We start from the raw sequence: 576716 nt of genomic DNA on the forward strand, positions 1-576716 counted from the left end.
GACTGCACCAATGCCTCTGCAAAATCTCCCATGTAATAACGGAACAAAACCAATTTAAGGTGTTGACTCTTCGGTTCAGTAGAACAAAATCTGAGAGGAAGGAAATTCCCTCAAATGTCAAATACAAAACTTGGCTGATTCCCACGCATGCCAGGTTAATTCTCCGCCTTTTGCATGAAACCCTTGTTTGTTTTGGCAATGAGTGTGCTGCACGCTCCAGACACATCTCTCAATGACATAAGCCTCATTAAAATGATTTGCTCAAGCTCTGTTATTAATCAAGCCACGCAAAACGACAAGTGGAAAATAAATTTACGGACGAAATCTCAAAATTCAAGTCCTGCTGAGGGCACAACCTTTCCCAAAATCTAATTTGGTGAGGTATGCTGGTTTTCATCAACACAGCTCAATCTGAAAACAAAAACTTCGTCATTTAGTTAGTTGAAGACAGAGACAAAAGTAACTGTGGCTGCCTGGCAGTAGGCAGGTGAGCCATACAGATACACAGCAGTACATTCTTAAGCAGGCCACAGAAGTGGTGTTATATATTCAATTCACACAATGATGATTCCCAGGTTTTCAAGGACAGATTTCCACAGTGCACTTGAAAATAAAGGCACGCATTCAGAGGTGGAGGTACTCATTTGACCACCACAAACAAAATACCAGTTTAGTAAATATTTGTGATAATTTCCATCCTTAATTCTGTAAGCATAAAAAAATTCAGCAAAACTGATCATTGATCCAAACTGGGGTATTTTTGCAATTTGATGAGTTGTGTTTTTAAATATATGTAAAAGGTATCACGGCAGAATGAGTAATCCGATTGCTCTTTTCTCCATTTTATAAGTATCTCTATAAAATGATAAGTATCTGGGGGTTTCGAAGGAAATTCCTTTATATTCAGCTATGTTATTACTCTTTATTCTAAAAACTCCAAAGCCATGCTGTTTGTTACCTCTGCTAACCAGAGAAATATCATATACAACCACATGATGGCAGTACTGCTCTGAAATATGACAAACCCCAACAATGCTTTTGCTTTTCAAAGAATGATTTATGGACATAAAGGTGTGTATAGTAATGTGAACTTAGGTACCAAATTTGCTGTCACTGCCTGTCATGCTTCACTAAAACATCAATGAAGGCTTTTGCAAGGCTTCTAATTAGGTTATATGCTGAAACTGATATAAATTATGCAGCAGCTTTAATGAATTTGAATCAATAAACATAGGTTCCATAATGAAGTCACGCAAGCTGCTAAAGGCTAAGTGCTTCTTTACCTTGGGGCTACGTCTCTACCAAACTGACACAACTGCCACGAATGGCTAAAACATTTGCATTGATAAAATGCATTTTCACACTGCCTTTGTGTGTTTATATCATAGCACTGCTCTCTAAAACATGGCAACGTTTCGTGTATGTATATTTATTTAAAAACACATTGAGGGTTGAAGCAAACATCTGGGTGGTGATGATGATGGACAGGAGATGAGGAAGAACACTGAGAGTTAAAAGCAAATAATGAAATAAAGACATAAACCAGACACAAAATTGATTAATATCAGTATAAGTATAAAATTCTTAAAAAAACACGGAGCTGAAACACCTCAAACCCTCCAACCAGAACAATGTGTCTGTAAGTCTGTAATGGCAGATTTTCACAGTAGAGAAAAGTAATATGTGATATACACAGTTAACTGAAAAATACTATTGGAGAGGTGGGCAAATATTTAAAAAAGGAACACTAACACTAATAAAGAGTTGGGGGTTTTTTGTTGTTGGGTTTTTTTGGCATGACAATAATGCAGGCAAGCTTTTGCAGTTGATTTGTGTTGCAGTGTTACTCACTTGTTCCTAACAATGCCTTAATACACTGAGCACAGCTTTCCAGTAGCACTGCCAACTCTCTTGGCTGTGCAAAAAAGTCAGATAACATCACACACATGTAATTCAGCATTCAGTTAACAATCAAGTGCAAGAGTGCAACAGATCTAACAATGTCTTCAAAATAAAATCAACAGTTTCTGACATTTATGCTCCTTTCCTTATGTCAAAAATTGTCAAAACACACAAAAGTATAGTGGACTTTTCCAACTAGCAAGCTTAGAGACTGAGGAATTAATCCAACATGGAAGCACCATGGCCACCTGCATAAATCCCCATAGACTTCCATATAACTGCCTGGTTTTACACCAAAAAGAGACGTGTTTTCAGGCTGGTACAAAACCCAGCTTTGGTGTCTATCTTGAGTAAACGTTTTGTTTTGACTCATTTTTTAGCATGGCCCGTTTGACTAGCAGGTGTTTTCTACTGATCCATCGGCTGTGTGCTAGCCTTGGCCACAGCTAATTTAAGCCACTGAAGTGGACAGTTTGTGGCAACACCTTTGGAAGAATTTCTAATGTTGTCTGTCAAATATCACAGATTTCTGTGAACATAACTGTGCTGACAGCCTGTCTAAAATGCCTGTGCTGCAGTTTTAGTGGGTGGAGTTACTTTGTACTAATTAGGTGGGTACCTGCATGTCTGTGAATCACACATGCCATCTCTGAACGTACTTTGATAACCAAGCTTGTTGGCATTTGCTGATAAGCGCATTTCCCTCTCTTGTCCAGAAATGCTCAGATGTTTCTTAAAAAAAGGAAATTATAGAGAAGATCAATATCCTTCAGAAGAATTTACAAACCAGTGGGTGATATGATGGAGATTATAGCAACACCTCTAAGGATTTTTCACTCAAATAATCTAGATTAATTGCCATGGAGCAAAATGGAAAAATGTCTTACATATTTTGTTCTTATAAGCAAAAGCACAACTTCAAAACCTTTTTTTCTAAAGCTGGTGGAACCTAACCATCAGTTTTTCTGACACAAATAAAGCTGTGCAGCTTCAGTTTCCTTCGCCTATTCGAAAAAATAAAGCACTTCTTCTCAAACAGAAACAACAAATATGTAGGAGGAACACACTTCATTCTCTCCATAAACAAGTTGAGATCCCCTGCCAGTTTAAAGCTGTTTGGTTTTCTTTATCTATTAAGGTGTATCACGCATCACAGTCAACCTTTGATTTTTAGAAGCAGCCTTATTCACTTTGGAGTCACCCTCAGAGTTTCAACAGCACTGAAAGCTTTCTCACCTTCTTTTATTTTCCCGTGGCAGGCAGCTCTCACAAACTCCCCACCCTCCCAAAAAGATGCAGCCACTGCTTTTCTCTTCTCCTCCCTTTCAAGGAGAGAGGCAAGCTTTCAATGAATCACCCTCTGCTCACGCCATGTTCTGAACTGTGTCTTCCCTTCGTCAAACAGCGTGAGTGATGGAAGTGACAGAGAAGACACCTGCCCTGAACCACCACTGATAGAGAGGGAGAGAAACAAGGAGGGAAGAGGAGGGAGGGAAACGCATTGCCTGATGGGAGAAACACACAACGAGGCAACAAACTTGCAGAGACTATCACTTATAGTGACAGGCCAGGAGGTGCCGTGCTATTAGCAGGCCGTAGGGTAGGCCCAGAGCGCAGCCCGTCCTACATAGGATGGATGGGCCTCTCTCTCGGGACTAAATTAATACTGGGAGTCTAGTGAATTGCTTTTGGAACAATGTCCTCCTAAGGAGCTAATCAGACAGGAGTTATCTAGAAGTGCCTGTAGGCTGGCTGGCGTGGTTGCAGCGCTGTGGCTGCCTGGCAGAAGGCAGGTGCACCACACCGATTCACAGCAGTTCATTCCTGAGCAGGCCACAGCAGTGGCATTATATATTAGACTCTGGGGATGATGAATCTCAAGTTTTCAAAGAGAGAGAGATTTCTATGTACTGAAAGTGAAGGCACATGTTACAAGAGGAGGAAGTTCTTGTATGAGCATTACAAACAAAATATCAGTTCAGTAAATTTGGGGGATTCTTTAAAAACTAGTTTTTGTTTTTGCAACAAAGGAGAAGCAACTTCGCACTTGTGAATATCAAATAATTCCCCCATTAAATATGATATTAATGACTTTTATACCCAACTAGGGGGCAAGGCTACAGTGAACAACACAGACATGTTTTCACTTAATTGCAAACTAATAACTTTTTCCAGCATCCAACAGAGCAGATTTAGCATTCGTTTGAAATCAGCGGCTCCTTTTCTGTCCATTAACTCCAATGCAAAGTGAACAAGCAGTTTATTAGTAACTCCGTAAGCCAAAAAAACGGAGGCTGTGGCCTTAAAACCCAGAGATACAGAGATATGGAGCATGGTTCTGCTGGTCATTGGTGACCTTATTCATCTTCTGCATTGTATAGTTTGGTAATATAAAATATTAATACATGCTCCAACTACTAAATAATTTAGAAAAAGAAAAACAAAGTAGCAAGTTGCAAAGTTTCGATATGCGATGAAAGAACATTTTAGATACAATTCAGAGATTTAATCTGACAAAAAGAAAAAAAAAACCAAACACAACAAGGAAGCAATGAGTCAAAGCCAAGAGGGTTTTGCTAAAGCATGGTACTCATCTACAGCGAGATATAACTAGGAGCAGGTTCAGCTGTATGTATAAAAAAAAGAGAAATGACAGGTTAATATTAATGGAATGGATTGACATTTATATAGTGCTTTCAACTACAAGCCACAGTTTACCATATACAAACACAGGGTTTTATTCTATGTATTTTTAGTACTCTATGTAGCTCACAGCCAATTTAGGATGACTAGTTAATCTTACATTAACGTGTATGTTGTTTGGCTATACTGTACTGTGGTCATTACTCAAAAAAGTAATGTATCACACTTACTTTTTACTTTTTAAAAAGTAATGCATTATATCATTTAATTACTCCCCAGAGAAAGTATTTTTTAATTGCATTACTTTTAAATTATTCTGTAAAATGTTCTGAAATGCACTGTCACATAATTACAGTTAACATCATAAATCTTAGGCTGTGGACTCTCACGCCAACGCAAATTCTTATCCTATGCACACAAGCTGAAATCAGCTGACTGAAGCTCGAGAAAAAGGCATGTTTGATGATTTTTTTTACCGCTGTGCAGACAACTGAAGAACCTTTGTAACACAGGCACATAATTGTAACTGTAATGTGATTACTGTGATTTAGGATATGTACATTATTGTATTACCATAATGTGATTATAGTAGGTTTTGATCACTGGCCAGGGCTTTTCTCCATGCAGAAAAACCCTTGCCAGGGTTCAAACCAGTTACCTTCCTCCTATGAAGCTACCAGGCTAACGACTGCATGACCATGCAGTGAGCTTAAACAGTGGAGCCAGTGGTATACGCTGAAGAAAGACAAGCAGAGACCATGATTAAAAAACACTTTTCATGCTCCACTTCTTTTATTCTTTTGTATATTCTGCACTCTGCGTGGACATCTACAGCTGCTATACTCCTTCCTGGTTGAAGAATTGTAAAAATTATTATTTCTAAAGTTATCATCACATTTTTACAATTAGCTGACAATGACAAGTGCTGGAGGAAATTTTACAGAGCCATTTATACAGTAAAACCAATAAAACACTATGAAAACACATCCCGACACATAAACTGTGTATTACTAGCATAATGTATCGGAAGAAACAGTAATTATTCTGCAGAAAAATTTTCCTTGTCGGTGTATTAAGGATTAATATTACTGCTGCTGATATGTACGGTTGAGCTCATTTTAAATATACAGTAATATATCAAAATCATGTTTGTAGTGCCGCTGTCCTGCGAGGACCGCATATCTGGGGGGGACAGTTTTTACTGCACTTACAAACAAAAGCTTTCAGTTTGATTTTAAAGAAGTATATTAAAATACATGAACAACGAAACATCAGCTATATTATAAGACTTGAGCACTGTATGACATGGTTAACTACCAATTTCTACAAGGGAATTAAAAATATTAATGAAAAATTAAGATGAGGTACAGGTGAAATAGCTCATTAAACTTGGTAGATTTAAAGTAATCTGAAAATGTGGGTGGAGCCTTCACCTGTTCAGGTCACCTATTAAACCGGACATGGCAGGGCCTGGCGCCTCCTGTCGAGCTTCAAGGCTTTTCTCACTAACGTGCTAAAGTAATTATTAAGTTTCTTGCGTGTTGGGCAAGGTAAGACTAAACTTATCTGTTAAGAGGTTGGATCACAAAAACACTGTTTACTCTGTACCTCTGTTTCCATACCAGTCGCAAATGATAGTGAGAGCAGTGAAAGCAGAGCCAGCAGTAGCTTGTCTTGTACAAAGATCTTCCATCACTTTTCTGTCAGAGGAAGGTTTATCCGGGATGCGCATGCGCAAACAACCACAAAAGCCTACTGGATTCTCAGCATGCACAAGCTTTTGTTAACAGACAGTATAATGTTAACGGGACATGGAAAGATAGCTGAAATCGAGAAATGTTACAAATTTTAGTAGAACTGTAGGCGAGCAGAGTTTAACCACCTTCCAGAGACACATTCCAACAGCCACAAGAGGGCAGTAGACTAATTTAAAGGATGAAAAGCTCAATGACTATCACTTACGTTTTAATTGAGTCCTAGTTTTATATTTCACTGTGCCTTCCTTGCGTGGCCTGATAGCCAGGGGGAAAAAAGACATATTAAATTCAAGGCCAAAATAGGGGTGGGGGGTGGCAGTTAAAATTATGTATGATAAGCATTTAACAGTTTTTATTTTGTTAAAAACAGTAGGTGTTAAATGGAATAGTAGGAGTTATGAATACATATTTTAAATATTTTTGCCATAATTGATGAATGCTTTGGTGAATGTTATTCACGTTCACCTAAGCAGCAGGTGATAACCTGAACATAGTCCAGAAAGAAATAGAATTAGCTCATGCTTAAAAGTCACAAAAATCTGAAAGTAATGTATATATGTCAAGGTATGTCAATAATATTAGTGAATTAATGGGTCAGATAAAGCCAAATATTGACCGTGTGACTAGATGAGCCCTTTTACTATTTCATTAACTCTAAACACCACTAAGATTCACTTTATAATGAAAAGTAAGTTGATGCTGATGAAGGGACTGGTCTTCACTGCACTGCACCACTGGTTACAATCATTTATCAGGGGCATAAAGTGACTCGATGAGGTCTGAGCTGAAACAGATGAGAAAGCACTGAGACCACACACATGGCTGAACAGTAATTATGTGTAAGAGAATAAACTCTGCTTTCAGCACATAATACACACCCAGTATTACTTATGGCCACTTAACACAAAGTGTTGGTGAAAGAAAGCAATGTCTATGGGGCGCTGGCTTCTTAGCCTGCACCAGCCCAGGCTGAGAGAGAGCAGTGCCTCTGGCAAGCCCCAGCCTTAGCACTGCTTCACCTTCTGGAGGACAGCTAACACATTCAGACTGTAATTCACTTCACAAAACAGATATATCATGGGTTAACTGGCTCGTAACACCCTATTCAGCAAAACCCAGATGTTGCGTCTTTTTACCTTGTGTAAATTTTACTGCATTATGCTGCTTAGAGGAACTCCGGTGATGAAGGAAAAAATTAATAACCCGACATTGTCAAAGCACTTTAAAAGTCATGCATAGGTTTCTAGTGCTGTAGCATAAGCAGAACTTTACTGTTGTAGCTTGGCGATAGTAAGTTAGTCTAAACAAGACGAGGTCATTAAAAGAAAAGAAAAAAAAGTCAGGTTTATTTTTTATTTTCTATTAACTATTTCATTACTGTATATCTTTTTTTTATAACATAATTGATGACACTTTTTTATCCATCTTAAAATAACAAAAGAATGCCTCAACAATCCACTTAAGTACAGAAATTAAATAAAAGTACCTGAGTTACCTTCATTCACTCCACTTAACCATTTTCCTTAGGCACAATATGCCTAATTTATCAACAGTAACTCTGAATTACAGAATTAAATGCACATTTACTCGTGTGTCATGTTTTCATAGTCCTGTTTTGTAAAGTGTAAGCTACAAAAATACTTTTAATAGTGTGTTGTGCTTCCATATGTTATGACTTAAGAAGTTTTTTTTTTACCAACAACTGCTGTGTTTACTGTAAAAGAACTAAAACTCAAAGGACATGATGACATGCAAAACTGCGTCATTCTTTGTGTGGCTGTAACAAAAAAAACTCAAACAAAAAACCCACCACCATTGAGTATATGAAAACTGGATTTTCACCAACTAAAGTTGGTTGGATTGCATGTTGTGACCATAAAATGTCATCAGCCAGCAGCCTCAGTCCCTATCAGGCAGTCTGCTGCACAGAGCACTCTCCTCTAGCCTTGGGTGCTGGCCGCACTAGCATGCACCCTTCCCCCATTGCCTCTCTTCTCTCTCCTCTGTCTGTCTCTCTTTTACCAGGCTGCAGTGACCCACCCTTCCCTTCCACCCCAACCCCACCACTCCCCTCCCTGTCACCCTGCGGCGCTTAGCTTCCATAGTGTCAGTGCACAGGCCTCAGTGTTGACAAAGCAGCAGGCCTTCAGAAGACACATCAAACCCTGTCCCTCCTCTGTGCTGTTAGGGAGCTCAGCGCACAACAAAAGGACAGGGACTCAAGCTTCAGTCTCAGGCCATTACTAGTCTCAACAACATAGCTACAGACAGAAAAAGGCCCTCGAGGATAATGTACGTACCAAGACTTACAAACATGAGCTGGATCAGCTCAAACCATTCAAGACTCAATCCATGTTTTCTGACTGTTGTGATGACAGTGCTGTGATGGATGATTGTAAATATAAAACATAAGTCAAGGCTGTGGGTTGATGCCATCATGACACATGCACTCTAATGAGGACTGTGGGTGCTCTGCAATGCCAGGGACTTCCCCCAAGGCACATTGAGCGGGGGGAATGCTATGTGATGCATACCAGATGTGATTGGAGACATCACACTGTTCACGTTGTTACTGCTAACCAAATAGTAGCAGCAACAAAAGCAAAAGATCATTTTTCCTCTGTTTACACATTCAAGGCATGAGGCTGGATGCTTGTAAGACTGGTTTGAGCCAGAAGCAGAATAACACATTTCAGAGGATTTAGTTTTTTCCCCAAAGAACTTCAGAGAGGACTGCACATAGAAATGAAAATTTGGTGACGGATACAAGAGATGACATAAAACAAAGTTACATTGTCACTTCTTCTCCTCTGACAAAACAGAGAAAATGTCTAATTTCTTGGCATTTTGGCAAAGTTTCATAAACATTCTCATGTTCTAATTTCATCCTGTACTCACGAATGCCTCTATTACCTGATGACCTCCTTCACAGGTACTTTTTCATCAGTTTGTAAATATTTAGAGCCTTAGACCACATGATGGCAGCAGATTTTGAGATTTTAGACAATTCTTAAAATGTGGAAAATACATTTTCCGCTTTATTAAAATGTCAGATTTCTTTTTTTAATTTATCTGATCTATAACATCCCAGAATGAGAGGAGGATATTTTCTTTGCACAAAGAAGAAAAACTAAAAATACAGGTAATATAATATATAAAATTATCACAATACTGTATTTTTATAATTGATTTATTGGTCTATATGGAAAATTGCCTTTTTTCTGAAATATGTTTATTTTAAAAGTATCCAGTCAATAAAGATGTCAAAAAAGGGGGTAGAATATGTAAGATTTTCCGTTTTTTAGCGAAGTCATATTAAGTACCATGATGGCATCAAAGTACACTGCCTTTTTCAAGGTTCAGAGTCTAGCATGTTTGGGGTACTCTGCAGGCTTCCAGTTGGCTAATATTTAGTAAATGTCTCAACCAATCACATTAAGATTCTGAATAAACAAAGACTGAACTTGACAACATCAGAGTCATTGCAGTTTTACCTGTAAAAGTGGAACTGTCTCATAACAGCAACTCTCAGAAGTACACAGAGTGTACACACTCTCCTTGTGCTCAGCTTTTTCTGAAACTTAATTGCTGGCATTAAGCACTTGAGGGAATTCTGAGCTGTGCTTGTTAGGTGTTTGTGAGCAACACAACTCCATACGTTCTATTAATAAACTGACACCCTTTTACCTTCTCTCTCTCTCTCTCTCTCTCTCTCTCTCTCTCTCTCTCTCTCTCTCTCTCTCTCTCTGAACAATAAGTGTCGCTGCTGCACCTCAGACACACACCAACATCAAGCAGAATGTCAAATGGCTGTAAGAACGGAACGATTGACAGCAACCGGGCTCCACAAGGCATGCAGATTACTAAAAGCAAGTTCTGAGCGTTCTTTTCAAACTTTCTCCACATGCCAGAGGGGCAAGTAGAAGTGGAATGCTTGAAAGAGATTCTTGCAAATGCTCACATTTAGAAGGGCGGATGTGACTGTATTGTGCCTACTGTTTTCACCTTTGTGCACATGTAGTACAGTTGTGTGGGTGACCTGGGTTATGTGGATCAAAAAAAGGACATGTTGGCCAAATGCCCTAAAGGCTTTAATTGAAAGTAAGAATAAAAAAAGAGACAATAAATATTTTATCATTTTAATGCAGGAGAAAACACTACCCATTACCCTTGTACATTAATAACAACTTTACTGATGAATTATTATTGATGATTACTGACTATCAGATTCCACCATATATAGAAACAATATTACACCTGGTACCAAAATTATAATGTACATTTTTATGCAGACGGCACTGTTTTATGCCACTGGCTCTTCCCTTGAAGTACATGCGATCATCTAAATGTATCAGTGAGCAGTTCATTAGCCCTTTTGGAAACACCAATCAAGAAAATGATATTCATATTTCTTATGGTGATATTGTTTATAGTCGTGTTTCTTCATCCACCTTGAAGCCTCTTGATTCTTGCATCACAGTACATTGTACTTTACCAATGATAAATTGGTGTAGGTCTTTTCTTACTCACTCTTCTATGAAGAAGTAGGATGGTCAACCTTAGGAAACAGAAAAAAGTGGCAGTGTGTGGTGTTTATTTACAAGGCTCTTCTGCAGAAATTGCTTGGTTAGCTCTAAACGCACTGCATGCAATTTCAGGTCACAGAATGTGCTAACATTACCTGTTATTCACAGTGAACCTGGAAAAACAATTTTTCATTACGTCTGTGATGGTTCTCAGTCATCCAGGTCAACATAGTCTAAGGAGCTTGGAAAGAAAAGCATCTGGACTTCTTTAAGTTTCCTTGCAGATGTTTCACCTCTCATCCGAGGAGCTTCTGAAGAAACTTCTTGGATGAGAGGCGAAACGTCTTCAAGGAATTTTTCATTACTTTGCTGCCTACAAATGGACTGAGCTACAGAAGACTATGAAGCTTCATTCTATGGCTTTATATGAACGTTTTTAAAAGGTGACATTTAGGTTTATCCAAAAGCTAGAGGTGGCTGGATAGACCCAGATATTGAAAGTATTAATACCAATACTGGCATTGGTATTGAATTGATTCTGTCAAGATAGGATAGATACTTTATTTGTTTAATTTGCGTTTAATTTTTTTAACTTCAAACATGCACTATAAAAAATGTCTGAACCTTAAATCAAAGTTATGTCAAATAGAAGCTATAAATCAAATAGGTGTGTTCCAGTTCACATCTGTTTGAGTTGTAGCTTATAGCACATTTGAACAACAGAAGATGATCCAAAGTGATTTAGTGACGGGCACATTTACATTCCAGGTATCCAAAAACCCCAGCTTTAAAATGCATAAAAGGTGAAAGTTGTGTTCTGTGTTAAATAAGTATTGGGGAAAGTAAAAAAATCAATTTGAATTAGTGGTCATTCAAGCGTGCTCTGAATTTGCAAATTGATGATTCATCTTATGAATCATGACACGTGGCTCTCCCCTTGATAAGCTGCCTTTATAGCTTAAAAGTATCAGTATCGGCAGTACTGACCCTGTATTTGCTTGATTTTAGATCAATACCAAAATTTGCAATATCCCACACTAAGATCCCTTGTACATGCTTTTTTTAATCCTCTGAGATACTCTGACCCCAATGCTAGTATCAAATCCAACCCTATGTTTTTTTTGGGGGGGGAGGCTGGATTTAAAAAAAAAAGTTGATGTCATAATTGAATATGTTTTTCATACACAGGTTTCTGTTGAAAACGATATCTTGATCTCAATGAGACAACATGTTTAAATAAAGGATTTAATAATAATTAAACTCATCAATATGCATTTTTTTGTTCACAGTGTTACACCTAGCCAGCAGATGGTGCCATGTTCCATCTTTCATTTGAGTAATAAGTATATCCTCCAGATTAAAAAATAAATACCAGCATGCACTCATTCATTGGTGTCAGATATCTGACCTGCTTACAGCAAAAAAAAAACAAAAAAAAAAGGTAAGCATGTGTCTGTACCACAAAAAAGAAGGTGGAATAAATTGTTTTTAATAAAAAAATATAGTACAATTTATCCCTCAGAGGCATAAAGCATGCAATACACCGTTGATGCTGTGATTAATATATAGTAGAAATATATATTCTCCAGCTTTATCCTCTTGTGATAAAGCTGGAGAAAGGCACAGCATTGTCCTCTGTGCCACTTTAGGCAACATAAGTAATAGCACCTTGCATTTGAACCTAGAGGCAAAGTTATTCTTCTCGGGGTCATGCATTAATTCATATACTACATTAACATATGTCTGAAGGAGACTTTGAAATTTTGACTGATGTATGCAGTTTGAATGCTTCACGTTGCAACATAAACATCTTGACTCAGATTTGAGCAAAAATCTATGTTCATTTTGTAGTTTTACATAAGTAAACATTTAAAATAATGAAGAAATTATGTGGAATAATCCTTTAAAGAAAACTAGATCAGAGCTGTTATCTCGCTCTGTGCCTGCATCAGGGAGACCAAACATCTATAATCTCATTACCTGGGTCAAATAGTACAATCAGATCTACATTTTTTAACTCTTAACTAAGAAAAAACACTAATCGTAGGGACAGTTTTTTGGACGGTTAAGAACATGGAAATGGAAACCTGTCTGTCTTCTCACTTGCTGATGTGCTGGTCAGGAGGACAGATGTTTAGATTTGGGAAATCTCAAAGCTGCATGCAAATCCTCAAGATGACCTACTTCTTCCCTTCCACATAGACACCGATAAAATCCATAAATTAAGGAAATTAACTGATGGGGCCCGGGGCCACTTTGTAAGCTATTTAAATCTTTAAATTTACAACATCCCTGCATACTTCATGTAATTGAACTAACTCCGGGCTTGTTTCCTTTAATGAGAAAAAAAATCCCTCTTTCCCTCCAGTCTGTACCTCTGGAAGCAACAAATCTGTGCCAGAGGGGAAGAAGGGAGCGCTTGAGGCACGCTGAGGTCTCTCTAATTATAAAGACTTCACTTGCTTCAAGGAGAGGCGCATTCTCACACATCCATCAGCTTGCTGTCAAATATCACCAGCACTTTTTAATTTTATATTTAAATATCTGTTATTTTATGCCGATTTTCTATAAATCTGTCTCTCTCTCTCTCTCTCTCGCTTTGTTACACACACACACACACACACACACACACACACACACACACACACACACACACACATATATATATATATATATATATATATATATATATATATATATATATATATATATATATATATATATATATATATATATATATGATAAGAAAATGTTAGAAGAGTATCATAGTGATATTGCTTTGGAAATCTATGTGCTTAAAAAGAATGTTAATACTATTCGGGATAAACGAGGCTCCAAAATACTGAGTGAATTGATGTATTTCCTATGGACCAATAATAAGTTCCTACACTGGTTGGCGCCAAATATCAAGAAACGAATATTACACCCCTCTCACGATTCTGGTACGGAGTAATTACTGGGCTCGATGTTGCATCAATTATTCACAGTTATTTACCCGCAAATAAACAAACATGCAAATAAATAAATAATCGTCTCCTTGGCGTGAGCACCTGCTTGACTCCTTCTTCCCCCTTTTACTTTGTGCTGAAGTGGCGCAACACTTTAGCGCTTCATCACTTGCATTGTGTCTTTCTCTGTTGAAAAATAACAATAATCAGGCACAATCTTATTTTCCAAAAGTCTGGAGGCTGCCTCCTTTCATTGTAGAGTAGAGAGGGGGGTGTTCTGGGCAGATATCTCCATCTAAGCCCTGCGCTATAATTGAAATGGCGCATTTGGCTGCAGGCAGGTTGTGAGGGCGCTTTCTGCAGCAGCATGCATGCATGTCCATAGACGTCATTTGATTTTAATGGCCTGCAGGAAATTTGGCGTTACAATTCCAGACATTAAGGCAAGAGAGAGAGGGAGAGGAATAGAGAGCGGGAACACGGGGGGAAAATCACAGCATGAAAGATATTGGTTCAAGGATATCGCTTCATTTTCAACATATTTTTTCCTGCTGAGACTTTATCAACAAGTTATTGCGTCTTTATTATATGTTGCCTGAGTAAAGGACTATGGCAGCCCGCCCGCTTTAAACTTTAAATTTAGCTTGGAGATGGAGATGGAAATGTAATCCTACTAGCTGGACAGCCTGGGGAACTATTACATCAGACGAAATGACAATGATTAAAATCTGCTTTTTACTGCTCTAAATCTATTGAGCGACAGACAGTTGCCTGTTAGGTTTCCTACCCCCTCGAAATCACAACTACTTTTTGCCGGAAAAAATAAGATAAGTTATTATATCTATGTAGTCATAATTTCGGGAATAGAGGGTATCACGTTTTCTTCCTTGAGAAAATTGCCTGGGTGAGAGAGTGTAGTTGAGCTAATTGTAGCCTAATCCCTGGCCCAGAGGCGCTTGGGCAGCCCGGAGCAAGATTTTTCTTTTTTAGCTCCGCTCTGTTATTTAGAGAAGGATTATTGGCTTTCTTCTTCTCATAACAAACCACAGGGGCAGTTTCATTTAGGCAAAAAGGCAGACAAGAAGCCGAAATACGAAGCAGGATTCCAATAAGAGCGCACATTTTACGCGTATCCAAATAAGAGCAGAGAAGGGGAAGGAGATCATCTCATCTATGTTCAAGGTAAGGACGCTTCCTGTGCGCTTTGGTACAAAGAAGCTTGGTGAGGACAGGTCGAGCCAGCCTTGCAATTGAGCCTTTAAAGCCACAGAGACTCTTTGCAGTCGATCCCGGCCACAACCTAGCGTCTTTTAAAAGCAGTTTTGTGTCGGATACAGAAAAAATACTTGGCTTTTCCGTGCGGCAGTATAGGTACTGGAACTGGACGGCGGTGTAGTTCGGTGACAAACTCGGGGGCATTTTGAGAAAATATTTGAAAATTTTGGGGGGTTACGCGGACAGCAGCTGGGACTGACCGCCGGCACGGATTTCCTCCGGACTCCCTACAATGTTTGAAACGGTAGGGTGACAATTTAATATTACAGAATCCAATGTTTTTTACGCACAGTGTAGGCTTAGGAGGTACAGTTTTCGTGAAGGACAGTTGAACTGTGCTGGAGAGTCCTGCATAGGGCTACTGCTCAACCAAAGTGTATTTTCTGTCTTTTCTGCCAGACTGTACCCTATAGTTAACACGTGTGTGTTTTATCAATCGGGTAGTGAATTACACGTGTCGGGATTATGCTTTTAATTGTACAGCAGCAATAAGACGCCATGTTGAGCATTTGGTAGATTAAAGGCAGAGCAGGGGCTTGTGGTGTTCCTGCGGAGGGAGTGTTGTATCGCACCGTTTCTTTTTCAGAGATTTCTGTGTCCGTGGTTCGTGGTTGTTTTAAAGATCGGTCGTCAGGGTTTATGTTGCTGTCATTAAGTGTGAGCTCGACAGCAGTATGTCTGAGCAGGGGTCAGCGAAGGGAACCAGCAAGAAAGCAATTCAAAGAAGGAAAGTTGAGTCTCTGTAGCTGCTGTGATTTTTGTGAAGGAATTTATGTGTTGTGTGTCTACGTGTGTCACTCACTGTTTGTGTGTATGTGATAGGGAACAAGAGAGTTGGGAACAAGCGAAATCAATGAGAATGTGATCGGGATAGTAAGAAGATTTCTATATTTATTTTCCACATTTGTTCTTCATTGTATGTCAGTGTAGGGAATTCATTGTTTAATTGGTGGATAAGTAGGAAAGAGGAAAATACCCGCGATGGGACAGACCGATGGGTGTTCGTGTGTGTTTTTGTGTATGTGCCCTAAACTTCTTAAGTCTCTCCAAGTTTTTTCTCTGTTCCTGGGTTTTGAAATGTAATCCCGTCTTCTTGTAATCGCATTAAACGAACACGATACTGCTGTGAGGAGGTCTATATAAAAAAAGTCTCCTGTCTCATAGTGTGCCCACTGGCATTTCTCTTAGAGCCGCGGGGATGATCTGGACTTTGGCAAAAGGTCTCCCGTCTATCAGTAATGACAGTGCAACAGCCCATATGTGCAACAGAAAACTGATCAGTTCACATAATTTAGTGAAAGCTGGGATTTTATTATATCAGTCTGTTTAAACACACACACGTGTACTATGAAGCTCCTATTATTATTTTAGGTTTCCTCGAATGGAAGGTCTGTATTTCAACCAGAGCCTGTAGGCACGGACTAGTGGTGATAAAGTGGAGAAACGGTGACCTTTATTCTGTGATTATTAAAGAAAATTGACTAAGATCAGTATATCTTTGTTTACTTTTCCTTTAAAAAAATAAACTCAGCCTCTGTGATGTACAATATGCTTCGTAACAGATAATAGTAACACTGAAATGTGGCCACACTGATGTTTTGTGGTTCACCTGCCGCTGTTGGCAAACAAATTACGCACCAGTAGGTTGGATATAAACGCCTCCTCCGCTCCTCCTGAAGCAGTGCGGAATCAAATGACGGCGCATCGAATTGAAAATATTTTGTCAATCATTTCATCAGGTAATCTAATTCAGCTCTGCACTGACCTCGGAGTGCTCCGGCGTGCTCCCAGTAAGCCCCAGTCCCAAATATATGCACCCACAGTCTGTATACAGTAGGCTCTAGTGCCATGTACTTTACTTTATTTTAGTGGTTAATCAACGACACTGAGCTACAGCAAGTAGATACACAATAGTTTGGCCTGCAAGTAACATGATACTTCTCCTGCTTTCGACTGAAATCGGATGCGTTTTTGTGCAATACACGAGGCCCGTGTGCCTCAAACTATCTGCGGACACATGACAATCTTAATCTTTTTGTGTACTGAATGGATGCGTGTGCGTGTCAGAAGAAAAGTTGAAAGCTCCCTCCCCGTCGAGCTTTCCTTACTCTTAGATTGGTGGTTGGTGTGTCTGGGCGCATCACGTCTAACACATAAGGCGACCTTTAATTAGAATATTGCAGCAGCAGTTTATTTTATTCCCCTGGAGGCTGACACCTAGCATTCCTCTCTCTCCCCCCTCACCCTGTCTCCGTCTCCCCCTCTCTTTTTCTATCTGTCTATCTCCTTCTGTCTCTCTCTCTCTTTCTCTCTCTCTCTCACCCCGATTCTAATAAGCATCCTCCTATCCTCGCCTGCGGTGCTGCATGAAAAGATGCAAACATACTTAATTAGAGCGGTGGCAATAATTTCCAGGCTAAATATGCGACCAGACAGACATGGAAGTGATCTGATACCATTCAGAAAGGATACTATCTACTTCCCTGTTTAGGAGCACTCTGCTGATTTTTTTTATTTCTTCTTTACCTTTATTCCCATGGCTTTTCTCTATACTTGCTTTCAGGAGGGAAGAAGCATGTCAAGGCTGTCTCTGACCCGGTCCCCGGTCTCTCCTCTGGCCGCTCAGGGGATCCCTCTGCCGGCTCAGCTGACCAAGGCGAACGCCCCGGTGCACATCGATGTCGGGGGACACATGTACACTAGCAGCCTGGCAACCCTCACCAAGTACCCAGATTCAAGGTAAGATCAGTCCCTGCCTCTAGCATCGCTGCTGATCTTAATGTATTAATTCATAGCTTATCTATTTTTTATTTATTTTTTAAAATCAACTTTAAGAAATATGAGCAAACTAAAGAGTAGTTTATTCTGTCTCTTGCTGCTTTTGTTTAAAATGTGACACGGTTATGCATTTATTCCAGTTTAACTAAATAATTGAAAATGTTTCCTAAATAAATATTCAGTTAGATTTCAGTCACTTTTTATCTTAGTAGCTTTATGTTGCATTTTTCACAGTGAATCGTTAAAAAAATAGATTTGACTGGCGGTTTTGTTAATGAAGTCTAACAGAATCTGAGATGTTAGCAAGTCATTTAGCTGACTGGCATTGGGACGTCACCAGTGAAACTTTGGGGACAATTTCCCCACATATCTTTTCAAATCATGTGGGGGCATTTCTCTTCTCTTCATTCTTTCAACTTTGTACCTTAAAAATGATACATGTGATTGCTTTTTTGTTTGTTTGTTTTAAAGGTGATTATTCCAATCTTCCAATAAATACCTCCAGGGCTTTTATTTTTTATCTCCTTTCACATGGTAGCTGCTATTGAAAATTCAGCTGCTGTGCAGAACCTTACACATGTTTTACTGCTGATGTGAGTAGTAGTGTTTGTGTGAATTCACATTTTCACACTACGCCCCCTTTTCACAGTCCTTATTTATTTATTTTATTCTATTTTTCCCACAGATCAGGGTGCTGTTAGGAATACTGGAAAAAAATTAATGACGTAAACGTCCAGAACCCCCTTAATCAAAGTTGATGTAAAACAGCTTCAAATGTGATTAAAATCATGGCATGTTCCAAGTTGTAGGGTTTTTTTTGCAACCGCCATTTATCATGTGTTGCAACATGACCTTATCAAAACATTTTAATAAAAAGTTGCATGACTTATCCTTTTATTTTGTGAGCTATTGTTTTCATTATCTGATTGCTATAGTCACACATGAAGCATTTCCACTTCTAAGAAAAAAAGCATGATGATTCAGGCTGTGTAAGAGCTGATGGTAATCCACCATCCCACACTTTTATACACATTTTTAGCTCCATCCACAAACAAGGTGCCACTACTAAAGGAAGAAAATTCAAATAATGATAAAACGACTCCGTTTTATGCTGATTTGAATGACCCCTCCCATATTTTCCTCTAATGCAGTTTGTCATTTATTGCATTATGCTCCCTGCATTTCGGCATCAGCTGAATCCCATGTGGGCCAAGGTAAACATACACCAGGTTGTTAGAAAACCTGCCAAATTGGCTACAGGAAATAATCCACATAATCCCCTGGTAATAAAGTCTTGATATTCATAGAGTCTGCTGACAGGAAATCCCTGACAACTCTCTTTCTATTCCAGTGCAACATGTCATGAGAAAGATAAAGCTTAAACCAGAAAAGGGTTTATCGTTGTTTGTGTTATTAAGACAATTTTTTTTGTCCACTATTTCAGTGTCATAGTCAGTTTATCCAGTGGACAGATGGTTTTTACATTTCTGTGTCATTTGTATTCGCAATTGTGCATTGCTATTGTGTTCCTGTATTTATTATGCTCTGATGCAGCTTTACGCTTTACAAAGAAGTTATTCACTCTGAGAAGCACAGGGTCTTTACTCCAAATGCAGCACAGAGTCATGTCAGAGCATCCAAGCAGTGTTTTTACAGTAAAGACCGGATATCAGTGTGAGTGTTGATTTGGTTTAAGTGCTCTTTCCTCTTTCTTTCTCCTTCTCTTTTCACACATGCTCCTTTGCTCCTTCTCTCTCTCCCTCCCTCTGTCTTGTGCTGTTTCTTTCTCACTCTGGATCACACACAAACACGCGTGCACACACGCACATATTCACATGCATACACTCACTGTTTCTCTCTTTCTCCCAGCCTCCTCAGCGTACAGTTGGCCTCAGGGCTCCACTTTCCACTGGAGCCAGTGGAAGGAGGGGCCCTTTTGTGTGAATTAGTATAATGGCTGACAGCAGAAAGCAAAACAATTACACTGGCATAACCGCATATGCTGTGTTCAGCTACATCCGGTCAAGAAAAGGCGCACGGGCAAAACTGAAAACGTGACGACTGAAAGAGCAGGGCTAAAGAGTTTGAAGTTGCTGATTACTTTTAATAGATTGGGTTCTAAATAATGCAGGGTGCCAAGAGAAAGTTAGTCTAGTAACTAATGTGTGGATATTCATCTTCTTCTGTGTGGGCCATATTAAGGGACAAGGGTCATGAAACATTGATGTGCACTCTGTGTAGCTCTCAAAGAGGACAGTCTCAGCAGTCACTTGAACAGAAGCTGAGGAAATTAGGGGAAATGTTCCACAGACAAGGAAACTATTTTGAAAGGACCACTGGACATTTTTCTCTATGAAGACGAGACTTCTATGTCCAGAGATGATAGATCTGTACTGGCTTTATGCTTTTTAAGTGGTCCTCTGTTTCTGGAAATGTACTTTTCTATAAGCTGAGCTCAAAATATGTAACAGAATTTTGGAGTTGTGTTATTTTATTGCTATTTTGTTTCATTATCACAAGCTTCTTTTTTAGTACCAACACCACACCATGAGATAAAGCTGAAGCTTTCAAATAAATCTTTTACTCTGTTCACTTAATGTTAAATATTAACAGGAAGTAATTGTTGCTCCGGAGTAGAAATAGCCGTATTATACAACCATAAAGTAACAGATAAGAAAACAGAGCTGCAGGCAAATATTGGCAGTACCAAAGTGGAGATGTTTGCATTAATACATTCATGTTTATAGTATTTCTTATTTTTTTAAAATCACATAATCTTGCAATTAACCCCAATTTGGACAGATACTGAGCAACTGAGATATACACAGTGAAAGTTATTACCAGAGAACCAGCGAATTCTGTTGCTGCTGATTGCATTAACACGTCAAGATTTTCAAAGGCATTATAGTTAGGCTGGAACTTGAGTTAAATGTTCTCATTTATTTTCCATAAGTCACGATCTTCGGAAAAAGCGAAAGTGTGTTTCCTTATTTTGAAACCTGTATCACCCTTCCTTTGGGTTAGCTTGTTTGGAGAACCATGAGTTTATCTAGTATTTCACAGTTGCTTCAAGCATGACTTTGCGAATCAGAGCCAGGGACTGTAGCGATTTGGTTTTGAACTTTCTTATTTGACTTTCCCTACTCGGAAGCCATTGTGGGCAGCCTTTGATGTCAGGTTGGACAGCCTCACCGAGATCCCTGGGTGTGTTTGTTTCACTTTCCAAGAAGCACTGGGTGCTTTGTCTTCGTTAGGGGTCCACAAGTGATACAGTTTCCACACATTGTCTGTTCAAGCAGAATCAGTGTTACCTGGGTCCTATTCCCAACCTCGCGAGGATGCGTCTTTGGCAGCTCTCAGCCTCTGGCTGGCTTTAACTGGTGAAGCAAACATCCTGCCAGATATTGCCCACCTACTGCCCCACTGCCTGCCCTCGCTTGGCACCACAAGGGTAGGAGATCTGAGCCATCCGTGATAACCTCCAACACCCACCACCTCCCTCGTTCTCAGTGACTAGCACGCATTATCCAAGTTTTTTAGTTCCGTCAAACCTTTTTCTCTCCCACTTTATCTCTCTGCATTTCTCCTGCATTCTGTTTGTTTCTTTCTGTGCTTCTTTTTCTTTTCTCTGTACTTCTGTTTTTTTTTGTACTTTCGCCTATCGTTGCCTGTCTCTTTGTTTTTTGGCCCTTCTGTTTGTGTATCTTGTCTCTTAATTTCTCTATACAACCCCCACTCCCTATGGACACACCCTTTTCTCTCTACCTACCTGTTAAAAACAGCCCACTCTCCAATTCAGAGATTTAACAGAAAAGGGAAAAATGAGGAGACCAACAGAGAAGACAGCGAGACAGAGAGAGAGAGAAAGAGAGAGCGAGAGAGAAGGGAGTTGGAGAGAGGGAAAGAAAAAGAAAAACAGGCAGCATTTTAATTGCTTTTTAAAAAAGTGGAGATGAAAAACAGAGTTAGCCTGAAGGGGTATGGTGAAATTCTAGCTGGAAGAATTGCAAGACCATATGAGAAAGGAACACCTCGGGCAAAACAGGGAGATGAGTATTGGTTTTTTATAAAGCATTTTGCATCGATTTCCAGAGAGAAAGCAAGTAAGGGAGAAGGATAGATACAGAGAGAGAGAGACAGAAAGAAGGAAAGTCGGAGAGAGTGAAAAAGAGAAAGGATGGCAGGAGGGGAGAGAGGGGGGAGAACCATCTTTGCTTTCCTTCTTCACACAGTCAAGTCAAAGAAAAGAGACAGAGCAAATTTAATTTGATAGCTTCTGTGTGTTGAGCCAACACATCAGGGTCAGAAGATACCTGATGCAGCCAATAACTACAAGCTCATACACTTTTACAAAGCAGCCGATTGTAATTGTAAATTCAAGCGAAATGAGTCTGTGAGTAAAGCCTTGGTGTTTGTTCATTGACATTCCCACTACAGCTCCCTTCCTCTGTCATGTAATAGAGTTTGACAATGCCAGTGTTCAGGCAGTGCTTTGTGTGTGTGTGTGTGTGTGTGTGTGTGTGTGTGTGTGTGTGTGTGTGTGTGTGTGTGTGCGTGCGTGCGTGCGTGCGTGCGTGCGTGTGCGTGCGTGTGCTGGTCGGCATATTTGCAAATAGGTTTTATGATTTTCTTTTGTCGCACAACTTTGTCAGCCAACCTAGAAGCTGTTGTTGTGATTAAAGTGCTGATTACTTCAAAATGATGATAATAACAGCAACATAGCTCCGTGCCAAGAGCTGTTTCTCTGCAAGACGATGTACTGTAAATGTGCACGGAAAACGTTAAGAAGGTTACGTGCAACAGATTTCTCGTGTAAATCAGCGGTACAGCTTATTTACACTGCGTAGGCATTCCAGGTTTCTCTGCTGAGGGTGAGTTTTGTTTAAAAATGAGTCACCAAATTAAATTATTGCACTTCAGACTTCGGAAACTTTAGCGAAATGGGACACTTGCACATTCTCAATATTAGAGAGATGCTAAAAAACTGTTTTTTAATTATTAAAAAGGGGATATTTAGTACTTGGAAATGAACAAACAGATAAAGTGAAGGTGCCTGGATGAGATCATTAGACCAGCGAGAGAGGAACCTGCAGGTAAGCGGCAGGAAAAGCACACAAATATTAGGGGAAATGAATATCTGTCCAAGGGTATCTCGAGGCGCGGCACCAGCATGGTGTGATGAAAGTTTAAAGATAACAGCAATTTCCACTCTTTGCTTTGATGAGCCCCTGTAGCTGGCTTCAGCCCAGCCCTTCATCTTGCAGTAAACTGAAAGGGTTAAACATGGGATACTAGGAGGCAACAAGTGTTTTATTATTATAGCAAAGTCTTGTCAATACTTAGTGAAAGCTTAAAAGTATATATGTATTTACTGTCTTTAGTTTATCATTATTCACATCATTTGGGCACTGATATTTACATTATCTTAGAAGTTATTGTGTCCTTGCTTCAACATGTGAAAGAGATACCTCTGTTGACTAATATAGTTATTTTAATTCATTTTAACCCATTTAATAGAGGGAGAAAATGAAAACTCAGCACACTTTGTTGGGTTCTGGTCATGTTTCTCATCTTAAAATGGATTTCTGAAAACAAATTCAAATATTTAATAGTCAATATGTTGAGTTCATTCTCAGTGGGGTGGTTCATATTCACAAATATAAGTGTATGTTTTAGATCAGAATTATCAGCTGGTGCTTTGTCTTTTTATTCTTCTACAAGAAAAACTTGCACAGATTGCAAAGGAAGAAACACTAATATCCTATGATTCCAGCTGCAAGACAATAATCTTCTCGCCATTAAAGCGAACTGCAATTACATACATTAAGAAAATTACGTTCTGCAATTTTCCCTCATACTAAGACAATACAGCACAAGAAGAGTGTTATTACAAGCTGTAACACTGTATTAAATTAAAGCAGTATGGCCTACAGTAGGATTGAGTCTGTCCGAATTCCCCTTGAATTAATAACGAAATCAAACTGTAAAAGTAAAATATCTTTTTCCACATATTCTCACATTAATATGTGGCCCGTCACCATTTCCTACCTCTGTTTCATTTCCAGCCTTCTGACAGATGGAATAATAGAGCTGTAATGCTACATTCATGCCATTAATTTCTGTAAGTACAAGCAGCAAGCGTGTGTGTTGTTGTAATCTCTCTACAGAAGGGACACTTCAAACAAGTCTGGAATGGAGGAACGGTGCCTTAAGCCCCTTGTTTCAACCTGGGATGCTAATACATTTCAAGCTTAGTGCTAATAAAATTGAAAAATAAATGGAGGGTAATTGTTTCATGCATTTGAAGGGAACTGGCTCATTCCATTATGTGGTTGTGTTTGTGTGTGCGGCTGTCTGCGTGCGTGTGTTTGTGTGTGTCTTTCAATTTCCAGAATCAGTCGTCTGTTCAATGGCACCGAGCCCATCGTGTTGGACAGCTTGAAGCAGCACTACTTCATAGATCGGGATGGCGAGATATTCCGCTACATTCTCAGTTTCCTCAGGACCAGCAAATTGCTCCTTCCAGATGACTTCAAGGTATGTGTCTGCACCACAGTATACTGTATTGTGTGTACCTGTCTGCACCATCAACTCACTGTTTGAACAACATAACATAAAAGGCATTTGCCCAGACATCAGCTCACACTCTGTGTGCTTCTTTATTTTTCGAAAGATTGCACGTTTAAGTGTGAATACTTCTGTTTCTCTGTTCTCTGATTGATAGCATGTTTTCAAAATAAACCTGATACCACAACAGTGCAACTAGTTGTGCTTGATACGCACAGCCTTACCCCCCTTAAGTGTATCATATGAATTATGTGTAGTAGAAACATAAACAGTAGTTAAGAAACTTTGAAGAGGAAAAAATGGATGCAGCCTGATTATTAAATGGTGGAAAGGTAAACTGCTAACTGGTTAACTGGAGCATGGTCTGGTGGTGTGCATGCCAAAGCCTTGAGCTGTTGTTTTTCACCCAGTGTAATTTCTATAGAAGTGATCCCAGGTGAAATAACCCCTTATGAACTTCCACTCAGCTCCATGCAGACAGTAACTCTCATCCAGAGTCTAGAATTGGAAGGGAAAGGTCCAGTTTAATACCTGGTGCCCCATATATGCGTACTTCTTTGCACTTGCTCTTTGCTCTTTGTGAGACAATGAACCTGCATGCATGTGTGTCCTGTTTTAGTGGCATGTCAGTATCTATTGCAGACAATGTAGGTGCTTTGTCATATTCCTGTATTAAACAATTTAAAGCACATGTTCGGGGCACAAAAGCAAATTGTGAAAAGTTTTACATTTAAATGTATTATCTGTACGAGCTTTTTTGCATTCGCTGTATTTTTGTGTTGTGAAGGTTTCAGTTTGACAGAGTAAACTGTGTGTGTGTGTGTTAGCTGTAAAAGTTGTGTAAGAAGCTGATGTGATAGAGTGTTAGCAAACTTTAAACATTAGCATTTCACTGAAGTTGTGTTTCTGGACACCTGCCAATGTAAGTCCAATAAATCCAAAATATCTGTGTCTTTAGTTGTTAAATTCTTGCCTATGTTCATTAGTTGACTTTGTCTACATGCTATTTGCTTCTGGCCAGGTAACATTTAGTTGGTGTAACAGAGCTTTTTTTTTGCCTCCTGCTGCTTGAAATGAGGGTGATGAGAGTGAGGGATGAGAGTAAACCAAAATAGTAAAGCTACAGGCTGTGAAAACAAAACGATGATCTAAAAGATGCTAAAATGTTTAGCTGACCCTAAAAAAGCCTGAAGCGTTAGAGGGATGATCACTACCTATGACCCCGCTCACATTGCACGCATGCCATTTAATCTACTGTAATATAAAAGATAACGATTAAATTTATTTTTGGCACTAGTACAGATTTAGTCTCACCTAACAAGTATTCATACAATCATATGCGACGTTGTCAGAATGATTATCTTCCTACAGCTTCTTCCTTCTCGAGGTTTTCATTCCATGATACAGTTTCCTAGGTGTATTCTACACTTCGCTTCACGTCAACCCCACCTTAGTTTTCATGACCTTTTCACTGCACTGGCACTTGTTCATCATTCTGTATGAGGTAACAAGGCAAAGCCAAGCCACTGAGAGCCAGGGGCAAACTCTTTGGGCCCCACGGATAGTCTGAACAAGAGCCAAACCACAGACAACAAAACATGACATGAAAGCCCTGCATATTTTGGCAAATGACGGCCTGACTCAGTACCGATTAGATTTTCCCTTCTTATTCATACACCCCTCCTCCCCTCTGTTAAATCTTGACAGTCCAATCAGGCACCACAGTGGAAGAGAATGCATTGGACTTCATTGTTTCAACTCATTACGATCCCCTCGCATAAGCCTGTGTTGATCTGCATACCTTTCAATTTGCGTGAAGCCGGGGAAAAAAAATGCAAATAGTGCGAGGCGGAATTGAGCATGTCCTTATCTGAACACAATCAGGCTTGCCGTCGCCCCAGGGCTGGGTCTGTTCTGCTGCTGGCAGCCACGGCGCTGTGTGTTTTGCTAAATCAATGTGAAAGTCTGAGCAGAATAGGAAAAGAAATTTTTCAGCCTGCATCACTGGAACAAAATATTCACTATTAATATCCTCCCTCATCACATTATTCAAACTACAATTAATCACGAGAGAGTAAGCAATGCTCAGTCATATTGAGGGCATGGTTATAAACCGGTAAGAGTTACTGTTTTCTGTTATTATTCAGATTTTGCATTACTCCTTAAATTGATTTTTTTTTTCATCTCAGATGCTGGAAATGACAGAAAGTCGCTTTTATTGTGATTTTATTTTATTTTTGAGTGACATTGTTATTCAACAACCTTGAACTTCTGCTTTTTTGGGGGGTCATTTTTGACCAAAACCTACATTACGTCTTCACTAGTCCTCTAAACTCCCTTATAGTGACATTTTCCATCATTTTCTTCTTCTCTTTCTCTGTCTCTCCCTCCCTCCCTCTGTCCTTCCCTGAAATGTTGCCTTGCCAGTGGGCGATCAGGTCGGATCATTATTTTGAAGCTCAAACGGGCTGTCTGGACACAGGATTGGGGGATGAATTGTCTCGTAGAGCTGGCAGCAGTAGCAGCAGCTTCAGCAGCCAGGACGGAGCTGTTGGCCCTGTCTCCCTCTCATCCTCACCTCAGCGCTTAGGATTACTCTGTTGTTTTCTGCTCTACTCAGGATGACTAAAGTGCCTCGCAGACAGACCCCTGTTAAAAACATATCCATCCATGGCTTCAGACCTGTGAAGGATGAGGAGTAGCACTTTGATACAGAGAGCTGCCTGAAGGGGAGCGTCTCAGTATGAGTTTTGTCAGCTGCAGCAAGAAGGCCAGGAGAAAAAAGACAGGGAGTAAGGGAGAGAAAAAGGGAAAAAAGGACCTCCACCCCCTCTTTTCGCATTCTGAAATCTTAAACATTAGACCGTCAGCTTAAGATGTGTTGCGTCAACGCCGTGTCCAGATGGAGTTGTATTTGGGTGTCGTTCACATGCCTCGGATGAAGGCACAGTTTAGATGAAGGGGTAAAACAGTGAGGGAGGCTTTTCAAGGCTAAAGAGTCTGACAGAAGCAGCAGGGTTAATGAATATGCTGTTTGCTGCCATGCTCTGTTTCTGTGCCCAGCAGTGGTCTTGAGAAGGAAAAGGGGAAAAACTCTTTCTAGATCAGGGCTCGCTGCCAGCGCCGACACCCAGACACCCAGACACCCAGAGCCACCAATGATGCAGACTATATGAAACATATGTTGTTTTTGCAGCACAAACACACATTGTCTCACTTGGGTGTTTGGACTTTGTTCTACGAAAAAACCCAGCAACCTCTTTCTCGAAAAACGTCACCAAATGGACAATCACTTCTTTGCTTCAGTTTACTATGTCCATTCATTGAATTAAGCTGTCATTGTTTGCCACTGTGAAACATTAATCAGAACACAGATTTATTAATTACTAATTATTTAGCAAAAAGGTTTTGCAGCATTTAGGTGTAACCTAATTAAATCTTGTTCTAATAGGAGCTTAACATCGGGCCACAAGCCTTATTAACATAAAACTCCCTCCATGTGAGGAATACATTAAAAACCTCCTTGGCTGATGATTGTCCTCATGTTCACTTGCACATATCTTTTCCTCACCTCCCGTCTGCCTCCAATAGCGAACCTCCGCCTTCCCGTATTTTCTGTGGTAGTGGTGAATGATGGTGCCATCTGGTCTTGTGGGAAATTAGAGGCAAGAGCGCAGGGGCAAATGGCCCCCAGCAAACCCTGCCCAGGAGGGAGAGGCAGGCAATCTGCTGCAGACTGTCTGTGCACAGGAATGCACCATCCCACTTCACCAGAGCCCAACTGACGGCCTTTCTGGAGTCAGCTCACTAAAACATGCTAAAGGCTAACACCACTCTGCCAAGAGCTACTGTGGAGGAGAGCTGCAGCATGGCTATCCTTTGTTTATTGAGAGTGTTGTCCTGCTGGTCCGAGTCCATCACTGATCTTGGTTTATTGTTCTTCAATCTGGTCGACGTATTACATGAAACCAAATGCATTTAAAAAAAATTTTAGCTTCATGGGGACAAACAAAGGTCACATTTTTGTATTATATTAAGATTAATTTGTCATTCGTGCAAGTTTATAAATTTAAAATCCTACACTGTTATTTTGCCATTTGTAAAAAAAATAATAATAATTTATCTATCTGTCAATGTGCAATTAGTTATTAGATCTTCTGTGAGTTACCTTTGCTACACAGGTAACACACACTTCACTACAGTGGAAGAGTCAGAGTTCATATATAGCAAGAACCCACTCTTGGAGTAATTAGAGGTTAAGTGTCTTGGTCAAGGACATCATTAGCTGCTGTGAGGAAGCCATAAGGAGTCCCGCAGATATACTTTTCTCTGTCATATTAATGTTGCACAATACTGTATATGTGTAGGGTTTCTCTGTGACCTTGGTGATGAGTTGCAATCCAGAGAAAGTCATAGTGTGTTAGTCACACATATTGCCAAGAGGAGTATAATACACATGCAAAGTCACTGCTCTCATCTGTACGTTTGTCTGCCTGTACAGGACTTCCACCTGCTGTACGAAGAGGCGCGTTATTACCAGCTGACACCCATGATCAAGGAGCTCGAGCGCTGGAAGCAGGAGCGCGAGCAACGACGGATGGCACAGCCCTGTGACTGCCTTGTGGTTCGTGTCACACCTGACCTGGGCGAGAGGATCGCCCTGAGCGGAGAGAAGGTCCTCATTGAGGAGATCTTTCCTGAGACTGGAGACGTTATGTGTAACTCGGTCAATGCTGGCTGGAACCAGGACCCAACACACGTCATCCGCTTTCCCCTCAATGGCTACTGCAGGCTCAACTCCGTCCAGGTAAGACGCTGAAATGCCTGTCCTTTGTTCATCTCCTTCTCTGCCCATGATTTATTTATCACATTCTAGACTTGTGTGTAAAACACATTACAGTGTTTACAGTTTTACTTGAGTTAGATTGTCCTGTGTGTACACCTCTGAGTGTAGTGCCAATATAACAAATATGTGCTGATATCTAACAATGACTTTCATGCGTAGTTATTTTTTCTGTTACATTTATTCACTAATAAGCGTGATATCATGGTACTTGCAGAGAATCAAGAGCAAAATGGCTTTGTGTAACAGAAAGTTTTGATGTGTGTCTAATATGTGACTGCAGCATAGTCACAGTCTTTCTAAAACTGGAGGCGGCATCATGATCAAGGCTGCATTCTGTAGCTACCAAATCAGCTAAGTTAGGTAACTGACAGCTGTCGTCAGCTGTGAGGAATTTGCTTGCTCATATAGAGCTGATTCAGCTCTTCCAACACCTCCTCACCTCAGCTGAAAAGGAATAAACTGTAATCTTATAGATGCAACCTTTAAAACTTTCATTTTTAACGTGAATATGCAAAGATCCAACTTACTGGCTCGCTGCTAACAACAAAACTTACAACGTGATCATGAAACTAACAGTGGTAGTTAATATGAACATTGTGCAACATGGGGGGGGAAAGCCACAAAGTAACTTTAGTGGCGCACTTGCAGAAGAGTCGGAAAGTGTCAAAATGCCTATGTGCATTATGTTTCATTATCTTTACCCAAACAGCTTAGTTTAGCTTACTTTCAACATGAAGATAAAATATTGAATATTTGTTTTATTTCTAACTGTCGCATAGTGAAACTGTACACAATGTTTTATGATACTGTGCTTGTATACCCCTCCATTCTCTTTTCTTACCAATTCTTTATTTAATGTTAGCCACAGGATGCAGACTCCAAAGAGGAACTTATGTATTTATCTACTCATTTATCCAGCAAAGTATTCTGCTTGGCAAGCAAACCATTTTTCACACCAACTTTCAACATTTTCATAAACATTTGAACACCTGGCTGGGATTTGCTCAACCTGCTGAGGGAGAGGTGGCTTTCTGTTGGTCACCTTCTGTGTGAGTCCTGTGCCAGTCTGCAGAGTTTATTTTCAGGTTGCTTTCCCAGATAAATGCTGTTATATACACTGATTTTCTTCAGTAACAGTAAGCTGGAATTACACCTCAAAACTTTGCTGTAAGGCACTTAGCATGATTTGTGGCCCACTATATTGCATTTTGCCACAGTAGAGATAATAGCTTGTTGTCAATAACTGGCATAATAGCCACTCTGGAGCAACAGCTGGAGTGTGCAGGTGTACAAAAACCTTTGGAGTTTTTCATTTTGTCAAACGATGGTCTTCAGTTGGCTGTTGGGGATGAGAATGATGCAAAACCTCAGCACGGTATTACCATAAAGCAATTTACCGCCAATATCATATCAAATACATTTGCTTTATGATCTGTTTTTGAATAAGTTTGGCACCGGTTTGAAAAATGGTGTGAGATGAACATCCGTTTTTGGTCAAGCAGAGTTGACCATGTTGTGGAGTCAAGTAGTAAGAGATTAAAAGCAACTTCAGAAAAAAATAGTTTTACAGTAGTGTTACCCTGTGAGAGAAAGAGAGGACGGGGGGAAACATAACAGTCTCACACCACAGGCTCGATATAACACACTTGAGTGCCCACAGCCATGAACAAACCTACACATAGAGGAGCCTTCACCCCTTCAGCACCCAGAGAGAGCCTCTCCCAGGCAGGCTAGTGCACTCTGACACCTCCACCTCCTTCCTGCCAGCGTGAGAGACCACCTCCAGGGAGGAGAGCAGAGCGAGTGGGACAAAGCACGTGTGGACTGCGGCCATGTTTTCCTGCGAAAAAATGAAGAAGAGAAATGGAAAGGGGGGAAAATGATATGCATAATTTACGCTTTACTCCTTTTTAAGACACAGCTCCTTTTTTAAAAAGACTCCAATATAACACCGCTCAAGGCAATTGAAATACACGTATTGCATTTTTTAATACCATACTTACAATTTCTCAAACAGCCTAAACCGGTTTATACTTCTTTTATAGATTTTTAAATGACTTACAATATAATTAATTGGCCGCATCAACTAACACAACATTTTCCCACTCTGTTTACCAGTGAGACTGGTTATGGGATGTGAGCACATCTGACTAACACAATCTGAACGGCATCTTTATTGTTTAGGCTTTTATTAGGCTGTTCTTCTGAAGGCGAGGTGAGCCGAAACCCTTTTCTCATACAAACTCGTACAAGGCGGATCTGCGAGATTTATAGGCAGCGACCCCTTCTTGTCTCATATTCTGGCCTCTCCTTGGTGTCTCCTCGTGAGCCCTCTAAGATACAGCTCTACAGCATTCGTTAAAAAAAATAATGAAAAGCACAAACACACACACACGTACATATGCACACACAGTGAAGGGGCCCGGCTCATTGAGTCGATGTAGATGAGGACACAAGGAGCAGATGGAGGTGTTTTTTTGTTGTAAGGGGAGATTTTTCCAAACAACTTACTCATTCTGTTCTCTTTCATTGTTGCGTGAAGGAATGAAAAGGTTAGGAAAATAATCCTTGTCTTACCTGCCAGACAATGAGCCTCTGATCTGATTTCAAGCCTGGACCCTAACCCAGGGGAACACACACACAACCACACCCTGCCCACAGAGGAAGTTCAGGGAGAGCATGGGGAGGCTGCGGCAGCACCGTCTGAAACTTATTTACTGTGTGATTGGATCAGTTTCAGAAGAGGTCTTGACAGGAAAGAGATGGATATATGATGACATTTAAATGTGTGCTGTTTTCACTTTATTATGTCAGAGGTGTAGAGATTTTATTGCAGCTGAGGTACTGTTGCTTTCGTCCTCCAGGCTGGACACTGCTAGACCTTGTTATAGTTGGTCACAAAATGATAACACACATTTCTCCATACCTTACTGTACACTAAGTATATCGACCTGTTTTCTAAACATTTAATATTCCATTTTAATAAGATAAAACATGAGGATAATTCATGAACATTGAAAAGATTTCCATGACTCGGTTTTCATGCTTTTAAAATTGGTGATATATCATTATACTGTATCATCTATTTATAGTTTGAAATGTGGCAGCAGTAATTCTTTGCATGTTGAGATATATATGTATTCTGTTGCCTTGCAAATTTAGCCACTTCTTTAATCTGTTGTCTTGTGTATTTAAATGCGAGAGAGGGAGAATAAACAAATCCACCTTGGCAAGTAACTCTCCATGAAGTCATGAATGGAATTTCGGGAGTAATGCAAACCACCTGCGCTGTGATGTAGATCCAGCGGGGGGAAACAAAAAGCAGCAAAGGCACTGAATGCAGGGAAAACATTTAGCCAAAGAGCCACAGAGGTGTACACACACGCGTCCCAGCGCTAGAGCTGGGCCTGCTGTTCCATACATCACCATGATGAAGCACTCAGATCAGACCAGAACCAATCCGTCCTACATCAATGTGACAGCGGAGGCAGTCGTAGAGAAGGGTCCCCTGTCCCCCTGCTGCCCAGGCGGAGAACGCAACACGTCGCAACACTCTCTTACATGTCACGCTGCCACTCCATCAATCCAGCGCTGGGTGAAAAGAGAAAGCACAGCTCATCAGAGCAGACACGGCCACACAAACACCTCCGCTGCGCTCCTCAGTGGCCCGAGTGGCAGAGTAAGACATTAACACTACTATGGCTTTGGGTCCCTTAGCTTTCTGTGTGGCTCTGTGGGTAAAGCACAATGTCAAGATTAACAGTAAGCAAGCCAGTGTGTAGAGAGGATTAAAGCTGGGAAATTCTGGCTGCTGACAGCTTCAGCAGTTGATGCCAGAAAAATCTTTAAAAAATTGTTCTAATTCGTTTGTTGGACACGGGCTGATTAGGTAGTGGAACGTAAATCAGAATAATGACAGAGAAGGACAATTCAACTGAAGACAATTAGGTAATTAACAAGTCGTAGTTTAATCAAAAGAAATGAATCAAATATATGGCACTTTTTTTCTGTGTTACATTTTATTGATCAAGTGTCACAAAATCTTTATCTCTGTAGAAATGGCTCATACAATAAGTGTACTGTAAATGTGAACATCAGTGATGGAAATTTTACGAAGTCAAATGCTCCAATGAGAATATGTTTCACTACAAATGAAACTTATTTATTCCAAGTCTAATTTTAAGGAAAAGATGTATTAACAACAAAATGAGCTTATAAAATATAAAAAAAAGAGATTTATAGAATATTACACTATTGCTTATGGGCTAAGCAATAATTTAATAGTTATTATTAATAGCTGATCAAGATAATTGTAACAGTTATATCCACTCCAGGATTGTTTTAATCTAGATTGGATGATGGTTTGCATTTTCTGTAAGTGGTGCGGGAGTGTAAAGTGGTATAAAATGTAAAGAGTTTTAAAGATTGTGCTTTTAGGACATGAGTAAATTCGCAAAGTTTTCTTTGATGATGGCTCTTGGTGTCTTAAATACAAGAACAAGTAACTAAAATTGAAATAGAAAAGGTCAGCGGATGAGTCAGGTGGAGCCCTTGTGTATTTAAGTCTCCTCAGTTTAGTAGTTGAACTACTTGCAGTCCCTTTGAGGACGGACCTAACCCAAAACACCTCTGTGCTCAGTATGTATTTACTGTGCCAGGGTTAAGTGTTGCATTCCCACAAGGGTCACCTGAGCTAAAAATCCTCGGTGAATCATGATGCTTAAAGACACTTTAGAGTGCCTATTTGTAATGGAGCTCAGTCAGCTGCAAGTAGACTGTTCTGTCAACGTGTTTTTGCTGTCTGTGACTCTTTAAAAAGCTGGCAGATGGCTTAGAGAATTAGAAAGAGTTGGAGCTTCACGGATGTTTTATGCCAGATGCTTGTGATAAGCAGAGGATACGACGCAGAGACTGCAGTTAGTGCTCCTTGTCACATATTGAAGACTGCATAGTTAAACAAAAGCAACCCCCTGAGTGTGGCGCCCACCTCATGCTACAGTGTGTGTGTGTCATAATGTGTCAATCATCTCTGTGTCTTGCGCCATGAGGAGCAAGTGTCTTACAACTCCTCCTGAGAAGTCTTGCAAGTGTGTCTGTGCACTCTGGTGGCCATCAATATTGTATTGTGCTCCGGTTTCCAGGCCTGAGACTCATCCACTTTGATACATGCCTCGCCATCTTGGCTAAGATGCTGGGAGGTTAGAGGAGTGAGGCTGATGTATACCCTACTGATCCCCGTGGTGACTCCAGGTTGAGTGGCAGCTCAGATGGATGGTTAAATGCTGAATGGTGTGCGTGTGTTTGAGGGGAGATCCCTGTGCGGCCAAGTCGACCGTGCAACCGCGAGACTGACTTCAAATGCAGGATCACTGGGGATGAAGAGGCTGAAGAGACACTTGTATTCAGCTTCAATCACAAAGACAGGAGAAGACAAAAGGAAGTGCTTGATTTCATAGAACAACTAGCAAAGTTTGGTGCTGCAATATCCTCTTCACTGTTATTTTGATTTCCTGCTTTGATTATTGTGGTGTCGTGCTGAAAAGAAGCCTGTCTTTAGGTTGAAAGTGGTGGACATGAAAAACGGAAAAAACAAAAAAACAAAACAAAGACTGCTAATTAGCTGTAATCCAATTTCGTGGAAATCACCGTGTTAGAGATGAGGCATCGACCAATGAGGGTGCCCACATGCAACTCGCCGTTAGAATATTTTGTTATGGTTTCGCTCAAGTGAGGCAGTAAAGGAAGCAAAGAAATCTGCATAAGTACAACATAAGCTGGGATCTGAAAGCCTGCGGTCAGAAGTATGTTCTGCAGAACTGAGAAACCAGACATGTTTTAGCTTTTTAAGAGGGTGCATTACTTTTCCTTGTCAACGGGGACTGATTTCGGGACATTGTCCTGTGGACATTAAAACCTTTTGCTTGGATACGTCTTAATTATTCACTATATTGTTTATTCCCCCATGGCACTAACTCACTGTGTCAAACTGAATGCGAAGGTTTTTTTTTTTATGGCATCTTATAGTCATTACAGTATCCTTGAGTCAGTTACAACTATCTATAATAATATCCTTAAGTCTTTTGTGTTGCCATGCATTAATGATAAAAGTGTTTTCAGACTATCTTTATTGATCAGGCCATTCTCCTCTGTGACCAAATTCATTGCTGAACATGATGGAGTCCCACATGCGTTAAGAGATGATGGGGAAAAATGCAATGTGATGCAATGATCAAAGAAGGCTATGTAATATCATTTCCATAATCGTTAGGCTCCTCCGTCGTCTGTCATGGATTTGGGAGTGTTTGATGCTTGGGCAGGTCTCTTAATTAGCCGTCCTCACCATCAGCTGTCTGCTGCCCCTTCTGTCTCACAAATTACATAGTTTGTTGTTGTCATTTTGCTAGAGGACAAAAAGGGGGAGGGGGTTAACTTTTGCAAGTGGTCCTTTCTGCTTACAAGTAGCATGTCGGTGCACATTTAAGTTTTAATTTGAAAGCAGATGGGTGCTGGGGTTTTTCAGGTCTGTTCAACAAGTTTGTATGCATTTGTTATATTTTGGATTTGTACATTTTAATTCTTGCACGTTGTGTGAGTTTATCTGCTCTTCTTCACTGTATCCCCAACTGAGGAGGCTGCGGCCCTTTGACTTGCAGGCCTAAACATTCAACCGTAGCACGCCAATGGGGCCTAAGCTGTAATTAGAGAGGTCATCCTTCGCCACGAGTGCACGTGTCAATGTGTGTCTGTGCGCGTGTGTGTGTGTGTGTGTGTGTGTATGAGCATCTGAAGAAATCATTCTGTTTTTCGTGAACTTCTCTGGCTCTCTATCTGGCAGAAAGAGTTAGCCCTTGGCGAGACCTTTCATTTCCATGCGCTGCACACTTCTTTAAAAGGAAGGGGGGATAAGTAAATACACGGCACTCCTCTCACTGGGATTTAGATCTATACCCCCTCCAAAAAAACAACATCCCACATGGATTACCCCAGATGAGTGATGCTGAAGTTCACGCGTTTGAGTCTGAGCGCATCTCTTGTTTGGACTACTGTGTGTATCACTGTCCAGACTAGAGGGGTAACATGAACCCCATCTCCTCTTCTCTCCCTGCAGCTCCAACACGTTGTCCACACTCAGATGACCCATAACTCCTCATCGTCATTCCCCACACGTCGCTCTCTCTTTCGCTCACGGACCTCACTTCTCCTCTCACCCAAGCCTCATTACTCAAATTAGGAGCTCCAGTAATCACCACGCTGAGCTACACTCAGCCTCTTAACACACCTCACTCACTCTCAGCTCTCCTCATCCCTTTGAGCTCATGCCCTCAGTTCGGTAGCCAATCTAGCACAAGCAGCATGAATATTGCAGAGATGGTGTGATGTCGGAGTGCCCTCTGGATTTATCTCATCACTGTGTGCGATTGGAGGTGGGGGAGGGTTAATGACACATGGTGCACGTTGTGACTGATGAACATCGGAGGTTGATGTCCGTTGACTGGATGTGTAGATATCAAAAACTTCATTAGTAAAAATGCTCATTCATTAGTAAAAAATGGATAGCAAACTTTATTTTTACAGTAGAAAGACTTGGCCGTGGCCAGACTCTGGAACAACAAAATTTTTACGCAAAAACAAACAAAAAAAGATTTATCACACAAAAAGTTAAAGTTAAAACAATGAAAAAGTCCAATTCTTGGGAAAATACACAAAGTTGTTTAACTGTTGAGGATGATGTTATACGTCTTATATATAAATACTAAACTATAATCAGCACAAAGACTAAAAACAAGGTTAGCCAAGGAAATTAACCTACCAGCACCTCTAAAGATGCTGTAATCTGTTACTCTGCACTAAAACTGAAGTATAAACGCAACAAATTTTTCTGATTGGTTACAGGCCAAAGCAGTTATGAGATCATTAACTTTCTAGTGTGTCTGGTGGTGGCTTTGGCAACTGTTCCTCACCAAGACATAAAGCAGAGCACAGTAAAACAGGGAATTGTTTTGTTTTTACTCTTTGGATTTTGTGCAGATTAAACAAACAAAATCGAAAGTGTTAGTGAGCTTTTGATGTGACAGGAGGACAAACTTGTTATTGGACAGAGCTGCACTATTAATCTTCCCATCTTGGCAAGAATAAGCATATTTCACAAAACGTCAAACTATTCCTTAGAGCTGTATAAAACCTGAAACCTGCATCCTATCTGCAAACTGTTTCATTTAGACTTGTCCTTACTGACATGGTACCTTTGTTGTAAATGCCTTCTTCTCTGTCCTCTCTGCAGGTTCTGGAGCGTCTTTTCCAGAAAGGTTTCAGCGTGGCAGCATCATGCGGAGGCGGCGTGGACTCGTCCCAGTTTAGCGAGTATGTGTTGTGTCGTGAGGACCGGCGAAGTCTCTCCATTAACACACCCATCAGGATAAAACAAGAACCCCTGGACTAGAGCGTTCTGGGCGAGGGACTGCCAACACCCCCACCTCCCCCTAATACTTCTTCCATCTTCTCACACCACCCCACCCCTGCCTACTCCAACTCCCTTCCTGCCCTAATAGGACCACAACCACCCCCAACATACCTAAGTATTAGCAGAGGCTTGTTAACCTCACCAGTTCTCTGCAAAAACTCTAAGGGGAATGTAGTACCAAACAAAGGAAAAAAAAAAGCATCAGCAACAAAAGTTTTTAATTATGTTAAACAACGCCCAAAGAATCTGGGACTGTGATGAAAACAACAATGACGAACGGACACCACAGCAGCTGACAGCTCAACATTTTAGCACAGTGACTGGTTGTTTTTTTTCCCTTACCTTGTCATAAAAAGGTGTCCCGAGACTCTTGGAGGGACACAGTTTTCCCCCCTCCCATGCCTTGAACTCCAATCCACTTCATCATCAGCATACCACATACACCCCAACCCTCTATCTTTTGTTTCGTCCGTGTCTGTGTGTGAGGCCTCAGTCTTCTCTGACTGGTGACAAGTCTGGTCTATTGTGGGACAAGGAAGATTTGGCAGACAGGATGTTTTTAAGGATGACAACAAGAGGACATGATTTAATGTTGTGAACTCCCACCCCCTCTCCCACAACCCCCAAGATCCCATGACCCTCACCCTACAGGCCTGGCTTCGACTGTCAGGACCTTGCCAAACACGACATCGTTTGCCAACTGATTGTTTATTACAATTTTTCATTGTTGTTTCTAAAGTATGTTCTTCTTGCTCCTTTTGCTGTTCTTATCATGACATAGTGTAAACAATTATTATTAATAGGATTATTTTTAATGTCTCTTTTTTTCTTTCTCCAATATGAAGGATGTATGAAAATTGTATTCATTAGGCTCTGAGAGCTTGTGAGGGAGCTTTTCTTGGCAGTAGCTGCAGAAACTCAGATGTCTGCAGGCTATGTGGCTAAAGCAATCTGACTGGCAATGCATTCAGAGCCAGAAAAAGTCCCATTGTTCGAACCAGAATGGAAGAAAACCTGGATGTTTTGACATTGTTTTTAGTCAAATGTGTAGCGCACATGAAAAAAAAAAGAAGTGCTCCAGAATTTCTGCTTATTAGCTCTAAAACATATCTCGGGTCTCTGATTGGATTCTCTCACACGAGCACAAAGGATTTGTTCACACTTAGTTAAAGAACATTTGTAAATTTGAAATTCAGGTCAAATTTGCACACGCTCCAAGTGTATTGCAGTTTTGTTGAGTTAGAATGTTAAAGACTTGAGGACCAACGGAGAAAGCTGACGTTTACCAGTATATCTCATAATCAGCACGAGATGTACTTTAAATGCTAAATGTTTCTTTGCACTTCAACATTTCCAACAGAGCTGCTCTGACCTGCTCCCTCAACACACTTGCTGGAGTCCAGTGAACGGCACCAAGTCAAGCTGATTCTCTTCTCGTGTTTTAGGAGACTGTGACATTAAAATATTTAAAAAGAGAAAGAAAAAAAACTCCAACTGAACAAACACTCTGGTACCAAAGTAGACGAGGTGCCTGTTTTGTTGATTGTACAAATATAAAGATGTTCTTTGTTGCAGTTTATAGCGAAATAAGACTAAATGCATTATTCAGAGCTGTATGAAGGGTACCAATATTTGATCCTCCAGGTTGCCAGTCTTGACAGTTTTCTTGAGAGTAGCTCACAGAACCTCCAGAGCAAGTTTGAAAGACAAGGTCTCTGTTTCAGGATTGTCACTTCTAAGTGAAGATTATTTCATTGGTTCTTCACATGTATGTATGGCAGAACCCAAACTGAACTATACTCACAGCATCAGCATATTATTCACAAAGAGGCATGTGGGCGGCATTTACTCTCTCCTGCTCTCGTTCTTTTGGTCTTATTCTCAACATTTCTGGATCAAAGACAGAAACAAGAAAGGCCAAGTTTTCATGCTTTATATTTGTGTGTAACTTACAGATGCTGTTTCTTCCATTCCAAAAGACTGAGGAGAAAAAAGAAGCCCATTCTGATCTTTGTGGGTGCTGGCAGTTTTTTGAGTTAAACTGGGGTTGTTTTTAGCAGTCCATTAAAAATGGGCGGTGGTTGTTCAGACTATGTTGTTTGTAATAGAATATTTAGTTTTTCTGGATGCTGCTGATTAAAAGAGGCCAATTAGTGGGTGAAGATGGACTGAGTTTAAGTGTTGCTTCAAGTCAAATGCAGTCCTCCCTGCGGGTCTTTTTAAAAAAAATATACAATCAAGTCCTTTGTTCTGACCTGCCAGTGGCCTGCGCCTTTGTATCTAGTCGCCTCAAAGGGAATGGTCAACCAGCCCTTTCATGTGCCAAGGCATGTTGGGCGCTTCACAGTCATCTTCACCCCCCTCTGCTTCCCTGAAGGCTCCAAGCTCAGTGGTGCCAGTAGAAACACGGGTTGTACCCCCTGCTGCTGTGTCATCCCTCATGCCCCATTTTCAAAATGCCCTCCTACGCCATAGCTCGTTGGACCACACCACAGCAAACCAAACAAACTGATGAGTCAAATACGAACATACTCCGAGCAGACTGTACTGTGCAGCCAGTCCACTTTACTGTGGTGTAGATGCGAAGATCTTTGATTCATGTGATATGAGGTGTGGAACTCCATCTGGGTAGTTTCTTGAGGAAGAGTGGTAAAAATCAGTGATCAGTGTTCTAAAACTACACGTACAAGAACAACTTTTGGAGGAAAAGAAAGCAGTTTTAGTTTGCCTCCCTGAAGTGGCACGGTGAATTATACAATGGACTTTAAACAACTTCCGAGAGCTAAGGGGTTACGCATTTGAAATAAAAAATTAATAAAGATTTGTATTTGTGAGAAAAAAAGAGTAGATATGGGTTTCTGCAATAAAACCTCAGTATAGAAATAGCAGGTTATCTACAGAGACAGGAACGTGTAATTGGACTGGAAAGTTCATAGACATGTTCACATGCCACCCATTAAGTAAAAATACTGGTCAGTGTTCAGCCTGTCCACACGACATTTGCTCCACTTCTGAGGCGGGTCAGTTGTACAGTTATTGTAAATTGAATTATCAGGACGCTGGGTTTTATGGGAGCCTCGTGTTTTTAAGAGACATCTCAGTCCTCTTCAGAAAAGAATGAAAAGAATTCAAAGCGTAACATTGTGTAAATATGGATTAAAACATTTCAAAGGGTATAATAAGGTGCAAATGTATATTATTTAAAGTGTTTAAAAACCATTAGACTGTGGTATTAAAGGGCATGTGTTCATTTACAGTGTCTCCATTTGACTTTTCTTGCATATTTGCGATAATAAAAGGATGTACTGTATATCTGACATGTGTCACATTGCTCTCATGTTTTTGAACAACCCCCATAGGATGAGAAATTTCAACTGTCTGTCCTCTCTCACTGAACTGATGCAATCTCACCAGCCTTTCTCTACCCAGGCATGTGTGTGCTCCCCGTTCATCATTTTTGCAAAGGGGGAAGGTCGTCTTCAGGGCTGAATGGGCCGAGATCCTGAAAAAACCAATATGCTCCTAAACCCCAATATTTTGCACTGAGTTAAATGGTTTGGTCTTTTCGAAAATGCTTCTGCTTAATTAGCAGCAGAAACCTAGAGGGACTTTTCATAGTTGAGCAGCAGCGCTTGACTCAGTTTGTACTTAGCATGTGCAATGTTAGAAATGGAAATGAAGCAGGCTGAATTAGTAGTAGACTTTGGTAAAAAAAAACCAAAAAAAAACAGCATAGCTCATTCTCCCTTGAAAATCTAAGAGGTGAACACATTGCTTAGTTGTTTTATTATTTGCATTTAGAGACATTTTAGAGTAAAAAACTCCTACCTACAAAATATGTTTATGCATACGCTGCTAGAATGATACAAAGATGAAACTGGAAAAAGTCGTCTTTTCAGTTTAGTAAACAGCTTATTTATTCCTTTACAAAATAGGTACAAATACATAAGTATTGTTTTTCACACAAACAGGAAATTTTCAAGATATATACAAGAGTTTACCAAAAATAACGTGGTTCTAATAAACACATAGTTTTGTAAACAATATTTACAAATCATCCTTACACTGAAATGTATTTCCTCCATCTGTTTACACAGGAATATTGTCCTAATATTTTGGCTAAAAAGCTGTAGTAGTAGTTGTTGTTGTTCTAGGAGTAGTAGTAGCAGTAGCAGTAGAAATGCCCTCCTGTGAAACGACCGGAAACCATAGAAATAATTCATAAAATCATCTGAAATCACTACAATAAGTACTGTTGTGCTTGTTTTTAAAACATGGTATTTTAGAGATAAAGTTTATGAAAATGTCTTGAGCATAAAAGCCAATCTAAAAAAAAAGCAGAACAGATCAAATATATTAATTGTTAAAAAATAAGTGTCTTTTGACAGAAAGTGGCAAATACTGTTTCTTTGCTATAATACAATGACAGCTTTCAGTTGTCAGGTAAAATAGATATCAAAAAAGTGCCGTCAAAATTTACAATGCACGACTTTTGCAAATGTCATCCATATTTAAATAAATTTCAAAATGACAAGAAAAGCTGCATAGAGGCCAAAATGTTTAGTTAAATAGCGAAAACAAACAACAACAAAAACCCATAATGAATGCCATTACATAACACATTAAGGAATGGGGGGATGAAAGTAATTATGACGAAAATGCAAGACATGTAAAAAGGACTTTCTGGTCAAATAGTGTTCGTCAGTCAGTGATATTGCAGAAAAGACAACAACAGAAACAAATCAGAGCCGCTTGCTTCAGTTTACCATTAGTTTGTTGCTGTGACATTATATTTTGGATCAAATGTCACACAAATATAAATGTTGTGCACTAAAACATCTCATGGATTAATTTGGCCATTCAATTAATTAAGTGAGGGTGTGGGTTGCTTTGAAATAGTTAAAAAGTGTTTTTGCCAAACATCAGTAATGTACAGAAAGAACTATGAACGTGGATGATAGAGGAATGTCTGTTTTCATTCTCCCATGCCACTGATGCACTCAGAATAACAGCAAAATTGACCTTCATAAACCATTACTGTGGGCATGATACCATAAGACAAATTACAAACAGCTAGTCATAAAACAATGTTCACATTATGTGTTTAAAAAATACTGACTCACTCAACAAGGGAAACCAGTCTGAAACTGGAGTCACATAGTGCCGTATGTGTTTTTTTGTTAAATGACCTTTCAAGAAGGCTCAAGAGGCGTCTCCTTTGTAACAACACTCTACAGAATATACCATCTAAATTTGACTCTTTCAAAGCACATGGTTGTACAAAACATCAGGTTTCATAATATTGACACATGGATTATTCCTTTTCTTACAAAGCTTACATGTGATAAAAATATACATGCTGTAAAATAATTCAAAAAGAACTATTTACACATATAGTAAGGAAATTGAATTTACTGCTGTTATTTGGAATCTGGATGTTTCAGAATCATGAGTTGGTCTAGAAATCTGTAAAGTCCCACTTATTAGGTTCAGCTAGACTACATTCATTGAACTGTGTTCAACAAATAACTCATGGATAATATTGTAGGCTGTATCAATATGCTATTATATTTTCTTAGCCAAGGAAATTTCTACTTTAAGGTGGTTCACTGAAGCTTCTGCCAAGAATGTCAAACAAACATGGAAGAAGGTCTTGGTCAAGTCCTATGACGTAAACACATCATTCCTCTGGCAAATCCAACTTCAGCAATAGGAAATGATGGGGCCCTTAAACTGAATGATCTAACTACACACTGTGAAGCTAAAGGAGAAGACACGGAACACCAGTTTTATTTTTATTTTTTTTTCTGTCTATATCTCTCTCACTTTCTTTCTTGTTATTAAAAGCTACATCAAACATCACACTACAATACATATGGAGACACAGAGCTGAAACATTAGACCTGATCTGAAGGCACGTGGCTGGGAAGGAGGAGGAGGTGGTTGAGGTGGGCGCTGAGTGGAGCAGAGGCTACTTGAGCAGGGCACGGTAAAGGAGGAGCGAGTGGGCGGTCTCTCTCTCCTGCTCCATGTAGAAAATTAAGTCCCTGAGGTTGACACGAGTGATGCGCTGCCGTGTATACTGGCGTGATGAGGTGGATGGGGCGGATGAGCTGGCTGGGGAGCCTGCCGTACTGCCGGAAACCTGGAGACAATGCAGAGGTCGAAAGGTGAAATGAAATAACTCATACGATATGTCGATGCTTTTCATCAAGTGCTATATTATCCATGTAAAAGCCAGGTTCTGCAGTTCTGCAGCAGTAAAACAGTAAAACCCTCATCCAATTTAAGTAAAAGCGCTTCAAGGTCATCTCCTTGTGCAGCCATACACTGTTCCCAGCACTCCTACTACATTTGGATTGCTGTCCTTTTGAACCCTTTTACTTTTGCATTTCAAACATGTATCGAGAGCTAACATCAACTTTTATACCATAATGGTTCAGCTTTCATATTGAGGTTGAGAGCTACATCTCGACAAGGCAAACTTGCTAGATTTTGTTTCTTGTCTCAAGAGGGCACGCAGCATCCTACGGGACTGCACACACCCAGGACACCGGGTGTTTAAGCTGCTGCCGTCTGGCAGGAGGTTCAGGCTGCTGAGGTCCCGAACAAATAGACTCAAGGACAGCTTTTACAACAGGGCAATAGCCCTGATCAATGTAAATAGCTGACCTGACTGGATACCTCCCTGGACTTTTTAGGGGGAGGTAACAATGTTTAAAACGATAACAATAATATTTATATTTATAACAAGGTGCAATAATAATTAATGTGCAATAATAACAGTGTGCAATACACATACACTTATTCTTCTTTTTTATACTAAGTTAATATACTGTGTTGTGTTGTTTGTTACGTTGTGATGTGTCATATCGTGTCGTGTTGTGTTATATGTAGTGCCGACGTAGGACAGTTTTTCCAATTTCATTGTACTACTGTACTATGTATGACTGTGCAATGACAATAAAGAGTTATCTTATCTTATCTTATCTTGTGACTTCTTCCCCTAAAATAAAACTCAAATTGAAAGGTCTCTTTTATGACACAGTGGATCCATGCTTTCTAAACAAATGCAACGTGCATCTTAGAATGTGAGCATTGTAGCAGGCTGACATTATGGCTTAGTCACACTACAGTAAAAACATAACGGTCCCCTTGTAACTAAGAAAAGTTGGTGGTCAATATTGATTTTTTTTTTGTGTGCATTTCATCACCAAAGAGTTTGGATGATCAACTGATTGCCCAGACATTACACATGCAAAACCTTCAAGCTCTGGGCAGCCACTTTGAATTGTGAGGCGACTGCATGGGTCGCCTGGGGGTAGGCAGCCTGTCTCTGAATTATTACAGTCCGACTCAGTCAGACTGCAATTACTTTCAGACAGATTGACAAAGATTTGCAAATAACTGACGTTTAATTTATAAATGCAAACAGATTGCAAATATTTTGCAGTAAATCTGGTTCCATCTGCACTGATAAGCACATCTCATCTGCAATGTGTCTCTTTGCAAAAAAGGGGACTCAACTCAACTGGTTGCCAGCTGGCTGTATTTTTGTTATATTTCTATATAACAAGAAGCTTGCCATGTGCCTATGCCATTCAGCAGATAAAGAGGTTTGCAATTTTGCATTAATTTATCACAGTTAATTGCCATATGGCCACACAGAGACCACGCAATTGCCCACTTGACCCCATTTAATCGCAAACTGATAGGTTGACGACAGATTTACTCAATCGTATTTTACTTTCTGGCAACTCATTTGTGACTTTGTAGGAATCATGCAGCTAAAAAGAGAAGAGAATACTTTTGTTTTTGAATGGCAAATTGTGATAAGTTAAATTGTGGTGTGTAATGATTGATTTTTGATCCCACATTGGTGTCTGTTTGTGTACTTTGGCTATGCAAAGAGAGGGATTGTGGGAATTCAACTAATGCGGCAGCTACATTGCATGTAATGTAGCTGTTGCCATTGGATGGTTGTTTTTTTTTTTTTTCATTTAAAAGGTCAAAAGCATAACAGATGGCCAACTGGTTGAAAGGTTGGCTTGAACAGAATGGGACAGACAGTAAAGTCCACCACAAAGAAGACAAATTGCAAAAAAGACATCAAAGATAGCATATAGCTCAAATATAGACAGTTTTCATTATTTTTGGTTTCACCTCACTGCAAACAAGCTTTTTGTATGGCTTTTTTTTTTTTTTTACAGCTAAGCTAAACTCCCAACTTAACCTAGAGTAGCCCAGTTTACTGGTTGTTCTACGTATTTTTGACACTGTCCCTTGGTGACAGTGCAGCTACAGTTACAACATGTACATATGGGTCTGCAAAGCCCTGTATACCACCTCCTATCAGTGCACCACCATGCTGTGACCTCAACACAAACCCCAAACTCAGTATGACTTTTTTTATTGTTCCTTTTACTAAGAGTTTTTCCCTCACTTTCTTTTCTGTAAGTCTTTGGAACAGTTTCTATAGTAAAACACAAAACTGTTTAGAGTCAAGCAATATGTGGTTTCCATTCAGAAAATAAAGTAATCTTTGTTCAATGGCAAACACATTGACAGTATCAATAGTAAGGAATGTGGCCTCTAAGCAAGTATACACCTCCAATAAAGAAAAATAATCTGTCTCGAAGAGCTGGATGAGATCAAAAGACACACTAATAATGTCCAGATCTTCAGGTGCAGGCAAATGTTCAAAAAAAAATTCTTTAAACTTACAAAACAAAACATTGGCAACATGCACCAAAGGCCACATTTTTGCTCATGTATGTTTTATGGCTCTTTACATTGCCTGGACTATGAACAGATTTTTCCTCTAAATAAACAACTCTGCTGACATAGATCTTAGCTGACGTTCCAGTCTGAAATGGAGACCTTGTTGTTTGTATTTGATCCAGGAAAAAGGAGAACGATAAAAAAACAGGGAGTATATACAGAGGCTGATACAAATCAAGAGATGCATTTACATTTGGAAATGAGAAACACTGGGAAACAAATCCAGCGAGTGCCCACTTTTCACCCAGGCACAGAGAAATAAGACAGACATTTCAGTCAGGAACACCCTCTCATAATTACATTGATTGCACCACTCTGTAAACACAGAGTACAGACAGGCCTTAACTGCAAACATATGATGGGTATGAATTTACAAGAACAAAACCAAAGTCCCTCCAGTACCCACCCCCTCATATGCTTGTGTTTGTGTACAATGTATGATGATGCCTTGTCTCAAATTACCCTTAGAACACATTTTGTCCCTTTTTGGAAGCTGTATGATGATTGAGGCTAGCCAGGCCACTTCTCCTGCCAACTTACCTCAACCACATCTAGGGGCAAGTGGGTACAGCATGCTCCTCAGCACCCTGGGGCACACCAGACCCTCACTTTGGGGAGCAACCCCACTTTAATCAGGTCAATCATAGCTGACCACACGTGAAAGATGGGCCTGCCTACTGCCATGCCAATTACTGCCACTCACAAGTAAGGTTGATGACAGGGCCACAGATTTTACCAATCAAAGCCATCCATCCACCTAGATGGATGGGCAGCACTGGCCACAGGCAGGCAGTCAGTGCTGGGGTGGTGCAGTGGCTAAAGTGGGTGATGGTGGGGTGGAGGGAGGCAGAAAGCACAGACAGATCATGGTCAACAGGTAGTGCACTGCAGATCCCAGAATGCCTTATTCCCTTTGGGGACAAGGGCAGTCGTAAGTGATTGAAATAATACAGGCAGAAAGTCCAGCGCTTATAGAGGAATTCACTCAAAACAGCCTCTCCTCTCCCCTCTGTCTTTATATGCTGTCGTCATAAGGAATGCCAACAACCCAAACAGTGGTATGTTGTTGTCAGTATCTATGGAGACCAATGCCTCTCACCAGTACACACAGGAAATAATGTTGCAGAGGAGGGAGGAGAGGGATGGGCATGGTAAACACCACCGCTAAACAAAGCAGATGGTGGAGTGTCAGTTAGAAAGGGAAGTGAGACATCAATGACTATTCGCTCCTTGTCTAGCAATTACACTGTAATTGTGTTTGAAATTCAATAAAAAAAACAAAATGGTAGACTTTTGTAAGGTCATGGTGGATAAAAAGAAAACGTGAGCAGAGGAAAGAGTACGAGAGCAGAGTCACAAAGACAGACAGAGGAGTACAGCAAAAAGGAAAATCTCAAAATCAGCTTGGCCAAGAAAGATCCATGAGGCAAAAAACAGCATCTGTCATTTTATCTGTGATGGGCACTCGGAGGCATTATGTCATATGACATATCCATCGTACAGAATGCGCAGGGATACTTCGATACATCTCTTCAGACATTTGACTTGTTTGGAGCGGGGGACAGACAGAAAAAACACAGAGAGTGCGGTGGATAGAACCTGAGGAGGGGAGAGCAGAGGCTTTAAAGCTCGTCTGTAATAAGGCCTCTTTTGCTGGCTCTGGTCTTCAGCGACAGTGTGTTGACATACATGACAACGCGCCAATGGTCCAGACACATTATGTTACACTATTTAATTCCCTGTGGTTTCCAGCACATATGCGAATGCACGAAAAAGCAGAAAAAGCAAGTCTAAATGTGCTTTATCTATCTTGCAATTAGCATAACACACTAAGTGGAAAATAATGAGAGAGGCACTGAAGCACAGGACAAGTCCTGCACATTCTTGGGTTGTGACCCTATAATAAGGCAAAAAATTGTTTCAGCAATTTCTTGTGAAGCTAAACTTCAGATTAGATTTATAAATAGAACATGAATGCATACTTTAAATGACTGAAGTAAGATTTACAGAAGTTATTCACAATAAATATGGCCTGATACCAGACAGAATTTTCAACTTGTTACACTCCATTTCCTTCGTAAGTTTGACAGTTCATCCCCTCTAACGGATTTATATGGGAGAGGAGATTTGATTTTCCCTAAACAATGACTAGAGACCACCTGAATCTAACATCGTTTTAAACCAAGAATGGTGCATAGCCACGTCAACACGCTGGTATCACTGTGATTTTAAGAGTGAACTGGAACATATTAAAACTGTTCCACATGTTCCTTCATTTATCTTTTATTTGTTTGTTTAGTAGAGAAACCCACTGTTTCATCTGAGCAGACAGTTTGGCAGAACACACAGATTTCAAGATAATGACAAAGGTAACAACAAATACAAGGCTTGTATTATTTAGTGTTATTATCTTCTTAAGTCCCAATGCAATTATAAAATTATGAGTGAGGACAGATTTCATGAAAATGACAAAGCTGGTGTGTTTGGACATTAATTTTTTTTCTACTTTTATATGTTAATCAGAGATTCGTGGAAAAAAAGAATATTTTACCAGAAAGGACAAAGTCAGCAAATCACAATTTCAGATTATCAGATCATATATGGACTGCAAAACTCACTTTAACTTTGACAGAACTAAAATGAATTCATATTTTGCTAAACTTACTTTCAATTCATATTTCTATTTACACTCTCTGTCTTTCTTAATCTTGCCCTTATTTTTGACTTATTATCTCCAGTTGAACAGTAACAGTAGTGGTGCTTGTATGTGTATGCAATTTACATTCAGTCCTTTACTGTTTAAGGGAAAGGGGGTAGGGTAGCGGTGGTGGTGGGTTTCTTGCTGATCTGTGTCTTTGAACCCTGAGTGGCACCTGTGCCTTGATGCCGAAGCCAATATTGGATTTGGCCCAGGTCACACCTTAGGGCGGTGGGTTAATGGCCCACTTTGCCAGGCACGCAGAGCTGCTCGGCCCTGCACAGTCCAACCTGCTGTCTCAGCACTCCACTCCTCACGGCAGAAGTTGCAGACAGAGGCTGGGTGGTGAGAGAGGGTGTACTGTATGTACCAGTGTGCGACAACACACTAACAATCACGCTGTATTAACTAAAACTGCAACATGGGGAGAAAACACCGCTTAGCTGTCATGCTAAAAGACAAATACTAGACTCTTGGTTAAGAAAAATAGAAGCTGTTCATAATACAACATTTATCTTTTACTTTGGTGGTGAGATAGCTCTTATGTCTAAGCCTCAGGCAATGAGGACATATATAGAACAACAATGATAGACTGCTGATAACATAGACAAATAAGCGAAGCAAAAGCTAAACCAAGTAGTGTTTTAAAGCTAAAAACTGGGCGGAAGTTAACGATAGCTGCTATTTAGTTATGAAAATTTTCTCTTTCATATTTCGGTCACTCTTAAGAGCACAAAGTCATGATTTAGTGCTCCAATTATATTTGCATTAGGTGTTTAGATCCTTTAAATTGGCTTGCAGGTCCTACTCCTGTTGGGCTTCCTCACATGATGAGTACCTGATGTGCTGACAAACTATCATGCATGCTGGTTGACTGAAGGCCTCGCAGATTTGCTGATTGACAAACTGAAGACCTGACTGTTGGGCTGACTGGCTCAGAGCTTGACTGACTCACTGACCGACCGACTCATTTACTGACTGAAGGGCTGACTAACTGACTGCCTGGTTGACTGACTATGTGCCAGGATGCAAAGCTTTCCCACATGTTTTCCTCCATGCTGCATTTCAGTTGGGGAACGCTGCCTCGTCCCTTCAGTGTTTACAGTGTGTAGCCCAGCCGTGGGAGTGCAGCCCCGCTTCATCTCCACACTCGGCCTGAAACGCCTCTTCTCCGGGCGCCATTAATCAGCAACAGAGACTTTCTCTCTCGCCTCTCCCTTTTCTCGCTCTTCTACGCCCACAGACATGCTGGATGAGGCCATTTTGAAAGAGTTAACAGATGTCGGCTGATTTGCCCCAGGCTTTCTGACATTGCCCGAGTGATGTATTTGATGTGGAGTTTATTCAGCTCTAATAAACGTATAAAGAATTAGAATAATAATTCACAGATGTACATACCCAGATTATATGCCGGAGCTCCCCTTTGAAGCAGACAAGGCAGCCAAGATTAACAGAACCAGGGGAAAGGATGAAAAGGGTTTTGGTTCAGTCCACCAATAATCACAGAGGTCAGAATGGACTAATACCACAGCTTTATGTTCATGCACTGACGCAGATGGCCTTTGTTCCTATCAGAGGTTTCTAAATAAGAGGCAGCCAGTGTCGCCATGCTTTCAAAAATGGAGGCGAGTGAAGCCCATTTGCTATATATTTCTTTTCTTGTCACAAACATGTTATTTTTAATTTGTCATTTTGTGAACAGTAAAAAGAAAAACTAAAAGAATAAAGGGTAAAACACAATGGGACAGGAGTGAGGTCTAGCATTCTGATCATGGCAAAAAGGATGAGGGAATTACTTTCAAAACAAACAACTTCCATTTGCTTCACAACTAAACAACAACAAATCTCAAAAATGGCCAGTTGCAGAGCATCTTAATACCCACATAAACCATAAAAACAGCTACACAGCTCCATGGCAATGCATAGCAACCGTGCAGAATTTCAGTCAAGGAGAAAGAAGGCAAAAAAACACCTTATTACTTCTAACTCCTGCAAGCCATTTTGGTCTCCAAAGGTTTTAGAGCGCCGCAGGCCATGTGTCTGCAGTGTTTCGGGAAATGACTTGCCTTCGCACGAACACTGCTATGTTCTGCAGCACTGCTGCCCCCAGCATCCCCGCTCAATTTCTGTTTAACCCTTTCCTGCCTTCCCTCACACTGACTCACTGCAACAGAGAGCTCACACCCAGCACAATACTGTCACATTGTTCAGCCTCCCACAACCAAAGCGAATCAGACCAGCTTTTTCACGAGCTAACACATTAACTCCACGTCTAATTTGGCTACTTAAGCATGTGATGGCTCTTGAATAACACGGTGCAGGAAAGGCATAAGGTTACACGAGGAAGAGAAAGACGAAGTAGAAAAAAAAGTGCTCCATTCCACTTGATCTACTACAATGTGCGACACAGTTTGCACACTTGAGTGTGTATCAACGGTGGATTAAATCTGCAAACTCGTTGACACAACACATAATTAAAACATCTTGCTCGAGGTCAGGAATTTTCTAATTAGTAGTGTACTGACAAAGCTGCAATTCCATCGCCCTGAGTCCACAGGTTACTGCTAAGATGAAAGCCGACCCCGGAGCACTATTCTGCAGGGCTGCTCATACAATTCCTCAGAAGACAGTCACAGGGTCACCAAGCTAAACAGTCTGCTGCACCCGGAACCTTACTTCCAAACAAAGAACTTCAAACTTTCCTGCCTGGAAACACAATCTTGCTTTTGTTTCCCCTCTCTCTTTCTTTTCAACCTGAGAGAAACAAAAGATTTTGTGAAGGCAACTAGAGGAAGAAACCATAACACCGTTTTTAATCTTTTTAATTAAAATGCTCTAAGCCTGGCTAGCTGAACAACTTGTTAAATAGTACAAAGGCTTTATTAGGTGGGGCTTTGTAGCTTAAGTTGGCAACCCCGCTTAGGATTTGGGGGTAATAACATTTGTTCACATATTGCCAATTATTATCTGCTAAATGACAGGAAAGCCATATTGTCCACAACCAGAGTAGTACACCAGCAGAACAGCTAACATAACAAGGATCCAGATGGTGCGTTTGTTGCTGTTGTGATTAATAAATCAGTTTTATTTGTCTGAAGATCATAATCCAACCAATAACCCACCAAGCAATGTGTTCAATGTCTTGCTTCTCTGGCACTTTCTATAGTGAGGCACAAGTGGCTACGAAACTGCTAACAGCCTCCCTGATAACCTGGACAATTAACACAGGCCAAGTATCTTTGGCTACATAAAGTATCAGAAGTAGAACTTTTTCAGCATTAAATATTCAAGGCGTTTCATATATAAAATGAACCCAATTAGAGTTAAAATAGGAGAAGTGTAATGAGTCTCTAGTCAGAATGCTTGTCTTCAGAACTACTCGCTAATGAGCCCTTGTTGGTTTTACACACTTTACTTTCAATGGTGTGGCACTGTCATTTCTGCTGGTTTTTAATTTTTAATTCAAGTTGAATGAGAGGGTGGTGACTGAGTTAATAATCAAGGCACCGGGGTGTTTTGCAGCCGATGGATAGCTGGGAGAAGTTGCCAAATGAGGCTTGTGGTCCACCCTTTGATGTCTTTGCGAAACGTTCCAAATAGGAATAACCAGTTAACAAAAGCCTATCGGTTCAGAATGGTATCAAACATAAATGACCATACTAAGAAGAACGCATCCTGCAAATGGCCTAATTAGGGAAAATGGTACACTAGCAAAATAGCATGGCACTGAATAACACAGAACCCATGCGCAATAACAGACACTGACTCAAGCACAGGATGAGACACGAAAAGCAGCACAACAGTTCCCGCTGCTCGGCAGACATGTGCTGTATCCTGAGCTGTCAGTCTTCACATAAATCCTCATATGAGCAGTGACACATTTCACTTACAAGAAAAGGAACACACCAAGGAGCCACAGTAGAGATGTAGGGTTTTAGAGAGCACATCTATGGCAAAGGTTCGCGCTATGAATCGGCCCTTGATCTTAAATTGACATTAATGGGGCCATTTTTGACATCACTTAGCCATCACAGGCTCGTTCCCGTGCTGCTGACACTGGTCCCCGTGCACCTGATGCAGCGCCTGCTAAGATGAGCAGCAGGAAAATGGCTGTCTGAAGAGCAGGTCTGATTAAAATCCACGCTCTTCAGGGGAAAGAGTGGAGTTTCATGTTTTATATAGATGGCCCAGAAAGATGAACCAAAACTTAAATAGAGTGTCTCTGTGAACATTCGTGACCCCCAGTGTCACTGTTTTTTATCCAAAAAGCTGAAGGGGAGAAGCTGCCAAAGTTTTCTAAGCTATTCTGAAACAAATCTCTTTACCAGTCTGGGGATTTATGGTGTTAAATCAACTTACAGTAAAGTTACAGTAAAATGCCCGACTTATATTGTACTTCTACTAGTTTTTTTGTTAAGCAAAAAAGTCTTTTGACTAACAATATGGTATGTGACACTTGTCGAAATTCAAATCGTATAGAGTAATATGCAATTAATTTAAAAAATCCAGATGTGTGGGAGGCAAACGGGGTAAAAATGGTTGGCAGCTTTGCAAAATTTCAACGCAGTTAAGGAGCTCCTCATTATGGTTCTGTTGGCACTTTTCTGGAGGCCTCATTCCTCCCATCAGATTGCTCTTCCACAGGCCCAGAAGGCTTACTTCCTACCTGCACAGCATTTTGGCAACCTGCTTTATTATACCACATACAACAGCATCCTTTCCCAAGCAGCTGTGTGTATATATGTGTGTATAGTGCTTATCTACATATTGACTTGGTATAAATCCACACTCTTGTCTGCCATAATAATTACACATCTTGTAAAAGAAAGTACTCAATTCTTCCTGCACCTGAGGCGGGCAGCTGCAGGAGCTACCCTTCGGCGCCCAGCAAACACACCTCCGGCGCTGCCTGGTATCCAAACAGCTTCAGCGTGCACCCAAAGCCATTGCCTTCCATGGTGTAATGGCGCCTTTCTATTAGATTCCAAGTGAAGAGAAAATGCCAACGCAAGCACTGGTAAATGTGTTTCTATGTACTGCAGGAACAAAGCAGTTAGGACCGGCTGAACAGGTAATAAAGACAGCAGGGGCCTGTTTTATAGTTGTCAATGAGTCAAGACCACACACGCATAACTGCACATACCTCGATACAAATGTATACGCAAACACACAACAAAGTCATCATGTGTAGTGACAGAGGTCAGCCCAGGAGGTATGTTTGCATTCTGTGGCTCTCTGGACCTTGGTATGTGTATATAAAAAATTTTTCCAAAGGCCAGACAAGCCTTTTAAAGCCAAACCACATCTCATTGCTCAGAAATGCCGTGACATGTAATCAAAATGCTGATGCGGACGATAGGGACCATAGCCAGCTATTCACAACTCCCCCAAAGTTCTATCAGTGGAGGCCGTTCATTAGTCCAACAAATACATAATTTATGCAATCTAAAATATACATGTGATCATGAATCAAAATGGGAATGAGAGGCACAGAAACACTGAAGCTTTCTGATGATGCCAATTCCTTTTTTTTGGAAAAACGAGAAGTGGTCAAATGTTGCCAAACATGCCCAACCATCTTTGTTCTTCTTAGAGGCTAAACCAAAGCCAGCCCTGGCAATATTAAAAGTAGCAGCAATCTATGGTCATTACAACTCTTTTCTTATTCAGACAAGATTGTATTGTATTTGTCTATCGTCTGTGTCGTAGTCAAGTACATTATTAAACTCAGAATAGCCATTGAGCAGCAAATGTGGAATTTACAAGACGTGCATGTAAAACATATTAAGCCAACCTGGGAGACAGTAGGTTAGAGTGAATGACACTTGACACAAAAAAGAAAATGCAAAATCAACAGGAGCAACATATGCCGACATCAAAAACAGTGAAAGAGCCATAAGCCTTTATCCTTTCTTCATTCAGGGCTCATAACATCTATGTGCATGGTGATGTCTGAACTCTGCTGAGATTATTTGTCAAAAATGCCTGAATTTCACAGTTAATTGGCCTCCCTAATTAGCACAGGATGTCTAATTCCCATTGCAGTCAGTGTGCTAAATGGTAAAGCTTTAGCAAGCGGATGCCATTCCTTTTCATTTGAGCAGAGAGACTCCCTGTGCAAACCGAGCTACACTGTACATTACACACTCAATGATCGATTCTAAATCTTAATTAGGGAAACGACAAACAAGCAATGGGACTTAATGAACTGTGTACCTTGTCAAACAGCTGGCTGATTATATTTATTGAGATATATGTTAAATTTAATGATTTGGGCAATTAACTGTTAGACCCCCTCTGTAATCTCTGAGGGACATAAAGAGGCCAGGGAGTTGAGCACAAGGGCCAGAGACCTAATGGAAAGCAGCTGACAAATATTTGTCGTCCCCAGAGCGCTGAAATAGGCATCGGCGACTCAGAAGACCTTGTGCTTCAAAATGAAGATGTCATATACAGGGAGTCAACTCCCTTGTCTGCTTCAATCACTAGTGCTCCTGGTTAACACAGCTCTGATGGTGTAATAAGACATGTTTCAGACACTCCTAGCTTTGCTGGGACCTCAATTCATTTAATGATGTGAGATGTTCTGCACAAACAATACAGAAACATAACAAAAGACATCTGAAAGTGTGCACAGCCTTTATTATCAGTGTCGTTTTTTTCACGGCCATCCATTTCTAACTTTTTTTTCTAAATTGGTCAAATGGAAAGCAGTGAAAAGCGAGGAAAAAAAAATTCAGCTGAGCCGAAAAGTGCGACTTGGATTTAATATTTTATAATTGCCAAGGGACATTCTAAGATCAATGAATTTTTGCCCGGGACACACATCAGAAAGAGATGTACTTCAGTCTTTTTAGGGAACATTGGTCTATTTAATTCCAGTGTCTGATGCATGTGAAATATGCCTTCCATGGCCTCCTTCTTCTTCCCCAGGCACTGCTGCAGGCAGACATTACCACTTTTAATGGGCCGCCATGAGAAGAGGCAAGTCAGCCAATAACCCATCCTCACTAATGGATCGCCTTGTTTGTTCTCTTTTACCATTTTCAGAAGCTAATTTTAGATGTTCTGTTTTCCTGTTAAAATACAAAATAAAGGACACTGTATCACAACAACATTTTAACAAAAACAATGAAACAGATGAAGAACAGCAAGGGAGCTGTAACAGATATGATATTTATGCATGGACATTCTCTGCATGTAAATCATGTGGTTGTTCATCCAGATTATGAAGGGTAGGTATTGTGTAACTGAAAGCCATAACAGGGCCTGTCTCAGAGAGGGGGGTTACAGAAAAAGGTTTCAATGGGTTGCAGTAACAAAGTCAGACTTGACTTATGGTGGGTAGAAAACGGCAGTAGCTTTTAGGAGTGGTAATGATCAGCTGTTTGATCGGTTTAAGCCTGGGACTAAAATATCTGCTTGTCTGGATTTCAATTTTGCCTCAACCTTTAACTTTTTAAATATATCTGAAGCTTCAGTTTTAGTTACAGATGTACACATTTTTTGTAGACCAAGCGTGAATAATATGAATTTACACCTGCTGATACTGATTACTGATATACATAGTGATATACATACTATTATTAGTATGTATATCACTAAGTTAGTAGTTAGGGAATATAATTAACATCAATCCACCTCACAGTTAAGCTGATAAAAGGCACTGAGTCGACATGGCTGGTTAAAATATGCATCAAATATCTATGGTAAAGCTGACGCCCAAGATGTGTTAGGACATGTTTTTGGTTTTGTTTTCAAAATTAGGACAAGTTCAGTTCTGCCTACCTGCTCAACCATTGTGATGTTAATATAATACTGACAATAACCATGATAGGTGAAAATTAAAGACACTGACATTGGCATCATGTTAATAATAGAAAGTAGATAAAATCACATAAATTATAATTTAATTGTTCTTTCTATACTGCTTTCTACAGAAACGTATAAATCCCCGAATAGCATTTTAAGTGTAAAACACACAATAAGGTTGAAAGAAATGGAAGGAGTTCTGTTTAACTCCCTCATGAAGGTTTGTACAATGAAACTTGTTATGTTCATGTTATAAGAATAAAGGCATTTTAAATTATATTTTTAGAAATAGTGACTTGGAGTTCTTAAATATTACCTCGATTAAGAGCAATATATTTTTAATTTTTCTAAAAACATTAGAATAATGTGATATTTGTAGTAAAAATAACATCTATCATGATAGATTATACTAAGCTTAACAATTTCTACCTTTTTAAGCAGTTTATACTATTATTTAAATTTCAAGGGTTCGTTTCCACATACATTCCCACATATATTATTAAATATACAAACAACTGTAAATGTATGTCTGTAGGTTACACAGAAACTATTTCTGGCAGAAAAATAGGAAAGTGCAAACTAGTATAGTTCAACTATTACACAGTGAAGATTGTTCTAAATTATTTAGCACCGACCTATGAGTGGAGAGGAATTGCTTACAGGATGCATGATGTGCACATCCATAAAGTCGTTGTTCTATGCTCTGATCAGGCATTTCTAGCATCCAATTGTAGTTTGCCATCTCCATACATACAGCTACTCTTCCTCCCGTCTTGGCATTCTTCTGCCCTCCTACCAGCATCTTTACTATATTTTTCTTCTTTTTTCCACGGGATCAAACCTAAACCTAGACCGCTGACAATGGAGTGCACATAAAATAACAGTGAATGACAACAAACCTAAATACATAGCAACATTAAAATGCACTCCTCCTTTGTAATGCTAGTGCTGTGCTGCAAAAGGCAATCAGGGTTAAATCTAACAGCATCGCAGGAGGTCCTATAAATAACGACAGTAAGTCACACAAAGGCACAGGAGTTTCTTAAGTGAGCCATAACAAAAAGAACTCTCTATGTATGTCTCTCCAGGGCTCCACCATGTAAGTTTCAGAGGCTCTATGTTGACAACTTTATTAGCAGCTCTTGCGTTCTCGAGTCATTCCATGCCATTCTCACATGTTAAGAATAAGAAACTTGAGGCTCGGAGTTTCCATCTCCTCCAGGATGGAGGAAATATAAGCAGCACAGAATGGCAAAGAGTGATTGAGGCATTTTCACTGCCTATCCCTATGAGTGGTGAAAGCGTAGGATGAGGAGTGTGGGTTTGCACAGTGCGGTATAGCACAGCATGGGGCCCACGATGTTAGGCTGTCCCCACGTCCCTGGCCAGCAGGCTAGCTAGAGAGCCAGCCATTACTGGTCCGCCTCCATAGCAGCGAGGCGGAGGGGGAAAAAAATGCAGCAAATTTCATTCTTCAGAAATTTAATTATATCAAGATTAACAAGGGAGGTAATTAATTTCTTTAAGATGGGTATCTTTTAAGTGCCTGGGGCTCAACTTTGTTGTCAAAACTGTATATTTAACCATTATTTCAGGGCAAAGTTTTAAAGGCAGAAATGAGGGGGATATCTACTTTGGCATGAATATGAATATATAGAAGCTTCTTATCTAAATAAGGAGACTACTGTGTTAAAACTACCATGTACATGTATAGATGTATGCTCTATTTAGGAATCACTAACAAAAAGACATTGGAACTTTATAATTATATTTTCAATGTAAAGTATATTGAGCTAAACCTTTTATTTTTTTAATCAACTGGTTGTAGTTGTAGGGAAAAGAAAAGAAGGTGATACACCCATATGAGTAAGATCTTATATGCCCCCTAAATACGTTCAATATGTTTAAATATGTAGAGGTGTAGAAACAAACAGGAAACAGGCTATTGAGAAATAAAAGTACACTAAAGTTTATTTTAATCCTGCCATCATGTTAAAACAGGATAAGCAACTGCACAAATATTCATAACTATTATCCTAAAGCAAGAGGCCATAAAGAAGATAACAATTTTTGAAGTTTATCAAAATCTTTATTAGAAATTTGTGCTTATTTATCATCTTAGCAGCACTGGTTTCATGTAAGGCAATGATGGTTGGGTAGTCATTTTGCTATTCCGACCCTTTAGTGCTGACTGAGATGTCTCAAAAACTGTTGGTCTGCCATTAAATGCTGGACATGCATATAAAATGCCCAGAGGATTAATCCTAAGACTTTGATGATCTTGACTTTTCTTGAATTTCTAGTTAAACATTTTCATATATAACCATGGTGGGAAAAAGTAGGAACCCGAATTACAACTTTGTGATCCTGTGACCTTTCCTGCAGCACCTCCAGCAGTAAAAGGTTTTACAAAATTTCTCAGTATCTCAATATCTGCTGGATATATACATGTACAAAACTGAGTACAAACATTAGTGGCCCCCAAAGAAGCAGTCCAGAGACTTGGTAACAACAATTTTCATGTGGTGTATATTAAACACGCATGGAAGGTGTATCAAAAAAAAAAAAAATCATCCAATGTCAGAGTTTTTTGAATTCTACAGTTGTTCACCGGTAATGACTGAAACATGTACTATTAAAAGATGGGATTCGTGACTTTCAGGTGTTGCCGGTAGGTTGCATAACAACAGCAGTGCCTGAAGTGACTCCAGACATGCTCGCAAACGTATGTGACAAGTGTGACTATTGTATGGAGGTATGCCATCCCTTGCAAATCGGTCTATTGTTACCTAGAACTAAAATGCTGGACCTCTGACTATGATTTTAAGCATTTCAGGTCAACTGCGTATCTATTGATTACATGAATTTCATGTTTTAATGTTTCACGTTAGCTCACAATGGAACTGAATGGGAGTGGAAAGAAAAGTATTTGATATAATTAAAGCAAAAACCAACAGTTTTGTCTTTCCATGATATAGCTGTATTTTAAATGCTTTAACCCACAGAACATAATGTTAAAATCCTAGTGGATACAACTGTGCTCCGCATTGTGTAGGGGAAAAGAAAGTTGGCTAAGTTCACCGTGTTAAAGCTCTCAAAACGGATGGCATCTGGCCAAAAAACCCCTGTAACCATTTGGAAGACTCAACTCTGTCTCCTTTGTGTCCTCACTAGTAGAAATACTGAATTGCCTTGAGACGTAAAGTCAAACTAACATTAAAATCTTCTTGACATTATGAAACCAATAGCAGCCTCTCCGTGCCCTCTTTAATCATATTTATGTAGTATGTAGAGAAGGGGAGCTCACACAGGAATCCTTATGCTTCACTGCATCCTCACAGAAGTCATGCTAAAGTCGTTGCATTCGTCTCAGATCCCACCCTTACTTGCATTAGAGGTGAAAAAAAAATCTTAGAAATGCAAGAGCTAATCAGGGGTTAATGTCAAGGCTCCCAGTGGATTTAACAACAGGCTCTGTTTGGTTAAGGGCAAAAACAGAGCTCCACAAGAAGGTTAAGTTAGCTGTCTTTTCCATTAAAACCGTCCACTTGGTGTATGACTCGGAGAGGAGCAAAAGGAAGGTACAAAACAGGAGGCAGCTGCTGTGACTACATTATATTTGCTCATTACTGCCCCTGCTCCTTCAACATTAGCAAGTAGCCACGACTTTCCAACCATATACTAACCCCAACAGATTCTGGACAGAGAAGGGAAAAAGATGGAAAGGAAAAAGCGATGAGGAGGAGGAGCAAGTGTTTTCCTTTATGCTGTGCCTTCTACAATCATTCGGTTGGCCTGTCTCCTTCTTAACCAAACAGCCTGGTTGGTCGTAGTCCTCTGAGTCCTTACACACCCCCTCCAGCTCCGGAAGCCTTGTACTCTCAGAGTTTCCTGTTTGTCTGGTTGAAGACCTGGACATTTTACTCCCAGGCGGCACATTGGGAGGGACATTGGAGGAGGAGGAGTAAGCAAAGGAGAAAAGCACAAGAGAGAAGGACAGAGGGGAGGTTGGCGGGCGAAGGCAAAGGGAGAGACACTGAACACTCCCGAGTTGGGATTGATTTACTTCATTAACCGAGATTACAAGTTTAACTTACAAACCAGAGGTCAAAATTTCTCATTAACAAGGGGACCGTGGAGAACCTCGGGGCTTGGAGACCACTCTTATTACTGACTACACATTTCAATCTGTCTTTGATGTTCCATGTCTGCCTTTCAACCCCCTCTTTCCCCCTCCTATTTTTTGGCAGCGAGGTTGATTTTAATTGTAGCTATAGAACAGAGCATAGTTTGCCTGTAAGCCAGCCTCCACATCTGTAGTGAGTGCAGCTTTAGTGATATTGGGTGCAGTCCATAGCTTGGGGCTAATTTTAATGGTCCCCCCCCTCCCTCCTTCATTGGAGACTCAGATTGTTTTCCACGTGATTCCTGTTAATTTAGCTGGAGGAAAGGGCATCAGTTTTCCTTGTGCTTTTCCCCCTCTCTCCCCATGCCTCTCACTCTATTGCCTCACTCCTTCTTTCTGATCTACAGCCTCAAAGAAAGAAGGTGAAATGAATTCAAATGGAAAAATAGACTGTGCTCACTATTAAATCGCTCGCCTACCTTTGTCCCTCGCATTGCGCCTGGTTGAGACAGATAGGAGAAAGCCAGTGTGGCTGTACAAACTGGGGCAATTTAGCTGCTATTGTCGCTTTTACGTCAACAAACAAAGCTCTTCCTTTGATGTGATAAATGGCCTAAGTGCCTGGATGATAACTCAGAGCTCATAAATGTGTCAAGGATGTTTCAAAGCTCTGAGCATGTTTAACACTGCAGGACATTGTGCACTGAGGCACAGTTTACATCGCAGAACCTTTAATGCTAACCTTAGATGTACAGAGGAGCCTCTGCCTCTCATAAGCTAGCAAAACTGCAGCAACTCAGTTCAGACAGGATTCACCATATGAGATGAGAGGAGATCACAACATACAAAAATCAATGGGTGGAAATGAAACAGTAAAGTGTTCAAATCGTATTAAATGTGTTAAAGGACAGAGTACAGAGGGTGTCATGGAATAATCATTATAAACAGAGCTATTTTTGGCTTGTCTGTCTCTCATCCTTTATTCACTGAACTCAAGTCTGTAAAGGATGAGAGACAGACAAGCCAAAAATAGCTCTGTAAAAGCTGTAATATATCTATACCATCTTACCAGCTTTTACATACAATATACAAATGTTGGTGGCTGGAGAAAAGAATTGAATATGGAATAGAGTTGACTTTTGTGTAGGATGCAGTAGTAATGTGTAGAAGTAATGATCCTAAAAGTTAATTCCCTTTCATTCTATACTTGTTAAAGCATTCATGAGGCCAAAGGTCATTTCTCCATACAACTTCAAACACCCTTTGCTAGCACACGTCATCACAAACTCCTAAAACTGGTAGCTCACCCTTGACTTTTGTGTTGAACCTGTGTGTGCAGATAGCTGGGTAAGGGTTGTAGGATCGGAACAATTAAGCTGGAGGCAGAGTTGGAGTATGTGCGCCTGAGCACCCTCTGCCTGTGTGCTGACCCACCACTGGGGCCACAGCAGGCCCTCTTCCAGCAAGCCAGCCAGCAGCTACAGCCATTGGTTCCTTGGAACTAATCCACCCCGAGGAGCCCTGTAAGACCCCCTTTGTTCCCTCCTGCAGACTAGATCAAGCTGGAGACAGACACTCCAGTCTTGACTGGCTATCAATTTCACAGCTTCTAGCGATCTACATCCAGGCACAGGCCCAACTGCGGCCAAGCCGCCATCACATTAAAGGTGATTGAAAGGGGGGATCGGGCTGCGGGGAAAGAAGCAAAATTGTGTCACGTGAATTCCGTCACAGTCCAAACAAGGTGGAAAGGTGGTCTGTTTAGTGAAAAAATAAGCAGGAGTAAAGGAATATAAAAAAAGCGGATTTCAGCAGGAGTTCTGCCTCTCAGTGAACAGAACAGGATCTCAACAAGGCCATTATCTGGCTCCTAATTTGAGCTCTGGCACAGCACTGAAGGGCTGCCTTTGTCTAGGATTAATGCGGAAAGCTCAGGATGCGATGTCAGAGGGAAATAATCAGCGTGGGCCCTTCATAACGTTGGCTGCTTGTGCTCCTGGCCAGGGCCCCCGGCTCATTTTTGTGGAGATGAAATCTATGACAAGCCCCTCAGTGAAGCTAAGAGCAGGCAACAGTCCAGTAACACCCACAGGCCTCCAGGCATCCTGTGACCCCCTTAGAAAAGTCACATTCACTTTGCTCTGGAGAAGGGAAAGAGAACGCCGCAGGCGATTCCAGCCCATGTGAAATGAAGAAATGTGAGGAGGTGAAAACGAAGTGAAAATAAGTTAAGATTCCTCCTCCGCCCCCTCTGCAATCACTCCAGAGGAGGGGCACACTGTGGCTTCACTTTATTATGCCGTATAATTAAACATATACAGGACATTAAAAAAGGGAGAAAAACATAAAAAAGCCAACAACTCTGCCATAATGTATATTCATGTTTATGTTGTGTAACTGCATTTAGGGAAACAGTTTGAAAATTCAGGGTTGGGTTTTTTTTTTTCTAATGCAGCATGAGGTCGGGGGCTAATACCCATCAGGGTAAAACATTCTGAAAGAGGTTGGCACTGTACTCAAGGACCAGAAATAATGCTTTTATTTTGTTATTTATGCTTTTTTACCGTTTGCATTACCATGCTCCTCTGCAGCATATTGCTGCTAAGCGAAGGATGTGAAGATGCAACTCGATAAGCAGGTTATTAAAATGACCAATTGACATTCAAAATTCAGGCTTATTTTAGATTCATCATATTTACAGATGAATATGTGGAATTTAAATATTTCCCAGCTGCGTAAAGGAAAAATATGATTTGGTACAGCAACTAGGCATGACTTCATGTATAACCCTGTGCTACAGAAATGTGACACTAAGGTTGTTGCTTTTGGAACCTGTAACGGAAGAGTTTTCTTTGTAATACCAGAGTTCAGGTTAATTAAAACCATAACAGGCAAGTCACATAGAAGTGTGTCGCTGTGCTGTCTGTACAGTGCAGATATTTCCTTACATCCATCATTTCATCCTTCCTAACTTTGAGTGAAACAGGTTGAGTCTTCAGATGTATCTCTAAACTTAAATCATTCTTACCAGTAGAAGAACACAACTGAGCTCAAAGATAAAGACAGGCATAAATAAGACCAACAAAACTAGTCTGCAAGACAAACCTGCTTCCTGGTATTTCAAGAAAAGTACTGACTCATCACTCTAAAGATTAAGATTTTATCCTCTTTATTTACTCACTCCTTGGACATTTCTTTGTAGGCAATCATCGCTGATCATTTGATGCACGCCACAGGCCCGACTGTTTTTGAAACGCTCCGTTTCATTCATCTGGTAATGAAAATTTGGCCCTCTGCTAAACTGTTCCTCTGCTAAAAAAATGAACTACCTGGCTCAAAATGTTCATAATATGTATTAATTAATTTAAATATGAAATAAAATGAATAACTTTAGTGCAAAATGACAAATAACCCTTTTGGCACCCATATAAACCTCATGTGAATGTCGCACGGTCAATGTGGCTTGTCATTGCTACTCTCGACGCCTGTTGTGTCAGTAGTTCTAAAACCATGCCTGCTTCCAGTGTTGGGAAGGTTACTTTTAAAATGTATTCCACTACAGATTACAGAATACATGCCCCAAAATGTATTTTGTAACGCACTCTGTTACGTTACTCAATGAGACTAACGTATTCTGAATATTTTGGATTACGTAATATTTTATCATGCTTTTACAACTACATGAATGTACTATTGCTGTGTTCTTTTACTATTACAGAAGGCTACTCACCATACCAAAACCAACTAGATTTTTAAATCTTAATATAAATGAGTAACAGTAGGATGGACATTAGGTAAAGCTGCACTTTTTGCAGCGATCTCGTACAGAAAACTATTCCGCGTGTATATAAAATATGTCCGCGTCTCCGAACTGTAGTAAAGGGACCTCTGGCTAATATGTCGGGTTCGTGTTGGGCTCGTAGCCGAAAACTAGCTTTACTTTGTTGTCTGGGTCAACTTTGCTAGCGAGAGACAGAGAGAGGCATTGAAAGGCTGCTCCAACGGAACTTATTGTTTAGGAGAAAAACACGAACACAGTGTACAGTTGAGTCTTAACAGCTTACTTACAGCTGGGCTACGCTGCCCATGAGGCTACATTCTTTAGGGCTATGCCTGTAACACTCTGCCTATTGCCTTCATATTAAAGAATTTTTGAACAATAATTTTAAAAAATATTTTCATTATGCGGGCCGCAAGTAGAGGTGACATAGGCCGCGAGATTGAGACACGGGCATTAGAGCCTCTTAATGTGTGTTTTGTTTGGCTTTCCAGTAGGGCTGCACGATTAATCGTTAGAAAATCGCGATCTCGATTCATACTTATGTGCGATCTCATTTCCAAATGACAACGATTTAAAAAAAAAAAAAAAAAAAAAAAGACGACGACAACGACGATTATACCGCATTTTGATCAGGGACGTACTCTGCATGAAAACAAGTGCTCACTCTTCCTGCTCAACAAATGACAAGGGCGGAGCCTTATACCACGTGATACAGAAGCTGTGCTGTGTGATGCTAAAATCAGCAGGGAAAAAACAACGGAGAGCACGTTGTAGAGCATTTTGCTCTACAAGGGCCTGATATCCACTTATGAGGACATTATACTGCTACTGTTCTATCAACATTTTAAACAAATATCTTCATGTGGCTCTTATTTTTCTTAAAAACAAAAATAAGGTAAAAAAAAAAAAAAATCTTTGTAATTCTTTGTTTTTATATTCATTGGGCCCCAATATGACCAAATATGAAAGAGAAATTAAAAATGCATGCCGTGGAAGAGTTCGGGTCTTATGAGGTTAATGAGAGAAAATAAAACAACTGAATTTTTAAAAATGCTCTTTGTGCTTATAACATATTAAAATTATAAAAACGATAATAAAAGTCTAAAAACAACTGACCAAGAATAGTCACAGGTATCACAGCTGGTTTATTTAACGTTTCCTTTGGTGTGTGAGGAGACGTTGACATGCAGAGTTTAAAACAGTCCTCATTTTGCAGTGGATGACTTTTCAGCTGGAGGAATAAATTCGTGGTACTGCTAACTTTTGCGGCAATCGTTTTACGGGATGTTTTGCAAGTTACCGCATCTTGTTCAACACCCTCCATGTGAAATCCAAATTCCCTCGCTTGTTTGAAACTTCCGCTGTCGCCATATTTTCCCTATCTGGTAGTATATAAAACGCATGCTCAGTGTAGTCTGCCAGGTAGACAATTTTCTGGTTGGATTAATGATGCATTTGAAGTGTGTGGGAGAAAAAAGAACTCACAGTAAATTACATGCAGACAGCTTAATATTGCCATGGCTATTTATACTGGATGGTTACAATAAAGCTATTTTAACAAGCATACATTGAAAAACTCGCAATACATCGAGTATATTCAATGCATCGTCCACCCCTAAACAGAAGGTTGGAAAAACATTGCTTTGATGAATCTTGGTTTTTGCTGTTACATTTGGATGACATGATCAAAATTTGGCTTAACTAAGATGAAAGCATGGATCCATCCTGTCTTGTATCAACAGTTCAGTTTGGTGGTACAATGATGTTGTGGATATTTTCAATGAACACAACTGGGCCCCTTACCACCAACGGAACAACAGTTAAATGCCTGCCTGAATAATCACCACAGTATACCCACCTTTGATGGCTGCTTCCAGCAGGATAACGCATCAAAATTTAGATCATGTCAAACTTTTTTCAGCACAACTGTAGGGTCATAATTTGTATTAGCAGATATGACCATCGCAATGACCGCAAGCTCATTGCACTCAAATGGTCTTCACTGTAGCCAAATTTATTCCAAGAAAGCACTTAGTGGTAAAGTTGAACAAGAGAATTGAGAGTCACATCATAATCTGTTTTTTTCTGGTTATTTTTTTGTTTCTTTCATAACCTGGCCTCATGTCTTGCATAACGTTGAGCAGAGGCTTAAAATTTGCAATAATAAATTTTTTTTTCCATTACCAAGTGCCAAGTTTATGACTACCAAAAAAAAAAAAACTTGACCATTCTCTGAAATGTGAAAAGTATGATTTAACAACAAGATGGTAATTAGATTCAGGAGAATAGACGGCATTAAAAACTGAACACCTAAGATGTGTTCCAGCAATCTGACCAGCAGCCAGTATCAGAAACCACAACATTACCTGCAGTTATCCATTGTTATTCTTATTCACTGTATTGCAGATAAGATATTCAGTGACTCATTTTTACTATCGAGTACTTACCGCAGTTGGGGATGACACGACTATGTAAAATTACCACTGAATACTGCCTACACAAGAAATTTAAACAAAGAAGCAATATTTTGAGGGGAAAACAATGTCTTTGGGTAAAACTCTAATATGTTGAAATGTTTATTGTTATTCAATTCAATTCAATCTTTATTGGCAGACTTCATGTCCATAAAAACAAGACAAGACACAAGAAACACACACACAACTCCACCCCCCCCCCTCCACCCCCCAACACAAGGTATAAACCATTAAATATATATATGTATATAAATAAGTATATAAAGCATTTGTAAAAATATAAAACCATAATATACATAAAACACAATTACTTAAAATAAATCAATAAATACACAAACACTTTAACCAGTGCTTTCTGAGACTGGATGAGTAACGGGAACCACTCACTGTCGGATCTGTAAGTGCTACAATTATACTGTTACTCAAACCATCCAGTCGTTCTCTAAAATTGAACATTAACTTTCTTAAAAGTGCTTTAAAAGTCCAGACACCCACAGCTACAAACATCTGGCTGGCACTACCACTTCTAGGTATCCTGCAAAGGATTCTCATCGCATCATTATATGCAACATGCAGCTTCTGCATGCTACATTGCTTGTAGGATGACCACAAGGGGGCAGTATATAGCGGTGTGCAATACGCTTTAAACAAAGCCACTTTAACTGGAAGTGAACAAAAGCTGAATTTGCGTGCAATAGTATTTGCCTGCACATAGAGCTTACATCGTTGTCTGTATATGTCATCATCATCATTCATTTGCTCAGTAATAAAGTGACCGAGGTATTTCACCTTTTTATGAACTTCAAGAGTTTTTTGTGCCAGTTTAAACAAAGGGAAATTTAGCTGTTTATCCTGCTTGGTTCTACATATCAAAACAGCACTTTTAGCAGCATTGTACTCAATGTCATATTGCACACCATATTCAGTACAGACATTAAGAAGATCCTGTAACCCAGCACTGCTTGGACTAAAAACAACCAGGTCATCTGCATACATAAGATGATTTATCAGTGCTTTACCTAATATACACCCAGTGTTACAGGCTCTCAGCTGTATGGACAAATCATCAACATATAAATTAAATAAAATTGGAGACAAATGGTAAATGGCCTGCATTTGTATAGCGCTTTTCTAGTCCATAGGACCCCAAAGCGCTTTACACTACATTCAGTCATTCACCCATTCACACACACATTCACACACTGGCGATGGCAAGCTACGTTGTAGCCACAGCTGCCCTGGGGCGCACTGACAGAGGCGAGGCTGCCGGACACAGGCGCCACCGGGCCCTCTGACCACCACCAGTAGGCAAACATGGGGTTAGTATCTTGCCCAAGGATATTTGACATGCAGCCCGTAGGCAGCCTGGGATCGAACCACCGACCTTCTGATTAGTGGCTGACCTGCTCTGCCACCTGAGCTACAGACAAAATCCCACCCTGTGTAACACCACTGCTGACACCAAAGGGGGCAGAAATACTGCTTCCCCATTTAACCTGCATGTTCTGATGAGCGTACCAGTAAGAGAGAATCCTCACGATGTATTGAGGAACTCCCCGTCTCTTCAGTTTATCAAAAAGTTTTCTGTGGTTCACTCGATCAAAAGCCTGTTGAAATCACCCAATTCTTTGAATCTTTGGGCTGAAGGAAGGACAATACTCGGTGTATATATGCTCAATCAACAATCATTTATTTCCATACAATTCAACAGTCAGAGCATTACAACGTCCGGACGGGAGAGATGCTACCAGAGGGTCAGGCACATGTCTCAAAATGGTGACGGGTTGCTCAGCTTTTTATAGTCTCTAGTGGCCCCCATCTAGTCGTAAAAGCCAAAACATCACATTCTTTCTCTGTTACAGCGCCTAAGTTATGACCTCGGCAGTTGTTTCTCTGCTTTCTGTAAGGTGGGGGTGTGGAATGTGGTCTATCTATCTCCCCTGTCTTTAGACACAGAGTCTCCTGCTTACAACCTTCTCTTCATGATTCAACAATTAAGCATGTCAAGAAAACAGTGTAACACATTCCCAGCAGATCAAGGATACAGAGTGATGCACATTTATCTAATGAACTAATATGTGAATATGTTCTGTTAACTCAAAAGTATAATGAGAACTAAACTACATACAGCTCACACACTCTATGTTAAAGGGTATAACATGATCTACAGCAGTTAACATAATTCAACTATTTTGATTACATATATAAGGTAACATATAATAACAGAATAATCTAACAAGCCTTAAAGGCATCAATGAAACACATGAGGACAGATGAATTTTTAGCCCTATACAAACTGACTATTTCCTTGAGTGCATATATGCACATGTCAGTGCCATGCTTTGGTTTGAAGCCAAACTGATTATCCAGAGAAGAGATGAACACACTCACTCTGTCAAACAAGATTCTTTCTAACACCTTAGATAAAATACTGGCTAGTGCAATTGGCCTGTAATTATCCAAACAGCTCACTTTTGCAGCTTTGTCTTTCATAACTGGTACCAGTAAAATACACAGCATTGAGTCTGGTAATATGCCATGAATCATAAACCCAGTGAAACAGAGTGCTAAAAGAGGAGCTAGCCTTAAACTAGCATGTTTTAAATGTTCTGCAGTGATGTGATCCAAACCAGAGGATTTATTATCAGACAACCTATGAATGGCTTCATATACTTCATGTGTCCTTACACTTATTGTGTCATTACTCATGTCAAGATTGTCCTCATATGGATCACTTTTTATGCAGTTAAACAACGCACTGTAATGCTGTCTCCATAATGCTGCAATGTTATCTGCCCCAGAAACACCTTCAACAGTTGATGGTAGAGATGGTTTACAGTTATTAAGAGCTTTCACCTCTTTCCAAAAATCTGCCATATTATTACACAACATTTTCCTGGCCAAAGAATCTGCTCTCAGCATTTGCTCATTTTTAGTTATAAAGCGAACAGCGTACTTATATCTGGCATTCGCACATTTTTTCTGTTCAAATTCTGGGCCTTGTTTAGGTCTTCCAGCCATGGCCCAACATTTATAAGCTATGCGAGCTTCATCGTGGTACATGGATACTAGGGCTGCCACAAACGATTATTTTGATAGTCGACTAGTCACCGATTATTTTTGCAATTAGTCGACTAATCAGATCATCATCCATTGGACATAAAACGTTCAGCTTATTGCACCAGCAGCATCTGCTCATATATAACTATCATTAGCTTACAGCTTTAAGTGTTTAAGGTATGTGCTAACTAAAAATAAAGACAAGATGATAGTTTATTAAATTTTAATGAAATTTGCAGATTGTTTCGGTGAAGTTTAATAAACTCCTTGCTATCTAAAATACAGTGGGGCAAAAAAGTATTTAGTCAGCCACCGATTGTGCAAGTTCCCCCACCTAAAATGATGACAGAGGTCAGTAATTTGCACCAGAGGTACACTTCAACTGTGAGAGACAGAATGTGAAAAAAAAATCCATGAATCCACATGGTAGGATTTGTAAAGAATTTATTCGTAAATCAGGGTGGAAAATAAGTATTTGGTCAATAACAAAAATACAACTCAATACTTTGTAACATAACCTTTGTTGGCAATAACAGAGGTCAAACGTTTACTATAGGTCTTTACCAGGTTTGCACACACAGTAGCTGGTATTTTGGCCCATTCCTCCATGCAGATCTTCTCGAGAGCAGTGATGTTTTGGGGCTGTCGCCGAGCAACACGGACTTTCAACTCCCGCCACAGATTTTCTATGGGGTTGAGGTCTGGAGACTGGCTAGGCCACTCCAGGACTTTCAAATGCTTCTTACGGAGCCACTCCTTTGTTGCCCGGGCCGTGTGTTTTGGATCATTGTCATGTTGGGAGACTCAGCCTCGTTTCATCTTCAAAGTTCTCACTGATGGAAGGAGGTTTTGGCTCAAAATCCCACGATACATGGCCCCATTCATTCTGTCCTTAACACGGATCAGTCGTCCTGTCCCCTTGGCAGAAAAACAGCCCCATAGCATGATGTTTCCACCCCCATGCTTCACAGTAGGTATGGTGTTCTTGGGATGCAACTCAGTATTCTTCTTCCTCCAAACACGACGAGTTGAGTTTATACCAAAAAGTTCTACTTTGGTTTCATCTGACCACATGACATTCTCCCAATCCTCTGCTGTATCATCCATGTGCTCTCTGGCAAACTTCAGACGGGCCTGGACATGCACTGGCTTCAGCAGCGGAACACGTCTGGCACTGCGGGATTTGATTCCCTGCCGTTGTAGTGTGTTACTGATGGTGACCTTTGTTACTTTGGTCCCAGCTCTCTGCAGGTCATTCACCAGATCCCCCCGTGTGGTTCTGGGATCTTTGCTCACCGTTCTCATGATCATTTTGACCCCACGGGATGAGATCTTGCGTGGAGCCCCAGATCGAGGGAGATTATCAGTGGTCTTGTATGTCTTCCATTTTCTGATGATTGCTCCCACAGTTGATTTTTTCACACCAAGCTGCTTGCCTATTGTAGATTCACTCTTCCCAGTCTGGTGCAGGTCTACAATACTTTTCCTGGTGTCCTTCGAAAGCTCTTTGGTCTTGGCCATGGCGGAGTTTGGATTACTGACCTCTGTCATCATTTTAAGTGGGGGAACTTGCACAATCGGTGGCTGACTAAATACTTTTTTGCCCCACTGTATAACAAGACACCGGAGAATATTCTCGAGCATCTCACACTTCTGATGATCAGCTGTCAGCTTGACGTTTATTCAGCCATGTAAAAACTATAACTTTAATCTCAGCCAAACCGATTTACGCAGGAACAAATAAAATACTAAAATAAGCCAAACAATAACATTTTTAAGTTATCTAAGTGACTTATATATCATGTTTAACCTGAGCATCGAAAGACAGCGGTGTGTTTGAAAAGATCTGTCGGGAGTCCGGTGTTCTCACGGCTCTAGTGAGCCTAGCCCCCGGCTCGCTATCGAGCTAGTGGGTAACAGATGTCTCCGAAAACATCGGAGCGCTTTTGAAAATATGTGGTGTCTTGATAAACTGAGCAGATATTTGAGGTTTACACAGCTACATTCTCGCCTGAAAATATGATAAACGTTTATTTTGTGACTCAGAAAGAATAATAAGAGTAATATTAAAACTAACTAGCTACCGCCATTGTTGGAAACTGAGCTGGGCCGCGCTATGAATTCTGGGACACCGCTTCTTCTTCTTCGGGGTTTAACGGCAGCTGGCATCCTTGTATATGCAGTGCTGCCATCTTCTGTTTCAGTCCGTTATTACACTCTTAAATCCTACTACTTATTCCTGCGTCTTTTGTGATCCTACAAAGCTTCAAACGACACCTCGACTATTAAATTAGTCGTCGACGATTTTGATAGTCGACGTAATCGTGACTAGTCGACTAATTGTGGCAGCCCTAATGGATACATGTTCTTTCCAACCAGGTCTGATGTTAGGTTTCTTATGCTTATATTGTTTATCAAGCAGTGTACCACTTTCATGCAAAGCAGTCACTATATCATCATACATGGAGCAGAGTAAATGTTTATGCACAGCATTCTTACAGTTGACATCCTTGCACAAAATAGCTTCTTTGGGCAAAGAAGCTATTTTATCATAAGGAGGAAAAAATGAATTTGAATTCAAACTTATATCATGTAATAATTTAGTTATTTAAAATTTCATAGTTAAAAAAATATTTTTATCATAATGAATTGTGCTGTTTGTTTTATTTTTAGCTTATCAGTTCCTCATAAATAACAAGAAAGTGCACAGATTTCTGTCAAATAAGATAACAATGTCATTGCCTAGGCATGTCCACTAACTAGAAATAGTAGAACATGATTGATTAAATTAGATTAAATCCAAAATTCTCGACTGTTAATTTCCCAAAGATCGATAGCAAGTCAGCATTACAAACTGGTGATGATAAAAAAAACATTGACAATATAGTTCTCACCTCTGTCCCTGATGGCGTGGCCCCCGGTGAATCCACTTTACGTTTTTTTCGGGGTCCAATGGCGGCTAGTGCTGTAAGGTTGGCATCCCGCTGCCTCATCTGGGCCAGTTCCTGTTGTTGCATCTAGTGAAAACATAAGAAACAATCAGACCTTACTATGAACATAAGATTCACATCTAGTATTTCCACATTTTCACATGTTGTTCAGTTCTTCTAAGTCTTATGCACATAATAAATTTGCATCATGGCAGTGCATCCAGACACATTAGCTTAATGCTCCTCCCAAATGTACTTACTGTTGTTGTACTTGTTGTTCTTTCATAATGCTGAGAGATCGTTTTTTTATACTTCTTATGATATTCAAGATTCCTTTTCTTGAATATCATAAGAAGTATAAAATAACAGATCTCTCATCAATATCACTGTATTGTTTTAAATGTCACTCTCAATGTTGACATATTCCTAATTTAACTGGGCTTCTTCATTGACAATAAATGTTGAACTCGATCTCGAACTCTGAAATTAAACTTTTTACTTGTGCATACTGATGGAGCAAAACTTCAAAATATCACCATCTCCCTGTGATGAACCCAAAACCAAATAAAGGGGCACCATAGCAGTTACATATAGCCAGCCAGTAATACTAACCCCCAAACTGCAATTTGCAATCAGAGGCTCAAAAAAACAACAACAACTGTCAGGCATATAAGATTAAGATCAAATGTAAGAATAAGAATTAAAGGAGACTGCAAAAAAAAAAAAAAAAAACAAGATTTCTTGAACTGTATAAGTAGAATTTCCTGAGCAAAACAAAATGGTAGACTGTTCTCAGCCATTAACCGAGCTCCTCTCAAAGACTATGTGTGTGTAGTCACATGGTTCTGAGGATGTGTGGGGGTTGCGGGGAGGCACTGCCCAAGGTAATGTCATGCCTACCCTCAGGGTTGAGGGGGAATCCAGCATTGCTGGGAGCTGCCCTTTATATTGGGTGGAGGTGTGAGGGCCTGGGGCCACGGTACAGAGGGTGTCAGCACTCCCTTCAACATTCAAACAAAGTATACAGACACACAACACACACACACACACATGCCTATCAATCTTGGCCACAGCACAGGGAATGCCTACCCACCAGCTTGCCTGCGTGTCTGCCCGCTGGGGGAGTGAGGCCTGGGTTGAAGCGTACAGGGACAATCAATGTGCGCCTTGATGTCTTTCATGTTCTTTTATGTTATCTCTCAGCATGTGTTCGCTGGGCACTGGTGTTTGCGTGAGGCATGTATGTTGTCTGATCAGGGGAAAATTTCATGTTACTTTCAGATGGCGCTCTGTAAAAGGTTGCTTTGGTGTACAAAGTCTGATCTTAAATGTGCATGCAGTTGCTTCTGATTTTTTCCTAAAATCCCGCTGGCAAGGCATGCCCTTTAGGGTGTTGCCACTTCACATTTAGCACGGCGGAATGTTGAAAGATTCAAACACGCTGACAACACAAAGTAGGGGGAATAATAGCAGCAGTACCAACCAGCTCAATGAATAAACTACATTTATTTATTCCTTTTACATTGGATAGTGGTCAAAATAAAGATTTTGACTAATAGTAACAATTTGGACAAATGTTGAGTCAGGCTCTTAAAGTCATGCAAATGTATACAGGCATTAGAATAGAGTCACACACTAGGGATTGTGGCTGGATATGGCAAACAGAGTGGATATGATTTTTGCCCCTGTCTACATGGAAAAGGCTGCATTAATATTATCACTGTTATCCTTATTAGGCTTTGCCACAAACAACAGACAAACCTCTTCAGGCCTGACCTTAAAGAATCCCACTGAAAAGTGAGCCGTGACAGAGCATAGAGAGTGAGAGAGCGAGAGACAGAAAGAGAGTGAGTGAGGTCCGCTATCTCACTGATGGCACCAGGATGCCGGCAACTCTGGCTGGCAGTTGGCACCAGGCATGGGCTCCCAGCGCCCACAGCAACTGCCTGCATTTTCAGATTTATGACTGTATGATGAATGTAGACTTCATTTTACCATCTGCAACCCTCCAGTCTGCGTTTCCCGTCAGTAAAGTGGCCGCCGTGACAGTGGGAGACTTATTTCTGATTTCAATCTGGTGCCATTATGCAGAGTCTACCTTCCTTTGTTGACTGCCAGTGGATACAAGCCAGAGTTGAGTAGGGCTGGGGCAGACTTGCTTTGCCTTACAACTTTCTCTGGCTACCCTTAAATGTTTACATATGTATGCTCATATGGTCACACAGAGGTGTACAAATGCTATGAACTCCCCTTTTGTAAACCTTTCTTGATTGTCTGTTGTATGTTATATGTAGCACCATGGCCTGCAAGGAACATTGTCCTGTTTCACTGTGTACTGTACCACTGCACGTTTGGAATGACAGTAAAACCGCTTGACTTAAAATGGTAGCAGCAAAAATATTTACCTTTTCCAAGATCCAGTAATAAGGTTCTGACACCATACTGTTAAATACACCGTCAGTCTCTTCTAGTATGTTTTTACAAACAGAGCTATTCATCTTTCCTAATGATGTTCCTGAAAAAGATTTTACAGACTGACAATGCTGATGATTTATTTTTTATTTTTTTGCAGGAGGACATCTTTTCACATTCTTTAATCTTGTAGAAATACAAAAAAAGCAGAACCGTGACTTCTAAGTGCAATAATCGCTCTGAACCTTCTGGAGTACGCTGTCAGCACTGTTAAGCGATAGGTACAATCATTGCCAAAAACTGCAAAGGTCACCATTGGAATTCTTCCCGGACTGGGAAAATAACCAGCTGACAAGATGCATACATTTGCCAAGTCCGATCAATGGTACCACATAAATATCTGCTGTTCTGAAGTCACTTAAATACCAGTGCTTCCAGTCTGCCGGTATGCCCTTTGTAGGCAAGGAAATGGGACTTGTAAAGTCAAATTATTAGCAAAGGTCAGGAGATGTAGAACATTTCTGAGATAACCCAGAAAATCAATCTACAGCTTTGCTATGAGATTTAAGTTTATATACGCGCAGGTGGCAATTATAAAGTAAGGTAAAACAGTTAATGAGAATATTACAATTGTTCTAATTAAACTGTTCCTTTGCTTTTGTAAATGTAAATTATGACTACTGGATTTAAATAGCTTTTTAAAATGATTTATTATAACATTGTACTGCAGATTAAGTTCCCAGGATAAGAAGAAACCTGTTGTATAAGCATGTTTAAAATTTATGAAGTTCACGTATTTTATTACTCATATTTTTAATAGCAAAAAATAGGAAAATCCTCTTGATTTGATCTGTGATCAACTGTACTGTTTTTTGTTCTTTTCAGTCACCTGCTTCCCAACATCATGAATTATTTACAAGTTAACTCGAGCTCTGCGCCCTTAATAGATTCGTTAAAGTATCTGTCAAGACGTAAGTAAGAAATAACATGGGTTTTTCTTATCACAGAAGAAAGAGCAGTATGCCCCCTTATGATGCAAAAATGTCTAAAATACAGAAAGAACCTTAGAGCGGTCTGACACGCTTGGAGTGAAGAGGAGGATAAGCTGTAGGAGCCATGATGGCCAACCTGCCGTTTTCCATCTCTGCTGTTTTTAACAAAGTCTTTTCTCTCCTCTCCCCCTGCTCCTGGCCTGGGGGACTGCTTGCGGCCCTCCAGACGCTTACAGACAGATGTCCTTGCTAGAGCAGAACATGCTCTGCTTGACGTCACAAGCAGCTACAGGGCTATGAAGGAAGCTAAAGGGCTGTTCGCCCTGCAAAGCCCACAATATAGTGTATAAGGAAGATCATGGGTTTTTGGGTTTTCAGTTAGTGTCTGTCCTAACACCCCCTCCAAACACCCCTCAAAAGCTTTGATCCAATACAACAAAGCAGGCAGCTTTTTACTATATAGACAAAGCATATGTTGTATTTGGTGAATGTCTTTCTTGGACCCAAGGCCCCTGGTGCAAACATTTTTTAAACAGTGATGGGTACAAACTTCGCTGTTTTGCAGTTTCTACATTCATTCTTTATCTTCTAATAGTGTAGCAGGGGCGGAGCCAGACATTTGAAACACCCGGGGCTTAGCCCAAAAGGGTCATATGCATGTGGGATTTTTTTTTTCCCTGTGGGGCGGGTAGAAATGACTGAAAGATTAATTGGCTCTGTTTTGAGTTTTGTTCAAAAAAGAATGACTTCATATAGGGAAAAATATATATCACATGTGCAGGACACCTTAAACTAGTTTTTTAATTAAGCAGCAAGGCAGAACAAAATCAGGGCTGTATCAAGAGATACATGAGGACCTATGATACGGTGATACTTTTGGCAAACGACCATTTGACTAACATGTGTGTCTCACCTGCTCTTGTTCATCTCTGTTCTGTCCTCATTCTCCTCTCTCTCCCTCTCTGTTCCTCTCTCTCTCTCTTTGTGCTGACAATCATCAAATATACAGATATTTACAAACTCTTCAGATAAAAACACAAACACTTTTTTAATTGTAACATCAAATCAGACTAAATGTTTATTTTTTTTTAGATTGATAAATATAAAAAACATATTTGTTAACTTTAAGAGTAAATAGAGAAACTATCTGTATTTCTTAATTGCAAATGGCACCAAATTGTATTCATAATTGAGCCACACTTATGGAGCTCCACAGTTCTGTTTCTGGTGTTTGGTTGACATCTCTTGATGTTCCCATGTCACAGAAACAGGCTCTGTGTTTTGCCTTATATGCATCCACAGCTGTGCCACTAATTTACTGACATGGACTCTACTAACCTATCAGAAGCTTCTTCAGCTCAGAATGGAATCGTCTGGAGTTTCTTATTAATTAACAATAAACTTAGTGTATATGTACTCCTAAATTTGATGAAAGTGATAAAAAACAGAAAGCTCTGTCTCTTTATTCTGACATTTAACTAATTCAAAAGATATTTCAATATTTATCTAAAACAAAAGTTTACTCTAAATTGATGTTGTACAGTAAATTTTTTTATGTTTTATCTCTAAAGTGTATGTAAATATCTGGTTACAGATGTGAATATCCTGCTGTGTAGCCTACTGAAATATATAAAATAACATTTACCTGAGTTTTTTCTTTGAAAGAACCCTCTAATGTCCATTCTTATATTTCAGTACATAACTGAAACCGAATTAGTCGGGGAGGGTAAGAACTGAAAATATGAAATAAACACACGTAAGCTAAGACTCTCTAAAAAAAATAGCATTTGTTCGGCTTTTCATTTCGCCATTTGTTGATTCACTTGAAGAGCAAGTAACGTAATATTGGTCAAGTGATCATTTTGATATCAATCTTTCGTGATGCACCGTCATATTTACATTATTTGTACGGTACGAATGATTTGCTTTGGTACCTGGTCAAACTTAAGCTCTCCTTAGTATGGCTGGCGGTCCGTCTGTCCAACAGCGCACTCACGGGCAGCAGCTGCCCCGCCCCCTCGCTCAGTCGCTTAGTGCCTGAGCTCGGATCATACCAATATCAGGGGGGATTCACGCACAGTCGTAAATTCCCACAGTGTGCACTATGTGCTTCGAATATTGTGTGTACTTTTTGTTTTATACAGTTGTCAGCCAGGCATCTAACTATGAAAAAATTACACTCCAAAATACCCCGGGCTTCTGACAAAACAACCCGGGCTTAAGCCCAGTAAGCCACCCCCACGCTCCGCCCCTGTAGTGTAGAAAAGTTTGAGAGACAAAAATGTACCAAAATACTACAACCACAGCATATTGTCTTTTGCTCTTTTAAACTACCCAGTCTCAATAAATTTAAAGTGTATCACTTTTTTCTTAAAATACAGCCAAATTGCCAGCATTAAAAATAAGTCATCTGATGCTGACTACATAAAAAGTGTTAAATTAATGATAACAGTAGTCAATGCCAGCAGTTTAAGAGAAAGGCAGGAAGGCTTTAACTGGCAGTGTGTCAACTCACTAATTGTAAAAAGATAAAAAGTCTGCGCACGGATTTACAGAAACAGTCTATGGTCTGCCTCTAATACACTTGTGGATATATTATACAGCTTCAAGTACATTACGTCCAGAGGACCAGGATATAATCAAATGCATGCAAAATGTAGTTATAAAAAACTATATTTATTCTTTTTTAATGGAACCATAAGTAAACACAATAAGGTTTTAGTTTTTAGCTTCACTGGCAGTGTGGTTCCAGGGATTGCAGTGTCAGTCTTACACGACAATGTTAGATGAATTTCTAGAATTTGTAACATTCTGTTAGACTGTTATGTGACCTTGTGTAGATGACACTATTTTGTATTATTTATTAATGAAGTAATAATAAAATTAATATAAGGTTTAAAAAAAGTAATAACTTTTGATTGTTCATAAGAATGGTTTGGTATTTTGTAATATTTGCATGAAAGAAAAAAATCTCTGCTAAATCAATGCAGACATTATCACTGGGAAACTATTGCATGTCTATATGTAACTGTGCATAGCAGTGTAGGTCTGACAGACTGATGTTTATTTAGTATTTAATTATTAATAATTAATACAAAACAGAAAAAAGGATATGTGCACATTAAATATTTTTGATTATATTATATTCATTTCATATGAATGAATTAATCTGATGCAAAGGCAATGTCTTTTCTTTAGCATGAATTCGAATAATAGATTTTTTGTTTGTTTGGTTTCTTAATAAAGACTGCTTTTGAAATTCAGGTATTTGTAACATTGCGTGTTCATTTGTCTAAGTTTCCCACTAACATAAGAGTGTGTGTGTGTGTTGACATTTTATGTATGTTTTTTATGTATGTCTGTAATCCATGCAACTCATTCACCTGACACCCACATGGCCGACATTACGTGAACATCTGTGAGCCGCATCTTGAGGCCTTTCTTCATGTGAAGTGCCTGGCAGTTAGTTTGCTGCAGGCAGAGGGGCCATTTGCAGTAACCAATCAGGTTTCCCTTCTCCATCTGCACTCATACACTACAGAGAGACGAGTTGAGCCACGACCTGCTAATGTAGGCAAGTGTGGATAGAGACATGTTTGGCTTCATTAGACAAACTGAACTGCAAATAGGAGAACACCGCAAAATATTTTGTATTATTATTATAGTGAATTTATATTTAAAGATTTATAATATTTATAACGCTTAAAGTTAAACTATGCGATATTCAGTGTGCATTACTAATATGTTCTGACACATTATATACGGCACTTAAAACTTTGGATTTGCAAAGATACTAGTCTTTCTGAATAGATAGGCAATAGATAATTTAGACAGATATAATAGATAATAAATCACCCAAAGTTAAAAATGTAATAACAAAGCGACATAAACTGTTTTGAAATTCAGTTTCATCATAAATTCTTTGCACATAAATTGTGATTGTGGTATTTTACCTATGGAGCAAAATGTGCAAGATCTAATAGTCTTAGCGCAGTGTGTTCCTTTTCCTCTGAAGTTGAGTATGTCTGAAGTCCTTCCAGGGCGAAGGACCAATTATTTAGAGCCCTCAGTTGTCCCTGGAGCTAAGGTCATTATGTGAGTGTCACTATCACAGCCCTGTGGTTCTTCTTCATATGCAACTTATTTGCAGGAATTAAAATGTATAAAGGGACACTGCATGAAATACATGAATAAATTGAATATGTCTTACAGACTTCGTGCCTTTACTTTGGAGTAAGTAATGCTTCTATAAATAATAACATTTGCACGACACATTTTGCCAAGGAACGGTGTTTAATGAAGGAGCCAGAAATCAGTGTTAAGCAGATTCTGACAGTGTTACACCGGAGCGACAGGGAAAGAGGAGTGATCATTAAAAATACTGCTTATCTAAGGGAAAATTTCCTACTTTAAATGTTCTCTCGCTTTGTCTCGTTCTATGCTGCTGTGCTTCGTCTAGCAATCTTCTCTCTCCCTGTCTTGCTCTCTTTTTTTAACATTTAGATTTGCCGCTCGTCACCTTCTATTGATCACGCCTCATTTGCATCCAGGAAAAGATGAGAACTCAGATATTCACACTCTGAGAGAGGACGATCTCAATGATTTATTCATTTCCAAATCAAAAAAAGGAGTGAAAGGAAGGTAGATGAGAAGGGGAATCTTCATAGGCAGCAGGCGACTAGGAGGCTCTGAGGCTGGGCTCTTCTTCCCCACACCGCCCCTAGGCACATGGTGTGCAAGTCCTCCTAATTAACAAGGTGAATCATGCTGCCGCTCTCTAATTAGCCAACATGACAATCTAATGGAAACATGCAGGCCGAGCTGGCACACTTAGCATCACCTCTCAAAGACCCCCGCTACTGTCCTTCCCATAAGATTTCCACAAAAATGACTCTTTAGATTTTAAATGAGAAAAAAGAGAAAGGTGGGGCACAGCAGTTCAGGGAAGTGTATTTTTGGGAAAGGTCAGGAGGGAGAAGGTAGTTGATGTGGGCAAGCTATTTTTTCCCCTCTCCTATCCTCTGTGTGCGGTGTTTGTTGCCTAATTGAAACATGTCCTGCCTCCTGCTTCCCTCTCACTTATATCCCAGGCAAAGGAGGCTGGCACCTCGCCACCAGCATAGCTCAGCATAGCTCAGCATGCCCAATTCCCTTGTCGCTTGAGTCCCAAGGAGTGCTCCGGCGCACAAAGAGAAAAGTGAACCTACAGGCTTGTACAGCAACTAGACGAGTCGCTATCTCCCTCTGAGGCAAAAAAAAATCTCCTTTTTTTGTTGTTTTCCTTCTCATTACAGCACTTTGTAATATTCGAAAACACACAGGAACACCAAAGGTACTTTTAAAGCCTGTTTCTATTTTTTTTTTTTTTTTCATGTAATATGTCTTGAGGTGAAGAAAAAAAACTGAAGTTGGAACTACAGACAACAAAGCAACAAATAAAAAATAAGGTTACAGTGTACTATTAAGTAGCCTGCATATCTGGAGGACCTACAAAACAGACCTTTCTTATGTGATAAATAAATTATCCATCTTAACCTGTTTCGTGATCTTTCAGAAAAATAATTGAAATCAAGTTGAAAACATATTAGATTAAAAGCACTCTTGTTAAATTTTTTTTTTTTTTAGAAAAATGATTTTTTTTAAAGAACCTAATATATAAAATATACTCAAGAAGCACACATGCATGTTCCTGTAACCATGATTGTGCAAGTTGACCACGATGGCTGCTGCTCAAGTGAAATGAATGTATTGTGTATCTGTAAGGCTAGAAGACAAGAATATAATAACTATGAATTGGGACACACATAACAGCAGGAATTCTCTTTGAAAGTCAGCATGGAGAGGGAGCAAATGTGGAGGAGGGTAGCAGGCTTTTGCCCTGGGGCCTACCTAATGGGGGACAGCGCTCCTTTGAGCAGAGCAGTTTGAGGAGGGCCAGAGGATGAGAGCCTATGAACTCGGAGATATAACTGGCCTAATAAAAAGCAAGGGGCTGTTACATCGTCTTCTGACAAAGTGTGAGGCTGCAGCTGATGGGGCTCATAGTGTGGGTGGATTCCAGTTTCGCCACGACCTGGTCACTTGTGGCGAAGGCAAGGCCAGTCAAACACATGTATATGTGTATTAAGGACTGGCTGAACAAACGGGTACGATCTAAATAACACAAAACATTAATGCAAACAGTTCTTGAGAATATAGGCAATATATGGGTAAAGTATATTCCTTTGAAAAAGGCTCTGCATATCTCACGTGAATAGTGGTCTAAGTGAATTCAGACTCTAACATATATGTTTGCACCTCAGGAAGGATATATACCTGCAGGCTTTTAATTGGAGCCATGCAAGGTTCAAAGTTGAGCAAGAGCAGAATTAATTTGGTAGAGGTTCAAGACATTTCAAGCAATGCTGCTGCGTCAAATGGGCAAAAAAAAAATCTCTCAATGCCTGAAGAAGAAAAAATATTTGAGGAAAATTATTCTAACAAAAACCTTTGAGATTCCCATTGGAGAGCTCTCGGTTTCACACAAGTCTTCTGGAATCACTCTAAGCTAGAAGTGGAGTGTTGCTGCAAGGGCATGGTAATGTGGAAGAATGGAAAAAGAATGAGAGGAGAGAAGAGGAGAGTAGAAGACCATGTACTCCCTTACGCTCCCTCCCACATCATCTAAAGGTCTGCCAGTGATTGGGCTGGCAGTGGGAGACAGACTGTGTTAACCATTTTTTAACCTTTATTTATCCAGGGAAGCTTGACTAAGCCCCCCGCTGCTTCTAAGAAACACCCTGTTACTAAATCTCACCACAGAGTTCTGCTGTGGAAACTAAAAGAATTTGAATCAAGTGCTGAAAATGTGCTGAATGTTCACTTTTAGTAGTTTCTTCTGTAGTTTTAGTGCTTTCTGCGGTGTTAATTTCCCTTTGTGCGTCTCTCGTCCTGCCTTGTATTTGCTTAAAACAGCAAGGATGATCATCTCACAAGGATCTCAATCCTCCTGCGCTTTTCGTTTTTTCCAACAGCACACAAGCTTCACGTCTGCAGTTGTCCAAGCATCTTAGCAAAAACACCTAAAATTAAGACCTCAGTGGCTTAAGTGTTAAACCATGAGCTCCCTCAACCTCCCAGCCAAACAGCTTTGACTAATGCCCCACTTATTTGTTTTTGTATTATTAACAACATCAACTGTCTAATAAAGGCATAAAATGCTGGGAAATCATTTTTAAGATGTATGTAGATCTCTTTTCAATTTAGAGAAGAATATAAGTCAATATCTAAGTCTTTTGTTTGTTTTTTTCTTTTTAGGAATTTTGAAACACTTGTTCGACTAAGGGTAAATCCAGATTCACTCTCTATGGGATATCACAGAACCTTGACACCTGTCTGAAAACATCCTCTATTCAGACCCTAAAGGACATGACTTGTGATGACAAATGTGAAGCACTTCCTGGAAAACATAGTTAAATTTGTTTTTATGCTATTCTATTATTCCTCCACAGGGTTGGACTTGCAAGCTACAAGTAGTGAGCCTGGCTGCCCTCAGAGCACAATTTTTTATTTCGTTTTTTTTTTTAAGTTCGCCATCATCATGTTTGAATAAGATCACAAAGCGGAAGCCGGAGAAGTCTTCCAATGCTGCTTATCTTTGCACACCAAGATTCAGGACAAGGTATGTCCAGTCTGGGGATAATGCACAATAGGAGAGCCAGCTGAGCATCAGACTGGTCCTCAGCTTCAGTATTTAATCCTGGAAAATGCATGTCATATTTCTCAAGATGTTGAGAAAAGTCTGAGTCCAACACTGAGGAGCTTTGGGATGAAGTCCTTGCTGGTAAGTGGGCTGACCACATGGAGTATATTGAGGGGTTATTTGACCCGGAGCCCTTTGAGAGTGCTAACCAGCCACAGTAGGAGATAGCCAGTTTATCAGAGGATGAAACCTGGTAGCAAAGCCCTGGCTCTCATCTCTTACTCTATATTGGGGAATGTGGATGACTTCGCGCTTACAGGAAGGGAGCCTCTTTAATAGCTTTCAAGTGTGTTGTGAACAATCAACTACTTGCTCCTTATGTAGCCATAATTCTTCTTTCTAAATAACATTTATTTTATAAAAGGCACTCATTGAAGCAGTGGTGTAAATGACAGAATTTTTCAGACTTTTTTCATTGCTTTTTGAAGACATTCTGTCAATTAAGTCTATTTCGCAAGTGGGTATTTCTGCCTATCATGTTGGGTCTGAAAGAATAAGGCTAGGTGGTTCTGCTCTTCTTAAATGGGTGTGCTGGCTGGTTAAATTGGAAATAAAGCTTTTTTAAGCTTTTTTTAAAGCTCATTTTAAAAACAGAAACATCGGTTTTGTGTTTTGCACACAAACTCGTCATTACAAACATATGTTTTTAACTCTCTATAATTGTTTTTGTTCAAGATAAGATTTTTATGGATATTTTTTGATATAAAACTCCACTGCTTCTCACTTCCACAAAGGTGGTGGGCAACCTCCATATTTTATTCTTGGATTGCCAAGATTACGTTATTTGCTGTTGGAGATTGTGGATTTTTATCCCCAGAAGTAAATCTCTATCTAAACAGCACTTTGGTGATGTGTTGTTTGAATTCTTGATTGTCAACATTTATTTCTTCATATTATAACTTCTTTTTTCTTTATTTATTTAAAAAATGTTAATAATGACTTGAATAAATATCAATTAACAAAAACTTAAGCATTCATAAATATAATAGCATAGTAAAGACTTTCTCAAAAGCTTACAGTCACAAAGGTCTTCCTTTACCTCACTCTCAGATAGCGCAATTTCGATCAAGGCTAATGCAGCGTCATAGATTCTGTTGAAAGGGATATAAACTTGCATCTTGCTGCAGTCTGTTGGTTATCATTGCAAACCTTATCTTTGGTTCCACCATGAGTATGTGACAGCTCACTAGGCGATATATCCTAACTGCACTACTGTCCTTGTAGCTCAGGTGAAGCACGAGGCTTCTCTGTGAGTCTTGAATCCATATCCAATATGTATTGTACTAGATTAACTAACTTAAAGAGAGGCACAAGGTACAGCAAATAATGGACCTGCTGTGGAACTGGGCTTGGTGAAGACAAACAACTGCAATGAACCCTTAGAAGTGATGTACATATGTACAGGTGTGGCCTCACATACAGATGGCACAGGTCATCTGACTTGATGCATGCTGTATCCCATAAAATATGTGCCTACACTGTTCTCTGCTTCAAGGAAAACAAGTTGCAAACAACATTTTTTAACAACATGTACTAGAACACATGTGGATCTGTCCATTTAAAACAAAACAAAACAAAACAAAAAACCTTTGTGACTCTATTAGAAACCTATGTAGGACATACACTAAAGAGTCACACTACACACCATTACAAGCCTACTTATGAAGCAATTGCCAAGTATGATCAGGTGGCACTTGAGTTATTAAATTTCTCCCCAATGCACCAGTTCAGGTAAAAATTACCTGTAGCTGCACAGCTGTAAAATCAATTTCATCCCAAGTCAGCTGGTATTATTATGATTATCATTTGTCCAATTTGAATCGTAGTGGAAGCTGAGTAGGTACTGCATAATGCTTTAGTGACAGTTTTTAATCAACTTATATGAACTGTGCCATATAGTGGAAATATTACTGTTCGTGGCTTTATTTGCTTTCGGGGTCGAACAAACTCAAACAGGAGCTTTTGGCCAGATTTTGGCCAGCTGTAGTAGCCAATTTGTCTTTTTTCTCTTCCCTCGTCTCTCTTGTCCTGTCCTCTCTCCACACCTCTTCTCCACTTCACTCGTTTCCTGCATCCACTTGTGCCTGCAGACGCGGTTGTGATGATGAATCTGTGGCTGCAGTGTGTCTGTGTTTCTGACATTGTGATGTATCTCCACTGGCCTTAACTCCCTCTCTATCTCGCCACTGCCCCCACCCTCAGTATTCTTTTCTCTCCATCTCTTTGTCTCTGTCTCTCTGTCTCCTCCTTTCTCTCTCTCTTCTCTCTCGCTTATTCTCTCACTTTCAATGATCAGGCATTGCTTGGCCCCCTGCCTCAGTGATGGAACAGACAGAACACACAGACCCACCAACAACAAAAACAAACAGGAACTGAGCTCCACGATTTGCCGATTGATTTTTACTGGGGGCATTTCTGAAATAGCCCATCTGACCTTTCGGCCAAATGGTAGTGAATAGAGGAAACAGAAGTGCTAAGCCTATCGCACACAAAACCTCTGCCAACAACTATCTGACCAGACTACACTGCTGGTGACAAGGTTGAGCTTCAGGTTGCTGGTTTATATACATAAGCACAATCACAGGATTAGCTACATCAATATACAAAACTAAAATCCTGCAGCTCAGCTGGAAACACCTAGAGCATAAGATGTTCATTACAACCCATACTGAATAGAACACTGTATTTCTTTTGTATTCTGGCATTCTTTTCTTTTCTTTTTTTTTTAGTGAAGCTAAGTCTGTCCTAAGGTTAGGGCTAGAGGTACAGATTGTTGCATAATTAAAAAGAGAAGGTTTTATCCCCTTAGAAACACAGGTCTAGTCTCTGTAAACTTAAGAACAAAGTGCCTAAATTATGAGGCAGTCTGAACAAAGTTAGTGTTCTGGCCAGCAGAAAGCTCGTGGACTGTTCAAAACAGAAATGGTTCATCAATTAGAGAGCATTTAATAAATGTCCCAGAAATCTGCTTATTAATTTCTAACATTTCTTTGCTACAAGTGAAAACTCTGGTCTAATCATGGCACTAATCAGGGTGTGATGCCCACTCGTCGGGTTGAAGGTAAGTGGGGTCCTCAGGCAAAGATACTATGTGGGGCAAAAAAAGACAGGTGCATGCTGGGAAGCTAAATATGGACAATCGGCAGAGACAATGCTGTGTAGTTAAAAACAATTAATTTCTTTGGCTTCAACAGGAGTCAAAAATGTTATCTCTGCTTTTTGTAAAACTTGGTCATAACACTGATAATGAATACATATTAAATATACATCCATCTATTTTCTTCTGCTTAACCAACCTATTAGCTGGGTGGGACACAAGGAGAACATGCAAAATCCAGAAAGGCCCCAAGTGGGCCACAACACCAGTGTCCCACCTATTACAATTCTTTAACACTTAAACTCCCAGAGAGCAGTTTAAATGAGGGTAAGATGACGCAGTTGTTTTATATATGTAACAAACTCTATAAGGTAAATGTGTGATTTTAAAAATGACTTAACTAGACATTCAGCCTGAGCATTTCAATTCATACAATTTATTTGCGAGTCATGGTTAACACCTGGCTGTCAGGCTCCAGCACTGATTCAGGTCTGCAAAAGTAGTTTCACAGCACAATGTACCTGCCTTTTTAAAAACAAATCATGCGCCAGCTCAATTTACATGCCAACACTTGGTTCGAGTATATAACACTCTGTAATTCCATCTCCCCAAAATGATGACTGTTTGGTGGTAGTGGTTGTGTGTGCGCGTGTGCATATGTGTTAGACTGTGTGTGTGTGTGTGTGTGTGTGTGTGTGTGTGTGTGTGTGTGTGTGTGTGTGTGTGTGTGTGTGTGTGTGATCAGGGAGAAGGGCTTAAAGAGAGTCGGCTCCTCTGCCCGTCGCCTGGAAGAGTAGCTCGGGCTCATTATCCTGATGAAATTTGCGCAGATGTGTGAGCTGCCGACAGACTCTGCAGTGACACAAACAGCCAGCTCTGTCCCCTTGAGCCAGTCAGGTGATGAAAACTGGAGAGGCACGGGGGCTGAGAAACGACGGCCATTAAGCAAAAAAGAAAGAGGTGAGGGAGGGTGGAAAAGGGGAGCTGAATGTGTGTGTATGTGTGTGTATGTGGGGGTGGGGGCAGTTGGAGGGGTTGGTGAGTTTTCCTCGTCTCTATCTAGCGGGAGAAAGCATTACATAAAGTAACAATTTCCAAACCACCTTCTTAAAATTCCAGATGAAAATGAAAATGTGCATACATGCACGCGGCATCTCCTCACGAGGCACTAATCTGGCCGTATCCAGATGACGAGCGGACTGCCACTTAACAGGGAGGAGATCCACTTTGATCACATGGCCCCTGGGGCAAACCTATCGCGCTGCCTATTACGCTGCTTCATTTGCATATGTGGGGCTTATGGGAAGGCTGAGATCTAGTGTGAATGTTCTAAACTGCAGCAGGGCTCACTGTTGCTAGAAAGAAATGTCCGGAAGAGAAGAAGACAAACGATCGAGTGCCGCAAGTAGCCTGAGGTAAGTGCACTTGTCACTTTAAGGTCACAAGTTCAATATCACACTCTGGCTAAGTGCATCTTAAAATTAAATATTCTGGCCAAACAACAATACAAGAGTTTCCATTGAACGAGATAGATGCAATTAATCCTTAATATAAGTGGCCAAAAGTGTAGAACTGTGTGAGTATAAATGATGGTGTAAGTCAAAAAAGTGCATGCATGCTCAGTAAACTTTACTTAAATAAACAAAAGGCTTGCTTTAAAAGAGTAAGCAAGTTAGACAAAACCCCGTGTGCTCCTTACATTCTACATCAACAACAACAACAGGTGAATGCTGCTCGTTTTATCCTCCTGCCTACTCAGACTTTTCAATGGAAGCTCCACGCAGGCCTCTTGATCTTTGTTAGCAAGCCAAGGACTGAAAGCACCCAGTGAAGTTATTCGGGTGTAAACAAAAAAACAAGACAAAACAAAAAAACAAAAAATTAAAAAGGCAAACTTCCACTGTGAAAGTGCTATTTCCTTTTCCTTTGCGTAAACAACATTAACCATCCACTAAAACACGGTGTGGTCTACTTTCTGAGCTCCACTGGGAATTCATTTTATACAAGACCTGCACTTGAGATGAAGCGCCCCCGTTGTACAGAAAAGAAATGCACTATACCAGTTTAAACACTTCCCAGTTTGCAGAGCTAAGTGTTATGCCTCTGCCTGTTGGAAAAGGAAATAACTCTTTTTACTACTTTTTACTAGGAAAAGTTATTGCAGACCATGAACTGGTACATCTTAAAACCTCATTCATCATATACTTTTATGCTTTTGCTGAACTATGCATCACTGCAACTGGACTAATTTACAAACAGATATAAAAAGTTAATCCATTTTGCTCTCTCACTATAAATTCTGTTGCACTGTGTAGGCTAAGATAATCGCACTTTTATGTGGCAACAACATTTACATAAAATTAATACAAATGTACTTTTAAGACGAGATACAGATGTGCCAAAAGTGAGTTGAGAAATTAACAGTAAATAAAGGACACCATCTACGGAAAGACACCGGGCCCAATGAAAAGCAATTAGTCAAAATTTACACTGCTGTGAGACGACACAGATGAGGAAAAGAAAAAAGAAGTGGAGTGGAAGAAGTGGAGGGTGTCTTGGGTGCGCAGAAAATCATTTTCCACACTTGGGCTTCAATCTGCGCGAATAATTCTTCAAACTTTTTTAAGTCGGACTTTAAATGGCATTACATATGTAGTGAGGCATGAAAAATTAATACGTTGGAGTCGGGGAAATGTCAAGGGTAATGATCTCCGCTGCAGCTTACCTCCTTAGCTTTCTGTTTCAGTCGAGCTTGCTCTGGGTCTTCTTGCCTGGAGCGACTCTGTGGAGCAAAGGAGGGGGGGGGGGGGGACACAGGTTAACAGCTGGTTTAAGGAGCCCACAACCTCTCCGCTACTCATCTGTTGCTGCGGCAGCAAAAATAGTGCAAAATGGGAACAGGATACAGAGGTGTCAAGGACATCGTATCTGAATTCAGAGAACAGCAATGGAGCGCCCCCCGGGGGGCAGTGGCCTTTAAACCCGCTCCAAATCCAGCCCTAAATAAGCCGCTGGAGGGGGATTCTAATCAAAAGAGGTTATTAAAAATTCTGCTCGAGCCAGGACGCACACACGTGCACACACACAAGGGGGAAAGGATGTTGGTGACTATCAGTGGCAGTAGCTGTCTATGTGTCACTGAGAGCCAGTGTGGCTATCCGTTGCTTTGTGTTTGTGTGAGTGTGTGTGTCCCTGGCATAACAACACAGCACTTCTATTTTAATCAGCTGCTAAGATCTGGGTGAATGTATTTGTCCCTGGGAATCCTTCACCACGCAGCCAAATGTACATGTACAGCTGACCACTGCAGGCAACAGAGGCAGATTATGGCACTACACAGTAATTGCGTGTTGTTTGTTAATCTGGAAATAATCTATCCATTTGATTTTTTTCCCTATTAAGATGAGCATAAGTTGATCGACCCTAACGTTTTTGTGCAAACAAAGCTCTCAGTTACTGTCTAACCTGATTTTGGTAGCTCTATAATGTCTTCATTTTATTCCCTGAAACATTGCAAAAGGTTAATCGTGTAGTTCTACATATGTAGAGAACCTGTCATATTTTATTTTTACAATACAGCCTCCATCTCAGTGAAGTGAAAAGCTATCTTACTTTCATCTAATTTCTTCAAACAACAAATCAGTGAGAACATACGCCAGGCCATCCCTATTCCCTCCTTAACATTACCTCCCTTCCTCTCCTTATGTACTCTCTCTGATGGACGGAGACCTGCTCTTCATAGCCTTACTGCTAATTGGCTTTAAATATATCAGGCAGTTCACGTAGTGGTCGGTATCTCAACTAAGACTAATGTGTTTGCCCTCCAGTCGGCCAGAGCATCCCTCAAGACTTGAGTCATATTGTAAATGGCTGGCATAGCAGAGGGTAAAGCTTGTTGTGAAGGAAGGAGGAGGGGGTGGAAAGGATTATTTCAGTGCGTTTCTTATTCAAGAGGTCAAATTAGCGGGCGCTCGAGCAGCAAAGAGGCAGGCAGGGAGGTGGGTGGAGGATAGGAGGGGTAGGTACAGATGGACTGTTTACAAAGGGCAGTGGTGCCACTGGCATGCTTTACATCTCCTCTGTCAGCTGCCCTGGTTTCCCCACTTACAGGAGTGAACAGAGTCGAGAAGGGAAAAGAGGACTGCGTACTAAATGCTGACAAGCTTTGTTGGTTTTGTGTAATTGAGTGTACTGTGCTTAAAAAATGCAGTGTAGTATAGTATACAAACAGTCTGGGAATGTATTCTGGAGCTGTTTTGCAATGTTGAAATTTCATTTTGTTGCCAAAAATGAATTATGAGGACAATCAGAGGGTTATTTTTCTTTGATTAAGCTCTGGGTTCTATGTGGAAACAGCAAAGTTAACATATTCTCCCAAATATTTAGAGTGAAACTTGTCATACTTCTTTAAGTTACCGCTGATAGTATTTATAAATCTGATCAATCTTATTTCCTTTACAAATTACAGGCAAAAAATAATAATATCCACCAACAAACCGCCGGCATCAAGCTTCACCGTAAATCTTTCTTTTTATGAAACTTTAAGTCAATAAATGGCTCACTTATGCAATATAAGAACATAACATTATGAATTATTGAGAGTTTTAACATATTCAGCGATCTATATCTCTCAAATGAAGGATGAACATGAAATACTATGTATAAAGAAGCTCCTTTTTAGTTTAGTGAACTGAGCCAAAAACATAACATTTAAAGTGAAACAGTTATTAGAGGAAGTCAGAAAAATCGAACCAAAAATTCAAGTTAAATCATCAGCCACTCCCTAACAGTATGTAAGTGTTTTAGGATGGATTTTTCCTGCTTTCCCTTAAATCAGTCTGTTATATTGGCTGCAGAATATCAAAGCAAGTGTACCATAAAACAGATGTGATACCTATAAAGCTGTAAAGGGAAAAAAAGCAGGAAAAGTAAAACGAATACATGATTAAATAATAGAGAAAGTACTACAATATTATCAAGCACTGTTTGTGTAGTATATCGTTCAATTTTCTTTCCAAACTTCTCCTTGAACTGAAACGCCATGGCAACAAGAGCCAAAAAGCCACAGACGTGGCTCTGAGGTGAAGTCAGACTTTCCTCAACGAAGCTCAGGCAATCCAAACAGCCCCGAGGTAAGCCCTTCTAACAGAACTTGGCTACATTTGCAAAAGTTCTTCAGTAATCCTGTTAATAAAGAGAGCTTTCCAAAGAAAAAAAAATGATTACAGTGCTCAACCATGTAGAACTGTGACATGACAAAGAGGATCCTAAAGCTGCACTTTTTCTTTTTTAAACAACCAACTTTACAGTTTAGTTTCCTGCTGAGGCAATGTCTTTTTTTTCCATCTTAAAAAAACAGAAAACAAAAAAAAAAAAACAGATAGGTCATGGGGTTTGGTGGCCCTGTTCATCAACTAGAGGATTTTCTAATATCCTGCATGGCAGGACTAGAGCGTAATAATGCAATTAAGACAGTGAGGTGTGCTGCAATGAGAATCTTTACTGTGGGACATTGGCTCCATTCAAAATTAATTAAATTAACCTAGCTTCTGCTAATGTTACACTGCAGGGCATTTTCATTTGCAAAAGATTCTCTTTCTTTTTCTGGTCAGTGGTGATCTTCTTTTACTGAGAGACAAATGTCTTTACATGCACAAAGCTGAGATCAGAATACTGGCCATGTGTCAGTGCTACTAGCACCCCATTAGTTTTGATCATTTTTTTAAGGCTAGGGCAAGTAGTCCTGTTCTAAATGTCCTGTGCTACAATGTTTAACTGGACGAAAGTAACCTTCAATCTGGAACAATTTTAAAGAACAGAGAATTAGGTGTCTAACTATTGTCCAGTTTCACATTTCACCACCTTTTAGGCTTATGCATAATTTTTGTTTGCTTGTTTATAAAGGAGATCATAATCAAAATAAAACTCCGTTATTGTATTTCCACCTTTACCTCAAGGATCTTTAATTATTACGGCTTTAAAAGGGAAGGCAAGCTTTAAAAAGGGAGTAACCGCTCCAGATGACTAACTAGCATAAGCAGGATAAGCACATGGCTAATTGTCATATCATTACATAACGCACAGTAACAAGCGAATTCGCAAACTGCAGTTTATAAAATGCCGTCTTAACTAAAAAAGAAAATTTATAAACCAGCACGTATTTATTAGGTGTACTTTATCACAAAGATTGGCTAACATACCAGTTAGTTCCTTGGTACCAGCTGAGCATCATTTAAATGGGACAGCCTACCTGAGTATTGCTGACCATTGCTGAGATAAGATAATGTGCTATGTCACAGAGACAAAAAGGTTAAGTTCACTGTACTCAAATGGCTTCTACAATCACCAGATGCACCAATCCAACAGAGCCCCTTTGGGATATAGTAGAACAGGACATTCGCATCATATTCAATGACAAATCAACTGTGTAGTGCTGTCACGTCAATACGGACAAAATCTGAGCAATGTTTACAGCACCTTGGTGAATCTTCACCACAGAGAATTAAGGTGGTTCTGAATGCAAAAAAGGATCCAACCCTGTCCTAGCAAAGTGTACCTCATCTGTCATCTGATGAAAAAACGTTTTGTTTTGTTTTTTCAATTGACTACACATGGAGCAAAATGTTTTTGCTATTACACACTGAAAGTAAATCATTATTTTTAAGGTTTGTAGGTTAATATTAAATATGGATCACGCTTCGTTTTAGATGTTTGTGTAATAGCTAAGATAAAGTGTACTCTACTTGCAAAACCCAACAAACCTATCAGCTAATTCTTTGATGATCTCCACCAATATATTATAGCTGCTATTGTTTTGTGAGTCTGTCCATGTGTGTGCATAATCAAGGTAAAGGCCTGGAAAAAATACTGCAGCGGGAAGTAGCTCAAAGGCAGTTCTGAGTTTTTTTGGCAGATGTTTATGGAGACGGGCGACAAATTAAGGGAAAAAAACAAAACAACAATAACACTGAGTCTTAGAAAGCTTTTGGGAGAAGTGCTGCCAGAACAGCTTTAACTCACCTTGGCAATGATTGCACAAATCTCCTGAACTTCTACAAAAGGGATGGAACATCACTACTCAAACGGTTATTTAAGTTTTGATGATGGTGCTGATATTGTTCCAGAATCTCCTACAGGTATTCAGTCGGGTTACGCTGTGCTGACTGTTACAACCATACTATGTTATTCCCATTATTTTCACACTCAAGCCTTTAAGTAACTCCTTGAAAAGTATAGATAGGTTAGGTTTTTGCTCTTACTATGAACCATGTAAAGTTTGCTGCAATAGGTGTAAGGCTGCTGGGGGATTCCCATGATGCATTGAGTATTTCTTCTTCAGTTACTTTTCTCACTCACTATCTGTTAATAGACCTCTCTGCATTGAATCATATTTGTTATTAATCTCTGACTCTCTTCCACAGGATGTCTTTTATCCTGTCTTCCTCCTCTCACCCCAACTGGTCGTGGCAGATGGCCCCGCCCCTCACTGAGCCTGGTTCTGCCGGAGGCTTCTTCCTGTTAAAAGCGAATTTTTCTTTCCCACTGTCGCCAAAGCGGTTGCTCATAGGGGGTCATATGATTGTTGGGGTTTCTCTGTATTATTGCAGGGTCTACCTGACAATATACAGCACCTTGAGGCGACTGTTGTTGTGATTTGGCGCTGTATAAATAAAACTGAATTGAATTGAATTAAGACCACTCCCTGGATTAACAGAGCACTATCCACCCTTCCTAACATACACTGTGTAGTAAGATTGGAACAGCTGTATAGGTGCTTCTGGCTTCAGATACATTGTAGCTGCTGCAAGGAAACGGCGAGAGAAAGCGATGTGTGATCCAGCCTATTGTAAATAGGACAGTTGATGTATAGCTTAAGGTAAACTGAGGTAATTTTGCCTCGTTCAATTTTCTCTTCTTCCATTTTTTATAAATCTTTCAGGCTATTTTTTATATTTCAATTTCATTTTATTTAGTTGTCTCAAGGCGCTTCCTATAAAAAGGTAAATAAAAAATGTTACATTATCGTTAGGGCAAAATGTGCCCACTATATTACAGTCCCTGAACCCTGAACCCCTCACTGTAGGGGTCAAATGTTCAGGTTTTCCCTTAATTTGTCACTTACTTGTCTACAAACAGAATTTCTCAAAATCTTATATTATTTTTTACATGAGATCAAAATGAATTAAGTTTGAAGATATTTGAGGTCTGACCCATGACTACTGAGCACCAGTGGGTAAGACTAGATATTACTAAAGAACAGTCTTTAATTTCTAATGCTATCTTATTCCAAACAAACCCCAAAATGATTAACTTCTTGCACATCATTAGAAAAACATTTGGATGATCTGATCTGACTTGCTGTTTATTTTTTGAAAACAGCTCAGGTGATACAGATTGCACCTGAGCTGTCAGGACTTGTGATAGAAGGATGTTTTACAGGTAATACATGCTGCGGATAAGTGTGTTTGTTAGCTTCATAGTGCATGCGGGTTGTGTAAGGTTTTTCCCCTCCTTGCTGTGTCCGGGGAGGAAGAGCCAGGACAGAGGAGCCCTTAGGCCAGGAGCCTGGGAGGACAAAGGGAGGTCACTTCATCCACTGGTGTCACACTCTAATTCATCTGTCAGGGCCTGCACACGAGCAACATGCTCACACATGCACACAACGGTACACAAGTTCACACTGTTGCACAGGGACATAACTTTCACACACAAACACACACACACACAACAGGATGATAAGGCGACAGTAACTTACTTTAGCGGCTTTCAAAAGGATCTCTCTCTCCTGCTCATCCTTCCGCTGCTTCTCGATTCTCTCCAGCTGCTCAAAGAAGCGAAGCTGAGAGCGAACGTCTGCAGACTGCTCGTAGCACTCATCGTCCTGACAAGCAGATAGAGATAATTACTGTTTCAATGGTAATAGTTGAACAAGTCCCACTCAGCAGCTACTTCTAAGGCTTTAGCCACGTACTTCAAAACTCTGGGTTGCCTTCAGTTCAGATATTTCAAACTGAAAATAAGGTCAAGATGGTTGTGATATTAATAAGAAAACAGAATATTTCAAATGTAAGACACTTAGAAGACTCTTCCTCGCTGTTAATGATTTGTTTACTTCATGATTTACATTTGAGGTTAGTCTTCTCACGTGTCTGCTAGTGTACATCTATATTCCCTGGGCAGCACATTTAATACTACACAGTTAGGTATGTAGGTATTTGGACAGTTACACAGTTTTCCAGTTTTCTACCACCTCAGTGTATTTTAAATCAATCAATATGTGATTGAATTACAGACCATCATCTTTAATTGGAGGGGTTTAACAAAACTATCACATTAACCATTTAGGACTTAAAGCATTTTTAAGCACTCAAAAGTAACTGGACATGGTAACATAATTTTAAATATATGAACTGTTTTCAATACTTGGATGAAAATCCTCTGCAGTCACTGACTGCCTGCAGGCTAGAACTCATGGACATCACCAAATGCTGGGTCTCTTCCCTTGGCATGCTCTCCTTGGCCTTTCCTGTAACCACCTTCAGTTGCTGTTTGCTTGTTTCTCTCTCGGCATACAATTTTGCCTTCAGAAAATGAATTTCAACTCTCAATTGGGTTGAGATGAGGTAACTGAGTTGGCCATCGAAGAATATCCCATCTGCTTTTGCAGTATACTTTGGGCTATTATTCATTCGTATTGTAAAGAGCTGCCCGATCAGTTTTGCAGCATTTTGTAGAATCTCAGCAGACTAAAGCCTTGTGCACTTGAATCCTAATAGTAGCCATACATGCCCAAGCCATAACACTGACTCCACCCTTTTTGATAGAGAATATGGTATGCTTGGGATAATGCTTCTCCATACTTTTCTCTTCCCATCATTCTGGTACAAGTTAGTCTAGGTTTCATCTGGTTTCGACTTGGTTAGATGATTTGAAGTTACTGAGCTGGCCAGTACATTCACGTTTTCTGAGAAAGTACCAGGTTGTTTATTTGGTCACTCCTAAGGTTTTTGACATCTCTCTTCACTTACGCTGATATCTATCTGGACCTCATATTAAGAGTTCCAGTGAAAATATACCTTCTGCAAGTTCAACACTTGGAATCAACTGCAGATGTTTTATCTGCTTAAGCTGTCATGCAATAATGAGGGAACAGTCCTCAACAGGCTGTGGACTGTTGTTATGCAGTGTCACGCCTTTTTCAATATGTCATATCATTACTAATTACCTTAAAAACACTGATTTTGATTTAATGGTGTAAAAAAATCCACCTAATTTTCTAATCCTTTTCCCCTAAACAGATAGGATATTTATCCAGCGCAGTGACTAACTGTAGTTCCAGATTAACTAAATCTTCTTAAACTATTGTATTAAAAAATTACAGTAGATTGCTATGACCATACAAATCTATATTTAAAATCAATTATTTGTTGAGAAGCAACCATAATTCCTTCAGCATTTTTTGGTTAAACAATGAAAAGAAACTTTAAAACACAAGTCAACTGGAACACCACCAGTCTGAACACATCAACAAACTTTTTCTATTTACAGACATTGCTTCTCTTTACCAATGTCACATCACTTCCCACTTGGGAGATAGAAAGGCAAGAGTAAAAACAACTTTTTTAGGCCATCAAAAGTTAATAGGATAATTGCTTATTTCTCATGTTTCTGTGTGACTGCATGTGTCTCATGCATCTCTGTTCTTGCTTGCACTTGATTTCTATATCACTCTCTTCTGTGTATTTCCATGAGTGGATGAGAGACGCCGAGCGGCACAGAGCACAAAGACACATCAGAGGAGACTCATCACCAGCCCCCTTCCACTCTCCCGCCCCCCTTTTCCTTCTCTCTCTCTCATCCAGCTTCCCTCCTCTTTGTTGCAGCGCTGAGCCTGCACTCTTGCCGTACCTCCCGCCGCCGCTCCTGCCGAAGCCCGGCTGCACTTTAAGGCCGCTTTGTCTTTCGGTCTTTTCTCTCTCTCTCTCTTTTTTTCGCTGATGTCAACAGAGCTGGGCTCACAGTGCTTCATGCCTCCTTCACACACACCTCATTTACAAAACCACAAAAAAGGCAAAGAACGAATGGAAAGAAGAATCACAAAACAAGACGGGGACAGCAGTAGCAATGCTCTTCCTCGCTCCTCCTCATCCTCCCGTCTTGGCATCAAGAAAAACACATTTTCAAAAGTTTCTCCCCCCCGACACACCCCCATTTCTCATAACGATGCAAAGATATAGCCTTCCAGCAGAGATGAATTTGTGCTTTAATGTTTACCAATTAAATGTGGTTATATAGTTATATTTAAGGGCTACAAGAAGTAAAGTCACCAATAATAACAAAAGTATGCAGCTGTAGGTAGACGGGCACTTACAAGTTCTTTTATAAGTTTTGACTGGCTGAAAACTCTGAGCTCTGGCGCTTTGTATCAACTTAAAGGTAAATAAGAGTTCTGACATTAACTTTTACGTGTTTATAGTTCCATTTTTGTCTGTGAGTTAACAAGTAAACGGGAAAAAATGCATATGTGCATATGCCAGTGTGTATTTACATGACTGTTGAAGCATACAAATGCCTTCATATCCATGGCAGTTTAGTTTTGCATGTTTGCTACAATATCCCCATGGATTTTATTCCCTATCTTGAGTGTTTTGTGTATTTCTAAGTACGGTGACAGTCTAGCTAGGATTCATTTAGTACCATTGGTGGCCCTTTGTAACACTGTATGCAGCCCCTGAACAGAAGAAGGAAAAAATTGTTGACTGAACCTTTCATTCATCAACAGTTTATGTCATATCATGATAAAGTGGTGCCAAAAAAAACTACAGCAGCATTTCTCTTTAATTTCAGCTCTTGTGTTCTGCCCATAAAAGCAGCTTACGATGTATAAACAACGCAGGTTCAAGAAACCTGTCTGTCCTCTCAGTGATGGCTGAAAAGACTATAAACCAGAACAAACATGACAATTACCTTATACACTCAACAAAAATATAAACGCAACACCTTTGTTACTGCTCCCATTCCCCATGGGATGGACGTAGAGACCTAAAATTCATTCCAGATACACAATATAACCATCCCTCCCAAACAGTGGTCACAAATCAGTCCAAATGTGTGGTAGTGGGCACATCTGCTATATTGAGATAATCCATCCCACCTCACAGGTGTGCCACATCAGGATGCTGATCTGACATCATGAGTAGTGCACAGGTGTACCTCAGACTGCCCACAACAAAAGGCCACCCTGGAATGTGCAGTTTTGTCTCACAGCAAAATGCCACAGATGCCACAAGCAATGAGGGAGCGTGCAATTGGCATGCTGACAGCAGGAATGTCAACCAGATCTGTCGCCCGTGCATTGAATGTTCATTTCTCAACCATAAGCCGTCTCCACAGGCGTTTCAGAGAATATGGCAGCACATCCAACCGGCCTCACAACCGCAGACCTCGTGTAACCACACCAGCCCAGGACCTCCACATCCAGCAGGTTCACCTCCAAGATCGTCTGAGACCAGCCACCCAGACAGCTGCTGGAACAATTGGTTTGCACAACCAAACAATTTCTGCACAAACTGTCAGAAACCGTCTCAGGGACGCTCAACTGCATGCCCGTCGTCCTCATCGGGGTCTTGACCTGACTCCAGCTCGTCGCCGTAACAGACTTGTGTGGGAAAATGCTCACATTCGATGGCGTCTGGCACGTTGGAGAGGTGTGCGCTTCACAGATGAATCATGGTTCACATTGTTCAGGGCAGATGGCAGCTGGGAATGTCCCAGTTCTTGCATGGCCAGCATACTCACCGGACATGTCACCCATTGAGCATGTTCGGGATGTGCTTGACCGGCGTATACGACAGCGTGTACCAGTTCCCACGAATATCCAACAACCTCGCACAGCCATTGAAGTGGAGTGGACCAACATTCCACAGGCCACAATTGACAATCTGATAGACTCCATGCGACGATGTGTTGCACTGCATGAGGCAAATGGTGGTCACACCAGATACTGACCGGTTCTGGGTCCCCAGACCCCCAATAGCGCAAAAAACTGCACATTCCAGGGTGGCCTTTTGTTGTGGGCAGTCTGAGGTACACCTGTGCACTACTCATGATGTCAGATCAGCATCCTGATGTGGCACACCTGTGAGGTGGGATGGATTATCTCAATATAGCAGATGTGCCCACTACCACACATTTGGACTGATTTGTGACCACTGTTTGGGAGGGATGGTTATATTGTGTATCTGGAATGAATTTTAGGTCTCTACATCCATCCCATGGGGAATGGGAGCAGTAACAAAAGTGTTGCGTTTATATTTTTGTTGAGTGTATAAACCACCATACTCTGATTACACATTACAATCTCAAACTATACGTTTGATGTGTTTTTTTTCTCTGCTGCCCTTAATCATATGGTAGCTACCTAATAGGGGTGCAACGATACACAAAATTCACGGTTCGGTTCGATACTTTGGTGTCACAGTTCAATATTTTTTCAATACAAAACAAATGTTCATGCCTTTTTAATTTGTCATTTATTAAAATTATAAATACCGTATTTTCACGACCATAAGGCGCACTTAAAAGTCTTAGATTTTCTTCAAAAAGTGCGGCGCGCCCTATAGCGCGGTGCGCCCTATGTGTTTAACCATGAGAACGTTAAAGGGTGAAGTGTGGGCGTTGATCGTATATACCGGGACAATCGCACATACCTGTATAAAAGAACAGGTATGTGCATTATGCAGGACATCGTTGTTTTAACAACCCTGAAAATGGCAAAGAGACACGCTTACGAAGCACAGTTTAAACTGAAGGCCATCAGCTACGCGGAGGAACATGGAAATCGAGCAGCGGCGAGAGAATTTAAGATTAACGAATCGATGGTTCGCAAATGGAGGAAGCTGGAAAACAAGCTCCGGCAGGTCAAGAAAACGCAGCTGAGTTTCCGCGGACATAAGGCGAGGTGGCCCGAGTTGGAGGAAAGACTCGAGCGGTGGATCATCGAGCAAAGAGCGAGCGGGAGAAGCGTTTCGACGGTCACCATTCGGCTAAAAGCAGTTTCACTAGCTGAAGAGATGAACATTGAACATTTCCAAGGAGGTCCGTCTTGGTGCTTTCGTTTTATGAAACGGTGCCATTTTTCCATCCGGACCAGGACTACGGTAGTGCAGCAACTTCCAGCGGATTACGGTATAAGGAAAAGCTGGCCATCTTCCGCTCCTACTGCAGCAAACACATCGGCGACAAAAACATCCAGCCCAGCCACATCACAAACATGGACGAGGTCCCGCTCACTTTTGACATCCCGGTGAGTCACACTGTGGAGAAGAAGGGGACCAGCACGGTAGCGATACGCACAACGGGGTATGAAAAGTCTTCTTTTACTGTTGTGCTTGGCTGCCATGCTAATGGACAGAAACTGCCGCCTATGGTGATTTTTAAGCGAAAGACTTTGCCTAAAGAGAAGTTTCCAGCAGAAATCATCATTAAGGCAAATGAAAAGGGCTGGATGGATGAGGAAATGATGAAAGAGTGGCTGAGGGAGGTGTATGTAAGGAGACCAGGTGGTTTTTTCCACGCATCACCATCGCTGTTGATCTGTGACTCTATGCGTGCCCATCTCACAGCCGATGTGAAAAAACTTGTGAAGCAAATGAACTGTGAGCTTGCTGTCATTCCGGGAGGAGGCCTGACAAAGGAACTCCAACCGCTGGACATCGGTGTGAACCGCCCGTTCAAAGTAAGGCTGCGAGCGGCCTGGGAGCGATGGATGACCGGTGGAGACCACAGTTTCACTAAGAGTGGAAGGCAGCGCCGGGCGAGTTACGCCACAATTTGCCAATGGATTGTAGATGCTTGGGCTAACATGTCTGCTGGCACTGTTGTTCGAGCTTTCGCAAAAGCCGGCATCGTTTCCGAGGAGCCGCACGGCACGGAAAGTGACTCTGACGGTGAAGACAGTGAACCTGGCATGTTTGATGGAGATTTAGCGCAGCTGTTCAATTCAGACACAGAGGATGAGGACTTCGATGGGTTTGATTGATGATAAAAATGTGAGTACCAAACTCAGTTTTGCTCCTGCTTTATTTTTAAATATGCACACTTGTATGCTTGTGTGTTGTTGATGATGACGATTACCGGCAATAGAAATGTGAGTAAGGTACCGAATTCAGGTTTGCTCCCGCTTTATTTTTAAATACGCATACGGTACTTGTATGCGCCCTATGATCCAGTGCGCCTTATGTGTGTGTTAAATACAGTAAGGGCACACATAACTGAGACTGCGCCTTTTAGCACAGTGCGCCTTATGGTCGTGAAAATACGGTATATATTTTAACTCAAAAGTACAGTTTTTAAATTTAATGTTGCTGAAACAAAAGTAATTAAAAAAATAAATATATCTGATTGAGGAATCACTCATCTTTGGAAAAGAGAATTTATTACAGAGAAATGACTCTTTCCAAAATAAAAGCTATACTATACGCTTCTTCTGGGCTATATTCTCAGCAGCATATTGTAGCGGGTCAGTGCTGTTCGGGGTTCTGTTTGTACAGTTATGTTTTGTTTATGTTGCCATAGTGACGGGTGACGCCCTCTCGCTGCGACAGTGTGTCCTTCCGGGGTCAGAGGGCGCCCTGTGTGTTGTTGTTGTTGCTGTGCGGTTGCCGCACTGAGCAGTTAGCTAGCGGCAGTGTTCTTCTGCAGATGTCAATAAACGGCTGTGCTCCCTGGCTAGCTCACGGGAAGCAAGACCAAACGACACCTCCGTCTCCACCTTGTCTGAGCTCGCCACAATATTAAACATATCAGGTCCCCATAAGGAGAATCATGTGCTAACGGCTGTCTAAATGACTCGGGTAAAGTTTGTAGCATGCATGCTTGTTGTTTTTGTCTGCTTCCACTTGTCTTTGCACTAGGATGATGTCGGCGTAAACGTGCAGTCATATTCGTTGTGTTCCCACTAGTGCTGTCAGCGTTAATCTCATTAAAATGACGTTAACGCCACAACATGGCAAATATCCGTTAACGAGCTACCCCTGATCACCCCGTGTGTGGGGCTAGACGGCCAACACATTAACGAGCTAACTGCGCTAACACACTAGTTCCCACCCATGTAATTGAGCATTGCGTGGCACATCCAACATACTGTTTTACTTTAGTCCATAACGCGCTTACCTTCAGGGTCATACGTCACATGAAAACCAAAATAATTCCAAACGCCAGATCTGAATGAGGGTGGGGGAGGTTCAATTTGCCATGTTGCAAGGTGAGCTTAACTTCTGTCTCGCTAGCTTGCCCTGCGCTCTTCCTTCTGATGATGCTGTCTGTGTTGAGCGCTCAGTGGATCTGCGCTCGACTGTACTGTCGAGCGCAGATCCACTGAGCGCTCAACACAGACAGCATCGATACGAGTATCGTTGCACCCCTACTACCTAAACAGGCACTTAGTCAGATTGTCTTATAATAAACCGGATAGTACTCGCTGCATGCTGGGGCATGTGTGGTAAGGGTGTGAGACACACAGTCACTCATTATTCAGTATTATCACAATATCGCTATAAAAAGGTCTATAAATACTGTAATTCTACGACACATAGCAGTACATTGGTATATTCATATGACAGGAAATAATTCCCATAAAAAGGAGAAAGCCCCCCCCAAATAATCAATTTTTCATTGTCAGTGTAAATCATTATTATTCAAATGTAATCAATCCCATGTACTCATTTATTGTTCTGTTCACTCTACCCTCCTTCACTGGATAACGGCCACCACAAAAAAACTCATACTTGTTATAAAGTATGAGGCTCATAAAATTAAATCTTGGCAGGTGGCTGATCTGATCATAGTTGTCTTTTATTGTGTTTTGCTGTGTTTCAGTTCGTGGTGCTTCATTTGCCTCACTCAAGTGACATGCAACAGTAAGACTACGGTTTCAGAAATGCAGCTGCATGATTATTACATTTTTTTTCATGCTGAAACTGTACTGAGCTCAAAGTGACAGCCCTTGTCAAGCCCCTCAACATATCTTTTTTGAGTGTGTGTGTGTGTGTGTAGGGGGCAGAACATATTTATTTGCAAACGTCCTACCTTACAGGAGTCCAGTCGGTGCTGTGCGATAGTAGAAACCTTTTCTACTACCGTCCGAAGCCGTGACTGCGTGGCGTGTGAGATGAATGTCACTGTCTCCATGGGGACTTCCGTAATTCCAAACTTTTTAGCTGCGAAAGATATATTAACACACACATTTAGGACAAGATGACATTTCTATGATCAGATAGGGTTTTGCAAATATTTCTTACTTTGCCCAGGTTTATCAACAACTGCTCAAATACATATGGAGACTATTTTAGGATTTTTATTTAGATATTTTTAATTTGTCTGAGAGAATAAGTCCTTTTTTGCATTTGTTCATTTTTTTTGTCACTAGTAAGTTAATGAAGCACATTTCCGGTGTGGTGTTCTTTCAGTTTTCAACATTCCTTTCTCGAGTAGGGTCCCCCTCTACAGTTTGAGAAACTCTAACTCCACTATCTTGCTCTGCAATTGGCACCAAAAGCCCTTCTTCTTTGGAGACCTACTTTGAGGTGAAGGGCCACTTCAACCAGCACCTGCTGCAGCACTGAAGAACTGGTTCATGTGCCTTTACACAAAGAGAACAAGGACAATCACTGCCAGCTGCAGGCCAAGAAGGTGAAGTTGGAGTTCATCTGAAGGATGAGAGACTCATTTGAGAGGCCACTGATTGCAAACATAAATGGCGAAGACTCGTGTACATGTGCTCACATATATGTCCTAAAAACAGAACCTAAAACTCTGGGGAATCACTGGATTAGTACATCATTAGTGTCAAACAGATGCATTCTTTGGACACACCAGTACATAGTACTTTTGCTTCTTATAATTTCATCTATTTCATTAAATCCTAAAATATTGATCCTCCACTTTACCAACAAGGAGTTTTCTAATGTAACATCTGTTCCACATTTAATTTACTTAATGTTATAAAACAGGTCATAAGTCACTGTTATATCGTCACTTAAATTGCTGCTAAGACTTAAGAAAAGCAGCAGATAAGCAGGTAGAATTAAAACACATACAGTGCATCTGTAAAATATTCACAATGCTTCACTTATTCTACAGTTTGTCATATTACAGCCTTATTCTGAAATGGAATAATTAACTTTTCACCTCAAAATTATAAATACAATATCCCATAATGAGAAAGGGAAAAAAAGTTTGTTTGATGTACAGATTTATTAAAAATAAAAAACAAATATATAACATATACATACAGGTCCATCCTGTTTCCACTGATATTTTATCAGATGTTTCTAAAACTTGATTGAAGTTCACCTGAGATAAAATCAGTTGTCTGGAAATGATTTGGAAAGACACACATGCCTATATAAGGTCATATAGCTCACAGTGCATGTCAAAGCACAAAAGAGCATGAAGTCCAAGGAAATGTCTGTAGACCTCGGACACAGCATTATATCCAGGCAAAGATCTCAGAAAGGGTACAGAAAAACTTCTCCAGCATTTAAGGTCACAATGAGCGCAATGGCCTCAGTCATGAATAAATGGAAGAAGTTTGAAATGACCGGCTGGCCAATCTGAGCAATGGTGGTAGAAGGGCCTTAAAAGAGAGAGGGAGGTGACCTAGAATCCAATGGTCACTCTAACAGAGCTCCAGCATTGTTCTGTGGAGAGTGGAGAACAGTTCAAAAGGACAATAATTTCTGCAGCCCTCCACCAATCAGGTCTGTACGGTAGAGTGGCCAGATGGAAGCCATTCCTCAGCAAAAGCCCAATGACAATCCGCTTGGAGTTTGCCAAAAGCTACCTGAAGGACTCTCAGACCACGAGAAACTCTTTGGACTGAATGCTAAGTGTCATGTCTAGTGGAATCCAGGTATCACTCATCACCCGGCCAACACCATCCCTACACAAAATAACCTGCTCCAGAGCCCTCTGGACCTCAGAGGTTCACCTTTTAACAGTTACCCTAAGCACACAGCCAAAAACAAAAGGGGGCTTTGGCACCAGCCTGTAAATGTCCTTGAGTGGGCTAGCCAGAGCCCTTGACTTGAACACGATTGAACATCTCTGCAGAGATCTGAAACTGGCTTTGCACCAACACTCCCCATCCAACCTGCCTGAGCTTGCGAGATCCTGCAAAGGCGAATGGGAGAAGCTGCTTAAAAACAGGTTTGCTAAGCTTGTAGCGCCAAGCTTAAAACACTTGAAACTGTATTAGCTGCCGATAGTGCTTCAACAAAGTATTGTGCAAAGGATGTAAATATGTACGTACATGTTATATTTATGTTTAGTATTTTTAATAAATTTGCAAGAATTTCAAACCTCACTTTTTACTTGGTCATTATGGGATATTTGGTGAAAAGTGATTATAATCTATTTTGGATTAAGGCTGTAACATGACAACATTTGGAACAAATGAAATGCTGTGAATACTTTTCAGATCCAGTGCACAAGCTCACACACCCCTCCCAAAGAAGTCAAGAAGTAAAAGCACATCAACAGATGACCACAAACTCCATTGAGTACCTTCACTTATGCACACATATACACCCACTGTACTTACACATTCATACAGAAAAACTGTCTGGATTAGTATGTGCAATTAACTCCCAGAAAGAAGACTCATTGCACAGAACAGTTAATTTGTTTCACAGTCTTAGTGCAAATTCTCAAGTGGCTTTACCAGCTAAGCTCCTTCAAGTGTGTAAACGACATTGACCATCTCTTTTCATAGAAGGATAATTTAGTTTCCTTGGAGCAAAACTCATCTGAAGTCATAACAAAAGAGAGGAGGACAGACTTTGGTAGGGTTACTATCTGTTTCCAACTTCCTTTTAAATTATTCCATTAACATAATTTTCTCTCTGGCACCCTTTTAAGTAAACCACACCAATTATTTAAATCAGCTGAACAATACATACACTTCTCAGCAGCTAAAGCTTTGAAACGGATGGAAGGAGCCCTGTTAGCCTTATAATTACAGTGGCAATACATGTGGCAAAGTCACAAGGTCAAAGAAAAACGCTAATAGGCTCCTGCTCCCTAAAAAATGCAATCTATCAGGGACATTAATATTTCAGACAAAGTTTAAGAGACTTAGCCGCAGAGAGAGAACAAAAACATATTCTTCAACTTGATACAGATCATTATTCTTCACCTAGAAAAAGCATGTAAAACAGCGAGAAAACGACTAATGATCTGCTATAACATTTCGTTTAATTCTGACTAAAATAGCATTAAGAATAAAAAGACAAGCACCAAAGACTGTAACACTTCCAGTTGCGTGGTTAATTCAACTCATTTAAGCTACCTTGTGTATGATTTTTTTTGCCAAACTACTGACACTAATGATGGCAGTGTTGTTCAGTGAAATAAAGAACTAAACATTTATATTGAAAACTGATATATAGATTCTACAAGGTGACATTACCTCTGACATTACCTCCAATGCCTCTATCTGGAGAAAATTAAATTTATAAACAGATATTGTCAAAATAGAAGCTGTCTGTGAAACAGGATGTTTTAAAAACTCAAAACTCAAGTATATCCAAGATTGTGTAATTGCCTAACTTAGCATAAATGCAGCCGGTTTCTCGGAGTGCTGTGGTTTTTAAGACCTTAGAAATTCTTCTTCAAAACTTTCTCTGAATTCACAATGTGTTCCACCAAAAATTTGTTTAAGAAAAGACATAAAACTGATTTTTTAATATTTATTTATTAAATTTGTTTTAACCACCAACCATGTTTCCTTGCAAGCAGTCTTTTTCTTTCTTGTCTGCATTGACACATTGCTAAAATTCCTATGTGTGCATATGAGTAACATATTAGTATACACAAGATAAGCAAAAAGGTAAACCACACATAAAAAAATAACAGGTCTACAATTCTGCTAAAAGTTTAAAAACCATCACAAGATGATGACACATCAATATTGTGTTCAAAACTTATGAGTTCCCTGAGTGGCTCCGTAACAAAAGTCCAGATGGCAAGAAATCTAACTGCAAACAAATGGTATACACCTAAACTCCCTGTTGGAGCTGGTTTAATTGAAAGAATATTTGTTTAAAAAAATAAATAAAATAACATGCTACACTGACTTCAGACCCCACCAGGTGACCAACTGTCCTTGGCTTTTCCCCCCCACTTTTATTTATATGACACAGTAAAAGTCAGTTTTTAGAGTTTACTAGTCAGTAAACCAAAGTTAATCCTACAGGCTACCATTTACATATTTGTGTTCTTCATCGCTAAATCTGCATGTATTACATGTCAACTCTGATAAATAAAAAACTGATAAATAAAAAAACCCAAATAATTTGGCTAATTGAAAGTTGTTTATTCAGCTGCCAAATACTTTTTAAAACAACAGACATAGTGAAATCTCATGATGAGACTCAATCTGCAATGATACTTGGATTTTTTAGTTCCTGTGAAACTTGCTGGTATTGATTGGAAAAAGAGTCTCCCTGAAAAGTACCTGGCAGTGAAAATGGACAAGTCCCATCTGTTGTAGTTTATATCTAAAATAATTGCAACTATGTCATTCCTTCTCAAAATACACAACAAGTTTCCATAACTGGTTTTGATATTTATTTCAGCATCCATTGACCATAACTGACCACTACAAAGTCAGAAAAAAACTTCTCTACTGCACGTCATGAGTCAGTATTTAAGTAAGACCACAACAAGGACCACTCGATTTTCAAATGACAGAGATGCCATCATGCAGAGTCACTTTCCTGTTACAGGCACACCCATTCTACATATGCTTGATGTTATGCCAAGAAAAGACCAAAGCAAATTCTTACAGCAAACGAGAAACAATTACTCACAAAAGCAAAGTCTGAACACTGTACTACAAAAGCCAAGGAGTTTAAGATAGTCTTCTCTCCTCCTCTTATGAAGCAGGTGCAGAGCCGAAAAAACAAATGGGACAAAGAATCGTTAATTCTTTTCAGCAAAGTATTTCACTAACTAGTAAGAAAATTACAGAGAAACCCTGTTATACTGGACAAGTTGGACAGTATTAGCATGTAGTATCCATCCAATAACACTGGTCAACCAATATCTTAGTTCAGCTCAACTATACACTGATATAAAAGATGGATGTAGCTACATCACCAGTCAAGGGCAGTGCTCAATGTCAAAACAAAGGACACGGCACCTTCATTTGGCTAACAACATAAGAAATAGATGATACAGCATGCTTTGTTTTATTGCAATTATTGAGGTCTATCATTTACAAAGCTAACTTCATGTTATATTTAATAACACATAATTGCATTTTGGCACTCAGAAATCAGAAAAGTTCAGCGAAAGAGAGCAGATGGCTGTTTGCCAATAGGCTTCTATAGAGCTGGTAATCTTTCTACGACCACAGGAGTTGTAGCAGTAGGGCTGTTCGATATAAGATGATGACATAAAAACATCTATCGCTATTGTTTGTTTCGTGGTGTAGCAAAATAAACTGTTTACAGTAATATTTTTTCATCGTTTTCATGGTCACTGTAGTGGCTATATTAATTTCTTAAAGTTCTCTCTTTCTCTTATATTTAATATAACCACACTACAGACACAAGCGCCTGTTTTTATGCGTTGTGGTAAAAACATCGCGTGTCCGCTTGTTTATTTTCCACATAAACCTTTCACAATAAAGCTCAAGATCCTGTTGAGACTTTTCAAAATAAACTGAATCACGTGAAAGAGTATGCAGAGTATTTACGGATGAGAAGCAAAAAAGAGCCGTCAGGTGCTAAAAAAATAAACCTTAGACTCAAACGTTAGAACAGGCTTTTCCCCGCAGCACACTGTGTAATAAATGCTTACAAAGAAAACAGCGGCCGTTAAAACTTATGTCTAAAAATTTATAGTTTCATACATCGTTAAAACACTCGACTCCAGGTACACGATGCCAAGCTGGAAACACTTCACGCAAGTCGAGCTGCCCGAGATTCACAGAATTTACAGAAAATGTTACATTTTTGTGATTTATATCGTCATTGGACGATAGATGTCTTATATCGGGGATATGAGATTTTGGTCATATCGCACAGCCCTATGTAGCAATAGTGATAATTCTTTCTCAGAGATCACAAACAAATACTATTAGTGCTAAAAAGCTTAGCGGATTGGCATAAGTACCTCATTCCTGTTATATTCTGTATAATAAATCAAACTAAAAAAAAGAGAGATTTGGTAATGTTGCTTAAGAAGGTTTTTGTATTATTAGTAAAATGTACTATTTTGTACAAATTTGAAACGAATTTAAGCAGGGATATGTTCAATGGTTAAATATACTCTAATGCCAACCATGTCTGTGTTAGCCACTTCAGGGTATGCAAGTTTCTTGATAAAAAGAAAAGAAATTAAAATGGGTTTGCAGCATTAGAGATCATTAGCAGCTAGCAGGAAATACTACTTATAGATATTCCAAATACAAATAAAAGGCAATAAGCCAGCAAAACATTATTTGTATTTCATCTTAAGATTTAGCTTTTTAAAAAAATGAAAAAACAAAAAACATTTTCAATAAATGTGGGCTCCCTGTGTGTGTGTGTGTGTGTGTGTGTGTGTGTGTGTGTGTGTGTGTGTGTGTGTGTGTGTGTGTGTGTGTACCTTTAAGGTACCAGTGGACTATCATTACTTTGAGGAGCTTTCCTAGAGAACTCCAGCTGTGCCTGTGTTCTGGTTCCTGAGATGGGGGTGGAGTGCTGCTTTTTAGCTTTGCAGCCCCCACCACCACCACCACCACCACAAGCTCAAGGACAAGCCTGGAGAGTTATGAGAGAAGGGAGACAGGTTTGGGAGGCGAGGGCAGCCCAAGTGTTTGTTTGCAGGGGATAAATGAGAGAGGAGAGGAAGCAAGACACGGAGAGACATGAAGATGAAAATAAAGAAGGGGATAGAAAGAGCCAGTCCCCTCTTGAATTCACAATTCAGAAAATACATCAAAAGGGGGTTAGAAAGGGGAAATTAAGACATCTAAGAAAAGAAAAGAAAAGAAAAGAAAGAAAGCTACTACAACCAGTGTTTCCATGGGGGCAACCAGGGCAGGAAAGGTCACAATTAAGTTTTTTGCAGGATGCTAAATGTTAAATCGGAACAAAGTTGGTGCTTTTGCAGGAAGAAGAGCAGCCGAGCCTTTCTGATTGAGTGGAGCTGGCATGCTCGGGGAGCCTCCCTCGGACTGCTGTCAGCTGGGAGTGTGGAGGGGCCAATCACTGACACAACAAAGCTGCATAAGTGCCACTTCCCCAGCAGGGGGTGCCCTAGCCTCCTGCCCCGTATCATGCTGTGTGCCCCCCCGAGGAAAGATTTATATTTTTAAACAACTCTTCTACCCCAAGGTGACGGGATAACAACCATGCCAAGGGTCCACGTAATGAAACATGACCCGCAGGCCTCCATGCTACACTAAAGATACTTTAATTGAGATAAAAACAAGATGAGGGTGCTAGACTCCCCGTCACGTGGAATTATACTGTGTGTTTTTTGATCTGATGCACAGGAGCAAGATGCCGGGCACAGTTATTTTGAGCAATAATGCTCATTACACGTTTTCACAGGTTTTACCGTGCAGCTACAGCCTTAGGTATATATCAAGCAATGAAATGGATTGCCGCTAGCAAAAAGAGGTAATGAAGACACCATCACTCGTATGTGATACTGCATACAAGCAAGACTTCTCCGCCTATATTGATTAGCTCAGGCAATATTGTGCGCTTTTAGTGGATCTTGACACTCTGATAAGCCGAGAAAGATTCAAAATTTCACTGGCAAGTTACATCCCTCTAAACTCTGTTCCTTTAGTCCAGAGGACAATCTGACAGCCAGCCTTCAAAAGACAAACCCATAAAGTATTTATGCATGTGCCTGGGGTCCAGTGAGTTCAGACAGCCACTGAAGAATTCATTAAAGGAGGTGAAAGAATTTTTAAGTGTATCAAATTTAAACCAAGACCAAACAAGAAATGCTCAGTCTGAACCACAGAAGGAGAAAAAAATCAAAACTGTCTGTAGTGATGACACAATAAATACAAAAACAACATGGTCCTTACACAAAAGGCAACAGAGAATCTTTTTATCATGACATGACATGAGGAATTTTCCTACTGCATCAGTAACTATTTTTATCTGCCATTAAGAACACCTAAAAGCTCCAGTTCTGTGAAACAGTATTTGCCCCCTTCCTGATTTCTTATTTATTTTCCCCCATTTTTGTCACACTTACGTGTTTCAGATCATCAAGCAAATTTTAATGTCAGACAAAGATAACTCGACCAAATAGGAAATAAGGTTTTTAAATGATGAGATTCATTTATTAAGGAAAAAAGGTTCATCAAACTTACCTGGCTGTATTGGATAAAAGTAATTGCCCCCTAAGCCTAATAACTAGTTGTGCCATCCTTGGCAGCAAGAACTGAAATGAAGTAATAACTGGCACTGAGTCTTTGACATCATTGTGGAGGAATTCTGGCCCACTTGTCTTTGCAGAGTTGTCTTAAATCAGCCACAATGGAGGGTTTTTGAGCATGAGCAACCTGTTTTAAGCTCATGCCAACCATTGCAATTGCACTAAAGTCCAGGCATTGTCCAGGCTCCTGGCAGTAATCGGGCCTAAGTGTAAATAATGAAATTGTACTCAACTTTCCAGAAAGCATGGTTAATTACAGTTAATTTATGACATAGCTTCCCCCCTCCCAACAAATGAAATCATTATTTAAAAACTGCATTTTGTATTTACTCAGATTAACTTTGTCTAATATTTAAATTTGTTTGAAATAGTCAGGTGTGTGAAATATGCAAAAACAAGAAACCAGGAAGGGGGCAAATACATTTGGCACGTCTTTATATGTCACTTCTGCAATGAGTGGTCAGGATTCACCTGTTTCTTGAATTCGTCGGTGTAGCAGCCCCGGATGAAGAAAGGCCTCGTCTTTACATGAGCGGATCTGCGTTCCCACGAGGTCAGAGTTGGTGGCGAGTATTCTGGCACTTTCCTCATTCAGGTTCACCCCAGCCATAGAAGCCACATCATTGATATCATCATCGTCCCTGAAGGACGAGATGGTAGATGGTAAAAAAAATACGAAAATACAAAAAAAATACGGAAACACGCATTTTATTGTGGTACATTTTTACAACACATTTTTGTCGTGCAACAAGACGAATATGCATCTGTCCAAGTTTTACTTTAGGTAAAGCCTGTGAAATTTCTACAGCTCTCCAAGGGTCTCTCAGAAAACTTGAGAGGCCCTTGTCACAGTTCTACTGACTCCTACTGGAAGCTGTGTTCAAAATATTTTCTCTTCTTTTTAGCCCCAAAATCACCAGGAAAATTCATTTTGCACTATCCTTAATTGTGTATTCACGCCCTAACATTACATTGTCAACTAGGAGATTTTTCACAGGGATATTTGCCTGGACAAAATTATGCATTAGTTTTGTTACAAGGGGCTATACGTTGCTCATAATGGCACAGAAGTCCCATTCCAGGGTCTATTTGCGTCAACACTTTGAGAGTCAGGGAGATGAAGAGCGTTTGGAAGCTGTGTTTTGCTCGGTAAGGATGCTCCTGAGAATTGGCAAAGAGCTGCAATGAATCTGGCTATAGACTAATGTCAACAAACTCTATTTACACAATCATGTGCAACACACAGTGATGTATTTTCTCAGAGCACTGGTCATTTCTCATGGTCATAATGCAGACTTCACTATGTTTACACAGTATTACAGTTTAGCAAAGACAAAGGAGTATAAACATGCAGAATGTGTGCTATGGTCACTGTGTTTCTTTCTCAAAGAGGTTTACATATTCTGTAAAAGGCTGCAAGTTTCTTTGTGAGTTGTCACTGGGAAAAATTCCTTTACAATTATTATACTTGGCAAGTAATGATTATGATCCTGGCCTGAATTAGCAGAGCAGTGACATGTTGTGCTTACAGGACTGGCCTAGAGCGAGGAGCGGATTTTCTGAGTGGCTTTGACGGAGAGAACAAAGAACCACAGAACACACACAGAGTGGCCTCTTGCCACTCACTGGCTAACCTCCGTAGTCATTTACGTTCATGCCACTGTTGTGGTTTGCGACAGAGTTTACATGTGTGTTGCTGTGCTTTTGCGTACACATGTGTGCAGCACGGGGCACCGAGTTCTTTCAGGCGTCTCGGGGTGTGGGCACACACCGTCAGCCAAGTCCACCCCACCGAGGCCCTCCTGCTCCTTACTGCGGCCGCGGAGAGCCGATATGAAACTTGACACCACGGCAGGAGGTTGACAAAGACGATTAGAGTAGCTCCCTGAACTCTACACACCTCAACCTTCTCTCGTCTTTTCCTCCTCTCCTCCAGCTCTCTAATTAAGCCTTCACAGAGAAAATCTACACACCAACGCAAGCGTGGATGCATAGGATTATGATCTGTGTTGCACCTCAGGCTGTGCACCTTTCTTTATCACGTCCTTATGGATAACTTGACCTGGCTTAAAATCACACACACACCTTAGGCCATACTCAACCAGCTAAGTAAAGAAAAACTAAAAACTACACATCAGGCCAATGTCCATGATGGAAAAGTGACTACACAAGATCACTCAAAGCCAAAGCAAAATCTCAACCTGATGACAATAATGTGATGATAATATGATAATGACAATAATCATAAGTCTTTTCTGTAAACTGAACGTCAGGACATAAAATTATAGGTTTTGCTTTATATAGCCATGTATCCATTGTCTCCTGCTTGTCTAATTAAGGGTCACAAGGGGGCTGGTGCCTGTGCCAGCTGCCCCAGCTGGAGTGAGAGGCAGGGTATACCCTGAACAGGTCACTAGTCTGTTGGGAAGCTAAAATGAGACAGACAGCTATTCACACCTAGAACTGCCAGTTAACCAAATATGCATGTCTTTGGACTGTGAGAAGAAGCTAGAGTACCCAGGGAGAACCCACAAAGCCACAGGGAAAAACACACAAACTCCACACAGAAAGGCCCCAGATGACCTGTGGATTCAAACCCAAGAAACTCTTGGTGTGAGGCAGTAGTAGTGCTAACTACCCACCACCATGCCAAATTTCATTACAGTCGTGTAGTGCACTGAACTCGTGGTTCCAAAAATATTTTACTCATTTTTTTTAATCTGGCTTCTTTTAGGTGAACTAAAAACATTGTGGGAAAAGGTTCAGGTTATGAAAAGCTTTTCTTCTCAGGGTTGAGAATAGATGAATATATTTCTTGCATATGACAAAGATAGAAAGACAGAGAGAGAGACCGAAATCTCATGTTGGCAGAACACATCACATAGTCTTAGACTAGAAAATCTCTGCAAAACTGGCTAGGCTACTTTTACATGAACCGTTATATTACAGCAAACTGTGGGGTGGGCACTGAGCCACTCCAGGTGGGGCATGGAGCACTGGGGGAAAATATCGAATGAAACTAAGCTGAGTTAATGTGATTTACAAAGGGAACGACAGCATTCTAACCTGTATTCACTGAAGGTCAACTTGGATCCATTTTTATTGTTAATGATTGATTACAAATTAGAAGTGTAGGGTGTTGTTTTGGCTTCTGAAGTTGTGCATGTGAGATAAAGTTTGAGAACCACTGAATTAAATCAAGTACATACAATTTCAGTACATAAAAAGGTTTTCAGTGATTCTTTTGGTCAATATTACATGGATTAACAGTTGAGCATTTTATTATTAGTAGTATTATTTCAAATAATTTGACTAAAAATGACAAAGAAAGTTAACTTATTTGGAATAAAAGAAGAATAAAGGAAAAAGATGTATTCACTGTACTAATGGAGTCTCATTATCTGAGTAATAAAAAATAAAATAATACCATAGGGTCAAGATCTCCAATTTATACTGCAGGAAAAAAGTGCTATTTTTAAATCAAGATGGTACAGCTATAGCTGCACTATAGCCCAAGGATTTCTTTACAGGAAATGTATGTGTAGTTTGAATAATTATTTACAATGGATCTGCAGAGTTAACATTTTGTGTATCGGCACACAAAATATCAACCAGTATCCAAAAATTCTGGTAATCCCTTTTTCTTTGATGATCTGTTTTCAGGGCCATTTGAGATCACCAAGGCTGAAATCAAACGAGAATGCTAAAGACAGGTCTGACATTAAAAGGAGAGAGTGAGATATGAAATGCAAAATATTCCCGACTATATCTCTGCACTAATAAAGCAGATGTGCAATTAGCTTCCACGGAAGCTAAAGAGCAGGCTCTCAGTTATTGGTTTGGGTTGGCTCAGGGACTCGGAGCCAGAGGCCACATAAATACATATGCATGTCGTTTCCACATCAAGCTTGTGTTTCAGCGAGGGCATGCCATAGGAGGTTGGAGAATTGCACTTGCTGTTTAGAGGTTGTGTAGGTGTGGGGTGCATTCAGATCTCCTCCGCCCCCCTCCCCCTTCTCCAAGACTACCACACTGATCCACCCCCTTTATCCCTGTGGATAAAGGTCTCTGTGCCCAGGCAGGGGGCCCTGATTGATCCCTGTGACTAACACCCAGGCCATGCATGTTGTTGTGCCCACACTGAGAGACATGCGCCACTGGAGAAGTATTCTCCATAAAACAGCCTTAAGTTCAATGGGCAGCTGACAGGACATGTGTTAATGACCAAAATGAATGATAGCATAGGCTTAAGAGCCTTCCAAAGACCAACAACAGGTCAAGTATTGTTTCATGTTTAATGGGTAAGTGTTATTAATTCATTACAACACTCAGGCTGTTAATATTCCCAAGCACTTAAAATACCTGGCAAGGAAATGGTGTGATGTAGGTGACGATCTGATCAATGCTAAGAGTCATAAGTATATTTTGTAGCATTTTAAACGTTCCTGTATCTATGTGGAGTGCTGCCACTTTCTTTGGAGTTTTTGAACATCTTTGTCACCAGCTGGCCAGAGGTGCTAGCTACCTCTGCTCATTCTTCGTCAATTTTTCCCCCAAATCTCAACATAATCGAATCTTGTGGTTGCCGTGCTTACAAGTAGCAACATCAACATTTTTCAGAGATCACTTTTAAGTTCTAATTTACTTTTAAAGTTCTTCTTAGCAAAACGGGCACATCACATAGCAATTTATACAGCAACAAAGGATATAACCGCAAAGCATAATGAAGTCAGTTTGCTGGTACATGATGGAAAAGAGCTGGTGGACTTTTGCGTCCACTGGATCTGAACGAAAACTTTTGATCCTAATTTTGCATGTGTATCTGTGTGTCTTTTCCTATGCAACCATGCCAGTATTCGTTAATGCGCAGGGATGTGTGTCCACCATGAAGCACAGGGTTGGATTTGAGGGGCTGAGGCTGAGCTCGGAGGTTGGCAGAGGGCTGAGGGCCTCGGCTGGCTCGCCAGTGATTACAGCGGATGTCGAGTGTTTACAGAGAGATGAGGAGGGGTAGAGGGGGGGACGCAGAGACAGCTGCTTTCACTCTGTACTGTAAACTACACACACATGCGCACACACTGACACAAGCACTTACACAGAAGGCTGTAGCTACATTGGAAACCCCACAAGCCCTGCAGTGTGTATGTGTGTGTTTGTGCTACAGCTGGCCTGCTGGGACCAGCGGTTCAGAGTGACAGCCATACACACATCAGTCCCAGACTGCAGCTGAACATGGTGCAGGCTGGGTGGGGGAGAGCACGGAGATGCTGACTGACCATTGTTTGTTTTTTTGTTTCTTTATTACAGTCAACAGATACCTTCTACACCCCTCTAATTCTGCTAAGGAAGCAGTTAAGTCAAAATGGCTTTATGTCCAAATTCCCCCTGACTTTAGTTCACTTAGACTTTTTTGTGTGCTGGCCACTTGTCTTAATCCTTTTTTGATTTCTAAGTAATTACTGAAATTATGTCAGTGGCACACATTTTTTAATTAAATCTGATCTACTTGACTATTTTATGCAAATGACCTGCTGTTGGTGTTTAAATATTAGCGTCTTTAAAAGGCTGTAGGAACTCAAAATTAACTTTTTTTTTAACAACTTGTCTGCATTTTTCAGCATGGTAAACATGAAAAACAGCGACTGTTCACAGACACAAGTCATCGCGTCTGACTGGACGTGGTGTGAAGACAGTGTGGCGTCAGATGGATCACCTTGTAACAATGAGCTCTGTTCCAGCATGTTTATATCCTCAGGTACGAAACGTAACAGCATAAAAAAAGCAACCAACCGAGGTCCAGCCGAAACATTAACAAGTTAAGAATTTAACGCACAGGCATTTTTCAGTAAAGTGGAAAATTAGGAGCGACAGTGAGAAATGAAGATAATTCGACAATACGGAGGTCAACTCATCAAACAGTTAAATCTATATCGGAGTCAGAAAAGTCATATGTGACTTCAAGTAACAGTGTGATGGTGAGAAAGGTCAGCGTGTATGCGTCGTTGGAAGAAAACGAAAGAGACAAATAAAGGGATGAAAACAATGATGGTTGACTGCACAATATAGACAATAAAGTGTCTAACGCATAAAATGAAGAGCAGGCAAAATGTCACCTGACCCGGATAAAGAGAAAATAAACTACAAAATATCATTGACATGATTCTTCCGTGACAGTGGTACTGTGTGTTATTGGACTTGTGTTGAAACCAGTGCATTTGTGTGTAGTAGGCCCCTGTGATCACCGCAGGGGGGAAAAAGGTCGCCAGTAACAAGCGAGCCTGACAGCTTAATTACCAACGCAGCTAAAGATTTATTGGTTTATCAATCAGAGCCCAGGGCGCTGCCTTTCCCCTCAGGAGATGGGAGCCATTACCATGAACCCGTTGGCCCATGTGACCCAGACTCTTCTTGCCCTGTCCCAGTCACACAGGGGCAATCCTAAACCTCCGGCACCTGTCAATACATGTGTACAAGCACGCTGGATATGCACACACACATACACACACAAATTCTTAGATTTCTGGAATATACACATATGTTCATGTGCACCCAAGCAGAGACACAAACAAACACAGACAAATAGAGGAATGTATGCAAACATAAAACACATAAAGACTCACACAAAACATGGACCGCAAAGGCCAGCATGTGGGCGATGAACCTTTTATGTTTCGAGACAAAGGCACAGCTGAAGCAGAGACAAGACCAGAGAGAGAGAGAGAGAGAGGAAAGCTGCAGGCTAAATACTGTATGTTTGACTTAACCAAAAGGTATTTTCAGAACCGCATCCAGAAATTCCAACCATATGGGCACAATTATCTTATTTCTAAATTAAGCGGTAGCTCATTTGGAATCCTGTCGATGAGTTGTGACAGTGACACGAGGAAGGCGAACGTGAGGGTGATCTGTTAACTGACAGTGTGCTGCTATGTGGTGGGCATGGGAAGAAAGGACCACCGATCAACCAGTCGGGCAGGCAGGCAGCCAGGTGGCCAGGCAGGCGACTCAGATAAACACTCACAGCCTTAGCTGAGAGTGTAGCCTGTAGTCATGCAGAAGCTTTTTAGTGAAATGCTGCCCCCATGTGTTGGCAGCCACAAATAACATGCTCCACAGTCACTCTCCTGGCGAGAGGAGTTGTACCTGAATGTGCCTCCTCCGGGGTCATTGAGCTTGTTTTTCTGATTCCCGGTGATCTGAACAGGCAGGCCCATGGGACTTTTGCCTGCTTGGATTATGGCTCCCTTTCCCATTGTGCCTGTTAAAGAAAGGGGGGGGAACAAAGAAGAAAACACTAAACAAAAAGGAAAGGTTTAATGTTATCATTGAAGTGTCCCCTTCTATCTGCATCAAATATTTATTCTGTCTAACGACTACCTTCAGCTGTCTCTGTCATCCTCACAGGGGTGAGGGTGAGGGGCTGTCGCTCTCCCCAGGTTGGTGCGGAGAGCGTCGCTCTGTCAATATCACTGCACTTCACCGCCTTTCCTTACACTCCTAAACCGCATCCTGCTCCGAGACACGTTTTCCAGAGAGGCACAAGGACTGCCAGAGTGAATTTAAACTTGATTTTAACAGGCATGTTCCTAGCCAAGAGGCACAGGAAAGTATTTTTAGAACTATCCCCGCATTCCAATTTATGGGCATAAAACAACCTACAGATCTTTCACTGCAGGCAATCTTGGGGAAGGGGGCAGATCAAATTTGTATGCACCTCCGATTGTACACACACGCACGCACACACACACTAACACAAACGCACAAGCACAAACAGGTACAAACACATACACTCATTTCACACACCACTTGAGAGCACAGAGCTCTCTTAGGGGAGCGTTACACCCGGTTGGTGTTGGGGCGATATTTGTGGGCTTCTGTGGGAAGAGTGTTTGTGAATCAGTGTGAGTAAGCAGTAGCGCAAATGTTTGAGAAGGCTTTATAACCAGACAGGAAAAAAAAAAAACACAAAAAAAAACACCTGTTCTCTCTATGGTTCCTGCCTGTTTACACATCCTTCAGCCTACCGAGAGAACATTTACGGTTTCACTAATGGCCATCTTAGGCTATATAACCTGTTTTATTGGTTCATCATTTAAACTAAGGCTGAACGTCTTTGAATATTTTTCCTGCAATGGTGTCTTAATCGAAGGATGTAAATATTGCATAACAGAATCAGAGGAAAACCGTGAGTCAAAGTTTCCAAAAATATAAAGAAATGTTTGTTCAATCTTTCATCTTTCTATACTTTAGTCCTCCAAATGCCTGGTATAAGAATGGGGATTGTACATGTAATTGAATTCAATCAAATGTGTCTGTAATAGGCCTGCAGATGTCTTACCTTGCGCTCTGATGGACTGCGTAATCACCACAGGCATCCGGACCTGGCCACCAACAGTGCCTCCTGTCTTGACACCCTGAGGAAGCAAAACTTTATTGTAGCATTTCTCAGAAGGAAACAATTGGAGAGAAGGAAGAGATAAAGAATGGAAATTAAAAAGGATGAAACTGAACACCTACTAAAGCATTGCTCAATTTTTGTGTGATCCCCAAAACCGAAAGTGAAAAATCAAACTTTTTGTCATAGTTGGATAGGAAAAAAACATAATCTGTAGACCTAGACCCACTTGAGTTTTGTATATTGATTTCTTTTCAATTGTAACACAGTGAAAATACCAGCAGTATATACAGAATAAATGCATAATACATACAAGAGTGGTGAATTCTACAGTGGCTATCTCCACACAGTACAGAGAAACTAGAGATCAAATTAAATGCACAAGAAGGATGGATTTCTCCCACTGTATATGACCTACATTTTCTTGCATTTGCAGATAAGACAAAGGCAATAAAAAGTCAAGGCCACGGTGAAAAAGTAGTTGAGAAGAAGAAAAAGTAGTAGAAGAAGAAGGTGCGGGGGGTGGGAGAGTATGCTGGGCTATTAGAGTCACTTCCTTCCTTGGTAGCAGCTACGGGCCGAGCCTCAGGCTCAGCCATCCATTCCTACCAGTTTGCTTCTTGCTGCATATTTTTTAGCCTTGTTTTCCATTCCCTGACACATGCTATATTACTGTTCAAGCTACTGAAAAAAGACAGAGGCCATTTTCCCCAGAGATCCACTGCAGGGGTCTGCGAGTAAGGGGGGGAACGGGAGAAAAATACATTCAGAATGAGCAAAGATAGCTAGCACCTCTGGCCAGCTGGCGACACAGTTAAGAGAGAGGGGAAACCCTCAGGTAAGAAGTTTTAGAATCAGGGGCAGAAGGAATAACACTAAACCTAAACTGCTCATCTTTCATATGATTCATATTTCCTACATTTAACATCTAGAGCGATCTTAAATGTTAGATGTTTTTTAGATTAAAGAATAACATGTTAGTTTTATGTAAAGAGAGAAACAGATTTCAAACAATAATACAGAAAAAATACTATTTATGTCTATTTATTATTCATTAATTATTCATTTTCCTTGCTGTTGATGCCCAATAACTTGACCAGCAAAGTTAGAATATATTATTTCAACCTCTTAGTTCAAACATCCATAGAACATCACATGTACTGACGCTGCACACTGTTGCAATGAAGAATGAGCTGTTATGGTATGTGGTGGTGCGGCCTACTTACACCTCTCGAGTTTTCATCAAGGCCATTCACCTCATATAAAATTTGCCCCAAGGAAGTTTATGGTCTAGTTCCCATATAGCTTTTGGCACAATACAAAAAAAAAATATAAAAATATAAAAATATAAAAAAAAAATATATATATATATATAAAATTAAAAATATCTAATTTTGATTTTCTAAATAATGTCTTTATTAAGTGGTCTATCCTCCATGTGTTTAGAAACATAGAATACTTCTTTTTTTATCTAATTAAACCCCTGACATTTGAAACACAGCATTGTTTCAAATGTTGTGGGTTCAAAACCAAAAATGATTGTGGCTTATTGGATATCCTGGAGCATTAATTGTAATTAAATAAGAAACCTTAAATAACGTAAGCCCACATCTATATACTCTACTTTACTACAACAAGAAATCTTTCCCATAACACTGTAGTATGAACAGATTTTTTTTAGGCTAATTCAACTAGCGTTCTGGTTTCAGACTGTTGACGTGCCAGCGGCGATCATTTACTAATGTTTTGTGTGATAGCTTATGTTGCGGTTGTGTGTGTGTGTGTGTGTGTGTGTGTGTGTGTGGAGGGAGGGAGAGAGAGAGAGAGAGAGAGAAAGAGAGAGAGAGAGAGAGAAGGGGAGAGCGAGAGACCAGAGGCATGTTCTGGACATAGACTGCGGCCGCCACATTGCTTTAAAATTGACCTGGGGCTGACCTAGTTACCTCGCTTCACCCTTCAACGGTTAACGGGTAGAGGGAGGGAAAGAGGGAGAGAAATGAGAGGGTGATGCGGGGGCAGATACAGTGAAAGGCATGGAGAGAAAGTGTGTGTATGCAAGTGACAGCCCAAGTAAACCAGGAAGGAGTGAGCGAAGAAAAAGGGAGGGAGAAGGAAAGAGAAACAGAGAGAGAGAAATACAAAAGAGACACCCCTCTAGCTTGCCCACTACTCTGCCTGGACCAGACCAATCTGAGTCTGACCTCACTTGACCCATCTGTAGACATCTGGGCTCTGTGGGGTTGCATGATTCTCAATGTACAAGCACATCTGCACACACAGACACAAACACACGTTCAGTATCCACAACGCGGTTATTATAGTTAACTAAAACTATACCACGATCTGAAACTGGGGATAGAAAACTAACAGAAAATAACTAACAAAAATACCAAACCAATTAGAAATATAGAGGAAAGGTCCATGTTATTAGTCTTTGCTAATATTGTCATATTATTCAATACATTAAGTAAAAGAAGGCATTGACTCTGAGCCAGGTTTTTGTTCTGCAATACCTTGTCTGAACTTATTAAATCTGCTCCTGGCACTACCGACTACAGTATTATGATTATAAAGGCTAATATTAATTAAAAAAATTTAAACATTTCAAATATAACTGAAACAATCAAATCAAATCTGGAAACTAAATCAGACAAACGGTAAAAAAAACCAAAGAAAAAGTAAGGCTGTTGCTTCTTGGTACAGTCCCCCTCTGTCATGGTACTGCGTCTTTGACCCTGAAATATGAATTTTGTTGGGACTTTGAATTCTTTTCTACCTTTAGGTGCAAAGCTCGGCCTCTTTTTGTGACACTGACAAACAGACAGGAGGCCAAGCAGGAGGTGGCAGAGTAGAGGATGTTAAGATTTTCAGTAGGAGTCACCAGAACGGACAAGATTAGAAATGAGTATATCAGAGGGACAGCACAGGTTGAGCGTTTGGAGACAAAGTTAGAGGGGCAAGGTTGAGATGGTCTCAACCTTTTCTATAATCTCTTGTGTTTCTCCGAGCCTTCCCCCTTGTCTCCCCTGTGTCAAGTTCAAGTGTGTTAGAGTCTTGTCTCTTTGTCAGTCAGTGACTTCCAGGTTTATTTGTCTTCTTGGTCTTGTTCCTAACTGTCTTAATTGTCTTCAGCTGTTCCTCGTTCCCCACCTGTTCCCTATTCCCCTGATTAGCTCTTAGAGCGTGTCAGTTTGTATAAATAGGCAACAATTTCACATTGCCCTTTTGTTGTAGTGTCTGTGTTTCCTCAGTGTGTGCGCTCAGCCCAGGTTTCGTGGCGTTTCGATGTTTTTGTAGGTTTACTTCCTGTCGTTTTTTGAATCTCCTGCTTCTTTGACTCCTGTACACAAATAATCATGACACTTTTATAATCTGCAACATATGGGTGTGACTAACCATCACAGAGACTGTACTGCATACCAAGAATCATATCACAGATTTGTAGGACAGATGGTGGTGTTAAACTGTTTCCATTAAACTGGGGGAAGGATCTTTAAATAGTCCTTCAGAAAGCTCACAAAGACATATAATACAGTCCTCTGTGTTAGGCATATGTATTCCTAGCTTAATGTAATGCCTCCAAATGACTTCTTTGTGGAATAACTGAACCTTCATGTTTAAAACTACTTTAGTCTGACAACAAAATCCTCCAAATTCACTGACAAATTTTTCAAAATCCTACAAATAAAGAGACAAACCTTATGTCATAGCTTTAAAAGACCTACTATGTGGTGTTGTGTGGGTGTATTGTGCTGCTTTCAGGTGAATTCAGGTGTCACAGCTGACTTCACTCAGCATTCAGCATTCACGTATAAAAAGCCAGTGAGAGCAGCTGGTCAGCCTGGTGATCGAGCTTCATAAGTGTTGGGAGTTGATATCATGCTTGTGAAGAAGTGTGGTATCAATGAATAATCTGTTGTTGCCTTATTATTTTTTATTTTATTCTTAGACATAGCTTAGCTTTCCCATCTTTTAAAATTAAACCTTTCTGTTAAAAAGTTGTTTTATTTCTCCATATGCTTTCTCTGGCTCTTTCTCCAACCCAGACATTGTTATTAGTACTTCTTCTCACCTCCCATTTTGAGCAACTTAACAGTGTAACAGCAAAGTTTGTAAATTGAGTACCTCTAATTGGATACTTGTGCTTTGCCATCTGCTATGGTCAGTGGAGCCACTTGCACATTACGCAAACAACCTATAAGACAAAATAAATATTTTCTAAAGACAGAAAATGGGTAGGCCTGGGTCACCCTTTCCCTTTTTTTTTTTTTTTAAATATATGAGTCCTCAGTGAATCTGTGAGTTGGGTGTCACACTGTGACTTGCTCCAAAATAACAAAACCCATCATCAACAAGCACACTACCCCCAGCAGGTTGGATTCATTGCATTTTACCATTTTTTAAATGCATGGTGGGCTGTTGTGGGAAAATGCGTCACATTTACTGTACAACTTCTGCTCTATCAGACACCTTACATACATACATACATACATACATACACATTTCCTGGACATGGCTAAAAAAACAAAAAACAAATGAAACACATATGAACATTTACACATTTTAGGATCGATCTTTATATTTGCTATATTTTACTTCAAAGATCACATGTAGTTTCATTTGGACTGTGATGTTGGGGAACAAACTCTTGTGTTTGGACAAAAAAGTTTTAAAAAGCAACTCCCAATTTAAACATTGTGATGACTGTGTCTGCACTGGATACTCTTCCAACTGGGCCACGTTATACATACCATTGCGGCTGCATGTCCGAGCGTCCCAGCGGGCAATGCACTGGCACCCGTAGTGGTGCTGACACTATTAGGGTGGCGTATACGGACAGCTGGCCCAGCGACGATGGCAGGAGGGGTGCCACAGGGTGCTGGTTTTAGTCCCTGCTGCGGGGGCTGGATCAGAGACTGCTGACTATTCAGCAAAGACAGCCTCAGGGCTGGGAGGCTCTTCTGTTGATGGATAGAGGGCAGCCAGAGTTTACAGTCATATAGAGAAATAGACATGCATTACAAAGCACCATACACAGCTGCAACAACTACCGCTGTGGTCACTGGCTAATTTAGCATAATGCTATCAAAAAAATATGGCTATAGACAGCTAAAAAATATCTGCAGATGCATGTGACCACATGTTTGTAGAATGTTTGCACAATGATTCATGTGACTTTTATTTGTTATTTAAAAAATGCTTATTTGTGTGCTGAAATTGTTTAATTTGCATTCAGGATAATAAACCTACAGTATGCTTAAAACTGTATACAGTGTTACCATAACTATTAGCATGATAACTCACTGTCAGTTGACCTAAGGAGCTGATGTCGTTCGCTAGAGAATATTTTAGGGCAGATTTTTGACGTAAATGACCTAACATTGCCTGACACCATGTGTTTGTGGCCCTGTTGGGCGGGTGAGTGCCTTGATGTGATGCTCATCATGGCTGGCTGAAAAAAACCTGCTGGCTACTGGAATGGCTGCAGGGGCCACCGTCACCGCAGTCAGAAGTCAGGCCAGAGGGAGGGTGTGTGTGTGTGTGTGTCTCATTCAACTGTCAGACCAGGCTAACATTGACTGTGGTCCCATGCAAAGAACTACTTTAGGGGGATCATTTCAGAAAAATCTATGAGGGGCAGCTTAAGGAGCCAAGTTAGGGAATAAGTAGAGGTGAAAGATAAGGGGCAGTTCAGAAAACAATTTTAGGGGTCAATTTCAAGTAGACCCCAGGACCCAGAATTGGTTAAGCACAAGAAAATGGATGGATGGATGGATGGATGGATGGATGAGAATTTCAAGTATCTACAGGTGCTATAAACTGAATAAACAGGCCCAAGGTTAAGAAGACTACTTGATGACAGAGGTGTAGGGTTCAATGTTAGATAGGCACTTTCAGAGACTTATAAAGAAGATGAGCTCAATGAGCCATTGCATTAGTCAGTGTAGGAATCAGTTTTATGGATGATATAGCTTAGGAAGAAGGTTAAAAAAAAGAAGTTAACTAGCAAGAACCTCACCTTGAGAAAGGGTACCAGGTAAGGCTGCGGAGATGACTTGAGCTCTGTCTGTAGTCGGCTGGTGAACTCTTCCGGTTCGATTTTGGCATCCTGTCAGGTTAAGAGTAAAGAATATATTAAATTTCAAAAGAGAAGCCATGCAGTACACCAGAGGGTATAAGCACAGTTAGATGAAAGCCCATCACCAGAAGGAATCATCAACCATTCCATCCTGAAACTTCAGGGTACAACTTAAGGTGCACATTTTGTATGAGATGAAAATTCATGACACAAAAAAGAGACTTTCGGAAAGAGTTTCATGCTGCCATCTACAGGTAGGAAATATTTAATACAACGACACAGAAAAGTGTCAATTTTAATGTAAAATTTAAAATATGTTACACCGCAAAACAAAAAGGGAAAAAAAACCCCAAAACAATGGACTCACACTTACCATGTTATGATTTCATTAAATTAGTTAGATACATGAGAAACATGGTGTTAAAATTATTTGCCTACAAAAAAAAAGAGGTATACGGCAGGTCCCTAGCAGTTTTTGTAAATCTAATACTTGCCCCAAAATTGTCCCATCTAAACAAGTGATATTATTTAGTTTTTCCTATATGATATGAACAGCGTTTTGTGAAGCTCACCAGAAGGTCCTGAACAAGAGCCTTGACGTTCTTAGACGTCTCGGGGGACGGAGAATTGTGAGATGCCAGCTTGATAAGTGTGGCCAGGAAATTCTTACACTTCTTAACATTCTCTTGCATTTCCTGTTGAAGACAACAAAATAATTCATTTTCTATAAAAACACACACACACACACACACACACACACACACACACACACACACACACACACACAAACAAAAAAAAAACCCCAGTGACACCACTACCAAATCCCAACCTCAAAGTCGCTGTGTAAAACAATGGATCAGAACATAAGCAGAGAGGAAGTGGCCCTATAACTGCGGTGCATGTCCTTAAATATTAACTTAAAGAGTGGAATTAACTTGGCTGATAAAAGAGGCTGAAAAGTATCTGTCACAACTCAGTGAATAGTCTACATTCAGGACATTAAAATGTAGCACCTGGGTTGACAGATGTGTGTGTGTGTGTGTGTGTGTGTGTGTGTGTGTGTGTGTGTGTGTGTGTGTGTGAGAGAATATGCATACATGTGACTTCGTGGTAAATCTGTGCTTCTATGTCTTTCTATGTCCTTGGGTCAGTACGCAATAGTGTGAATGTATGAGCGCAAGCATGTGCAAGACTCTTTGTCCATGGCCAGCTGTGTGACGTGGTGTAGCTGTAGGTCCGGGTCTGAGCTTGTGACACAGCCAGCCTCCTGGCAGCTGTGACAGTGCCCTCACCCTTTAGGGTGGCGTGTGGGCGGTAGTGGAGGAGGATGAGAGGAGGGCAGTGTGGCAAAGGAAACAGACCTGGGATGCGACAGAAGCTCCAGAGGCCGTGGCAATTCCCGGCTGTGCAGGCTGCACTGGCTGGGAGGCAGGCTGGGCCGGGGCCTGGGGAGGCAAAACCACGGGGGTCTGCTGCGGAGCCGTCACAGCCACGACCGGTGCCACAGGGCCCTTCTGGAAGAGCAAGGAAGAGACAGAGAGATAAACAGGACGTGACGCCTCGCTCCCAGCAAGGCCACAGAGAACAGGAGGCAGGCGCCACAGCGCTCCTGTCACATCTGGTGTCCTTACTTTGGTGGACATCTCTTAACAGACAAGGAGGAAGAAGGGGAGGAGGTGACAAGCTAGAGGCAGGGAAGCACAGGAGCACATCAAAGCTTTTCTAAATCGTCACCCACCTGACTTGGAAGATCTGTAACAAATGTTGGCTACCCATAATGATGTGTGCGCAGTTGAATAAAATTCATATACACAATTTTGCTCATGAGGTGCCAACAGCAGTCTCTCACTCTAAGGCCCTCATCACCTCTTTTAAATCTCTCAGGGCCTGTTCACACTTGGCAATAAAATACATCTTATGTGACGTGGTCATAAGTGGACAGCTCTAAATACAGGTGTGAATACAGCCAGATGAAGGGGACACATTAAGGTCCTATCATTTGAGTGACATATACTGTAGACGGTAACAAGGCTACGTGTACAGTTATATTTGTGATGTGACTATGTAGTGTAGTTTTGGTTAAATCAAAACAATCCGAATTTGATCTGGATCAGAGGATACTGTGTTCTAGTTCCTTGCCAATAAGTGCCAGTATTTAGTACAGGTTATGCATTATGTGTAGCTAGGGCATCAATGCAGGGGACTCATACTTTCCTTTTTTTGTCTGCACACTTTGAAAATAAATGGTTTGACCTTCTAAGACCCTTTTTGTTTTGGAATCACTTTTAAATTCTTCTAGGTATTTGCAATTAACTGGACCTGACATCCATATAATCTAAGGATCCTCTTTCCTGTAACAACAGGAAGTTGTTACTTCGTTACATAATTGATATATACTTAAAAAAATGTCCCCATGATTTTTTTGCTGTTACTAAATAAATTTTAATTATAGTAGTGAGTATTAGTGCTTACATCAGGTATAATATATACAGAAAAGGGTTTTACTAAAATTTCCTCCGAAATACTAGAAGTCAATTATCAGCTTGTACACAACCTTCAAGTAAACTTTAGACTCAGTCAGCACTATTTCTAGGCAGTTATCTGGTATAGCAAAGGAAAAAAATGCCAGGCAGAGGACTGAATAACATGTCAGGAGGAGTTGTCTCACTGGGCGGAGTGCAGGGCAGGAGGAGGAAGAAGAAGAAGAAGAGGAAGAAGAAGTCTGTAGGGCAGGGCTGGAAGGAGTAGGAGAAGGAGACGGTGCCATCTTGGCTGGGGTCAAAGGACATTGCCTGCTGGCCTGAGAGGTCACAGGAGATTGCTGGAAAAAGGAGAACAGAAGAAAAAGGAAGAGGAAAAAGAGACAGAACTCAGAATAAATATATCAGAGGAAGTAGGTGACGAAAGAGAAACAGGAGAGATAACTGAATACAAGCCACCTTAAAAGATACAAAGGAAGAAACACAGCGACAGTGATGCTGTGCCAGTTTCAGCTGTGAAAGAAAAGAGTGAGGAGGAAGGATGGCAGCCAGAGAAAAGACGGGGGAAAGTGTGAGAGAGGGAGAGAGAGACAGGGCAACAGAATAAGAAAAGAGCAGTATCGTGCCTTGCAGACAGATGAGAAAAGGTCATGACAGCAGGAAAGAAGAAGGAAGGTGGCAGTATGTTGTCGACATGAAGATTTAACTCAAGAAAGCACTTTGGTCAGGTGGCGCTGGCTCACAGTGACGTACTACTGGGGTCTGATTCCAGAGGAGACCTACATCAATCAGCGACGACACTGAAACTACTGACAGGTAAAGGGAATAACACTGATGATTTCATTACAGTGAAATGCTTTGCTGGGAAACCTTGAGTTATCCATTGACTAAATAAATGTGTCCTTTTACAGGAGAAATATTCAAACTTTGAATATAATAAAAAAATAAAAATAATTTTAAAAAGCAAATACATGTGAAAAATAGGTGGATGTGGTAGAGGCAAACAAGGTCATGCAGTAAGGAGGCTGTTTCGTAAGGACAACCATCACTTGCTGTCAGCTAACAGGTGCAACATGAGGCTCAGGGGACCTGCACGGACCTGTGGAGAGTAACTGAACAACCAACAGACAGGTAACTATTAATGATCCTTCAACAGGTTCACTTACAGAAGACCTTAAAAAGTTACTTTTTGTACAAAAAGATTTATGTAATCATCTTAGCTCAAGAACTAAATTTGGAGTGAGTCTGAGATTTTAAGGAGGACTGAAAATGCCCTGCTACTGAAAACAAAAGAAACCCTGGAGGTGCTCTTGATCTGTAATACAACAAATAACACAAACCAAAAGCAAAATCGTATATGAAATTAAAATATAGATCATCACCTAGCCCTAAGCTGAGTCCAGAGACTCATGGTGACAGAGAGGTTATAAAAACCCAAATATTGGTGCACACCCAATTATTGCAAAGGCACTCCCCAACAGCAGTGGCCTCCCAGGAAGAATAACGCCACACTACAAAAACTGCTCAGGATTCGAACATGGCAAAGAGAACCAAGGGGGTGATGTGGCCTTGAATCACAAAACAGGGCTGATGATGAGACCCCAGTATAGCACGTAAAGTTCATGCATTTATTACTTCAAGCATGGACTACTGTAATTCGTTATTATCAGGATGTCCTAAAAACTCCCCGAAAAGCCTTCAGTTAATCCAAAATTCTGCAGCAAGAGTACTGACTCTTGCTGCAGAATGTATGTTGCTGGAGGATTCCCATGATGCATTGAGTATTTCTTCAGTCACCTTTCTCACTCACTATGTGTTGACAAACCTCCCTGCACTGAATCACACTTGTTAATCTCTGGCTCTCTTCTACAGCATGTCTTTTATCCTGTCTTCCTTCTCTCACCCCAACCGGTCGCGGCAGTTTGCTGCCCCTCCCTGAGTCTGGTTCTGCCGGAGGTTTCTTCCTGTTAACAGGGAGTTTTTCCTTCCCACCGTCGCCAAAGTGCTTGCTCATAGGGGGTCATATGATTGTTGGGTTTTTCTCTGTATGTATTATTGTATGGTCTACCTTAAAACATAAAGTGACTTGAGGTGATTGTTCTTGTGATTTGGTGCTGTATAAATAACACTAAATTGAATTAAATTGAAATATATATTGCCAAATTTCTTCTGCGAGGTGACAATTTTGGCTGAATGATGACCAACATTGCCACAATGCATGGTTTAAAAAAAAAGAGAAATCCTTTCTTCCTTCACTTCAAGCCTTCAAGCTTGGGTCCTCTATCTGTTTAACCAATACAGATATTAGCATCTAAATACTCACCTAACCTTGATGTTGGCACCAAGGAAGGAAAATATGTAAAAACAAAGTGCATCAAGTACAGTATATTAACAGTATCAGATTTAAAGTTTGAACCTGCCTACATTTAAAAGACCACAGATATTTGTGTACAACACACCTGACCATCGCATTTTAATGTTTTATTAAACTTGATATGCACTACGAGTGAGTTAATGAGCAAATTAATGGATGAATAGAAGACCTAACAAACACACAAATGGGTTAGTCAACAAATAATTAAACAGAAAAATGAATATGACTTTTCTGAAACTCACCTTTCACTATTAAGTGTCAATGACAGTATAAAACATTCCTCTTATTATTATGCTTTTATACAGTCTAGAATTTCCACTGTAAGTTGTTGCAGAAAAGTAAGGCAATACTGCAAGCAATTTATTAAGGCACACTTTACTATTACAGAGACAAAACCAATGAGTGCAAAAGGATCACACAGAATACACAAGTAGGAATTAATCACTCAACTCATACAGATAAATTATGTTTAGGGATATTTCAGCAGATTTAGTACCGTATTACTCTAGCTCATTAGATTTCAAATGACACATTAACTGGGAGCTTAAATTGCTGACTCCGAGTTGCAATTTGAGGATGTTTACATGCATACTGTTTGTACTATAAACAAAAATTTTCATCACATATTTACGCAGGGCCAAAAGCACTCAGACAACTCAAATATTTCTTAGGTATGTTAGCTTGTTTTGTTGTTAACCCAGGCATAAAAATGCAAACTACGGGCACACAGATTATTAAAAGGCTGAAAAACCTGAATAAATCAGATGCACAGTAGCATGAACATACTACATACTAGCATGAAGTATAAATTCAGGTTAGGCTGCAAAATCTGTGGAATAGGTTCAAAGCACAGTGACATATCGAAATACGGTATGCGCATTGCGCAATTGAATGAAGACTGGAAGAATGAATGGAACTTGACAAATGCAGCATTTATAAAAGGATTCATGCTAGTGCTGAAATGTGTCGTAACCTAAGATTGTTTGCTAACATATGAAAAGCAGAAGAACGAATGAGGAGGACAGTGCCAAGTGCCACAAAGCCAAAGAGGTTCATCTCTTACTCACACACACCACACAGACAAACGTTCATAAACACTTCCTGGCTGCTTCCCTGCTACCCTGTCTATTAGTCAAAACAACCCAGGAGGGCCTCAACCCTGACCTCTGGCACTCAGCCTTCCATTCACAGACAGACCAAAGCACGCTAACAGACACAAATTCGTGCACACGATTAACTGCACTTGTCACAGACAGAAGAAAAGAAACAAAGACTACAGTGCAGAGGAGAAGAAGTGGGATAAGAAAGAAGGAGGAGGGGGTTTGCCTCCACTAAAAGTTTAGTAGGATCCAAATGAATGTTACACTGAAGAGTTGGAGGAAGTGAGTGTATGAGAGATGAGGCGATGGGGGTAAGGAGGGTGATGCTAAGAGCCACAGGGTGCATCCCACCGCTAGCTATGCCACTTTCTCGCTCACTCTCTCTCCCTCAGACAGACACACGCACACAAACGCACTTGAGAACCAAAGCCTTGTTAGCTTTTTAAAATAATCAGGCAGTTGGATGATGAATGATTTAACAGGTATGGAAGGAAGGAAGCTCAGGATGCCTTCCGTTTCTCCCCTTAGGGTCATGGGAAGAGTGACAGGCCGACAGAGGGGTTGAGCTCTGGGAATAAACACCATTCCCTTTCATTTCCCTGCTACTGCTTTTCCTGTCGAGATGGCAACGCCGCAGCCCACTAATTTGTCATCAACTGTGAGAGGCGATGACAATCTGCGACTTTCTTTTGAAAAGGGTTCGTATCAGGGTGGATATAGGTTGGCTGACTATGAGCAGAGAGGATTGTTGTGCAGCTAATGCAGAATTCTGTTCATGACGTTTAAGGAGATGAATGTCTGACCATGCTCTGTGTGACACTGACTCTGATTCACAGTTTACAGTTTTTTACACTATGAAAGTAACAGAGCACCTGAGGTTAGACTTAGGTTTGAAATATATCACATTATGTCTCTCAGTTCAGTCCTACCTGAAAATGTAATACTACCCACTATAGAGCACAATAACACTAAACACCTGAACACTAAAGTTTACAACGATACTTTGCATTATATGTATATAACATTATAGGCTTAAATTCAACATCAGTTCTTCTTGCACCTTATGTAAGAGCAGTGAAACTCTCTTCAGTCTCTATTTTAATTTCATATAAAGTTGTAAAACTGAGAGAAATCATATAAGGTAGCATGAATGGATATCTTACCATAGCCCAACGTGATCAGCAAACACTACAAACAGTCATCAAAATTCAGAGTAAAAGACACGTCAAGTTAAAATAGGCAATGAAATGCTGCCCTCTAGTGCTAATCTTTTGTCTTTGCAGTTAGGGTTATAATGAAAAGTGCAACCTTGAAAGCCTGGGGGGGGGAAGACAACAACTAGCTATATTAGATTTAAACCTTTGAGATTTAGCAAATTAACAGATATGAACCAATCATAACCAGCCAATCACATGGCAATAAACATTTAGGCATGCATAGAAAATATTCTCCTCAAGTTCAAACCGAGCATCAGAATGAGGATGAAAGGTGATTTAAGTGACTTTGAACGTGGCATGGTTGTTGGTGCCAGACAGGTTGGTCTGAATATTTGAGAAACTGCTGATCCTCTGGGAATTTCCCGCACTAACCATCTCTAGAGTATACACCGAATGGTGTGAAAAAGAAAATATTCAGAGAGGCAGTTCTCTTGGTGAAAATGCCCAGAGATCAGATGGGAATGGCCAAAATATTTTGAGTTATCACTTAACAGGCATAAATTTCAGATAATTAAGATGAAAAATATTCATTTAACTATATGTAAACCAGTGTAGTTATCGCTTAAAGTTATGTTTTAACCAGGAAAAAAAACTGATATACACTTAACAGCACAAATTCCAAGTACGGGGCTCAACACCCTTCTGCCTTCAGGATTTCTTTCAGCACACGTTGAGCTCCATAGCCTACCTGAGTATTGCTGCTCACAGGTCCATCCCTTTATGAATACAGCGCACCCTTCTTCTGAAAGTTGCTTCTAGCAAGATTATGTCAAGCTGGTTCCTTGAAGATGACAATGAGTTCACTGTATTCAATCACAATCACAGTCACTAGATCTCAATGCAGTACTGCTCCTTTGGGATGTAGTAGCACTGGAGATTCCAATCATGGATGTGCAGCTGACAAATGACCAAATGGACCAAACTCTCTAAAAAGCCCAGTACTAGCAATTTGTAAGTAGCACTGAGTGTGTACCAGGATTTTTTTCCTGGTTAAAAACAGGTCTCGAGGGAATAACTATGCAGGTAAGCATGACTAGTCTACATATAGTTAGAGTTATAAGCTGGTTTCACCCTACATAACTGGTCTATGCATATTCCTATTATTTGAAAAAAAAAGATGAAGAGTGTATTTCCTTCTTAAAAAACTGGTAAAAATATCCCAGTCATGCTGACTTTTCTTTAGAGTAAGGCCAAATCCTCTGTGGTGTGCCAACATTTTTGTTTTGTTTTTTACACGCAGACAAAACCTGTGTATTTAAACCAATACAAGTGCTGAAGCAACTACTAATTTAACCAGTTAGACAACTGATTGCAGGTTTTTCATAATAATCGAGATTTTACTGGTTCCAGCTCCGCATATCTGAATATTAACAGATTTGGGGTGTAGTTTGGGAATGGGAATAATAGTTATTAGTAATAATAGTAATAATAGTTTGGGAACAATATTCACCCAAAATGGCCTACGATAAAACACACCATCTCACATTGCAGAGGTAGTGTTTTGCATTCTGAGATCAATAACAGAAAAACTAGCCCAGAGACATTAACACGCTCAAATATTAAGCTGTGCACACATTTCAGCTCTATTAGTGCTCTGCTGTCACCAGCCCATTTCAGCTGTCCCACTTGATTTAAAGAGAACTGTGGGGGACCAACTATCAAGTAACCTCATTATTAAAAGCAATTAAGCTCCAAAGGTGTACAGCCACCAGCACAAGCTCAAGTTATCAAATGAATGATGGATCCACAGGTGATAATAAGCAAATTCCAATTAATGATTCAGGAGCTCGTTAAATTTTGATGAGAGGACCCCATGGAGTCATTAAAAAGCCTTGAGACATTAATTCACCTATTAATCTCAGTTTAATCTATAGATTAAAAAAATCAAGGATATTCTTTTGTTATAATTACACAGTTTAACGCATTAATCACACCCTAATTAGGGTCTACAACTAATAAAGTGTTCATTTAATGAGGAGGTGCCCACCCAACATCGACTGTGTGAACACACGTATAATTAGATCACAGTTTTTCAAATCTCATCAGTCAGATTATTCTTTTACAAAGGTCACCACCTGTGGCATTAACATTGACGGAAATTATGCAGAGCTGGAGAGAAAGAAACCTGAAATGTGCCCATGAGGATTGGAGTTCGATGTTTTTGTAATCTTAGTAAATCATATGCATGGCACTGGTGTAAGCTGAGTTTGCACAGAGTGGAATATCAGCAGGTTTTAGAGGTACAGTAAAGATACACATCTGTTGAATTCTATTATTATGGCATTTTAAATATGCTTTAAAGTGAAACATCTCCTTTTCTTTCTATACGCTGCTAAAAAAAAATTATACAAACTCTCTATCACTCTTACCATCAGGCCTTTCTGTTTCATCTGATATTCATTTAGAGGTTTTTTTTAATTCTACTATATGTCTGCAATCAATTTGTTTTTCTGTTTGTCTCACTGAAAACATACGATTCCATTTCAATCATTTATCTGACATTCATTGATAGATGAACAACATCTGGACACCTTTTACTACGCAGGTTATTTACTTGTTTATTAAAAAAAATAAATCCCATCTAACTTTTTCTGAAGGTTGCAGAATTATTTACCCAAAAGCAAAATGCACATCTGCATTCAGATGCTTTCGCTGCTTTATGTGATGTGATATATCGCTGAGCTCCATCCTAACGTTTCAGGAGCAGCGAGCAGTCACAGCACAGTAGCTAGGAGTCGGCTGTTTTCGGGTCTTTTTTTTAAGATTATTAAGAGTCGTAACTCATACATTCATGTCTTGTTCGCTCAGCTGGCGAGGAAGCTACGAGTGACCCTGAACAACAAAATAGCATTTGCAGCAAATACTGCAATAAAAGATGGCCATCTTGCATTCTATCCTCAACAGTGAGGCTTCTGAGGTATCTCCTCTTTTCACGCAGGGACTGAACTCTTCTAGGAAGAGTAGGCAACCGAGTTCCACGCGAGTAGGCAGGTATCAAATGTAGTCTTAAACCTGTCAGTTCCGAAATTAAATGGCCTGTATTTGTATAGCACTTTACTAGCTCCTAAGGACCCCAAAGCGCTTTACACATTCAGTCATCCACCCATATCCACACACTAGTGATGGCAAGCTACATTGTAGCCACAGCTGCCCTGGGGCGCACTGACAGAGGCGAGGCTGCCGGACACTGGCGCCACCGGGCCCTCTGACCACCACCAGTAGGCAACGGATGAAGAGTCTTGCCCAAGGACACAACGACCGAGACTGTCCGAGCCGGGGCTCGAACCGGCAACCTTCTGATTACAAGACGAACGGCCAACTCTTGAGCCACGATCGCCCTTAAATTAAACAAACAAACAAACAAAAAGAAAACAATTACCTAATAGACCTATCAAGTGGACACTATATGTGCTGCCTCCTGTGCACTCCATCCAGATAGTTCCTACACCTAAACCACAGAGTATTTCAAGCAGTGCATGTGAAATGGACATCAAGACAAAATAACTGATGAAAACACCCGGACACTTTCTAAATTGTCCAAAATTCTTATGCGAAAATTACCCCAGACTAGTAAAAATGCTGGAGACAACATTTGTGCCATAAGGCCACTACCATTAGTCCAAGTAGCTGATGTCTGCCTAGTACTTGTATTCCTGCACAGTTCTCCTTCCATGTACACCTGTCTGGCTTCCAGTCATTCAAAATTCTCCTGCTTATCTACATGCCAAGAACAGGGCAGCTCCTTCCTACCTCCAAGTCACGGTCAAATATCCCTTGGGTCATCCCATCACTCAAGAAAACCACAGGGTCATTTACGACTCTTCTCTGTTCTGGCTCCACAGAGATGAATGAGCTCCCACTGAAGTCGGGATAGTAAAAGTGATTCCCCAAGGCTAAAACCTCACCTTTTCATTTTATCAGTGTGAGAGTGCAAATGTCTAGACATGTCAGATCAGACATTAAATGGACTTTAACCTGCCAGCTTCCTAGTAGAAAGTCAGAGTAATATCAGAATGAGCCCTTGTGTAACTAACACGCGTAGTTTTCTACAGGTTCCTACCTCCTGCGTGCTCTACCCATAATGTGTGTCAGCAAGTTTAGATTTCACCACTTGTGTAGGTTTCTGAATAAGAATGACTCTAAACTGAGTGCTGCTAGCTGCAAGCCAAAAAGTGGATGAAGTTCAACAAATGGATACCAAAAAAGAAGAAACAGAGAAGTGTTTCCTTATGAGTGACAATGGAAATAAATAAATAAATACATACATACATACATTATAAAGTCTCTGCACTATGGCTCAGGTAAAAAAAACAAAAACAAACAACAACCTGATGAGAAGAATCCTGATTAGAAATCGTCTGAAGAACACTCAATTGCTAAAGTTGGTGGCTGGTCCACCTCTGTCCTCCTTACCCAAGAGGACAGCTGTTCCACACACTGTAAGTGATTTATGGTGACTTAGTGACCAGAGACAAAGAAACTGAATAACATTTACGACTTCAGACTACAGAGAAAATAACTACAATTGCAAGTGCGAAGTGGGTGGACGCGCAATAAACTTTGATGCAAGGAACTGAAGAGATTACTAATGAGAGTGAAAAACACAGTTGATTAACATGTGACCTACTAGTAACTCATCTCGAACGGTGGACTCATCTTGGACAGGGATGAGTCTGCCTACAGGAGGGAGGTTGAACGTTTGGTGTCCTGGTGCAGCCACAACAACCTGGTGCTGAATGCCCAGAAGACAGTGGAGATTATTGTGGACTTCAGGAAGCACACAGCTCCACTCCCCCCCATCATCCTGACTGACACCCTCATCACCACTGTGGACTCATTCCGCTTCCTGGGTACCACCATCACCCAGGACCTGAAGTGGGAGCCCACCATCACCTCCGTCATAAAGAAAGCCCAGCAGGCTGACTCGGAACGCTGGGACATTGGTGTTAGGGATACACTTGTGCAGCTGTTGGAAAATCAACGGGCGCTTCAGGAAAAGGTGTCCGATATGGAGGGCCGCGCTAGACGCAAGAACATCCGGATCTACGGCGTACCGGAAAACTCGGAGGGCTCGTCGGTGACTACCTTTGTTGAAAATCTGATCAAAGAACACCTAGGCGAAGATTTCGGCCCGGACCGTGCTCTCGGCATTGAGCGCGCACACCGCGCGTTGGGACCGAAACCACCCCCGAACGCCCCACCACGCTCAATAATAGTGCGCTTCCTCCGGTTCTCTGTTAAAGAAGAGATTCTCCGCACGGTGTGGAACAAAGGGGTACATATCCAAAACAAACGGGTGTATTTCGATCATGACTACTCTCTGGAAGTGCAGAAAAGGAGACGGGAATATATCCCAGTTAAGAAGGCTTTGAAGGACAACGGGATCCGTTTCCAGACACCACTAAGTAAGATGCGAGTGTTTTATGCGTCAGGCAATGTCCTATATAATACCGCGAGCCAAGCTGCCGAGGATTTAAGAAAGCGGGGAATAGCCGTGGGTAAGATCACCTTGGGGAACCAAACCAACAGGATGACAGAGGACACGATAAAGCAGCTACTTCCTTGGGAAACGCAGACAGCACACTGCGGGGGCGGCTTCCAGCAGCACGTGCGGGAAAAACTCCAAGCATTCCGGAGGGAGCAAGCAAAAGTGTCAGCAGACGAGTGAACAGCTGATGGCGGGACAACGGTGAGATAGCTGGCGGTAGAGTTTTGATAATCTAACCGCAGGAACACTGACTTTTGTATCCTTCAGAATTCATATTTCTTTAGGTTGGTGCCTACGGACATGGTTAGAGAACCACCACGTTATGTCTAGTAGCAATAAGAGACTGTTTCGTTTATTTTTTGCCCTTTTTTGGCTTTTTTGTCGGTCACTCCCCTCTTGTCGGATGAGGGGCCCCACCCTGTGGCCAGTCCCCTCAATGTCAAAGGATACTGTTATATCCTTTGTATTGGAAGCTCCTGTTAATGTTTTGTGTGTTTGCTGTTCAGTGAGTTCTGGTTGTGATGTTCTGAGGTCTGGGTTGATTATGTTGTATTCCACATATCCACTTGATGGCTTATAATTTCTATAAAATGCTGTCACTAAATGTAAATGGCCTGAATAGCCCTATTAAAAGAAGCAAATTAATTGCCAAATTGAAAAAGGAGACAGTAGACTTGGCATATTGGCAAGAAACTCATCTAGATAATGCAGAACATGAGAAATTAAAAAAGATGGGTTTCAGACATACATTTTATTCATCGTATAGGGCCGGGAAAAAACGAGGAGTAGCTATCCTTATCTCAAATAAAATAAAATTTGAACATATATCTACTATAAGTGATAAGGAAGGTCGGTTTGTTTTAGTAAAAGGTAGAATAGAGAATAAGACGGTCACACTATTAAATGTCTATGCACCCCCAGGAAGCAACGCAAGCTTCTTTAAGAAGATATTTGATTTGATCTCTAAGGAAACGGTGGGAACTCTTATTTGTGCAGGAGATTTTAATTTACTGTTAAATCCCAGATTAGACTCAAATAATAGGGACAGGAAAAGCACGTCTGGAGGGAAACGGGTTAAAGGAATGTTAACGGAATTAGGGCTTATTGACGTGTGGCGATCTATCCATGGGTCAGCGTCAGGATTCACTTTTTACTCTGCTCGACACTCAGTGTATTCGAGGATAGATTACTGTTTTATGTTTAATAGGGATTTACACAGGATAAAAGATTGCAGAATAGGTCCAAGAGATGTCTCTGACCACAGTGGACTTTATATAACGTTACATTTGGACGGGACACGGAAGACAACTTTGTGGAGACTAAATACCGGTATATTAAATGACCCCGCTTTTGTGAAACAAATGACAGCCGATCTTAACTTGTACCTGCAGGACAATGATAATGGAGAGACAAATCACAGTATTGTATGGGATGCAGCCAAAGCTGTCCTCAGAGGTAAAATAATTGCGTGGTCGACCATGATTAAAAAGAAAAAGTCACAAGAATTGTTACAACTGCAGAATAGATTAATGGCCTTGGAACAGTCAGGTCTAAAGGATAAAAATACTACAGTAACCCACCAGATCAGACAGATTAAGCAGGAGATAGATAAGATATTGAGCGAAGAAGTAGAGAAAAACATAAGGTTCATGAAACAGAGGTATTATGAGGCGGGGCCTAAGGCGGCGAAGCAGTTGGCGTGGCGGATTAGAAAACAGCAAGCTGAAAATAATATTTATAAGATTAGAGACCCGGTTGGTAACAATGTTGTAACTGACCTGGATAAAATTCAAAAAGCGTTTGAAAAGTATTACAAATCCTTATATAGTCAATCTACTCAGGGTGATGTAAATAAGATGACTGACTTTTTGAATTCCTTAGACCTGCCTACGATTGGTCGAGAAGCAAATAGTAAGTTAACGTCCTTAATATCTCGGGAAGAAATAATTAAAGCTATCTCCAGCCTTAAATCCAATAAATCACCAGGTACCGACGGGCTCCCTGCCGAATGGTACAAAACCATGAGGGAAAGCCTTCTTCCCCTGTTGGAAACTAGTTTTAACTACATTTTGAAAGGAGGTCTGGTACCTCCCTCTTGGAAGGAGGCCTTCATATCGGTTTTGCCAAAGGGGGGACAGGATAGACTAAACTGCAAATCTTATAGGCCTATAAGTGTCCTGAACTTAGACTATAAACTATACACAACTATTTTGGTGCGAAGAATGGATGCTGTAATGCCTTCTTTGATTGATGAAGACCAAACGGGTTTCTTGAAAAATAGACAAACCCACGATAATATTAGACGAGCTTTACACATCATCGAACACATTAATAATAAGAAAAAAAGCTCAATTATTCTTAGCTTAGATGCTGAAAAAGCATATGATTCAGTGAATTGGGACTTCCTCTTCCTAGTGATGAAAAGATTTGGTTTCTGTAGCGAGTTTATAAGATGTTTCCAAGCTCTTTATTCTCTCCCTACTGCCAGAATAAAAATTAACGGTAGCCTCTCCGATACTATTTTTTTAGAACGAGGATGTAGACAGGGGTGTCCAGCAAGCCCCTACCTCTTCAACTTGTTTATCGAACCTCTAGCCCAGGCTATATGTCAGGAAACATCGTTGAAAGGGATTGTAATAGGAGGGGACGAGTACAAGGTGTGTTTATATGCAGATGATGTCTTGGTGACAATCATGGATCCCAGCTCAGGTATACCAGTATTAATGGGGATGTTGGAAACATATGGCCTGTATTCAGGGTATGTCCTTAATGTCAAAAAAACTCAAGTTCTGTCATTTAATTTTTCCCCGGACCAGGCACTACTGGCAAAATTCAAGTTTAATTGGGAGGCAACTGCTATCAAATATTTGGGAGTGTTTCTGCCTAGAGATCTGACACAACTGTACGATATTAATTACAGTCATATTAATAGAGAAATATATAGCGATCTCAACATTTGGGCCTTGCTCCCTCTCGACCTTGGCAACAGGATACAGATAATTAAAATGAATATTCTCCCCAAACTACTCTATCTTTTTCTTGCTTTACCTATTCAAATTCCAGAGAAGCAATTCAGGGAATGGAATAAGCAGATTTCGAGATTCATTTGGCTTAACAAAAGACCACGGGTGAAGTTCTCTACTTTGCAGTTGCCGAAAGACAAAGGGGGCTTGGCTCTACCTTCATTAAGGAATTACTACTTATCTGCTCAGCTGAGGTCCTTGGTGTGTTGGTGTAATCCATCTTTTTGTGCGAGGTGGAAGACTATTGAGATGTCTCTCTCAGACACGCCAATCCAGTCTAGACTTGGTCACGCGGCTTCTGATTTGGACGATACCTTGACGCCCAGCCACTGGGTCACTTTTACATTAAAAATATGGAGGGGAGTGGTCAAGCAGGCGCAACTCCAGGAAGAGATAAAACTTCTGAGGTGGCCAGCGTATGACCCTGATTTTCTACCTGCTTCCCACGATAGTAGATTTAAACAATGGGTGTGGCATGGAATCACTGCTGGGTGTTTGGTTATTGTAAAATCTAAAATTATGGCTTTTGATACCCTATGCAAGACTTACGATCTCGGGAAACAAGACTTTTTTCGATACTTGCAACTCCGTGACTATATTGGCAAAAGACTGAAGAGCTGTGTCCGTGGAGACTTCTCGATTGTTAATATTTTCATTGATGCTTATGACTCTGGGAGTAACAGAGCCTTGATAAGTAAACTGTATAAATGTCTGATTAAGCTCAAAGGGCACTCAACGATTTACATAAAGCAGAAATGGGAAAAAGAAATGGACATTGTGATTACAGAAGATGGGTGGGCACGGATCTGGGAGACACAGTTTACCACGACTAACTCCAACATGTGGCGGGACTTCTGCTGGAAGAACATTATACGCTATTTCATAACGCCTAAACAGAAGTCTAAATTCAGTGCTACACCTGCGTTTTGCTGGAGGAATTGTGGGGAAGTCATGGCTGATTACGGTCATATATTCTGGTCCTGCCCACTCATACGACCCTTCTGGACGGAAGTTATAAAGATAATTACAGAGGTGTTGGGATTCCACGTGTCTTGTACATTTACCTCATTGTATCTGGGATATTTTACAGACGATTTAGTTGCAGATGATGTTTACCTTCTGAAAGTTCTCTTGGCTTCTGCGAAGAAGGCCATAACAAAACGCTGGCTCTGTAGAGATCCTCCCACTGTAACACTTTTTACCTCTATAGTGGAAGACGTCAAATTGATGGAATGTATGACTTTCACTCTGCGACTGCAGGGAGATTTGGGAAGGAGACGGTGGAGAAAATGGCTGGACTTTACAGCTTGTGGCAGCACCCTTTGATGCATAGAATTAGCAATGCAGACTTGTTGACGTATGTATGTGTGGATGTGCAGATGTATGTACAGGTGTATGTTATCTTCCCATGACCTCATACTGTTTCTGTTTTTTCTTTTTTCTTTTATCTTGTTGCATAAAAATGTTCCTAAACAAATAAAAAGTGTCAAAAAAAATAAAGAAAGCCCAGCAGAGGATGTACTTCCTGAGGCAGCTGAAGAAATTCAACCTGCCAACACGGACGATGACGCAATTCTACACTGCAATCATCGAGTCCATCCGCACCTCCTCCATCACCGTGTGGTACGCTGGAGCCACTATCAGGGACAAACAGAGACTGCAGCGTGTTGTGCGCTCTGCTGAGAAAGTGATTGGCTGCAGACTCCCATCTCTGCAGGACCTGTACACCTCCAGGACACTGGGGCGTGCAGCTCGGATCACAGCTGACCCTTCTCACCCTGGACACAGTCTGTTTGACCTGCTCCCCTCAGGCAGGAGGCTCCGGTCCATTCGCACCAGAACCTCTCGCCATAAGAACAGTTTCTTCCCCTCTGCTGTTGGACACATGAACAATAACCGTATGACTGTTCCCACCACTTACACATGACCCTACGCTGTGTTCACTGCATCATTCCATGTTTGGCACTGATCACCACCTGCACTCATGTATATATCTATCTACTTAGCACTTTTAATTTTTATTTTTATGTTTATTTAAGCGTTGTCTGACAGTATGTTTTGCACTAAGTACCCCAGCAATTTCCTAATGTTGTAAACCTGCTCAACATTTGGCAATAAAACCCTTTCTGATTCTGATTCTGATTCTAAATACATTAGAGGATCCACACTACAGCCTGGAATATCTGCGAATGACCAGCAGGCAGTTTTAAAGCGATGCTTGACAAGCAACTCATTTCCAGTGCATACACAACTTAAGAGCAGATCAGCACCCAGAAAAGGAAACTTTAACTAGTTGTTTTTGAACTTATCCATGTAAATGGTAGGCAGTCACAGCAGGTGTGCTGTGGCAAATGTTATCATAGGAAAAATGTAGGTGCATGTATGTTTTACTTTCTCTTGGCTTACTATATCCTTCACATTGATAGGCATGCCATTTGTTCAGTGCTCTGGTGGGATACGTAGAGATGCTTTTTTCACATCAGCTCTCTGGACTGAGCCAGTAATGAAGCTGTAATGTTGAGTACTAGGAATACAATCTGACAGGAAAACTTAATTCTTAACCTTATTTTGGAGAAGATTTACTAAACTTTCGAAGAGCTTTGTATTGGATTTAATTAGTGCATGCATTTTTAATGTCCCACTAACTAGTGAATTTAAAGTTATGGGTGTCTGCTCATTCAAGATTCAAGATAGCTGCCAAATTCCCAGAATCACAAATTGCATCAAATGGGAAGTTGGCCCCACCTATTCGCAGTTCAAACCAAACCATCTGTTTGCAAGAGGCAGCCAATCAGAAGGTTGGCTTGAAGAAGCAAAACTAATGGCTTGTTTCAAACAACTGAACAAGGGCCAGCGTAAAGGTCTAGTTTAACAACATGGATAATTTTAAACTGTTAAACCAATGCAACGCTACACTAGTAGAGTTGCAAATGAGTATAATAATCTTTCTGATTTTTCTGTCTTTCTCCTTCCTTTTGTCTCATTTGAACAGCAACACTGTGTGCCGTTGGTTGCAGCAGTGAGAGTCTACAGCTGCCAGCTATCATGTGGGTTCTGTGGTCTCACCTGTGGAGAGGTTACTCTGAAGGATGTCCCTGTGGTGGGGGTAGCAGGTCGTGGAGAAATGTTGTTCTGGGCCTGGGCTTGGGCTTGAGCTTGTGCTTGTGCTTGAGCTTGAGCCAAAGCCTGCTGGGGAACCATCACCAGCTGTCCTAACTCTGTGCGTACCAACACCATACCTAAGGAAGAGCAGGAAACATAAATTAGAGAACACCACAACATAAATACCGCAGAAGAACAGCTAAAGCAGCCACTAAAAAAAATACTGTATATTTCACATGTTATACTGCAGGTATATCACTGCACTACAACCTTATAAAACACTGCAATTTTACAAAAGTAATATTTCATGACAGGATCTAGACTTTGTAAGATGTTACAGTAGTGCACATATTATAATCAAAGACTGAAGTATTTGCTTCAGGCTCTGATCATGAGCGAATTACACAAACTCTCCCTTCGTTTTAAAGGACCAGGACTGCAGTTATTATAACCCCACACCTGGCCGTGATAAAATATTTTATTACACATTTGTTTATCTTTGCAGAATTTCCATAAAGAGAAAAGGACATGAGGTCAATAGTAAGGTTAACAGCATGTTCTGATCATGCTCTTGAAAATGTAACTGAGCTATTATTTCTGAGGTCAGATGACTCATTCAAGCAGTGCAGCACAAAAACCATTATGACCACTTTCCTCTGTTATTACCTGCCCCTTTACAAGTACAGAATATGAGCTTCTATTGAATTTACACTGTTTAAAATATAACAGCTAAATTAGGGATATAAATATGGCTCATCTATTGGGTAAGCTATAATTTGAACTACTGGAATCCTGGACTACTGAATTGTTGTTGTAATAACAAAAGTTAGCTACATAAAAAAAACAATATCTACTCAAATATTTTTTGACAACATATTGCAGTCTCAAAGCATCAGTGGCCACTGTCTGCACACTAGAGCTGCCCAAAGCATTTCTCTGTGCCTCTCAAAGTTTCCTTAGAGGTCTTTTGTGATTCTACTCATCTTCAGTGTACTATTATTATCCTGCATAAATAAACATTTAAATTGATGTTTTTTGCTCTAGGTTTACCACACACACACACAAGGTGTTTGTGCTTATTGCATCTATCTGTATAAATACTTTGATTTCTGTCTTTTTCACCCCGGTTTTATCTTTTTTCCAATTACAAACAAACAAACCAAACAAGAAAATCAGGGTTTTTCCTGTTTCCAAAAATTTTTGACTTTGACCTTTGTGTAAATGAAAATCACCAGGACTGTAATGAAAATATTTTACTTAAACATTTAGTCAAACATAAAACACAGATTTATTTAGCAAATGATCAGAAATAACATGGAAATCCACAAACTTCTGTTATGTAAGGTACAACACTCCTTGCCATACATATATGTAGATTATTCATGCCCAAAGGCCTATTTTGAGCCAGGGAAAATCCGGAGGATGTCACACACAATCTTCTATTATGGGAGAGTCCAACACACACCGAGCCCTTTTAACAACCACAACCAGGATTCTCTGGCTTGGTTGTTAGCCCTCCTGCTAACCTTACCTTGTGGGATGGTAAACCCAGGGGGCAGCTGAATGGTGGTCTGCTGCTGAGGCGGTCTGACAATCAGTTGGGGGGTTACAATCCTTTGTGGGGCTGTAAGTCCAGGACGGGGTTGTGACTGTGCAGATGTGGCCACAGCAGGTGTTGGGGAGGGAGCTGTTGGCCTAACCATAGTAATAGTGGTGGTCACCGATGTGGTCTGACCAGCTCCACATACTGAACTAGTTGCCATCCCTGTAACACACGCAGCAGGTGTGATGGAGTTCAGAGGCTGAGTTATTGTTATTGTTGTTGTTGCTGCAGCTGTAGTAGTTGTTGGTGTGACAATAGATGAAGAAGTAGAAGGAGGAGGAGGAGGAGGAGGAAGAGGAGGAGAGGAAGTGGAAACAGTATTTACTACAGAGTTGACAACGCTAGACTGGGTTAACATTACAATTTTGGACTGACAATCGTCTGTTTTGGAAGCCCCAGTGTCTGTGACCATTTTGGTTTGGTTCCCCGGGGAAGCTAAAGAGGTAACGGGTCCTATACGAGCACCCTGCTGGACCAAGGCCGAAACACTGGTCCCGTTGCCGTTCTGGGCTATACTGGCAACAATATGACTCGGGAGTCTATGCAAAGCAATAGTAGGAGTCCCCCTGTCGAGAGCAATAGCCGACTGACCCACAGGCAGGCTCGCGTTGGATAAGGTGAACGTCGAAGTGTTAATAGAGGTTGTGACGGGTCGTCCAGAGTTTGGTGTACTTGCACTCGTATCCACTTGGCTAACGCTGTCGACCACCGCTGTGTTGCTGTTCCTCCGCGTTGTTACAGCTGCGCCGTTCAAACTCTTTATCCGCGCCGAAGCGCTCCTCCGCGGCGTCGTTATGCGTTTTCTCGGCGGGGTTGCTCCCGTCGACGTCTCACCTGTGCCCACGGTAACCTTAGAGCCCTGGCTGGATGTGGTGGTGCTGATGCTGGCTGGCGGCAGAGATGCCAAAGTTGACACACCAGATGCAGTCAGTGTTGTGATGGATGCTCCATGTGATTGCGAGCCGCTGCTAGTGGCGCTCACACAGTCACCCGAAGTGGTGGAAGGCTCGCCAAAAGAAGGGCTGCAGCCCGGTGAAGGAGATGTGACAGTCTTATCTGGGCTAACGTCTTTAGAGTTGATCTCCTGGCGCATCTCAGTTTTATTACGGCGTCCTTGTTGTTGTTGTTGTTCTAGTGTTGTGGTGCTCACTGGAGCTGGTAGCGTTTTTCCTAAGTGATGGTTAGCGGGGGCCACAGAGCCAGCGCCTCCGTTTTCGTCTGCTTTACCAGCCGGGTTGCTTTGTCCAGCAAGCTGTGACTCCAATGAGCCCACTAGGTCGCTCACAGCTTTTTCATCCACCTCCGAAAAGAGCATATCTTCCAGGGGGTCGGAGGCGCCCGCCATCTCTGATCACAGATAGCCGTCTTCTATTTTTTTTACAATGCGCCTGCGTGTTACTAGGCATTGTGGGAATGGAGCTGACGTCATCAAATAAGGGGGGTATAAATGGAGGAAGGGGCGTCCTAGTCTGTGGTTATTGTATCCTATTTATTATGTGTTACCTTCACGGAGTATTAATTAGTAATCATACTAAGTACCGTGCAGTTACACCGCCATCCCAAAGTAGAATATGAGGAGCTTTGACCATATTTAATGAAAATGATATATAAATAAGAAAAAGGTTCAGGAAGAAAGCAAAGATTATTTTAAAACGATATAAGACAGTTATAATGTACATAAAGCTACTAAGTTAATGAATAAATAAAACAGATCTGAAACAAAGCAGTTACACAGAAGTTATATAATTATTAGGTCTGATTTTGGTATTGTTTTTCCCTTTTCTGTGCATCTTTTCTTTTACCTTTGCAAAAGGTAAGATGGGAAATATATCATTTATTATCCAAACAGTTAGTAAATTACTTTTTTACAGCCGTTAAAAATGAAGTTAACACAATCTGTAAAATAATAGCCTAAATCATTAGGATTGTATCTTAGATCAAATAAAAAGAAATTTGGCAATAACTAATATGAAATAAAAAATAAATACAATTGGGTAAAATATGACTAAATAAAAATATGAAGTATTAAATTAAATTAAAATGTCTTTAATCCAACATACAATAATAAGATTAGAATTTCTTAAAATATGATAATAAATATTAATAATAAATATGATAATAAATAAATTATTAAATTATTCTTTAAAGTGGCTCAACATAGCAAGGCAGTGCAGGGTTGAAATGAAATGACATTATGAGAAAAGAAGCAGGAATAATTGGGAATATTTTTGTTATAGTAGTTAAAATAACAACAATGACCATAAAAATTTAAAAATATATATATATATGGTAGCTGTATTTGATTGTTGTAGATTGAAAGATTGTAATAAGTTGTATATTATATTAAGTACAGTACAGTAATTTTAGTAAAAAGTACAGTAATATTTAAAGTTAAATACTAAAATAATAATATTATAAGCAATAATTATGGAGTTTTTTTTCTTATAATTTTTTGAAATGTTTGTACATTTTGTACAGTTATAGCTACAGTTTATGTTCTGCCAAAACAAGACAAAACACCCAATAAGTAACGTTAAATAACTTCAATTTAACTGAAAGCATTATTTTTTAATATAAATCACAACACTGCAACATTACATCACCACGACATTACTATGAATTTGTTTGGCCAGGGAATAACTAGTTTCAGTTTTATTGGCATAATATCAAACGCTAAAGCTAAAGACATTTCCTTTTTTTGGGGGGGGTTTACTTTATTTTTGTTTTTTGTTTTTTATTTATTCTGATTATTTTAAGAAATCTAGATTTTTGTTTATTTGTTTATTTGTGGTTAAGTAAAAATGTTTTCACAATTAGTATTTAGTTTGAGTTAGCCTAACTATAACTGCTCAGAAGCCTCTGCCTAAAGACATTGACGTTAAAATAAAAATAACCGTTGTTATTATTTTTCATTTAAAATGAACTGCCTTGCAGGGACAGCGTCATCACAGCTGTGGGAGACACGTAAAAAATGTAGACTGTTTAATGGCTGCGAAATTTTCTGCTCTAAACCTCCGGATGTAATCTCGTGTAATATCGTGAGATTATTGTGTGGTTAAATTTCAAACCTGTATTAAGTATCCTTATTTAGTGACTTATTTAATCCCTTTGAGGAAATGTTATTATAATAATTACAAAATAAAAGCCAAAACTGTATCGAAAATGTTAGTACCGCTAAAAATATATTTGTCACATCATTCGTTTCTATTTGTAAGCAAAGGAAACAGTGGAAGGGATGGAAGAGGAAAAGGAGGCGACTTTAGTTGACTAGGCCTCTACCTATCTCCCAAAATCCTTTGCGGCAGGGGAAGGAAAATGAAAACGGCCATGTCGTGGTAGAGATCAGTTGCGAGCGGGATTCATAGTGTCGTTTGACGATATATGTTATGTAGTCTGAGAATTGCAGGTCTGAAAAGAACGCATCCGACGCTTCGTGTGACACAAAACGTTTTCTTCGGAAGTACGCGTGTAAATAAAGTTAAAGGACGAAGATGAGCGGAGGAGGGACACCGTACCTCGGCAGCAAAATTAGCCTCATCTCCAAGGCCGAGATCCGCTATGAAGGAATTTTGTACACGATTGACACAGAAAACTCGACTGTAGCTCTCGCTAAAGGTAAGTTAAGGCACACAGAGAGGGAATACAAGACTCAAAGAGCGTAAAAGTGTTAAGCGAAGGAGAACAGCATTTTTTAGGGTATTTGGCTTTGTTGGTTAGCTTTTTAGTTAGCCAACAGAGCTAACTGGCGCTATAGTTAAGCGCTGTAGTCCTTTGTTTACGTTGTAATTGTGGTAAAGTCAAATGATGTGCACCAAGTGACACATAATTACCACCAGATATACCTTGTTAAAGCATTAATTGCGGCTTATTGGCTCTTTTTAGTGTTTATTTTTTAACATGCGTTTTAGAAACTCTGATTATAATACTCTTGTCTGACAGTATCGCTAAGACCTGGTAGACTGTGCGTATGGGAAGAGTACTAACTTTATCTCGAGCTCATATTATGTGGAATTTATTTTGAACAATGTGGTTAACAAAAATTGATATAACTTGAGGCGTCTGTTTTCTTTAGTCTTTATTTCAACGCTAATTCATAATATTCAGTTCTAACATTGAAAGTTAATGTGAAGTCAACAGTGTTTGTTCTTAACGCAAGGAAATTCTCCTCCTTAATTAATAAAAGTAAAGTCGTGTAAGTTAACCTGTGAGTTTTCCCTACAGTTCGCTCCTTTGGCACTGAGGATCGGCCCACTGACAGGCCTATTCCTCCTCGGGATGAGGTCTTTGAGTACATCATCTTCCGAGGAAGTGATATTAAAGACCTAACAGTTTGTGAGCCACCAAAAGCCACCAGTGCCCTGCCGCAGGACCCTGCCATAGTCCAAGTAAGTCAATTGGTGCGTTCCATTACTATAAAACAGCTGTATAAAGGCTTTTCTTTAAGGCTTCTTGTATGCTAGCTCATGGTGGCACAGGCATGGCTTTATTGAGACATAAGGGAGAGACACTCACTAATTATTCTGTATGTAGAGTTTTTGTGTGTGTGATTTTATAATTAAATAATAGCAATTGAGGTAATCATTCAAAATAATTACTGAAATAATTGCCTAGTGGCATTTTGAGTTGCAAAGCTTGCTTTAAAGGAACTTTGCTGTAGGGCCATCGTTAACATTATTTCAAACACCTGTGTATTACAAGGATCAACTATAAAGAAATTCAGGTAGAAAGTGACAACTATTGTTTTACTGCTTTTTCTTTCTTTGTTACAGAAAATAAGTGATTATCAATGTTTTTAATTATTGCACATTTTAAGAAAATAAAGAAACCAATTAGAAAATACAATAAGCAACAAAAAAATAAAGTGACCACTTGTTGTAGAAGCCCTGAAAACCAGATTCACAAACAAAGGAGTCTGTTAAAATAAAGTGTATTCAAAGTAGAGTCAGGCCTTTTTCCTTCTAGATATGGTATCTTATCTATCTTCTAGATAACACTTTCTAAGATGTACATAGGTTTATTAACAGCTTTGTGTCCAACCAACAGTTGCCCATTCATTTTGTGTTATTTGTTGTTTTGAAATGTAGGCATCAGACATTTATAATCGTATCATAGTATTTTCAGTCATGGTCAACAGCTATGTTTAAAAGTCTTGTAATGTTTTTAACTGGATGTATATTTGTTTGTCTAGTCATCAATTGGATCCTCAAGTGCTGCAGCACCTCCATCATTCCAGGCTCCTGGGTCCTATGCACCTTTCAGCAGGGCTCCTGCCCCATCATACAGCCAGTTTGGTGTTGCACCCATTGGTTCTCAACAGTTTGGATCTACTGGAGCAGTTGGTAAGGAGCTGTGTGAAATAAGCAAGTCAACCACATTAGGGCTGCTCAATTAATCGAATTTTAATCACGATTACGATCTGGGCTTTCAACGATCATTAAAAATGACTGAGCCGATTATTAGCCCCTCCCTCATTTATCCGCGACACCTTAAAGGCCGGTCCGTGAAAATATTGTCGGGCATAAACCGGTCCGTGGCGCAAAAAAGGTTGGAGACCGCTGATTAAGAGGACCCGAGGGAAGCTCGGAAAGCTAAGCACAAGTTATTTGGAGAGGAGAGTGACTGCTGTTGGTTGAAAAGAGAGGTAAAAAAAAAAAACTTCAGTGGTGTTGCACACTATTTTATATTATTTTTTAAAGTCATTGTTAACCCTTTAAATCCGGTCAGAGCAGCATGCTCCGCTTTGTGTAACTATTTTTAAATCCCTGTAGAACCTGAACCACGTAAGCTAGCGCAATAATTTGTTTTGCATATGAAACCGGAGGAGTTGTACTTACATCTTATGCCATCAGCTTGTCCTCGGTCACGGTTTCCTTCCACATAAAGCTTTGCAAAAATTGCATAAAAAGCGCTTGCAGGAACAAAAACATAATATTCCAGAAACACGCTTTGCCGATCCGATCAGCTGTTCGTAACACTTCCCACAGTGAAACAGACGTCAGCGCGAACTGTCGCATGTCCGCCATTTCCTGGCCGAAACCGGAAGTGACGTCATTTTCGCGGAAATGTAGTTTTTTACTTGTAGGCCTTAAAAACCTCTACTGGTCATGTTTGACTTTTCTGAATAGTTTCTGGGATGCTTGCACTGCTGGAAATAGTTTGTTTTGATGCACATGCTGTTTTCTTTGCAAATTTGCATCATAGGATTGTTTTTTTTGTTTTTCCTGCAGTATATAAAAATTGATGTATCTCCAAGATAAAACTATGAAGACACTCAAAATAAATTTCCTGTTGTTGTAAACTATTTTTTGCAACTTTTTTGTATTTAAAGTTTTGAGGGATAAACCTCTTAAATTTCTCCAAGTAGAAATATATGTAACAAAACAAAAACAATATAAATTTTTTTGTAGTTTATTGCACTTTTTTGCAATTAATGTAGTTACTATGGACTTAATGCATACATATTATTAAAATATGGGCTATAACAGTTATTTAGCAACTTGAAATGCTCCCACAAATGGCACTACAACATGTAAAAAAATAATATAAGCTCTGGTGGACTTGGTTCTATAGTAGGTCTTAAAGGGTTAAATAAATATCGTCAAATAATCGCGATCTCAATTTCAGTGAAAATAATCGTGATTATCATTTTTGCCATAATCGAGCAGCCCTAAACCACATTAAAAAGCATTAGGTTTTTCAAGTTCAAACCTGTCCAAACACTCTCTTGGATGGAAATGTAGCAGATGCAGTTAAATCTTTCATTGCTGATATCTGTCTAAATGCTACGTAGTGACCTCAGACAAGCTAAACATCTGTTTCTCAAGCAAATTTGGAGCAACACCTGATTCCTGCTCATTTGAATAGAGCACAGCTGCATGCTGCTTTGAGTTTCCTGCTACACACCTGATCCCTATTGTGTTTTGAACTGGAAACAGCAAAGACAGTTATGCATCATACTTCTAATAAACTGGTGAAGATTTTTTCTCTAAATGTACAGATTGGATTTTTACCTTTTTGTCAGTGAACATCTGTGTCATCCACTGCCAGTAAAATGGAAGTGTGTGAGTAGCTGAAGCTTATCATTCAGCTCTGACAGAATCATCTTCACTACTACCGTGTATTATATATTTTAAGTAGACTGGGGTGAAGGTTACTTTTACTCACAAATACTCCAAAAATGTTTTACACTGCACACAAATCTATTACAAATACAAGGGAAATGCTTACACTGTGGAGTCCTTCACAAGCAGGACTTTAATGGACAGTATGTTTTTCACTTAACACTTTTAATGTGAATTTTTTTTTTTTTCCCCCTCCATAACAGCAGCTACTTTGGAACAGCTTCTAATTGCCGTTTGTTTGTTTGCAGGACGCACTAGTCCCCAGCTGGATTCTATAAGAAAGAGTCCCACCCTGGAACAGTCAGTGAAGGCCCCACCATCATCCGCCCCAGCTCCACCTGCAGGACAGCGGAGTCAGACAGGGGCAGCAGCTTCCAGAACCACCACCACTGGCATCCAGAAGCCTCCAGACCTCCTGGAGCAGAGAAAAGGTAAAAGTGTAGGTTGTGGCTGGTTTAAAAAGTTATTTGTAGTAAGTTCATAACAGAGCAAAAGAGACATTAATCAGTAATGTTGATTCATTTTATTTATTTATTTTAAGAATGCAAAGCCACAGGATGTAAAGAATACAAATTGTCTGGTGTCTTTAATTATCAGCTTGTTAGTGTGGAAAGAACTAAAATTTAGCACTGGCTATCAAATACTGCTGTTAATAGAGAATCAGCCTAATCAGGCAAGTCATAAACAAGGTGTAAGGCTTGTTTGATGACAAAAGTGATTAAAGTTTGAATTGGATCTTATGTTTGGTAATGGCTACTCTACAGAACCAAAAACTAGAGTTTAACTTCTGAATTTATTCTTTTTAACAAATACAAATAAACCTGAACCCATGCTGCAGTTGAAGCTCATATTATTGTCTTCCTCAGTGCCAAGCCCTGCCAAGTTAAATTGATGACTATTTTCTTTTCCTGTTCAGCTCCTGAGGTTCCGAAGGTAGCGCAGCCAGATAATGAGCAGGGTGCAGTTGAAAACCGGGATCCCAACAAGCGCCAAGGTGGTGAGTAATTTGCACCTTCAGTCAGTAATGTCCACAACACTTACTGCTGTTTACTGATGTGTTCATCTTTTTTATTTTGTAGCTACTCAGCTTTGAAAATTTAAATATATAATGAAAAGCTTTATTGGATTCATGTTGGGATGGCAGTGCCTTTCCTGAAATGCTTTGGGCTAATTTCACGTCAGCCAATTCTCAAAAGTTCCCTCAGAATGTACTTTTGTAATTTATCAAGTGGGAAGCACTATTTTTCTTTTTTAAAGTTTAATACTTAAGTTTGTTTCTGTTGTTTCTCAGCTGGTGTTCAGTCTTCTAACCGCCGTGGCCGTGGAAGAGGAAACCGCAGCAGAGGCAAAGTAAATGTGCGCAGGGATGGCACAGTGAAGTTTGACGAAGACTTTGACTTTGAGACTGCCAACGCCCAGTTTCACAAAGACGAGATTGACAAAGAGCTCCAGAACAAGCTCAAACTCAAAGGTACCACTTAAACAAGTTCTAAACTGCAGCAACTAAAATTGGAGGTTAAATATACCATGATACATATGTGAACATTTCTGCCATTTTAAGTTGTTTGATTTTACAACATTTCTTCCTACAGATGACAAAACTGAAAAGGCACTCAATGGAGAGGAATCAGAGCATCCAGCCAATGAAGGTGCTGCTGAGGAAGAGGAGGCTGTGATAAATACCTGCTACTATGACAAGTCAAAGTCCTTCTTTGATAACCTGTCCTGTGATGATACCAGGTACCTCAATACATCCATTTATTTATTTTTAATCTATTCTGTGGTGGATTAGTTACACAAGGGCATGTTAAGATTTGAGTGACTTAAGTTTTGTCACCGCATCTGTAGAATTTATTTTCAGCGAATATAAGGGAAACCAAATTTTAAATATTCTGCAATGAAAAATTTCCCAGACCTGTAAACAGGGCATCTAAAACCACTTTTGATAAGAGTGAACCTGCTGCAGTCTTCTAAACAACTGGTGTTGCAACTCTGACTGGTACATGAATAATAGAAACTAGGGCTGCTCGATTATGGCAAAAATGATAATCACGATTATTTTCACTGAAATTGAGATCTCGATTATTTGACGATATTTATTTAACAATAACAATGTATTGAGTAATGACTTTAAAGACTGTCATAAAATAGTGTGCAAATACTGATAACAGTGCAAATGTTTGCAATATGAAAAATGTAAACATCTATGTTTAGTGAACTTTGCAGTGTTGCTCTGTGGTGCAGCTACGGCACTGTAGCAAAGTTTACACACTATGTCTACTTAAGTCACGTCTGACTCCGCGAACCCATAATGTTTCCACACCACTAAAGGTTTTTGTTTTTTGTTTTTTTACCTCTCTTTTCAATCAACGGCAGTCACTCTCCTCTCCAAATAACTTGTGCTTAGCTTTCCGAGCTTCTCTCGGGTCCTCTTAATCAGAGGTCCCCAACCCCGGGCCTCGGACCGGTACCGGTCCGTGAGTCGTTTGGTACCGGGTTGCGAGAGTTGAGGCTCAGGTGTGAAATGTATAGTTTTCAGGGCTTTTATCGGTTTTCGGCGTTATTTTGTTATAGTTTTTATCGTTTACTCGGTTTTCCTTGGTCTTTTCACATGTGTTATGAATAAATTTTCTTTTTTTCGGTACCGGTACTAGTTTTATTTTGTATTTATCCGCGACACCTTAAAGGCCGGTCCATGAAAATATTGTCGGGCATAAACCGGTCTGTGGCGCAAAAAAGGTTGGGGACCGCTGCTCTTAATTGTTGTGACACGTGTTCGAAATGCAGAGAGGTGCGCTCGATTTGCCACACGGAGCAGCGCGAGAGTAAAGCATGAGGGAGGGGCTAATAATCGGCTCAGTTATTTTTAATGATCGTTGAAAGCCCAGATCGTAATCGAGATTAAAATTCGATTAATTGAGCAGCCCTAATAGAAACTGAAAAAAGAAAGTCACAGAGCACTTCATTTTATCTGAGAGTTGCACCGTCTATATCTCTCATGTGAAGTCTCACATGTAGTCATAATAGATTTAAAAAGATACACTTGTGTTTTCAGCCCGGCCAGATTATATATTAAAAAAATAAATAAAATAAAAAATCGAGATTTACACAACAAGCAGATTTGGCATGTGAACTGTCAGCAAGGTTCTTCAAAGATGTGTAGAGCTGCACTTAAGAAAAAAAAAAAAGGTCAGAATCTGTGTTTTTTGTGCCCCTCTGGAGATTCTGCAGTCTGCCTCTGCATAAACTATGCTTTGTATTTAATCAATACGCTGAAAGACTTTTGTTTCTATCTCTTTCAATAAAACAAGTGAAAGAGGTTTTTCCAAAGGGAGAATTTTTCTATGTTAGTCGAGGCTTCGCATGTGAATGGGACACCGAATTGCTACTAGTCCATCCATTGCCGCCCACTGAAGCACTAAAGATGTTTGGGTTTTTCGTGTGTGCAGGAAAATCCAAAAAAAAAAAACAACTTTTTAATGTTCTGTCATCTGCTCAAAGTTGGAACTTCACTAATGTACAGCCGCTTTTTTTTTTTTTTTTAGTTCTTAATGCTTGGTTTGTTCACTCTCTAATGAATTTTTGATTAAAAAAAATTTCATGTTAGCCTGTGATGCCTCGCTTTATGTCGTGTAAATTTATTTTCATGTGACTTTAAAAAAAAAAAAAAAAATCTGTATCCTTATTGATGTCTGTGTCTCAGGGATCGTAGGCCAACCTGGGCTGAAGAGAGACGAATGAACGCTGAGACATTCGGCATCCCTCTGAGGCACAACCGAGGAAGAGGTGGTTTCCGCGGTCGAGGCTTCATGGGGCCTCGTGGAGGCAGAGGGCGACCGGTAAGCAGAGGCTCCTTCGGACCACCCCGAGGTGCTCCACCTGGATTCAGAGGCGGATTCAGAGGTGGCAGAGGAGGCCGGGATTTCTCTGATTTCGAATACAGGGTAAATCCTTTATGAACTCATTATAGACGGTATAAGATGGACTTAGCTTCCAGATGTGAAAAGTAAATTGCAATTTACTAGTGCATTGTGTTCTGTTCAGTGGCCACCCTTGTGGTCTTGTAGGGGTCAGTGAGCAACAAAGACTCAGTATATCAGTAGGCACCTTCCCAATGAGCTTTAGAACTCACTAGTTTAAGGACATTGTCTGAAACATTAAGTTCATTATGTAAAATATGGCCATTCTAAGAGTGAAAGTCCAGTTTCATTTGACTTCGCTCTTCAGTTATCATGACAGCAAAAATGTTCATCTTAAGGCATCGTACCAGGATTTTTGCTCAACAGTGAGGTGTCATCGAGGCTGTGTCCATCACTTATGCTCTCTGAAGATCTCACATGTATTTTTTTTCCTAGCAAATAAAGCAGATTGGAAGAAATGATTAACTTTTGTTTTGCATTTTTGCAGAAGGAGAACAAGGTGGCTGCGTAGTACTGCAGTGATGGATCCACGATGAATGGTAGCCAGTCATCATGAAATTATATTCATCCTACAAATTTTCTCAGCATTCAACAGACAAAAAATGAAGACATCTTGTTGGTCACCAGCACCACGGTGGACTGTTCAGGCAGTGAGAGTGCCGCTCCCTCTCTCAGCTTCACAATGAGGCTTTTTGTTTTTTGTTTAGTTTTTTTGCCCCAGAAATATTAGTTTGATAAGCAGTCACCGGATGGACAGGAACACGTGTAAATATACCATGTTTTGGAGTTTGTTCTCTTAATTTACAGTATTGTTTGATATTGAATGCTGTATCCAGAGTGCCCTCTGATACTGTGAGCGGATCACAGTCGGTGTGATCGATAGCTTTATTTTATCTTTTTTCAGTTCCCCTCGACTCCGTTTGATATATTTCTTTGACACCAATATTCAATTCATCACCTGTTGCACTTTTTTTTTTTTTTTCCTCTCAGACGCATGTGTTCAGTATCCTTTCTCGACTTTAAGCATTTTATTTTTCATTAATTCATTCTCAAATGTAGTGAGATCAAAGCCAGCTGAAAAAGCAAAAATCTGAACTTTACTGAATGTATTCTGATCTCATTTTATTCTTCCTGCTCCACAGCAAATTTATTGCCCACCAAAAAAACCCCAGTCCCTCCTAGTTTTTAAGACGTATGTATTCAGTAAGTAGATCAGTCAGTCCTCATAAATCAGATGAATTCTTTCAGCTTTAGGTTGGCAGCCTAGTGCAGCCATTCATTTGATATATGCAGTTTACAGCATATTAGGTATAGATGTATATGTTGACTGCCGTATTTCTTTTTTTAAATTTTTTTTTTTTTTAACAGTTTCCTGTTATTTGTACCTTTTTTGAGGAAATATTCATTATTAGTAAAATCTGTAGAAGGTGTTTTGTTTTTCCTGTAGGGAAGGACACCTAAACAGGTTAAAACTGACAAAAAACCCAAAACAATGACGTGTTTGAGCTAAACTGATTGTCTGCCAGAAGTATGTGTTATCATTTAAGTACCTGTTAAATGTCCCAAACATGTGGAGTCCTCTGTTAATTTCAGCTTACTTTTGAATTGTCTTACAGTGTTGTCCTCTGAATTGTCGTCTCCCCCACCCTCCCTACTGTTACTACACTCAGCTGTGTCAGATTATTTACTGAAAATGGGAAATATTGTGGATTAAATGATGTCTCAAAGCATATGTTCAAACAAATGACAGCGATGCTGATAGGTGTCAGCCTTCCAGCTTGTTTGTAGCGCTCTTGTTGCATTGTGGTCAGTGTGATTGTTCTCTGAAGTGAATTTATTTTTATTGACTTTGAACAAAGGGACAAGAACTGGATGTGGTGGGATGCCTCTTTTTCTTTTTGGCTCTGATTTAGTGCTTTAGGGAGTGCCTTCAGAGTGGTGGGTTTTTGTACAGCTCTCCCTTTAACGAAAAGGTTACCTTTTCAGACAAGTATCAAAAGCACTACAAGGTGAAATAGATCCTTTCCCGTAGCTTTGGTTGTTTAGAACAGAACAGTTCAGGTGAAAGTGGGCCGTTTAACCGGATTAATCACAGACAGCCGATCACTGCATGGTAGTCGTAAAAAGCATCATTCTATAGGGGCTTTCTCAATAACCAGCAGGATTAAATTTGAGACAAAATATTACTGAACGATTCACAACTGACATGTTTTCATATGTTTGCTACTGCTTCCAGTCACTGGAATTGTAAAACAGGAATAGTTTTCTTGAGAAGCAAAATGGAGTTTTTACATAAAATAAAGAGTTGTACGATTTACGTCTTGGTTTTTTGTTTTCCACGTGACCCTACATTTTTCCCACAAATCCTGCAGTGAGTTGCATCTAGGTCATCCTTTGTTGCAGAAGTTCCTGTACACACTCACGGGCGCAGTCTGTAAGGTTGTATTTTTAAAGAACTTGCCTATTAGAACATTAAAAAAAAAAAGGCCTTAACACGGTTTCTCATATTTGATACATGTTTGGAGTCTTTACATTATTATTGCACAGCAATTGGCATTATTAAGCAATAAATAGCAAAAATGGTTGACATAGCAAATACACACAACTCACATGCAGATTTGCTTTTCTTTGATACGATGGTCAATAAAAGATCAAATTTTTAAAAAAAAAAATTCATGATAAAAGAATATTCACCCACTGCTCACCTGATTAGGTAGATATCAAATATATAGATCCTCTGGGCTGTTTCAGAAACCGCTGATCTAAAGTCAGATTCTGTCAGCTTGATAGGTTTGAGACATGACTTTCTTTGGTAATTAGGACATTTCAGTTAATCTTGCAATTAAAATTACTACTACAGCAGCATAAAGAATAAAACAAAGGATGATCTACAATTTAAACATTATTCCTGGGAAATCGAATGAGAGATGAAACATCTTTGCAAATTTACACAAGTCCAGTTTCCTTCTTTTTCAAGCTCTTGGGTCCAAAACAGCCTGAGACATCACACTTCCGCCTCCATGTTTGATAGTTGATGCCACACACAGTGGAACCATCCTTTCACCTACCCGACAGCGTACAAAGATCCTGAGTGATGAACTGAAGATTTCAAATTTTGATTCATTAGTCCCTAATACCTTCTTCCAGTCTTCAGTAGTCCGATGGTGGTGTTTCATGGCCCAGGCAAGCCTCTCTGCCTTATTCTGACCTCTTAGCAATGGCTCTCTTACTCCAACTCTTCCTGTCAAACCTGCAGCCTGCACAGTAGTTCTTGAGGACTGGAGTTTGAGACCCCTGTCCTACAATATTGGCCACTCCAACAATCAGAGGATTCCCTATGAGCAAGCATTAAGTTACAGTGGGGAGAAAAAACTCCCTTGTAATAGGAAGAAATGTCCAGCAGAACCAGGCTCAGGAAGGGACAGCCATCTGCCGTGACTGGTTGGGGTGGAGGGAGTGAAAATTAAAAAAAAAAAAAAAGCCAAGGTGATAAATATTGGAGCAAGTTGATTATTTTTTTGTTAAAATATTAAGCTGTTGTTATCAGGTTTAAAGGAGTATTGGATTTGCATTGTTTGCACTGTATTTCTGCTGTTGATTACCTTTTCCAACCCCTACTTGTGGTTTTGTCACTTTTGTCTGGGGTCAAAGAAGCAATGCTGGAGACTTGTGTCCCCCTCTGCTCCTCATTTTAATGCAGGGGGAACTCTCAGGCCAGGGTCAAAAAAGGGATGCTTGAGAACCTCCAAGGGTTTGATGCGCTGGTTTGCAAGCAAGGCCAACATCTGTTTAATCAGGCTGACCAATAAATCTGTGCCACTTTCAGGTCCTGTTCTAACTGTGATTACTCGTTTGAGGTCATCAAGATGCTGCAGTGTTATATGTCGAGTGTCCTTGGATTGGTATCCTGTCTCATACTGAAATTGCTCTTCTGTCTTAAATGTCCAGTGCTGTTCGCTGTGGTCGTTTTTTCTGAAATAATATTCTGTGGCCATGCTACAGTCTAGAATATAGTCTGGTGGCTGGCCCTGAGTGTCTGTGATGGATTTTAAAACATCATAATCCATTTTCCCAGGGTAGAGTGGCAACCCTGTAGCAAGCTCCACAGCTAGCCGGCTCAGAGGCCACATGTCAATTGCTTCATTATATGGAATATGAAGCATAACTTCGGGTGCTCTATACCAAATCGTCTGCACAATGGTACCAGGAATCGCTGCACACAGAGGACATACCTGCCACCTTGCCTGTTGCAAAATTTCAGGTTTGCTCTTGTTGATTTTAATAGCCACTGCTTGCTTGGTTTTTGTATTTTGACATTTGGTTACGAGACCAAAGGTGCCTTCTCCAAGAAAAGCTTCTACCTTGTAGTGGTTTCCCAAAATGCTCCCTTCAAATATTTCACATGACATGGTGAAATGTGTTTTTTTGCTCTTAAATTGGTGAGAAACGTTTGAAAATGGTTTTGGTTGTTGTTGTAAAACTCTATCAAAACTTTTCCAATGTTTTCTTGGTTGCTGTCAGTTCAAGGTCCTTTTAAGCACTATAATATATCACATGTAGGTCCTATCAAGGAGCGTTCAAGCATTCTAAAGTGTGTCTTTGTTTTGTGTGTGTGTGTGTGTGTGTGTGTGTGTGTGTGTGTGTGTGTGTGTGTGTGTGTGTGTTAGTTACATATTTGGTAAACAAACAGTGGATCAGGCATACCTAATAGTGATGTGTCGGTCGCGAACGAAACGGCTCTTAGAGCCGATTCTTTGAAGTGAACGACTCGAGCCGGCTCCTTATTGGGAATCTTGGTTTTTTTCCTTCTGTCTCTCACCCTCTCTCTTGCACTTTTTTCCGCTTCACTCTGCACGCCAGCCTTGTGCTTTGCGCTGGGAAGAGGGGGGGAGGGGCGGTAGTTACACTCTCAGTAGCACAGGAACAGAGCTGGAGGGAGAGAGAAAGAAAGAGAGCCAGGGACAACAACGTCACATTAGAAAGGTATACTAATCATCCACAACTATTTTCAGTTGCAGATGATAAAGGATTCAAAAAGTTTATTCATGCAGGCCCATATGAGAGAGAATATGCATCTTCTTTTTGTTTTCATAATTTAATTTATATTTAACTGTGTTGTGGTTTGCAGTGTTTTGTGTTGTTTCACTTAAAATTTGTTTAAAAGGAAAAAGCTGAAAATTTAAATAGTTAAAAATTGAAATGTGAATAGTTGTTTTTTGTATTATATGATTTATTTATTATATTTTATGTGGAGTGAATAAATAAAAGTATATTTATGGTGGCCCCCTAGAGACAAAGCACATACAAACTCCAAAACACGTAAAAACTCCAAAACACTTAAAAACTCCATAGCACGTACAAACTCCGAAGCACGTACACACTCTAAAACACTTAAAAACTCAGGTACAAACTCCAAGACATTTACAAAAGACAACAGAAGTGCTCCAGAAAGCTAGGCGCAGTGTTGAGCTTTTGTTACCTAGTGGCTACACAAGCCAGGAAGTACCAACGAACGGATTTGGTGTGTGGTAGTAACAGGTAAATGAACATTTTTTTTAAATTATTTGAATATATATGAATGCTTGTGTATAAATACACAAACAATACACATATGCTTTCAATTGTGCAATTTAAGTGATCTAGGTAGCTCTGTTTTGGAAGGTCAGTTAACGCTAGAAATGTGTTTTGGAATTTGTACATGCTTTTTGGAGTTTTTACGTGTATGTGCTTTGTCTCTAGGGGCCACCGCATATATTTATATATAAATATATATAAATAAAACCACTTTTTTTTACATTAGTAATTCCTTTTGTGCATAATTTTATATTATTGTTAATAATAAATTAATTAAAGCAACAAAACAACCTGAAGAGCCAGTTGGGAGCCGAAAAATCCGACTCTTTTTAGTGAGCCAAGCCGAAAGAGCCGGAAATCCCATCACTAGTACCTAATCAAATGAGTGTATATGCAAATACACATACATGCACGTGAAAGACATCTTTATCAAGCTGAACACCTGACAGTTCCTCCCCAGTTTATTGTTAATCTATCAAAACCTGCAACAAACTTGGAGATTCCTAAGTCAAAATTTCAATTAATTTATTTAAAGTTCGACTTAAAAACTACAATTTTTAGGTTATCTAATTTTTTTTTAAACAATGCGATAGTACGTCTTTTCAGTGGCGGAAACGAGCTTCTTTAATCTAGCGTTCAGCCTTCGATGCAATGGAGTGCTCCATCTTTCTGCACATATCATCTTTGGTCGGCTCCCGCCACTGACGTTTCCCTCGGCCGCTGGGCTGTGCCTGCCTCCCCGTGTGTGAGTCGAACATAATACGTCCCACGAAGAAGAAGCTCTCCGGTCAGCTGGCGTCGTAAAAGCGAAATCGTTGTAGTAGGATTAAATTAAACATGTCGATTGTGTTTGTACCAAAGAAACTCAGAGGAAAAGCTACAGTCAACCAAGAGACGATACAGAGGGTAAGACACCAAGAACGTATATTTTAGAAGCTTTTACGTTGTTTTTATGACTCGATCGTTCTTGGATTAGCAATTAGCTTGCTAACAGGTTTATACGTTCACCCTTATTTGGGGGGGAAATTGGTAACCTTTTCGCATTTGGCTGTTGACTTTTTACACGGACTTGTCCCGGTGACGGGTTTAGAAAAAATGTTAAAAGTGGTTGTGGTAGGGCCTTATCTAATTAACATGGTTCAATACTCCGTGAAAACCTTTGTCATTTTTTGCTGTAAGTGGCTTTACGCTCTCTAAATTTCTCTCTGGTCCTGCCGGATTCTCTGCTTTGTTCCAGTTACTGGATGAAAACGATCAACTGATCAGATGCATTACAGAGTACATGCAGAAAGGACGCGCGGTCGAGTGTGTGCAGTAAGTTACACAAACCTCTCCTCCACTAATGCTGTTGATTGACTTCATAGTGTTGTTATTTATTTTTTTCCATTTTCCAACAGATACCAACAGATTCTGCATCGCAACATTGTCTACCTGGCAACCATAGCTGATGCAAGTCCCGACAGTGCAGCTTCCACATCAAATGTAAACACAGCCCAGACACAGAAGCAGCAGTAATAATGAGGATGGAGGTGGCTTGTTTCTAATGCTCTATTATTGTCTTCGTTTCTAGTGCACATCTAATGACACATCAGCTTCAGCAGCAGCTGTGAATGGGCACACAGAGGGCAGCTGATTGCAGTTTCTGTGACAGCTGCATTCTTCCTCAGAAGCATGTGATTGTGGTCATTTGACAGCATAATTGCACAGAAACTGCCAAGGTGGAGTTCACAAAACTTGGAGATATGGACAATGAAAGCAAAGGATCCACCTCCTGTTATTTGTCAGGAAAAAGGTCTCTAGCCTTGGCAGAAAATGCCCTCTCAAAGCACCCTGCCAGTCGAGAATGATCTCACAACAAAAAAACTGTTTTCAGTATGAACCATTTTCAGTGACGTAAACCATTTCAGGGTCGAGCTGGATATCTGCGGACAAAATTGGAAACAAAATAAAATTTTATTTGCACTAGTCATGAGTGCTTTTTGTCTCTTCAGATTTTATATTGTATTGATGCACACTATTCCCCTGTTACGCCTGAATTATTCTGCAGAATCTGTACAACCTATAGTCAACCCAACACCTTCCTCAGCATTCATATCTGTGAAAGGTGTGTTAACAGCACTAGGTACTTAAATTTATAAGGAAGGGGCACATCAGGTGTAGGGTTTCACAAGGGCTTGCAGTTATAGTAAACCTGAGGTGTAGAGTTCACATCCACTTAAATGCTTTCAGCAGGAGCATCTTTTATCACTCTGGTTTAGAACACCCCAGCTGTTTTTCTTTCCTCTCTGAGGCCTTGAGCTACAACTTGAAAGCTACCACACCTACATATATCCAAGTTACATTATACAGAAACTAACAACACAGGCTACAGTATTCCCCCACAAAGTTGCAGTTTTGTTTCAAAGGATATCTTTGTTTGAGATGGTGAGATACCATTCAGAGGCAGAAAGTAGCCAATCCGAGAGCGTAATTCAGCTCTCCTTAATGCATCTCTGCGTGTAGCTATCTGCATGTTGTTCGTTTTGTTCTAAAAGCCATAAGATGCCACACAAAAGCATATTTAGGGTTTAAACTAACCTTAAATTTAAAAAAAAAGAAAAAAAAAAGGCTTTTTTTGAACCACATCCAGAATTTGCAGTTTTTTAAAGGAATGTAACCCCCGTAAATTTTGAGGGTCAACTGTATCTCGATTAAGAAAGCTTCCTTGTCTTGTTTTGTGTCTTGGACATGCTGGAGAGATATCTTTTGCCTGGCTTAGGAATGGCTGTGTGTTTTCTCCATTTGGCGCTGGAGCACACAGCTGTGAAGGAGGAGGTCTGTTTAGACTGCAGTCCCTGTAATCCAGGCCCAGATAAAAAGCAGACGATAGGTGAAGTAAGCGGGAGGAAAAAAATGAAAACCAGCAAGAGACTTATGTTTAAAAAAAAAAAAAAAAATTTAAAAAAACAACAGCATTTTGAATTGCTAGTTATTTTTATTTATTTTTTGCATTGCTGGTACACTTGGAAAGATTCAGTTGCCAGCTCAAGAGAACAATAAGCAACATAAGCCAAGCAGCCCCCCTTCATATCTTCTATCAGGGCAACATGTTTTTATTATTATTTTTCTCTTTTTTTGTGTTTTTTTTAGAAGCCACTAGTAAACCATTTGACACAGCTGAGAAGCTAACAGTTACAGTCCAAGGTCTGTACTGATGTCTTAAAAAAGGCTGCAACAGTTAGGGAGATAACACAGACAAAAAGCAACAAACCCTATATCTTGATTGTGCAAAGCACATTAACTATAAAAAGATATATATTTATATGTATATACAGCAAACAATTCTCTGTAAACATGTTAAGTATGTTAGTTTTCTGAAAACATGGTGTCATTTCATAAATACAGGCAACATTGGCATCCGCAAACATCACAAAAAGATAACATTCTGGGCTTTTAAATACAGCCCACTGCCATAGGAACGGAGGAAACAAGGGCTTGAAAAAACAAAACAACAACAACAAAAAACCCACCCTCGTTACACAATGTTTTAGTGTTTAGCATGGCGTATTTGGTAACCTTTATAGATCGATGCTGTAGTTAAACTCTGTAGGAAAAACATGTGCTTTTTTCACATATTGGGAGGTGGAAAATAATGTTTTATGTAATATGTCTGCAGGAATACTAACATACAGTATGGTATAACATGTAAGAAAATACAAAAATAAGATTAATACTGTCAATAATTGTACACAAAAAATATTGTGTTATTAAACAAAGAAGAAACGTTAGGTTTATGGGAGTTAGTGTCAATCTGGAGCCAACAACTGCCAATTAGAGAAGAGGAAATGAAGATGTTCCCTAATGCTCACATCTAGTAGGGTGTTTAACTTCATGTTGATCAATAATCTCAGACTGCCTCTCATCTCTTCAGCACCATTCGTCTTCCGAACAACGCTTTGGTTGGAAATAATATTCTGCAAGTGCTATCGATACCAACATGGCACATAGTTACTGCTATAACTCTTAACTCTGGTCAGTTGTTGAAAAAGTAGTGTATTTCTCTCAAATTACACCTCTGCAGTGACTTACTATATTTATGCTGAGCCTGCTCAAAGCCTCTTAATAAAAAGTACTAAATATTTATATTTCAACTTCACTATTTTACAAGCTATGAAACAGTAGATGGTAGCTGTATTCTGGGTCATCTTGCATGAGATTTGGCAGTTACAGCTATGTAGACACAGTATATTTATTACGGGCAAAATGAGAGCATTTTAAGCCCCTGCCCCCTTGTAATCCCCTCCACACACACACACACACACACACACACACACACACACACACACACACACACACACACACACACACACTTACACTTTTAGCTGCAGAAGCAAGTGGGTGACGGCTTTGCACGTCTCCAGCTCTTGTCTGAGGAAATTTCTGCTCGACAGACAGAGAAACGACCACCTGACTAACTGCTGCCAGCACGACATGCGCACCTTTCATGGTTAAAACATGGCAGTTTGAAAAACTTCAAAATACATCTTTTTCTGATGGGGATGTTTGACATGGAAAAATATAGATACAAAAAAATGTCGAGCCAGTGTGTATACTTTACGTTGCCTGTGAGGCTTTTGAAATTTTCCAATTCGCTGGGTGTGGAGTTTAATGGCTGTAGCTCGGCCCACTCAGTGGCTCATGTAACAGAGCTACGGGTCCTCTGTGGCACTTCACCGTGGACTCGTTAGACATTAGATCGGGATCAGTACTGGTGAAGGTAGGAGGGTCTGTGCTCATGCTTGACGGGGAAGGATTTAAAGCCCTTGGTCATCGGTTTATGTTGCTGCTGTTGCTGCTGCTGCTGCTGCTGGGTGAACGGAAAACCAGAGGAGATGCCGGTGGAGGGGGAGCAGTCGCTGGCAGTAGACCACACGGGAGACTGGAGCATTGGCATGGAGTCGCCCCACTGGGAAGAAGGAGGGATGTTCATCTGGTACAAGGAAGAACTGGGATTGGGCATGGTGTTGGTGTGGGTGGAGTGTTGCCACGGTGCTTTGGGAGGCCAAGTTTTAGTTTTGCTGTCCTGTGGAGGAGGCCGGAACATGACGAGTCAACATGCAATCAAAAATAGTAGAAATGGTTAAAGGCGTTTTTGTAATCATCTTCTGCTAACTGTTTCTAAACCTTCCCCACCAGGGGGCAGCATTTCACCAGTGCTCCTGCTCTTTTAATTTACAGCCCTACCCCAATCTCCTCAAGAGGTTTTGGCTTTTCCTAGACTGTAATTTTTCTCTCAACAGCCATCTTTTAATGTATGTGTGTAAAACACGGATGTAGCTTCTGGGTTTGAGAATGAAGAGGAAGTGAACGTGACTTAATCTGACATTTGTGACTTCAGTATTTTCCTGGTGACTTTATAATCTCAATCACTACTTTCAGATCATATTAAACAGAATATTAGGCTCATTTTGTAAATCCAGGTAATTCCAAGAGTCAGAAAGGAGGATTTCATGGGAATGTTCACAGCAGTCTATTATGCACTTCTGGAGCCAATTCCTACCCTTGCTTGAAAACGCTTCATAACGGGACTTCCCTAACCAATCCATGATGTCACGGTGGCTACATCCACTGTGTGCTACCATTAATGACCTGCCTGGTTATACGGATGTTACACAGACTCATTGCAGAATCCTGTGGTACAAACAGGTATTGCATAAAAGTATGATCTGGGTGTAGTTCAGCTGATACCTAGACATTTAGGACTCATAGCAGCTGTTTGTTCACATTCGTTTGACACATTTATTATTTTGGGGGAGTTCCTGAACCATTCTTAAACACAGGAATCTATAATTAGTCCAGCGTAAAATAAAATGAAGTGTGACATTTCACTGGCACAGAGGGGTTCAAACTTTACCTGGCTATCGTCGCCGATGTGATGGAGAGGTGGTGAAGGCAGAGTGCACACCTCAGGCTCACCACAACTGTGTTTCCTGAGGACAGAGAAATCTACACTGAACATACTCACAAAGAGTATCTGATGAATGTTAAACTGCAGCAGATATTTTTACTGAGATAAACACGATGACCTACGGAGCCACGAAAGACACATGGGAGAAAAACAAATTACGATGAGCCTTTGCAAACAAAAGTCTTGCGAGATCTCGCAAAATAGACTGCATACTTTGCAGGTCACATTTGAAGGCCGAGTCAGTGTATCCTTCGTAACCCAACCTATCCCAGAATTCATAGCGCGGCCCAGCCAATTCGTTTCCAACAATGGCGGCAGCTACTTAGTTTTAATATTACGCTTTGTGGGTCACAAAATAAACTTTTAAGATATTTTGAGGCGTGAATGTAGCTGTGTAAACGTCAAATATCTGCTCGGTTTATCATGACATCACATATTTGCAAAAGTGCTCCGACATTTTAGGAGACGTCTGTTACCCACCATCTCGAAGCTAACGGGAGGTCGAGGCTCACTACAGTCGGGGGGAACACCACACTCCCGGCACATCGTGCCTTGACCTCCCGGTCAGCTTCAAGCTGGCGGCCTCTGAAGAATGCGGCCAAAACTTTTGCAAGATCTTGCAAAACTTCAGCTTTATTTTTTCTTCTCCCATGTCCCTTGCGGGGCTCCATAAGGACCAAACCAGGAAGACAGAACAAGATAAACACCACAAGTGGATGACTTTCAGACTTACCGCCTTTGTTTAACTGCAGCTACCAGGTCTGGCCCAGAAAACATGGAGAACAGACTGTCACCATTGGCTGAAGATGTCTCGTCACTAGAGCTGGCCGAGTCCCCCTGATTGGCTGACCAACCACTGTTTACAGCATCACTGTGGGCACAACCAGAGAAGGTGTTAGCAATTTCTCTATTAGTTACTAAAAACTGTGTATAACAAAACCAACAAAATTAGACAACTTAAACATATGAATTTAAAGCCCAGTATCTCTCGGCCTTTATTCAAAGCAAAAGCTGCATAAAAGTGATACATTTTTGCATAGGGTTTAAAAGTGAGATCGCATAACTGCAATGATGGCTTGTTTACTTCTATCTGCTTGCATCTGTGAGCAGGATGGTGTGTCACATGTGGGTGGAATTAAACAAGAGCACCCAGGATAAACATGCTAAATGCCTCACTTATTGCTAATGTTGGATAAATTAAAAACATAATCAAAACATCACATGACACAGTTTGACAGTTTAAAACTATGCCAGTGCCCACGACGATGAAAGCTTTCACATTTCAAAACAAATGTACCATATGTGAAACCCATCAGTATGCTGGTTCTCAAACTACCAAAAGTCAGACATCCCTGCATTGCAAACATATAAACAGGAAAGCACTGATCTGTACTTGTCACATTTGAGAATCAGCACGATGCTGCATACTGCTGTCATTTACAGCTTTTGGCTTTAAAATGTGAAGTTGCTGATACATGCATGCTTTGCAATGGCCACAAGGGGGTGACCTTTGTTGGTTGCAAAAAGACTTCCAGTCTCAAAAATCTATGGGGCAGCCCCCTGCCCTGACCTCTGTACACACTTTACTGTTGACTTCATAGGCTCTTGGCTCTGGAAGCATTTATTTATCTGTGGTTAAGAGTATATGATTTTGTCAAAGCTACATCAACAGAAGATAGAACAATATTGTACTGCATTTTACTTTATTTTGTATAGTGTATTTCTCTTTTTTCCTAAATGACTTTCTGGATGCTGTTTACATGATTTAAATTAATTGGACAAAACAAACACTTTTAAAAGTCCTCAAAAACACCTTTGTGCTAGTTGCCTCACAGGAGCACTGCCATAATGACACACACACACACACACACACACAGAGACAGACTCTCAAAGTGAAAACAATGTCAGGAATGCAACCATGGCTGGCCAATCAAAGGAATGATATCAGCAGAAACAAATGTTTGAGCTAAAAGATGATAACAGCTCCTCAGGCAGATTTATCCAGAGCTTAGGTGTTCCAACAGCAGAACCATGATCTGCTCATCTTAAATTCAGAGACATCAACAGCAAGAAGGTTCTTATCTGCCTCAGGCTGTGCACACAGTGGCAGGGGAGAGCAGCTCTGAGATGCTATCTGAAACCTGGTCACAACAAACCTTAAAGCCAATCACTAAAATCTTATAAATCAACCCCTGTAAGTGCAGTGCTGCTAAAAGACTCCTCCTAAAAACAACTCACTACCAGTTTGTCTTATTAGAAAAATACTTTTTTTAATTGAATGTTTGATGTTAAGATCTTTACCTACAATAGACCGAGTGTAACTGAATTTTAAGACCAAAACTGACATTTGTTGATTGACTGATTTTCTTTTGCTTTCTGACATACAAAAAATAAAGAAATGATCTTAACATTTGCCGCGGTTCTTATTACTGGTTTACATGCATGAATGACCTTAACTATGACAAACTAAGTAAATATTCATAACATGGTTTCTTTTCTTTAATTTTTCATTTATCAGCTTATGAATGCTGACAGAGATAGATTGGCAAACAGCTAATACTGACATATAATACTGATTGGTCAGATCCCAATAATAAACAAATGACCTTTCTACAAAGGTTTGTTTAGGTTCAGTTTTAAATAGAAGCATGGAAGGAAAAGGATGAAAAACATGATGACTTTATTACAATTTGTTTATTGATATTTTTTGAGTTAAACTGATAACAGAATACTGTAGAATTTACTTAGACATACCCAAAGTTTTGGGTTTTAGTACTGTTGAACCAAAGACCAGCTGTTTTTGAAATAGTAATAGACACATATTATAAAATGTAATTTATTTGTAGAATTGGTGTTTTTTAACCAATAACATAAGAGCATTTTTAGAATCTCTGTCACATATAAATGAAACAGCATAGGTTGAATAACTAAAACCATGCATAATAAAAAGGCCCTTACTCTGATTCTAGTTGAAATAGCTTGGTTGATTGAGGGTCATTATATATTCTTAAACATCCCTATGTGGGACACGTGCTAAAATGTCAACTTGTCTGGCAATGAATGAGTGGTAAAAGCAGATGTATGGGTACCAACCCCTCGCTGAAGTATTCTGGGTGGGACCAGGTCCTGTGCTGCTCATCAGGCATTGGCCAGTTGCTGCGCGTGTTGCTGGGGCGGCGAATGTGCTGTACCTGCCGTTTCTGCTGCATGGCCTGACTGACGCCGGCGACGTAACGTGCAAACTCCGGGTCCGAGCCAACTGCGCGTGGAAAGGGAGGATAAACACAACTATGAGTTTCTGACACCCTCAGCTTTTCTCTTTCGCTCCCTGGAGCTCAATCTATTCAGCCAGACTGTCTACCACAGCAGAAAAATCACAATAGCCTTAAGTCAACTCTGCACAATGGGCCTCGACGCAATCAAAAGAGTGTGCTGCACTGTAAGAAATATAACTGACACAAGCTAAATTCAGCGCACATCACCAACTTACAGTTTTAGCCACAACTTCTCATCGTACCTGACCAATATTTATATCAGGTGTCTTATGTCACCCTTCAGGTTTTAAGAAAAATCTGCTCAATTTAGTCAAATTACAGTGTCTTTTATGCACTGTAGTAATATTTGTCTGGTAGTCGCATCTTTATTTTTGATATCAGCTGATGTTTGAAAGCTAATTTTCTTTTATGACACGATTAAGATTTGAATTTAAATTAAAAACTTTTTACAGTCAGCTTGATACCCACTACCATCTTCTTAATGGTTTCATCTTGATTGTACTGTAGGGAGACTCAGGCCACCCACACCCCTTTCCTGAACATTTGTCTCCAGCTATACCTTTCAAAGTGTTAGAGACACTACTAAGCTTCTCTGAGGTTTTAAAATAATGAAAGTCAGTGCCATCAATGCTGCAGGATTAGCTGAAACTTAACCTAACCCAGTGAAAGAAAACTAAATAAAAGGCTCTTTGGTTTGTTCCCTCATCTCATCACAATCAACATTATTTGTTTATTTAATAAGAACATAATATGTTAATGGATATCACTACCAAAATGCATAATGCAAGTAACAAAAATGGTGAATTTAGTCATGCTGATTTTTGTGCTCTCAACTTCTTCATATTCTGGATGTGAGTGTCTGCCTTCTTTTTAACTTAAAGAGTTGAGCTGTTCTTATATAAATAAATGTTCACTCTGTTTCATATGGATGTAAACTCAAACATGAAACTGTAAGGTAAACATCACCTGCTGGGTCGAAGGGCAATGTGTCCCCCAGGACTCCAAACACTCCCTCACTCTGGTCCCGGTTGGGCCATGTATTGTTACGAGGTCCTTGGGGTTTCTGACCCAGCATCTCTGACATGACACTGTCCATGTAGGTGCTGACCAAGCCCAGACTGTACAGGTCTGAGCTCAAGTCTGGCAGTCCAGATGATGCCCACTGCCCAATGGGACCTAGGGGTGATAGCCCTGCTGGGGGTCCTTGCGGCGGAGGCTGTTGTCCAGAAGTGCCCAGCCACTTGCTTGCCACTCTTTGTTGTGGTAAGACCTGGGGTGGGGTTTGCTGGGGAGGAAGCTGCGGGGGAGGCGCTTGTTGAGTGATGGGCTGCAGGAGGTGCTGGTAGTAGAGGTGCTGGGCCTGTGGGGAGGGCTGCTGAGGTGGTGGAGGAGGGGGTTGCTGCTGGGGCTGTTGTTGCTGTTGGGGAGGCGGCTGTGGATTAGACTGAGGCTGTTGTTTCTGTACTGGCTGTGAAGGTTGAGGCTGAGGCTGGGGCTGAGGCAGGGTCTGAGCTGGAGGCTGCAGGGCACTGTGAGAGATTGATGAGGTGGCTTGTGAAGGACCACTTGGGGGCTTCAGCTCAGCAGGATTAGCAGAAGCCACAGAGTTCCTCCTCTTGACCAGGGGTGAGGCTTGCTGGGATTTGCCCATGTTGAATCCTGAGAGAAAGTCAATGACATCCTGCATCTCTTGGTCTGTGGGCAGGTTCATCCCCTGGTCTTCAGAAACTGAACCGTTGGCCAGCTGGTTTTGTTGAGTGGAGTCAGAGGTACAAGGCAGGCTGCCCATCTGCAGGATGCTCTGTAGCCTCCCATCACTGTGGCCCATGCCTTTTGCCTTGTCCTCAGAGTTACTGGTTGTTAGCATGCTGCGAGATGGAGTACTAGGGATGGAAAAACTGCCTCCGCTATTTGAGCTGGATGAGACTTTCTTTGTGAACTTGGAAGTGAGCTTTGATATAGTTTTGGGCAGTCCACTAGAGGTCTTGGAGCTGGTACCTGGAGGCAAGTCTGTGGGGATGCCATAGTCTGGGCTCTCTCTCTGTAGCTGTATCTGAATAGTGGGCAAGGCTTGCTCTCTTTTGTGGACAGGAGAAAAGAAATGTGTGTTAGCTAGTCAAAACATGGAATGAAATCGTTAATCATTACTAACATCTACTCACTTTCTCTCCTTCCACCTGTTGATGTCAAACACCGCTGTGTAAAGCACGTCTACAAGACCAAGTGTCTTCTCTGGGTCCAAGCTTCGCTGGAGTAAGGACATAGTAGCTGGGTCCTCCTTCAAACACCTGAACCCAAAGACACAAACATTCACAACAGGACAGGACATGATCTGTGAGTCCAACAGTATGTCTTACACATAAAGGCTCAGGTGAGATGAATATCTGGCATGTGATATTTATAAACAAGAAAAGATCCCACACTTCCTTTTATTAAAATAAAAAACTCAAACTCATCACAAAACTATGTACTGTGACACGACACAGAGGTTTTAAGAAGAAATACTTCCCCTATTCCCTAAAATAATACTTGCTTTGACTAGTTTGACTTGATTTACAACACACATAATATCAGCACTGCATTAGAGTACATAACTTTAAAAAAAAAAAAAAAGTCAGTTAAATAAAAGCCTCTGAGAAACACCTTCTTCCAGGACCATTATAAAAGTGCTCTGAATCAAAAACCAGTTTGACTTTTCTAACACCACAAATACCAATGATATGGCTTAGTTTTAAAGTACACATCATTTACACAAAAATCTCTTATATACTACCTAAGTATGAAGGCACTAACCAGCATTTCACTGTTTATTAAATATTTTATATCAAACACATTCTCAATCCCTCTTGAGCCTTAAGCTTTAAAGTCTGTATAAAACCGTCCAAATCAACAGCATGTGTTGATTTGTTACATAAAACTTCAATTTACTTGCCTTCAATTTTCAACTGTCTCCAACAGTCTAGATTTGTATGTTACTTATCTGTTTACTAAGGGACTGTAAATTCTGCTGTCTGCTCACAAACCCACAATGAAAAGGTTCAGATACTAATGCATTGATTTATTACCCAAAGCTCAGTCAGCACATGTGTAGGTGTGCTTGAAAATTTACAGCTGATGCTATAAATGAGTAAAGTTGAAGTTCTGCAGTGTAAGAGCAGTTTTTCTTTGTTTGTTTTTTTTGTCATCTATTTAAACATCAGCATTGGCCACAGAATTTGTAAAGGATGAATAAAGCTTCTGGCTCTGAAAAGTGAAGCCAACACATTAATACTTTAAACCTGTATTCTTGTTAATGGCCAGCAGGGGGCAACTCTTCTGGCTGCAAAAAGACTTCCTGTTGTAAAGAAGTTTATAAAAAAACAAATAAAAAACAAAAAACAAACTTTCAGCTCTCTTGGTCTGTGATCTCAGTAAACACTTTTCTGATGACTGCAGACTATGCTCATGTCTGTCCCCTGTTTCACAATAAGATCCAGCCCGTCTTTCATCCTGTCTGGTTCCAGCCATCATAACTTGTCTTCAAAAACTAGTGGTTGGCCTCATCAATCTTATTTTATTTATTTAAAAAATAAATAAATAAATAAAAATCAGTCTACGGCGGATATTTGCCATCATAAAACCAACTGCCAAATAAGACAGCACTGGGATGCAGCTTTTTAAGGTTGACTAAATTTACACTTATTAAAAGCCAGTGTGACGAAGAACTGATAGAGTCCCAATCAAAAGTTTAAGACCACTTAAAAAATGGGGGGGAAAAAAAATCATTTTCCATGGTTGGATCTTAACAAGGTTCCAAGTAAAGCTTCAACGACAAGAAGAAAGGGGAGTCAGACAAAACATTTTTTGAGCATGCAATTTATTGAAAACAATGCTCCACCATTGATCACTTCAAAAATTTGTTGCAGCATGCTTGATGCAAGCGTTTCCATGAGGTGCCTGGGAACATTTCTCCAAGTGTTGAAGATGGCTGCACGAAGGGCATCTACTTCCCTTGCCATCCATCCCCAAAGGTTCTCAATTGGATTTAGATTAGGGGAACATGCAGGATGACCCCCTGTTATTCTCCTGGAAGAAGTTCGTTGTCCTGCGCGCATTGTGTACTGTAGCATCGTCCTGTTGAAAAACCCAGTCATTACCACAGAGATGAGGGCCCTCAGTCATGAAGGATGCTCTCTGCAACATGGGGACATAGCCAGCGGCCATTTGACACCCCTGCACCTCCTGAAGCTCCATTGTTCCATTAAAGGAAAACACCCCAGACCGTTATGGCGCTCCCCCCACTGTGGCGCATAGAAAACATCTGCTGGGATCTGCTTGTCATGCCAGCAACGTTGCATCAAGGTGAAATTTTTTCTCATCAAAAAATAAAACTTTCTTCCACTTTTCAATGTCCCATGTTTGGTGCTCTCTTGCAAAGTCCAAACGGTCAGGTCTGTGGCGCTCAAGGAGACGAGGCCTTTGAAGACGTTTTTTGTTTTTCAACCCCTTCAGCCTCAGATGCAGTCTGATGTTATGGGGCTGCAGTTGGCACCACTAACCGCCTTAATTTGGGTCGAGGATCGTCCAGTGTCTTCACAGACAGCCAATTGGATCCTCTGCCTCATTGCTGGTGAAATTTCTTTGGGTCTTCACTTGACTTTTTTGCTCCATAACCCTCAAGTTCATTTAAGAAATTCCACATGACTTGTCTTACTGCGCCCCACCTCAGCAGCGATGGTACACTGCGAGAGACCTTACTTATGCAGTTCAACAACCCGACCACGTTCATAAAGGGAAAGGTTTTTCGCCTTTACCATCAGAACGTCATGACAGTGTGACTACCTGACAGAAAATGACAATGAATCCACATTTTTGCACAGATTTCACCTTTTAAAGGCATGTGGTCTGAAACTTTTGATCAGCTGTAAAACATTAACTATTTAAACTGTTTCAGTTTAAGTGTTGTCTTCAATAAAATGCATGCTCAAAAATTGTTTTGTCTCACTCCTGTTTCTTCTTGTTGTTGTTGACGCTCTACTTGGAAGCTTGTTAAGATCCAACAATGCAAAATATAATAAAATATAAATATAATTTTCTGCCATTTTTCAAGTGATCTTAAACTTTTGATTGCGACTGTAGTAAACAGCCCAGGTACCTGTTTTAATTATGATTTCCTGGCAAAAAGGCTGAATAACATGTATACAAACAAAAACAATTAAAGAATGTATACATATTACCTATATGCCACGTTAAAAAAAAAAAAAACTCATAAAAACAACTTGTGTGTTGCATTTCTCACGTTGTACTCACCATGTAGAAGGAACCTGGACCACCACCTTGGATCCCTCCAGAGTGATCTGGGGAGCATAGGCCTCCTTGTTCTCAATCTGCGCAGTATCGACAACCACCTGACAGGACACAGAAATACCCTTCTGTTAGCCATCTTAACCTTTCCTGCCATTTCTTTCCATTATTGTGATTTATCTTCTGAAAAAAAAAAAAAAGGTTGTGCTGGATTGCTGCTAAGTTTTTTTGCCATTTTTTATTTTATTTTCCACGAAGTTTTTTCTTTTCAAACTGTTGCACCATTTCCCTCTGTATATCTGTAGCTCTCTTAACTTCAGTACAGGACTATCATTAAAATCGCGGTAAAAACTGACCCAACGTACACTCGCATCTTCCACCCATCTGCAGTGCAGTGGTCCAGTGCACTAGGTTACAAAAACTGAAATGCAAGACCGTCCAAAGTGCTACAAATATGTGACGTCAAACTTGGCGAGTATAAAGACACCAACTCTACAAAACCCTACAGAATACGGACAGATACAATTACAATTTTACCCAGCTGATTAAAACCCTCCTTTACCACCATCTAACGATATCAGAAATTTTCATTCACAGTTTGTCCCCCCGGAAATATCAGTTCAGACCAATTCTCAGCAAATATTATCTTTGTGCTCATATATTCATATCTGCATTTATAATGGCTTCTAAATTAAATTTAAGGTTAAAATGAAGTTAAAGTAAAGAAGATCTGGGAGAAACACCCTTCAGTCAGTATCAGTGTTGCATATTTTGTCCACCAGAGGTCACTGCATAACTTCCCTGTTGGCACCATTTGAAAAACCAGGATCAACTTCTTCAAGCGTGCAAATAACTTCATAAGCACTTCCCTATTAGTGCCATGTTTGGAACGCCACGAACACAACAATCAGCTGATCTGGGCAGAATTGGAAGGAAAAAAGTAATCCGCAAGTTCCTGTGACAAGATTGTTTTTGGCGTAAAAACATTTCTCAAGTGCACCGTCATATCATCTTAGCAAGGACTCAGAAATAACTACACATGACAAATGTTTAGTAAATCTATGTATAGTTCAAATGTCTGAGAAAAATAAATATAGTGGCTGATATATTGGAATATAGAACTTTTAAAATCCTGTACTGGTCAGGGTCTACATGTCACCAGCTGCTAGCATCTCCTCCTTTCATGCTCGACCCTTAACTGGTGAAACAAGTTTGCCGTTTCCTCCTTTAGTGAGAACAGTTTTATTGCCTATTTTGCACTTCTTGCATATTCTTGCTTTTTATTGTGCTTATTTGGAGGTTTGAAGTATTTGAAGTAGCTCCCTTTTTACCAAACCATCCTTGGAGGCTTGCATAGAGATTTTGGGGACACGTGACCGCTTACGACGTGACATTAACTTGTTGGCCATTTCTGTACGTGCAAGTGAAAAACCTACTAAACATTATGTAGAGGAGACAAACTCTGGCAACTATGAGTAAACAAACAAGTGTATATACTCTGTCAGATGAAGTAAAACACTTTCATGACAACCCAAAAAGTTGATTCTGTTCATCTGGATGTAGCATTTTTAGTGGGAGAAATGTTTCATCACACATCCAAGTGACGTCTTCAGCCTCAGCTGAATGCAGGTTTCCTTAACCTTAAACATTTGCATAATGACTGAAACTAGCACCACTGACGAACAAATGGGCTGCGAGGTCATTTTCTTGATCATTAATATGCATTTGTCATGACCATTGTCAAAACCCTTAGTTATCCCTTATGTGTCAAGATTATCGGACAGCTGGGATGCATTTTCTCCAAACACCGCATCTCTGTGGGTTTCAAACCCTAAAAAGGCCCAACTTGAGGTACTTGGGCAAGATAAACTCAAATTGTATTCTTGTATCTTTGCGAGACCCTGGTTTCTCTACGATGCATTCATCAGCGTGTGAATATTAGATAGAAAGCACTTAAGCACAGAAAACAAGCACTTGGGTGAATGAGCTATAAAGTACACCGAGTGCTCAGGTAGAGTAGAAAGCGTTATATAAGAACCAGTCGATTCACCATTTACATGTGGCACTTGCTGTCAGACATGCCTGGGCTTGTCGTGTTCTGCCCACTCAGGAAATAAACACATAATGCTGCTACATGACACTTTTATATCAAGTAAAAATGTATACCTGTTCTGTCAGAGATAATATAAATGTGTCACAGTTTAGAAATCAAAAAAGTTACTCTATATTTTAAGTTTTCTTGCTTCACATATACAGCAACACACACTGACACAGTCTTAAAAAGCAACCGGACATGACTTATGCTCAAAGAAAATGTCAGTCTAATTTAAGACTTTTTTCCAGGCATGGTATGTTGTGGAAAAATAGTTAGAAGTCAAATGCTAGTTACTGGTACCTCTCATTAATTTCCTACTTAGCAGCGAGAGTTCAAGGTGAGAAAGGTGAATGACTTTAATCAGCAAGTCACAACACACAGGTAAGCCTTCCTGTCTGCTGGGAGTCAAATATATTTGCAAGTTCTTTGAAAGTGGCCTTGGCTCCTTGAGACCTGAGTAGCTGGGTCATAAAGAGGGAGTGAAGGTGGGAGGAGTCCATTTCCTGTATTGCAGGAAATTACCCTATTGTTATTGAAAAGGCAGGTGCATCCTTTAAAAAAAAAAAAAAAAAAAAAAAAGGGGGGGGGGGGGCAAACTATGTGAGAACCACACACAGATGCAGTCAGTTGGTCAGATATGTTGAAACAGACACACACAGAGAAGTAATGCAGCAGAACAGACAAGGTCGTGTTGTTTTAGTGCACTCTGGCAGCCATAAAAAAAGTGAGCAACATTGCCAGGAACACAACAGAAACGGTGCTTCTCACTGTAACTGTCACATGAGCGTAAAGAAAACAGGGAGGAGAAACATTTCTGTGGGAGTCATATTTGGTGCATTGCATGACAATGAGCATGTGAGTAAATGTGTGGAGAAGATACAACGTGTGCGAGGGTGGGTGTCCATGCTTACTTGCTGCAAGATCTATTTTGGGTTTGGTGGTAATAGGCTCAGATAAGGAGCTAATGCAAAGCGCTCATTCATCATATAGGGATTGTTTTACAGTTAGCATGGGGCTGGACGGGAACAAGCTCTCCGTTTTGACACACAAAGCAGGGCAGACCACACAGAGGAAATAAACAGTGAAGCATAAACACACTGGTGTTACTCTGAGGAAAGACTTGCTGATGGCTCTGCCCACGACTCTCCTTTTCAACAGAAGGGTGGGGGAGTTTTGTTTGAATTTCGTCAGACCCGTCCAGACGAGCCTATCCTTCACCCAGATGCTGAAGGAATGCTTCTTCCCTTTTGTCTGTCACTGGTGTTCGTTTACACCTCCTGGCTGCCTCAAAGCAAGCAGACAGATCTGCTCATCTTCAGTACAAGTCGGACAAACAATGGGATGTAAGTAGCCAAACCACCAGATACTCAGATGGAGGATTCAGTGGCAGTGAAGAAGCCTGTTCACACAGGTATTCCACCTACTATCCACTGTTCTGAGGTACCAACTACACAGTGGATGTTAACAAGACCAGTCATCATTTGGCATAGACACATAAAATAACTTAAATAAATTACATTTCTGGTGACTTTCTTAAGCATTTAGAAAAACTGAGAAAAATCTAGAGGAATATTTATAATAATAAAAGTCACTTTATTTTTTTTTTCCATTGATTTTGAAATTCTTACAAACACTACTGAATGGTGCTCTGACCTAACATCTATACTCACCAGACCAGCCTGGGCAAACAGTAGCTGGACAGCTGTCTTGCAAGCTCCTCTCCAACTGGATGGGCAGACCTGGTTTAGGACCTCAGTGACAGGAGAGTCATCTCTGGGTGTCACTCCGTTCTGCCCAAGGGCCTCCTTAATGAGCTGCAGCATCGTGTGCTAAAGAAACAAAACATGGCGGTCCATTACCAAAGCAGCCTATCACAAATATTTGCTGATGTTACAATATAGACACCTGTATTAACCCCCCCCCCCCAACAACAACAACTTGAGACTTCAGGAGCCTACATATCTGCTAAGGTTATCACTCAAAACACTGAAAAATGTTTTGATGATGAAACAAAAAAAACAACAGAATGTAGACGAGATGAGGATCATACCGTTTTCAATTTGAGGTTTTCAGCTGCTGACTCATTGAAGGACACTCCTTTGAGAAAATGTGAGCCAATTTGCACGGGGATGGTGGGCAGCTCGCACTGAATGGGCTGCGAGGTGGTCTGCATCCTGCCCGCCTGCTGAGCCTCAGCCTCACTGCAACAACCCTATACGACACACGCATGGATATAAACACACAACAGCCAAAACACTCATTACAGCAAAAAACATGAGATATGTTCGTAATATTCTTTAATCAACTCCTGTGTCAACACTAAAATGATACAAGTACCATAAAAACAAACTTTATGCTACTGGGAAATTAACAGGCATTAAATCATTGCAAGTATAAGGAACAGTGGACAGCCACCAACTCCAGTCCACAGTGACGGGAGAATTAAGCGAACACGCTACAATAGCAGAAGGGAAGGGAACGAACACACACACACGGGGGGGGGGGGGGGGGGGGGGGGGGGGGGGGAGCATGCCACCTTGACATGGAAAGGTTACAATTTGTGATAGTGAACACACCTGTAAGGCTGCCTCCACAGCTTTGGGGTTGAGATGAAAGCCTGCCTTCAGAGCATACTCACTATGACCGAGGCTCTCTAATGCTGCTTTATAAGCCTGGACAGGGAAGAAGAAAATGATCAGTTACTTTAATATGTTACAGTTTTTATTTCTCCTCTCTGCGGTTTTTTAAAGTAATTATATTATAGTTTTATAATATAAGACTTCATCTAGTTCCATTGTATTATTCCATTAAAATGAAAAGAAAACCTCAAAGACCAAAGTCCATTTGATTCTTAAAACATACCTCAGTATATGTCTAACTCTGGAATAACAGCAACTCATTTCCTAGCCTGATCTATACACTCATACTGCACCTGTAAAGCACTGTCAATCTTCATGTTGAGCTCCTTCAGCTGGTGCTCAGGGATGGTTGTGTTGTTGGAGCAAAAGAGTTGCTGAACCTGGATGCCTGCCAGGCAGCCGTCCCGGCCCCTCTCTCTCAGCCTCGCCGTGGCCTGAGGGTACAGCAGCATACAAAAGAGCTCTGGGTCAATTTACAGCAGGAACATCAATGAAATGTTGCACTGCAACAAAATCTCACCACAAGCAAGAAGTACTTGAGAATAAATGTATAATGCTAATATAATACTGATAGTTTTCTTTCAATGCTGCAAAAACCCTATCTTGTGTAGCTTCTGAAATATGAGCCCTCTGGTGTCTCCCTCTATCCAGGCTGATTCCCTGCAGGGCTAACACTCTGCATGCCCGAGTTTAACAAATCAATCAACCCACTATTCTCCTCTCTGCTTCACTGTATACAACAAATCTTGAAAGGGTCCTTGGAGACTGATAAGCCAGGAGATCAGTTGGGTCCTCTTACAAAACAGCTTCTCCTACATAGAGATAGGCTTTAAAGAACATAGCAATGCAAGTTTACAGACAGGCTACAGCCTAGAAAAGAGGAAATAGGAAATTTGGACTGGAAATCATAAATTGTTGGCATTTTTCAGGAATGTGTAGCAAGCTGTTTTTTTTCACCTCACACAGACAAACCACACATTTCCAAAGCTTAGATCTGGAAAAGTCCTGGGGCTGTGGCTGCATACCTCAGCTGCACCTTTCCATGAGCGGGAAGCTTCTTCCAGCTCTGTAAGGGGCCCAAGGTCAGAGCTTTGGGAGCGGGCATTGGCACAGCGCTCTTGGGCCTGGGCAAGAGCCTCGGCCAGGCAAGACTGAGCCACGGGCTGGACTTTCTGAAGAGCCTGTGATAGAAACTGGAAATGGACCTGCATCACCGTGAGGAAGCACCGACCTAGTACCTGGGAAAAAGAACACAGAGATTACAGTTACAACATACCTTAAGTCTAAGAGCACTCATTATTTGAATGTGGCTCAGTCAAGATGTTTGAGAAACCAAACAATATGGATGCCCTCAGCATAGAGGTGGAATCCTGTATGTCCACATGCCTCTGGGCTTCGTTATTGTTGATTAAAACAAAACTGCTTGCTGCTTTGTTTGCGCCTATCTAATGAAGCATTCGTCAAGTAATGACTGGTTGCTTTACCAACAAGTTATTTCTCCATCGAATATTTTTTTTTTGCATTTGCCTGCCTGTTCAACCATAAAGTTCCAGGAATTAAGAAGTGTGTCAACTATTTTCTATACACAAAACATCATCATGCTTGACAGGTAAACCTCAAAAGCTGTGATATATGCTTGTTTCGGTAAATTTGGTGCAGGATGTTGCGCAGGCATGATGTGTTTTGGCTCGAGTTGCAGCATATTAAGATAAATGCTTTGAAAAACATGCTAGCGACAACCATTAAACTGTTTATACACACATACAGCAAATGAATACCAGGCAGATTAAAGTCTGGCTACTGCTTTCAACGATTGTATGCCCTATTAATCTCAAACTTATCCAACAAATAAACTTAAGTTCTCTTTCAGAAACACTTTGCTACCTTATTTCCTATTTGTTTTTTTACACAAACTTAAGAATCGTAATGTGAAAGATGGCAAGACCAAATCTCTATAACCAATACATCAACTTCCAAAATACAACATTTTACCAGATTTTAGCAAACCTAAACTTTACGATAAAGTAAACTTTAGTGATAGATAAATAGATAATTATATAAGAACATTATAGCAAGGAGAGAAAAATCCACTATTCCACACATGTGGGAAAAGCATGTGCAAAGTTGACAATAATAACTGACATCATTCCACTACAAAGTGTGTCCAAGCAAGTGCTTGCTGAGTTCAGACAAGCTGTTTGTTGTTCAGTTTGCAAAATAAGAGAAATAGGACACCGTGGGTTCGCTACGGTCACAGGGTTTTCTTTTTCAGATACCTGCTGAAAATATCTCAAGGGATAGGGCTGAGTTCTGAAGTAAGAAATATGCAGTTGCTTTATGATGGCAGACAGGAACAACAACAACGAAGCCATCTTCATTCTTTAACACAATTCACGGACACCAAAACTAAGATGCACAAATGACTGGAGGCATAAAACCGCCATGACTTTGGAGTTTCATTGGTTTTGTAACAACTACAAAATAGGACACGTTGCCAAATAAATTATCATATTTGACATGCTCATGACTTTGGAATTTACTGCCTCATTCAGATTCCATTTAAATATCAAATGACTCAAGAGTGAAACTTTAGAGTAACTAAATATAAAATTCAAATGAAATTGATTTTGTTTAAGTTTACGATAATTACAGCGGGAACTCAAATGTAGTTCTCGCTGTTATGTGTGGGTACACATTTCATTGACAAGCTTCTAGTCTATTTTTCCATTTTTTCATATGAAGTCTTTTTGAAGGCACACTCAATCCTCCATACGAAAGCAGTGCTGGAAAAATTCAAAGACCATGCACTGTGGTATTCCAAGCAGGGCTCATGTTTAACATGCTGGACCTCACAGAAACTGAACAAATTTATATGAGCTCTTCTGACCAGAAATATCCTCTGAATATTCAGGCTTCTTTTCATGTTCTTTTGCAAAGTTTAATTGTGGTTTGTGCAAAAGAGAAAACCTACGAAGAGGCTGTTAAGCAGCATCTTTTGCAGAGTCTGAGCTGGCACAAACTCTGATTTCCACCGATGAACTGTTTGCTGAGGCGAAAACACACTGAAACATGTGCTTTTATATTTAGACTGAAGAATCATCACACCTTACACCATGAGGCTCTGATTAGTACCAGTTTGAATCTTTCTATACCTCCCAATTACTGATGCAACTCAGTTTCAACTTATTTTAATTGGTCTGTATCTTCCTGGCTCATTTTCTATATTAAAAATAAAAAATAAAAATCTGATTGCAAGACTTCAGTTCTTCGGGCACTGACTGGATTCTGGGAATCTCATTTAAAATTATAGATGTCAACATGTTTTCTGAGTCAGTGTGCGCATTGGATAAATAAAGTTCTACCACAGCAAGCCTGAGGTAGAACTATAAAATGAGTTTTCTTATAACAAGCATAACAAGTTAGAGAACCTACCTTTCCCGACAATTTTTTAACTACATTTTTTTTAATTACAGTTCAGAGAAAGTAATGCAACTCACTGAACATTCTGAGCCAGGAAAACCCCTGTAAGTATGAAAGAAACGTTTTTTATATAGTGTGCAACAAGCAATATGAAAGCTCACCAAAAGAAAAAGAAAAGAAAACTACCAAACAAGAAGTTTCTCTGTGACTCAGAGTCAGTATCCTGTCTGAAAGTTGAAAATGTCAGTATATCATGTGGTTTGTTTAATCTGTTCCTCATAATGCAACTAAAATAACAACAAGCTGGTCCTGGACTGAAAAGAAACAAGACAAGTTCAGAGGAAAACTTGTGGCTCTGAGATATTATATGGCACAGCTCTGCTCTAGACTAAAAAACTAATGTCAGTATGCTAAGATGCTTATATCTACAATGACAATGCATCATCACAGTCTTTGCTTAGTTCTAAATGCTGCCACACTAAAGTAAGTTCTCAATTTTGCAAATACACATTTACATATATACGTTCTGAACAACTCATCACAAAGATACATCAATGTGGACCATGAATATCAGGGAGATGGTGTTGTTATATAAATCAGTTGTGATATTTCAATCTGCTGATGGTGCAAAGTGAGAAGTCAGAGGAAAAAATAGAATGAGTTAAATTCGATTAAATTAGAATGTCTGGGGGACTTAAATATTTATAGAAAATTCCAAAGCAATCTACTGACAATCTGTTGGATATTTAACTGAAAAACCTTTATGGTAGTACTGGGAAAATCATTACTGGATCACTGAAATGAGCAACATTTATCCTTTGAGGCCAATAAAAAAAAAAAAAACTGTACAAAAGTCGACAGTGAACTCCAACTTACCAGCAAAAGGTGGAGAAGCCAACACTTCCGTCGCTACAGTCCTCAAAATGAAATCCATAACTGCAAGTTCATGCCAAAACTCTTAGATTCACTAAACTATGTAGGATAATATGATGCCTATCCCCCTGCCACCTTCAGTTGGAGATCTGATAAATACGGGCTCATTTCCAGGGTACACTACATGAGAAACACCTGTTGTTGCTGTTAAAGCAACTAATCAGAGGTCAATTATTCAATGGAGATATAGTATGTTTGCCAAACAGAAAAATAACATAACAAACACTGATAATGAGGGCCGAGGTAGATATCACCAGCATATCTTAATGAAGATAACAAAATGAGCACATGCTGACAAAAAAATCAAAAACTACTCTGCTACAAAGGCTGCTATAATCAAGCAAAGAAAGAAAAAAAAATGAGGACATGGCTAAAGCATAAGATAATGGATAACACATGTGATTGGCTGTGCAGTATCCCACACAGTCATGGAAAATATGAGAAATAGTGAGTGCAGCAGAGCCAAGCTCATGCTGGCCTCCCTCAGAACCAAACAAGGCGAATCATGAATCAATCATCAACATTTATACTTCTATTTTCTGAGAACACCTGCACAATCACCACACCAGATCTGGGAGAGTAGAGTTCCTGAAGTCCAGACCTTTTCTGGGTAAAAGGAGAGTGAAGCTATTACAACAACCAGATGCTTACATAGTGGGGTTGCATTGCTGTCTGATCTACAAAAGAAAACAAGCAGCCTACCTCTGTTCATCTTCCCCCTTACACAATCATTTCTAAGAAACAGGAAGGTCACAATTATCCTGACCCCTACATTTCTCAGAAGTGGCCTATTAGATATTCTAGTCTTCAAAAACGTAAAACAGCTGTTCTGCGGGACTCTAAAGTCATGTGGATGGAACTTCATCAGCCAAATAAGCAGAACAAAAAAATCCAATATAATCTCATAGTTTGGTTAAAATGGGGTTCATCTTTAAATGGCACAACAATCAGGCTAAGAGAGATATATAAAGTATCGTGCCGAGCACATTTTTTCTTGAGGTCTAATGCTGGGTTCAAAGTAAATATTAGCAGATCTGATGCAATCAGGATGATGTCAGCTGTGAAAATTTTAAAAATGGCCATTATGATCTGACAGAAAAAAATACTTCATTTCCAATGCTTTCTCTTAGATTGTCAGATTTGAGCAGAGCGGTCTCCGTTGTGTAAAACGAAAAGGATATTGCAGATTAAGCTTGGTCTAACTGTTACATGGAGCGCCAGCCTCTATCATACACACTTCTTTGGTTGTTATTGTTTGTTTACACTCTTTATAAATTACTATCGCGCATTTTCTGAAGAAACACGCATGTTGTCAAAAACCGCAAGTATAATTGAATAAAACATGAACGTTGCCATTTCTCTCAGTTGTGAAAAAGCCAAGATTTAATAACTTCATTAATTGCCCAATCTCACATACTGACCGTAATAACAATGGATTTTAACTTGGATGGACTGCCCAAGAATATTTGATAAACATTCAGAAATGTTAAACTGACTCATCTTTTAAATTCATCTGAGAAAGACATCACCCACAACTGATGCCACTTTTATTTTGAAAAGTTTGAAGTGCTACCAAGCTGGCCATCTTGGTGTTGTCTTAAACTGCAGGTAGTGACAGTGGACCTTGCTCTGCTTTGGAGACCTGCTATGACCTAGAGGCCACTCTAACCAGAGCCTATTTTATTATTTATTACAATCTAATATTTGTAGAGACCTTATAAATCATATAGTTTGCTTTTTTTTTTTTTAAGTTAGCTCTTTGATGTTTTAAATCCTGTATTGTTTACATCTGTGTATGCCAGCTTATACTTTTCGTCACACCTTATCGGGGACATCAGATTGTCAGTCTGCTTGCTCTCATACAAACAGATAGAGGACCCACCCTTGGTCAAAAACTCCATGGGGTTATTTTAAACCTTTAATCTGTTTTGGTTTGAACTGGAAACAGAAGGACGCCCAGAAATGTTGTTACACCAACATGTGAGCAGCAGGATATGCCATATTTCATTACAAACTAACTGTTGTGCATCTGTTTAGGCTGACTGTAGACTTTTTTTTTTTTTAAATTAAAATCTCGCTCATGAAAGACTGTATGGTGCATGTTGTCCACGTCCCTAGTTTTAACCGTGTTGAAAGGTTTATCCTCAGCGTGTTTTTAACAGTTGAAGACCAAGGTGGTGTTTTTCCAGTGTTTCCATTGTGCACCAAGTTGAGAGTGCTTATTCAGTCGTCTGACTTAAACAGCCATGAAGGTCTTTCTGATTGCGAGGACTTCACCATCTGCCTCTGGTCTTTGCTCTGCGGTTTAAACTTACAAGCTCAGCAAACAGCCTCCAAACAAACCGTGACAATTTCATGCATATTTGGCAGTAGACTCACTTTGACTGCTCAGAAAGCTCTGCTGTGGTTTGGAAAAAGAAGGTTTGTTTTGTAGACCAGGTCTACAAAACAAACCAGGGGGTGAAAAAAGGCCTGGGGGCAAAAAAAAGAAAGAAATAGGAGAAGAAGATGTGAGCAAGGGAAAGAAGGGGGGGGGCTTCACATACCACAACTCTCCAAAACCAGAAATGCATTTGGTTCTTTTTGAAGACCTCATAATAAATCGAACTGCCAAAAAGCATTCCTCGAGTCATGCAGACAAAGGAAAATCCCCTCAACAGTCACAAACACAACACATTGTACGAGACAGACTGAATTAGCTGCAATTATCATGAGCTGGGTCTAAACAAGTCTAATCTGAGTATAGCGAATTCTTTTCTACCAAAGCACACCATGGCCGATAGTAGTAGAGATATTTTGTTAAAAACAATGCAAAACCGAAACACAAACATGAGCCGCAGATGACTCATCACAAACCCGTGCACGTATGCTGTACACTTCAATCTGATAACTCTGCACTTTTCTAAACACTGTCCTAAAATTAAAAAATATTTACTAAAAAATATACTGGAGTCTTATTGGATTACTTACCTCAAATATTTTTGTTCACATGGGACATTATCCTTCATTTTACAACCATAACATTATTGTGGAGAGTGTTTTCTCTGAGATCAATGTATTTGACACACTGGAAAAAAGGCCATTGTAAAGTAAAATATTAGTACGTTTCTCTCAATATTTTAACAAATGTACCTTTTATGCCTGAGGCTAGACAGCACATGTGAGTGCCAAGCTGTGCGGTCTAAACTTTCACAGACTTGGGCTTCCTCTAATATTCATCTGTGCATATCCAAGACCACAGAGAGTCAGATTTACCGACTGTGGTGCAAAAGTGTTTCCTGTTTTGGGCTCAGCCACATCCACTGAGGTTCTGCAGGCCCTCCAGTGTCTTGGCCGCTGCAATGTAGCAGCTCTCCTACTACATGATAAAGTATTATCATGTAGCATAGATTGAGTAATATCCCCATAATTTTTGCTTTATAGTGTTGTATTTAACTATACAAAGTCATTTGTGGCACACTGCAATGGTATGGAAATTTGACTAGTCTTGGTCTAAGTTCTGCCAATATTTGTGTGTAGTCTATAAAAATATCTTTACACAAACTACAAAAACCCAGACTAGATGTTTAAACACTGCTACTCTTGCTATTCAGCAATAGAAATACTGATTGCTGAGTTACATTAATCATTGATATTTAATTAATACACAACACCTAAGATGCTAAAATGTTACACAGCCACCATCAGGAAGCAGTTCCCCTCATTGTGTTACGGGAAGTTGTAAAAAAATAAAATAAAGTAAGATGAATGACAGCCCCAGGAGCTGGTGCAAATCTGCAGTACTCTGATCTAGAAAATGAACAGTTGGATAAGGTGTGTCGAAACAAGCTGGTGAATAAGCATTGGCGCAATGTGTAACCACATTCTGAATGGGTAGGTGGATGTTAAGCTGCAAATAAAGAAGGCTGTTGGTGTTACCACTGCTAACATTATACACATACTGCAAATTAATCGGACAGTATGTGTGCGCAATGTTACGAATGATGCATGTAACAGAAATGGCACAAATTTCAGTTACATGCATTCAAACTACAATGTTACTGACGAATGTGATCAGCTGTTTCAAATGGCTCTCGTACAGATCCAACATTTTTATGGGAAATCTTAAATTTATCCATTCAACTTTTTGCTTTCTCTAACTTTTAGTCTACTACCAAGTATAAGTGTTTTCTCCCATGAAACAATTTTGTGTGTACTTGGGTCTGAATGTCCTTGCCACAATGATTTTTTACAGGTTGTTCCACGGGCTCACAAATGTGCATTCAATGCAGGTTAAAAGAAGCAGGCATAGTAAACATTAGGAAATATGGGCTTTTTTCTGCTTGGGTGTGGTGCAGAGATTAAGATTCAGTTACTCGATGCTCACAGCACCCTTGAAGACACTATTATGACAACACAATTACAGCAAAATTGAAAACTGGAATTGCGACGATAAATACCTTATTTTCCATAATCAACCGATGATTATTATCCATTACAAACACAAGTACCTGTTTAGTCTTGCCATTTTCTTTTTTATCATTGTGTCCTGAAAGGTGTAATGCAAGTTATTTAACCTGTGTGCAAGAACCTGGCTTGAGTTGAGAGTTTGTCAAACAGAGCCTAGATTTCATACAAAAAGTTGAACAGGTTTTTATAAGAACTATAGGATTTGTATGCTGTTATTTTTTGGATTGACAGTTTAATTAGTCTCCAATAGACTCCATGTATTTCCTCTTTTGTAGAGTCCTCAACTCTCTTGAGCAGAAACACAGTTTTTATTCAAAATATGACAGATGCAGATCAGGATGCCGTTTGATGAATCTTGCTATGACAAATCTGTCACACCACTGTGTGTATACATAGCACCGGACTGTTACAGCAAAAAAATAAAAGACAATGTGGGAGACATACAAAAAGAAGACAGCAAGATAATAATGACATTAGCAGTGAGCCTCTGGATAACAGTCTACAGACCCTTTACTAAACTTACATAAGGAACACCTCTGCTGCAGCCTGCATTAACCATTGTGCACTTCAACAAATTTAGTACTGGTGAAAGATGTCGTGGTGACAAAAACTGTTTTTCTTCTCACATCCGCAGTGTTTTTCACACCTCACCCTCAGATCTTGACACCAGCTTAACATTGGGAATTAGAATGTTATTTGAGCCCGGAAACTCTGATTCATGAAGCCAGCATTCTAACAGAGACCAGCTAAGCATCTTAGCCCCCTCTCCAGAGTGCATGAATATGATAAAGTATGTCATGGCTAACTTTAGTACCCCAGCTTGTGAGCTTAGTTAACAAAATTTAGACATTGATGTTAAAATTTCTTTGTAGCAGTTTTTTACTGAAGTCAAAACAATCTGACGTTGTCTTTGTGAACCATGTGGACTTTAAAAGTTCACATAGAAAGACTGCGTGTGATTTGGAGACTTACCTCAACATCCTGCAGGCTGAAGTCATTCTGGTCTTTAAAGTTGGCGGCTCCAGCGCTCAGCTCCATCAGCATCTTGGCGATCTCAGGCTTTATTGCTGCTGTCAGTCTGCTGGCGGCCTCCATGACGTGTTCCTGCACGTCCTTCAGTTGCATAGCTGCTTTGGAATAGTGAGAGTTCCTGAACACACTGCTGAACAGGTCTGTTAGGAAGGCGCTGGCCCGGCAGAACACGTTGAGAGCATCCAAATATTTTGAGATGCCTTGCTGGATATCGGCAACAGCGGTAGAGGTGCCAGAAGGAGGTGGGTGGCAGCTGCCAGACATGCCTACCCCAGTGCCCATGGGTGAAGAGGCAGAGCAAGAGGAGGCCAGAGAGGCGCTCAGGGTCCGGCTTAGCTCAGGCATCTGGTACTGCTGGTGCTGTTGCACTTTCTGCTTGGACCCGCCGAGCAAAAAGCGACGCTTGTAGTCCATTTTACTTTCCTGCGCACTACAACAATACATAGGTGGTGCAACAGCACCGGAAGCTCCTGTTTGTAGTTTCTTTTTCCTCACAAAGTGTTCTTGTCCTTTTTAGAAAAAAAAAAACAAAACGCCAAATTCAACGGCCCTGAAACTGTTCAAGTTAGGTATAAAGACAGCTCAAGGATTCTACCTCACAGAGGTTCATCTCAGTATGCCTTGTAGAGAGGCAACTTAGAAGTGGGTGAGGCTGAAGGGTGATCAAAAACCGACAAGCTGAGTAAAATACTCACATGCAGCCCTGCTGCAAAATCATCATGCTAGCTTAAAAAACAGCAAAGACACAGCTCCAGATACTCTGTTTTCAGCTTCAAACAAAACGATCATAATAGAGGAGGAAAGTATTACAGCCGAGTTTTAAAGTGCATTAACTTTCCTTCAGAATGGGGGGGGGGGAATCCTTCATACAGTATGCAGAGTATATACACTTATGTATTTACATATATAAACCTATACCAGCTTCAGCCAGTAAAAGTAGAAAATTATTTTAAAAGCTGAAAGCAAAAATGAATCCGAGGAAAATGACACACTGGTCAACAGCACGGAAGGAAAATGGCAATTTAAAAAGGAAAACAACACACAAGCAAGTAAATGCTGGAATCAGAGGATGTGGCTTCGTCTTTTCTTTTGCAGTGGCTGGCAGAGGAGCAGTGGGAGGCGAAGGGCAGACAGATCCAGTCCGTCTCAAATCCTCTTCACAAAGCAGGACACGGCAGGCAGTGAGCAAGCGGCCAGCTGATAGCTCTGTCTGCCTGTCAGAAGTCTCCAGCAGCTTCCCGGTTTCTCCACGTCTGCTGGCTGAGGTAGATATTACTCACCGCGGAAACAAGTGTGCTTCCAGATCTCGCTGTTCTCTGCAGATGCAGATTAGAGCGACAAAAGCACAAATGTATCTGTAAGGCCTCTAGGTCATTTCCTAAGGGAGGAAAGGGCAGAGACACAGAAGAGTGTTAACATCATGTCAAAGAGGAAGGATGAGCTTAATTTCAACTGCTTTACTGTGACAACCTAAAATAAACTGGCTGCTCTACAAAAATCAAAACATGGCTAATTTCAGCTGACTTCTAAAGTTTTAGGATTAGTACATAGAATGGCGCAGGTATAAACTGTCAAGTAATGTGCCTTCAAACAACAACTAATATTCTAGTATGAAACCTTTACTGGATGGTGACAAGGAAAACAATAAGAGAAAGCATGTATACTTTACAATACAATAGGCAAGCCACAAAATATCAACTTGCTTTAGTTTTGTTCAGTTGCTGTGACATCCAATCAGTGATATCAAACCACAACCATAAAGTTGTACTACCCATTATGTGTTGTAAACCAGAAGTGACACTCAAAGGCTTTTATTTTAGAAAACTGATTGGGAAGGATGCGATCAGCCACAATTCCCTGAAATTGCTGCTAATATTGTATTACAGTTTGGTAAAGAGCTGTGCTTTAGTTGTACATTTCTAGACGATTACTAATACCATACCTCACTGAGCGTCTGTGCAAAGAATCTCTGGCAGTGTCTGGTTTAGCAGTACACAGCTGCAGACAGAAATTCCTGCATGAAGCCATTGTTGGAAGACACTGCGGGGTCTGTTGAACTACACGTAGTAGGAGTCACAATACTCTCATTCTGTGTGACTTTTCCATCTCCCTTTGGCCTTTTCACTGAATTAGGAATATAATATTTTATATTGTTAACATTAAAGTGGATTTGGCCTCACTTCTCTTCTAGCTTGTGACTGTCAGAAGATTTGCAATTTAGAAGGTCTCAAGACAAACCACAGTTAATAAGATTCCTGACAATAAAACAATACTAAACATAATCTGGAATCATATAAGTTAAATAAATAAACATTTCATGTAAACTGATCCAAAAGAAACATGCCTTAAATCCGCAGGTGTAAAATAACCTTTTTCTCATCTTAGGTCGCAGTGTTTTAGGAAGGAACAAAGAATACATTCCCATTAAACCAGTTCCTTAGCTATGCACTTGCAGAGAGCTTCGTGGCACTAAAGACTAAAACAGACACTCTTTATGACAATAAAGTCAATAGGACACTGAACATGATCCTGACCGACCATTTTCTTCATGAAACGGCTTTCCATATACCAGGCAGAAATCTGACTGTTATCTTGTAACATCACACTGAAAACAATTATGTTTTGGAATGAAACAGGAACGGCAGATAAAAAAAAATATATATTATTCCCAGCTAGGTAACACATCCAGGATGCTGTCACTGTAGGTTTAGCAGCTGTGTGGTAGTCCCACATACAGGGTAGCTTCCATTACGCATCTCCGCCAACATTCGCCTGACCTTCAAAACCTCACTTCCTTTCACAAACAGAGGGGACGCCCAGCAAAAATCAGCCCACCCTTATCTGTCCTGGGCCACTGAGTTGAGAGACAGAGCCAAGGGAAACTACTGACCTCCTCTTGAAGGGACAAGGGAAATGTGCTTTCAATTTTTTTTAACCCTTACATTACAGTAGTTAGTCTTTCAGTTATTATTTTGAAAATTTGCTACAAGGACACCTTACTTAAAAACAACCACACAAATGTACATCGTAGTCAGGAGGTTTCATCTCCAACACTTGTTCAGCAAGTATTGCATGTTTACAATTGACGAAGATTCAGTGAAATATGTTAACGCCAACCTTTTCCTAAACAAAACTGGGTGATTACTACAAGACAAACCCTGCAGGGATAACTAGGATGACCAGTCTGGAGCTTGGCTGTACATTTAAATTAGTCAGTGCTTATTCAAAGATCTAATACCCCACATCTGTATCAAGAATGTAATGCAATTAACTTTATTATACTATATATTCAATTAACCAATTATTTGTTCAAGCTCTAAAACAGACCAGAAAATATTTGGGTTGCAGGGTTATATAACAAAGAAAAGCAGGAAATCCTTTCATTTTAGAGGCCTGAATTAATGATTATTTGTCATTACTTTATAATTTCTTTCCAAATTTTCAGATCTAGTTGTGGTACAAAAATATCAATTATACTACCACCTACCAAGTTATGCAGAGAAATTCTAGGCATTGTAGATACGCTCTCTTTCAGGAAAACAAACAAACAAAACTTTTCTCTAGGAAGTATTTGATGAAGGAATAGCAAATTTTAATTTTATATGATTGTCTATAATGGTTAAGAGCAGCTAACTAGGGCAACAGTGCAGCAGGCCTCTAAATCCCAGGGATTACTGGCACAGTGAGAACCTGCCAGGTGCCCACAATGCCTGCTAGTTGACATAAGTAATAGGATATAAGCTTCTACAAAGTAAATGTGAAACCTAAGCTCGGCTAGCCCAGAGCTGGCTACTTTTGTTCTCACACATTCACACTATTTTTGGCTAAATGATGGGTGGAAGATTAGTCTTCTTTCAAAACAACTTGATGAATATACTAAACAGGTCAGTGAGGAAACCACATCGAACAAAACTAGCTTGCTAGTCATACAGCATGACGTAAAGGACCAGGACACAGCTGGAAACAATTAAAACTAATTGTGGACAGCAGTTAGACAGCTTTAGGAACGTGGTTTGGAAAAACAAAGGTTGGATATATTTAATCTTCATGAAATTATTCTTTTTTTTTCCCTCTTTAGATTTGCTGCCTCAAATAGAGGAAGTCAAGTATCTCAGGGTTCTTGTTTACAAATAGCAGAGAAGTAAAGTAAGAGGTTAACACGTGGATTGGTCTAGCATTTACAGTGCTATAGATGCACCAGTTTGCTTTATTGAAGGCCAATCTGAATGCAAAGCTATTCACTGACTTGTCAATCTGCATTACTTCCCTCACAAACTGTGGGTTATGACTAAAAGAATGAGACTGCAGATTCAAACAGCAGAAATAAATTGTGTCTGTTCCCGCCTCCTGAATCTCCTTAGTGATAGGATGAGGACCTCAGTCATTCGGGAGGGCCTCCTGGAGGCCTCTGAGGTGAGGCATTGCAAACATGTCCAACCCAGGTCAAAATAAAGAAACAGTCTCTTGGCTAGCTTGAGAATGTCTCAGTTATCAACCAGAAAAGTTGGACGCCAAGGCTGAGAGAAGTCTGGACATCGTTTCTTAAGCAGTGATTATACCCTGTTGTGGATACGGACCCAGGTAGCTGGAGACAACATGGATGTATTTAAATGAATTAATTTCAGTTGCAGTTCTTTGAAATCCACCTGAAGGGAACACAAGCTGCCAGTGCATTACAACAAAGACATGGATGTAACGTTTTTATTAACAGTGGTAATTAAAAACAAATCTGTCAAACATTCAGAGCAGTACTGTTGGCAATGTTGCCTCACAATAATATTATTTTAGTATAAAGATTGACAGCTATTGTGATGTGACAAGTGAGTCCACATTCTGAAGTCTCCACGCTTCTTGTGGCTGCAGCGATGCTAGGTTGTTGTTTTTTTTAGCTGTAATTTCCTTTATTTGGACAAGCACATGGAGTGGTTATTCATCAGCCAACACTACTTGGCTTGATTAGCTATCTAGTAATTGGTGAGCTAAGTACAAGACACCTATTGGTTTCATCTCCCTGTGTTAAGACACATGCCAATCAAAGCAACTGTTAAGTCAATAATCCAGGTGGAGTTGGATGAGTTTTAAAAAAAAAATTAATAAGATAATAAGAAAAATCACCCTCATCTAAGTAGTTAAAAATTGGGAAACTATACACCAATAGTAAAAGAATTCTTTGACTTTGATTTTTAATGCTGAGTCTATAGCCCCTTTTCCATTCGCCCCTACTCAGATCGTCTGGTTTTCAATTACAATCGAATACCACCTAATGTGTGTGGTCGTCATTATAGCAATACACCTGAGTGTTCCGTGACATAATTAGCTACAACAAAGGTCGACGTCAAGGTGATGATAAACCTGCTACTGTGGCTTTTCGTCAGACTTATTTTCGTGAAAGAGATGCTCTCATGATTCATCTAGTGACACCACTAACCAGCCAATCAGTCCCACGGAGTCTGCCGTCACATTTCAGTACCTGCTCAGATCACTTTGGAATCATGGCCAAGCAGGTACTATTTTTGTACTATGTACCAGGTACAATAAAGTAATTGAAAACCCTGATAAATATGGCGAACTGCGGCAAGTCGATCCATGTTGGCACTAATGGAAAAGGGGGCTTATGTTGACTGACCCCCTTTTGGAGTCAGCCTAAAGTCTATATGCCACTTCGCACTTCAGCTCTAGATGTTGCCCAGGACAGTGTCATAAGATATGCTTAAAGGAAGTGAAACTCTTAAGATTAACAAAAAAGCAGTGATAGTGGGGAAAAAATGAAGAAACAAAATGCTGATTCAAATAAAAAAAATTTGTCAATTAACTTCATACTATCGAGATTACCCTACCATCACAATGGTATTAATCTGAGCCTAGTATAAGGAATGTGGTTCTATTATCTTTCACTTTAAAAAAAAAAAAAAAAAGTGAATAGCTTCGTCACACAATCTAGCACAGTTAAAATCATTTAGCCAGCTTAAAATTGGTGACACACTACATTTTTCAGCCAATGTCAGTAAATGCCATCTTATTTGGCAGGCCCATCATTCTATACCAGTGTTCAGTAGTTGTGTTTTTGTTATGTTTTTTTCTTGTTTTTTTTTTTTTTAGGGCTGTGAACAACAAAAGTAACAACACATTAAATGAGTGCTGTAAGTCAGACTCAATTCAACCCAAACAACAAAGTGACATTATTAGAGAGTGTTCATGGTCTACATTTCCTTCCTGGCAACAAAACTCTGCAGGCAGAGGATATCCCAAGAGAAGCAGACACGGCATCAATATTAATGAGGCCTATTGGCTTCTTAGGGTAGCTCTGTTGGCTGACAGCCTCCTGTTGCAGGGCACAGTGTGTTAGAGATTGCACCCAAACAAACACGTGTGATAAGAGCGTCCCTCCGGATGCACTGGAGTTCTGCCAGCCCACTTTAGTGTCCTTCCTCCAGCAGGAGCCGCTTAGGGCTAATGTTAGCCCTACTTCCCCACTCGCCGTACATGTCAGCTGCTCAACTTCAACAGGAAGGGGGTTTAGGTTTCCTGGAGCAAGCTCCTTGTCGCCAGTAACAAAAACTTCAAGCCAAGTATGCCACTGGGCATGTAGTAAAGTCATGGTACCTGTCTTTACAACCTGCTGGCCAAACAACTGCTTACAAAGGACTACCTTAAAAATGAGGTAGTATAATAGCAACAAATCCTTGAAATACTGATAATAATTCAGAAATGCCACAACTACTTAAATAATACTGTCTGGGCTACACTTGTATTGTAACAGATATTCATACTGATCAGCTCTACTTGACTATTGGCAGGGGTCTGCATTTTATTTTATTCAAATTTCTCTATAGGTTTTACAACATTAAAACACCCTTGTGTTAATTAATGCAACCTTCAGAGTTCATAACAGCAGTTACTTTTGGATACTCTGCCATATTTGTGTCACTGTTACTTCAAAGCTAGGTGGCTTAATAGCTGTAGATGGGGCAGCTGTTACCCATGTTGACAGCTCCTTATCCATCTGCCACTGGGAGGCAAACACAAGCCCTCTGATGCTCTAGCCACAGGCCCGACATTAGCTCTCTCATGAAGTCTATTTCGGCCTTCATGGGCAAAACAGCTGCCCTGAAAGTCCACACTGCCCCGTTTTTAGACACTCCAAAAGGTTCAGCGCAAAGTAAAAAAATGTCCTCCTCTACATCTGTTGCCAATGAAGCAAAGGAATGCATTTCCCCAAGAACACTCTTAATGTGGGTTCATACGAGTATAGAAAAATGGGCCAGAAAAACTGATATGCTGCAAAACATCTCCACAAAATGTAATGTAAACATGAAAAGTGCATGTTTAAAAAATGATGCACTAATTGAAATGGAAGGCAAAGTTTACACTGTGTGTTTTACTGAAGACATTCCAAAGAGCAGATAAGTCACAGTGAAGTCTGAGAATCGGCAGACAGGTCGAGGAGGTCAGTCCGAATGACAGGACAAGTGCCGTGAGCAACTGTGTGATAGGAGCTGAGCCAGGCTCCTCTTGCCCACAGAGCACAAGGAGAGTATTGTGGCAGCCCTGGTGTCCTCATACCAGCACACAGAAAAAACACACACATGCACACTTGCACATGCAGCTGCATGACTTTGTAAGAGGAAGAGAAAAATAAAGGTCTTGGCTACAATTTAATATTAATATTAATAACAACTTTTTCCCCCCATCAATATAGTCTGTTTCTTCTTCGTCTTCTTCTTTCTTTTTAATCCTGGCCCTGTTTTTTTAGGCATTGCGGGTTTTGATTGTTGTGGTTTTGTTCCCATAACTAATTCTGTTTTGGTCCCGTTTTTGGCTTGAAACTAAAAATAAATTTGATTTTATAATCAGGTATTACAAAAGACTGTTTCTAAACACTTTTCCAGTTCTGCTAAATTGTATTTTTTGGCAGAATTTGCACTTTATAAAGCAGTAGTGAAACCTTTCCTACTGCTTAAGTACCACTGTTATGAGTTTGCTCAGACATATCAGTCAAGAGGCTGATACAGCTGGCTGGATAATATTAGACTAACCTGTAGTGTCCTAACACACACACTGTAAGTAGCTTATGGCTCCAATAAAAATAGTGAACAGGCCGCACTCACAAAGGACACACTCACAGGCCTCATACGTCTGTGTTGCACAGACTTCAACATGTGCTTTTGACTTATATTAATACATTCCATCACCCTAAGAACAAACAAAAAGCATATGTCCCAAATTTATTAAAGTCTAACGGGGAATCAAGATGTCAGCTGACATGCATGCATGAATCTCATTTGATTAAATAAAAGTCCCATCTCATCTGATCTAATCTAAGCTTTTGCACAAAGCCTAAATACCTTTCAACAGTCAACATTAAGCAATCGGAATAAGCTCAAATACCCTCTTCAAATAACTCTGTACAATAGACCATGTTTACTGTGCCTAACCAGTGGGTTTCAATAAGTGAGAGCTGTGATGAAAGGCTCTGACGTCAGTTCCATTCATAAAAGGTTGGTGGCAACCTGTGGGGATGAAAATGCTTTCCTCAGCCTAAACTGAGCAGACTGTATACTGAGATTGCAGGTTGTGTTACATGCCAAGCATGAGAGTTGTATTTATAGCCAAAAAGAAAGATAGAATTTACCTTTCCCGTTTAGCCACAATGACAAAATATATAGAGGTGTCACAGAAGCCGTAAATCTAAATAGGGTAGTAAAAGAAAATCAAGCCAAGTATAGCACTATGCATGTTATCATTAATATAGCTGCACCAATCTAGCTTTTACCACTTCTTATTCGATCCCGAGACCATGGCTTAAGGCATCTTCTTATACCAAGTACTGATCTGACCCCACTGTTAAATAAATAAGCTATATAAATTTATTAAACTGGTATGCATCCCTTTTGTCAACAGCTAATTAGAGCTGGGCGATATGAGATTTTTTCATATCACGATATGTTTTTTTCATTTCAGGCGATAACGATATATATCACGATATAAGCCAAATAACTATATTTGTAAGATTTAAATGTGCCGTTGCTCACAAGTAAAATGTGAAATAATCAGCAGCTTGTTTTTATTTAAATATTTATTTCCCATAATAAGTTCAACAGGGTAGATGTACTTAAGGAACATGAGACTTTTTCAGATAAATAAAGGCAAATATTGCAAACTACACAAAAGGCAGCCGCTAAAGCGTTTAAGTTTCAAAACAGAACAAACGAAACAGACTACTAAATTGTCAATTCCACTTACAAAATATTAATTCTAAAAATAAATCTTAGTTTGTTTTACAGAAGAACAGACAAAACTGACTAACTTTTGTCAATATCAAATAAACTGAGAACTAAAAGGAAATTCTCAATCTCTCCTTGTTGTATAGCTGAGCTTTTCAAACAGTTTTAACAGTTACTTTAGTCTGACAAAAGCCGAATGACGAATTAGCGCTTCCAGTCAGAGAATGAGGCTACGTCCACGCGTACACGGGTATTTTTGAAAACGGAGATTTTCCGTTTCCGTTTTAAAAAAATAATCCTGTCCACACATAAAGGCAGAAATGAAGGAAAACGCTGCTATGAACATGCCAAAGCAGCAGATGGCGCTAGATTCCTAACCGTGCAGAAATGTTGGCCAATCAGAAGTCTAGAAGCCTCGGTGGGAAAAAGTAAACAAAGCTGCGGCATAGAAGCAGAACCGAGTCGTATGTGTGGACGGACAGTAACTGTGTATATGTAAGCATTTAAACACTGCAGAGAGTAGAATTAACAGTAACAGTATTGTAGAAATTCATTTCACCGAAACAATAACGTGGCGCACAGTGTGACGCATGCACCAGTTTATTGTATTTCCAGACTTGCTTTCGGCACAATTTACAGTGCACGCTACTCTATTTTTGTCAGACTTGAAATAGCCGAAATACCTTCACACTACGGAACTTCTATGGCTCTTCCGTTCGACAATCTCTCCGGCATTGGAACCATCATCTGTTTTCTCTTCGGTCACGCTCGGTTGATTTTTCTAGTCGGCACACTCATTTCCTCCATTACCCGCTGGCTGCTTCCCAAACAAACACACGTGCGGCTTGGCACTTGTGCTGTACGTAACAAGTCACGCGACGTGACGCTGCGGCTGTGATTGGTTCGGCTCTGCGCTACTTAGTTTGGATTGGCTGACCTTTTTTTTTTTAAGAGGACAAGAGCGGCGAGGTCTATCGCGATAGCTTAATTTCTCTATCGAGTAAAAGTTATATCGCGATACATATCGTTATCGTTCTATCGCCCAGCTCTACAGCTAATTAATTATCTTGAGTTGATTCAACTGCTATTAGCTTAAAGGTGGGATACAGACTGACAAACAATCATTCACAAACACAGTCAACTTTGAATCGCTAATTAAGCTAACCCATGCATTTCTTTGGACAGTGGGAGGAAGTGACTGAGTCAGCTGCTTTCACAGCTGTTTGCATTGTAATATCTGTTCTGAACTTAAAGTTTTTAGCTAAAAAAATACCATTGACATTATAATAAATTAAAAAAATTAAACTAATGAAAACTAAAGTAAACAAAACAACAAATTAAATTTAAATTAACAAAAATCTGAAAACTATTTAAAACAAAAGTGAATTTAAAAAGCCAAAATGAAATGGGAATAAAAACTCATTTTAAAGCTCAAAATTATAAAATATGCATGTTGATCGCAATTTGCATTTAAGTTACAGACTTTTGAAGACATTCAAAGACAAGATCTTGGCATCAAGGATGTGAAAAACAACCAAAATGCTGACGCTTTGCTGTCAGCAGCCGGTTCACTGTTCCTGAAGCGTTGCGTAGCAAATACAAAACAAAGATTTGAAGTGAGCAAAGCAACCCCATAAATCACTACAGATTTTATCATTCCTAATTCTCACACAGTTACAAAACTCAGTAAATGACAATCCTTTGCACAGAGGATAAAGAAAGGCTGTTTACTGACTGAGTGCTTCAAAACAATACAATACATTGGCAGGTATGGCACAGGGTGCAGACTATGAAACATTTAAACACTGGACAAATGTTTGATTCACTACTGAAATACCTTACAACAATCTATAAAATCTTTGCCATCTCCACTGCTTGATTTTTAGTAACTGATCCCAACGTCTAAGCTGCATATTTTCTGCAGGGATTAATAAAGAGAAGTTTCTCTATAGAGTTTCATGGTAGTCTTGTTTCATTTGATCATCTCTGGTGCATGAACAGTCATGCTTCTCACTGGGAACATTTGACTGAGGGGCAAATAGCTGACCACAAACTAAGGCTAAACTGGTTTCCCAGGAGACAAGGGTGAGATTTCAAGGAAGAAGCCCCCTCCCTCCCTCAATCCTTTGATTTTCTGAAAAATCGACAGTGCCCCTTATAATCTGGTGCACCTTATGTATGAATTCTGGTTGTGCTTACTTAGCTCAAACCAATTTTATGTGGTACATGGCGCTCAAAAATTTGTCAAAAAATGTTTTAGTAAGACTTTCGTAAGCTACGAAGGATGGACCGCTTGATGGACTGTCAGAGCATTACGGCTACTGTAGTCAGGAGCCTTGCAGAGTAATACGCACTGTATGCTTGTTAGCTGCTTGTTTAATTGAAAATACATTGATGGGGTTTTTTTTTGCACTAATAAAGTTGTGGAGTTGTAAAGTATTTTGTCTTGCATCAATTATATCATCAGTTATATTGTTATCCCAAATTTTCAAATATATATCATGATAAATATTTATGACCATATTGTCCTGCCCTACATGACACACTAGCAGACAGAGTTGAAACAGCCCATGTAAGAGAAAGAGGTAGACCCAAGCCCTCTGACACACATAAATACTGTTAGTTTTATTCATCCAAAGGAAAATACAAACACAAACCACACAAAGGAAAAAGATTAACAGAATAAAATGGGTTGCAGCTGAAAATTATTTAATATGATCAGAGACATGTGAAATGTAAATTGTCCAGTCTGTCCCAAATTTCACATGTTTGATTAAAGTCAAAGTCTAGAGACATCTATATGTCAAAATCATGTCACACTCACAGCATCAGCTAATGGCAACAGGGAATCAATTAGCACCTACCAAGGAACTTTTTACATGTATTAAACAAAAATTACCAGAAAAAAAGTAACCTTTAATTTATAGTTAATTTACTCAAGCTTAATTACATTTGTTTCAAATGCAGCCAAAAATAACAACAAAATACAAACATTTACATTAAAAAAGGCTCTTTACTTGAGATGATTCTTTGCCTTAGCTATATGTGAGCCAGATGTGGTCCCATGAGTAATCGCCATTAAAAGCTTGTTTTTGAGCTTAGAAAAGCCATTTTTCAGTAAGCAATAACTTTTCCCAGTTCCAGTATTTGAACTATCCAACTGAATGCAAGATTTAAATCCTACATACAAAACGCAAACTCTAAACAGTGCAAATCATTGCAATGTATTTACATTTAACACAGACTCCCAACTTTCTGGAAGTTGTAGTTACTGGCTACATAACATCTTGCAAATCTTTCTGGTCTAAATGAAAATTTTTAAGTAAAACTAAATACACAAAATGAAGGAATTCCTGTTTATCACCTACTTCCCCCTCAGTGGAAATGTCTCTGTAAGACTCACCTACATAAATTTGACGTGGAACAATAATGACTATAAAACTCCTTTGTTTAAGGAAATATCATTCAGGCCCATGAAGTGCCTGCACTCCACCCGATGCAAGTGCAAACAGTAATCTTGTGACTGCTGACTTCCTCATACATGTATCCGGATTTAAAGTTAGACTGAGGAAAATGGCACTCCAGGTCATATATATCACATGTTGACAAATACTGGCAACAAATAATAGTATGAAAACAACTGGAGCCTCAGTGCTAGTCCACCAGCTACGGTGCCCATTCAGGCACAAAGGCTATCCAAAGGAATTGAGTTTAAAACAGACAGGAATTTTGCAGTGCAAAGCATGTATTTCCACAGAGACACAGCTGTGGCAGATGTCAACACAAAGGTTCAGGGTTGTTTTAATGACAGTTGTACATGCATGCAAAACTCCACAAAAGGAACGTACTGGCTTTACCATACATCTTCACTTTAACAAAAAATAAAAAACAACAACAACAAAAAACATTGAACACCAGTGACAAACACAGTCATCTGAGTGAAAACAACTTTCAATAAAAGTTTAAAAGATCACAGCCTTTTACAGGCATTTCTCAATGATAACATCTTTACTTTGGAAGGCAGCAAACCTAAACCACCTATTGGACAATATTAGATGAAATTGTGTGTTAGGGTCAACAAAGCCACTGAAAAACAGTGGTTTTATTAAACTTCAAGAAAATACGTTAATGAAGTTGATCTTCATGAATATTAATTATAATTCAACTGACATGAGCTGAACTAAACCAAACAGAGCTTAACAGGGAATCAACTGAGGCTCCTCAAAGGTGAAAGAAGAGCCTTAAAGTGGATTTTATACCAATTATCTTAATTTAAAAGCCCTTGGAAGGCAAAAATTGTAATTGAAATCAAATTAACTGCACACCCCTATTACCTAACAAGCAAGAAAATATGAATCATGCAATGACAACAATTTTATCAGTCTTCATCAGAGTGGCTGCTCATGGCAAACCTTGCACGTATGAATAGCCAATCAGCGCACAGACATCTCAAATCATAGGTGATATCCTATGCCAAGACACGATCAGACAGTAGGACAGCTTCTACTTTCACCACAAGCACATCCACACGATCTCAAACGACAGACATCTGGCTAGACTGTAGATGGCTACACCCCTCCAAAGAAGTGGGGCAACGTTATTTATTAATACAACTCCACTCATCTTCTCTGTACTGTAGAGACTATATAAAAACATCGACATCAATGTAGTTGTGCAAGTTTCTACTTTACTTATAGTACGATTATTTAAGGTCAATATATCGAAATTAATGTAAACCAAGAGGCGAGTATTAAAAGACCATAATAGCATGTCTGAGGATACGATATCAAGACCTCTACAGCATTACTGCTGCTCTGCTCTGTACGTGTTATTAAACACAGCAAGGCTACTCTAGGGCTATTATTACAACAGCTTGTTACTTAATCCTGAAACCCCAGCGGGGAAGAAAACCAACTAGCTAGCTAGTTTTGTAAGGGGGTTATTGTCAAACACGATCACTATTTAGCAGGAAGGTGTAACAGAATCCCCGCAAGCGCAGTTAGCCGGTTTCATCGAAACTCTGCGATGACATGGCCCAAGTCATGGGAACACTATGTCGCAGCTATTAATACGGCCTTTTAACGCCCTAAACGCGGTGTCGCCGGAAAGCCTTTCGCGGCATCAACACGCCAAACGCTGGATAAGCGAATGACGGGGAAATGCCACCCCCGGTGGGTACCCAGCACACTAGGTCCCTTGCTTTCCCCGGTCTTTGACACTCAGCCGCCTGCCACTTAGAACCAGACGCTCGCTTTCGTGTTAGCTAGCAAGCCGGAGCACAGAAAGGCACAGAAACAAGTATGTAGCCAGAGGAACCGTAAATAACGTCCGTGTCGCCAGCTTGTCTCTAACGTTAGCCTGCATTCCATCTTTGTGCGGCGGATGATCACCGACTGCAGCGCGTAACTTCAAACCGAGAACGCCCAGGTCCGTTATCGGACACGCAGTCAATCCAGGTTATTACAAAAGCTTAAGGCTTGTTACATCAATCTCGCACGTAAGAGTGTCAAGACGATGATCAAATCTGAAGCATCGTGCACAGATATAAACAAGGGGCAGTGTTAACAGAAACAAACGACAGCGTCAACCCACCTCTCCTCCTTCGCTAGCCGAGGCGGATGCGCTTTATCAGCACACATGAAATTGGGCTTGTGTACATACGAGCGTTCAGTTGCACAAATATGTCAAGTCCTTCTGGAGCCTTCACTGAAAACACTTGTCTTAGCGATTATGGGGTTGCATTATTTTGCTTAACACGACTTAGAAAAATAAGCACGTCAAATAAAGGTGCGTCCGATAATGGACACATCAGTACTAATCAAGCTAGCTACACAGCTAAGCGAGCTAGCGTTAGCAAACCAGCTAGCTCTCTGCGACACGACTGTAAGCGCTGCTAGAAAGCACCAGCTAACGTAAGCGGCCCGGTGCTGCTCCACCACAGACTCAAAACAGCCGGGACTACCGCGGCCAAGACAAAACAAGCTCCCGTGAAACACAAGAAAATTATTACAGTACGCGTTCAGTTAATCAAAGCATCGCTTACCAGCTCTAGGCATCCACCCTCTTGACAGCGAATTCCCTGTCTGTGTGACCACTATCAAAACCAAGTCAATAAACTCACACTTCCGCTGAGACTTTCACAATAAAACCGTCAATCAGCAATATTTTATCAGATACCGGTTGTTCAGTGATGACGCGATGACTCCTACTTCCGGGTCTAAAGTAGTCTGCGTTTAATATGGCTTTTGTGTTGTTAACATGTTTAATGTTATGTATTTTCTTCTGTTTGATCTCAAAAAGCTCCTAAAACAGTCAGTGATCACTGACCTCCCTCGGCTTTTATTACCGCTAATCATTTATTTAAGCTCAGTTTTTAAAACCTTAGGATGTAACTACAGCCCAGCCCATGCAGCAGTATATGAATGACTAACCTCATATTGTGGATGGATTATCTCAGTTGTTCTCCTGGCTGAAGTTTGGTCCTTTTACAGCATCCTGCCATGCGATTACATTTGTTTCTGACCACTGAGAACACTCACGTTAACTTTTATCTAGTGGAAAAAAAGTTAGCTTGTTTATATTATGCTAACACAGCTGTGTCGCTAGCGGTCATGTAGCACATCATTATATACCAGCTAGCCCAACTTCAGTAACCCTACAAACGTCACTGCTGTTTAGTTTTCTGTCTTCATTTATGCTGGAAGTGATAACAGAGATGTACGTTTTAATTTGTTTTCAAAACCCTGCAGTCAGGACATGCTATATTGTATTTAGATAGAAGCTAGCGAGCTAACTCCCTGCTAACTTCTAACTCCGTTAAATGTCATAAATTCCGTTTTCATGGATGCCTGGATGTTAAACTCAATTGTTACACCTGGTAGAGCAGAACGCTGATCATTTTATTAAAGATGAAAGACTTTAGACAGTTTTTCAACTCTCAATAATGCCATAGTGATCGTTTGATATATGGACCTGCAGCGGAGTTTAGACCCAGACACGGCTAGTGACGTCAGACTGAACAACCGGATATTTTGTCTTCCTACAACACCGCCTTAAATACCATTTAAAAATAATATAAGATTGCGTTACCATATTGTTTAATTTAGTTTCTAAACCTTATACTTCAATTTTGATTCTTGTAATATAACTCTAACTAATATAAATAATAACGATAACTATAAATAACATAAATATAACCAATATAGTCAAAGGCACGAAGTAAGAATAAACATGGAAAGCATCAAACATCATGATTGAAAAAGTAGGGAAACCTAGTTATTCAAATGAAAGGGAACCCAAATAGTGAGCTGAGAAAAAATCGCATTATATCTTTTGCTTGAAGTGTAGAACGGGTTTGTGACTACATGGAATGAAGATTAAGACGAAATAAAATCCAGCACAATTTAATGCTGCTTCTGGATAAGGTTTTCTCGCCCCCTAATGTTTGTTAGAGAATGTTACATCTTGTACTTCATGCTTAAATAAGAACACTTGGGGGCGCTAAGGTCTCAAACTTGTCTTTAACAATGCAACCTCTCCAGGTAGCAGACACCTGCACAGCTTTAAAGGATACCGCCTGCACTTGATCTGGATCTGCAGTGTCTCAACAAGGGTTACAACTTTCAGATTTAGATAATTAAAGAGGAGCCACAATTTGCACTGTTAGGTCAACTGATTTAATCGCTATGTGTTACATAAAATATGCACGTACTGAAATCAAGCATATTAAAACACATTATGTTACACACATTTACCAAGAACTAGCTGAGCATAAATGGTCGCTTGTCTTTTTTTACTAGCTGTAGAACAGTAATGCTAAATAAGGCATAACTAGTAACAAGCCAATATGCTTGTTTTTGGACTTCAGTGCAGCGTACTACAATGCAGGTTTGGATGAGAAACCTGCGAGAAAAGCTTAGTCTATAGTTTGGATGTTTCCTTTTTCCCCACATATAGTTGGAGAAGAATATTACTAAATGTAAATTAGTAGTTCATTACAAAATGAAAAGTTGTTGCGTTCATATAATTCTTCTTTGCCTTGGGCATAAATGCAACCCTTATACTCAGTTTTAAATGAGTATGAACTGAGTTTTAACTTAACTGAGTCTTAACATTTATGGCCACCTTCCATTTTTTGTGACTGGCTTCCCCTCACAAACAGAAGTTGGAAGGGGCTGCTGTGCTCACTGCTGTGCTCTTTGTCTCTGAGATGGGCATATTAGAGATGTCCACTCTCACTGAAATTTCACAGATACAGAACAAGTGAAAAGAAATTGGAGACTTACAGTGATTATGTCATCCACTGATCTTATTTTAAACTGTGGCCATTTTTGACTATTTGACTACTGTATAACCATTTAAGAGAAAAATAAGAAAAGGTACAACACATTGTCTGACCTGTGTGATGATCCGTGTGGCACAGTGAACTACATGCACTCAAACCCTGCAAGACAGTGGGCAAGTGTGACACGCTCAGGTCATGGATATTATATGTCTCTTGTAGGAGGGGCAAGTTTAGATCTAGACTGTGCCCTTCAAAAAGCTCTCTCTCTGACCTGCTCAGTCGCACTCAGCCAAGATAGTTGAGCACAGTGGAGCACAGCAAGCCCCCCTCTCTGGACAGCATGGGACTTACTCAGGACCCCAACTTTCAAAAGTTGCAGGAGTGGTACACAGCCCACGCCCTGGGCCTCAACATGAGGCACATGTTTGAGGCTGACAAGGAGAGATTCAACAAGCTCAGGTATAAAACAAGAACAGAATACATTTAGATATGTTTGATGTATTTGGTAAGTTAATGTTAATTCTGTTTTATCATCTGTTGACATGTTCACATAACAGACCTCTGTGTGGCTTCATTACACACATGTCAAACCTCAACACAACGACAAAATGATAGTTTTTGTCTGGATACTGATACTCAGAAAATATCCTCATCTTGTCTCCGATAGCCTCACACTGAAAACTGAGGATGGAGACATTCTTCTGGATTACTCCAAGAACCTCATCACAGAGGACGTTATGAAAATGTTGGTTGACCTGGTAATTCAATTTACATTTAAATGATCTGTGGCCTTTAAACTGTTTATATTAATTACAGAATCATTAGCCAATCAATCCTTTCATCAAGCAGAAAGTGGGGGTCAGTTCATCAGATACAAGTTTCATCTTCACTTAAGTTGTGTTTCTTTGAAGGACTGCTCATAAGTTTAAAACTTCCCAAATTGTTACTGACATAGCATTCATATTTATTGTTTCATTAGGCCAAGTCAAGAGGCATTGAGGCTGCCAGAGAGAAGATGTTTACTGGAGAGAAGATAAACTTCACTGAGGTGCTCGTTGTTAAACAGTCATAACTTCGCTTAACACTCTTTCTTTTATTTCTCTTAAAAATGAACACTAAGTACAGTAAATGCAAGCTGAAAAACCCATTCACTTCTCATTCACGAGCAGTGTAAGCAGCCAGCAGAAAAATACCCAGTGCTTCAGTGCTGATAGTAAGAGTCTGTGTATATTAACATTTATCTCCTGGTGCTGTGGAAATGAAGGGCCGTGCTGTGCTCCATGTGGCTCTGAGGAACCGTTCCAACACTCCCATCATGGTGGATGGGAAGGATGTAATGCCAGACGTTAATAAGGTTCTGGAGAAAATGAAGGGTTTCTGTCATGTGAGTGAACCCAAAAATAAAGGCACAAAATCACAACAAAAGCTCTTCCACAGAACTGTTTAAACAATTCACTATGTCAGTTTTGTAGCCCTGCTCATGAATTTTTTGATGCAGCTATCAGCAGTTTATAGACCCACAAAAATAATGTTTGCGATTTATGTGTTGCAGAAAGTTCGCAGTGGCGAGTGGAAGGGCTACACAGGGAAGGCCATCACTGATGTTGTTAATGTTGGAATTGGAGGATCTGATCTTGTGAGTGGATTAGCTTGAAAGATCTGTTAATCTTACATATATTAATAATAACACAAATAGGCCTGACTTTTTTTTTCCCTTACCATGACCTGTAGGGCCCCCTGATGGTAACTGAGGCCCTGAAGCCGTACTCAAAAGATGGACCTCGTGTGTGGTTTGTGTCCAATATTGATGGCACCCACATCGCCAAAACCCTGGCACAGCTCAACCCTGAGACAACCCTCTTCATCATTGCATCCAAGGTAGCATGTTCATGAAGAAATGAGGAATATTTATTTATTTATTGCTAAATCTTCAAGCACAGACAGAAAGTTCCTTATAAATTGCTGCATGAATATATGTGTATTCCTATATATACAGACATTCACCACACAAGAGACAATTACAAATGCTGAGTCGGCCAAAGCTTGGTTCCTCGAACATGCCAAAGATGTGAGTTTGCAGCAATCCTGCACAGCACAGTTTCATTACTACACTAAAAGGATGTCTTTCTTAATTATAAATTTGATATGTTTCAACAGAAAGCTGCTGTCGCCAAACACTTTGTGGCTCTTTCCACCAATGGTGTAAGTTGTACCAAATTTTTTTCAGGGTTAATAAGCCTCTCGCTGCATCTACACATTCTAATACTAACTTTTCTGTTTTTCTCTGTCTCCCCTTCAGCCCAAAGTGAAAGACTTTGGCATCGACACAGAGAACATGTTCGAGTTCTGGGACGTGAGTGCCCTTTGAGCTTTAAAACACACACACTGTATGCAGGTTTTTCACGTCCACACGGTGCCATGGAGCGAGAGTAGAAGCTATAAATAAAGCAGACTTTTGACCTGTGAAGTAGGTGAGACAGACTCTCTGAACAGCAGCTGCCGGGTAATCAGAAGCTCTTCAGTCTCAGTTATTATTGGTAGTGACCTTCTCTCTTGCAGAGGTTACTGTAAAGGCTGAGTTGCATCAAAGGTCAGAGAGTTGCATTTAGTTACATTGTTGGTATTTTAAAGGTAACAGCTATAATGTGGCCTTTATGTCAGGAGAAAATGGCTGCATGCACAAAATCTACAGCAAAGGTGGGCAATCAATTTTCCCAAAGGGGCACATGGGAGACTGGGACTGTTATAGAGGGCTGCCACAATAAGCTTATAAAGAGCTAAAATTAAAATCAAATGAAACTGAGTTAAGCTTATTGATGTGGCCCTCGACATCAGTCCCAGTTTCTCATGTGGCCCCTTGGAAAAATGTATTGTCCGCCTCTAGTCTACAGTATTTTCAGTCCAAAAGAGAGAAGAAGGGAGAAAAAATGCCTAAAAGAACTTTTGGAAAAGATTTAAGACTGAAGCAATCAATCAATCAATCAATCAATCTTTATTTATAAAGCACTTTTCATACAAAAAAAAAATGTAGCACAAAGTGCTTTACATGGTTAAAAGCAGCCCACCCCACCCCACCCTCCAACTCACTCCCCACACTCTCATTAACATAAACAATGTGAATACACACATATCCCCCCCCCCCCTCCACACACACACACACGCACACGCACACATGCACACTTAAAGAGTAAAATTGGGCTGGGTACACATGTGCCAAGTGAGGAAACACTATAACAGGGAGCCGTCTGCACCGGGAGCCGGTCACAGACCGTAGCCTCCAGGCTGGGCACACAGCAGGAGGGAGGCAAAGAAGCCCCCCAGCCAGGCTGAGAGGCAAATCATACATTTCTTGCTACTATTTAACAAAGCTATAAAGATCAAGTGTGGTGTTTATTTTAATTGCATATGTGCATAACCTTGGCTTCCTTTTATTAAAATGGGACAAAACATTGTATAATTTTTGTGTGTTTTCTTGTAGTGGGTTGGTGGTCGTTTCTCCCTGTGGTCTGCAATTGGAATGGCTATTGCCCTGCACATTGGTATGTACAGTAAACACACCCACACATTTCAGGGAGCTCGCTGGGGCTTAAACTACAGGAATACCAAGGTTACTTGGGTCCATCCTGAGGAGAAATATTTGCATTTTTATGTCAGTATCTAAAATCATTGCTAAAACATATATGAAAACTTATATGTGTGGACCAGCAATCATATTCATCCCAAGTACAGTGCTAAAAGTCTACACAATCACTTAACTTTTCTTGTGCATCTGATCTCCAGGCTTTGACAACTTTGAGAAGCTTCTGTCAGGAGCACACTGGATGGTGGGTACACCATAATGAGATGTTCAAAGTGTCACTTCTTCACCTGCCTGATATTGAAAATTATTGTTATGATTTTTTCCCTAAAGAATGATACAGAAAACAAAGGTAAATTAGGTTTACCCTTTCATATATAGGACAAGCACTTCCGTACTGCTCCCCTGGATAAGAACGCTCCCATCCTGTTGGCTCTGTTGGGCATTTGGTACATCAACTTTTTCCACGCTGAGACCCAGGCTATGCTGCCCTATGACCAGTATATGCACCGTTTCACTGCCTACTTCCAACAGGTCTGTCCCCACAATGCAGAAGTGATCCAAAACATTATTTTAAATCAACTTATAGAGTTGATAGATTATTTTAATAATATAAGTGAGTCATTGTATATTGAGAGTGTTTGTTGTCTAGGGTGACATGGAGTCAAATGGAAAGTGCATTACTAATCATGGGACACGTGTGAACTACCACACTGGGCCAATAGTCTGGGGAGAGCCTGGAACAAATGGACAGCATGCCTTCTACCAGCTCATCCACCAAGGTAACTCCACCTGGGAGCAGCAACAGACATTTGATTCAGCTGGTCTTTTTCTGGTCCTGGGTTGTCAAATATGTAGACTGTGTACAAAAACCAGCACATTAAAGTATTTCTGGAGGTTGGTGAGTTGTTGAATCATAAAAACAGTATATACTATTGTAGTTTAGTTACATGTAATTAACAGACTCAGTGAATGTGGAAATCTGAGCCATATCACTGAAATTGCTGTCAGTTGTCTTAAGACACCTCAGGCTGGTGATTATTTCTGTTTGTATCACTCAGCATATAAGAAAAAAATAATAATTTACCAAGAAATATACATTTCTATTGTCTAGCAAAATTTGTGAGGGAAAGTGATAAGGTGTGTTTTCATTTAAAAATATTATGGTTTCAGTGCAGGTGAAACTCTTCAGAGTAAACTTATATACAGTTAAAGAACTGGAATTATCTTAATGGTCCAGGATCAAATTGAGCTGCATGTAGCCCACAGACTAAAGGACTTTAATCCAGTTTGCTACCTGGTTAAGTTTGTCACTAATGCGACTCAACATGTTCATTTCAGGAACTCGAATGGTGCCTTGTGACTTCCTGATTCCAGCTCAATCACAGCATCCAATCAGAGACAACCTGCACCACAAGGTATCACTGATGTTAGAGAGGTATCTGTCTAAAGCAGCATTTATGCAGATATTGCGAAGTCTGTCTCTTGTTTAGGATATTAAATGAGTTTGACCACATCCTAGACTACTCTACTAGACTGTATAGACAAAAGTATTCAGCCATACCGCTTAATCTTAAAATTACAGTGCTTTTAGTTTCCCTGTAAGCACCTAGCCATGCAGTCTACTTATATAAATATTTGTGAAAGAATTCACTGACTTGAAATGTGGTACTATAATAGGATTCCACTGTTGCTACAGGATAGTTTGTGGAATTTCTTTCCTCCTAGATATTTCACAGTCAACCGTAAGCACTACTTTTCTGAAAAAATCTCAAGCATTCCAATACACCACCTTTTCAGCAACACATACAAGCTAATAGGATGCATAATGTTAGTAGATTTAATAAAGCTAGATAAAGAGACCAATATTAGAGCTGTTTTTAATTGTTTTAAACGGTGGTTGGCGGAGGCTGCTTGTTGGATTTGTGAGATGAAAGTCCAAAGCATAAACTTCAAATGATGGTTTTATGATAAGGTTTGTCCGAGAGGTAGAGCTTGGGGTGGAATTAGAAATTATTAAAATCAGTGTAACAAATAGCTACGAAAAGTCACAATAAACTATTCCCAAGAGAGCTGCATGTTCTGATATAACTTTTGTGGGCATTTTCTCAAAGCTCCAAGACAAGTTATTTGGCAACATATATGATATTGCACTGGCACCTTGAGGTGATTGTCAGACCTCCGACATTAGCATCAGAACAAGAGCTGCGCACTGGAGCTGAGGTGCAAGCCACTGACCTTCAATTTATTTTCTGCTTCCTTCTAATTTGTCATAGTGGTCAAACCAGTTTATGCCAACATCTATTTAAAGACGCAGCAACAAATTGAACTTTTGATCTTTGCGGTGGATTTGTTGGTTCTTTTATGCTGTGCATTTTTGTAAAATGGTTTGATTCCACTCATGTCCTTAGAAAAAAGGGTCAGCGCAAATCAATGAAAAGTTGCTCTGAGTGATTACCTTTATTCTAAAGAATATTTATGGGAGAAATCAGTTTCAGGATCACTATGCCCCAATTCGAAGGGCACGAGGGCCAGCTAAACAAGTACAGGAGATTTTGGACTGATGTGTCCCAGAAATGAGGGAGTATCTTTTAGAAGAATGGTGCTGAATTCTTTCAGTTCCAGATACTGAGACATTTTAAATATATTATTTTAATTTGTTACTTATCTGTTTGTTAATCATGTAGGAAATACACTATCTAAAACTGCCTGTTTCATTTGACTGTAGATCCTGTTGGCCAACTTCCTGGCTCAGACAGAGGCTCTGATGAAAGGTAAGACTACCGAAGAGGCCAAGAGGGAGCTGGAGGCAAGCGGCCTGAGTGGGGAGGCTCTGGAGAAAATCCTACCACACAAAGTACGTAGAATAAAGAGAAACTACCTTATCAAAGATAATGAACCTGCTGCGCTGCTGATAGCATGTAACAGCAACAAACTAAAACCTAAACTTAAGAGGAGAGCTCCCTGTCATGTTGCTTTTACAAACCCGATTGCAAATTGTTTTTGACAGCAGGTTAGAGAGACTCACCCAGTAAAAACTCTGTAAACAGATGTTGAAGACAACTGTGTCACTTTGAAAAGTGAAAAGACATCTAAAAAAAACAAAAAAAACCCACATCTCTCTTTATGTCTAACGTTGGCTGAAAAATGAAAATACACCTTTTCTTCTCGCTACATTTGCAAACTCTAAAACATCAAAGAAGTTCAAAGCACTCTCTTTTTCAAATAACCCTGGAGGCTTACTGAAGGCTTTTTTGCTGAAATGCACTGGAGTTTGTTTTTTTTAAAGGTTAAATATGACCATGGTCTGACAATGGAGGCATTTATTGATTTTATTTGAAGAATAAATTGCCTTTGACTTCTTTGATGATTTAGCTTATATGTATCTCATCCAAAGAGGACCGCAAACAAACACAGTCTGAATCAAGGATGCAGACTTTTTCAGAAACCATTTAAGTGCATCTTCAAACTCCTCAGACAACCAGGAGAATCAAACTCTGAACCTTCTTGCTATAATGTACTAGCAACACCCTAGCTTGTGAAAAAAAACTCAGTTTTGACTGTCCACAAGCCAGTAAGCTTATTTTGCAACAGAAAACCAGAGTTAACTGCATTAAAAACAGAATTTCATTCATGTTTTAATATTTGTTTTTTTTTTAATGTCATCCTCTATCATCTGCCTGTCCAATCACACTGGTTTCAAATTAAATTTCGATCCAGCTTTGTACTAAAACCCCAAAGACATATGTATTTGCAATTTAAAAAATGAGGGGATTGTCACAGATTATTAGGCAGAGGACTCAATCACAGGACTTTGAAGTTTTAGAGAGAAGGTGAGGGTTTATTTACAATGTGGCACCAAGTGAGGATATATACATATATACAGTGAGACAGATAACACGGGGCTCCAGGGAGTAGAGGGGGGTCTGAAGGGGAGGGAAGGTCCAAGGCAGGTGCACGCACCCTCCTCTTCAACTCAATCCACAACTCACTCAGATAGTCCACTCCAAAATGCTCATGCTCACTCACACACATCCACAGGAATCCAGCCGGCAGGGAATCTAGAAAGCCTGTACACAGAGGAAAACAACATTAGGAGGGAGCTCTAGGACAGCACAAGGAATACTCAAAAGGCTAGGCTACACTGATGCTAGGTAGTGTGACAATCCAGCAAGGAAGCAGTCTCTCTTGCCATCTTAAGTAGTCTGCCAGCATCAGTGTAAATGAGCCACAGGTGTGTGTTCAGGGCGGGTTCAGAGGCGAGGAATCAAGATCCAGTTCCGCCTTGGAAAGGCGAAGACAATAAAACAAACACCACGACCTCTCCAGATCTTGAGAGATATTCACTTGTGTCATTTCAGTTCAGTTCACCAAAATAAAGAAAATAAATAAATAAAAGCTTCCAGTAACGAGATATGTTTCAAATAGGAATAGGAATTGCCTATTAGAAATAAGCAAATCTGAGATGGTGACATGGTGGGTGGACATTTAAACTTGAAACTTAAACTGAAATGACAATGACCCACTTTTGAACCCATCTTAAACATTTAATTTTAGCCCTGACAGCTAAGTACCATGTTTACATCTGTGTCTAAACTAGACTTCTGATTTTTGTTCAAATTAAAGTCAAGTCATTGTAACAGCTAAAAAAGTTAACCCCCCCCAAAAACTTTCCATGAATATCTTGTGTTAGGGGGACAGTGCCCTCCAGTGACATGTATGGACATGGCAATGTATACTTTGTTAAAAAAAACATTTTTGCAAAATAGTGAATTGTATTCTAAAATGTTTCTATTTGATCGCCGCAGGTATTCCAGGGAAACAGACCAACCAACTCAATCATCTTCAAGAAACTGACTCCATATACACTTGGAGTACTTATAGGTAAACCACTTTTGTCACTGTACTGGTTTTATCATTGGTAACATTACCAATAACAATTTCTTTTGAAGCTTTAATGTCCTTTTAAACATCGTTTTAATCAATTTAATTCTACATATACCATTATCTAATTTAACCCGGTTAGTTTTATCTGAAAATGAGACATTACGAAATAATTTCCACTGTTTTTAAATGCGCTGGACTGCACAATAATAAATGATATCTGAGACAGTGGTGGTAATGATCACACAGTGGGAATTTCCTGAAACAGCCAAAGAGCGGCAATTTCCAGCTGAGCTTCAGTCAGGACGTTGCACACTGTTGCATAGTAACAGTCAGTGTGTTTGCACCTATGATGGGAAACTAACTGAGCAGGTTTTATTCTGAACAGCTCTATTGTGCTGCTTCAGAAATTCAATCTTTGTTTTCATTTCATTTGTTGAATTTGTGATTATTCTTCCCATTTTTGCAGCAATGTATGATCACAAGATCTTTGTCCAGGGATTAATGTGGGAGATCAACAGCTTTGACCAGTGGGGGTGAGTCTGTTTCTTTCAGCATACACAACAAGTTTCCTAATAAAAGTCTCTCTTTTGTGCTAATTCGCAGCTCCACATGTTTATTCCTGGACTCTGCTGAAATTTTGCATGATTCACAGTCAGAATTAACCTTATTTAACATTTACTATGCCTTGGTGTAGGCCCCTCCGTTCATCCCCTTTCCGAAACAAGCCTCTCCCCCACTTTAGGCCAACTTTCTTCTCATTGTCTGACCCAAAGGTTTGAACACCAGGGGCTGCTGTGCTCAAATAAGCAAGCTTTAAGAGAAGTCTGACGCCTAATGTTATACTGTGCAGCTTTCAGATTGAGGCACTGTGGATACATTTTTGCAGATTTTCCAAAATGTATTAACACATGACTGAACCCATCATATCTCTTGTATTTATGTCTTCTCCCCTCACATACGCATTATTAGAGTGGAACTGGGCAAACAGCTCGCCAAGAAGATTGAGCCTGAGCTCAAGGACACTGCTGAGATTCACTCCCACGACTCCTCCACCAACGGACTAATCAACTTCCTCAAGAAGAATTTTGCCTGAGCTGAGTGACCTCAATAACTTCCCCTTGACTCCACAGTATTATCTATCTTATCAGCTCAGGAGCTGCGTGGACAGGAGTCCCGCAGTGGCAGCTGGTCACTCCCACACAGTTGAGCTGAAGCACTCTGTATGTTTGTTCTCGCATTATGAATATCGTGACTGTCTAGTATGCTGTCGTTTCCACGTTTGTTCGTTTACCACTGTGAGAGGAAAAGCTTTTTGTATTAGACTGTCGTGACAGGCAGAGCGAAGCATGCCCCCACTCTGTCTCTACTGTTACACGAAATTTTGTTCCTGAAATAAAAATCTTCACACAGAATATGTAGATATGTTCGGTTTTCTCATACATATGTACATGTATGTAATGATGATGTGAGCGTGCGACTAACAAAAAGCAGTACACCACTAGATGGCATCAGAGTGCCAGATTTATTTGCTGGGAGCAAATGAGCCACCCAGTAATCAACTAGTTATTCAGTGGAACAAAGGGTCAAAAGTCAGTCCATCTGTACTGTTCCTCCCCACAAATCCCCAGACTCCACAGCATCCATTTAGCTTAGAGAGAAAAACAAACAACTGGACTAAACAGCATCTGGACTGCAAGTCAGTCAGCACTATGTTTAACTAGAATTTAATTTTATGATCGTTTTGGACACATGTAACAAAATCTCCTTGTATTCTCCTGATAAACAGAAGGATCACATATAATACTTGTATGAGAGGCAGCTTGCTTCTGAATAAATCATGATTGTGTTAAGTACTGTTTGATGCACAAAACAGCCTGAGCCTTAAATATATTTCACGGTGTTTCCTTCACTTTAAACCCACTGCCGGGTACAATTACAGAGTGTGTGTAAGGACAAACAGAAAGTTAAAAAAGAAACCGAGACCCCCAGACACTGCTGGGTTTTCAGTCCTGTTGCCAGGCAACAATACAGTACTTCAAATCTAACTTGTGCTTTTTATCTCTAGCTCTGAAACAAGATACAGAAGAAAGTGAGTTTGTCTGAGGAGAACATTCTGCCTTATTGTGAATTATCAGTGAAATCAGTCCAAAAAGAACACATTTTCGACTCATAGCTAGAAAAAAAGAAGAAGATAATTTTGGAGTATTCTTTGTAAATGGTGTTACCTTTCTCACTGAAACTCATCCCTCGATGACTCTCAGCTGAGTCCTAGATGAAGGGGCAAAGCCCTGGCTACATCATGGTGGTGAGGCTGAGCAAACCTGCAACTCTGCTTACTGAAACAAGAAAGTCCAGTGAACTAATAAAATACAAAAAGCAAACAGTAAAAATCTCCAAAATAGACGAAAACGTTATAGCACCTGAACAGGAGTGAAAATATTTCATCCCTCTTACTTACCTCGCAGTGACAGTGCGAGTTTCATTTCAAATCTTGGGGAAAATACCACTTCTTGCCTTTACGCTCTCTAAGTTGTCATTTTTAACTGAGGTTAGTAAGTGGTTTAAATTAAAAGCAATGTTTCCGTAAACAACTGCTGCTGAACCTGGTTGTAACAGGAGAAACTGGACACGATTTAAAGAATAGACACAGACTAACCTGAAAGCGAGTGTACATTTAACCAAAAACAGTAACACAGTGGGAGCTATCTTCAAAAAATATAACAGACCGGGAAAAAACAAAGGAACTCCTGACAAAAAAAGACAGAGTTTTTGATGAACCATTTTTGCTTTTGACAGCACAACCAGTTTATGGGCCTAATCAACAAATCAATCAATCAATCAAAGCAAAACAAAAATGCATCAACTGAGACTTACATAATGGAATTTATCATACATATGACTCTATCTGTTTTACTTGAGAATAGCAGCCCGTATCAGCAACTAATAAGTGAACAATTCACCAGAAAAATCTGCTATTTGGCCAAAAGCAAGGCTGAAATATTCATCCTTGTGACATCTAAACAGTTGAACATGGCCACACCTATAAAGACTTCTTCTTCCTATGTGCACCTGCATCCACAAATAGCGAAAGCCTCTAGTACTTCTGCGTTACTCTGCGCACTATTATTCAAAACAGGTTAATTTTTGAGGCAGGAATAAACAAACTGTAACAAATCAACATGAAGAAGTAACAGGGCCGACTCGGTTCAGCGGAGAGTGGAATCAAATTGCAGCGGGAAAGCATTAAACAGGATCTGTGTGCGTTCCTGAGATTTTTGTTGAACAATGCCGCTGCACACCCTCACATTCCACTTCATACTCTATTGGTTTGGCCACTTGGTTATTTTTCTTTCCTCCTGGAGTGTTTAAGAGTTGCCCCCCTTCAACATTGCTTGCCATAATGTTACTGACAATGTCAGGTGTAGCTTTGGAGCACAAAACTGGAATTCTTCCAGATGGCATGAAGTGCTTGTTGTTGTATGGAAAGATCCTCTGAGATGCATGTTTTCTTCATCAGCATGTTCTCAACACATTTGTATTCATCGTGCGCCACAGTGGAAGCAGTTTGACGGTCAGCATCCGTGCATGTAAAAAAGCTCGGAAATTCAGGCCTCAGAGGAGGAGAGTGCCTGCAGGTCTTCAGCCAGCTGCCATTCTCACTTGAACTTCACTGGCATGCTTCACTGGTAAAACTCTGGAGGATATAAAAAAAAAAGAAAAGAAAAAAAAAAGCCATCGTGTCAAGCCCAGCTTCATTTTTCCCATGACTACAGGAGTTATATAAAGATTAACTTAAGTACGTGGGCAGAGCTTGTCATATTGCAGCAAAGGAAGCCTGCTGGAGTCGCACGAGGCCTCAGAGTGCTTCAGCTAACCACTGCTCAGACTCCATGTTTCTCCTCAACTTTCTACAGCTCCCCATTTTGAGGACCACATCGAAAAAAACTGCTCTCTGCATTCTCACCATCACCGCAACAAGAACAAAATCCTGAGGACTATTACAGCTACATGCCAGTGCACATTGTGTGATTTTGTTCAGGTATTAAAGCAGAACGCTAAACATTGGTTGCCAACATTAGTACACAGATAGTGTACAGGCAGTTCTGGCATAAAGCATCACATGCAAACATATGCATCCTTCATAGCAGAATTACTTCTTTGAGATGCCCTTGACCTCACAGGTCAATCAGAGGCTGCTTTTTAGTGGTTTCTCCCTGCCAAGCTACCAGACAGCTGGGCTGGTTTTTCCCTCTGGGAAGGCCCAAAGTCAGTTATCTGGTTTTCTGTGTGGGTTTTTGCATACTAAGCACCCATTGTAAGAATCATATTTTTTGTTGCCTCTGCAGATAAACTGACCAACATCTGGCTCTAAGTCAGCATCACAAAGTGAGAGATACATAATACTCCCACGCTGATATCAACCTCTGTTAGTCTGCAGGAGACATAATATCACAGCGACAAACACAAGGATTGTGTTGAATGTTGATTTATTTTAAAAGATTTGTACATCAAAGCTTTTATTTCTGATTGTGGTGACATATTTCAAACCAAGCTGACATGACTGTGTAGCTTCAAGCTAGAGCAGTGTAGATACGATTATTTATTTTAACCTTCAAAATTTAATAGTTCAGCATAAGAGATTTTTTTCAGTAAGTCTTGTAAATGAGTGAATTGGTCACCTTTGTGCTCTTTCTTATTTATTTACTGGTTTCTGGTTAACAATTTAGTGTTAGTTTGCTAGCTAAACCTCAAAAAAGCAATTACTCATGTAATGTAAATTGAAGTAGTGTAGTAATTAACTACAACCACACATCAAACTCGTCTAAAGGCCCCATATGCTTGTTTGTTTCCATTCCTTCCCTCTTTGTCTGTTTGCCATCTTCTCTCAGAGGCATCACGCGGCTCTACTAGGTCGAGAAGATAAGGCCTTCCCTAAACTGCAGCATTTGGCCCGTTCATTAATCTTTCACTATTCCCATCTTCATCAGTAAACATGTGGAGTACATTTGGGGTTGTAGTTTTTGCTTGTGAATCTCTAACATGACAGAAATCTGGCTCTTTTCCCACTCAGTGTCAAAATAAACAAGACACTAAATTACTGGTAATTGTCTGTCAGACTTCCTGTTTAAAGTAGGTTTCAAGCCCTGCCCAGCATAATGATGATGACATCGTGAGGGGTTATTTTCTCAAATCCCTTTAGAGCCACAAAAGACGCTACACAGAGGAGGGTGACTAGCAGATGTCGAAAAAACTGATCTTTGGAGTGAACGATTAGGAGGTTGACCGTTTATAGTTAACATCTTTATCTTTAAAGAATCATTAAAAAATAATAAACAAGCAAAAAGAAATCAAGCAATAAAAATAGGAAACAGACAAAAATCGGTTCCTGTTGTTCAAGGATGTCAAAATCATTTTACATCGCTAAATATGGCCGTCTTAGATCCATGTCTTTAACATTGTTAGGAAAAGATTACCGATTTCCGGAGAGGGTTTGTTTTTTGTTGTTGTTATTTTGTTATTCTGTCTAGTTTGGCTTAATTGTCTTATTTATTCCACAAAACGTAATCTCTGAGGGGATGTGTTTCCTAAAATTAACACTATCAGCTTTTTTATTTAAAAATACTTTAAATAAAATACTTAAAAAACGAACATTAATCAAACTAACATATTACTGATGTTTATTAATTTATAGTCTTATTATGTTTCTTCTGGATACAACCCCGGTGAAAAGAGATTTGAGTCTAGTGAAATTTCTTTAGAAATAAAATAATAACTATTATTTTTATAGCAATTTTCAAAATCCAAACTTCACAGGAGCAACAAAATAAATTGACATTAAAAAAAATGTGTGAAGACGTTGCAAAAATAACAGAAATTGTTAGGTCTGTTCAATGGAAATTCAAACTCTTGTAAAATCGGGAAAGTGTGTTTTAAGTATTTAAAATAACTGACTCAGCCAATTTCTTCAGGGAGACCCTTCCAATGCGCCTGGATAAAAGTCCGCTTCCCAAGGATCCCAAAGTGTACACTGGTTCATATGGTACTAAGAAGTCAGAGATATAGCTAGGAGCAAGGTAGTGAGGCCAATTAAAAGTTATCAATAAAATCTTCAAAGATATTTAAAACATACTGGAAGTGATTGTAAAAAGGATAAATAGGAATTATACAGTGATTAAAGTCTGATCTTCTCAGATTATTCTGACCTCTTCCTAAAATGTCTTTCTGCACCCTCAAACACAGTAAGACAGATAGATAGATAGACTATCTATCTATCTATCTATCTATCTATATAGATATATAGATATATAGATATTAGGGGTGCAACGATACTCGTATAGATATTGAACCGTTCGATACAGTGCTTTCGGTTCGGTAAGCATATGTATCGAACAATACAAAATTTGTAATTTATTTTATCAACTTTCCTTCTGACGATGCTGTCTGTGTTGAGCGCTCAGTAAATCTGCGTTCGACTACTCAGCCTAGGCTGCACTGTCAAGCGCAGATCCAGTGAGCGCTCAACACAGACAGCATCATCAGAAGGACAAGCGCAGGGCAAGCTAGCGAGACAGAAGTTAAGCTCTCCTTGCAACATGGCAAATTGAACCTTCCCCACCCTCATTCAGATGTGGCGTTTGGAATTATTTTGGTTTTCATGTGACATATGACCCTGAAGGTAAGCGCGTCATGGACTAAAGTAAAACAGTATGTTGGCTGTGCCACGCAATGCTCAATTACATGGGTGGGAACTAGTGTGTTAGCGAGCAGTTAGCTCGTTAACGTGTTAGCCGTCTAGCCCCACGCAGGGGTAGCTCGATAACGGAGCACTAGTGGGAACACAACGAATATGACTGCACATTTACGCCGACATCATCCTAGTGCAAAGACAAGTGGATGCAGACAAAAACAACAAGCATGCATGTTACAAACTTTACCCGAGTCATTTAGACAGCCGTTAGCACATGATTCTCCTTATGGGGACCTGATATGTTTAATATTGTGGCGAGCTCAGACAAGGAGGAGAGGGAGGTGTCGTTTGGTCTTACTTACCGTGAGCTAGCCAGGGAGCACAGCCGTTTATTGACATCTGCAGAAGAACACTGCCGCTAGCTAACTCCTCAGCGTGGCAACCGCACAGCAACAACAACACACAAAGCGCCCTCTGACCCCGGAAGGACACACCGTCGCAGCGAGAAGGCGTCACCCGTCACTATGGCAACATAAACAAAACATAACTGTACAAACAGAACCCCGAACAGCCCTGACCCGCTACATAGCCCCCGCCTAAGGGGTCAGTCGTCCCCGACGACCCCATTGCCCCACACAAAGTCCTGCAAATGTCCAGGTGCCTTCTTTTGGCGCACCACCGGTCACGACAGGCGGGGGAAAAGTCACTCGGGTCAGAACATGGGGTGCCACCATCATCCCACTTCTGACACCAATGTGGCGAGCTCAGACAACGAGGAGACGGAGGTGTTGTTTGGTCTTGCTTCCCGTGAGCTAGCCAGGGAGCACAGCCGTTTATTGACATCTGCAGAAGAACACTGCCGCTAGCTAACTGCTCAGCGCGGCAACCGCACAGCCACAACAACAACACACAGGGCGCCCTCTGACCCCGGAAGGACACACCGTCGCAGCGAGAGGGCGTCACCCGTCACTATGGCAACATAAACAAAACATAACTGTACAAACAGAACCCCGAACAGCCCTGACCCGCTACAATATGCTGCTGAGAATATAGCCCAGAAGAAGCGTATAGTATAGCTTTTATTTTGGAAAGAGCCATTTCTCTGTAATAAACTCTCTTTTCCAAAGATGAGTGACTCCTCAATCAGATACAGGTGTTACCGCGCCAGATCCGCGGCCCCGAACCGTAGTAAGGAAACCTCTGGCAGTTACTTGAAGGTTCCGTAACTGACTCGTAGCCGGCAACAGCTTACTATACAGGTCAACTCCGCTAGCAAAAAGATCGAAGGAGGCGTAGGAAACTGCTTCACCGAACTTTATTTCTTCTCTAAGGCACGAACACAGCGTACAGTGGGCTGAAACAGTTTACTCACAGCGAGCATCGCCGACACAACTCTGGCTGTCGAGGGAGTTATTATATTCCTTTTATTTATTTTCTTTCTGTCTCTTCTGTAGCTAACCGTTACTTTTCCCCCTTCTCCGCTCTCTCTCTTCACACACACACACAACAGGCAGTCCCGCTACACACATCCCGAATACATTTCCCATCAGGCTTCATCCTTAAAGGGCCATGCCTGTAACACAGGGCTTGCAAAATCGGGCTAGCGATTTTTCCAGTCGGGCTACCAAAATCTATCTCTGCCCTGCCCGTCGGGCTATTGTAGGAAGGAAAAATATATGTCAATGCTTTTGCATTCTTTCGGAAATGTAGCTGGGTAATTATGTCATTGGCATCGGTGAGCCACTGTCAATATGTGACATATTGAAATCGCGTTTGAATTTGCGCTTGTTTTTTGCTTTCACTTTGCAAATGTCCAGGTGCCTTCTTTTGGCGCACCGCAGGTCACGACAGGCGGGGGAAAAGTCACTCGGGTCAGAACATGGGGTGCCACCATCATCCCACTTCTGACACCAATGTGGCGAGCTCAGACAACGAGGAGACGGAGGTGTTGTTTGGTCTTGCTTCCCGTGAGCTAGCCAGGGAGCACAGCCGTTTATTGACATCTGCAGAAGAACACTGCCGCTAGCTAACTGCTCAGGCGGCAACCGCACAGCCACAACAACAACACACAGGGCGCCCTCTGACCCCGGAAGGACACACCGTCGCAGCGAGAGGGCGTCACCCGTCACTATGGCAACATAAACAAAACATAACTGTACAAACAGAACCCCGAACAGCCCTGACCCGCTACAATATGCTGCTGAGAATATAGCCCAGAAGAAGCGTATAGTATAGCTTTTATTTTGGAAAGAGCCATTTCTCTGTAATAAACTCTCTTTTCCAAAGATGAGTGACTCCTCAATCAGATACAGGTGTTACCGCGCCAGATCCGCGGCCCCGAACCGTAGTAAGGAAACCTCTGGCAGTTACTTGAAGGTTCCGTAACTGACTCGTAGCCGGCAACAGCTTACTATACAGGTCAACTCCGCTAGCAAAAAGATCGAAGGAGGCGTAGGAAACTGCTTCACCGAACTTTATTTCTTCTCTAAGGCACGAACACAGCGTACAGTGGGCTGAAACAGTTTACTCACAGCGAGCATCGCCGACACAACTCTGGCTGTCGAGGGAGTTATTATATTCCTTTTATTTATTTTCTTTCCGTCTCTTCTGTAGCTAACCGTTACTTTTTCCCCTTCTCCGCTCTCTCTCTTCACACACACACACACACACACACACACACCAGGCAGTCCCGCTACACACATCCCGAATACATTTCCCATCAGGCTTCATCCTTAAAGGGCCATGCCTGTAACACAGGGCTTGCAAAATCGGGCTAGCGATTTTTCCAGTCGGGCTACCAAAATCTATCTCTGCCCTGCCCGTCAGGCTATTGTAGGAAGAAAAATATATGTCAATGCTTTTGCATTCTTTCGGAAATGTAGCTGGGTAATTATGTCATTGGCATCGGTGAGCCACTGTCAATATGTGACATATTGAAATCGCGTTTGAATTTGCGCTTGTTTTTTGCTTTCACTTTGCAAATATCCAGGTGCCTTCTTTTGGCGCACCGCCGGTCACGACAGGCGGGGGAAAAGTCACTGGGTCAGAACATGGGGTGCCACCATCATCCCACTTCTGACACCAATGTGGCGAGCTCAGCGCGGCAACCGCACAGCAACAACAACAACAACACACAGGGCGCCCTCTGACCCCGGAAGGACACACCGTCGCAGCAAGAGGGCGTCACCCGTCACTATGGCAACATAAACAAAACATAACTGTACAAACAGAACCCCGAACAGCCCTGACCCACTACAATATGCTGCTGAGAATATAGCCCAGAAGAAGCGTATAGTATAGCTTTTATTTTGGAAAGAGCCATTTCTCTGTAATAAACTCTCTTTTCCAAAGATGAGTGATTCCTCAATCAGATATATTTATTTTTTTAATTATTTTTGTTTCAGCAACATTAAATTTAAAAACTGTACTTTTGAGTTAAAATATATATTTATAATTTTAATAAATGACAAATTAAAAAGGCATGAACATTTTTTTTGTATCGAAAAAATATCGAACCGTGACACCAAAGTATCGAACCGAACCGAACCGAACCGTGAATTTTGTGTATCGTTGCACCCCTAATAGATATATATATATATATATTTATAACAATCTAACTTCAACTAGCAGTTCCAATATGTTGGCTTTAACCGGCTATAGTGTTATATTCTGAACTCTTTAATGGGCAGAATGAAAACATTATAATCTGAAGAAGCTACAAAAAATATAGTCCAAATAGTCCTGATTTTTTTTGTTGTTGTTTTGGGAGGGGGGGGGGGGGGATTAAATAATATTCACATATTTTTGAACTCTGATTTTGGTCAAAGATCTTCATTCAAATTACTTTATTTAAATTAATAAATTACTGGCATACTCTGGCACTTGGATTTTAATTATTTGCCTGCCAAATAAATTACACCTGCACTGAATGTGAATTCTGTGTAAAAATTTGTGTCACCTTTAATCAAACAGTTTGTCAGTATTATCTGTGTACAGAAAAAACAGCGTAGTTTCTGAAAAGTCGCACTGCTGCGGACTTCTTCAAGTGTATTATTTTATATGGCTGTTGTACTGAGTATGCACTTTAAAAAATTAACACATCGTTGTTTTGGCAGAGAAAAACAAAACTTTCCTTTTAGTGCTTACACTCAATAACTGAAATGATTTATGAAGTGACTCATAACCAGTGTAGCTCCTGCCAGTTTAATGTCTTTTCTCTTTAATTTTCAGTGCATGAAATTTGATTTTCTTCAGGTTCACAGTAGAAATAATTTCATTTCCCTACAGGTACGCGCTATATGACTGCACTACACACAGCTAATGATTGCACTTCGAGGAAACTCAGTGTACCTTTTCGAGGGTCAAAATATATGTTTTTTGCAGATTAAAATATGAAGAAACACATTCTATGTTTGGCTGAAATCAAATAGGAAATAGGTAAAAAAAAATTTTTTTAATTTAGTCTTAGATTTTTAACAGTTTCTTTCCTCAAGGTTCTGCATTGGAATCTTAAAAGTTTTTGTTCCCATATGCCTGGTGATTTCTCTCTGGAGGCTCTGGTTTCCTTCCAGAGTTCAAATGCATGCATGCTTGCATGTTAACAGAAGGTGCAGATGTGAGATAAACAAAGCTCTGAGTGTTCAGAAAGACTAGGAGGGCATTATGAACCAATTTTGTACTTTTTAGTCTGTTTATATGTATTCATATGTATGGTTACATTAAGGGGAAAAATTGTCAGCACATGTTCAAGACTGGGCTCCTTTAAGCTACAAACAATGACTGTTTTTTACAGTTACTGACTACAAACCACAATGGTACCCTCTGTTGAGGGTACAATGGTGGTATCTTTGGCCCCAAGTTACAACAAAAATAAAATCAGTGCAGAGTGCCAGTAACTCAAGTTCCTAGAATTTGCTCCAACTGCTCAGCTATATGAAATCTACAGTATATAAAATCTAAGATGGCAGGAGGGGGATGTTGTTCTTGTACCTTTATAGATACAATAATACATTTTATTTTGTAGGAGTGAGGGGATGTACGGAATATTATCTGCTACTGATGCAGAAACTTAAATAAATTATATTGATGAGAAGATGATGAAGACTCACTATTTTGTGTGTTTTACATCTACAGAGGAGAACAGGAACACAGAATTTAATACAGTTGTGGTGAATCATCTCAAACTTGCCCCTGACTTTGTGTCCAAACCACTCAGCCTGAGCTGTCCCTCTGATGTACTTATTTCTCATCTTGTCAGTTCTAGTCCCTTATAATAAAAATCTTAACATCTGCAGGGCAGCATCCTGTCTTTTCATCAGTGCTACCATTTCCCAGCCACACATCATAGCAGGTCATATTCTATAAATCTTCCCTTTCACTCTTGCTGCTATCCTTCTATCACAAATCACCCCTGACATCGTCTCCACCCACTCCACCTTGCCTGTACTCGCTTCTTCATCACTCTTGTGCTCTTTCCATTGCTTTGGATAGTTAACGTCAGGTATTTAAACTCATCCATCTTTACTACGTCTACTCCTTGCTTGTTCACCTTTCCACCTGTCTCTCTCTCATCCACACACTCATTCTGTCTTTTCTTGTACTGACTTTCATTCTTCTTCTCTCCACTGCATACCTCCACCTCTCCAGGTTCTCTTCTCTTCTCTCTTCTCTCTACTTTCACTGCTAATATTAGTATTGTTTGCAAACATCATAGTTTATCCTAGCTGACTTCATCTGTCATTCTGTCCATCACCGTCACAAACAAGAAGGGGCTCAGAGCTGATACCTGATATAATCTGACTCCCACCTTGAACCCATCCATCACTTCATCCAGACATTTTACCACTGTCTTGCTGTCCTCACACATATCTTCCACCAGCCTTTTCTGTCACTCTCGACTTCCTCTTGAAGTTCCTTTCTTGGCACTGTATAATATGATTTCTCTAGAGTCACAAAGACACAGTGCAACTCTGTTGCATCTTCTCGGTACTTCTCCATCAACACTCTCAAAGCAAACATTGCATCTGCAGTGGTCATTCTCAGCAGTGAAGACACAACTTTGCTCACTTATCATCACCACTGTGCTTAACCTATCTTCACTGTCTCTTTCCCAAATATTCATGGTAATACTCTTTAACATCATTCCTCTGTAGTACAGCTCTGCACATCACCTTTTTTCTTGAGGCTGGAATTTTTGGTAGCAGGAAGGAGACAATGCATCAGTAACAAAGGATTCAGCATGTGTGAGGTAATCTTGTGGCAAGAATTTTTTCACTCATTTCCTGGCAGTGGAGGGAGCCGTGTGCTCCAGAGGAAAGGTGTTCTTCTGTGCGGTGTAACAGAGCTCACCTCATAGCCGATCCCCTGGGGCTCGGCTACCTCTGCAAGCTTACACACACACAACCGCACACACACTCAGGGTGGAACCCTCACACACATAAAGGGCGCTTTGTGCCCTGACTCATGGAGCTGTCAACCAACACCAGAGAGCTCCTCACAGTGAACACCACTGTTCAGCACACCGGAGAGCTCAGTCAGTGGGCAGCTGCACTTTCATGTACACCCACACAAACTTTATCTACATCTCAAACAGACTGTGTATCACAGACTCATAAATACAGCTGCCCCTACTGTAATTACATTTTCAGACAAGTGGTTTGAAAGCCACAAAGAACGAGCAAGTTTTTTATTTTCTTTCAACTTCTGTTCAGGTGAAGTCTCCTTCCTTCATTTTCATTTTATATTAAAGTTATTCAGTCTTTTATAACTGGATTTTTTTAGCCTTGCTCTCCAACAAGTATTTCCTGAAAATGAAAAAAGAGAATAATTTGATATTTTGTCCTCTTGGGGGAAGGAGCCAGACAGCAGTAATTTAGCCAGTGAGTAGTAAAAAAAAAAAAAGGGACTTCTGCATCTAATAAATCCCATCAACTCACCTGCAGGATCTTCAGAGAAATGACAGTACTGCTACTTGTGGCATGCTCCTTTACTTTTGCACAACCACTACACAGTGAGGCGTGACTTTTTATGTCAGTATTGTGGTATCGCAAGAAATTAGTTGGTTATATAAATATATGAGTATGCATAATAGTTATTATTCATAGATACCTACATCCTAAATTCCTGTTATTCATCTGAAAGAAACAGAATGAGTGTGTCGTTACAATGGTAACGCAAGGAGAGGCAGTATTGGTTCTGTGTTACATTTATGTTGTAAGAAAGTGGAAGAAGAGAGTGTCCTGTAGGAGGCAGTAAAAATGGACACTGATGTTCTGTACATGTACTGAAAAGAAGGTTCAGTAAACAAGTCGCAACATACTCCATTGTAAGTCTCAGTTATTTTATTTTTGTTTTTGAAGATGCAACAAGTATAAGATGACACTTATACTGATGAACACACAGAGGGTTATGGCCTAAAACTGCAGTTTCCTTTCAGTTCCAAAGAATTTTTTAGTGCATTGTTGGTTCATTGTTATGGTTTTTGTTCACTTGCTTTGCTGTCATTAGCACCGTTTCAAGCCTCAGAAGGCAGGTGCTTACAGCAAAAACATCTGTTAAATCTCTACCTGCCTAAAACCTAAAGCTAAAGCCTTGCATGCTTTTTTTTAAAGGAAAAGTTCAATGAAATAATGCAAAACTAAAGAACTAAAGTGAAAACAGAGCTAGCTGAGAAAATGCATAGAAACATCAACATATATCTTGAATTTAAAATAATTTCATACTTTTATAAGGTAATACCTTAGTGCCAAAAATATGGTTGCTCAGCTCCTGATCATATAGGAAGAATTTCTCCATAAACTTCATTGTAGTCACATTACATTTCCTCTTCTTTTTGTGCAGTTAAATATTAATTCTTCAATTGTTATTGTTTCACTTCTTGTTTTGCTTTGTTTCCTTTTTCATGTACCCCCTGTGTTCCCCTCTGGCTCTGTCAGTGTCATCCCAGTCCCACTTTCAGTTTACTTCCTGTTTTATGTTGAAGGTAAGATCCTTGTGAGGTTTTCCGTGTTTTCAGCTCCTTCCTTTGTTCTTTTCCAACCCTTGTTATTTTCTAATTAAGGTCAGCCTTAACTGCTTGCTTATTTAGTCTGTGGCTATGTCCTCAGATTTTGTCAAGTATGATTTATCCTGTTTAAAGGTTTTTTCCCCTACCATCGTCTGCAGTGCCACCTGATTTTCTGTCTGTGTTTGGGTTTCTTTCTGTCTGAAATCAGATCTTTCTAGAAAATGTTCAATCCTATCATCCAAGGATCTGAATTTGGTAAAGGAGAACATTTTACCTTGAGAAAAGATGCACTTGGTGTTCTTCAGTGGAGAATATTTTTAAGGAATATTTGATAAAAGCCAATGATAAGCCATTATTTGTGTAAAAGTATGTTCTTGGAAATGTTGGCAGAAATTTAAAAGAAGAAGCTTTTATTCAGTGCTCACTTCCCCTCGTTGTTATGCAGTTTGTCATCGTGACCCAGTGTACTGAGAAAAAACCTTCCTGACCTGCATTTATAAACTAGCCACTTTTACTCATACTTCCTGTGTTAGTTTCCTTGCTGTGGTTTTTTTAGAACCCCAAAAGCTTTGTGACACATTCCTCATTTACCCATTTTTTATTTCATGTCTCCAAAGCAACAATAAAAGTAAATACAATCAGATTCAGCTGAAAGCGTCTAAGGTGTTTTTTTCTGTCTCTTAGAATAGAATAGAATAGAATTCAACTTTATTGTCATTGCACATGTCACAGGTACAAGGCAACGAAATGAAGTTTGCATCCATCCAGAAGTGCTTTAGCCATGATATAGATATATTACAAATATATATTAGCAATAATATAGATATGTGAGTATATTACAGAAATGGGTCTATTATGGTATGTTATAATGTACACGGTATGAAGTATCTTATGAATATGCTATAACTATAAGTATGTACAGGCTATGAACAGGATATAAATATGAATAACATATGAATAAAATGAATGAATAAAATAAAAAAAACTATACAGAAATATGAGATACACAGCTATACAGAAATGTGAACTATGCAGTTGTAGATTTAAAAGTTATCGTATTGTACAGAATGATTATTTACACAGTCCTCTTGTTCAGCCACTGCCCCATGCTCCTGCACTTCTATAACATTTTGCAGTCATTTTGATGATCTATTCCTCCTTCAGATGCCCACAAACATTCCTACCTGCGGCATCACACCGTAACCTGATCATCCCCACCCACTCTTACCCCCTGCTCCCACATCTTCTTTGTCAGATTTTCCACTTTGCTCAAGCCACTCTCCCTTTCAACTGCTCTGTTCAAGCATCTTTTTCTGACCCGCTGCTTGTCTTTAATCTCTGCACCTGCTTTAATTTAATTGACTTGTTTGCATGTAAAAACTGTATTACCTTCCCTTCCAATTAAAGACCATCTTACCAAATCTGCCCGTGTCTGCACTTTTATAAGTTTATTTATAGAAGCATTAAAGTCAGTGATTCAGTCACAGAGGTCATAATTATTTATAGTATGGCTGTTAAAATGTTAAATCTGAAACAAAGTTAAAGGGAAATTATAATTCTCATTTTCAGCGTCTATATTTTCATCATTGGACGCACCTAGCTTTGCATGATTCATCTTCATACTTTATCATCAATTCATCTTCTACCTCAGACAAGCTGTTTTACTTCCTCTCCAGATGTCCTCAGATTTCCTTCCATTCATAAACAGAGGGTTCAGACAGCAGGAGGCTAGGTTTTCTGCAATCAAAGCTAGTATTGTGTACCTGAAATCACAATATTAGGGACATCCATTCTATTCGGCATCATACAGAGCCAAGGGTGAAAAAAAGTGAGCATCTCAAACTCTCTGAAACTCTCAATCTTATTTGAAGTGAGCATTCAGAGGAAATAAGAAAAACACAACAGACCTCTCTTGAAGAACATCTAATGGAGACTCTCTATCACCCGTTAGTAACTGATAATATTTTAACTGCTCTTGTACCGGATGGGTTTTATGTATTTAGCCTAAGGGTCCGGAGAATATTCAGAATTTAATATCTGACATTAGGCAGAGATAATGAACCTACTTTATGCTCCAATTAGCCCAAATGTTGTATAATGCTGCACCACAGGGGTGCAGTCTCTTCATTCATCCCAACAACCCAGCAGTTGCATGACAGTTGTAAGATCTAAAGGGAAGCACCACTGAGGGACAACTTTAACTCTATAACTTAGCTGCACAAATCGAAAAATAATCTTTACTGCTTTGTTTCATGCCCAGAGGTTTTGTCAGCATATAACCAATTTGTTCCAGTATGTAAAATATTTGTGCTTCTAAATGCATTAAATATTTTATGCTTGACTTCAGGCTGTTTTCATGTCTGTAATTAAAAAGCTTTGGAAATTCCACGTTTGTCCCTGCAGTATGGGTTTATCTTGCCAATGTGATGTTTACAGGAACGTTTGTGCACTAGATCAGTTTTCTGAAAGTGTCAGTACCAAGGGATCAGCCTCATCAGTGGATTTCAGCCAGCAGACATAGTTTATGCTTATCTCTATCATTTTATGCCATCGTGTTTAAATTTGTGTTTGTTAGTTGTTTCTAGTTTGTCTTTTCCTTTTTTAGTTTTTAGATAAATGGTTTCTGATGGTCTTTTTTTTTTCAGACTTTTGACCGTAAGAGATCTCAGCTGTATCCCAGGAGGGAGAGTCCATGGCATGCTACAGGGTTGCGTGCAAGGACGTGATTATATCACAGTATTTTACTAACTGCGGGCAAAACTGCCCACTTGCACATATTTAATGCAACTAATGATGTTGTGTGGGACTTTCTGTTGTTCCCACTTGAGCGGGGGCGGGAAGGTGGTTGGGGGGGGGGGGGGGGGGGGTAAGGTTGTAATTAAAGTTTTTAATTAAAGGATTTATTTATTATTTCATAATGTCAGTCTTATTTTTGGCTGTATCAGCACACTAGAATTTGTAAAACACTGACATTAAGAGCCGGTAAATCCTGCAGGGTCATATCAGGAACACAGAAGAAAAAAAGGAGATTTCATGTAAAATCTAACTGAAAAAGTTCCCATCTGACCACATTCATATTAACTGATCTTTTTATGTACAATAATGTTTGTATATCTAACAATAATACTATGAAAACTGTCAGAGTTACAGGTCTTTGAGGTAAATATAGGGTGGGTCCAATTTTCACCTGTCAAAGGAGATACACATGAACTGTATTGCGATTTATCACAGTTTCAATAGAAAAAAATACAAATTATTTGTCTATAATGTTAACTGATCCGAGCATTGGTCGCCTGGATATTATATCGGTTTTCTTCAAGATGTGTGACTAGGTGGCTTTTTATAACAAGTCATAGCATCTGAAAGGTCTCTTTTTTATTTTTACCTATGTTTTGATACCAGAGTCATCTTCCAGCCAAGATTCCTTCTGTCCCAAAACAATTTCCCAGCGTTTTCATGTTTAAACACTTGCAAACATAGCTTGTGGCTTTGAAATAGAGAAATATTTCTGATGTTCATGTTCTGCATGATAGCTGGGAGATTGATCAAACAACTTTCAGTCCATTCTCAGGATCGATGGATTCACTCCCCAAAAGTTGATTATGTTCATCTGGACGTAACGTTTTTAGTGGGAGAAACGTTTCGTCACTCATCCAAGTGACTTCTTCGGTCTCAGCTGCATTTGCATAATGACTGAAACTAGCACCACTGAAGGAACAATAGGCTGGGAGGTCAGTTCCTTCATCATAATTATGCAAATTCTCATGACCATTGATCAACAACCACTGATCAAAGACCACAGATCAATGGCCATGAGTACCATTCACAGAGAGTTGGGGAATGGCTGCAATCACAGCATAGTAATATGGTGAAAGATGTACCCTTAGGCCTCCTTTCCCTTTTCACGTAAATGGCTTCAAACCAGCGTCATATGATATGACCAGTTCCTTCAGTGGTGCTAATTTCAGTCATTATGCAAATGTACTGTTTATAAGATTGGGGAAACCTGCAGTCAGCTGAGACTGAAGAAGTCACTTGGATGAGTGATGTAGCGTTTCTCCTGCTGAAAATGCTACGTCCAAATGAACAGAATCAACGTTTGGGGATATAGCTACCTGGATGATTGAGCATGCATCAAGAAGATGGATAAACTCCTTTTTTCAGCCTGTGAAGACTTTCTTTTGGAAGAAGTTTGCATCTCCGTTTTATTGTCCAACTGTGGTGAAACAGCTTGTAGTCAACTCCAAACAATTTTTCACTTAACAACATGCTGGTCCACCAAATTTTTTTACGTTCGCTTCTGTGTACAAAACCATCATATATCTGTATTTTCACACATTTTATTACTTTTAACTACAATTCCTCCCTCTTTGTCGATATTGAAGGAGAGATCTGAGACTACAGAGTATCTAGGTGAACATAAAGAAAACAAACAAACAAAAAAAAACTAATCAAGAATAACAGAAATCATAATAGTGGTTATCAGCTTTAGTCAGGCCTTCTGCTTCAGGTCCTGTTCTCATTTGACACTTCTTTCTTTCACAGTGTAGCCTATGTGATAAGAGGGCAGTCCATACAACATGTTCACTTAAATGAAGATGAATTAATAAAACAGAAATACCAATGAGGCTTGATGAGATATGGATAGAAGCATCAGTTGGTGGGCAGTAAACTGCCATAAAATGGATCCAAAAATTGCCAATTAGGAGGACGAGGTCATCGAGAGATATGAATGACACAAAAGCAAAACACAATGCATGCGGCAAGTCAGGAAAGTATAAAATACCGCAGTTTTTTAATTTTATTTTGTTCAAATAGTGGCAAGTCATTGTTTCAGTAATTACTTGGCTCATAGTGAATGTTACAGAAAATAAATAGTGTCAGTGTGGGACTCAGTGAAGCTGATTTTAAACTGATTTTAACCACACCCTTGTTCCTTTAACGTGGTAAAAAGAGAACCATCCAAAACTGAGGATACAATTCGGAAAGACTCATCAAAATCAGATAATTGAATGTTGGAAAAATTCTGCCTGGTCTTAATTTGGATAGTACAAATCTAACCTTTGTATAGTAGAGACAGAGTTTGACACACACTGGGCGCTGCACTACCAGCTGACCACAGTCAACCGGAGTATTGTTGCTGAGCCTGTCCACAACTTTATGACTACAGTATACCCATCTTCTCATACTCCCACCAGAATATGGTGCTGTCTCACAAAGCTCAAATCATGTCCTTTGAGCACCTTTGGAGCTTGGTGGAACGGGAGATTTGAATCCTGGATGTGCAGCCAACAATTCTGCAGGAACTGTGTGATGCTATCGTGTCGTTATGGAGCAAAATCTCTGAGGAATGCTTCCAGCACCTTGCTTAATCTGAATCATTAAGAAGTAATTATGTCCCCCTCCAGGGGCAAGGGTACCTAGACCCGGTTTGTAGAGTACGCTTGGGGAGTGTGATCGTGTGTACAGTGTCTCTTTATGTCTGTCTCCACGTTGGTTGAGTGTGGAGTAAGTGCATATGAGAGCATGAGGGTGGGAATGGATGTTTGTATCTGTGTGTGCCTGTATTTCTGTGTCTATATGTCAGGTTGGGTGTCAGGCGTCACCTCTCTGGGGACATCTCAGGCCCTCCAAGGTTTGGAGGCCTATCTCCCCCTACCACCACTTCCCCTGCCAGTGGCGGACTCCCTCAGACATCGGTGCGTTGGTGGTTCTTTGTGTCCGGGGGTGGGCGTCCAGGTACACACCGGCTCACTCCTTGGCGGCCGCTTATCGGGGCCTGGAGCCTGGGGCTCGCTCGGGCCACTTCGGAGGTGGGGTGCCCCCGGTCTCTCGGCCTGGGGCTCGGTCACTCAGGCACGGCTGGCTGCCGGCGGAGCTCACGGGCGCGTCACTGCAACTCCCCCTGGCTTCTGCTCCGCGGCTGCTGAGTGAGCCCTCATCTGGGACTCTCCTCAGCTCTTTCTGGGACAGTGGCGCGGCTGCCCCTCTGTTGGTCTTCCTTGGTCTCTTGTGTTCTGGGGGCCTCTGGATGTCTGGAGTTTTGATCTCCTCCATACCTGCTTCATGCCCTGGAGGACGGGGCTGTGGCCCCCCACACCCTCTAGCAGATCATTACATGAAGGAACCTTTTAAAAAAACAAGCGCGTCCATGCTCACAGGTGTACACACGGGTGATCACACCCACAAACTACACCCTTTTTGGCTCCTACCTCAAAGCACACTGTGTTCTGTTGATCTTATGTGCTGCACAATAATGTTTAATATTTAGTATTTACTGTCATATTCCCATATATCATTGTGATACTGTTTATTCTATTACTCTTGTTCTCTTCTGCTTGTTTTCTTTTTTCTTTCTCAGCAGGTGATCCAGGTGATTGATATATGCATTTATTTCTTTTCTTTTTTTTTTTTTCTGCTCATTCTGTTGGTTTTTGTTTTTTGCCCTTCTCCCCCGTCCCTCTTCTCAGCTGTTTCTCTTTCCCTCTTTCTTTCCCCCAGTCAAGTCTGTCCCGTATTCAGTAAGTGAAAATAAAATAAACAATAAAAGGTGAATCAAATGGACCATTACGGCAAGGCTGGGATGGTCCATTTGGTAAAGTAAATCCGTTGGGCATCTTTCTTTGCCTTTAGACAACAATTCTGATGGCAAAAGAGCCAAACGGGACAGGCAAAAAAAAAAAAAAAAAGAAGTAATTATGTCAAAATCCAGCCACCCTGGTACTGTCAAGGTGTAACTAACATATCGAGTTAGAGATGCTGAGTGTACATAATTCTTGAATTATGATTAAAATAACATTCAGAGAATAAAACAAAACGAACATCAGAAATCGTTTGCAGTTAGCTACAAAACCACTTTATTGAAAAAGCAGATTATGTCATCTACAGTTAAATGATACGTCCCGATTTTAATACATTAAATAACTTTAGACTTTTTCATGTTTAGATAAATAGATCTAGTTTCCTTTTTTAAAATGAACCATCTAGGTAATCAAAACACTTAGCGATATAAAAGATGTGTGACAGGTATCCAGATGTGCTTATTGGAACTACGAGTAGGAGAAGATATCTTTTCTTTCCAAGTGATTTTTGACAGAATTATAAAATAAAATAAACTAGCCTTTTTATGTACAGGGTAACTACCTGTGTGCTATGCAGCAGAAACTGAAGTAGTACTTTTAAACAAGCGAATTAAGACATCTTTGAAGGGGATAAACTGGGCTTGTTAAGTCGTTGATAAAACACAAAAGTTCAGAAAATGCCTCATTCTTCAAGTATAGCACACATGAATTAACCCTTGTACAAAGTTGAGGTTAAACACATCAAATACGGGGGGAATGAATCACGTACAGTATGCAGTCCTTTTGTTCTTTTACACGTACTAGTCATGATTACATTCAAACGAATCTCATTACATCAGGTTACATTAAAAAGCCCTTTCGGCCTGTGGTGACCCCTGCCTTCAGTCTATGCTTCAGTCTCTGTTTTGGACACATTCAGTAGTATTTAATCAGACCTGCATGTATTACAGTATGAATAAAAGCACGGCCAGTGTTTGCAAGTAACAATTGGTGATTGTTTTACTCAAGTTTGCATACTTGACGGGTGGAGTTTAAGTGCTACGGTCAAAGTTTGACGTATGAGCTACTGGAGCATTAGCTGTGTGTCTCAAACATGTGTAAACTTCACATGTTTGAGATCCAGTATGGTACAAGAGAGAAGTTCAAACAAACACCAACAATTAGAGACAAACATCCGGAATATGGTAAGCAATGAACAGACAGCATCATCACAATCATTACCAGGTTTGAGAGCGCAAGGATCAGTGTGCTGGATGCTGCTGAGCCCTGCAAACACAGTGAGGTGCATGTGCCATGGCCCTGCCACTAATACACACACACACACACACACACACACACACACACACACACACACACACACACACACACACACACACACACACACACACACACACACACACACAATATTAGACATTATGACAAGTTGCTCTTATTTCAAATAAGCTCATATTGTTGGGGTTCATCTGCAGAAGTGCAGGATTTCTTTCAGAATTAAGAGCTTTCCTCACAAAAACAATGCTTTAAATATAATCAGGGAATGATCAACAGACTGCCAGTTCAATAAACACACTGATAACAGTCCAATGAAGAAGGTTGGGAATTTTTCCACGCTACCACAGCTTGAAGTTTAAAATATTTAAGTCTCGTGTTGGTCTTCCTTTGCATATATGTATAGATATATATGCACATCACTCACTAAAAGACATACATATAAGTGCCTGCCAATGCACACACACACACACAAACACACACACACACAATCAAAGAAGGGGGTGTGGGTGGAACTCCCTAAAGAACACAGGTGGGACCAGCAGCTCCGTGTTCTCAGGTACATCCTCCCGAAACACAACAGCAGGCTTCATGGCAGACCAGAGAAAGACACACAAACAAACCTGTTCTGTCTTAAGGCATGTGGACAAGTGGAGATTCCTCATAGTAATGCACGATGTGCTGATGTGATTTAAAAAAAAAAAAAAAGTCTGCAAAAACATCAGGAAACAGCGCCCTGAACAGATCTGGAGCAAAAGGTATTTGTAGATAAGCGTTCAGTCTGTTTTAACCCGCTTGGTTTACCCATGGTAGCAGAGAGAGTGTGGCCTTTTATGTCTCTCTTTTAAGGAAATTCAGCTACTTCCTGGTTGAAACAAATGATCATATATGCTTACCTGCATGACAATCACCAGCCTATCAAAACGACACTGTCCCAGTCTTGTAGCTTTAAAAACTGTTTGAATAAACTGTCTTTAGCCAAGAATATACCCTATATAGTTTAAAACAAGGAGTTCTCACACTTTTTTACTGGGGGAATTTTTTTTCCACAACCACTATATTATAAACCCTAAACAGATTAATTGTGTTTAGTGTCACCAGATGCTGTGGGCTGATATTTCTCCATGCGCGCCAGCAACCCAGCGGTCTAATACACCGAGCTAAATAGTAACAGGAACATTATAATGCACCCTGAGAGAAGTAAGAGCTGGTGACAGACTGATATGATGTTTCCCAACCTAATGTGGGAGGGAAATAATGGATCCAATATGCTGCTTTTACTGGCGCAAATAGTTCCAGTCTATATCTGTGAATTTAAACAATGAAGTTCAGTTTTCTAACTTACAGGAATTTATTCTGAGGACCACTTAGCAATAGGTTGCGGACCCCTGGGGATCCTCAGACCCCACTTTGAGAACTGTAGATAAAAAAGAGCTAATGAATGCTTTATTTTTGGAAATTTCTCCAACAGTGAGTCACAGCTGGAATTTTTCCTGTGAGCTGTGGACATCTGCCTTGTGCGACTGCTGAGTGTCCTTTAGTGTTGCACCAAAAGCCCTAATCCTCTGTATTTAAAGACTTATCTCCGGCTAATCTCTTAAGACGTTAGGATTAAGCTAAGTCTTAATCTTAATGATATAACTTTGATGACTTGTGGTGTGATGACAGAAGGCATGAAGATAAATTTAAAAGGGTCTGAAATAAAGATTAATATTTGTTTTACATTTTGTAGGATTTAACTACAACGTATAGCTGCCTCTATACAATCTGTGCGATGGGACTGCTCATCTGTTGTCTGTTAAAGACAGAGAATGATAACATTGGTTCAGTCAGGGAGCACATGACCAAAAGAAGTATTTTCTATTTGGCCTGGTCTGGGACTCCCTTGTCCTTAGAGCACCAGCGTGAAACTCCATCTCCTGTGATGGAGATGGGTTGCAATGTGACTTGCAGGTGTGTAGTACCTGTATGCAGGCTAAAGCTTATTAAATAGTGCACCCTGTATGTGATTTGCTAATTGGATCTGTAGAAGGCGGTGAGCTGAGAAGAAGAAGAAGAAGAGTGCACCCAAGCCTAGTTTCAAGGCCTGCCTGAACTAATGCGATGCTTGATTTGTAAGCTTTCTATGGTGAGTAAGGGCTAAAAGAAACTCATTTCACTGGGTGTACAAAGTGGGACAAAACAACTGAAGGCAAATACTATTTGATCCTGGTCTGCTCCTACAAAGCCTGTGAATCTCTGACAGGCATGAAGAGGCTCTGTGTCCTGGAGGAGAAATGATACAACAGACCAAAAGCTTCCGAGGCTTTAGACTGATTCTACCATGAGCGCAGCAACATTAAAAAGAAAACAACAAAACAAGAATCTACATCTAAGATCTGATGTGGAAAATGTCTGCAAAATATATATCCATATATAAAAGACAATCTATGTGCATCTAAAATTTTCTGTCATCATATAATCATTAATTAAGACACTGCTTGTGACTTCTAAGTGGAATGTCAGTCCGTCCTCTGGGCTTGTGGTGCTACTCTGCATCGGTGATGTCGAGGTGGTGCAAGGGTGACAGTTTTTCATCACAGCCCTGTGTCATGAATGCTGGGTGTCCATTGCATAGCCTTTAGCAGGACTCCATTTCAGTGTTAGAAGCTACACGGGGAGAGCCCACTCTGAAGGCACGGCATGCCCACCGTTGGGCCTGTCCGGCCCAGCCAGCACTGGAATGCAGTGGCTCGTTCCCCGGCCTTCCTGACGCTAACATCAGCAGCGTTCTCAGATGTGACAGCACTGGTGAATTCACGTGGTAAATTGCTTCAGTCAAAGCATAAGAGTGAAAGATACAGAAAGGATGAGAGAGAAAGCAAGGAGAGAGTTGAATTTGCGCTTTCTCCTCCAATCCAGAAACCCTCTTTCTGATGAATGTGCTGGGGTCAGGAGGTGTGACGTCATCAGGGGCCTCTGGGTGAGCTGGCGTGTTGACTTTCAGGGTTAGGCGCCCAAGGGGGAGGGGGATGGAAAGGACCACAAATGGAGGGTAAGGGAGGGACCCTTTTCCCCAACCCTAGCATGTAATAGCAGGGCTTGTGGTGGGAGCTGCACTGTGTGTGTTAGTCCACGGACTGGCTGTCCAGCTGAGGACGGGGGCAGTAACTCAGATGGCCACAGAGAGGCTTCTCTGGAACTGCTGAAGAGGGTGCAGGCCTTTTTTTGCCCACTGCTGGTGTCCCAGATCACCTGGGATGTGGAGCTTAGTTCTCCCAATCACAGTTCAGTGACATGGAGAGGGTAGCTGGGGGGCGCATGGGCAGGAACCTGCGACTGGAGCCGAAGGATGTGGCAGTCGTGGCAGAGCAGGTGGCCTTCCAGTGGATAACAGCGGTGCCTTTCCTCATCATTTAACTGGAGACCGCAGTCCTGAAATAAATATAATTACATATATTTAATAATCACGCTCACACATATTAATAAAAATCCATTTAGACACTATAAAACATGTATTTTACATGCACTGGTAAATTTTGAGGTTTTATGCTATTTTGCTTCCAAAATGTCTCAGACTGGTGGAACAATCATACAGTCAGGCATTTACCTTTTGCTAATTTGAGATTTTACACATGAACTTCAGACATTTTCAGCAGAATTGTGTTGGGATGATTTCAAAAGGAGGAAACAGCAGGAAAGAGTGTACTTCAAAGACCGAAGCTGGCAATGTGGTTTGGATGAGAGAGCTGCCTGGGCAGAGCACGCCGGAGGCAGCACACATGGTGCTACTTTGACTACTCGCTGTACATTTTGCAGATCAGAACAAAAACCCCAAATTACCCATCGACCTTTTCAGAAGTGAGCTTGCAGCTTAAAGACTGTCTAATTTCATCTGACGTTTCCACTGTCACATGGATCTCTTGGGTGCATGCACTACTTGGCACGAGTAAGCAAACACCTTTTGTCTTTTTAAGTAAAATAGTAGATGTTTATGATCCACAACCTTCTCTGTGATCTTCCTATTTTCCACTTGCCTGATAACTTCATCTTCAATCCTTTGTCCGATATATCAACCATCCCTTCTCTGCACATGTCCAAACCATCTCGACCTGAGCTGTTCCTCTGATATACTCATTTCTAAGCTTGTCTGTTCCAGTGATTCACAACAAATATCCAGGTTTCTGCTGTGCATATTTAAATAGTGAACTGTAGACCTGCGATGCAAAGTAACTGGAGAGGTTTTAAAGTAATAATTATAAGCTTTCAATATTTAACCAGTAAATATTGAATTTCAAACATATATCTTTAAAATCAGATTTCTTTCTTATATTTTAAGCCCAAAATCTCCACCTATAGCTACCAAACTTTCAATTTTTGGAGCAGTCTATATCCTGAAGGTTTTAATAGCATTCAGAGTCACATTTATGGAAGATTTTACTCTTAAAAACTTGGGGGGGAAAGTATTTTTTTCCTGTTGATAACAGCAAAAACAGATTTCAACAAATTAAGCCACCTGCAATATAAAAGTACTTTGCTCAGTGTAAAGTTATTAGTTAGTTTTTAATTATTTTTACTGTCTTTACCTGTAGTTTCTTTCCTTAAAGAAATAATTTGAGATTTTGGGAAACAGGCTTGTTTGCAGAAAATGAACAGATGAGAAAACTAATTAGTGACACCAAGTTGTGCCAGTGACTTCAGTGTGGGCGTCTTTCTGGACCCTCGTTGTAAACAGGGTGCTGACTCTGAGACAAATCATAGACAGTGAGTGGGTTTATCCTTGAAGAGTTCAGATGTCCAGAGGGAACTGTGGGTTTGAGAAAAGCTGCCTCCAAAGACGGGGATAGAGGCTGTTCAAATTGTATGCTTTGATGAATGAGCACACTGATCTCTGAGCCTGCAGAGGAATTCTGCGCATGGCTGACACAACGAGACCCCGATGTGGACCCTGACCATGTTGGAGGGATTACATAAACTGACTGCTAACCACTCGGGTGATTTAAAACCGGATAAACAGCTTAAAAATGTACATATTATAAATGAATTTTCACTGTGCATCAATGTGATTCTCGCTGTATTTTCAAAAATCCAACTGTCGTGTTACAGCATTACAGAAAAAACATGTTTTTTTCCCCTCAATATGTAATTATTTACCATCTTCAGAATGATTCAACTGCAGACTTTACCCTTCCTGTCCATAAGCCTCCCTCTCACCCCCCATTCAGAGCTCCACTGAATGATTACCCGCTGCTTATATAACGATCTGATGCATTTCTATGAAGCGGAACCTCAGCCATTCAGACATATGCAAGTTGTATCCTGCTCAGGGGATAGTAAAAATGATCTCACGATTTAGAAAAAAAACCCTGCTCAATCGCTGCAGGGAGGCGTGAAATGTTTATTTGTTTCACTAAACATTCATGGCACACTTGAACTAAAAAAAAATCTAGCAGCCAAGTTGAGCGACAGGATGACTGAGATGTCAGAAGCTGGGTTTAAGCAGCAAGCCCCCAGCCGAGCTGCAATGCGCTTTGTCAATGAGTCACATATTGAGCTGTAACCTTTGGTTGATATCCATCAGTATGTTTTTTTTCCCCTGTCTGTGTCTCATTCATTCCACAAGAGCAGTGATTCACACTCGTTGGTAGAAAACAGTGAGTCTATTCTTATCCCACGATTTGGAGATCTTACCACAGTTCACTGTGTTTACGGGACTAAGCAGATGTGCACGTGTGTTAGTGTGTGTGTGTGTGTGTGTGTGCTAAAGTAGTGTGCAAATATGTCCTTGTGTGTGTTTTTATAATTTCAACCGCCTCAAAAGTTGAATCACGCACAGTGATGCTTAATTCACTCTAATCAAATCCCAGGCATGGCAGATCACTCTTACTCATACCTTGTGAAGTGTGTGTGAGAAAGAGAGACTACAGTCAGTGTACGCAGTCGAAGTGACTCACCTCACAATGGTAGCACTCCACGTGGTAGTCCTTGTCCATAGAAACAACGCGAATAGTTTCCTCAGAGCCCTGTGGAGACAAACACACAGAAAGTGATGAGTTTGATGTTTGAGCCCTGCAGCTTTTATTATTAATTTTTGATTCATTCATTCTACTTTTATCTAAAACATATTGGCTTTTATTTTCACCTTCAAAGCAAAAGCTTTTGTTTGCTTTGGTTTTTGTACATTTTTTCTGTAAGCATCTCCCTGTTGGTGATTGTGTGCTAGTAAGAGATCATTAAAAAGAAAATCCATGAAAAATTCAATGAAAAAGAAAATCGGACGATTCTTCCCTCACAGGGCGCCGCTATGTGGAGCTGTTATTTTTCGATTGCTTTGTGAAGTTATATTCTGACTTTGTGCTCGTTTGAATCTGCAGTGGGTGTAGTGGATCTCCTTGAGTGTGTCAGAAGGGCGACTCTTCAAGTTGAATTTTTGAGAATGCAGATGTAAATGAAGACAGTCAAATCTGGTGAGAAAGTGAGTGATGAGTGAGAATTAGGTTGTTCTATGTGAAGGTGCAGTTTGGGTCAGTTGTGGTGAATGTTCTCCCTCAGACACGTTGGGATGTTACAGAAAACCTCAACACTCTGACAAAGATCCCAGGGGGGAAAAATCACGCTGTAAATGTTTGTGAATCTGAGCTTGGACACCTGCTCCCGGTTGGTATCTGAGTTGTAGCAGCATCTCTTATTGCCGTTCTTGATCCCAGATTAGATTTTGCCACCTCTTTTACATAGATTCGGAAAAAATTAGTTACATGAATGAGCCTTTTTGCAAATACACCCGACGTTCACATGATTAATGTCAAATTCTGGTCTCTGAGTCCAACCAAAGTCATCAGTAACACTCAAAAACGGCAAGATGTAATATTGTTTTGCTCGTTACCTGGGCTGGAAGGATGGGCTGGTTACATGAGGCACACTTGGGGGCAAAAACCCTGTAATGGAAAAAAAATCATCAACCTTGTGTTTAACTCAACTAAATCTAAAAGTTGTTTTTAGACATATAATACACATTCATACCCAATTTTTGGATGCTGTTTAAAATGTAAACAAAAACAGAATGCAATACAAATCTCACAAACCTATATTTTACTCACAATAGAACAGAAAACATATCAATGGCTCAAGCTGAGAAAATCTACCACTTTAAGGGAAAAAAATTGGCTCATTTTTCATTTGCTGGCAGCAACACATCTCAAAAAACTTAGGACGAGGCCATGTTTATCACTGTGTACCAACAACAGATGGGATGGGCGCAACAAATGATTGCTCTTGCCATTAAATTCAAATTGATGTAATATTTATCACGAAATAATTAAATATTTCAATTTAAACATGTGACATGATAATTAAATATGAGTTTATGAGAATTGCAAATCGTGGCTTTCTGTTTTCATCCCAACTCTTTTGGAATTGTGGTTGTAAATACCAGGACAATAATTAAACAAACAGGAGGGTGTGGCGTACCCCCGTGACACCTGGCAGACTGAGACAGACTGCTTCTTTGTGCCAAACATTACTTTTACGTGCTGAGCTGTTTGTTTACAAAACGATCGTCTTCTTACGTGTGGTAGTCTTTGACACAGTAGATGTTGTTCTCAACGTCCACAGTGAAAGGCACTCCATCTAGACCCTCCTTACACACAACACAGCGGAAACAGCCGGGATGGTAGGACTTGCCTAGTGCCTGGAGGATCTAAACTCCCACACAGAAAAAAATAGAGAAGAAAATAGAAGATAATAATAATTCTTATATAGGACTTAAATAACAGGTATGGACATGCAGTAGGACATAATAGGCAGAGAAAGGGTTACACTCTCTAAAGGGCTGTCCAATTTTTTATTGGAATAGCGTTATTCAGACAGTATGTGAGATTGCTGGAGTGAAGGTCTCAAATATAATTGACTTTGGACTCCTGCAGGACAAAAAGATGATAACTTTATCTTGGAGAAAAATTGATGTAGCTATAGATATATGTATGAGTGAAGGAAATTATATCTTGGAAAAATACTGGATTATACAACACTACATCTTTTTTATCTGTATCTTCTTTAAAATTCTTTGTTAAATATGTAAAGTAAAAATTCTCTGTTCTCCTCTAACGGTTGTGAAAACACAGCAGCATGCTTAATTGCTGAATCAGATTAATGATTTTTATTAAAAACGTGGTTGATAAGGAAAAAAAGGTCTTCGTTGCTCAAGGCTCTTACCATCTCCATGATGAGGTGACCACACACAAAGCACTTCTCAGCCGTCTGCTGGAAACCAGAGTACTGTGGGTGAAACCAGACACGCAGATTATCATGCTGAGTATTGCTTTTTTGGATACTGTTGCACTGACTGACCTTGCAATCTAAAGCAATGCTTCACACTTTCTGCATGAAAACATGTTTCAATCTTGTATTTATCTACAGAGGGAATTGCTTGTTAAATGAGATCAGTTATGCCCTTTTCACCTCTATATCTTTATTTTTGAACTCTGCGTGAATTACAATTAAAAACAATTCTTATTTGTCTCATACTGAATGTAAATGTAGCCTCAAAAAAGCTGTTACAGTTTCGCTCACTTTCGCTCACTTTGGCTGGCTGCATCTTCTAATGGTTCACTTACACCAGAGCAAAAATAGGATGTCAACCACCTAGCAACTAAGCAGAATTGTTTGTTTCCCAGTGACTGTATTATTATTATTTTTTTGTTTTGTTTTGCTTTGAGCGTGTGGCACATTCAATTTCTGTGGGACCTCTGTGCTCTCAGTCAGAGCTGTGCGTGTCAAATGACCATATAAGGATATCATCTCTCTGACATTGTACAGAACCAAGAGCTGAAAAAACTGCCAGTGTTCAGTGTTTTGAAGCGTGAGCTGTTGAGCTATTCAACCTTAATGTGTTGACCTCATTATTTGTAACTTTGACCATGTTAAATGTAACAGTTTAATTATGAAAGGAAATAAATAAAAGCATAATAGATACACTTTATAATGAGATGACCAGGCTTTATTTAGAATCATCTCATCATTCTCTTAGCCTCCATTACTTTTTTTTACAGCTATAACTAATTCGTCAAAGATTCCTTCATGTTGAGGGAGTTTAGTGCCCTCTGTCTTCTACAGGAAATAAAACACTCGCCAACACATCAGTAGCTCCTTCCCTTCAAACCTGAAGCCCAGGCGAATAATTAAAGCGACCATCTGCAGCACACAACCCCCTCTGGGTCATGACCTGATTGATACAGAGGGGCCTGCTAATGGAGACACTGCTACCAGGTGGAGGTGGTAGGTCATGATGGGCAGGCTGCCCCCTGCCCTGACATCTCTGCTCTGAATCTACCATCTGCCAGCACCTCCCCCCACCTATGAAGCACCCCCAGGGTGACAGCCCAGACTAGCCGTGCATCAGCCGTAGGAGGGAGGCGGAAGGAGATTAGTCTCATCCCGACATCTCAAAGGTGTTGATTGTAAATTGCAAAACAGGAATCTGAGTGTTTCCTAACAGGCCAGCAGGTTACAGGAAAGCTGCCTATAAACAGGAAGTACTGTCAGCACATGAGGCTAACAGTTATGGTGTAATCTGGACAACAAAACCAATTTCAACATCTGCGTTAGAGGAAGTGTTTGCAGCCACCTTCCTTGTTTGAAATCAGTTACATTTTATTCAAATCACATACAGCTAGAGTAAACAAAATATGATGGTCACGATTCTCAGTGTTCAGTGGAGCATGAGATCAGGTCCAGTGTCTGGCCTGTTAACCTGCAGCAGATGGACCAGGAGTCTGAGAGCTGCAGCTGTCCAACCCTCCTCCTCCTTCTCCACCTCCTAATTGTAAGTGCCGGGGAGCAGCTCGCAGTGTAATTGAGCTCCTTGGGGAAATTATTAGTGTGAATTGAAGGGGTGGTGCTAAAGCCCTAATTGTAGCTGTTCAGTGTTTTTCCTCCAGAGGGTTCAAGAATGTAGCCTGAGGTCCTAATTCTTCGCTCTTTCTGCTCCACCTGCATCCCCGTCTGACTCCAGCATGAGGCAAACACACAGTGATGCACTCATCACAGAACAAAATCAATAACCATGAGAGCACTTACCAGAAAGTCCTCCTCACAGTAGACCTTTCCATTGACGTTGTAGAACGCTTTCCCTCGTAGCCTCCTCCCTGAAAAGATGAACGGCAAATTAAAAATGCAACATGCAAAGATGTATATAGACTATATAGTCAAAAGTATGTGGATGCTCATAGTTTTGTACTTTGGATCTAGAAATCTTAAGGCACAGACCCTTACAGTAAACAAGAGAACCGCTTATATACAGTGGGAATATTATTTCTCATCTCCTTGCATTCATTTGCTATTTTGTTGTCTACCAACAACCAAACAGTGTGACGAGGGATTTTCTGACAACCAAACATTATTATAGCACACTGTACTTTACAGTATACCACAAGTGGACATCAAGGTATGAATTATTTTTTTTGTAACGGTACATTTTAAGCAGTTCTTTCCTTTAACAACAAAAACAACAACTAAAAAAAGTTGACGTGAGCCCCAGACTTTATGTGTAGTTGTTACATTTTGGGAATTACGAATAAGTGATACAGCAAAGGTCTTGGTTAACCTACTGAAAGAAGAAGAAGAAAGACAACTATCACAAAAGCCATGTGTCTTTTGACTTCAGCTGGACTGAATGATCATCATCACTGTCATCTGTCAGTACAGTTTGGGTAATAATAAAAAAGCACTTTGCAAATGAAACATCTGAGAGAAATAGGCCAACATCAAAATAGTGGTAGACCGTTCAAAAGTGTCTGATTTAAAAGTGTCTTTTCCAGTGAAGGCAAGGTATCTGCCAGTGGACTGATGACATCCAGATGTTACAAACTGAATCAAAAGGAGAACTAATGATATGTCAGAGGACACAAAGGCTATTTTCTGAACATATAAATATAGTCATCCCTTTAAATTCTGGCTTACACAAAAATTGTGAAAACCATTGCACTGAACATTGTTGCACACCAACCTTAGCCCCCCCCCAAACATCAACATGTTACCTCAGCAGAACAATGCTAACTGCTACACACCATGAAACCCACAAAGTTTTAGGAAGTAAAAAGAAGAAACCATCACAAACACAAAATAAGTCCAACACACAAACACTCAAATGACCCAAAGGCTTGACTGCCAATGTGCCATGACATTCTCAAAGGTGCCATATTCTTGCTTTGAAGGGTCAGAGATGGCATGAGGAGGATTTACACGATATTAGGCAGCTGGTTTGAATGCTGTGACTCATCAGTTTAAGTAATTGCAACTTTGTGGCAACAGTTTCCACTTTGCTTGCAAACTGACTTTCTTTTTGCATAAATTCCAAAACTTTTTAAGAGGACCTGCAGATTTTTTCTGTGTAAAATTTTTTTTGGTGCAACCACACTTTAAAATCTTAGCTGAGTGGGAAAGGATTTGACAAAGTTTAGTGTAAAACCGTAAAAACCATCCCAGAATACTAGAGAAAGCAAAGAGATGAGCTTATCCAATTTTCCACTTTTTAAAATCTGATGATAAAATAGTCGATTTTCTTTATTGCTGGTTTGCAGATTTCTGTCACAGCTGCACCATCCACCCACTGTTTAAACCTACTGTTTGTAAAGGACATGAAAAGGAAGCTGAATTCGGAATAGAAGAAAGATAGCTTAAATGAAAGAATGTCGGCCTTCTAGTGAAGAGCAGTTAAAATTGCATGTCGCAGGTAGAGAATGAACTGAGTAGCTGCACCGAGGTCCAGTATTAGAAAAATAAATTGTATCTTGAAATACGAATCCTCCCGCAGACATCAATAATAAAAATATGGAAGAGAAAATGTGCACTTTTAGACTGTATTTGTTAGGTTATCACTTCTTTGCCCCCCAAAAACTAAAAAAACTAAAAAATAAACAATGAACCAATTATTTCAGACAGAACATGCGATATAACACTTCTGTTAACTTTTACATGCAAAAACACATCCTACTGTATCCTTTTCTTTTATCTGCCACGGCCACAGCACACAGAGTGCGGAGCAGATGGTTCGCTAAAAAAAGGCAACTTTCTGCCTCCGTTTAATTACCTCAACCATTGATCCCGACAAGAATCCATTCACAACCCATACACAATCAATACAGCAGGCTGCTTGCCAAACCTCCCCCAAAAATCTCCACTCTTCCCTGCTATTGTGCACTGCTCACAGACAGACCAACAATAGCAGACTGGAGGGAGGATGTCCCTTATTCTGACACATACAGAAAACGACAACCAGCTTTTCAACACCGCTTCATTATTCTAAATAACTTTAAAACCCTAAAAAAGTCACAGGCCCACAACACATAAACATGTCCACACTGTGAGCCCGGGTTCAGGACACCGAGCTTCTAGCGCAGAGTGAGAACACTGAATTCCTCTGGGTTAGACTTCATTCATCAGAATCCAAGTTTGAATCCAAACTGAAAAGGAAATTCTGCTGCGGGCTGGCTTCTACAGCCCCCTGCCATGCATCTCACACTGCTCGCCCATTCAAATTCATTTAACAGCAGCGGTGTCTCTGTGGCAGCACGATGACTTCACCCAAGCCTGGCAGACGAAACCCATGGATCTCATAAATCTGCAGGATTAGTCAGATTTAATTGTCGTCCTGAGCCACCACTGATTTTATGGGTGTCCCAGCATGAAAAAGATGCTGCTTTTTTTTTTTAAACTTAAATTTATGCAGTCGCTATATTTCATACACATGCACTCACATGCACTCACACACACACACACTGTCACAATGCTGGGAGATGGCAATACATTAACATCCACATAAATGGCTGGAGCAGCAGAGGAATGTTGTCCACACAATAGGTGAGACTTTTAAGACTTTGAGACTGAGGAGCAATTAGCATTTTGGTAGCGAGGAGCAAAAAAGAAAAGGAGGATTGAAGAAGAGCTCTTCATAGATGAGACTTTGAAGGGGCTAAACTGGCAGGAGCAGTGAGATTATAGTGAACAGTGCAGCAGCAGGGGCTGCGAGGTGTTGCTGTGTGCTGGTCTGTGGCCTCTGCTCTGGAGTTTGGGGTCTGGAAGGTGAATACAAAGGCCCCAGTGCTGATGACTGTGTGGAGCGCTGCTAGGGGAGCAGGCCGACTGAGCAAACGGGGACATTCTTTCTGCCTGAGGTCACTAGCTGGTCCCATTCATCCCCCCCGCACCTCTCCAGCACCCGCTCTCTGCCCACTTCCATCACCAAGAAAAAGAGGGGGAGGGCTCCATGCCTCCCTCTCGCTCCTTTGGCCTTTTGTGACCAGACATTGCTGCAGAGGGGCCGAATGTCCTCACAGTCCTGCAAGGCATTGAATCAGTAGCTCTATTTATATTTTGCAATCTACCTGCAGGTTTTACAGAGCCTGATCCATGATTATAGCTCAGTCAAATTGCTCCCATTAGGCCCCTGACTGCATGTAAACTTGAGCATATTTTACCCATCCTGGCATCATAGACTAGCTAGATGTGCAGTTTGGGATTTACTTTAAAACCCTTTTCTCATTTTCATGTCTCACTCTGCTTGCTTGTCTTAGTTATTACTTTTAGAAGTTCCAACCAGAGGTTGTGTTAGACTTTGTCATCGCCTTTCATTTTGATGGACAGGGTTGTGAAGTTTCCTAACTTATTTTCTCATTACCTACCTACAAATAAAAAGAGTATCTATTGATGGGGACATCAATGCATAAGGGACAAATAATGGTACATCACAAAAAAGAATAGAAATGTAAAAAATCTGCTGTAAGGTCACTCCACATGTCAGCAGCAAAAGAAACAGATTCGACAGTTCAAGCGGAGGCACTAAAACAACCTTGTGTCTAAACTAGCAAATATAAGGTGACTTGAGCTGGGTGCTTGATTGAGTGTATTCAAATGCATCAAAGAGGGCTGCTGCAGAGGCGAAAGCTTTTTGTGTCCGATTTTATTTTATTCTGAAGGGCAAACTCTGTCCAACCTCGCTCTGCTGCTACACCCAAAACTGAAATAACCAGCATCATGTTTCCAGCAGGAAAGTGATTGTAATTTAACAAAAGTTTTTTATGATTAAACTTTCCAATGCTGCAAGCGCTTACTTCCCCATGAGGTTCATTTTGCCTGCCTAATCTGCTCCTTCTGCATGAGGAACCAGCTGCACCCATGACTCAGTCGTAATCACGCTCCGACACCTCACTGGAGGATTCAACCGTGTATGTTTAATTTTAGGTTGTATATATAGAAGACAGCAACTGGTGTGTTTATTTAATATTTTGATGAATCCACCATCTAATCCATCAAAAAGACTGACAGACTTCAGATTTTTCCATCACTTTTTAAAAAAAAGAAAAACATTTAGTTAACTGGAGTCAATTTTCAATTGATTCAATTTTAAGTCAAAAGTTGACACAGGGCACTTTAATTTCAAACCATACTCGCATTATTTTGACATCACAGCATTTGAAACTAGAGGTTTACAACTGATTTTGTTAGGTTATTTACACAGTCATAGTATTTACTTAATTTCATAGTTTATATTTTATAAGGACAGGTATGCAACATGCCTAACAGCACAGAGCTAATTTTCAATAGCATTTAAAATCCATGAACGTCAGCACACCACATGCATATGAGTTTGGTATGGTTTATAATGACACATAATGATGAGTGATTTTCTCCTCTCCCTCTTTCTGCTCCTGACCTCTGCACGTATGACGGCCGCGTGCAATTTTTGGTCATTTACAAATCTCAGCTCATCTGTTAGTGCATGCATTTTGAATGCTGGTGTTGCCATGGAAATAAAGACTGATGTGTCACCATGGCGAAGGTATCATTCGGCTAAATTTTCCTCTGGTATGGCAGTTTCGGTTAAGCCTATTCAGTCAAAAAAGAAAGAAAAAACCCAGCAGGAGTCACTCGTCTTCACTGAAAGGATAGAAATCATTTCATTGGGCATCCAGGTTGTTTAGACGCTTTCACCTAAAATGAGAGCTGTGTATTTTTTCTACACAATGTTAGTGTGTCTGAGATTCATCCTTGGATCATGTGGGAGATGTGGCCTTTTCTATGACTACCAAAATGAGAATGTAGGAATCTTATTTTTGCATAATACAAAAAGAAGATTTAACACGTTGCAGTGACTTTGTTAAGTTGCATGCTGTTTCTGGTCTGAATAATTTTTTCCTACCGATAAGATACAGATGTAATTGTGATCTTTTGTACATTTTGGATGCAGGACATGTGTCGACTATTCTCTGCAACTCTAGAAAACTGACAAAAAATCCAACCCTTAAGGTTAAGTTCATGGCTGGAGTTCAAATAGAAGTGAAGATGACAGGATTTCTTTCAGTGTAACCTGAGCTCATGGTATGCACATGAAGCTCGACCCAAGACTTCCAAAGCCACAGAGAGTCCCCCCTTTGGATAGTACTTTATGAACATTGAGGAATTATTATGATATGTTTACTTTGAAAATCTTTGTGTTATCTCTTTTGATTTTTTTAAGGACAGGCATTTATTAAACAGAGTGAAAAAGTGTTACTTCTCTAGTCATGGTATATGTCTAGCACACACACACACACACACACACACACACACACACACACACACACACACACACACACACACACGCACGCACAAACATTAATTTTCTGTTGCAGCAATGGTAAGTTACTGACTTTTTCAACTGTTGGGCTTGATAGCTTTACCTGGATTAGTGCACTGAATATGAAGCTGAAGATTTAAAGGAAGGAAATAATAAAGTTTTCATAAATATGATGAATTAAACTATGGGTAGAGAAATGAAGCATGCTTTACGTTTCTTTAGTTTGACTGACATTTTCCAGTCCAGTCCATTAACAATGGAAGTCTGAATTAAGACCTCAATAGCAGACTTTTTAACTGCAGCCTAAAAGGTGTTGCTCTCTTTGCAGCAGCTCAGTTGCATCAGCTGAGCTTATAGCAGCCACATGCTGCGAAGAGAAAGGGGAACATTTCAGAGTTTGACACAAAATAATTTCTTTAGTAGAAAAAAATGAAAACCAAGCCTCTATTTTTTTTAATGGTTCATAGTAGGGCTTTCCAGCTTTGGCAGAAATCATGAATCATGACTACTGAGGTTACAAACACTTATAATCACAAACTTTAAGCAAAGAAAGAAGAAGAAAAAAACAGTGTGTCCTTTTAATTTGTCCATTTGAGTGTCCATAATTTTTAAATGACGAAATACATATGAACTAAAATGAACTTCAAAACTTTGCAGCGAGTGAACATGAATTCATAACGCTTTTTGGACTGTCAGTTGAAACTGATCCATTGATTTTGCAGCCTTACACTCTAAAAACTGATGAAATATTATTAAAACATTTTCCATGACGATCTCCCCAGACTTGATTGCTGGCCCTGTCTCTTTCTATCTAAAGATCTTTAGATATAAACCAATTGCAAAACGATATGAAGAAGACAATCGTGTTCCTTAATGATCTGTCACATATCATATCACATAGAATCCCGTTTCCCATCATACACTTAGGTTTTGTACCTGGTGGAGTAACAGTGGCACCTGCATTCTCAAGCCGCTGCTGCCTTGAACTTGTGAAACTGTTGTTATCTGCGTTTGCATTGACGTCAGAAGTCAAACATAAGCCAGTAAGAGCAATTAAGCAGATGTCAATCAGCTTAAACCCTTTACATTCTTGGTGATTGGGTCTAATACGGTAAAATAAATTGTCAGCATAAAACAGACAACGCACAATATAATCTTTTACCATTAACCTTTGAATTGCTGATCTACTGAGCTGACCTTTTGACCAGATAGAAAAGCTGAAACATCTACATCCCTAAAGCAAATGCTGACACAGAAGTGGATCATATCAGGTCACATTCCAACAAGAAGTATTTGTCAACTTCCTACTGGTGACACGCCTGCTGGTGTGTTTCAACACGAGATAACTGTTCCCCTCTGAGAGGAAGTTTATCCCGTGGCAAAACGTGCTTACTAAAAGTGCACTTAGAAAATTCGCTCTTACACTGCTCTTGCTAGCAGTTAATCAAATATAAATAGCATCTGAAAACCAATGACTTCCCAAGGTTAATAGTTGTATTATTACTTCCTCTAAGATTTTATGAGTTAGTCAAATTTTATCAGTGGCCAAACAAATTTGAGCTTTACAAAAAAGGGTAAAGTGAACCCGTCACACATCCTCAGGTTGGACATTTTTGGTGGTACTGATGAGCATCTGAAAACCAATCACACCGCCGAGTTTGGCTCCTTAATCAGGTCAATTAGCCAGAATAAACAGTTCACATGACAGCACGGACCTGCCTGCAGTTACAAGGAGAGAGCTTCAGTACATACAGAAGCTTATTGTTTTACATTCACATCAAAAGACAACAGAAAATTTTGTTAGCTGTATTTTAATTTAATTCCGCGCTTTGTCACTGACAATAAACCAGCCTAACAGAGAGGAATGTGCTGGCAGAAGGCGTCACTCTGTTCTCTCTCTGGCAGAGAAACCACGAGAGCGTTTGCCTGGCTGCAGGAACAGATAAATATGGTGATTGGCTCACAAAGGAACTTCAAACTGATTTTTTCATACAATGCAATCACAAGCCTCTGCAGACCTTCATGTTTTTGGTATTCTGAGAGAAACCCCAGTCACGGAGGCTACAGCAAAGTCTGCTGTAAGCATATTATCCACCTCTGAACAGTGGAGATTAACATCATATAGACTGTGGATAAAAATGGACTCAAACTTTAGTGTTTTGCTCTGTTATGTATTTTCTGAAGCAAAGCTTATCAATAAAGGGGAGTAACGTTGGTCACTGCATTCCTTAACTACATCATAGGCACAGATACTTGCTAAACTTAGTGCTGAATAACAGATTAATTAAATATTAGGATTTAATTTACAAAAACAAAACATGTAACAAAAAAATATGGTTGCATCACATTGTTTTGACCAATTGCCACCACACCCTTTGAGCCACACAATACTAAAACCAGGACAGACACATGCACTGTCTTGATGTTATGCTCTGATTACTGTTCTCACAGATTTACTCCCAGTTTTGAGTCATCCAGAAGTCAGAAATGATGCAAGCTCCGACTTCTAGGGTATGCGCAAAAGTTCAGGGCAAAACATCTGGCAAAGAGACAGGTTTCACCTCCAAAAAGAGGAACATTGCAATAGTGTCAGATCTTTGCAAGACATTTCATTGCTTTCTGTGTGGACAAAACGAGAGATAAAGATCTTCAAATTGCTGGTCTACCCTTTGAGTTGTAATGTATAACTGCAGACGAAAGGCAACAGAACTGCAGGATAACAGCTAAGGATTGCATGTCTTCAGCTGTGCAGAAAAAGATGATGTGTGGATGGGAGAGATATGAGTATGTGCAAAAAAAAAAGAAGCTTTTTTTTGTAAAAAGAAACTCCTAATAATATCCTCCAGTTTAAAGCAAGAATGAATGAGATACAGCAAGCGAAGGCCACACAATGATAAACCAAATGTTGTTCGTTGTGTCTATAAAATAAGTTTGAGTCCTTGTTCCAAAAGCAAATGAGTTTCCATTGAAAAATGTTGACTTTTCCATGTCTCTGGCCTACAATCAATCTGAATGTTGCACATTCACTGGCCACTTAGTCAGGTATTTAACTGCTTCTTAATGCGCCTATCTCAGCAGCTAATCACGTGGCAGCAAGTCAGCATCTTTAGGTATGTAGATAAGGTCAAGGCAAGACTGCTGAAGTTCAAATGAGTTCTGAGCATCAGAATAGAAAAGGAAGATGATTTCAATGATTTTCAACTATTATTCAAAATCTATTTCACTATTTCAGAGAGTGCTGGTCTAAATGTTGATGTCAGGGGTCACAGAAGAATGGCTAGACTGCTTTTAGCTGATAGGAAGGTAGCAGTATTCAAATACCAAAGTATGCAGAAGAGCTTTGGTTGGTAGAGTCAGATAATATTTGTCCTTTTCGTTAGTACGATTGTGTCAAAGAATGAGCACATTTTTAGCCTCCAGCAAGCGGACAACTGAGTCTGTCCACAAAATAAGACAGTTGACGCAGACAAGAGAAATCTGTTCTGTTTACTGTCAAAAATAATAAGCTGTGTGATTTTGTTTTTAATGGCACCTATTTTCATTTGAGGTGGTGGAGGGTGGGGTGCTCTAGTCTGTGATGTATCATTATTTTTCATTTAGCATTTTCTGTGCTTTCATAACGTAAAAGCAGACAAAGTAATATGTATATCTTTATTTGATATATCTTAAAAAGAGATCCATACATATATTTTATTTGCTGTGTTAAGGTATAATACAGCAAATAAAATATAAAAAATACAGCACGGGTCTACTGTGAGCAACAGGTGACATCTGCTGTGCAACAAAATGTTTATAACGCTGTGTAAATGAAAACAATATTGAGGAAAAAAAATCTAAAAATAAATAGTTACATTTTTCATGCATGACTGGCAATGAACAGATCACCTGTCTGAAGTATTTAAATAGAATTTTCCACATTTTTCTGAATCAACCTCTAACTTGCCTAGAATAGAAATAACATCAAAGTGGCAGCTGCAGCCCAAATTGAGGGCAAAGTTATGATACACATCCTTGTTCCAACATGTCTCACAGCATCCAGCCTTCCTGTTATTCATTATAATAAAAGAAGGATCTTAAATGCAAGCCCAAACAAAGCAGAAAGGGTTCCACCGAGGGTGTCACAAACACAATACTGCTGCTACAGGCTCGTTAGCTGCCGGCTCGCTGACCACCTGCTAATGAGAACAGTTGTCTCCTGCTTGCATCTATGAAGAAATATTTACCCAGCATGATTACTAATGAATGAAGTTGCCTTATCCTCATTATCCATCCATCCAGTTTCTTCTAATAACACTACAAGTTTGCATATATATGACATGTACGACCTCAGGAGTAAAACAAAAAAGAAAATTGAATGATTTCCAGTGCCTTGCAGGTGCAACTTGTGGCGGTAAACGATTAAAGAAATTCAAGCCCCTGAGTTGCTGCCTTTTGGTTCAGTGTAGCACACAAATGAGTCATCGGGCGTTTTGCGGTTGACAGTCTGCTCATCCAGTCTGAAGTGCAGTGTTTACTTCTTTTCTTTTCATCGACACCCTGTCTCGCGCCCATCCTGAAATTTTACATTCAGCCCGATTAACCTGTGTTTACGTTGAGAAATATGTCCATTAGGGATGTTTTGACACCTGTTTTCCATGCCAAATATAAATGGGAAAATAAATATCGTAAACTAAAATTAGAAAGAAAAATAAAGCTCTCAAAAAACAGAGTTTACTGTATAATAATTAGATTTGCATTTAGCAGTCATTAGAAACAAATCTTTCAATAAAATTTGAATTTTAAATGTTTGTGCCATTTTGCAAGGACACAATGTGACTTTTTTTTTTCCTGCAAACTGTGGCTAAGGTTAGCATTGCTAGGTCCAACAGCATAACAATTACTCATCCAGTCAGTTCAGGGTAATGTTTAATGCTCTGACCAACAATTAAAGCTGCAGATATGAATAAATTCACTGCTCAGTGGCACTATTTATAACCATAGATACCTCGGCAGATGCTTATTATTGCTAAAATAACACTTGTTAATGCCTTTTTATATACAACTGGTAGCTAATAATATATAAAAATAGCAAGAGCAATGATAATACAAAAGATTACAGGTTTTTCTGTTTTGCATTTTCTAATTTTAAATATTAGACTCAGTAAGTAAGAAATAGAATAAGACCTCATGTTTAAAGTTTACTTAAAGACAATGGTTAAACGCTTTTGTCAGTTTTACTGTGCTGATATTATGTAGACCATAACCTTAGGTTTTACAATTTTTCTGATTTTACTTGAGTTGATTTGACTTACAGACCAAGTGTGATAACATTATATGTGTGTTATATTTTAGCCATCAGAAACTTGTGGCATAGACTGACTGACTTTACTACTTAGCATGATGGACACTAGAGGAAGAAAAATAAGATATTTCATATTAAAAAGTCAAAGTTCAAACTGATTAGACCCAAGATGTCCTCCTGTGGACATGTATTTGCATCCACTTTGGCGTACGTGTGCCAATGCCAGGCCTGCCCCCTCTGATAAGCAGGTCTGGTACACTTTGTGACTGTCTGACTGAGGTCCTCCAGGGAAGGTTGGCTGAAGTGGTGGTGGCGGCGGTGGGGTTTGCATTCTTGGCCATTTCATGAAAAAAGGGTGCAACCATGGGAGTAAGCCAAGAGGAGGGCTCAATTATGCATGGTTAAACAAAGCCCAAGGCTACCAGTGAGCAATGTCTCAGCAAACTCAACCTCACTCTGGAGCTTCAGAGTCCAGAAAGAAGAAAAAGAACCCGAAAAACAAACAGGGGACATAAGCACGAAATTCCCGATAAATCACTGGATTGTGTTATGACAAGACCAGGCACTTTGAAACTAAACTTCTCAGAGGTCTTCAAAACACTGCTTAAAAGAAAACATTCCCATTCACATGAGGTCAAATGAAACATCAGAGTTTATGTTACCAATAAACCATCTTTAGAGGAGAGATGGTCCATGAAGCACAAAAGACAACTTGTTAACTAATCGTGGACATGATTTCTCCAATAAACGCAACAATAATTCTCCAGGGAGCTGTTTTTTGTCTAAAAGCAATTACGCTCCACATAACTGCTTTATTATGTAGCTACCCTGCTCCCCACAAGTACTCCAGGCATGTTTTCAGGGTATTTTTAGCCCTCAGAGGAAATTATCTGGTTGTCTTACAAATAAGTCTGTTTGAAAGACCAAATGTCGAGAACAACCAGTGTCTTCCTTTGTTTTGGCAATGAACACTGACTCCTAAATGAACCCACAAAAAAAGTTATCAAGGCTGTTAAAACAGCTCTTAACCAAGCCAGAAGCCACTTTTCCACATTAAACACCCAAACTTCTGCAACTGGACACTCAGCTTCTGGCCCCTCTTTCTTCCAGCACACAATAAATAGGAAAGTATGTGGCTTTGGTTACATCTAAATTGTAGGAAGCTCTTCCAGAGCCGGAGGGGGCGAGGTGGAGGATCGGTATCCATGTATAGTTACACATATGAATGGAACCTGCCTAAAAAGCTTTCTCCCAAGATCTTCCTCTTGTTTCCCCAGGAAACGGGAGAAGAGGGCTGGAGTCGAGTGTCAGGGGCGTCCAGAAGACACACACACACACACACACGCACACACAATCTATACTGTCCTTGGAGCTCGAGAACAGATTTAATTACAGCCTTACAAACTAAATAATGTCAGCATTTTATTTCTTTGTTTCATTATTAGCCTGTTCCCGCTGCAGAGAGCTGCTGCCCTTTTATTCTACAGAGCGGACACCAGCCTAGGGGATTATTTTAAGAAGCAGATGTTTTGATCCAGACTGTAACACCAGATCTAACAGCAAGCTGGTGATACTAATGATGATTTTTTTAGGCAGAGACAGCAGCGGCAGAAGCTTACAGCACGGCTGGTGCTGCCTGTAAGAATTAGCACATTTGAGACATCACACTCCTGAAATGATCAGTTCTCCAGGGAGCACAAAAGCTGGGCAAACCAAAATACAAACACAGACCCAGGTGTCTCAAGTAATTAATATAACACAGTGCTCAATGGCCCTTTATAGATACAATGTTTTTGCCACTTTTATGTTAATGTTTTTACCTGATTTTTGCTCAGCTTTTCAATCTTTACTCACTCTAAATGACCGTGTTTATGTTGGGGAGAGTGGGTGGGTGAGAGCTGTGAACCAATTTGAATTCTTAAATTATATATATGTCTCAAAATGAGCAAGGATGCGCTTATTTTAAAAGATATTTTTGTAATGTATTTCTGCGGGGGTAAAAATAATTATGAATCGACATTTACAATACCGAATATCATGTACCTTCTGCCCTTTTTGCAACAATTTCGGGAGGAGGGGAGTTGCTTCTTCTAATAGAAAAAAACATGCTTATGGTTTTGGACAGATTCTGTATGAAATAAGTTATGCAATTAATGTTTTTTCCATTGCTTCATGCAGTTTACTCTTTAGAGCTAGTATGCACATAAATGACTGTGTCATCTGCATACATTTGGACACTGAGTTCAGTACAGATGGATTTCAGGTAGTGTAAAATTAAATAGAAAGGCGTGCATTAAAAGGGGTTAATGACAGCTATTTACCTCAACTGGAAAAACAACGCATGCATTATAGATTTGTGAGACTAAGTAATAGGTCACCATTTTCCTAAGCAGAAAGGAAAAAAATCACTCTGCTATCAGGTTAATGCAGAATCGCTTTGTGATTCACTTCTCATAATATCATCATCCACGCAGACCAAATACTTTAAAACTGTCTCCACTGAAGGCTGTGGGCAAGTTTACACGAGCTGATTTAGGGAGTTAAAACAGTGTGCGATATGAGACTGACAGCTGCATCCAGCTGCATCTGAAAGCAACAAGCTATTTGTTGTAACTCAGTCTGCATGGCTAATTAGCATAGTGTAAAATTACAGAAATAAATGAATTACTTTGGTGAGGAATGAATGGCCATGGGGGGAGATTTTTATGTCAGGAAAAACTGTAAAACATGAAAGTACAGTTAAAAGTCCAAAATTTCTGTTCTTCTTCACATTTTCCAAATCCATCCTGCGGGCCAGATTTGAGTCAGTTGGGCCCAATTCTGGCCCCAGGGCCTTATGTTTGACAGCCCTATTCTAGAAACAGCCTCACAGTCTTCATATTTAGAGTAGAGACACATCAAACTAACATACAGGCACATCAGACTAGCTACTTTTATTGTTTTCTTGATTAGCAATAAGACAGACAAAATTAATATTAACCTTTTTCATCTTGCTACAATATTTGCAGATGCTCAGAGTGACCAATAAAACTTGGAGATTGTTTTTTATTTAGGAGAAATTTTAACAGAGATATTTATGCATATAAATTCTTTGGAATCAAAGTCAAATATTAGCATTACCAGGATGTAACCATGACTTATGACTCTTTCACCTAGATCAGCGGTCCCCAACCCCCGAGTCGTTTGGTACTGGGCCCCGAGAGTTGAGGCTCAGGTGTGAAATGTATGGTTTTCAGGGTTTTTATTGGTTTTCAGCGTTATTTTGTTATCGTTTTGATCGTTAACTCGGTTTTCCTGGGTTTTTTCACGTGTGTTATGAATAAATCTTCTTTTTTTCAGCACCGTTACTAGTTTTTTTTGTTGTATTTATCCGCGACACATTAAAGGCCGGTCCGTGAAAATATTGTCGGGCATAAACCGGACCGTGGCGCAAAAAAGGTTGGAGACCGCTGACCTAGATAACAGGATAAAAGGTAAGAAAACAGGTAGCATTCTACATATTTAGGTGAAGATGCTGATTAGATTTACTCACTGAATTTGACCTTTTACACTAGTTTTATAGTGTCTAGGGACGGGAAATCCAACGTATAGCTCACGAAACATCTATAAATCTACGTTGCTGATCTGGAAATGGTTTTTTTCCACATATGTGTTACATAAACCATGAGTGTAACATTTTTTCACACATACCCCGCATATCAAGACTTTGTAGAAAAATGCTTCAGACAGAAGCCCTAGTGCATGACTGAAATTCAACAAGCTGAAATAAGATGTCTTGGGTGTCACCTCTGCAGAGAATTCTCATGAAGATGGCAACATGTTTTTGACACTGACACATAATACGGATATTTCTAGGACTTTTTTTTAGGAAAGGTCATGTAAAATATCACCATCTGCTCTTTAGAGTTTTTCACATTTCTCTAGGTGCCTCAATAACCACATTCACACTGCAAAAAGTAGCGCTATCTGAAACAGAGTGCTTATACCCAGCACTTTTGGCTTCTAGGGGCTTCTAGGGTAATAAACTCATTATTTGAAACTGTTGCTATGTTGAATATGAGCATCCACCATTGTAACAGTTTATGTATGACAGAAAATAAGTAAAAAGCATAATAGACACCCATAAAATAACTGCCTTACTTACCACAAGAGCAGCAGGTGAAGCAGTTTGTGTGATAGAGGTTCCCCATGGCCTGGCACGCTTGGCTGGCTCCATACACACCCTTCCCACATTTGACACAAATACCTGTTAGAGACAGTGAGTCAATTACATGATGATGAGGACAACAGTTTAATGGAAAAGTAGAACAAATCTGCGATTCTGTGAGGACAGAGACTGCACTGATGCTGAAAAGGTCTGTATGGTCCAGTGAAGACACAGTCTGTGTTGTTCTGTGTGTGACTCTGACATAAGGAACAATTACTGGACTTGATCCTGTCACATTTCTTGTTACACAGCAGGAAACCTGTCAATGTGTTTGCACATTTATTTAATTATGCAAATGAATAACACTGCAAAATTATAAATCTGCTAAGAATATCACACAGTTCCCTCGGCAGCTTTTGATCGCCTTTGAAGACCAATATCACAATGAAATTCGGAGCATTAAAACATTAAAGAGATTATTACAGATGTTCAGGTTTTAGAGACAGAGAGCAAATTTTAGTGTTTGAATATTAATTCTAAAGTCATATTTCATGAAGCGATTTCTACTTTAGTTGTGCACATTTGACTCCTGTCATTTCCATGCATTACATCATACTGTTTGAAGCCGACTAGATCAGGAAAGCTGATGATTACATTAAAATGCACTGACAGGAAATGCAGTAAAAGTGAGGGGATTGTTAGAAAGGACAGGGCGGAGAGAAAAATCCTCTTCTACTGTCCTGCTGTGAAAAGCTGTATTCAAACGGGCCAATGTTGTTTTTACTTAATTGGTTATCATAAATATTTTGTAACCAAACTGACACATGCAAAGACTTTACAACTCATAGTGGTGCTGTTTCCTCCTTCATTATAGTATATTAGTTATTACCATAACCAGCATTTTATTACTGCTCGGATCATGAAGCCAAACTCGCAGTGGTCACCTATAAAGTTTAACCCAGTAAACGAAGATGACATGATAAGCAGCTATAAACCTACATTCATGCACATGGATATTAAATAATTCAAAGAATGGTAAAATATACTCAAAATTAAAAGACATTTTTGACTACTTTAATGTTATTGACATTACTTGCGTGAATATATCCGCTGGAGTGGAGTCCTTGTTATAGTAACATTTGATGTTCTATGATTTTACTAATTTTTTATGAGCAGCTCCCATCTTTTCCTTTCTACATACACTTCCTGCCCACTTTATTAGGTACGCATTGCTAGTACCGGGCTGGACTCCTTTTTACTTAAAAAAGTGCCTGAATTTTGCATGGGATAGTGGAGGCCAGGTGAGTACAGTGAACTCACTATCATGTGCAAAGAAACATGTCAGTTTGAGCTTTGTGACAGGGCACGTTATCCTGCTGTATGCAATCATCACAAGACTGGTACATTGTGGTCAGAGAGAGATGGACATGGTCAGCTTCAATACTCAGGTAAGCTGTGGTATTTAAATGATGTTTGGTTGACATTAAGTGTGGCAACAAAATATTGCAGACACCATTACACCACCACATGAGACCATGGACCCATCATGATATAAGGCAGGATGGATCCATACTTTCATGTTATTTCATACCATCTGAATGTTGCAGCAGAAACTGAGGCTCATCAGACCAGGCAACAACTTTTCCAGTAGTCTAATGTCTAATTTTGGTAAGCCAGTGTAAATTGTGAGTAGCATCTGATGTGGTCCTATGCTGCTGTCTTCCACATGCTTCAAAGGTAACAAGTGGTTATTTGAGTTATTGTTAACCTTCCTATCAGCTCAGAGCAGTGGGGCAATAAGCTTCAGATCCCTATCATCACAAGGCATTTCTCACTCAGAGAACAATCGCTTACTGGATATTTTCTCTTTTTCAGATCTGTAAACCCTAGAGATGGTTATATTAAAAAATCCCAGTAAGACCACCAGTTTTTGAACCACTCGCACCAACAACCATCCCATGTTCAAAGCCGCTTAAATCACCTTTTTTCTGATGCTTGGTTTGAACTTCAGCAGGTCATCTTGACCATGCCTAAATGCATCAAATTCTTACCATGTGATCAGATATTTGCATCAACAAGCAATTCAACAGTTATACTAACAGAGAGGTCAGTGAGTGTAAAAGCACAGTTGAATCCTGCAATAACCATGTGACGGTTTGTGGAAATAACTCATTTCGATCCGTCCCTAAAGTCCAAGAACAATCCGTCAGATTACAATGCTGCTTTTGCCCTTGAGGGGAAGTGATGGACTCAAATGCCACTTCACTTAAGCCTGAACTAACCATCAACACAAAGTGCTGTGACCTTTAGCGAAGAAACACAATTGGAGGGGGAAAAAAAACAGTGGCTTAAAATTATTAGTAGACATCAGCAGCAGACTAACAACCTCCAAACTCTCACACAGGACAACCTCCACTTAGGCCACATTCCTGAGCGAGTGCAGGGTCAAAGTCTGGGTGAGGTGAGTCCAGGGTCACTGTGGCTAGAGGACACAATCTCTCAAGAGATCCCAACAGGGGAGCTGCACCACAACAACACCCCTAATTTAATTTGGTTCATTATCTCTGAAATCAGACCATGTATACACTTTCAGTGATGCACTTGTGGAATTTCCTGGCTTTCTGAGAGGGTTATTTCACTTTCATAACAGCTCTGGAGGACTCGGTGACACTGAAAACTGGTAAAGGATGAGCACAAAGAACAAAAACACCCACAGCTTAAATGTCTTTACTTGTTATCTGAGGTGTTTCTGCATATTAATTATTTGGAATCAAAAGCTGATGTAACCTGGACTGACTGCACTCGTTGCTAAGAAAACAGGAAGAATAGCGGGATAAGAATGAATGAGTGAACTTTAAAATATCCAAGCTGATCAGACAATTTTGCCAATGCGAAAGTCTGTAATGTAATTGCTTTGCTGCTTTCTACCTGTTAGAATCTAAAATCGTCCCTCTTATATTCACATACTGCATTAAATCCTACACTTCTACACAACTCTTTGTGGAGTTAACTGAGTCAGTTATGCCAGGTTCTGACTTGATTATACTATTTCTTTGGTAACAAACCGATGATTAAAAAAAGATCCTGTCATGACTTGAACAGGCCACACGTCAGACGTTCCTCAAGCAATTACAGCTGGGAATAAATAGTTGTTAGGGAAACTAAACTCTCAGGGACAGAGAAGAAGTACATTTTTGTCCCTGCGGGTTCATTCTATACTAATGTACCTCCAATGGTTAATTACAGGGTCCTCAAATTAACTTTGTACTTTAAAGATTTAAAGGTGTAACATTAAGAGGCAGTGTGTGTTTGCTCAGGTACAAACATAAATCAGGTTTTGGTGATATTAAGTGGTCTTTATCGCTGAAAAAGCCGATACAAATGACAGTCCATATCCAGGCATATATAATGAATTTAGTGTCCAAGTTTGAACCTTTTTTTAAAAGTTAATTTTTGTATGATTACATCCATGTACAAACCTGTCACAAGAGACAAGCGTACAAATAAATTCGCCCTTCTCAAGGGTTAAGGGCAGTACGTTAAATGGTGACACACACAAGCCAACAGATACAATAAGGCATTTTTCTTTGAGTGTACCAGAACAAGAATGTGAACAGGCAGTGACGTCTGAAACTGTGTATGTGATATTAGCGGTTTTGTGTTCAGTAAAGGCTAAAAAACAAAGAAAGAAAAATAAGATTGACATGATTCATTGGTTGCACAAAAACTGGGTATGTGACGTTATGGTCTGTCAATCCTATAGTGTGTATCTGACCCTTGTGCAAAAAAAAGAAAGAACTCCATGCTTCTGTTGCTCAACACCATTTACCCAATCTATGTTGTAACATGAGAGAGAAGGTAAAAAAAATATACTGTATGTATAACATGCTCCGCTTTTCAGGTGTTATAAAGGACCCGTGAAGCTGTGTTTGACTCCAGTGATTGGAGTCCGTATTACGCTGTCTGAGCCCACATTAGCCTTAGCAATCCTCCTACTTCGATAAATATCCCCAGTTCATTCAGTAACTGCTCCACATCAAGGCTCTAAAATCAAGAAACACTTCTTGGAAAAAATCTCACTTACAACCATCACCAGGCCAGAGTGAGATCTGAAAACTCCAGTAAAGTTTTACATCCATCGAATGAAAACTGTAATTACAAGAGGAAGCCTTTAACCAATGAGTCAGTAACTACTGCCGTTACTAAAAAAATCTCACCTACATCTCCAACAACTGTGATTCAAAAGAAATGAAGCATAGTAATGCTGCATTGTTTTAATTCGACCTGCTAAAAAGGCACCAGGTCACTGTTTAATAACTGATAAGGTCTGGGTGGGTCCAGGGTGCTTAAAAGAGATAAACCACAGTCTGTTAGCATCATACTCCAATGTTCATACCAAGTTCTGTTTCCTTTCTGCTCTGCATCAGAGCAGCGAACTTCCTTTTCCAATTATTTGGAATGACAACTATGAATAACTTGGACAAGCGTCTTTTGATGCAGTAATACTTCACAGATAGGAATGTTACTGTATGAGTGAAGCCAACTTCCTGTTATACTAAGACTATATGCATCAGCATGAAATGTGTAGGTGAGTGTAAGAAAGTCTCAACATTCTCCTTTCTACTGACTTTTTTGTGACTCAGCTCATATTACAGCGTGATGTACATGGTGCCTGTGCATTGATTTCTGCACTGCGTGACTTACTGTGAATCTGCCTGAACATCGATAACCCAAATCGCTGCTTCTCTGCATTGTACTCCTCAAAATGTGGTGGTGGTTGTGTGTAAGTTTAGTGAAACAACACAATTTTTTGACGGATTAAAAGACTCGTGTATACCCTCCACTTCCAATTCTCACATCACCACGTGTGCCTATTTTTACACACATTATCCAGCTTCTTGATAACAAGAAAATGTGATTCATAAGTGGTTTTAGGCTGTTTGTTTGTTTTTTAAATAACCCTCCGGCTCCTTCCTTCGTTGTTATTTTTATTGGTTTCCCACAGAAGTGATCTATAGCTGAGAAATTACTAACATGACTTTTTGGCTTCAACTCTCTACCCAACGGCTAAACTGAAAACCTATGATTTATTCATGCAGCTACGTTGATTTACCTCTATTGCTTTAATCCCGCTAGCTGCAACTATACTGCAGTTACTGTGTGTGAGTAGCACTGTCAAGATTTCATACACTGACATGTAAATGTCAACCATAAATGTGTTTTGGTGAACACACGCGAAAAATGCGAAAGGGTCTCATGAGTGAGGATGTGGTTATTCCTTTACAGAGCAGCTGGGAAAATCTCTGAAGTGCTCTTTATTAGTCATTTAAAACAGGGAGCTGAACATCTCATGTGCCCATTTCACAACATATCCATTTGGCACTCGCAGGATGCAGTAAAACTAAGCAGTAATGTTTGATTTTAGAATAAGCTGTAAATAAAGATGGCCGTAGATACCATTATGTCACCCACTGGTTCATGAAGGTCGAATGTGAAGCCTCAAACTGAACATTTGTCATCACCATCTTGATGTTTTGAAACCAGGCGTGATAAGTAAGGGGCAGGGGACACATAGGCCCATATCTCATCAGCTAGTGATTTGTCAAAAATAGTGTAAACTATGCTATGTTTCATCATCCTTTTTGCCTATAAAAAAGACCACATTTTGCAAAATGAATATGTTTTGTATCCAATAAGAAGTGAAACTACAAACTGAGGCCATAAACTAGTGAGGAAGTAAGCGAAAGAGCAATTTTCATAAAGACTTCCCATAGATCACAGGAGTCGCCCCCTGCTGGTCGATTTAAGGCGCTTCTGTGCTGGCTTCAATTTCAGCTACATCCATCTTTTATATACACTACAAGAACTGTGGATGGCAGTGGTGTAGTAAGCACACAGTGCAATGATTAGACTGACAGTGAAATAAGTGAGTGCATTTGAATTACAACTTATTCTGAAAAAGAAAAAACACTAAACTCTAGTGTGGAAGATCACATAGAAGAAAATCTCTCCAACCATTCTGATCTAATATAATTAAAAGACATTAAAATGGTAAATTAGAGAGTATTTTATAAACACTCTGGTCCTTCACCTCTCTACCATCACTAAAGACAACAGCGGACGTGCTGTGAGTTGTAAGAAGGCCTGCACAGCCTGATTCATGAAACTTTAACCACTGCTCAGTGTGAAGTCAGTTGGACTTCTTAAGGCACAATATCAAACCAATCTCTGTAGATATGAGTCGGTTACATGAAGATTTTCAGTCAAACAAATGGAGGCTCAAACCTGTAGCACAAGCAGAGGGATTTTTTAGTTTGTGTCGCCCGTTGCATCACTTCCGATGCTTTAAAATCTCTGCACGTCTGCAATGGAGAGATTCCATTACTGCACATAGAGTAGGTTTACAGTCCTGGGCATTATAGCAAATCCTGATTTACACCTACTCTAAAAAAAAAAGACAATATAACAAAAGACAGATGCAGGAGAGGGGATGAAGAGAAAGCTGTGATTCACAGCACTGTAAACAAGCACATGTAGTCTGGTGCACACTGGGAATGAATAACACAGTTAACTTCCCACCATGTGTGGAGGGGGACATGTTAAACTCCTCAAGAGCGACTGCCCTGGTGAACTGTGAATGCTCCTGTAGCTTTTCACACTTCAGCGGACAATCTAGGCTTAAAACTTAAAGTGAGACTTTTAAAAAAATCTATACCTCTAATCTCGTCAGCTGCAGTGTGCATTCCCAGTACAGGCGTAGGGTCCAGTACAGCATACACACAGTGTGCTGTTGTCCACAAGTCAGCATGTGTGTGTCAGGCATGGGCATGACTACTGCCATTATAATTCTAGGCAGGTGATCAGACTTGACCCCCACCAACTATGTCTGGCCCGCCAGCCAAGATCGTGTGCCAAGTGTCTGGTGTTGCCCAACTCCCCACTGGCTGGTTAATGAAGGGCTTCGCGGGGGAGGCAGGGTGGGGAGGCAGTGGTTTAAGGTGGTGGTGGTAGAGAGGGAGGGACAGCAAAGCAAAAGGGTGGGGTGGGCCTCACTCACTTTGCTGCTTCAATTGCAAGCTTGTATCGGGCCAGCTGTTGATTCACAGCTCCTCTGCCACTATAACAAACAGAGGCCACACAAGAGCCAGCCGGCAGTGCAAAGTGGGCAGAGTGGGACACTGGCAAGCAGTGCTGGGCCCCCCGAAAAGAAGGCCCAGCGATCAATTTCTCCACTGTCGCTACGGAAACAGAGCTGTCTCTATTGGACCCGATGTGAGGAGCGTCTGACTGCATTCTTCTCTCTCCCTCCCTTTCCTTTCTTTCCCCATCTCTATCTATTTCCACCCTCTTGTTTCTTTATCTCTCTTGCTCCCCTCACTGCTGTCTTCCTCGTTTCACCCTCCTGTCTTCCATCCTCCTTCTTTAACCTGTTTCTCTGGAACAAATCAACAGCTGTCTCAGACTCACTCTGAGCAAGTGCACCAGCTATAAAACAAACTACTGCTCTTCGTCTGCAGCCATTTGTCTGGCTATTAATTCAAAAGGTAGACAGAAACTTCCTCAGCTGGCTTTCTGTGGCTGTGTTGCTGCTGGTCAACCAAACTGTTTTAGTGTCAAGATTTTGCAGCATAAAGTAACCACCACGTGTTCAATTTTCAACATAGGGCATCTTAAGGAGTCTAAACGGCAAGGGGAGGGCCTTTCTTTAAATCGCAACGCTCACAGTGACCGCAATCTCTAACAAACTCGGACCACACTGCTCTGAATGACCTGGCAGAACAGAAGGTTCCATTCAGCAACGTGCCGCGCTCTGCAAATGTTAGCTCTGCCAAGACAGAAATTAGTATTGCCCTGCAAAACCCACTCTTATCTGCCAGAGAGGGAGCTGTTAGTGGTGATATAGCTTTAGCAGGTTGCAAACAGACCTTGAAGAGATGGCAAACCTATAAATAAACCTGCCCGCACAGAAAAATACTCTTTTAATAGTTGCCTTGAATTGTAGATTCAGTGGGCAGATGTCTGCCCTTTGGCATTGTTATCATGCCTTGCCCTTGGTCAAAATTGGGCTGTTTGTATGAGCTGCTGTGACCACATTTTACAACCATTAGACAGGAAAAGTTCATGAAACAAGGCAGAATCTCAATCAAATGTTAAATGAAAAAATTATCTTGATTGCCTATAAGTTAATGCAAGACCTTTATTGCTTAATATGTGCAAAAAACTAGAAAAGGGTTTTGTGAAAGCCACAGAGTCAAACCCTTATGCCCATTCACCACCAAAATATAATAGTGATACAGGAAGGATTGCAAACTGGGAAAACATATAGTATTAGGTCACATTGTAGTTATGCTATGCCATGCAAGTTTAGTGCCTTGGTGTTCAGTGCCTTATAAGATTAATACTCTATATTTAAGAGTAAGTGAAATATTTAAATGGCATTAATTTTGCAATCATAAAATGTTTTAGGAAATATCATTGCAAACCTATGTGCAGGCATCATCACTGTGCCCTTAACAAGCACAAATTTTTAGTGCAACTTGCAACAAATCCCAGCTGTGGAGACACTGACACGGGTGTTTTATGCAGGAAAATGATGTATAGTCTGTGTTTCGTATTTGTTTAAAATTTGTACTTCTGTGTGTAATAAACAATGGCAATAAACTGATTCTGCAACACAGACTTATGTTCCCAGTGATTTTGTGTTTGCGGCCATCGCTAATAGTATTTTTGTGTGTTTCAAAAACAAACCTACCAAAGTATTCCTTTTTCATGTGCATCTCTAACTCCTTCTCCAGCTCCAAGGTGAGCGCCTCCAGCCTTTTCTCCGCCTGGCTTGGTCCACTCTCTCGACTGGGGGTCACCTGGTAAGGTAGTTTAAACCTCTGGCCCGAGGAAGCCGTTTTTGAAGGCATCACATAACTATAAGAGGAAGGCGACCCTGAGGGTATATCCGCGGTCCCTCCCGTCTGCCCCGACTGCTGCTGGGGTTCAGGCACTGCCGAAAGCCCCTGGAGATGGATGCGATTCTGAACTCCGTTGGAGTCTCCAAACTCCTGCAGCAGCGTATCTTCGTGTAAACTGGTTCCCAGCATGGATGACCTAGGGGAAGGAAGCTGCAGATCCGGATAGGTGCTCATAGACCCCCTGGAGCTGCGGGAACTTCTGGAGCTGTGACTGGAGATGCTCGACCGGGGGCTGACCACGCAGTTTGCGCTTGTCCCCGGTCTTGCGCTCCCGTCCTGGCTGCAGATGCTGGAGCGAGGACTCGCCAGCGGCGCTGAGTGCAAGACTCCCTCCAGATCTTGGTTGACCACGGGCCCGTACCGAGAGTCAGAGTAACTGGATCTCGGGCTGGTAGTGAAGGAATATTGGCTCGCAGTGCTCGACCTGGGGCTGGTGTGCCTCTGGTCGTAGCCCATGCTGATGCCGCTGGTGCGGTTGCTGTTGGGCTTGCTGCAGCAGTCACAGCTGTTGAGGCTGGCCCGGGGACTTGAGTGTTTACTCGTGTCGCTGGCGGTGCTTGCATAGCTGGATCGGGGACTGAGGACACTGTTTCCTTCGCAGTGAACCAAACTAGATCTAGGGCTCGTGTACCTCTCCTGACCCGGTACCACCAGACTGGTACGCGGGCTGCTGATGCTCGACCTCGGGCTGGCATGCTTGCTTTGCTCTTGAGAAGACAGAGAAGATGCCAGGCTGGAGCGAGGACTGGTGGCGTTATATCTCCCGTCGTGGCTGCTGGCGATGCAGACACTGTTGCACCTGTTGCCGGGCACAGCCACCGGTTTATTGAGCGGCACGCCGTCAAAGGTGGAGCCGGTGCTGTACCTGTGGCCCTGCACCTCCAGAGAGTACCTCCTGTGTCTCTCGGAAGTGCCTGTATAACAAGGCAAAGCTACTTCGGATTTGGTGCAACAACCATCCTCGTTATAAACCGCGTCCCTCTGAGGGGCGCAAAAATCCACAGGAACCGTCCGGTTGCAATTCACCGGGCGCACTGGAGCCGCGTTGTACACTTTATTCCCGGACGAGAAATTCTCCACTGTGTGATGCTGCTGGTGAAGCACAGAGGTCCCATTCATCGGCTTGGCTTTATGCTCAACCAGTGCCGGAGCCGAAAAGTCTAAATCGGGGTTAATCACCAAGTCTCTCCTCGCATCGTACATCCCGTCCTGGTACGCATCATACAAAGAAAGGTCCTCCATCAGTTTGGTGGCCCGGAGTCCCAAATCTTCCTGGTAATGCTCCATGTTGTGCTTCCGAGGAGAGAAACAAGTTCAGAGTGCGCTCCGCTGCGCGAGCCAAACTATAGAGCACCGCGGAGCACTAATTGCGTTTCACATGGAAATCAAAACAAAACGCCGCCGTACAGCCGTCCCTCACTCACAGAAAACCACTTACATGCCCGCAAACCCCGCCGAGAGCCGCATCGTCTTCTTCTGCTTCCCCCGCTTCGCCGAAAACACAAACTCTTTCTCACAGTTTCAGCCGACAGCGATACGTTTGTCAACTTCAGTTTTTGTTAAGTTGAAAGGTCTTTACAGTCAACGGCGCGCTGCGCGGAGGAATTTCCCCTTGTTGGTTTTTCCTCTAGATTTCCTTTACGGCCACTGTGCAAGAAATCAAAGTAGGTCGGATAATCGTATATGCTGCAAACACCATTTGTGTGCAAGCCTGAGCGCACAAAGAGCGCAAAAATCTCAACAAAACGCTGTTTAATGCAGGGGACTCGTTCGCGTGAAAGGAATGCGGGGAAGGAGACGGGATGCGCTGCGCCTCTCTGGAATGTGGTTAATGCTGCAGAGAAACAATGATTGCGACCAACTCAGCAAGGGGCTGCCGGCTCTGAAGAGAATAGTTTAAGAGAGAAGGGGACGTCTGCATTCATCCCGGGCAGACTAAAATACCACACAAAGCACGCCTCACCTGGTCCGACTCCTTTTACACCAGGAATGAGCTGCAGTGATTCAGTATTAATGGAGGGCAGATGCGTTTAAAACTCAATTTTCAAAGATGTAAAGATGTTCTCAGATATCGTTTTCTACATATAAATAAAGGGTAGGCCTAGATCATGCTTTTAATGATTTATTTTACAATAAGCTGCATAAAAACACGATATGAGGATTTCAACTATAGCAAAACAGTTTAAGAATTACGAAAATATGCAATCTCGATTAACCTTGGAAAAAACATGTTATTACTCTCTGCAATAGAAAATAGTCGCTAAGATCTTTAACATTTCTTTAAATATACAGATATATTTTCTAAATGCACCAATTAAAACATGTCTTCCTGGTGATAAAGGGAGGAGTTTAAAAATCAAAACCCACAATTCAAATTTCACAGGTCAGGTTTTATTAATTTTTGCACAAAAATATATTTAAAAATGTATTTCTCCAGTAATCATAGATGTTTGCCCTTACAAGTTAAAAAAGAGGTAGCATGTAAAAATTAAACTAACTTATGTTACTGCTTTAAACTGCTCTCATAGACTTGGTCCTTAGATGGCTGGACTTGTTTTAATGACTTTAAAAGGAAAGGTGCACATGGATGATAACATATTAAAATATGCAAACTGTCTTTTGATGAATCAGTCTTCACACAGTATGGATGATGTTTTGGGCAAAGTCAAAAGGCAAGACTACTTTACATTAACTGCCGACGACTGGCAGAAAAGACAGAGACACAGCCACCAAGGCAGAAACAAACAGGACGTTGAGCAGCAGTCGACTGAGGAAGGAGCGGTGACATTTCTTCCCGTGGCCTCTGCTTCTGAACCACTGCACGACCTCATCCAGGTTGTACTCCCTGGGCTCGTAACCGAGCTCCGCCTTTGCCTTTGCCATGCTGAAGTAATGCGTCACGCCAGTTTTATACACCTCTGTACGTGTCAGCAGCGGCTGGAAGTTATAGAAGGGGCCGATGAGGCAGTGAATCATTTCTGTGAGGAAGGCAAAAAAGTAAATGAAAGAGATAGGAAGGCGCAGTGTTGGGAAACGATAGCCTAGGCCTTCTACGAGAGGTCTGAAGAATTCAAAATTGTTGACAGGCCTTCCATCTGAGATGAAGTAGGCCTGGCCAGCGGCGCGGTGCTGCTTCTCTGGGGTCAGAGCCTCAGCAGCTAGCACATGTGCTGACACCAGGTTGTCAACATGGACAAACTCCACCAGGCTGCTGGGTTTACCGTAAACAAACCTGAAGATCCCCTTCTCTATATAGTCAACTATCCTGGGCAGATGCCTCTGCTCTCCTGGCCCATAGATACCTGCCGGACGCAGTGCGCAGGTGCTCAGCAGGCCCGAGCGGCCCTTCAGCACTGTGCCATTAGCTTTCAGAACTGCCATGTCAGCCAGGGACTTGGTTCTGGAGTAGTGGTCCGGGTGAAGATGGAGAGGTAGATAAGGCAGGCTTTCATCTCCGTTCTCTATTACCTGACCCCCGAACACCACATTGAAGGTGCTGGTGTAAATCAGCCTGGACACTCCGTGTTCTACACAGGCCTTCAAGATGTTCTGTGTGCCTTGTACGTTCACTGCCTCAATCAGCTGGCGATTTAGCTGCTCCCTGCCAGACATGCCATAGGAGGCAATGTGGAATACACAATCCACCCCTGTGACAGCCTTCTCCACGTCTGGATATTCACGTATATCACCCTGCACAAACACAACATCCTCTGGCAGTTCTTGACTTGGGGGGATGATGTCAAACAGGATGACTTTGGCTCCTTTTTTATGCAGAGACAGAGCGAGCCTTCAGGGGGGAAAAAGCAGTCCTCCATTTTAACAAAATAACAGGCACAGTAAACCAAGGACAAAAGTACAATAGATGCACATATTTCTACCTTCAATCCTACCACAGTTCATGTCAAGAAAGTTTATCTTAATAAGATAACTGGTGTGATAACGCCACCTTGTGGTGCTTACCCCATGCTGCAGCGTTTGCCTGCATTTAAATATTTTATAATGTGTAGTAATAACACAAAAAAGGCAAAATTGTTCTTACCGATTACCGAAGTAGCCAGATCCACCAGTTATTAAAAACGTCTCTTTGCTAGCATTTCCCATTCCAAGTGGATGAATCTGTGAGGAAAATTAAGAAAACAATATTATTAATGTTTGTTTTTTTAAATACACATAAATCAGCCTGATGCATTTAAAGAATAAAAGTATTAATAACTAAAATAAAATCGTAATTAAACAGCTTCCGGTTACCTAAAGTCAATCACAGCTTGCAGATTCAATGACGCGTTCCACCTGAGCTATTAAATCTTTCATGCTGCTACGTCAGTGTATATTTTTGTTTCCCGAGGTGACTGCAAGTTTAATTCAGTGAATAAAATCTAACTAATCCATACTTGTAGTTGCTTGCATGAGTAGAGTAAAGGTATGTGCGAGGCATGCTTGAAACTATGCACATGCCCTGTGCGCCAAACTGTTAAAAGCTCACATATTCAACGGACATACCAACCTGAGCACGAGGCAGACAAAAACGAGACAAATAAGTGTCCAATATGACTCATTCAAAACTCCACTGTAATCCTGGAAACCTCCAAAACAGCGACAGATAGCACCACCAGTGTACCTCCTCACCAGTGACGCTGATTCGTTAAGCACGGGGACACAGGAAATCCGGCGAAATTATCTTCATGTAGCAAAGCATTGACAAATTGTAAAATAGTTTTAATGGTAGCTAAACGCAAAATTATACAACAGATCCGTAGATATTGTCGAATTTCATGGTTTAGATTTACAGACTGTCATAGCACTCACTTTAATCTGGACTAACGATACACGTCTCATGCTTTTGTTTTGAAAGCTGTATTTTAGACTACGAAGACTTCCGATTTTGACTTTTTTTCACCGATTTTAACCAGAATATTTTTATTAACACGATATAAATTTTGCTGTGTGTATAAGCTGTGTCAATGGTGTCTGAAGGTGGCTATGGCTGCTTTCAGGATGTTGCTGTTAGAAACTTTCCGCTGTGGCTCCTGGCTTCATGCCTGAAATCAAAATGATAGTTGCCGTAAAGTGACTCATACTGCTGTGAGGGCCCTAATATTTACAGGAAGGCTTCACAGCAGTCAAATCCCTTAAAAACATAAAAAATATTTTCTCTGAGCCACAATTAAAAACAATATAATCATTTCAAGAATAAAAAAGTTTAACCCACCAATTTACAGAGAGTGGAGTTTTCAGTGAGAACTAATAAAGGAGTGAAATATTGCTCTATATACACTGTACAGACTTTCCCCCCTCGGATTAGTAGAATTTTAATTTAATCTGTAGTTGTGTGAGGGGAAAACGTGAATAATCCTTTTAAAAGGTAAAATAAAAAGAGGATTTACGTAAGTCTTTGATTAGTAGTCCCTCTAGCGGTGATACAAACTGAAAATTGACGACGACGTCATATTTTCCTCTCAGTTGCCACCCAGAACAACAACGCAGAGCTGCAGGTTACTTCAAAGTCCAAAGGTAAGCGGCTGTGTTATGTAAGAGAGATCAGTGAAGTAAAGAGTGCACTAAACTCTTAAAGGAAACAGTCCGGTGGGAGGCACGGCCAACGGGCTTTATGTTTCCTAAAGTATGCGTATTTGTCGATCTGATCGTGATGACAAAAAAGTAGGGTATACTTTTACAGGCACACGGATGAACGTTTGTCGAAATTGCCTTTCTCGTTTTACATAATTTACTCACTTGAAAAACTTGCCCAAAGTTAAGCAGGCCTGCACGTTCCGTATCTGTACAAAACGCACCACCCAAAATGTGCAAAATGTGATAAAACAGGAAGATACGCGTCATGAGCATGTTTAGGTTGAGTTACACCGAATTGTTGAAAACAAACAAAAACAAGTCCGTGATAAACTACTTTACAACATGTTTAGGAGTCGACTTTGCATATATAAGTGCAACTTTTAACTTGATATGACTGATCACTAAATTCAGTATAATATGATCCGGTGTAAAGTATCCTGTGTCTTATCTGAGGAATATTACAAAAGGTGTCATAACCTGCATTTTACAAACAGGATGGATTTGCGTGAGTACTTCAAAAGAATTGGTTTCCATGTCTCCTGTGATAAACTGGATCTTGCAACACTGAACCTGATCCACAGAAAGCACGTTATGTCCATCCCATTTGAGAACCTAAGCATCCACTGTGGCGAGAGGATCACCATGGACCTTGAGGTCATCTTCAATAAGGTTGTGAGGAGCAGCCGCGGAGGCTGGTGCCTTGAGAACAACTCCCTGTTTGGCTGGGTGTTGAGACAAATGGGTTTCAACACGACAACACTAAGTTCCAGAGTTTTCAATAGTTTCCTCAATGACTTTGGCCCGCTTGATTCTCATCTCATTAACAAGGTCATCATTGATGGGAAGGCTTATATAACAGATGTAAGCTTTGGGGTGTCATCACAAGTGCGAGAGCCTCTGGAGCTTATTTCTGGAAAGGAGCAGCCCCAGGCAGCAGGTGTTTTTCGCCTCATAGACAAAGGGGACATGTGGGTGCTGGAGAAGACTGGCAGAAAACCAAAGGTTCCTAATCCAGAATTTGCTACATCAAGTCTGGTGAGCAGGAAGCAAACAAAGCAGATCTACTGCTTCACCTTGGAGCCTCGCGGGGTAGATCATTTTGTAGATAAATGTCACAGGCTGCAGACCGACCCCGCCTCACTGTTCACCAATAAGTCCATCTGCTCTTTGCAGACTCCCACGGGATTCAGAGCCCTGATTGGAAAGACCTACAGTGAGGTCACCTTCAAACCAGAGGAAGGTGTTGATGTCTTAGACATGAGGGACATATCAGATGATGAGATAGACGAAATTCTGATGGAAAAGTTCAACATAAAGCTGCAGAACAAACTAAAGCTCATGAGCAACAAATCCTGGTACACACTTTGAAAACAATCCTGACATAGCAACATTTTATGTTGAAGCTCGTCAGCAAAATAAAATATTTGACAACTCCATGAATTAAATTATTTAGATCTTCAGAATTGTAGTTGCATAAAAACAGAAATAAATAAGCTCTAAATAATGTGCACTGAATGATGGAACGATAAAAAAACAACTCTATTTGAATTCCAATTATTCAATTTGATTAACACTAAACAGGAAAATATAAATAGATGCAGCATACCTAACAACAGTAAAGCTATGCAAGTATATATGCAAGTATAAATATTTTAATTTCTAGTGTTATTAAAGTGTAGTAGTTTACACATTTGCTTTTCCCTTTGGGTTTCCACCAGGAATGACAAATCGAAGGTAGAGCCACCTGCTGTGGCAGCTCCTTGTAAATAAGGGAGCAGCTGAAAGTAGCTTTATTTGGAATTGTATTATAGTGGGAAGTGAGAAGAAGGGAGTAGAGGAGAAATGCTCAGTGCATTATGGGAAGTCTGTCAGAATATGTAAATTAGGTTTAAAACGTATCTGAGTTTTATCCCTAATTTTAAAAGTACATAGGGTATCTGTGCATTAAATAAAATGATTTACAGTATGAGGGAAAACATACCATGTTTGTATTTTTCTGGATATAATAGTGAGTGTAGTGATCTTAATATTTATAGCTACCTTGAATGTTTTTGTGTCACTTTTTTTTTGTTTTATGTTTGTATATTTATTAATCCCATATATCATAATGCTTAAACTAAGATAACTTATTTCATAGTATTTATCCTCAACCTTGTAAAACAGCAAAAGGTGAAAACTGAGCAAATCTGAAGACATCCTGACAAAAAAAATCATATATTGCTAGAAAGAGTAAGAAAATATGCACACTGCTTCTCTCCAGTTTAATAAATTCAATCTTAAAACATTCTTGCAAAGGCAACATTTTGATCTTGAAATGAAGAAAGAAGATTCCATGAATATTTCTATTTTTCAAACTATATTACCTGTTTATCTGTTCACCATTGTAAAATGATCATAATGCTTATATATGGTAACTGAGTAATTCACAGTATTAAAATGTCCTGTTTTGTGAAGTTGTTATAGTGTCATAGGTTTATACAAGGACGTTTGTATATCAAATGATTTGTCCTCAACGCCTCTACCTCTACACGACTGAGACTCAGATCCTCATCTTGGCCATCCACAGGCAGTTCTTAGATCAACGTGTGTTAGATAGAATAACCTAAATTGTATTTTAACAGACTTGAATGGACAGTGGCTCTTTGTGTGTCATGACATTAAACATACTTTGCTGTTTTATTCTATGTTCTGTGTCAAGGTTTCTTGCTTTTACAAAAATGATGTTGTCATTACCGATTATTCTCTCAAAAGGGAGCAGGGATCATAACACATTATGATCCCTGCAGTGGGTGGGTCCTTTGACAGACAATACATAAATAAATCATCCTCTTTTAACAACAGAAAATATGCTTTTGACAGTCTTCCTCTCAGTAAGAACTTTTGTTTTTCTTTAAACTTACCAGTTATCCTGCCACAGTTTGCTGGTTTTAGTAGTGTACAATGAAACTGACCATGTTCTTTAATAGACAATTATGCTTCTAATATTACAGTTTAAGTGAGTTCTAATCAGGCTGTACTGCTCGTACACATCCAGTTGTTAGATAAAATCAACCTCACATTTCACCCATTTCAAACTTTCTGCATGAATGGTCTGTCCACCAAGCTCCTGTTAATAACAAACCTTTTGTAAAACCAACAACAGGACTTACTGTAAAAGAACCAGAGTATATATTCTTTCATATGATCACATTCAAGAGAAACTATTTTGTTTTGTAATATCATAGAAATTGCCATGATATGAATAATATCGGTCATTATCTGCAAAATCATTGACATTATTGTATTAATGTGGGTGTGTTTTATTGCCTGTGTACTGGACTTTTCTCTTTTGAGGCGAGGGATGCGTTATTTCTTCTTTCCAAATGTGTATATATTATAATTTAAATGTGCTGCTGAAAGAACTTTAATAACTGCATGGATAAAATTCTATAAATACTTATTTCCATGTATGCATTGACTTCTCACTATTTCTCTCAGTGAAGCAGCTGAGTTGCACCAACTCTATCACTGATTAACTTATGATCAAGTAAATCAGTAATATACTGTCAGGTTCTTTTGGCTGTTTAAGCTCACCCACTTTATTGCATGAAGTTCACCAGGTAGAAGAGATCAGTTACTGCCCTCTTTTTTTGCCTTCACAGATATATTACTCAGAAAATAACTTTGATCACACTATCAAACAAAGTAAGGTTAAACATTTTTGCTCTGCATTTCTTGTTGCAGGTTATTTTCTGTTACCTTAAAGAAAGGAAAAGTGTTAAATATACTGATTTGCAATGACTGCAAGTGACATCTTTATCAGACTTGATTCAAAGAAGCTGCAGGATTTGCTTTTGAAGCTTTAAGGGAAATGAAATGGATTTGCAGCATAGTAAGAAAAACCATAAGTAGCTCACTTACCTTTTTCTGTTTTTGCTTCCAGACCCTCAAAACACATCCTCGATCAAACACCAATTACATAAGGTAAGGATAAAAAATTTCAGATTAATTTAGTTGTATTCAACATTTGTCATTAGAATGATATTTATAGTATTAACCAAAAGAAAGGTGTTAAAATGTATTAATTTGTGCAGTAAATGCCAAGTTAAAGTCAACAATTGCTGTACCCATAAAAACCACATTATTTCATGAAAAAATAAGAATTTATTTTTATCATTTACTACCATTTACAACTTAAAGAATTGTATTGGTAAGCAGCTGAAACAATGAAGCTAGGATCACTTGGTTAAAACACTAATGCTTCCACCATCTTGCATTTCCATTGTCTTTATGTGAACAGAAAACAGGAATTAAATGTAATTGTTATAAATTTCATGAGATATTCTTACATCCATCCATTTTTTTCCATTCGCTTCCGCTTATCCTTTTCAGGGTCACGGGGGTGCTGGCGCCTATCCCAGCTGTCATAGGGTGAGAGGCAGGGTACACCCTGGACAGGTCGCCAGTCTGTCACAGGGCTAACACACAGGGACAGACAACCATTCACACTCACACCTATGGGCAATTTAGATTTTTCAATTAACCTATCCCCACAAAGTACATGTCTTTGGACTGTGGGAGGAAGCCGGAGTACCTGGGGAGAACCCACGCAAACACGGGGAGAACATGCAAACTCCACACAGAAAGGCCGTGGCCTGATGGTGGAATTGAACTCAGGACCTTCTTGCTGTGAGGATACAGTGCTAATCACCGTGCCACCAAGATACTCTTACATGAAATGTTAATTAAGATTAGGTGTCTTGAATTGAATGATTGATCTAAGATTGTAAGGAAGCGAAGAGCATACCAGGCTAGACCTAGAGTTGGACATCTGGCTGCATCCTGTAGATTGACAGGATGTAGCACAAAATGAAAGGTGTTGGGGTTTTTTAATGTATTTTTTTTTTTAAAGCGTTGTCAATGAGATGGCTGCAGAACTGAAATGATTATCAATGTGTTGTCCTGCATTTTACAGGCAAGATGAATTTGGATGAGTACTTCAAAAGAATTGGTTTCCATGGCTCCTATGATAAACTGGATCTTGCAACACTGAAGCTGATCCACAGGCAGCATGTTATGTCCATTCCATTTGAGAACCTCAGCATCCACTGTGGAGAGAAGATTACCATGGACCTTGAGGTCATCTTTAACAAGATGGTGAGGAGCAGCCGTGGAGGTTGGTGCCTTGAGAACAACTCCCTGTTTGGCTGGGTACTGAGACAAATGGGCTATGACACTACAACCTTGGGCTCCAGAGTTTTTAGCCCTACTGGTGGTGAATATCACTCTGAGGAAACACACCTCATTAACAAGGTCATCATTGATGGGAAGGCTTATATAGCAGATGTAAGTTTTGGGGTGTCACTCCAACTCTGGGAGCCTCTGGAGCTCATCTCTGGAAAGGAGCAGTCTCAGGCGGCGGGTGTCTTTCGCCTCATAGACAAGGGGGACATGTGGATGCTGGAGAAAACTGGCAGGAAACCAGAGGTTCCTAATCCAGAATTTGCTAAATCAAGTCTGTTAGACAAGAAGCAAACACAGGTGATTTACTCCTTCACCTTGGAGCCTCGTGAGCCATATCATTTCTCTCAGGTAAACCATGACCTCCAGTCAGACCCCACCTCACTGTTCATCAATAAGTCCATCTGCTCTTTGCAGACACCCACAGGATTCAGAGCACTGGTTGGCTGGACCTACAGTGAGGTCACCTTCAAACCAGAGGAAGGTGTTGATGTGTATGACATGAGAAATGTAACAGATGATGCGCTAGAAGAAATTCTGAGGGAAAAGTTCAATGTGAAGCTGCAGAACAAACTGAAGGCTGTAAACAAAAAAGCATGCTACACACTTTAGAGAATTAACCAGCAGATGTCCTGCTTTGAAAAAGCTTTAAAACAGTAATCAGAATTAAAATCAGAATACTTTATTAATCCCTAAGGAAAATTCTGCAAATCAAGCTTTGCAAAATTTCTGTTTTTGAAAAGTTATAAGTCACATTGAATGTCACGTTTCATATGATGCATTTCTATGACTGAAAGAAGTAAGGTCACTTTTTCAATGTGTTGTTTCATTTTATTCACACACACTTTTGCAGGTCCAGAGTTGTAAATATTTTAGTGACCACATAAGGAGATCAGTACCAAAATTAACTTTTTCTTTGCATTTCTCAAATACAACTATGAAATTGTATATATTTAATTAAACAAATACAACAAATCATGTTCTGTCACTTGAAAGAAACATTTCTACCTCAGTTGTTCGACTTGGAAAGAGGTAAGTGGTACGATAACGACACCTTGTGGTATAATAGACATGGTGCAGTGTTTAACTGCGTGAAAATTTGTCTAATAACACTAATTTATTCATATCAGTGACCAAAACCGCAAGTCTCGTCCGTGGATAAGCAGATGCAGCTCTAATTACCTCTGCTTGTCGACACACAAACCTATATTTTATTTTGTTTTCATAAATGTGGTCGAATTGAATCTCACGTGTTTATAAGAAGTAGCTGGTTGTGGTACTTAAACGTGAATGAAGTTAGGAGACTCATGGCTTCATGCCTGAAATAACTATTAAATATGCCAAAGTGACGTCATTATTTTGCGACAATAAATGACCTGTCAGAGACCCGAAAACAGAACAACGTAACAAGTTGAAATTAAAACGTTGAAATTACAAATTTTAATTCCCAACTCTTACACTTTAAAATCGAGACCTTTAGTGGAGCCTGGGAGAAAACAGCTGTTCATACCAGTTACATGATCTCAAAAGGATTCACACACTCCAAACCAGGATAAGCCAATAACACTGCACACAGTGAAATCATTCATAAAACCCACACATAGAGGTGTTTGCTTTTACGATTAAGATTCTCCCAACGAGACCCACCTAATTTCTCTCCAGCCCCCAAATAATAAAATTCAAAATACTACAAACCATATTATGATGATTAATTATCATAAAAGCCTATGTATCCTTGTATTTTCTCTGTCTCCCCTGCCTGGCGCGTGGTTTGGCTTGTACAATTAAAAGGCTTAAACCACGAAACCTTCAGCTCATTCTCATACACAGAATAAATCAATAACAGCACCTAATATCAATTAATGTTGAGTCAATGATAATGAGTTCCCAATCATTTTATAGTATTTACAAAAATATGTTACTGCAGTCAAAACCAATTAAAAAAAATAAAATAAATCTATATGCAAAGAAACGAAAGTTTAGATTTGAAATACAAATTTGAATAACATGTCGAATTTTGCCATAACCAATAATGCATGAGGTGGATTGTAGTGTTGCAGTCTTTGCACCTGATTTGGTACAACTCTTATTTAATCTGGAGCCGTGTGAGAGGAAAAGTGTTTATATAAATATAATTGAATTTCGTAAAGAGTTGGTTAGTAGCGCCTCTAGTGGTGATACCTGGGGTTTTATAAGTGCAGCTGAGCGTTGACAGTCACGCACCGTTTGACCATTAGCTACCGACAGCACGCAGCTGCAGGGCACAACCCAGCCCACAGGTAAGTTGGACTAATTAAAGCAGTTACACAACACATGAAGCTATTGTGCTTAAAATAAAAACTAATAGTGACCACTGATAATACATTTTCCACACTGTTTCTGTACTTTGGCAATAGATGTAAATGGTCAAGCTAGGAGATAATTTTTCAGATTGTTCTTGAGCAAAAACTTTACCGTGAACAAGACTTTTTGCTCCTTTTAGTCAGGGGCCAGCGCCATTTTGACGGCGGGAAACACAAGGCCAAGTAATTACTCCTGATGGTCTTACCTTGAAACGGAGTTATTGCAAGTAACCTTCCCTCCAAATACTCCTGCGCAAAATGTCACAGCTAAGGTTTAGGATTTGCGCTAATGTGACTGCATTTATGAAAGAGACCTGGGTTTCCAACACACTAGTGTTGGCCGTGTTCTACCGGAGGTCCACCACACAGCCAAGTGTTCAAATTCACCTGCCATCAAAAAAAGAAAACTGTCATCCCTGTGTCAAACTCGGAGACATGGCGCCATGATGCTGTCTGCAGTTACTCAAAAGACTTGACAGAAACTAAGAGGATGGCTTTCAGGGTCCTTTTATTTTATCTTTATTTATTTATTTTTTCCACCAAAGACAAAACAGTGTAGGAGAACCTACAGACCCGTTAAGGACTTTTATGTCTTATAGGAAGCTTTTACCAGTTGTCCTCTTATTTATTCAAACAGGTATTTGCTGGGAGTGTTATCTTCGTTTTAGCTTATAGGTGCTGTGTGTGTTTAAAAAGAAAAAAGCTTTAAATATGTTGAAAGCCAACATTTGACGTGGACCCCCTTCATTCTTTAACACAGCTTGAACTCTTAGGCAAGCTTTCTTATAATTGAGCCTTCAGGAATAGTTTTCCCAGGCTCCAATCCATGACTGGTGGTGCCCAATTGTGAAGTGGTGTGTGGTTTTTTTTTTGTTTTGTTTTATTTTGTCCCCCCTCTCTCTATCCAGGTATGCCTTGACTACAATGCTAGGGTGTTTGGGATCATTATCATGCTGAAAAAAAGGAAACATTTGCCAATCAGGCTTCCAGATGATATTGTGTTGTGGATCAAACTCTGATGGTACCAGTTTTGGCAAGGTCCCCAACACTGATTTAAATGCAGCCCAAAATCATGTGTGTCCACTGGGTTTTACAGATGGCTGCAGATGCTCACTATACCTCTCCCTTGAGCTGGATAAGCCTAGCTCATTAGAAGGAATAAAGAGGATATGGTTTGTTTTGTGGGAAAAGGCTTTCATCACTCATTGGAGCAGAAACTCTGAGCCACATTCATGAACACATTCATTATTTGTTTTGTGTATTGCTTCTGTCAGCTAAGCAATTGGGATGCGCCACCCCTATCACCATCATGATCGATGCATATTATTGAATGAGACTGGCTATATACATTCCTTTTGTAGTATAAAGTAGCTCACTTACCTTTATCCTGTTTTTGCTTCCAGACTCATCAAAACACATCCTTGATCAAACACCAATCAAATAAGGTAAGGATAAAAAATTTCAGATTAATTTAGTTATAGTCAACATTTGTCATTAGAATGATATTTAATGATATTTAAACATGTTTGCGCAAAATGTTCAGATCATTTTAATTGTATTCAACATTTCTGGGGGAGCACAGCCCAAAGACTAGTATTGGTAAGCAGCTGTTGAAAGGGTTAAATGAGGGGTAGGATAACCTGCCCTATTAAAACACTAATGCTTCCACCATCTTGCATTTCCATTGTCTTTACATGAACAGAAAACTGGAATGAAATTTAATTGTTATAAATTTAATGAGATAATCTTACATGAAATGTTAATTAAGATTAGGCATGGATGTGACACAAAATGAAAGGTGTAGGGGTTTTCTTTTTTCTTTTTTAAAAAGCTTTGTAAGTGACATGCTGCAGACCTAAAATGATTATCAATGTGTTGTCCTGCATTTTACAGGCAAGATGAATTTGGAAGAGTACTTCAAAAGAATTGGTTTCCATGGCTCCTATGATAAACTGGACCTTGCAACACTGAAGCTGATCCACAGGCAGCACATTATGTCCATTCCATTTGAGAACCTCAGCATCCACTGTGGAGAGAAAATAATCATGGACCTTGAGGTTATCTTCAATAAGGTTGTGAGGGGTACCCGTGGAGGTTGGTGCTTTGAGAACAACTACCTGTTTAGCTGGGTGCTGAGACAAATGGGCTATGACACTACAACCTTGGGCTCCAGAGTTTTCGACACGAGCATTAATGACTTTGAATCCCAGGAAGTACATCTCATTAACAAGGTCATCATTGAGGGGAAGGCTTATATAGCAGATGTAAGTTTTGGATTATCTGGCCAAATACGGGAGCCCCTCGAGCTCATCTCTGGAAAGGAACAGCCTCAGGATGGAGGCGTCTTTCGCTTCATATGCAAGGACAATTTGTGGATGCTGGAGAAGACTGGCAGAAGAACGGAGGTTCCTAACCCAGAATTTGCTAAATCAAGTCTGGTCAACCGGAAGGAGACGCGACTGATCCACTGCTTCAGCTTGGAGCCTCGTGAGCCAGATCATTTCTTTCAAGTGAACAATGACCTCCAGACAGACCCCACCTCACTGTTCACCAACAAGTCCATCTGCTCTTTGCAGACGCCCACAGGATTCACAGCGCTGGTTGGCTTGATCTACAGTGAGGTCATATTTAAGCCAGATGAAGGTGTTGATCTCTATAACATGAAAAACATAACAGAAGATGAATTAGAGGCTGTGCTGATGGAGAAGTTCAAAGTGAAGCTGCAGAACAAAATGCAGGCTGTAAACAGAAGAGTAGTCCTTGAATTTTAGAAAATTACTCCTCATACATCCTGCTTGGGAACACTGGCATGAATGAAGCTCCCTGGCTTTCTGTTTATTTGAAAGATTATCAGTGGTGTTGAATGTGTTTTGTATGACTATAAATGATACACTTGCATGGAAATAAAAAAATAAAAAAATAAAAAATAAAGTCAAGGCATCATTTCAGTCTGGTTTTGTTTTTTGTTTTTTTCCTTCTATCTTCCCCTCCATACAGTTCTGCAAGTTCAGAGATGGAAAAAAACATATCAGTGAATTGTCTAGTATTTGATTATTATTATTTTATTTTTGTTTTTAAGGCTTTTAGAACGGTAAAACGTATAAACAGATCAAGGTCAAGATGAACATATTTTCATTTTCCAAATATCACTCAATTGATTTCTAGTCTTAACTAAATAAAATCAATTGAAGTCTGCATTGTCCCTCTGACAGAAAGGTGACCAGTCCAAGGTGTACCCCTGCTTCTCCCATTGTGATGGCTAGAATAGGATTCCAGAACAATGCCATCTCTGTGATCCTGAACTATGTGCGGGTGGATGGATTCAAACAATCATTGGACTATCTCAAATCTGTCTGCTCAAAGATTTCAAACTATTAGATGCTTGCATTTTCTCCCATGTAGTTTTTATGTAATCATATCAAACTACTTTCCATTCGTAAGAGCGCTTTCTAGAACATAGAAACCAGGTTTTCTTGACTGTTACATAAGCGAAACCTGCCGTCCATGCAGTTTGCCTGCAGCAGGCGGGACTTCAACGTTGGCACCGCCCCTTATTTGGGTCACACCCAATCATATTAGCTGCGCACACACTCGATCAGGATTGGTCAGCAGGCCTGTCCTACAGCTGAGGGGAAGGGTGTTGTAGCTGCTTCTCAGACCATAGACAGTGGTTCAGACATGAACTCCTTGGAACAGGCCGAAGGTAATCAACAGTAAAAGCGACTCAAATTAATCAAATGTAAAGTTTCAGCGGGTATAGTCGTTGCAGCCAAAGCCACGGAATGTTTACTGAGCAAACGTCTTAAGATGGGTTGTGAAATTTTGGCGTAATAATGCGTTAGCCGGCTAGTTTTCTTAGCATGCTCGTTAGCCTAACTGACAAAACATTCAGCCACTGATACCCTTCATTATTTACACGCAAACACATGTTTAATTGTTAAATCCCCCCGCTTTTGTAACTGGGATCGTAGAGTCATAGCCAGCAACTTTTTTTTAATTTTTACATATGTAGGGAATATGATCAGCTTGGAAGTGAAAGTGTAGCAAACCTGCAGGGCATTTAAGAGCTTCATTTTAAGTAATGGTGGATTTCTGTCTTCAGTTTACAACTTTGAGTGATGACACCAACTGAGCTATAGGGCTAAGGCTGGCTTTATTTTAAGATTGAATTTCATGACATTCTTTTGGGGAAGAGACTAAAAAAAGCTTTTCTGGGGATACCTGCGTAATCCTTGGTCCAAACACAGCGTCTGCTCATGGTCCTGTTGTTTTGTTGCAGACCTGAAGGCCTTTGAGAGAAGACTGACAGAGTATGTCTCCTGTTTGCAACCTGCCACAGGCAGGTGGAGAAGTAAGTGACAACAGCAGAGAAGTTACAATGGTTGACATCTTTTTGATATTGCAATTAACCTGAAAGAAGTTCATGTTGATCTCAAACTGCAACTATTAGATAAAGCTCTACGGTGAGTTGATTTAAATATCTTGTTCTTATGTTTTCTTTCAGTGATACTGATAGTGGTGTCTGTCTGTACAGCTACTGGAGCTTGGAACTGGTTAATAGACCCAGACACACAGAAAGTAAGTATTTGTCGAGAAAGTCTGACTCGAAGAGAAATCAGAGGTATATATATATCCCTTGTATTGAACAGTATGGCCAACAGGGATAAGTGGTATCATTAGGTAACTTTTGATCCAATAAAAGCAGCCTCATGCATTAATAGATAATTGTTCATGTATTAGTACAGTTTAGGTGAGTTCTAATCAAGGTATAGTGTCTGCACATGCGTTTTAACTATAACTGACCACATTGTCAAATTTTAGGCTAGTCTTATAAGAAGTTTTTCTGTCCCTTAAGCCTCTTTTCTATCTCTGCCTGTCTGAATATCTCCATCAGCTGTAGCATATCTCGAACGTTTAGCTTGTCTCCCTGGATGTGTTCATGGTTTGAGGTCTCCATCTTTCTGAAAAATTTTCATTCCTCATTCTATAGAAGACCAGCCAAATTTGAAGATGGTTTCCAGATTTTTGTATTTATTTATATCTTACAGTGTCTTTGACAGGATTAATGAAGTCATTCAAAATTTTACCTTCATTCTTTTCTAAATCTCCAAGTTAAAGGTCCTTGAAGTGCATATGGGCGTGCTGAAATCTTGTCTTTCTTCATTTGTCTTTCATGCATTTCTGAGCCTCCATAACTTCATAAGTAAAGCCAGTGGCAACATAAAAATTTCAAAATTGAAAGTTACATTTAAAAAGAAATACATTTTTCATCCACCCAGAAGTGTCACTTTTAATTAATAATAATTTGGTATTAATTAATTAATTAATTTCTATGTCATAAAATAGCAGACACAAGCACTGGTGCTAGATGTTGCCATCACATCCTAAAAAAATCATCTGTAAAAGTAAATATTTTCTCACCCAGATTGATGTTGCTTTGTTTCCTTTTGTCATGCAGGTATCTTTCTTTTCATCCCTATGGAATCATCCCTTCTTCACCATCAGCTGCATCACTCTAATAGCTCTCTTCTTCGCTGGAATACACAAACGAGTTGTGGCGCCATCAATGTATCCTTGTTTTTTTCTACTTCAGTAAACACAAATTAGCGACTCATGTACTTGGATCAGGTATCTGTGACAGTTTCCCATCAATTTAATTCAGTTAAGTTCCTATGTTTACTGTACCACACACATCTGCAGTAGTGTACTGGTGGCTACTGTGGAGAAAATTAAACTGACTTCTTACAGTTTACATCTAGCCTGATGTTGCCTTGCAGATAAAATAATTCCCAGGCTGTGGTTTTTCCTAATCTCTTCATCTTGACCTTTGTGATAAGATCATGGGTCCTCAGACAATCTGATTATACTCATATCAGACAGCTGAACAGTGTCATGGTGGATGCTGTCGACATGGGTCTGCCATGGTGAAACTAAGATGGACAACAGAAGCTTGTCTTAGATACTTTTGTATCTTATGTTTTGTGCAGGACATATAAAAAAAGAACGTCTGGAGGGAAAAATCTTACTTTTAGTTTTAAATAAGTATCTTATTAAATGAAATAACTTGAAATGTTTGCCACATTGGCCATCCTGTCAACTCCTATTTTCTCTTCACACTGGAGAGATGATTCAGTCTAGTTCCTGCCTTAGTTCTGCCCATAGTCTATATTTATAAAGCTTTCTTTCCTACTATAAGTAAACAGGCCTCAAACAAGACAACAGCTTGATAAGAAGCAGTGTAGTGGTCAGAGTCCACATGTGGGTTTAACAGCCTGTTGTTGAAGGCTCAAAACCATATCAGGAGATTATGTCATGGAATAGAAAATGCACTGTTAATCAGGATTTGCACTGCACTTGTCAGCTATGTTAATTACTTTATTTGATGTGAATGGACTTTGGTTTCATAAAGGGTGGTTTGGTGTACATTTTGTTGTAGGAGGTTATTAAAGCACTGAAGCGTCTTTCTTTAGTATTTAGAGAATTTGACCAGCTCTTTTGGGTTCCATGCAGATACCTCTAGGTCACTTCATTCACCTTCCTAAACAGCCTGTTTGACTGGAATCCCATCGTCTTTGTCTCAGTAAAGAATTTAGTTTATTGATTTCTCAATAGTTTCCGTTTTTGTACATGGTATCAGCAGATGTCCAAAGCTGATTTTTGTCAGGTTGAGGAACATCACATAGTGGATTTATTCCTATTTCCATTCCTGGTTATTGTCTTTAACCGTTACCCCTGCAGTATTGCTGCTCGCTGCCGCACAGTTTTAGCAGAATACAACATGTCCTGTGATGATGTGAGTCAACATGGTGATTTTTATTTTTTTACCATTTTACTAAAATTTAAGGTTTTATTTTATTTTTAATTTTTTCTTGTCTTTTCGCAGACGGGGAAACTTATTCTGAAACCACGACCAAACATCCAGTGACCACACGCTCCTGGGTTCTGTCAGGTCTCATCTTTGTTGATTGCCTTCTTGTCTTTAATTCCTTTGGATGCTCTTAGATGAAGTATGATGGGAAATGCATTTTCAGCAAAGAAACGAACTGAGAGGCCCTTCTTTTTTTTCTTTTTTTTTTTTAAACAGTGTTGCTGTGTCGTCATCATTGAAGCTGCTGATTTACTCATGTATAACCTTTGACATATTTTACACATTCAGAGTGAGGGTATATTTCTGTTTCTGTTCAGCATGTATTTTATCTAAAATGTTTCTATTTTAAAGGTTATTTGCCTAATAAATAAATTCATAAGACGTGGGAATATCAGGGCTGTCTCTTTATTTCTTGTTGCCTTCTATTCTTCCTATGGAGCTTGTCACATGCGTAGCTTGTGCGCTTTTGCGACAGCGTCGTGCTTTCTCTTAGCAACCAACACTTTACGGCAGGGAACAGTCTTCCACATGGCCTCCAACAAGGCAGAAGCCGGACCGTGTGTTTGATCCGCAACAAACTCAGTGTCAGAGAAAAGAAGAGGGGAGTAAACGCCGCGTTATACGCGCAACTCGCACTTTAATAATCACGTGAAATGGGTAAAAGTAAAACCACTAAGTTTAAACGTCCGCAGTTCAACTCGGTCGGGCTGCCGGTGACTGTGGTGAAGGAAGGAGACGGTGAGGAGGAAGAGCATGGTGATGATAGCTGTCCAGCTGCGGAGTTGCTTGAGAAAGTAGGAATATACACTGCTTCTTCTTACACGAATGTCTCTAACTTTGAGTTTAAGAGCTCCTATTTTTGCAGTTTCTAACATTTTGAATAGCTGGTGTCACGTGCTTTTAAACACGTTTCCTATAGTTGCAGAGTCCCAGCGCTGATGTGCGAGAGTTTGCATGTGCCAGTATTTCTCGGGTGGTGCAGCAGAGTCAGACCATTCCGGGTTTCCTCCAGAGGGATGCTGTTAGGCGCCTGGGTCCCATGTTGCTGGACCGGAGCCTGGCTGTCAGAGAGACTGCCACTGGAGCTCTCAGGTGAGTCTGGGTGTAACAAATAATCTGGGTTCCTGTCACTTGACGAAGACCTGGATCACTGGGGTCATCTAACAAGTAATCAACACGTGTGACCTATTTTTTTTTTTTGCTAGAATAGGCCATTTTAGTGCTGGGGTCATCATAAAACATATTTGAACTTTTCTGTGTTGTCAGTTTGCAGTGATTTGTATGAGCAAGGGCACAAGAGAAGTGGCAGTCTCTGGTGGAGGTATAAGGATAGGGATGGTCGACCAAAACAGAACATCATTGGCGTAGTTAAAGTAGGAGGTGATGAGGCATGAGTGAGGGTGCCAGCTGCAGAGTTTGAGAATAAAGGTTTTAGTATGGACATGTGTTCTTGAAGTGCTGGAAGGCAGACTTAGAGGCAGATTTGATGTTGTTGACCTCCAGAGACCTCCCTCTTCTCGAGCTTTGAATTGGGAACCACAACCAAGAGATCATTTTTATTGTTGTTCAATTTGAAAAAGTTTGCCGACATTCCAATTCTGATGTCTTTTAGGCAGTTTACAAGGCACAGAGGAGGGAAGTGACTGTTATCCTGATGATAACTGTGTATCATCAGCATAGCAGTGGAAGCTCAGCCCATGGTTATGGATGATGTGACAAATTAAAGGGCCCACAACTGGCAAACAGATGATGAGTTGTGGGTGCCCAAGGCTCCATGGGCAGCAAATTGTTGCTAACAGAAGAGCTAATGAAACTTGCTGAAAACCTCAAAGAGCCAGTTCCTGGCATGGGTTGTTGCCAGAGTTGTTTCAGTGGCAGGTGTGAGACCCTCACATTATCATTCTGGCTGTTTAAACCTCCTTTGGTTAACAGTGTAGTTGTATGTAGATACTTTGCGATGGAGTGAGAATCATCAAGAAGAGGCTGTTTATGCTAGCAAGACAATGCTTTTAATATTTTCTTCTCTCGATTACAGCAAGTGAGGACGTTTATTGCTTGACCACATGCCTTAATTTCTCTCCCATTTGTGTGCCCCAGATTACTACTTGACATTAGTAATGTTAGTGCTTTTCCTGCTGTGAAGAAAGTCAGGTGCAGGTAGAGGGAAGTCAGTTGTCAGTCACATGCTTCTGCAGTTTTTAAAAGTGTGTTATTGGATAATAAATAAATAAATAAAATGAGTCACATTGTGCCGTTTCATTTGGCTCCCTTATATATATTTTAGTTACACATACAGCTACACATGCTTTTTGCTTATATGCATAATACATGTATTGTGTGCTAGTTTTTAGTGAGCACTGTTGATACTGCAACAGAAAATGCAGAAAGCTAAGAAATGTGTCTACAAAAGCCCTGGAAAACATTAGAAAATGTAATCGTGGCTCTTTTCTTCCAATCACTTCAGTCAGTGTGGTGTTACAGAACTGAACTTTTCTCGGGCTTCACAGAGAGAGGTGCATATAAGAATACAAATAGCACAGCTCATAGTCCAGTGCGTTTACCTCTGAGTGGGTGGCATTTGTTGACTTCTACACACTATCCAGGGAGCTGCTTTGCCTAAACCCATCTACGCATCCCTTTTCTTAACTGCTTATCCACCTCAGAGTCATGAGTGGACTGGAGCCTATCCCAGGTGTTATGGGGTGAAAGCTGAGATGTAGCCTGAACATGTCAGCAGTCTAATAGGGCTAACACAGACAGACAGACAACCAGTTTAGAAATCACAAGTTAACCTACTGTGGATGTCTTTGGACTGTGGAAAGAAACTGGATTATCCAGAGAGAAGCCACACAGACACAAGGAGAACATCCAAACTTCACACAGAAATCTTCACAGTTGGGCAGAAGAACCAAGGACCTTTCTGCTGTGAGACGACTGCATTAAACCTCACAGAATGTTTCTAGTACTTATCCAGTGCAAAAGTCTTGAGCCACCCCTTATTTCTTTAAATTTTTCTTACAAGGTGACAGCCTTGCTTGCCATTTTGTTTAAAGTGGGCTTGATCAATAGTTTTCCAGGCTTTTTTTAAAATAGTGTTTTTGCACCAACAAGTTCATTCCCAAATAGCTATTTAAAAAGAAGTGTGAGGATGACAGAAGAAGTGTAAGGCTTACAGCAAATGAAACGGTATCAGAAAGTGATGTCCTTAAGAAATAAAACAAATCCAGTACAGATGTGAGAAGTACATCTGGCCTTTTAGTTAATCAATTTCCTGTTCACTAAGGTCTCATAAGAAATGGTCTCAGTTTAGGTTTGGCTGGCAAGAAGACATTCTTAAGGGAGAAAAGGCTAAGACATGCCAAATCACACAAGAACTGGAATGAAAATAAGTGGCAACAGGTCTAATAGATATAGATGGATATATAAATTTGAATGTTTTTGTTTCAAATTGTCAATATGTACAGGGAGGGAGGTACAGCAGTGAGTGTCTACAGCCATCTGTAAAATATGGTCCTGGCTGTGAAATTACAAATGCAGAAAAGTATTGTATCCCTTTGCAACACCATCTGATAAGGCACTGATTGGCAAAAAAAGAAAAGACTTTTGCACAGTATTGTACATTGTGCGTAATACCATGCTGTGCATGATGAGTACAGTACTGTGTGTCATATTGATATTAACCTCTAGTCTGATTTGAGGCCTTTCAGTAAACCCTAAATAGCATTTTGTCTCCTCGAAATCAAAACAAAACCATTGCTCACAGTGGATCTCCCGGCTCCCCCCCACCCCTCTGCTTTCCTCTCCCACACACACACACAATTACAAACAGCATCTCTGACCGCGAGTCTCCTCTGAGTGACTGATGACTGTGCGTCTGTGTGTGTCTTCCCTTGACAGGAATCTGAGTGCATGTGGAGGTCAGGAGGTGTGTGAGGACATGGTGAAGCACGACATCATGACTCCTTTGACAGCACTGCTTAGAGAGGTGAGACTCCATCGCTGCTTTTCGCTCACCGCATCACTTCAGTTGCTCCCCATCAGCAGCTGTTACAGCAACATCAAGCTATAATATCCTCAGCAATTAGTTTGTATCTCAGAGCAAATATAGTTGTGGTTATATATAAGTGGACACTGAATCAAATGGCATCAAATCCAAGCTCAGTGTTGGCCTTTGTGTAACTTAAATTAGCCATAAAAAGTTTCTCAAATTTTTGAGGGTCAGAAATGATCTAAATATGTTCAGATGAATGATTGGAAAATTGAGACCTGTTTTACTTGTTCTGTTCACATTTGCAACACATTTGCTTTCCAGTGCTGTGCTGGCTTTGAAAGTGCCATTGTGTCGATGAAAGACCAAAGTAATGCAGTGGAGGATGTAGCCAATGAAGCTGTACACTTGCTGTGGAATCTGTGGTAAGTTGACCTTATTTGTTTTCATAGAAGGCTTTTTAAAAAATTATTATTGGCTCAGAAAGGTCAGTTTGGCCACATACATAATCAGCCAGGTCTTGCTATGGGTCTGACTGTAAAATCTTTGGGGACATGCCAAAACATCATCCATTCACCTGTCCTTTGCTGTTGGTTAATGATCAGCTCATGAGGGTATTCTATGTCTAGTAACTACATAAAAGTAAAAGAAATCCAGAAAACCCCATATATTTGTGAGTTTATTCCTTGAATTTAGTTTTCTGACATCGTCTCTGATAAATCACTCTTATTGACCTAGGCATGCTTTGTATTATTTGTTTGTCTTTCAGTGAAAGCAGCAGCCAGGCGTTGTCTGTGTTTAACAAATCCGGTCTCTTGGATGTGGTTGTTCAGTGCCTGGAGAAACACCCACACAACCTGGAACTAGCCATATCTGCTGGTATGTCTAAAGCATTTATTCTTATTTGCTATTTAACATTGAGATTTTATTAAATAAAGGTGTACATTTTGTAGGTGTTCTCTAACCATCTTCATTTATTAGGCGACACACCTCTAACAAGTACTGACAGGATGCTTAACACATCTGTGCTATTAATATGGTTCTAACCAGAGGTGTGGACTCGAGTCACATGACTTGGACTCGAGTCAGACTCGAGTCATTAATTTTATGACTTTAGACTTGACTTGAAAAAATGTTCTAAGACTTGTGACTTGACTTGGACTTTTACACCAATGACTTGGGACTTGAATTGGACTTGAACCGGTTTACTTGAAAAGACTTGATATTTTACCCCAAATATAAAATTTAACATGCATATTATATAGAGATTGAAAATGTGACGTCATTCACGGGTAGAACCGCAAAGGATTCTGGGAACTCGTGGCAAGCGGTACTAGCGCACGCAGGCTTTCAATTAAAATCAGTTATACAGCGATAAAAAGAAACACAAAAATGTCAAGAAGCCGTTGTATAATTAACTGCAATAGCCGGTCGCATGACAGCCACGGGAAGCCGACGGGTAAAGAGATCGGTTGTTATCGGATTACGTCATTGAGGAGAAATTGTTCGAGCCATGTTTCCGAAGTAACAAAGACGCGACGGATGGCCTGGATTGCAGCCATTCAAAGATCAAATATAACGTCCCAGAACACTCCAGCTCACAGGTTAGTCTGCTCCAAGCATTTACACGAAGGTCAGTGTTTTTTAGTAGTTAATACGTCATTTTTCTTAACATAATTGGTGATATAGGTTACAAGCAAGTCTGGCGCTGAACAGAAATTGTCGCGCTATGCTCCTTTGTTTATTGTGCATAAATAGTGAATTGTCCTGACACAATATTGCGTTTCGCTTCTGTTATTATGGTACACTGACAAAAACATATACTTTTATTCACAGGATAAAACAGGTTTTTTGTATCACTAATTGCCCAGTACGATTACAGCATACTGTATTATTGTCACTGCTACATTTCTGTGACGCTACCAGAAATTATTTCCACTACTAATTAATTACCGTTGAGCTCAAAGGTCCTATTAATAAACGGTTAAGGAATGTGTATTTATGACGACAATTTGTGAGACTGGTAAACTTATGATACGTACGATGGTCTTTCGTTCTACACGGTGCAGTTCAAGGTCCTGCACCCATCCGTCAGTAAACTGTACCTGGGCTTGTTGCAGTGACCTGAAGTTACTAAACTTCATGAGTGTATGCACTCACTCCAAGAACCGTATGATTATAAATATGCATATAAATATGCTACGATGAGATAGCTGACTTCATCTAACTAGCAAATGTTTTCCAGGCTACGTTGGTGATGCAGTTTTTTTTTTAAATGATATATTTTTTTAAAATATCATTTATTTATGTATGATATTTTTGTCATGCGATTTTAAAGCCGGTCCTACAACCGCATCCAAGAATAACATGCAGCTTATCTCAGAACTGCCGGTGAAAATTATTCTTGGAGCTAGGTTTAATTGAGCTGCATTTTAAAGAGGTGCAATTTCACAATTTGTGTATATTTTCTAAGTTCACTATTTTGTCATGTGTTGAGAAAAACAGATTTTAAAATTACATGGTCTAATATTTACATTTAGCATATAACTGCAGCATGCTTTTTTTCGTTTTTTTTTAACGACTCGAAAGGACTTGAAATTCAAAGTTTCAGACTTGTGACTTGACTCGGACTTTTACACCAGTGACTTGAGACTCGACTCTGACTTGCCTGACATTACTTGAGACTTGACTTGAGACTTGAGGATAAAAACTTGAGACTTACTTGAGACTTGCAAAACAATGACTTGGTCCCACCTCTGGTTCTAACACCAGCAAGGAACTCCAAGAACAAAGCTAGCTTGTAGCTTTTGTGCCCAGTTTCAGCTTTTAAACACACTCTCCTCTGTGTGTTCCCCAGCTCACTGTTTGCACACTGTGACTGAGGATAACCCAGAGCTGCTTTGTAGCATGAACACTGCTGTGCTCGGAGCCCTGGAGAATGTGCTGCTGTCATCTCAACCAGGCGTGACACAAACTCTCCTCAGGACACTGGCTGCAGGTACAATTTGTCCCTTTTCATGTCTTTTTTTGTTGTTGTTCTAAACTTAACCACAATTAGACAAATTGACCAGCACAGGAGTCTGTAAATTGTAATGTGTCATACCCCTTCCTGAGCCTGAACTCTGTCTGATGTGTTGCTCAGGTACGCTGTGGAACATGAAGAGTAGTCTGCCTGCTGCTCGTCAGGCCGAGACCGTCAACGCTGTGGTAGCTACCTTATCACAATGCCTGGATTTGGATGCAGGTATGCTAATACCTGAACTTAGACAAGCAGAGGAGCTTCGCCACAGAAACGCCCCAGCTGTGTCAGACATAGAGGGCCAAGCTCCAGAAGAGCTCGCTGAGGAGGAGATGATTGAAGAGGAGGAAGCACCTAAACAGAAGAGGAATGGAAAAGCTGCAAAAGTTGATAATGACTTCTCTGACCTCTTGCCTGTACGTATTAACTCTTGCAATCTCTTAGGCCCATTTAGAGTTAAGAAAACCAAAGCAAGGACAGTTACAGTTGAGGAATTGGCTGTTTCATACCTCTAAACTGTCTGATCCGTTATATATGCATTGAATTAATTATGCTCTGCTTAGTATTAAAATTCTGTACTTTCAGCCTGTGGGCCTCTGGGCATAGAGGTTGAAATCAGTAAACCCTTATGTATTGCCATTTGCATTCTTCCACTCGTATGTAAAATAGTCTGAGATATTGACCAGTATTATTTTATTATATGCACATTGTCTTCTAATTTATTCATCAGCACAGAGCATACGCTCTGTTTTGCACGAGAGCGTGGACAAGTGTTTTCAACTGTAAAAATGCAAATGTTTGCAATTATGCTGAACAAAAAGTATATTCTACCTGAAGCAAAGCTTTTTAAAACTCAAAATTCCAATGTAAGCATCCACTGCAAAAATAAAGTATCATTTTGATTAAGGTTTAATTATAACATGGTGTACATTATGCTGTAATGATCCCTTAAAGTAAAACCATTGGTGGCTGCCTATTGGCTCATTCAGTACTTGACAGAGGGCATTTGGGGTAGAAGAGTTTATGGCTCTTATTATGCATTTTTCACTGGAAGAAAACTGACTTACTTTCATTTGGCTTTTTTTAGACCAATTTTAAGTGATTAGGGTTGGGGTTCTAATGACTCATAAGTCAAAGTTTAGGGCCATTTCTCAGGTGTTTTAAAGGGTTAATCTCAATTTGGTTTCAAGTTTTTTGTTGTTAGGGTTTCTTTGTTTTGTTTTTGAGGTGCACATTAATGCCTGGTGAAAAGGTGGTGTGTGAGTCACGCTGAAATGTGAGCCAGAGCGACAGGGCAGACAAACTGTCGGGTTTAGGGGGGAGCAGATTAGGGACACCCAACAAGGTTCAGCTGAGGACCAACTTGTGGCTTCCACCAAGTTGACAGTCCCCAGACCTGACTCCGGCGAGACAGAGCTGTCCCTCTAAGCTCAGTCAGAGCCGAGGCCCTAGGATTGTGGGTGACATTCATGGTGACGTACCAGAATACCCTCTAATATTGCGGGTTGTTTGGGTTGTTCTAGTGTACTAGTATAAAGATTCATCTGGGGTAAACCATTTATTTATCATGCAAACACAGTTTTACACTTATTCCTTCAGGAGCAACACCCTTGAACTGGGTTTTAATGCTCACTGCACCGCAAGAAGGACATAGTGGAATGCATCTGTAGAATTATTTTTCTTTGTGGCAGTCAGCTGAACCCAGACTGGGTGATAAGAGTGCTAAAAGGCATTGTTTTAGTAGAATGTTGACTCACATGGCTGATTGTTTTTGTCCAGAGGGGGAAGGAGGAGCTGAGGGAGGCAACGGCCTTGCTGACAGCCCAGCAAACGTCCTTGGAGATCATCGTCAACATGTGCTGCTCTGACGGTGAGTGGTGTGGCCACGGACAGCCATGCTGACCCCAGGCACTTTTCATCAAATAGATTTCCTATGACACAGTCACCAACTATGTGTTTGTCTATCGGAGAAACTGTTATAGCAAGAAATGCACACAAAGGTCTCATTTGAGAACATTAAAAAAAAAAAAATCTTCATTGTTAATTTCTCTAATTAACTCTCTGTGTGTGCACATGTTCAGACCCTTCTGATGACGAGTGGGAGGAGGAATCAAGCAGTGATGAAAGTGACATGGGTCCCGATGGTCTTTGTGATGGAGTGTCCAATCTGATGTCTCCATTGTGCTTGTCAGCTGAAGTTCATGGGGCTTTGATCAACCACAGCATACCACAAAAGGCAAATGACAGTCTGATTCTTCAGTCACATCTCAGCCAGTTCATCATCAAAGCTTTGACGCGCTTGTGAATGTTGTTAAGCTGTCATTTTAGCTTGCATTGCTGTAAATACAAATTTCAGATTAGATGGATTATGTGGTGAACCTCACCCATCTTCTCCCCCAGGCTGAATGGATTGCGTTGTTTGTGCAGTTTCATAGAGAACTCACTTTCACATACAGTTTATATGCACCTACGCAGCCACTCCCAAATGTAAAAGGGCTGCCATAATATTCCATATTTTCCTGTTTTTAAGGTTCTGAAGAAAACAGAGTTCCCTAAAAAGGAAACTGTGAATTTGTGCCATCAAAATCCCTCCTGGAGAGGCCTGATAAAAAAGTAATCCTCCTCTCTTCTTCCATTGAACTTCACTGTCTGAGTTTAACTATCTTTATTCTTTCTCATTTATAAATAATTTTTTTTTTTTTAAAGTCTCTAAATTTTTAAATAAAAAGTCTCACCTTCTTTTTAGGATGGAGCGCGTTCAATCCCGGGCACTGACTTGCCTCCACAGTATCCTCTCCACCATGGATGCAGAGTCTTTGGGTGGTGCAACAGCCCTGCAGGAAGCAGCACAGCATCTCTCCTCTATGGTCTTTGGTGCTCCAGGTCTCACATTAATAAAACTTCTTCTGCAGTATTATAGTACCATTTGTTATTTTTCTATTTAAAGAAGGCAAAAAAGTGAGTATGCATTTGTGAGAAAGGAAACTACAAATCGAAACTATGTTTCTTTCAGAGATTCCCAAAGACGAGGAGTTTCTAGAGGCTGTCATCAGCGCCATGCGATCTCTTTTACAGATGATTGCCTCCAAAAATATCCCACAGGTAGATAAGACGCCACTATTTAAATAAACAGCTAAATCAGTTTTGGTGATTACAAAAAGAGGTCAAAGTCTGTGCAGCCGAGGTCGAGGTATCCCGACTTTTAGCTGCTAGCTGAGGGTAAATGATAAAAATGCTTGATTCTACATTTCCCTGTGCCTAATTATATAGTCTTTGTTATCATGGCTGCAGAACACATGACAGGAGTGTACAGGTTGAATAATACTCCATATGTTAGTTCCGTCTTTGGTAACTGCATAAAAACAGACCTGAATGTAAAATTTCCGCCTTGAACTGAACTTTAAAATCCACTGCCACTTCACACTTGCTTCTGTTGACAGTTTTTGTTCCTGACAGCTCAGTATCTATGTGTTTGGCTTTTGTTTTTGCTAGTGTATGACCCCCCAGCAGCTGATGAGCTTGAGCGAAACGGCCACCCGCTGTGATGTTGTCAGCGTGAGGGTCAACGCCGTCGCCATTCTTGGCATCACTGGCAGCACATTAGCCAAAGAGAAGGGCACTGCAGAAACCCTGCAGGTATCTCTTTCTCTCATTTATTCTTTTGGAAAAGTTGTTCTTCCTCTAAGAACCTCTTCTTCCACAGATGATCGGAAATGCGTTGCTTCAAGTTGCCACAAAGGATCCTGAACTCGTTGTAAATGGAGAAGCCCTTGATGCTTTGTTTGATGTGTTTGCGGATGGAGAGGAGGCAGAGACAGCTGCAAAAAACATCAGTCTGCTGCCTGCACTGAAGGCACTACAGCCTGTCTTCAAGACCAAGGTACCAAAGATAAATTCATCTTTACTGATCTGTGTGCTTGATAATTTCTCAATATTTTTTCAGCTATGCTTTTTTTTTTCTCCCCTGGAAATATACGAAGCACCTTTTTTTTTTCTTATCTCGCCACTGCATTGTGTGAATTCTCCTTTGAATAACAATTCTTTTTTTTTTCCACTACCAGATTCGTAAAGAAGGAAAAGGCAAATACAGCCCTCAGCAGCTGTGTGTGCTGGATAACATCAGAGTGAACCTGAGAAGATTTATTGGTTATCTGGAGAAGGTGTTGAAAAAATGAGGACTATAAAAGCCTGTTTGATTTGGACAAATATGCTAGCAGGAGCATAGAACGAGACAGAATATGGTTGTGAAACCAACAAGTATTTATGTTTATATTCTTTAAATGATGGTTTACTGTTTGTTGTGCAGAGCGAAGGGAATGTAATAACCGTTATTGTATGCTGGAGTTGGCAGGTTTTTTCCCCACCTAAATTAAACTTTAAACAATTTTGAGACTGTGTTTGTATTTTCATGTCTGATTGAAACATTTTTGAAAGATCAGGTGTGGGATCTGACACCAACTTTTCTTATGGGCATCCTTCTTTGAATCCAGCGGGCTTGACGTTGGTGTTTGCAGTACTTCCACAAGAATGCTGATCTATTCAAAGTATCTGTATAATTATGAGGGGGATTATATTGATGGCATTTATTGTACTTTGCATTGTACTTTGGAATTCTTAGTTGTTGTTTTTTCCAATGAAGACACTGGTCTGCATACACATTTTTTCAGTAATTGAAGGAGATTGATGGTAAATTTTGTAGATTTTGTTTAATCTGTCAGTAAAATTATACATAGATCTGAACTGTCTAAATCCCAGAATTCCCTGTTTTGGTCATAATTTGGATATCATCATACGTGACTGACAAAAATTCACGTAAAGCTTGTTAGCTATTCTTGCAGTGGTTTCTTAGACTTTTTCAACAAAATATCCATAAACTTGCTTATTTCAGTAAAAATGAAATTAATGTGTGAATATGTCATCAGGCTGTGAAGGAATACCGGTACCCTTTTTGAAATAAACCCTGATTTTTTTTTTTTTTTTCTTCAATGTTCTTCTTTTGCATTATGTGAACCATTTCAGGAATCTTTCCATGACTTTCCAAATACAAACTGGTAGAAACACTGAGATAATATATCTCAATCTCAATTAATTTGTCTTCATAAGGTGTTGGACTGCTTCAATATATACTGGCATGCTGCCTGCAAATCTCTGGAAATCTACTGAAGGGACTAAACGTGCCTCCAAAATATTTTCCCTCATGTTGTGTTTTGATGATGGTGGTTGAGAGCATAGCCTTGTTGGTCCTAAATCACTCATAGGTGATTTAGGACAAGTCACAGAGGATTTGAAATCTAATGACTACAAAACCCCCACAGCATGTGACTCGCATCATTTTCCTACTCATCAAACCATTCAGCTACCCCCATGTTCCACATGGAGCGTACGTGGGTTCGAGGTATGGTGGATGCTGACTGAGCAATTTACTGACCTTAAATAATATTCATAGTATGTTGCAACAGCTACCTTGACTCCCTCCATAACAAATATTCAAAGACCAGCATATATATTTTTAAGTATTGGAATTGATCAATAAAATGCTGAAAAAGTGTGTTGCTTTTGGGAATTTGAAAACTGAGTATGGGAACTTTTTATAAGATTTGAGATTTTGTAGAATCATTTATTAGATTAGCTGAAAAAGACATTAATAGTGACCCCTTTTTTTTTTTAAATTGCCTGGTTAGAAGTTTATATTGCATCTTCATCTGTAAGCTGTTAAATCATGGTTTGCATTGTTGTGAACTATATTTACTCTGCATGAGTACTTAAACACACTGGGTGATTATTGCTGCCCTGCATCAAAATATAAAATATTTGCTGATTTCCAGAAAAAACATTATTACCTTGTTCAATTCAGTTAAAAATGCCTATAAAAATATTCAGTCTCATAGTTTTGTCACAAAAAAGCAAATCAATTTTTCTTCGCTTATGACCTGTTTGCGCTCATTGTATTTCAGCTTCTCCAACACAATTTGTATATTTGCATAGCCTTCTTTTAATTGCACAGAACGACCAATTGACCATAATGGCTATTATACAGTAGGATACACTTTAAGATGGCTTTTGACCTCTCAGTTGATGCTAGACCAACGTAACGCAGCTGCTTCCTTCAGCAGATTAAAATCTTGTACATGTATGTACAAAATGACCAGGCAACAAATAAGCTACTAGAATCTTCAAAATCATTAGAATGTTGTGGCTCTGGAGAAAAGAAAAACCCCATCAGACTCTTCCCTCTCATTACCTGAGCCAGTAAAAATGTGAGGTGGTATTTAATCTGGAGGATGTACAGGTCTCATTACTGATGCCTGGTTAAGGTAAACAATAAATTATTTTGTTTTGGAACTGTATCTAGAAATATATTGATTAAACTGAAGTGGCAGTTGTCAAAGTGTTTTTGTGGCTCCCTTGATTAGACTGGAATACCAAAACACAAGTCTTTTCTCTTTCCCTTAATCCATGCTCTTGACACACACCCTGCAAACTGAATGAGATGCCTATGGCTTGTCTTGATCACCCACTGTCATCCAAAACATGAACAAAGTATGCCCTTTTCATTAAATCGTTGATGTTTCGTCAATGTTTGGATGTAGTGGAGCATATAAATAGAAAAAAACCCATCTTTTCATATCGTATTTACAATTGCCACTTGTGAAATAACATGACTGTAGAGCAAATTGAGTATGAATTTTGACATCAGCAACCCCAAATTAGTAAAGTGTTTGATTTCATACAGCAAGTGGGATGCTAGACAGTGTATTGGTATGAGTACAAGTCTACTTTGCTCAAAGTGTCTGTTTTTACTACAGAATGGATGAATGAATTAGAAGGTATTTTCTTTAGCATTATTTTAAAAAGGTGCAATTAATGGTAAGAAAAGGCAATATCAAAGAAAATCCAGGGTGTCTGTAACATTCAGCATAATTTTATTTTTTAAAAAGCAAGGCTCTCAATAAGGTTTTGTTTCGTATGTATGCTAAGATGTAAGTTAATAATAAGGAGTAGGAAGGCTGTTTTTTTCTTGAAAATTTTCCCCCTGTCAATTTAACATTTTATAAGATAAATAATTCTATATTAAACATTCGTTTTTTTTTCAATTTTTTTTCAAATATGTCCCGAGTTTCTGTTCTCAAAGTTGGTTTAATTATTAGTTTTATCTTTAAATTAACTAAATTGAGTTGTGTTATTTATGCACTATATGTCACGCGTTTCCCACGTTTTCTCCCATTATAATAATCAAATAAGGAGAATCAGACGCTATTATGTAACAAAAAAAATAGTCGTCCGTTGCGTAACAACACTGCCCGCCCCCTTTTCACTCGCTCCGCGCATGCGAAGTACAGATATACACGCCGCCATTGAGGGACCCACGATCTGGAGGAAAGGGTCAGAGAGGTACTTCTACCAGCGGTGCCTGCACGTTTTTCCAGTCTTCTGCTACAACTTTGGCTTGAGCTACCGTTTTTAATACTTGACTCAGGCTCTTGACTTATTTGCTGTGGATGTTTTTGGGTCGAAAACTGTCTTCATCGTTACTACAAGGGAGCCTGTTGTTTTTCTTTTTTTTTCTTTTAAAAAAAAAGTAGATTCTAGAAGTAACGGGCAGCAGCTATAACGAGGCTACAGCAGGCTAGCTAACGTTAGCCAGCGACCTGGCTAGCTGCACACGAGCTGAGCATTGCTCGGTGGTGGCGGGGGGGCGGTTTGCCTACAGTGTCATTTGATGGATCCGAGGATCGCCTGGTTCCAACCAGAACAACGTGGACCCGCTAACAACCTGTGGATGCAGATTTGGGAGATGACACAGAGAATTGGCTACTTGTACGTGAATAACAGCTACACTACTGTATCGAGCCCAAAAGCTAACGTTAACGGGGTGTCGGGAGCCGTCGTCGCAGAAGGAAACGAGGCACCCGATACAAAAAGCAGCGGCATCGGAGAAGCCAAGACTCAGGGGATGTCGGCCCCGATGGGGGATGGAGAATTGACAGTACAGGGGGACTTCATACCACTCGAAACTAACAGCAACCACAACAGCCGAGTCGTTGGTACGGGCGGTGTCGGTGGAGGAGGGCAGCAACAGCACGGCAGCGGGGTCGCTGTTAGCAGAGTCACGGACGGACAGCCCCCCAAAAGAAAAAGGGACAACAAAGCTAGCACTTTCGGATTCAGTGTCATCTTAAACGGTGACAACAAAGAATATGTTGGTTACACGGGCACGCCATGGAAAGAAAGGAACTACTCGGAGGGAATTATAGGGTAAGAAAGAGTTTAACGAAGTTGGAAAAGAGAGAACCTTTATAAATTATTTTACTGTATTGGACCCCTTAATGAGGGTGTGAATGTGTAAGCCAACCCCAAGTAGGTGTTCACCTGCAGTGTTTTATTTATTTGTTTATTTAAAGCCTAACTTGAACACCTGCATGCTGAGATAATTGAGGCTGTCAGATCCCATCCCCACCCACTTTGTCAGCTCCACCTATCGTGTTGGGCAACCATGTGCAATGTTTTCTAATTGCATTAAGGCTCATTTGAGCATAAAATTTAATACTTTTGGTTGAAAGGCACCTTATTTAAGACTATTATATAAGGTTATGAAAAGGTGCTGTGGTGGGAGTGGCGTGAGTTCACATGGCTCCTTGGCCAAAATCATATGGTATCTCCTTTGCAGTCCAGAGTTAAAAGAAAAAAAGTTTGATAGTGCTCTCTGCCACTATCATGAAACACCAAAATAAGGAAGTATATTGTGGAAGAATGGCTTTTTATCCCTCCAAAGTTGCAGAGACTTAGAGTCGGTGTTAAGCTCTATGGTTTGCATATCGATGACCAGCTCCTTGTTACAGTCTAATTATTATTTCGATTCTACGTGGTTCTGGATAAATATTCAACACCATATGAGTCTCTGTAGTATTTAGAACATTATAGTGATCATTTAGGTTAAGTGATAAGTGTACCCAGTCTTGTTCTTATACGTACTCATTACTGTTGCTGGGTAAAGTTCATGTTTGCGTTCACCAACAACTTTAGGCGAAAGTGGGGAGGCGAAAACTCCTTTAATAGAAACGAACCTTTGGAAGAAACAGACCACTTCAACTGGTTATGAGAGGGAAGCAAAGAGAAGGAAAATGGAGAAATGACAAACAGTACAATAAAAAGTCAGTAAGTTGGTGGGGGTCAGTAACTGCAGATCAAAAGCCTTCTGCTCTTGAGCCAAACACACCTGCAGTACAAGGAGAAAGAGAGGACAAACAGTTAATGGCATTCAATGCTGGTGTACTCAGAATGCTCAGAGGGTGAAAGATATGACAGAGGACAAATTGCAAAGGTAAAGAATAACATCATGACACTGACAAATACAAGGTGAAGGAATGCAAATCAACTCGAAACAGGTTGGCTAACCTGGGCTGATGGTAGATCAAATCTGCTGTATGGATGCTATACTACGATTGTGGTTGTGAAGTGGCCTTTTAGTTAGTGTCGCTGTGGATTTCTATTAGCCTGCGGAGTGTGATCATAAGTGCTGTTAGTCTGTGGACAGCTAAGGAGTGTTTGTAGCCCCTTTTAAGGAATTAAATTATTTTCCTGTTATTTCTAGCCACTAACAACGGTGTATTTTAACACAGAGTGCACTGTGAAAGCAAAAGAAAATGCAAGTTAAAAGAATTTTTGGCATTGGTGGTGATTTTTGACCAGCACTCATGGATAGTCAACATGGTTATAGCATTGTTATGGCAATCAGTCTGTTTCCCTGCTTACAAACAAACCCTGCTTAAAATCTGGTTGTCTTTGAAATATTTATTATGGTCCTAATGCTTTTCCTTTGGAGAGGGGTCAAAGACTCTTTGGGTACCAACATTATTCATATGCAAGGGAAAAAATACTGGAGTTTAATGCTAACTTCAGCAGTTATTTGATTCATAATTTCCACAAAGCAGATTCTGGCAGCTACTAAACTATACTATCACTTCATTTGAGAGACACTCACTTCATTTACTGAGAATGAGATTTGATTCCGTAGAGAGCATGCATGTTTAAATTGCCGGGCTTATATTGTTGTTCCTACCTACTACATTTAGTCTTCTAGCATTAGTCTACAGTATTGAACTACATGACTCAATGAGAGAAGACTGCCTATATTAACTTTTTGCCTTTTTCTTTTCATTCTTGTCATTTGTTTCTTTTAGATGTGATCACTGTGGGGAAATATTTTGGTGGGTGGGGCTCTTGTTTTAATTTTCTTTTTCTTAAAGAGCAGAAGTTTGTCTCTTTTCCCACCCCTTCCTGTTAGGCAAGTGCAGACAAGCAGAACACCCTAGTGTGGAGTTTAGTCTTTGGCTGATTCTCATTTATAGTAATATTGTAGCTCTGTGTTTGCTTAAGGACATTCCTTAGTGATTAGCTGGGCTAATACTAAAACCTGAACCTCAGAGTCAGAATCGGACTTCAACCACCACGGAAGGCTTTCTGTTTAACCATACTGTAGTAAATCACAGGGCCAATGTGATGTATGGCAGTACAGTAAATGTATTTTGAAAATGAACATGTGCAGAGCTACTGTATATGTGAATGGTTCACTGTAAAATATCCCTTGTTATACATGTTTTGTTGCTAGGGAGTTGTAGCCTGGGAGCACACTAATGCAACACCTTGAGTCAGACAGATGGAATATACTTTTAAATCAGTGGCTTTAAAAAGCACTGCTGTCATGGGTGCTAGCATTAATGGTCATGTTGTTCATGAGAAGAGTATCTTGTGGCTGATTGGTTCTTGCTTAAAAAGACTATACTTTTCTACTGTTTTTGACTGTGAGATGTAGTTACCTGGGATTTCAAAGACCGCTTGTCCTATTTTATTTATGTCATGTGCACATTTCTTGATTTGGCCGGCATATTGGATGTGATACAACCACTGGTTGGTAGGGGGAAAAATGTTCCAACTGGTTGGCAAGTTCCTGTGTGTCGCTAGGTGAAATTGGTTTCACCAATTTCTTCCTTTTTTTTTTTTTTTTTTGCCTGGAGATTGGCACACTTGCCTATAGAGTTTCATGTTTATCTTAGCGTACTAACTAACTCTAAGCCCAGAAGTAGTAAAACTTGAGAGGGTACGATGGTAAACTGGAAAAGGAGAATGCTTGCCTTTAGGGCTGAACGATTATGGAAAATAATCTAATTGCGATTTTTTTTGCCCCAATATTGCGATTGCGATGCGATATGCGATTATTTTTTTAAGGTCTTTGTCTTCTGTATTATTAAACAAAGACAAGCAATACATCATATAGTATGGCCAATACTATATTACATTAATTTTAAACTGTTCTTTCCTGGAAGACAGACCTCTGTTATGATGACATGAGGTGATGCATGAATTGATGACTGACATTTTTATTTAACTTCTTCAATCACAACAGTATATTTGAACATACACAATAGTTTATTTTTAGCTTACAAACATCTGAGCATAAAGTGCTGACAAGGAACCCTGGTGTAAACATTAAAATGAAAGTCAGTGCAATGTGCAGATTGCAGAAATATACATAAACAAAATCAGTGGCTTTACCACACTCAGTTTTTCGACATCTGTGAACTACTAGACAGTCATTCAATTAAAAAATAATATTAAATAAATAAAACTAATAAATAAAAAATACACACATCTTACTGATCTCTGCAGTCAGTAACATTACACATAAAGTGCAAACATAATAGCAATTGTATAAACACACACACAAACACGCCTTTAAAATTTAAAGGCGTGAAATTGGACGGTCTAGTTCTGATTAGCGTCACCGCTGTCTCGGTGGAGTTTAATAAACTCGGCCGTCTGCTTCTTGCTATCTAAAATATAACCAGACACTGGTGTAAATTCTCGACTGTCTCATACTTCTGTTTAATAAGTTTTCTGTTTGACGTTTAGTCAGCTGTGTGAAAACCAAGGAGGAACCCACCCGGGGGATTAATAAAGTTTTATTTTATCTAATCTAATAACTTTAATCTCAGCCAAACCGATTTACTCACGAACAAACAAAACACTGAAAAAAGCCCAACAATAACATTTTTAGGTTGTCTAAGTGACTTATATATTACGTTTAACCCGAGCAGCGAAACTCCGCGGTGATCTGAAAATGATGTGCCGGGAGTTGTGCCGTTCTCGGCCGCATCAGTAACCCTCGAGCTCCCGGCTAGCTGTCGAGCTGGTGGGTAGCAGACGCCTCTGAAAACGTCGAAGCACTTTTGCAAATATGGGATATCTTGATAAACCGAGCAGATATTTGATGTTTACACAACTACTTTCTCGCCTGAAAATATGTTAAAAGTTTATTTTGTGACCCAGAAAGATTAGTATGAGTAATTTTAAAACTTAGTAGCGGCCGCCATTGCTGGAAACTGGAGTTTGGCTGGGCCGCGCTATGAATTCTGGGATATGGTAGTAATTTGGACAGCCTTCGGCGCGTCGCTGTGACGTAATCGGTCTACAAATGCGGCCTCAGGAGGATGCAGCCCATGAATTTGGACATGTCCAGAGTATAATCGCAGCCTTTGCGGTTAGAAAATTGCACTTGATCATGTCGCGATATTATCGCAAATGCGATATATCGTTCAGCCCTACTTGCCTTCAAAGCAAAAGCTCTGTATTTTGCAAAATGTTGGCTACACTACTAAGGCACAGCTTTTACTTTGAAGGTGAACCCTCTTCATGTTCAGTTTGCGTCACAGTTTCACTACATCTTGGAGAGTAGCTGGACAGTGTTTCTTAGACAATCCGTCATTGCCATTCAAAGTACAACTGTAGCAATATGTCACCAAAGCAATCGCAAGGCTGCTATTTAACCAACTGGTTGGGAAATACACTTTTCCCTCGCAACAAGTGGTTGCCAGGGGGCTGGCTGGCTAGTCTTTAGGCGTGCATGGGTGGGGATTTTAGTAATAATTTTCCCAGCAACTGCAGTAAACCTCTAGCAACCACATGCAACCGAATGCCTTATTCACGTGATCCTACATTGTCACCATGACAAAATGGTGTGGAAGTTAATACCATGTGATCTGTGGACATGAGTGTGCAAAACATCAATTGAAGTTGATGAGGTTTTCAACAATTTGAATTTATAGGCTCAGTCACCAGTTTTCGTTCACAGTAAGACTTTAAGTCTACTCTCATAAAAATTGGGTGATTCTAAAGATCAGACCAAAGCCATGCTCATTGGTTAACCCCATCTTCACCTTCACTTTTAGTGGGATGATGTTAAGTTTTGCTGAATTGAATTATGGATTTGTTGCTTTGCTTGCTGAGCTTGCAGTGAAAAGTCCAGTAGAATTCATCTTGTCAAGTGCTGTTACAGGTGTTAGCCAACCAAATGAGCTTTATTCAAATCATTTGGTGTGGCTTTGGTCAGTCAAATCAGGTTATTAAAATATACTGAAAATAAAGTGGTTGCACTTCTAGTTTGATGAACTGTAGACAATATGAATCCTTGTGGAGAGTCATCACCCTGTCTATTAACAAATGTATTAGCATGCAAGCTAGCTTGTCTCAGTCCAAGATTTATTGTTGTACCTTTACAAGTTGCTGTTGCTATGACAATCATGCCAACATGACCAGAGAAATCTTGCATTACTCATGTTAAATCTTCCAAGTTTCTTCTCTGTGATTCATCTGTGATTAGTAAGAGCTATCTAAGTGAGCCATATAATAATAATAATAATAATATTGAGCAAGTGTTGGTTACACGTGTGAAAAACTGTTCTAAAGCCTTTCATCTGCGCTCTTAAGAGAACAGGGTAGTGTGGGTTCAACACAGAAATTTGCAGACATAGGGTCCGCTCTTCGTACCTCGCTAAGTAAGTTAGCTGGATTTGATTGTTGACGATTTTGCGTGATCTTGGATCGTTCGGTTCTCCGAAGCTCATCCGGGACTTGCTGTCATAGCAACAGATCCGTAAGTGTAAACCTGCTCGGGAGCAGGCTTACTTTATGTAAACAAGATTAGATCGCGGCCACTCAGGTATGTCCGCTTCATGTATACGAAAGCAACAGCGATATTTTACCACTGTTTTACCATAAATAAATATTATCAATGTAACTAAAGATAATGCAGTATTTGATCCTTTCATTGATTCCATACAGATACATACAGGTCATTTCCTAAAAAAAGGGAAATGTACTATTAATCATTCTATTTCATGTATTTGATTATTTCAGCTGTAATTCATATTTTAGAGTAGTAATTGTAAATTACTTCGTGTAATCAAGATGAGAGACCACGGTTATAAAAGCGAAGGTGGATTTGGGAAGTCTGTCGCAGCCATGTCCTGTCCGTATACGCGAGCAGCCCATTGCGGAAGGTGCAAGATTGATAAGGAGAGTTCTCAGAATTCAGCGTATATTGCGGGATAGACAGGATCCTTTAGCTCAGCGCGACAGTGTGCTCATAGAGAGATATCGATTTTCCCGTGAGGGTATTATTTACTTAACCAACTTGTTGACGAGGAGGTGCAGGACCACCACCTGTCTTTTTTTTTGCTCTGCCCTTTTCTTGGTTGCTGTTATAAACAAACAGATTATTTCAGGGTCTCTTTTCAAGAGACTAAAAGCAATATAAGTGATAAATATTACCGTTCTGAAGAATATTCTTATATTTCACTTTTACTTGTTCCCATGTTCTAGTGGGTCCTGTTGTGGCTCTAATGTGAAAGAGGATATAATGTAATATAATATAGTGTAATATAATAAATTTACCCTACTGCCTACTGGTGTTGGCCAGAGGGGCCGATGGCGTGATATGGCAGCCTCGCTTCTGTCAGTCTGCCCCAGGGCAGCTGTGGCTACAACCGTAGCTGCCTCCACCAGTGTGTGAATGTGAGAGTGAATGAATAGTGGTATTGTAAAGCGCTTTGGGTGCCTTGAAAAGCGCTATATAAATCCAATCTATTATTATTATTATTATTATTATTATTATTATTATTATTATTATTAAATTACTTGCGAGTTTAATTTGTCAGCAACTTTCTGCCAGTCCTCTCTCCTTGCTTTTGCAGCCTTTGCAGTGTTCCCTTGCGTTTTAATTAAACTCTGAAACTCCTGAAATCCCTCAATCAAGAGTTCTTGCTCTGCTGCCGAAAAATACCGAGCGCACTCCTTCGACATTTTCGCCGACCAATCAAAGGGTTGCCGATCAATGTTTCTACTATCGATGCGTAGCCCCTGTTAAGCCACCCAGTGATCTCACATTACTTCATCCAGCTATACTAATCGTCAACAACAGGTGTGTTCGGAGAACCGGAATAGCGAGCTCAAAGTTAGCGCGATGATTTGATCTTGGATGTGTCATTTGATCTTGGATGTAGTAAGCGACGTACGAAGAACGGACCCATAGTCTATATTGTACCTGAGCATTTTGTTGTTGTTTTGTTTTTTTAATAAACAAAACAACAAACAACATAAACTGCCCACTGTGGCTACTGTTGGTGTCATTTTGGTTCATCCTTTTCTCCTTCAAGCCCTCTTCTCCAGTCAGGATTCTACTAAGATCTAGTGTCTTAGTTATTTCGTTATGGGCTGTTGGTTGTGTACCCAGAATGTAGTGTAGGAATAGGCACACAAATTTTCCTTTACAGAGTGGCATAAGGCAAAAGTGGAAAATGAGCATTTCAGTTCTTCACCTTTTGATTTTTTTAAGAAGAAGGTAAAGAAGTTTTTAAAAAAACAAAACACTTTTAAAATAAAAAATTCCACTCAAGCTTTTACTGGGATTCCTGTCTGGTTTTAGTCTGTGACCAGCCAAATTTTTGCCATTTTTGCCCCCCTGTGCAGTGACATGCTTTAGATTCTTTTTCCCAAATCTGTCTTGTCAATGTTTTGGGCAGCAGGCGTATGTAAACCAGAGAATCACTGTTGCATTTTTGGTATTTGAAAATGGCAAAACAGAGCAATATGGTAGTGCATTTTTCCATGGGACAATCTGTACACTATATTTGGGCATGTGGGTTGGCTAGAGAGGCAGAGGCATGTGCTTATTTGTGTTTGGCGCTCCTCCAGGTTTTCTGGAACTTAAATGGTCCAAGCAAGCAGCCTGCCTCTTGATGGCAATGGATCAGTGTTTACATGCTCCACACGGCCTTACTTCCATTAAACAAAGCCAACCCACTTGAGAGTGAAACCTGAGCCCTTTCTGTCCATCCAATCAGATTAGGAGCTTGAAGGGAGTGTTTCCACCTAATTTTCTAGTCATGTAGAACAGCTATTTAGATTCTTGATATGGTCACAGGAAGTAAGTGTAGATGGTAGAACTGTGGCCTTTTTCTGTCCTGCAGAACACATGTTGTGCTTTTTATTGTGTAGATAATGTCTCAAGGTTAGTCATTTACAGCAGGGACATGATGTTAGAATTCAAAGTGATAGGTAGTTTTATTAGATTACAAGGCTGCGTGACTCTAGTAAATTCATAATCATAATTGTTTTGGTCAGTAGTGTTGTACTGTGGTGATTGTGTTGACTAAAATGGCTTTGCCCTTGACTGTTAAATTAAAACAAAACTAAAAAAACAAAAGGGGGGGAAAAAAGAAGCAATTGAATCAGTGAGGAGGGTGGAGGACACATTGTGATCTGGTAGGACGTTTTATGCCCAGACTAATAGGTGTTTTGATTATATAGCTGTTCTCAAAAGGCCAAGTGCTCATCTGCCCCAACTGTGAAAAGTTTGCTTGTGCAGACGGCCCCAGTTGGCAGTAAACTTGCATGCCTTGGGAGACCTACACAGTAGTAACTAGAAAGTAATAGAGAGCCATAGCTAATCGCAAACTGTAGCATGCTACAGACAGTAAACTGGGTGAGAGATTCTGAGGGCTCTCAAGACCAAAGTAACTGTTCATGATTCTTCCACAGATTCAACTGTGGAAATGTTGCTTTACTTCCTGTCAATTGGTAAACTTTACTGAAAGCACTCTTCTCATCATTACTCTACCTGAACAAAATGGTGATTTGAGCTTTTAGGTTGGGGCAAAAATTCACTGCTGTAAAGTAAAAAGATGAAACCTGCTTTAAAAAATGCAAAAAGGAGTCTTTAAATGCAGATTATTTTGTTTTGACGATCTTAAAATTAAGCTTGCTATACTACATGTGTCCATTTTTGTTAACTTAAATGGCATTTCCAAACATGGGAGACAAAACATCTGAAATAGCAAGTCATAGTAACAAAGATTTATAGCTAATGCAAGTAGTCCAGAGGCATTTAAGTAGACGTTAAGGTACCAAGTTCATTGCATTTGAAGTTAACTGAATTTGTGCTTAATATTTTGGATATGTTTGTGCATGCCCACGGCCACGACACAGAAATGAAAGAGTAAAACAAAAATAAACAACCCTCATGTCAAACCTGACCATAGTTTTCACCTTAGCTGAGGGCTCCAGTTATAGAGTACATCTCTTACAAGCTAATTAAATGTGTGGTTAATAGTTCACTAATGAGTTGACTCACCATATTGTTTTATTACCATTTACTGCATCTATTTTTTTTAGATATTTATATGACCCTAGGACACCCATAGACAGTGCCTCTGTGACTAAAACTCTGTTAGTGGAGCTGTGGTTCATCTAGTTTCTGCTGGCTTTGACATCCATGTCACCCTCTCCTTTTTCTTTCTCTGCTTACTGGCTGGCTGTCAGCCAAAGTGTGTAAGCTTGTAGTGAGAAAGAAGCCTTATGCATGTCCTGTGAATACCATGTAAAACGGGCCCACTCTGAACAGCACGTGTGGGCAGCTGGTCATACTGTCTTCCCATGTGTAGTGAGGAATGTAGTTGTTTTTTTCCCTTTTTTCTTCTCTCTTCCAGTCCTATGGAAACTTCCTGTGTTCCAGTGCGATGCAGTGAACTTGTAAAACAGTATTTTCCAAAGGAAAGATCGTAACTGACTCTTGTCTATTAGTAGTTTAAAAAAACAAAACAAGGAAAAACAGCCACACAAACATTTTATTACCATTTTCTGTTTATTGCACTGTTGTAGGTGAGCTTTGCATGGCTGACAGTTAAAAATGGAGCCCTATTTATTTAAAGCGAGGCGTTTTAGCTCCTCTTCTTTTAAGTTTATTTTCTTATTGCTCATTGCGAATAGAAGGTTTGATCAGCAAATGGGTAGACTTTCTATGCTAACAGCCTGGTACGAGTTGACTGTCTGAAACTGAGTGCTTAGAGGACCCTGAATTTTGGTGGTAAATACACAGAACTCATTATTTAAACCTATCACAGTGATTGATATAGAGATTTTCTTGGTGACTGTTTCAACTAACAGAGGACTGAAGACCTAGTCTAAAAGCTAGAAAACGCATGGTTAACAATCATGTGGTTGAGTTTACACTGAGACTGCTGCATCTGTTCTTTTACATCAAAGTACTGCAAAACTGTGCTGGTTTGTCTACATGTTTGCAACTAGCAGAAGTACTCCTGGATTGTATTTGATGACTAGCCAGGGCAGCAGCATTTTAAACATTAGTTGCACACATCCTTAATATGAGCATCAACCATTGTAACTTTATTTATTTTTAAACATGATGATTAGAGTGATTTTCAAGCTCCAACTACTATCCTGGACTATATCAGGTTTCTGGTGTAGCTATTCCTATTTAGACCATAGCACCCTGGTACATCATTCAGGTGTACCCAGGCCTGTCACACTTAGTCAGCAGTGTGTGGGCTTTTGTGTAACTGGAGCTGTGTTGTCCCAGTGGCCAACATTTACCACCGGATCAGTTCATTGATGAAACATTAATGAATATGCCATCTGTGTGACACTGACGCGTCTACTTCTGTTTGTGCTCGTCCTCATTTAGCAATGCTGTGTGTAATGCGACTGGTTTGCCTCCAGGCATCCCCGTCAGTTCAAAGCTACTGTTGTTGAAGATGTCATTTCATAGACACAGCAGTGTCATGTAACGTTGCTGTAGATGTGCATGGAACCCTTTGTTGCAAAGGTTGGCACAGCACAAATTTCAAGCCTTGATTTGACTAAAAGGATAATGTTTGAACTTGTTTTGGCTAAATATACCAACAAAAATGGCGAGAACTGTAGCATGATTAATCTGGTGCATAACTAGACTGCATTGAGCAGGTGTTTTTCGGCACAGGAATGTCTTAAAGTGGCCATTAAATATTAAATTCTAAAGGTTTGCTTCAGTAAATACATTTATTGGAACATCCAGTAAATGTTGCTCAGTGTGATGTGACAGTAACCTCTTTTTCCTTCATTCTCACCAACTTAACAGATGGCTCTCATTCACATGAACGCTTTTCAGCACCACACCCAATCCTGCATCTCTACCCTAATTTTTCTGTCTTACCTCTGATGTGTGTGTGTATATATATATATATATATATATATATATATATATATATATATATATATATATATATATATATATATATATATATATATATATATATATATATATATATATATATATATATATATATTTATTTTTTTATTTTATTTTTGACTTGGAATTATTTTTCCAACCACCAGAAGGCCCTATTGTGCCTCCTGGACAGGGTGTGTCCTCATGAAGTATAGCCCCTTTTACAGGAATTTATTTACAAAAACATTCAAGTATGCATAAAAAAAAAAAGTGCATTTGGTTGGAGTGTACAGTCTTGTTTTCGAGTATAAATTTTAATGCATAAACTGAGTCCTTGTGATTTGTGCCAAGTTTAGTGGGGAATGAAGCCAACCAAGTTCAGCAACTCAACTCAAGCTGTGCTGTGTCAAGTCTCACCCTCACTGTCAGCAATTTGAAACTTAAGCTGCCAAGTTTTTCATCCTTACCTCTGACCTGTCAGTCCTGCTCCTGCACTGAATCACTGCCTGATCACTGATGTTTTAATCTCTGTAGGCTTTGAGGGAAATGGTTACTCATTGCTTCTCATTTTCTATTTATTATTATTATTATTATTATTATTATTATTATTATTATTATTCCTTTATTTATCCAGGTAAAAAAAATCTCATTGAGATTAAAAATCTCATTTCCAAGAGAGACCTGGCATCATGGCAACAAAAGTCACATACCACATAGGTATATAACATTTAAAACATCATTTGTTATGCGGTTAAGAGCTCAGAGCTCTGTCTCTTCCGCTGTGATAAATCATTTCAAATGTGATTTAACTGACTGGGAAGATATTTTGATTATTGTGGAGCAATATCGTGAATTTCACTGATTAGGGCACATATGTTGCCATACCCCCCCATACATACATGACATTGCCTAATGGTGCTGGACACCTGGGGACCTACACGTTGAATTGCAGTCACCAACCAATCATTTGATAGAAAGTAAAACATTTTTAAATGTTTTCTAAGATTTGTTTGAACTTTTATAGTAATATTTAGCTTTTTAAGTGCGATTGGTGAAAACTAGACCTTTGACTGTGCTTTCAGCTATCACAGACTGTTTTTCATAGTTTTTTTTTTTCTATTTTTATAAATGAAATGATTAGTAAAAGCACTGCTTTAATTCCTCAGACCGACACAAAGTCAATTCCAGTACTCTGGGGAGTAGGGCTGTGCGATATGACCAAAATCTCATATCCCGATATAAGACATCTATCGTCCCGATAACGATATAAATCACAAAAATTTAACATTTTCTGTGAATCTCGGGCAGCTCGACTTGTGTGAAGTGTTTCCAGCTGGGTGTCGTGTACCTGGAGTCGAGTGTTTTAACCGATGCATGTAACGATACATTTTTAGACATAAATTTAATGGCCGCCGTTTTCTTTGAGTATTTATTACACAGCCTGCTGCGGGGAAAAGCCTGTTCTAACGTTTGAGTCTAAGGTTTTTTTAGCACCTGACGGGTCTTTTTTTGCTTTTCATCCGTAAATACTCTGCATACTCTTTCACGTGATTCAGTTTATTTTGAAAAGTCTCAACAGGATCTTGAGCTTTATTGTGAAAGGTTTATATGTAAAATAAACAAGCGGACACGCGTTGGTTTTACCGTCGTTGTTGCTAACAACAACGCATAAAAACAGGCGCTTGTCCGTCTGTAGTATATTAAATATAAGAGAAAGAGAGAACTTTAAGAAATTAATATAGCCACTACAGTGACCATCAAAACGATGAAAAAATATTGCCATAAACAGTTTATTTTGCGACACCACGAAACAAACGATAGCGTAAAATGAAACGATAGACGTTTTTATATCGTCATCCGATATATATATGTTATATCGAACAGCGTTACTGGGGAGTCAAAAAGTGGTGTCAGAAGAAAATTCAACATTGCTCCTAAGCAGCTCTGCTCCATTCATATTTTATTCATACATATTGACCAAATTACATTAGAGTACAAAACACAACTGGTTTAAAATGAAGCAGCACTAATGTTAGAGGCAGCAATTGGGAATAAACATGACTGGCAACATTTCAAACACTAGAATAAGCTTGTTGGAGGAAAGTGTTAGACTTCTCTCCAAGTCTCAGCTCTCTGGAAAGCTGCTCTTCTAGGTTATGTAACACCACAGTGATATAGGCAAGTGGGATTATGTGATAAATGGTACCAAGGGTCCTGAAGCTTTCAAGTCAGGCAGGCCAGAGGACTGGGATGTAATTTGATCCTAGAAGGTGAGGCCAGAGGAGGAATTCATTATTTGTTTTTAAATGTGTGCTCTCATCACTTGAAAACAAGGAAGCAGTAGTACTGTTTGCTGTAAAATGAAACCTAGTGGTGCTGTTGGTAAGTGAAACTGCTTGACATCAATGTTCTGTTGAGAATGCATTTGACAGAGGTTAATTTAACTTGACCTATTTTTAGGTATCCTGAATGAAGCCATGGTGACGTGTGTTCTCTAAACCATGAGATTAAAAGTAATTCTCCTGTAATGCAGATTGGAGCTTTTCAGTTTCTGTTTACCCTTAAATGAAACTTAGTGTGTGATTGAGGCTGAAATTTCTCCAGCGTCATTGGAGGGTGGGGCAAAAAAACCCAAACAACTATTTGCATTCTTGGATGTCCAAAAGAAATGAATTGTATGTGGTACCAGCTTGTGTTCTGTATAAAAACCTGCACTTAAGGTTATCAAACTTTTCAGAAGGAAGATGCAAACAGCAGTAACATGTTTGATGTGAAAGAAGGAAGCGAATGAAACTAAATGAAGCCATTCTGTTCACTTTATTTCTGTATTTGAGGTCAGCAGTCTGAAGCTTTCTTTAAGATGAAACCGTCCTTCCAGCTAATGGAAGCATCTTTGTGACAGATGTAATATCAGCATGCTTTTCTGGGGAGAAAAAATTGCTTTGGGGATCTTGTCTTGTCTTTATCTGCCCATAGTGGTAATCAGTTTTCAGTTAGTATTACTTAGAAGTAGAGCAGGGCGATATGGCCAAAAATATTTATCACGATATATATATTTGAAAATTTGCAATAACTATATAACTGACGATATAATTGATGCAAGACAAAATACAACTCCACAACATTACTAGCGCAAAAAGACAACCTTCCATTTATTTTCACTTAAACAAGAAGCTGGTTTTTATGTACATTAAAGCTTTATAAAAATGTAACAGTGCAAATGCAAATTCCTTGCTGAAAGCTGACACATCCTGAGCATAACCATGTATAATATCCACTAAAGTTAAAAAGAAGTGCTTTGCAACATTAAACTGCAGTGTGCAGTACGTATTTTTCGTACCATAAGGTGCACGGGATTATAAGGCATATTAAGCGAAACAAAGCAGTCAGATAAATCAAACTTTATTAAACTCATTCTTCTTGCTTCCTCCACTTCTGTACCATTGATTCATTAATGTTGAATTCTCTGGCAGCTGCTCTATTCCCATTTTGTTGCAGTATATTAATGACTAACCTCATATTGTGGATGGATTATTTCAGTTGTTCTCCTGACTGAAGTTTGGTCCGTTTACAGCATCCTGCCATGCGATTGCATTTGTCTTTAACTATCAGGAACCTTAACGTTAACTTTTATAAGTGGGAAAAGTGTTAGTGTTTGTCCTCCAGCTTCACTGTTTATGTTATGCTAACATAGCTGTGTCGCTAGCGATCACGTAGCACATCATTATATACCAACTAGTCCAACTTCAGTAACCCTACAAACGTCACTGCTGTTTAGTTTCCTGTCTTCATTTATGTTGGAAGTGATAGCAGAGGTGTACGTTTGAATTTTTTCAGAAATCTCTGTCAGAACATGCAATATCATGCTTAGGTAACTAGCGAAACTAGCGAGCTAACTTCCGCTAGCTTCCTGCTAACTTCTAACTCCGTTAAATGTAATAAATTTTGTTTTCATGGATGCCTGGAAGTTAAACTTCTTAGTTACACCTGGTAAAGCAGCAATGCTGATCGTTTTATTAAAGATGAAAGAATTTAGACAGTTTTTAACTCTCAGTGATGCTGCAGTGTTCGTTTGACCAGAAGCATACGGAGTTTAGGATCCAGATTACTCCCAGATTTAAGAGCATCTTAGTCCGACAAATACGACAATAACGATGGCCGCTTGCATGTTCTGCAAAAAAATGTGCTTTGTCGTGTATCTGACGGACAAACGCCAAAACAGTTCCACATCACTGAAGTTGCACCATTTTTACAAACCAATTCTGGTTCATCTGTTTCACTCAACAATCGGCCATGTGCGTATGAAAACAAAGGCACTGCGCATGCGCGTTTTACTCATATTCTATCGCGATATTTCATTTTCCTATTGTTGCCTAACATTATACCGGTATTACCGTGAACTGTATAATATGGCCCAGCCCTACTTAGAAGTATCATCTCCCCACAATTTTTCTTTGCATTTTCAGTAACTCGTTCACTTACGAACAGCCAGTTGAGCAGCATTGAGACCCAAGAATAGCAGTTAAATATTAAAGTTTTCATTTATCACAGTTAGAACAGCAGTAATATTTTTAGAAATCATCCTACTTGACCCTCTGCTAATGGAACTAGAATTCCTGATTTTAAAAGTGTACTTAATTTCCTAGTCTAATCATTGCTCAAGTTAAATGCCCTATGCTACTTTGATCTAGAATAGGGCATGATGTGCCCCTTTCAGAGTTTGGGGTGTTTCATAAAATTGTCTTAATTAATAAAATAGGAGTGCCTACTTTATAATTAATTATGATTATTGTTATTATTATTTTAAGTAGCCATCTTTTTGTGTTTAGATTAACTGTTAATTTGTACACACAATGTTTTTGTCCAGCAAATCAGGGGTTAGTTTAAGGACATCAAGATGGTATTTGACTAAAGGGGGAGAGAGTTCTGCATTGTAGGTACAGTTAAGTTTCTGAAAACAAGAAATGATGAAGGTGAGGCTCAGTTTCCTTAACTATCAGGTGAGGAGAGCTTGATGTATAAAGCCCCAGTAAGATGACACACACAAGCTCTTTGGAGTGGAATCTAAACAACAGTCAGCAATACCAGCTGTCATATGCTTTTTCTTTACTGGTATCACTGTCTAATATGAATTGGTTAATTTTGGCCTAATGTGTGTCAATTGTCTGCACACAAACTTGTCTCTCCTTATGTGTATGTAGACATGACTGGTCAGTGAAAATGTCAACACACGTGGACAAAGTGACCCATTCCAAGGACAAAAGCTTAGCCCTTACTACTTTCCCCCTTTTTCTTTTAAACGGACATATGCACTGTAGAGGTTCCTGTTGTTTTTACGCTGCCTGACAGTTTACCAAATATAAATGGTTGGCTTTAAACTTAAAACACCACTAGTTATGTTATTTTTGGAAGACTAAAACTCTCATGCTATTTGGAGGAATAACACCCAGATATTACGTGTCTCAGAACACCACCATTAGGCAACTCGTATGCTCTGTCATAATATGAAATTCAGTCAAAAAATTTTATTTATTTATTTTCTATTTTTTTGATTGTACTGATAAGCATGAATTTATTTGCCAAGGGAAGGTCAAGTCTTTGGATCCAGCCTGCTGAGTTGTCTTTAATTTTTGGCCTGCTCACTGCAAAATGTGCATGAATACAGTGCTTGCATCTTCTAAACAATTGTCCTTGCAAAAACTGTTCAAATATTATAATAATTTGCCTGGAGATCATACTCTCATTTGGATTTTCAGCAACTAAAGCTTATATGCAGAAACACTGCTGCTAGTTATATCCTTTTCCTGGCATTACATATTTGCAATGCTACTGTCAGAGGATCCCAGAATGGTTCAACCCAATGAGCGAAATTTTACCTTTTGTTTTTGGCATTAGACTTTTACTAATTACTTTTAGTAATGTATTTTTAACTGTTGTTGCTGTGTGGTGTGGTTTTTTTTTTTTTTTTTTTTTTTTTTTTTTTAAACACAAATTTACATTGTGGTGGTTTCTGCATTTTTATTTTCATTCTTTGCCTCTACTTAACTGGTATATGGATTTGGATGCATATGTCCTATATGATATATTATTGTACTGCTGTACTGTCACAAACAACCAGATGGAGTAAGATTTCATGCAGTAATGACTAAACTTTAGATTAAATTTTTTTTTTTTTTTTTTAAATAATGATACCTTATATTTTAAGTTTTATTTCAGTCTGGTATTCTTCCACTATTTTTGACAGCACTGTTTTGTTCTCTACAGGCTACATGAGGAGATTATAGACTTCTATAACTACATCTCCCCACGGCCAGAGGAAGAGAAAATGAGACTGGAGGTGGTGGACAGAATCAAGGAAGTCATCCATGACTTGTGGCCAAGTGCTGAGGTATATTTTATTCTTAAACCCTAACAACTGCAAAAGTTTTCTTTAGGCAGAATGTTGGTTTGGATATTGAGAGATAATAGATTTATTTTTTGGGGGAAAAAATCCACTTGTGGGGTTTGTCAGTGAAAGCACCACTTCAGATTATTAGTTTTAATCTGAAAGCTATCTAATGTCTATTTTACCGTATCTTATTTTATTTTTTGCACAAATAAATGATTTGTAACACAGTGAAAACCTTTAACATGCTTTCTTAAGTGAATTTTAAGGAAGTGCTTGAAAAGGACAGTTTCTGCAAATAGCTTTTATTGCAAAGTACTTTGTGGAGTCATAAATGCTGACAGAGACCGAGCTCTATGGCCATACTACCTTTGACACAGTGGTCTCTGTAACTTATACAGGTCCTTCTCAAAAAAATTTGCGTATTGTGATAAAGTGCATTATTTTCTGTAATGTACTGATAAACATTAGACTTTCATATATTTCAGATTCATTACACACAACTGAAGTAGTTCGAGCCTTTTATCGTTTTAATATTGATGATTTTGGCATACAGCTCATGAAAACCCAAATTTCCTATCTCAAAAACTTAGCATATTTCATCCGACCAATAAAAGAAAAGTGTTTTTAATACAAAAAAAGTCAACCTTCAAATAATTATGTTCAGTTATGCAGTCAAAACTTGGTCGGGAATCCTTTTGCGGAAATGACTGCTTCAATGCGGCGTGGCATGGAGGCAATCAGCCTGTGGCACTGCTGAGGTGTTATGGAGGCCCAGGATGCTTCGATAGCGGCCTTAAGCTCATCCAGAGTGTATCCCACAGATTCTCTATGGGGTTCAGGTCAGGAGAGTTGGCAGGCCAATCGAGCACAGTAATACCATGGTCAGTAAACCATTTACCAGTGGTTTTGGCACTGTAAGCAGGTGCCAGGTCGTGCTGAAAAATGAAATCTTCATCTCCATAAAGCTTTTCAGCAGATGGAAGCATGAAGTGCTCCAAAATCTCCTGATAGCTAGCTGCATTGACCCTGCCCTTGATAAAACACAGTGGACCAACACCAGCAGCTGACATGGCACCCCAGACCATCACTGACTGTGGGTACTTGACACGGGACTTCAGGCATTTTGGCATTTCCCTCTCCCCAGTCTTCCTCCAGACTCTTGATGGCATCTTGATTTCTGAATGACATGCAAAAGTTGCTTTCATCCGAAAAAAGTACTTTGGACCACTGAGTAACAGTCCAGTGCTGCTTCTCTGTAGCCCAGGTCAGGCGCTTCTGCCGCTGTTTCTGGTTCAAAAGTGGCTTTACCTGGGGAATGCGGCACCAGCCCATTTCCTGCACATACCTGTACACGGTGGCTCTGGATGTTTCTACTCCAGACTCTACTGCTTCCGCAGGTCCCCCAAGGTCTGGAATCGGTCCTTCTCCACAATCTTCCTCAGGGTCCGGTCACCTCTTCTCGTTGTGCAGCGTTTTCTGCCACACTTTTTCCTTCCCACAGACTTCCCACTTAGGTGACTTGATACAGCCCTCTGGGAGCAGCCTATTCGTTCAGAAATTTCTTTCTGTGTCTTACTCGTTTAGAGGACCTTTTCATGATATGCTAATTTTTTGAGATAGGAATTTTGGGTTTTCATTAGCTGTATGCCAAAATCATCAATATTAAAACAATGACAGGCTTGAACTACTTCAGTTGTGTGTAATGAATCTGAAATATATGAAAGTCTAATGTTTATCAGTACATTACAGAAAATAATGAACTTTATCACAATATGCTAATTTTTTTTGAGAAGGACCTGTAACTGTCAGATACCAGTGTTGGTTTACAATACTAATCAGGCTGTTTGTGATGTAGCTAATGGCTACAGGCGTCAGGCTTTTATAAAGCATCCTGTTTTCTGTTATCTCGCTGCTGCACAGTACTGTTTGGGTCATTTTATTACTGCCACCTCAGGCATTATTGTACCCGCTGACTTTGATCCTGCTGATAGAGCAGTGTGCTTCAAAGTGTGTCTGCCCTGGGAATAGCAGCTCCTAAATGAGGAGCACAACACTGTCCCAATTGTGGTCAGCTTTATTTATTTTTTCCCCCCCACCATGAAGTGAGCAGGAGCAGCGTTGTCATCAGGTCAGTGTGATGCCTGTTTAATTAGCTTAGATGCCAAGAAGTCCAGCAGTCACGCTGTTGCTGTACCAAATTGAAATCTTGCCAGGTAAACATGTAGGATTGTCTCATTCAAAAAGCACCAAGCCTGCCACTAAATCACTGCTATGTTGAGCTGTAAAAATGTATTCATGCACGCTGTAGAACAGGTTTTTGTTGTAGTCAGTTGTAGCGTGGGAAAATCAAGGAAAGCTATCATAGTGCTTGTTTCAGTTTGCCAGCAGGGTAATCTATGTCATGGGTTGTCAGAGCTATAAAGGTGTGTAGGAGTTTAAAGAAACATTGTGATTAAAAAGACCTTTGTGACATGCTTTATCTGCATTTCTTATCCTAAACAAAAAAATATCTACATGTGTGTAACTGCTTGTCCTTTATCTTCAGGTGGAAGTGTTTGGGAGTTTCAGCACTGGTCTTTATCTGCCAACAAGGTGAGCTATGCAGCATTCATCATTTTTGCCAAACTGTAACTGAACTGGCTTATTACCACAGTTACTTAACTCACCTATGGAGAAAGTGCTCTGTCTAGCCAGGCTTTGAGGGTCAAGTGGTTTAGTAATTTTAGCACCACTGATCCTGGAGCTCATAAAGGATTTACTCAGAGTGGCTCCCCACTGCTGACAGACAACAAGAAGACAACACCCCACCCCCCTCAACACACAGGCAGGCATGCCACCTGCATTAGTGAACTCTTAACACCATACTGAGCGCTTTAAAAGGGCTCAGCTGTTCATTAATGCTTTATTTTTCACTGACTGATTTCTTTGACATTTTTGGATCATTTCTAGAGACATGACTGTTTGTATTGAGCTGCCAGAGTAGAGTGTTTTGTGGTCTGCGTGTATATTTTTGTTTGCACGCCTCTTGTTTGTACTGGGTGCTTGTGTGTGACACATGGCACTGCTGACTTAATACACATTGGCTGACTCTTAAAAGGCTCTGTCAGGAGCTGCACATTGCTTTTCCACAAGAGGGAACCAAAGCCATCTGCCATCTATCTGCAGTTATCTAACACACAGGATAGGTTTAAGGTGGACCACTTGTGCGTTTCCTTGGCATTTGTTTTGTGTATGCAGTTAGTGATGGAAGCTCATGCTCAAATTTTGAAATGATGTCACAAGTAATTCTTCTGAGTCACACATTTGGGCTTCACACGTCCACACCCTGCTTGTAATGCTCAGCAGAGACTGGACCACAGTTTGAGAACCCACAGCCTTAAAATTACTTTTGAACTTCGGGGCTAAGACAGGGCAGTATAAGAAAGATGAGGATTATATAAAACTTTTGTGTACTTGATTACAAATTATGGAACAAGTGAACTTCAAATCCAGCTGGTTTATCATATAATACCTGTTGACTGGAGTAGAAAATTTTAGCAAAATCACGCCACACTCACTTGTACAGAGGAACAATGTGCAGTGTCTTTATGTGCGACGATAAATTTCAGCTGAAGTTATTTTAGTTGTGCACCTAATGTTAAAGCTGCATTGTTTTTAGTTTAGTGAGGGTCAATATTTTTGTCACATGACAAACTTGAAACTAAATGTTTTGCTGTGAAGATAAACCAGAAATGCTTCTGCGGTGTGTTGGTGTTTTTGAGGGACTCATATAGAAGAGTTGGATTAAAATAACTTTTTTTTCCCCTCCTCTTCATTTTCCCCTCTCAACAGTGACATTGACCTGGTAGTTTTTGGGAAGTGGGAGTCACTCCCTCTCTGGACTTTAGAAGAGGCGCTCCGAAAGAAAAACGTCGCAGATGAAAACTCCATCAAAGTTTTGGACAAAGCCACAGTAAGACTTCATTTCCAGTTTTTCTTCTGTGTTTAGAGGTATAAATCTGTAAAGCCACAACCTGTGGAAAAAGCAAACATGGAATCATTGCAAGCTACTAATTATCTGCAATAAATCAGATTCATGTAGAGTACATTTCATCCAAACTAAAGTGATGTGGTTCTAGCAGTGGCACAGCATGTAATGATCTTGAAGCTAACATTGTCATTCATATCACATCATTTTTGTTTTTTCAACCAATTCCAAAAGTTTAATTAACAATCTGTGCTTTGTTAATAGATTTTTCCTAACATTTGGGTTTATACCACCTCAGACGATTTAGTAAAAGCCTTTTCTGCTTTGCAACTGTCGCTTATTATGGTTCTTAAAAAGCCTATAAGCAGTTGTAGGGGAATATCAAGTGGATTTTAGTTGAGGATTATCAGTTGTGTATGATTGCATGTGAACCTGTTGTTTTCACACTTACAGACACACTTGGACACAAAGTAGTTTATAGGTGCAGATTTAAAATTATAAATGTCTTTTATAACAAGTGTGAGGGATTCGTATTCTGTGTCACACATGTTCCAGGTTCCCATCATTAAACTGACAGACTCTTACACTGAAGTTAAAGTGGACATCAGCTTCAATGTGACGAGTGGAGTGAAAGCTGCACGTCTCATCAAGGAATTCAAAGAGGTACAGTTTACAGTACAGTTTCTGTTCAGTATGTATGATCCTTTTTTTTGCTCCATGTATTTTTCTGTATTAACACCTGTAAGGCTGAGTTCCCTCTTTTAGAGATGTGTACATTGTTTGAGCACTGTTGTAGTTGATCTTAGACCTTAATCTGTGTGGGATCACCCCGAGGTCTTCCTGAATCCTGAAGATGCTTGCTTTCTCGTGAGGCTACTTTATATAAAAATGTACAATATAATAATCCCTATTGTCTTTATTCTGTAGAAATATCCTGTGCTGCCTTATCTGGTCCTGGTGCTGAAGCAGTTTCTACTGCAACGGGACCTCAATGAGGTTTTTACCGGTGGAATTGGCTCCTACAGTCTCTTTCTCATGGCTGTCAGCTTTCTGCAGGTTGGTTCTGTAGTTTAAACCCAGCCGCCCAATGTTCCGAAACAAAATACAAAGACTACAAAATATAAAAACCCTTACCTGTGAATAAAATGTTCAGAAATTTGCAGTTTGAACTGAGAAACAAGAATTGCAGCTAACTTACTGATTTACAGTACTTCTAACAACCACCTGTACTTTGTTTCCAGCTTCACTACAGGGAGGATGTGTTTGGTCTCAACATCAACATTGGTGTTTTGCTCATTGAATTCTTTGAGCTCTATGGGCGCAACTTCAACTACCTGAAAACAGGCATCAGGATAAAAGATGGCGGGTGCTACGTTGCCAAAGACGAGGTTCAGAAGAACATGTTGGATGGCTACAGGCCCTCCATGCTCTACATTGAGGACCCACTACAGCCAGGTAGAAATTATTCTAATTCCTCAGAGGTGTTGAATCTTAAATTGGTGCAACATGCATATTTAAATGCACAAGCCTTTGCTACACAAACAGTGTGTCAATAAAAAGCAAAGAAAATCCAGTCTGATCTTCAGTATTATATTAGCGTGACTGTAAAAACTGCTGCTCCAGTCTGACTATAATGTCACATACTGCAATTAAGACCTCATTATTTTTTTTGGCTTCAGACTTGCAGAGCCATCTGTGTTATTCTAACCAAATGTAATATATAATGAAGGCGAATAATTATGAAATAGCAGAAACCTTAAAAAGTGCAAGTGGTTAAAGCCATACCTTATCAAAAGATTCAACACAGAACTTAAATGGTAGAAAATGGTGTTGTCATTAAACGGGCAATGTGGAAATGATAATTCTTCATCGTATTGGCGTGTTGGTAATGTTCTCACCTTCTGTCTTGTGTCCAACAGACAATGATGTTGGCCGCAGCTCTTACGGTGCCATGCAAGTGAAGCAGGCGTTTGACTACGCCTACGTGGTGCTCAGCCATGCCGTGTCACCCATCGCCAAATTCTACCCCAACAATGAGAGTGAGAGGTAAGGAACAAATTCAAGAAACTTGCGAGGACTTGTCTAATGCTAATTTAATTTCTTAATACTGAAATTCTCATTCTTTGGACTTAAACAACTGAGACAGTAGAATCAGTGATTGTTTTGGTACAGTCACATTCAGAGCGGAGGGTTATCAGCAAAAACAAGGGCTTCTTACAGTTTATCTTCAGTCTGTGAAATGATATCTACTTTCTTATACTTATTAGTTATTGTAAGAAAAAATTTTGTTGCTTGCATCACTTGATGCACACAAACCCTAATAACATTTGTATTCAGACTGCTGTTTTACTATGTATTTCTCTCTTGTGTCCTATCACAGCATACTTGGCCGGATCATCCGTGTGACTCAGGAAGTGGATGACTACAGAGAATGGATCCGAAAAAAATGGGGAAGCCCACTCAACAGTATGTTCAGGTTTTCTCATGTGTTTGAAAAAAGTAACTGCAAAGTAACTTTGACCCACTAAAGATCAGCAGTTCACTGTCTGCTGAATGTACTAATAACTCCAGACCAATTGTAGACCAAATGTAATCTTTACAGGCTTAATGTGTTCACTCTGCATTTGTCTTTTCCCGGCTTCTGTAGAAAATGAAGTCACATTGTTTGAATCGCAGCAGCTTGATGAGCGCAACAACAACGTTCCAGATGACGACAATGATCCTGTGGTGGCTGTACTGTCAACTCCTCTCAGCAAAACATCCTCCAACTCTTCTTCCCCGTCACTCCGCTCCTCTCCCTCCTCCTCCCCACTGTCGCCGTCTTCCACATCCTCTACTTCCACCTCAAGTGATGGGGTCAGTCCTGTGGCTGCATACATATTTCAAATATGACATTATTGCAAATATCTGTAACATTTAAAGCTTCCTAAGAAAGATTTATAGGTGACAAAATATTTTGGAAATTATATTTTGTAACAAATTTTGTCCCCCACCCAGGACTCTGATAGTACACCTTGTAAGACTGCCAAACAGCAGCCCAGCCGAGGATCCAGTGCTCACAGAGAAAAGTCTGCTGCTGTCAGCAATCACAGAACACAGAGCCACACTACCAGCACTCCACCTGGAGGCAACAAGGGAGGAAAGGTACTCACAGCTTCACATTAAATTCACACATACATCTCAAGATACCACAGACGTATCAATCTAACTTTTGACTAATTGTGATAGTTGTTAACCTCTTTAAATCAAGGATTTATCTTATTGAGATTTTTCAAACAGATCCAGTTTAAGAGCAAAGATTGAGGAACACATAAGACAAAAAGAAATTATAAAGGTTTATAGGTTGCAAGAGGAACTACAGATGCATAAATATAACATTTTAACATTTCAATTGCAAAATCATAGAATGCAACTTAATGTTTTTTGCAGTAAATTTGGGCAATATTTAAGAGTAATGGCTAATGTTAGAATGCCCTGTGCTGGTAACTGCTGGATAACTTTGATTTGTATTTATTTTTTCTGGATAATGAAAGATTGCAAAAGAAATGGAGAAGCTTTTCTAGTGTGCTTTTTGTCACATTTCTGCACCATCACTGGCAAGTTACATTGACACTGTACAGCAGGTAAAATATTGAACACATCACCAATTTTCCAAGTAAATGTATTTCTAAAGGTGCTATTGACATGAAATCAACAAAATGTTGGTAACAGCCCATCTAAGCACACATGCAAAGAAATGAAACCATAAGAAATGACATGAGGGGGAAAAAGTGTTGAACACATGAAAAAAAGGGAAGTGCAAAAAGGCATAGCAAGTCATGACTTCAGCTGAAATCTCAGCTCTCGCAAGACCTTTGCAACCTTTTTATTGCAAAACACACAGATGGCATCAGCTACAGAAGAATTTCTAAACTGAAGGTTCCAGTGAGCACTGTTGGGGCCGTAATCCTGAAGTGGAAAGAACATCATTTCACCATAAACCAGGTGCTCCTGCAAGATTTCAGACAGAAGTGAAAAGAATTGTTACAAGAGTTGTCCAAAAGCCAATGACCACAGAGCTACAGCAGGTACAGTTGTTTCAAAGAAAACAATAAGTATTTTAATGCCATAGTGCACACCATGTCTGGAGGTCAAAAGGCACTGCATATTGCCCCCCCAAATACCGCACAAACAGTGAAGTACAAATCAGTTGAGCATCATGATATAGGGCTGGGCTTTTGTTTTGTTTTTTTGTTGTTGTTTTTTTTTTTTGGGGGGGGGTCTTCAGCATATGGGACTGGAATGCTTCATAGACTTGAAGGAAAGATGAATGGAAAAATATACCGACACATCCTTGATTAAAAATCTGCTGCCATCTACCAGGAGGATGAAGCTGGAACAAGGATGGATGTTTTAGCAAGACGATGATTCCAAACACTGCCAAGGGACCTCTCAATTGATTTCAGAGAAAGTACAGCTGCTACAATGCCCCAGCCAACCTGACCTGAATCCAACTGAAAGTCAGTGTAACAAAACAAAAACAAATAAAACCTCCCAAAAAACTAAAGGTCAGAGTTCATAGAAGGGAACTTTCAGATTTTGAAGACTGTTTGTTTGGACAACTGGGCCAAAATCACACCGCAGGAGGGTCTTGAACAAACAAAGACTTTTGTACAAAGTATTACTTGTTCAGTACTTTATCCCTGTGTCATGTCTCATTATTACACATAATTTATGGACATCAGTGGTTTGATTTCTTTGCATGTGTGCATTGGATGGGTTGTTACCGACATCTGGTGATTTCATCTAAATGGCACCTCTAGAAATATATTGAGTTGAAGTGCTTATTTTACCCGCTGCATGTCTACGGAAATTCCACCACTATTAATAACTAAATGTTTTGTCCTCTGCCTCCAAGGCCAGGATGTCTCGTTCTCACCAAAAGAGTGGCCATCACGGGCAGCAGACCAACTTCTCCGGTGGCAAAAGCCATCCGAGCAACAAGCCGCACCACCACCAGGCCAGCAGCAAGAGGAGGAAAAATGTGCGAGACTCTACACAAGAGGATCTTTACAGATAGGGTTAATTTTGCTAGCATCACCCCAGATCTCCCTTCCTTTTCTGCAACGGACTGTCACATCTTACTTCTGCTGCCAGACTCGAGGCTTGGGAGACTACTAGTATTGAAACATCGTCCAGAACTCTTTCAATCTGGCTTTTCAGGGTGACGAGCAACATCCTCTAGCAGGGAGGAAAAACTCACAAAGAGAATCGTAATTGGAAATGGACATAATTTCATGGACTTGAACTGAAATCACAAAGGGTAAACGGTCAGTTTCCAGCTTCCCAACAGCTTCTTGTAAGGAGTGGGGTTTTTCTTTCCATAGCCAGCACCTACACAATATGCCTCTTGCGCCTCCTGCTGTACAGGAATGGACAGGCCAGGTTTGTGAATCAGCTCTGGAGCAATACCTGGAACTGCTGGCTGGAAAATAGGATCAAAGGTTTTAAAGAGAAATTAAAGTATGCAAATGGCTTAAAATGTACAAAAAAAAGTTATGTTGAACAGAAAATGTGTATGAAGATTTTTTTTTTTTTTTTTTTTTTTTTTTTAAATGATGGTCACTTACAAATGCAATCAATAAGAGCGGGGAAATAACTTATGCATGATATGTTTTTAGTTGATTTAAATTGTTTTGTTATGTCTAAACAGGTTATAAAAAGATTTGTACAAAAAAAACACACAAAATAAGCAAAAAACTGTTAAAAAAAATCACAACTAAGAGGAACCTATTTCGTATGACATTTTTACAGACAATTTGAAGTCGTATAAACATGCACATTTTGCTCCCGCTGCTTTGGGTCCCATTGCCAACAGAAATCATCAGCATCTAGTTTTTCTCCTGTTTGCTTTCTGAGTGTGCTACAGTGTTAACAGTTAGCCCTGAGTGAGCCTTTGCTCACAATACAGCCCTATAGATGAGCAGAGGGAGCTCGAGTTCTCTTATCCAGCTCAGTCGCATCAGTGTAGAGGCTTTAAGACTACAGGTTTGAAACGTATAGGGCGATAATGGGTTTTATTGGGGGGAGGGGGGACAAAAAAAACAACAAAATCCTACACTTGAAAACGTGTCATCAATGCGATAATAATCTGTTTCTCTGATAATTTACAAACTACAAAATCATTTGTATTTGTTAAATGTATTTATTTTTTTATTAATTGTATGAACATAGTATGGATCTATGTGTTTAACATTAGAGCCCATATCTTTGAGTCCTATATTTGAAATGGGATAAGTTGTCGGGAGGTGGGTTGGGGTCGGGCATGTTAGGATACAGGAAGATGCCACCTTTTTATTGTTGTACTACTACTACTTTTTTTTTTTTTTTTTTTTTTTTTTTTTTTTTTTTTTTTCTCTCTCTTGTTCCACTGACAGTTGAGTGACCAAGGTACTTTGAACAATTTAAGACCATTTTACAAGTCATGTGGTGAGAATTTTCTATTCATGTGGCTGGTCTACCTAGTTTAAGAGAGACTATTTGTTTTACGGTTTATAAATCAACAGAACACTTCTGTCATTGCAGTACAGCAACTAACCTGTAGATGGAGTTATTGCTCCAAGTCTTAATCCACAGAGTTTGGGCTTGTATACTGCATTTGGGGGTTTTTTTCCCTTTTTTTTTTTTTTTTTTTTTTTTTTGGGTTTGTGTGCGATTGTGATTGACATAAGCTTGGTGTCTTATCTGAATAGGCAGCTGCACATAGCAAACTTTCAACTTAAACAGTTTTTCTAGGAGGGAGTCTCACACCGAAGCACAGTGCAGTCCCCTCGTCATCTACCTTTCTCAGATGTGACAAGAATCACCCACAGTAAAACAAGTAGCCAGCAATAACCACCACCTCACGTTATAGAATGCTACTCCACAATGACTACTGTAGCGACACAATGTTATGCTCACCACCGAGCTATGTTATGTTTAGATGGAGCAGGATCAGGACACTTTTAAGTCAACTTACTGTTATTTGGTGTTGAATTATTAAAAAAAAAAAAAAAAAAACACACAAAAAAAACCTAGTTCCACTACCCTTCCAACACCTCACTCATCCTCAAGTACTACAGCTGAGGTTTAAAAATGCAGTATAACAGCGCTGGTCTTGTGGTCGACAGACAAGGAGAAAGGTGAATCAAGTTGTGCCATCTGAATGTCCACTGACCATGTTTCTTCACAGCAGGAAAGCTTTGACCCCAACTGTACTCATTTGAAATGTTTTTCTGCAGCTATTACAATCCATGCAATAAAAACCATATCATTAAACCATATGTTGAGACAAGTTTCTGGTCTGCCTTTGACTTTTATTTTGAATTGTCTGTCTCTTTGTTGACTAAATTAAATAATTGTAAGGTCACTTAAAATGAAAAGCAGCATTGTGTTGGGGTGTGAGAGGGACATCTCCAGAGGGGAGCTCATCTGAAAGTCTCCAAGAGCATGAAATGAACCAGTGGTGGAAGTTGATCCAGTGCAAATACTCCTGTATTTGACTGAAATTCTTTTATTTTGCATGCAAATATTGTATGTAACTCATACTCCACATTGTTTCAGTGATTAAAGCTTTAAAATGTATAAACCCTACTAAAAATGTATTGAAAACTTAAACCACAAGGTGGCAGCATCTTACCAAAAGGTTTTATTGTAGGCAACTACGCTAACCAGCATTGCATTCTGTGCAAGTTTGAAATTACAGTCTTGAAAGACGTTTTTATGGTGGTTTTAACAAAACTGCACAGACGTTTCTAGTGTTCTCAATAAGTACGATGACAGAAATATAAATGCAGTACAGATATTAAGTTAACATCAAAGATAATTGCAGCCACCGTAAGCAAAAATAGTTTTAAACTCTTGTGCAAAACTACTCTTCACACAATACATCTCTCTTAGTTCATAGGACTCTCCTGCATGAGCCTCAAAATAGTAGCCAATGCTTTCTATACTATATTTAACCGGGTCTGTGGTCTCCCCCCTGCCTTTTTTTGGGGCTCCCATCTTTGCCCAATGTTGAAAAAAGTCTGGTTAACGCCCCTGGTGTGTGACAGTGATGGAGGAGGGGCGTGCTCGCTTGGCGCAACGCGCGCACGGGCAATTGAAGAGTAGAGAAGAGGCGCACGGGGACCACGCACTCAATGAGCACTTACCGGTTCGTTTATGTACGATTTATTTCCCGGAAGACCTTTAAGTCTCTCAGGTAAGATGCTAAACTCTTGTTTGATTTAAAAAACTAAACAAAACAAAAACGACCCTTCCTGACACATTAACACCTGCATGCTCAAGAGAAGGGTAACTGGTTGCACGGGGGGAAAACGGTTAACACAAGGATGTCTCAGCGGAAAACTTTCCATCTCTGGCAACACCTTTTCATTTAAGTCGAGGTTTATATATATATATATGTGTGTGTGTGTAAATTTGTCGAAGTCTAAAGTTAAATAAAATGACACTTTTCTTGATCTCCGCATCGATTTTCCTTGACGCATTTTTACCTGCCTGCTCTTGTCATCCAGACTGCAAGAAGTTGAATTGGTGTGTTTCGGAAATGAAGCTACTCACTCCTGACTCGATCTAAGCGACCTGCCTTTGAGAGTTAGAGCTTCAAATGTTAATATTGAAATCCTCTTTGTCACATATTTAGTGCGAGTTTGTTCGAGTTGTAGGTGGAGAAACTGTCTGAAACTGTGAGAAATCAGAAAGTGGATTTATCCCTTGTTCTAAACGGGCTTTCGGTCTGCCATGCGTTTGTGTCAAATGTGTATCTCCTTGTATGTCACCGGGTAATGACTGGTAGTGTTTCTCACTCATTTATTGAGCGCACCCATCCAAATATAACCAGTTTATTTACTTCGGCATGGATTAAACTCTACCAGTGATCCTGTGATGTCTTTTCTCCGTGCTCTGGTGTTCTTCAAACCAACAAGGGCATTTTAGGGAAGGTAAAATTGTTTTTAATAAGTAAGTTGCTTTTTGGCAGGCTGGATGTTGCTGATTTAAAATAGTTTTATCTCTTCAAATCTCTTCCTACAACATATGGTCCCCGTTTCTACCACGAATAGTGCCCCCGTCAGTGCCTGTATACTCATTTCAGAGTGAAACTGGCTTTAGTCCTTTAGTAACTGGAGCACAACACAGTGCGTGCTTCAGAAGGCGCTTTACTGTTTGAGTTTAAAATCGAAATTGAATTTGATTTATTTACAAATCAGTTTAAAATGATCTAATATTAAATGACGTTATCTGCACTTTTTAATTAGTGGTCATTAAAACAACAGTTGTGGAGCTGTGCTGCGAGATCCCAGAGAAAGCAGCATGAGTCATTTTTAATGAAATCAAAATAACTAACCATCCGATTTTAATAATATTTTAACTTCTCACACAGTGTTTGTCCATTTTTTTAGATATCCATCTATGAGCTCAGATTTCATTTAAGTGGATTTAAAATGACCTTAAATTGATTTTAATAATATATTCACAATACAGAAAAACGTTGATTCCTATATCTCACTGACAACAGTTTTCCCGGGGGCTTCTTTATTTTTGCAGGAAATGGTCCGTGTATTATTTGGGTGCATCACAGTGAGTGTGAGGTAGTTTTATTATTATCTTAAAGTTAGACATATTAAGAGCTATTTTTGTTGTTGTGAAGTTCAGTCTGTTTCCTAAATAGAAAGCAACCGCACATTGTCAGCCCATGTATTTATTGAGCCAGCAGTGTGCATAATTTTGCCTGAATGTAATGTTACAGCATAGGTGATGTGATCTCTGAAAGCAGAACATACAGGACATAGTTTTAAGGGATTATAATGGTCGGCTGATGTATAGCTTTTCAGGCAAATCTGTTTATGTGCACACAGTCCACTCGCTTGCTTTGGTCTGAATAGAAGATTAGACATCAGCTGAACAGCTTACATACACAACTCGCAATATATGGCTTCACTTGAAATCGGTCTTTGTGATAATTTATTGCAAATAGTTTGAGAAATGATATGTAAACTCCATCACATCTGAGTATTTAATGTTGCACTTCCTCAGCTGTTACTTTCCGTAAAGTGAAGCTGCAGCGAAGTCATTTCTTGGCATCGGCAGGTAGTTTAAACTGTGGATGAAGGCCATATTACTTCTCCTAAGAGCCAGGAAGAGATTGTGTAGCTGTACAAGTGACTTCTGAAAACACCAATTGGCTTTGTGTTTCTTCTCTACAAAGCTGTTCTGGTGATAAACTCTTTACATGGCTTAAAAGCTTTTTTTTTGTTTACGCTGTGATGACGTGTATAAATGTGTAAACCCAAGAACCGAATGACATGTGCATTCCTGCCATCATATTCTGGGTACATGGATAGGCTAATTCTCATGTTTCTGCTTGTTTGAGCCTACTCACTGTTACTGACTCCATCGGGATAAGAGACATAGCTTCTGTGGGGCGGCTGTGTATCACTTGCTTGATTACTAATCTGATCCCTTTTCCAATTCTCATAAGTACAGGCGGCTTATGGATTGACCACTTGCTGTTATTTTTAATGACATCACTTTGTTTTAATTTAATCTAGGCAGTGAAAAACATTGAAGCCTAAAATGGTGAGACTACCATGTATAATGGTCAGTGTAAAATATCTGCAAGCAAGAGAAATCATTGCTTTGACGTATGGAGCTCATGTGTTTTAATGTAATGGAGGGGTTAGTCTATGCAGTGGCAGTGGTGTTAAATTCTTGGTCATGGCTCAGCAGGTGAATGCGTTACTGCAATTCCCTAAATAACCCTAACCCGTTGACAGAAAAGCTGTAATCTAAATCGTAACCTATACATTAGCATTGGCCACTGGTGTGCAGTTATCCTTTGTGATGGTATGATGTATGTAATTTTGACACGATGAAAACTGTGTTGTAATTTTGCAGATTGATTTTACAGTTTGATGCACCCAAACAGGGTTTAGCTGTGAGTGCGCACAAAAAAATCCCAAACTATAACAAAACAGATTGTGGGGAATGACACCAGGGTCTGCTTTGTGATGATAATAACTGGTAGTTCAGTTGTTTTGTGTTTCTTCGCCCTCTCGCGTGGAGCCTCAGCTGACCATGTCGCTAGTATAAGACAGCAGTTCCCAGTGTGTGGTTTCAGTGCTAGCATGTCTTCATCAGTGGGGTTTGTTGATAACCATTATTTTTCATGTTATGTATTCATAGTCTGCACTGTCATGCATCCTTAGTAAAAATGTTAATGCATTGGAGTAAAATGAATCAGGTCATTTTGTAGGCTAACGTAATCAAATTTATTCAAATTTGCATCCTTTGGTTTGGTGTTTATCTCATTAAGCTATGGCCAATTACTAACTCCACTGTAAAATTTGATGATAATACTATGAAACACTATTAGCAATTATCCGTTAACCACACTGTCTGTCTGTTATCAGTAAGGTAGTGGCTTGCAGCTATGGTTGAGTAATAAAGCTATAACATTAATATAGAAGGTAGGCAACAAATGTCACCAGACAGTGTCCATTTGACAGGAAAACACAGTTATGTGTCCAAAACACACTATGTCCCCATGGATATCAAAGATGGTATCGGGTATCAAGTATTTTCCTCGGTATCAGTATCGAGTTTTGAAATTCAAGTATCGTGACAACCCTGGTTAGCGGATACCTGAGTCTGTCTGGTCTCCAAGCAAAGGATGGGCAGTATAGCCGCAAAATGATATCACAAGATTTCAAGAAAATTTGCGATAATGATATTACTGACAGTATCTTTTCATTGATCCTTGTAGCTTACAGAGAGCGGTAGCAAGCTTCAACACTGTTATCAAAAAATATTTTCTACCTGAAATGTTACATTTAGGATCGAGCTTTTTAACCACCTGGGCCGAGGTACAGTGGGGCAAAAAAGTATTTAGTCAGCCACCGATTGTACAAGTTCCCCCACTTAAAATGATGACAGAGGTCAGTAATTTGCACCAGAGGTACACTTCAACTGTGAGAGACAGAATGTGAAAAAAAAATCCATGAATCCACATGGTAGGATTTGTAAAGAATTTATTCGTAAATCAGGGTGGAAAATAAGTATTTGGTCACCTCAAACAAGGAAAATCTCTGGCTCTCACAGACCTGTAACGTCTTCTGTAAGAAGCTTTTCTGTCCCCCACTCGTTACCTGTATGAATGGCACCTGTTTGAACTCATCATCTGTATAAAAGACACCTGTCCACAGCCTCAAACAGTCAGACTCCAAACTCCGCCATGGCCAAGACCAAAGAGCTTTCGAAGGACACCAGGAAAAGTATTGTAGACCTGCACCAGACTGGGAAGAGTGAATCTACAATAGGCAAGCAGCTTGGTGTGAAAAAATCAACTGTGGGAGCAATCATCAGAAAATGGAAGACATACAAGACCACTGATAATCTCCCTCGGTCTGGGGCTCCACGCAAGATCTCATCCCGTGGGGTCAAAATGATCATGAGAACGGTGAGCAAAGATCCCAGAACCACACGGGGGGACCTGGTGAATGACCTGCAGAGAGCTGGGACCAAAGTAACAAAGGTCACCATCAGTAACACACTACAACGGCAGGGAATCAAATCCCGCAGTGCCAGACGTGTTCCGCTGCTGAAGCCAGTGCATGTCCAGGCCCGTCTGAAGTTTGCCAGAGAGCACATGGATGATACAGCAGAGGATTGGGAGAATGTCATGTGGTCAGATGAAACCAAAGTAGAACTTTTTGGTATAAACTCAATTCGTCGTGTTTGGAGGAAGAAGAATACTGAGTTGCATCCCAAGAACACCATACCTACTGTGAAGCATGGGGGTGGAAACATCATGCTATGGGGCTGTTTTTCTGCCAAGGGGACAGGACGACTGATCCGTGTTAAGGACAGAATGAATGGGGCCATGTATCGTGAGATTTTGAGCCAAAACCTCCTTCCATCAGTGAGAACTTTGAAGATGAAACGAGGCTGGGTCTTCCAACATGACAATGATCCAAAACACACCGCCCGGGCAACAAAGGAGTGGCTCCGTAAGAAGCATTTGAAAGTCCTGGAGTGGCCTAGCCAGTCTCCAGACCTTAACCCCATAGAAAATCTGTGGCGGGAGTTGAAAGTCCGTGTTGCTCGGCGACAGCCCCAAAACATCACTGCTCTCGAGAAGATCTGCATGGAGGAATGGGCCAAAATACCAGCTACTGTGTGTGCAAACCTGGTAAAGACCTATAGTAAACGTTTGACCTCTGTTATTGCCAACAAAGGTTATGTTACAAAGTATTGAGTTGTATTTTTGTTATTGACCAAATACTTATTTTCCACCCTGATTTACGAATAAATTCTTTACAAATCCTACCATGTGGATTCATGGATTTTTTTTTTTCACATTCTGTCTCTCACAGTTGAAGTGTACCTCTGGTGCAAATTACTGACCTCTGTCATCATTTTAGGTGGGGGAACTTGCACAATCGGTGGCTGACTAAATACTTTTTTGCCCCACTGTAGCTTTTCCACCATGTAACCACATCCTTAATTTCTATCCACCTTTGCTCTTCCTGTCATAATGGAGAGCAGCCAGCGACACCTGGTGGAGTCATTTGTTTATATTTGTTTCGCACATCACCAGCTGTGTTCAATCTTTAGTGGAAACAGTTTTCCTGTATATTATGTAAAGTATTTTGTTTTGTTGGAAGCTGTTGAAGTAGCTCGGGTTTTGCTAAATCGTCCTCGGAGGCTGACGCACGGCTCTTGCCTTCAAACTTGCCCAGGCTTGTGTCATTGTTGAGCACACTGTGGAATTTAAACACGTGGTTTCACGGTAGCAGTGATGTTTCGATTTGACATTTATTAATAATGTTTAATTGCAGACAATATGACATGGCATAGCCCTACTCCAGACGTTAACAACAGCTACAGAATCTTGTTTTTGTCATTTGAGCTGAATGACGGCCTATATGGACAGAGTAATAAAGCAGAGGGCTTGGGGAGAAGAGTAATTTTAGGGCTTGATAAAATACGTTACTGTAACTTCATTCCAGCTATCCATTATAACCCTTCTGTGTTGGTTTCCAAAAACACTTCTCAGGCTATATTTGTGTGAGTTTCACTTCACCTTTGGTGTAAATATAACTTCAGTCAGATGACCTGTTTGGTTTTTTTTTTGCTGCAAACATTGGAAACCACCGAATTAAATTGCATAAGTGTTCTGCAGCAGTATGGACACCTACACGCCTCAGTTTGTGAAGGAAAAAAAAAGTACAGATAACTCAATATAGGTATGTAAACTTATGTTAAATGCAAATGTAAATGGGCATTTGCAGTGTAAATGGTGCCTTTCTCTTCTAAGCAAATGAAAGAAGATGAGTGTGCCCTGTTTAATTTGACCGCTCCTGTGTTTTGAAACGGGTACACAGCGTTATCATCAGCGCTGAAGAGAATCTTGCTGAGTTGTGCGTCGCTTACCTAAACGCACGCATATATATATATATATATATAAATGAGCTAACACCTATGTGCAACATATACTCTTGGTTTGTGCTTGACAAAGATAATGACCTTGACAGGAAATGTGGGGAACCTTCACCGGATGCACAATGTGACTTCTCACAGGTTTTTCTTAAGAACTAGAGTTGACACCATCTGTGAAGCTGAGAGGAACACAAGCTGTCTCTTTGTGCTGCTTTCAGTATCGTTCTTGCTTGGCAGCATGCTTATTTCTCTTTTTGGCTATATTGTTGTTGTTTTTTTTTAAAAAGCACATTTTTTTTCCCAACAAGAGTGGGAGCTGGCAACACAGAATGGCACAAGAACATATTTAAAGTTTTTAAATACTAATACATTAAAACCCTCACCAAATCTCAGGAAGCATCATTTTTGAACAATCATTTTAAAGTACATGTCTGATCTCTTTGAGTGTATTGAGATGGGGTTGTGTGTCAGGATAAAGCTATTTTCCCTCTTTACTGTTGAGTACTTCCTTCCTATCAGTCTCAGTAGAGAAATTCCATCCAGATTTGTCCTCATTAAGCACGCACGCACACACACAGGCAGTGTTTCTTACTAATAGGCATTTTCTGTTGTTATTAGACCTCATCATGTTCTTAAAATGCTTCTAGCCACTTACAGCACTGATAATTTCTCCAATTTCTCCCCTCTTTCCTGTCTTTTCTCTCTTCGTCGCTCATTTTTCAATCTCGCTTTCTCTCATCTGCTTCGGAGCAGGCTCTCTCGCTCTGCTGTCTCTCCCCTTCAGGCTCGAAAGGAGAAGGGTTCCTCTAGGTGGACAGTGTGCTAATCCTCGAACACACAGTGGGGACTAATCGGACTCATTAACTCTCGACTCTAGTGCTTTCACCCAGGGATCACAGCTAATCCTTTTTCGGCACAGTCTTCATCGTGCATGCTGTAAATGCTCGTTTGCTTTATCCTCTCTTGTGCGATTTTATTTCTTGCATAATAATAGAGACAGCTATTTTTTTTTTTTTTTTAATTTAACAAAAACCATTGCTACAGAAGGGTACCCTGTGGTCTGATCTTAGCTTTAAACATCATTTCAACTATACTTCTGACATGGTGCCTTGATAATAAGCTTTCAGTGACACGTGACAGCTCAGTGTTTAAAGCATGGATGTAAACACAGCTATAAAAACAGAGCAAAAACATCGGTCAGTGAATCAGGCCACTTACTGTCGAGCGCCAGAACCACCAAGCTCTCCGGATTGTTTTCACACTGCTTGCACTTGTTCCATATATTTAAAGTCAACCTAATCTCATCTTGGTCTTAAAAAAACACGAGTCCGTGGAGAGTAGGGTGAAGATGACGTCTGGTTTGGCGATGTCTCTGAATCAGTTTCTCCCAGAATCTTTTCCCAACAAGATGTTGTGAAACTATAGGATGAAAAGGATGAGGATGCCACTGGGACAGGGTCTCTAAAGTCAACCAAGGTTCAAAGGCTGATGTCATTGACGTCACCAGAATCATGGCTCACAGAACATTGGGCTAATACTTGGTTTTATTGCCCAACTCCTGTGACAGTTTATAGTCTAAACTTTAGTAGATTGAAAGACAAGAGTCCAAATGATTATGCATTCTGTACTAAGTGCTAAGCTCCAAAATCATGCAAACTATAACTAATCCTTGACTTTTCTTTGGAGCCAACCTGAAATGACAATTCAAGGAACAGGATTTGGGGGGCTTCTGCATTGCTTGATTAGTAGGAACTCATTTTGAAGGTGGCGCACGGTAGTGGTGGAAGGCGGAGGAGTGTAATTAAAGTTAATAGAAATATTCCTGGGCATCAAGAACAGCTCAAGATAGAAAACAACTGACAGTCAAGAATTTTAAGCTCTGTTTATGCGGCACTTTTGTAGAAAATAGTTGCTGTCAAAGTGGTCAGAAATATTTCACAATTCTACCAAGCTCTTTGTAAAATTTTGTCTGGCGGTGTGACATTCAGGGTACATTAGAGGCATGTTTACATGTCACTTTTTCTAATTTTCTGTCAGTTTGGACACAAAAAAGGAAATTCAATCTTTCGTATGTTCAAAAAATGTTGAGGTGCCTTTTTAATTGCACGAAATTTTGATCTGTGGCGTCTCTGAATTACATTTCGTGGTAGGGTAGTAGAGTGCTACTGTGTGTGTTTTGAATTTCATCATAGTGTGAAGCAGAAATAATAATTTGTGGTTCGAAAAATTACTTGAAGATGGTAAACAGGGTCATTACAGGAACTTTCAATTCACGCAGACATACAATCACGGTTTCAAATCAGTGCTATTAAGGTTAAGTAAAAGAAATCTTCATAATCACTTAGGGAAAGAAATGTTAAGACGACCTGCGAAGCACAAAACCCGATAACCTGTGGCTTTCCACATACTCAAGTTAAAAGAAGGAGCCCGTGATATTTGGAGCCGTGTATTTTTAGGAAGAAACATCCAGGACAGGTTTGTCGCTTAAGAAACTTCTTCAGACTTTACTGCATACATTATAAGAGAGAGACATGGCACACAAAGGATCCTGAATTTAACTCTGAGACTTTTGCAACAGCAGAAATGGTGGTAAAAGTTTAACTTCTGGTATGAATTTTTTTTTTTTCAAAATCTTATTTCAGGGCAACGTCCACATCTGATTTAATCAGTTATTGCTCGATGTGATTGCATTTTATCCTGCAGTTCTTTCGACTCTGTGACCAAAGAAATGTTTTAGACAAACTATGACTTTACCTCTTAAGTATAGCTAGAGCAACAGCTGGCTGTTTGAAGAGCAAGAGGATGAGAAATCCTAATATGGTTGTCTTTGCTTTTTAGTCATCATTATTACACCCACTTGTTTCTAGTCCCACTCTGTTTCCATTCCTTGCCCTTGCTGCCCATTTCATGACTGTCACTGCAAAAATGTGGTATGCATGACAGAACTTGCCCTCTATCAAAATGAACTAACTATTAATCCTGAAAAACTCTGTTCTGTTAATGCACATGATAAGATCTCCAAGATTTATTTCAAAGATTCTCATATAGTGAGATTTAGTCTGATCTACCTTAAAACATGTTTCTTTCTACAAGTGCCACTTATTTTCTTCTTAACTTATCTTGTTTTACCCTGTGATGGGCCGGTGAGCTGTCTGTGGAAGCTTGTTTCAAACACTGAATAATGAAAACAGAATTTGCTATCGATAAGTCAAACTCTTGGTTTATGATTACAAAGTTTGAGTTGCATATATCCAAGTTATGACTTACTAACTGAAAATTCTGAGAAAATGACTCAAAAGTGAGAAAATAAGTATGTCATTAATTTGCAATTGTGACTTATGGGTGGCAAAAAATCTATGTATTTCTGAAAATGTTTTTTTTCAGTGTTAGTTAACTTCCACACCTGTTCAGGAAGTCCCTGCCTCTCACCCAAAATAAAATGGGATAGGTTCCACTTGATCCAGACTAACTTGATCAGCCTGACTATAATCAGGCTTCACTTAAACGCTGTTTCCCTAGTGATGAAATGCAGTAAAAGCTTTACTGCAAGTTACTGCAAGTTTTAAACCAAACCTAAGAATAGAGGGAATGCACCATCACTCAGCTCACTTGACCGCAGTTTACAGTATAAAGATTTCTGCAAACATACAAAAGAAAAACTGTTGACACCACAGGGATGAAATTCCTGCCAACTGTTGCTTCTTCCAACCTGTTGTGGCTCTCCTGCAGCTTGTGCACTGCCGTTGATGTGTGGTGTACGCAACACAACCTATAACTAAAATAAATGGATTTGCCCATAGAGTGTCTACTTGTCACCAATGTCAGATCTGGCTTTTTGAGTCAAATATCAGATCGGGGGATCAGGGATACTGATCTCATGGAGTATTTATGTTAGTCTCCCAGCTGTTTTGCGCACTATGCACTTCAACACTTGACAAGCCGCTGTGAAACCTTCCACAGTCTGCCACTTTGTGGCTGAGCTGCTGTAGTTCTTAAATGCTTCCACTTTGCAGTATTGCCACTTACAACTGATCATGGAATATTTATGAGGGAAGAAATTTGCAGACTTGTTGCAGTGTTGGAATCTTATTACAGTGCCAGACTCAAATTCAGTGAGCTCTTTGCTTTCACAAATGTGTGTAAAGACAGACTGTGTGAAAATGTGTGATTTTTTTTTTTTTTTTATTTATTTATTTATTTTTATACAGTTGTAGCAGTGGGACTGAAAACACTTTAATTCAAAGATTAAGGAGAGTGGTCCAATACTGTGAATTCTGTGCCCAAATACAAGCAACAAAATGACGACTGCATGAGAGTGTTTGCTTTCTAAGGTTATGGAGAAACCCCTTTAGGTTTTGCTGGTGGGGTTTTTTGTGCTGTTTTTCAACTTTTGAAGTAGGTTTTTAGGGAAATAAATGCTAGGACAGTAACTACCGTTACTGTTTGCTCTCTTGTCATCCTCTAGTGTCCAGTTTCAATCACACTTGTTCAAGACTACTAATGTATCTTGCCAGGAAAGCTCTCTAGGGGCCATAAAAGGCCATGCCCTCTTAGTTTTGCTGTTTGGAGAGGATCAGTGCTGCTGAGATGGGATGCTTTGGAGTGCCATTAGAGAAATGCCTCTTCACCCCATTTGTTAAATTGTTCCATTTCCTGGACACCCTCCTCGCCCACAGCGCTTTTGTGTCAACACTCATTCTAATCTGCCTTCAGCAGTTGGGTGATAAGATACATTTTGATGTATGTACACAGTCAAAGCAAAACATTTGCCAAAAAGAGCCAATCGATACTATATTCAGATTTATGAATCTTGTCTAATGCGCCTGTGATGTACTGGCAAGAGATTTGTTGGCTGTAAAATGTTTTCGCGTCCCATGGATACATATGAGATGACCTTTTTGTCTCTTACTTCTTGATCGAAAGCCATATTGAACATTGAAATGCCCTGCAGCTGGCATGACGCGATGCCTGCCTCCTCTGAATGCTCGTTTGAGTTTGGATGGTGCAGATGTGTGGGTGTCCTGCTCTTTCTCTCTTACTTTTTTTTTTTTCCTCCCAATTTCATTTTCAGAGTATTGTGCTTGCTGTGGTTCAAGGACATTATGTAATGCTTATAAGAGCACCTCATCTGGAGAAGTGCCATTGAGACACAGAGTTTGCAGAACTCATTTTAGAAATGAAAACTTGCCTGTGAAAGACATTAGTAACTAAGGACACTGAACCGAAAAGGAATTCAGCAGGTGAATAACTCTAAGACAAGGAAAGTCTTTATTTTTACCAATTTTTGAAGGATATTTAGGGAGCGATGCAATATTCAACGATATAATGCAAATATTACTGTTCTTACAGTTAATTTGCTCGGTGTTTATATTTTTTCCTATAGAGCTTTTTAGCCTCAAGCTTGTAGTCATTTAGTTGGTACACAGCGCTGCTCTTGGTGGGTGCTGTTTTGTGTTTGTGCATTCACATTTTCAGAAATATGTGGTGTTTGCATGCCACAGGGAGGCTTGCGGCACTTTCCTGCTCCAACAAGCTGCTCATTGTGCTTGGCTGGTTAATGAGTGATTAGCCAGGATTGGCTCTCTGTTTGGGAAGAAGAGCTGGTAGGTGACCTATCGAATGAATAGTGCAGAGACTAAGATAAAAGCTGGGAATGCTGTTGGAAAAATGTCAGATGGGTCTTGGGGTGCACAATTTAAATTGGAATAGATAAGGTTATGTTTCGGGTAAACTGAAAAGCACATGCCTTTATGTAGATGTCATAGATGTGCCTTATCTGGGCAACTAGGGTTATTCAAGGGTTATTCAAGTATTTTTATATTTGGTTTCCAGATAAAATGTTGACATGTACTTTTGCAGTTTGGGTCTGTATAAAGCTACAGCATATATCAACACTAGTCAAAGCGGTGATCATGAACTGTAACGAAGATTTATCCAATTTTGGCAATGGAACAGAAAACGTTATCAGATTGTTTCATAGAGTAGTATGCTTTGAGTTTTTGAGTTGTTTGTGCGATGGTGGCATACATTTTTTTATTTTATTTTTGTTTTTTTTTGTTTTTTTCTCATGTGGTTTAGTCTTTATTCACCCAGAGACAGCAAAAATATATGTACCAAAACTGAACTGGGGTGGATTTTTAGAAATATCAGTTCTCACTTGGTAAAGTCATCATTTTTGGCTGACGCATACGTCAGTGCTTGTCAACATATGAACAACAGAATTTGAAACGGGAAAAAATACAACTAAAGAGTTATCTGTACAATGCCCAACTGCTGCATCAATCTGGCTCTGTTCCTTTTAGAAGTCCCAATGCTCCTGCTTGTCATAGAGTTGCCTGTAGAGAATGACCTGCTTCCAACCTCTCTCAGCAAGCGTAAACTGCCTGCAACATGTCAGGACTTAGGAGCAAAGCATCAGCTCTGGCTTAAGGGAGCGCCTCATCATTGGTCTGTTGACTTAACCAAAGTTACTTGGCTATGTTCTCTTTTGGGTTTACTCTAAAGCATGGGTGGAGTTTACAGCCATAACGTAATTTATTTCAACAAACACTGGTCCACCTGTTGCATTGCAACTGCACTAGACAGAAGGAGACAAATACACAAATAAAAGAGGGTGTCCATGTGGTTGATGAGAATCTGTGGTAGTGGTGACACAGTAGAAAGATAACTCATTTGCCAAAAGGATTTTGAATAATGCTATGTAATCATCAGATGCTGTAGGGCAGGGTCCCCAATCCCAGTCCATGAGGGCCGGTGTCCCTGAAGGTTTTAGATCTCACCCTGGGTCAACACACCTGAATCACATGATTAGGTCATTACCAGGCCTATGGAGAACTTCAAGACATGTTGAGAAGGTAATTTATCCATTTAAATCAGCTGTGATGGATCAAGGACACATCTAAAACCTGCAGGGACACCGGCCCTCGTGGACTGGGATTGGGGACCCCTGCTGTAGGGCAACAAAATAGTGCTCTCTTTCGTGCAGTATTAGCATAGCTATGTAGGCCAGCCTGCAGTGTAGGAAGATGACAGACGAGTAAGTGACATTTACACCAGGGTAGAGAAGAAAGGTCTTGGCCAGTATCCCAAAAAGTTGATTCTGTTCATCTGGATGTTGCGTTTTCAGTGGAAGAAACATTTCATTACTTATCCAAGTAACTTCAGTCTCAGTTGACTGGAGATGTTTTATTCACATGTACTGTCTATAAGGTTGAGGAAACCTTCAGTTAGCCAGGACTGAAGAAATGACTTGGTTGAGTGACGAAACGGCTCTTCCACTGAAAACGCAATGGCCAGATGAACAGAATCAATGTTTTGGGAATTCCTTACCTGGAAGATTGAGTATGCATTAGGATGTCTTAGCCAGTATTTTTAACTAGTTTTGTTAATTTGAGTTTTATTGTCGGGCATAATATAGGCATTTCTCAAAGTATTAGAAATAACAGGAAAATGCATTGATTTTTGTCAAACAAAGCAGTATTGATATACTTTATTTTTTACAATTTATATAAATTCGGAGTGTTTAAAAAAACAAAGTTATTATTTTTACTGTTTATTGACACATCCTACTGTAATATCACTGTCATAAATAATAACGTTACAATCTAGTAGCATCACAAACCTCATGTAATTGGGGATTCCCCAAAGGTCTCGAGGGAACACCCTGTACACGTAATGGGCAAATTATGATTTGATATCCTCCTTTTCTCTCTTCTTTAATACGGTTCTGTCAGACGCTTCCTTCTTTAGAAACAGCGATCTACTTCCCCACCGTCGCACCGTAGTTTATCTTCTGATTGTTTACATTCTCTCTTTAATATTGCAGGATCTTTTCATTATGATATAAAGGGCCTTCTTATTAGCCTCTGCACATATATAGTTTCATTGAATGCTTCTGTTTTGTTGTGTAGAAAAAGAAAGCCACAGTCTTTAAAATATCATTTCTTTCGCATACGCCACACTCACTTCCTCCTTTGTGGGGCTGTCACATGGGTCACTGCCAACGCCATTTGGGAGGCAGTGGTCCAGTGGAGCAGCCCAAAGCTTCAGGCTCAGGTGTCACACGGTCAAAAGACTGGTGTTCTGTTAATGCATTGTAAGCTCATCTATTCTGGCTTGGTGATCTGTCTTCTAGTTGATAGTTGTTGTAGCAATAAAGATTTGTGTTATGCTTTTGTGGCTGCATCTCTCATTTGTCAGTAATCATGGAATGGATTTCAGTTTTAGAGCCTTTTAAGGATCATTACTGCTCCTCTTGATGACAGGAACCGTGTGTCCATAAATGAATAATAAATGCTTGGTTCTTATCTGCATCTGTGCTTATCTATCCCAAATAGATTCACTGTTTGTCTTGACAGGACTTAAAATCTGTCATTCCTTTCATAACAGCATCCATCTGTGACTAATTATGCAGTGGCTGCAGGATTTTTTTTTTTTTTTTTTTACGAAACTGTCCTTGCACAGTTGTTAGGGAAATGAGTCACGGTTGTTAAGGAAGTGAAATGGTGTGCGGTCGACTGTATGTCGCAGGGTATGACTGGCCTTCATCTGAGAGCTCTCAGAGCACTCAAAACCTCTGCAGGTGTTCGATGTTTGAGCTCTGCAGATCTTCTTTCACATTTGGAAATAAAGAGAAAATATGGGAACAATGTAGCAATGTGATTGTACAGCTTATGTTTATGTATATCTTAATTGGTTTTAGTGTGATAGAGCAATCCAAAACTCATGGCAGCAACATCCGCAGTCAGTTACTCTGCGTTGTGTGGTAAGTGTGATCAAAGCAATGATTGGTGACAGCTGACAGCATACTGAACAAAAAGCTCACTGTGTTCCTCTTTTGACTCCTGGGCGATGCAAGAGTGTGTCAAATACCAATAGTGTGTGTGTGTGCACCATCTCTCAACACAACACAATGTTTTTAGTTAATCTTTGTATCACTATGAACAAGTATTTTGATGGTTTTAAGAAATTGGGAAATTATAGTGTTTATAAAACTCACTTGCAGACTGTAAAAGCTGCTTCTTCATTCAGTTCAAGTGAAGAAAAAGCTAGCAGACACTGAACTTGGACCAAAAGCGATGCCTTTCACTGGATTTGATTAAGTTACTTGATTGTGATAGTTGTAAGTTTATACATTTGCACTTTTTCTACATATGCAGTAAAATCAAACTGTTTCCGACACATAGACTTTACTTCTTACATTTAAAAAAAACCCCCAAAACATTTTCTCTGTACAAGACTCATATATATCATCTGCAGTCAAATTAATTTTGCACATTGGAGTTACTCTTATTTTGGAAATTAACCAGCTAGTTAATTCCTTTTCTATGTTTAACCCCTGGCTGGCTCACTGGGAACCCTTCATGTGTTAGCATCCACAGAGAGACCTTTGACTAATTCCACCATCTTGGGCAGCTAATAACTTGTCTATCACTGCTGCACTGCTGACATGTTCCTTCTATACTATGAAGATGTGCACTGAGGTTTTATTTTGAGTCATTTTCACTTTTTCGTCTTAGTACTGTTGCTTCTTGAGGTTTTTTGTTTGTTTTGTTCTATATAGATATTTTCTTTCTGTCCCTGGATGATCTGAGGAAGTAAAATAATCAAAAGAACCATCACACCTAAAACTCTAAAGATTGATTTATTCTGTGGTGAATCTTTGTAGGTCCTATAATGTAACCTATGCAAGAGCATTCATGCCTGGTGCATGGTGCATTGTGCATTAATTAGTGTGCATGGTAGAAACAAAGAAAATGCTGGGACGTTTTTTCCGTGCTGGCTCCCCACTCTTCAGTACCCACAGCTGTGGGCTGCAGTGAGTCGATATGTAGTTGCTTTTCTAAGAAGGTGCACATCAGATTATTTAACACGGAAGTTTAAAGCCCATTTAAATATTTTATTCTCTAGCTGATCACATCATGTCTGTCCCAGGAGCAGTCAAACTTTTGTTCTTACATCAGTAGTAATTTAAACTGATCAGTGAGTCATTTTTAAACCAGCGCTTCCAGTATTTTGCCTGGTAGCTCAAGAAAAGTTCGATTTATCAGATTAAATAGCTGTTAGAAGTTGTTCTTCTAATATGCCAAGTGCACGCTTACTAAATATTTAACGAAATAAAAGTAATTAAACATGTGGAACTAATAACTCCAAAAATACTAAAATTAGTTCAAGGTTAGTTTCAGATTTAATCAGCCTTCTTACTGAAGGATGTTTTCCTTCTTTCCACAGGCTACTTATAGAAACTATCCATTTGTTAACTCTTTCTTGGGTTGAACAGTAACTTTATATTGCCCCTGTTTAAGCATGCATACAAAATCGCCCTTTCTTGATGGAGTTGGATGTCATTATAGGATAACTGGAGTCATGCACTAAACAGGGTGAGTTCTTCACACCTGGATGAGCTTGTCTTTATGCTGCACAGTGTGAGACTGTGACTCATATTTGGGAGGGACTGCAGTGAAACTGAAGCAACTCATGTCCGTTCCTTTGAGAGATCCTGCACAGACAGATGCTCAGTAGGAGTAACCTTGCTTTCACCCAATACAGCCAAAAACTCTTCTTCCCACTCAACCACAGAAACCTCAGAATTGGTACTGCTGCCTGAAGACATTCCTGACTGTGTAGCTGTTCATCAGCAATGCTTTTATGCACATTTCTTGGCTTACAGTGGCAAAACATAAGGGGAGGTTTTTGCAAAATGTGTAACTGTAACCCTGCCGCATACTTTCAGACTGCCAACAACAAGGCCTCCATTCAGAATCGGAAAGAAAGTGTGAGCCAATGTAAAGCCTACAATGAAGTGGAACACAGACTAAACACAATTCGGAGGCCAGTCATATGAGGAGGCTGATACAGGAACAAACATTTTAAGAGTGCTAATGAAGACACTCAGCAAAGAGACAAGGATGCTATTAGTCAGCCCTCATTTACTCCAGTCATCCATAGCTCCCAGGAGGCATTTGAGGTAATGAGATCCCTCTGTGCTCTTTCTGCGTCACTCCCACTGTCTGACCTCTCTGTTGCTGGACAGCTGTAATTGAAGGCTTAGCAGAATGCGCCGTGCCATGCTGCACTTATAGCACATGCTGTCAGCATTTCTTTTGCTCATTACACGTGTATTATTTTCCACTGCATGGCTATTTGTCCCACACATGTACAGCAGGGAGTCACTCAATCAGTCTGGTGCTGAGACTTTTGACAAGTGTTTGGCTTACTCCAATAGTTAATAATATTGTACTTGTCTCCATGGGGAAATGTCTCATCTATTTGACCTGTCCTAACCACAATCATACAGCAATCACAGAGCAAAGCTTGTGGATCTGCGCCAGTACACAAGCGTGCGCCTTGTGTAAGTGTAATGGCAGGATTATTCCTGCCTAACGTGTCAATCTTATGGTGTGGGAGGAAAAGAGAAACTTGCAAATGCGGTGATGCAACAATGATAATTACCATGCAACTATAGAAGGAATCAAATTTTCCTCTTTTCCACTGCTGGGGTATTTTAGAATTTAAAATCCTTTCCTGAAGGGGAATTTGTCACTCATGTTCTGTGGGTTGGGAGAGTATCGCTCAATACAAAAGGTACATTTACCTGGAGCCTAATATTCAAGTGCTGACAGACCCATAATACTTCATATTTCAGCTGATTACAGTAGGGTTACCCGTTGACTTGCATGCATGCCTGCTTGACTTTAATCTGGTGTCAGACTCGAGGCCTGCACCCAGTGCAGGACACATGTCAAACTAAACTGGCGATCATACCCTTACCTCACTAACAAATATGCTAACACACATTAGCATGGAAAAGGTTGGAAAAGCTGATCCATAAAACAGACCATTTCATGAGAGTTTGGACTCACAGCAGAGCTGTGCAGCCCAGAATCTTTATTAATATTATTCCTCTCATTATTTTTACTGAAGCTTGTCGAACAACCACCGAGTTGTCATGTTCACACTTGTGAAATAGGCGATGTCAAGCTTGTAGGATACCTGAGGATATAGTTTAAGCGATTGCTCTGTATTATCACCAGTTATAATATTTAGCTTTGTGAAAAAGCTTCTGGTGTAATATTATTTTGTTTAACTAAATTGTATACTATTCAGAAGTAGCTTTATGTGGACCCAGTTATACATGAGAAAGCTATGTGAAACTTTATCAACTCTAAACTGTATGTAGGTTTCTGGCCCTTGATGTGAGTGAGTTTGACACCATTGGAATAAATTGCAGCAGGTTGTGTGTTTTTCCTCTTTAAAAAAAAGACTTTTCAAAGTGAATTGATCCCTTGCATAGCATTTGTATTTCATGTAAACACTTGAAGAAATAAGAGCAGCACAGTGCTGGCAACAACTACTCTGAAGAGATGATAAATATCCATCTTCAGGGAGCTCATCAAACATTCGCTAAAGAGATAAGATGGCCATTGAGGAAGACAAATGTATAATGATTTCATAACTGTAGCCAAAGTCCCACAGCTATTCTGATTAAATGGGCGGTGCATGTAAACACCAAGACACTGTCAACTCACCAGTCGTGTAATAGCACTGTTGGCCACTTGCATAACTTTTGCTTATTCCATGCTCTTGGGATCAGTGTTCCTAGTGTGCTGGGTGCGAGCGTCCAGAGACAGGGTGTGTTTGACAACAGTCGTTGGTCCTCTTAATTTTGGGCCAGAGCCAGGCAGCTCTTGGAGCCTTTGCAGACAGACTGACTACTCCCTGCATGTAAGCAAAGTGTCATATAAAATCTCCAATCATGAGTTGAATTCCTGAAGCTGTTTTAATACACCCTGTTTATATTCTTACATCAGATTTGTAGAAATAAAACAAAAAAAGGAAAATATTTTACAAACAGCTGCTAAGATTCATTTTAAGATAAAATTTGTTCTTAAAGTCGACAAAGATTCGTGCAGTGACTGCATAGATCAGAGCCATGACTACTCCATATTCCAAATAATTTTTTTTAATATCAATTTTTAGGAGGTTAACACTAACACCTACTCCGCCTAAATCCCACCACTGTACACAGATGTTTTGAATAACAACGAGTTCGTGCTTGCTTCCTGGCCTCCCACCCACAAGCATTGCATAAATAATTTTTCTACAGGGCAAAAGCATTTTGTAAGCCTCTTATTCTCTACTTGTTTTTTTTTTTTTTTTTTTTTTTTTTTACCATCTCAATTATGCATTTAAAAATATACATTTTGAACTTTTGGAAAATACCTGCATCAGCCATTGCACAGCAACGTGAGGAGGAGGAGCACAGTGGCTAAGTTCAGGCAGCCTGATGTTGACCACAGATACCGGGAACAAGTTTATTCAGTTCACATGTATGAAACTGCCGATATGCTGCCTCTGATAAAAAGGCTACTTTTTCAGTTTGCAGAATTTAAGATGGTTCTGATTACTCGGAAACCTTGGTCAGAGATTGGGAGCTCTCTGTCATACCAAGTAACAGTTTCCATGGTGGAAATTGTTACTAACTAAGAGGTGTCTTCTTGCTTTTGAAATTTCTTTCCACACATCTCTAAACACTGTGCTGACATATTCTTGGTTTGTTGTGCATGCACTGCATGATTGTGGTTTAAGTTGATCTCAGTAGTACTGTACGAGTGTCCAATGAAACATGTTTCCACAAGAGTTTTTTCAGTCTAGAAAGAAGTTGACTATAATTAGTTAAATGATCTGTAAGCTAGAATGATCTGTAAAAATGGGTATTATTTGCCAGTAGAATTGCATTAATATCAAAACCTACAAAATGGTAAACAAAACTGTAAAACGATTCCAGTGCAGCACATAATGCAAGTATAAGCTGGCCCCTTCCAAGTTGTAATTTAAAATTGTACTGTAAATGTACTGGTGGTTATAGCAAGAGCAGTAGATGATGCCAATTTAACTCTTTTACTTGATTTGGCTTCAAGGTTTTGTGTGTGTGTGTGTGTGTGTGTGTGTGTGTGTGTGTGTGTGTGTGTGTCTGTCAAGCTTTAGTTACATTGTTTGTTCAACCTTTTTTATTTGTTAATAAATTGTGATTGGCTGATTCACCCTGTGGACTGAATGGGACAGCTCCCAGTTAACCTGTCAGACATGATTTGGCGTTTACCATTGGGCTACTGTTTATGTCAGTCCTATATTCTTTATTAAAGCCATTGCATATTTATATTTCCTTTTTACCTCACTCCTTTTCATCTTTCTCATAGTGATCCATCAGCACCTGTTTGGGGAACATCATTTTGACCTAATAATTTCTTTGCCTACTAGCTTCACAGCTGACAGTACTTCCTGTCAAAGCTCCTGCCAAAAACAACCAGCAAGAAATAGCAGCTGTATTAGCATGCTACGTTTTTGAGGTGTATGCTATATGCAAACTTTAGTCATATGAGTCTAGAAGTCTCTTTTTATATCAGCAGGCTTTGTGTGGGATTTTAGACCTTCAGCTTTCAGGTCACATGTGCATTCACTTTCATTGTTATTATCCCTTTGAACTTGCCTTCAGAGAGACATTAAATCTGTACTGTACATAGCACCACAGCTGTGGCTCTTACCTTTCCTTGTACTTTGCAGTAATGTGATTTCTGTGTGTGAATAGAACCAACTACAGACTAATGTAGAACCGATCTAGAACTAGACCTTTTCAATAAAAAAACAAACAAAATCAGACAGTTTCTCATAGAAGGTGTGTGTTGCTTTAGTTTAAAGGTGATGGGTACATATCAAAGGCTTACTGTCATGGTCTCGGGCCATGTGGGCCCAGTATTCTCAGTTTTTGTATGTTTTGTATTTCATTCCCTAGTCATGCCTTGGTTCCTAGGATTATTTAGTTATGATGATCCTTATTTGGTTACCTCCTGTGTGCCCCTGTGTATCTGTGAGCCCTCGTCTCTCCTTGTGTTTTATTCTATGTTTTCCCCAGCCCGTTATGTCTGTGTCCTCCCCGTGCTCTCTCCCCTCCTGTTTGAACCTCTGTACTTCCTGTTTTACTTTGGGACTCCCGCACCTGTATACGACATGTTATGTTCACCCTGCCCTGTCTCGTTATAATTATCAGTGTCACCTGTGTTCCCCATGTGCTCCCACTTCCCTCGTTAACCCTCTGTGTATTTATGTCTGCGTCTCTCTCAGTTCTGTGTCACGTTCTCCCTCATGCTGTGTGTGATTCTCCCTGTGTTTCTTGGTGAGCTTTATATTTAGTTTTCCCAGTTTAGTTTTGTATTACCCGTGATCTGCCTTTCCAGCAATAAAGCTGTGATTTTGAGTTTATCCCCTGAGTCCGTGGGTTTGCATTTTGGGTCCTCATCCTGCCTGCCACACAGCGAGCCATGACACTTACAGTTACATATTTGTTTAGCTAGCTATGGTTTTCATATCTACAATATCTCTCTATTGGTAGATTAGCTTAGTCAGAGCATGTAACTCAAATGTGCTACTGTAAAGTAACAAATAGTCATGTTCAGCTGCATGTTAACACGTGTCTGATTAGCCAGTCACATGTTAGCAACTCGGTGCATTTAGACATGTAGAAATGGTCAAAATAACCTGCTGAAGTTCAAACTAAGGATCTGGGGAAAATGGTGATGAGGTGACTCTGAATGTGTCATTGTTGTTGGTGACTGACAGGCTGGTCTGAGTATTTCAGAAACTGCTGATCTACTGGGATTTTTCCCGCACAGCCATGTCTGCGATGATTTGCAGAGACCGGTCCAAAAAAAGGGAAATGAGCAGCAGTTCTGCCGTCTTCATGCTAGAGGTCAAAGGAGAATGGTCAGACTCCTTTGAGCAAATAGGAAGGAAATGGTAACTTAAAACGTACTAATTACAAACAGTATGAAGAACGGCATTGCTGAACACACTACATGTCAAACCTTCAGGCAGATTGGCTACAGCAACAGAAGAGCACACTAGGTGCCCCTCATGTCAGTTAAGAGCAGGAAACTGATGCATTTCACACGGGCGCGCTAAAGTTGAATAACAGAAGATTGGAAAAACTTTGTCACAGTTTGGTGTATAGAACATGAAAGCACAAATCCATCGTGACTTGTGTCAACAATTCACGCTGCTGCTGCTACTGCTGCTGCTGCTGGTGTAATGGTGTGGAGATATTTTCTTGACACGCTTAATAGCAGCTGTTGCTCACCATGTCTTTATGACCACAGTGTACCCCTCTTCTAATGGCTGCTGGATATCCAGCTGGAGAATGTGCCATGTCACATAGGCAAAATTATCTCGAATGTATTTTTGGAACATGAGTTCACTGTATTCAAATGACTCCACACTCATGAGGTGGAGATTCACATATTGGATGTGCAGCTGACAAACTTTGTCATCATATCAATACGAACCAAAACCTCCGAGGAATGTTTCCAGCACCTTGTTGAATCTGTCATGTATAATTAAGGCTGAACGAGTTCCAGCCTGGCACTGGAAAAGTGTACATAATGAAGTGGCTGGTGAGTGCATGTGTAGGTACTGTATATCATATTTTGATGCAGAAACTCCACCACTGCAGGAATGTGATAAGTACAATATAGAAAGATTAGTGTGTTTATAGAAAAAAATTTCCTGGGACTACTGACAGACTCTTTCAAAACAAAGATTGTCATCAGTCTGGGGTGTGCCCAAAGAAAAACAAACACATGCATGTACGGCTCAGCTGAAGCAAACATTTACCCGTCTTCTTTCTGCTACTATTGTGTAATGGATACTATGTAATTGTACTGTTTGTTTGTGTTGTGTTGAGACCCATTTACCACAACTTGTTTTCAATGTGGAACAAGACATCAACCCACTAAACAAACATTCACAAGCAAATATTGAGAATCTAAAATATTTTCATGCACACAGTATGGATGCATATAGTGCAGTTCCACTGAAACCTCTGCATAAATGTAAATGTTTTACATCTAGTGTATCTGTTAGCAAGTTTTATCCAATATGAACGAATCGCAGAAGACATGTCTCTGATGTTTTTCCATCTTTTGGTGACCCTGTCTCAGGATCCTGGCCAGACATGACCGATGACAGATGAGGGTGTGGTGTGGCACATCTCACACATGCACACCAGCAGAGTGTCGTTTTTATTAGAGCACTCCAAGAATTTGATTATAACCAAAGGCCTTGCATTTCTGGCAGTTTCAGGATTGACCTCCATTGTCTGTACTTCCCAGAGATAATAGAAGATGTCATCCAGTACATTTTCCCCAAATGCCCGGAAATCTTTGCTTCTGTGGCCACACAGAAGAGCGTTGTAGGCTGGGTTTACTCATGTATACCCATGTGAAAGCTTTAGTAATGTTTTACTCGTTATCCACTCATAGTTAAAGGATGTTCAGACTCCTCAGTGGCTTGCTGGTAAAGTGAAAGAAAACCAGCGCATTCATGTATGAATGCACATTATAAATTATGAACACAGTTAAAACAAGACTAGTTACAACAGTAGATTAGTAGATTGTAGAAAACATGCACCAGATGGCCCTGTCAGCAGACAGAGCTTTATGGTAGCCTGGAAAATTACCATCACCGTGTTGATCTGAAGCTGTCTCCCATTTCTGTTGGAGTAGCTCTGCATGATATCCACGGTAGGTTTTGTTTCGCTGTGTAAACAGCTCTCCTCTCTGCTAGATGCAGATGTTGAGATTTCTCTTTGAGTGGTAATGCCGGTAGTAAGCTGGCTGGCGTACTAAGGGATAATTATGGTTTTCTTATTGGTGGCGGCAGCGGTGGTGGTGGGGAAATGGGCTGGTGCATACAGAGGGTTCCTTCTGCTACAGATTTACAGGATGGAGCCTGTCTGGTTATGAAACGTGACATGGGGATGTGGCTGGCTATACCAGCTGGAAACAATGGTCTCTCTCACCGTATAGCATTCTTTCCACTCTTTCTTACTAAACTTTCTCTACAAATTACATGTTTTTGGGAAACAAAACCTTCCACAAAGGTCATCTCACATTGTGCGTCATCAATCTTATATATGTTGAAAGCACAAGTACAAATATTGAACGGGGTCAAATGGCTACAGTAACATTTGTGAGGCTGTTTGTTGATTACAACATGTATAGTTCAGATAGGTAGATATTTTTTTATTAAATATGAAGAGCTGTGAAGTTTTCTAAAGATTTCTCCCTTTCGTTGGGTCTACAGGTGTTTTCCCAATCCATAATGCATATGAGAAGGAAATGGCTTAGACAAATTCAATCAGTGCTTTCCCAGGATTGGATTTGGACGATGGTTGATATGTTTAGATGTAAATTCTATGCTTCTTTAAATCAATAAGCTCCTCGTTGGAGTGCTCTTTGTGTCAAGCAGAAAAATTGGTGACTTGGGCTCAGTTTGTGGAAGCAAATGTGAAACAGTCGAGCAGCAGCAGCCAGCTTCCGAGCACGTGGTGTTTTCGCTTGCACTTCCTGTATTTATTATCAGCAACAGCATTTAAAGCTTAAATCATTGCTGAAATAGCATCCTGCTAATATTGTTAAGGGTCAGCAGCTCCCTCTGGTCAACATGGTTAATTTAATACCAGTAGACAGTACTGGGAGGAGAGTTGGAGATATGGAAAAGGACAAAACCTAATCTAATATGCTGGTTGCATTTTTGTACATACATAAGTCATCAGTTTATGTAAAGGTGTACAGGCAATGTCCTCCACAATTACAAAGGTAGCCCACCCCTAACCTACCCCTGTCCTGACTGGGATAAACCTTGTTCCATGTACTGACTGAAATATGATAGTATTAATCATAATTGATTATGCCTTGATTATGGCGCTCGGAGCAAGTCATTCAGGACATTCAAGCACTTCATGTTACTACACACTGTTACTCTCTGTTTAGGTTTGGTAACATCTGGTTTAAATTCAGGATTCAGGCACAGTTTACATTAGATTTCTAGCTACAGACAGAGCAATCATTTATATTAACTGACAGAGTAGATTTATCTATCTCTCTATCTGGTGCAACGATACACAAAATTCACGGTTCGGTTCGATACTTTGGTGCCACGGTTCGATACTTTTTTCGATACAAAAAAATGTTCATGCCTTTTTAATTTGTCATTTATTAAAATTATAAATATATATTTTAACTCAGAAGTACAGTTTTTAAATTTAATGTTGCTGAAACAACAAAATTTTTAAAAAAATCTATCTGATCGAGAAATCACTCATCTTTGGAAAAGAGAGTTTATTACAGAGAAATGGATCTTTCCAAAATAAAAGCTATACTATACGCTTCTTCTGGGCTATATTCTCAGCAGCATATTAAACATATCAGGTCCCCATAAGGAGCATCGTGTGTGTGTGTGTGTGTGTGTGTGTGTGTGTGTGTATATATATGGCTGAAAATGAAATCAGCGATAGTTCCTAAATATATAAATTTGCTTTTAGTTAATTTTTGTGCAGAAGTGTACAAAAGTAAAGTACAGCATTGAGATTTGCAAATTAGAGGGTCATGTTTAGATATGTGTGACTTAAATTCTTGGTAATACTAAGCGAGCTCTGTCAGGTGCCTCGGGTTGATATGCCCTTTACCCACATCACCTTTAACCCTGACTCTGTAGAGCATGGGTTGAAAAATGCGGTTGTCTGTCTTTAACGGAGGTCACTCTTTGTCCCTTTTTTGTCCAAGCTTATTGAATACCAACACAAAGGCGACCATAAAAGCAGAGTAGTTTTCTTTTGGAATGAGGCCTGCCTGTTTGCTCTCCATAAAAAGGATTCGAATGGGCTTATGCTTGGTGATGATTCAACTAGATCAGATAACATTGGCTTATTTCCAATGAGGTGATTACTTAGCATAAATAGAATAGATTGACCATTTCTGGGCAGCGCTCAAGCATACAATTTGAAATCATCAATGAAGAATTCACGCCCTTTCAGTCAGACTCTGAAAGTAAGAATTTAATGGGCTAAAGCACAGAGCCAAAACAGATTGTGTCAAGGTCTAAAAATCCAGGCGCTGCACTGTATCTAGTCGCTTGACAGGACACCTCTAGTTGCTTCCTGTTAGGCTCCTGGTGTTTTTGGCTACCCAGCAGATACTTACTCCTGCTTTGTTTCCCGAGAGGCTGAAGATGTCATTCTGCTGCTTAACAGACTGCTGGTACACAACATACGAAAAGTATCCGTGAGTCAATATGGAGAAAGGATGTCAAACAAGTGGTCTCGCAGCCCCAGCTAGCTTTCCTGTCCCTGGTTTGGTGATGCAGAGCTAAGACAGTAGTGATTTTTTTATTTTTTTGTATTTTAGATCCGGACAAGTCATTAAGATTTTGTAACTAAGCAATAGTAATTTAAAACTGTACAGGTGAAGGGTCGTCAGCATGATAAATAATAACAGTAGACTCAGAATGTGGGACAGCTGACAGGTATTACTAAATATCACTTATTGTTCTTAAGCATCTCAGTTTGTTTGTCGTCTGTTTTGTAAATGAATCACTCATTAAATATGAGAACATGACAGATCACCTGTAGTGGCTTATATTCTTTACATTCATTGGACTGTGCTCTGTGAATATGTCCTCAGGCTGTTAATACAGAGGTCTGCTGGAACTTCCTCAATCATTCGAGAGCTACCTGGATGTTAGCCTGGAATCATGCATAAGCACTCAGTTTTATGTGTGACACATCAACATAATCTTTGCTCATTGCCTTGTGCCATCCTCTGGATTTGCCTTACAGTGGGTTTGTCCAGAAAATGAAAATGAGAATCAAGTTTAAGGGTTTTTATTTATTTTTTTGCAAAGGCAGGTGTATGTTAGTGTAACTTTTTCATTTTAGTCACATACACATATGATGGTTACCACACTTGTCATAGTCATTGTCTTTTCTTCTGGAACTATCCGTTTTGAGAGCTCCCAGTCATCTCACCCTCCCTTTTCCTTGACTCCAGGACCTATACTTCCTACTGCTCAGAAGCAAGCACACAGTGACGTTGGTTGGTTTTGTATGGCTGCTGTTCGAGGATTCAGTGACGCCAATTTACAAGGGTGCTATGTGATCCTTTCATTTGCCAGGCTTTTATAGTGAAAGGCCTGGCAGTCAGTGCAGCAGTTTCAATCCTACTTGCTGAGAGACTCCGCTCTATTGAGGCATACAGCCCTGTGTGTTGTCCCAGCTCCATGCCACAGAGCAGCCACAGGTTTGATGGTTCTGCTTTTTTGCTATGGTTACTTTAGAGTTGAAGTATAAAAAGCAGTGTAAGAGTCAGGCCCTAGAGCTTTGACATGTGGTCAATGAGAGTCTTTGCAGTGTGGATTGGTTACCTAAAGACTAGACAAACCCATTAAATACATAAGACAATGGGTCATCCTTTCATCAGTGATTGAAGTTTTGTTTTTGTTTTTTAAATTTCTTTCCTTGTGTGCGGTCATTGAGGGGGAAAAATGGAGCTTATTGGCTTTGTTCTCCATTTGCACTTCAGGCTTTTCTCTGCTTGTGTTTAGATTTTCCACTTAAATTCTAAGAGCCAATAAAATCATCTCTTAACAGGTTTAAACTAAATTCCTTCTAATCTCCTCTATTGGTAAATCTAAAAATAAGTTTTAAAAAGCCTCTTTCCCCACAAATTATACTTTTACTAGACAATTATGGCTTCTTTTACAGCTTAGTCCAGGAAGCCAACACGAACATCTCTTCTCACTCCACCAGTCCCATGAACAAATCTTATGGATAAGCCAAAAACAGGTCTACTTTCCTGTGTCTTTAGTACAGTTTAAAAAGAAAAACTGCTGAATGTTTTTTTTTTTTCACTTCACTGTATAGTTTGTTATATAGGAAGATATATTGCCAGATGGCAAATAGAAGGACTGCGAGTCCATTGATAGGTAGTGTCCTTGAGATCTAGTGTAGGTATAATAGCTCCCTTGTTCCCTCGTAGACACACTGTCTGGACTGTTTCATGTGTTAAATTATCCCATAATGCGCTAAACTGGACTCCTCTTGAATTCCCTATCTTTTCATCAGGTGTTATCACAAGTTTATTTGATGTTTTGCACCATCGGTTCAGTGTTTTTACCCACGCATGTCAAGTTTCCATGCATGTGATCATAAAGGTATATATAACTGACATGCTCATTCCCCATTTATAGACATTTATGTTTATAGGATGTGCTTACAGTTGTTCCCGTGTTTAAGGTCTAGACATGGTATTTAGTGGTTATGTGGAGTAAATTAATCCTACAGAGTCAACAGCCACTAAACATCTACTCAGGGTTCCCTTCTTGCAGGCCAGCTGGTTCCTACTGATGCAATTGGAGGTCTTGAGCCCCCACTATGCACTTTATTTTACCTCCCTGCTCACCCTGTTGCTTTTACCGCCCTCAGTGTCGGCTGAGTGTTATTTGAGGCTGGGGAGAGCCAGCTAGAAGATGTTGTGTCCAGCAGCAGGGGTGAAAGGGAGAGTTCAAAGTGGCTGTAAACTTCCATTGGACCAGTTCTCACAGTACTTATTGTGGCAGTGCATTTTATTACTACAACGCTGAAGGATTGCGGCTGACTCTTCACCTACACGCAGTGTTATAGGTGTCCTGTCTTTTTTTTTCTCTCTGCCTTACTCTTCCCTCAGCTCTTTTTATGGCACATGGCATCCGCTTCAGTTGCTATGCGAGAGACAAGTATGAAGTGGTGTCTTCCACACACTGCACACTGGGGCAATGATATAAGCAAGTGGAGGAAATGAGGTTTCTATTAACAGTGGTGTGAAGTTCAAACTGCTTCTATTGAGCTTCAGGACAGCACCTTCTCGTTCTGTTGCTTAGAAATGGACAACAACGTGCAAATTCTCCCCTTTGTATTTTATTTCATTTTTTTGATTTTTTTTTTGTATTATTTTTTGAGGAATTTAATTTCAAATGTCAGCTTTTAGAAGGATTATGTTAAATTTTGTCAAAACGATGGTCAGTTGCTCTCTTTGGTTTTTAGCATATGGTTGTGAGGACCTCAGCTCAAATGTTTTCTTCAAAAGTAGAGCAGGTATTTAGGCCATGTTCTGGTTTACATGCGGACAGTTATAGGAAGCATAAATTTGTGCTTTGTCTGCTTTTGTTACTGGAAGCTGAGCTGTAGCTGTCTGGCTCTTTAGTTTGTTTGTTGAGCAGGCATGCGAGAGAAATAATTTGCATAACTGTACAGGAGCTCAGAAGCTTGTATTATTCAGTTAATGTGACCACTGTGGTCATCCATATGGCTGCTTCCTGTAAAACTTAGAAACACTGGTGTAATCACAAATTCTAAAGAGATCAGGCGTAAATTTGATCCGTATTGAAAACGTTATTTTAGGTGTTGTAAAAGCAGCTCAACAATTCATGTAGTAGACCTCCACAAGAAGTTGTTAAAATAAAAAATATGCTAGACATGCTGCATTTGGCAGAGTAGAAAATGTTTTGGGAAGAGGTCAGAGTGACACGTGAGGACGTTTGGTTCGTATCCAGAATAATGCAATTATAAAAAATTGAGAAAAAAATAATAATAAACCCGACACTTATGAGCTCTGAGAAGCTAAAAGCAGTGTTTTGCAAAAAATAAAAAAACAGAGACCAAACGTTGCTTACTTGAAGAAAAGAAATAATATCGAACCTTCCCTTAGAATCCATTCAGCCATCCGTCCATAATTTTTGGCTTATCCAGTTCTGGGTCCCAGTGGAGTTGGAGACTCCCCACCTGTCACACAGCGACTGTCCCAGTTGTCAAAGGTTAATTTCTCCTAGAATGAAAAATGAAAAATATTTAAAACCATCTGGATCTTTGATTCAGATCTAACAGAAAGTTGATCAGAAGAGAGCCAGGATCCTGCACATAGCAGACAGGGTTTTTTATGCATAGATTTTACACAAGTATGAGAGTTCAGGTGTGAGTAAACCTGTGCTCTGTGACTGATTTGGATATCTCTTTATGAGCCCATAAAGTGCCTGACTATTTGTTCCCTTGTGTGTAGTGTAAAGCATATGAAAAAGCCCTTAAAATCAATTGAGCCTTAATTTTTTTGCCATGTTTTATATGAAACCTGTGTTCGTTTTGTGATTTTGTGTGTGTGATTTTGAAAATCTTTATCATTTTCTTTTTTCTCTTTCCTTTGTCTTGCCTTCTTCCATCCTTCAGGTGCCTTGCAGGACTGGAGTTCCCGACCTCTGTGCTGAGTTAAATCCTAAATCCTGGTGGGATCACGACTGACCTTTGTTGCTCCGTCATCGGCTCCTGTTTCCCTCCCGCTCTTCCTCCAAACTTCTCTCCTCCCCTTTCTTAAACTCTGTTCCCCTCCTCCTCTGTGTCTGTCGTTCCCGGGCTTATTACTCACTGAAGGGAGCAGCACAGTAGCTGGCAAAGGATGAAGCGGGTCTGCCTGCCAACACCAGACAGAGGATAGAAGCCACAAAAGGACTAGCAAGGGGGGCAAGAGAGGCCAAGAGGAAGAGAGACTGAGAAGAAATCTATCAGAGAGAACCACAACGAAAGTGTGAGAAGCAACAACAATCAAGATGCCTCGCCGGAAAGACAGAAGTTTCATCAGCTAGGAAGGTGCCACTAGCAGATCTATAACTCTGAACATTTTTTTAAACAAACTTCTAACCTGCACACACAAAAATAAGTTGTGGAGACAGATGCTCCTACCCTCTGGAGTCCTTGTTAACACCTGCTATGCCTCTGTAAAAAGTGTTAGCCATGCCAGCCAAGGGAAAGTACCTGTTGAATGACCAGGAGCTCAGAAATGAGGCACTCTACCGCAAATACTCCTGCATCAGCCAGTATCAGCCGCTGGTACTCCTGCTGGGCCTCTCCATGCTCTGCTGTGTAATTCTCCTTATTCTGTTCTTTGCCCTCCGATTGGTGAGTTTTAACATACACATTTGTTTAAAAGTTACACTGACTGCAAACACTGGAAAGCATTATACCTTTTAAATATGAATCCCAGTCTGTGATTTTTAACAATACAGTGATTATATTCATGACCTCTGAGGCAGAGGAGGGGAGTCATTGGAAATGATCAATAGTTCTTTTGAATTCCTTCATGTGACTAATCTTTGGGCTTCAACTGCATAAAAGGTATTAATTGGTATTAAAATGTCTTAAGTCAGTTTTTCATATACTAAGATATGGGCACCTGGGTTTTATTAATTGTACTTGACATTATAATTTAAATCCTCCAAAATATGATTGCTAGGTTGCACTGTTGAGTCATGAAAATTGGCTCCTTTGCCAAGATTTTACCCAACAGCTGAATCCAGCATGCAGGTTTTCAGCCACACGTGGTGCATTTTGTGTGCAAAGTGTTTCCGGTGTGGCACAGTAGGAATCAAGAAAGTGGAATCCAGTGCAAGTTCCAGTTCAAGTAATTCTTGCAAAGTAGCTTGACTAGATTAGATTAAATCACCAAATATGCTATAAACTTACTGGAACTCAGATTGTTGTTGTTTTTTAAATCAGCCTTACTGATTTGCCTATCTAGGAATAATGCAGTGAGTGTAAGGAATAACTGAATTTCTGAAAATTGGTAGCCTCCATAAACTGTTGTATAACAATTAAATTGAAAAAAAAAAATGCAAAATGCACAACCTGACTTTCACAGCATGGTTTCTTATGACAATGGCACCAAGATGCTACACATAAACAGCAGCTCTTGTAGTCATAAACTCAGTTTTTCTACCTGGCATTTTCCTTTTAATTGATGAAAATATGTTAGAAAAGCAAATTAAAGAAATCACTCATCCAAGACAGTATGCAGTTAATAATTAAGATGCTCTAGATTCAGCTTGGTTCAAGTGTTGTTTTAAGGCACGTCTTAGAAGATGTTTATTATTTAGTCAAGGAAAGAACCTGCTGAGCCAACATACAAACACACCTGCAGTTTTCCTGCTTTTTGCATCACTGTTAGTTTTTATTGCTAGGTGACACAAATTGCTGTTGCAAGTATTGACGTGCACCAACGATGAAACATCATTTATGTTTCTTTGAGAGTTATTTTAAAGACCTACAGACCTGTCACATCCTGCTTTAACGATGATAAGTTTTAGTTAGTCGATTGGTGTTTGGGGGAGAGATTTGGCACATTAGGACAGCAGCAGTAGCGTGCTGTGTTATGAAGCAGGATGTGGCTGGATGTTCAGTTTGAAACCTTAGGTCACCAGTGAAAATGTGGGAGAAAAAAACAACACTCCTCTATTTTGATAGCTGCTTGAATAAAGCACTGTGGGTACAGATGTAGAGGAGTGTGAATGAGTGAGTGATTGTGTAACTGTTTTGATGTGAAGGAGGATGTATCTGAAGTAGGCATGAATATGGGGAATGCAAATTTCAGTTTCAAGATTATATAAGGTTATAATGTTTTTGTGCAGGAAACGGCGTGAAGTGTATGTTGTCTCAGTGTCTCGTTTATCCACAGAGAGATGTGAGGTCAAGGTTGGCTAGAGAGGGCTCAGAAATACTTGCGTTTAGTTCCTTTTTTCCTCTGAGGCACGTTCTCTCTGTTAATTGTTTTACCCAGCAGTTAAAACTTGCATCAACTTTGTTGGAGATTTGAATAGAATAAAACAAATCAAGAGAAAACTAAGACATGCAGTAAAATGTTTAAAACAATGCAGCTGTCAGAGCACAGCGACTGCAATTGTGCTTCCTACCGTGACAAGAAAAGACATGTATTCATTGAGTTCTGCTGTTCAGCGGCATGCTGTTGATTTTTGGCATGATGGCAGGCAGCTGCTACAGCTTCTGTCACCGTAGCTTATATTACTTTCTCCTGCTGGAAAAACCATTTTAACCTTCCTTATATTGTGTTGCTGCAGTCTTTTTGGCACACTCCTTTTTTTCATGTCTCTCTCAAACATTGGTTCCATCACTCTTGTATCCACTTTACACACATTCACGCTCGCACGTCCATGTTGGTAACATGTAGCTTCTCATTTGGATTTCAAAATATGTAAAATCTATTCACACCTTCAGCAATCCCCTGGCATACCATTACACACTCCTTTTTTTTCTGTCCTCTCTTCTGCGCATGCAGTTGCCAGGGGTACAAAGGAGTTAAGAGAAAATGTTGGGTTGGAGCTTGTATAACACTTATTAAATGCAAAGGAGGGGCACAGTGTCGCTTAGGGGGTGGCCATCAATGTCAGGCAGTCACTTTCGACTTATGTAACTCTTCTTTAGTCGTGGATATTGGATGATAAATGAAGGAAAAACTAGAGAAAACTGGCATTAAAAGTGTGTCTTCTAACACCTGTCTCGGGTCCTGATTGCCTGGAAGGTTCTTTAAATTTTATCCAAATACAATGGCTATAGCATGTATAATAACACTCTTAGACCTAAATATGTAACTCCTATAAATGCATTCACTGTGGCCTTGAAACCTGCTTTTGCTGTCTCCATATAGTTGCTTTCATTTTTATTAAACTTACTGCAAAACGCCCCTTTTTCGAATGTCAGTGATGATGCTGAATCACAGAAATAAAAGTCAGAATGATCAGTGCAAAGTCTCACAGAACTTTAAACACCCTGGCTAGTTTTGTGTGATTTCCCCCCCCCCCTTGGTGTGCCACATGTTAAACATTAAAGCCGTATCTGCTCACGTGGATTTCTCCGCAGCTGAAACGAAGTAATTGTGCTTTTGCTGCCGTCAGAAAGGTTTTGTCAAGACTCGCATCTACACGGGGAGCGGAAAATGCTTTAGTTGAGATCTGGCCTTTTCCAGTGCTGCCATGGTAACCAGAAAGATCAACATACAATGCAGAGATGGCCTTCTCCGCTCAGAGATCTATTGACTCTGACTTTGTGCGTCTGTCTCACTCCTGAGCGCTCTTTTAACCCCTTACTTTCTCTTGTGTCCAAGGCAATCACACATCATGTGCACACATCGACGAACTGCTGTTCTCATGCATGTAATTACCTACGCTTTTGATACACAAACACACACACAAAAACGCTCTTCTTTTCACAAATGCATTCTTTTTTTCCCCCCCTTTTGTGCCAGCTTCTCACTGTGCAGTAACTCAATTAGGAAGATGTTGACCTGGAGGCAACAGCACATGAAGCAGAGACAACTGTGAATAAAAACACGCAGTAATCTCACATAGGCCTTTGTTCTCAGGAGCATTTTATGTTGATTTTTTTTTTTTTTAAATTTTTACCTTCAGCTTCAACTGCAGTGTACGAGTTCACCAACAATACAAAAATTATTGAGCTGCTCGTTAAAATATTTTTTAAAAAGTATATAAGTAGACTCTACAGTACATGCAAGCAGGTGAAAATATAGATTTTTCACACAAAATTTACAAATACTTCACATTATTGGCAAAATCCATAATGTTTGCTTTTCATCTTGTGGGAAATAAAGGTGGTTATTGCAGGAAGTGCTATTATTAGTTGCGCTTCTTCATACTAGATGGCTAACATAGTTCTTCTGCCACTGATACACCTGTGGCCCATGCACAAATGTAGCTACTGACAGCTACTGACCTGAAACTTGCCTTATAATGTGTTTAAATACTAGCAGCTGTCTCTTGTTAAATCTGACTGTAAATACTTGTGATATAACTTATGTTATACAGCAGTCCTCTGTGGAAAAACCTCTGCTTCAGTTGAGCAAACTTCCAAGATGTTATCTAAACAATATGTTGTAATTTAAACCTGGTTGAGGATAAGGTGTTGATCATCTTCAACCAGGCTTGAAAGACACTGAGCAACCCTGTAAGAGTTTAACAAATTGTGTTTTTATTTTTCTCTCCCTGGCTTCTGTTATAGGGAGCCGACAAACATTATGTCTTTGTGAGTGTGGTGAGCGCCAGCCTGTGTGTGTTCCTAGCTGTGTTTGTGCTGGTGTGTACAGACGTACTCGCACAGCGATGGAGGCGTCTGCTAGGCCTGATTGTATGGGCAACACACCTCACCTTGGGCTACACCTTCATCTTCAGTGGACCTATTGTCTTACCTTGGGACCAGGTAACTTCACTTTACAGCAGAGTTTAAACTGAAGTAATGCAAGCCTTTTCCAGAGGCAAAAATCTTGGGAAGCTGTGTAAAATGTACACAAATACTTAAATCATTTAGTCCTGAAAACCATATATTTGCTAGAAAAACTACAAACACAATACACTGAATGGTAGAAATAAAAATTTAAAAATCAATTTTTCCACTTATCCACTTTTTCCTGCTTGTCCAATCGAGGGCTGCAGCTTAGCACAGGCACCATTCAGACTTACATTTTACCTGCGACCAATATAGAATTGCCACTTTAACTATCTTTCGACTGTGAAAGGAAGCCAGAGTAGTTTTAGAGAACCCCCAGAGGCACCTACACAGAAGTACACATTGGATTCAAACCCAGGACCTTACGCTTATTTTAAATTTCAGGGACGAGGTATGTTTCCCACTGTGTTGGATTTGTCCTTCTCCTTTATTTATTTTTTTCATCGAGGTGGTCGGCTCCTCAACACCTGAAGCCCTCCCTTCTGTTGCTGGGTTTCGTAATGTCCCAAACATTATCAGTGGGTAACAGGCCTGGACTGCAGGCATCGGTTTTATATCTGACTCTCTGCTACAAACCAAGGCTGTTAAGAAATATATGGAAATTTTTTGACAGTCTTTTTCTTGAAAATGTCATAAGTTTAACAACCTTTTCCTGGCATCTTTTATATTGTTGTGCATTAATGGTGCTCTCTTACTTATGTACTGTGTACTGTTAACAACCCATATGGTCCCTGTCCTCTTTAGACCGGTGTGCGTCACTGATGCTTTCCAAAAGTAAATTTCAGACCACAGGGCAGGTTTTCACTTTGCCTCCATCCATCTTAAGTGAACTTATGCCTAGGTTGACTTTACTGGTGTTTGTTTAGAGAGTTATTCTTTGCATAACTGATTTTGAATCTCCATTAGTGGTTGCAGGGACTGTGCAGTGCTATGTGAGATCAAGAACATCATGGACATTCAATATTAGCTTTTGTTTTTTTTGTTTCTGCATGTAGTATATTTCCATTTAGAAGAAAAAAATGATGAATATTTATACTTTCTAATTCTCACCAAGTTGCTGGTTTGGTTGCGTAAAACGGATTTTTTTTTCTTCTCATAAATCTTCTACAGCTTAGCTGTGAAATGTCTTTTAGCTTTGGATCTGTGACTAAACACCAGATGATGTAATTGTTCCAAAAACTAGGAATGATTTGAAATGACTCAGTCCTTTCCTATATGTTCCCAGGTGCCTTTATTCCTCTTCATCATCTTCTCTGTATACACAATGCTGCCATTCCAGATGAAGGACGCTGTAGTGCTGAGCATCATTTCCTCTCTGTCCCACATTTTGGCCATCACGATACACCTCAAAGTTTACAGCACAGAGACCAGTTACCTTGCCAACCAGGTAAAACCATTCGAATTGTTCTAGTAATTCTAGTTCTTACTGCTTCTGTGATGTTAATCAGTCTGTGATTGTTGCTTTAGTGTGAAGAATGTGTTCAGCACTTCAGGTCAATATAATTTGTAGGAAAATGGCAAGTTGCAGTTCATAATTACAAGAACATAGGAATCCTTCAGAAAACACTGAAAACTTACAGATGTGAATCTCAGTGTGTGATGTGATGGTGTCAAAATATTGTGTTTATTACTGGCCAAGTTAAACACAAAAAAATGGACCAGTAGAAAGCCAAAGCCATTGACGTAGGAACTTGAGTATCATTAATTTGTAATGTCCCGTTCCAGCAGGCACACAGAGGTTCAGATTCATGCCTGCGTGTGTGTGTTCGTGCATAGCAAGTGTTTCAACTTGAGCTCTAACATCTGCTGCTGTGCCTCTTTCTCTAGCTCCTGTCCAACCTAGTGGTGTTTCTGTGCGGCAGTGTGGTGGGAGCCTTTCATAAAGTCCTAATGGAGAAAACCCTGAGGCAGACTTTCCAAGACACCCTGAGGTCCCTGGGAATGCGGATGAAGCTCGAGATAGAAAAGAGACAACAGGTAATACAGTGGCTTTCATTGTGTGGCATGCATGCTTTAATGTGTGTTGTATGAAAATTTGTTTCTGCAAATAGGTCTGCAGTGCAATGACTGGATAAAGAGTGGCTTGGGTAACGTGGTGCTTTATCATGAGATTTCACAGTTTTTGTCTATATTTTGAACCCTCACAGAATGTAAACAAACATTACAGACAAATGAAAATAGCTCATCATAATCGTTATTGCCGTACTCTTATTATTTTATTGCATTTAATTTCTGAGCTTTGCCTTTGGCTGCCCTTACGTTGACTCTTCCATGAATGTTTTCAATGGGACTACCAAATCCTTCTCAAATTAGATTTTCCTGTGATGCCTTTTAAATTACACGCATCTGTGCTGACTTCTTCTACTTCAGGAGCCTTTTTGCAACAATTTCCCCCTTTTATCATTTGTTTTGACTGTTGCTTAGTAGAGGACATAAAACATGCTGACAGGGAGGCTTCAGTGTTGCCTAGCAGGAAAAAAAAGGAATGATATAGTCGTTAACATTCAAACCTTCTCTTCTTGTTTTGAACTGTGGCTGGGAGGAGAGGGGAAGGGAGGGAGCGAGAGAAAAAGAGGAACCAATGACAATCGCACACTGTGTCAATTCCACTGGGAAAAGCCCAGTATGTTCCCCCGAAATGCTTCTTGGCAGGGTGTGAAGGACATCTAAATGATATTCAAACTGTTTGTTTATGCTCCCATGTGAAACCAACATTAATAAAATTGGTTTAATAACAATGTTTATACATGTTAAAATAAGTATCATACTAGGGATCGTTCATATACATTTTCATTCACATGTACACATTATATAAAGAATGACATTTCCAGAAGCACTTTACATACTGTCCTCTGTGCAAAGGTCCCTTTATGAGAGGTTTTTCTTTCTTTTTTTTTTTTCTTCTGATAAATATTTTCCATTGTGACTAAAAAGCAGGTGATATTGTTGCAGAGAGGAGGAAGCATGAGCGCGCACACACACACACACACACACGCGCATCTGTAAGGACTAACACATAAAATGCTTTGCCTTAGGTGAGTTCTTAACCCTCATGATCTCTCCCACATTGTTTGTGTTTAAATATTACTACATGTGGATTATTTGTTTTTACTTCGGAGTGGTAGTGACTCAGGAGGTACATCAGAGATCCACTAATCAGACGATCTGTTGTTACTGCTCCGGCTTCTCCTTTCTACATGTCGAGGTGTCCGCAATCCAGATACTGAAACAAACAAACAAATAAAAAACTTCCCATATATTTGTGTGTAGCAGCACAAGTATAATTATCATGAGAGTTTGTGTAAATGGGTGACCGTAATCTTTATGTGTAAGCTTTTTGAGTAATTAAGAAGACACAACTGTATGTTGTCTACTGTTTACACTCATTTAAATGGATGTGTGTGTTCTTACTTCTTAATTTCCCTTTAAATTAATTTGAAAAAAAAAAAGAAAAAGCGTGAGTATTTGGACTAAAAAAAATGAGACTCAAAATTAATTTTCATTCTCTCAGGTCCTTGATATGTTTTGACAGCTTGGAGAGTGTCCACAAACCCTCCAGGGAAATAAGTCTTGTGACAACACACTTGGCTTTTCCAAAAAGTCAGAGACATTTCTCACATGTAAACTACTAAAGCACTAAATTTAGACACAAATCAGCTGGTATATAACATACCTTGCATGCCATGAAGTGTGGTAGTGGTATCTCTGTGCCAAGCGAGTGGAGGTTTGCCAGGTCCTGATTAGCTGAAGTAAATAAAAGGGTCCCAAAATAGAGCAATATTGTAGATCAGGGCTGCCCAATCCCGGTCCTCGAGAGCTACTATCCTGCAGCTTTTAGATGCATCCCTACTCCAACACAGCTGAATCAAATGGTTTGATTACCTCTTCAGCATGCCATCATGTTTGGCAAAGGCCTGATAACAAGCCATTCATTTGATTCAGGTGTGTGGGAACAAGGATGCATCTAAAAGCTGCAGGATGGTAGCTCTCGAGGACCGGGATTGGGCACCCCCTGTTGTAGATTATGAAGACAATCAGTGTTGTAGCAATACAATGACGAAGTTGTTTGCGCTCCTCCCCTTTCTCGTAAAATTTCTTCTGATTCGCTGTCAGTTGCAAAAAGGTTTAACATGAGCATCCATCACTGTAATAGTATGCCTATGTATATGGCATAAAAATGTATAAATAGGTCAACTAATTTATTCATGCACAAAGAACTGCACATCAACTTTTCATTTTAATGCTTTCTGTACAAATATCTTACTCAGATCTCATGATTATTGTCATCACAATTACAAAGGTTTGTCCCCTAAGTCAATTAGCAAAAAAGACTAAGTACTCTTGCTCTAGTGTTTTGAAGGATTTTTAAAATGCCAATGATACGTTTACCTCGCTGACTAAAGGAAATATATTTGAAGCACTTTGCAGTGACTTGTTGAATTAAAATATAACAAGCCTCGTCTCAGCCAGCGTAGTCAGATGATGTAACCTGCCGCCCTTCATATGATGTGAGAAGGGATTAATCATTTCTTTGGAAGTCAGATTTGTGTCTTAATGAAGCAGTCGAACTTTGAACATTTCTCAGGCCTCAGGGTATTATGGCTCATGCTATACACATATTTCTTCTGCTGTCTCATGTTAATCATGGACTAGATGCAATAGCAGCATGATTTGTATGTGTTTGGTGCCATTGCACCATTTTTAACCCAGTGTGAATATTCTGGTCTCTATATAAACCACTCCTGCTCTGAATGCTAAGTAAAGGTTCACAGGTGTGGGGACAGTGCTGAGGAAATAATAGGACTGATACAGACTGGGACTCAAAGTATGATGTGATTACAGACAGAATTAAAGATGGTCACAGGAAAAAAAATGTTTTAATTGGAGCTTTTGCTTCCTGTGTTCTGGTCATCATATTTGTGGATGTCTTCTGTTCTACCCTTTCTGTTTCTGGTAGACCTTTGTTCACTACAGGACCTGACCACTCATGGCTGTATACTGAGTGCAGCAGTCAAATAAGCTTAATTTCCTGACTCTCCTAAATTGCACTTATGTAACTAATTGTGTGTGTGTGTGTGTGTGTGTGTGTCTGTTTGTATTTGCAGGAGAACCTGCTGCAGTCTGTGTTGCCAGTCTACATCTCCATGAAGATGAAACTGGCAATAATGGAGCGCTTGCAAGACTGTAAAGACAAAGAAGAGCAACAACGGCTCGTCAAAGATAACAACTTCAAAAGCCTCTATGTCAAGAGGCATGAAAATGTCAGGTACAACCGCAACCATCTTTGGGATCGCAATATTATTTTAAATAATAACCTCGTTGTAGAAGCCTCATTTTAGTCAAAAAATGCATTCATTGTTCTGGCAGCAGATATTGGCTGTCCAATCTGACATTTTGGAAATAAGTGTCTGTGGCCTGAATTTGCTCTGCTTATAATTATTAACACTGACAGATTTCCAGACTAAATAAAAGACTACATTTGTGTAAGCTTAAAATGAATCACTTCAGATGGATTGTGACTCACATCTAGTGTGCGTGTCTTGTAAAAGACCCGCGTTTTAAACAGTATTTTATTGTATTTATCACGTTGACTTTGAATTAGAAAGGACTTTTTTAAGTAATTAAAAGAAATGTATTGTATTTTTAATCTAAATGTAAATCCTCAGGCATCACATCTTAAAACAAACAAGGCAAGAAAAAAGCAGGGGGGAAAAAGCAATTCGAGACAAATTCTCTAAATACTGGAGATTACTATGTCTGTTTTCCGAGCAGTGACCCAAATATAGCTCTGCTTTATGAGGTTTTCATTAATTTAGCAAGTGCTGACTGATATCAGGACAGCTGAAAGCGAAATGATTTTTCTGATGCGGAAACAGGACGCCGTTCTCATCTCACGTCACTAAAAGCATTGCAGGTTTTCCTAAGAGCAAACTCAATACTCTGTAAAGGCAGTTGTTTTTTAACAATATTCTGCACGTGGACGCAAAATGAAACCGTAATGGCATTAAACACAACAAAACTAAACTATTTTCTTTTTAAGATGTTTGAAGAAATGCTTGAAGATCTATAGAGGTTTTGAATTTTGCAATCAAAGGTCCATTGTGGCATCATCTTTGCTTCCATGTTCATTTAAGGCCACTGCAAAAAGGTGTTAAATGATAGGCCGTGTCATATACAAGTCTCTATAATTACCTGAGTCAGTCCAGTAATTAGCTGTGTTCTCAGTCTCCTGAAACACCTGGCTCACTTCAGTCACGTAGTGGAAGCAGGTGCAGTATCTGTGTTCATCCGCTGGTCACTTACGGCCAGTGTTACTCAGGCCAGGCTTCAACGGTGTCAGTAATCAGCTCCACTCGGTGCATTTGCCTATATGTACACAAGCTATGAATATTTGTGGTTGTTTTTAATAGAGTTTAACAGTTCCAAATAAACTGAACCATGGGTATTCTTGGACATAGTTGATGACTTCTTTAATAGTTCCCTTCAGTAGTCTTTTCTAAGCCAGATAAAACAAATCACTTCATGCTTCGTGCAGGATTAATCACGACTGTTGACATAACCTCTAATATGGTCAGGTGATTGTATTCACTTAGCTGGTGTGAATACAGATACGTTAAGACAATGAATCCATTGCTCTCTTTTTGTTTGAATTCATGCCAAGCTTCTAGTCTTTATTTTGGTGGTGTCAGGGTCTTTAATAGGTCAGATAAGATATCAGTGTTCCTTTGTGGTTTGCTGATGGGTAGTTTTAATAATGCCTGGTCTGTGTTTCAGCATTTGAACCAAACATGCCTTTAAATCAGGTCTACTGAAGTTTAATGGGTGATAGTACAGATATTTTTGCCCGATCAATCCCGATCAGCACAGCCCATAATGGTCACAATGGATCATAATGGGCTGTGCTGAGAAAAGCTGCTGTTTTGGGGCCAAATTTGAAGGACTAAAACTGTTTGAGCTTTATGGCCATTAGTATCCTCCAGTCCACTGCACATTGGTTGATTGTTAACAGAACCTTCATGAAGTCCTTGTCAGCATCTATTGTTAATTGGTTGAGTGACGAAAGCCAATGATGAAAGACAGGATTTGTTGTTCTGCCAGTATTTGTTCTTTTTATCAGCCTGGGCATGTGAATCGCAATCACATGGGTTTGGCCCAAAGTAAGCTAAGCCTGGTGGTTTTCTTTAGGAATCTCCTCTTTTAGAATTTAAAGGATGGCTTAATTCAGTGGTTCCCAAACTTTTTTTGCTAGGCCCCCCTTTGTTTTACAAGAAAAATGTTCCCTGCCATGGAGGGGCCCCACCCTTTGGGAAGGTCTGGCTTAATTAGTGGGATTCTTGTAGTTTCTACAATCAAAACATCACCAAACAATTTGAATTTTGAGTTATTCAGTCAGGACCACTGTAGTATTAAAAAAAAAAAAAAGTCAGAAGCATGTATGCATGTAAACTTTGCCAGCTCTAAAACCTATTTTGTTTGATAAATGCTTGTTGCACATGTTGAATGGGTATTCTTTCATTACATGTGAATATTTCTGTGTTAAATGTTCGTTCACTTAATATCTTTCAGCATTCTGTATGCAGACATTGTCGGTTTCACCCGACTGGCCAGTGACTGTTCTCCCAAGGAGCTGGTCATTATGCTCAATGAACTGTTTGGCAAGTTTGACCAAATTGCCAAGGTGAGTTAAGACATTAAATAAAAATAGCTTTTATATCCAAGTGTCGAATGCCCAAAGGTTGCACAAACACAAAACTTCCATTGTTGACAAATCTCAAACACACCAATTTATTTAGCCATGCTAGCAAACATGCTAACATTTCAGCCTTGTGGAAACAAAATAGAGATCATATACTGTACATCAGCGGTCCCCGACCCCCAGGCCACGGACCAGTACCGGTCCGTGAGTCTCTTGGTGCCGGGCCGCGAGAGTTGAGGCTCGGGTGTGAAATTTATGGTTTTCAGGGTTTTTATTGGTTTTTAGAGTTATTATTTTTTTTACTACTTTTAATCATTAACTCAGTTTCCCTGGGTCTTTTCCCGTTTGTTATGAATAAATCTTCTTTTTTTGGTACTGGTACTGGTTTTATTTTGTTGTATTTATCCGCGACACCTTAAAGGCCGTGAAAATATTGTCGGACATAAACCGGTCAGTGGCGCAAAAAAGGGTGGGGAAAGCTGCTGTACATGCTGCAATCTGTCAGATGATTGGCTTAAAACAATCACATAGTAAATCACTTTCTAATCTCATATCACCCTCTTAAAAATTTGCAACAGTAAGTATAATTCTTAAAACAGAGTAGTGCGTTTACAACTGAGGCTACAAGTTTCATCATAAACATTCTGTATCTTTGTATATATCATTGTTTGCATTGGTGCTTGTTCACAAATGGAAGTTTAAGATTGAACTCCTCTCTGACAAAGCTTAGAAAGATCGCCCCCTCTGGCAGGAAGAGTTACATGCTCAAGACCAATTAAATGAAGATGCTAGGGGAGCCATGTTTAACCTCATAATAGTGTTTGGCTATACCATACTCCACATTTCCAGTACAAATGGCTGTTTTATGTTCTGAAATATGTTGTTTTTGTGCTTTCTCCAGTATAAGCTTGACCACAGGGGCATTTCTGGGCCCATTTATATTCAACTTGCACTTCAGTATTTGCCTCTTAAAGCACTGTTGGCACTATAGTGAAATAATCTTCATCTCAGAAAATCAGGGTCTGACAGCTGAAAAAGGAAACACTCACTAATTAAGGTCTGACTGAGGCACTTAAGCCCTAATAGGCAAAGCTGTTTTGTGCAAAGTGGCACATTGATTGATTGATTTATTTATTTTGTGAATGACTTATCCGTTTTTCTCATTCTTTAAAGGAAAACGAATGCATGAGAATCAAGATCCTCGGAGATTGCTACTACTGTGTGTCTGGGCTGCCGGTGTCACTGCCTAAACATGCAAAGAACTGTGTCAAAATGGGTCTGGACATGTGTGAAGCCATCAAGTAAGTTTTTCTTATAACAGTCACTTTTAGCTGTTTTTAACGTACAGTTATTTTCAAGATAGATTGTGTAATGTTTAAATAACCAGGATTTATGCATTAATTATTTATGAAGAGTGTCAGTGGAAGGTATATTAAACTGCGTGGAAGATCTAAGGGGAACATTTTTACCATACAGATTAAAACACAGAAATGTATGGTAGAGATGCACTGAGACACACACACACATACATCCTTGCAGTGTTATTGTGTTTGGAATTACTGAAAATATAGAAATAATATTAAAGAATGAAAACAAGTTTTTGTATTTCTGCAAAACTCCTTCAGGCAGGTACGAGAGGCCACAGGAGTGGATATCAACATGAGAGTTGGGGTTCACTCGGGCAACGTGCTCTGTGGTGTGATTGGACTTCGTAAGTGGCAGTTTGATGTATGGTCACATGATGTCACTCTAGCCAATCATATGGAGTCAGGAGGCCTTCCAGGGTAAGGAGCACTACCCTTTTTACCTTTTCTTGTTTCACATTTAATATCGACTCTTAAAGTTGAAGTTACCAGATTCATTTATTTATTTTGTACATTTGACCAGACGTGTCCACATAACAGAGGCGACTCTGAAGCACCTAAACAAGGCGTATGAAGTAGAAGAAGGAAACGGTCACCTCAGGGACACCTACTTAAAAGAGCTCAACGTCCAGACCTACCTAGTCATTGATCCACGGGTAAGCTTTAAGTCCATATTCCTAAAAAACACAGTTTGTGAAGGATGGAGAGAAATCTTTAGCATTTCAAATGTCTCCTCATACAGATAACTGCTGTTAGGATTTTGAATTTTACTAATAAAACAATCATGTTAATCTTGTAAATCATTTTTATATATTTCACTTTGTATTTTGCACACTGTGGGGTTTTTTAAAATTGGATGTTGCTTGCCATATGTCAAAGAACAATATGTGTTGATATTTTAAATCTTTTTTCCCCTTCCCACTATACTTTTGGGTGTTTGTTTCTCACGACCTCAGCAAACGTTTTTCCTTTTTTCTCCTTGCTGTCTCATCTTAGGTCAGATTTGTCACTATAAAGAATACTGCATAAATGTATTTTTTATTGCAATTTTCATCTCTTTTTGAGCCAATGGGATGGATTCTTTGAGCTATTAGTACATGATATTCACTATCAAATCTTTGCATGTTCATCTACATCTTAAGTCTTAAGTCATCTACATCTTAAGTCCTCCCAGAACAACCAAAAGCCCCCCAAACCTCGGGTGAATGATGGTCTGAAGATGCGAGCATCTGTGCGTATGACCCGCTACCTTGAATCCTGGGGGGCTGTCAAACCTTTCGCCCACCTGCAGAACCGAGACGGCTTCACACCAGACACGATTGTCAATGGCAAACCACGTTTCAAGGTAAGGTCGCTGGATTGTACACCATGGTTTATTTACATTATTATCAAGATGACAATGAAAGAGAATAAAGTTGTTGTTTTCTTTGTGGCTTAGAATGGGATTATCGTGAGGTTGACCATGCACACATACATGCTTGGTCAGCATGCAGCAAAGGCAATGAGTGTGTATTACGTGATTTAGCAGAAGGGGATTTTAATGTTATTTCTGAATGTGATAAGTAAAGGAAATCAAACATATCAGAAGTCAGAAAAGCTTATTTTTACTTTCAAAGCATTGAATTTTTTAAAAAGCTTTAAGAAATCAAGAGATTTAAAAATTGATTTTACATGTCTTTCATCAAAACTAAGGAATCATTGTCTTGTGAGAACATTTCCAAACCAAAATGCTATATAACTACAGTATTATCCTCATCTTTTTCAGGATATTCCTTTGCGACCGAGCTCCAAGAACCCTGAGAGGTAAGACAAATCTTCAGCTGCTCCAGTAGCTACAAAATTAATTCACACATGACTCAAACACAACATGAAAGTTGACATCGACAAAAAGCTTTTTCACACATATGCACGCTGGCTTTTACAACCAACCTACTCAGTAGCATCATTATGACAACTGCCTTAAAAGAAAAGAGTTTCTGGCCAGCAAATTTTCCAGCCAGGACATTCTTATCAGTCCATAAACCCTGAAGTCTTTGCAATGTCTTTATTAATACTGTATTATGTAAGACTATATTGAAGCAGTTAGAAGCATATTATAGTTTAACATCTTGCAGATGTTACATCAATGACTATATTCAGCTATACTTATGGAGATTAACATAATACCCTAAATGTATGCATTTCTGAAAGATCTGAGATTTCAGAGTCATTTTAGATGATATCTAAAACACCAAATAGCATCTAGCTTGTTATCCTCTAGAGTAACTTGCGGTGAGCGTACAAGCAGCGTGCTGAATATGTTCTTCTGTGTGTGCTGGGCTTTTGGAAGAGGAATATGGTACCATTCTTGTTTGTTATTCTAGCTGCTCAGCAGCCCTGAAGTCCTAAGACATCTAATATTGATTTTCAGCCTTGTGCCTTGCGCACAGAGATTTCTCCCAATTCTTGGCATACTTTTATGATATTATGTACTGTAAATTATTTGACAGTCAGCATTTCACAATTTTAGGTTATTCTGAAATTGCCCATCTTTACCTCTGAGAAACATCCCCTGTTTAAGATGCTATTTTTATACCCAATCATGTTACTGACCTGTTGTCAATGAACCTAATTGCTTGCAAAATGTACCAGTTTTGTTGCCCCATCCAAACAGTTTTGATTCGTGTTACTGCCATCACATTCAAAATGAGCTAATATTTTTCCTAAGATGGAACACCTTCTCAGTTTGGACACATGATATGATTACTTTGGGATTTCGTTCTTATTGTGGATAAACTGAGATCTGTAAATGACTGCATTCTCTTTTTACATATATTTTACAAAGCATCACGGCTCTTTTGGAACGGTGTTGTAAATAGCAGATGTAGTAGCATTAGTAGGTCACTTAATATGTAACACAGATGTCTGACGGGCAGTTTATGCTCACTGTTGTCATGCCTTGCCAAAAATGATCTAATTAATGCTTGCAAATGGTGTTGTTTTTATTTTTTGCCCTGTCTTGCACTCTTTGTTACCAGTTTTTGCTCTGATGCACAGTCAGTCTGAAGGCAGGTTGGTCTCTACAAGAATTTCAAGAATACATCAGTCTTGAAGTGTAGAGTTTCCATCTTGGAAATCAGTAGCGAGAAATTGCTGAATGTTTTTATCATTTAGGAGAAAACTCCATTGTGTCAAGCATGAGTACAAATGTTTATGGTGCTTTGCTAACACCAAAGTTCATGCCAGCTTTGACTACAACTGCCATCATCTCCTGTTAGCGTGGTGAAGCAGTTTTTTGGGGAGCTTCCCCTTTTTTCTCAGCACCAACACTTATTATTTAGGAGAAAACTGCAGTGCGTTAAGTGTGCTTCAAAAGCGAGTATAAACGTTTATAGCGCTCTGATTAGGTCACAGCTCTTGCAAGTGTAACTACACGATTAGTGTTTGTTGATTGGTACAGATTTAATATTTCTGAGACTCACAATGATTCTGTTTCATGGAAGCAAAAGTAGTGCTCGAGGATTCGATTTGACTAACAAATAGATTTTTTTTTTTTTTTAAAGCTGTGCTGCAGTGGTAGTTATTCCTGCAGAGGGGTAGGAGTTCTGAGCAATATGAGTAGCCCTTCCACTAGCTTTAAATAATGCATAACCAAATTGATTGTGGTCATAGCTTTTAATGGTTAATTCTCTCTCCCCATCTGGTGAAGGCAGAATCAAAACAGCAAAGCCACTGATCAGTGGGCAGGACACGCCTACACAAAACAGTGTGGGCTGAAGTAATGTGATTAGAAGAGATAAGTGTGATCCAAGTGCACAAGCATTCCTTCCTGAGAGTGTGTAGGTTTGCTGTATCGCGGAAACTGTCAATTTCATTCATGTATTCACAGTCCAATAAGGCTGAGGCTGTCACAGTGAAATGATCTACACGGTTTTAATGACACAACATGGTAGATTATACCGATCTCTGATTAAAACTGACAGTTGTTATTGCACTACGCTCAATTTTTATCTTAAAATGATTATAAATCCTGTGGTTTGTTTTTGTTTTGTTTTGTTTTTTTGGCTCTGCGCTGCTCTGTTGTGATCGATGTATATTTGTGTTTTACTGTTGGACCCCGACAGCTTTGATGAGTCTCTAGAAGAGGCATTCTCCTTACCCGCCCCGCCGCTCGGCAACCCTAAGTGAGTGGAGCCTTCACGGCCCGCAAGGTCCTCAGTCCTTTCAGTGCAGTAGTTCTCAGCCTTTCAGCTTATTCTCCCCAACAAATGCCTCACGTGCGCTTGCGTAAATGCAGACTACAGCGAGCTGAGTTTTACTTTAAATTATGCACTTGCCATGTTTTGTTTTGTTTTCCCAGTCCCCTGCAATCAGTTCGCTTTATGCAGATAACGAAAGAAAAGTTTTAAAGGGGACCTATTATGTGTTTTTATATATATTTTTTTATTAAAGCTGTCACTTTTTACTCATGTATGTTATTTACACATATAAAAACAGCCTTTAAAATTCCGTATGACTAAACTTCAAACACGAGGAACAAAATAAGAATTATTTAACAATTATATTGGGGTTTTTTTCTTCTTTTGCTCAGCTCACCCACTTATGTTCAGTAGTAACAGTAGGCTAAATCGTAACCATTTGTGCTCTCTCTGTGTCTTTCTTGTTGTACTGGAAATGACATATGTGACATATCTGATATCATACATTCTGTGCCACTTGGGAGAGAAGCCAGCAGCGTTGATTTGTTACTCAGTTTCATAATTAAGTGTGCAAGTTTTTCAAAATCTTGAGTGTATAATTCAGTTAGAATACTTGACAGTTGTGAGTACAAGCATAGAAGCTTCACCCACCTGCCATTCAAGCCTTCTGTTTATGAGGGGCCACCAATCGAAAGAAAGACGGCTGGAGATGGTAGGAACGTAAAACGGTGTGTACCAAACAGAGAATAACCTGAGGGGTGGCATCAAGTCCCAATATAAGATAATTAAAAAATGTTTTGAACTCATGCACAGCAACTCGAGTGTAAGAGTAAAAATTTGGACCCGGAAGTGAGCAGAATAGGTCCCCTTCAAATATTTTATATGCATTTTTATAATAATTTTTAAAAGATGATTACTCTAAGTTTGAATGTAATAATTAAAAGCAATGAAATGTTAAAAACTAGACCTCCAGGTTGAGAACTACTGTCTTAGCAGAGAACCTTGCTGTTCTAACACTAACCCGTGCAGTGGTGTAATACGTATTTTCTGACCTTTTCTAACTGCTGCCTCTTTGTAACAGGGCAACATGCGATCTCGGAAGCCCCTAACCTTTGTTAGTGGACTGACATGATCCTATTAACGCTGATCACCTACTGGGGCTTGTGTGGTAATCAGGGTTTCTGCATCTGTGTGAATGTTTCCTTCCTGATGTAGCAGGGGGTTTCCGAGCAGGAGCACGACAGAAACACACCAACCAAATCCCACTGAGATCATCTAACACACAGATCTCTGCAGCATTACCGGCACACTCCCTTTTCGTACAGTAACACTCTTGCAGGCACAACCTACGTTTCCCTTTTCTCACTAATGCTCAGAATGGCATTAACCAAGTGGCCTCCAACCACAGCTACACTGGACCAGAGTGACCCACATGCTTGATCTGGTTTTCCAGCATCTGTTCCAGTCACTCTACATGTCTCTGCGTTTGTCTGCATGCCACTTCCTTATTGTCTCTGTTTTCTGGTCCAGGAAATCCCAGAAGACTCGGTTTGATGAGGAGCTGCACAATGAGATGACCATTACCATAGACGAGCTCAGCAACAAGTAGGTCGATTTCGGTCGAATCACAATTTATGCAATATTTGTAGCATATTTGATAAAATATTGTAATGTGTTGTATTTAACAGGTTTAAAGGAATTGCACAGTGGAGGAAATCCTCTGCTGAATTGTTTCTGATTGAGGTTACATCTTGATCCTTGATGATAAGCCTGACTAATTGTTTACTCTGTTGTTTCCCTGAAATTCTGGATCGGCTGTGTGACCGTTTCTATATGCCAAGATGTTGCAGTTTATTTTTATTCAGCTACTATTGCTTGGTTGTTGGTAATGCTGGTTGTTGATACAACCAACAAAATATTAAAATCCATTAACCCAATTTAAAATTCAGCGATCTGACACCAGCCTGTGTCACAAGCTTTTACTTGAAACCAGCAGCAGCTGAGGCCCTGTGTTGGTTTACCTGCATCCTCTCATGTCAGGTGCTGATCAGAAGTGAGCACAGATGACAAATTTGTTCGCGTTTGGCTCATTTGGTTTGTGCTTTTGTGGTATAGATACCACAGTTTTGCTTAACTGGTCTGTGACAAAAATATTTGCACAAAACAAAAAGCTCATGGTGACCGTAAGAGAAACATTTTGTCACTGAATTTATACTCTGGTACATTAAAAGTGCATGCATGGATCTGATGGAGCAATAAATTACAGACAATGATTTAACTGTTATTCGAAATGTCACATTAGTAATCTAACTGTGACTGAACTTTTAGACCTTGACTGACTGTGCAGATGTTTTAGATAATTAGTGAAGTTGCTGCTTTACAGCTTCAGATATTACAGATTAAAAATAAAGCTTCTCTGAAATCGGAGGCTGCAGCTAAAACATGCATATCGTTCCAGCTGTTGCGCAATGATTTCATTTCATGAAACTGAATGGAAATGATGCACCAATTTAAAAATAATAATAATAATAAGAGCAAAACGAAAAAGGTGATACAGTTTTTTTTGTGTGTGTGTTTTCTACTGTAATTTATAATTATGTGTATTTTTTTTTTTGTTATCAGAGATGTTTTTGTATATGCACAACCATGAGGATACAAAAGGTTATCTAAGTAGATTTAAGAGCAAATTTAATTTGCCTTCTCTGTTCAGCACACAAAGAAATAAAGAAAATTGTATAAGAATTGTTCTGCCCTCCTTTGAATTGGAGCCTTAATGATAAGTGAGCACTTAATACTTAAGAGATAACTATTAATGTTGTAGCATTTATTTGCCATTTCACTGAACTCCACTTAAAGCTGTGTGCAATGTCTTTGTTAATCTTAGAGGTTAAAACATGCAGATTAAGTTAAGAGCCCCCATAATGATCTGTGGTGTTCAGTAAAATTATTTGTTTATAATGAACAGAAATTATGACCTCAGTGTTTTTTCATGTTTTGAGATTTTTTTTCTTTGCCGTTGCATCAAGTTGTTGCATCAGGTGTGATCCAACACAGAGCAGTGCAGCATGTGCCCAGTGTTCACCTTAAAAACAGTCACAATACAGAGCACCTGAAATGTAAATCTCATAGAAGGAGACTGTTAATAACTCCGATTCCACCTTCATTCCCTGCTTTTCTTCTTCCATGCCCACTTACCTCCCTTCATGTGTTGCAGGCAGTGGTACAAGTTTGAAGAGAGCGGCTTAGCTCTGTGGTTTCTGAAGAAAGATCTGGCAAAACAGGTTGGTGAGATTTAATGTTCAATATAAATGACTGCTTCATCATACTTTTACATTTTAGTCATTTTAATACTGAAAAAGAAACATAATAAGTGTCTTCCGCCTTTCTTAGTATCGAGCCCTGGATTTGCCGATGTTCAAACACTACGCCAGCTGTGCCACCTTCATCTTCCTCTGTATCTTCATCATTCAGATGTTTGTTGCAAGGAAGTGAGTATGTTTTTAGTTTTTCGGATATTTGAATATCTGTTCTTCTCATGAGTACAAACTCGGAGGAACAGTTTTTTGAGCATTTGAAAAAGGTTTTAAAGCGCACGACGAAGACGTTTTTATATTTAGAAGATGAGCTGGAGATTGATGTTATTTTGTTTTTTCATTCGTGTCTTCCTAAGGCAACAGAGACTGGCGGTGTTATTTGGAGGGCTGTTTTGTGTGCTGCTCCTGGTCCTGGCGATCTGTTACGCAGGTCACTTACAGGTTTGTCCATTGATTCACATTCAGTATCTGGTTATTTGAGTGATTTGGTACAAGATTCTTTTCAGGCCCCGTTTGTAGAAACCAGGAGAAAAAGCCTTAATGACACAACAACTCTTTCATGCATCTTTACAGTAACATCTAAAGCCAAGCTGGATGCTGGTCAAGCATCAGTGATAAATAGTTTCTCGTTTATCTAGAAACACATTTTAATATTGCATATTCTTAACACACAGGTGGTTTGCTGAAGACATTCAATTTAATTTCCTTGTGCATGGGAAGTAGAAGTTTAATGTTAAATTCTTTATAGACTTTTTTTCAACACATGATGATGATGATGATAAGGATAATTATTATTGTTATTACTTTGTAAAAAAAAAAAAAGTTTAATTATCCAGTAAGTACATAAATATAATCAAATCAAATTTCTATTTTTAATGTTTTATATTCGCAGCGTTTTTAAGAAAATACCAAGGGGATGGGACAAAAATGTCACAACTTTTCACATTTCTTAACTTGTCAAGATATAATACAAAATTCCCTTTTTTTCCCCTGTCTTTTTTTTATCTTATAAATTTGAAAAATCATGAATAGCGGTAATTATATATTGGCATTAAAAATATTATTTTGATTAAAGACCTTGCACATACTGGTGGATCAACCATTACAGAAACGCAAGAATTGATTTTAGTACCCTTTAGTTACCCTGCCACCAGCCCCCACCCACCCTATTGGCACAAGTAATAAAAGCATGAGTGAAAAGGACTTGTGTTTTTGTGCACACTGTGCCAGAATTAGATGATCTGAGAATGGAAACATGGCATGAAAACTATCTCCTGCATTCACTGGGCTACAGCTTACTATAGACGCCCTTCTGACTCTGCAGATGACATCTGACATTCTGTTCTGGACATGCAGTTTTTTGGCTTTCAACTCGGACAGATTCCTTTCCTTGAAAGAGCTAGCTGTGAATCACTCGTGCATGCTGTCTGCAGATAGCTGACTGTAAAAAAGTCACGTTGCTCGTACCTGTTTGATTGCATTTTGTCTTTTTTTCTCCTCACTTCACTGCAGCGCCTGTTTCCGGAGAAGCTGTCAGGTTGCCAGTGGCTGCCAGCTGTGTCAGAGGCAGTGGTTAAACGGCCGTTTGTGCGCCTCCCTCTGGCAACCATCACCACAGCGGTCATCATTATCATGGCTGTGTTCAACCTGGTGAGACTCTGCTCACATGTTGAAGGCTAAGACAGATCCATTTAGTACTCTGGTATTTCTAGCTGTGCTGTTCATAAATGTCATGCCAAGCTTCAAAGCATGTTGTCAGGTCGTTGCTTGTCAGTTGTTTATTTATTTGTTTTTCCACTCCCTGCAGTGCTTTGACCAGGCAGATAAAGACGACTACTCTTGCCTTCCCGTGAGTGATAGATTTAATCCCAGACACGATGGTGTATAAATAGCAGTATTACATTTTAGTGTAAAGTAGTGTGTATTAATTGTAGTTCTCCTAACAGTAAAAAAGAGTGTAGTGTTTTACTTGTTTGCATGCTGCTTATAAATTTGATTTAGGACATTATTTAGATTTGCTACAAGTCTAATTCCATTTTATCCCCTTTTCTGTCCCTCAGTACTCTGTCTACTGCTGCATCCTATCACTCATTGCCTGTGGAGTTTTCCTTCGGATGAGCTTTGAGCTTAAAGTGCTCTTTCTGACTGTGGCCTCTACGGCATATTACGTCATCATTATCAGAAACACGCATACATCCTTTTATGAATACAGCAAAAACCTCAGCACCAAGAAGGACCTTGAAATCTTCACAAATTTGAACTGCAGGTGAGACTGAAGGAAAAGGGTGAATCCCACAGCTTTTCGGGAAATGTATTATTTCCTGTTTTCACGCTGATGACCTGCAAATGTATCTACGTACCTGTGGCTTGTGACCAGTGAAGTTACCGCACCGACAGCAATCACTTTTGTGTTGCTTTAACTATCTCTGTCAGATTCACTTTATGTCACAACTCACATAAGTTAGGCTGTTGTTTATTGGCTGAGTGAAGCACTGGAGACCATGAACTTTGGAGGACTTAATTCTTACTTTATTTACTCTCAGCTTTCTGAGCTCCAGCTCTCCAGCTACTGATCTCTGTGGTTGTCTCACAGGAGTTTGTTTGTTTGTTTCTGGTTTGACTGAGTTGCTGCAGTTGGGCGTTCAATTTTAGCTTTATAATCCTGTTTTGTGTACAAACTGTGTGCTGCATCAGGGACATTTGTTCTCACTATCTAGCCAAGTAGTTTCCCCCACTATTTGCCTCAGTAGGGAGACTAGTGAATTAATAAAGTTGAAAGTAAAAAAAGCAGGATTTTGATTGGTGGAATAATCTTTTTGTTTAGATTGTGATATTATCCTGGATATGGTGACAGCCTTAATGCAAACATGCAAAGGTTGCATTTTAGATTGCATCTGCTGGCATCATGTTTTCTTTATCTGAATCAGTGTATGGCTGCAGTGCAGTAATATTTATCATATAACATCAGATCTACTTCAGCCTAATAGTCAAGACCTGCGTCAGAGCAGCCAAAACATTATCAACGAGCAAATGGCTTAAATCGAGTAGTTCAGTGAGAAAGAATATGACAAGAGTCTAAAATATTATAACAATCCTCTCTAAAGCAAATTAACTGTAATTTCATAATGCAAAATAAAATCCAATAAAACAAGCTTAGTGAGTATGACAAAAGAAAAGGCACAGCAAATGTCAGGTGATGAGAAAGTGGCTCAGTGGAAACTGTTCTGATTGTAGTCTTTAAAAGATGGATGTAACCATAGTGATCTTACCAAGGAGTTTGGACTCATTTCGAAACTTTAGTGTTTTATGTTGTGTTTGTGTGTTGTTGTTTTTTTTTAATCTTATCAGAGGTTAGATTGCTACTTCTGGGGTGGTCTATCACACATCATACCATAATCTTAATCAGACAAGTCAATAAAAATGATCTAAGGCACCAATATCTGCATACTTCTTTCTGAATACATGAATGAATTGGATTCTTAATCAGAGAATTATAGCAGAGAATTTTAGTTTACTGTTATGCCACCTTGTACTTTTAATCACTAGTGGTCAAAGTCATAACCACTGCAAGTTATTATTTTCCAAGTAAAAGTGGAGTCTGTGATTGGTCATGTTCTTGCTTGTCTTGCAGTGTAGAAATCCTGAAATGTTTAGGGCTGGTAAAACATCCCCAGTATATGAGTTGCATGTACATCACGCTTTTCCTGGTCACCATGTTCATCATCTCACTGCAGGTAAATGACAGTTTTTTGTTTGCTGAATTATTTTAAAAAACAAAAAAAATTATCTCTTGTGCTGATTTTCCTCTAAACTTGCCATTCCTGTGGATTACAGAACGAGTACTGCTTCCGCCAGGACTTCCTGCTAAAGAACAAGAACCACACAGAGCAGGATGAGATCGAGACGAGAGAGAACTTGAACCGCCTGCTGCTGGAAAATGTGCTGCCGGCCCACGTAGCAGCGCTGTTTGTTGGGGAGAATAAGAAGAACGAGGTGAGATTTCCAAAGTTGATTCTAGTCCCCTGGATGCTATGAAGGACTGGTGAAGAGAGTTAAAAACAAAACATTCCCGTGAGATAACCCCCCATCATTACATACTGAAAGTGAACATGAACCAGGCGGCAATAATGTGACCAGTTATCTGAGGTCATCTTAAAATAAATAAATAAATAATTGTTATTTCCAGCATGTGGATTTTGGGTTTTAAAAGACTCAAAGAGAGGGACCTTTGAAACATAATACTGTACACAATCAGGGTGCCAGCTGCTTACTCATCAGGTTTTCACTGACACCGAGAACAGGACACAGAAAGTTGTGCTGGACATATTTTAACCTCCTAGAACCTGGCGTAAACATATGTGGACATCACATTTTGGGACATCTAAACCAAAATACTTAATTTTTCTCTACAAGGGCCTGATATCCACTTGCGATTATACTGCCACTGTTCTATCAAAATTTGAAACAAATGTCCTCATATGTGGCTCTAATTTTTCTCAAAAACAAAAATTAGGTAAAATAAAAATCTGGTAATTCTTTGTTTTTACATTCTTTAGGTCCCAATCAGCCCAAACGGCAAAGAAAAATTAGGAGGTTAAAGTACAAAGTTCATCAGGAGTGGCTACAAGCGGAGATGCCTTTCAGTGTCTTGCTGCTTCATTGTTACACTGAGCATGAATTGCCCTTTCAGTGTTATCACAGTTAGTAGAAGTAACAGGAAGGTTTAAGTATCTAAATGTAGCAATCCCAATAATCTTCATATTTCCTTGGTGAAACAATGCGAAAATGTAAAAACATGGCGCGGGGGAAACGGCCAGCTCCTTAAGCCTGAATGTGCCAGAGGAGTGTGGGTATATAGAGGTGCATTTCAATCATTTACTGTTTGAGTTTGATATAACCACACAACAGAACCCTTTTTAGAGCCATAATTGTGACGAAGTGAAGAATGTAGATAACTGGCTGGCATGCTACTGTCAGCTAGGGGTGGGTTTTGATAATCGATTTATCGATTAAAATCGATTCTGGCTTGGATAACGTGATATCGATTCATTAAAATCCTGAATCTATTTTTTTTTTTTTGCCCGAAATGCCAGAATCTCAGGTGAAACCTCACAAAATTTCAACAACCACCAAACAGCTAAAACGGTAAATGAGAGCAGGTACACGGATACCCAGCCCTACTATCAGTGATATGACTCTGCAGCTATCACAGAAAATCAGGAGTGGCAAGTAACGCAAGCAAGCTTCTTGAGTACAGCATGGCAGTAATTATTCAAAAAGAAAAACTACAAACTATATAAGCAGAACTCTATACTATAACTCTACAAATAATCATAACTTCCAGATAGCGTGGCTCCATACAACATAAAAGTAACATGTTTCCTGTACAAGCTTTATCTGTTGGTTTTGTGCTTTTCCCAACAGGACCTCTACTACCAGTCCTATGACTGTGTGTGCGTGATGTTCGCTTCGGTGCCGGATTTCAAAGAGTTTTACACCGAGTGCGATATCAACAAAGAAGGTCTGGAATGCTTGAGACTTCTCAATGAGATCATCGCTGACTTTGATGAGGTCAGGAAGTCAAAGTCTTACCGAATATTTGTCTGAAATACAAATGTCAGGGGCTAATCATGAAGACCCTGGCATGGTTGGGATGATAAATGCGCGCACCCCTCATTTGTTTGTTTGTTTGCCTCTAACTCAACAGCTGTTGTCCAAACCAAAGTTCAGCGGTGTGGAGAAGATCAAGACAATCGGCAGCAGTTACATGGCTGCTGCGGGGCTTAGTGGGTCACCTGGTCAGGAGAATAATCGGGTGAGGTAGTTACTACTTCAGATCAGGGTCGGGCTTTAACTTTAACTGTTTGAAAGCAAGCCATGACCAAACCTCATAATTAGGCTGTGGACTGACATCACTCTGTGTTGTTTTAGGACAGAGAACGGCAGCACGCCCAGATAGGGATCATGGTAGAGTTTGCCATCGCTCTGATAGGCAAGCTAGATGGCATCAACAGACATTCCTTCAATAGCTTCAGGCTTCGTGTGGGTGAGTGTGCATAAACCTTTAATTCAGTAAATACTGCATTGTGCAGCCTCCATCTCTGTTAAGGCTGGCACAGGTTTCCTTGGTTACTCAGTACATGATTGGCATTCATGTACTGTTCTTGCAGTGAGAGTACTAGCATTCACTGACACAGGTTGTTAAAAGCTCATGCCTATAAAAATAGTCACAGAATTTCTGGAGTTGAGGCATTTTCTTCGTGTTAAAGCAGTTCCCACTTTATATCAGGTTGAGCCATGCATAAATTACTCCACTGTAATGTGGTGGAGTATTTTTCCTAGTTACCTTAAAATAAAAAAAACAGATCTCACAGAAGAACGGTATATGAGAAATGTCACTGGCCATAGTAAGTTCTCCTGCAGACCCTCTTTTCTTAGTGACAATCTGGGACTTAATGAAGCAATAATGCTTCTATTCTATTGGTTCGAGCCCCGGCTTGGACAGTCTCGGTTGTTGTGTCCTGGTGGTGGTCAGAGGGCCCGGTGGCGCCAGTGTCCGGCAGCCTCACCTCTGTCAGTGCGCCCCAGGGTGGCTGTGGCTACAATGTAGCTTGCCATCACCAGTGTGTGAATGGGTGGATAACTGGTTGTGTAAAGCGCTTTGGGGTCCTTAGGGACTAGTAAAGCGCTATACAAATACAGGCCATTTACCATGCCAAGGAAACTGGAATTTAGTGACTTGTGATAACCTAATGGGTTTTCATCCGAACTGTACTGAAACCTTAAGGTCACATTTGTTTTCTTATCAGCAATAACTTGTTGATTATGATGGATCCTGAAGCTACTACCTCACTGACGTTCTGGTTTAAAAACATAACTTTGACACAGCAGCAGAGCTGTGGAGTAACAGCACAGCTTCAGAAGGTCACAAAACTGAAAACTGTTACAACAAAATGTTCCTTTAAGTCTAATTTCAAAGTGATCGTGCTGTAAAGGGAAGTTCAGTTTTTGTGTGCAGCCAATTTCAAGCAGAAGCCTTAGGCTGTACAAGGATCTTCCTGTGCAGTTTAACAGGAGAGGTAAGACGTGTAGGCAAACATGCAAAATGTTACAGATTCACCTCAGGATGTACTGGGTCCAGTACTATCAGTAGCTCTCATATTCAGCTTTGTGAAACAGAGCCCATCATTTCAGATACATCTTTTCCTTTTATTTTTACTGCATTCTGTGTGGTTCTTTTTACCAATACGGATCAGTTACTATGAGCCACTTTAGTCCATCAAATAGCAGGAAGCGAATGTTTTACTCAAATATAGAGCCAGAACCTTTTAGAGTCTGACAAACATCATCCTCCGCTTTTTGTGTCTACAGTCCTGACATCTATGATAAAAACAATCAAAACATTTACATTTTTGGAGTTAAAAATGCACATAGTACAAACAGTGAAATTTTTAATTGAGTGGCATCATTTTTCTTCATCAGTGGCTGTGTGCAACCACCTTAAAACCTCCTTTGTGTGTTTATTAAAAAGATATACATTCTCTTTAATGCACTCAGAGCCTGAGTACATTCATTGATTAGAAGATTTGTTTCCCGTTAGTCACCTAATGTTGTGAACAGCTTTGCACTACCAGTTAAAACAATAGTTTAAAACGACTGACGACAAGCCAGAATGAGGCTTGATGCCTGCTGCGAGCCTCGCTTCCAGTATCGACTCACCACACATTTTATGAGTTTCATGTCGCTAGTGCTGGATTGGACTCCTTCAACAAGCTGCTGGAAATATTCCAGAGTATTTTGGTCTATATAGACATGATAACATCACACGGTTGCTACAGATTTGTTGACATAAATCTCCTGTTTCAACACATTCCTAAGGTGCTCTGTTTTGTTGAGATCTGGTGACTGTAGAGGCCAGTTGTGGAGTACAGTGAAATTCTTGTCATGTTCGAGAAACCAGTTTGAGATGCTTCGAGCTTTGCGACATGGTACACTATCCTGCTGGAAGCATTTGTCAAAAGATGGGATCAAAAGATGAGTTGGTACTAAGAGACTCAAAGCGTGCCAAGAAAATTTACTCCATGCCATTATGCCTCCACCAACAGCCTGTACTGTTGATACGAGGCAGGACGGATCCCTGCTGTTATGCTGTTTACACCAAATTCTGACCCATCTGATCGTTGCAGCAGGAATCAAGACTCATCAGGCCACAGAACGTTTTTCCAGTCTTTCTACCAAATTTTAGCGAGAATCGTAGCTTCACTGTTTTGCTTCAGTCTTTTGTATGTGAGTGTATGCCTCACGTGCATTCATTATCTTTGCCATTAAAAACGAAAAGAATACATGGCAAGAAAACTGGAGTAGATTCCAGCCACCCCCTGACCCTGGATTGGGTAAGCAGAACAAAAATGAAAGGAAGGAGATGGTCAGAAAGATCAGAATAACAAGTGCAGGCATTTCAGAAATATTGTTAACACTTGAAAAAAATTCAAACCCAGTAGGCGTGTTTTTCAAACAGTTCATATTATATTTTGAATCCATCTGATTCAGAATACCTGCGTATGCTGATTTGAAGCTTGTGTTTCTGCCGGTGCCCATAGTCTTGCATTTATCAGAGTTAGACAGTAGAGGTACCGTTTTATATTGGTTTAAAATACACAGAATTTCTCAATTTGTTTCATTTCAGTAGCGTGATCAGTTGTGAAGTCTTTGCACTGAAACATCTTAATAATTACTGTGAACTTTTACATTTCTATCATGTTTTCAAAGCAAATCCTACTCTGTTTTAGACTCACTATGTCTTTAAGAGCAGTTACAGTATTGTCTGTGTCTTTTAGTCAGGTACTTCAGCATCTGCTGCACAAAAGCTTTTCTTTTAAAAATTTATGGGCCACTCAGAAAATTTCTCTTGTGGTCTAATGGCCTTGATTATAAACTGGTTGCAAACTAGCAGCACTGTATTAATGCATTAAAATGTTTCTTTTATTTCTTCCTAATATTTCACCTTTTCTGGTACCCCTGATCCTCTGTCACCGCAGCCTTACATTTTCATTCCATTTTACCTCTATAAACACTGCACATGAACTTTACAGACTTTATTATAAAATACAGCATTAAACTTTAACATATTGGGGGCTTGTTTTTCTTCCACAGGAATTAATCATGGCCCAGTGATAGCCGGAGTAATCGGAGCAAGGAAACCTCAGTATGACATCTGGGGCAACACAGTCAATGTAGCCAGCAGAATGGAGAGCACTGGAGAGCTGGGAAAAATCCAGGTATGTTCTTTAAGGTCAAATGGTCACTTCTCACACAGCATATCTCAACATTTACAAAAGATCCAATTTCGAACTGGACTCGGGTTTTATTTTCCTTACCTATCTCAACTGCTGCAAAAATAAACTCCTCCTGTCCTTAACCAGCCACGAGAACCACCTCTGAGAAAACCGTTACATTGTTTCTTTCTCTTCCAATTGCACTTTATGCTCTGTATCACATTTATTGGCAGATCAAAAGCTATTCATGCTTTAACTTGATAAAATATGTAAATTACTTTGGAATCAAAGCCATTAGCAGAGACAAAGTGCCACCTGAGATGCGTATTGTTTAATGTAGTCACGGGAAAACGATTTTGCTGCAAGGAAGGTCTCGCATTGAATTTGGGCTAATCCAATTTCCTTTCCGTTTGCTTTGCCTGCTTTCAGGTAACAGAGGAAACGTCTGTCGTGTTGCAGGACCTGGGCTACTCATGCGAGTGTCGAGGACTAATCAATGTGAAGGGGAAAGGGGAGCTCAAAACTTTCTTTGTGTGCACCGATATGAGCAAGCAGCAAGGTATGGGTCTGAGCTGAGGCCAGGTCAATGCTGCAAAAAGAACTGGGGGACAAACTAGTTTACAGACTTCTGCTGGTCACACATGCGCACCTGCTAGCTGCGTTCCTGTGATGTTACTGAATTAAGGATTTTTAAAGGAACTGCTTATTTGCTGTGTGGTGGATATTGCATTCAACACCCAGCATCTCATGGTTGGATCAGGAGATGACTGAGGAGATGGTCAGTATGTACAATCACCATCTTTTTCTAGTCACAAACACATTGACACAAGTGATCGATCACTTTTGTACTATTTTCCATGTCTGTAATTTTATGTGATAGAAAAAAAAATGTGTATTGTACTAAAGCCAAATGCAGTTGAGATTTTGGATGTCCATTTTGGTCTTTTAAAACAAAAAATAAGAGGGGGAAAAATCTCCAGTGGATTCTGTTTGAATCTGAAAGTTGTATGGGTTTCGTTTTGAGAGGCGATGGACACTGTTGCTGTTACTGTGTAATGAGCCAGACATAAATGTGTTAAGCTGTTTCAATGTCAGAAACCAGCTGTGCAGAAGACGGAAACTTCTCTTGCTCCCATCTATAGAAGTAAATCTAGGAAGCTTTACTTTGTGGCTAAACTGCAAATCCTGAAGCAGATTAAGATTAGGTTTCCATCACTTTGTGGTCTTTATGTGACCTTTTAGGAATTCCAGCTGTGCTGTTTGGCCTTAGGAACAATAATTTAATATTAAGGTACGTACTGTATTTCAGGAGGAAATACATTTTCTTTATGTATGCCATCTGTGTAAGTGTTTAATCTGCTCAGATAAGAAATCCATTTTCAGCATCTTTGCCTGCCTGTCTCCATATATGCTGCGATGAAGGGTATCTGTGACGCTCTCTTCGATGTCCTCGATCTGTGTGATCTAACAACCTGCCTGCTGTGAATGTTTTTTCTGGCCCCAGCTCAGAGACCACTTAAACTGATCTGGATCACTTTCTGTGCCTCTGAAACTTGTCTTGTGGCCTTATCTTCTGAGACCAACATTTTGTCTGTAATTGTGGTTACATAATATTAACAACAATAATAATAATAATAATGTACTGGCCTTTCTGTGAACAAATGTGACATTGACTTTTGTACAGTTACAGAATGTAATAAATGTTTTAAGTCTGCAGTTTGTCACGCAGCGTTACACAAGAGCCAAGGTTGTTGGTTTTTATTTAAAAAAGTTTATTGGCCGAAAAGCATACAAATGTAACACAAAAAGCACTTTTTGTACAAAACTTAAGTTATTACACTGAATGAGAGTGTTTGGAATTTCATTACACAGCGATAACTGGAACCACATCTGGACAACTGGTCTCCATGGCTTCAGCCGTGTCCTGCACTGAAAACGTGGAAAAGTTCTCGTCTGCAATTTTCTGTTTTTTGTAAGGTTACATACTGCATTTGACACAACTTAAGAGAAACTGCCTTTTACCTGTAGTGAGGTCTATGAAGAGCTCAGGTGGGTCTGGAGGGGCAGCAATGCCCATGGCCTTCCTGATGCCGTAGATACTGCTGACATCACATGGGGCCACCTGACTAGTCAGCTCAGCCAAGTTTGATGTCACCTTCTCAGCTGTAAAGGTAGGAGGATGAACGTGAAGACAGCAGGAAATTAAGATATTAAGAAAAAGCAGATTTAAAAAAAAAACAAAAAAAACAGATGTATGACTGGTTGTATTTACCAGGCCTACATCTGGTTATTTTTTGTTTGTTTTAATCTATATATCTATTGATACTCTGACTTGGATCAGCTGCTGTTTGTTGCCAACGTGTTTGGAGCTGCAAAAACAGTGTCCTCTGGTGGGCAAAACAGGCAACACTCATATTTGAAGGGTGTTTCTCACATCTCTCCTTTACTTAAATTTTCATTTATTAACTGTTGAATACACAGATACAGACGTATCAACAAACTGCTAATAATGTTAAATGTGATGGCAGGAGCATGCTGCTGACATGTTTATCATGGTGACAACACTTGAGGCAAGATAACGGAACTGCTATTAACCTTGTTATTATATTAATTAAATTATCCTACATTTTAATGGTGAACTGAATAAAGAAATAGCTTCCTGCCTTTACACTTAACATGATTTGATTGGCTGGTGCCTGTATTGGCATTCTACATGACTAACTATTAAGTTATCAGTACAAACGGCGAGCGAGAGAAAGAAAGAAAACTGATATGAACTGAACCACATTTCTTAAGAACTGTTACATCCATCACAAAATGTCACTTTACAGGAAGTGACCTCAGGAAAAACAAGCTGATATGTTGATACATGTTGATAGCTGGAAGTGGCTTAAATATATGGTTTAAATGCTCTACCATGGAAAGGAAGCAATCAATGAATCATCCTAAATCAGTGAGTAAACTGATGGGCAGGTTTGCGAAATTGTATTTAAACAAAAAGAAATTCATTTCATTCTTGTCCTATTGTAAGATAATCAGCCTAGTGTGGCTGACTGTACTTACAGTAATTGACGTTTCTTGTTTAAAGTCTCCTACATTTTGATGCTGAACTGAATAAGGAACTAGCTCCCTCGGCTTAATTTGATTGGCTGGTGCCTGTGCTGGCATTCCACAAGGCTATCTCTTAAGTTATCAGAAAAATACTTGTTACAGCATGTAACAATTCAGTTCAGCACTGCATGAAGTCACACCATCCTAAGTAACAATTTACCGAGTAAAGAGGTTATTTTAAACACAAAAGTATTAAATGGTGATCAAGGACAACCGTTTATCTGAAAACCCTATTAATTGTAAATATAGCCTATGAAATTAGAGGTCGCTTTTTAATTTTATAAAGTCATCTGAAATAGAGAGCTACGTATTGCCATTCAGCATAAAAGTTCTTTTCCACAAAATGTGTCTCTTAGCCTCTTAAGCCCCAAGGGGGTTTCTGAGCTTCCTGCTCAAAAATGTAATGCCCAAATTTAATTGATTATTTCTCTGCAATTACAAACTCTGTCCTTACAATCTTGGTATCAAAATAAAGCTAACACTTGGGAAATTTCATCAGAGGTGTAAATATTGAAGCAGATATTACTGTGTCAAAGTTACTGAGACTGGAACACAGAAAAAGTAACTAGATTTTATCCTCGCCTATTTTTTTTTTTTTTTTTTTTTTTAAGCTTATAACCCTTTTAAAAATATGGCTCAGATCACATTTGGTTCCAGAAATTCAGTAACCAACATATAAACATCATCTGTGCAAAGATTTGTTTCTAAAATGAAACGGTGAAAAAATTACAGCCCTGTCAATACATGAATATCCAGCTGTTGTACAAAAATGTCCAATTTTGGCACAATTGTACACCATGCCAGTTGATTTTTTTAGGTATTAAAGAGCAGAAATTAATAAGGCCTAAAAATGCTTTTTTTAAAAATATATTTTTGAAGAATTAACCACACATTTACATGGTAATGGCCCTTTTCTGCAGTGCGCATAGAGCGTTTGATTGGCCTCTGGCCCTTTAAACTCCGAGGGGCTGTAACTTTGGTTTCTTTTGGTCAATTTGCGTGATTGACACCTTTTTAATCGTTTGAGCCAAGTTCACGTCACTTCAACCATTTAGACGTTGTAATGCCAAAACCTACGTGGGCCCAAATTTACTACATGTTGCATCTGTCCAGTCACGTGTCTGTAGGTGGGTCTAAAATGGAGGTTGTTGACGGAAAACGGCTCTGATGTGGCTAGGTAGGCATGGTAACTACTGATAATCACGTGGCTACCAGCGAAAAATAACGGAGGAAATTGGGACGGTAAGCCAATTTCTGTCTTAGCGCATTTGCGCCACTGTGTGTTTTTGTGGTCTTCTTTTGCGGCTCATTCATTGAATTTTGGTCTGATCGTGGTGAAACTTGGTGTGTGGAGTCAGTGATAGCCCTGGAAGCTAACCAGTGCGTTTGGTGGTTGTAGAAATGGTTTATATGACATTTTGGCTGAGATTCTGAGGTTTCTGTGGATACCACACATGTCTGGACTTATATTTCTCAACCAGCGTTATAATCGATTAAACGTGATCTCCTCCTTTTTGCCCCCGGTACCGGGGGGTGGGGTTTAAGTGGTTAAAAAATAAATTTTGGCACAGGTTACATCAAAATGTGTTTTTTCCCCGCTGGGTTCACTCTTTTAAAGACAGCAGACCAATGGATGCCCTTTTTAACTGTAATTTAGATATAAGATCTTGGATGGCAAAAAATGTTTTACAGCTTAACCAGAACAAGACTGAAGTTTTAATCATCGGTCCTGAGCCTCAGAGAGAGAAACTCTTGTCTAAATTACAGGCATTTTCACTGTGTCCTTCGCTACAAGTGAAAAACCTGGGTGTTATTTTTGACTCCGAGCTTGGTTTTATCCCACATATTAAACATGTAACCAAAATTGGATTTTATCATCTAAAAAATATAACCAGAGTCTGCCCTATTCTCTCTCGGGCCAACACGGAGATGTTGACGCATGCTTTTATTACCAGTCCATTGATTACTGTAATGCCCTGCTCTCTGGTCCCCCCAAAAATAATATTTCACCTTTACAACTTTTACAAAACTCTGCAGCTCGTGTGCTGACGAAGACCAGAGGGCGGGTCCACATTACACCGGTTTTAGAAACGCTGCATTGGCTCCCCGTGTGTTTCAGGATCGATTTTGAAGTTCTTTTATTGGTTTTTAAATGTCTTAATGGTCTTGGGCCTTCTTATCTCTCACATTTGCTTTTACCATATGAACCCTCGCAGACCCTGAGGGGGGATGTGTGTGTATGTATGTATGTATCCATGATCGTTTATGTTAATGAGAGTGTGGGGAGTGAGTTGGAGGGCGGGGTGGGCTGCTTTTAACCATGTAAAGCACTTTGTGCTACATTTCTGTATGAAAAGTGCTTTATAAATAAAGATTGATTGATTGATTGAAAGAAAAATATTCTGGAAAGGGGGTCCCAGTGATCTGAATCAGGCCAATGTCTACCACACCTGTGAAGGATGCAGGCTACAGAGGTAAATGAAGTGTTGTTCGAGGTCTACAGCTGACTTTAGTGGAAGAACAAAGACGCCCATGCACTATGAGGCTCTTACCCAGCTCCAGCTCCTTGGCAGTCGGGGCCAGCAAGCAGATCATGTTTGGTGGCTGCTTGGCACTCAGACGTTCCCTCTGAACTTCCTGCAAGTTGCGCAGGAGCTTTGTAGTCTCGTCCAATTTCTGCTGGATGTTCAGGGCTTCTGTGTGAGGGAAGGAGAACACGCAGCAAGTAAATACTTCCTCTGAGTTCCTCCAGTTACCTTCTGGTAACCCCCCCGCAAATCATTTCTTTCTAACACAATATAGCCACTGTTTCTGAGCCCTGACACAGACCCCTGGGTTCTCGTGTTACATTAATACTCGAAGGTGCCGAAAGCTGATGACAGAAGAACTCTAGAAAGATCTCAAAGGAAACATAATAGGACGATGGACAGCTAATATGTCGCTCAAACAGCTTTAGACATTAAAATGTTTACATTATGTACTATCTTGACAGAACAATGAGCCACGGTACACTTATGTATATACATAGGGAGAACAAATATTATAATAAATAATGGCCATGAATTTTAAAAAGTACCATGACAGATTTTTCATCATATCCCCAATACTATGTGAACTTGTAGTTTTCTGATTCTCATTTCTCTTCTCATCAGCATGAGGCAGGTCCTTAAACTGCCTGTAGTGCCACAATTCTTATTTCCTGCCATCAAGAAAAGGCATTAAAAATATTTCTGCTGAGTTAAAAATTAATACCACTAAGAAGGAAAATAAATCCCTTTTTGATTGTCATACCATCAAAGAACGATGGGAAGCCAGTGGGGACAGTAACAGTGCATTCATGCAGAATAATTGAAAAGATACATTCCCATGTTGGCTTTGTCATCTCAGTTTTATTTAAATAGCAACAGCATTCATCCAAAGGTACTTTTAATCTTAAAGATAAAGATCCTGCAAAAAATTGGGACTAAGAATTATGACACGAGAACTGAAGGTCTGCAAACTTGTATCATAATTCCATCATGCTCTATCACAATATCCATTGTAGGATGTTAATGCTCAGGTAGATCCTGGTAGTCTGGTGAGTGCTGTGATATTTAAAGATGTTTTTTTTCTCCAGGTAAATTTCAGTATTTTGATGATCATGTTTATGATTAAGTGACGTTCCCTGTGGTAAAAAACAAAAAAAAAGGGCTGTTTTCCCTACTGCCCATTTCCCTAAAAAACAACAACAACAAAAAACTCCCCAAAAAACAACAACCAAAACCCAGGTATGAATTGAACCACTTAAGAATTGTTAGGGTCAGGGCTGTAGTGACTGAAAGTTTCCTGTGGATGTAGATCTACATGTGTATGTAGATGTAGAACATTAGGTGCTTGATTTTGGCAAAAAATTTCATCACAATTACTAAGGTCACAAGTTTTTGATCATGTAATTAACACAGATCCAGGGCTGAGGACCGGGCAGTGACAAAAGATGAACTGAATGAGTCCATCAATGTAATTTGGGCTTTTGGGTGGAAAAAAAAACGTGGAGGTGCCTGAATGACAAAACGAGCATGATTGCGAAACAGAATTCGGCACAATAAGCATTTTATCTTGATTAGCTTGTTTTCATGGAAAGATGAAAAGTATTAATGACATGTGTTTATAGTGCTTTCTAAAGGAACCAAATTAAACATTTTAAAGATGTTCTGATCATTCCTAAAAGTGTAATTAGCTGCCACTTTAAATACAGAAAAAAAAAAGTCAGACGTTTTACCCTCAGAAAGCTCCTCAGTCATCTGCAGGCCTGCAGCAGAGCGCAGGAAATCCAGTCTGTCACATGTTTGGGGGTCAGCTACCTACCAAAGACAGAGGGGAAACAACATGGTTAGTTAGATTAGAAAAATGCATTCCACACTGGACATAAAAGGGAACATCACAATCTTTTGAAGCTTCTTTTGTCATGCTACTTCTTCACTACAATAAAATCAGGCCTAATCAAAAGCTGCAACACCCGAGCAGGGGATGAGAGTAAACTGGAGGGCGGCCAAAAACAGCAAGAAGCTAGCACAAAGGGCCGCTGTTTGTCTGACGGTGGGCCCCTGCTCTGGTTTCCTCTACTGCTCTGAGGAGCGATTCAGCTTCACAGTCAGTGGGCAGTAGAGGAAAACAGTCCTCTCAAAATTCTCCAACAGCGGGCCTTGAGCATGTAGTACTGCTGTGTTTTAAAAGGAAATGTTCTTTCCATCTTTACACCAGGCCCCTGCTATGTTGACACAGCTGGTGGATGCAGCAGTCATCAGCTGAGGCCATCTAGAACACAAATTAAATCCATGGGGTATAATGGAGGAGCACGTGATATGCTTTGCACTGAACAGCAGCAGCTTCAAAAGCAGTGCTGATGAGGATGAGTGGCTCCGGTTTTGTATTACATAGCGAACGCTGGCACTCGTCACTCGATTCACCTCATGCACATTTCTATTACATGCTGCACATTTTTTGATCAGGGTTTCAGCTCCAGATTCTCTCACCTCCACGGTATCCTTGTCCTCTTGTATATTTGACAGCTGCTCTACTTGCTGGAGGAAAAAAAATGACAAAAACACCCCCCCCCAAAGCAAAACAAAAACATTTATTTAGTCAACTGGAAGACTTTCCTGTCCTGAAACAAAAAACAACAAATGACGTCAGAGAAAAGCTTACTTGCTCGGTGTCCTTCAAGATTCTTGAATGCTCTCCGTTTGTCACTGCATCCAGGAGGTTGTCTGCCAGTTTGTACACATACTCTTCTGATTTGGCCAGGAACTCTGACAAGCTGCTAAACAACCAACCAAATGAAACTTTACTAGTTATTTACTAGTTATTTCCTATGCAGCAGCGGTGTAAAAGTCTGAATCATTTTGTTGACTGAGAATAATGACAAGTAGTTGATATTGACACTCCTGCAAATTGGTGGAAAAATAACTGCACCGCCTACACAACCAGTCAAATAAGGACGTGCTACTAATGGTAATTAAAGATTTTCATTAATTTGTAAACAAAAATCATACTGTGCTTTTCCGTTTAGAGGAAAAAACAGACACAAGAGACGAGCATGTGGTAACAATAAGCTAAATACATATAGTAATATGTAGTAGTCCCAGTTTCCCATAGCCCCTTGGAAAAATTGATTGCTTAGCCCCCCCCCCCCCCCCCCCCTCTTTTTTTTTTTTAAATCACCTTGCATTTACTGAACTTTTCAGTTGAATGATTTAAGGATCAACCATATATATATATATATGTATTTCCTTAAAATTATCCTAAAAATTATGTAGAAAAATAAAATTGAAATTAAAATTCTGTCATGGATAACTAATGGTCCCCACTGGCTGCAGCCGTCATCATAGAACGAGCCCATGTAGCTTCACCTACTCAAACCTTTTTATGGCTTTTATATTCCCTAGATCTTTTTCATTCTGAACACTTTGGAGTTCCACAAGATGTACCAACCTGTTATGAGCATGAACATCATGAGAGAATAAAACAGAAACAAGATGAAACTGAAGTTTACGAAGAGATGAAGGGTTTGAGTCAGGGTGAGGCTCCGCTTACAGTTTACCTCCTCCTGATACAGAAAATCCAGTGGAAAAAGAGGAACATCTGGAAAGTAATCAGTGAGGAATGCCTCGCTGCTTAAAAGACACAGAGCTCGGGTCCTTATACAGACACGCTGTTCATACCTGTCTGAGCCCTGCAGGCTGGACTCGTCTCCATAGAGAGAGTAGATAAGGTCAGAATCTTCCTTGCTGATGTTGGCGAAGCTGGAGTCGTAGGTTGGCGCGTAGGAGGTGAATGGCCCATAGTTCATGTAGGACACTGTGGAAAGTGCCGCACACAGATAATTTGTCTTTCCTTTGAGACTCTGATATCAACAATATGGAGAAACATAAAGGTAGAGCCGTACCTGGGGTGATCCTGTTCCTCTTGTCCTCCCTGAAACCCTGCAAGGTGTTCACACCGCTCTGCAGCCGGTTGGACATCATGCCGAGTTTCACAGGACAATAACCCACATCTGCAACAGCAAACACAGTTTTTTCCCCTCAAGTCTCTGGCTGCATCATCATTTCTTTTATAGGTCTGGAAATACTAATCAACCATTAAAATTTCCCAGTCATAGTTTACAGAAATTAAAATCAAAGAAGCCAAAGGAAACTTATATTTCGCTTTTTTGTGTATAAGATGTTGTTGTGTAAAGTGGATATATTATGCTTCTATATTTGTATTTTTGGACTTCAAGAGTGGTGCAGCCTTTCAGTTCATCCACGGCCAGAGCTTACAACAGAAGCTGATGGTGTTTTCATTTATAACTGTGTGGGCTGCAGTGATGGAGTCGTGTAGTTACATTTCTAGCGTTTCAGAACATTTTGCGCTTATAATGTCTCTGTGATGTAGATTTAACACAGAAGTATAACTCCAACTGAAAACAGACTGTTTTAGCTCCTCTTTCTTTAAGCTGTTTCCTTCTGATTGGTTGTCCTACATAAACCCCTTTGACTCAAAATTCAAGCCTGCACTTTTGGCCTAAAGGGATTAATGGTATATGTGCTGATCTTTTTACATTAAAGCCATATTCAATATGAACATCCACCGCTGTGGCAAATTGTAATAATTGGTCTAATTGAGCTCTTTTATAGTTCCAAAATGGTCTCACCTCCTGCTGAGGGATCTGCTGGGTTGAGGATAGCCAGAGTGGTGGAGCCATCTGACTTCCGCCTTGCAAACTCCAACTACAAAACAAACAGTGATAGTGAAAGAGGAATAAAAATAATGAGAAAATATTACATTATTGGATTGTAGTTAATTAGATAAGACACAATGGACATCAGATAAATAACCAGCACTGACTCTACAACATCGTCTCCAGAGTCTAAAACAAAAAAGAAGGTGTGGATATATTTTAAACTGGGGCCCTTACTGGTTTTTAAACACAAAGCCTAATTTTTAAAGTAGAGCGCCAAAGCTCTTTTGGCAAAACAAAAGCGGCAAAGCATTTTTATTCATGCTCTAAATCTCTGTGGTCACAGACTGCACACACAGCCTGTAAAAATAATAACAGTGAGCACTGATTACATCACAAAACTAAAAACACAGTGTCCAGAACATGTAACTCAAGTCTTTTCAACCTTAAGCAGCTGTTCTGTAATTCTAAAGAAATTACAAAAATGTGAAGTAAAAAAACAAACTATTCTTCCACTATGATCTGTTTATTAATAAAAGGAAACATCAGTATATCTTGATTCAACTTTATGGGCCAAAATTCCTAAATGGGGCAAAATAGCGCGTGAGTGCAATCGCCAAATAGCGCTAAAGTTCAAAAGGTTAACAACTCTTACAATTTTGTCCATTTGTAAATATTGAGAGAACTTTTTTTTCTGGTGCAACATATTAGTAAATCTGGCCCTATGGGGTTAAACGAGGATCTGCCGGGGTTAGTTGGTTCGCTTTGTCTTACTTTTTTCCCCTCACTGAGAAGAAAAAAAGAAAACATAAGTAAATATTTACAATTTATATGTAATGGAAATCTGAAAGGATTAATATATGTCTCATATTAGATTTTCCTTATCTAATCTGCAATGACTTTTCTTAATCCTGCTTCTTCTCATGTCTTTTTTTTCATCTACCCTTCAGATCATTTCATTCAATTACTGCTTTCAACTTTCAACAAGCTCTTGCTGGCTACGTACTCTAAAGCGAGTTAAATTGCATCCGCTCTTAAGTGTAAACAATTGGGATTTATGCTTAAGAAATTACATTTCCGCTATACATGAGTTTAACTTCTCCTTTCCATGGTTACTATTTTGATTCATAAGATAACCATGGTGCAAAATACTGCGTTATACTGTGTGATAATGTATTTAGTGTTGGAAATTTTGTCTAAATCAGTAAAAACTGCTTAAGATTTATGAGCAAGTCATTCCACAAAGTTATTTAGAACATTCTTAAGAGAATGGGACCTGTAATACCACAATGCCATCTGAAACATTATGATCTAAAAGATCAGATATATCAGTTTGAAAGCGTGTTCTTGTGTTTAACCCTGTTTTCTCACATCAGACTGCAGCACTCTGTTTGACAGCTTTCCTCCAGACTTCTCAATGACCTTGCGTATTTCCTGAAGCTCTTTCTCTGCTTTTGCTGCTTCGTCCTTAGAGTCTTTGTCCTGTCTGCAAATGAAAAACAAATTGAAAGATGCCAGATGATGAGACACTGTGACCGTGAATGTACTTTGTGGCAACAACAAAAAGTATACACACAGCAGAGGAAATTTGCAGGAGTTTTTCTGTTCATTGTATGCCCACAATCTGTGTTCATTCCTCAGATAATTTACCTGTAAGCGTTTGCTGACGTCAACGAACAGATTTTGAGACAGCATATTTTACGAGATAAAAGGTAACTGAATGAAAAACAGCCTACTACGTGGCTTTCTGGGGCTCGTCCTCTTATAGCGAGTCATAATAAAATGCATAATGTCAGCATACGGGTTCTGTTACATCACCAAGTTAAAACACAGCTGTAAAAGATGATAGCCAAGAGAAAACAAGCCCCAGCATGTCATCAGGCATTCCCCACATTCTCAGCCTCCAGCTCCACAGTGGAAAACAAGCTCACAGGAATCAACACGGTGCACTTATGGGAAACTGTTTCCACTCATATGCTGCATCTCTTCATATTTCTCAGTTCTGCTGATACAAATGTGAAACCTTCTACTCTTTTAATTTTACAAATATGTAATTGTGTCAGGCCAACTGTAATTTTAAGGGGTTAAAATATTGACAGTATGGTCAGGAGTATTATTAAAATCCCTCTTGCAGTCTGGGCTCTCCAAGCTACACTTAAATGTGGCATCAAGGCTTAAGGACACGTGTGCAAAGTCAACATGTGAAAGGACCTGGGAGTGCTGGGTGTCTGTGACCTCTCGCTGCTGTCTGTAGTCGCAGGTCCCTCCTTGTTCTGGTCCAGAAAGGTGCTCGTTTGTTCCTCAGATTTCAAAGGTTGTTTGGCAGAAGGGTCAAGACCAGCCATAAAATCTATGCTTTGCTTCAGGCTGTCCAGCCTTTCCTATTAGGGAAGGTGAAAAACATGCTTTTTACTTGGGTTTAAGAAAGAGAAAAAAAATAACCAAGGAGAAGAAAACTGTGGTGCTGAGTTTGTGAGCATCTGCTGCCCCCAACTGTTGCTTTGTTCCTAAAGCAAGGTTACAGCAGCCTGACTTACAGATTATTTTACAGCAGGCTATTTATCAGTAGAGAACACCTGGGTCCTTATTTGAATGCTATTTTGGAACTTTTAGTACATAATTCACTTTTCTCCTGTCTCAATTATTGTAACTCACTTTTTATGTAAATGGCCTGTATTTGTATAGTGCTTCACTTAGTCCCTAAGGATCCCAAAGCGCTTTACACTACATTCATTCACCCATATGAAACCGGAGGAGTTGTACTTACATCTTATGCCATCAGCTTGTCCTCGGTCACGGTTTCGTTCCATATATAGCTTTGCAAAAATTGCATAAAAAGCGCTTGCAGGAACAAAAACATAATATTCCAGAAACACGCTTTGCCGTTCCTATCAGCTGTTCGTAACACTTCCCACAGTGAAATGATGCACATGCTGTTTTCTTTGCAAATTTGCATCATAGGATTGTTTTTTGTTTTTCCTGCAGTATATAAAAATTGCTGTATCTCCAAAATAAAACTATGAAAACACTCAAAATAAATTTCCTGTGGTGGGAAACTATTTTTTGCAACTTTATTGTATTTAAAGTTTTGAGGGATAAACCTCTTAAATTTCTCCAAGTAGAAATATATGTAAACAAAACAAAAGCGATTTTCAATTTTTTTTGTAGTTTATTGCACTTTATGTAATTACTATGGACTTAATGCATACATATTATTAAAATATGGGCTATAACAGTTGTATTGATGTATAGCAACTTGAAATGCTCCCACAAATGGCACTACAGCATGTATAAAAATAATATAAGCTCTGGTGGACTTGGTTCTATAGTAGGTGTTACGACCCGGCTCAAAAGCCGCAACATAAAAAAAGGAGATGAATAACAGAGTGTGGGTGAGAAGAGGTTTCATCCTAAAATGGAAAACCAGGTTGGCTAAAATGGCTGGTGCCACCAAGGCAAAGACTAGTGCACTGCCGGAATGCTTGCCTCAGGTATGCTTTTATCCACACCTGACTAGGTGTGGCCAATTAGCACCAGCTGAAAACACTGAGACGATTAAAAGCTGCAGAGGGACGTAACATAGGTCTTAAAGGGTTAAATAAATATCGTCAAATAATCGAGATCTCAATTTCAGTGAAAATAATCGTGATTATCATTTTTGCCATAATCGAGCAGCCCTACTGTGAACTATTCCACACTCTTCTATTTTAAATCCAGAGACGACCAAGCTTTTGAGGTTGCAGCTCACTAACTTTGATACAAGCTTCCTTGTTTTAAAAGACTGATGACAGCAAATTTTTATATGTTAACTTTTCTTAAAATGTTTACCCATCGTATGTAAGAACGAGTGTAAGACTGTATGTTTCATTTTCTGTCTGTACTATTACTATGGAACTATGTGTTTTAAAAAGTGCCATTCAAATAATGTTATGGTTATATAATTATAAAAGAAAAATTGGTGCATATGAATGCAGTATGTTTGTGTGCAGGTTTTATTGCTGACAGATGTCTACAAAGAAAGTACAACAGCTAATGTAGACACAAATCGTCTTTACAACTTTAAAATTACTGCAAAGTTTGTCATACATTAGGCTTTATAAAAATTTAGATGCACAAAAAATTATTTGAAATAATTTGAAATAATATATTTTTGGGGGCTTTCAAACAGAAGTTTTCTGTTATCATGTACACTGTTTTAATAATTTGAAATAATATATTTTTGGGGGCTTTCAAACAGAAGTTTTCTGTTATCATGTACACTGTTTTAAAATAAAGCTCCTTAATTTTTAATTTTTTAAAAACTTGATGAACCCAAATTACCCCCAAGTAAAAGAGGTCAAAGAAAATGACGGTCCAAGGTCACGATACCTGGCTCAAGATCTTCATTCCTGAATGTAACAGTTTCCGTGCTGCTTTGTGGTAGATTGTCTCAGGTTTGTTGTAAATCATGGCATTTTCACACATAATCCTGAAATCAACCTGCATCAATGACATGTGTAACATTTTAAAGCATGACAAATACAACAGCTTCTGTTAGTTAAAACACACTAAAAATGTGTTCAAATGTGGCCTTTAGGGAAAACAAATATACTTAACATTTTTAACATGATTTAAATTTTTTTTGAATAAGGTGAAGACATCATTGACAAAGTTTTAGCAGTTTGATCAAACAAAGAAGTATAATCTGTAAATTGCACTGAAGCTACTTGTCATCAAAGACAGGCAAAAAACATCAAGTATCAGAACATACATTAAGAAGGGAAAAAATACTAATTTTTTCACCCAAAACAAGTATCATTAGTGGATGTAAAAGGACCTGGGAGTCCTCCATAAGCACCACGTCAGTGTGTCCTACAGTAAGCTAGAGTATCAGCAATTACAAGAGCTGTGTCTTTAAACTTGAAAGAACGGTTTTATTTATTTCTTCTAACCGAATGCAATAGTACACAGACATGTACCTTGAGTTCATCCAGTGACTGGTAGCACTCTTTCTTTACTTTGTCCTTCATTGTACTGAAGTCCATGGGACGCTTGATGACTGCAGAGTAACCAGGAGCAATGAGGTCTGTCACTGGAAATGAAAAGAATGCGTTCGGGTCTTTCCTGCAGAGGAGACACAAACAGTTTTTAGTTGCAGAAATATCATTACCTAATGCGGTGAGTTGCTCACCTAATTATTTATAGATATTACTAAATGTCAAATAAAAATGTAAATGCACAATTATCCCTGATCAATAGGTGATAAATGCTGCTGCACCTTTGGAGCTGCCTGATGAGCTGATTCAAAGCTTCCTGCAGAGGAGTCTGTTCTTTTTCTGTGGAAAGGAGCAAAATAACTTAAGATTCTTTCAACAACCTTCAGAATAAGTGTTAGTATTAATTTGGGAAATATTTAACATTACCTTCCTGTTTATCAATCTCTGAACGTATAGGAGTCCTGCTCTGCTCCCGGTCATCATCTCCATCTGCCTCCTGCCCTTTCTTCTTTTTAGTTACCTAAAATAAACAAACAAACAAACAAACATACATTAAATTCACACACACACTACCCTTTTAAAATATTTAACATTATATGCTAAATTATCTATACCAACAGATATGATGTTTACCTTCTTCTTCCCCTTTTCCTCCTCTGGTGACCCAAAGCTTTTCTCTTTATCCTTTTTCTTCTTCTTTTTCTTGTCTTTGGGTTTGTCAAAGTCAGCCGGCTGTTCGTCATAAAAAGTGTCAAGGCTCGAGCTTCCTGCCGTCACTTCATTTCCGGACACTTTCAGCACCAGCTTCAGTGGTCTGTCTCCATATTCTGTACAAACAAATATCGATTAATAATCAAAATAATGGTGTGTGACTACAGTGAGAACATACGGCAGCTTAGGAAAGCTAGAAACAATAGCCGCTAACAACTAACTCGAAGTCATTTAACTTACGCTGCACGTCTAGCGAACAATGTATTGTATTCACACATCACCACCTCAGTATTATTATTTTTCATTTTAAAAAATGATGGAAACGTGTAGATATCCATATAACTAAGTCGGGAAGGTAGTTTAGCAATAAGCTAGTTTACCAACTAGCTCTATTGTCGTGCTAACAGTGCTACAATACAAAAACACAGGGTCTACGAGTTAGTTTAAAATGTAAAAACGGTTTATTCTGATAAGCAGTTAAACTGTATGGGATGAAATACCTTCATATCCATGCTTCTCGGACTTATGCTTTTTGTGCTTCTTGCCCATTGTCTATATTTTGGTCTGCACCGGCGGCCAACTGCTGTGGCTGAGCACTGTGGTAGCTGAAGTAAAATTTCACCAGAGGTAGATACACTTGCAGCGTCACCTGTCGGTGCGGCGGTGGTAATACCCATGTCTATGGGTACGGCCGCCCTTCCAGCCGGAAGGAGGCGACATAACCTTTGAAATAAACTTCAATCACGGACCCAGGCCTGCATAACTGCCATTTGCCATGACCCCCCTTTAAAATAACATATGATAATAATCGTTCACCTGGAGAAATCATTCAATCAATCTTAAGCCACATACAAATACAGGGAGCACATGTTAACCACACTCGTTATGTATTGATAATTCAGCACGCCTGAATCATATACAGAATGTTCATTTTCCTTTAATATATGGATAAGTAAAAAATAAAATAAAATAAAAAATCGAGATGCTTAGAAGATATGTCCAACTCCAGTACTGTGAGTATAAACACATACAACAAGGGAAAGTTCATGATGAAAAGAAAAAATGTAGTATTGCACCTTTATGAAGCCAGGAAATTTGCAAGTGGTGCAATATTAGAAAAAACCTGAAGTAACAGCTTGTTTTTTCCTTTTTTTTTAGTCCACTATAAATGTCACACAGTAAACATGCTGAGCTTTTCTTTCCTACAACCAAAGTTGGTCAAACTCAATGCTAAATTTAAAACAAAGGTTTTCATTTTTACTCGGATTACATCAAGATTAGTTTTTAGAGCTGACATCAGACAACTGTTGACTGTATTCATCAGCAACCCTTTAATACACCTAGAGTGTTGCATACTGGTGTGTTTAAATGATCCATATATATTAATTTTAATGCACTGGGTATACTTTTATTGCACTTTTTTCCATAACATTATTTCAGTGATTGAAATCAGTGTCTTAAGACCCAGACACATGTCCTCTACATGTCTTCTATATGCAGCTAACCATGATAAGCCAAGGAAATTCTGGAGATGTTTTATGCAGAGACATTTTTAGCCATAAACTATAATATTTTTCTAAATGTAAAAAGTTATTTGGGTTGTGCAAGACATCACAAAAAGAAAAACAATATTTCTGAAGTCACAAACATTAAAAAGTATATTTGTGCTATCACCTGCAGGAATTTTACTCACCGTATTCTTTGCCTGCTTATAAACAAACTGTGGCATAGAAATAAAAGTATCAAATACAAAACAAAGACAAAATAAATGAATAGTATAAATATGGTAGTTTACTTGGAAATTGTGCAATTATGCCACTTGTCAACTCTCCAGCCTCTGGATGCAGACTTTAGTAGACTTTTATTTTTTCTTATCCTACAGCAATGTAGTAAACTGGAGCAGAACCCTCCACAAATTACCCTGAATGGTTTGTGTAATGAGTTGGCAGAATATATTGCCATCTTCAGCACGGGTGAAGTAAAGTGTCTCTAAAACACAGCGGTTAATATTGAGGTCTTTCTTAAAACTTAAATTTAAAATTTGTTAAAAAAGCAGACACCTCTGTAAAGAAAAGAGAGATGATATTTGGTTGAATGTTGACTTCGCAGGACTCTGTAGCTGCAGGAGCTTCCCTGTCCGTTTTGGAGCTGTTATACTCGGTTAAATTGGGACATATTGTACTGTCTGATGAATGACAGATGTTTTATTCATGGCGGAAAGATAGTCTACATTCTTTGATGCACATTCCAGGTTTTATGAAAAGGGCAAAAGATGAAGTGGAAAACTCGAAAGGAATGAAGATTGACAGAATCCACTATTTGAGCCATTCCTGGTCATAGATGAAGACGTGATATTTATACTCTGTTATCGTTTGAGTCTCCTATCTTAGCAAACTCATCCCCAGCAAATTACTATATTACATTCTTTACATATTCGCTGTTATTGTGTTGGGGAAAAAATCAGTTGCATGTTATCCATGGCCATATTTAAAATTAAAATAACCAGAAAATTTAGTGTAGTAATTCAGAGACTGGTGGTTTTCTTAGGTGTCACTTGTGCAAATGAAAATGCACATACAGCTGTAATTCACTTGGAACTTGATTTAGACCCTCCCTGTGATGAAAAGCCACTGAGTTCCTTATGAAATAGAACGGTCAGGGAAAGTGTTTCCTAGCAATATGCCCACAATTCTCTGAGGGGTAATTGTGTTTTCTTTCCTCCTTGACTAAAATTAAACAAACAAATAAAGGATCATTTGTGGGCCCCAAAAAACAGTGGATTTTCATCCTCCCTTAAACCTCTGAAGGCAGCAGAAACAAATTTTTAGCCTGTTTACACTTCCAGCAAATATGAGTTGGAGATTGGATTTGTCTACATAGTAAATGCTGTTAGGAAATTGAGGAAATTGTTTCAGGCCCTAAAACCAAAATAATAAGCTGAAAGACACCAAAATGTTCCACAAAGTTGAGGAGCTTAGTTTCATTTTGGATTGTTTACATACCAGGAATGATTGGTACAGCTTTATAGTCACTCATGAACATACACATTTTCTTTCCAGAAAAAAAAGTTTGGAGTCATTTACGTGTGTTGTACGGTGTATGTTATTGTGTATCACAATCCTGGATAGTATCTTTGAACAAAGTGATTATAAAATCCCTAATATCAAATACATTTTGGCCTTTTTGAGCCTTTCTAATGAACATTTTAGATAGCTACAACATGAGAACAAACCTCCTTTCAAAATGTTCTTCATTTACTGTCCATGCAATGTAATGAGTACAGCAGTCAAAGATAGATGTCTGTGTTCTCTACAGATTTGCTAGTCCAGTACTACTCTGCAGCCCCAGAGAGGCCGTGGGATCCATCTGCTTGAGTCCAGCTGCAGAGCTGCGCACACATTGGAAGTCCATGGATTAAAAGGAGATCAGTTACACCAAACAGGGTTAACAAATGGCAGATGTTGTGAAATTCATTATCCTCTGTCACAACAGAGGGGCTAAAGGGACCCGGAGACCATTTCCACATGAAAGCTGCTTCCCAACAGAACCATGGGAAACCGCTTCCCGCCCTGCAGACGGGATGGAACTGGCATGTTTTGGTCTGCACATATACACAACAAAAATACAAACAGGGATACAAATGCAGGCTTTGAACGGTTTATCTGTTTTGCACATGGTTTGACTGAACCAGCTTTGGAGATAAAATGTGCTGTTTGGACTGCCTGAGCCAGAGCACCACAGTCTTCCCCCCCCCCCCCCCCCCCCCCTTTTTATGGTGTTGGGACAATCTGGTTTGAGTTGGGCTGTAAAATGTCATCCCGGTGACAGTCCTGTAGTTAAAAACCATCTCTTAAAAATAATTTAAAAAACAACTTCCCCTTTATTTTCATTCTTGGTGTTTTCGTGTATTTTCTCTGATTTTGCAACTTTTTGTTCCTACCTCTGTTTTCAATCTTGGATATTAAAGTTATAGCTTCTTTTCTTGCTAATTACATCAAACCTAAAGCCTATGGCAAATGGAAATGAATAACGTCTGCCCTTTTGGCTGGATGTGAGAATATTTGATGAAGTTCGGTCATAGAAGTCTTTTCACTAGAAGTTGTGAGCGCGATACTCAGTTATGACAGATGAAATGTTTGGGGTCATTACAACTGTCAACGCAGAACGGGTTTGAAGATGTAACCAGCCATCACAAATAAGTCAGACAGAAACATCAAAGAGGAGAAGCCAATCATTCTGCCTCAGTGTTTTTCTCCCGTATGCCAGTCTGTCATGGCAACATCTTTGAGCATCAATCACTCATCCCCGTCAAAGCGCTATGTGTATGGTGACTCTATTTTTATCTGAAATCAGAACACTTCATGCACGTGGGTTTGATTGTCAGTTTTTACAGCTCGCCATTGTCGCCGTGTTGTTGTCCTGTAGTCCTCTAACATTCTACCCAAGTCTGTAGATGAAAGTAGTTTTTGTGCTCTAACAATCACTTCTTGTGATGTAGAGACTGCAAAAAGCTTGTTAAGTGCAAAACAATGGTCAATATAACCTTTTCCAGGGCAGAAAAGTGTTATGAAATGTGATAGACATTTCAGATTGTTTATAAAAGATGGACATAGCCGCAAAGATGTCACACCAAGGTAGTGTAGATGGACTAAGGTAGTGAGATTTACCAGCATGGTGCGTGGATAGAAGGCGCACAGATCATTTTGTGAATATCACTTAAAAGTAATCAAATAAAATGCTAGAAAACCAGTCCTTAAAACCAAAGCACAAACATCTGGACAATCTGCGTCACAAAAAGGGTAATATTATTTACAAGATCTTTTAATTTAAATGCTGCAAGAGGCACCAACGCTGCAGTAATTTCACTGATTTGATGGTCTGCACATTGGCAAACACGCGTCTGTGCCCTGACTTTAAGCCTGTGTTTTAAAATAGCTTCAAAAACCTTAAAATGTAAGCTAAATGTATCAACATAATGTTAACAAAGACTATCTTAACGCTAACTCTGGCAAAATACAAAAACTCCTGAAGAAATGAGGGCAGAACTACAAAGAAATATCAAAAACTGAAAGAACAGCAGGGAAAATGTTTCAACACACCCACTGATAAAATGCTGCCCCTGGTGATAAAAGTTGTATATTTTGGAGAAGGTGATTACAGAAGTTACCTTTTGGTAAACCTGAAGAAGTCAGGCATTTTGCAGCTCAAGTGCAGTTTTAGCACCTATGTATTCACTTTTTTATTTCTGCCCCAAAGGTTACCTCCTGGATTTAACATCATGACCTCGGATGCTGCTTTAGTTACTGAATGTGTTCTTATTAACGTTTGACATCTTCAGTTTTTAGCCACAGTATTCTCTGATCTAGTTACTCCTATGTATATTTCACTGGCCTTGCTTAATATTTATTTATTAATTTTTTAGTATAATATCACTCTTTGCTTGAAGGTACTTAATGTATTATTCTGCTTTTGAAAACTCCATTATAATGCGAGATTCTCTTAAGGGAGGCTGATCTGATGTGTGACTCTACAGGGGATTCTTGGGAGTTATCTGTGTGTAAATGCATAGCGCACACGCATCAAAAAAATGCTTACATGCATCATAAATTTGGAAGTGTGTGAGTGTGAGCACATGTGATAGGACAAACAAGGTGGGTAAAGGATAGGGTGGGAGTGGGGGGATGATTTCTGTCGATCTGAGTCTTTATTCTCCCCAAGCCTCTGAAGACAGTGGTCCTGGGGTGGGTAAAACACACAGGGGAGTCGTGTTCAAAGCCTGCGAGCTTGGTGACGATCCTCGTCAGATCCTTAGCTGTTTGAAAAGTTCATATAAACTGAAAGACAGCCGCTGGGAAATGGTCTTTGCAAACTCAATGAGAGTTTATCATCTCAACACAGGGAGAGGCACTGTTTGAGGTGGAAGCGCGCTGCCTGTAATCTTATTCTCCTTCAGAGGTTTATCAGGGGCCGCTCCTTCCTCAAAAAGTGAGTAAACCTGGGTCCTTATAAACAAGGTATCTCAGAACAAGAGCTGTCATTCATACTAAACAACACAGCTCCGTTTATGACCTGCTGACGGTAACACAATTTATGGTTTTCTCTTTAAGAAAAAGACCCGTTAAAAGCACAGTTATCCGAGTACCTCATTATTCATTATTTGTGCATTTAATTAAACTCCTAATGAGTTATTTGTGTCCATTAATTGTTGTTGTCTGCATGAACAGGTCATTAAACTGTTTCCCTAAACAATAATTGTCTAATATTAGACTGGAAAAAGAAGTTAGAGACTGCAGCAAGAAATATGGTACAACTTCAAAGATGAGGACTTCATACTATCGAGAGGAAGAAAAATAAGAAGAAATCCTTGTGCATCACTAGAAATTCTTCTGTGTAGTCTTTTACCACTGATGTGTCTGTGATACACAAGTGAGGCAGTCAAACGTGGTTATTCTAGAAGGAAATGATATAGAGATTCAAAGAGTATATATGCAAGGTAATGAGGCTAGGGGAAAACAGGTGGGAAATACTGTGGGAACAAATCAGGGTTAACGAGACAAGGGGACTCAAATGAAGCACAAAGCACAAGGGACAAAGACCACCAAAATAAAACAGGACAGAACTTACACTGAGGCAAAAACTCAACGTTTACATGTAAAGACACCATGGAGAGCAAACCTATTTTGGCTCAATAATAAATCTGATGTTCAGAGTGAATGGTTCAAAGGGAGGTTTATCTGACCCTGGCTGGAAGGATTTAAAAGTTAGCTATGATCAGCATTTTCATGGAACTTATGTTAGCTTAATGACAAAGCTAGCCACATTTGCTATTTTGTATTAAAACTATATGCTGTTTAAAAAGAAAAGAGGTAAATCGCTTGTTGTGAACCACTTATTACGCTAGAACAGGTGCACCAGAAGGAAGGAAGAAGCATTGGGTTTAGTTTTCTGCCTTGGTACTCCTTCAAAATCTGACTTTAACACCGAGTCATTGTTTGAGCATTTAGCAATATCCAGAACAGCGGTCCCAAACCTTTTTTGCGCCGCGGTGCGGTTTATGCCCGACAATATTTTCACGGACCGGCCTTTAAGGTGTCGCGGATAAATACAACAAAAATAAAACTAGTACCGGTAGCGAAAAAAAGAAGATTTATTCATAACAGACGTGAAAAGACCCAGGAAAACCGAGTTAACGATAAAAACGATAACAAAATAACGCTGAAAACCGATAAAAACCCTGAAAACCATACATTTCACACCTGAGCCTCAACTCTTGCGGCCCGGTACCAAACGACTCACGGACCGGTACCGGTCCGAGGCCCGGGGGTTGGGGACCGCTGATCTAGAAGAAAATTCACTTCAGAAACTTCCTTGTAAAGAAAATCTTGCTGCAGTTGCTTGGGGCTGGTTGTTCTGCAGTCTTACTCATGTTGCAGCACACAAACTTACAGTCTCCTAAACTCATGAACAATCAGATCCTTCCCACTGGTTAGGCATAAAAAGACCCACATGACAGTGATTTCCAGGGCCCTGCAAAAGTGGGAGGAAACCCGAGATCACTCTGAGGGGATGATGGTAATTGTCTCATTTAGAGACTGATGCCCACAGGTAAGAGTAATTACGGAGGGCCATTATTCTCTCCTGTCTGCGTGTGTGTGTGTTTGTATACTGTGGAGGCCAGTTTTTCAGGCGAGTGCCAGCAGCAGATTACAAAGGTGTGGCTGCCGTGCAACATCCAAATGTGACACATAAAAGACAAAAGTGTGGATCAACAGAGGGTGTCTCAGCCCCATTCCGCTACTTTGCCGTCAATCTGACAGATGGCATGGGCCCGTCTGAGGCCCAGGCAATGAGGAGAGCAGTGGCTTCAAAGGCCCTCTGTAATCTGCAGAAACATCACAGGCTGGGAGAAAGTGACTGTCTCCCAGACTCCCGCCCTACTAAGAGGGCGAGCGAGGCGCTAATGAAAGGCAGATAAAAGGATCGCAGGCACAGACAGCGCCTTGTGAAAAAAGAAAAAATTGATAGAAAACATCAGGTAGGCTTGCCTTTTTTCTTTGCTTTTCCTTTTCTTTTAAAGAATCCACAGATAAATGGTCTCGTCAGTGCTTTTGTGTTCCCAGAAAAACAGCAACACACAGATAAAGAGATATTTTCAAAGCTCTCCTCCCCCGTTGAGTATGACTCAATTCAGACTAAATGGTCAGTGCTGAGTATGGGGTAAAGTTAGTGATGATGGAGGTTGGAAATGTCACTAGTGGCTTGTTTGTTTGGTGGCTTTGATGTGACAGTCAGGCCTGGCGCTTGCTGTCAGACGCGGCATTAATCAGAGAAACTTGGTTCTTTGTCAACCTGTGCCACATTCATTTATCGCCCAGGAAACAGCTGCATCCCTTCATTTGGACTAATCAATTCTTCTTTTTAGCAACATCTCAGCTCACAGAAAGTTTGCATGTCCTTTCATGCAGCACTGATGCATCACAGCACCAATATCAAAAGCACAATATGTGCTTTACTTTACTTTAAAGGAACTTGTAGGTTGAAATCAAGGTGTCGTCTCCCAAGTATACATAGCATTTACCTAATAAAAGGCTCGGGTTATTGTATAAAGGTCAACCAATTACTGTCACCAGCATTGGCCACGCTACAGCAGTTACGACAAAAACAAAAGCCTGATTCCCAGTCTCCCTCAGATTGTGTGATGTGGAACTGGACAGCCAAAAGGTCCCTGAAGTAATTTATAAGTTTTGCGGTTAGCACTGACAGGTTCAGTGAAGTGAGCTAGAATCAGTCATAGTGTGCAGACCCCTGGCCAGAGGGTTTATTAGCTGGTCTCAGGCTAACCAGCCCAGTCTTCATTTCAACACATTGGCATGTTTTTTCCTGACAAACCCTTGAACTGTGAAGGCCCTGTCAAAGCTGGAACTGGCTCATATATTCAGGGACTACCCACAGCTTATGTTATCCATGCCTTGCAGTGAGTGAAACCATATAAAAGAAAACTACAACAACAAAAACAATGATACAAAGTTTAACTATCTGGCTAATAATTATGGTGTGGAATGCAGTGTAATAGGCTGATAAGATGCTACCACTCCAATCACTCAAATATTAATAAGATGAACCCTGAACAAAAAGACCTGCATGTGTATGTGAGGGTCTGCTAAGTTGTTGTTTTTCTCTCTCTTGGTGACCTATCTGTTGCAAATAACGGGCTTTCGACTCTGATATTTGCAGATAAGTGCTGAATCCTCTTAACTTGCTTGGGATTCTGCTGCCTCACGTATTAGAATGGCATATTTGAGTGGGTTTGAGCTTTCTGGTGCATCTGTGCTGGATTACTGCTTTCACTCTGCTTAATTTTACAAACAACACCCAGAGTTGGCGTGAGAGTATTTTTATTTCCCGAGGTGAGGAAAACGGAGCCATCCATCTAAAATAGTTTGATGACTGAATAGATTGTAAAAAAAACACTGCTGGTGTCCAGTAATTAATCTGAAATGTGCTCCTTACCATTTTTCACGAGAATTTGTAAATTAATAGCCTTCAGTGGTTCAGACTGCAATTATCAGTATCTAATTATTTGTTCATTTGAACAGTTATTGCTTCTCTTTGAGTCTTCAAATTGAAATAATTCATTTTTTTTAACCAGTCACTACAAAGTAGATGGCATTTCCAACAGCTTCAACTGTGGTTTGTTTTTACTGCTAAATAAGCAAAGCCCTGATGGACTTCATATCAAATGTCTTTACAGTGACTCAACCAGATTTAAACTGGATGAGACTATTTTTCAGATGAGATGTAGATTATTGTGACTCCTGGCCAGTAGTGGGCAACTCCTCTGGCTGGAAATAGTATGTATGAAATTCAATTCAGTTCAATTTTATTTATACGCAGTCATGTCAAGATGCGTTAAACTGTAAGGTAAATACTACAGGGACTTTCCCTACAGGGAAATACAGAGTAACTCCAACAAGCTCTGGCAACAGTGGGAAAGAAAAGCTCCCTTTTAACAGGAAGAGACCTTCAGCAGGACCAGACTCAGGGAGGGGCAGGTTAGGAGAGGGAGACAAGACAAAAGACAGAGATTAATAACAAATCATAATTAAATGCAGAATGGTGTATAAACACATGGTGGGTGAAAAGAGGTGAGAAAAGAAGAAACACTCAGTTTACAGGAAAATGGCTCTCGAACTCCTTTAGTATACAACCTCAGTAAACTCTTTCCTGATAGGTCAGTGTCTCAGCCGCTAGTTATACTAAATACAACATGAACTCTATTTTGTAAATCATGGTTCCTGTTATAGTCAAGAAAAAGGTTTAGCCACACCAGGATTTATCTTGTGACTAACAAATCACTATGATATATGACAAGCAAGCAAGTATCACGGCGAAACGTGTAATAGACACGCCGGTCCACCGCGTCCATTTCACGCTTTGCCTCTCCAAAACGTGCAATTACTGCAAGCAGAAATTGCATTACCAGCAGGTAATGCAAGATGTGAAATGGACACTTTGGAGCGGCGTGTCTATTACATGTTTTGATATTGACTCGGACAGTGTACTGTTTCTTTGTTTCGGTCAGCTTTTACCCTCACTGATCTCATCTAGTTATGAAACACTGAGTTAAAAAGCTAAGCTACTGGCTTCACAACGGGAATGCTAACTAATAGATGCTGTCTTGTTCGACTAGTGCTATTATATATTGAGTTGCTAATTTAGGCCAAAAGTAAAAAATATATAGAAAAATCTATAACAAAATGTACTTCAAACTGAACAGACTCTGTGTGTCTCTTAAAGCAGCACAGTTAGACCAGATGTCACAAAGTTGTTAAGTTGACACTTACATGAGTGAGTTATATTAACTGTACCCTGTATTATCCCATACGCTTGCCATTAAAGGGGAAATTAGCTACTTAGGCAAAAAAACGCCATTTTTTAAAATAAACATGTTCACTTCATTTGAGCTGGACATTTCAACATTAAAAAGGTTTCAGTAAAATGATTTCCATTCATTCTTAGTTTCTTAAATATAGATGACACAAAATATAAAAGAAAAGACCCATAAACCACTTTAAAGAGCATCTAGCTGACACAACAAGTTAGGCTCCTAGATTACCGACATATAACACTCCACCAGCACCATTTTGAACATCTGCAGATGAGAGGCACTTCCATAAAGTTCTGGTTTTGTTTTAGGGCAGCTTACAGTAAAATGTCTGGGTGTCAGCTGCTGTTTTACTTTTAGCTCTGCCAGATTGCTCTCCTCCCCACGTCCAGCTGGGAATACAAAAGTCATTCAGGAGTTCTGTAATTGGCTGGAGTTTAATTAAAGGCCAATTTGGGGAAAAAGGCAGACAAAAAGGCAAATTAGAGACACTTGTAAAACAGAAAATGAAATGCTTAACAAGCTCAGCATCACTATTCACTGACCTAATTTACATGCCAAACCTTTTCAGTGAGTGTGTTTAGAGCTTTGTGGCTTCGGTGTTACTGTTACTATAAAGCTCAGATTCTGTAATTAAAATATGGCAAACATTTTGCAGCAGCTCAAATCTTAGTGCATGGCAATAATTTTAAGTTCACAATGCGTGTGTCCCACCTTAAACATTTTAAATATAGAAGAATGGTTTTCTAGGCTAATGAAAACTAAGGACTGGAGCCCTTTGCTCTTCACGCCACATTTAAATATGAAAGTTAACCATATACTCATGATCTTTATGATGTGCAGCAAATCAAAAATAATTAATATTCATTAATGCATTTTGTCAGTGGAAATTATGATGCAGTTCACATGAGTTAAGCATTGTCCGAAGATTAATTTTTTTAGTTTAACTCACACAGCTACACTTATACTGTATACACAGTATATCCCTCAGTTCTTTATATTTTTGTTCCAAGGAGCCAGACTTTCTGAACAATATTCTCTGAGCTTTCTGAAGATCAAATTTTTTGTATTGGCTGCTTTTTTAGTCATTTTCATCTGAACCTAAAAAAATCAGTGGCAACAGGGCTTATATAGTCATGAACTTGGTGGTATAAATTATCATGAACATGTAGGGAGGAGTGTCAGGAAAGAGGTGCAACAGTGATTGCCTACAGCCATCTGTAAAACAAGGGCGGGTCTGTCGTGGTAAGGTGCTGCATTCCATCCAGTAGTGCTGGGAATCTTGTAAAAACTGATGTAATTATGAACACAGAAAAGTACCGTCAGATGTTGATTCACCGTGCATTACCGCCTGGAATAGATCTGACTCAGAACATTTCTTTTTTCAGCATAAAAATCACTTAAAAAACACAGCCAGTGTAGTAAAACCATACCTGGACTGAAAGGCACACAGTGGACCACTATATGTCATGGATTGGCCTCCCCAGAGCCCAGACCTCAACATTATCTAAGCAGTGTGGGATTGTCTTGACACAGAAGGGAACAAAAGGCAGCTCATTTCCAAAGAAGAGCTTTGAATGCCCTCGCAGAAGCCAAGAGAACTATTCCTCAAAGAAATTACAGAAAAGTGTGCCTAAGAGAGTTGTGTTGAAAAATATGAGGCGAAACTCCGTTTTGCCTTGTATTGTGTAAATTGGGTATTTCTCTTTATGTTGCCATGTTTCACTAAATCACTGCACCTATTTGCTATTTTTTGAGCAAAATATTTAAAAAATCATTTTTTGAGAAAAACAAAACAAAACAAAAATCCAGAAAAAAAACCAAAGTAATTCCTGTGATTGACAGGTTAAATGAAGACTATGTAAATGCTGAATAATAATTCAGTCAGTACAAGACCAGGAATCTCTCAGCTCTTTAAAAAGTAATGAAAATTTGAGGCAGAAACAATGTAGCCATGGAAAATAGGCTACAGGGATATGCATCCACAATGCGACAATATTGAGCTAAAAAAAACCCAAACCACAATTCCCCTGGTGTGTTTCAGAGTATATGACATATGACTTGTCAAAAATCAGCTTGGCAGACATTTAAGGTGGAATTATATGCCCCTCCACCCATTAAATGAATTTAGAGGATCAAAACTTTCAGTAAACGATAAAAACGTGATTACCATCCACGCGTTTGAGGAGCTCTTTCACTGCCAAACCTTTTGATGAAGCCTCAGCCTTATGCAACAGATTTAGCAGATGTTGTGGTATTTTGAGCTGAAAAGCAGCTCTCAGACATTTTTCAGGGCTGTTGAGGGATAATTTGCAAACAGTCCACAAATCCAAGAAAAGGGTGAGTGGTATCAGGGACAGTGACAGCAGTACTGTTCAGATCTGTTGTTCTTTGCCCTCTTTACAACAGCCTTCCCTTCTTCCCTGCTTGTAAAGCAGCAGAAGAAGAGATAATAGCAGTATATAGCAGGATTATAGTACACTTTTTTTGTTGGCCAAATACCAATGACTTTGCCATTCTGATGGTAATCTAAATCTGGTCACTAAAGTGCCGATTTGCGCACCATGCGAAGCAATCCACATTTTTATAAGCTGCAGAATTTTTAAAAGTAAAACGATGCAGAAGTGACCGTGAATAATCACATTGTGCCATGAAACTGCAGTAATTCGATGAAATTCTTTTGTAGTGTAGAACATTACACTGTGAAAGTGACATTTACAGCCTGATAAACTCAGCGGGGTGGCGATAAGTTGAACGACGCTGAGAGAACTTGAGAACTTTTTCCTCAAACTGCGACACGCTTTCCTCGGTGTAAAATAAGAAAAAGGCGTCGATTCTGGAACTCCTGCTCCTTCAAAGCAGCCCCCTTTACGGAGAAGCTGGCATGACCTTGTTTCCTTGGGAGTAAAAGATACAGAGAGCTGGAGGGGCTGGGTGAGGAAAAGGAGGGGTGAAGGAAGGGGGTGGTGGTGGGGTGGCATAGTGGAAGAGGTGGGGTAACTTCAAAACCCACATCAAAAGGAATAAATAATTGTCTCTGCTGGTTTTGTTGTTGTGATACGGATCGGCGAAGCAGCAAGTGGCGAGCAGGAAGCTTTGATTTGAGGCAGCCTTCCTGGAGAGGGCTCCTTCTGTCGGCAGCTGAGCAGAGGGAAGCAGGGCCCACTGATTAAAGTCCCGTTTGTTTTAATCTTCGCTTTTGCCCAGGGGAGGCCTACAGAGAGGGAGAGATCCTGCTGGGGGGTGGGACAAAACTGTTCTCCGGGGGCCAGTTTCTTCATCTTCTTCTTTTTCTTTGACATCCTGAAAAGGAAGCAATGGCGCAGCATCCAGATGCAGGGTGAGGCCGCTTGAAAGGGTCAGTGTGGGTTCAAGATTAGGGAGGCTTTTGGGTCAAAAGGGAATGGCAAATTATGGGGATAATATTAATGTATTTAGTACACCCACAGCCCAGTTGATTCATTTTAATGGTTAGTTCACAGGCATGCATAAAATTCCACTTTAGATTTTCTCTGTAATTACAGCAATACCCTTCTGACCACCTCCCTATGTATGTACTGCTTTAACTGCAATTACAAAGCTGTTTAATGAATCACATCCACATTAATACAAATATTAAAAGCTGGTTTTGGAAAACCCATTAAAAACAAGCACACATTTGTATTTATTTCAAGTTGTGAGAAATTTGAATTAAATGTTTGTGAGAAATGTTTGAATATATGAAAAGTTAATCGCATTGATGTTTCGCTGTGGAACGAATAAAATCAGACATTACATAAAATTTTGTCTAAGCTTTAGGGAAATTCAAATGCATTAAGATCTCACCAGAATTAATTAAAAAAACACTGTTTGATCACTCCTACAGGTACCTGCAACACACGATGCATGAAATTACATTAATCTAAATGTCACTCTGCAAAGCTAGAATATTCCTTGCCATCACCTCTCGTCTCAAATAAACGTAATATTTGCAGTGTGATATAATCTGAGTGCTTCCCGCTGATTTGCATCAACTGATATGCGCGACACCAAGCCTTTAATTCTGACAGAAATCCACTATTGGCAAAAGTGTCATCAGAATTGCTGGAAGAATGAAATAGACTTGCTGACGTGCACATTGCTTCTAGCCTTTTATGCAGTTATTCAAACAAAGTAGTCTCATTGGATCTTATCGACATATGACGAAACAGCGGAAGGCAGCACTTTCCATTCTTGACAGTAAACAGACGCTTCGTCCACGGGCCTGCCAGTGTTACAGACAGAGCTCGTTAAGAGCTGACATCAAACGCTTATGGAGACTGATGATTTAAATATTGAATCGACTAGCGGCAGCACCCAGACAGAGGAGAGCTGGTATTTGCTGACACTAAAACAGATGTATATTTTAGCAGCCTTTTCCTAGCTAAACTAATGGCTTTGGGGAAGCAGATGAAAGTAAGACCTGCAGATCTGCTGGGACATCTCTGGGGTTTGCTGTACTGTAAGTGGCAAAGAAAGACCCCAGGTACCCTTTCCAAGTTCCTCTGTCCTTGTCTCCTGTACCCCATATATATTGCTGCTCCACTGTCAGTTGAATCAGAAGAGAGGTATCCCAATCAGAGGCCTCTCTCCCCAGCCAGCGGGGACACTAACAAGCTCTAATGATCTCCAGCTAGGCCCGTCTCTTTTCTCTTCCTCCACTCAGTCACAACACAACCTGCAGCACATGCCTCATGCATGCACCATTACTTGTCCAGCTATGTTCAATTTATGATCTTAATCAAACAGCCTCTGCTAGGACTGGATGGAGCAGTCCCCAAGAATGTGCACTGATAAAGGTACATCCACAAGGGTAAATTATTGTAAGGTTTGATAAAAAACATGACAATGAGGCCATTCTTTTTTTCAGTTCTGGCTGTGGTTTACTGAGTTTTGCTGGCATGTATACTCTCCAAGGAAAGGCCAGATGTGAGGCACTGGAGGGTTGAAAATAATTTCAAACATGTTTTTGTCTGCTTCTTATCTTGATGGATTCAAGCATATCTAACACCAAAGAAGAAGTGCAAACGCTTCTCTTCCCTAACAAAACAGCTAGGAGCCAATAGGGCAGGTTGTAACTGCGTGAATCTTAAGATCTATGGTCATTAACTAATGCTAAAAGAATAGGTCCACACCACAGATATTTACACATCTTAAGCTTTGTGTGTGTGTGTGCGTGTGTGTGTGTGTGTGTGTGTGTGTGTGCGTGTGCGTGTGCGTGTGTGTGTGTGTGTGTGTGTGTGTGTGTGTGTGGGGGGGGGGGGTATCTTCAAAGTAGGTATAATGGGTGGGTGATATATATATATATAGTCATTTTAACATCTATATTTTCACTCCAGGATGTCACCTTTGTATAATTTACTATTCAGCGAGAAAAAAAAATCCTTTTCCAGGCCTTTAGGTGAACCTTGGAAATGGGTGATATTATCTTAGGTCTCTTTCAACTCTGGCTTTCTGTTGGCCAACATTCAGAAGCTTGCCAAAGTGCACCGCCCCATCTTTTTGTTCAGAAGGTTAGCATAAAATCTGATTCTTGGCTGGGAATGACAAATCTTTATATCTATCCCTACATATTAGCACCTGATTTGGAGTATGGGAATAAAAAGTAAGAACTAAAAAGTGGGAGACTGATGTCAGAAAATAAAAAAGATAACAGAGCCAGAAAATGTTCATTAGATGCTGCTGAGAAAGTGAAAATTTTGTTTAGCCGTGCTGGACCATGAATGTTCAAGTATAAAACATTGTATATATCGGGGGAAAATAAAGAAGAGCATATCTAATATACATGCAGGCAGAAAATCTTGGATGATGTGGTGTTGGATGGGGAATTTGTCTTCTCATCTTCTGCATATAAGATGCATTTTTCTTTTTGCACTATAACTATTTGGTTAGCTAGTAGATAAAAATGTATATATTTAAAATATTATGAATGATTTTCTAAGAACATACATTTTAGGTTTAGTGTATCTAAAATGAAAGAAAATTATGTGAATTGAAATATTAATTTAGGAAGCAGATCATCAAAAGTTTTGTGCATAAGGAATTGCTACATAAATTAAATTCATTAAATGTATGCAATGTTTTTATTTTTTTATTTTTTAGATGCTAATGTGTGAACGGAGCTAAATTGTAACTTTAAAAATGAAAATGTCCTGATTTCTTAGTTGCCATAACAACCTTTGAGCTGATTTCTATTCAGCCTATAAGACACTGCGAGAACCTCCAGGGAAGCCATAATGATATCATCCAATTTTTTGGCTGTCTTCCAGTTGCCTACAGTGCAGTGAACACCATCTTACTTTAGTTTAAAACACAACAACTTCCAACCTTGTGAGCTAATCTTTTTCGTTTAGTGTTGTATATTAATAGTGTTGAATATATTTTGTGGTTTGAAATGTGTTTATAATAAAGTACAACCTAGTTATTGGTGTTGTGCAATTATTCCTTTCTAAATGCAATCACCGCTTAGCAGTTTCGAGCTCAATAAGCAACAGGGACCTTAACCAATCAGAGACACTGCTGTTTGAATCCAGGATTGTGGATAAAGTAGTACTTTTCTGTGACTTACAGCGGTTTCTGCAGAAGCACATACCATTGTTTCACAATATTTTAACCCATAATACGTCCACTTTCAATGACTCATTGTTGCTCACAGTGATCAAAATTCATATTAAGATGATAACGATGAATTATGTTTACTGTTAAACACTAGATACACACAAAAAACAAAGTGACCAGACTTTCTGTTTCGTGAAATAGCGAGCAAACAAGCTCCGGTAAGCCGGCTAGATTTAGGATGCTTGTCTGCACAGATCTGTAGTTGATTAACGTACCCTGTTACACTGGCAAATAAAAAAGCAAGCCAAAGAACTAAGCCAAACAGTGTGGATTAATTGGGTGATGTTACACACTGAAAACAGGCTTTATTATGGCTAATTCACACAGTCCACCTTTGGGGGACTATGCTTTCAAGCATGAAGAATCTGTATACATTAAAGGCAAGTGTACTGTCTTATTTGAATCAGAATCAGAATCAGAATCAGAATACTTTATTGATCCCTGGGGGAAATTATTTTTTGTTACAGTGCTCCATTTTAAACCAACATTAAGACAAGACAGACAATACGCTAACTAAGAATAGTACAATATATACATATATATACATACATACATACATACATAAGTCACTTATAAATAAATAGTTGGAAAAGAAACATGTGTAGCTGTAGCAGCAAACAGTGTGTTAAGTGGATGCGTTGTACAGGGAGATGGCCACAGGCAGGAAAGATTTCCTGTGTCGTTCAGTGGTGCTTTTCGGTAATCTCAGTCTCTCACTGAACGTGCTCCTGTGACTGACCAACATGTCATGGAGTGGGTGGGAGGTGTTATCCAACATTGTCTTTATCTTGGACAGCATCCGCCTCTCCGACACCACCTTGAGGGAGTCCAGCTCCATCCCCACAACATTGCTGGCCTTACGGATCAGTTTATTAAGTCTGTTGGCATCTGCGACCCTCAGCCTGCTCCCCCAGCATGCAACAGCATAGAGGATCGCACTGGCCACAACAGACTCATAGAAAATCCTCAGCATTTTCTGGCAGATGTTGAAGGACCTCAGTCGCCTCAAAAAATAGAGACGACTCTGGCCCTTCCTGTAAAGTGCTGTGGTGTTTTTAGCCCAGTCCAGTTTATTGTCAATGTGTACTCCAAGGTATTTATAGTCCTCCACAATGTCAACACTGACCCCCTGGATTGAAACAGGGGTCAAGTGTTTCCTGGTCTTCCTGAAGTCCACGATCAGTTCCTTGGTCTTTGCCACGTTGAGCTGCAGATGATTCTGCTCACACCACGTGACAAAGGAGTCGACCACAGCCCGGTACTCTGTCTCATCATCCCTGCTGATGCATCCAACCACCGCAGAGTCATCAGAAAACTTCTGAAGATGGCAGGTCTCTGTGCAGTGGCTGAAGTCTGTGGTGTAGAGGGTGAAGAGGAAGGGGGAGAGGACAGTCCCCTATTTGGCTAAACACTATACTTTTTAAATGATTTTGGGCCATTTAATAGATAAAAATGTCTTTTGTTATTAAATAAATGAAACCCAAATTAACAAATCTTTAAAAACCATGCAATGTTTTCCTTTTGCTCCAGATAAAATTGTGGGAGGAGAGAATTTTTTTCTCTATGTAGAAAAAGCCTCTAATACAACATTAGTTCACAGAAATTAGTTTATTTCCAGCACTGTTCTGAACTATAAACAGGCCCATACAAAGTTATATGTTTGATACATGTGCAGGCTGGCATGCAAGCCAGGCTGGATATACTTGCTTAAGAAAAAAGAAAAAGACTGCATCTGCAGCACATTGTTAAGATGCTGCTTGAAGTCCAAGACTATAAATGACTTTGGATTTTAGTCTCAGGGGCAGTTCTGCTTCCAGTCTGTTTGAGGCTAACTCTGTCTGACTAAACAAAGCCAGACACTTCAAAAAAATGTTCTCTGCATGGCACAAAACAGTGAACAAGGGTAAGATAATTACAATTTATTCATGCATAGTTACTCGATTAAATATCATGATGTTGTGGTTTGGCGGCAATATCATTATCAACCTAAGTTTAAAGCAAAGAGAGAAATAGGTACATAATGTATTGCTAAACACTTTAAAATATACTACATCTAAATATTACAGAAAAAAAAACACAGTTTACAATGGGCACTATTTTCAGTGAACTGTCTGCTACAAGTCAGATCCTCTTTTGTAGAGCACTCTCCTCTGGGAATAATGAGCATGAGGCGATCAGACAGCAAAGCTGGTTTCACTGTCTGAAGTTTGTGCCAGAAATGCACATTGTTGTTAAATTGGTCCACAACTACTGGGAGCAGAAAGCTCCTAGCTTTTGCTGTTGTGAGCTATTGTGTTTGCATCACTCTCTAACCCTTAAACCTTCAAGTGTATAATTGAGTGGTTACAGAATATTTTTATTAAGTCAGAAGTTGCTGTCCAGCTCTGGCAAGCAGCACGTCTCTGCTGCAGCTCAGTGTACTTCAAAGTTTGCTTGAAACTTAGCCCTGTTTTTATTTCTGTCAGTCTTGAAGCCCGTGTAATCAACAGGGAATTGACTTGAAGGTCTTAAAAGGTCCACTTTGAAATAGATCAGTACGCACTTGCATCCCTGGATATGAGAGGTGTGGACATAAATTTCGCATTGGACAGTGGATGAAATGAATATGAATTTCCAATATTTTGATCTAAGCATTGAGAGGGGATAAAAGGCACAGTCCAAAGCGCATCTGAAAAAGAAGCTTACATTTTCTATAATACTGAACCTAAGTCAGCCTTTGATCTTTTAATCCTGTGCTCATAAGGTTGTGAGATAACCAGGCATGACTAACGTCTCCTTCTAATAGTCAAGAAAAAGCAGAACCCACATAATGAGCTCTTTTACTCCTTTTGAAGACAAATTGGACTGAAATTCCATGTTTAATGGCTCTTCCTTTCAATAGAATTCTGTTTAAGGTCAAAAAGAGAGATGGTCAGTCACGTTAACAGTGCTGTTCAGCTCTTAGGATGCCTGGCCTTGTTTTCCTTTCAGCCTTCCAGATGTCTGTCTGAACTGTCTCTTTGTTGTCTTTGTGGTATCGTCCTTCTTATGGCTTTGTTTAGCCAACGCTGTCATTTAGACTGACTTGCAGGGTTTACGTAAATACGACACAGCAACTCAAGTGTGGTGCAGTACTGTCAGTGTTTCTTGTAATCTCACCCGTCGGTATGCCGATGTCAGCCGTGCTGACCACTCTGTCCTCAGCTGGCATCCTTGTGCCTGTTTTGGAATGAGCTAGGCACACGTAAATATTAAGTTACACAGGATTTTAATGCAACCCAATAAAAACAAAATATGCAAATGACTTCAATAAAACTGTGGATTAACAGCTGTAGGGCCTCAGTGAGTCAGATTAGAACACATAATAATTGTGCATTCAGATAGTGTGGAAATCATTGGAAAAATGTTTCAGATCAAAGTAAGTATTTTGTCGATGCTAAGAATTTTCAGAGTGATGGTGCAAAATAATGTGTTGCAAATCAAGTTCCAGCATCCGCAAACAAGTCAAATGTTCTTTTAGCTCTGTTATTGGTCTTCTTGGGGGCTACAAAGTATTTCCCTGTGTTCACAAGCTAAATACCGTGTTTATAACTGTGCTTCGGTGCTAGTTTGGAGACAAACTAAAGGATATAGGTGTTGTTTTATTTGAATCTGGATATAGTAAAGATACTGTATTTGTGAAAATGAAATATGGAGATTTTTGTCCAGAAGCAGGTGTGAATATCGAGCTGAACCGTAGCTAAGTTCTGCACAACTTCTTCATGCAGCTATATGAGTTACCCCTTATTCGACATTAATTCAATTCAATTCAATTTTATTTATATAGCGCCAAATGTTACGGCCTCCGGCCTCAGGTGGCCCCGCCTTCCTCTAGGTAAATCAATGTGTTCCAGGACTCGTGTGTGATTGGTTACTGGGAGACCCGTGCCAACCCTCACTTATGCAGAATGAAGTGTGCCAGACCACACGGACGATTGGCTGCCCCGGGATCCCATGATGCTCCAAGAGGCAATCAGTGGCTGATCGTACCCACCTGTGGCTACAAAAGGCTGGAGGTCCTTCACTCAGTGGCGGCTGCTTAGGACTGAACATGCAGTTTGCCCTTCATGCCTCCCTCGTCGATCTTTGTTGAACTTATTCATATTGCTGACCTTTGTCGAACCTTGGTGCATGCTTTAAACCTAGCCTGATTAGAGTTTTGAGCTGCTAGTTGGCTGTGAGTAGGATTGCGTGAAGCTGGCTTGCCTTAGTTAAAACCCTAGCTTTTATTTTGTGTGCGGCCAGCCTGCCTTAGTTACCCTTTAACTTTTACTCGTGACTGTTCTTTCTTTATGTAATAATTGTCTGCCCAGTGGTCTGTTGCACAGCCCTGTCGGTTTTCTGTTTAAAGTTTGGAATTAAAACCTTTTGCTTTACTCAGTTTTGTGTTGGGGGGCTCGTGTATGTTACTCCCTCCCTGACGCCTAGCAGAGGGGGTCGTAACACCAAATCACAACATAAGTCGCCTCAAGGCGCTTCATAGATACAGAGAAAAACCCAACAATCATATGACCCCCTATGAGCAAGCACTTTGGCAACAGTGGGAAGGAAAAACTCCATTTTAACAGGAAGAAACCTCCGGCAGAACCAGGCTCAGGGAGGGGCGGCCATCTGCTGCGACCGGTTGGGGTGAGAGAAGGAAGACAGGATAAAAGACATGCTGTGGAAGAGAGACAGAGGTTAATAACAGATATGATTCAATGCAGAGAGGTCTGTTAATACATAGTGAGTGAGAAAAGTGACTGGAAAGGAAAAACTCAATGCATCATTCAACATTAGAAAGGATGCATGTGTAAGGCACTTCAACTTTGTTTCAGTTTTTCAGACTGGAGACTATTTGTGCCTACTTCTGTCCTCCATAGCCATACACATGATCAATGTTGGGTTACATCAAGTGTAGAAGACTAATTTGCAATTTAGATGATGAAGGCGATATTAAATGACTGAAATCCACCTTTATACCAAATGTATATACTGTTAGTGTAGGCAATGTAAATTAAGTAAGATAACTTGTGAAACTGCAGACATCTTGTTGAATTCATATTTGTAAATCTACAAAGAGCAGCAGGTTAGCTGAGCACAGCCTGTAGGCTAAGAAGATCTACTGGAGAATTTTTGGTAAGTTATGATCCAGACTGTACTCATTTTCCTGTTCAGGTTTGGAGGCAAAGTCTATCTGCAATGTAGGAAACAGAAAACAGTTATTTTATTTTATTGCTTGTGTCCTACATAATAGGTTCAAGCTGAGCACATTCATTAGAATAAGAATTTAGATTTGAAATAACATTTGTATTCTCATGTACTAATATTATTTAATTATTATATTAATATACCACAATGTCCAGCTACCTTTGCAATACATTTCAGAGCCTGTACTTTTTCACTTTTAATTTTGTAAAGAAGTTGATTCAAAACTTCATTTTTAACTTGAATATTTTGTATCTGTACTTCTTTTTTCCTACCTCAGCAGAAACATTATAGATACTTCTGCATTTTATTTTGGTTTGTGCCCCATTTTGCTTTTACATTGTTATTGTAAATTTATAGCTGCCTTAAGCTGAACGTACACCTAACACACTGATGTAAATCACAAGATGAAGCTGAGCCTGATGAAGGTAATTTTAATCTACAGGGAACATTTTCAGGATTTATAATGCAGAAACATCTCTTATATGGTTGAGAAAATTTAAGAAGTCCAAATTCTAATTCTAATCTTTGACACACAAATAACTCCCAAGTAAATGTTGATAATTAGCCTCTGCAGGCCATTGCAGGCCATGTTATCATTTTTTCAAAGATTACAGCCCTTTGTGCCCTTTTTAACTCGAGCCGGCTAATAGTTTCTCTTTGGCTCTCCCACAGGCTGCGCTGAACCTTTAATTGGGTGACACTGTTTCCTGCATGCTCCTGCTCTCTTTCTCTCTGTATCTGGGTTTCATAAGCAGACAAAGTTATTTAAATTGTTCTAATACTTTCATCTCATATTCTCTTTGTATCATTGTTATGCAACCACATGGACTCAGATGTAAAAGACACTAAGGGTACAAAGAGAGGATTTTTTCGCATTACTTCTCTTCAAATATCTTGCATTCTCACCAGACAAATTATATTCCAGATATGAAGTGGCCGGGGGTGTGCACGAGGTTGAACAAGGCCAATTTGTTTAAAGGCTGGTCTTCAGGATGAGGCACACCACAAAGCTATATTCATTACATTTGCGATTTTACACTTCTGACGGGCGCTCTATCGTGTGGCCGTTTTCATCTCTGTGTTTGATGATGGTTAAGGGAGAAGGCAGGCATTGTCCTCTGTGGCCTACAGGCATGTTCGGAGCTACGCAGAGTGAGTCAATGGAGAGTCGGGGGCCGGCTAAATGTCAGGCGCACATGGCCACGCTCGCATAGCTTAATGCAGCCCTGTGTCTGGCCCTTGTCCTTGTCCCTCTCCGACTCTGTGTGTCTTTATCCCTCTGTCTCCAGCTTCTCCCTCTGTCTCAGATGTACACGCCATCTGGTCTGGCTCCACATCTGTGGATATTCTGTCTACAAAGCCCAGACAGCAGTGCCCTTTGTGCAGTAACGCTTTGCATAGAAGCTCTTTGCACTCTCAGGCACCTGCCACGGCTTAAATCACTTTACCCATGCAAAAGAGGAAAGCCCATTAATATTGTCTACCGTTAAACATTGCATGTTGTAAAGCACTTGCTGAATATTGTTTATAGCCTCAGGCTGAGATGTAGCTTTGCTTGGGAATACCATAGCAGCTTTACAGAGGAAGACCATTTTCAATCCTGTCAGCGACCTGCATGACCACAGTGTGCAAGTCATTGATACATCAGCCTTTTGCCAAAGAGGGAAATGTGACTGGAACTACAGTCCAATTAATGATATAGTTGAATCATTAATTAGTGTTTATCAATTGAGTGCCTCTCTTTTGATAAATGCTCATTTCTTTCTTTCACCTTTTTTGGTGACTTCGAACAATGATATGAATGCAAAGATTAAATGCCCTTCACTGTTTTGGCAGCTCTTTGCTCCACAGATGTGTTTGGTATGGAGCAGTCACAGCAAGTACATGTGCACCAGGAATGAAAATACATGACGCTTCCCACAGGGACAACTGAGTAGCTGCTGGATTCATATAAAGCACTGAAATATCTATGTTTCAAGGTGTCATTGTGATTGCTTTAAAGATGCAGTGAAATCCTTTTAATTAGATTTTTTCAGGATTTGCGTCAAATTGACCATTAAAGAAGAATATTGTATTTATTATAGGTTTCTGACATGTGCACATTTCTACAGATAATTTAGTCTACTGTTTTTAACATTTTAAATCCCAGTTTGTTATATCTTGGGAATATGCAGAATCACTCACAGACATGTTTTAAATAAGACCAAAAACAGAAATATTGGGAGATTCACTGATTAAACTGCAGGTGCAAACAAACCTTTTGTCACTGTATTTGGAGTACTGAATTGCAGTATTGTAATAGCAGATTTTTATGTGTGTAACATAAGCAGAATACTCGATTCAGCACACACTGTAGCCTGTTAGAAAACCCTTGAAAACATGGGGAAAATGAATGTTTTCTCATTATTTTTTCTCCAACTGTACACCCAGAAGTAACTTGGATATTTCTGTAGCATACTGCAACATAAAGTAATTTTAACAACTAAAAACATAATTCACATAAAAATAATATCAACATTATGCTGATTATTAGCTTCTTTTAAAAAAAAGTTAGTCTTTATGCTTGTGTCGCTTAGTCACTCTATATTTCCCTTAAACCCTCTTGCATTCCACCACAAAGCTATCCCATATGGAAAAGAAATAGTAAAAACTTATAAAAGACTTGCATAAGATGTGGCCTACTTCATATAGTGAATCATATAAGGCTTATATGATTTACTCATGAAAGTGGCCACTTTCTCATTACTTTCATATATTGTTTTAGGAAGTATCCAAAACATACAAGTTTCATTTATATAATTTTTCAAGGGATCTTATGTGTTTTCACTCTTGTATGCTTTTCATACAAGTTTCACACAAGACAGATACAAACTTTATAAGATTTATAAATATGTTTTCCATATGGGATTGCAGTACTCCCCCAGTGATATTTCTCCTTATACAGTTCTCCTTGTACTCTTTCATAACACAATATACTGCTCAGCTGATGAAGATAAACATGCCACCAGTCCTCTTTCAGTGTAGGCAGCTGTAATCACATGGTGGTGCTGACTTTGTCTGCATTCATGTACTGTGTCAAAAACTGTATTGCAGTGATTGTTAATGTTAGAACAGTACATGCAGCACCCTTCTATGGGTGCACTCTAACTGCAGCAGTAGGTAATCAAAGCAGAGACAGGGAGAGTGCTGTTTGGTGTGGTGATCAAATATTTATAATACTTCAACAAACTTAAGCCAAGGCCACTCAAAAAAAGATGAAAAGACCTTTATTAAATTGCGGCTTTGTCCAAAAACAATAGAAACTCTAATCATTGTGCTTCAGTACATTGGTGAGATAGGAGATTCAAGCTGCGAAGCCTGCAATGGGCAAAAGTCAGTGACATACTCTCAAGAGAGTCCACTATGACCTTCCCTGCTTAAAAAATATTTTATTCGAGTACTGTGCAGATATTTTTGAGAACTTTAATTTTTTTTAATCCATCTTGATGAAGACAGCACTATAAAAGAGGTAACTGGTGAGTCCAAAAGTCATTAGGAAGCAAGATAACAAACATAAACACAAAGACCTATAGTCCTACAAAAACAACGGACCCTACTCTTAACTTCATGGAGTTAGTCTGAAATTACATGAAGTGTAAAAAAAAGTGCACTAGTCTACCCAAAAGAGCTGGTGTTGTTTTTGAAATAGAGGGTGGACAATACTGATTTTGATTTGATTTTTGTTTATGTCTGTTTGTATCAGTTTAATAGATAAATTATTTCATATCTATTCTACTATAGTCAGGATAGACTGAAATAAATACACTGTGGTTTCCTGATAGGCAATGAAGGTACTGTAGGTAGGCTGTGATCATTTAAATGATTATATATATATATATATATATGTGTGTTCAAATAATAAAATGATTTAACATAACCATGTAGTTTAAATTCTAAGCTGCTCTTCATTTCTTTAGACATATTGTATTTCTATATGACAGAATATCTTATTAGTCGTTGAGAAGTGGAGCAATGGCAAGCATCTGCAATTGAATTGTCAGAAGAGCAAAACAAGCTAAAACAAGGACTCATGGAAAATACTCAAAGGAATTCCTATTGCTGGGCTTTAAAATGTGGGACCAGAAGACACATTAGTCTTGTTTGCTGATTGGAGAAGTCATTAAACATCTGGTTGGGCCACAGAAGATTTTCAGATTCCAAAGTTGGCTGTGGAATTCATAACTTGGGAATGGCTGTTTTATAGGCTGTAAAATGTCCAGCAGTGAGAGAAGAAAAACTTCACGGTTGAATTAATAAAATGCATTTTTAAAGTGTAAGTGTGAAAAGTGTGGTTTTTTATTACTGAGGCTGCATTAGTTTAAATGCAGGTACTGCATTAAAAAGTGAAGTGCCAACAGAGCAGAACAGGAAAGCAGAGCAGAGAGAGGAAGAGGCCAAGACAGCGTCAACCACTGTGAACCTACTGGGCAGTCACCCTGAACAGACAGCACATACTCAGGGCGGTACTGTCGGCCCTGTCAAAACAAAGGACAAGAGCCTGCCTACAGCAGCATGTCTGATGACGGTACAGGGTTATGGACTGTGGCCTGTGGGTAATGTTGCACCACCAAGGCTTAACTGTGGAGGTTTATTTCAGAGCACTTATGGACATTTAATTACAGTTTATTGAGACCACAGAAAGTAATTATTTCTGTTTGGCTGGCAAATATAGTATTTGTGTGAATGAATGAAAAACACTTCTTCTTTATTGTATCGTGAGTTTAGAGAAACTAAAAACCAAAGCTGCAGTTTAAAATTGGAGACAAACTGAATCTTGACAAACTGCATTGCATGTGTAACACAATTTCTCCCAATATTATTGTGTCTTATTAGTATGAAAAAGTTTTAGTGTGACAATTAAGAGTGAAGCGGGAGATAGTGCTGCCTTATCTGCTCTGCTGTTTGGCTGCTCAGAGGACTCCAAATGCCATCACGTTGGCAAAGTCCCATGCCTCTTTCAGCTCTTAGGTCAGTGTGCTGTTCACACTGCTGAAAACAAACCACTGGACACAGTAGTTTACAGCTCAGCAACCCAAACATGTCAGTAAGATAGAGTATGTTGGTTGTGAACTCATATTTCAGAGAATTAAGGGAGTAAAGTGTATTAGTTGGCTGGTAATCTTAAAACATCATCGTCCAGGCAGCTTGTTGATCTGCTTGCCTTTTTTGGTAGCCTTCTGTCTGCTTACAGGGAGATATAAGAGCAATGTGAATTTGGCACAATTCGATCCAAAGCTAGAGTGGTGGGGTGTTTTCTGCTATTATAAATATTAACAGTGCACACCCAACTCTTACGTGCATTGAAAGAACACTCCCATATTTTCAAGACATCCTTTTTTGGCAGAAAAGCAAGGCTTTAAGTATGCACCAGCACACACACACACACACTCGCCTGCTCACATACACGAGCGGCAGATCCATCTACAGTTACTCATGTTTTCAGTGGTGGTTCTTTCTGGAGTTTCTATTTTATTTTGCAGAAGAATAAGCATACTGTATCTCGGCTTAGAACACCAAAGAGACAATGCTGGAGCTCTCTCAGTGGTTTGATGGTGCTGCTGAAGTCCTTTGGGAGTGGCAGAGTGATAATACCACTCTGTTACAAAGCTGACTTGTTAAAAGTGATTGCTCAGTTAATTAGTGCTGTGAAATACTGTATATACATATAAGTGTGTAGCTGAGTGCTGGAGGCAGCATAAAGCCACTGAGCTGTAATCTTACTTGCATCTCCGTTAAAAGGCCGGAGTCAGGAGAGACTCTGATCACAACTAGCTGCGTACTCTCTGATAATGCTGCTTCAGACCCTCTGCAAGCTCACATAGGCCTTTCATATGTACTATTTATGTAATTATTATGCTCATGAATTGCGGATTGTCAACAGTAGTTTGAAGATGAAGCGCTGTGTCAATTAAAGTGATCCGCATTTGAAGTCCGCATCATCCACCACTACAGAGAGAACAGTTCCTCTGATGTGCAGGCATGAATACAAGCAAATGCATGTGATTAAATATTGTTTCCTATTATTGTTTACTTGGAGATTTCTCTGAAGTTAATTCAGAAAGTCTTTCACATTGAATCACTTTGAGCTGCACATCAGAGGGAGAACTTGAAATCAAATGCTTTTGGGTTTTTTTGGCTTTCTCATGGAAAGTTATTTGAGAGATTTATTTCAAACAGTTACTCTTGTCAGGCTGATCTAAAGCTTTGGAATTTCAGAAATGTGTGATTCTCTCCAGAGCCACCATCAAACCAGACTGAACTCAAACTTTCCACAACATGTGTTCAGCCAAACACATGTTGTGTGTTGCGTTCTCAGAATTCATCTCCGGAGTGGACAGTGTGCATCTAACATTGATGTTATTTTGTTGTGCACTTTTTGATTTTTCATTAAACATTACAATACACCTCTGAATTGTTATTTACTGGAGGTCCCAAATATCTGCACTCCATTTAGAGAACTACTCAAAATTAAATCAGACACTACACAACTCCATTTACAGTTGTGTTTTTGATGGGGTGGAAGAGTGGTGCAGTGATTAGCACTGTGAATTCACTGCAAGGTTTTCTTGTGCCAGCACCTCTGGGTAAGCTGGCTTCTTCCTGGGGTCCAAAGACACAAATATTAGGTGAACTGGTGATTCTCAATTGGCCATACATGCAAGGTAGTTAAAGTTCTTAAAGTTCACAGAATAAAACACTCCATGACTGTATGGGCAATGTATGGCTTGCAGTCTAAAGTGCTTTGAATGCTCAGTAAGAATAGAAAAATAAATACCCATCCATTTTCATTTGTTACCACAAGGAAACTGTTTGACACTTAGGTTTGACTGTTAGGGGTGGGGAAAATTACTGACAAAATAACCTTTTCATAATTAGTAGATTACCTTTTGGTAGCATATAACCTGTCCATCACCACTGCAAACAAGAAGGGTCTCAAAGCTGATCCCTGATGTAATCCCATCCCCACCTTCAACCCATCAGTCACTCCTACCGCACACCTCACCACGGTCTTGCTGTCCTCTTACACATCTTGCACCACCCTCATAAACTTCACTGACACTTCCATGCCACAGGCACCCTATCATATGTTTCTCTACAAAGACACAGTACAAGTCCTCTTGACCTCTCTACACTTTTATATAATTCATCAAGTCTCATAGCAAATATCATATCTGCAGCACTCTTTAGATATGCACCAACGCAGCCCACAAAAACTGTGATTATCCCTTTCAATACTGTCCTTTCGTCCTCTTTCTTCCAGCCACTTCTTCTTCTGTGACCACTTTTGAAATTGACTGGAAGGCAGTGAATGAATTTGAAGATAATATCTCTACTGCCAAGTGTTTTGGTAGTGAAATTGCAGAGGTATTATATGAATGTTGTCATAAATGCTTGGCTTTACATACATTTAACACAGGAGTGAAAATGAAACTTGGCACCTAGCAACCATCCCATAATTTTAAGTATTCATAACAATTAAGGCATAAATCAACCTTTTCATGCAGTTGTTAAACTAAAAAATGAGGAGGTGACCATAACTGATTATTTGTGCTGTAACATGGGGATCAAATCCTTAAGTGACCATTAGTGGAACTGCAGTTTTCGCTCCCTTTTATCTCCCTTTTCAGCCACTTTACTTGCCCCGAAATGTAAAGAATCTTCCGGAAACATGGGTGGACCACCTTTTATCATAAAAATATTTGAATGACTTTTTGAATCTTCAAATCTCTAGATTTTAACTCTTATAATTTAGGGTTGTATTTGCCATAACCTTTCAGGCAGATAGGGCTCCCACACAGGACTCCAAGCTCAAAGCTCAACATTTTAATAACAGGATTACAGGGAAGCAATCATACAGGCTTGGGCCTTTGTTTAGTTCAGGGTTCCAAAAAGCAAAAGTTGGAAAGTTCAGTTCCTCATTTTCACCAGAAAGATTCCTCAACAGATACAGGTTCAGTTCAGCAATCCACAGATGATCCCCTTCCTGTTAAATGGGAGTTTTCTTTCCCACTTTCACCAAGTACTTGCTCATATGTGGTCATCTGATTGTTGAGGTTTTCTCTGTATTATTGTACAGCCTTCCTCTTAGAATATAAAAAGCCTTGATGCAACTGTTGTTTTCATTTGGCGCTATATGAATACAATTTTATTTAATCATATGCGCAAAAGATGACAAGGTCAATACAATTGCAGGAAAACAGATCAAACAAAGAGCAAAAAAGCAGTGCGTAGAGCAGAGGGTGGGAACCAGAGATAAATCCCGTCCTGAAAAACAAGGCGGGTTAACTCTCACACACCGACACACAACAATGACACATGTACAAGGAAGAGGAGATGGAGAGTGAAAGACAGAAACAGAAAATGAAGGACAGAGGAACCACGACAATTATAGTCATGAGCATAGTTTCATACTGTTATATTTAAACAAAAAGTGTAGCAAATAAATCTGTGTCTGTCAGGTCAGTGCTGAAAGGACAGAAGCGTTAAACTCTTATTTAGTGGAGGGAACAATTAAAGTTCTGTGGCTTCGGTTAACATACCAGGGCTCTCTAACCTCTAAGGCACCCAGTCACCATCTATATTGTCCATCTCAAAAGACTGGATAAAGAAACCTTTGTTCCTTTATGACTTTCTATTTCCATTTCTTCATTTGGATATGTAACAGGGTCTGGCTGTTCCGAGACACAAATGTTTACAGATATCCTAAAATTTGCCAACCATTTGTTCCAACAAAGCAAAGTCATAATGTGTGCAGAACCAAACAGTCACTGTGCACAACTAAGCATCGCACAAGCCAAGTAATTAAGAATTAACATTGTACAAACTCTCCCTGCTTGTTTGATATTAATAGGAGGATGGGGGAAAGGAGGAAAGAGGAGTGGATGTCCTGAGGAACTTTGAGGTTTCAGAACACAAACTTTGCCAAGCATTCTTAAACTTTGTCTGGCCAAGTCTGAATCAAAGGGAGCAGACAATCTTCCCTTTCATCTCTCTGAGGATGTGAAGGAACGGACTGTGTCCTTCCAAGGCTGTGAACTTGTACAGCTTAGCACTTTCGAGGGCCATGATGTTTTTTTTTGTGAGGGTCATCCTTTGAGTGTTTTTTTTCACTCTCTCGAACCTTTTGATCTAAATCTTCTTAACTTTAAATGAAGTGCTTCACCCTCTTGAAGATCCAGAGCTTTCATGTCACTGTTCGTCTTGAGATGTAAATCCTCTTGGAGACAAGCTGACTTGACCATGTTGATCAAGTGCAGTTAGCACTTAAGTAAGGACGTTTCATCTCTATCATTTTTCTATTCGGTAAGAAAAAAAAAAGTGTTTTACAAAAAAAGGAATGTAATTTAATTCTTGGGCTGAAGACTTCTGACATATGTATGCTTTTGTTTGATAGTTACAGTACCACAGGTGAATGCAGTCCGAGGGCCAAAGTGAGAATTAAACACTAATCTTCTTACTGCTACACTGAACATTTTTATTTTTTGCAAAAACAATCTAAACAACCACAAACAACAACAAAAACAAAACAATATGAATATTTCTTTATAAGCGAACACTGGAATCCAATTTTCTACTTTAAGTCAGAGTCATTTCCTTTTAGCTAAGTGTAAATTAAATCCAAGCTTCTTATATGTAATAGCGCTAGTCTAACTTCTCTTGGGTGGACAAATTTACTGAACAACGTTCATGCTGAAATAAATAAGTTTACTTAGTTTCATTGTAACATAGATTATGTATAGATCATAGATTATCATGGGTTTAAGTTTAATGATCCATAAAAACACAGGAATAAAGGGGCTTCTAAACTAAATGCATCGTAAATGTAAATTTATGTCTTTAAAATTTCCTGTCATCTTCTGTATTTTACAGTGCAAACCTGGCTAAAATAAACTCAGACTCAGGTCTCCCATTTTTACTCACACCTACTCGCCCATTTGCCCCCGTCTTGATGCACTAGGCACTCAGGTGAGTTTGAGATGACTGAGCCAGTGTAAGATACAACTGGTTATATCAACACCACAACAAAACTAATTTTCCATTAACGGTCAATCTATAGCAAAAATACAGATTGAAAGTAATACCCTGCTCTGGGCTGAACCTCTCCCAAAAGACCCAACTCTTCACCCTACCTCTGAGACACAGTCAGATGACCATTCAGAGGAAGCTAATTTATGCTATTTGTATTTGTGATCTCAGTCTTTAACACTAAATTGTGCATTCTGTTTCTGTGTCATTTTCAGATGTGCCATATTCATCCCCAACATGATCTGCTCTGTGTGTCAATGGTTCAATGGTAACTTTATTGTCCCCAATGGGAAATTGATTTGCAGTATGTCCATAGAGATATATAAAAACAAACAAATACAAAAATACACAAAAATAAGCCCAGAGAAAACAACCTAAATTTTATCATCAAAAAAGTGCAGTGTGCAATGGCAACAACCCTTATGTTTTAGTGTTATTAACCATCATAATAGCACTGGGTACAAAAGATAATATATGTCTCTTTGTCTTCACTGCAGGCACTTTATACCGACGACCTGATGGAAGCAGTTGAAAATCATTAAAGAGGGTGAACTGAACACAACATGACAGAGGTTGCTTTCCTCAGCACCTGCCTGTTATAGAAGTCCACAGGCTGGATCTGAGACCTCCCTGAAATCTGACCAGCCACTTTAACCAGGTTACTAAGTCTGGACTTATTATACAAAGACATATTACCATACCAAGCAATGATACAGAAGGTTGCAGAAAAACAGCATAGCTATTGTTTTATTTCTTATTATAGGAATTGCTTGGACAAAGGTGTGGCATAAGCAGTATATGGGAAGTTAAGGTGGTAAGGGGCTATTCAATGATACCGAAGCCACTTTGCATTCATGCACTGTGCATGATGTACAGGACAGTGAGAAACACACATTCCTGCACCCAGGCCTATCCCAACCAGCCTGTGCCAGTGTTTGGCCAGACAGCTAAGGAAAAAAAGAGGAATCCCTGGTGTTCTGTGCTTAGTGCCACTAAACAGGCTTTTGTATGTGCTATACACAATGGTCCACCACTGGCACTTTGGACAGCGTGAGGGCTCTGCTGCCAAGGGAGCTCCTAGCTGTTGTTCTTTTCATCTTAGTTAAGCCACTTGGCCTGCGGCAGAATGGACATGGAGAAGAAAAGAAAAGCAGAGGCTTGAGGGAGATGGCAGGATTCCTCCCCTTCTCTCTCTGGGACATGTTTCTTCTGCATTTTATTCTTGCACCCTGGGTCTGATTCACCATGAATTCTTTGGAACACTTTGGTACCGCTTAATTTACATGTATGCCAACAGGCTTTTAATGTATTTAAAACTTGGATGATGTTCAAAGGGCGCTACAATTCCTCTGAAATAAGCCTTTTGAAGGCTTTATCTTGTTCTTTCTTTTCTGGCTAATCTTGGAGCCCTCAGTATGCCAGAGCAATTTTTCTAATGCCAATTAAGCTTGACATTAGCATAAAGCAGCTTTTAAAGTTTTTTTTTTCTTTTGAAAGGAAGACTGATGTTAAATGGACACTTATTTACACTCCAATCGTCTGTTTTTGGAGTTTCTACACAGAGCAACCTTGGTAGAAGAAAGGACGCTGGTCTTTGTTTCCATTATCATAGCATTAACAGATGGGAATATAAAGGCTAAGATTTCTCATAATAACAACTCAACACATTTCTTTGCAAATTAGCACTCCCTGTGGTACGACATCACACGTTTTGTGTCCAAAAGAAGGTTATGCTATTAATGCAAAACACGCTGGCACTCTCTTTCATTTCTCCCTAGAACTGTATAATTGCCATGGAGTGCAAGGAATCAATTAATTACCATTAGGATGTCTTCCCAGAGCACAGTGAAACACACACCAAATGGTTTTTCATTAGACACAAATGTGCAAATCTGACCCAGAGGAGAAACATAAATTCTTAGCAGATTTCTTGCATTTTTGAGTGGAAGTTAAAAGGCTTGTTCTTTCGCCACATGGCAAGTTGGGACACATTCCAATCCCAGGGAAAAAGCACAGGTTCCACCCAGGGGAACAGTGCGGGGAAACTCAAGATGTTGTCTTGCTGGGATCTTGTTTCTCAGTGCTGAGGAAAGTGGAAACAAATAAATATGCAGTGTGACTTTGTTACTTTGTGTGGATTATTTAAATTATGATAAATGGCTTCATTAACCAAATCTTTTGAAGTGAAGTCAATTCTTTTAGTCAACTTGAAAAACAATATACTGTGAAATAGACAAGCCAATATGCAGGGTTTGAATCAAAACACAAACAAACAATGCCTCTAGCTCATACACATTTCTCAGTAGTTGCTGCAAGTTTATCTTATCAGTCAGACCATTCTCATTCCCATGAAATAATGCTATTTCATCAAAGCTGCTACTGTCTCTGAGCGGCGTGACCTTTCATGACACACTGGTGATGGGACACAGCTTTCAGAACCCAATTCCAAGCAAGGGCAAAGCGAAAACAAAGGTAAAAAGTGAGATGGGTATCAGAGTGAATAAAAAGTAAAACAAAATGCAAAACACAATGGTCCAAACAGGATAAAATCCAAAGTCTCCTGGCTGAAAAAAATCTGACTTATCTTTGTAAAACTGAGCATCTCAACACGTGAGTCTATGGAAACTGACTTGTTTTTGAGCCCGCCCTAATTGGTCATTTAATCACATCACAAGTTGCCACACTGGTCAAAGGGCTAGTACAAGGGTTTTTTTGTTTTTTAATCATGCAAAGGACATCTGGCAAAAATAAAACCTACCAGATAGTGGCATATAGATAGATTTAAAAATATATATATATTAAACACGCTCTTTTGTGCATGTGCAATTTTCCATGCCAGTTTTCTACCCACACATTTTCTCCTTAATAGTCACTTTTTTTCTCAATAGTTAATGGAACTGAGCCAAGCAAAATATGTTGTACCTGTGATATTTTTTGTATGGTATAGTATGTGTCTGTTCTACTGCAAACGCCTGCACTCTTTTATAGAGATATGTGTTACCCTGGTTTATGTACATTGCAGTCTCCTCAGTCCTATACAGCAGATATGCACATTTCTAATTTCTTCCCACTAAACGCTATCTTGGATTGACATTGTGAGGTGCACAGCTGTAACTGTAAAGGATGTCTTCTATTCAAACATATAACATCAAAGGCAGCGAGAGTAATTTTCAGTTCAAGTTTTTTTATTTATTTTTCCAGTTCCAGTTTCCTCACCCTAGTTTTAGGTGTTACCACTGCATGCAAGACATTCAGTAGTGAGTGATAAACCTTTGGAGATGAATAACTATATGAGAAATTCTACACTGCTGCACACCTCAGTGACTTCGCCTCCCCACCAAACATCTCATTGTTCTGAGGTATATTTATAGACTGAGGAAACAGCTTTACACTTTTCCATTGTTTTTGGTATATTTTTATGAGGGTCCCCTTTGATAATCGATCATTATACAAACTTTTACATTATGGTAAAGGTCAAAATTAACTACTGTCCTAATGGTATAAAGACTTTTCATGTAATTAGTAGGATCAGTTTAAAGATAAATGCTAATTAGGATCTTGTCCTTAAAATATATTTACACAGGTGGAACTTGAGTAAACAGGTCGATACCCTTAAGTAGTTTTTGTAATGCATTTTTTTCAATTTGTGCATAAAACGAATTCATTGGTTCTGCAGACAAAATCTCAACATTTTCTTAGCTCTGTATAGAAAAATAGTGTATTTTGACAAACTGAAGCAAACAGCATGGGACCTGAAGCTTTTGCTCCAATGAAACGATGCAAAATTATTTTAGGTAAAAAAAATATTAGACCTTGTTACTATTCAACCACTAAATGCTTGAGTAGCCCAGTAATTTCATTATACCAAACTGGAAAATTAACCTCACCTGATCATGGAGTAGAATAAATTAACTGTTTATTCTACTCCAATGATTCGATAGAAATATGCATTACAGATTTTATTTTGCGGAAAAAGAAACACACAATAACATCTCCTTTCATTTGCAATGTATTTGGACTGAAACTTTCTGAAACCTCACACTTGAGCCACCAGTTAGCTTACCCTGCCCCTTTTACCCAGCCCCACAACAACATTCTTATACTGTTTTCTGTACTTAAAATGTGTTTTTCAAAGATACTGAAGTGAAGTGAGCCCATGAAGGCACTGTTGTTTTGTAGGAGACTCTAAAATGTTGAAAGGAGGTGGTCCTGCATAGAGGTCAGCTAACATAAAGAACTTTGCAGGCTGCCTGCTCTAACTACATGTGGGAAATGTCAACCAGTCAATACAGCTTTTTGCCAACCGCTTTTCTTGCCTGCCTGTTACTGACCATCATAAGCCTGACAAGCTAAACTGCCTTTTAACTCTACCCACACTGTGTTTTGCTGTTGTTGCCTGTTGTGTTACCTGCTGCCAAACTGACAGTTTGATCATAAAGTATTGATCACACCTGGCCTTGAAACCACGTTGAAGACTTTTGGGGTGTTATACACAGACAGCAATGCGAAACCATGGCAATCATTCCATATTTTAGAGCCTTGCACAGGTCGCTGGTGCGTAAAGCATTTGATTATGTTTATGCCATCCTACAAAGTCTAGTGCCAAAGTACCACTTTACTGCTAGACATATTTCCACACTCCCAGCATTATGGGTTCATGAGCTGAACCAGGCACTTCAGTGATATCTGCTAAGTGGGAAAAAGTGACCAATCCATCAAGAGTAAGGAATGAAAATACAAGTCAACTGCAGTGTGAAGCTGAAGTGTAAAGCTTTTGCTTTTTGGTTACTGAGCAAAGTAAACTCAGACAGAATGCTGCTCACACATTCCTGAAAAAAGTTGGAGAAAAGAGTAGTGCTGACAGCGAACAGGTCTCCAAGTAAAGAGGCTCTGAGATCGCTTCTGAAGAGTCCGTGAACATGTCTCTCAACACTCTCTTGTGTTTCTGTCTCGTTATCTGATTCTTTAATCACATTTCTTTTTTTTCTGTGTGTGATGCCGCTGTGACAGTGCTTTGCTGCTGTCACCTCTCAGCTACTGTGGGGTACCGCTGTGAAGCCGAACCGATTCACTGTCTAAGAACAGAGCAACCAGAATCATAGTAGGAGAGACTTTAAAAGGAGAGCCACATAAAGCAGGGTGTCAGTCTGTCTCAGAAAAAAAGGAAAGAAAAATCTGAAATACAGGCACAAACAAGGTAATTTGCAAACTGCATAATTTTCTTGAAAAGAAATAAAAAACTGCTGTTCTTAAGTATCAGACAGACATCCCCTTCCACGTACACACACTGGAAAAAAATGGGAGTGCAACCCATTAGCAGCAAGTCACTTGCACTGAACGTCAGCATTAGAAAGTGCTTTCAACTCTGCTGGCTGTCAGCAACTCTGGCAGCTTCGAAGAGCTTTAGCTTCGACTGAGCATCTCAGCAAAGGGGCTGTGGTCGCAGTGACAAAATCAGTTTGAACTCTTGCATGGAGGATCTGTTAAAAGGGGTTTCGGATCAAAGCAGCCTAAGTGGGTCAAAATTACCTTGACCATCTGAGAAAAGTCACATTTTGAAGGTGGGCGGGGGTAATCTGCAATGTAGAGGGTAGATTAACATTTTGCCTAGAAGATTCCTCCTGCAGACGTCAGATCAAAGCGGGCGAAGCTTTTATTTCTTCTCTTCCGACGTTCAAATGGCTCTGTGTTAATTTGGTAATTTGGCTGGTGCTTTACTCTGTGTGTAGCAAGGTGAAAATGTGTTTACCCTTTCAGTGGAGAAAATGTCCCGGGGCCTTCATTGCTTTGCTTTTCGTATGAAATACAACAAAGAGGTCTACGTTTGTTTAGGTCCTTAGGAATATGAATGTGCTTAATACCACCTCCAAAATGTGATAGCGTAAACTTTTTAGACCAAAAAATGTTTTATTGTCTACATCAGGGAGAATTTACAGCAGAAGGAACACGCTCTGCTTTCATTTCGAGGAGACTTTAATAAACAAAAATCGTAACAGCACGGTTAAACTGTGTAAAAAGCCAGTCCAAAGACAGATGAGCACAAACAATGCACTGAGCCTGTCTAAAAGGGATTTTTATATTTATCTTTTGTTTATTTTTTTCCCTTTTTGGTCATTATACCAGTGTGGCTTTAAAGATGGAAACACTGCTTGTTTGGATAGTTCTCCCTTTTTTTTATTACTGACTGAATTATCATAACATTTTGTACAAACACTCAATTCCCTGACTGCTGCTTTGGTTGACACTCGTGGTAGTTTTCAATAACTCTTTCCAACAACTCTTAAATGTTTGGAAAATTTGATGCAGATGTTTGTGTCCCACAAAATTAACAGCAGTATCTTTAGTGGTGTTTATCATCTATTGCCACCATTAGGTCATTTAAAAAACAACAACATTATTTTAACAAAATGTGACCAAATATCTGCAAAATTAATTACATTCTAATCCCAATAAGTATTATCATGCTAACATGGTAAAAAACATACCATACATACCATAACAAGGCACAATATATTTTGCTTGGCTCTGTTCCGTTAAGTATTAAATAGTTTAGTTTTAGTTTTAGGATCTTATCATAATAATTCCCTGTATTTCAAATTGCTTCCTTTTCATGCTTATTATTTTGACAGCTTTCATACTAAAACATGTAAATCAAAGTTTTAAACCTTGAAAGCTCTACACTTTTCACCCTTTATTGTCACCATCTTGAACTATGTCCACACATACACAAGTATTTTTTTAAACAGAGATTTTTTATGAGCTCATTTTGAAAAATATCTTTGTTCACATGAAAATGCAAAGCAGCAGGCGGCGACATCACCCCAATTCTGAAGAATTATTGGCTAATCAAAAGCTCACAAACAATAACACAGCACAGTCTGATAAAGTTGCACTCCTTGACTTTGGTAGATAAAATCGTAGAGGTTTCCTTGTCCACATAGTAATGAAGACGCAGAGGTTTTGAAACTCTTCATGCTGGCAGGAGTTTTTCAAAAGCTCAGTTTTCAGTGACAAAAAAACATTTTGGTTTTGACGAAGGGCCAAAATGGATAGACAATATTAAACGTTTACTAAAATACCTGCGTACATGTGGTGGCAGGTTTGGTCATGTAACGGAAACAGAGGAAAAGTAAGATGGCTAAAAGAAAAGTAATTTATTTACAAACTTGAGTTCACTGACTGTACCCATCCTTCTTCTATCTGCCATTTTAAACAATGAGCCTATTCAGTGCCTTTACCTTTAAAATAGTAATTATTTTTCATCTCTTCCCAAGTGTCAATGGCAATGCCAGTGCTAACTTGCTGGCTAACAGGCGCAAATTTTTATACGCGATAGACGTTCAGCATTATATCAAACGAGTATTAAATGATGTCTTTACAGTAAAACAACATAGTATTAAGTGTGGTCTCAGGGATGTACTACAAAGTGCGATTCACATTAAATAACTTAGCGAGCTCTGTTGAGCTTAAAATCAGGTTATTGTTTTAACTGGCTAAATCCCCATGGTAACTAGTGCTGAGCACTAGTGCTGAGGGTCAGGAGCTGGTTATGTTCAGAGTTTGTTTGTTTTTAGTCACCTGTAAGTGCCGCTGATTCTTTTTCTTAAGTGCAGTATAGATTTTTCTGAAGGGCAAATATGTTTTATATGTGCAAGATGTTAAGGCCTGCCTTAGTAACAATATAAATGAAGCCCAGCTGTGGTGTTAAAGCAGCGCAAACTGTGGATTTGCACTGGAATTTGCATGCATTCCTTTGGTGGTGCAGAAAACATATAAATGTTTTCTGATCTGCTGCTAAGTCTGTCTGCTGAAGTGCAGCAACTAGAGCACAGAACACACTCCAATAATATCTGATCAATCAAAAAAATGTACTGCACTTTGGTCTACTTAAGCAGTTTTCATGTTTCCCTTATTAGGCTGTGGGATGCTAACCTTTAATGTTTAAAATGTATCCACTTTAAAGTTTTAGAGTTCTAATCTGCAGCCATGGCAGCTTCACAAAAAGAGTTATTTGACACATGAAATGCCCCTTTTTACATGAGCAAACAGAGGGAGAAGCCGAAAGCTTGGCTTAACAGACAAAGTTGATAACTACTGTTGTGATACACATTATTTCCTTCTGAGGTTTTAGGTTTTGTCAATAGCTAACACAAAGAAAGCCTGGTTTTGTAGTATACCTCTCAGTTACTTGAGAAATGGGAAATGTTTGCAATATTACTGGAACTAACATAATAATCCCAATTAATGGTTGATTGGGTTCTCTTTACTTTCTCATCTTTTTAATACCTGTAATTAATTAATTACATATTGTATAAGTGAGGTTATTATTCATCTAAATCCCACTGTACTCATCCTAAAGAGCAAATGCAGCGATTATTTGCTACAGTGTGTGTGAGCCCAAGAGAAGCCAGATCTTGAACAAAACCTTTTTTTAGTCTGTCTAGAAAAAAAAATATGATATTGAAGCAATAATGAACCGTGGCAGTAACGCAATGGGAGCTCTGTATGAGTAAATGGACAAGAGTAGAGGAGCCATAATAGATTAAAATCAAACAAAAGGCTGTATTGACAAATTACCACAGTTCTTCCTGTGCTCTCTGCAAAGAAGGGAACAAATATTTGTTTGCCTTCCCCTCTTCCCGAGAACCTGTCAGCTTTGTTTATACAACCTTTATCTTTACAATAGCTGCGGTGCTTTATTTGAAATCTACAGCTGCAAAGAGCAAACAGAACTGAAATGTGTCTGCTTAAAAAGTGCTCATGTTTTCAAGTTATATTAGCAATACATATTTGTCTGTATTAGAAAACACAAACCTATATTTTTTCTTATGTTTTCTTTACTACTCACATGTATACATTGCATACACGTGCACTTGAATGATAAATGACAGAAGCGATATCTGTTACTTTATCAGAGGATTTACTGAAATCATCTTTCGTCTCAGTTCATTAGCAGAGGTAATTTCTGTTTTAACCTAGGCCGTGCTAATTCCAGCCTGGCCTTTGGTACATGCAAGGCAGCCCTTTAAAGATGGCTTTCTTTTGAAGCCTGCTGGTCGAGCTGTTCAAAGCTGCAGCTGTTTTTGGTGGCGTTTGACAGCTTTAATTGATGTTTATTTTGGCATCGAGTTTCATTCCTTTCATGCAAATGTCCTGCATGCAGCGAAATGGGTCAGGGCAGCACTAGGTGGGCACAGTTTGTGTGTACTAGGATAAGAGCAAAGTGCTCAACGAATTTACATTTTAGATCACAGAATCTCAACAAGCAGGGCACTACAAAAAGCAGTTACACTAAAGCTTAAAATGGGAAAAAAAAAGCTTCACGAGTCTCTTTGATTAGATAATAGATGGTGAAAACATTGTGCAGCATATTAATATGTCTTGTGTTGCAAAGAAGCATTTTGCTTAGTTTCCAATACCATAAAGAGACCATAATTTCCATCATGGAAAGAAGAATCTATCTCATTAACACTACCCCAAAGATGCTTTTAATTAAGGATTTAAAAAAAAAAGGTTTATACACATTTGGTATCTGTGTGAATGCCTTGACTGTGTTTCGTAGTGGTGCTGATGCCAGTTGGCCCACCTGCAGATCTGCAAAGAATTGCCCACCTTTACTTAATACATGTATCTGCCCCAAACCCATCCCCTTAACCCCCTCCTCATCGCTCAGTCCTTTTCTCTACACCATGGCTGACATCACTCTGGAGGCACGCAGGGGCCTCCTCATCTGCTCCCAATTACAGCCTTGCAAACTTTGCAGTGGAAAAGACTTCAAACTGTGTTGAAACCAAGAGGAACAACCGGAGACATTGAGCAAACAAACCAGTGATGAGGTCTGCCACGTCAAGGTGTGGCTCTGTGTGCGATCTTCCAATGACAAAATGCTTTAAATTAAGGTGCTGCCAGGTCTTAGAAGATAATATTAGAGGCAATATTATGGGGATGTAGATGTGGACATGTAGATGTTCTGATGAAGGGGGAAAGATCTGCGTGAGCAGTAGTTAAACAAGAAAGAACAGAATATGAATAGGACATTGTTTGTTTTCCCATTCCATCTGAATTTGCGTGAGAGCAAATAATGTGACTGGCTGTATCTGGGGTTGTCCTGAGGTCAGAAATGGCCTTTTCATATTTGTTGCTTTTTTATCCTCACAGATTTATCCTTGGGCTGTTTCTCCGATTTTCAAAGCATTTAACTTTGATAGATGGAGGGAGATTTGTACTTTGTACTGAGAAAACATGCGTAATCTTGGATTAAGCTGCAATACCATTTTAAGGTCAGAGGTCTACTAGCAATAATCATGCCTCAAAGTCAGATACAGTAGCAACAACAGAGAAACCAAAGAAGCTCCTCTTTGATTCTGCTGTGCTGGAACAGACCAAGAGAAAAATACCAAGACGCGGTTGCAACAGCTAATTATTAATTATTACGCTTGTGTGTTAAGCTTTTATGTGTTTCTTCGACTTTATACACAAAAGCAATGATATTTTTTAAAGCTTAACTTTTTCTGTTTGTATTTTTTAATAGTCAAAGATTTAGGTAACACCAGTGTGGAAAGTCATTGGCTAGTGTGGTGATGTAACCTATGGCAGCAGAGGACATCTGGTCTAGCCAGATTATTTGGATGGTGGATAATGGATATCCGGGCTTACAGAGATTTCCTTCTCCATGTTCTAGCCATTGTTTATAAACATAGAAGAAATTTTAAAAAGCTAAATTGTCTTCAGATGATAGCCAGTGATTTTAAGAGAGAGTTTGCATTTTCCAAAACTCTCTTTTGCTCAGCATGTCTACTGTTTAGTTGCACAACCAAAACCTGATAAAGCATAACTGGTCATAGAGTTTATACTACATGTGCATTAAAACAGAAACAAAAAAGCTTCTGCTGCCAGAAATATTTTTTCCTTGCCAAGAGATTTTGCATATTCAAATTCCTGTTAAGTTACAGCAATTGTATACATATCCCTATGTCAGACAAAAAAAAATTGCATGAATAATATTACTAAAAAAATAGCCTAAAAACTCTCTGAGATGTTAGCATGTGTTAAATCACTTGCATGTTTCCTTATGTGTTAAAAAAGGATCACTGAAAGGATTTGGTGCTTCTTTAGTCTGTAAGCCAGTGAACGTTTGAAACTTCCATACTAATAAGAGTCACTGAAATAGAGCATTATAAGGTACTTGGCACACAAATTTTTAACAGGTGATGGTGAAGGTCACTGACATTGAGAGTCTCACAGTCAGAGACTGTACTGTGACCCATACGCTTTCCAGATGTTTCCCAACATGCAAAGGGAGACAAACCTGACCCTGCTTCATCCTCCAAAACAAAGACTCATTAATAATGTAGTTGTAGAAATTAAACGAGGTTTTACCTGCATTTCAGCAGTTCAACTGAAGATGGAATCTATAAGCCATAATGGCATTATGGCAAAGTCAGAAAACAAAAACTTTTATCAACTATATTGTGAATTCAGATGCATTAAAACTCAGTATTTGATCATGGAGAGCTGGCAGATACTTCACTTATATTTAGCCTGGGGGATGGGGTCATGCTCTCTCTCTCTTCCTCTCTCTCTTTCTCTCAAATTCACTGACCCACAAAGTATTTGGATCGCTGGATGTAAAATAACGTTTGTACCAACTGTAAAGCATCATGATTTTGTTTATTTTTATCTTAAGCCAATAAACAATGTACCAATTCCAGTCCCTGCTCCTCTCTGAATTTCCTCCTGGTACCCAACTAAATAGGACAGCCTCCAGCAGAATGACATGACAAGCCTCTTTGGACCCTTCACCCCCTCTTCATTTACCTTCAACCCCACCCCCAACTTTGGAGTCAGTTGTTTGACTGCCAGACATCCAATGGGCCAGCCTTTCTCTCTCATGGGAAAAAGACTTCATTACAGAGAAGAATTGCGGCATTGTGAGTCCCCAACTGCCCCTTCTCACAGGAGAGGGTGGAGCCTGGCTGGACACTGGGGCATCATGGAGTGACCTGGCTTCAGGGGTCAGTTCACTCACTGTTTGGAAAGCATCTCACGTAACGCATCATTGAGTGATTGCCCCCTCTCCTCAATCCAGAACGCTTTCACAGCCAAACAAGCACCAGTGTACTGAGCAGCATTCCACATCTTTTGCAATACTTTATGAGTCACATGTACGTACTGAAATACTTTATCATTACCTGTGTGGCCAGTTTAGTTTCTTAGCAGAGGTGGTAAAAGCTTTAGTTTCTTTAATGACTCAAAGACTGTTTGAATTTTTTTTATTATTACATCTGAAAATGTAAATGTGAATTTAATTTTCACACTTTCAGTTTGACTTTGGCTTTACTCTTCAACATAACCCTAAAGGTATAACCTCCTCTCACGATGAAAGGAGCTTGTGGATGGTCATTTACTGCACCAGCTGCATTTGACATCTTTGATGGGTGTTTTTTTGTAGCCTAACAGCTGACCTTGATCATCACTCTGTAGGTAAGAGGACTATTTCTGTAGCCAGCTTTACTGACTGCGTATAGAAAATTTTTGCGTACTACAAAGTGAGCAGTAGTAATGCATACACCAACAGGGGACAAATAGCGGGCGAGTTAGGAAGTCTGGTTAATTTAAGAGCAGTTTATCAGCTGCTAGAGGGAGCTGCAGTTTCTTCTTCTCTGTAAAGGACACAGTCTGTATACAACATAAAATGCTCAAGCTGGTACATAGGCGTGTCTTGACAATAGAGTGACACAGAAGCTAACCAACTTCGGTGATTTCTCCTTGCGGTGAAAACTCTGGCTCAAGCCAAACTAAAAGACATTTTGGAAACAAGTAGACTTCTGCCAAAGAGAAAAAATTAAAACACAGCTGAATGTTTTTTTCTGACCTCCAGTGACATAACTTCTACCTTTTTCTCCAAGATACACAATATCAGTGCTTATCAGTATATCAGTGTCAGTATTTCCAGATTAAGCTGTACAGATGTTTAACAAACATAGGTGAGTTTGGTGTTAAACTAAGCGATCTAATCTTACCAATGTTAGAGTGCTGACATAAATAAGACAATAACCAAAGTACAGATAATACCAACTGAAAAATGTAAAAAAAAAAAGAGTTGGAACCACTGGCAACATAAGCTGGTAGCAACATTAGATTTTTGTCCCAGACAAAAAAAAATCCCATCAGAGAAGCCAATCAAAGCCGCTGCATGCCAGCATAACGGCAATGAGCCTCATTTGGATAGTAATTGGAGAAGTGACAGTATGTTGCCTGAATGATAAGTTTAATCAAACATAGAGTTAGTTTAGGCAGGGCACAGAGTGAAGCTCAGCATAATGGCTCAGCGCACAGCCTTGTACACATCTAGTTGAGTATCCTCTGTTGTGCATGCTATGTAAGCCTGCCTGTACAGCTCTAAGATACTTTGTGACCCATCTCCACCGCAGCTAAGCCCTTCATGCTGTCTTAATCAATATATCTGTTGTCACTGATGTATACTTGTTCTGCCTTGATGCTGCTCTCCCAGCAGGGTATGAAGGGTAGTGAGGTGTCCCATTGCTATGCTGCCAAATTATATATTACTGGAAATATCAGTCATGACTATAGTGGTTTGACTGACAAACAGTTTTTAGCTTTGTCACTGGGGGCTTTTTCCAATGGTGCTTAATTTCAAGCCCTGCTGTTCTATTTCACATAGCCAGTAGTGTGGCTATACATTCTTAATATTGTTACTCATGTTTCATGAGTGTACTTATAGTCATGTATCAAATCCGGTGATATACCCATGCATATATAAATATCCAGTGTAATTGCATATCTATTAAGACAATATTTTGTGAAAAAGCTTGACCCTGCATTTTTTTTCCTCAATACATTATTGATCAAAACTATGAATGTTGTTTTGAAAAAAGAACTCTGCTTAGACTTAAAAACTAAATGTCTAACTTTGTTCTGTCTCCACATTGTAACCATACAGTATTCTAGTTTAGAGGCTAAGACTTACAATTTAAATAGGTTTGGCTTGTGACTGAAATAGGACTATAAAAAGAATCAGTAATCTTTATTATTTATTTGTTCACTGTATTGTACAGTGGTTGAAACATTTTATGGAGATAGAAACCAACCAGTGAGGAATTAGTGTTGCTTTTATTGTTTTTCTTCTAACATTTCCTAATTGCTTTCTTGCTAAGAATCAACAGGCAGATTTCTGTGGTGTTAGCTGTGAGCCAGTTGAGAAATGTTTTATTGCTGTGGAAAAAAAATTTTAAGTACTTGCTTACAAAGCTGATGAGGCATGCCCGTTTCTGCTGACAGCACTCTGCAGCTTTTGTCTGGTTAAATGATGTGCTTTATGAGATTGTTTTTAAGTAAGGACATTAAAAAATACTTTGCTGCAAAATCCTCCTGATAGTTCTTCCATAGAGCATTTCATGTTATTGTATTATCCTCCAGCTTAATAAATTGATCATTTAGTGAATGTGAATAATTAAATGTTCATTGGACCTGTATTTACATAGCACTTATGGTTTTACTGACCCCTCAGAGCACTTTATCATTCAACTAGCACTGATGCATTGGGGGATTTGTTGGGTTCAGGATCTTCAGGATCCACTTTATCTCCTGAGCCACAGCCATGCACAAGTTTTTTAGTATTTTTAGATTGTTAATTAAGATGTTGCCATCATGTTTTGTCTTTGTCGGGAACATATTATAAAAGTCTCTAACTTCTCTAACTTTTCCTCAGTAGTAAATCTACATCTGCAAAGAAAATAATTGATTAAAAGAGGGCTTTACTCTCATTTTTATCCCCATGTGCTCATTCCTGGACACTACTGAGAAGTTTACATGACACCTTGTTCTAAATAGTCTTTATTTATATATATCCCACAGGTCCATCCATCCACTATCCAAAACAAGCTGTTTTAGATCCATTCAATTCTACTTTAATCCAGCTGCCTCTTGAAAAACAAAGGTTTGAAACAACAGTTTTAAACACTGTCTACACTCACAGCTGGAGCTGTGTGCCTGAGATGTCCATATTAAGAATATCTATCTAATATAAATGCCAACAAATAAACCAAAGACCGTATGAAAGAGAATATTTAACAGCCTGAAATCTGAACTTTTAGCTCACAAGCATTATCTTGTATAGCAGAAAAAAATGTTGAAAAAGTAAAGCATATAGGATAATCTCTTTTAAATTATTCAAAAAATAGTTTTTATTGAGATTAAACTCTCCCTTACAAGAGAGATTTTAAACACTGAAAAGAAAATCATCAGGTAGAAGCAACAGAAGAGATGCAAAAATGATAAAACAAAACAAAACAACCCCCAGTTTTTAAAGGGAGACAGTGCCTGAAACCATTTCTACCAAGCTTAGTTTGTGCATGAATATCTAAGGATTCAATTAATCATGCGCATTTAACAAGATTGAAATGAGAATAGAAGAGAGGTAGTTCAGAAGTTTAAACAATAGAGCTTCATAAATGAATAGCATGAGAAATATCAGTTTGATTACAACAACATTTGTATCAGTCCCAAAGGTACATGTATAACAGACATAAATACAATTATACGTACAATAATACTGCAATACAATACACTACAATAGAGCACCTGAGTTATTAACTTGTGTGTATTTGTACATGTGCAACATATGCTTTCTAGTGCAAAAGTGGCTATTAGTCAAGGTAAGTGTTTGGCAGAAAACTATGTGACAACCATGACAAGATGACCCTGGACTGTAAGGCCATCTAAACTTTTAATACAGAGCAATCATGTACTGCACAACGATAAACAGTGTTTAACTGTTTGAGTTTAGTTTGCACAGCACAACAATCCAAATTACAACTCAGTGGTTGGAGACTGATATGACGTGTGACTGCATATAGTTAGGAAAATATAGGCATCCACTAAATCTAACTCCATGCAGCAATTCTAATACTTTTTAAATTGTTTACAATGGAATACACAGGTGAACGACAAAATGGTCGAATTGATTGACTTTGATGGTTCCTACAGCTGTGTGGATTACCTTAATTTATTAAAAGGACCTGTGTTTGCTCCTGTGTTTCACAACACGGTACTAATGTGCAAATTTAATGACTTCTGGTGCCGTTACTGCTTCTCTCAGCAGGAGTCAGTATTTTGTTTGTCAGACTGTGTGTTTTCAACACTTGTATTACAGTGACTCAGTTCGTATTTGCAGAATTTAGAACACTGAGTTGCAGTGGTTGGATAGGGGATCTCAGTGTGAAAGCCTGTGGACAGGAAGTCTTTCTGCAGAAAGAGCTTCACTGTGCCAAACCATGGGAGAAAGTGCTGCTAAATATTTGGGTATTATCCTACAACTGTTTACCTGTGTGGACCTCAGTTCTTGAGTTGAATGCTTTGAAGATGATATAACAGTCAGTGCAATTTGATCGTGGCTTCCATGATTGAACCCAAGCAGAGAGAGCAATTTCAAAGGCTGCTGAAACTTTTCAAAACACCAATGGCCTGTTAACAGCCCAGGATAATGAATTCCATAGCACCACAAGCCTCTATGTGTGGGAGACTTCGAGCTTAGCTAAATAAACCTTGTCTGACTGAGTGGCCCCACTGGTGCCCAGCCCTACGTGGACAAGAGCTGCTTGGTTTCTCACAGTTCAATGGCTGGGCTCAGTCATAAGGACAGCCTCATTTAACCTAAACTTACCGTGACAACTGCTAGCAACGTCCCACAAGTCACACCTCCACTTTAGCCCCTTTTCCATTACTACCTTCTTGGATCAATGCGTATCCTGCTCGTCATTCGATGAGTCATGACAGCGTCTCGTTCACGAAAATTAAAATCTGGCAACGAGGGTCTGCTGAAAAGCCACAGACGGGCAGCAGGTATATTCTTGCCTCGACGTCCATCTTTTTTAGCGCTTGTGTCACATATTATTTACATCGTCGGACGCTCAAACGCATTGCTATGACGACAACCACACAGGTTAAGTGGTACAGGATTGTAATGTAAAACCAGTTGTTCTTAGTCGAGTAGTGGCGATCCGTGGCGAGTTGATCTGAGGAGGTATTAATGGAAAAGGGGCTTATGTCTCTACGGATAGGTTACTGTTGGCAAGGCTTTTGTTAGTGGATCAGCTTGAGATGACAAACTGTGTCTCCAGAGGGTTCAAAGGAGTTGTGCTGGTTGAAGCTGATAGCAGAGATCACTAGCCTCTCCTGTGGTGGAAGTGACAGGCTCTGATTTTTTTTCTTCTCTCTTCATTAACTATTCACATTTGCACCTTATGTGCAGATCACCATCACCACTCGACATGAGTCCAAGGAGTTCAAAGGCAGAGTTGCTTGGAAGTGTGCGTGCCACCCCAGGAGTCGCCGGGCCTTGGACACCTGCAGAGTGGTGGGTGCTGAGAGCTTGGGCGTGTTTGGATCAGGGACTGAATTTTCCTCTGAAGATGAGGAAAAGGTTTATGGCACGCTCCCATGAGAGTGTCTCCTGCTCTTTGAAGCTCCTGTCTTGGTGGCTGCTCTTATCTTTAGGAACGGATTATTTTATCTCCTCCTGTTCCTTTCTTTTTCTTCTTCTTCATCTTCTCCTTGCTTTCCATCAAGACAGGTTTTGTATGGATCTTTTAGGAGATCTTCTCCGTACCCTTGCTCTTTCACTCCATTCATTTATATTTTCCCCCTTTCAGGGTACACCCAGCCTGCTTTCCACGACTACTACCCCCACTCTCTTCCTTTTGCTTCCTCTGTTGCACCCGACTCTCTTTCTCTTTTCCCCGTCTCCTCTATTCTAGCTTTCCAACACATGACAGACTGTGTAATTAATGAGCATCATAAACCTCTCTTTCTATTAGCTACCCATTAGTAAACCTGGCAAGCCTGTCATTTTGGACAAAAACACACAGCTCCTTCATTTGATCCCCACATCAAAGGGGGAACCCCACTGTTTTCGGCTGAATACACTAATTGTGTCCTCGTTCTGGATGGGGCTACACCCCCACCGCTTCAAAAAAGCAGCCAGTGTCTAGTACAGATAGTAAAGAGAAGTACAGAAGCAGAAAGTATTGATTATATTGGCCTAAATTTGGAGACTTTTTGACATCAGAAGAATTAGTAGTCATTCAGCGGTGCTCCTAAAAAAAAGGTCCGTTTCTGTGTGTTGCTTTGCACGCCACTTGCTCTCTTCATTGCTCGCTTTATGTAGACACATTTTACTAAAAAGAAATGTCAGCGAGCTTCAGGCCCCGTTAGAGGTGTTTTATGTGCTGCTGTTAAGATAAAAAGGAATTTTTAAGCGGGATGATAAGGATTCCCCTACTTTACACTACAAACCAATAATGTTAAGTACAGGATCAGCAGTCTTAGTATTAGAATGTGCTGTCTGCAACATGCACTTTTTCAAATTTATTGTTTCACTACCCAATACTAGGCAGCACGGTGGCACGGTGGTTAGCACTGTTGCCGCACAGCAAGAAGGTCCTGAGTTCAATTCCACCATCAGGCCGGGGTCTTTCTGTGTGGAGTTTGCATGTTCTCCCCGTGTTTGCGTGGGTTCCCTCCGGGTACTCCGGCTTCCTCCCACCGTCCAAAGACATGCAGCTTGTGGGGATAGGTTAATTGATTAATCCAAATTGTCACTAGGTGTGAATGTTTGAATGAATGTGAGTGCAAATGGTTGTCTGTCCCTGTGTGTTGGCCCTGCGACAGACTGGCAACCTGTCCAGGGTGTACCCCGCCTCTCGCCCTATGACAGCTGGGATAGGCTCCAGCGCCCCCCGTGACCCTGAAAAGGATAAGCGGAAGCGAATGGATGGATGGATGGACTACCCAATACTTATTTTTTGCATTTTGTACATTTTATGCTGCTGTAACAAAACTAGTTAGGACCAAACCAAGACTAGGAGTGTTGCTTTAAGTCTTCCAATATTTTGGATAATCTATATATAAACTACAAATGTTCCCATTAACATGTACACAACCCGTGGTTTTAATAGTAAATGTGTTTTTTGGGGGGGTCTTCATAATTTCAAATGCAGGGAATTTGTTATCTTTTATTTTTCTTTTCAGTGCTTATTTCCAAGCTCTTAAAGAAACTTGTTGCACAGTGTTGCAGTGTGTAGCTTCATGTGATTTAACACACTTTTACTCTACTTGCCTCAAAGACCAACTGACACCAAAGAGTCTAGAAATATTCAGAATCCAGGTTATTTCCATTACTTCCACCATGCAGAAAGGCGAACACATGCCAGGCTGTCGTTCCCCCCCTGCAGACCCTTTGCCTGACACATCGCATGCTGAGCCACTACAATGGGCTGAGTCACCACCACTGCAGGAATCAACACTGTACTTCAGTCTCGATTGTCTTCTGCCCTTTACAACATCCACGCCCTTTTGTTCCTCAAGATAAAGGCAACAGTCACATGTTTGAGCTTTAAGCGGCCAGCAGCTGCTCTTCTCTCCCTCTATATGCTTCACATCCCCCTCTTCACCACCAGGCAGCATTCCCTCCAGCGCTCTCTCCAGGCATCAGGCCCCTAACATTGTTACAAGGACATAAACACAGACAAACCATTAGATGCCCCTGAATTTAGCTGCCTCAATACCCCCCATTATGCTTGTTTCCTTGGAGAATGCCCAGTTTTATGATGGAATGAGCCAGAGCTGACCACCAAGGTAGGTGCTCCCCTAGGCAAATAAATACTTACATCAATCAGACAGGTGTCTAGAGAATTTAGCTTTGTTCTTATGAAGCATTTTTTTGCTATAATGGAAAAACAGAGCAATAATCAAGGGACTGATTTCAACTCCATTTGACAAATGCCTCAATAGAAGCGAAATATTTACTCCATTTATTCTCTGATTTGATTGTGTGTCAGGCAAAAAATAAACTGTACCCCTGATAATGGGGATTGATTGGAGGTTTGGGGGTTCACGTTCAGGAGATGGCTCTAAACCCCCCCTCCACCTCCTCCTCTCTCACAGGCATCAAAGGGAAAGCTAGGAAATAGGGCCTGCAAAGCCATCTCTCCGTTGGCCTCTTCAAAGGACAGGAAGTGTGTCAGAGGGACAGGCCTTCTTTTCCACCGAATTCAGACGAGTTGCTATAATAACACGTTCATCTGTGTCTGTGGCAGACTAGTTCAAAGGGGAGTCTGATTCCTCTTAGTACAACACGTGACGATGGAGTCATGATGCGGAAAACATTGTGCATGTGGACCAGCCTAAGGACATGTGTCTACTGTACAGCCACATCCTGAAAGATGTGTCCTTCCTTAAAAATCGGGTCTGAGGCAGGATTAGAGTTTTGATATTAACAACTCTCCTCCAGGCAGAGGTGGTTATTACCTGCTTAACTACACAAGTTATAACTTCTTAAACTCCCATGCTGGTTAGACTTCAGTGAAAGTTAAACCTGTGAATGTAGAATATGTGGCTGATATTCGTCTCCGGTATATTTAAACCATACAAAACATCTAGTCTGATCACGTCTGTATGTTTCAGTGGGAGTGGAGATTGCCACAAAAGTATCAAAACTTTTGTGAAATTTGTGACAGATGGAATCGCAGGTGGCTTTCTAAAACTGTAAATCGGCAATGCTGAGCATTTGAAAGCTTCATTACATTTTGCATTTTACAAGCAAGTTTTTTGAGGCCCTTTCTCAAAAATGTAACGCTATCAACAACTGTGCTTTTTAAATGGGAATAGTCCTCAGGTGAATACAGTGGGATAAAGATCACATAAAATATGCACAAAAATGAAAATCAGCTTGGCTTCTAATTTAAACAAATAAACAACAGTCTGTAGGCTGCCAGCATGTGTGCTTCACATACTGGCAGCTAGGGCTGGGCGATATGACCCAAAATTCATATCTCGATATTTTTTAGCTGGATGGCGATATAAGATATATATCTCGATATATATTTTTTTAAGCCATAAAGTAAGAACAAAAAGAGAGTTCTAAGTCAAAGCTGTGTCCCAGATGTCACACAGGCACTTTTATTAACATACAGCACAGATGTACATGAAAAATTACTCAAAATTAAATTATGAGCATTCATTAAATAATAATGCTCCATAAATAAAAGAAAACAAGGTTGTTTTTGTGCTAAACAAAGAGCTCACAATTGTGCAGTCAAAATGTAAACTAAAAGACGCTGAGCGTAATAACAAAGACAGACAGATTTCACAGCTGCTCTGTTCCCAAGTTTTACTGTGTGACTGATAGCCTGGAGTTTGAAATCCGCTTCATAACCACGTCTCTTACAGGTGCCATTTATGGTCCTTATACACACACAATACGGTAATATTACGTTGATGCACAGTACATATCACTCCGCGAAGCTCTTCGGTAGCCGTAATGCGCCGACAATCTATCAAGCGGTGCAGCTCCTTAGCTTACCAAAGTCGTACTCAAACATTTTTGACAGATTGCTGAGCGCCGTGTACTACATAAAATCGGTTCGCGGCCATCAAGCACAACTAGAATTCATACATAAGGCACGCTATCAACTTTTGAGAGAATGAAAGGATTTTAGGGTTAGCGCTGTTAGCTCGTTAGCGCGGTTAGCTCGTTAGCATGTTTAGCTCGTTAGCACGTTGACGCCGTCCAGCCCCACGCATGGGGAGATGCGCAGTAACTCGTTAACGGAGATTTGCCGTGTCCGTCTTGTCGCTGCCTGCACGTGAAGCGATGGGGTAGGAGGGGGAGTTGTCTTCAGTGAAGGCGAGGCGGAGTAACGTTGTGTAGAGACAAAAGTGGACGAAAGAGAGGCAAACTTGCGGCTCCACAACTATAATTATAACGTAACATAGACTATATCGATATAAAGGATATTGTCACATCTTATATCTCGTATAAAAATATATCGATATGTTTTAAAAACTCGATATATCGCCCAGCTCTACTGGCAGCCTGTATGCTGGAGGCACACGGGTAAAGGCAATATGTAAACATAAAAACACAGTGTTGACTTCTTGACAGCAGGACCCAGTGATAGTATAGGAGTGATTAGCAGCACTGTAACAACATGGATTTGCATCCAAGGACATCAAATATTAAAATTGTCCTAAAATTGAACAAAGACTTCTGTTTTAAGATTTAAAGGGAGAGGAAAAAATTTCCATGACACAGAAACGACAAAAGAAGACTAAATTTAGACATCCAGCTCTAGGAAAACCATGCCAGCATTTTGCTGTTTGATTGAAAACGCACATGAAACATTACCTTTTATGCAATTCTCACGACCTGCGTTCAGGTGACAGTCCTCAGAAAACTTATGATTCAAATCCTCCTGTTATTTATAATATGTGTTTAAATGTGATGTGAAGTGTCAGGTGAAACATTTGTTCATAAAACCTAGCTACACCAAATAAAGGACACATGACTGATCGGATTAATTCAAATCAAAAAGGACATAATGGTTTGACTGAATTGAGAACTTAATACTTTAATTAGTTTTTTGTACAGTGTGAGTTCTTTGAGATTAAATCATACAAGAATCTGAGGAAGAAAATGTTGTACAAGTGATAGGAAAAGATTTCTTTTATCTATTTCTTGAACCAAACACTCTAAAAAAATTCCACTTCACATAATGGATCAGGTTGGATTTGATGTGTTTCAGACCAAAAGAACACTGTGATTGAGCACTAATTGTAATGCTGCTAAAATTGGTGCCAAAAAATAAATAAATAAATCTAATATTCAATTCCTGTTCAAGCTCAGTCTTTCACTGGTGATGATTAGAGTATCGACTTTGCAGTGTTTTCTCAAAAGATGATGCCCACTGTGCGTTATATTACGTTCACACTGAGCTACTGGCAGCCTGGCATGAAATGGCACAGTGGCTTCTGTCTTATATCTGAAGACATCAAAAGAATCTTAGCCCGCTTTCATCTGCTGCCTCAGTCCACTAAGACCCTTATTTTCATATTAGAGACCCCAAAAAGACAGGCGGGCACTGACCACGGAGCCCCGTATGAAATGACTTTTACCCCTGGGAAGCCGTTCTGAGAGGATAATGTTGATAAAAAGTGAAAAAGTAGTCAGAGGTCAAAAGAGAATACAAAGAGAATGTGTATTTAATGATTGCACGCTTCGTCAAAGGTAATTCAATCAAAATAATGAAAAAAAAGAAAAGATTTTACATACTTTGCGATGTGAGACGCAGAGAAATTATTCTGCCCGAGTAAGCAACCCAAACCCCAAGCCGAGGGAAATGTTTCACAGCTTGCCAGTGAATCTATTTTATGTTTTGCTTATTTGTATTTCATTTTAATATAAAAGCAAGCAAGCAAACAAACAAAAAACCCACAACAAACAGACGTTTCATACACGCTTGGATTTGAAATAACAGCTGAGGTCGCTGGTTTGGGATCATTTAGGATGCCACCAGACCCCAACTGGCAAAAATGAAACAGAGAAATGAATGTTTTGGCGTCACCTCGCGCGCGCTTGAAAGCCAGAGCCGAACGGGAGCGTAAAGGCAGACAGAAAATGTCACGACGCTCCGGAAAACCTGAGATGTAATTTTCATAATAAAAGCATTGTAAAGCACGAACATGGGTCACTGAGGGGTTCTGTTGTATGTGTGTGTGTGTGTGTGTGTGTGTGTGTGTGTGTGTGTGTGTGTGTGTGTGTGTGTGTGTGTGTTTTAACCCGTGGTGCACCTGTAACCAGATTAGGTTTGGTTTCTGGCTCTACGTCTTTAAGACTCTAAGAGTGTGCCGCATTGTAAATATTTGCTATTTTCAAAGTCAGAATGACATGCCCTTCTCTCGGTCCATTTTTACTTGAGCTATCGCCAGTCGCTTGTGCTTTAATCTGAAATCGGTGTAAGGAAGTCGCACAGCCTATTGTCTATCGCGCGTGTCGTCAGTGGCGGCGCTCTGGATCAAAGGCTCGTTTGGCTCCTTGGTTTTATGGTCCTGTTCTGAGCGCAGTCTGCTCTCGGTCTCCACGGACGCTCCTCTGTCTGGATAGCGCGTCTCTATTTTTTTGTTATTCCTTCTTTGGATTATATTCATCTGATGGTTTTCAACTCCAACTCGATGCATAGAAATGGGTAAACTGCACTCGAAACATGGTAAGACGTCTTATTCCCGAGAGAAAAATCACAGCTGTAGTTGCTGGGTGTTGCGATACTTTCGAGTTACACATTGATTGTCTCTTGTCTTTCTTTTTCTTTTTCTATCTCCTTCTCAAAAGCTGCTATTTGTAAACCGCGGGAGAGTCCAGAAGGTAAGCGCACTTATTCCCCTACATGATGCACTCAAACATTTTCTGAGCATTTCGGTCAGTTTGTGAACAGCGGAGCAGTTTCCAGAGTCCGTATCAGCCTCAGTTTATTGCAGCACGAAGACCCCGAGAGTCTTTGAAGGTTAACGCGCTTGTAGTGTGAACACACTAGAGAGAGAGAGGAAGAAAACGGTTTGTACTCACTGCTAATACTGCTGCTTTTGTGTTTCAGGCGACAGTTTTGTAGTGAATGCCTGTTTGGCGAGGAAGGGAATCGATGACTGGCTCGTGAAGCAGAAATACTACTGCACGAGCTCGCGCCTCGAGCAACAGGACTGTCACCACAAGAATAACTGCGGGTTAACTGCACGGGTGAGTGTGACTGTATACGTACACTCGGATATTCACAATGAAGTTTTGCTCCACGACTTCTTTTATTTGTAAAGTTTGTCTTGTAACTCAAGTATTGCGTGTCTCCTCGTACATGTTTCACACCTTAAGCAGTTTTTAAAAAAACATTTTATTTCATATTTTTTAATGCCACTTCTACGATAGCACGCGAAGCTACATTTAACCTCAAGTGTTGTCAGTCTTTTTTGACTCTTTGGTGGATAAACTTTTAACAGTGGCTGTTCACGGTGAGTTAAATGTCGCTCATGACGGGATAAAAGGTAATTAAAGTAAACCAATCGCAATCTTACTTTTGTTTTCCCTGTGAGCAAAATAAGACCGTTGAGCTCACAAATGCGCAGCCGTATGCACTTGATTGAGGGATTATTTTTCAGGTAACAATAGATCAAGCCTTGAAAGCAGCTCAGTGTGACAGTCCGGTGACAAGTGTGGATCGTAAGGGCTGGAGAGAGAAATGTTGGAGGTCATGCTTGTTTTGTATTTTGGCATTGCCGTAAACACGGTGCTGTTGTCAAGCGGGGAAATCCTTTGGAATTGCTTCAGAGGAGCGTTAAGCCTCTTTGGTTTGCCATGCCTTCCTCAAAGGCAGCATGTTTGAGGAATTGGAGCCCATCAAGAATTTAAAAAACAACAACAACAACCCCCCCCCCCCCCAAAAGAAAAAAGAAAAGAAAAGGAAAATCAGTCCCTCCACTCACAATCCAGACAGTTTGAGAAGAAATACATCAATTTATTAAATGCATCCCACAATCCAGGATATATCACACCTACTGTAATATTCTGTTGTGTTATTGCATGGCATGATTTTCCTTTTTAAAATACTCGACAGATCCTTTAGTGTTCAGTGTTCTTAAAGACTAGAATCCTATCATCAGCGACATGCAGCTCCGTGGCATCATTTTCATGCAGCAAGCTGAAACCATGTTATGCCCATGCTTTTGAACTGTAAATAACACAAGTGAGACAGAAATACACATGCAGATTATAATTCCTTAATGAACCACTAGTATGAGAAGTCATTGGCATACAACCCGAGAAAGTGTAAGGCAACAAAAAGGTCTGCTGATTCCCACCAAAGCCAAAGATAAAATCCGCTGTTGTTTTGTCTGCTGGTGCAAGAGTTCTTTGGTAGATTTGGTAAGCGGAGCTGTAGAATAAAGTGTAGGGAGCTTGGCATCTACATGAAAAATTGTTCATCCTGACATGTGCCCAGAGCTGCAGCAAACTTTATCATATGGTAACAGGATCACACTCACAGCAGGCACTGGGATGTATTTTGAAGAGGGGTTTTATGGAGAAAAAACAATCTGAATCCCATGTTTCTTTTTCAGAGCATGTAGCTGCTGCTGCTGCAAAAATCCATTCCATTTATTTAGCTGTTTATATGTTCAGCGGGGTTCATATGCTTCGGGCAATTTAAGCATTTAAAACCACATTATTATCATGCAATTACCATAAATTGTTACTGCAAAAACAAACATTCGTTACTTTTTTCCTCGACATATTCACATGCTGCTTTTCCCAGCAACAGTCATGTGTGAAGTTTTGGCTCAGGATGGATGAGGCCCCCGCCAAAAGGGTTGGATGTTTTTGAACAATTTAGAGTTCAGCTTGTATAAATAATTCAAGTCTCGGTGTCTAATAGCTTATTTTATAACTCAGAAGGAAAATGAATAAAAGAAGAAAAGTTGTTTCCACATCAATATTTATTTGAGCACTTTTCTCTTTTGTTTTGTGATTATAAAGTGGATTCTAAATCTGTAATGATTATTAAAGTTTAAAGCATTTATGTTTTTTTCCCCATTCTGTGCCAGGGCATGAAGCATAGTTTACATTTTTATAAAGACAAGACTTTGCAATCCCTCATGCTCTGTAGTGTACTGAGTTACACATTTGCCTAATAAGCAAAAGATACTCAGTTTGATCCCGGGAAGAAACACAAATCCCGCGGGAGTTGCGTCAGGAAGGGCATTTGGCGTAAAAATATGCCAAGCTACCCGCATGCGGAAACCCCTTGTGAATAAGGGAGCGGTCGAATGTCGCCTTTGAATAAACATTCACATTAACCTAATCATTAATCAGAAGCAACGTGGTTTACAAGCTGTGTCGTGATGTGAAATAGCTTTCCGTAATTTCCCTACAGTCTTATATAACTGCATAGTCATACGTTTTATGTTTGGGTTGTGTGGCATAAGCACCGTGTGTTGCTTTTCTTCCCAGTATTGTTAAGAAGAGTTACACAAACCATACCAAGTCTCAACCTTTCCAGTGGATTTACGGAATAATTCCATGAGTGGAGGTCATTCCAAACCTGTTTCATTGACTCCATAAATAATGCATTATCTTAGTGATCATGAGTCGTTGTTAAAATGAAGTAGGTTTGCCTCTATTAAAGAGAATGCTTACCATATCATTTTAACTAAATTGAAAGACTTAATGATGTGTGAGAAGAAGTTTAAGAGGCTGGCCCTGCGGTGCTTTAAGCTTAAAATACAATAAAACAAAAATGGGAGCTAATCTTTTGTGCGAAAATACAAGTCTACTCTCTTTGCTTTAAAAGTTGTCCATATTGCGTAGAATACCTGGTGAGATAGTTATTTATACCCATTATTCTTTAAGCCCCCTCTCCATGCTGAAACAGGGTCCGGCAGAATGTGGGTCGGGTGTCAACAGTGGGGAGTCCACGCTTGGAATTCTTTTGAACCATTTTTTTTTTCAAACCATATTCCCCATCAGAACACTGCAGATTTTAAAGTGGTCATTGTTCAGTAGAGTGCCTCACATTGGCAGTTTTTCTTCATTTAATGGTTTTAGATTGAAATTGTGTTCGAGCACACACGGACACACTAAGGCTTGTACTTGAAAGCACTTGAAGACTTAATGATGATTCCACGCAGGCTCTACACCCATTCATGATTTGTGTTGTCAGATGTAAGGTTGCGGGAGCTTGGCAGACAGTGAGTGAGTGGTGTGGGCAGGTGGACCCGTTGGTCCTCAACACACGAGATCCAGGTCATGTGAGCCTTGGCACACTTTAGCCCGAGTGCACAGCATGGTGTCTGCACGTACCAATAAATCTGATATGTTATGTGCAGCCTGTAAAATTCTTTGCTGACAGAGACATTGATAGGGATTGAAGATTTTCACGACTTTTGGACTTGGAAGTTCAAGTTTCTGGTGACTACTTTCTGAGCTTACCTCATTTGGAACTGAGTGCCACTTGTCACTTGCCTTCTTCATAAGTTTTCCCTTTCAATTCTGAAATCCCCTTCCCCCTCTTTTGCTTCTCCCTTCTCCTCCTTTCTCCCTTCCTATCCTCCATCTGTTTGTTGCGCTCACCCTGTGGCCTTGTGTCAGTTGCGGCTGATGAAACGAGGCTGCATTTGAAGTGGGCCACGCTGGGGGGTGTTTTTAGTGACACTGATGGCCACTCCACCCTAAAGCCCTACCCTCTGTATAGAAAAAACCCCCTCCATGTCCAGTCTTGCCAAGCTACCACTCTCCAAAGCCTGGATTAGTTTTTTTCTTCAGCTGAACTTTCATCAGTTTGTGAGGAGCGCAGAAAAAAAGCAAAGGTACATCAGTCGACAAATGCAACTCAGAAGTGAATCACAGTGGAACTTCTGGCCCCAACTCCTCCTGTCTCACAGTTGGTTGCTAGGTCTTTGATTTGTTTTTGTTTTGTTTTTTTGAAAGTAGAAAGGTTTTTTTGGAAATAGGCCTAAAGCTTTTAAACGCATTCCCTCAGCCTCCAAGTCTGATAAAAGACATGGCAGGTTTTGCGCCCCCTTCATTTTTCGTTTTTCGCTTCTGCTGTTGTGCTTTTTCTTTCCTTGTCGTTTTCACAAAGCAAGGGCCCTTGTCTAGAAGCTGAAAGCACCTTTCAAATGCAGACTCCTCTTCCTCTTTCTCTCCTTCTTTCTGTTTTCTCCCTGTGCGTTTTCTTTTCCCACCGCTGCCCTCTTGTGCGTGCTGTGTGACGTATGCCCCTCTCCCATTGGGCTCTACCCCCTCTGTGCTCCCAAGGGACCAAGGGCCTGTTGTTGCTCTTTGAAGAGGCTGGGAGAAAAGTTTGGAGCCACACTCTAAAGAGAAGAAAAGCACTGGCCTTTGGGAGGAGGGGTACCACCTGGCCATGGAGGGGCTTGGCGATTTTCTTCTTATTTTCCCATGAGAAGATGCTGTAGAAGTCTTGGGCTGACATCAGCGTAGCTGGGGGACTGGGAGGTTCAAGGAAGTGGACGTGGCTTTAATGTCACATCAGGCATCATATGTCAAAAAGATTCCTGAAAGCTGGAAGAGTTTCTCCTGTGTGACAAAGCAGAGTGGATAACTCTCAGCTGTTGTGAATGGTGTCTTCTTTATGTCAAAGAATGTTGAGGTTTTGTGTAAGATTGAGCTCTAGTAGCATTTAGACACTTGATCAGGGTTACTTGTGTTTCTTTTTTATTAAATCTAATGAATCAATTTCCATATATTTCACCATATTATACCTACAACGGAATTTATTAAGACGTAGAAGTCTTTAACATATTCTTTGTGAAGGAACTGTCACTGTAGGTCTCAGTAGACATAAAATTATTAACATGTCATTAGCCAGAGTGAAATGCTCATGTATGTGCATATCTGTTCAAGCGTGTGCATGTAAGTGTGCAGTGTGTCTGGAGTCAGCTGTCCGGATGCACTTCACAGATCAAAGGCTTCCACGGGAATGTGCTCTGAATCTCAGGGGATTAGCAGCTGAGATTGTGCTTTGTTTTCCCAAATATATGCTCAGTACGGAGCAACGGATAGCTGTTGATCAAAGTGTCTTTCTGGCTGGAGAGTTTTGTTCCGCACTTGAGGGTGGCATTTATTTCACGACTCGAAAGAATGGATAGAGGATGTTCTCCTCTTTAGTCTCCCTGTGGATTGAAATGGCTGATAAGTAGTAAACAGTATGGATGGTGCGACTCTAATTACAGAGTTTCTTTAACTGACGTCATTATCTTTTTTGATGTGTTTCTGCATGGGACATGCTAAACTTATAAATGTTTTGCTTTTTACATTTTTGACAAGAAACATGAAGTTATAAATAAGAGTAATAAAATGTAAAACATGTAGATAGCTAGAAGTTTCTCGGAGCCAATTGCAAAATTTTGAAAATTGAGAGGAAGAGAAAGCTGTGGTCTGATATGTTGTAGTTATTTTTCCATGTTTTTCTTGCGTAAAGCGAATGCAAAACTAGACTTTCATACTTCCGGGATAGGCGGCGTTGTGTGCATGGGTCTGGGAGAAAACTCTAGGTGACTGGGGACCCTGCGGTGGTCCTGGGGTTTCTGTGGGAGCTCAGTGCTCAATTTAATCACCCACTTAAAAGGCTCAGCTGAAGTGGGTGTTTAAGTGTTTAAACCCTGAATAATTCTCTGTTGTTTGTTTATCGGGTTCCCCTGCGGGTTGCGCTGTGGCCCATGCAGTAAGTGCTGAATAATTTGACTGAGCACTCAAACTGACTCTCATATAAGACAAGATTAACATCTGCATAAAACTGCGATCAAGCTCTCATGAGTGTGTAGTGAACATGCACACTTGTGGACCATGAAACGCAGAAGCACTCACTGATATACATACACGCACTATCCATGTGTTTATCCTGTTATGTGAATCTATTTATCACAGCTAATAGTCTCAGTGTGATTCTCTTCCGCATCTTTGTCTTACAAACTGGACCTAGGGAAATGCCACTGATGGAGTTCACAGCTTCCTTGAACCCTGCTGGTGTATTTATCCTCCTTGTGTTTGTGCTCTTTGGTGACCAGGGCTCTAAGGCCACCTGAGGTGGAGGGAATGGAGGAAGTGGGTTTAGGTAAACAGAGGTGGGAGAGCATTGTGCCTCTTACTGACAGAGGTTCCAGGGCTCCTCAACTTTTCCTGTGGCGCCAGGGATGGAGGAGGTCTGGATTGTCTGTTAGGGGATGTTTTTAGTGGAAGGAAAGTTAAACAGAAGATCAACCCTGCTGAAAGGAAAGCTGTCCACCCCCGGTGTGTTTATTCTCCACAGGTGCCACAATCCAAGGAGGACCTCACCCTGTAGGCACTGAATGGAGAAGATCAGCCCTCTGCTCCCCAAAGAGCCATTTACCCTGTCTTTCAAACTCACAACTTCTTCGCTTAACTTTTTCATAGCAACAGAAATGTCCCACTCACATGTAAAAAAATTCTTAAATGTAGGATTTGTACGTCTTTAGGGACTGCAGTCTAATTTTCAAGCTCTTTAGACTTACAACATGGTCTGAAATGTAAATATAGGTTTGGCTGTGGGTTTATGAGAGATGATGTGCAAGTCTTATTACCATAGGCGTGTATTTAGAGTGTTAAAGTGTCCTGTTTTTTACCATCAAATATTTCCTCTTCATTTAGACAACTTTATATTTGGAACCCAATTCAAACAACATTAAATTAAATCCCCTTCTGTCTAAATTGAAACCTACATTTGTGTATATTACTCTGATCTTCTCATTGTCATTGTTCATAAAGGATGTTAATGCTTCCTGTATGCTATTTATGGCAATTACGATTCTGACACAATGCAGCTGGTCTATTAAACCATTAGGAATTTTATTTTTAATTTTATCTACGCTTTAATATGAACAATGTTAGTAAAATGTGGAAGCAGTTTGCAATTGTGTAACTACTCCACTGCAAGTTCATTATGGTGAGCAGTGACACAAGCCACTAATTCCAGTCAGCTATGAATAGAAACGTGCCTCTGGCACCAGCGCGCTTGTATATAGTAGTTGAAGTGTCTATTTCTGCTGCTATGTTTACTTGCTAAGTTGAAACACTCTCTGTAATTACAGAGATTATAAGTCCACAGTTAAAAGGTCAGATGTGAGCGATGTTTTGAGGTGGTGGCTTGTGGCTGGCAAGATGGCTGCTCCAAACATGCTGCGCGTTCATGTGTGTGTGAGTGCATGGGCATGAGTGTGCACAGGCAGAAAGGAAGAATTTGGCCACCTTGGTGTTGAGGTCAGTCCCATCTGGTCAGCATGCACATGTTAGAGGTTTTCATAACTGCCACCTACCACGCGGAGTCCCACTGTTTATTACAGTGACAAGGTTTAGTATTTGGCTTTGAATAAATGCACCAGCAACTGTCATTTGGGGGAACTTGATTACAAAGATCTGATTTTATGGCATTTAATCTACAGGTTGTTTTCTTGTGTATGGTGGCTGGAATGAGCCCAGAAGGCAGACCTAAAAGAGACCTTACAAAACTAGCTTAGTAGATGAAATATTTGGTGTGTGCCAGCTTTTAATCTGACATGTAGTATATCCAATAATGAAAAATTGCTCAAAAAGAGTCCTTTCTTAAAACATTACAAACTTACATACAAATTATGATTTTGTTCAGAAAATGTAAGATTTTAAAACATTGTGGAAACATCATCATCATGCATTTTATGCTATTTTGGAGCAAAAACTTTAAACTGTAGCCACTGGCATGTGAAGTTACTGGGGTGGATCTTCTCATTTGTCTTTGGTAAAAGGCTGAAGTGCCTGTCACTGTCTTGCTGCCCTCGAGGTAGACTTCTTGACTAAAACCCTTTTCCTCCCACACTTTGCAGTACTTGAGACTGGCGTCTGAAGCCACCCAGACGACTGAAGGACTGTCTCTCCTCAAAGAGAGCTTTGACTAATTACTAAAACCCTCTAGACACAATGTAACACATTGAGTCTTGCACTCAGACACGGAAGCAAGAGTGTTTCCAAGCATTTGTCTTAAATATATAATCCATCCTATTTTGCAGTAATGACTGACACATTTGGCAAATACCATATTCTGTTAAAATGCACAGCCTGGTTCTCCTGGAGAGCTACTAAAAGTAAACTAGCTAACCTAGAATGGTCTCTGAAATAACGTGTTAGTTACAAATGTGATGGACACAGAAACACCTTCACATTGGTGCTTTCCTCCACCGTACTTAACCTGGATCATACAGATCTTTACATCACTAGATTTGCCAGTCTTACATGATGAGAATCTCTGTCAGTTTACAACTCTTAGCTCTAGTGCAGCTCTTAAGTCAGATCAGTAAATAAAACAAAATAAAACAAAACAAGAAAAACCTCCACCAGATGATGACCTATGCCAATGCCCATATACTCAGAAGCTGCTTCAGCCTAGCAATGAAATTGTTCTTTATACAAATGCTGCTGAAGTTTTGACCTCTTCTTTACACCTTGGAAGTAGTTGTGCCAATATATTTGGCAAATTACCCAACCATAGTGCATGCATGCACTCGATAACCCCAGAAGAACTGCTCTGCCCTTTTTGCCAAGAAAGGTTCAAAATGGAACAAATTTCATGAGATATCTAACCACATACGCTTTTGGAGATGAGGTGTGTCATTTTGTGTAAGACACCCTCTCTTCTCTTTTAATCTGCTCCTATTCTCTTTTCCCTATTCTTTGGAACTGGGCTTGGCTCTGAATTCAGAGGGCCATAATGTTGTGATTTGTTACTTTTGGCAGTCGGGAACCACCTGTAAATCAAGGCCAAGCGACAGGCCGTCTCCATTCTCTTCCAAACTGTAGCTTTCACTTGAGAATTTACATTCCCAAAATGCAGTTCACTGGCTGGTTGAGAACATGTTATAAGGATTAACCTCTTGCTCATATCCCATTTAACTCTCTTGACTCCCAAAGAAAAAGTTTAAATAAAAACCTTGCTTTCTGTTCACATGTAATCTTTATGTCTGTCTGTGACTGTTCTCTATGAACTCTGTTAACTAGAAGTTCAACTGTAGACATCTCAGTAAAAGAAGACGCAGAATGACTACGGTTAACATGTTGGAGTGGTAACTGCTGTAAAGCATGCGTGCTAATAGTTTTGTTTACAGCTTTGGCAAAGTATATCTAATCCTGGCAGAGCTGGCTCTGTTATTTTTTAATACTCTACAATATCTCAAGTAGGGTTTGAACAAAGTAAGAAAAGTTTCCTAGATGAAGCCCAATATTTCTCCCGTTGTAGGAAACGAAACAAACGTGATGAGTTGTCTAAATTGCTGTAGGGGCGATCATGGCGTTAGACTCTTGATCTTGACACCATGCTTCCCCCCTCTCCTCCTGTCTGGCAAGATGTGGCTTTGATAAACACTGTGATACATGTTAATCGCAGTGGTTACATATTTTTCAAAAGCTAATCAAGGTTGTTACCTCAAGTAACACGCAGGGTTTACTGCCCGAGGGGCTGGCTGAGTTGTAAAAGCTTATCTTTGCAGGTGTAAAAGTTTTGTAAATGGGTCATTAAAGTGTTGGCCAACTTCACACATAGAACACAAAAAAAGCGAGAGGGGGAGGGAGATTACTTTGGATCAGCATGTTTCTGAAGCATAGAGATGAGGGCTGTAAATCTCTGCTAATATTCCACTGAGCCTTTCAGGAGGCAGCCTTTGATGTGGGTGAGGTAATGTGACCAGCAGTGTTTGCAATGTTAATCTGACGTGGAGAAATGACTGGTGGCTGTGCACTATCGCTCCACAAAGGAAAGGCATCCAATCGCTGCCCTTGATGGTGGTGTAAAAAAACAAAAACAAAAAAGCAATAACAACAAATGAATTTGAAGAGAAAGCCAACACGTGTGCAAAATTTGCACTTTCACCACACGGACACGTGTCGTTTAATTTAACATACAACACACAGGGCAAGGTCTGCTGAGCCACACCATATGCAAGGATTTTTTTTACCCTGGTGTGTGTGTGTGTATGTTTGTGTGTGGAGAATCTCTCCATGACCTGTGTTGTGAACTGGAGTTAACACGGTAAGCCCTCCGGCATGTGCAGCCTCCTCAAACCCTTCCAGCTTTGTGTATTGCTGACCATGCACACTTTAATCATAGAGCTGCTTCCTCCAACCTGCCTGGTGATGGATCCAAACTCTGTGGCTATAATTTCCTTCCTGGGGTGCAGGAAGAGAGGTGGGTGTGCCGTGACTGAGGGGGTGTCAGGCATGGGGCCGCCGAGTCTGCGGAGAGTGTGTATGTCTTTGAAGCTCCCTCTGAGACGTCAAATTACACATTTAGCCCTGTTTAGTCGACAAAGTTTAAGGAGTTGCAATTGCTCAATTATTCTTTAGGTTTGTTATCCACTCAACTTAAGTGTTGCTCTTTCTGTAGAGGGGGTGAAAAATCAACGCAGACAAAGTGGTTGAGATGAAGGAGAGGAAACACTTTTTCACATTGTGTAATCTGATTATAAGCCTTCTGTTGTGTTTTTGTTTCTCATTAAACCGGTAACAGTGTTGGTCAGCTGTGTAGTATGTTTACTATACAGTACTTCTAGCATACGCCAGATGTACCGTAAGGTGCTTCAGATTAAAAGCATCCACCAGATAGCAGTTATTTTGTGAAAGGGTGCATGTGAAAGGCTCAGCATCAAAAGATTTTCTTACTGTGACCCCTTGGAAAGGCATTGAGTTTCTTATCAAAGGCATAAAATTGCATTGTAAAACAGAGCAGATATGACTTCCTTTTGGCATTGCAGACTACTTATGAAATGTGTCTTACGCATTTGTTCAGAGTGCTGCAGTGCTCTGAAATTTTAGACAGCCTAAGCATCTGTTCTACTGGAGTGATTTCAGTAAACTACTTCATCATATCACGATAAGCCTGGTAGTCTCTTTGTAAAAACAAAAAAACAGATTTATCATGTTTGGCTGGAGAGAAATGCAGAGACATTAATTTGCCATGGCTCTCAGGCTGTAGGTGGTTTAAAAATTGGCCCCATCTTCCTACCCTCCATAAATGGGACCGTCTCACGTCAGCTTTGCTATGCTATATGATTATCTGAGATCTTTATTTCATGTGTGAAAACTGATCCCCTTTGAAGCCTCACTCAGAGGCAGTGCATTGCTTCACTACCTCACATCAACACCCTCTATCTTGGCTCCATCTCAGAGCGTCATGTTTTACTGCTATGTAGTGTTTTGAATGAGGCTGTTTAATGTTGCTGGAAGGTGAGGAGCACTCCAGCATAAAGAGCTGAAAAAGAAGCTTGAATCCAGGTCTAAACTGTTTTTTGATGATTATTGGTGGTCCATTTTTTTCCTTCAGCGGCACCACCGTGACGCTTAGCATACATAGGATAGGTACTGCTCCAGATTCCAAGAGGTGTGTAGCTCAGTCCTTTGAAATTGCCTCACTTTACTTTTTAGGATGGTGAGGGGGGGAGGGGAGGGGGTCCTCTCTTGAGGTAACACTACACCTATAAGCTAATTTGCAGTTCTAAAACTAATAAGATTTTTTGTGGTTGTTTTACTCTTGGTTTTCAGCACTGGGGCTGTGTGTGTGTGCTTTGGAGCTTCGGAAAAATCCCCATGCTATACAGCTGTTTTCTCCATTAGTAATTCATGAACTTTCCTAATGGCTTCAGTCCAGGTTACTCGGAATCAGTCAAAATCATTCCGGTTGCCAAGTGGACTAGATTTATGGAAATATGTATAAATATATGGTGACAACTTCAGTGTGTCTTCACATACCTGGTATGAGGATGCGCAAGTCATATGTTTGTATTCTGTGATATGGCCTGTGAATTAACATATATAAATGCAAATATTGAACATGTTGTGGTTGCGAATCTTTTACAAGTGAGAGTAATCACTTCTCACTTTCTGCAGTACTCTTCTTCACCCCCTCCAGTGCCTGGTGGCTTTTATGTAAGTGTCAGTGCCCTCAGCCCTCCCGTGTTTGAAAGACTCAGGGAAGCAGCCATACTTGGAGAAGCATCGCTGCTATTTCCACTTTCTGCCTGTCTTGCCTGTTTGGCTAAATGGCTGTCTGTGTGCATTGCTCGCCGCTTCAAGTCCGCACCGCTGCTCAGAACTGTGCAGCTCTGAAGGTGTTTTCTTGCAACGGAGGGAGGGCCGCAGTTCTAATGAGATTTTTCCTGGGTTTTGATGGAGTGCCAGTAGTGCTGCCATTGCTCTCGAGGCCTGACTCCACTGAGCCCTGGCGCGCGATCAGGGAGAGCTGTCGTCAGTCGCATAAATTGTCAGCCTGTGTGGTGGGTCATGAAGGCAGACAGCATAGAGACCAAGAAGCCTTGTGGGACTTTCCCCACAATCACATACAAGTACATATTACTTGCACTTTAATGTACCCTTTTCCTTCAAACACAGACTTGAAGAAAAAGTGGCCCAGTGGGGTCCATGTCTGCAGTGCCTGTGTAAGAATGACACTAGAGGCAACTTTCTAACTTACCTCTGCAAGTTGGTTCTGTGCTGACATGTGCTCACTTTTTCACTTTTGCTGTCTCCTTGCTCTATCCAGGGAGGCAAGACCAAACCCACTCAGTTACTGGAAAAACAGTATATGAGGCAAAAACAGAGTTTGGATGATTGTAACAAGCTAGAATGTCAATATTTGATATGACCACAGTTGTTATTATTTTGAACTCCCTTAGACAAGCTTTCTTCTAAATTCTTTAAGTTGTCTTCTGGAATATGTTTACAGGCTTCTTGAAAGACATTCAAAGCTCTTCTTTGGATGTGGCTGCCTTTTGCTTCATTTTCTGTCAAGATGATCGTGCACTTCATCAATAATGTTGAGGCTCAGGCTCTGGGGAGGCCAATCCATGAGTGATAGTGTTCCACTGTGTGTTTCTCTATCCAGGTATGGTCAAAGGAGCTTGCAAAGAAAAGCGTCTTGACTTTTTTAAGTTGCTTGAAGACGTTTCACCTCTCATCCGAGAAGCTTCTTCAGTTCTAAGGTCAAATGGCGGAGAGTCCCAGATTTAAACCTGATTTAAAGTCCAGACGCTTTTCTTTGCAAGCTCCTTTGACTACAATGACCTGGATGACTGAGAACCTTCACAGACCTATCCAGGTATGCTTTTACTGCCAGTGCAGTAAAAGCATACCTGGATATGCCTTTACTGCCTTGATATATGTTTGGGATTAGTGTCATGCTGAAAAATAAAACTGTTGCCAGTCAGACTTCCAGATGATTTTGCATGGTGGATATGATAGGCTGGTACAGAGCCTCCACTAGGTATTTTAAGACCTTTTATCTGGGTTAGGCTGGATAAAAGGTCTGTCCAGACATCACGAACTGCATCAGGGACTTATCTGATTATTTCAGGATTCAAATAAGGGATCCTTTGAGTCATTTATTTTTTACAATTTTCAGGTAGTAGTCTGGTGACCATGGGGATGGCTTCAAAAGGAAGATCCCTCACCTGCTTTCTTCGTTCCTTTCACGTCAGGAGCTCGGATACTCTCTGGTCGTCAGCCTTCGTTTGTCTCCATTGGTTCCATCAGTGCTGTCTCTCGTTTCACTCTGACATCCTGGTCTGTTCGTAACACCGATTCCTTTCCAAATCCGCCTTTAGCACTCCGGGTGTTACTAAAGTAAACTGTGTGCCCCTTCCTACCCATTGTCAGGTCTTTGCCACATTTGGATCTAGCCAAAACACAATCCATGTGTCTCACCCCGCACTGACATTAATCTCAGAAAATATTATTTTAACTGCCAACAAGGCCAACGTTTTAGTACCGTGAGGTTGTCTACCCGAAGCAAGATGAAAATAATTTGTAAAATGTGTTAATAGGACTGTGGCATTTTAATTTAATTTCCTTCAGAATGTGCTACAACAAATTATTTAAAATTAAATTGGCTTCGTATCAGGTTGGGCTATGACAAATATATCCATATTAGCTTTGATTCTGTCTCATGCACACTGCTATAAAAACTTTAAACAGTCTTCAGCCTGACAGCTCCATTGTACAAAGATGTCTGATTGCATCTGTGTGGGAACTGCCTAGTGAACTCACAGGGAGCTAGTGGTTTCATGTGTGTTGCCTCCTGCGAAGGCTACCCAGGCAGCTTTGTTTACAACAATGGGGGCGATCGTGGCTCAAGAGTTGGGAGTTCGCCTTGTAATCGGAAGGTTGCCGGTTCGAGCCCCGGCTTGGACAGTCTCTGTCGTGTGTCCTTGGGCACAAGGACGGTGGTCAGAGGCCCCGGTGGCGCCACTGTCCGGCAGCTTCGCCTCTGTCAGTACAGCCCAGGGTGGCTGTGGCTACAATGTAGCTTGCCGTCACCAGTGTGTGAATGGGTGGATGACTGGTTGTGTAAAGCGCTTTTGGGGTCCTTAGGGACTAGTAAAGCACTATACAAATACATACAATTTGTAAGGTAGTTGAAGTACATTGCTACGACGTTAATAAACAGTGACCTCATCATTTTCCCTTTAGTTAACAAATAAATATTGGAAATTTGTATCAGTCATCGTTTTTTTGTAGCTTGCTACCTTTGGATTTGGACTTTGCTATCTTACACATATTGCCAATTTAAATAAAATAGTGTGACGTTAACCTGCTTTTACCATTGACCCGCCCATTTTATGAGCACTCTCTTATTTTGTAATTTAACAGCCAAAATCACAAAATAAGTAGTAAATTATAAAACATCTTTAATAAAGAGTTAAACATGGACAAAGAGGTATGTAAACCCGCCATCTATGTCTAGACTATCTAAAGACACATTTTCTGACTAATGGGTTTTGGAAGGTTGAAATCTTTTCAACACAGTTTTAGCACCAGATAATATTTTATTTTTAGTTTGCTTTATACTAATGTAACCCCAATCAATGAAACAGATGATGTTAATTTGGCATTGTTTTTTATAACATCTAACAGCTGACAGTTTTGTTAATAAATAAGACAAATAAAAGACATTTAAAGTTGTAACACTGTATATGATGTTAGCACAATAAATATTATTAAACATTTCATCCGTCTTTGGCACTTCCAAATCCATATTTATAAAGTGTACCGTTGATGAGGTTTCCAAAGCAGTTCCAATGGCCAAACTAAACAGGCCTTCAGACCAGTGAGCAATGTAGATGGGATGTTGTAATGGGACTGGCACACTGTGTTCTGTGTTACAGTCCAGTAATAAATCACTTTCTGGTGAAGGGGATTGAACAACTTTAAACGCTCGAAGAAGCTCTGAAAGAACGGGCTGCTATTGAAAGCGAAATGCTTTATGCTCTGGTTTCCACAGAACATTTAACATCATGTCAGGAAATTGTTTTAGCTGGTCCCAAGTCGAGAAAAAAATGTTTGTTTGTGCCCTGGAGGCTGCAGTTTGGGCTGAATCCCACAGAGACACTACTGGAAAGTAACTCCATGATTGAGTTTTCATAAAACTGCCTCAATGAGAAACAGGAGTGCAAACACCTAATGCTGTAACACCTATTGTATAACAGAGTCAGATCAACAGTGCGTCAGTGTGGATTTTATGTCATTATGGAGGTTTAAATTTTGTCTAAGCTGAGGTTGTGCTACTGTAGATGAGAGGGGTGAAAGGGCATCTTCTCTTTGAAGCGCTCTGTCACAGTGACCTCTGCCCTCTGAATTTACAAGAGTCCCATAGATGCCCATTACTGCCTCATTTCTTTTCCAAATAAGATTGATGGCTCTGTTGTGGTTACTGTTTTACATGCATTTTCAAGATTATTGCGGACACGCACTGTGTGTGAATTTAATGAGACATGGTCTTCTCGTTTGATAGCCCTGAGCATTCAGACTCATTACGTGTTTGTAAATGTTGCATCAGTCGAGCCTCGTCTCCACTCATTAGTTCAGAAATACATTTCAAGAGGATGACCAGCATCGCAGTTTAGGGCAAATCCATGTTGAGCTTTTTCATTTCAAATCCAACCAGCACGAATGAGTTCAAACTTTTATTTTTGTGGTTTTGAAAAATGTGACTTTTATATTTAAGATCAACTATAGCTGCTAGTATGTGATTTTAATTGCATTTTTTTATGTATTCATTATGTGCAAATGAGTATTTGTTGTTTCTATTTCAGGTGTTTTTTGGTGGAGTTTTTGACTCGTATTGCATCTAGAATTGGGTGATAAAATAACAAAAAAGGACATTTGTGTAGCTGAAAAGAAAAGATAACTAGAAACAATCATCTTTTATTTGGAATGACATAACAGTTGTGTTGAGGACGTTAAACAGGGACCTGTAATTCTTATTTCCAGCTCCACCTTTTTTTCTTCAATTATTCAGAATAATCTTGGCTATCTCATATTGGCCGTTTGTGAATTCCCTCAGCTCACTCTCTCCCTTTTAAGGCAACCCTCTCATGAAGCCAACTTTCTTCTAATTGGCCGCCTGTTGCAAACAGAAGGTTTAAACAGCAGGTGGGTGGGGCTTTGGTTGTTACATCCATAGCAGCATGTTTGAGATGACCTTATAAAGACTGAAGAGCAGAGTCTAGTGAGGATTTGGCTTGTGAGAATTACTTGTATATATGCTGACCTCGTTATTTGGAAACTTTGACTGCATATTATATAAATAGGTCACATAAAACGCACAGATAATCCAAGAATCTTAGTTTTGCAGTAAAAATCTTCCCTTTTCTGTTGCTAAACAAAAAAAATTGCTTTATTGTTCTTGTGACCAATTGAGTGGTGGGAAACCTTGAAGCAAACAATGTTTATTTTTAGAACTAAATGGCATTTTGGTGATTTGATCCATCATTGCCAAAGACAGAAGTTATGCTTCAAGGTAAAGTACTTTTGTAAGTCAGATTTAACCTTTATATCTTTATACTTGACAGCTTTACAACATGAAGTTTTTAATTAGACTGTCAAAAATAATCATTGACATGCTACATGGAAAAGGGAAATGCACTTTAGAGGAGAAATAAGGTTGTTCTGTTCCAGTTTTAGAATTATTTCTGTTTGGTCTTTTGGTATTTTCACATCTATTTGTGGTTAGAGAGTTTTGATCAGAGAAGAAGGCGAATGTGTTTGGATCTGCTTGTGTGTGGGTGTGTGCATGTGAAATTACAAAAAAAAAGAAAAAAATCCTGAGATATTTTCTTCTTAACACTGACCAGAGCAAATCCCAGAGAGTAACCCCAGCATGCTAATAATATAGCTCCCATCCATCACCACAGACAACAACCAATTAGTACATTCCTCTTCCCCCTTTTTCTCATGTTCTTGGCTAACCCCTCAATAATTCTGGATCATTCATCAAAAAACTGAAACACATTCAAGATGCTGTTTGTGTGCGTGCGTGAGGGTCTGTTTTTTGGTGCGTAAGGAATTAAAGGAATGTTTGTTGTGGATTGATTTTGTTTTTCTGGGGTTAAGTGACTGTGACAGTGTCTGTAAACCATCTGAATAGGTTCGCACACATCAACAGTCTCACTCCTTTGTGGCTTTTTCACTATCTGAGTTTAAAAATGAGGTGGAATTATGTATACTGATATAAAAAGAGAAGTCAATACTTTATCTAGTAATCATGCAGTGTTATTCTGTATTATTTTAGCACTTTAGTAGTAAGATATGTGTACTGTGGAAGGGAGTCTCTGTGACTGGGGCAAGTAGTGATTAACCGAACTCAGGCTGAATAATTTTCTTTAAAACAAGAGACTTTGTATAAGAAATTAAAACTTCCACTAGTAAACACTAGTATTATCAGACCTATAATGATACTTTATTTAAGATAACTGCAGCTTACTAGAACATTTACTGGAAATCCCAGGGATAAGTAACCTCAAAATCAAATTCGTATAATTTTCCTCTGGCCGATTCTCCTGTGAATCAGCCAGGTGTGAGTTGCCCAGATTTGCAGACATCTTCTGTAGAGCAGGGTCATGAAGCCAAGTTGGAATCTGTGTTGACCTACTCATACCAATAACAAACAGATTTTTCCCAGGTCTCTGCTTTGGGGTATTAGTCTATCAGCCCTTGTCCTGTGGTTAGTTGTATTCTCTTCCTCGGGCCACCCACGGTGTTGTAACCTAGCCAGTAGTAGACTGAGGAGAGTAGGATCAGCCAATTTGACCCTTTACCACACTGGAGTACTCAGAAATCTGCTCTCACACTGTAACACACCTGTCTTTCTCACATTTATGATCACAGAAGGCACAATAAACATGCACGTTGTTTTATAAAGTTCGTTAACAGTTGTCTGGGTTAATCATCGCCAGTGACAAGTCTGCTTTTTAACACATTTTGTGCAGTTTTAACAAGCTTTTCTTTTGCAGGGGTTTATGTGCAACGAAAAACATTCATGCATTTATATGCATTTGTCAGCCTGTGAGTAATGATTTTCAGCTGAACGAATGTGTTGCCACATGGATACCTGAGCCAGACTTTTCCATAGTAAACTCTAAGGATCACATATCCCTCCAGCCTCTGTGGTATGCACTAACAGTCTGAGCTTCCAGAAGAGGGGTCCCAGGTGAAAATGTCCCAGGATAAAAAGAAATCCCCAAGCCTGCTGCTGTAGTGAGAGTCTGACACTGAAATAGCCAACAGTCTTTCTCAGAACCCGCTGACGGGTCAGTGGTAGTAATTTAAAAATTTCTTTCATAGTCTCAAATCTGACTGCCAGTCTTTTGCTTAGTTTGTTTCAGTCCTGCAATTACCAACCTCTTAAACTTTCCGCTGCTGTTTAAGCTCAGCGCGCACTTGTCAAACTTTGTTCATATATAGATATATAAAAGCTGTAATTTCGATTCGGCCATGTCACTCTGCGTTGAAAAGCAGTGGTGTGGATTTGCATCGTTAAAGATGTTTGTTTTTATGTGACAAAAATATGACGACTTTTGCTTTATGTGACTTAAAACAATGATATATGCATCTTTTTCTTTCTCTGCTCAGGACTCCATGGATGAAGCATGTGCTGAGGGGATTGGCAATGAACACTATCGTTTAGAAGGTAGGTCTCTCCCAATCTTTTTCCTCTCTGTGGTGAAATTAGTTGGAGTACTGTTTCAGTTGAATGGAAAAAAAACCCTATCCCAAAAACACTATTTGGAATTGAACTTCAGGTATTTGTGTGGCTCTTTGATCCAGTGCTTCATCCCTTCCTCCTCTGCTCCACACCCATTCTCTAAGCCCCAGCAATGTGCTGATGAAGTCCCTTTTACTTTCCCTCCTGCCTTTTCACCTCCTCCATCTCTCATCCGCCCCTCCCCAGCGGTGCACTGCAAAGTGCCTCCATTCCCCCATGTTTTTTCCCTGATGTGATGTGATCCTGGATTAAGAGCTCTGGGAGGAGAAAGTCTCTCCCTCCCATTTAAAGACACGATTGGACGTGAGGTGCAGGCAAAAATGTAGGGTCGAATGAGACCAAGCCAGAATCTGGAGGCATGTCAGAAAATTCCGTTTTACTTCAGTTTCACTTCAGTGGATAATAGCAGAGAGACAAGAGATAATGTGACTGATAAATGGAGTTTGAAATGATTTTTAGCAACTGGGCTAAACTGTGTATGGGCCAAGCCTGTCCTCCCTTCAAGACAGATGTTGCTAATTAGAGCATGCTGCTCTCTTCATTCACTTTGATTAATAGCCACAGTTCAAGACAGCTTAATAAAAGATTTCATAGTTTATGTGTCAATATCTACATAGTACTGACCTCTAAAAAATGTTGTTTTTGTTTGAGAAACAGAGTAGTTACAGATCTTGCTTAGATCTCAGGTTGGGCAAAGCTGATTATAGCTTGAATTGTTAAAATATTTCTATAGGCATTTGATATGTTCATGTTGTCTGTTTTCAGTCTTGAATAAATTGACCTTTTGTAAACATAAAAATGGACTACTACTAAAAATGGACTACCCTAATACGAGTAGCTGTGGAAGTTTTATAGCATTAACTCCATTTAGTTTGATCAGATCCAGTATCTATAGATTTCACTAAGATGAGTACAGATAAAATGGGAAGAGAGAGAGAAGAAATGACAGCACGAACAACAAAGAGAAAGGGCTTCTTTTGTCTTAAGGAAGTAAGTTAAAGAAAACATGCAGCAAAAATTGAGAAGAGGAAAAAAAGCTCAGTGATGAAATTAGCTTAAGGATTATTTACATCTGTACTGCTAGGATTCAAGAAAACCTACCGTTGCAAACTTTTTTAATATACTCTTTAACCTTTTGTTGAAAAAGAGAAACAGTCCTTTCCATCATCACATCCTTTCACATCTGGCTCACGTGTTGGATACACAGCGATTACAGCTGGTCACAAAACTGCTGGAGGAAAAGTTACCTTTCAATACAAGAAGCATCCCATCCAGGCCTTCCCAAAATCATGCTGGTTCTGCCTGTACATATAGGGGAGGGAGTGGGGGGCTGCTATGTGTAATAAAGTATTTTAGCTAAGCCGACTGAGTGTGATTGCTCATAGTGTGTGGCAGCTTTCCCAACCTGCCTGTGATGCTCTCTCCGTGTGTGTGTGTGTGTGTGTGTGTGTGTGTGTTTGCATAACGCGTATGCATGCAAAGTGTAGTGCAGTCACTGGAACGGCCTTGGCATGGATGGTGCCAGACTCGACTGCCCCCATCTTGCCCCTCAGATCTGATGTGCAGCCAATCCCGTAGCGGCAGCTTCACTCATAAAGAGTGGGCTTATGTCTGTGATTGGGAGGGGGTCAGAGGGGGGGAGGAGGGTGATAACAGATTACTGTTACTCCTCCCGGCATTTCATTAGCCGTGAGATAAGCATCTCACCACCATATTGAGCCTGCTTCGGAACAGATTTGCCTTCGCACACAATGTTCCCTTTGAGCACCTCAGATGATCAAACAGCAGGACCCCAAATGCTGCTTCTTTCCAAAAAGTTGGTAAAAGCTCCCTGGGATGATGCCTTTCATTTCTGGCATTTTCCCCTACCCAGGGATGAGACAGGTCTGCTTTGATCTGCTTTGGATCAGGAGGAAAGAAATTGGGCTGTTGTGTCTGCTCTGTTGGCGAGCAAACAAACAGTGTTTCAGATTTGACTTGGCTTAATTAATTAGTGATTCTGTTTTACAGCCGGTCTGATCCTCTTCCAGAAGGTTTGAGAATGGAACTTCAAAGTGTGGTGGGAGGGGTTTGGGGAGGGTGGGGGTGAGGGGTGTGGCTTTATGGGTGGATACAGACTTTGTGGCTGTGATTGGGTGATGGGGATGGTGGAAGGGGAAACCTAAATGACCAGAGGTGAAACGTACTAGGGGCTACGGCTGAATACATCTGTGAGAATAAGGTAATGATGTGTCTGGGTAATTCATAGAGTTGTAAAGGTCCTGACTGGTACACCTCCTGATTCTCAGTTACATACTGTTTGTGTCTGTGGCATTGTGTTCTAAACAAATGCTTGATTTCAAAGCATAGAAGACAATTTTGGTTGCATTAGATCTGGGCTAACACGCAACACTGAAAGTTAGACTTTGAACTGAACAGCAACAGTTGAACCTTGTAATAGAGTAAAAAAACAACAACTCCTTCCTCAACTTTGACCTCATGTTTAAAGGCACTTCCACTTCACTCATTTCAAAGTCAAGGTTTATGAATTTATGTTTCTTTAGATACCAAAACATACAAAGAGTGGTTAACACAACTCTTTGATCATTTAAATACTCCACCGGTGAATTTCAGAGCTTTTATGTATCCCAGAAAAGGTGCTTGCTAATACAAGGTTAAACTAAACTAAACACGTTGTTGGAGACATTTAGCATCATCACACCAAATGAGATTAGAGATTAGTGGTGGTGGTGGTGCTGAAGTTGTCATGTTGTTTGTTCATAAGCTAATATTGCATTGTGACTTTTGGTAATTGCATATAATGTCACAACTGTCACAGCTGAATTAACTTGAGGAGAATATGTTTAAAATCATAAACAAATTTTCTCCAGTAAACCAAAAATCTTTGAAAAATCTCAATGGATTTTTTTCCCCAGGTAACCATGGCGATGCTTTCTTCCTGGTTGGCCTACAAAAACACATCATCCCTGAAGCACTCTATACAGACATTTGTGCCAACTGATTCATCAAAAGGCAGAGTCATGGAGCCAGTGCAGATGCATTCACATCAGTGGTAGATTTGCTTTCACACACAGTGTTCACTTTGAGCACCTCTGATCAAACAGCGGGACATAGCCTCACCTATGCTCACTGATTTGGGGTTGAAAGAACGCTTAGGTCTCGTGGTTTGTATTAGCACAACACTGTTACTTTGAACCCTGTCCAGGTGACTCTGTGTTCAGTAAAGAGGTGAATAACGATGTCATATTAATTGGTAAAATGTATGCGACACATTTTCCACAGACTGTCTAACCGTGAGCCTGGATGGTGATGTACGGTATATATCTTTCCAATAAAATGGTGAGCTCTGCAGCACTGAGCTGGGCTCGGGGGCCTCTTGGAGACCTTCAGCTCTGTCACTTCCACCATTTATATTCAAATGCTGGTTGCCATATTCTATCATGTTTTAGGCATGTTATGCCATTCAGTTTCATGTTTAACATCCCTTCTCAGGGTGAACCCACTGAGATGATATGCAATATATTGTAGCTAACGGCTTAAAACTATTACTATGTGTGTGGATGATGGAAGAGCTTTTGCCACCAGAGAATTAGGGCTGTCACAGTTTCAACGTTTCATCTCCCATCCTTGATTTTATTGTTTTGATTCTGTAGTACTTCTGCTCAATGGAATGATGAAGTAATGAACTCTTTGCCTAACTTCATGCAGAAAAATACAAAAGTGTTTTTTCAGTTTCTGGTAGAGGCTCCTTTAAATGTCTTTTAAAAAACAAGAATCACTTCCTTGTTTTTTTTTATCGCTGTAGGGACTTGACCCCACACTGTCATGGATCAGTTTGCTCTGATTGCTAACATGAAATGTTCCAAAAAGCATTTTTGAACTGTGAGAACCAAACTGTGCTTTGATTTTCTGCAGCCTTTGAGCATGATCAAAAACAGTGTAAATAAAACCTACAACTTCAGTGCACCTCAGCAGCCCAGTGGAAAAAAAAAAACCCCAACCAAACAGAAAATCCAACCTAATTTGCAAGTTGTTCCTAAGCTCATCAAAGTGCTGTTCTGCTTGCAAAATATATAACTGGGATCAAATAAATAGAAATACAATTTAATGATAAAAAGTGTAAGGCAAAAACGGTTAAGAGTTTGGCTGTGTTTTTACATCCAGGAGCGCTGGAATGGATGACATGTCTTAATTGTGGCTGCCAAACTCGGAAGTCAGAGCTTACAAGGCGCACTTGATTGCAACGACATATCCTCAGGTTGTGGCTGCACCCAATGCTGCCATCCTCAGGCTCTCTCTTTTATCTTTGTGTGTGTCTGTGTGTGTGCCATTGCAGTGGCTTTACCCCCGGAGAAGACAGACAGCTGCTGTGTGGAGGAGAAGATGCAGGAGAGGGACAGCCAATCTCCCGCAGGGCCACAGAAACAGCTCCAGTTTGAAGTGAGTGTCAACACAAAACAGGACATTTATTACTTCCCCCTCTGGATGAAACTAGGGCAATAGCAGGACACACAAATACACACTCACACACTGTATGGTACTGATTCAATGCTGGGCTGTTTCAGGAGTTGGAGTGCGCTGTGTCTGTGGAGGAGGATAACAGGCAGGAGTGGACCTTCACCCTCTACGACTTTGACAACAGCGGCAAAGTTACGCGAGAGGTAATCGCCTGCTTCAGTGGAAAAGCCTTTAATTGCCTAATGAATAAATAAAAGAAGACGTGATAATAAGACAGTGAATACATCCAAATAACTGCCAAAAACATGCACTAAATTTAAATTGAAATCCTTGAAACGTGAAATCTGTATTTGTTTATTCTCCTGCATGTTTCACACATTAAAGAGATTTGCACAGAAAAAGCCTGGCCGGCAGTTTGCTTATCCTGAATCATGTCCCACCTTAGGTTGGAATAAAAATCAATAACTTCCCTGTTCACTTCTTTTTGGTATCGCCACACCCGAAAGGGAAGCATGGATAGAAAAAGCCTGTAACCCAGTCTTACTTGTAAGAACTGAATCCAGCAAAGGTATGTGTTTCCGCTCCTGTGAGGCACCTTGTGGCTTGCGTCTGCCTGGTACAGATCTGAGAGAACATCGAGAAAGGCCCGTGTTTTTTGAGAACAACTTGAAACAGCGCAAAGAGACTGGAGCTGTCCTCTGTGTGGTTGGCTGTGCAGCTTTTTTGGCATTGCCTGTGGCTCCACGGCTCATGAGACAGCGGCTTGGAGGGGGGAAAGAAAAGCTTTCTTCTCCAGCTCTCTCTCTCTCTTTTTTTGTAATCCATTCACACAAATAAAAAGAAAAGGAAACCCAAAAATGACACGGGAAGCTTTTATTTTATTTTAATTGAAATTTTTTACATTTTGTCTGTGTCTGAAACCAGTATGTGGAACTGATCCCTGTAGAATTTATAATAGTCCTTTTTATGAGTCATAGTGGTATAGTGAGTAAAAATCATGCTTTTGCAGACTTGTGTGGTTCGGTCTTGATTCTTAGCAGTTATAGTGAAACCCTCTTACTTCCTAAAGACATCTGAGATGCAGCACATGATACGAGTCTGGACATTTTACTTCTGTACCCAGGAAAGAATCCATCATAGTTCCCGATACTTAAGCGGGAGTCATTAGTTCAGTGCAAAATATACCGATTAACGAGCCACAAGAGCTAGCACTATGTTACAATGTGTGGTCACTCAGCTTACTGCTATGTGAACATTTTTCATTTTAGAGTATTGACAACAAAAGTTATTTGTTTGTATAAACAGTTTTAGCTTTTCCCCTTTTCAGCATAGTATTTATCTGATCCTTGTTTGTATGTGTTACTATGCCTAGATGTTGCCGCTACTGTAGATGTGTATCTTCAACAAATTTAACAAATATAGAAAGTGCAGCGCTCACAGCTTTATACAACTCATATCAGGCCTGACAGGCTTCCGTGCCACTGACAAGACATTTGTTTTTATGAATTTATAACTTGTCTTTATACCCAACTTGATCGCTTCACTTGGAAAGCAGAAGTAACTGATGTCAGTTTCTCTGTTCACTGTTGTCTAAGACACTTCTGTAAATTCTTCGCTAGCATGATATTTATTATGCATGGTCTAAATGCTTAAAGCTTAAGATTCTTGGATTCAGAGTGTCGGCATAAGAATACTCTCCCATGTTCCATTTCTCTTGAAAATCTGTATTTGTACCAGTGTGACTAAGAATCTGCAAAATTGAACATTTAATTAATGAAAGATTAAAAAAACGCTCTCCAATTTAACAAATTCTCATCTTCTGTTTCCTGCAGGATATCACCAGCCTGCTGCACACCATCTACGAGGTTGTCGACGCTTCAGTCAACCATTCTCCTGGCAGCAGCAAGACATTACGTGTCAAGCTCTCTGTGGCTCCTGACTCCAGCCAGCGGTGGAGGAGCTGCACGCAGGGTGCCGCAGGTAAAGCTCGCATTAACGCAGTGGGTGGGAGCAGCGGAGAAGAGAGGGCATTTCGGGGTCCCCCTTGTGTTGCGTGCTGTCAGCTCATCCAGACATGTGTTTGTTGTCATGCAGAAAGGCGGCTTCTTCAGGCCTGTCAGCGCTTTGTTCCTTGCAGTTTCGGCGTCGCTCCATCTCTCCCACTCAATGGGGTTCATTTTTAATGATGGGGGGAGTGACAGAGCCAAGAGAGAGCCCCCTCCCTCAGCGCCTTCAAATACTCTGAAAGAAACCTTAAGAGATGTGCTGAGTCCTTTTGATAACCACAGCCATTTTTCTTTTCTCCAAAGTTCCCTTTTTTCCCCCCTGCTCCCCCTCTCTTCGTCCCCCCTTCTCAGAGCTGCTGGGAAAATATAGCTGCGTTCAACTTAACTTTTCTCACTGACGACTTGGTAAACAAGTCGTCAGGGAGAAATATCTCAAAGAGTATATATTCCTGTGTGTTTGCGTCCTATTGTTTCGGCTATAAATATCTGTCAAGAGATTGAGGCAGAGCATGCTTTGAAAAGATTGCTGGTTGACTTCATGCTAATTTCAAACCGCATCAGATCTCACGTCCTTAATAAACTATTTCTGAAGTCTGCATGGTTTTTTTTTTATTCCACGCCTTATAAAAGACTGGGAGTTGAAAATAGAATAAATGAAGCACTGTTGTTTTTCCTTTTCTATAGATCTTCAAAGTAAAACCCCAAAACAAAGGTTGCTTTCTTCTGAGGCTTGTGTGACTGTTGTCGTTCGTGCTTGGGTGCGTGTGTGTGTGGCAGCTCTGTGTTGCTCTCTTTGATAATAGCCTCCTGTCTTTCACACATACTCAGACTTACCCCACCCAAGAGAGAAAAATGACAAGTGCATTGAAGACCCCAAGAGTGCAGAGAAGAAGTCTCGAGCACTCCTAAGGTAAACCCATCTCTCTTGTACGTGTCTCAGTGTCTGCTGGTTGTAGTGTATACAGTTGTATATGAATAAGCAGCATGTTAAGGCTTGTGCCACTGATTTTTCAATCTAAAAGTAGAAACATTCCTACAAAACACGTCTAGGGGCAAAGTTTGTTTTAGGAGGACTTCTTACATGGCTTCTGTAATATTCCTTTACTCTCTAATTAGCTGTGCCCAGTGCATTGCAATGAGGAAGAATAAACAGCAGAGACACTTCACTCTCTGTGCTGTTCAAGTACTCCCAGTTGACATTCAAACCAGTGATTTTCCTATCACAATCTCACTTCTCTAACAATTACCGTGCCACAGGCTGATCATAAGGAACACTTGTTTTACTTTCTCCAAACATTACCATAGTGAACCTCAGTGGCCCAAACTGCTACCTAATGAGCGGTGCCGCTTGTGTCCACAGGCGCCACCACAGTGACCACCACACCCAGCCTGGCTGCCAGCGCCACTGTGTGGATGAGAACCTGGAACGCAGGAACCACTACTTGGACCTGGCAGGCATCGAAAACTACACGTCCCGCTTCGGAGCCGGTGAGTGGACAGGGGCCAGTGGAAGGGGAGGGGAGGGAGAAATGCAGACGGTGGCCCTTTGAAGCTGCATCCAGGGGCCCTCATTACTGCGGCACCTGCTTGGAGCCATTAGATGGAACTAGCAGCCCACTGCGCTCCTCGCCAGTACAAACATGTGGGCTCAGGCAAGCACAATACATCAAGTGTTCAAGGCTAGAGCCCATCAACAGAGTGGGCTGTTGTTAAGTGAAGTATTAGGTGTAATGAGCAACAGCCTTGATCTGATGGTTAGTGATGACGTGATTATTTTAATGTTAGCTCTGTCAGGAAAGTGCTAACAGAGATCTGCTCTCTGTCAAGTTGTTTCAGGGTTATCTGCACGGAGAAAGAACCTGACACGTGGCTGCCAGAATCCTACCGTCAAACCTTAAGACAAAATTTATTAGAAAGCTGGTCACACAGCATTTTTTACACTGTGGTTCACTTTACTTTTATCAAATTCTTCTTTTGCCATTTGCTATTGTTAAGATAGCAGAGTTGGAATAGATGGGAAATTTGGGTAAAGAGAGCAGGGGAATGAGATGCCACAGACTGGGAGGTTATACCATTCTTTGCCACACAATATGCTTTCTGTCATGGTCCTGGGCCATGTTGGCCCAGTGTTCTTAGTTTTCTTGTATGTTTGTATTTTGTTCCCTGTTTAGGCTCTGTTTCCTGAGTTGCCCTGTTGTGTTGTTCCCTGAGTGCTTTCCCTTTGTGACTCTCACCCCCTGTGTGCCCCTCTGTGTATTCATGAGCCCTCGTCCCCTTTCGTGTTTATTCCGTGTCTCCCCTGCCCGTTATGTTGGTGTTCTCCCCGTGCTCTCTCTCCTCCTGTCTGAACCTCTGTACTTCCTGTTTCACCTCTACCGTCAGTGTTGTGTTCACTCCTGCCATGTCCCGTGATTATTATCAGTGTCACCTGTGTTCCCCGTGTGCTCCCACTTCCCTCATTAACCCTCTGTGTATTTATGTCTGCGTCTCCCTCAGTTCTGTGTCGCGTTCTCCCTCATGTTGTGTGTGTTCCTCCCTGTGTTTCTTGGCGAGCTTTGTATTTAGTTTTCCCAGTTTAGTTTCGTATTTCCTACGTTCTGCCTCTCCAGCATTAAAGCTGTAATTTTTGAGTTCATCCCCGTGTCTGTGAGTTTTGCATTTTGGGTCCTCCTCCTGCCTGCCACACAGCGATCCATGACACTTTCTAACCACTCGGTCATTGAGTTGCTCCATTTTCTCTGATTTTATTACTGAATTTAAAGGGCCCACTTCACTTTGAATGTCAGTTCTGTGACCCCATCATAGTTTGTAGTTGTTTGCAGTTGTTTAAAATAAACATTTTTGTCTCTCCTTCACAGCCCCTGCTGCAGAGATGACTAAAGCAGAGCCTCAGGCCAGGTCATCTAACCAGACTCGTTCTCGCTCCCATGAACCAGAAAATGGTCACTCCCATCCCCATCACCGCCGCTTACAGACTGTTGTGGACACCGTTGCTCCAGACAACCTCCACTCTGCCCGGCTGCGAGGCCAAGACTCAGGGAAACATGCCCTCCGTTCTCCAAAGACACACAGCCGTACACCTCCTGCGCAGATCAATGGCAGAGTGATGAGGAGCCGAGGTATTCCCCCTCCTCCAGCTCTACCCAGTCAGACTCCTCCTCATCAGTCTACAGCTCCGTACCGCAAACACAAGCAACGATCCAAAGAGAGCCAGGGCTACAGAGCCTTAGGCCCTCTACCAGCACCTGGGCCAGTGGTGGAGAAGGAGCAGGTGAGAGACCTACCTAGCGTGCTGCTCTATGAGGGGGGTCTGGCGCAAGTTGTGCAGCGGCATGAGCATCACCATCACCACGAACACCATCACCACTACCACCATTTTTACCAGTCCTGAATTTCCATCCTGCCTGGAACAGCTCAGCACTCCTGTAAGGCCACAAAACCCATCCCGGTCAGCAGACACAGAGTGCAGGCTGCTCCCTCCTAAAACTCTGGGCAGTTACCCATGTAGTGGCATGCTGATAGACATTGAGGTGGAGAGGAGGATCATGGGACGGGTGCACATACTGACATGTTGTTAATCAGTATTATTAAAGAGGTTGCCAAACATAGAGAAGGTTGGGTATGCAGCAGGAGGCCACAGTACAGTAATATAAGACTAAGGAGCTTGAAGGTGGGGGGTTGAGAGGAAGCAAAGAGGAGCTGCTCACTTGTTCCTCTCGCCCTGGTTCTCTGATCCTCTACTGGATGAACTGTACAACTCCAAACCAGCACCACAATCCTTCCAGACCACTAAGCCAAAAGGTTTTCAAGGAAAAGAGGGACAAGAGGAAGAGTGACATTAAGATGAAAACATATGAAGGAATTTAAGTGATTGCAGAGCAGGGTGCAGTGTGTGTGTGAGAGAGCGAAATTTTGTGTGAATGCATGGGTAAACAAGGGTCTGCGTGTGCGTGTCTGAGTGTCACAACACCGCTGTCTGCTGAAAACCACTTGAAGTGCACTCGTTTGTGTGTGAGTATTTAATGTAGGCTGTAGAGATGATTATGAAGATTCTGATTTAAGCATACAACGCCCCGTCAGCAAAAATGGGAAGGAAAATGTTGAAATGTTCTAAAGTGAAAAAGAAGAGCGATCCTAAATCCGCTGCTACCTCTAATTTTATCCTAATTGTTGTTGTAAAGGTGACTTTGACTAAGTATTCAGAGGTTATTTTCAATGTACTTAAACATTTTTGTCACAATCTGCAGTACTGAAATGTTGAATAGCTCCTTACATTTATTAACTAACATTTGCTGTACATAAAGTAAATATTGTTGTCAATTTTATAAGCTTTATTGATAATGTGATATCTTTGTATTCACTATCTGAAGCTCTGTGTTTTCCTTCACAACTGCATTTTTATTAAGACCACTAGCAGCCTCATTTTTTCTATCAAACTCTGTTAGTGATCCAGTGTCACACACTCCTTCACACTGACTTTCAACTCTCACCCAAATGTAACCTGTAATTATGGCAAGTGACTAAAATCCCAACCCTCAACAGTGCTGTTCAGAAGCTCCAACTCATGACACAAGCAAAACTCAGTTGCCAGTGTTTTTAAAATGTTATGTTATTTTATGTTATGTCCTGTGATTTTTTTTTCAGACAGCAGTTAGCTTTTAGAATATATCTGGTGTAAAGATCTTGATGCGCTCCAAGAAGCTCTTTCTTTATTTAAATATTTAAAATGTTAGAGATAAATCACATAGCTTTAGTGACATGTTTGCATAAATTGAAACCTTGTTACCAGCACAAGGTGGGTGTGTTCATTCATCACAGTGCAGTGTGGCCTTTAACAAGACTTATTTACAGTTTATTATTTATGCAGCAAAAATGCTTTGCTGAGCATGCATGCAATATTTCCGAAGTGTTGTGTTTCGGCTATTAGCAGAGACACATATTCACACTCCCAGAATTTGTCCACAGTTTTGCGCACTCTGGTTTTCTGTTTCCAAGTCTAGTTCTTTCCCCAATTGGTAGCAGCTTTGTCATCCTTGCCCAGGGTCACACGGCTTCTCCCTCCATTTCCATGGCATCTTCCTGTCCCTCAGCTGTCAGCAGGTCTTTCACCGTGCCGCCATGTGGCCTCAGCGCTCAGCCAACAAGGCTCTGTTTGTGGTGCTCTTTCAGCTGTCTCATTCCTCTGGTGCTGGATGACATGGGGCCCTGCAGTCTCCACTGCAGCCATAATTCACCGCTCACTGCTGCTGTCCTGCCAGCACCGGGACTGTCTATTCATATTGTCCCCTGATGCTCGAGGGGACTAGCATCACCATACCTGTGCCATCTCAGCTCTGACAGAAGCAGTAACCTACTAGCTGCTGGTATGAGAGTGCTGATTTCCTTAATTCTAGGCAAGCACTTTTCAGTGTCACACTGAAAAGAACTTGCCCCTGTGCAGCTGTAGTTTTCTGTGTTTAAGTGCCTTGTGCAATGGAAATCTACATTCAGAGGAAGGGCGTTTTCACCATATGGCTTTTGCAAATCAGGCCCCAGGGCTCATAATTGTCCACAATGCATCCACTTGAAGTACATTGAAAGGATTGTTTTTGATTGTCTTAGTTTGTCGTAAGGGTGTGTGTGTGTATGATTGTAATACACAGGAATGCAGCGTATGCCAGTCTTGCCCTTAGCCCTGTGGTGTTGTCTCACAGCTGTAGCCTGTTTTCAGCAGAAGCACCGGTCAGACGGGCCATCTCGTGGGACCTGGTGGCAATGACGGCCTCATTTTCAGGCTGGGGTCACAGCTGTGCTCCATGCCTTAGCTTTCTCACCTCTTACTGTTTTTCCTAGATAAAAAGTCATTTCTACTGGAGCCCTCTCAGCGCTGTAGGTTTGTAGATACTAGTTTCCAAATACGAGTGTGAAAATGGTTCTCCTGTGGTAATGGACAGTGAGCAGGCGACTGTAGGGTGGTCTCATTTGTCATGGTGGACGAGAGCTTCTGAAGAAATTTGAGTGACTCAGACCAAAAGCCAGGTTGGAATTTTTAAAATTTCTTTTAACCCTGAAAGTGTTTGACTGAACACACAGAGCTCTCTCTTCATTTGAATTTTTTTAATGCCCTGCTTCACATTCATAGACTAACCTTCACTAAAAACCTCAAATGTTCTTGATAGCGTGTGCCTCAACAGCATTTGTTAAGGGTTGGGAAAGCAGTTGCGTTTCTGGTTTGTCGAGCAGACTTTCTTTGAGGGAGCGTACCTCAACCTCTAAGAAAACTTGTGTTCTTACAACCTCCCTCTCTAACCAGCACTGTTGCTATCCCTATTGTTTCTTTTATCACACCAAGGTAACGGGGTTATATTTTGTGAGGAAGAAAACTCAGATTTTTTGTTGTTGTTTCGTTTCTTAGCAGCCAAGTCCTCAGCTGTCCCTCAAAATCTAACAAAATGTATTTTTTATTACTCTTTTTGGCAGATTGTTATGTGGGCATGAGTGTAACATGAATTTCAATGTATGAATGCCGCTTTTCAAACATAACATTTTAATCTGTGTCACACAAACTGCTTTTGATGCACCTACTTTGGTCCTGTTGAACTGTCAGTATTCTGAGTCACAGTAGTATCTAATGCACCAGTAATTTGCTTTATAAGATTTATGTATCATCACTGTTTTTAACCTGATGTATATATTGGACTGCAGAAAGGTTAAACCAGCATCATATATAAAGATAGGGTTTTTTATAGTTAAATAACTGTCAAGGTTTTTCATTTTCCTGCTGTCCCATAGTATCCACAGTGACCGTCCCACTTATCTGGAAGGAAATCTGTCTGTTCACCCACAGAGATATACACTTTCACTTGCTGTTTGCTGTAAACCTGTTTAGCTCTAGCTGTCTTTTCGCATCTTCCATGGTCATCTAATGTTTTTTTTTTATTTCCATGACATTTAGTTTATATTAGATTGTATTTGATTAATTGCTTTATTTATTTGATAGCAGATCTGTGCCAAGGGAAAATACCCTTTTATTAAAGTATGAACCTGTTCCTATTAAACTGCTTGACTTCTGGAGTTACTTAAGAATATTTTCTGTTTAATGTTTTAAAAATTATGCACAGGACATACAATATCAGAGATCAATATGGAAAGCTGTGTCAATTTCCTCTTTTTTGACTACATGTCAGATTCTTTTGAAACTATAGCAATGTCTTCATTAAGTAGTCATTAAGCACTCATAAAAACTTTACACTTTGTCTTATGTACACTTTGTGCATTGAAATATAAGAAACCAGTTGGGATGTATAGATATGTTATCATGGGTTTTTTTTGTTCTTTTTTCAGTGTATATAGATTGCTACTACTCTTCCTCCTCCATAGTGATGCACAATTTCTGTAGACTGTAAGAACTGTAGACTGTATCAATATCCCTATAGATACAATCTACATGACTGTACCTCCTAGGGGAAATTACTGGACCTCAAGGTAACTGCATGTCAAAATATCTATTGTCAGAATACTAAACCCTGAGTATATCCATCAAAGTGTGTCTGAAGTAGTGTGGATGCTAGATTTAAAAAAAGAGCTTGTATGAGAGTGTGCGTGTAATTGGGTGAATGAGGGTTGGACTAATAGTGTGTTGAATGGTCAATCAGAATGAAAAAGCACAATATAATCACCAGCCCTTCATCCATGTTCAGAAAAGGTAAAATGTATATATTACCAAGGCGCCATAATGAGTATGTACAAAAACAAAATAGTCAAATGATTTAATGTTACTCTAATTTTAGGTTCTACAGTTTCCTTGCTTATAGTGAGAACCCACACAAACACAGGGATAACCTGAAACTCCACGCAAAAAGGCCACAGCCAGAGCTGAGCTCAGGGTCTTCTGTGGTGTGGTGGTTAGCACAACCACACCACCATGCAGCCCTGTTGAATTCAGAATTGAATTTTAAATCCCTCTGCTCACATTCAAAGTCTCGAATAATCAGGCCCCATCACATCTTAAAGTGCTCAGTTCCATATTGTCTCAATAGACTGCTTCTAATTAATTAAATATCTCGTGTAATTTGCTCTTCTTTTTGGTGGATTGACTTTTTTTTATTTTCCAAGAATTAAACTGGACTGATGAAAAAGGGTGTGGGTGAAATGTATACAGTAAATCCTCCACTCCACTGTATCTTAACTGGTGGTGTCACAGAGGGCTCCCAAATCAGGCTGACCACAGACAGCTGCTCACCATGCCACACTCTCGACATGTACATGCACTTTCATCTGAAGCTTAGCAGCTTATCTCTGGTCGTGGCAACTGCAGAGAGTCTGCCTCTTGGCAATGTGATATGGCTTCCTCTCACGAACATGGCTATTTGTGTGAGCGAGCCAGTGTAACCCGCAGAACTTGTATGTATCATCATTACAAATGGTTTCTATCCTAAAACAGCTTACCAGGTTACTGTTACTACTGCTTTAAAGATTGGCTATTAAAAGCATCAGACATCCAATAAGAGGTAAGTAGTAAGTGGTTACAGTTGTTACAGCGTGATCACTTAAATGGAAAGCATGAGCTATGTCTAGCTTTAACTACATAAAACATACCACAGAAATACTTTTTGTTTTTCGATGGAAACACATATATTTAGTATTATGAAGCTAATTTTCGGCTAATGTTTAACATGTTTCCTGCATAAGGTTAAGGAGGAAAAACATACATAGGAAGATATACATAACAGTATTTGTTTGAACACACATGTTTGTAGCCATCAACAGATCACACGAAAAGTTTTAACCTTCCAAGTGTTAAGATTTTGAGAAATCTCCACATGGTCATCCATTTATATCAGATGCACTTTTAGTCACCACCTGGGATAAGACAGGCTTACTTGTACTTATCCTAGTGATTTTTAAATTTCAAAGATGGAAAGGAAAGTATAGTCCTGGCCTGAGGTGTATCATTAGGTGCATACAAACTAAAGAAACGCTCTCGAACTCAAAGCGGTCATCCTCTGAAAGCAATTCTGAAGTATAATAAAGAGCATAATAGTTCCTGCAGAGCTGTAGTTTGTTAGCCACAAGCTTTTAATCACATTGTATACAGATAAAAAATTCTGAAGTGATTTAAAGATTACGCAAGTGAGCATCACGGAGAGCATCGCTCATCATAAACAGAAATCTTTTGTAAGATCCTGGCAAAGCTAATAAATGCCATAATTGCCCTGTGTAAAGCTGCATTGTCCATAACTAATGAAAACCAAGAGAGCAGAGCAATCAGTAAAAGAAACACCAGCTGACCATTTTTGACTGGAGCTTTCAGGCCCTTTATTAAAATTTGCAAACCACCAACTGCAATTTATTCTAGATGGATGTTTTGTTACATGAACCCTGAAATTCTTTTCTCAAAAGAAGAAGAAGAAGTGTTCAAAAACTTACAGTCCATACATCTACATTGCGAGTCTCAGATGCCATATAGCTGAAAGTGTCATTTCTTACTGTATCCTACTGCATCATCTTTTCTCTGTAGCCTGGCATGAGGCTGCTTCTTCTTTTTTTCTGACATTTTCTTCTTCTTCTTTTTTTTTTTTTACTGATTTTTTTACTGACTTTGATCTCCACTCCTTTCAACTCTTCACATATGTTGGTAATAGCCTTGGTGTTCATGGAGATTTTCTCCTCCAGTGCAGAGTAACGGTTGGATAATGCATTCACGCCTTTTGAAATGACGGCACTGGAGACAGTGCCTTCTTCCCATCTGTAAGCCTGTCTCTGCTGCTCAATCTCTTTGGTTCAGGACACTTCATAAGTGTGGCAGGTAAAAGTGTTAAGGATGTAGAACATGCTTTGCAAGTTCCAAATTTGGAGGTCTTAAGAAAGGTGATCTACTACTGACTGTTCATTTCAACTTTGTTAACCTCTACAGATCTGAACATCCACGATTTTTTTGTCATTTCATAAAGAACTTTAACTGAAATGATCTCTGTGTATAAGCCTTATAAGCCTATAACTTGAAGTTGTACCATTTCTCAGCTCTTGGAGTTATAGTCAACAAGCAGATCTAGATATGGTTTTCCACATGCAATGACTTCCCCTTTTTATTACGCTCTCATTGTTCTTCTTCTACTGATTTATCATCCAGCCAAGCAAAATAAATATGTGGTCTTACATTTGCCACCTTTGTTCTTTTGCAGTTCTTTTTCTTTTTCTTTCTTTCTTTCTTTATAAGCTCGTTAGTACAGACGGACATTGTTTTTTTTTTTTTTTCATTTTACAATGCTGCCCACTGTGCTTTTTATGAAACTCTCGCCTCTTCTGTTGAGCCCAATAATTGCCCTGCAGTTAAAAAAAGGCTTTGGATTCACTCACATGGGCTGGGGACTACTATCATGTGACTTCCAAAAAAGCCAAACTTGAAACAGATATCATTATATCATTATTCTTAGCTTAGCTGATATGGGCTTTGTGTCATATGACAATTGGAAATATAAGATTTTTTCCATTGTGAGACGCAATCCAGATGTCTAGTTTTCCAACAGTTTTTTTTTTTAAACAACTAGCAACTTGTTATTGTCTGCAAGCAGACATAGCAAGAATTATTCAAGGTGTCAGGAGATATCAGTATTGATTTCCATTACTACTAATTGGCAAGTTGTAATAGACTTTAATTGTCCTTTTTGAGGATGATGATGAGTTACTGCTGAGCTTATGTGGTTCTTTAAAAACTGTTGGGCAAATTAAGATAAATTACAATAAATAGGAAGGTCTACCAACCAGATTCATTACATTTTCATCCACCTGAAAAGTGTTTTTGTGTGCTGTTAAACCATAATGTTATAATTCAGTTGTTATTACTATTATTGTTTATAGCAATAGTAGTAGCATTTTATTAATTGCTAGAGTTGCAATCAGGTCTTCTCTATCCTTGAATGCTATATGCTGTGCAAACTCGAGTGCCGATATGAGTTTAAAGTCTAGTTAATAAAAATAGTCAATATAAATACGTGCAAATGATCTAGAGGTACTGATGGATGGAAGGTCAACTTCTGGCTTACACCATAGATAGAAAGTCTGAGCATGTGGCACAGAGTCAGTTATACATAAACTCTACTTCTTTTTTTTTTTTTTTTTTGGCCTGTCCCGTTTGGTTCTTTTGCCATCAGAATTATCGTCTAAAGGCCAAGAAAGATGCCCAATGGATTTACTTTACCAAATGGACCATCCCTTGCCGTATTGGTCCATTTGATTGACCTTTGTTTTTATTATTTATTTTATTTTATTTTCACTTGCTACACACGGGACAGACATGACTGGGGGAAAGAAAAGGGAGAAAGAAAGAGAGGTAGGGAAAGAAAAACAGCGGGGAAGAGGAACGGTGATAAAGGGCAAAAAACAAAAACAAACAAAAACAAACAAACAAACAAAAAATACATATATCAATCACCTGGATCACCTGTTGAGAAAGAAAAAAGAGAATACAAGCAAAAAAAGAGAGCAATATAATGAACAACATCATCGCGATAATCTATGTGAATATAACAGTAAATACTAAATGTTGAATATTATTGTGCAGCACGTAAGATCGACAGCGCAGTGTGCTTTGAGGTAGGAGCCAAAAAGGGTGTAGTTTGTGTCTGTGAGCACTCGTGTGTATACCTGTGAGCATGAGCGTGCTTGTATTCAAAAGGTTCCTTCATGTAATGATCTGCTAGAGGGTGTGGGGAGCCACAGCCCCGTCCTCCAGGGCATGAAGCAGGTATGGAGGAGATCCAGGCTCCAGACATCCAGAGGCCCTCAGAGCACAGGCTCACTCCTGGTTGCTGCTTGTCGAGGCCTGGAGCCTGGGGCTCGTTCAGGTCCCTTCGGGGGGTGGGGTGCCCTCGGCCTCTGGGCCTGGGGCTCGGTCACTCTGGCACAGCTGGCTGCCGGCGGAGCTCACCGGCTTCTGCTCCGCGGCTGCTGAGTGACCCCTCATCTGGGGCTCTCCTCAGCTCTTTCCGGGAGAGTGGCACGGTTGTCCCTCTGTTGGTCTTCCTTGGTCTCCGGTGCATACCTGAACGCTCATCCCCGGACACCAAGAACCACCAACGCACCAATGTCTGAGGGTGTCTGCCACTGGCAGGGGGAGTGGTGGGAGCAGATAGGCCTCCATACCTAACCTCTGCTAACAGCAATTACAGTGAACAATTACCAAGAAAAGCAGCTTACAGAAGAAAATAAAGAGCTGCACTCTCTCAGCACTGCACATCATAAAGGTATTTAAGTGTGCTGTTGGCTAAGAGGATATTATTGAAAGTGACAGTTGCTTAGTGTAATTAAAGGTGAGGAGCTCAGCACAGCAGAGTTTACTTCCTAATAGTGACACAGTGATTTTTCTAAACCTTGATTATTTTTTTTATGTTTAGTTTAAAGTCATTACTGAGATAATAACCATGTGTGTGGTTATTCCATATTTAAGGCTATGAAGAGTCTGGTGACTGTCATGGAAAAAATCCACATTAGCTGGGACTATAATAGGATAAACAGCTGCTGTGAATGTGTACTGTGTTATATTTGAGTTGTTAGGAGACATGGGTTAGAAGGAATGGTCTTTTAGAAATACCCCATCTCTGTGATACCACTGGCAAGACGCAATGATATTGACTTAAATATGGGGAAATGAGAGGCTGCCATAAGATGTCCTCTGTGCTTTGTTTCCAGCAGATAGGCAAAAAGCTTTGAAGTGTGGATTGGCACAGCAGGGTGCTAGCTTCTGTAAAGGGAAGATGCTAAACGCTAAAGGATGAGAAGGACATGAGGTAGTCTATTACCAATAAAGGAGCAAAGAGAGGGGGAAAGGCAAATCCAATGATAATGTACATCTGTTCCAGTGAATTTAGGAGCTTTGAACATTTTTTCATGTGGGATAAGTGGTTCTTTTTTCTTACAGAATCTCAGAACTTCAAAGCAGATTTGCTTTGGATAATGCAAATGATCGGAATATGCCGGTCCCAGCCTCCTCAAGAGCATGAAAAGAAAAGGGGAAAATAGAGAATTAAAGCTAATTGCCATGGCAGTCTTTTATGTGTCTAAAGAAGGGCAAAAATAAAACACTTCAATTATTGTCAAGTTCATTCAATTAGGAAAGACGCTGACAAAGTGTTAAAGTTCAGTGTGACTGACCCAGAACTCATTTTCATTAAATGCCACTTTTCATTTTGGACAATTCCTTTGTTATAGCTGATGAAATCATAATTAGAAGGATTTAATTCATCCTGTAATTACTAAGATGGCAATGACTTTGTTTAGCTCTGGTGCTGTGGTGGCTCGTGCATAGGACTGAAAGTTATTTTTCCACTAGTCCAGTATTTCTTATATATCATAACTCCAGAACAATGTGAACATTTTAAGCAAACACAATCTGTTTATTAAGTTATTATTATGTTATTTAGTATTGGGTATAAAAAAAACAACAACAAACACAGGATCACAGTTTAATTTTGTCTTGTATATTCTGATCCCTATGTTTTTGAAGAACTTGGTCAAATGAATGGCAGAAGTAAAGAACAATGTTCTATGCATCCTTTATTTTACCTTTGCCAAGCAAAAGAGATTGTGAGGCTATACGGTGAGTCCATTTTAAAAAGTTAAAATAGATTGTTTTGCATCTACAGCAGTCTGCATGAGAGGTTTAAGAGGATCCGTGATATTGATATGTGGCCTGATCTTTGCAGTTTTATTGCATGAACTGATGTAATAACACAGAGAGCAAAGTTGTTTTGCCATTTTACATACATTTATATCTAAACTCAGTCTTAATCCGCTTTAACTTATGAATTAAATAGCTCACCATAAGATATAAACCCTGCCACAACAACAACACAAAAGGCAGCAGACTGTTCCTTTTCACGCCATTCTGCAAATTGCACTGTCCAACTTTTTCAAAGTCCAAATCTGTCTGGACTTCCAGAGGCTGACTCCAGACTTCTCGAGATAGCAAATGAATAAAACAAGGCTCCAGAAAGTTGCATTGGTTTTTAGTAGATCATTGGAGCTCTTTCTTTTTGCAACATCAAAGGCAGCTGCAGCTCTTTGATGTGGCAGCATGCTGTTTAAGGTACAGACTGAATGGAGAGGTGTCAAGCTGCAAGGTGCCTCTGTAGTTTACGTTGAGTGCTGCAAAGAGCTGCAGATGAAAGGCGCAAACAGAGTTTGATAATGAATGTCCAACAAGTAGGACCCATCTCAGACAGCGCACACTCAGCAGGGTGCTTGCGCTAACCTTGAGCACAGCACCCTAAACCTCGGGCAGATGCCGGAGACCAGACTCCTTCAACTTGGCTGCTCCTGCAAAAAGGGAGCTCTCAGATGTGAGCTTTAATCTTCCTGTCAATTAAATCCTGATTGACACACACACCCATCATCATGGACACATGCTCCTCTTAACCCGTCAGCTCCGAAAGCGACGCCATCCACTTCCTCTGCTGAATACTTGTCTTTCTGGCTTGAAGAGGCTATTTCTAATTATACATAAATCCTTCCAATATAAAAGGCATTTTATGGCTTATATTTATGCATGCTGCACTAGTTGTCCTCCAACTTTAACTTTAGAAATTGAATGAGGTAATTCACTCAGCCATTCTCTCAGTGGAAAGCAATATTACAGCATGTCAATATACCACACACTCAGCTTTTTAACCTGCAATACCACAGATAACATGGCTGCCTTGTTGTTTTTAGTTTGCAACCTGTTAAAATAAAAGTTTTACTGCTTGTGTAAACAAGCACACTGGGAAGAATGCTTTTTTTGCATCACTGGTTTGAAGTTCTCTGTATTTTGATTAAAACATCTCTAATATTCCATCTTATTTATGTTTCCTAGAGAATTATGTCTAGGAGTTATGGGAACTGATCTCTGAAACAAATATTAAACTTTTAATTATAAAAAAAGATATGACTGTTTTCCAAAGTCTTTTTGACAAAGTGCCACTATAATTTCAGTAACCTGCTAAGGAAGCACTATCTCATACAAAAACATAAACTGTTAGCTGACTGATTTTAAGTCAATGCATTTTAACAATAATGCAAATCGGTGTGCTCATGTTTGTGGTGTCATTGTACCGAATTTCCCTGACAGTGATCAATTACAGCTTCTGATTATTTGACTGTTTGATTTTGTCATATCATGTTATGTTATGTTATGTTATTTTTTTTGCAATATAGTAGTTTCAAAGTTCACTACATATGTTTTAAAAACAAGCAAACTTTGTGTAACTGTAAGATTACACTAAAATGAAACATGCCGGCTTGCTTCTGGGAGTTCTGAATCTCTGGTAAAGCAATCAGTACACAAACAGCCCATCAGTGCACCTGGCTTAACACTGAGCTCACAACATGTGCTTTTGATATCTGCACAGAAAGAATGCACAGTGATAAAATGACTGCAGCCAAAGTATTCCATCTCTGTTACAGGAGTGAGAAGGATCCAGCCCCGAGCTGCACTCTTACTCATAGACATGCAGTTTAAAGCTGATTTAGTGGGTGAGGTTATTTAGTGCTGGGTGGGTCAAGACTTAACACTCATGTCCAATAAAGTCCAAGATAGGGATTAGATCCTGTGGTTCAAGCGTAATTTGATGTCATTTGCGATTTCAAGCTTGTCATGAAAAATAAATAAATAAATAACATACACAAACACGCATACACATACAGAGGAAGACAGCCATAGGGATAGAAGTAGCTATACTGAATGACAGAGACATCAGGTAGAAAGAACATGTGAAGCTGAAAAAGTACCAAAGGCTAAGAGAAGAGCTCGAGAAGATGTGGAGGATGAAGGTAACGGTAGTCTTAGTGGTAATCCCAGCATTTGGTGGCGTGACCACCAAGCTCCAGCACATCCCAAGAGCAACATCTCTGTCCAGAAGAGCGCAGTCCCAGGAACAGCTAAGATACTGTGCAGGACCATCAAGCTCCCAGGCCTCTGGCAGAGGACCTCTACTTGAAGGATAAAGATTTTTTTATATATATATATAGTTGTCTTTAAAGTGATTGAACAACAAAACAGCTCCTAATAATATAAAAATAATACTAATAATGAAGAATATTATATAGTCCAAACAAATGAAGTGGAGTTACATATTTTTCCTGCAATAAAAAAAGTGTTTGGAACTGTCTCTAAACAGAGCACAGAAATATACAGCTATGTCTTTTGGGACCGTGTGTGTATTTTATTTTTTTATTTTCGACATTATTTTACCCTTTTTCTTATGTGTTGAAACTTCTCTCGACCCCCCTGCTGTGATTTGGATAACAGAACTCCACCTTAAAGCTTCAAGTAAGATGCCTGACAGAGAGCACTCTGCATTACACTCCCCTTGGTGGAGTTGCCTGTTTTCAGACAAGAAGAACAAGCAAAAGAAGAAGAGAAACTCCCGTTTGAAAGTTTTACTCCAGTTTGTCTTTGATTACTCCTGCCCTTGAGTGTTTGAGGATTTTCTCGAACAGGGCACAGCGAACACACACAATAAGCTAATCATGTTACTCAGGAGGGAGCTGTAATAATGAAAATGATAAATATATGACTGCCCGAAAAGTCACTCTCGCACCTATTTTATCTCAGCTTCAAAGAATGCAGAGGGAGTAAGGAGCATTATGTGCGGTTTTAGGGTTGGGTTTTTTTGAAGTTTAGATCAGATCAGATGCACAGCATGCAGCCTACACTGCAGGTTCTCAGTTTCTGTTCTAACATTGTAAAACTGATACCGTAGCAAGATGATTTCCTACAACTAGGGTTGCCAACCGTCCCTTAAAATACGGAATCGTCCCGTATTTCGAAACAAAAGTACACGTCCCGTATTGAGCTAATAAGGGACGCACTTTGTCCCGTAATACAGTGAGAATCAAAAGTAGTCTATAACTTTTAATGGAATTAACGCTTTGTTTGAAAACATAATTCCCAGCCCCTCTCCTGCTTTGTGACCAATGAGCTGACAGCACACTTACGAGTATGACAATTCAGATTACCACTCATCTCATTGGTCGAGGAAAGGTCGCTTACGGAGAAAATACCGGAAGACAACAAATGACCACAACAAGAAGCATGGCCAACAGGGAAACAAACGCAGACACTGCGGTGCAAGTCTCGGACGACAGTAAACCTAAAGCTGGGCAGACACTGTGCAATTTTTTTCAGTCACGTTATTCAGCTCCTGCTCAAACTGCACGATTGACTCGCAGTTGGTAGGTCACGATGCAGGTCTCACACTATACCGCCCGATGCTCTGATGCGACCTGAGTGCTCACACTGTGCCTCCATAAAATGAAGGTTATAACAGAAAATCTGTCGCGCTCTCTCTCTCTCCGTCTTACACTCACACAGACACACACACCACCACCATCAACTTTGCTAAATTGCTAATGAAAAACATTGATCGGGCAGCTGTGACTGAGCAGCAATGTAAATCCAACTATTTTCACGGTTGTTGTGGTCGTGATAATTTTGTGATGCCACATCGAAAAGGCTCGGATGAGCTTTCCAAAGTTCTACAAGTTGTGCCTCCATCGCTTGTGTCCAGATCACACGCTGCACAGCCGTGCTGCTCCATCTTTTACACCAACGTTTACGTGTTTGCGCGCGAGCAGTGTGAGCGGCTGTGGTGAGACCCTCACGAGCGATTGATGATCGGGAGTTGGTCGTGAGGTGTTAATCACTTCTCGTTACCCCACGTATACTACACGATGCACGATGAAGGCCAAAATCGGTCCGATCACTCAAAAATCGGCTCAAAATGGGCCAAAAATCGCACAGTGTGAGCCCAGCATTAGAGCAGCAATGTTTGTTCCCCTCAGAGAAAGGGAAGAATGGGAAAAGGAAAACACCTGGCTGGAAAAAGTTAATATGGGCATGTGCAGTGAATATCAGCGCTATGTGGCCAGAAGTGTGATAATATAATTTATTTTGTGTAATAAACAACTGCAAGAATAGATGATTACAACAAATAGATGACTAATACATAAAAGTAATACATAGATGAATAATGATGATGAGTTAAGATGCGTAATCATGGGAGCAAGTGGGTTTACAAACAGGAGCAGCTGATTAGCATTAGAAAAGCTGAAATAATACCTCAACTGAAGCCAATTGTACTAAATGCACTAAATGTGCACTGTTACAAGAATGTTTTTCTTTCTATTGTTTTCTATTATTTTAAGTTAAGCAGGACAGAGTTCTTTTAAAGAAAGATTTACTTATATTCTCAAAAGTTAAGCATGACAGGCTTCTGTTTAAGAAGGAGACCTGTTTTATCGTGTTAATGTTGTCATTTTGAGCTAAAAATAAATGGCTAAATGATCATTTGTTTCACATGTGTTCATATCACAAAGAATACACATCTACTTAAATCAAATTCAAGTCAAATGGTTAAAAAAATAATTTCACACACAAAAAAAGAGCTAGAAAATTCACCACAATGGTAAGGGTGAAGACAATTGGGTCGCCCGGCCCTGGCCACGAGGTGTCCCTTATTTATTTTTCAGGGAGTTGGCAACCCTACCTACAACCTCTTTATGAATCTGCTGGGATTTTCTGCTTGATTTCTAATTGAACCGCAGTATCTTGTGCCCACAGACACAGTTTGAGCTCTGATTGAATTGATTCGAAGAAGACAGCTTTAGTGATACAAAAAGAAACTGTTAAAAGTGGAAAATCTGTGCTGACACCATGTTGTTTTCTTATGCAATAGTTCCATCAAGTGGTTGCAACACCAAACTGCGATGGGGATTGGAAATACCTAAGACCCGTAAAAGTTTCCGCCACTTTCTTTAAAAGAAGAGAGAAAAAAAATCCCACCCCAAATTACCCTTTCTATTCAACCTTCTGCTTTTTTAAAAACTGCAGTTCCTCTTTGCGGTCTGAAGAATGCAGTATCTTGCAAACGAGACAAGAGGATGTGGAAGTCTCAGTGAAATGTAAGCGCTTGAGTGTGGCAAGCTATATTTAACCAACCTTAAGTATCAAGTCACCATTGTTTGCTCTGGAAAGCACCAGGGAAGTTGACCATTGCGTCTATGCCACATCTCCGCCTGTATTTAGCTACCATATTATGGGAGGGACTTGGAATCAGGGCAAGTTTCACTTTCAGCTGCAGAATAGGGAAGAGGTAGGACCCTATAACTCTACAGCGGCTCTGTTCGTATGACAGAGGGAGGAAAGAAAGCCAAGCAAGTAAGTGTTCTTTTTTGTGGTTTTATTTTGTGTTACTTACGTCTGCAATTGAGGTCGCTTAGTCGGCTATTCCGTACTTGTACATGTTTTAAAGGGACCAGCAACACATTTGATGTGTATGTAATGGTAGCCATATATTCTTTTCATTCTGGTTTAACTTTTTGTTATGGCTTAAGAGAAAGACGCACAAAATGACATGTACTGCTGTATGGTATTTAAAACAGAGTTAGAAAAGAAAGAAGGAAGCTCTAGTTGGCCCATAGTAACATGTTGACATTTGGCCATTTGCTGTGACAGGTTTTCACACCACAAGAAGCAGAAGTAACCACAAACTGAATGTCCCTGAGCATGGGCACTGATATGGAGAAAGAATGCTTGCCGAGGAACTAGTGCTTAAACAAAGGACGAAGATACTGCATGCACTGTGCAGCAGTGGGTCAGCTGAGCATCTGGAGAGGGTTCTGGATATACTGCTTGCCCAGGGGGCGCTCATATGGGAGGACTACCAGAACATACAGGTACCAGGAAGAACACTGTATACCAATGCAAGACAGCTGCTTGATCTGGTCTATACAAAGGGTGTGGACACATGTGGGCTCTTTCTACATGCTCTCAAACTGGTTTTGCCTGAAGCACAGGCAGTGGGGCTCTCTTTCTCCGAATCCTGCTCAAATCTAGAAGAAAACGATGAACGTCAGAGCACTTCTAATCAAACTCTTCTGGCTCAACGACCGAGCCTTGTCCACAAGCTTCAGGGCTGTGTTGATGGTGTTCTAGAAGCTCTGCTGGATTCGGGTCACTTTTCTTCAGCTGATTGTGATGAAGTGCGGTTACCTATATATACTCCCACCCAACAGGTACTGTAAGCACCTGAATGTCACATTGTTAAAATGTGGTTTGACAACTTCATGCAATTGTTCTTTACCTTTAAACTGTCTTGGAATGAAGCTTGTCATTATTTCTGAATTCCTGATACTTAGATGTCATACAGACAGAAGTGCTGGAGTATTTTTGTTACTTTTTATGTTACTTTATCAGTCAATACTATACTTTAAATAGATCTAATACTATTCTGATATTCCTGAGTAATTATACAAGTAATATAAAATAATATAAAGAAAACTGGTAAACATATCTTGCTGCCTTTGTATAGATCCAGGCAAGGTTTTTACCACTTGCTGCCTGTCTTTGTGCTAAGCTAAGCAAGGTAAAGCTCTTTCTGCTGTTGCATTATTAGATTATGAATATGTAAGTTGGTCTTTTATATAACTCTGCAACAATCCAAATAACTGTCAAAAATAAACTTTTTATTATTTTCATCCATGTCCATGTGATCAATCAGGCAAGGCGTCTGCTTGACCATGTTAGATCCAGAGGTGATTTAGCAGCATCGGTTCTCCTGCAGTACATTCACCAAAAACAAGAACCTGGATTGCCACTTAACCAGAGGGAACTGACTCCTCCCAAAGGTCTGTTACTGTAAAAAGCAATGTTTAAAATCGCAGCAATATGTATTGTTTTTATGAGTAAAGCTATCCTTGATCACCCTCATGGGAATAATGTCCGAAATACAGAAGGTTTCTGGTTATACTTTGAAACACAAAATTGGCAGATTATATTACAAGATTATGCATGTTCCACATTTTACCAAAGAGATACAGGATGTATGAAATGATGACTTGTTCACTCATTCCATCTGTTCTTCACAAATTTTTCTTTCACAGAGTTTTTAAAGTACCAGAAGAAGCTGAGCAGCTCTGTGTCTGCTCAGGCCTGCTTTCTCAGCAATTATGGGGGAACTAGCCATATGTCTCTTGATGACATTTACACTGACGGCGAGCTGGAACTAGCTGAAGTTAATGCCCATGGACCTTTGGGATTGGAAGACATCGTTGGTTTGGCGGGTATAGTGAATGAGGAGGCCGACACAGTGCTAGTATCTGGGGAGGCAGGCAGTGGAAAAAGCACCCTTCTCCAGAGGCTGCACTTGCTTTGGGCTCGAGGGTTAGCCCTTCAAGACTTTCTCCTTCTATTTCCATTCAGCTGTCGTAGGTTGAATTCAGAGCACAATGAACTGTCAGTCCAGGAGTTGTTGTTTCAGCACTGCTGCTGGCCAGACCGGAATCAAGAAGAAATTTTCCAGTTCATCTTGGACCACCCGCATCAAATCCTGTTCACTTTTGATGGCCTGGATGAGCTCAAGCAGAGCTTTACAGATGAACACAGAGTTTGCTGCCCCACCCAGCGTGCACCTGTTCATGTATTATTGTTCAACTTAATCCAGGGTTCCCTCATGAAGGGGGTGCAGAAAGTGGTCACTAGCCGTTCAGAAGCAGTGAGCCCATTGTTAAAGAAGCACCTACGCAAAGAGGTTGTCCTGAAAGGGTTTTCCCCAGCTGGGATTGACTGTTTTGTACGGAAACATCACAGGGACCCCACTGTAGCCGCTAAGGTTTTAGAGTCAATGCAGGCGAACACAGCTTTACTTGGACTCTGTCACAGTCCAGTTCTCTGCTGGATAGTTTCACAGTGCCACAAGGAGCTGCTGGGCTGTGGAGAAGGCAGCCCCAAAACAATTACAGATGTTTACCTGATGATCTTACAGCACTTTCTCCAGCACCAAAGTCCTCTGAAGAGCACGATGGGTTTAGGCTGGCTACAGGAGCACCTAAAAACAGTCCTTCTTCTTGGACAGCTTGCATTTGAGGGGATAAGATCCACCTGTTATATTTTTTCAGGTACAGACCTTGAAGCATGTGGTGTAACTGAAAAGGATATCTGCATGGTTTTTCTCATAAAAAGCAAAGATATGTCCTCTACCCACTCCAAGTGCTATGAATTCAGTCATGTGACATTGCAATGTTTCTTTGCTGCTCTCTTCATTGTTTTGTCAAGTAACACTAACCGTTCAGTTATCCCAAAGCTCTTTGAGCTAGAGAACATGAGGGAGACAGGTCTGACCCGTGTCTGCTTTGGAGCCTGCTTGCCTTCCAGTGATCAACAACAGCAAGCTTCAGAGAAGGAAAGTAAAGCAGCAGAGACACCAAATCTGCAAATCACAGCCATGTTTGTGTCTGGACTATTGTCCCAGCGCCATCAAAATCTGTGGCTCCACTGCTGCCCCAGCGCTGCGGTGGAAAAAAAGGCCAGACAGGTGGCAAAATGCCTTTCCAAAGGCATTCAGAAACACTTTAGGTCCATTCCCCAACCTGTACAAGGGGAAAAGAAGAGCATGCATGCAATGCCCGACTTTGTGTGGCTTATAAAATGCCTCTATGAGATGCAGGAGAGTCAGATAGCTAAAGATGCTATGAGCAAGTTGGAGGTGGACCATCTGAAATTGACATACTGTAATATCGGACCTGTAGAGTGCACTGCGCTTGCTTATGTGCTCCAGCACTTAAGAAATCCTGTAGGCCTCCAGCTGGACAACAACTCTGTGGGTGATGTTGGAGTGGAACAGCTTCTCCCCTGCATGCACATTTGCAATTCCCTTTAGTAAGTGGAAATTACACATTTCTCTTTTGTTAAATTTCCTTGGTTAATAGATTGAACGCCAATTCATTAGAGTGAACAAACTCTCTAACTGCTTTCACTCTAAGAGAGGAGCAGTTTTTATTCTGAAATGCCTATTGTTCCTTCCTTAGCCTCAGAAATAACAACATTACAGATGAGGGCATCCGCAAACTGATTGCTAAAGTCATCCAGTGTGACAGCTTTCAGAAAATTGCGTATGTATTATCAAGATGATTAATACTGCCAGTTAAATTAAATTTTATCAGCCAACTTTCAAAATCTTTTTGTTTCTTTCCAGGCTCTTCAACAACAAATTAACTGATGCTTGCATGCAGGATTTTTCTTATTTATTGAAGACCAAGCAGGTCTTCATTTCTTTAAGGTCAGCGTTTGTCATCAAATGTGACTATACTGTTGGCCCAATGACCAAAAGATTAACAAATAACCTTCTTCTCTTCAAGGCTAGGCAACAATAACATAACAGCAGAAGGAGCAAAGCAGCTGGCAGAGGGACTGAAAGTCAATCAAACCTTGGCGTACTTAGGGTAAGTGTTTCCCATAAAATGTCATGTTTCATTGTTGATGAATTTTCATTTACAGTATTTCTTTGCATTTTCAGGTTATGGGGCAATAGGATAGGTGATGCAGGAACTGAGGCCCTTGCTAGTAGTCTTGAGAAAAGCAACTCTCTGGTGTGGCTAAGGTAAGATTTGCAATAATTCTGGAACATGTTTGCTTAACTTTCACATTATGAAAACCATGAATGTGCTATTTACATGATATGTTAGGATGCTTTATCAGTTGTTTTTGAAAACGCATCCCTGCACATTTTGCTTACAGCCTGGTAGGCAATGGTGTAGGGAGTGCAGGAGCATGTGCCCTCGCTAATCTCATCAGGAAGAGCACATCACTGCAGGAACTTTGGTAAGTGTTAGACACAAGTTGTATGCAGATTACCAATAGCAGTCTGGTTTGATGGTAACCACTGCTTGCACAGCAGTGCTTAAAATGCTCCACCCTCTTATTTCCTGTTAAAGGTTGACAGAAAACTGCATAACCAGAACAGGGGTTGAATGTCTGATTCAAGCCCTTAAACACAATACATATGTGACATCGGTATGGTATGTAATGCTCAGCAAGCCTGACACTCATGAATACAAAGTTCTCTATATTCTTTAGAGCATCCACTTTTGGACTGTTTGCATCCAGACAAGTTGTTTGTCAGTTTCAGTGCCAAGAAAAAAATGCATCAGTTTGGTGTAAGCTAGAATATTCTTTTTCTTTGTTTTTGTTCCCATGTCTCCTGTTCATTTATTTACTACTACTGTCTCTTCTTTTTGCATTATAGGTTAAGAAACAATGATCTCAGTTTGGAGGATGTAGAAGAAATGAAGCAACTGGAATCAAGACTGATCTTCTGATTTGTATTACAGTGGCAAAGGACTTTACTTTGCAAGAAAATGTATTTTATTTATTACAGGAATAGTTTCTATTTTTATTTGAGATTTAAAATATGTGTAATAGGGTTTAAAAAAATTTGGATCAGTGTTTTTTCAAGGTTGCAAAATACATACACCTCTTTATTGGGTTTTTATAGGTGGAAGTGGTGTGGCATTGCTTTATACCATAACAAATACTACCTTTTACATCACCAACACAACTTCTACTACTCATAGTAACAGCAGAAGTGTTATTTCTATTTTTTGTTTCTTTATTTTATTTTGTAGTTGTTAGTGGAAAGAGGTGTGAAATTTTACTACAGAATGTAAGACTGTATAGTCTGTGGTTACCGTTATGGAAGAGTTGTAACACCTTCATATCCTTCAGTCAGAAACAGCTACACATGTCCAGTTACATTGTCTTAAGGTTACAAAAAATGTTACATTTGAAGTTTGCATAGAAGGGCAGAGGCAAATATGCTGTTTTGGAGTGGGAAAAAAAGAAAAACAATTTTCTGTATCAGATCAGATGTATGTTTTTACTGTACTGATACAGAAAACTGTCTGGGACATTTACAAAGAGTATTCTTACAGTCCTTGTTGTGCAAGTTAAAAGGAGAAATTACTGACATGACAAGTTTCAATTTTTGTTTATTAAAACTTATCACAGCAGAAAAGTTTATAGAGCACATTTTGTTGGATGTTTTTTTCTGGTTGTTTGTTGTAGGAATGAGTTTACAACTCTGTGGAATGTTTGGTGGAAATTGGGTGTATTCTGTTTTACACTATATACTATATTTATGCTGTCTATGTTACCTGTTTTTGTCATGTGTGTAAACTGGTTTCTATTTTCTGTCTTTTAATATAATGCTCATTAAGCAGATATGTAATTAAAAAAACATCCTATAAAAAGATAATTCCCATTCTGTTAATCCTGATTGAATAAATGCAGCTAAAGTACTTGAATCAGATTCACATAAGGTGAGAACATTTATTTATTTATTTATTTTATTTAGGACAGTGCATGTTAATGAACATAAATGTAAAAAATTTTTTTTACATGAATGTAAACATGCCAGATTACAGCCAAAGGCTAATTTCCATCTGTTGTCCTTAAACATAAAAAATAGACATAAAAATTCATCATACATTCATAATAAAAACTCCATCACCAAACTTACACATACACACCATTCTGTTCCCAAATAAAACATTAAAACTATACAACTCATACATGATCACACACTTGATTTGTCCATAACCAGTTTTTAACCTTTGCCTTAAACAAAATGAATGTCGAGCATTCTCTAATGGGTTGAGAAAGACTGTTCCACAGATGGCCACCCTTAACAGAGAGGACGTTCTGCCCAAATGCTGTCCGTCTGTGGGGTATAAACAAGTCTCCTTGGATTGAAGCTCGAGTGGTCCTGTCTGAGCTTTCTTTATGCCTAATGAACTGCTTTAGTGGTGGTGGAGCAAGGGAGTGTAAGACTTTATATATTAAACACACTCTTTTAAGTTTCACTAAGTTATTGAAGTTCAGTAATTTATGTTTTTTTAACACATGACAGTGGTGGTGGGAAGTTGGTTTTTTGTCAAGTAGTTTTAAACTTCTTTTATAAATGTTTTCAATAGTTTTAAGTGTTGTTGGACAAGCAAGTGACCAGGACGTCAAACAATAGTCCATATGAGAGATGATCATTGAGTAAAAGTAAGTTTTTGCAACATTCATATTTAAATTATTACGTATATGATTAAAATTTCAATCATTAAATTTAAGTACCTGGGACACTTTATTTATGTGACTCTTGAAGGATAATGTTGGGTCTATAATGACCCCAAGATATTTAAATTCTGGAGCTAATTCAACCTCTACTGGCATAGTAGGGTGGTTGACTTGTTATATGGTCTCAGTCAAAGAAGGGAAACAGAGAGAAAGAACTGAGTTATGCCAGAATATAAAAACCTGGACTAAAAATGTGTAAAACAGGTCTTATGGACTGATCAAACCAAATGTATTTTTTTTAATTTCAAATCAGCAACAGTATATATGCATGAAAAGAGATACGGAGGGAAAGAGGTATAACAGTGAATCTCTACAGCCATCTGTAAACCTTTGCGAAAGCTGTGTTTCAGAGACAGCTGCATTTGAACCAGTGATGTTGGGCATTTTGTCAAAAATGATTATATAAAGAAAACAGAAAAATACTGTCAGATTTAAAATAATGCACTACAATGATCACACGACAATGATCTCAAGCACATTGGCAATGCAGTAAAAGCAGACCTAGATAGAATAACACACCATCAGTCATGGATTGGCCTTCCCAGAGCCCTACTGAAGCATTGAGGGATCAGCTTGACACAAAAGGCAGCCAATATCCAAAGAAGAGCTTTGAATGTCCTTCAAGAAGCCTGGAGAGTTATTCCAAAAGACTGCTTAAAAAACTACAAGAAAGCTGCTTCAGAGAGTTCACCTTGTACTAATTGTAAAACAAAAGTAGTCATGCTGTGTAGGTTAGTCATTTTCTTTAAAAAAAAATGAATGGTCACAATACTGTGAATAGTAATAGTTGAAACTGAGTAATTCTATATTTTAGAAAAATAGTAACAAGTAGTCAGTCCAAAAAGCAATGAATACAAAAAAAGCCATAACTGGAGCTCAAACTACTGATCTGAGACATGCTTTTCACCCTAAGATGACATGACAAGCAAAATATTTTTAATGGTATGATCTAAGAGTTGTATCTTATTTTGGTTACTGTTTCATGAACAGGCCCCAGACAGTAGTGCAAACACTTGAAATTGCAGCAGCACATCATTCCCCCTTTGTTTTATAGAAATATAGATTTAGGTCACATACTGAACAAACTTGATGGTGCCAAGAGGGAACTGTGGTACTGTATGAGAAAGTCGGCAGTGGCCAAGAAGTATGTATGAAGACAGTAAGACACTAATGAGGTGTGCGGTAGGAGAGACAGATGTGTTTCAGGTTGGGGTGGGAATCAATCAATCAATCAATCAATCAATCAATCAATCAATCAATCAATCAATCAATCAATCAATCAATCAATCAATCAATCAATCAATCAATCAATCAATCAATCAATTTATTCATAAGCACATTTAAAAACAACACAGGTTGACCAAATGGTTGTAAGTTGACAGAAGAGTTCATGGAGGAGTCTGATCTGTACTGATCTGTAATGCAAGTACAGAGCAGGTGGAAGAACCTGGAGAGGTGAAGAGAGGTGTAGGTGAAGGGAAGAGAAATGAAAGTCAGTAGAAGTAAGACAGAATTTGTGTGTGAATGAGAGAGAGACGAATTAGACAACTTCTAAATATGAAGATGCTAGGAGCAGAGATAGTGAAGGTAGATGAGTTTAAATATCTGGGGTCCACCATTCAAAGAAATGCACAGTGCACAAGAGAAATGGAGAAAAAAGCGTATGCAGGCGGGAGTGGGTCGAGGTGAGAGTTGGTGTGAACAATAGTAGCAAGAATGAAAGGGATGATTTACGAAGTGATAGTGAGACCTGCTATTATGTATGGTTTGCAGATGGTGGCAATGACAAAAAGGCATAGGGCAGAGCTGAAGATGTTAAGATTTTCATTGGGGGAGAACAGAATGGACAAGATTAGAAATTAGTAGATCAGAGGGACAGCACAGGGTTGACCAGTTTAGATAATGAACAAAAAATGTCAAAGATGGAGCTGTCAAGCAGGAATAAAAAAAAAAAGAAGACTAAGGAGAAGATTCATAGAAGGAGGACATGCAAAGAGTTGGTGTGACAGAGCAAGATGCAAGGGATAAGGTAAGATGGAGCCAGATGATCCACTGTGAGAACCCCTAAAGGGAGCAGCCCAAAGAAGAAGAAGAAATCTCACAGGACCACAATGGAGAGGCTGTATTGTCTTTGACACTTTAAAACTTGGAACATATAACGAACCTGTTTGGTTATACTGAGAAAATTACAAATGATCTCCAACACTTGAGACTGAGAACCTTCACAGACAGATCTCCAGCAATTTTATACTTAAGTACATGATACTATTAATAATGTCAATCTTCTTACTTTTAGGCCATATTTAATTTTATACCAATTTTTTAATTTCATAATTATAGTGTAAAATTGCTTCTATTTAAATAAATATTTCTGAACTGCCTGCAGCTGATGAGCATCATCTGCCTTGGAAGCCACACTCCAACCTAACTACACTTTCTGCCGTCCGTGGGAAAACCCCAGAAAGTGGGACTTGGTTATTGACAAAACAAACAGCGAATCAGCGTTTTAGAAAGAAACGACTAACCAATGTCTGTCAGCGAACACGAGGACGTCATACATTAAGTTTAGTGTGGTCGTCTCCTGTAAATAATATATCTCATAGATGTAGCGATACACTGTATTATTTCACAAATTTCTCGTGGAGAATAGGTGTATTTAAATGTTTTTAGTACACTTAGGAAGGTGGCAGTCTTCTGCCAGCCTTCTTGCTGTTGACCGGCTCGCTAGGCTAACTTTAGCGTGATACTTAGCTGGTTAGGATAGTAGCATTAGCTGTCCATTTAGCTAATCAGAGGTTATTACGGGAGCAGTCTAACCTGTTTTCAGAAGCATTTGTCTAACTGGAATGGACTTCGAAATGACAGCCATTTGTAGCCACTAACCGAATTCACGCATATCAAAGGTAAGGTGTCCGTGTTGTTGGCACTGGACGTAAATGACTGTCTGGTGCATTTTAGCTCACTGTACGCTAGCCACTTTCCTCTCTTAAAGGGCCTTTGACTGACAGTTTCTGCCCGGCGACACGCTGCTGATGTTGTCAAAGGAAAATGATGATTAAAGCAAGTCATAGTATCGCTTTGTAGGTGTCATCTGAAAGACCCCGTTAACTCAATGTCACAGCAGGTCAGCGCGTGTCAGTTTGAAATTACTTTCATTTTCAATCTGTGTTGGGTTTTAGCCATGTATGGCGTTAGCCTTACAAAATCTTGTAAAAATGGTCTAACGTTACTCAGGCTCTTAAAAACAACAGCGTATTGACGGAGTAAATGTCGCAGTTCAGTAGCTGCTGTCATGCTTGAAACAATTGACGGATGTAGAAGTATTGTGTGCTCTTGACTCTGTCGGGTGGTTGAAAAATCATATCTGAGGTGTGATCAGGGGAAATCCACCCGACTAGTATCTGTCTTACCCAGAGTGTCAGAATAAGTCAACTGTTTGCTCACTCTCTATTTTTAGAAATTTGAAATAAGTAGTAATTTTACACAAAGTGCTGATTTTTAAATAGAAATCACTGGTCTACTGAATGTAGATGAGAGCACAACAATCTCTCAGAAGAAACCAAAACAAGCGAACTGGATCACAGATTTTCTGAACTCTCAGTGCAGTTAAGACCGTTTTACCAGAGTTTTGCCGTGGTTAATTTCAGTATGGCTCATCACACATCTTTTTGCATCTAATTAATGAAACTGTTCCAATGTGTGTTTTTTGTTTGTTTGTTTTTTGCTCAATTGTACTTTTAGACAGAATGAGCAGTTGTTCTTGTTAGTTGAGTTCTGATTTGTGCTTTGGAAAATTTCTAGATTAGAAATATTGTTAATGTTATGAATTATATTAATGTTTAACTTATTGTGGTATTAAAGCACATAACCGCAGCTGTCTAACCACATTAATTTACATTGCAGAAATGTAAGCTCATCACTTTCACTTATTAGGTCAAACCTTAAGTGTTCTGGGCGGGGGTTTTGTGGGGAGGGTTTTCCTAATTTTTCTCGTTTCTTCTTAGACCACAGGTCAAGGTTGCCTTGACATTGGAGCTTCTGCCTAGCATGCAGACATGAGCTCTGCCCTGTGGAGCCAGGAGAAGCCCAGTGGGGGCTTCAGGGAGGACTGGCGTTTCTACATGGTTGTAAAGGAGTGTACAGTGGAGAAGCCTCCCCAGAAGACCCTGAGGATTCCCCGTGGCAGTCTTGGCCAGGCCTGTCAGGAGCGCAACAGCCTAGGAAGAACGCTGCCCCCATGCAAGGGGAAGAAAAGTCTCCGTATTCTGGACCAAACCAACGTGGTTTTGAGCCTGGATGAGCGGGACGTCTTGGAGCTGGATGAGAAGTTGGCTGAATTGCTCTTCCCCATTACTAACTGTGAGGAACGGTATGCGCTACTCTGTAACAAGTCACGGCTAGAGCGTGTCCGTGATATTGACTGTGGTTCCAAGGTGCGTGTCCAGCTGCGCTCAGGGGATGAACCTCTGCCTGGTGTGGTCCGCTTCAAAGGCTCACTGCTTCCTGATAGAGCTCTTTCTGGAATCTGGTTTGGAGTGGAACTTCTGGTGAGATCTCTTTCAGTTTTATTCTCATTTTTGCAAAAACATGGTATCCATGTAGATTCTTAATTTGATTTTTGATCTGTTCATGAAAAATGAGATGACCACTATAGTTTAAATAAAATTTAAAGGACTGACAAAATTGTTTAAATGTAAAAAAAAAAAAAGTAACAATTTAAATGAGAACATTTCAGGCTTAAAAAAGGTTTTATTTCAGCTTCATTCATGTATCTAATTAATATGAGACAAATGCTTGCAAAAGTAAAATAATCACTAAAACCAATGTATTACTTTTTAGCATGACCTTAAAAAATCTTGAAAACCAGTTATTATGTCTATGTCTGTGTAAACAACTGAAAACTAAATAGGAATAACAAAAAACAGGAACTGTTTCTTGAGTGCTGTTTGAAACCAGGTGATTTTGCTTGACTCATGCAACTTTTTTTTGACATGATGGCTAACTGGAAACTGTTGCAAATGATTCCAGCAAATAAAATACTTATTCTTCAAATAACTTACTTAATAAGTTACAGAAGTACCACTATTTCCGCTTACATCTCATGGCACTGATTAGTGAAAGTGCTCAAGAATTTTTTTTTTAGTTGTGTTACAAACTGAGTATAGATAAGAATGTAGGTTGTCAGTCTAAGTATGTCAGTGTCATTTATATGGTACTGGGAGGGAAAAAGATCTTCTCCTTACACAAAAGCACTGTTGAATTCTTGAACTGTTGCTATTTTTGGAAATAATGTATAACAAAAATAGCATAGCTAACAATAAAAAAGCTTTTTTGTAGACTTTTTAAACTGTATTGATGACTGTTGAGGGTACACAGCAGTGCTGCAGAAGCTGAATGAAAAGCAAAATATTCACATTTGTATTGCTTTTACAGCGATGATGCCACACATTGACAACTTCTGTTTCAATTCACTTGGTTTAAAAAGCAGTGTGATAATGACAGTTTGTGTAAATATAACACTGAAAAAACAAACTGTAAAGCTTCAATCTTGTGAATCATGCATCTAATGGCTTTGAGTAAAAATGTGGGATTAAATAATGTATATTGCTTGTTTTATTTTCAGATATTTCAGGTTTTATTTAACAGATGTGAAGTTATTAGCTAGTACTTAAACTTCTAAAGGAAGTGGCTATAACTGTTTACCGTTTACACAAGGCTAAAACAGAGATGCAGTGTTTAAACTGGTTCGATTGTAAGAAGATAAGGTCAACATTTTAATTCTGTTCCTTTTAATCTCATCACAAAATCTGAGTTTTTGAACTAGGCTATTCATTCTGGACTGTACATGCAGTACAATAATTAAATACAGTACAAAGGCTTGTTTATTGCAGCACAATGTTGTTTGTATTCTTCAAAGTCCAGCTGCTGTCTTCTTGAGTGGGCTGATGGAGCTAAAGCATTCAAACTGCGCCTCAGTATAGCTGCCTCAGTTAGCATATAAGCTTATGATAAACTTCTGATTTATACTCCTAACTACATAGAGTTCAGTATGTTCGCTTTGCCAGCAGTAATGGTGATTCAGCAGTTTTTCTATCCAAAGAACCTGCCTGTGGATAAAGATGCACAATATCTTATATCATCCAGTGTCTGTACTAGAAATGTTTGCATTTATCATCACAGTAAGTCAAGTCATATTCCTGCTGCAGTAATCGATCAGATGCTCTCACAGCTCTAGGATGTTTACTCACCTTTATTCAAGAACGCTGAGAAAGCCGTTTTGCAAACTGGCCTCCTAATTAGAAGAATAAGTTGCTCATCTCTGTTGCTCCTGTTTTGACTTGCTCTCTAAATTTGACTCATTGTCTTTCCTCTATTTTCCCATCCCAGGAGGAAGGTCGGGGTCAAGGCTTCACGGAAGGTACCTACCAGGGTCGCCAGCTTTTCCGCTGTGAGGATGAATGTGGTGTGTTTGTAGCCTTGGACAAGCTTGAACTGTGGGAGGATGATGATGACGAACCTTTGGGTGAGCTGGAGGTAGACAATATCGGTCTGGTGGAAGAGGATCAAGACTTTCCTCCACTGGAGATCAACTCAAGGGTCCTGGTGCAGACCAGGGAGGGACCAGAGAGAGGCACCATCATTTTTTGTGACCTGCTACCCGGCAATGAGAGCTTGGGGTACTATGTAGGAGTTGACATGGTAAGAATGGTTCCCTTTAAATGGGTTAATCTATTCATAAATGTACACCTGGACAGATGCAGAAACAAGCAATAAAATTTTTTAGTGCTCTGAACTGCTGGTTAGAATAAAGGATCAGTTTGTTCACCTTCCAGTCTGGGGAAAATGCTAAACATTCAACATAATATTCTAAGATCATACAGAAAAACATTCTCTTTTTCTTTTAAGAAGTAAATAATAACGCTAAATCTGGAAGCCCACTGTTATCAGTCAGGTAATAGTAAGTTGAGATGCCTTAGTGCCTAATAATATGTGTTGTATAGTATGCGTATGTGCTATTGTACAACCTTTTCTACAGACTGAGCAATTTTAGTAAAAAAACAAATATATATATATTTTGTCTTTGAGCTTTAGAAGAAGAAAGAAAATGATGATTTCAAAATATAGTGTATTTCCTTTGAATACAGTTCATTCATGTTTGCTGACATTCAGACCATCTATTATCTGTGGTTGCACTACGTCTGCCAGCTATGTCAAACACATTTCAATTCAGTCTCAAGTGGATGTTGCAGTAAACCACTGAATAATAGCCAATTAAAATACCTCCAAATTTGTCTTAAGAAAAATCGGTGCAGTTTCAAGTGTCTCATTGTTTTTTTGTTTTTTTTTACACATTCAGTCAACTATTATAAAGAAATGTGTCAGTATTGCTATTTTGATACAGACTATGGGTAAAGTCTCTGTCAGTAAGAAGTCTGTAAAACTGAGTGATTTAAACTGCTGGCTCAGATAAAATTACCAGTTTAGACATCCTCTCTCATGATGGAATTCTTACTTTAGGACTTGGTGTGAAAATATAAAAAAAGAAAAGGAAAAAAATGTCCTACTCTGCTGCAGTTTTCATGCTTTATGTTTTTTAAATGTTTTAAATGTTCTACCATTTGTCATCATTTTTATCCATAAACAATTTCATGTGGAATTTGCATGCAATTCCATGTAATTATCACAGTTAACTCATGTTTGCCGTACAACTTGCCTGTGTTTATTATTTTCTTTTCTCTGACAGTTACTGCGTAGGAACGCGTCTTGTTGCCTTGGATTGTAGTAGCTGGTATCTATGACTACTGTTGTCAGGCGGGAATGGTATTGTAGTGATAGAGAGATTGAAATACATAACTAAGGCATTTGACTGCTGATCGTTATCAGCACCACCAGCAGCTGCAGCAGCAGCAGCCCACTCGGTGCATCTGAGCCTCCCACACAAAGGCAAGACAGTCACGCGGGGAGTGAGGTAAAGACTTAGTGCTGTATGACCCAACAGCATGGCAAAGGGCCAGCAGGCAGCTGAGGAGAGCCCACTGCTCTGCCTCACTCTGCGTCCAGCCTCGCCCTGCCTTCTCTAGCTAGTGGCACTGGCTTCAAGCTTATCTTAGGCTATCCCTCTGAAGCATATTACTGGATTCCAAACTAGAGAAGAAGAAGAATACCGTGGTTGTACTTGCAGAGACAGTGGAGCTTTCAGGTGGAGGAGGACCTAAGGTGGAAGATATGGTTAATGTGGAAAAAGATGAGATGAGCATGGTTTATGGTTTATCATAACACAGAGGATCGAGTTTAAACAAAATCTTTAGATAGAGTGGGATATAGCAGACCTTGCTGAACATCAAAAAAATACGAGGAGAAGTACCACGTGTGGCACCACTTTAATCAGTGTTCCAGTGCTGAGGAGCATCTAAGGTTGTCATGTCTCCAACTCTTTCAGGACAATCCTATCGGGGACTGGGATGGTGTGTTTGATGGAAAGCTGCTGTGTAATTTTGCCAGTTTGGAACACACTCGACTTGTCCCCATCTGTGACGTAATGCCAGGTGAGTTATGTAGTATTTGTTCCTGGTTTTTACTGTGTTTGTACTGTCTAGCATTAGCATTTCTTTTCCTGATAACATTCAGCTGTGCCTCACTTGGACCAGCACTAAGCTGCTTCCTAGCATTCTGAGTTTGTGTTTTGCTTGCAGCGGGAACAGAGAGCCTTTTGTGTTGATGGCTCACTTGTTTTTGAAAGTCAAGTGAGATACTCTGGCTCTTTGTTCCCCACAGTGGAATATTGATTTGCTTATCTGTGCTGCTGTCTGACTGTTCAAAGTTGTATTCAAGTTTGAATAGTCAGGTGACTATTCAAGACTAATTGACATTGAAGAATTTGCAAATTTGCCACCTTTCTTTAAAACCATTCATTTAGCAGTATCTGACCATGGAGATATGTGTTATCTCAAAGTAGAACTACTTTAAATTGTCTCCCTAAACCAAACGTGTTATTTATTGGTTCCCAATTCCTCTTGTTTTGATACTTGACAGTGAAAATGTTACTTACAGCTTGCGGGACAAGTGAGGGGCAAGATAACTTGCAGCTAATTAGAATGCCTTAAGCAGCAGTTAGATGCTCTAGTTAACTGTTTATGCAGTTAACAAATTGCACTGGTCATTAATGTGAATTTCCTCTAATATGGATGTATTTTTGGAATTCACAGAATATTCCATGCAGGACCAAAGGCTCCAAAAGCACAGTTTTGCCCCCAGAGGCCCGGCCAGTGACAAGTCGTCCTCTAGCCAAAGCAAACCAAAGAGCAAAGGTAGTGCACTAAGTTATGATGCACAGCTACCTACATACATAACCACAGCTTGATGTGCTGATAAATCTTAAAGAGGACTTATGGTTATTTCCAGCTTTGTATTTTTATTCTTGGACTCTCTTAGAGTAGCTGTCTGGTCTAAAATGTAAATGTGAAATAATCCTTTTTTAAAATCTTATCTGAGTCATCATGCAACTCTTCTGTTCATCCACTGAAAAAATGCTTTTAGCTTCTCCTCCCTTTAATCTGTCGTTCTTTTGACTGGCTGTCTTTTCCAAAGAGAAGTTTTGAACAACAGGTGGGAGTGACTTGCTCATAGCCAGCACTTTTTGCCTGAGATGACCATATTAGTGGTCAATAGCGCTCATAAGAATTGAAAATGCTGCCTTAAAATTAATGTTTAAAGTAGTTGAAACCCTGAGCTTAACTGTAGTAACACAATAAAGAAATTAGGGAAACAGTGGTGGAAATAATTATTTCATCCCATGCTGAATTTTTAAGTTTCCTTACTTACAAAGAATTGAACGGTTTCAAATTGTTTGGGGGTTTCATTTTAGTATTTAATTGCCAAGCAAACATGACCATACTTGATAGAGAAACCATTCCTGGCAAGGACAGCAGTAAGTTGTTTAGTGTAGTTGGCCACTAGGTTTGTATACATCTTAGGAGGGATTTTGGCTCACTCCTCTTTACAGAAACTCTCTAAATACCTTAGGTTTCTAGGGTGCTGCTTGGCAACTCAAAGCTTCAGCTTCCTCCACAGTTTTTCTATTGGGACTAAGGCCTGGAAACTGACTAGAAAACTCAATGACTTTAATGTGCTTCTTCTTTAGAATACAGTATAATTTGGTGATTGTCATTCTAGAAGATCCATCAACAACCCATCTTCAGTGTTCTTTTTTTGGGAAGGAGATTCTCGTCCTAGATTTTACAAAACATGGCCCCTCAATACTGTGAAGTTGTCCTGTACTCACTGTTCTGTCAAAACAGTCCCAAAATATAATGTTTCTAACCCTGCGCTTGACTGTGGGGATGTTGTTCTGTGGGTCTTACTATTCCTCCAATCAAAAAGGGCTCAATTTTGGTTTCATCTGACCATGGCACTTTGTTCTGAATCATTTAGATCACATTTAGAAAGCCATACAGGCTTGTAGATATGCCCTCTTGAGCATTAGGACCTTGAAGGCGTTTCAAGATTTCAATCCATTATGGTTTAGTGTGTTATAAATGCTGTTCTTGGTGACTGTGGTCTTAACAGCTTTTTGATCATTAACACGCTGTCTTTGTAGGACTTGCTCTGTCTGTAAATGAAAGCTTTAAATGAGTAAGGAAGAAAGTAAACAGATGACAGGTGTGTTTACCAGAGCTGCTCTACAGTATTTTGATGCAAAGAAAGTCTCAGTCTTAAATGTTGAAGGATTTTAGTCTTCTAGACACAAAGTCTTTTGAGGAACATCCATAGTGTAAATATGTCAGAAAAGATCTTAGATAGACCAGATGTCATTGCTCATGACATCTGGTTTCAAAACCCCAAAATCCTAACAATGCTCATCTTAAACAGGAGTTCACAAGCCAATGGATGAGGTTTTACTTTTATTCTATGGGAATATCACAGTGGGTTTACTTTAAAGGGGCATTCCATCAAATTTGCCAGGTTGTAAAGCCAAAAATATCCTACACATTTCCACTTTTCATACACTATATAAGCCAGTTATGGCTGTCTTTTATTTGTTGCAGATAATTATTGTTGAAGCTTATAATATTTTTAGATGAGTAAAATCAGGGATGATACCTTTGTTTTGTCGGGAAGTCCCACATAAAAGAAAATAATACAGATTGCTTAAGTTGACTTGATGTGAATGCAGTGCCTCTCACCCTGCTCTTCAACTTTTTGTTGCCGTTCATGATTGATCTTTTCCTTAGAGTTGTAGATGCCTGTTTCCTTTGTTCAGTGTTGAAACATGGTGAGAGAAGTTAAAGCACATACACTGGTACAGTGTGCACACGTGCACATTATGCTTATCTCTCTGTACTTTCTCTTTTCATGTACTTGCTGTATTTACAGGATTAGGTCATCAGTGTGGCAGTAGAAGCAAGTCTGAGTTTTACTATACTTTAAATGGCAGCTCTCTTGATCCCCCAGCCCAGCCCAAATCCAAAAGCACATGGTACATTGATGAAGGTAAAAGGGGGAAAAAAAAAGTACTCATGGGATGTCACCATCTTAAAGGCAAGCTACTGTTTACAAACTACATATTAATCTGAGGTACTGCAGAGCTTTAATACATTTACAGTTGCAAAATAAGGGTTTCCATTCCCACATTCCCTCTATAGTAAAAGACATTCACACTCTGGTACTGTGAGTTGCCATAAATAAACGGGTCCATCAAATGTATGCCGTGAAGTACGGGTAATATAAAGAGAATGTTGTAGAATTTGATGAACGACGTTTCAAAGCTGCTAAATGAATACCTCGAGGTACCGTAAGCCTTGAGCACTGGATACTCATTTGATTTATTGATTTAATTCAATTGCATTTTATTCATACAGTGCCTAATCAAAACAACAGTTGCCACAATTTGCTCCAATGTATTGCTGGTCAGAGCCTGTGCTGCATGTAATTTCCCCGCTCTGTCCTGGTTATCTGCAGCTATCCAAGAAAAACTAAAAATGTAAACGAAAGGAAAACAGTTCCAGAGTGGATTTGTTCAAGTGTCTTTGAGTTCCGAGTCATAAATTTTGGGGCAAAAAAAATGTTATGTGATTGATTTTGCAAAAGAAGGATAACTGTGAGGTTTCCCCCCCTTCCCAAGGTTCTGGTAACAAAAAGTAATTGCAACCAGATTTAAGTAAACACTATTTATACAGAGCAATACTATCAAGTAGTTTGCTGCAGTAGCTTGCTGTAAGGACTTTTCCAGTAGTCTTGTCCCGGTTCACAATTTCAGTGTTTCTTTGTGGTATTCTACCTGCATGAGCTATTCGGTGTTTCTAAAGGCTTTTATTGATGCTTTGTGCTGCAAATGACTCCTTACCTTTCTGATATTTTTGTTTTTTGCTACTGATGGTGGTTCAGCACATTTGCCAGCAAAAGCATTAGTAAAAGATTAGGTTTGTGGAGTCAGACTTGGCTAATTTTTGTCAGATTGTTGTCTTGTTTATGTGTTTCTCATGGTGTAGGAAAACAAGTTGATTGTTTTTGTTCTTCTTCCACTGCTCGTTTCATCACCAATCATCACTAGCAGTTGTGAATAAATTTTTTAAGAATATTTATTGTCCTTGGATCCAGTGACAGAATCACAAAGTAAAAGAAAATATAAATAAGATTAAAAGACATGCAGGAAAAGGTGATAATGTGCCTAAATATCATGGCAAATTTGGACTAATCATAAGCAGAATTTGCTGTCTATAGCTGTTTGTGATGTTGCCGTGTCATGGCAAAATAATATTTGAAAACCTTCTGTGTTATTTCAGTAATGCATTTAGTTCAGGTAATTTCACATGCTGTTTGAAATTAGGACAGTCACAAATAGCTGATGTGCCATTTTCACAACTGCTTACTCATCCTGTGAATGTGTAATCATTTTCATCTTCCTCAGGGTTACCCTGCATATTTTGGGCCTTTTATGCACTGGTGCTCTCATTTGTATCAAAGTCAGCAGACAAGGTTACACATTTCTGTGGTTCTTTCAGTACAGGAAGAGTTCATTTGGAGATGGACAAGCTTGAAGTTGCATTCTGTCATGACAATTCAGTCAGCACTGGTTATATCGCACTTTTTTTTAATCACTGGTACATTTAAAATTCAGAGAGGCACAATGAATAAACATGTATTTGTTGTTTATTCTCTCTGGATAAGCTATGTTACCACAGTGCAATGGTGTCTGTTTATTACAGAGAAACAAATGTTACAATTTAGAGGATAACAATTTGTTAAAAACATTCAGAGAGGGGCAATGAAACTGTGAGATTGGTTTATGAAGTCACGTTATTAGAGATTGTTTGAGGTTGTTGTGCAGCGGGCACCCTAGGTGGCAAAAGCAATAAAATCCATAGATAATAAATACTGAACTAAATTTTTATAACTAAAATGGCTAAAACCTAAGTGGCCTTCTATTATGTTATGCTCTTTATATTACTCAGTTTTCCATATTGAATTTCAAGAAAACAAATGTCAAAGTCCTCTAACAGGGCTGTGTATATTGAACATTGTAAAGGGTAGTGGGGAATAAATTCAGTAACTTCCCACTTCTGTAAATAGATGGTGTGTAAAGTTCCACTTTTCAGCTTTTCAGTCATTCAAGTCATTCACTGTTCAAGGATTTGCATGAAACATTATATTTACAGCAGTGGAAATGCAGATGTAAATTGCGGTGGCTTTACCAGAATCTCCAGCTTGCATCAGATATTACATAGTGACTGAACTGTCCTGAACATAGGGAATTCATCTGAAAAGTCCCATTTCACAAACACATGGTTTGAATTAATGGTACAGTATTTCCTTGTGTACTTCATTTCATGAAATATTTGTTCACAACTTGATTTTTTTTTTCAATATTATCAAATAAAGCTGACTCACTGTGACATATGGAAAATCTGTAACTTGATTCTGCCAGTAAATTGATTGAATGATATCCAATTACTTAACCTCATACCACAGCTGAGGGCATTTTCACACCATATAGAATATTGCTCAGCAATGGACAATTGTTTTTTTACAATTGTCTAAAAGACACAGATAATTATTTCTGCTTGCCAGTATCTACTCAACAGTATACCCTTTCACAGATGCCTCTTATTTTGGTATTTTCTTCTCATTTAAATAACAAATATCTGGTCCATTTAAGCTTTTGTTGTTCATTTTCATGTTTTCTTCAGCTTGATCAATGGGTCCAATATTTGAGAATTACTTCTATTATTTTCTTTTTACAGATTGTCAGCAAAATAAATGAATAGATGGCACTACTTTGGCACTCATGTGTCTCAAAGTTCCCTGAACCTACATTTTCAGAAAAAGATGCCATTTACTGCATTTTTACTACAAATTTCTTAGAGTTTGATCAGTAAATAACAGTAAAAATCAGTTCGGTCATGAAAAGACTCTTAATGGTTGATCTCTACTGTTTCCACGTGCTACTGATGTATCACTGATGTGTGATAGCTTTGGCGTCACTTGTGTGAAAATGCCCAAAGATGCTGTAAAAATGGTGTTTACCATGTAGTAATTCATCACCATCTGAAACCATCTGCTGATCTGCTGCATGTGGTAAAAATGGAATAAAACAAGCATTTATAGTTTTCCTCCCTAAAGACCGCTCTACAGTCTCTGCCCTACACACAGCCTACAGAATATATTTTTAAAAAACATTAACTTTTGGGTTTTGTTTTCTCTCATGCAGTTGGGGAGGACCCCGCCAAGTCACTTACTGACACACCCCCTGACTTCAACCAGTCCTCTCCACCATCCAGGGCCCCACCCTCTGGCTCATTGTCCAGCGACAACAAATTTCACTCGCTGCCCTTCAGTCTCAATCGTAAGCCTGGGCCTATTGACAGCATGAGCCATGGACCCCTGTCACTCTCTGTTCAGTCAGTGATGGGAGAGCAATCAGAGTCCCCTTCTTCTGCTGCTCCTCCCTCGCCACGGCCTTCAACACCTCCTCGAGGACAACCAGGTTTGGAGGTGGGGTCTCTGGTAGAGGTGAAAGAGAACCCTCCTCTGTGTGGTGTCATCCGTTGGGTGGGTCTGCCTCCTGGCCTACTGGAGCCTCTGGCTGGTCTGGAGCTGGTGAGACGACACAAAGATGTAAAATTAGGGACAGGAATTAGAGATACTGCTTGTCTTGCCAGTATTATGCAGTATATTAATTTGTTGATGTTTTTGTCCTACCCTTCCCCCATTATTATTGCATTTCCTGTCTGTCGTGAACCTGAGCTCAACTCATATTATTGCCATTTTGCGCATAGTGTAAATATATTGTGCTATCATTGCAAACAATTTGAACAAACACTGCCTTGGTAAATAATATATTGGTAGACAGACAGTATGCATATGGTTAACACATACTAACTGACTTCTATATAGACTAGGTATATGAAATTCAGTATATCAGATACTGAACAGCCACATTATTGTCAAGAAGTACACGATCAGGCAGTCCTTGGTTCCCAGACGTTTGGAGTTAAAGAAAATGTTACTTTTTTAGAGTACATGTTTGTAGGACCTTGCAACAATTTAATCACATGACCTTGTAATTCCAGGAAGAAGAGTGCCCTGGTTGCACTGATGGCACATTCAAAGGCACACGTTATTTCACCTGTCCCCCCAAAAAAGCCCTGTTTGTGAAGCTGAAGTGCTGCCGGCCCGATTCCCGTTTCCCGTCTCTTCACCATTCCTCCAATCCCATAGAGCGCTGCAACTCCATTGGTGAGTCATTTGGAGGTATATCAATAATTAAAATGATTAGTTTAACTAATGGTCTCACAAAATTTGTGCTTACACTTGTACTATGTGTATTTTCTGCAGCATTTGGGGGTTACCTGAGTGAGGTGGTACATGAGAACACACCTCCACGCACAGAAAATGATGGCCTGGATGTCATGGTGGGAAAGAAGAAAGGCATTCAGGGTCACTACAACTCCTGCTACCTGGATTCAACCCTCTTCTGGTCAGTACTCTTTAGGTGTAAGGGTAAATACTTTTTTATCTACAGTATATGAAATTTGTTTTATTGCCCTATGTGCACTTTAATTATCGATTGACTGCACAGAGCCTCACCAGCCTTTGCCTTAAAGCAGTAACTTAATAGATTTTTTATTTTATTTTAAAGCTTTGACCAGGATGAGCTCCAGCTGTGAGCTGACTGGGAGATAGTTATATAGCAGTTTCTGTCAACAGTCATTTTAGGTGAAGCAGTCAATCCAGAATAGTAGAAATTCCTGTAATAGTGCTTGAACTATTGTTGTGGTTATTAAATTCAGTCTGAGGGCTGTAGACAGTAAGGAAGGTCCAAGATTCACATGTGATGCTTAATTAACAAAATGGACACTAATGTAAGTGAACAAATTGTGTTATGTGCATCATATGAAGTTTTACAACTAGGTATCCATGATTTAATACAAATGTTGAAAATGGATATTTGACCAGTAGCTTTTAGTGAATTATTTTTTCAGTTTTTTTTTGTTTTATTTTTCTTTTTGTTCCAGGTTTAGATTAAAATTTAAATGAAACATCTGAACATCTTACTATCAGAAAATATCTTCTTGTTTGCGGATAAACAGCCATCAAGCTAGTTATATTTCCAACTGTGATACTTTTGGGTCTGTTTTTTTTAGTAAACAAAGACAACCATTGTATGGCAATTAGCTAACAGGCAACATTCATTTTAATTCCTTTGGTGGTCCTTTGCAGTTTGTTTTCCTTCAGTTCTGTACTGGACACGGTTCTGCTGAGGCCACGATCAAAGACTGACGTAGAATATTACAGAGAGACTCAAGAGCTGCTGCGTACAGAGATAGTCAACCCTCTTCGCATGTAAGTCTTAAAAGATACTCAGATCCATGTATTTAACTCTTGCAGTATTGTAAGTCTGTGTTGGAACAGTGCTGAACAATTTTAAATTAGAGCTCATACATTTAAATAAAAGAAGACGTTTTTATTCCATCCATCAAAACCTGAATTTAGATGTGAAGCAAACTGCTTCTGAAAAGCTAAACTGTAGTTGTATTTGCTAAACTGTATTGGAGTATTTAGACCACTTTGTTTTCTAGACATGGATATGTTTGTGCCACTAAAGTTATGAAGCTAAGAAGGATCTTGGAGAAAGTAGAAGCTGCTTCTGGATTTACATCTGAAGAAAAAGGTATGAGACTTTTTTTTTTTTTTTTTTTACCTTGTGCTCATGTCTGTGAAGGTTCTCAGTCATCCAGGTCATCGTAGTCAAAGGAGCTTGCAAAGAAAAGCGTCTGGACTTGAAGACGTTTCACCTCTCATCCGAGAAGCTTCTTCAGTTCTGAAGAAGCTTCTCGGATGAGAGGTGAAACGTCTTCAAGCAACTTAAAGAAGTCCAGACGCTTTTCTTTGCAAGCTCCTTTGACTTACCTTGTGCTCATTATCATGGGTTTGGAAATTGATATTGGAAGTTGTCTCAATTATTAGTATTCTACTAGTAGTCAAAGGAGCTTGTAAAGAAAAGTGTCTGGACTTCTTTAAATTGTTTGAAGGCGTTTCAAATCTCATCCGAGAAGCTTCTTCAGTTCTAAGGTCAAATGGTGGGGAGTCCCAGATTTAAACCTAGTGGGAGTATCCCCCCCACAGAGGGACAAAAGGACCCCCCTGACGATCCTCTAATCGCCTGAGCCAAGGTGTAAAAATGGGTGTGGGTCCCAATCAGCCAGGGTTTTGGGTGAGCTCATTGTGAAACCTGGCCCCACCTTATCATGCGAATTCCTGAGGTCAGATGGCCCAGGATGTGAGTGGGCGTTAAGGCGTCTGGGGAGAGAACTCAAAACTGGATTATAGATGGCAGAGAGTTGGTGTCGTAAACCACCGCCTCTGTTCAAAGATGGTCGCTCACAGTGGGCATAGATGGCTTCTTTCACTCCTCTTTCAAACCATCGGTCCTCTCTGTCCAAAATGTGAACATTGGCATCCTCGAAAGAGTGTCCATTCTACTAGTATTGCTTTTGTGTCTGGCTAAGGATGTAGATTTTATGTGACAAATTTCAAAATAAATGCTATAAAAAAAGAAGACACTTACATACCAAATCATTAATATACTATATATACGTACACTCATAGTTTGAACAGTTTATGGTGGCATTTGTGCAGAAATATTGCCTCAAAACTCATTTCAGTTAATTTTGCATTGCAGATCCTGAGGAGTTCCTCAATATCCTTTTCCATCACATACTGAGGGTGGATCCGTTGCTCAAGCTAAGGTAAAGGCCAAGTAACTTACAACTAAATGTGAAAATCTGTAAATTCCAAGGAAATACAGGTTTATGTAATTTACTTTTTTTTTTCAAGATTAAAAAAAACAAATACCAACAGAAAATACCCAAACTGATAGGTTTTGTAAAATTAAAATATTTTACTACTCCAAAAGTGACTGTCTCAAACACCAAGAAGAAAACTGATTAAGCCATGGAGAGAATGTATGCTCACTGGCCACTTCATTAGATACACCTTGATAGTACTTGGTTAATATACTATATACATTTTGAAAAATTCTTCCAAGATGTTGACTTGTTTTGACATGATATCAACAATCTTCATGCATTTTTTGTCAGCTAGACATCCATGTGAATCTTGTAAACTAAAAACAAACAAAACTTATCAGTAATATTCTATTACCCAGTTTTGATGAACCTTTGTGGATAGCAGCATTGGTTTCCCATTCTTAGTGACAAAAGTGTTACCTCTAGTGTTGTCTAGAACTCTAGGCTACCAAGGTACGCTCTTCTGCATACACTGGTTTAAACAAGTGGTTATTTGAGTTACTGGGTCCTTGCTATTAGCTTGAAGCTAGGGATGCAACAATACCAATTTTTTCAAACCGGCACTGTCTCGAGCTTTCGGAATAATAAATAAACACTTCTGTTTGGAATAAAATAAATACAAATTAGGTTTGAGAATAAAAGAAACTTTTCAATTGTTGCAGAGTTTCCATATTGTAAACAAACAAACAAAATAACGAAAGTATTTGGCATTGACGAACGAACTCCCCATCTGGATCATCAGTCCACTTTGCCGTTAAACCAAGGACTGACATCGCGCACACACTGCTTGTCTTTACCTCTTTAGAAAGTTTTGGCACCATTATCTCCCTGATGTGTGGGCGGCTGGGAATTTCATATCGCAGCTTGAGTATGCTGAGAAGAATCCTATGTTTTCCACGACTGGCATTGGCTGGTCATCCAGAGCGATAAAATGAGCCTCTGTTATTTTAACTGCCCGTGGATTTTCTCTTGACATTTTTCATCGCTTTTCCAAAACCTGAGTTAAAGTTGGCTGTTCTGGTCCACACTGACATTTTGTTTAGCCTAGCTACAGCAGCCTCCAGTTTCTCTTTTTTTATCTGGTGCTGCCAGTCTGACTCGTCTAACCCTGTGCCTGTTTAGCGCGGGATGTCCCCCTAGTGGCCAATCTAAAAAACTACAACAAAAATGACAAGCCACCCTCTGATTAATGAAATAAGTTAGTATCGGTTCATGGTATCGGTTAACTTTTACGAGTATGAGTACACACACATTTTACAGTATCGGCCCCGATACCAGTATCGGTATCGGTGCATCCCTACTTGAAGCAGTTTCATCTGACCTCTGACATAAGTTATTAGTCCTTTATTTAACCAGGTAAAAAATCTCATTGAGATTAAAAATCTCATTTCCAAGAGAGACCTGGCAGTGAGGTATTGTTATCCAGAGAACTGATTTTCACTGAATATTTTCTTTTTTTTTCCAAAGAATTCTCTGTAAATTCTAGACGTTGTTGTGTGGGTAAATCCCAATAGAGCCATAGTTTCTGAAATACTATGACCAGGCTGTCTGGCACCCACAACCATGCTATGCTCAAAGTCATTTAAATGACATTTCTTAAACAAAAAACATCCAGAAAGCACCATCCCTCCATCTAAACAGTCTTTAATTGCTAAAACATGTTATTACTTTGCTTTTCGTAAAGAATTAGTTAGGGATGGTAATAAAAAAAATTCAGTACTTTTCACACAAAAATAATATTAAAGGTTAGGGTTATGATGTGCCATAAAGAACTTCCCCCTGATTATCAGTGCATTACCAGACAGTGGAAATATAGTCACAACAGCACTAAACCATGTGTCTAAATCTGTAATATGTAAATTTATACCACAGTTCTTGACACTGGAACCTTTATGGGTTACAACATGGGCAAAGTGGTTGGACTGTGGGAATTTTGTTTGACAGACTGAAAGCTAATGTTGCGGTTTTATTTACAAATCTTTGAAATTCCGATGAGCAGACTATATGACTTAAAGAGTTGGATGTCATCATTTATGACTGTTGTTTTGCTGTACATGAATTGTTAAGCTGTGTCATTACAAGTTGCCGAACTTGGAATGAATGCTACTGACAATCTTTAATCTGATTTTACAGTCTGTCAGAGACATGCAGATATAGTGAAACAAATGTTAATTTTTGAGCTGTTAAATGTCAAACAGCCTGATTTTAAAAACATGTTAAAATTTTCTGTTTATGTTGATCTTTCACCTCCCGCTCATATTTCACAAATTCTGAGACTATTTTTACTTCTTTTATAAATTGTTACAAATATTGGTACTGGTATTTTTCAGCTTGTATAAGTAAAAATTGCTCTTTGCTGTATCATTTTTTAGGAAAAAGCGCACAGTTCATGAAGAGCTTCCAAGACCTGTACACAATTAGTTTTTCCGTTGAGGAAGGAAGATCATTGAACAAAGACTTTGCTGTTGTTTTCTAGGTCAGCAGGTCAAAAGGTCCAAGACTGTTATTTTTACCAGATCTTCATGGATAAGAAGGACAAGGTCGGAGTTCCCACCATCCAGCAGCTCCTGGAATGGTCTTTCATCAACAGCGACCTAAAGTTTGCAGAGGTTTATTTGAATTATTTTCAAAAGTTTGATATTATAGTGCATTGACTGTTTGAAAGCTTTTTTTTTGCAAGTCTAAAAACATTTTATATACTAATTAATTTTTTTTTTTTTAAACATTCAAAGAAAAAAAGAGTTTGAATTAAGAGGTTGTAACTGAAATATTACATTGGCATGTACTTATTTATAAATGTTTTTGGAGTGTTTAATTTACTTGACCAGAAACGTTTTTCAGTTTTACTCCAGCATGTGCTATAGAAGTTGCACCTTTCCTTTAAAATAAGACATATATTTCCAGATATTAACGATTACACAGTTTATACCGTATATTATGTATTTAATATCCTCTTTTTCTTTCCTGTTGTTGGAAAGACTTCCTCTTATTCGTCTGTAGCACGATAGTCTCAGTTCCTATTTTATGACTTGGACATTTATAGACGACCACCTATGGGTTCTCTTTCTCTGTTAGGCTCCTTCCTGCCTAATTATCCAAATGCCCCGCTTTGGCAAAGACTTCAAAATGTTCAACAAAATTTTCCCCTCCTTGGAACTGGACATCACAGATCTTCTTGAAGACAGTGAGTAGCTAATATTTATGTCCAGTCTAGGTCTGTAATGTGCTGGTCAGTGGTGATTCAAAGCTGTATGTGGCATTTGGTATTGAATTTCCACTCAGTTGTCACTTCAGCTCAGCTGAGATAAAGGAACCAATTTTTCTTGCTTTCCAGTCTGCTTTCAATTTTTTGAAGAATTTAACTTTATCACTGCCAACACACTATACCAAAGGTTTGTGTTTTCTTATCCAGCTCCAAGGGAATGTCGTATCTGCGGAGGCCTGGCTCTCTACGAGTGCCGAGACTGTTATGAGGACGGGGACATCACTGCTGGCAAGATTAAACAGTTCTGTGAAAAGTGCAATACACAGGTAAATAACTCAAGGCGTTGTTGCAGCATTACTTCAACCAGAAACAAGTTTTAAAGTCTATGCCAGAATCAGCCATTTGGTGGCGCCAAATCCAAAGAAATCCTAGTGGTTCAGTGTTAAGTTTAACAAACTCTTTGTATTTATTTATTTATTTTTCAAATAATTTGTATGGCAGTAGGATTCCTGGAAGACTTTTGTTTCCTCTAATCTCCTTTATATATTTCTTAAATAACTGTGGAATATTTCTAATAACATGTTTAACATCTTTTGTTTGTCACTAAAAGGCCAGTGTAACAAATGGTGTATGACGCGGGACATATGTGCTTGTACTGATTTAGGTTCACCTCCATCCGAGGAGAAAAGCCCATCGACATGGCAAACTGTCCATTCCCAAGGAGCTACAAGAAAGTACAGGCCGTCAGGGCAGTTTTCCCCGCCAGAGGATGGAGCTGTTCGCCGTGCTGTGCATCGAAACCAGTCACTACGTGGCCTTCGTCAAGTATGGCAGCGCAGATTCAGCCTGGCTCTTCTTCGACAGCATGGCCGACCGTGATGGTGCGTGTGATGGCCTGTTGATGTCGTTTTTGTAAATTTTGACTGAAGTTACTACCATTTAAAAAAAACAACAAAAAAAAAAAACATCTTCTTTGTTTAATGTCAAAACTACGACCCACAATAAGTTAAAAACTATTTATACAAATAAGCAAACAATTGTTTGTTAAGATGCCAAGAAATATTTAATTACCCTCTAGTGCATAAGCTGCTATGTAGCATTTTTGTTGCTTTCTTATGAGATTGTGCTACTGTTCACTGGTAACTTGATAACAGCTTTATAGTTTCACCTTTTTTTTTAAGGACGTCGTTGTAAAAAATCAACTAATAGTGATTGCATTTAATTAAAATTGAAGAGGTATTTTAGTCATGACCTAGCTTTGTTGTGTCCATTCTGCTGTCTCTAATGACCTCGCTTGCGATTTTTCAGGAGGGCAGAATGGTTTCAACATCCCGCAAGTTTCTCCCTGTCCGGAAGTGGAAGCCTACCTGAAAATGACCCCAGAGGAGCTGCACACCCTTGATCCCAAAAGCATCCAGGGCCAGGCCCGACGCCTCCTGTGTGATGCTTATATGTGCATGTACCAGAGCCCGACGATGAGCCTGTACAAGTAGAACCCTCTCCCAAGACCCCTACCCTCCTGCTCCTTAGTCACTCCACCTCCCCAAGGCAGAAAAGTTCCAGGAAGACCAAAAATTAAACTAAAAGAAGAACAGCTGCCTGCCAGTAGGGGCACTGTCCAGAATTAATCCTTTCCCCTCTTACTCTCCTCAATGCCTGTTTGGTTCTGGAGGCTGGAGAGATGGAAGAAAGGGGGAGAAGCCTATTTGCACTGTGCATTAGTTGAAGTGTTGTGTTCTTCATGTAGTCCTATGTAGCTTCCCTGTGTCTCACAGCTGAGCATTGGTAGTGGATGATGAAGCAAATGTAGGCATTATGAGGAATCACTCCCTGTTGAGGGAGGAAAGAGATAATGGGCGGGAGGGCATGTTGCGTTGTAGTGACTGACAAAACATGTGCAACAAAAACACAATGAACTAGTGGGAAGACCTTGCTCACCTCATTTACCTTAAGAAAAGAGGAGTCTTGCTATTCTTAATCACTGAAAATGTTGGGCGCTTTCCATAACGCACATTAAGGAAGTAATGCAGTGTGCAAATCCTCATCCAACCTGTACGCTTCTGTGTAAAATACCTAAGTAGCATAGTCTTGGTAGTAACATCAACAGTATAGATGTCAACCTACTGTGCAGCTGCATCAAAACCAGACTCTTTGCTCTTTGTGAACAGGTTTGCATAATTTCCCATCAAACTGTGTAAGTGTCTTTACAGTATGTTTTGCAGAAACAGATGTAGCCATTGTAAAAGTCTCACGTTTTACTGCATACTTGCATAACTAATGCTGCACCTTTTACATCATCCCCAAGCGAACCTATCAGGAAACATTTAGGTTTTGTTTTTTTATTTTATTTTCCTCCCCATTTGAAGTCACAGTGAGTGCTAATTTGTCGGTTGGGAGACATCGGTTTTGTGTTACAGAATACAAATTTGCTCCTCTGCTCTCGTTGTAAAGAATGGTCTGCATTGCTAATGCAGTGTAGATGCCAGATACATTCATGGAGGGGGACTTGTACAATGGCTGCTGTTGTAAAGCTGATTGGTGGAGCACTCCATGCATTCATAGGGTCAATGAGGTGAAATACTGGAAAAGTCTGACTGTTTTCTTTAAGGTAAGTGTGTGTGATGTGAAGAATTTCATATGCAGTGTTTTTAAGTCTGTCACTCATTGTGTTGATGAGTAAAACTAAATTATGTTTTATGTTTACAAAACCTTTTCTCTGCCCATCGTGGCGCATTGGATATCCTATGATTTAGGTGAAGCAGGTATTGACTCTCGCTGCCTTTAATGAAAGTATAACTTGCAATATTTCCATCCAGGCACAAGATAACAAAACAGTTGTGATCAAAATATTATTATTTATTGTACTTTAAACATATTACAAACTATTCTCCCTTTCTAAGAAAAAGAAACAGGGTTCATGAAAGTGTACGTTTTGGGTACTCCTTGTCCTCTTACTCTATATGAAGTAAGTTTTTGTCAACAGCAGCTACTACTGAATGTTCATAGTGACACATGGAACAGTTAACAGATGATGGGAAATGAAGAGGCACAAGGCTGGTAACCTTGACGCATCAATGTATGTAAAGAAAAAAATAAATAAAAAGATGATCCTTGATTCCATTGTATTCCCAAAAACCAAAAGCTTACCAATCTAAATACAAAGTGATTGTTTTTTTTTTAATATATATATATATATATATATATATATATATATATATATATATATATATATATATATATATATATATATATATACACACACACACACTTAATCACACCTTAATAATCATGGATTAGGTTGTGATTATTAGGTGACCGTATAAGGACAAATTTTAAAGTACCTCCCACCTGACAACTTCCATTTTGGTCTGTGGTCGTTTCCACTGTTGCAGGTATTCTGACACCTGTGCAAACTTTTTCTGCACTGCTGGAGCTTATCACTGATTGGAGCCTTGTTCTCTATGAGAGAAGTCTCAGAGCAGAGATTAGGATTGAGATTATTATTTTTTTCCTCTTTCATCTGTACAGTGTAGACATATGTAACAGGTGGAAAATTTATGTCAGTGATGTTCCTGTAAATGTTAAAAATAAAGCCCATTTTGAAGGGTGAAATGTCAAGTCTTGTGTATTTTGTGCCAGTGTAGGAATTTTTCTGCAGATGCTGTGTGGTGTTGGAGCGAATTTGCAAGTTTTCCGGTTGGTATTTCAGCCATGTAGTCACTAAGGGTTTTTAACTTGGCACATGAATAAGTAGATCTTTATTTATTTTTTTTTTTAAATGTGTCAAACTACATTAACAAGAATAAATGAGGCTAATGCGTTTTTTGGTCTTCATTTGCAGCAGTGATGCTGAAGCACATGGCAAGTTATAGCATGATATATATACTTTTTATTTTATGTTTGCCTAATAATTTGGGAAGAAATAGATATTTTTAAAATTAATTTTCATGCTAAACATTTTTTTTTTTTTAAATTAAAGTGTATATAAAGCAACTCAGATGCAGCTAGCTGGCTTCATTATAGACTTTATCATGCCCAGGCTTTTTTGGGCTGGGTAGGAAATCATGGTGCTAGGTTTAAACTGACAGCTATCATTCCATGGCACAGATGTGATACTACTTTCTGAATCAGATGAAAACTCACTTATGTCAGGCTAGTGTAGTGCAAATGCACAAAGACTGATTTTAGTACCTGTAGCTTGCATCTCATCTGCCATTAACAAACATGAATGTCAGTATCTATTTTCTTGTTCAGTGTTATTACTTTTAATTAATTTTTATTTTTGCATTTATTTATTTTAAAGGCATATAGGTATGAATCCCCACAGATCCCTTGGTGTATTCATGACTGTTTAAAGTGTGTATTAACCCCGCATAGAAAGATCAGTTTCTTTACTGACAGGATTACTACCATCATCCACTGACATATAAACATTTAACAACAGTATGATTACAGCCTGTTATTGTTACGGGAGAATGTGAAAGATTAGTTATAGTCTGTTTTGAACACTCGGTTGGTTGCAGTCTTCTAGCTGCCCTAATATGCTCAGCTTAAGTCTACATCGGTGACCCAATTCCCCAGACGACCTCTGACAAAATGATATGCCTGGATAAAGCAGCATGCATTATACATGCATCTCCACCCCGGACGGGAGGCCTGTTCCACACCTTACCCTGTTTAGTTTTTAGTCAAACTTGAAACCAGCTTAGCAAGCTGACTTCAGAAGTGCCAGATAAGTATTTGTCAACAGAACAGCTGGCGCACAATGCCCTCTTGTAGCTTTATGCCACAGCATATGCCAGCCGCTCGTAGCGTGTGGTAATTTAGCCGGGGCTGGTTCTATGGGAACAGATGGGCTCAAGTATTGTTATTCTCTCTCCAGCTCAGGGCCCCTGGGGGGAATCACTAAATAAAATCAAAGCAGATGGACCTCTCTGGGCTAGGCTGTGTTTATGATAAACAGTCAGTAGAACCAGTGTCCATCTAACACCTTAACCCCACCCTCCACACAAACTAACAGCAAACAGGATTACAGTAGTTTAACCTCACCTGCTTTGGTCTTAAACTTTTGATTCACCGAAAAACAGCAGTCAAACCCAAACAAATAGAAGGGTTAGGAAAGAGCTAAATTAGGACTTGCCCCATCCTGTGGAGAGTTTAAACAATTTCCATAAACCACAAGTCATTCTTTACTCACTTGACCTTAAACTTTAAAATTCTCTCAAAACAGAAACTCTTATTTTGGTGCTGGATTAGAAATGTCTCACTAGCCTGTTCTTTCTCACTGACAGAGGACTGTTTTGTTCTTTTATAACCTTGCCAAGATTTCATTGCTGTGGTTCTCACATCCACGCCATGGACACAGGCCTTGGTGGCAGCATGGGCATCTTAAACACCATCTCATAAGGTAATCTGGTGTCCCCTGTTGTTATATGGTGCACAGAAATGCAGAAGAGTTCTCACTTAGCATTGAAGTTCGAATCTACTTTCATTCCCATGGGAAAAAACAGCTATAAACAAAAGAATCCTATCAGTGCAGAAGGAAGGTAAATGTTTGCGGCCATTCAGACAACAGGAAAGCAGTGATTTCCGGCACTAAAGATGAAAAAGAGTGGAGCATGAATGGTTTTAAGCCAATCAGTCCTAACTCAATATACCACTTCAGTGTTGTTTTAACTCCATCACGGTAACCGGTTTTATTTAGTGTCTTCAAAGGTCAGTTTCTGATGAAGTCAAAGTAGTGTAATCAACCTAAATGTTTATTGCCAGAAGTATTAACTCAGCAGTTACTCAGTCACTTTAAGTTATCTTAAAATCTTTTCTTTAGTTTTTTTTCCCCCCAAACTTTTCTTCAGGCGTCCAAAGACAGTTATTTTTCACCATTACCCAGATTGTTTTTTCTTTTCCGTGGACACGTGCCTCTCTAAAATTACACTCAGACATTTAGTAGATCTATCAAGTCAATTCATCAGCTGAGAGATGCAAGTCCCTCTGGCTTGATTGTTGTCAGGACACAAAATTAGCATTTCTGTCTTTTTTCTTTTTTTTTTTTTTTAAAGCATCGATTGCAGCCTTCCATGTTTCATCAAACAACATTCTTTAAAAAAAACACCACCATTTCTTTAAAATGCCACTTGTGGTATAAAGAAATGTGGAATTAACATTTTCATTAATCACTTTTTGAATCAGCAACGACATTCTTACATACAGCACATTGGCCACGATAGTTGTCTTTTGTAAAAAGATAAAACTACACTTATAGCCAAATACTCCATTTCACCTTTTGATGTCTTCCCAGTAAAACATGTATCATTGCTTCTTCTAAACTGCTGTTGTGTTCTGTATTGTAATCTTAACATTTATTCTCATCTAAGTAACACGTAAGTTGTTCTCTCTCATTTTCAGAAAGGACCTGGTCGCTTGGATGAAGAATTAATTGCCTCTAAAGCAACAGCTACCAGATGTTGTTGGTCCTAAGAGCCAGGTGTGGATAAATTGCATATGCAGAATGTGTGTAAAATATTTAAAGTCGTATCTTTCACTTAAGATGTGAAGTGTTTTTATTGCCCATCACTGCTTTGAGTATGGCGAGAGGAAAGGCCGGCGGCCCCCCTGGGCCCACCACACTATAGCGAAGCACGTGTGGTGTTAAGAATACGGCTGGTGAAGCTGAGAGTGAGACTTGGCATGGCTTTGTGTTTGGTGGAGTTGGTGCATAGAAGGGTGTGTAGGTGGAGGTTGTGGGGGTGGGGATCCTTCCACCTGTTCACCCTGTAATTCGCTCCTGGCTGCCACCTTTAACACTGCATTATTTACAGGTGCTCTCTTGATGGAGACACAAGCTGCTGCCTGCTTTAAATATGGATATGTGTGTGTGTGTGTGTGTGTGTGTGTGTGTATGTGCAAACAATGAATGCGTGCACACTATATGTGTACGCCTGCTTGCAAAAGAGTGAAATGAATTCATTTCACTAGTAGATTTACTTGTAATGCTAATATAATATAATACATGACAACATGTCAAGTGCCAGTATGAAAAAATGAGACACTAAGTACTGGACAACAGTCACAGTAATAACACCTGGTGATGGCAGTGGAGCATTTTGCAGTAACCTTTATTTTTGGAGAAAACAAACAATCCTTAATAATGCTCAATTTTTTGTGATATTCTTATCAATAAAAAAGACAAACTTTAAAATGGGATTAGTCTATTAAAATGCTAAAAACACTGTTTTTGACTCATGCAAAGTTGAAGATGCACGGTTTTCAGAGAGCACACGTGTGCATGCTCTTTCCCCATCGTCTCTGCAGGTTGCACATTGTGGAAATTGAAACCTGTGACCTTTTTGCTATCAGCTCTGCCTACTGTTTGCTGTTCTTAATGTTAACCTTGACCCACGTGATAGCATTTAGTTACTGGCCATGATTTCATATGAATTAACCCTTAATTATATAAGCGCAGTGCATATGGAGACTGACACCAGACACACACAAGGCATACTGCTTCATTGTGAACTACGTGTTGTCATCCACTTTGTGTAAAAACGGGAATATTAAGGTTTTTTTTTATGTCACAATCCACATTATGGTTTGTGTCAGTAAACCACATCCTGCTTCCTTTTGTACTCTTATTAACCCTTTCCTCTCACAACCATAGCAACAATTAGGTAAAACTAGAAAGTGCATTTTCTGAAGAAACTGCAGTGTGAATGCTTGAATCTGAATGTATGCACTGAAATGAATTAATTGCTGAATTTTAAGTTATACAGTTTGAATAAGATGAAAGATACAGAAATTTTTACCTGAAAACCAAAGTGCAGAACTTTTGAAAGCTGATGTTCACACAGAAGAAGTTGGAAAATAGCTGAAAATGTTTAAAATGTAAATTAGAAAAATCTAAGTAATGAGAAAAGAAAATTTAGTCAGAAAACATCTGAATGAATATTAAAAGTTCATACTCTTTGAATCACTGAATGACTAAAATGTGATCCCTCCACTTGGATCCACACAGTTTAAAAAGTTTACATCCCTGAGCTTTTAAAGAGACGGTGTTGGAAAGAGAACAACGATGGCGACGTTTTGAGGGTAAAATGATGGCTGTAGAGCAAACACTGTGGACACAGCAGCAGTTGAAAGAGAAGTGTTTAAGATGAATCTTGGCAGAGTGAGAGAGAGCTCGTTAAGCAGGCAGGTGTGAGCCTGGTTGCTATAGTGACTGCACCCAATGGCTCCATATACACGCACACAGACATGCACCTCACTTTTGCTGCTTAAAATGAACAGAAAAGTCAGGGCGAAACAAATTGTTCCCAAATGAAAAGTACAAGTCGTATTGACAAAATTCTTTCACCGTGCGTGGCAGCAATGTCTAGTCTATCGAATTCTCAGTTTTCATGCCTGTGGACTTTATTATATTGGCGTGGTGACAGTGGAAAGACAGCCTGTACTTCTGATTTTCAAACGAACTTTCTGAGCCATTTTAACATTAGAGTCTATGGAAGAGTTGGAAGGAGGAGGCTGTGCATTGGTGACATTTATGAAAGAACCATAACACCTATTATAATAATAAACACATTAGATGAAAGAGGACAGCGATGGCTACGTTTTGAGGGTAAAATCAGACCTGTAGAGCAAACGCTGCGGACACAGCAGCAGTTTTAAGAAAATATTTTAAGATAAATTCCCCCCCTCCTCTCACTCTAGCAGTTGAGCTGTCTCACTCTAGCGGCAACATTCCGTCCCATACACACCCATTATAAACTCTGAAACGGCTGAAAAAAAAAGGATGAAACTTAAACTGGAACTGAAGAAAAAGTATAAAAGATATTGAAAAGATAAATACAAGCTGAAAAGTTCAATGTCTTGACTTCGTTTTAAAGTTTTTGAATGGTGTCTCTAGGTCAACATATGTGGAAGTAGTTAGAGTTGAAAGAGGAGTAAGTTGAATGAGAATTTGAAGATCCTCCCTTTAAATTACATGGAAAATTTTTGTTGAATACAGTTGAATAATTTAAAAAAAACATAACAGCCAAAAATGAGAAAAATACAAGCACACATCTCCAAAAGAAGAGGAATCTAATGGTGCTTGAATGGTTTTTCTAAGTTGAATGGTGATCAGTGTTGGTCAAGTTACTTGAAAAAAGTAATCAGTAACTAATTACTGATTACCTCCCCCAAAAAGTAATCCCGTTACTTTACTGATTACTTATTTTTAAAAGTAATTAATTACTTAGTTACTTTTTAAAAACACGATTTACAACCTGAATAGGTGATAAAGCGATAGATCTTTCAGCCCAATTCTACTTTTTCTACATAATCCATCATACAAAATGTAATCAAATGGAAAGGTCCCTTTTTAAAACTTGTTTTATTAGTTTTAATCTTTTAACTTTATGCATCAAGCAAAAATTTAATTATATGCAACATTCTCTGACTGGAAGAATTTTGTTTAATATTTAAACCTATTTTCTGCACATTCCAGCACATAATTTTTTTTAAAAAAAATTTTGTGTTTACACTCACTCTTTCAAATAGATGAAAGTAAAACACAGCAGAAAATAAATAAAATGAAAGACTAGCGGTCCTGTTGCTCTATTTTCACCTGTAAAGCAGGAGTGGGGCAGGCGGAGGTTTACCCTGGTGCAGGTGTGCCGCGGCGGTCAGTGGAGGAATCCGCGAGTTTCTCTGTGAGTTTCCCATTACGTCGTTGCGCACTTGGTGCTTGCTTGGAAGTTTAGGGGTTTTTTTTTGCTGTAAAAAGAAGTTTTCTTCCCACGCACAATGGACACTAATGTTTTTGTCACTTTTTATGGAATCAAACTCAAAGTAAGGTCAGTACTTCCACGCTTTAAACGCTGCATGCTCATACTCTCTCCTGCACTCGATATATTATCCATTGTTGATCTGCACACAGCTGTTGTCACGAACGTCGCACTTGCTTACGTCACTGTCATGAGACATTCTCTTAAAAAAATCACGGTTTTAGTAATGTAGTAACGCAGCGTTCCTACGGGAAAGTAACGGTAATCTAATTACCATTTTTGCAATAGTAATCCCTTACTTTACTCGTTACTTGAAAAAAGTAATCGGATTACAGTAACGCGTTACAAGTAACGCGTTACTGCCCATCTCTGATGGTGATAAAGGAAATAGCATACAAAAAGCGGGTCTACTCTGTGACATCATAGAGGTGCAGATGACATCAAAGGAACTCCACATGACAGACCTTCAAAACCCCTTAAATAGAGGTTGTAACCTCAACTCTTTTCATTGTTGTTTTTCAGTTCGGAGCTTATAGTTGCAATTCTCACACGTCTTGACAAAAGGTTTTTAAAAGTCCCTGAAGTCATTGCTGTGATATCATGCTTGGGTTATCAAAGAAATACTCTTCATCTTCGATGAAGACCATCATTAGAATGATGAAGGCTTTGAGCCTAAAAGATGATCCAACCCAACAGCCAGTGTCTACAAGCCAAGTACGGAGCAGTTTCTCCACTCGAGTGCAAAGTCCACCCAGTGTGATGAAACTATCATTGGTTGATCAATCTGCTTTAACTAGCAACAAACTTGCATCAAAAAGAAAGCGATCTGAAGTTGAGGATCGACTTGATGACAAAAGAAGCTTCTCCACAGCAAAGAAGCAACGGCGTTTCTCTAAAGAGAGACCCTGCAGTCACACTGAAATGAGCAAGACATAGAAGAGGGTACCTAACATATGGATCATCGGCTCAAGTTACATAAAGCGGGGAGAATGGGCAGCACGCCACGAGTTTGGAGAAAACTTTGGACTTGATGCCAATGTTCATTGGTTTGGAAAAACAGGGATGCGCTGGGATGGCGTCCTTCTTTGTTTTGATGCAGAGTTGATGTTCAGAAAGAGTCCACCTGATATTTTGGTCATTCATGCAGGCGGGAACGACTTGGGACTCGTATCCGCCCAGGAACTTTCCTCTGCAATGACTAAAGACTTGACTGAACTGCATGCAAGGATCCCCTCCATGACAATCCTATATTCCTGCATCAACGAACGCCAAATGTGGAGGTACAGAAATCCAAAGTACATGATGGACATGGGCGAAAAAACTGTAAACTCAATCATGAGAAAGGCAGTTCATTCCTTTGGAGGCTTCATCATTGAACATCCCTCCCTGAGATATTATGACGAAACCCTATTCGGACAGGATGGAATTCACTTCAACAAGAAGGGAAATGAAGTGTTTCTGACCAACATCCGCTGTGCCATCGAGAAGATCCTTTAGAACTTGTCTCACAGAAAATAGACTTGAGAAAACGCACGACCTCTGGCAAGCCCAACCTACCATCTGACATCAGGAGCTCTATCAAAACTGTCTTTATTTGATTACTTTAATGTAGTCAAATAAAAATGAGTACAAATCTGAACACTTAAAGTAAACTTCATTAAAATAAAACGATAAATAGATAAATACAAGCTGAATAGTTCAATGTCTTGGCTTCGTTTTAAAGTTTTAATGGTGTCTCTATGTGAATGTATGTGGAAGTAGTTAGAGTTGAAAGACGAGTAAGGTGAATGAGAATTTGAAGATCCTCCCTTTGAAAATTTTTGTTGAATAAAGTTGAATAATTTAAAAAATATAAATGTTAAAAATGAGAAAAATACAAGCAGTAATGTCCTAAAGAAGAGGAATCTAATGGTGTTTGAATGGGTTTTCTAAGTTGAACTGTGTTGAAGGAGATAGATGCCGAAAAACGTACGGAATATATAAAATGGAATAATAAAGATTGAAAGAACAATACTGTGAATGCTGATAAGCATTCACACTAATAAAAATTACAACAACAATACTGTGAATGCTTTTACAAGCATTCACACTAATTATTTAAAGAGACAAATGATAATCTGAAGGTCCATCCATCCATCCATCCATCCATCATGCTTATCCAAGGGTTGCAAAGGGGCTGGAGACCATCCAGACATTATTGTCTTTGTAGGAAAACTTCTTATGAGCTCTTGACAGGGTTTATGAAACATACAAAACCTCACTATGAATGGAGCAGCTTCATGGATTAGACGTGGGTTATATTATTATAATATCATCTTTATTTATATAAATGCTGATCTTTATTATAAATACACAGGACTGCAATTCATATTGAAATAAAACTTCAACTTTATTTTTTTACTCTTTTCATCTTAATAAAGGATTTTGAATCATCGGTTTAATAAATTTTTTTTTATCAGTTACATAAAATGGTTTCCAGAAGTTTGTACAGAATCCCTCTCCTCCTTAAAAATGACTCTCTGGTGCCTGCAGGATGGACGAGGTGCACTCTGTACAGATAAACGCATAAACACTCCTTGTACCCAAACAAAGGCATCAAGCAAGCATTTCATTAGACCATTGTGTGATATGGCAGGCTGCTGCTGTGAATGTATTTATTAGTTTGCGATACATGCCTTTTCCTGTTGTTCCCGGGGCAGTGGATAATGCCGGTTTTGTTCACGGCCCAGTGTGAACGGCGCCTCGGCTGCCAGCTGTCAGGGCTGATACCGTCTCATTTGGATTCCCAGCCTGCTTGCTGAATGGCTAATTAGATTTGCCATTTTCAATCCACTGATTGCTATACATAGCAGGACAAAGGGGCTGACAGCATGTAGCATTCAAGTCCAACTGTAACAATTAATAACTACGGTAATTAACATGTGCGTTGGGCACCATTGATTATGACATTACCTGCAGAACGGATGGCCTGGCCCCTGCCATTTCATTAAGGAGCACAGATATAGATTGTTATTAATAAACTGCTCTCTGCAGCTGAGGGGAGGTTATTAATTACACAAATTAGCGAGTGCAAAGGTAATCAAGTTAAAGCGGTTTCGTTCACAATAATTGATCTAATTTTTACTGACCACTCCTGTTCTATCGTGTCACACGGCCCCGTGTGAAGAGAAATCACCTCATTAACAAAAGTTTAATCCTACTCATAGTTCTTGGACTGCCTGGCTTTAAGGTCATATCTGAAATGTCAGAACAATTTGAAATTGATTGGTGGTAAATTGAATCAATGTCATGTTTAGAAAAAACAATAACAACTAATGGATGAGGCAAGCTCGCCCAAAACAAACAGGTTTGGTGGAAGGTGTGGCATGATGTTTGCTGAGTGAGTTTGGTCTGGCTCTGTCACTTTCATAATTCATTATGTCTATAGTTAGAGAAATGTCAGTATGTGGGTAATTAGCAGCAGCTGCAACGACCTGTTGGTGATGGTGGAGGAGGGAGGATGTGGTATGTCGAGGGGCAGTTTACTGGAGAATAGACAGACAGCAATAGATTGAAGTATGGCTTTAAAGGAAGTCACACTTTTTTTGTTGCAAATGAACTCTTAACATGTCGCCTCTGTTGCCTCACAGCAAGGTCCTGGGTTTGAATCCAGTGACCAGCTGAGGCCTTTCTGTGTAGAGCTTGTATGTTCTTCCTGCGCCTGTAAAGCTTCTCTCTCTGTACCCTGGCTTCCTGCCAGCGACTTGTATGTTAGGTTAATCAGTGATTCTAAATTGACCCAAGGTGTGAATATGAGCATGAATGGTTTTCTGTCCCTCTGTAATAGTCCTCTGACAGACTGGTGACGGTGTGCTCCCCCCAATCCATGACAGCTAGGCTCCAGCCCTTTTTCAAACTTGAATGGGATAGTCAAAGAATAGATGGATCATACTTTTATAGTCTGAGAATTTGAATGTTCAGTTCAGCTGAATGATGTTCTTATGACTGCTAAGAATTTTTGTTTTCTTGTCTATCTTGGAAGATCTTAAGCATCAGTTACTGTGGTTTAAACATTGTACATGGTTTCATCAGTTTTTAGGTCAGATTGGGCTGGTTACATGGCTAACCAATAATTTCGGCCAGATGCAATGGTTCATCATTGTTGCAACACATACTGAAAACAGAAATAAAATACACAGCTGTCTTTTAGAATGGCATTTGCTTTTTTTTTTTAAACATGCATATTTGATTTGTACTTCACATCTTGTCTTAGGGAGGCTGAAAACCACATCATTATTAAGGCCTTTCTGTGTTTTCACAGTTAAATGAAAACACGAGGACAGCCATGTGATCCCTTTGCATTTTAACAGCATACAACAAGCAACAGCTGACGCATTCATTTGATGGTCATCACCACTGGCAGTAACCAAAAGTAAAACTATTTTAGAATTCATGCTTGGTATCAAGCTGCGGAGCTATATAAAGCTCTTTTTTTTTTTATTACTATGGTAGAAATCAGAAGAACTACACATTATTGAATATTAAAGACAAAGTACCAAAATAAATAAATGAATTTGCAATAAAAGTAAATTTTATTTAACCATACAGCAAAGAGAAGTCTCTAATTCTAGCAGTGAATTTACTGTCTGGCTTTGTTCCCCAATCAATCCCCTTGGCATAGAAGGCGTAATTTGGCATGCAAGGGGAAAAGTTAAGGGGAGCAAGTCTGCAGGAGAGCTGGCACTGCGAGTTAAGTCCTGTACACAGGTGTGTAGAGAAGTATTAAAGGTGCAATTTGTAATGTTGGTAGTTCAAAATATTCCAAATCTTGAAAGTTGTCATCAGATTGAAAAAGAATTTTGAAATCTATATGTTGGACTTTAGCGATATCTACAGAAGCTGGCGCTGATGACTAGCTAACTCCGCCCTAGTGGCTGTTGTAACAACACTTTGTACCGTTAGTCTGATTATAATTTCTAAACAGTTCTACTGAATGAATGGATCTGGATAGGCTTTTTAATGGTTTATTCCATTGAATGCATGTGAGATATTTTCCCTGAAATGTCTTAGCCTGTCATGGATAGGGCAGCTTTTTTGCTATGGTTTGTTTTTAGCTTAGCGAACCTCTACCCTCATGATGTGAAACCTTATCTGTGAATATATATGCTTACATTTTAAATTTCGATTAAAAGCTAAGCTTTAAAATGTGAGCATTTCCTAAAGGCAAGACTTTAAGATCAATGCAGGCAGAACTGTCAAAATATTCTTCAATTTCTTATGTGCTTATGAAAAAAAGGATGGCTAAACCATATGCTCTGTATGTTTATAAGCCAGTCATAATTTAAATATGTGCAGTTTACAAAGATTTTGTCTGGGAACAGGGAGCCTTGCTGGTCCCTCTCATTGTTTTAGAAGCAGTCATTTGACATACGTTTTAGCTTCCTAGTCCACAACACAACCCAGATGTCCCTTTCCTTCTGTTTCAGGTGTTGGGAAAACTGCCAGCAAAAACAAATCCTCTTGATCCCTACAAAGCTACAAAACATGAAGGGAAATGGACAGTTTTTCTGATAGGTTCACAGAGTAGTTTATGATAACTGCACCTCCCATCACCACAACACATTGCCTCTACCTCTTTGCACAAGAACAAAATACACACAGATTTCTGTTTCCCCTCCACCTGACAAAAAAAACAGCAGCCTTTTCCATCATCCGGAGTGTGTGAAAATTCACACTCATTTTTCACAACACATCTTAATATGCGCTGCTCCTTTTTTTTTCTTCCTCTCCAATCCCGCATATGAAATCCTTCCATTCCTGGCTGCCAACACCAAAAGATGCAGCCAATCATCTCCAAGCAATGGCAGTTACAATTTTCTGTGAACAATTTGCTCCCTTAAGAGGAAAATTGCTTTCAATATAAGCTCCCTTTGAAAGACAACAACAATAAAAAGATACAACTGTAATACCGCTGCCTCTGTCAGCACTTGGCTGGGACAGCTTCAGCGGGAACATATGACTGGGGGATGAGGTGCTTACAAGTCAGCCTTGTAATATCAGCATCTGTGTGAGACAGTCCTGGCAAATGAATCCCACTTTGAACATAACAGCTTGGCATCACATGAAAATGACTGCCATGAGCAGCAGTTGTCAGATATGCTCTTGCCATTGTGTTGGTGAATTGTCATTTATTATATGTTGCGCCTGCTTCTGTCAGCTCCTGTTGACTGCGTGTATTGATTTGCAGGAGCAGAGGGGTGCAGAGGTCACTTTGATCAACACTCTGCAGCACACGGGAATCACACTGAGCTGACATTCCATTACCTGAGACAAAAAGGACTCAAAACAAAGAATATGTTAAAGAACACTGGACTTCAATACAGCAATATGACTATAATTAACAGAGAAATGAATGTCTTATGCTGAAATGGCTACATGGTGTCTTTTCCTGGAAGCTATTGTGCAGTGGAGACAGTTGTGCGATCTCCTTGATATTACATGCTTGACCTTTGGCTCAACCATTCTCCTTGTGGCCTTGTTGCTTCTTTAAAGCAATTATGGTCCTTCCTGGTGCTTTAAATTACCTGGAAGATCAAGCAAGGCATTTGACTAAACTGGTATATGTAAACAGTAAAAAAAATACTGTTCATTCATTTACTTGTAGTTCACTTTTAGATGCGTTTTAATGTCATCAAGCCATTGTGCCGCTGTCATTGGTACCATAGATGTGGCTGATAGGTGCCCTCGTGCACCTAGTCTGGAAGTTGTGTAATCATGTATAGTGATCAGTGGAGGAGTACAAGTTTGTGCTACAGATACAGACGTTTGAGATGCATTTTTGTTATATCAGAATTATGGTGGGTAGGTTCAAAGACATTGCTGTGCAATTATGAGAGTCTTCTGTTGCAGCCAGTTTAACTACCTTCATCAGGTTTAAGACTTGTGCTTATAACCACGCACTTATGACCACAAATTTAGATTTAGAAACCAGAAAACTTCCTCTGATTCTTAGGAAATGACAGCAAAAAACAATGTTTTTGTGTTTACTTGCATTGTTTCTGTCATTACAGGTCACCGCATAGAGAAATAGTTTCAGAGCAATAGGAAACTAAAACTATTTACCATGCTTTGTGTTTACACATCTCACACTTGGGCCAATAAACACATTCATTCTCATAACATTAATATATTTTTCCAAGATTTAGTGTGAATAGAATCAACAAACTAATATGTTTGTATACTGTATTAAAAATAACCCTCCTGTTCCTGACAAAAGAGATTTTTTGTCATCTAGAAATTCTAAAAACTAAATTAAAGACTGTGAGACTGTTCTGACAGCAGCAATATTCTTTATTTAGTAGTAAGTGGTTTGCAATAATTAGGGACCTGGCTGTGAGGGTAGGTGTTCGCTTTGACTGCTCAGCTGCAGATGAAACGCGTGTCTCATTGCTCTTCTTTGAGTCTGGCTGACTGGCGTTATTGCGTGAGCCAAACCTGCCGCTGTCTGTCGGGCCTGTCAAAGTCATGAGAGGATCACTTTATCATCGTTTGTCTGCCGTGTCTGACGCTATTGAGTAGGAGGCAGCCCTTAGGGAAATGGGGGCAGGCTGCTGTATTTGCTGTATGCTGAGTTTTTACTTAGTTGCTAGCTTGGCTTTATCAGGACTGTTGTTTCAGCCTGTCAGATTGCCTGGTAAGGTTGGTTACACGGCCTGCAAAACGCCAGCGGCCTTGCCAAATGTGGTATTACTCAGTATGATGACAGTGATGCTAGAACAAAGCTCCTCAACAAAGCTAGAAAATCTGATTGTACTGCACTGGTCAAAGGTGCCATGCAACTGTGATGACTTTCACAGATTTTGCACAGATACATTACTGTACAGTAGATTACTTTGCAAGCTTTATTTCTTCCCCATATCACTGTACAGTGTTTTTAGAACTTTCAAGGAAAACCATTGGATCATAACATGCTACTCTCAGGTTTTTAGTTATGAGCTAAAGTGTGACTGATATTTGAGGACTATGGAATGCATCTACTACACTTCATGGCTCTCTTATCGATAGCTGATATATTTCATTCAAGACCACATTCTCATATTGTTGCTAGAAAAAACAAATCACCAAAAACATTTGAAATAATTTGCCTGGAAAACATGACTAACTGAATATAACCACATTTTACAAGTTTTTAGACAACAGAAAGACCCCAAACAGACTCATATTTTCCTGCTAAGGCAGCCGTGAAGAGAGGAGCTCTGGGCATGTGAGCAGATGGATAAACATGACATGAATCCATCATGGCTTATAAAGCTCTGTAACAAGGCCAAAGACTCTCACCATCACCAGCAGACAATATAAGGAGTGCCATATGAAAACATGACACAACACTGAGAGCTCATTAGTACAACATCATGATGCCGACAACCAAATTACATGGGCCATGAGTCTGAGTACAGGAAATCACAGTATTATTCCAATCCATTACACTAAAGTGAAACTGCTGTAGCTTCCTGTGAAACTGAATAGTCATGCTGCTGAACAGTGGAATGAGCTTAACAAGTTCTGAAGGGTATCAACATTAACAGACCGCGTCAGCTGAAATACAGCAGTTTGCATGACTCAGACAAACTTCAGCCTGAAAGATTATCGTAGGTGGCTCACTAGGTATTATCAACTGAACAATATGGAAGATTCAGTGTCAGTTAACACATGTGCCATCACCCGTAAGCCAACGAGACAACAAGCCATCTGGCTTTAATTTTTTTTAAAATAATTATCCATTAGACAACTTATATGGTATTTTTGTCTTGCATGTCCAAAGCACGCAAGGAAACGTCTGTCAAAGAAATACAGCCTGAATACAGTAGCTGCGTTTGGGTGTATCTAGATGGGATAAAGGAAATTAGCATTATATTCAAGGTTGTTTTATCTGTAAACAAAGCTATTTTAAAAAGGTCCAGAGTTGGGAATGGTGGAGCATGTGTGCACCTCATATGATAAAGCTTAGTGATAGCACTTAATGGTGCTGCCTGCACTTCACAGTTATCAGAAGTTTGAATGGGGAGCCGTTTGCGTGCATCCATCCCAGCTGAGACACTGCATGTATTACACACCGCTCCGGGGCAATCCACAATGCAAAATTGATTAATATTTGCTTTCAAAATGACACGGCTTGATGCATGGGGGCTCTCCACATGTAAATGAACACTTTAAAGGAGATGAATAGCCTCAACTGAGGATTGTAAAGTTCAAGCAGCAGATTTGCATATTTATATTACAACTTACTGATAATAAGCACAGCAGAAAGAAGTAAATGCAATCCGTTTGTCAATGTACAATTCCTACATTACAAAGCTAGCTCTTATTAGCTTCTGTGAACTGATATGTTCAATTACTTGCCACAATAGCTGCGCTGAAGATGTATTGTGCTGCATTTTGACTTTATAATACAATTTAGATGATGACAGAGACAGGAGACAATTGATGATTCATTTAGAAGGACACACCGTACAAGCAGAAAGAAAATAGGCTTGATCTCGCAACATTATTATTTTGTTTTTATATTTATTGTTTGCAAAAATGTATTTAAAAGAATTTATCTGTGATCATTTATCAAAACATTTAAATTTGCACCTGTGTTGTCTGCAAAAATCACTATACCCATAGACGTGATCTATGCTTACAATGATTTTTCTGCAGTTACTGCTTGCTTTTGGAGTGTCATAATTTGGCTTCGGCATAGATTTTCTGTTCCTAAGGAATAATCCAAAACCAGACACTTTGAAATTGAAAAAACAAACAAAAAACACTTTATTGTGCTATAATTTTTGATTCAATCATTTTTCTAGAACCATCTGGAAGGTTTAATTTTTTCTGTTTAGTAAAACTGTGATTGCAGTGAGATTTCATTTTCAGGTCAAAACATAGTTTGGTTCACTTTGGTTTATGAGCAAATACCTGCAGAATGACTATCTGCCTCAGATGTGCCTTGAAATTAGGGCTAATTAAAAAAGCGTGCAGAAATTATGGTAGTTTCGAAAAAATGTAAACAATAAGAAAAGGAAAAATCTTTAAGAACAAAATGACAACTTCACGTGATGCAATTTGCTGTTTTGCATGATTAATACCCTGAATAATTGGAGGCTAGTGTTGCTAAAAAAAAAAACAGGTTTTCACAACAGGTAAATGCATTTGGAGCCATGTTTGCCACAAGTTTACAGTTAATTTTTTGAGGGGGATAAAAAAAGTTACCTGGAGCTTAGCGGCCGTTTATGAACATATAACATACTGCTGGTATCAGATACCAGATAAACTTCAATAGATTCTGTGATATGAGTAATGGCAGAGAACATATGCTACATGAAGCCAGTGGATGAGAAAGAGGATACTGCAGAAACAAAACAATATATGAGTAATCTAATATGTGCCATATGTTCACCATACATATAGTACCTCCTCTCTTTGCTGAAGTAAAAAATGAAATCAAATATCACAAACCATTAAATTAGGCTGATAAAGATTAGCAGGAGTGTAATGCTACACCATCTTTTGAATGGGAATTCTTTTGTTTTTTTTGTTTGGTTGACACTCAATACCCCCCACCCACATCAGTTGAATCACCTTTTTTGGGGGCTCTTAATAACTCCTAGTGTAGTGCTTGGAGAGGACCTTGCCAGGACTCCAGGTGTTAAAATGCACTTGGCCAGAGAGACAGGAGAGTCAGCCAACCAGTCTGTTCCTGGTCCCCTCCTTCACTTCATCTCACTGTTACAGGGATCTTACAGCTCACTGTGCTGTGCACACATCACAGACTGTAAGTCACATGTACATAACGATTTTCAAATATACATTTTATTTACTGTACTACAGTTTCCCATCAGGAAAGGATGCTCACTTTTGAATACCTTAAATGCGAACATTCTCCAGTTCCAACCCTAAAATCTATCACAGCTACTTAAAGTAGTAATATATATAAAATGGGAGACCAGCACCTACTGGAAGTCATTATGTATCTCATTCTAAAGCACTATGCAGACATGTAGTCTGTGCACTACTGTGCCATAAAACCACCATCAGTATCTAGTCAGAATCTTAGTTTTTCTTACTAATTGGGCATACAAATCTAACAGGAGAAAGATGTACATTTAATTTAATCTGGGGCAATTGCTGTGACCATTCAAGACATTTTTGTTGGTGTATTTATGAAGCTGATGTTGGCAGGGAGAGGCAAACGGCTTAGACCTTGTACAGTCGAGCTATAAATCTCCATCATTTTAACAAGAAGAGACTGGAACCAATTTGGGAGATTTATGTTTTTCTTCCCTCAAATATGAATGAAGAACGGACATGTCTGTGAAGTCGTGATGATCACACTAAATCTAATCAGAGTGGAAAATGAATTTTAACAGACTTGTCGTTAGAATTTAAGTCTCATAAGGATCTACTCCTTCTGTCATGTTAATTCAATTCCCCATCACGATGAACTCCAAAGAATGCAGAAACTTCTTAGTTATAAAGAGGGGCTTTACAAGCAAGCGTTGCATGTTTGAGAGAGAGATATGTCCTGTAATTGAATAATAAACAATCTCTGAATCACATTATAGTCATTCAGAATAATTGGATTAGAGGGGGAAAAAATGCAAGTAAACCTCATAATAATACTACATAAAGAAATGGATTGAGAGCAGTATGCTGGTCATTGATGGGACAGGAAGAGTCTGTGCTGCATGCTCCTGTAGCTCTGTGAATACACCACTTTCAGCCAGCCTCATCTACAATAGCGGTTTCATAACCAAGTGAGTGAGCATGGAGAAGCTTTCTCACACTGTAGATAAAAACATACAAAATCAAATGTCAAATTTTGGATCTACAAGCAAAAACTGCTTCAAAACTGATTTTTTAACACTCTGACTCCTTTTCAAGCTAATGTTTTCGCAGTAGAATTTATTCACGGGAAATCATTTAAAAATTATTTTTTAGGAAAATTCTACGCTGATTATTTAAATACATCTACCAAGACAAAGGAAATCCTTTAAAAGAAAAAAGAAAGGGAAACCCACAAAACCATAAAACAATGTTAATGAACTGAGGTGGAAGAAAATGTGAAGATCTCAATCCAATCATTCTGCTTGGGGAGTCTTATGAAAGTGGCGGAAATAAATCAATGAGGCAATGTGGCAACTTCAACTTTGGAAAATGTATTAATTAACTTGAGTCAACTGCAAGGATAGTTTCACACTACCTGTAGGAGAGTTGTAATTGTCATCTCAAACCAGGTGGAAGCTCTAATATGCACGAGTACACACAGGCTGCAACATGCGTGTTTTATATCTGATTCTTAGATAAGACGGTACTGGATATTCTAGGATCGCTAGCCTCACCGGGACCTCTGCATGCGCTGACTCAGTTACATTCACACACGCACCTTCACCACAGGCTCACCATTTTTCCCACAGGAGGAATAAAGCCAGACATCCTCTAACAGTGCATGCCCCAGTTCTGCTCACCCAGCATGCCTTGCCGTGCGTGGCGTAATCTGATAATATCAATCATAATTGTGTTAGATGTAATCCATCTGACTTTCAGTTTGTCGGGGTCAGGGTAGGAAGCAAGGCCCCACTTGCCATCAATTATCAGACATAAGAGAGTAGTGGATGGAGCTCTCCTCTATAAATAATATGGTGGGGCCCCGGCGCTGCCGATCGATGCCGTACAGTTCCACTGTCATGGCTTTAATGGCAGCTGGCTTTCTTGGCTGTGCAGATCAATAGCGTGTCTCCTCAGGGCTCAGTCTGGGTCCAGGTCACGCTTCGTGACGGGGACATAAATGACACCTCTGTTGTGATTGGAAAAATGCAAACCTTTTGGGTTATTTAGTCCCACTACTGTGGCCTTTGCCTTTTTTTCCCCAGCACCTAGAGGGAACACCTGTTGAGGTGAGTCAAACCTTCCTCTGATAATCTGCACTTCTTATCCCCCATCACTAAAGAGTACCTTCACAGCAGTAATCATATTCACTCTTAATTAAAGGTCAAAGTTTTGCCCATCACAGGCAACACACACAAAAAATTCCTCATATAGATGTATATTTTTTCCAGAAAAAAAGTCCCTACAATTGGATTTGTTTTTCATGTCCAGTGTTTCCAGGGTGTTTAAACAAGGAAAGGGAGCCTTTTAAATTCCAAACAGGCTGGTTTGAAGTGATGTCTAATTGAAAAACATGAAGAGGCACAGCTGCTCAGTCTGAATGTCAATGGAAGCAAGAAAGACAGGCAGCACAGCAGGCAACCAGGCCAAGATTACTTGGCCAAGACTTACGAGACACATAAACAAACACACACAAACAGAGTTAACATGGAGACACACAGACACAAAACCAAACTAGGTGGTATCAACTACAAAAAAAGGGAGACAAATAAAAACAAGAAAATAGGAGAGATGGCTAAAGCGTTTTTCCTTTAAAGAAACAAAAGAACAGAGGTTAAAAAACCTGACCCTTGAAAACCGAGATGCTTATCACGAGGACATAATGAACAAACATGTGTAAAACACTGAAACAATTAATCTGTTTCCGTTGGTAGCTTGCAGACTTTTAACGTGTTCCTCCTAAAACAACAGAAATAAATCAGCTTCGAACTAAAAGAGATCGAGTCAAAAATTCGAATTTACCGTGAAGAACATGTGTTTCTCAGTTGTTTGTGTCTCATGCAGAAATTCTGCAACACTGTCTATCGGGGTGAATAGATTAGCAGGAGATAAGAGTTGTTAACTTCACAGAAATCACAGAGCTGACACAAATTTGTGACCTTGTCCTTTTTTAATGAGGAAAGTGGCCGGCCTATAGCAACCAGGGTGTAAGAAATAAACAGTTTGAAATTAACAGAGATATGGGTCATTAAGCAGCTGACGTTTAGGCTCCTGACTGGTCCTTTCTGGTGTTTTTCGTCCTCACTTGTTCCAAGAAGGGAGAAAATGAGTAGTGAATGTGTCATCTTTCAGAATACAGACATTTCTGCTTCTTTTTGGCTAAAGAAACACTGATGTGAATGAATCACTCGGGGTGGGGAGGAGTGCCTTAGAGCATGTCTGACTTTGATGTTAACACAATCCTTTTCTATAAAAGTGTGCCAGACCACTTTTGTACTCCAGCAAGTCAAATCTTCAGACAAAACAGTATGATAAAGTGGCTTCACAGTTAATACATTTCTATAGAGACTGGATCTGATCATTAAACGGTTGTTGGGCTATAGAAAACTGAGCCTTTCACTCAGACTTGTCCTTGTCTTGTAGACATGATGCATGGTGGAGATTTCGTTGACTGATTGGTCCAAGTATTTTATCGCTGAAAAAGTACAAGCCTGACAATATTCAAAAAAAAAGAAAAGAAAAGAAAGGTGCAGTAAATGCTGAGAAGGCCTTTGCCACATAATAAGCCAGACTAAGGTACAGCTCTTGGACACCTCTTCTCAATTTTCACACTGAACAAGAAAAAAAACTTCTGTGAATGAAGCATAAATCAGTGCTCCAGAGGATGTGTTCATTGTCTGTAGGCTCCTTTCTTAGAGAAGTAATTGAGAGTGGAGGGTCACTGAGGCTGGAGAAGAGGGAGAGCGCGTTTCTGCTCTGCTGCCACTCCTATCAGGCACTCAGGCCCTGGGCTGGCCCAGGAACTAATGGAGCTTCCTCTGGGCTGCTTTTCCCCTCAAATGGGCACAGCTGGGGGAACTCTGCCAGCCAGTACCGGGTTGCACCACCACCCTCCCCCTTCCCACACCCATCTGGCACCTCCTCCACCCTGGTCCTGCCTCCCAGTCCTGCTGTGCCACTTATGTGCTTGCCCGGCACAGATCGGGCTCCTAACACAGAGGGGATGTGTGCATGGGAGACCCACACATTGATCAGTACAGTCTTCTGTAGGTCCCCCTCCCACTGGGAGAAAAGCATGCTTAAATAACACGGCCAGCTAACAAGGGTAATCAAGTCGGCCTCTATGTGCTGGACTGGAGGGTGGTTGGTGTTTTGATATGCCTCTGAAGGGGCCCTGCGGACTTGCTTAGCTCTCCACATCAGTGACGTTTTACACGGCCTGGGAGACAAGGCTGAGAAAAAGAACCTCTGTCATAAAACATTACAACTGTGCTCAGAAGGAGGCGCACACAACTGTCTGATGCCTTCCCTCTGCGCTTTTGTCAACCCAAAAGAAAAAAGGAAAATGCTCTTTTAATTGAAAGTGTACTGGACTGCTACTTTATCAAACTCAGGTATATCAAAGGATTTGGGATAAATTATGTGTAGCGATATCAAATTATAATTCCAAATACAAATTTTATCCATGTACTTATATCTGTTTAAGTGCCTTTAATGTTACACAACTGATAGACAAAGTTTGTCTTCAGCAATAATCATTTGTTAACAATACAAGGGCCTCCTTCCCACTTTATGTGACGGATGGCGCATGTGTGTGAGCATGTTATTAAAAAAAAAAAAGTGTACTTCCACACTGTGGAACTTGTAAAACATTGCAAGGGCTACACCCTCTGCAGCCACACAGCAGGATCCAATTAGGACTCTTATCTACTAATTATGTCCCTTACACATCTGCATTCCAGAATTTAAAAAAGCCTGCTGTCCTCTCTCAGTAACAAGCTCTCGAATTAATGAGATTGCTCTGTAATTGAACCTCTTCATGGGTCCCTTGGCAGGGAAAATACGCTAACTTAAATTTGTATTAACAGAGCATCAATCATAGCTGATCAAACGATAAACAGTGTTGATTATCACAGGCGCAAAGTGGTTGCACCTTTATGTAAATGTGCTGTCCACCTTGAAGCGGACACACATACAGTTGGGAGCTACGAGAGAGGACACCTGTCCCAGACTGAGCCACTGTGGGGCGCTGTGCTCCAGATCACAGTGATCAGAGAGTGCTCCAGAACCAATGTGTTTGTGTGTTTAAATTACACACATGTGCACACACATTAAGCAACAAAAGTTTAACCAGTTCTCTTTTCTCTTTCTTTGGAAATTGTGCTTCCAGACTGTGCTGGAAAATATCCTATTCTGGTCAAAAGCATGTTGGATACGCAGAAAGTTTGTAAATCCACCTCCTTTTATGTGTAAAACATCACACTAGACCACAACACCCCCCCCCCAAATGTTTTCTTTTTTTCATGCACATACAATTGCTTTGAAAGGTAGAGTATATTTAGATTGTTCAATAATTTGATTAAAATATATATTTTTAGAATTTCCCTTAAACACCATATGCACTGGATTCAAGTAATTCGATTAAAAATATCATCTTAATTCACCAAAACCGAACAAGGTTCACACACTAAGGCGTGTTTGTATGTTTGTGGCTTTTAACATGATTTCGATGTCAAGTTAAACAAAGTCAAAAGTTTCAGTGCGATAAAAAAAGAGAGTTCATTCAAATTCTATGAACATTAATTCCATGAATGAAGATTAAATCAAACAAGCCTTGGGTAACTTGACCTCTGTGTGCAGATCCTGTATTATACATGGGTGAAGCAGATACAGAAGATTACATAAGTCCTTTAATATTTCAGGGAACACTGAAAAGATAAGCATTTTTTCAAAGGAAAGGTACATAGGTTAGTTCTACATTTCTTCATAACAGACTACCATATGACTAACATTTTAAAAAAAAAACTAGATTTCATAAATTTGCTGTTAATAGCCCACCTATACATGATTAAACACAGCATTTTCTTTAATAGGAGGGAGGGCATCAATTTTCACATTAATATTATAAGTCTGTGTTGAATTTATTGATAAAATGATTTTTCTGTAGATAAAGACTTTGTGCTTTTGCTGACGGACTATGATTCTTTTTGAGAACGCAGTCATGCAGTTGAGTGTTCTCACAGTTTAACAGGTGCTTGAGACTCAAGAGAGGGAGACTCTCATACAGTGAGGAGGTTAGCTAAGGTATGTAGAGTGGCGTCCTGGTGTTTCACATTTAAAACCCCATTACAAGCAGATGGAATATAATTCATTACTGGACATTGCATTTATTTATAGACTTTTCTCTAAACACTGTGCAAGACTAGGTAAAGATTCTAACTGGTGAGAAGTTTTTTTTTTCCTTTTGCACTGTTGTCAAATTCTTGCTCAAAGTGAATGATTGGGTCTCTATAATATTGCAAGGCCTTGACTTACCTGTGTCAAGTACCCTGAGATATCACATTTGATGATTTCTTGTTACATAGATGAAATTCAACTTAATTCAGGGTATGGAAAAATGTTTATTACACACTAAACTTATCAAGTTTATCTGACAAAACTTAGTATTTGCTGTGTTATGTTAAGCATCATGTGTGGAAATGAATTTTTCTTTTTAGTTTTACTGCTTCTTTCCAATTTTGAATTACAACTTGCTTTGCTGCTTTGCTAGAAACTGAAGGTTAATAATCATTACTTCCACCAGATTGTGGTAACAAATGTCTCTCTGTCAGATTATGCAAAACCTACCTTCACAATTTTCATAAAAGGTGGTTGAAAGGTCAGAGCTTGGACCAACAAAGAACCTGTTCATTCTGACCAGGTCAGATTTAAAAACATATTACATGGATTGCTGCCATAGTAAAGTTTGTTTGTAAAAACAGATTTACTACTACTAATAAAAAGTTTTAAATGCCAATCCCCTACCAGCTTCTTGCTCAATATTTTTTTAACCAATGTCTTAAAAAACAATATTTGGATTTTTCAATAGTATCATTCTGTAGCCAATCAAAAACGAAGCTGCCTAACAGCAAATAAGTTCATATCTCAGCATCACTTTTACCATTAAAAGTCTAACTGCATGCACTTGAAATACCATTTTGAGGAGATACAAGAAACAGAAACATGTATGCATTACTGTAATATCAGTTGATGTCCTGATATTCATGTTTTTACATAAGACTGGACTGATGGGCTTAGTGTAAATAGATGCAATCCCTGACCTGGACTGTGTGTCACATATAGTCAGCCATGTCTCACACAGAAGTAGACAAAGAAGACAACCAATCTGGAGGTGAATGGAAATGGCAGAGGCTTTCTTGTGAGGCTGAGCTCACTTTATTAGCATTGATTCCCTTTTTATGTATTTTGTCCCAGCTAATGCTATTGATCAGATCAGGGCTGCCACTTTCCGTGGACCCTTTAAAACTTTAACAAATTCCGTTTTTATGTGCTCTTTAGCTTCAAAAGTGTCTGATGGTCTTTTAGAAATAAAGCTACTGTTTATTTCAAAAATGTACTTTTTTGTAAGCAAAAGAATACCGCTGTTTAGGTTTTTTTTTATAAAAGCGTGACGTCTAAAAAACTGTCATTGCAGGTGCTGGTGTGCCAATCAGGCTACTAACGCTATTCACGATGCATAATAAAACTCAGTTGAATGTGGATTCCAATTTCTGTTCAAATATATTGCACGTTTAGGATTGTAAATTTACTTTTATTTTAGTGCACTGCTAAGAACTCGCAAACATAACCTGTGATAACAAATCAAAGAAGCTGGATTTTAAAAAGTCCTGCAAGTGTTGATGCCAGCTCTACTGTGCTCCCCATGGCCCGCCATGTTGACAGGACAGCCGGGAACAACAGCTAGGAATCGAACGAAGTTCACATGTCCCTTCCATCTCAAACAGGTCCCCGCTGAGGAGGAGAATAGCAATTACCATGCTAAAAAGGTGAAAGAAATGTGAGACAAACTTTGAATTCACATCCAAACCAATAAAATAGTTTATTTGAATTTAGTAATAGGAGGTCTTGGTTAGTATTTGTCGAAGATTATCATAATTCAGGTAGCAGATTCTAGAGGTTAATAT

General features: G+C 39.8%; 20 protein-coding genes, 1 long non-coding RNA gene and 1 pseudogene across 38 annotated transcripts; 15 read left to right on the top strand and 7 right to left on the bottom strand.

Moving 5' to 3' along the window:
• The first annotated feature begins 14138 nt into the window (after window positions 1-14138).
• kctd15b (potassium channel tetramerization domain containing 15b) lies at window positions 14139-41013 on the top strand. Of its 3 annotated transcripts, none has more exons than XM_086258928.1 (5): window positions 14139-14958; window positions 17615-17790; window positions 24222-24366; window positions 28898-29203; window positions 37524-41013. In XM_086258928.1, exons 1-5 carry the CDS (start codon window positions 14950-14952, stop codon window positions 37680-37682), a joined length of 795 nt encoding a protein of 264 aa, XP_086115054.1. In that variant the 5' UTR covers window positions 14139-14949; the 3' UTR covers window positions 37683-41013. The 3 variants fall into 3 exon arrangements, with proteins under 3 accessions (XP_086115054.1, XP_086114971.1, XP_086114891.1); XM_086258845.1 differs by lacking the exon at window positions 14139-14958 and adding an exon at window positions 14972-15295; XM_086258765.1 differs by lacking the exon at window positions 14139-14958 and having other exon boundaries at window positions 16998-17790.
• Window positions 41014-41362: 349 nt separating this feature from the next.
• On the bottom strand, window positions 41363-149299 carry LOC147338653 (transcription initiation factor TFIID subunit 4). Of its 2 annotated transcripts, XM_086259056.1 has the most exons (15): window positions 147849-149299; window positions 146282-146454; window positions 130202-130354; window positions 128895-129047; window positions 128106-128228; window positions 127474-127563; window positions 126206-126415; window positions 121398-121473; window positions 120203-120317; window positions 113531-113700; window positions 104696-104826; window positions 96363-96488; window positions 90333-90389; window positions 73330-73452; window positions 41363-43848 (listed from the first exon to the last, which is right to left on the bottom strand). In XM_086259056.1, exons 1-15 carry the CDS (start codon window positions 149263-149265, stop codon window positions 43675-43677), a joined length of 3291 nt encoding a protein of 1096 aa, XP_086115182.1. In that variant the 5' UTR covers window positions 149266-149299; the 3' UTR covers window positions 41363-43674. The 2 variants fall into 2 exon arrangements, with proteins under 2 accessions (XP_086115182.1, XP_086115266.1); XM_086259140.1 differs by lacking the exon at window positions 130202-130354 and having other exon boundaries at window positions 41364-43848.
• Window positions 67611-68558, bottom strand: LOC147338654 (uncharacterized). The gene has a single exon (XM_086259401.1). It carries the CDS (start codon window positions 68489-68491, stop codon window positions 67697-67699), a length of 795 nt encoding a protein of 264 aa, XP_086115527.1. The 5' UTR covers window positions 68492-68558; the 3' UTR covers window positions 67611-67696.
• A 1897-nt stretch (window positions 149300-151196) lies between the features above and the next one.
• Window positions 151197-161278, top strand: lsm14ab (LSM14A mRNA processing body assembly factor b). The gene is made up of 9 exons (XM_086259535.1): window positions 151197-151535; window positions 152142-152305; window positions 153109-153259; window positions 155290-155472; window positions 155958-156038; window positions 156333-156512; window positions 156634-156781; window positions 158745-158985; window positions 159449-161278. Exons 1-9 carry the CDS (start codon window positions 151412-151414, stop codon window positions 159470-159472), a joined length of 1296 nt encoding a protein of 431 aa, XP_086115661.1. The 5' UTR covers window positions 151197-151411; the 3' UTR covers window positions 159473-161278.
• A 3818-nt stretch (window positions 161279-165096) lies between these two features.
• On the top strand, window positions 165097-166502 carry ss18l2 (ss18, like 2). Its single transcript, XM_086260017.1, has 4 exons — window positions 165097-165441; window positions 165773-165849; window positions 165933-166017; window positions 166106-166502. Exons 1-4 carry the CDS (start codon window positions 165373-165375, stop codon window positions 166166-166168), a joined length of 294 nt encoding a protein of 97 aa, XP_086116143.1. The 5' UTR covers window positions 165097-165372; the 3' UTR covers window positions 166169-166502.
• Window positions 166503-167489: 987 nt separating this feature from the next.
• On the bottom strand, window positions 167490-208961 carry garre1 (granule associated Rac and RHOG effector 1). 2 transcript variants are annotated; one of them, XM_086259758.1, is made up of 15 exons: window positions 208876-208961; window positions 194652-194986; window positions 193549-194117; window positions 184800-185012; window positions 184068-184208; window positions 183712-183807; window positions 183186-183347; window positions 182806-182964; window positions 179047-179144; window positions 175920-176045; window positions 174724-175835; window positions 173576-173741; window positions 171216-171353; window positions 170429-170504; window positions 167490-169597 (listed from the first exon to the last, which is right to left on the bottom strand). In XM_086259758.1, exons 3-15 carry the CDS (start codon window positions 194050-194052, stop codon window positions 169277-169279), a joined length of 3312 nt encoding a protein of 1103 aa, XP_086115884.1. In that variant the 5' UTR covers window positions 194053-194117; window positions 194652-194986; window positions 208876-208961; the 3' UTR covers window positions 167490-169276. The 2 variants fall into 2 exon arrangements, with proteins under 2 accessions (XP_086115884.1, XP_086115795.1); XM_086259669.1 differs by lacking the exon at window positions 208876-208961 and adding an exon at window positions 195551-195863 and having other exon boundaries at window positions 193549-194986.
• Window positions 208962-211395: 2434 nt separating this feature from the next.
• Window positions 211396-220992, top strand: gpib (glucose-6-phosphate isomerase b). The gene is made up of 18 exons (XM_086259885.1): window positions 211396-211575; window positions 211784-211874; window positions 212096-212164; window positions 212381-212500; window positions 212669-212752; window positions 212848-212994; window positions 213113-213184; window positions 213274-213318; window positions 213416-213469; window positions 214595-214655; window positions 214897-214940; window positions 215075-215227; window positions 215346-215475; window positions 216035-216111; window positions 217422-217550; window positions 219502-219577; window positions 220047-220113; window positions 220550-220992. Exons 1-18 carry the CDS (start codon window positions 211457-211459, stop codon window positions 220671-220673), a joined length of 1662 nt encoding a protein of 553 aa, XP_086116011.1. The 5' UTR covers window positions 211396-211456; the 3' UTR covers window positions 220674-220992.
• LOC147338659 (uncharacterized) lies at window positions 217811-228094 on the bottom strand. 2 transcript variants are annotated; one of them, XR_015124499.1, is made up of 3 exons: window positions 227641-228094; window positions 221806-223274; window positions 217811-218763 (listed from the first exon to the last, which is right to left on the bottom strand). It is a non-coding gene; the product is annotated as an uncharacterized LOC147338659 (long non-coding RNA). The 2 variants fall into 2 exon arrangements; XR_015124495.1 differs by having other exon boundaries at window positions 226631-228094.
• A 12993-nt stretch (window positions 228095-241087) lies between these two features.
• wtip (WT1 interacting protein) lies at window positions 241088-277838 on the bottom strand. Its single transcript, XM_086260194.1, has 8 exons — window positions 275893-277838; window positions 267138-267239; window positions 252177-252244; window positions 250314-250376; window positions 249668-249798; window positions 248986-249037; window positions 248057-248125; window positions 241088-245537 (listed from the first exon to the last, which is right to left on the bottom strand). Exons 1-8 carry the CDS (start codon window positions 277388-277390, stop codon window positions 245385-245387), a joined length of 2136 nt encoding a protein of 711 aa, XP_086116320.1. The 5' UTR covers window positions 277391-277838; the 3' UTR covers window positions 241088-245384.
• Window positions 277839-278243: 405 nt separating this feature from the next.
• sdr42e1 (short chain dehydrogenase/reductase family 42E, member 1) lies at window positions 278244-281086 on the bottom strand. 2 transcript variants are annotated; one of them, XM_086298434.1, is made up of 3 exons: window positions 280608-281086; window positions 280143-280219; window positions 278244-279890 (listed from the first exon to the last, which is right to left on the bottom strand). In XM_086298434.1, the coding sequence occupies exons 2-3, from the start codon at window positions 280202-280204 to the stop codon at window positions 278792-278794; spliced, it is 1161 nt and encodes a 386-aa protein (XP_086154560.1). In that variant the 5' UTR covers window positions 280205-280219; window positions 280608-281086; the 3' UTR covers window positions 278244-278791. The 2 variants fall into 2 exon arrangements, with proteins under 2 accessions (XP_086154560.1, XP_086154570.1); XM_086298444.1 differs by lacking the exon at window positions 280608-281086 and adding an exon at window positions 280352-280593.
• A 443-nt stretch (window positions 281087-281529) lies between these two features.
• Window positions 281530-287872, top strand: LOC147338662 (arylamine N-acetyltransferase, pineal gland isozyme NAT-10-like). Of its 4 annotated transcripts, none has more exons than XM_086260446.1 (4): window positions 281565-281614; window positions 285597-285637; window positions 286046-286084; window positions 286629-287872. In XM_086260446.1, exon 4 carries the CDS (start codon window positions 286634-286636, stop codon window positions 287504-287506), a length of 873 nt encoding a protein of 290 aa, XP_086116572.1. In that variant the 5' UTR covers window positions 281565-281614; window positions 285597-285637; window positions 286046-286084; window positions 286629-286633; the 3' UTR covers window positions 287507-287872. The 4 variants fall into 4 exon arrangements, with proteins under 4 accessions (XP_086116461.1, XP_086116572.1, XP_086116392.1 ...); XM_086260395.1 differs by lacking the exon at window positions 281565-281614 and adding an exon at window positions 285246-285358; XM_086260335.1 differs by lacking the exon at window positions 286046-286084 and having other exon boundaries at window positions 281530-281614.
• On the top strand, window positions 281576-284291 carry LOC147338663 (arylamine N-acetyltransferase, pineal gland isozyme NAT-10-like). The gene is made up of 2 exons (XM_086260549.1): window positions 281576-281614; window positions 282169-284291. Exon 2 carries the CDS (start codon window positions 282170-282172, stop codon window positions 283040-283042), a length of 873 nt encoding a protein of 290 aa, XP_086116675.1. The 5' UTR covers window positions 281576-281614; window position 282169; the 3' UTR covers window positions 283043-284291.
• Window positions 287873-289039: 1167 nt separating the features above from the next.
• LOC147338664 (arylamine N-acetyltransferase, pineal gland isozyme NAT-10-like) lies at window positions 289040-292163 on the top strand. The gene is made up of 3 exons (XM_086260672.1): window positions 289040-289173; window positions 290640-290681; window positions 291130-292163. The coding sequence occupies exon 3, from the start codon at window positions 291135-291137 to the stop codon at window positions 292005-292007; it is 873 nt and encodes a 290-aa protein (XP_086116798.1). The 5' UTR covers window positions 289040-289173; window positions 290640-290681; window positions 291130-291134; the 3' UTR covers window positions 292008-292163.
• A 653-nt stretch (window positions 292164-292816) lies between these two features.
• Window positions 292817-296485, top strand: cnep1r1 (CTD nuclear envelope phosphatase 1 regulatory subunit 1). The gene is made up of 6 exons (XM_086260927.1): window positions 292817-292939; window positions 293516-293587; window positions 293741-293814; window positions 294695-294804; window positions 295975-296029; window positions 296120-296485. Exons 1-6 carry the CDS (start codon window positions 292915-292917, stop codon window positions 296159-296161), a joined length of 378 nt encoding a protein of 125 aa, XP_086117053.1. The 5' UTR covers window positions 292817-292914; the 3' UTR covers window positions 296162-296485.
• Window positions 296486-296610: 125 nt separating this feature from the next.
• heatr3 (HEAT repeat containing 3) lies at window positions 296611-307501 on the top strand. Its single transcript, XM_086260804.1, has 15 exons — window positions 296611-296898; window positions 297024-297196; window positions 300002-300089; window positions 300417-300517; window positions 300862-300971; window positions 302950-303090; window positions 303235-303527; window positions 304891-304981; window positions 305193-305347; window positions 305642-305724; window positions 305858-305994; window positions 306125-306213; window positions 306604-306747; window positions 306815-306991; window positions 307173-307501. The coding sequence occupies exons 1-15, from the start codon at window positions 296758-296760 to the stop codon at window positions 307284-307286; spliced, it is 2037 nt and encodes a 678-aa protein (XP_086116930.1). The 5' UTR covers window positions 296611-296757; the 3' UTR covers window positions 307287-307501.
• Window positions 307502-310439: 2938 nt separating this feature from the next.
• tent4b (terminal nucleotidyltransferase 4B) lies at window positions 310440-339857 on the top strand. The gene is made up of 12 exons (XM_086261043.1): window positions 310440-311367; window positions 328715-328838; window positions 331384-331430; window positions 332670-332790; window positions 333361-333468; window positions 333733-333861; window positions 334047-334260; window positions 334725-334851; window positions 335186-335271; window positions 335453-335661; window positions 335803-335949; window positions 337703-339857. Exons 1-12 carry the CDS (start codon window positions 310832-310834, stop codon window positions 337862-337864), a joined length of 2010 nt encoding a protein of 669 aa, XP_086117169.1. The 5' UTR covers window positions 310440-310831; the 3' UTR covers window positions 337865-339857.
• A 1046-nt stretch (window positions 339858-340903) lies between these two features.
• adcy7 (adenylate cyclase 7) lies at window positions 340904-403777 on the top strand. 2 transcript variants are annotated; one of them, XM_086261167.1, is made up of 27 exons: window positions 340904-341026; window positions 371348-372073; window positions 375980-376177; window positions 377430-377591; window positions 378032-378181; window positions 381310-381470; window positions 383771-383882; window positions 385074-385201; window positions 385526-385684; window positions 385788-385920; window positions 386430-386609; window positions 387030-387067; window positions 389368-389427; window positions 390973-391047; window positions 392657-392723; window positions 392833-392930; window positions 393113-393197; window positions 394269-394406; window positions 394564-394605; window positions 394817-395022; window positions 396388-396490; window positions 396591-396749; window positions 398181-398327; window positions 398464-398571; window positions 398688-398802; window positions 401910-402034; window positions 402461-403777. In XM_086261167.1, exons 2-27 carry the CDS (start codon window positions 371909-371911, stop codon window positions 402605-402607), a joined length of 3261 nt encoding a protein of 1086 aa, XP_086117293.1. In that variant the 5' UTR covers window positions 340904-341026; window positions 371348-371908; the 3' UTR covers window positions 402608-403777. The 2 variants fall into 2 exon arrangements, with proteins under 2 accessions (XP_086117293.1, XP_086117380.1); XM_086261254.1 differs by lacking the exon at window positions 389368-389427.
• Window positions 403778-403779: 2 nt separating this feature from the next.
• brd7 (bromodomain containing 7) lies at window positions 403780-418684 on the bottom strand. Of its 4 annotated transcripts, none has more exons than XM_086261454.1 (17): window positions 418528-418684; window positions 417950-418143; window positions 417743-417836; window positions 417598-417655; window positions 417299-417443; window positions 416709-416819; window positions 414552-414721; window positions 413712-413826; window positions 412314-412389; window positions 411567-411674; window positions 411343-411478; window positions 410327-410438; window positions 410155-410202; window positions 409401-409482; window positions 407695-407838; window positions 404054-404194; window positions 403780-403960 (listed from the first exon to the last, which is right to left on the bottom strand). In XM_086261454.1, exons 1-17 carry the CDS (start codon window positions 418574-418576, stop codon window positions 403896-403898), a joined length of 1848 nt encoding a protein of 615 aa, XP_086117580.1. In that variant the 5' UTR covers window positions 418577-418684; the 3' UTR covers window positions 403780-403895. The 4 variants fall into 4 exon arrangements, with proteins under 4 accessions (XP_086117580.1, XP_086117496.1, XP_086117754.1 ...); XM_086261370.1 differs by having other exon boundaries at window positions 410327-410441; XM_086261628.1 differs by lacking the exon at window positions 410155-410202.
• A 56019-nt stretch (window positions 418685-474703) lies between these two features.
• On the top strand, window positions 474704-507910 carry nkd1 (NKD inhibitor of WNT signaling pathway 1). The gene is made up of 10 exons (XM_086261753.1): window positions 474704-474886; window positions 475009-475041; window positions 475271-475410; window positions 494122-494179; window positions 498591-498694; window positions 498820-498915; window positions 500545-500692; window positions 501547-501628; window positions 502079-502206; window positions 503577-507910. Exons 1-10 carry the CDS (start codon window positions 474862-474864, stop codon window positions 504107-504109), a joined length of 1347 nt encoding a protein of 448 aa, XP_086117879.1. The 5' UTR covers window positions 474704-474861; the 3' UTR covers window positions 504110-507910.
• An 11697-nt stretch (window positions 507911-519607) lies between these two features.
• nod2 (nucleotide-binding oligomerization domain containing 2) lies at window positions 519608-526124 on the top strand. 3 transcript variants are annotated; one of them, XM_086261879.1, is made up of 12 exons: window positions 519608-519892; window positions 520190-520749; window positions 521046-521099; window positions 521235-521361; window positions 521617-523390; window positions 523540-523623; window positions 523707-523790; window positions 523870-523953; window positions 524028-524111; window positions 524249-524332; window positions 524446-524529; window positions 524757-526124. In XM_086261879.1, exons 2-12 carry the CDS (start codon window positions 520264-520266, stop codon window positions 524827-524829), a joined length of 3018 nt encoding a protein of 1005 aa, XP_086118005.1. In that variant the 5' UTR covers window positions 519608-519892; window positions 520190-520263; the 3' UTR covers window positions 524830-526124. The 3 variants fall into 3 exon arrangements, with proteins under 3 accessions (XP_086118005.1, XP_086118168.1, XP_086118088.1); XM_086262042.1 differs by lacking the exon at window positions 524446-524529; XM_086261962.1 differs by lacking the exon at window positions 521046-521099.
• Window positions 526125-529208: 3084 nt separating this feature from the next.
• Window positions 529209-551311, top strand: cyld (cylindromatosis (turban tumor syndrome)). Of its 3 annotated transcripts, XM_086262167.1 has the most exons (17): window positions 529209-529536; window positions 530638-531180; window positions 533021-533332; window positions 535074-535179; window positions 535840-535941; window positions 538007-538123; window positions 541341-541729; window positions 542203-542368; window positions 542468-542609; window positions 543353-543475; window positions 543712-543803; window positions 544815-544881; window positions 547418-547550; window positions 548017-548125; window positions 548354-548472; window positions 548811-549027; window positions 549455-551311. In XM_086262167.1, exons 2-17 carry the CDS (start codon window positions 530689-530691, stop codon window positions 549637-549639), a joined length of 2871 nt encoding a protein of 956 aa, XP_086118293.1. In that variant the 5' UTR covers window positions 529209-529536; window positions 530638-530688; the 3' UTR covers window positions 549640-551311. The 3 variants fall into 3 exon arrangements, with proteins under 3 accessions (XP_086118293.1, XP_086118381.1, XP_086118457.1); XM_086262255.1 differs by lacking the exon at window positions 538007-538123; XM_086262331.1 differs by lacking the exons at window positions 535840-535941; window positions 538007-538123.
• Window positions 551312-558507: 7196 nt separating this feature from the next.
• On the top strand, window positions 558508-559454 carry LOC147338673 (uncharacterized; annotated as a pseudogene).
• Window positions 559455-576716: the final 17262 nt, after the last annotated feature.

Source organism: Aulonocara sp. 'chitande type north' Nkhata Bay, linkage group LG1, assembly GCF_057382095.1.
Source record: "Aulonocara sp. 'chitande type north' Nkhata Bay isolate Kocher_YH1m ecotype deep benthic linkage group LG1, A_spYH_male_GT1.1, whole genome shotgun sequence".
NCBI classification, from domain to species: Eukaryota; Metazoa; Chordata; class Actinopteri; order Cichliformes; family Cichlidae; genus Aulonocara; species Aulonocara sp. 'chitande type north' Nkhata Bay.

What these genes read in the sequence shown, in the direction of transcription:
- kctd15b (XM_086258765.1), top strand. Translation starts at nt 17,588, where the DNA reads ATGGCTTTTCTCTATACTTGCTTTCAGGAGGGAAGAAGCATGTCAAGG. An exon ending in TCCTTCCAGATGACTTCAAG is followed by an intron (nt 24,367 to 28,897) that starts GTATGTGTCTGC and finishes CTGCCTGTACAG; the next exon opens with GACTTCCACCTGCTGTACGA. An exon ending in GCAGGCTCAACTCCGTCCAG is followed by an intron (nt 29,204 to 37,523) that starts GTAAGACGCTGA and finishes TCCTCTCTGCAG; the next exon opens with GTTCTGGAGCGTCTTTTCCA.
- LOC147338654 (XM_086259401.1), bottom strand. Translation starts at nt 68,491, where the DNA reads ATGCAGGCCATTTACCATTTGTCTCCAATTTTATTTAATTTATATGTT.
- LOC147338653 (XM_086259056.1), bottom strand. Translation starts at nt 149,265, where the DNA reads ATGGCGGGCGCCTCCGACCCCCTGGAAGATATGCTCTTTTCGGAGGTG. An exon ending in TCAGAGTAACCTCTCCACAG is followed by an intron (nt 130,355 to 146,281) that starts GTGAGACCACAG and finishes TCCTTTTTCCAG; the next exon opens with CAATCTCCTGTGACCTCTCA. An exon ending in TCCTTTTGAAAGCCGCTAAA is followed by an intron (nt 90,390 to 96,362) that starts GTAAGTTACTGT and finishes TTTGCTCCACAG; the next exon opens with AGTCGCTCCAGGCAAGAAGA.
- lsm14ab (XM_086259535.1), top strand. Translation starts at nt 151,412, where the DNA reads ATGAGCGGAGGAGGGACACCGTACCTCGGCAGCAAAATTAGCCTCATC. An exon ending in TGGATCTACTGGAGCAGTTG is followed by an intron (nt 153,260 to 155,289) that starts GTAAGGAGCTGT and finishes GTTTGTTTGCAG; the next exon opens with GACGCACTAGTCCCCAGCTG. An exon ending in CTGTCCTGTGATGATACCAG is followed by an intron (nt 156,782 to 158,744) that starts GTACCTCAATAC and finishes TCTGTGTCTCAG; the next exon opens with GGATCGTAGGCCAACCTGGG.
- ss18l2 (XM_086260017.1), top strand. Translation starts at nt 165,373, where the DNA reads ATGTCGATTGTGTTTGTACCAAAGAAACTCAGAGGAAAAGCTACAGTC. An exon ending in ACCAAGAGACGATACAGAGG is followed by an intron (nt 165,442 to 165,772) that starts GTAAGACACCAA and finishes GCTTTGTTCCAG; the next exon opens with TTACTGGATGAAAACGATCA. An exon ending in GTGCAGCTTCCACATCAAAT is followed by an intron (nt 166,018 to 166,105) that starts GTAAACACAGCC and finishes CTTCGTTTCTAG; the next exon opens with TGCACATCTAATGACACATC.
- garre1 (XM_086259758.1), bottom strand. Translation starts at nt 194,052, where the DNA reads ATGTATTGTTGTAGTGCGCAGGAAAGTAAAATGGACTACAAGCGTCGC. An exon ending in AACAGGTGGAAGGAGAGAAA is followed by an intron (nt 175,836 to 175,919) that starts GTGAGTAGATGT and finishes TGTCCACAAAAG; the next exon opens with AGAGCAAGCCTTGCCCACTA. An exon ending in ATTGCCCTTCGACCCAGCAG is followed by an intron (nt 173,742 to 174,723) that starts GTGATGTTTACC and finishes TTCCACGCGCAG; the next exon opens with TTGGCTCGGACCCGGAGTTT.
- gpib (XM_086259885.1), top strand. Translation starts at nt 211,457, where the DNA reads ATGGGACTTACTCAGGACCCCAACTTTCAAAAGTTGCAGGAGTGGTAC. An exon ending in TGGCTCTTTCCACCAATGGT is followed by an intron (nt 213,319 to 213,415) that starts GTAAGTTGTACC and finishes TCTCCCCTTCAG; the next exon opens with CCCAAAGTGAAAGACTTTGG. An exon ending in ACATGTTCGAGTTCTGGGAC is followed by an intron (nt 213,470 to 214,594) that starts GTGAGTGCCCTT and finishes GTTTTCTTGTAG; the next exon opens with TGGGTTGGTGGTCGTTTCTC.
- wtip (XM_086260194.1), bottom strand. Translation starts at nt 277,390, where the DNA reads ATGGAGCATTACCAGGAAGATTTGGGACTCCGGGCCACCAAACTGATG. An exon ending in GTCACCTCATCATGGAGATG is followed by an intron (nt 249,799 to 250,313) that starts GTAAGAGCCTTG and finishes GTGGGAGTTTAG; the next exon opens with ATCCTCCAGGCACTAGGCAA. An exon ending in AGCCCATCCTTCCAGCCCAG is followed by an intron (nt 248,126 to 248,985) that starts GTAACGAGCAAA and finishes TTGTCTCCACAG; the next exon opens with GGCTCTGAGGAAACTATTCG.
- sdr42e1 (XM_086298434.1), bottom strand. Translation starts at nt 280,204, where the DNA reads ATGGGAAATGCTAGCAAAGAGACGTTTTTAATAACTGGTGGATCTGGC. An exon ending in TCTGGCTACTTCGGTAATCG is followed by an intron (nt 279,891 to 280,142) that starts GTAAGAACAATT and finishes TCCCCCCTGAAG; the next exon opens with GCTCGCTCTGTCTCTGCATA.
- LOC147338663 (XM_086260549.1), top strand. Translation starts at nt 282,170, where the DNA reads ATGGATTTGCGTGAGTACTTCAAAAGAATTGGTTTCCATGTCTCCTGT.
- LOC147338662 (XM_086260335.1), top strand. Translation starts at nt 286,634, where the DNA reads ATGAATTTGGATGAGTACTTCAAAAGAATTGGTTTCCATGGCTCCTAT.
- LOC147338664 (XM_086260672.1), top strand. Translation starts at nt 291,135, where the DNA reads ATGAATTTGGAAGAGTACTTCAAAAGAATTGGTTTCCATGGCTCCTAT.
- cnep1r1 (XM_086260927.1), top strand. Translation starts at nt 292,915, where the DNA reads ATGAACTCCTTGGAACAGGCCGAAG. An exon ending in CGAGTTGTGGCGCCATCAAT is followed by an intron (nt 294,805 to 295,974) that starts GTATCCTTGTTT and finishes TTACCCCTGCAG; the next exon opens with TATTGCTGCTCGCTGCCGCA. An exon ending in ACAACATGTCCTGTGATGAT is followed by an intron (nt 296,030 to 296,119) that starts GTGAGTCAACAT and finishes GTCTTTTCGCAG; the next exon opens with ACGGGGAAACTTATTCTGAA.
- heatr3 (XM_086260804.1), top strand. Translation starts at nt 296,758, where the DNA reads ATGGGTAAAAGTAAAACCACTAAGTTTAAACGTCCGCAGTTCAACTCG. An exon ending in ACTTCTCTGACCTCTTGCCT is followed by an intron (nt 303,528 to 304,890) that starts GTACGTATTAAC and finishes GTTTTTGTCCAG; the next exon opens with AGGGGGAAGGAGGAGCTGAG. An exon ending in CAACATGTGCTGCTCTGACG is followed by an intron (nt 304,982 to 305,192) that starts GTGAGTGGTGTG and finishes GCACATGTTCAG; the next exon opens with ACCCTTCTGATGACGAGTGG.
- tent4b (XM_086261043.1), top strand. Translation starts at nt 310,832, where the DNA reads ATGGATCCGAGGATCGCCTGGTTCCAACCAGAACAACGTGGACCCGCT. An exon ending in AAGTTTTGGACAAAGCCACA is followed by an intron (nt 332,791 to 333,360) that starts GTAAGACTTCAT and finishes CACATGTTCCAG; the next exon opens with GTTCCCATCATTAAACTGAC. An exon ending in CCCAACAATGAGAGTGAGAG is followed by an intron (nt 334,852 to 335,185) that starts GTAAGGAACAAA and finishes GTCCTATCACAG; the next exon opens with CATACTTGGCCGGATCATCC.
- adcy7 (XM_086261167.1), top strand. Translation starts at nt 371,909, where the DNA reads ATGCCAGCCAAGGGAAAGTACCTGTTGAATGACCAGGAGCTCAGAAAT. An exon ending in TTCACAAATTTGAACTGCAG is followed by an intron (nt 395,023 to 396,387) that starts GTGAGACTGAAG and finishes CTTGTCTTGCAG; the next exon opens with TGTAGAAATCCTGAAATGTT. An exon ending in GGGAGAATAAGAAGAACGAG is followed by an intron (nt 396,750 to 398,180) that starts GTGAGATTTCCA and finishes TTTTCCCAACAG; the next exon opens with GACCTCTACTACCAGTCCTA.
- brd7 (XM_086261370.1), bottom strand. Translation starts at nt 418,576, where the DNA reads ATGGGCAAGAAGCACAAAAAGCATAAGTCCGAGAAGCATGGATATGAA. An exon ending in CGAGAAGCATGGATATGAAG is followed by an intron (nt 418,144 to 418,527) that starts GTATTTCATCCC and finishes TTGTTTGTACAG; the next exon opens with AATATGGAGACAGACCACTG. An exon ending in CTTCATAGACCTCACTACAG is followed by an intron (nt 403,961 to 404,053) that starts GTAAAAGGCAGT and finishes CCACGTTTTCAG; the next exon opens with TGCAGGACACGGCTGAAGCC.
- nkd1 (XM_086261753.1), top strand. Translation starts at nt 474,862, where the DNA reads ATGGGTAAACTGCACTCGAAACATG. An exon ending in GCGGCAAAGTTACGCGAGAG is followed by an intron (nt 498,916 to 500,544) that starts GTAATCGCCTGC and finishes TGTTTCCTGCAG; the next exon opens with GATATCACCAGCCTGCTGCA. An exon ending in CACGTCCCGCTTCGGAGCCG is followed by an intron (nt 502,207 to 503,576) that starts GTGAGTGGACAG and finishes TCTCCTTCACAG; the next exon opens with CCCCTGCTGCAGAGATGACT.
- nod2 (XM_086261879.1), top strand. Translation starts at nt 520,264, where the DNA reads ATGCTTGCCGAGGAACTAGTGCTTAAACAAAGGACGAAGATACTGCAT. An exon ending in TATATACTCCCACCCAACAG is followed by an intron (nt 520,750 to 521,045) that starts GTACTGTAAGCA and finishes GCCTTTGTATAG; the next exon opens with ATCCAGGCAAGGTTTTTACC. An exon ending in AACTCTCTGGTGTGGCTAAG is followed by an intron (nt 524,112 to 524,248) that starts GTAAGATTTGCA and finishes TTTTGCTTACAG; the next exon opens with CCTGGTAGGCAATGGTGTAG.
- cyld (XM_086262167.1), top strand. Translation starts at nt 530,689, where the DNA reads ATGAGCTCTGCCCTGTGGAGCCAGGAGAAGCCCAGTGGGGGCTTCAGG. An exon ending in CACAGATCTTCTTGAAGACA is followed by an intron (nt 548,126 to 548,353) that starts GTGAGTAGCTAA and finishes TTTCTTATCCAG; the next exon opens with CTCCAAGGGAATGTCGTATC. An exon ending in GTGAAAAGTGCAATACACAG is followed by an intron (nt 548,473 to 548,810) that starts GTAAATAACTCA and finishes GTACTGATTTAG; the next exon opens with GTTCACCTCCATCCGAGGAG.